The sequence below is a fragment of the Lygodium microphyllum genome, chromosome 29, assembly GCF_053477565.2.
Source record: "Lygodium microphyllum isolate KBCC chromosome 29, Lygodium_microphyllum_v1.1.10, whole genome shotgun sequence".
Classification (NCBI taxonomy): domain Eukaryota; kingdom Viridiplantae; phylum Streptophyta; class Polypodiopsida; order Schizaeales; family Lygodiaceae; genus Lygodium; species Lygodium microphyllum.
This window is the reverse complement of record NC_141163.1, coordinates 58,500,071-58,908,005: the sequence shown is the minus strand read 5'-3', so window position 1 is coordinate 58,908,005 and position 407,935 is coordinate 58,500,071. Positions and strand designations below refer to the sequence as shown.

At 44.9% G+C, this 407,935-nt stretch overlaps 2 protein-coding genes and 1 pseudogene across 5 annotated transcripts; all 3 read right to left on the bottom strand.

The window, feature by feature from the left end:
• Positions 1-71,084: 71,084 nt before the first annotated feature.
• On the bottom strand, positions 71,085-375,141 carry LOC148010678 (uncharacterized). Of its 4 annotated transcripts, none has more exons than XM_087672005.1 (25): positions 374,700-375,141; positions 295,762-295,880; positions 295,325-295,489; positions 292,408-292,488; positions 267,547-267,597; positions 267,273-267,374; positions 234,052-234,114; positions 233,921-233,956; positions 208,628-208,735; positions 189,459-189,521; positions 188,725-188,787; positions 188,597-188,641; positions 173,655-173,717; positions 163,201-163,251; positions 163,073-163,117; positions 162,957-162,994; positions 162,823-162,883; positions 162,615-162,689; positions 79,023-79,138; positions 73,441-73,510; positions 73,150-73,217; positions 72,916-73,042; positions 72,216-72,338; positions 71,549-71,973; positions 71,085-71,223 (listed from the first exon to the last, which is right to left on the bottom strand). In XM_087672005.1, the coding sequence occupies exons 1-25, from the start codon at positions 375,085-375,087 to the stop codon at positions 71,157-71,159; spliced, it is 2,613 nt and encodes an 870-aa protein (XP_087528131.1). In that variant the 5' UTR covers positions 375,088-375,141; the 3' UTR covers positions 71,085-71,156. The 4 variants fall into 4 exon arrangements, with proteins under 4 accessions (XP_087528131.1, XP_087528132.1, XP_087528133.1 ...); XM_087672006.1 differs by having other exon boundaries at positions 208,628-208,723; XM_087672007.1 differs by lacking the exon at positions 173,655-173,717.
• Positions 86,593-136,229, bottom strand: LOC148010680 (uncharacterized; the record flags this gene model as incomplete). The annotated part of the gene is made up of 3 exons (XM_087671034.1): positions 86,593-86,994; positions 98,575-98,755; positions 133,789-136,229. Coding segments are annotated over 3 exons (3,024 nt in total), but the record flags the coding sequence as incomplete, so codon positions are not given.
• On the bottom strand, positions 260,161-261,452 carry LOC148010679 (uncharacterized; annotated as a pseudogene).
• Positions 375,142-407,935: the final 32,794 nt, after the last annotated feature.

Sequence of the window (407,935 nt, the reverse complement as noted above, 5' to 3'; positions counted from 1 at the left end):
GAAAGAAGAAGAAGAAGAAGAAGAAGAAGAAGAAGAAGAGAGAGAGAGAACATGTAGAGAGAATTATAGAGAGAGAAAAGATAAATTTTAAAAAGAGAGAGAGAATAAACAATAGAGGAGGAAGAGAGAGGGAAAAGAGAAGAGAGAGAGAGAGAGAGAAAGAAGAGAAGCGCAAAGAGAAGAAAAGGAGAGAGAGAAAAAAAGAGAATGAAGAGAGAGAGAGAAGAAGAAGAAGAAAAAAAGGAAAAAAGAGGAGAGGGAGAGAGAAGGAAAAGAGAGGAGAGGGAGGGAGAATAAAAGGGGAGAGAGAGAGAGAGAGAGAGAGAAGAAAAGAAGGGAGATGAAAACGAGAGAGAGAGAGAACCAGGAGAGAAGAAAAAATAAACGAAAATAGAAGGCAAAGAAAGAGAGAGAGAGAGAGAGAGAGAGAGAGAGAGAGAGAGAAAATAGACACATGGAATTTGGGGGAGAGAGAGAGAGGAAAAAGAGGAGAGAGAAAGATGAGAAATGGATTGTTGAGAGAAGTTGCCGTGCGACTTTGCTTGCCTCTTCGCTGCCTCGAAGCGGCCTAGCGTTTTGTGTGCACAAAGCGCATGCGGAACGCTAGTTGAATTTAGACAATCAAAAGGGACAATTGAAAAGTGGACAATTTAAAAGGTGAGCACAAAAGAGTATGCCATCTAAACATTTTACTCAAGCACAACTATGTATTATTGATTTATCTATTAACCAAAGGTTTGAGGGGAGGCACCATGTGGCATGAGCCCAACTTCCTTCCCCCCAAACCTTTCTCAAAGAGTGTCACATAATCTCTCTCTCTCTCTCTCTCTCTCTCTCTCTCTCTCTCTCTCTCTCTCTCTCTCTCTCTCTCTCTCTCTCTCTCTCTCTCTCCGTGTACGTGTGTGCACATGTGCGTGCGTGCGTGTGCGCACGCACCACCTCCCTCTTTCTCAATGTAGCTTCGTGAGATCTCTTCCTCTCTCTCTCTCTCTCTCTCTCTCTCTCTCTCTCTCTCTCCATGCATGTGTTTAGAATTGGTAAGCACCAATTTGCTTGGGGATGGTTAATCCATGACAAACAACGAGGTAATCCGATAAGGAAGGCATAAAACATATCGTTTTGTTGTTTTGCTTAAAAATAAAACCCAAGGAAGAAGAGGCATGAGCGAGAGAGGTTAGCTTGCTTCTCGAATGCTTTTCACTTGGAAAGGCACAAACATGCTAATCCAAACATTAGCCATGTACATGGTGGCACCTCATCCAGTCCCAGAGGTTGGGATGTGTGGTGGGAGCTCACACTCAACCACCAAGACCCACGAACCGCTTATTGTTTCAAGCGTTTCAAGTGAGCTCTAATGGTGGTCTCTCACCTAGTCGACGCGCCTTTGAACCTACGAGTGTAGTGAGCTTACCTCGATGCCAAAATGAGTTGCCTCCTCCCTTGCACACACCAGTAGCTCCACGATCCTAGATGCTAGCTCAAGCATCCTCAAGCCTCCTCCATCGAGCTCCATCCACCATACCCTGCGCGTGAGAATAGAAGAAGAGAAGAGGAGATGGTGAAGAGCTTCACCCTCTTGATCCCTCACTCCCACACACACAATCCTTTACATTCTCACACTCCCTCTCTCAAGAGCATACACACAAGCAAGGTGAAGAGAAGAAGAGAATAAGAGAGGACTCTTGTTAACCACACACCAAAGAATGAGCTTCCATTCACTTTTTGAACTTTATATACAAGCCCTAAAATCCCATGGGCACCCATCCCTTTTTACATGACTGACCATTATGCCAAGGTCATTTTTCCTATTTCCCTCTTCTTGCCTCATGCCTTAAGCCTACACCCGTCTATTCTTTTAAAAGTGGCATAGGAGGGAGCCTGATGCTCTTTTATAAGAGTTTTTAGAGTTTTTTGAGGCACCTTCCATTTAAAATTGCACTTTTTGCCTCAGCTTAGCTTTAGGAGCCATCTCTGTGCCTTTGCATTTTTTCTATCCTTTTTCTGCAATCTTGAATTGAGGTTAACATAACCCCTCCAAGATGGGTGCCAGTCCCATGACACTTCGAGCTCTTTGTTGTGGAAGGGTGGCTGTGGGTAAGTGACTGGTGGGGTAATGATAGGGCCACATGTGGACTCTGTTGATTGGGAAGCTTTGGTAATGATTTGGATGGAGAACCCAAGGTATGTCGAGTGGATGATGGGCGCCTCCAAAGTTGGTGGTTTGCAACATCTTATTGTACCTGAAAGGAGAAAGTGCTCTACCTAAGGGGAGGGTCTACCTCATCGTACAATGCTCTGTGCTTGTATTGGTGGAATGGGGAGTTGGGTCTAACCACAGGTATGCCTGAATGATGTCCTGCACTTGAGGACTTTGTTCATGTGAAGGGAGGTGCGGTGCGTGTAGCTTAGGGTGATAGGTCTAACCATAGGCGAGTGTTACCTCCATAGGTATGTCCTGCCCTTGAGGTGCCCTAAGTGTGAAGTGGGGAGTCAAAAAGGGCTAGGGGGTTAGGAATGGAGCCGGCCGACCGAGGCCACTGGATGCGCTTAACTTGAGGACCCCTAGATGCAGGTGTGAGCTATGTGTCGCGAATTGTGTTTAGATGTGTCGTATGCTCCTTTCATTGTTATTTGTTTGTTATCTTTATGTTTGGCCTTCTCTTTTATTTTCTTTGTTTTTTTGTTTTTGCTTGTTGAGTTACATGATTCGGGCAGTAGCTAATTGCTAGTTATTATCATTAGAATGTGGTGGGGAAGGGGATTTAATGGAGTAACTCAAAAATTTCCAGCTCTGTATGTAACCCTTAAGGTTCAAGTGGACATAGAGAGAGGTTGTGGAGAGGAATGGGTGGTTACAATGGGTGAATTAGCTATCACTCATATCCTTGAGAATAGCTAGGCAGAAGGAAGGTAGAAGGCTAGCTCACATCATTAGGTGGGTCATTTGCAACTATCTATGGCGTGAGGATAAAAAAAGAGTGGGGGGAGACCACATTTTGCCGTGGTGGGATCCTACTTAAAGTAAGATTTTTAATAGCCTAAGGTAGTTGCATGTGGTAATGAAGGCAGGATGGGGACAGGAGGAGAAGTCAGCAACGAAGCGAGTTATGGCAGCATCTAGGCTGTCCGAGGTGAAAGTGAGGGCTTGTGCTAAGGTAGTAGTATGGGGGTTATATATGATGGGAAAGTCGTAGCGACCATGGGTGTTTGTATCAAAATCTACTCCTACCCTACGAGGGTATGCCATGAAGTGGGGTTGTTTCTCTCAGAGGGGAAGTGTTTACAAAAAGCCATCCAGGAGAGCACATTGTTGTCGCAAATGTGTCTCTGCCACAGTGGCAGTGGCATTCGTATCCAGGCACAGACTAAGGCACTTCAAAAACCTTATTTTGCCAATACTTTGCATCCTCGGTGCCCCAAAGGGTGGGATTCTTCTCTTTTTCTTTCAACCATTGTTGGTCTAGCCTGCTTCCAACGCTCATCACCTCTTCCACTACTTTAAGGGAAAAGACTCTACACAGGCCATTAGGGAGGAGGAAGTTGAAGTTAAAAGGTTGTTTTGCTTTTTCTTGTCTCTCCCAGACTATGAGTTCTGCATGGAAACTGGTCGGTAGGTCACCTGGGCATGGTGGAAGAGGTGCAAACGGCTGTGCCATAGGTTTGGCCCTCAATCTCTGTCTGGCTTCTTCCACCATTTTCTTTCTCTTTTCCCTCGGGGTGGTTTTTCTTTCCACGGATGTGTCTGTTGATTGCTACTGTTCTTCAGAGTGGGGTGAAGGGGGTTTTGGGATCACTTATTCTTCGAATCTACACCTATCAAATTGCAATTCAGCTTCACCCCTTTGGCGATCTTCTTGATGTACCTCCTCTACAAACCCCAATACATCAGTCTCCTGGGGGTTTAGGATGGCCAACAACAAGTACTTGCATTGTTCATTAAGGCTCAACCCAACTGTTGGGGGTAAAGGCGCCACCGCCTAGCCGCCCGTGTATTACTACACTGACAGTCACCGCCCCGCTGCACACTACAGGTGGTGGGCGCCCTCACTGTCACTTTATTCTTTATTCTTTTAGTGAAAGTTTGAATAAAAGAAGGCTCGATTACACATTGTGATTGTCGGAGTTCCCATTTCTTGTCTCTCTCTTTCTTGCTCTTGCTCTCTCGCCATAGCTCTCGAGTGCAAGATCCGATCCTTCTCACCTTTCAACTGGTATCAGAGCACGGCTTCTCGACTCTCGAGCTTGGCTCGTGGCATTCTCAGCTTTCCATCGACTCCCCACTCGCATTGGGTCTCCTTCCCGGCAGCCTTGAGCTCCCGTCACTCCCCAGCTTCCTGAGCTTCTTTCAGACCTATTGAGGCACCATCAGGGCATTGACATTGAGGTATTACTTCATTATTTCAGAGATTTATCTCAGTCCACAGGTCTAGGTAAACAAGGTTTTCACAGGTTGTGGGCAGCCATAGCTCACACCTCTTGGAGCTTCCTTCACCTGGATCTTGCTTCCAGCCTATCAAGGCTTGCTGAGGCTTGGTGTAGGCCTTCTTTGGCCCCCATTTGTACCTCCTTTTGGGCCCCATTGTTGACACATGGGACAACAGATCCCCCCCAGCCAGTTCACGTTTTTTTTTGCGCATGTTTCAAAATCTGGCCCAAAAATCACTCTTTATGTCATATCTCGAGCATTCGGAACCCGATTTAGGCAAGGTAAGAGTCTAAGTTAAGGTTTTGGCATGCTTCGGACGTGATGGTGATGTCGGATTTGCCAAATTCTGATAACAAAATATTTTGCAATAGATTTCAGATTTGAGACAGCATGTATTTGTATGCCTATGGCTTATGTGATGCTTCTACTGATGTCAATTGATTGAGGGATTGAAGCTACATGTAATGCTATGATTTTGGCTTGATTGTAGGGCTAGAAATACTCAGTTTATAACAGTAAATGCATGCTGAGTACTCTTAGGCTGAAGCTATATTTCATGCTTTGACATATGCCTATTGGTTCCGAATGTATGTCTTGGGTTATGCTATGATGTATTGATTATCGACGGACGACTTTGAGCTTGTCATTGGATCCAGATGCTTTTGGAAGCTTGAGCTTATTTCAGCCCGCACTTATTAACATTGGTTTATGCTTGACAGTGGTCAGTGCTTTGATAGTTACATGGTCTTTGGGTACATGTTTACCCAATGCCTACGGCTTGATGCATTTGTCTTGGCACAGTGTACCATATACTTGTTGAGCTTTAGTGCTCTTTGAAGACTTGGCTTGGATTCTCTTTTGCTATTCCTAAATTTTGTATTGGATGTCACTTTGGTTGTCAAAGATATTTATTGGGATATATGTCTTGCTCATGGATGCTCCTACAGTTGCTTTGTAGCTGTCATGCTCTTGGGATGCTATTGAGACATTGTCTTGGTTACCTGTCTTTGGTACTCCGACTTGGTTTGATTGAGCTGTTGAGCTCGTTTATTCGCCTCTTGTGCCAGTGGGAGCATCTTGTATGCTTGACCGACATTGAGCAGGAGGTTTATGCTATTTTGAGCATTTTGTAGATACTTGAGACTTTGGGATCTCTTACACTGAAATGTTGCATGGTTCATGCATTGATATCTTGGAGTTGCTTTTGACTTGAGCTTGGGCTTTGCACTCTTGTGAGCATACACCTACTGGTGTCAGGTCTTGCCAGTGTTATGTATACTTTGTCCTATTGTCCAGGGGGTATGCCTACTCATTGATGGATGCTTTGGTGACATGTTTGGGTGTTTGCTCAGGGTCTTGATGACTATTTGGTGCTGATTTATGCTCGTTTATGGCTGGTCATGTCTTGGTTGTCATTTATTGACTTGGTGCAGTGATTTGGTCAGAAATTGACTCTCATAGTATCCTGCTCTGTCATTTATTACAGCAAGCATATAACTCCGAATTGACATGGATTTTTCATGCTGAAATATTCTGAAATGATGTGCTTTCACTAGTACTTGGTGGGCAGTAACTTTAGTTACACTTTTCTCGCCATTTTCTCTCGATTTTGGTGATTTTTTTGTCATTTTTTACAGTAAACAACAAGCAAATTTGAACTGTCTACAGTCTTCCAACCTACATTATGGCGAGTTCGTCCATTGATCATGCTATTTTCAACATCACTAAGCTTGATGGTACGAATTACTCTCATTGGAAGAGCTAGATTTGACAGGTGTTGGTGCAGAAATCACAGATCAAACCTTTGAGGTTGAGCAGGCATCCGCCTGCAACTATGCAATATGAGGAATGGCTTGAGCTTGATGAGTTATGCAAGTCCACTATTGTATTATCTCTCACAGAACAGGTTCATCACAATGTATTTGAGGAAGAACAGAGTGCATGGCAGTTGTGGGATAAAATCAAGAATCTCTATGACAAGAAAAGTCCGGCGAGTTAGATGTATTGGCTGAAGGAGCTTATGGATCTGTGCATGAAGGAGAATGTGACTATGTTTGCTCACTTGAGCCAGTTCCATGCTATACTTAAGAACTTGACTTCGCAGGACATCACTTTTGCAGAGGATGTCACTCCTCTTTTCTTGCTTGGTACTCTTAATGAGTCATAGGATGTATTCCGCACTGCATTATGTGCCTCTACTGCTACCTTGAAATTATCTGATGTTGAGAGTGCTCTTTTGCAGGAAGAGGTTAATCGTAAGAATTTGGATGCCTCTCGTGTATCACATGCTGTGACAGTTAGAGGCAGGAATGATGGGTATGGAAAGCATGGCAGTTGCAGTGGCTATGGACGGGATTCTCAGAAATCAGAGTCCAAGTCTCGTGGGAAGTCACGTAGCAAATCTCGTGGTAGGAATGTAGATGTTACTTATCACCATTGTGGGAAAAAGGGCCATATTAGGCCACAATGCCATGAACTGCGCAATGAAAGGCACGAAGATAAGGGGAAAGACAAAGTGCAGGATAAGTCTTCTGATCGCAGCATAGCGCCTACAAAGTCCAGTGTTAAAATTGAAGAGATCAATGTTATATACCCTGAGGATGTTGATGATGATGATTATATCATTGCAGTTTCTTCTAGTGCTTCATAGATGACAGAGATACACTCTATGTATGCACAATGTTGGTTCTTCGACTCAGTTGTGTCCTTTCATGTGACACCTTGCCGAGAGTGGTTTCATTCATATCGTACTGTTTCGGGTTCTGTGCACTTGGGTGATGACAACTCTCTTGATATTGTGGGCATTGGTGATGTTAGGCTGCAGTTTCCTTCTGGCAGCAGTTTTGTTATGCAGGATATACGTCATGTACCTACTTTGACACACAGTCTCATGTCAGCTGGATAGCTTGATGACGCAGGTTATCATGTATCTTTTGGAGACTCTGCATGGAAGATCACTTGTGGCAGACTTGTGATTGCGAGAGGTGCCAAGGCTAGCAGCCTCTATCCCTTGACTGTATCCGTTTTTTCCCTTGATCATGTTTTGTCTGTGGGTTCTATCCCACATGTATCTCTTTGGCATGCCCGTTTGGGCCATATGTCTTTGAAGGGAATGAAAATGCTTTCTGGTTTGCAGTACTTATCCCCCCCCTTGATTATGCATGTTTTGATTCATGTGAGCATTGTCTTTATGGCAGCCAGACTAGGTCTACGGATAAGAAGTCTGGTAGGCCACGCATGAGTGAGCCCTTGGCATTGGTACATTCGGATGTCTGTGGCCCCATGCCTTGTCAGTCTATGGGTGGTACCAAGTATTTTGTTACTTTCATAGATGATTCTTCACGGAAAGTTTAGGCTTATCCCATTAAGCTGAAATCCGATGTCTTGGTTGTGTTTCAGAGATGGCTTGCATTGGTTGAGAACCAGTCTGGGTATAGGCTAAAATGCCTAAGGACAGATAATGGGGGTGAGTATGTCTCACATGCTTTTGAGCAGTTATGTGATGAGAGGGGTATTAAGTGTCAGTTGACCGCCCCCTACACCCCCCCAGAATGGTTTGGCTGAGCGGATGAATAGAACCATCTAGGAGTGTGTACGTAGTATGCTTAGCCACGCAGGCCTACCACAAAGCTTTTGGATTGAGGCAGTTAGTATAGCTGTGCATATCATAAACAGATCACCTTTTAGTGGTTTGGATTTCCAGGTTACAGAGGAGATATGGAATGGAAAACCTCCCTCTTATGCGCATCTCCGTGTCTTTGGATGTGAGGCATTTTGCCATGTGCCCAACGACAAGAGAAGTAAGCTAGATCCTAAGAGTGTCAAATGCATTTTCGTTGGTTATGGGGATGCAAGCAAAATGGGTTACCATCTCTGGGATCCGATGACAGTCACTCCTGGGAGAGGGCTATGCAGTCTGAGATAGCCTCCTTGCATAAGAATGACACTTGGGATTTGGTTTTCTTGCCTATGGGCAAGAAGGCTTTGCCATGCAAGTGGGTGTATAAGCTAAAAAGTACCCCCGGACACCCCAAGCCGGCATACAAGGCTAGATTAGTAGCAAAGGGTTTTAAGCAGGAGCATGGTGTGAACTTTGATGAGGTCTTTTCTCATGTGGTTAAGATGACCACCCTATGCTTAGTCTTGGCTTTGGTTGCTCAGCTTGACTTGGATTTATACCAGATGGATGTTAAGACGACTTTCTTACATGGAGACTTGCATGATGAGATTTATATGGAGCAGTCTAAGGGCTTTGCAGAACTTGGCAGGGAGCCCCTAGTGTGCAAATTGAAGCAAAGTCTTTATGGCTTGAAGCAGGCACTTAGGGAGTGGTATCATAAGTTTGATGCCTTTATGCAGTCACAGGGCTACATCAGGAGTGCTATGGATCTGTATCTCTACATGAAGAAATCCTGTGATGGTTCTTTATTGATTTTGGTACTCTATGTGGATGATATGCTAATAGCAGGGAAAGCTCATGATGAGCTAGATGCTCTTAAGGCTCAGCTCAAGAAGAGCTTTGAGATGAAAGATTTGGGACATGCTACTCATATACTTGGTATGTGCATTAGATGTTACATGCATCAAGGACTCCTCTACTTGTCATAGAGGGAGTACATTCATAAATTCATTGAGTACTTCCGCATGTAAGACGTAAAGCCTATTGGCTGTCCATTGCCTTCTTATGTGAAGGTATCACAGGCTGATTGTCCGCAGACAGATGAGCAGAAGGTCGAGATAGCCAAGATTCCCTATGCATCCGCAGTGGGCAGTCTTATGTATGCCATGATAGTCACTCGTCCAAATATTGCCTTTACAGTTGGTGTTGTGGCACGCTATATGGCTACACATGGCAAGAAGCATTGGGATGCTGTGAAGGGTATCATGAGGTACCTGAAGGGCACTGCAGATATGTGCATATGCTATGGTAGCCAGGATATAGGAGTCATGGGGTACACTGACTATGATTATGCAGGACATGCACATAGTAGGAAATCCACTTCCGTCTATGTATTCACCTATGCTAGAGGTGTTGTTTCTTGGATGTCCAGGGTGCAGAAATGCACGGCCCTTTCTACTGCAGAGGCTGAGTATGTTGCAGCCACTGAGGCTTGCAAGGAGGCCATTTGGTTGGGTCGTTGGGTTGTTGACCTTGGTATTGATGCTATCCCTACACTGCATTCAGATTCTATGAGTGCTATTCAGTTAGCCAAGAATCCGGTTTTCCATGCGAAGACGAAACACATTGAGGTGAGGTATCATTTCATATGTGGGGTCATTGAGGACAAGTCTGTTAATCTTGTCAAGATCTCGACTAACCAGAATCCTGCAGATCTGCTCATGAAAAGCCTCTCTATAGAGCGCTTTGCCTTCCTCAGGAGGTTGATGGACGTGGGATGAGATGACGTCTTTCCTCATCCTATTGTACATGTGTACATGTTGTACTGTATTTTTTCTTTTTCTTTTCACTCCTCACTAGGACAGATTCGCCTTTAAGTGGGAGGTTGTTGGGGGTGAAGGCACCTCTGCCTAGCCGCCCGTGTAGTACTACACTGACAGTCACCGCCATTGCACACTGCAGGTGGCGGGAACCCGTCACCGTCACTTTATTCTTTATTATTTTAGTGATAGTTTGAATAAAGGAAGGCCCGATCACACATTGTGATTGTTGGAGTTCTCGTTTCTTGTCTATCTCTTTCTTGCTCTTGCTCTCCCCCCATAGCTCTCGAGTGCAAGCTTCGATCCTTCTCACCTTTCACCAACTACAACGGCTTGTGGTGGCATGTGTAGCCTTGCTTGCAGAGCTCTGCGTGCTATGCTCAGCTTCTTCTTTACCACCTCAAGGGACTCCCCTTCCTCCGTGTGAGTGGCATCAATCAAAGTATTCCGGAAAGCTCGTTGTTGAGTATTGAAGCCCACTTGGGCTACCTCTGCTCTGCTTTCTGCTAGGACTTTCTCTTTTTCCATGAGAGCTAGGCGACGCGCCAAGGTCTTCACTCTTCGTTCATTTTGGCATGCCTACTCTTTGGCTCTCTTTTTTGTCTCCTCCATACTTTCTCCTTGTCTTTGCACCAGGGCCATGAGTCTCTGCTCCTGGTCTTCCAATTCCCTACTCATTCTCCCTTGCTCTTTTCTTTTAAGGCTCAACTTTTCGATCGTGGTTTTCATCTCTCTGTGGTGTTGCTCCTCTTCTTGCTTTCTTTCTTCTTCCCTTGTGGCAAACTCTTCCATGCCTCATTTGATCCGATCTATTTTTGCTGCCAAATCCTCATGTTGCATGATTAAAAGTTTATATACTCTCTGTATTTTCACTAGCTCTTGATTTTCATCTTCGAGTCGTTGTTGCCCGCTTTCCTTCTTGTCATCTTTGGCCTTTAGTTCCTATTTTAGATCAAAGATCTCCTTTTGTTGCATAGCTATTTGCCTCGTCTTTTCAAGCTAGAAGGTTGCCGCCGACTCCTTTTTCGCTTCCAACTTGGCCACTGCTATCTTTCTTTCCTCCTTTACCTTCGCTAGCTGAGAGAGTAGTTCAGGAACATATTCGTCATAGTTTGCTGGTGGCATCCTAGTAGTAGGGATTGGAGTGGTCAAAGCTTCCACCTTTTGGCATTTCGGATCTTGCCTAGACTCGGCATCTGTGGCCGGTCTTTTCTACCCAATGGTCATAGTGTCCACACTCTTTCCTTGGGCCAGTTCCTTATTAATGAAGCACTGCATCTAGGCCACAAAATTGTTTACATCGGCGCTGGCCGGGATATTTGGAGTGAGGGTGGTTGCTTCATTGATAGGTGCACCAAGAGGGGCAGAATGGGATGGATGGGAGCCTTGCCCTTGCCTTCGATGACCATAGGTGGTATGACTTTGGGTACATGAGTGCTTGAGCTAGGTCCCTTTTCCTCCCTGGGTGGACTTAGAGCCCCTAGGTCATCGAGTTGGCTTTGCTGTTCTATGGACCGGCGAGTTGCTTCAGCCATGTCTTCCTCCTCCTTTCTCCTCAACTCCGCCTCCTTTTTCACAGCTCTTCTCTCTCTCTCTCTCTCTCTCTCTCTCTCTCTCTCTCTCTCTCTCTCTCTCTCTCTCTCTCTCCCTCCCTCCCTATGTTTTCCTTGATTCTTCTGCTAGCTTTTCAGCTTCTTCCTTCTTTTTCTTCTTCCTCTCTTCAGCCTCTTTTTCTGACTCCTTCTTGGCTTTTTTGGCTTCCTCTTTCAACTCCTCTACCTCTTGCTTTTTCTTCTCCCTCTCTTCAGCCTCTCTTAGGGATTCCCTTTTGGCTCTCTCTAGATCTTCTTTTTCATTCTTCTTGCCCTCATCCTGTTTCTTCTTCTGAGCTATCTTTTTAGTGGGCTTCTTTGCTTTTTTCCTTCTGGTTTGAGCCTCTTGATCCTCCTTCTCTGTCTTAGTTTCTGTCATGTCGCTCAATGGCTCTTTCTTGTGGTGGATCGGTGACCTATTTGGAGTCTCATTCTCTCCTTCTTCTCCTTGATGAGCTTCTTTTATAGCCTCCTGGATTATGGCTGTCAGCACACTTCCATATCCGATGAAAGAGGCTTTTGAGGAAAGTTTCTTTCTCTCGGTACTTTTAGAGGCTGGGGACTCTTCACTTGCTGATCTACTGCCCAGGGCTAGTGATTTGGCTGCTTGGTCTATAGTCTTACGAAGGTAGCCATTCTAGTCTACCTCATCCAAGGTGTAGGCTGCCACATTCTCCAATACATGCACACTGATTCGGTGCATGAGGGAGTTATAGCGCTGGATGGAGAAGAGTAAGTGCACCAATTTTGCTTGCATGCGGGTCTCAGCATCAGAGATATCTTGTATGTTGATGTCGTCATTTGTCAAAACATCCCCCCTCTTCATCTTTAGCATAGCATAGCACACTGATTTGATGCATGAGGGAGTTATAGCGCTAGCTAGATAAGAGTGAGTGCACCAATTTTGCCTACATGCGGGCCTCAGTATTGGAGATATCTTGTATGTTGATACCATTGTTTGTCAAAACATCCTCCCTCTTCATCTTTAGCATAGCATACACATCTCTCTTATGTTTCTTCTCTACCTTAGGTTCCAACCGTAGTGCCTTCTCCACCAAGACCTGGTTTAATGACACATGCACCTGTTTAGCATTCTCCCCTCTTTCCACAATCACCGTTTTGCATTCTTGATTAGGGTTGTACGTTCTCAAAAGTTCTACACACTTTGTGTGGTCAAGCTCATGCGCAAACTTCTCTAGGTACTTCCAGAGGTTACACTGTTCCACCACTCTCCTTGCAGCCTCCTCCTTGGCTACCATATCCTCGAGGTTGTGGATACTACAGAATTTCAGCTGATTATAAGCACAATTTTCTAAGCCGATGTCATACTGCATCCTCTCCTCCTCTGTAAAAGGGAGTTGGTGAGCATGATCTTGATGTGACATTCGTTCCTGTCATGAACCATGATTCCCATTAGTGCTTTCAAAACAATTATTTGTTGAAAAGAAAGACTTCATGTTTGTTGAATGAAAACATTTAAGCTCCAAAATAAACTTTCCTTTCAGACTTTTTACCCTTTATTTCAAAAATTTTGCGACATTTTTCCTCAATCACAAGTTAACATCTTTCTTTTCTTTATGCGTTTAAGTGTAGACTAAGGTTTTCACGATAGTGTGTTTTTCCTTATGTGTTTATGCGTTTGCTTAATTTTGATTGGTTCTGATTTGACTCACCTAACCCCCTCCCGTTCCGGATTTAAGAAGAATCCTTCCTAGGATTGAAGGTTAACGGACCAAGGGCATTCAGCGTACGGGCCAAGTGTTTACCTTTGCATGAGCCAAGAATAGAAGTCTCGATTGTACTCCAACTAAGCTTTGCGGTCCAGATCGAAGGGTCGACTCCCTACGTGTGTGATGTATGTAAGGATATCCATTAGGAAGTCAATGGAATCGACACGGCTAGCAATATGTAACTCTTCCTTGGTCAGGAGGCGATCAAGGTAAGGGTGTCCTTTGATGTGCACTTCGATGGGTCAGCCACAAATAGTTGTTAACACGCTATACGAGGTTGGAGTAACATAAGTTGGGTCATACTCCGACATCTTGATTGCGTGTCATTGCTCAATGTTAGTTATTATTTGGCATCCTTCGAGTTCCCATTGCAATTGAAGAGCGTACTAGTTTCATAAGAACGGGGATTCAGTTTTAACAAGTTGTTTCAACTCCTTGATTTCTTGGTCAGTGATAGCAAAAGTAGCTCGCTATCGTATGATGTAATGAGATGATGTTTGATGGGTTGCTCTCTAGATATCTTAGTGCTGAGCAACTTTGCAGCTGAGCAGGGTGCTTTGATGAATGTGAATTCGAATGTGTCCCATGAATAAGGCATTGTACAAACTTTGGTTGCTAAGGGCTCTTACAACAGGCCGAAGTCCGAGCAATCATGGTTCAGAGCCAGTGACATGAATGTGGCATCTAAGCGTCTAAGGCAAGCAATCATGTCGTCCCTTGTGTCTTTGGCTAGATTTGTGGCTAGTGTCAAGAATGATTTTCGCTCATAGGAGGATCTAAGGCCTACAAGTGGTTGGGGTTTGATAGAACTAGAGAGTTTGGCAGTAGATGGTTGTAGTTTCGGTTGTTCTTGAGATTGCGGTTGGGTCCCTTGCACAACGAGTTGGGACCGGACTACTAATGGGGCACTGCTACTTGCGGGTTGTCTTGGCCTCCTAGGTTTTGAGGTTGCGTTCTTAGCCTTGCGAAGGCGTGGCCGATTACTCCTCGATGGTAGGCTCTGATGTTTAGATACCCATCTAAACTGGGGTTCATGGGGATTGGCTTTGGCCTTAGCGGGTTGCTGGCATAGAGGCTTGGCGGTTTGTAATAAGTCACAACCCCCCTCCTTAGACTTGATTGCAGGTGTTTCTACTGGTGGCTTTGCAGATCTTGTAGGAGTCCTGCAGCCCTTGCTAAAGGCTACTACTATGCGGACATTGCCAATGGCTAGGTGGATGCGCTATGATTCATAATCGACATTGCAATGAGCTTGCTTTTTAAAGGTTTGACCTAGTAGCAACTCAGTGGGCCTTGCATCTTTAGTGTTTGGCAACACATAAAAGATCATTGGTATACTCTCAAACTCGATAGAAACTGGGGCCCTGCACTTCCCTAGGAGTTCATATGATCGGCCCCCATATGGTCTTAGTTTGGCGGTAATGGGCTGTAATTGTGGTTTGCCAATGTGGGTCCAATGATCGTGGGTTAAGACATTGAAGTATGCTCCCTCATCAATCATGGAGTTAAAAGTGCATGTCTGCTTGGCAGTGACCATGATGCAGAGGTGAGCAAGTTCTATGGCTTCCTCATTTTCATCATCAATCTCCATGATTGTGGCTACTTGTACCTTGAGAGGGGGTTCTAACATTAGTAGTTCATACAGAAGATGCGTGGGAGGGTAGTACTTCTTGATGTGACTGCCATTGAAGAAGCCTATGTCCTCGCCTTCCAGAGACTCGAGCTCAACATTACCAGTTCGGTTGATTGTGCGAACCTTGAAAGACCCTAAACCTTTAAACTTCATTTTATGTTGATGTCCCTTAACGGAGTACACGAGCACTAAGTCTCCCTGTTCAAAGTCGTGCTGCTTGACATGCTTGTCAAACCAACTTTTGTGTCGTGCTTTCTCGCATATGAGCGCATGGGTAGCTAGAAGTGGAGTTTCCGAGAGGCGTTCGAGTTCAACTAGACGTTCCGTTCATGCCTCCTTCCCTTTCCATCGTTCGTGAAGTGCGATCTTCAAGCTAGGAACGAAGAACTCTACAAGTAGAATTTCTTTAGTTCCATAGGTCAACCTAAAAGGCGTTTGGCCTACAACCATTTTATAGGCTGTGTAGTAAGCCCACAAGACTGCCATCAACTTGTTATCCTAGTCACTGCGCAAAGCAGAGACTACCTTGGTCAGGACGTTTATTAGAATTTTATTTGTGGATTCCACCTGGCCGTTTGTTTGAGGGTAGTATGGCGAGGATTTCCGATGGATAATTAGAAAGGTGGATATAAGATGCGCAATCACTTCATTAATGAAGTGTGCGCTCTGGTCGTTAACCAATTCAATGGGGTAGCCGAATCGTGAGATTACCTGCTCCCATAGGAACTTGGCAGTCATTCTAGCATCATTCTTTCTTGTAGCTCTTACTTCTGCCCATTTAGTTAGGATAGTCAGTGCAATGATGTACTTGGCTTATGAGTATTGTGCTGCAGGACTAATGAGTCCTATGAAGTCAATTTTCAATTTTTCGAAGGGTTGTCATGCAATTATTGGGGTTAGCTCCATTTGATCCTTGTGAATCGGGACCTTTGTCTACTGACACTCATCAGAGTGCTTAACGAATCATGTCGCATTGCAAAAAAGCGTGGGCCATCACAGTTGAGACTGCAGCACCTTGTGGGCTGTCATATCTCCGCTAAAGTGTCCTCCAGCAATTCCGTTGTGCACCTCTGAGAGTGCATCGTGCATCTCATGCTCACATACGCATCTACATAGCAATCTGTCTTGCCCTAGTCTATATAGCTAGGCTGCTATCAATTGATAGGGTTGGATCTTGAGGATAAGTCGCCTAAGTCGAAACTTTCTCTATCGGTCGTTCAGGTAGTCCATGCTCAAGCACTTGGACTATGTCGTCTACCCAATATGGCGTCAAGTCCACTCGAAATAAATCTCTCTCGTTGGATAGGCTAAACAAGTGCGCATTTGGCAACTCATCGGTGATGCCTTGTCTAGTGGCCTCTCTATGGGTATGTGTGACATGTGGTCGGCCATGTAGTGCTGCTTTTCTTTTCGTACAACCACGGAGAAGTCAAATCCTAAAAGTAGAAGGAGCCATCGAGCTATGCATCCTGTAGCACAAGGTTTGTTTACTAAATATAGCAAGACTTGATGGTCCACAAAGAAAGTGAAAGGCGTGACTAATAAATTATGCTGAAATTTCTTCACGGCAAATACCATGGCCAGACCTTCTCTTTCTATTGTCCAGTAGTTCATCTCGGTCTCAATGAGTTGTCTGCTAGCAAATCTCACTGGATAATCGAGATTGTGTTTGCCAGGTTGGCACAACACTGCCCCCACATCGAATTTCAAAGCATCAATATGCACGTGGAAGGTAATGGTCCAATCTGGGGCTCATAGAATTGGTATTGTGGTCAGAGCCTTTTTCAATTCCGCATATACGCATTGGCATTCTTCAGTCCATTCGAATATAATCAACAGTTTGTACATAGGTCTAGCAATCAATGCATAATTCAGTACAAACTGCCGATAATACCCCGTATGACCTAAGAAGCATTGAACTCCCTTATAGTTGGTTGGGGATAAAAGATCAACAATGACCCCGACTTTCAAAAAGTCCGTGGAAATGATGTTCTTCGAAACCACATGCCCTAGGATGCATCACTGGCACTTTAAGGGATTCAGAGAGAGATGATATAGGCGACACCATTCAAAGACTACTCGAAGTTTGTCTAAGTGTTCTCTCCAAGTCAAATACTCTAAAATCTCCTGGAGTTCCCTCTTATTGTTTGGCACTTGGAAAGTGATAGGGTTGGGTCTTCTGCGAAGATTTCCTGCCATCATGCACATCGGTACCAAGGGTGTACCCTTGGGGTTGCCGATCATTTTAATGGCCTATTCGTACTCCTCATTGTCTGAGAACGGCAAGTCGATGGTAGCAAGGACATGCATCCAATCTTGCTCATCTTCAGGACATGGGATATACCTAGTTAGGGGCTCGTAGGATTTCTCAATCTGAGCATCACCCTTAAGCATTGCGGAAATGGCATCGAGATCGACTAGTGTACTCTTCCAGGAGTCCATTTCTACCCTTACAGCTTCTGTTCTATTGCCTAGGAAGATGAGGCTGTTCCCCAAATCTTCGATCACTCAGGCATTGTGCATTGAGGGTCGACCCAATAGGATATCGTAGTCTAGTCCCTTCATGACTGTAAAGTCAATTGAAAATTGGACTCTTGTGATTTTCTTTGGCCAGTTTTTTAGCATCCCGAATGGCTTCACTTTCATTCCGTTAGCTAATGTGACATTAAACCTAGTAGTCTTGATATGTGGGTTGCCCCACGTTTGGAGCACTACGTGGCTTAGTACACTAACTCCCACCCTTGTGTCTACAATCCCTTTCCTTGTCATGTTGGATAGGCCTAAGATCGGTAAGACCGCATGCATCTCGGTGCCTTCCCAAAAAGCATTAACGTGCAAGGACTTAGGCACAGAGTGCAACGTTAAACTCGGTATTTGCATCTCTGCATCATGTTCTTGTAGGTCTGCAATAGCTTGCTCTCATCTCTATCTCCATATGAGCTTCTAAATGTCCAAAGTGCGGGACATGACAACACCCCTAATTCTCAACCTAGGAACATGTCTATGCAATCCATCGTGGCTAGCTCAACCGATGCTCGATCTGCACAAGTGAATGCTCAAAGGGCAACAAAAGACACAACCACTTCTAATCTGCCTAAGCACTTGACACAGCAGTAGTCTACCAATAGTAGCCAGTCCACTGAACTAGCCGCTACTACTCCCATCAGGAATGACAACAGTCATAGCCTTTGGCCGTGATGATGCCCCTTGCGAAACGTGTCCTTAGCAATTCACCTATGGAAGAGGTGTCGCAACCAACATCCTTGGCACCTCCAGTACTACCAAAGCACCTAAAGCCTAGGCTTGAGGACAAATATCTCAAAGATTTGGCCAAGGAGATGGTGCATCTGACCAATAGAACCAAAGGTGAAGTGTATGATGAAGCTTGATCACAAGCTGACAGCCATCACACATGCCTACGTCCATGTGGACATTAGAAGGCCAACACCAAAGCACACAAAGCTCATAGCCGAACCCCTCACTTGGGGCGAGCAACAATATGTTTGCTCCCGCTATGTAGCTGTCACTGAGGAAGCCATGAAGGGCATCCCAAAAGCCACAACTAGAGAATTGTGCTTGATACCCTCACTCTATATTGCTCAATGTGAGATAAACAAGGAAAAGCTCGAAGCAATCAAACAAAAAGGGGAAGGACAAGGTGACTTTGTGTAAAAATGGTACTCCAACCAAAATTTGACAGCCAAAATTGGCCACCGACTAATGACACTCACCGAGCAAAGGAAAGCCCTTTGGACATCGATACATGATCCCACCTACGTTGCCCCAACCTCATTAAGAGTCTTGGCAATGGTCCATGAGGTCCAGCTTTTGTCACTATCCAAAAACATCCCTTGTATGATAAACTACTTCTAGAAGAAGATCTACACATGCCTAGCAGGCTAGGAGTAGGGAGCATGGTACTTGATGTTAGCACATATGTCTTCTACCTCACTCAAGACCCTGCAATCCTAGATCTCTATGCTTCCCATCAATATAACCTTGACTTCTTCAGCTGATTCCATCCAAGCCTACAAGACAGGAACCCTAAACCGTCTCTTGGTTCTACACTAGAGTCGCCCGAACCTCCAGAGCAAGAGAAAAATAGCTCTAAAAACAACACCCGCTCTAATAAGTAGCAATGGAGGCATGTTCCAATGGGTAAGGACAAGAGCCTAGAGTAAATGCCCCCCGACCAAGTTCAACTGCCAATGCAATCAAATAAGGAGCTAAACAGAGGGGAATTAGCTGAAGAGCTAGACTCTCCAAAAAGAGAGGCAATTGTACCCTCCCAACCTAGCGAGGCTGTCCAGCAAGCTGTAGCTATGTCCCATGAGGACACACTACAAAAAGAGAATGGTGAGGCCCAACTAAGCACGTCAACGACTGACCTAGTTCAAGGTCCTAAGTCTTTAAAGGATACACCTCAATTTTCCAAGAAAAAGAGGAGAAAACAACAAAAACAATGACAATTACAAGTGGCGATAGATGCCAAGAAGATTGAGACCAAGGATGCTGAAGAACTGAGAAATGAAGCATCGAGTCCACCCATGAATGAACCCATTGCCATCTCTCCTAATAGCGGTGAAAGCTCAAATACATCCATGTGTTCTGATAAGTCAAAGCAACTATTACCATCAACGATTGCTTACAACACTCAATCCACCAACAACAGAACTTGTATTGACCAATCAAGAGTGGATACAACATTGTCACAACAAGTTGACAAAAGTATACCAATCACATCTGAGGAGAACCATGACACAATAGCAGGAAAAGCCTTAGGAGAAACATGAAAACCCCAAGGACATAAGCAACCCTAGCATTGACCAATCTTGCTCATCTAGGCCTAAGCCACGAGCTATGCTAAAGCCTAGAAAAACTCCTAGAACCTTGCATGAGATAGCAACCGAGCAAGCCTTCATAGAACATAGAAGTATCACAAAGTGCTTGACTGAGTTGGATGCTAAACTCAAATTATTCGCATGTGTCTACGTCCTTGTAGACATGGGCACATTCCCTAGGGGAGCATCTTGAGGAATACTTGCCATATCCACTATCCTGGAAAGAGCAAGAATATCTTAACGAGCACTATGACAAGCTCCTACATGAACACATACAACCCATCTCTGACAAGGAGGCCAATGAACTAAACTTAACTATGATATTCAACGATGCGCTTTGCCAACCAAATCTCCTAGAGATATAGCAACTAAAGCAACAATCAGAGGGTCAAAGTCAATTTGAAAAATGTTGCTTTGAAAATCGTGCTACAATGGCCGAACTTGGAGCCCAGATTGTGACAGTCTCAAAGGAGCGACTTGCCAAATGGTGGTCTCAAGAGACCCAACCTATGTGGTGCCAACTTCCTTTCAAGTACTAACTGCCGTTCGGGGTAGGGACTTAACCGGAGCTAGCCAAGAGAACTCTCTGGCTGATAAAATTCTCACTGAGGAGGAGCTACATGTTGCCAGTAGACTCGAACAAGGTACTATCCTACTTGATGTTTCAAAATATTTGTTGTTATTGAGTAGGCTGCCATGAGTACTAGATGTGTGTGCCACACTCCAATACAATCCTGAGTTCTACAATTGGTTTTTATCCTCACGAAGTGACATGGATTTATAAACATGTATATAAATAAACAATGTGTTTTGAGACTGTGTATAAATAATACCAAAAGAAGCAAAGCTAGCACACACACACAAGCAATGATAATCAAGCGCACGTAATATGCATCGAAGCCAACTTTGTGGGATTTAGATAAGTGATGTCTTTTTGAGCTACACTTGTTCATTATGGTCGAAGCATATGATTTGCACCTACTCTCATGAGTTGCCAAGTGAATGCAAGATGACATAGGTCTCTGTACGAAAGCGTTCAATGTCCAAGTCACCACAAGACCACTAACCCCATAAGAACCATTATGGAGAAAGTGACAAAAATACCAAGAAACAAAGAGCCATGATAGAAGCCCCACTAGAAGAGAAAATCACCCCTCCAAAAAGCACACATTGCATTTGAGCATGGCCCAAAGCATAGTCATTAGCTACCCTCCCTTTCTTAGCAAGACTCTACATTCGGCTCACTGCAGTTGCTACCTCAATTGTTCCGATATCTCACAAGTTACAAAGAGGTTTGCAAAATCTCAAATGTATCTCTTCATCTCAACAACAGTTCCTCTGGCATCGAGGCTAGTAACACAATCATCCTTGTAATATCCATTTTTCATAGCCTTTGGATCTCGACATTTCTTAGTCCAAATGAAAGGCTGATAGCCTCAATGTGTTGCATTGGTTGTATTCATTTTATCCAACAAAAAAAAGAGAGAAATCAACAAAAGAGAGAACAAAAAGAAAAGAAAAGAAAAGAAAAGAAAATAACAGAAAAGAAAGAAAAAAAATAAAAAAGCACTCACAATCACAACACAACACCTAGGGAACCTCAAATTAGGTACATCCAGTGACCTTGGTTAGCTGGGTCTGTCCCTAGTTCCCTAGCCCTTTACACATCCCCCACAATGGTTCAGGGCACATCAAGGGTAGGATATACCTAGGGAGCTTGTCTCACCTATGGTTAGACATCACCCTGAACTATTTGCACAATTCTTTTTCGCACTCCATCTCAGTAGTACCATTGCAATCAATAATGGTAAGGAAGGCACAAAAGACCATGGAAAGTATACCGTACTCTTTGAACAATACAAGTAGCCACCAGCTATGAAAAGCTAAGGCATCAATGAGCTCAATTATGCTACATCACGTTGTTAAAATTGCAAATGATGTCTCAAGAAGCATTCGTGTGTACTCCTCAACATCGACAATTTGTTCCACCCTATTGAGCCCTTGCTTAATCCACACATTACTACAAGGAACCAGACTAGCAGTCTTCTAGCTACGTAATATCTACTTATGCACGTGCACTCACATAATATCTACACCACAATCTATACACAGTTTGGGTCCTCAAGTGCAGGGCATTACTCTCGACTCATCTCCTAGAGTTCGTCGACATGTCTCTCAAACTAATCAAATTATGTCTTGTGCACGATAAGAAGACTAACACTACCCCCAGGGAGAGACCACATATGAGAGGTTTTTCAATTGGAGATATCGAAGACTCCAACAAAAGTACCGTCAACTCTTTCTTAACACTCAACTCTGAACTCTTGTCTTTTATCATCATGCAATCCCACTAAAGAATCATCACCCGCAGAATCCCCAGAACATCAACACATGTGCCAACCCAAGAGTGCAACTCCCAATAAAGTGCCACCAACCATCTTCATCCGCACCACCACCAAAATTCCTCCAAGGCAAACCACAGCAGTCCCTTCCACCCACGTCTTCAATGCATGCCCAACTCTGCTACCTACAACGGTGAGTGCCATGGGACTAGCACTCGTCTAGGAGGGGGATAATGTTAACCCTCAAACGAACAAGGTGGAAAATCCAGAAAATCTAAAGCATAAGACAAGGCCAAGGCAAAAGTGAAATGGAAGACGAAGGTGCGCCAAGAAAAATCTAGAAATACAAGAAGTGTAGAAAAGTCCTAAATCAAGGAGAAATGTGCACAAGAAAAAGTGCATGTCAATATTTTTGTAAAAGAGCGCAAGGTACACCATGATTTATTTTAAGAGCGCTGGGCTCTCACCCATGCAATTTATAAAGGTAGATGGGCGGTAGGAAGGAAGCTAGGAAGATAGGAGGACAATGGGAAAAAGGGCCTAGGCCACAACCAGCCATGTAAAAAAGGGGATAAAGGTATGACCGTCCAAAAGGGATTTAGGGTTTTATATATAAGTTGAAAAGTGAATGAGAAGCTCATTCTTGTTTGTGGCCAAAAATAGCTCTCTTCTTCTTCTTGTTCTTGCTTGCTTGAGCTTGTGGTTGAGAGAGGGAGTGTGAGAGTGTGAGAGAGTAAGTGCGTGAGGGTGAGGGACCGTGGTGGAGAAGCTCTCCATCTTCTCTTCTCTTCTCTTCTCTTCTCTTATCTTACTCGTGGCAATGGAGCTTGAGGATTGAGCTTGCTTAAAGCTTGCACTTGGATCGTGGAGCTACTAGAGTGCTTGGGAGAGGAGGCATCTTGATCGGGCATGGAGATAAGCTCACTACACTTAGAGATAGATAGTGCGTCGGCTATGTGAGAGGTAGCCATTAGTGCTCGGCTTGGAACGCTTGAAACAATAGGCAGTCCGTGGGTCTTGGTAGTTGATCGCCTTTACATGTTTTATTTAGAAAAAATTCACAGATAAGGATATTTATAAATAGGCCTTGAACGCACGTGATGTAGAGGATATACATATAGTAACTTCCCTGAGACCATTGGAAGAATATGCCAAAGGGGATCAAGGACTATACAGTGGCATCTTTGCATGAGGAGTTTTTGGTACCTAGGACAGTAGAGAGGTTTTCCACTGGGTGGATAATGGAGTGTATGCGTGCATACATGTCACATAGACGATCGGACGTACACAAGAAACTCAAGAGTGGCACCTCAAAGCTCGAGTGGCTAGATGCATAGGATTGGCAAAGACTTAGGGAAGAGGCCACAAATTTTCCAAGGCGATCACGACAACAGGTGGGAGGTAGCAAGGGGACGATTGGAGGTAGGGGTCGTGCATCATCTAGGGAGTGGCGACCACAGGGCTTATTTAGAGGACTTTGTAAGTTTTCTTTTGGTTCTTCTTGCTTTCTTATTTGGAATATCACTTGTACTAACAATTGTATTCTGTTTTCTTTGTAGCACTCTATCTCAAACCGCAATCCCATAGGTTTGGAAACTCCATATGCAGAGAGACATGATCTCACTGCACTTATCGATAGATTGTACGTGCACAATGGCCCAATAAGTCAATAATCTCTATTGTTTGTAGTCACTAGTTTTTTTTAATGCATTATGTATGCTGGACTAATGTCTAGTTGTTCATTTTGCAAAGTCCATTTGACTCTCCTTTCTGTCGGGAGGATGAGCTTTCAGATTGTAAGGATATGTAACACACGCTTGGATTCATGGAGCACATATCATCTTTTTTTTTAGTCTTGTGATCTGTATAGGCCTCTTCCATGTAGTATTCCTTAGATGTACTTATCACCCTTTGTATAAAATTGCACTTTGCAATATTTATAGATAGATTTTCATTTTTCTTTGTGCTCTCCTCTCCGTGGTTCCATGTAATGTCATCTCAATGTCATGAGTTGTCATCACTAGTCTTGTACTTATTCTATGAGTTATCAGTCTTGTGGGTTTAAATAGTTTTTATGCTTGTCTTAATGACCATTGCATACCCAAGATGTAATCGCTTTGCAAAAGATTATATAGCACATGGTACTTTCCACAAAAAAAAAAAATACAACCGTCACTATTTGCATCACTGATTTTACTGCATGCATCACTATTGTCGTCATTATTTTCATGGCAAAGTGTCGCTATTTGTGTTGCTATCTGGTGTCACTATTTGCGTCATAAAAAGCAATGGCTTTTGGTAGAGACTCTTTTAGTGATGACAATGGCAGTTTTTTTAATGAACATTTGCATCGCTTTGAACATCGGTATGAGGCCTGTAACTTGTAGTACAATGTTCTCCAAAATACCATCTTCTAGAAGTTCCCTAGCAATGCAAAGGGGTTGGGCCTCTAATGTTCTACATATGAAGACAAAGGTGCATCTAAAATGTGGGAGGTGGAACCTAGATACTTGCAATCCCATGGAGTGATGATTCTATAGTAGCATCAAATGCCAGCTAGGTTGGAGGTTCACAAGCACATTGTGGTAGTTCTCACTCTTTAGGGGCCTATAGATCCTCTCTCTCCAGGCAACAAGCATGTGGCAACTGAATTATTTGCTGGTGTTGTGATTGCCATTTGGAGGCTAGTGGATCTTTCATATTAGCAAGAACTCAAGGAGTAGACGCATCAAATGATTTGTCTTGGTGAGATGAGTAAATGCAGAGGGGGTCTTACAAAGAAAAAGGGTCAATAGAGGTGTTGTAGGCACGGAAGTCTCCTTTGCTTTTTCCTTATTGCATCGAGCTTCCATCCATCCCTCTGTTTCTAAAACTAAAGAAGGAGCTAGTTGCTTGCCTAACTAGGCTGAATAATCTAATTTTCAACAAAAGGTGGGGGCTTGTTCTAGTCCTTCTCCATGGTTTGACCCACCAAGGTACTCTTCTTGTCTAGACATTCAGCCATGAAGTGATCCAATTGACCACATGAGAAATAGTGGCCAACAAAAGTATCCCATTTGAGCCAAAACCAAAGAGACTATATAACATTGCAATGGCGGTGCAACCAATTGGGTCTCTTTTTGGCAGTATCCCATAGCATACATAGTCAATTTTATTTTGTTGCCTTCAAACTTGGGGGCATCAACACATGACCTACTATAGCCATTGCATCCTTAAGAAGGGCCTAGTAAGCAAGCTGACAACTCTCCACTTCCACCCATAGTGGACATGCTTGCTTAAGCAGATATTGGAAATCGGCCATTGAAGGCCATGAAATAGTGTGAACCACCTATTTATTTAAAAAAAGAGGCTACTAATTGAGAAGAAAATCTCATGTTGAATTAGAAAGACACAACTTCATAGAAACTATGTGGACTAGCAAATATCTCATCCACATAATTAGTCTAAAGAAGAGATGTCAACAATTGATGAATCTTGGTTAGCAAAGGAATCTAGCCAATGAAGAAGAGAATGACACCTCGCTCATGAAAAGTAGAAAAGAAGGGAAAAACCTCCTGAGTATTGACCTATCTATTCGAAATCTCTTCCTCTGCACCACAGGCAACAATTACTCAATGATTGTGCTCAACATACTCCTCTAAAAGAGATTTCACAAACTTAAGCAATTCTTTCTAATTTAATTATTGCAAATCATACAAAGTAGAAGCCACTTGAGTCTATGAGTGAGGTGGAGAATCGCTCAAGACATAGGCCTCTAGTGAAGCAATAGACTCATCATGGAGATGCTTGTTGTGTTTGATAGATGGCTAAGCACCTAAGGGAGTGAAATCATCTCATCAATGTAGGACACCATGTCTTCTTCGATAGCATCTAAGGGAGCGAAATCATCTCATCAATGTAGGACACCATGTCTTCTTCGATAGCATCTTCTTCCACATCCATGTTCGGAGCCAACATTGCTCCAAACCAATCCATCTTATCCAAATTTAGATCCACCATCAAGGAATGGGACCATATATTTGTTACAAGTCCTCTCCTAACACAAGCAATGCAACCCTATCAGGTAAAAAGGTACTAACAGACTAGGCAGGATATGGTAAGACAAAGCAAACAAGTCATGGCTACCTAGGTGGATAGTTAATTTATAGGCAAGGGCAAATTGCAAGCAACTCCTCTGTGTGTGTGTGTGTGTGTGTGTGTGTGTGTGTGTGTGTGTGTGTGTGTGTGTGTGTGTGTGTGTGTGTGTGTGTGTGTGTGTGTGTGTGTGTGTGTGTGTGTGTGTGTGTGTGTGTGTGTGTGTGTGTGTGTGTGCGTGCGCGCACGCATGCGAGCGCCCGTGCATGGTTACATAGGTCTACAGAATAAAGGTAGGTGGCAATCAAGATAAAGTGGGGTGCTAGCCACTTAAAAAAGGTTCATTGTCATTTTAAGTGCTTTGCTCTATCACTTACAAAAGCTTTATATCCACCATGCAAGTACCTTTACCACTTACACACCGTGTGCCACAGTTTGAAAGTCATCCCCTATCACTTACAATTGGAGTGCTACCACTCCATGTAGTTCACAATCGCTTCCAAGTCATCCTATGCCGCTTCAAAGTGGTGCATACAACTTCTAAGTTGCGTGCTACCACTAAGAAAAGGTTTATCATCACTAACCAATAGTAAGCCACTTGTAAATATTTGCTAGCTGAACTCATGCGGTTGCAAATTACCTTTTTATGCCCACCACTTGTTTGTGGAGATGGATCCCATGTTTCTGGCCACCACTTTCACTTTTTGTGCTTCCACAAATAAGCAACCACAATGGGTAACTTACAAGTTGAATGTGGTGAATTAATGCCTCTAGGTGATGATTACCATGTCCAATTGGTGGTAAACCAGTCATAAGTGGTTTCCTTTTACTTACAAGTGGTTTGGTGCCACTTACAATGGTTAGTCATATTATTCTAGTGTATATTCACCGCTTCCTAGAGATTAGTTGCACATCCAAAGTGATAGCAAGTACTCAAAAGTCCTTCCTTTTCACTAAGGAGTGGATTGCCACCACTTTATAATTGCTTAGTCATATTATGTTGATGATCCATCAAATCTTCCCATTGATGTGGTTAAGTACTTTCATATGGTTAAGTCACCACTTCAAAATACAAATATGAAGTCTTATTATTAACACTTAACATCTAAACACCATGGTGAAGTGGTCATTATATAGTTTAACTAGTTGATATACAGTGAAAAGTGGTATTTAGCACTAAAATGTGCTGACCTTTAAGCATCCCATCACTCTCAAGTGCTCACGTACTTATGTTTTTAAACTTCATCCCCTACCATTTTCTAATCTTTTGGAAGTGTTACCCGCCTCTTTATGTTATTAGCATCACTTTCAAGTGCTATGAAATCACTTTTAATGTTGTCATGCCATTCTCTTATGGTGCCAAACCACTCAATGGTGGTATTGCAACACTTTTTAGTAGTGCATTCTTACTTTTATGTTTTGTTCTTTTACAAGTAAAACATTTCTAATAAATGTAGTTCTTTGAGGTATTGACTTCTTTTAATTGGTGATCTAGTATTGACTATCGCTAATTTTATTGCTAACAATGTTGTGCTTGTATGTTGAAGTTGAACTCTACATTAGATTCAAAATGAAGTATATAGACATACATATTTGTTGATACTATTTTGAGTCTTTGAAATCATTCTTTGTTCAAAATTTGAGGGATTGCTACACGTGTTGCTATACTGTGCATGTATATATGGTTTTCCTTAAGGAAGTTATAAATCACATGTAGACTCAAAAGTTTTGAACCTCATGGTTCTTACTACACATGCAACTATTTTCTTATGCTATTGTCATGATGGAGTTTTCAATAATGGGTGTATTGCATCCAAGAATACAAATAGTAGTATCACTTCACTTAGGGAGTCTATCCTCTTTCTTATCCCTTCTAATCATATTTTTCATCACCACAAATGCTTAATTGGAACATGTATGGTGCATGGTGTAAGTGAGAAGATCTCAAGAAGAGTAAGAAAGAATATGTCATAGTCTTTTGAAATATAGTGGAAACTAGTGCATTAGAAAATGAGCACATAAAGAGCATTGTGAAAGACATTGTCTAGAGGAAAATGATATGTATATAACTTCTACAAGTGTAGTGAGATTACTTGAAGAAGTATGTCATTCACACTTTTGTATTTAGGTGACAAGCACAACAATTCAAGGATTGCATTTCTTTGTTTCCAAAAGAGTTGATGGTCTCTATTGTAGATTTTGTGAAGAAATACTTCTTCAAGGAGTTAAGCGAGATCCAATCGATGGATTGATATACTACGTAGGAAACTACTTTTGTCACGATTACTTGTTTTTGCATTGCGTCATCGCATGCAATACAAAAGACCATACACTTTTTTTGTCTTAAAAAAAAACATATGACATCTTATTTGTGAAGCATGCTTTTCTCTTACATGCTCAATGCTTGAGAGATCAAGGGCTCAAGTTGACAAAACTCTAGGTTTGTTTAGATGGTGTAGGCCTAAAATTTGAAGAAAAGTAACCATTGTACTTTGGTCATAGATATTGGGATCTTACTACTGTGGAAATGAATTGGAATTTTTTTTGCTCAAGACATGGGAAAGGAGAACATGATGGGCCTAGAGTTATCATCATCAAAAGGGCCTTACTCATGACCAACTTAAGCAAAATAATATCCACCTAACTTGTGCTAGTGAAGTTGTTGCTTTCTTCAGAATGTACCTTCATTAAGAACAATTGCTATGTATGACAAGCAAAAGAGTGAATTTCGTAGAGTCTTCTAGGAGGTCAAGCTCAAAATGTTTAGTGAGGATATTACTTTTAGTAGTGTGTACCACCGTTTAATCATTTGTACCACCTTATAGTCATGGATACCACTTATTAGTTACTTGTCCTACTTTTTAGTGGTATCGATTTTTATTTGTGGGTACTAATTTTTAGTAGTCTATACTACTTTTTAGTAGTGGATACTACTTTTTAGTAGCTTATACCACTTTTTAAAAATGGGTACCATTTTTTAGTTGTGGATATTACTTTTTATTGGTTTGTACCATTTTCTAATGAACCACTTTCTGGTGGTGGGTTCCACTTATTAGTGGTGTTTTATCAATTTTTAGTATTACAGTACTTTATAGTGGTGGAAATTCACTTTCTAGCTGAGAAACACCACTTTAAGCAATATTTCACATTAAATGTTGCCACTTTTGAGTTGTAGTTCACTACTTAAGAGTGGTTCTTCATGTTTAGACTATGGTACTTTACCATGTTGAGCTATAGAGCACCGTTAGAAAGTAATATGTTATGTGGTGCTTTAGTTCATTGTGCATTGTCACCACTTAAAAGTGGCTAACATCACAACACATGACCACGCTTTATGACTTAAAACTAGTGTTCTACCAATTATATGATAACATTAGATTGCTTGGATTATAGCACTTTTATAATTAGGATTTTTAATAGTATGAAAGATTTGTATTGCATGGACAACCTTTGCTACATATATAACAATATATATGTATAATTGTGCATATCTCATTCTACAGTCTTAACACCCTACTATATTTTTTGGGTTTCACATCTTGACCTAGATATTCGGGACTCAAAATGGCCATGATGGCTATTTTATGTCAAATGATTGGTTTTAACGTGTTTTCATGCATGACCATTTTGTCAAATTTAAATTGACTAATTATGCATGCCTCTTTTGTAGGGCTACTAAGTATGCAAATTTTCATGCATGCAACAAACCTACCTTGTTGGGCAACCCTTGTGTGGTGTTTTTTTCCACACCCTCTCCTAAGTTTGAGGAAGACCCTTTTGCAACCTACTTCTTCATCCCAAAAACAATCACGAAATATAATGACTGCACAATGAATGATGATTTCTTTAAACAATGGGAAAATACAATAGCATGACCTTTCATAGCTTGAATGATGATTTTTATAACCATGCATGTGGTCCATTATATCTACATGATGTAAGACCTTCAAACCTATATGTAGCCACCCACGTATTAATTGCATGTAATGTATAACTAGGGGCCAAAACATTTGAGAAATAGAGTAAATGAGGCTACCTCTTACTTCAAAAATGGGTTGGTTCATCTAATAGAGATTTCCATAGAGAGAGTGTGTGTTGGGCCAAATGCACCAACAATCGGAGCTTTGGATGGACTTCTATTGTTTCAAAAGTTGCAATTTATGAATCTCTCACCTTGTCTCTCAACACTCTACTCTAACTAACCAAGCATCCTCCTCTCCAACCCAAGAAAGAAAAAACAGAAGGCTAGCTTGAGTTTTATCAGACTCACCTAACTTACCTTCTTGCATTTGATGACTCAAAGGCTCAAAGATGGTTCCATGACCACGGTCAACACCATCCAATGTTGTCGCTCCTTTGCATTCACCACCAAGCACATCAATGAGTCGAAGAGCTAGTAGAGAAGATGAGCAAAGAAAGATGACAACGAAGTGCTTCACCTTCCCTCAGTCCCTCACTAAACACACCTCTCACTCTCTCTCAATCACTCTCAATACAATGGAAGCAAGATGATAGAATGGAAAGATTGAATAGAAAGCTTTAATCACACTAACAGAGCTTATGCAACATGGATGTGCCAAAAAGGTCCATACAGCTGAGACTTCCCACCCCTATATAGACAGAAGATTAGGGTTATGGTTAGTGTTTGCGCCCCTTTAGACAGAAGATTAGGGTTATGGTTAGTGTTTGCGCCCCTTTTGCGTTTAGGGTTTCCATAACTATGAATTAGAGTTTGCACCCTCTTTTGGGCATCCTACGCACTTAGTTGGCTCTAGACTAGTCAATCCTCATTGTATGCTTGAATCTTAGTCTAAATAGACCAAGTCTATGCTACTCTAATCACAAATACATGTGTCCAATTCACCCAAGACTTACAGGTATGACAATACAATTGCGAGTGATAGATATAGTTGCATAGGAGTGAGCCTAGCTCTCACAAAGTAATACACCCATGATAATATGATGATGTCCATGAGTACAAAATACAAAGTGACCAAAAGTAATACATTGAAGTTCCAAAAATACTAATCCATAAAAAAAGAGTATATGCACTTGCACTTCTATTTTGCGTTCTCAAAATATTGTTAACATTATTTTCCCCTGAGACGAGTGCCAATCCCATGGCACTCATGTTGTAAGTAGCATGCAATAGCTTGTACCAAAGATGAAAAATGCTGGGAACAGCTGATGAAGGAGAGGTGGTCAATGTAGAAATATGAATGTTGTTGATGAAGAACGTTTGTTGAAGATGATTGTGTCTGATGAAGGATGATGTGATGAAAAACTAGTACTAAAGACTAAGATGCTCTAGCTGATGGGGTAGATGATGTTCGAAAATTGAGGCTCGCCAATGGAAAATGATGGTAGCTTGAATGATCAAGGATAGCTCCACTAAAGAAGAAATCGTGAAATGGGGAGGATGTAAAAGCCACAGATGTGGATGGTTCTTCAGGTCATCTAATGGCTCGTTACAAGAACCTACAAGCCAGCTTGTGCACTCCCTAACGGGTGTGTCTAACGTACATGTGTAGTGATTTGTGCATGTGCAAGTGCAATTGGGAGATGGGTCGAACTCTAAGTAAGTATTGTCCCACACTTGAGGACCGAGTTGGTGAACTGTTATTGTGCAATGCAAAACTCAGGGTGAAAGGATGTCTAAGTAAGCCCAGGATGCCTTGCCCTTAATGAGCTTTAAGATTTTCTAGTGAGGGAAGGGCTAAGGGGTTAGAGACGAAGTTAGCTGACCAAAGCCATTAGACGCATCCAACTTGAGAACCCTTAGGTGCAATGAAATGTGAGTGCACCTAACTAATCATGGAACTTTTGCTCTCCTTTTTTTTCTTTTCTTTCCATTCTTTTTTTTCCCTTACTTCCTTCATGTGAATGTACAAGTGATTCACTCCGCAAGGAGTGGCACCAAGGTACGTGAAAGACACCCTTTCCTCAAAAGATATGGCATAAGAAAGGTTTGGAGATAAATGGGTGATTTTGGATAAAAGGGGTGTATCTACCATGCAAATCTATTGTCCACCACATCCTCGAGTAAGGCTACACAATAAGATGGGAATAACACAGCTTGAAGAAGAAGTCTTGCCAAAGCAATGTAGTAAAGCCTTGTGTTGATGTTGAAGAATAAGGGTGGTAAGGCATCCTCATAGGGAGTCGATGGTTGTTGTAAGAGCTTGACTATGAGGTGGAAATAATTGCCACCAATAAACATGAACAAGGTCTTAGAGACATCTTTACACACAATTTTCTAAAAATCTCCTTAGATATATATATATATATATGTATATGTTTAGAAGAGATACAAGACTCTTTTCAATTATGCTATGCATATGGAAACTCAAAGGGAATGCATACATTTAGAGATGAGAGCCAATAAACTATAGCCATGAACTATCTTGTGCTCAAGTGATGCATGTGCAAAAACGAAAAAAACATGCACAAATGGATGGCTAAATCATGTGAGATTTATCCAATTTATAAGAAGTAGCGATTTGAGGATAGAGATTGATAGCAACCTAAAATTCCTAAGTGAAATTATCATCAAGAAGGTAAGGATAGAATTCAAGATTCTTTCAAGAAAGAATATATGAATTGATGCTATGGCCACGTGAACCTAATTGGATTATGGGTTACACTACCTTGAATTTAAAATAAATGCTTTTGAAAAGACAATCTTCTTTATCCTAAATTGTCTTTCTCTTGATCTTATGGTAATGATAATTAAAAAGATTCCTCCATCCCATGAAAATGTACCATTGGATGACAAGATTCCTCACTTTGTTTGAAGATCATGGACGAAGTTGACAAGTGGAAATATGACAACATATCAAACCAAAGGTGAGCTATACCGTCAATAGAAGTAATAAGGCTTCTAAGAAGGACATTGTTTGAAGTTTTATTTGTGAGGGGTAAGCTACAATTCCCATTGTCCAACTAGAATATGGAAGTGATCTACCATGCCCAACATCATAGAGCATTGGAAGCAGAAAGTGCATGACAAATATATGACATCGATGCAAAGCACTAGCCTAAGATTGGTGTGAAGCACTAGGAGAATGTAGGCATAGAGCCTTTGTACCCCATTGCAAAGCATCGGGAAAATAGTGGCGTGAAGCACCGGGGGAACCTAGATGTGGAGCACTTAGTGTCCCATTATTAGATACATGTACAAATAATTGAATCAACAAAGTTCTATGTGAAAAATCCACCAAAACATGTACCACAAATTGTCTAAAAGATTGAGATGCTCTAACTATGTTGTGTGCATGGACTCCCAAATGAAACGCAATGCCTTCACAGTCTATTACCATGGATATCACAAAATCACATGCTAATGGAAATCACCCCATACATGCTAAGAAATGTAGTCATGCTAAAGGGGAAAGCATCATTGTCAATATTTTGCTCGAGTGAGAATCGTTTAAAGTTCCATCCTTGTGGCAATTAGTGCCTTCTGGTAATCATTGTTGCTTGGCAACAAACCTCAAGGAATGGAAAAAGAACCTTTTTGCAATTATCATGTTAGATGTGTATGCAAAAAAGCAAGAGTTTGAAGCATGATTTGAAATTCAAAGCCTAGATGCACCTAAAGCAAGAATCCTTGAAGAAGTAAAATTTGGGGAGACGAGTACAACTCCACAAGGGCCAAGGCAATCACTCCATTTTAAAAATTCAATAAGTGAGCAACAACATACATGTTAGATGTGTATGCAGAAAAGTAAGAGTTTGAAGCATGATTTGAAATTCAAAGTCTAGACGCACCTAAAGTAAGAATCCTTGAAGTAAACTTTGGGGAGACGAGTGCAACTTCACAAGGGTCAAGGCAATCACTCAATTTTAAAAACTCAATAAGTGAGCAACAACATAACTTTACTCAAAGCTAGCCTTTTATGTTATCCCAATCAAGATAATCTGAATTAAAAACTATCATTAAGCAAAATTTGGACTTAAAAAGGGGCCTTTTAAGGAGGTCAATTCCATCTAGTGGCACAATGAATTTTTTGTAAATAAACCCAAATTCTGTTGGATGTTTGATAATTAGAGCATTCTCTTCAAGCTCATTCTACTGATCTCTAGCATGTTATGGGACTCTTCATATTTGAGAATATTCCAATTTGATGTGAGTCCTTCATCTAACATCTATGTAGACTCTCTTGGTGCACAGTATATCAATAGAAAGAGCTTGAAGAGTACATTCTAAAGGTCAATGGTCCAACATATTTTGAGTTTATTTGCAAAAATTTCATGATGACCTCATCTTTTAGGCAGAGAGAGGAGTCAAGCTCCTTAAAGGGCACATTTTTTAGTTCAATTTTTGCCTAGTGATTGTTGGACTATGTGCTCGCCTTAAAAATGTATTAAAAATATGGAAACGTAATTGTTCACAAACATTGAACAAGGATCATTAACAAGTGGTGCAAGATATTGCCATGACAAATTTTTAAAGATTTGAGGATACTTGTGATGGAATTATGGATGTATTCGCTAGCATCTCAAATAGTAAATGAGGATACTCTTCAATAATATAAATGATCTTAAATTGGTTCATAGGAGACTTGTCAATTGTATCATAAAATAATCAAATGTGATCCAGATATTTTAATACTAGGAAGGATTATTTACTTAGATTCTTAGATGAACATGTCTATCTAACGAAGTAAAGGTAATGCTAAAACGAAAGAAGAGATGAATTCATGTGTATCTAGTACATTTGGTGCAAGAATATTATGAAAAGAAATATAATTGTTTGAGGAAGAATGTGAAAGAAACTAAAAATTATTCTAATGTCACTAAACTTCTTGAAAGTAATTCAAAGGAAGGGAATGCTGACCCCATGACATATTCAATCATTCAATACTAAACTCTTGTGCAATTTGTATTAATCTACTAATTGAAAGTATGATGTGCAACTTTTAAATTTAATGTAAGTTCCAAGTCAAAACATTAAAAAAAAAGGTTTAAGGTTGTCCATCCGTTTAACCAAAAAATAAGTAGAGAACTCATCCTTGGTTGTGCAAATTTTTTGAGCTTTTACTCTTGCATCTTCCTTCCCTTCTTCCCTAGTCCATAGCCTAAGAGGGAGAGATCTTGAGAAATCTTGAAAGTGGGATAGAGAGTAAGGGGAGAGTGTTTGAGAGATGAATCCATAATCTTCATTCTTGCTTTCCCTTTTATTTATTATTCTTCTCTCTCACTTAAGAGAGCAGTAGAGAATAGATCAAGAACAGGTAGAAGTAAGAGGATATTTCATTGTTCTTGCACCTTGAATCAAGTAAGATTGAGACTTCACCTTCATCAAAGAAGGAGAGGTATTAGAAAGCATTTCTCATGTTCTCTTATTTTATTTTTCTTCTTGCTTACAATTCATGGGAATATGAGTGAAGTAGGCAAGAGATAGAGAGTAATAGTGGGAGATAGAGCCATCAAGAGGAGCAATAAATTCACAAAGATTGAGTAATGCACTTAAATGAATAAGAGTATTCCATCAATCTATTTCTTTTCAACTCTTAAAGTTCAAGAATTTGATTTCTTTTTGGGATTCATGGCAATCATTTACTCAACGATGCTCTATTTCCTCACTTCTTGGAGGATTAGAAAATAGTCATTTGTTTAGAAGGATTGAGTAGTGATCTACTCTCCTTTTAAGAATGACATTCTATGAAACCCATTTAGCAAGAGTAGGTGTTAACTGCAATGCAAAGAAAGCACAAAGAAAATTAAAAACACACAACGCAAAGCAGAAAAAGGCGGCTTGATTTGAAGAAACATGAAGAAAAGAGGTCAAAAGCATAAGGACAACCTTAAAAGTTCAAGGTGAGCACAAAAGAGGAAAGTCACACTTTAAATATAAAAGTGAACTCTAAATCTTTGTAAAAGAGTACCATGCTTCCTCCTGTGCAATTTGTAAATATAGACGGGCATGGGTGAAGGCACAATGCAAATAGAAAGGGAATGGGAAACGAGGACCTAGGCTAAAATGGTCGGTTATGTAAAAAAGAGATAGGTGCCCAAAGGGTATTAGGGTTTTGTATAAAAGGCAAAAAGTAAATGAAGAAGCTCATTCTTGTGTGTGGCCAAAACTAGCTCTCCTCTTCCTCTTCTTCTTCTTATTCTTTCTTGCCCGAGAGAGGGAGTGAGTGTGTGAGGGTGAGGGATCGTGGTGGAGAATCTCTCTACCTTCTTCTCTCTTCTTCTTCTCTTCTCTTGTCTCGTGCGCGGCAATGGAGCATGGAGCTTGGGGCTTGAGAATCAATCTTACTTGATCTTGCACCTTGGATCGTGGAGCATCGGAGTGCTTGAGGGAGGAGGCAACTCTATCAAGCGTGGACATAAACTCACTGCACTTGTAGATGTAAGAGTGTGTACGACTATGTGAGAGGTAGCCATTGTACTTGGCTTGAAATGCTTGAAACAATAAGCGGTCTATGGGTCTTGGCAATTGAGTGAGAAGCTCCTACATTTTGGTTCCGTTGTTGGGACAAATGGATTCAAGTGCTTGGGTGCCATGAATCGAGCATTGAAGTAGAGTTCAGTGCTTGAGATAAGTAAGAAGCGAGGGATTTGAAGAGGTATTTGATCTCCTTTGCAAGTAAGTTTTTTGGTGTTTTGGGATTTAGGTAAGTAGATTGGATTAGTGTAAGTGGCTACTTATGATTTAGATGCATTTAGGTAAGAAAAAAAACAGGAAAAAGAGAGAAATATACAATAGGGTTTTTGTTGTAATAATAGGCTCAAATTAGGAAAAAAATAGGGAAAAGAGAGCTTTAAGGCATTAACACAGCAAAGAGACAGAAGGGGGAAGCAACATGGCAAGAGAGAAAGGGTTTAAGAAGCCAAGAGGGTAGGGGGAGAGCTCATTTATCATTTCTGAGTTGAGGCAGAGAGCTTGATAGAGAGAGAGAGAGAGAGCTACAAGGTTGGAAACCATTTTGTGTGTGGCAATCTTCACCACTGTGCCTTCAAGTCCTATAGACAAGCTTTGAGTGTGCCTTTGTGTTGGATAATTGCTTTTAGGATCATAGTTGAGAGATTGGTTAAGGCACATGTGAGATTCGAAAATATTTTCATTGTTTTGGACCCCCGACCATTGCACTTGCACGGATTCCATAGTCGTCCAAGTACCGCTACCACTCAAACAATTCGAGTCACAAGTCCACTCGGACAACGTCACTTGGACCCTGGACATGGTTCCAACCATTCACTTGAACTTAGATGGGGCCACTCAAACTCAAACATGTAACCGAATCGGATGCCCGATTTTGAAACTTGGATGTTACAACTTGGACACTATCATTTGGATGAGTTGTGAAAAACCCATATTTTGGCAAATTGGACCCACCCCAGGGGCAAGCAAAGGTTAAGCCCAATCTAGACGACACCCCCGTAGTAGGCCTCCAAAAGCTTAGAATGGCCCATAGGGCCACCAGACTCACAAATTGTGATCTAATGGCCCAGAGAACGACTGTGGTACTGACCCTCAGGCTCATGTCCCAATGATAGAGACATAGACTCATTAACCAAATCTGCTACCCCTCAGACCATATGTCTAGGACACTATAAAGGCCAAAACAAACCACCTAGAGTGGTCATTAAACGAATGAAAGATTCAAAAAAAGTGTAAAGTGTACGTTGCACTATATTGTTTTCATTAGATTCGCACACTGCATCAATTAAACACTTGACATGCATAGGAAATTTGATAGCCTGATTTTGCATAGTGCACTTTGAGGAGCACACCACTAGAATTTGAGTGCATATAACATTGATGATTGTTTTGAATAACAAGAAATTTACACAATATAAAATAAGCTGAATGAACCCACTAGTAGGAGGAGACCCCCCGACATTGAATAGTGGCCAAGGATCCCAATCACCGAATATTGAGAGACTTGAATCATCCAGCTGCTTAGGGAGCAACAACAAAATAGGCACGATTAGGGACGCAATTCTACCTGATTTGATTAATATGATCAATGCTCTAGTTGCTTAAGAAGTCAGCAATATGTCAGGAGGAGCCAAGATCAACCTAGAAAATGATGAGCTCCCAGACATTGAATAGTGGCCAAGGATCCCAATCACCGAATATTGAGAGTCTTGAATCATCGAGCCGCTTAAGGAGCAACAATAAAATAGGCACAGTTAGGGACACAATTCTACCTGATTTGATTAATATGATCAATGCTCTAGTTGCTCAAGAAGTCAGGAATATGTCACGAGGAGCCAAGACCACAACCTAGAAAATGATGAGCTTGACTTGGGAGAATTCCCAATCAAAATCCAGCAACTAATGACCCAATATGACCTGCAAACCAAAATGGAGCATCATGGTAGACCAACCGAGGAAATCATAGCCAATCTCGAGGAAGAGCAAATATCAATAAGGAAAGCACTGTAGGTAGGAATGCCTATAACCAAGAGTAGTGAGCTCAAAAGTTGAGACTAGACATAGAAATGCGTGAGGTCCAATGCGTCTTAGCTCTCGCTAATAAAACTAGGATAGGACCAAATGCTAAGAGGGAGAGAGCCTTAGAGGTTGACCTTACGCTAAGCGAGTTTCTTATGAAGTGACTCTTAGACAACACAATTGCAGAACGGAGTGGAGTATCCGTGGTAGCTTCATTGCTAGCAAGACTAGGAATCACCCGAAATTTTAGAAGCCAGACCAAGATACCTATGGTTGCTAAGCAACTCAACAAGAATGAGCTCGATAATGACCCACATAGCTTTGTGGAGCAGTTCGAGCAAGTATGCAAGGCTAATGGCCTCTCGAACCTTGCTCAATGTGCACAAGCTTTTGGAGTTTGCTTAGGAGACAAAGGACGGATGTGGTATACTAGTCTAGAAAATGCCAAACACAATGACTTCAACAACCTCAAGAGTCTCTTCATCAAGAGATTCTCTGAGGCTAGATACTTTGACAACCTCATCGTTAGATCGATGAATGTTAGTCAAAAGGACAAGGAGGATATCTGAGATCACCCATGTACGGAGTCTATTTAAAAAAATCCCAGCCACAGAGCAACCTATCGAACAAACGGTCTCCATTGTGTTCATAAGTGGGATCCGAAGCGAAGAGCTATACAAGGCCTTAGTGAGCAGCTCAACCCTGCAAAGGGATGTGCTAGCTAGGGTCTTTCAGGAAGCCATATGAGAGGATGGCCTACTCAAGGGGAGAGGAGCTCAACACCCAAAACTCGAGATAGCATTGCCTCTAGAATCTCAGAAAGAGCTACAATTGCTAGTGAAAGATCCAACCAGAGCACCCAAGAGCCAGGAGTTGGCAGATGTGAAGCTAGAGTTAACTAGGCTACAAGAGATGATGAGAAAGACCGCACAACCCCATGTGCAATGCATACATTGCATAGGAAACCACCTTCTGGTCGAGTGTATGGATCCCAGATCTAGACTCTATGCAAATTGTGGTAGGTTTGGCCATGATGCAATGCATTGCCAATTACCAAGGTGATTGCCATACCCACAACCATACAATTAGCCTTACTACCTAGAGAATAGACCGTCACATTACAGAGTGGAGCTCCACTAGCTCTCCCAGCACCTAACGATTCAAAGCCAGCCATCCCTAGGATGGACATCAACCCACAGGGATACTTAGATCACCTGGACCCATTGTGATCCATCCACTGAGCAATGCTCCAATACATTACGTAAAGGAGTTGAATGAGGATGAAGCATACATAAACCCTTATGTCTCATACAATGAAGAGAGCAATCCCATCTTGATGGATTTCAAACCAGTGCCAATGATGGCATTGGGTAGGGGAAGAGGTAGAGGTCTAGAAGGATAGAACTAGGAACCCATCGCATGTTGGACTTGCAGTCACCTAGGACACATCTCATCATGATGCCCCGAAAGGGAGCAAGCCATTTGAGAGAAGGCCGACCTGAGATGCCCTGAGTGTGGAATCACATACTTATGCGTCGAGTGCCCTAGTAGGTAGAAACCTTCCACTAGTTTGGCTATCATGCCATCTATACCATTGGAATTGTTCAAAGTTGAAACACTTGATGGAGATGCCATAGAAGAAGGGAAAATTGGGCTGAGATGAGGTTTGCACTTAAGACATATAGTGCCACCACGTTACCAAAGGGGAAGCAAGTCACGGATGTAGAAGTAAAGACATTTGCTCCTAAGATAGTAGAAAATGAAAGTGCCAAGATTGGAGAATATCCCTATCCGAGGTAACAATTAGAAGTGGTTGATAAGGTCAAGGAGTGGGTGAGAGAAGCCCAAGCACACCTAAAGGATGCGGAACCCAGTATCAAAGATGAGATCGATGAGCTCTCCAGTGTAAGCACACCAGTATTGCCTACTTAGTTCAAATTATGAGACACATCTGCACCCTACATAACACTGCATAGATAGAGTCTAGAGACCACAGGTGGGGAGACTACTTGAGATCATTGGCAAAAGAGTGTAGAGCCTAACAAAAAGCAAGTAGTTGGCAACTTGCTCATGACATTAATATCGGCCCCCATGACTCTACCTTTAGGAGAACTGATTAGGTAGAACTAGATGCTATGGCAAGGGTTGGAGCAGTTGGGTAGAATGAGATGATGTGCTTGGAGTGACTGACTTGTTTGACCATGATGCAATAATGCACATACCAAGCTTAACCTTGAACTTAGTGCCTAGGTCTTTGTACGTAAATTCCTTTTGGAAAAGCATAGAGATGCATGCAATCTTGCCTATCAATACATTAGGAGATGCTAAAGGAAGGGAATTGTAGATACGGGACTTGGAGTCAGTGTGCTCAGCCATGCAGTCCTGTGTAGGCTTGGGGTAACCCACTCATGGAGACTACAAGGTTTAATGTCACACTGGCGAATGGAATGAAGGTTAGATCGTTTGGAGTATTGAAGGACTAGCCCTTAAAGATAGCGAGAGTCTTATTCTTAGTGAACTTCATAGTCATGAAAGGAGTGGACTACGATGTCTTGCTAGGCCGACCTTGGATGCGAGATACACGAGTGATAGAAGATTGAGGCAATGGTCTCATATTCTTAGGCAATAGATTGGAGGCTATAAGAGTCGAGATGAATACCTGAAAGATCACTTCGATCAACATAGATGCCATCCCTGCTCTCTTGAAAGGAGATTCACATGTTAGGAATTCTTACGAGTCACTAATGAAGTATATCCCTTACCTTGAGAGGACGAGCGGGATTGGATGCATGTGTTGGCCACCATCGACCTACCGTTCTCAGATGATGAAGAGGATTATAAGCAAGCTGCAAAGACATCCAATGAGTCCCATAAAGCGACAACATCTTAGCTGCCAAAGGGTAAGACCCCGCCATTAGTACCACTTTGCATGATGACCAACAGCTCTAGTAGACAACCAATACTTGCACCTTTCCACATTCCATCTAACAAAATTTAACTCCAGAGGACCCTTAAATGACAAAAGGGCTGGTAGGTAACCCAGTTGTCAATCTCAAACCCCTCAAGGATCTCATGGATGAGTTGAATTGGCAGTGGATCCGAGTGCACAACTTAAACTTGATGTACAATTAGGCATTGATCACGGATGAGAAGAGGGTTGAGAATAGAAACCTAAGAGATGATGATAAGTTAGAAGATAATGATTCGAAAGATGAATATAAAGACTCTTGCTCTACAAATGAGGAAAGCGAGGAAGAGGCTGAGACAATAGAGTATGACATGGACAACCAAGTGATTGAACATATACGAGTAAAGTCCAAGCCACAAAAAGCCAAGGTCCTTAGGATTGAAAGAGGAATCTTCAGAATAGAATGTGATTATACTTGGTTGGACCATCTAGGGGTGATAGATTTGCAAGCAAGCTAGATTAGTTCAACCAAGTACCACACCACTCCTTAGAACAGAATTGACCTCAGAGGAGTTGCGACCACCAGGGGAAACTCCTTCTTCTAGCAAAGGTTGTGAACTTGACTCTGAGTCAAAAGTGAGCTCTAAAAGCGACTTGGAAATGCCCTGACCAACTAGGACCAAACACATCAAAGGGGACCTCCTAGTCCACCTAAGGCACATGCAGTTGAAGGAGGACAAGAGAAAGCAACCAATTGGAAGTCAAAGAACAATGGAAGCCCCATGACCTTCCTAAGTGCTTCACAAAGTTCAAAAAGGGTGACAAGGTAGTGATCTTGTTAGTAGTTAAGAGGCAAGGACAAGCAAATGAACTTATCGAAGGGCCAGCTAAGGTCAAGAAAGTCAACTTGGCAGGGGAAGGGGAAAAGCCTCGACCCATATTCATAGTTGATGATTTGACTAAGCAAGATGAGGCTAATCTCCTTGCTCTCCTGTGAGAGTCCATAGATGTATTCGCTGAACTCAAAGGAGTTGATTTGAGGGTCATGATCCATAACATCTTGATGACTTCGGATGCAACACTAGTTAAACAACAACTATCCTCGATGAATCCAAAGCACACGCACAACCATCAAGGAAGAGATAGATAAGTTAGTGAATTTTGGATTCATCTACAAAATCAAGCACTCGGACTAGGTATCGCCCATAGTGATTTTCCTGAAGAAGAATGAAAATATTCAAGTAAGTGTAAACTATAAAAAGGTCAATGCTACAACGAAGAGAGATAACTATCCACCACCTTACATGAAGCACATGCTCAAAAGTGTAGTGGGAAAAGAGGCCTCCAGTTTCTTGGATGACTTCTCGTGTTATAACCAAGTGTATGTACACCCCAATGATAGGCATAATACATCGTTTGCACAGAATGGGGCGTATTTGGCTATATAGTCATGCCATTCAGGCTGACAAATGCACCATCTACCTTTTAGCACCTCATGTGTACCACCTTCAAAGACATGCTTAGGCAAGAATTGGAGGTGTTTGTTGACGATCTATGTGTTCACTCTAGTTGGAGGGAATACCTAGATAAACTTCATCTAGTCTTTGAGCGATGTAGGCTATATAATCTCTCCTTGAACCTTGTGAAAAGCTAGTTCTAGGCGAAACATGGATGCATCCTAGGGCATGTAGTGTCTAAGAACGACATTGCCACTGACTTCTCCAAAATCATATTCATTGTTGATCTACCACCACCCATGAACTATAAGGCACTTCAGTGCTTCCTAGGTCACACAGGATACTATCAGTGATTCATTTTGAACTATGCATTGATTGCTAGACCCATTTACAAATTGCTGATTGTATTTGAGTGGACCGAGGAATGCCATCGTGCCTACAATGAACTAAAAAAGGCTCTCATGACCACATCGATTCTACAAGCCCAGATTGGAACATAATATTCCACGTGCACATTGATGCAATGAAGTTCTCCACGGGAGCTATTTTGTGTCAACCACATGACGAACACAATCTCAATTATCTTGTGAGCTTTGCTAGCAGGCAACTCACAGATATGGAGATGAAACACTCCACAACGGAAAGGGAAGGCCTAGCCATGGTATTCGTTGTAAAGAAGTTTCATCATTATCTTTTAGCTATGCCCTTAGTCTTCTTTGTTGACTATCAAGCCTTGCTTTACCTAGTGAACAAGCCTTGCGCTACAAGATGCATAGCTAGGTGGTTGCTTTTGTTGAGAGAGACCTTTTTAGGGCCCATCTAATGCCATATTGGGCAGATGACATAGTCCAAGTCCTAGAGCATGGATTGCTTGAGACACTTATAGAGAAGGCTAGACTAAAGTGTCTTATCCTTAAGGTTCAGCCCTATCAATTAATTGCTAACCAGTTCTATAGACTAGGACAAGACGTGTATTGCAAAGATGCATGTGTGAGCATGAAATGAATGAGGTGCTTGCTGAAGCACATGGTGGAATTGCTGGAGGGTACTTTAGTGGAGACATTAGAGCATGCAAGATGCTGCAATCTCAACTATGGTGGCCCACCCTATTCCGCAATGCTACTTAGTTTGTGAAGCATTGCGATGAATGTCAAAGGACCAAAGTACCCATCTGTAAGGACAAGATAGAGTTGACCCTGATAATAGCACGATAGCCCTTTAAAACATGGGGGATCAACTTTATTGGGACAATTAGCCCCGTAGAGCAGTAGTTGCAGGTCAAGTATATAATTGTAGTGACAAATTATCTCACGAAATGGGGCGAAGCTCATGCCACCAGGAAGAATGACGTTAGGACCACGGTAAGTTCCTTTGGGAGCAGGTGATCTCGCGATTCAACTGCCCAATTGAGCTAGTTAGTGATCAAGGCATGCACTTCATTAATGAAGTAATTGCCCATTTTCTATCTACATTCTTGATCATTCATATAAAATTATGACCATACTACCTTGGAGCTAATGGTCAGGTGGAATCCATGAACAAGATCCTAGTGCACATCATGACTAAGGTAGCCTTTGGCTCACGCAATGTGACTAGGATAATAAACTCATAGTAGCATTATGGGCCAATAGGACACAACCTACAAGATGGCTATAGGGCAAGCCTTAGGGCAAACACCATTCAAGCTTACCTACAGGACAGAAGCGATCTTGTCACTAGAGTTTTTCATCCCAAGCTTGATAGTAGTAGTGCAAGAGAGATGGGATGGCAAGGAGGCATGGACGGAATGCCTGGCAGAGCTAGAATGCCTTTCTGAGAATCGACTACTAGCTACCCATATGCTAATCTATGAAAAGACAAGACACAAGAGCTGGTTTGACAAACATGTGAAACAACGTGATTTTAAGCATGGTGACCTAGTGCTATTATGCTCTGTTAGGGGCCATAAGTAGAAGATGAAGTTCAAGGGATTGGGGCCTTTCAGGGTCTGCAACATGAGTTGAATTGGCAATGTAGAGCTCAAGACCCTGGAAGGAGAGGGCGTAGGCATCTTCACAATGGCAGTTGCCTCAAGAAGTACTACCCCCCAACGCATCCACTACATGAGCCTCCAATGCTAGAACCCCTTGTAAATGTGAGAGTTGCCACTATCATCGAGATTGAGGATGAGGATGAGGAAATGGTGGAACTTGCCTACCTATGCATATTAGTGTGACTACCTAGAAGACACATGTCTTGGATGCACTCATTGACGAGGGAGCTAATTGTAATATTCTTATACATGATCATTGGATCCTCATTGGTCAGTCGCAAAACTGTAGCCTACCAATGCTGAACTCAACCCATTCGGGGGATAGTCCTACTCACTACTACTGGGAAAGTGCAAAATAGCAATCTCTATCAAGACTTAAAGTCTACCTATGATCTTCTATGTGATGCCCAACCCCAAGGCTGCTAGTAAGGAATCATTGCTACCTAGGATGTGCATTCAAGAAACAAGCACATTGCAATGTCAACTATGACTCATAATGCATCCACCTCACCATCATTGGCAATGTTCGGATAGTGATAGCTTTCAACAAGAGCAGCACAGCTCCATCACAACATGTAGTACCACCAATAGAGGAACCAAGTGCAAGGTCTAATGAGAGGGGTCGTAACTTGTCCCACCCTACCAAGACAAATCGCTCGCAACCCAAAGGAGACACATCCAAGACCACTAAGAAATATTACACCCTAGCCTAGGAGGCAAAGCTAGCACTACAGAACTAGATGAACGGTCAAGCCGTGACGGGTACCCAAAGACCTATTGCATGCTCAAGGATATTATGAAGGCAACAATTGGATTTGGTTGCCCAAGACTATGAACAGCACGTGTGCCCCTTAATCTAGGCCCTCCAGCCCATCTCCACAACGCGGTGAGCTAGCTAGGAATGAGAAATCCTCCAAAGGCACCAAACCCATAAAACCTCAATGAGTCTACAAACTAAAGCCGCAACAGCCAATGTGCCCTAGGCCAACTCAACCTAACATTTCCAATATCCCAACTACTCCACGAGTAGAATGTAGCACATCATCTGAGGCCACAAGACCAATCTATCGCATAAGTGGCCGACAAGTACCCCACCACTGAATAGCCCAAAAGGCAAGCATCAATAGTGGAGTTATCCAATCCAATCAAACCCCAACATCCCGCAAGCCTTAGATCCTCCTATAAGAGGAGATTCATCCTTGCTTTGGCCTCAAACCGAGTGTCATGAATACGAGGGACGATCTCTCACTTGTATCAGATGCTTGGACGCCACATTGAGCACACTAGCCAGAAGCTATGAATGGCTGACTTAGGCCTCTTCGGTGTGAGACATTAGCAATGGACATGCGCTTCTTACCATACACTTGGGAGGAATATGAGTTCATTTTCATTAAGATTCTTGAAATAGCTAAAGCCTTGATTGATAACGAGATCTCTCAAGACTAAGCTTGCACACAAGGACTGATCACATCCTATTACAGGAGCAAAGTCTCTACAGCAGGCCCCAGGAACTAGAAGAGTTGACAAAGCTAGCCAATTGTGACTCTTCCTTTCTGGGAAAATGGTATGCTCTACGTCTCCAATGGGAACAAGAGGGCTACCAAATCGTGATCAACATCCGAGCAGAGATGCACAATCAAAATAGTTGAGTAGTACAACCCTACCTATGTGGCTCCTACCTCATTCAAAGTCTTGGCCATCACACACAAATGACCTTTAGAGGAATATGTCATGGCCCACCCCTATTTTGATTGAATCCTGATCAAGGAAGAATTGCATGTTACTAGCATGATGAACTTTGTGACTTCCTCATTGATGTCCTAACCTACATTACACACGTAGGCAATAGATCTCATGACATGGACCGTCACACCCACTTGGAGTATAACCCAGAATTCTACGATTGGACCACGATGAAGTAAAATATAGTATGCATGCACTTCATGCCCTTCACCCTTCATCCTCCAATCCTAGGAAGGATTTTCATCGCCCTTGAGGGGAGGGGGTAAGGCGGAAAAGAAGACACGAATTGAACCATAAACCAAACTTTAAAAAAGAAAAAAGGACTAATAAAATTCAATTTGTACTTAAGAAAAATTTTCATGAAATGTTGGGCGAAACTATGTGGACTAATTGAAGCAAAAATTTTCATTTTGTACTTGAGCACTTCATCTTTCTATAGCATATATTCATAACCCTCTAATCTTTTTGCAAAAAGTCATTTCAAGTGAACTAATAGTGAGATGTCGCATCACGATAGGAACTCGAGATGGTCGAGCACGACAAAGGTAGCAAGCTCCCATTCACGGAAGAAGAGCACAACAAATATGGCCTAACAACGAAAAGAAGGGCCTTTAATCAGCTTATATTCAAAAGCATTCAGAACTTAGAAAGTGTAGTGATGAAAGAGCAAGTGGTGAAATAGATGGTCGACTAGGTAACCTTGGTAGATATATGGAGAAGGTTGACCAAGCTATTGACTATAGCAAGTGCACGGAATTCTTGTGAACTTTCATTGTGAATAGGAACCGTGGCACCATGATAGTGAGACAGGGAGGAGAGATTCTTAGAGTAGAAGTGGAGTTGAGCCTTGAAATGGTAGAAAGAGCTCTAGAGTTGGTCAACAAGCTTGACAGGAGGCCCAAAAGAGATTTTTACAATATGCTAGGGATGGACAAGGCCCAAGTGTACACAAATGATGGAGTTAGCTTAGCCGACATCTCTGATCCCAACATTAGGTTGCAAGCAAAGATAGTTCATGCTCTATTCTCTCTAATCAGAGGTACAATGCCTTGATGAGAAGGATTGGAGTGCCACTACTTGAGAGCCTCACGACCAAGTCTCTAGAATGATTGTGGAGTTCTCAGTGAAAGCACTAGCCACAAGAGCCGAAGCAGCAAGTGGGGAATCTCCATCTTCCACAACAGAGATGACAAGGAAAAAGCAGCTAAGGCCTCCAACATAGACTTTGGAGGTGTACTCACCACCATCATCCAGGAGGCCGTTGGGGACTTGGAAAGACAGAAAGTAGTAGAAGAAACCCTTGAGCACTTAGCCCATAGATTGCCGGGTGCCATCACCTGGAAAGAGGGAAGCTTCACCCCAAGCCCACCAACAACAAGAGGCCTCAAGCGAGAGAACCATTAGCAAGGAAGGGAAGGAGGGATTAATTCCGAGGTGCAAAAGGAAAAATCAAGCTGAGCATCCCAAGGAAGAGGAAGAAAACTATGGCAGAAGAAGACTAGGAAGTAGAAGTTGGACAAAAGGAATTGAGGGAATTAGAAGATGAATGGAGAAAGAAGCATGAAGAGGAAGAGGTAAGAAAGGTGGAAGAGGAGTTAAGGAGGGAGAAAGAGGAATGAAGAAGAAAGCAAGTAGAGAACGAGAAAAGGATAAGGAGAGAAGAGGATGAGCAAATGACTCTCTCCATCAGGCTGTCGGTCGAGCAACCCTCCCGTGCTGATGAAGAGCTAGCCAAGAGGGAGCCTAGATGATGCGCTTGGAACCATCTCTACAGCACAGTAGAAGCGGCAAAAGATCCTGTGGTGGAAGGCAAAGGGAAGGTTCCATTGGAACTGCTCTCGCCCATCATGGTTGCCACTACTACTACCACTTAAGAAACCATGGATACCACAGTAGAGCAAAGCAAAGTGATGGCTTGGGTGCAATACCTAGTCAACACGGTGCAACATCTTGGACCAACACCTAGTGGAGGACCCCCCATACTAGGAAGGCCAAGGTGGAAGTCTCGACCATATCCATACCCTCGACCATGTGAAGGTCAGTGCAGTATGATGAGTACGTCTAGGAATTGCTAGGCTAGTTGGAAAGAATAAAATAGGAGAGGAAGGCAACACTAGTAGAGCTAGAAACTGAAAAGGAAGCATTCTCAGCCTACCAACTCAAAAAAACATGACAAATAGCCATCCAACAAAGGCACATAAGTGATTTGAGGGAAGAGTTGGAAGCAAAACAAGAAATAGAAGGGAAAGCGAAGGAGAAAGTAGCAAAAGAACCCCATGGCGAGGGAAGCAGAGAATAGGTGATGCTGGAGGAGGCCCTTTCTGTTCTCTTAAGGGCAAAATGAGCAGAAACAAGAGTACCTTGACCAAATAAAGAGAATTGAAGACGAGCTCACTAAGGAACTAGAAAGGGTTAGGACCCAACCCTATGCAGAGTGCAGAAAGGTGAAACAACAAAAGGAAGAGCTGCTTAAGGAACTGCATGAGGTCAAGGCACAAAGAGACGAAGTGGCAGCCAAAAAACTAACAAAGATGGAAAACCAACTTTAGATGGCCCTCTTAGAATGAGAACGATTGGCAAAGCAGCTAAACTGCCTCAAATAACAGAAATAGAAAATGCTCAGGATGTGGAAGGAGCAAGAACATATGGCCATGATGCCATCTCAATACCAAAATCAAGGCATAGAGAGGATGAGTGAAAAGGCCATGACATGGGAGGAACAGACCATTGGAAGACTCAAAGATCTCATCGAATGCCTCGCCTTGGTAGAAAGTGAACGAATCATGACATTGGCTAGGGCAGAAGTAGCAAAGGCAGGTCTTGAGGTCCAATAGCATGCCTTTCTGAACACGATCTGGCATGTAACTCAAGCTGAGGGGGATGAAGATACCATGGAAGGGCTAGAGAGGAAGCTAGAACTTACAAGAGGAGCCCTGAGATATGGCCTTCACGAAAGAGTACTGAAAGAAAGCACCAACTTAAGCATGGAGCAACAACGACAATACTTGAGGCATGCTGCGCTCTCAATGAAGGAGCTAGAGGAGTTAGGGTTTAGAGAGCAAGAACAACTAGCTCAACCATCTACTGCAGCTCCAATGGAACCACAAAGAGAAGAGGGGCTAGACTTCGAGCAAGGCCAAGATGAAGAAGAACAACCACAAGTGTCGAGCCCATCACAGCACATGCAAGCACACACGAAAGAGCAGGGTGAGGAAGCCACTCCTGAGAGGGCTATGGAAAGGAAGCACATGCAGAGAGAGCAAGTAGAGCTGGCACACATGAGATTCCAAGTAAGGCCATAGCAAGTTCTTGAGGTCCAAGTCCCACAAAGATAGGAATGCCACCCTATAAATTGGGCCCAGAAATTGACTGTTTGGGAGCAATGGGAAAATCAAAGCCGACCCTTGAAGTTCTCTTTTCACTATCCTCATTCTTTAGACGAAAAAGTTCTATCTCTAAGGGTGGTGGAGTAGGTGATCAGGCTCATGCAACGGCTAGGGAACAAGTGGACAGAGAAGAGAAGAAGACACCCACAAGGTGGCAAAGAGAGCTAGCAAACTATTGGCAAGGCAAGGTTTGGAAGATTGTGAAAACTATCAACAAATACGAAGCCCAACCACAATGGCAATGATGCGTTTGGGGGGACACCAACCTTGATGCTGGAAAGGTGCCAAGGGCACCAAGAGTTATTAGAAAAATCTTTTCGCAAGATATCAAATAGTAGTTGCCATAAATAGTAACTGTTAAAAATAGTGAGTGAGAGCTGACAATTGGAAATAACAAGAAGATACTATGGCAAGTCCCAAAAAACTAATAGAGTAATCTTTGGAGATATCAAGGCCCGAATCCATTATATTTTGGAGTTAATCGTAAAATTTCTAAATATGTAGACAACCCTCATAGTCCAATATGTGTGTTGAGTTCACTCCTATTATGTAAGTTGTATGAACTTACAATTAAAACTAAAAGTGTCTAGGAAACATGTGTGCATTTATCTATATTGCAAGAAAAGTAGAAAATCGTGTGCATGCATTTCAATATCTTGTGGGCAAGCTACAAAGGCCTAGTCTAAAGACTAGGCATTGTAAGTGGACAAAAGAAGGATAAAAGGGTTGAGTGTGCCATACAAAAGGAAACCATATAAGTGCACGCATGCACATACACGTACATGCTTTGAGTTCTTAGTTTCTTATTCTCCCTTCTTGTGCACACGCGCACGCACGCGCACGCACGCACGCACGCACGCACGCACACACACACACACACACAGAATTCCACCATATTACATGGAGCTTGAGTAAGCCATTACTCACCTTGAGAGAAAGAGGGTGAGAGTGTGTGAGAGAGTGTGAAGGAAAAAGTGAGGCATTGGGAAAGAGAGGCTTCTATTTTATTCTTGATTGGCTACTCTTCTTTCTAAGAATCAAGGTAGAATTAAATTGGATTAGATTGGCAACTTGAGAGATTAAAGCGAGTATATCTTGACCCGTGAGACAATCAATGTTGGCCTCTATAAGAGCTCACAATGAGATATTGGACAAAGGATTTTATTCTTTCAAGAGCTCAATGCACTCATGCTCAACACTCTCTTGCTTAGAAGCATAACACTCCAAACTCCAAGCCATCATATCGTAATCCCAATGCAAGCAAAAAAACCAAACAACTAGAGAGGGTATACTAGATTTTCATACTTACCTTTGCCACAATATAGTTCGAATGTCATTGAAGGTTTGTGGGAGCCTCATGATTCGTGTGGTACTTTTGAATTTGGTCCTGCTACTCTTTCACTTTTGATCTAATCTACATTGGTTTGATAAATGAGAGAAAAAGTAGAGAAAAAGAAGAAGAAAAAGAAGGAAGGTATGAAGAATAGCTTCTCCAATTGATCTCTCATTCTCTCATGTGTACACTATCAACCTCTCACTCTCCTTCTCCCCCACCAAACTATGGAAAAAGGGAAAATTGAGAAGGGCAGCAAGAGAGCAAGAGCTTCACTCTCCAAGTCCCTGGCTCAAGCTCTGGCTCTCACGAACTCTATCTCCCTCACACTCAAGCAATGGTGCACAAGAGGATAAGATAGAAGCAAGAAGAATGGTTGCTCTCAAAGTTGCACACGCAAGAATATACTTCTCTATTCCATTTTACACCTTATATGCATTAGGTCTTCATATTTGGGCTACCACTTAAGTCAAGCACCCTTACCCTTTTTCCATTAATTTCATGGTTGGTCACTCATCATTGTACATCACTTCAGATTATGTGGCCATGGTTCATGTAAATAAAATAGAGATTGTTCGCATCATTGACATTTTGACATTTATCACAAGTCTAAGACTTCCAATTTTTGCTTTATGGGATATACCTAGATCTTATGTGAGTAACCATTAATGAAAATAACAAAATAACTCGCGCCACCTAAAGACTTGCAGGGTATAGGTCCATGAACATTAGAATGAATAAGAGCTAGAGGCTACCTATGTGAATAATGCCAAACTTCTTCTGCAAACTATAGGTCTGCCAACCATAAAGACAATGATCACAAGAATCAAAATACTTATAGTTAAGGGGAAAAAGATGTTGCAAACATGCAAGGATTTTCATTCCCTTTAAGGATATGTATCCAAAACGATGATGACATAACAATACATGTGGTACTACAGTCACTGTCAAAACATGGTCGATAGACCTAGATACAAGTAAGGGATAAAGAGTACTAGACTTGGCACCTCGTGCCATGACAAGATTTCATAAGGAATCACCAAAATAGATAGTACAACTTGCATCATCCAACTATCCAGTTGGAAGTAAGCTTTTAGTCAAAGTTAGAATATGGTGTATAACATGCAAAATAAACATACAGTGTGAAGAAAATTGTAGTTGGACATCTCCAATACCAACAATATCCAATGCCAAGTCATTATTCAATTTGATAGATCTTGTCATGTTGTGGTAGCAGTGGAACCATCTTGATGAGAGGTGACATGAAATGAAGCCCCTAAATCAAGTAATTAACACTGAGCATAGATAGAGGATGCATTAGTCAACTATGAAACATTAAGAGAAGAAGCTGCCAATATGTAATCATCATGAGACTCAAGCTCCAAGGCGTTTATCTCCTCAATTTTCACACTGGACTTGTTAGGAACAATGCTATGATCGTTAAACTTATCCTATGCATTATCCTTGCTTTTCTTCTTATGCCTACTATCATTGCATATCTTATGGCAATGTGGCCTAATATGACCCTACTTCCCACAATAGAGACAAGTCAATGCCATGTAACTTATTAAGAGAGTATCCACATGACTGAGAATGAGACTTTTGAGAGCCTATTTCATAACGATGATCATTACCACTCCTACCATTATTGTCCTTGACTGTTAAATCATGAGAGGTACATGAAGCATCAAATTCTTTCTTTTAACCTCTTCATTCAAGAAGCACATCCTCTACATCTTGCAATATTAGCCCATCAATAGGCATATTTGCACACATAGTAGTATGGAATGTGTTCCATGAGTTAGGCAATGTAACCAACAAAACAAGAGAGAAAGATTGTCCTTAAATTTAATCGCCTATGAAGATTAGTGGTTGAAAATAGAATGAAACCCATTTAAGTGGGTGGACATAGAAGTCTTCTCCATATAAAGATCCATGAGTTGCTTTAGCCAATACATCTGAGAGATAGGACTATGCTTATCATAGACATTATGAATCTTATCCCATAATTGCCAGGCGATTTTTCCATCAGAGATAATATTATAGTAGACCTACTTAAACATTGAAAAAATGATTATACATTTACATAACTCAGAGAGAAGAGAATGTTGGAGACAAAGAATGAGAAAATGAAGACAATGACGGTGAGAGATAGAAGTATACAGATTTGGAAGAGCACACTTCTACTAGCATAAAACAATTGCCTAATACATTGGTTGCCTCCCTCTCTTTTTATGGTTGAAGAGAGCGGAGGGCAAAAAAGCTTCATTCAATATCAATATCTAGAGATAGAGGTTTTCTCCAGATTGTTACTAGAAAATCTATGGGTTGGGAAGTGGCAGTTGGTTTTTAATGTACCTCCATAGGTCTCCAAAAAAGAAGTCTAGCGAAAAAAATCCCTTGTTGGGCAGTTGTTGAGATAGGTCAAATACCAAGGCCCAAGACTCCAAAGGAAGTTAGTATGGAGAAAAGTTCGAAACTACCTTGTACATGATAAAGATTATTCTTATGCCATAAAGTTAGTACAACTCAAACACTTGCTACTACATACAAGTGTGAAATACAACTCAAAGCTTTTTACAAAAGAGCTCAAGTGTGGTGTTTCAATATGGTGTAGAAGTTTCCCCATCGCTAGAGGGCTCACCGTCCTTAGTGAAGCATTAGTAAGCCTATCCTCCAATCCTTGAAAGAAATCACGGGTCTACTAAAAAAGAGCTTTGTCTTAATTGTGATTAGCCTCTAGGGTGTGTGGAACTGCTTACTATAACTTAGCAATCTTTGCGTCTTTTTGAAGAAGGGTTTGCTGAAGCTTGATCCATTTCTGATCTCGGACTTGTATTTGTTGATGATGGTAGAGGATTTTGGTCTTTAGAGAATCCATGTCCTGAGAGAGATTTGTCATCCTAGTGGCAATGGCAGGGAGGTCTTGGAGCAAAATGTGATTGAAGGATTGCGTTGGCTCCATGTGTAGAATGAAACTAGATAGATGATGGGCTGTTGCTTGAAGTAATGATGTTGACATGAGGGGAGATCCCCTAAGAATTGGTGTAGAGGAGATAGATGTTGATGCTACTAGAGAGGAAGTTGAATGATCTGTATGAAGGAGTCTTGCTATGAAGGGTAGTGAAGGTGGTGGTGTCATGGTATGAGGATTGAGGGCCGAGGAGGGTGAAATGGATGCCAAGGATGCCTGTAAGTCGAGTGAACTCGATGATGAGGAGATTGGGACAAAAGATGCAAAATCAATAATAGAAGTTATGGGTGAAGAGGAAAAGTAGATGGTGAGGGCATTCGTGGGGGTTGTTGGGGGGTAAAGGCACATGTGCCTAACTGCCCGTGTATTACTACACTGACAATACCTACACTTGCACACTCCAAGTAGCAAGTGCCCATCATTGCCACTTCATTCTTTATTCTTTCAGTGACATTTGAATAAAGGGAAGGTTGGTCATACATTATGACTATTGGAGTTTCCACATCTTGAGACTCTCTCTCTCTCTTGCTCTCTTGCTCCATCTACCATAGCTCACATCCTCTTGCTTGTGCTTGCTTGTGCTTCCACTTGGGCTTCTCCCTTCAACTGGTACAAGAGCCTTCTTCTCCATGAGCTCAAGCTCAATCTAGCATTGCATCAACTCTCATTCAAGTTACTTACAATAGGGTTTCTCTATTGGTAGCCATAGCTCCACCTCTTGAGGTTCATGTTGAGCTCTCATTGCTCTAGGACTTCTTAGGACCTATTGAGCTTATTCAAGGAGTATTTAGGGCTAGAAATACAAACACGTTTTTTCAATTTTGGTCATTTTCAAGCACTTGTGCTTGCTCAACCACTCCTTGGTATTAGATAAAGGCTTTGGCATTATTTACCATTCCTCCCAGCATTGACCATTAACATTGAGCATTGGGTTTGAGTCATTGAGCTTCAGCTATTAACTGTGCAAATAGAGCAGCATATTGTCAATAAATAGAGACAACTATATCTTCAATGTTTGGAGCTCGTATATGCTTCTTGAGATGCCCATATACCTATGTTTTGTTGCTAGATACTCGAGGGATCATATGTCATTGGTTTGAGATGTTATTGGACTGATTTGAGCACTCTTTTAGCTCAGTTTTCTCATAGATATCACTGCTTTCATAACAATGCTGAATGCTATTTGTCTAGGAAATGTCATGCTCTTGGCTTATGTGATGCTCCCGAGATGCTCATTTGATGCTGGACACTTGGGGAATGTTTTACCAATGTATTGGAATGCTTTGGGACTGATTTGAGCCCATATTTGGCTCAGTTTTACTGTCATTTTTACACTTTTAATAAGCAAGACGGAAGGCTATTTTAACGATGAAAGCATATGCCTATTGGTTGTTGATGCTTCTTGACTACTTGGGATGATCTTGGAATGCTTTTGGGCTTCGATTGAGCTCACTTTTGCTCAGTCTTGACTGCCATTTTACTATTGTACATATAGTGGACATCAAGCTTTTAATAGGGATAGTCTATGCCTAATGCCCTTTCATGCTATTCGGGCATTTTATAAGATGTATTGGTGCATGACACTGAAGCTCTAAGCTTGGTTATGCTATTGAATGTATTTGAGTGTTGTTTTGAGCTTAGGACCTTTGACATTGGTTGTCAGTTACTTCATTGGTTCATTCTTCATTCTTTTAGTGACACTTGAATAAAGGGAGGGCCGGTCACACATTGTGACTGTTGGAATTCTCACATCTTGAGATTTTCTCTCTTGCTCTCTTGCTCCATCCGCCGTAGCTCACACCTCTCTTGCTTCCACTTGGGCTTCTCCCTTCAGGGGTGAGGGGGAGAGTGGGAGGATGATCAAAGGTGGAGCAATGAAAGAAGTTGTGCTATTTTGGACCTTCTTTGTGCATTTGGACTTGCACTTGTAGGTGAGGACCTTGGGGCAATATTTGGACTTTTTGGTTTTAAAATAAGAGGGGCTAGAGATGGATGGTGGTATAGAAGAGAGGCATTGAATAAGATAGGTTAGGAAGCGAGTAGAAGAAAAAGTAAAATTTGAGTTACTTTTTTCATTTTGTTGAGTTCTTTTGAGTTTGTCTTAGAGTAACCACATGAGAAAAGATGCCCAAGGGTAGGATTTGGCTATTGAAAGACGATTAAAGGCTTCTTGGGCTTGGGCAGCTCTAAGGGGTGTGGGAGGAGAAGGGGTGGGATAAAGATCAAGGTGGTAGTGAAAGAAATGGTAGTTTTAGAGTGAAAGAGATGGGATTTAAAAGGAGATTTTGTACATGGCTATGAATGGCTGGATCAACGATCTTAATGCAACAAAGGTGATTATGGTGGATAAGGATACCTCAAGGAGGGTGAGAATGGTGGTGATGGTGTCAAAATCAAGCTTCTCACCTTTCAGAAGTTGAAGATGCTTATGTATATAGGATTTTCAAAGGTGTTCATTAGGAGGAGGAAGTTTAAAGGTGAGGGTATCAAGTTGGGCAAGTGAAAAAGGAGAAGTGTAGTGGGGATGGATGGATGTTTGCTATGAAGAGGACAGTCAGTGTACCTATGATGAAGGGGGATTTTCTTTGGAATCTGATGAAGTTGATTGGTGAGATTGTTGATATGTCTTGTTATCAGTGTCACCATCGATACTCATGGAAGTATCCATGGAGGAGTTGACGTCATCAACATCTTGATGAGATGAAGATCCTAGGACTTTTGTAGTATGGGGAGGAGTTTGAGAGAGGGCACCCAAGTGATTTTGTGTTGGGCTAAGGAGAAGGGCTGATCATGCTCGCAGAATGGACGTGCTCAATAGTGGCATAGGTGTGTGGAGAAGTAGAGAAGACCATGTGGCCTATGGGAGAGTTGGGAAGTGCCACCAAAAGTGTAGGTTGAGTGGCCCTAAAGAGACGATCATTGGTGCCATAGATGACATGGAAGTTGCGCACCTTAGATGGCTCTATAGATGATGCAATCAGGCTTGTTGACAACTCTATGGCAGTCTAGAACAACTTGCTATTGTTGCTCCTTTTTTTTCCCCTATTGTTTCTTCTTCTTCTTCTTCTTCTTCTTCTTCTTCTTCCTCCTCCTCCTCCTCCTCCTCCTCCTCCTCCTCCTCCTCCTCCTCCTCCTCCTCCTCCTCCTCCTCCTCCTCCTCCTCCCCCTCCCCCTCCCCCTCCCCCTCCCCCTCCTCCTCCTCCTCCTCCTCCTCCTCCTCCTCCTCTTTTTCTCTTTTTTTCCCCTTCTTTTTCTTCCTCTCCTCTTTCTCTCTCTCTTTTTATTTTGGTGGGTTGGGGTGGGGTGGGTCACATGATGTTGGGGGGGGGGGGGGGGGGGTCAGAGGGGACATCTTTAGAAAGAGCTTAAAAGATCTTGGACTTATAGGACATGATGGGAATTTGATGGAATCTTATTCTTTGAAGAGTTGCATCCCTCCTCAATGGCTTCAAGATACTTTTCATATAACTGACTTCTATTAGAGACATAACCACATATTTAGGAAATTGAAGTAGGCACTCTTTGAATTGCTCTAATTTCCATATGTAAACAAAATTATGATTTATGAACTTCCACAAATGATCCCTAAACTATTCTTTCTTGCACTATATCTCCATTGATAGAGCTTCCCCCTCCCCTCCCGCAAGCACACACATACACACACAGTCTCTCTCTCTTTCTCTCTAATGCAAAGTATGTTGTCTCAAGCTCTCAAGCCACCGATTTGCTTTTATTTGTTCACCACCTCGAGTGCTGCCAAAGATAGTAGAAAAGTAAAAGAAGACAAGAAGCTTATCCTTTCCAATCCCTCTCTCTTTTTCTCGCTGTGACTCTCTCAAGAGGAAAGCAATGGCTACCTCAAGCCTTCACACATGGGTATGGTAAAAAAAGGAGAAGAAGAAGAAGACAAGAAGCGAAGCAAAATGTAGAGGCTTCTCCTTTTTGGTTCCTAACTCTTCCCCCCCCCCCCCCCACACACACACACACACACACACACACACTCTCTCTCTCTCTCTCTCTCTCTCTCTCTCTCCCTCTCTCTCTCTCAAGCTTTGGATATGGTGGAAGTGATAGGAAAGCCTATGGTAGAAAGCAAGAGGGAAGAAGATGGAAGTAACAACCCACATATTTCTTGCACATGAATGAGATATTCTATTAGTCTTACGTGGGTTTAACATATTGTATACCTAGGGTTTCCTAAATGAGTAGATCAGCTCTCAAGTTTGATCATCTTCCCTTTTATATGCATGTAGCTTTTAGATTTTTGGCATGAACTTTTAACAAGAAGAAGAGAAGAAAAGCATTAAGTAGAGGCTTCTTCTTCTTGGTCCCTCACTCTTCCCCCCCCCCCCCCCCCCCCACACACACACACTCTCTCTCTCTCTCTCTCTCTCTCTCTCTCTTTGGATATGGTGGAAGTGAGAGAAAAGGCTATGGTGGAAGCAAGAGAAAAGATGATAGAAGTAAGAGCTCAAATAATGCTTACAATGAATGAGATATTCCATTATTTTTACATATTGTATACATAGGGTTTCCTAAATGAGCAGTCTCATCTCTCAAGTTTGATCACATTCTCTTTTATATGCATGTAGCTTTTAGATTTGTGATGCAAACTTTTTACATAGCGGATAGATTTACCTATGGATTAACATGAGTTGCAAGTCTTTTGCACAAATAGAAATAGAATCAAAGATTTCTGACTTTGAGATGTATATTTAAATTTGTAGAGGAAAGAGCCTTGCTTACACATTTTTCCAAAAATACATAATTTAAGGATATGATAATATATAATGGAAAAAATTAGAGACATCATGCATGTAGATTCTTGGTGCTTGAGATTTTATTTCATTTTTCTAAAAATTGGTAGCTATGATTTTTGACACTTTCATGAAATTCCAAATATCTTTATTTTACTCTACGTGTGCTTCCTTTTACTAACTATCATTCTTCATTGACTCCTTTGACCTTAGCTTTGATCACTTTGATAAACATTGATTTTGACTTTTTATAGAGTTTTTTGCAACCTTCTTTGTTTGGGGTTAACATACGCCCCCTCTCTAGATATGTGCTAGTATCTTGGCATGTTCATATGAGATAGCAATTTGCAATAAGCCTTGAAGATGGTAGTAGTTGGGATGAGAATGACAAAGACTTAATGATGTAAGAATAGAGTTGTTGAAGGAAGTGGGTTGGGAGTTGATGGTTGGGATGTATCTTTGAGGTGTACCTATTAAGAAAACTTTTCCACCTCTCCTTGGGGGTTGTATATAATTTAATGGTGCAAGTGATGGATGATTTTTGTAGTGTACTCCGGAGATGGTTCTAATGCTAGATGAGTCAAAACTCCTTAGGGATGTCCCATAGTTGAGGACCTAATCAAGGGGAAGAGTGGTTTGATGTGCGATAATTTAGGATGATAGGTCTATCTAGAGAGCTTGGGATGTCTTGTCCTTGATGTGAACTAAACTATGATGTTGGTGGAATGGTCTCGAGTATCAAAGATGGAGTCACTTGATTGAGGCCATGGGATATCCCTAACTTGAGGACCCCTAGGTATAGTGATCATATGCATGCCTAAAATACATGAATCATTTGCTCTCTTTTATTTCTTTTTATGTTCCTTTCTTTTCTTCTCGCTTTTATTTCTTTCTTCTTTTTTGAACTTTTTGCCTCTACGAGTGGGCACAATTATTGAGAGAGGTGAACCTCACACATTAATTATTCCCCTTCACTACCAAATGTATTTGAATGAGAGATTGAGGAAGTAAAGGGTGAGAGCAATAGGTGAATTAACTCTTAGCCATGTTTTCCAACAACTTCAAGCATCATGTTTGTAAAAATGTAGTGCAAAGTGTGATCCTTACCAATATGCTTTGTTTGATTTTGATGTTTACATCAAAGAATGGTGTTAGTAATTGATCCATATAAATATTTGGTTTTTATATGAGTAAGAGAAATGGCTAACCTCAAGTAGTTACATGTAATTAGAAATGTAGGATTTGGACAATTTGTCAATGCTTTGATAAACACATTGAAAGATGGCATTAAGTGTCATAGGTTGAAATGTGTGTTTAGTCATTAAGTCATTGGCAGTGATATTAGGAATCTTTGGGAAGTTTATACCTCCTATTATTCTTAATAATATTTGAAGATCCATATGGCCCATGATAAGGGTAGCATATTAGACTTGCTCTCCTTCAAAAAGTATTGCATAAGGTGAACCAAGCATGGTCATTATTATCAAGGGTGTCATTCCTCCACGCTATCCATTCTCCATATACTTCCTTGGGTTTTAATGCACATTTTGCACGACAAACTTTGCTACGAGTCAAAAGCCTGGTTAATAGTATCTTTATATGTTTGTTCTAGTTATAAATGCACATATAGAAATGAGTCTTTTGATTGTGGAGATAGGTAGCACTCTCTTAAGGTTCTAATGAGGAATGACTAGTTAAAGGTTATTAGGAAATTATCATTGACCTATGTTGATTAAGATTCCTAAAGGGAGGTTGGATAGTCTAAGACTATGCCAAAATGGTTAATGTAAAGAATACGTGACAGTAAGTTAGATATGCTATTGACTAGTCATACTCGTGTAGGTTGTCATAATGCCTCCTATATTTATTATACATTGGCATGAGCGCTAGCTCTTATTCACTACATCACTACCAAGGGGATTCCTTATCATATTCAGTAGTGCTGTGTGTAAATGTACTTAATATTACGAATGCCGTTTTTTTCTCTTTAGGAGATTCCTTACCCCTAGCCTTGTATATATGCATGTTATCTCCCAATACACTTTAGTTATGCTCTCTTAAGCTTTTTCTTGTCTAAGTTGTGTATTTGCATTCATACAACCCTGAATCCAATAGTAAATAATGTCACAAGGAACCTTTTTTGTCCACAAGACAAGGTACAACTTTATTTCTTAAGTTTTGCAAATTTGAAAAAGGTATTCTTGATAGGGAACTACAACTTAGCTCAAAGAACTTGGTGAGAGATTATAAGAGCATGCACTTTCTTGGATGGCTTGTCCAATTCACAAAAGGATATATCACAAGCCATGCTCACTTTTCATGAAACACATGTTTGGTATTAAAAAAAATGCAAAATCCTTGAGTTTGAAATTTTGGTCGAAAATTTACACCAAATTATATCTATTTTTTTACTTTTATAAAATTATGAAAATTTTAAAGATATTTTAAAATATAAATAATTTGTGTTAGTGTTAAACCTATGATTGGCACACTTTGCTTTGGTTAAGATAGATTTTATAGTTACATGTAATTATTAAGACCTATGATGTGGAATGTCAATATATGAATTAGGTGTTAAAAAAATAATATAGAAATTGAACTATTCAAAATCGTCAACTTAGACATTACATATTAGACTTCGAGGAGTGCAACTAATGATCATCACTTATGTGCGAATTTACTACCCATTCAAAAATGGGCCAAAAACATTAATGCATTTGCATTTCAACCAATGTAACTTTTATTGATGTCACATAGTAATGGGAAAGCTCTAAGATTGGCTTAAGGCATACTTGATTTGCACTTTAAAGATGCATGAGGGTTCTATTGTATTGAATAGTAACTATTGTTTACTAGCAAGGAAGGCCATGTCAATGTCTTTTCTCTTACCATTGCATGCATGGGACATGTTTTTGAGCTCTCTCTTGAGGAAAATTCCACGTATGTATTTGACTTGATTGATACCATTCAATGGTATGATAGACCACCACCATAGAGTAATTCCATGAAAAAAGAAGGCATACATTGGAGCACAATTTTTAAAGAGAGTTAGCAACAACTTGCCAAAGCTTACAATATGTCGAAATTGAATAATACATGTACAAAGGATGGAGTTCATGATACTTGATATGTCCTTTGGTTTTGAGTGTTTGTCTAACATTGACTTCTCATACATCATAAACCTGATGAGAGTGACAAACTTAAGAGATTGGAAACTCAAAAGCAAAATTCCAAGATGCTATGCTCTTTCTCTACAAGATGATGATGTGATTTACGTAAATATCTTGCCACCACCTTGAATAGGTAAGCATACTGATGCTCTATAATATTTGGAAAAGACAATAAAATGGTGAAAGAAAAAAAAAAGCAAAAACAATAGGTGTCATAAGAGAAATAAGGTGCCACACTGACATAGAGCAATGGGGTTGGGACTTTAGGCAAAAAGAAAATAAGATCCGATTGCAACAAAATCAAAATAAACTATGCCATACTACAATGGCACTAAGCGATGCCACTTCCATAGGACAAGTAGTTCAATATCATACACATAGGACAAGCAGTTCCATACCACTTCCATAGGACAAGTAGTTCCATATCATACACATCTTACCTTCACTTGGATAGATTATCGTGCTATTGCTCTTTAACATTCACAAGCAGCTAAAACAGAGAAAATTATATATTAGTATACTTGTGGGAACAAAAATAGGGTGCCATTGACACAAAGGATTGATGTTGGGACCTTAGGTGAAATGTGAATGACTCAAAATCTCTCATTGGTACGACATGCAACAAGTCCTCCACATCTCTTTGTAAGAGGGGTTGCACCAAGCGATAATGCTTCATAGGACCAATAAGTCTCGTTACACCACACAATCACCTTCTAAGGATCCTCTGATCCATGTCCATTACACATCTTTCCTTGTATATACCATAGATTTCAAGTGAGGAGAGAAACTAATATTTGACACAAGTATCCTATACGATTAAAGCATGACTGTATACTCATAGGATCTTTGCTAAAGGATAAGAGCATCTAGTTAGATTATTGAATCACAATGATGTAGATATGTGTGGAATGATTGTTGGACACCATAGTGCCACAAGAGCCGTAGTGGGGGGTGTATGCTTTATGCAATTCAGTCTGAGATGAGAACAATGCACACACTAAGAGGGTGGTCGAACACCATTGGGTGAGGTGGGGATGGCCACTCTCACCTACTGACGTGGATAAATTTCTTGGGGTCCAGTTTGTCGTTTGTGCTGGAAGATCGGCAATAACTGGTTTTGGGGGGGGGGGGGGTTGGGATGCATGCACATAATTACAAGAATCAAAATGGAGAACAATTTTTTGTTTTTAATACAAATTGATACGAAAAGACGTTTGTTGATTTATGGTCTACCATAGTAGTTGCATCATGATCTCATTTAGAAGAGGTTACGTGCTTAATTCCTCCCTCGAAAGGGTTCATTCATTTCATACTTGGATTATTGTTTATATGACATTTTAACTTTTGCGCAAATTTTCCCTCTAAGGCTAACCAATGATGTTGACCGGCGTCTTCCCTTTGCCCTGCGAATACGACAAGCTATACCCCAATTAATTTATCCTCGCTCCTCACCTACAATGTTTGTCTCCATTGGGGGAGATGGTAGACTACATAAACAAAATGGGAGGCCTTGGTGCAAGCATTTTGATCACCATCCTACTGTAGATGACATTGTGCTTATCAGAGACTCCAAAAGGGGTTGATAGCAACATGTGGATGCCCGACAGGCCTTTTAGTGAAATTTCATACGTTAAGCCTACGATGTTTAAGATCACACAAGCTTGGGCAACCAAATTAGAGCATTGATTCGTTGTTGACAGAGATCCCACTGAAATTATAAGACCGTATTTATAGCTCTCACAACAATGATAACCCTACTTGGCACTCACATCCTCCAGACAATCAACAACATGAGAAGATACCTGTTGCTGATATACCCTTGCATTTGGCTAAGCCTGCATGGGATGAGGATAGATACACTACCACTATTTGATTATAGCCTCAAAATGGCTTCACATCTAGGACTCAAATGTCTAGAGCTATATCGAGCGATTAGGATGGACATTGTGAGACTTTTCCACCAACATTTGGATCTCATGTGCTTAATGATGGCGAATCTTGTAACAAATTAGAGTTTGTAGCTAGAAGAATATGCACAAGAGGGAAATGAGAGCTCAAAGTACAAGAATAAAATCTTGCTTACTAAGTTGCTTAGAGTACAACTTGGATATACTCTCTCTCACAACTAATAGTGACCCATAGGCTGTTTATATAGCCTCTGCCAAGCTACGGTTAGGGTTTCCCCTGTCCGCCATTCACATACATCTACCCTCATAGACCCTTGCTTAGGGTGGATTCCCATGCCTATATTCTAACGCCCCCCCTCAATGCCAGGGTGGCATTGCATTATAAGACATGTTAAAGTTGATACGAAAAGACGTTTGTTGATTTATGGTCTACCATAGTAGTTGCATCATGATCTCATTTAGAAGAGATTACGTGCTTAATTCCTCCCTCGAAAGGGTACATTCATTTCATACTTGGATTATTGTTTATATGACATTTTAACTTTTGCGCAAATTTTCCCTCTAAGACTAACCAATGATGTTGACCGGCGTCTTCCCTTTGCCCTGTGAATACGACAAGCTATACCCCAATTAATTTATCCTCGCTCCTCACCTACAATGTTTGTCTCCATTGGGGGAGATGGTAGACTACATAAACAAAATGGGAGGCCTTGGTGCAAGCATTTTGATCACCATCCTATTGTAGATGACGTTGTGCTTATCAGAGACTCCACAAGGGGTTGATAGCAACATGTGGATGCCCGACAGGCCTTTTTAGCGAAATTTCATACGTTAAGCCTACGATGTTTAAGATCACACAAGCTTAGGCAACCAAATTAGAGCATTGATTCATTGTTGACAGAGATCCCATTGAAATTATAAGACCGTATTTATAGCTCTCACAACAATGATAACCCTACTTGGCACTCACATCCTCCAGACAATCAACAACATGAGAAGATACCTGTTGCTGATATACCCTTGCATTTGGCTAAGCCTGCATGGGATGAGGATAGATACACTACCACTATTTGATTATAGCCTCAAAATGGCTTCACATCTAGGACTCAAATGTCTAGAGGTATATCGAGCGATTAGGATGGACATTGTGAGACTTTTCCACCAACATTTGGATCTCATGTGCTTAATGATGGTGAATCTTGTAACAAATTAGAGTTTGTAGCTAGAAGAATATGCACAAGAGGGAAATGAGAGCTCAAAGTACAAGAATAAAATCTTGCTTACTAAGTTGCTTAGAGTACAACTTGGATATACTCTCTCTCACAACTAATAGTGACCCATAGGCTGTTTATATAGCCTCTGCCAAGCTACGGTTAGGGTTTCCCCTGCCCGCCATTCACATACATCTACCCTCATAGACCCTTGCTTAGGGTGGATTCCCATGCCTATATTCTAACGCCCCCCCCTCAATGCCAGGGTGGCATTGCATCATAAGACATGTTAAAGTTGATACAAAAAGACGTTTGTTGATTTATGGTCTACCATAGTAGTTGCATCATGATCTCATTTAGAAGTGGTTACGTGCTTAATTCCTCCCTCGAAAGGGTTCATTCATTTCATACTTAGATTATTGTTTATATGACATTTTAACTTTTGCACAAATTTTCTCTCTAAGGCTAACCAATGATGTTGACCGGCGTCTTCCCTTTGCCTTGCGAATACGACAAGCTATACCCCAATTAATTTATCCTCGCTCCTCACCTACAATGTTTGTCTCCATTGGGGGAGATGGTAGACTACATAAACAAAATGGGAGGCCTTGGTGCAAGCATTTTGATCACCATCCTACTGTAGATGACATTGTGCTTATCAGAGACTCCACAAGGGGTTGATAGCAACATGTGGATGCCCGACAAGCCTTTTAGTGAAATTTCATACGTTAAGCCTACGATGTTTAAGATCACACAAGCTTGGGCAACCAAATTAGAGCATTGATTCGTTGTTGACAGAGATCCCACTGAAATTATAAGACCGTATTTATAGCTCTCACAACAATGATAACCCTACTTGGCACTCACATCCTCCAGACAATCAACAACATGAGAAGATACCTGTTGCTGATATACCCTTGCATTTGGCTAAGCCTGCATGGGATGAGGATAGATACACTACCACTATTTGATTATAGCCTCAAAATGGCTTCACATCTAGGACTCAAATGTCTAGAGCTATATCGAGCGATTAGGATGGACATTGTGAGACTTTTCCACCAACATTTGGATCTCATGTGCTTAATGATGGCGAATCTTGTAACAAATTAGAGTTTGTAGCTAGAAGAATATGCACAAGAGGGAAATGAGAGCTCAAAGTACAAGAATAAAATCTTGCTTACTAAGTTGCTTAGAGTACAACTTGGATATACTCTCTCTCACAACTAATAGTGACCCATAGGCTGTTTATATAGCCTCTGCCAAGCTACGGTTAGGGTTTCCCCTGCCCGCCATTCACATACATCTACCCTCATAGACCCTTGCTTAGGGTGGATTCCCATGCCTATATTCTAACGCCCCCCCTCAATGCCAGGGTGGCATTGCATCATAAGACATGTTAAAGTTGATACAAAAAGACGTTTGTTGATTTATGGTCTACCATAGTAGTTGCATCATGATCTCATTTAGAAGTGGTTACGTGCTTAATTCCTCCCTCGAAAGGGTTCATTCATTTCATACTTAGATTATTGTTTATATGACATTTTAACTTTTGCACAAATTTTCTCTCTAAGGCTAACCAATGATGTTGACCGGCGTCTTCCCTTTGCCCTGTGAATACGACAAGCTATACCCCAATTAATTTATCATCGCTCCTCACCTACAATGTTTGTCTCCATTGGGGGAGATGGTAGACTACATAAACAAAATGGGAGGCCTTGGTGCAAGCATTTTGATCACCATCCTATTGTAGATGACGTTGTGCTTATCAGAGACTCCACAAGGGGTTGATAGCAACATGTGGATGCCCGACAAGCCTTTTAGTGAAATTTCATACGTTAAGCCTACGATGTTTAAGATCACACAAGCTTGGGCAACCAAATTAGAGCATTGATTCGTTGTTGACAGAGATCCCACTGAAATTATAAGACCGTATTTATAGCTCTCACAACAATGATAACCCTACTTGGCACTCACATCCTCCAGACAATCAACAACATGAGAAGATACCTGTTGCATAGGTAGAGGATGTTACAAGACTCAAAAGAGTCGGTCATCTGTGGATTGGGAGGCAAAGTTAGTCTCCAATTCCTTAGTTACTTCTGGAACACTGAGACACTTATTGGTGATATGCCCGGTCTTTTTGCATTTATTGCACTTCATTTTGTTAGGATATTTCTTTCAGCAATAGCTTACAATATGTCTCTTTTTGTGACAGAAGGAACACTTAGTAGAAGCGGTATGGACTAACACTTGCTCACGGGAAGTGAATGCTGGAGTTTCTTCAGTATGGTTTCTCTTCTCTTCATCTAGGCAAGACTGGATGGTACTTGCCAAGATTGAGTTTGGAATATTAGTTAGGGTAGTCATAAGGGTTGGAAAAACCTTCTTCCTAGACTTCAAAAGGATGGCAATGGCATCTTCATCATGAATGGGTGCTTGAACGGAGGCAAGCTGTGCCATAAGGCCCTTCATATGTGAAATAAACTTACTTAGATCTTCTCCCTGTTTGTATTCCAAGCTGAAAAACTTAATCTTTAGAAAGATCTTGGAGTTTTTTCCTATAGTACCGTAGAGCCTTTCAAGTTCATTCCACTTTTCCTTGGCAATGGAGAGTTGGTCAATATGATGAATTAAAGATTCATCTAAATGAAGCATGATGATGGCCCGAGCTCTTTCATCATCTTCTACATCAAGGGGATTGGATGGGTCAATAACTTTGGTCCCTTTTATGAAGGGCCAATAGCATCTTTCCATCATTTTGTATTTTACCGGGACTTGCAATCCATTGAACTTGCGAATTTGAGGCCTTACGTATGCATAGGCCATGGCCATTATAGGAAGGTCTTACCTATTGCCTTAAGCAATGGCAATGTCTAGTCCTTTACAGGTGGCCAAGTAGAATCGAATAGCAAAACTGATAGCCAATTTTTAAAGTTGTAGAGTTGAAGACGGTTGGAAATCATACATATGCAATATCTCAAGATAGGATTTAGGAGGTCCTGTTCTTCGAACAACTCTTGATTTAAGCTTTACTGTTTTCCTATGTTTCAACGAGGTGAGCTTTGACTGGACTTCAAGCTCTTCCGAATAATGTGTCCTATTAGAGTTCTTAGTGGAGCACGGCTTATCGATCAACTCTATGCTCTTGGATGAATCAGAGGAGAGTACAATAACACTCATATCTTTGTTGTACCGGCAACAGACTAATATTGGGATATGGTCTATGTTTTTATAGTTGTACACATAGCCTTACAACCAAGCAAGAAGAGGTAAATGACATAAAGCACTTGATGGATTTGATTTTCTGATAAAAAACCAGATTAAGTCAATATCCAGCTAGCAACATGATTGTAAAATGTAACATTAGTGCTTACAAGCACTCATCTCAAAGTTTATGTCACTTGAGATGTGAGATGTGGGTTGTTTTATGAACTGAGGAGGTCCACCGAGGATAAAAGACTTTGAAATAGAGCTTTTAGACCTTCAACTAACTTTGGAGAAGATCAATCAGTGATTAGAATCACTGTTAGTGATAGCAGTAGTGTGAAAAATTTTAAATGTGAAGAAAGCTTGAGGTTTGGCTATGGCTGCTAGGAGACAGGTAGTTAGGATTTGCCTCTGTGTGGCCAATAGAGATGGAATTTTGCCAAACCCTTTTAGGATTAGGAAGCCCACTTGGGGGGCTATCATTGCCCCAAGACACCCGCCATTATTGCATCTTCTATAGGCCGCACCAAGGAGATGAATAGGAGGCTGCAAATTCTGCGCCCGATTTACAATATCTGCAATGTTGCCCTCCAGGCGCATAATATTGCCCTCTGATGTGCCATGCCAGGCCGCCTTGTGTTGGGGAAGAAGTCTTAAGTAGAAGTCAGGAGTTGAAATGCTCTCCTTTGGCTTCCCTAGGTCCTCCAAGGTCAAGGGGTCAAGGTTTGGCTGTGGAGGTAAGAAGAAAAAGATGAAGATGATGGAAAATCATGTGCACTCAGTGAAGCTGAGGATAGAGAAAGCTGAAAAGATCAAAGGAGGCTCTGATACCACGTGACAAATCAAAGTTTGCAACAAGAAGAATATGCATAAGAGGGAGATGAGAGCTCAAAGTATAAGAACAAAATCTTGCTTACTAAGTTGCTTAGAGTACAACTTGGGTACATTCTTTCTCACAACTGATAGTGAGCCATAAGCTGTTTATATAGCCTCTACCAAGCTAGGGTTAGGGTTTCCCCTGCCCCTTAAGGCCATTCACATACATCTACCCTCATAGACCCTTGCTTAGGGTGGATTCCCATGCCTATATTCTAACAAATCTTAGATTGAGGTAAGCTTGCTCAGCCTAGCATCTCTGACCACATGTATAAGCCTAGTATCTCTGACCACTTGGACACAATGGTGATTTCATCCACTTCTTGTATCCTAAGGAAGACAATTGTCAAAAGGATTGATCCTTGAATGGGTTGCACACACGACAGTGCTTCCATTTGTCATGCCTTTGGTGCCCAAAGGAGACACTTGCCAAAAGAAGCAATCCTTGAATCTGTGCAACATGAGACCAAATGGCAATGCACAGTCAGACTTGAAGGCATAGTGGACCCAGAGACACTTTCACATATGGGAGTTGATTGCTAGTATCATAGCTTGGTACATTTGGACCACGAGGTGCAGTCATGCTATAAATACACCATTGTAATGTATCCACAACAAAGAGTCTCTTAAGGATTTGGACATAGCTCATCCACACACTTTGTGGGAGATGGGAGAGGATGAAGGAAGCTCTAAGATGATGAGAAGAGAGGTCCTCTTGCACATTTGGGACTTTGGTACTTTTTTCCACATTGCCCCTCAAATGGTTTAGCTTTACAGGCCACCAGATTGGCTATTCATACAACCATTGTATTCTTTGAGGTGTTATTAATATGATTTTGTTTTCTTGAACAAATAAAAAATAATTCTAGTGACGCTATACAACATTTGTATTGCTACCACATCAAGTATGGCATTTTATTCATTGCCATCTGAACATCTTTCACCCCCTAGTCAATTTGTAACTCGAGAGTAAGCAATACTTCATGTGGGAATGAAATAGCTTCTTGTCTATAAGCCAATAGTTTCTAACCATTTGAAGGCCATTCACAATCTACCATCATGTTGCTGCTATGCAGGTTTTGCCATTGATTATGTCAACTGGATGAATTAATACTTGTGCGCAAGGCAGCCATTCAACTGTTTCAACATGTCATATGATCCCACAACCACCATGCCATGCCCGATCATGCTTCCCTCCCCCGCACCCCGCCCCCCCCCCCCCCCCCCCCCAACCGAGCTATTATATTATGCATGACTCAAAGAGAACAAAAGTCGCATGACTAAGAGAACACGAAAAGGTACAAGAGTCAAGGCAGGGTCACCGAAGAGACAGTCCGGCACGATGATGCTAAACCATCTCTGATCAAGATATCAGCCTGCTGAATAAGGTCAAGCTGCCACTGAAGAAGCTCTGTGTGTGGTCCATTTTCATGTCTTTATTATGTAACACATGCTACATGGTCATTACAGTTCAGTTATATGGATCTCGTTAGAATCCCTGGTCTCTTGTATCTTCTCAACATGGGAAACTTTCTCGACCATGTATCTCAGATAAGCTCATTCAAGTTGCAATCCTTGAAGTAACTAGACTCTTTCAATGGAGTCCTGTCCCTCTAGATATTCTAACAAACAATACTCCAAATCCTTCCCTGGTTGCCAGATGAACATTTGAAGAAGGCCCCAGGTAGTCTGATATGAGCAGACATTCAAAGCTTGGTTGTGTTTTTGGAACTTGCAGATGCCCCATCAGGCAATTCATCTTTTACACTTCTCCTGCACAAGAAATGGGAAAAGAAAATAAAATATTATCAGTATATATGAAACCATGAGTTTTGATAGCCGTTCCAATATGCTATCACTTCTGCTGAATCCATTGAGACCAGTGCCAAGGCAGCGCCCTTTTATGTGGTCTGGCCATCAAGTATCAGCATAGGCCAGTTTGAGAATCATAGTTCACGTTTCTTTTCTTGGAGTACAGAATTATATCTATCTGCCGTTTTTATAACTAACAATATTGTAATTTTCTTTGACCTTGTTTTCCGTGGACGCTGCCTAAGATATTCAGATGTACAAAGCTGGTCAAATGTGGAAATTTTACCGTGGGCTGCTGTGTATAAAGCTGCTGCCTCCTTCATTGTCACTCTCCCAGTCGCCCAAACCAATGTCTTCTTCTGGTTGCTCAAATTGAGGTTCTGGAAATCTTGTGGCTGTTGGGCTTGACAGAGCAGAAAGAATGATGCTATGTTGCTGCTGGACCTCATCGGACAATGATGGCACCCTGTGGGTTGTCAGCTGCCCAACCACTTGAAAAGTACGTGGCTCAAGATCATCAAGTTTGGGCCTGGCCAGAGGATTTCTGGTCATGGAATGTACATCTGGTGACTGCAAGTGGTCCTGCAGTCGTCCATAAACATCAGAATGCTCACTTCCCTGTCGTGACACTGGCCTTCTACCACTCATATCAACTTCTAGGTCCATATCATGACCTCCCCCAGCCCTTTGGTAGTGATCTTCATTTGGACTCTACAGATCATCAAGAGACTTACATTTTACTTGTCAATAGATTAATGCATTGCAAAACCTCTTTTACAAAAAGATTAACATATTTGGAATAGACTGTTCCAATTCTGAAGACAACTGGAATGTGGTTTCAAGTAGACATGAACCATTTTGTATCAGAAATGAACCCCAATTATCTTTTGCATGATGGTGGGACCAGTCCAATTTCAAGAAACCATCTCGAACTCAAAAGGAAGCTTTTCAACCTGTGAAATATCCTCCACATCAGAATCAGCATCATCCAGATTTATATCATTTCCTGATGCAGACTCTGTTTCTTCATCAAATATAGACTCGAGAATACTCATATCACGTGAGCGAACAGCTCTCTGTCAATCAAAGACAGCAATTGTCAGAATGATGCATTAGTGGGAATAGGGTAAATTAGAATGGTGGGAAATGGGAAAGAGGGCCCAGGCTACGGCCGGCCATGTAAAAAAGGAAAAGAGGATGACCGCCCGAAAGGGATTTAGGGTTTTGTATATGAAGTTGAAAAATGAATGAGAAGCTTATTCTTTGGTGTGTGGCAAAAGGAGTCCCCTTCTTCTTCTCTCCTTCTCTCCTTCTTGCTTGTGTGTGCTCTTGAGAGAGGGAGTGTGAGAGTGTGAGGGAGTGATGCTTGATCTGGTATTTTCAAATTGCCAGCGGCAGTGGAGGTCTGGACGGGTCTCAGAGGTGTACCATGTAAATTTATACTCCTGCATGTTCAGCCCATGCATGCATGCACATATATGGAAGAGTAGTTCTTGTTGATGGTCATTGTTTTAAACACAGTATATCCAAACACAATTGCGCACATATACATGCACACTTTAAAATGTTTCTGTAGATCGGATGGAAAGGGGTTCTCAGTTTCCAAATTACCTGGACTGAGGGCAAACGTAACATACTATCATGCAGGCTTACCTCAATCTGCCACAGCACTGTGCTCCTTTCATATTCCATAATCTTTTTCTCACTCGAAGGAGCTGTTGAAAACCGAAAAGCTTGTTGCTTCTCTAGTGCTGCTGCTACTATAGCATATTTTGCATCACTGGAAGGAAAACCAAACCACATTTGATTAGTGACCAAGTGCATAGTTTACAGAAATGTCCTCAATGGTTGAAACCGCTCATAGTGTTTGAGTACAATGTGGTTTACCTGATACCTTCTGCATGTGGAGGTATTCCAAATTTTTTGAGCTCCTCTCTCAGAAGTTTGTCTAGTTGCTGCAATTTCCAAAGGCAAACACGATGACATATGCTCAAACAGTGGCCATGACTATGATTGATTGTGCATAGCACAGCTCTTTAATGCATAATTTTTAAGTGAACACTGCATTAGGTTCCAGCATTTGGTTTTCTTTGCTCCATTGCTCAACATCTTGGTGTTTGTTTCTGAAACTTGGAACTTTTTGGTAAACAGAGTGCAGTGAAAAGAGAGAGGAATTACCCGAGAGACTTCATTGCGCTTGCTTGCAAATAGAGCTGGAGAATGTGGATACTTGGCAACAACATATGGCCTACGATAAAAGAAATTCACAAAAAGGATCGTTTCAGATTTCATTAGAACGAAACCCATTCAACCTGGAAGTCTTAGGTAGAAAACACTATGAAACACCCATAATGAATCCTTTTGTAATAGACTTTAATCTATTGTGGTTGGGATTTGGCCACAACCTCAGTTTTTTAGGTGAGGAACTGACAACCTTCTCTAAAGGGCGGGTTTGGTTCCAAGCAATGGACAGATGTAGTCTGCTGAGTCACCAGCTTTTGAGTTAAAAGGACCAAATAAAAGTCACAGGTCAGCATGCATCATGGTGCAGCGAGCGTGTGTGCTGTTGGCTACAAGGTCAGTCATAGATCTAGTTTGAAATTGCCCAGCCACTACAGTATTCTGGGATAGACTCTCTCAGCAATGGCATGCCAGCTTTTGGAGAGGTTTGCCAAAGTCTTCTGGTCTTTGGCAGATTTTCATCCTGACTGTCAATATAGTGGAAGTTTTCAGTTGGGTCAAAGTTTGGGCATTATGGACAATCTGGACACAAAGGAACTGTGCACTCTTGGCAACTCAGTGATCTCGTTCCTAAAGCTAATGTGCATGCTGCAACAACCCCTATATTATATCTGCTATGTTGGTGATATAGACACTTACATGGATGTCTCACTGCTTTTTTTATTTTTTTGGATAGACCTTGTCATGGAGTCTATGAGATTGTATAATCTGCTAGTGAATAATGGTTTCATAGAAGTGTGTGCTATTGGCTGCAATAGTAAAGCAAACACCCACTTTCCTACGTTTGTGAGTTCAGATGCATCCAGCCCATAGACCAGAAGTCCACACCAGCCTAAAAGACTGTCTCATATATGGAAGAGAGAATTCCTAAGACATACATGGGAGAGGTAACAGGGAGGTTGGGATCATTCACAGAGTATCTGGGACTCGTGCACCTTTTCTCACGAGGCCTCATGATTTGGCATTATAATCTGCCATATTGCCTTTTTCTTCCTCCAAAGAAAATAAATTTCCATTAATCACACCTCGATAAAAACACCAGAGGTAAAATACACAGTAGAAAATAAGCCCTATGAGGGACTACTGAGTGTCCCCCATATTGGCTCTTCATTTAGCCCATCACACAAGACATTCTCACTTTCGAAATGTTGGCCTGAGGATGGCTTCCTTGCCTACTATTTCTTTGCCTTAATGATACCTTACTGGTTCAGCAAAGGTTTAATTAATATGACTTTATCTTCTTGAGTAGAAAAAGAGAGGGTTTTGACGTCACCCTTAGTCGAGCCTAGAGATTCGTTTCTTTTCGTCTACACCAAGTTGGAGAGAAGTGAGGCATCTCTCTCATGGCAGTTTCTACATTAGGTTGCTGACACAGTATGAGAGTGGTTTGCATTCTTGGACCTTCCAAAGGATGTGCACAGCTAGAGATGTAAGGGTCTTAGAGTAGCAATAATTGACTGAGACACTCTGCAAAGGAGGCGCTTCAAGAGCGAAGGCTAGACAAAACATGTCTTAGACCTGTATTAATCTCCTATCTGAAAATGGCATTCTTCTTGGGGTGATTTGCTACTTAGAACAGGGTTGGACCGACTGCTCAATGGAACAGCAAACTGGCACATGAAATCTGACTCAGTCATTTGTACGATTGAGGGATAGAGACACTGGGCTTATAGAAGAAGGTGGGTTTGTAGGGACCCTTTAATTGGAGAGGCCCATTAACGTTCCATCTTGGTGCATCACAATGATTCCACAGGAACATAATCAGATTGACCTTGACACCTTCCTCACATTACGACAGAAATACACATTTTTCATGTTTTTTATCTGACCTGTAGAGAAGATTGGAAGAAAGTTTCAATCCTAGGAAGATTTTGCTCTTTCTTTGCACATGACAATTCCCATTGATAACGTAGAAGCATCCTGCCAAAATAGAAAGCCTCTAATTCGACAAATATAACCAAGAATTCTAGGGGCAAAGTCAAAGATGAAACTGTTTCTAGTACACCAAAATGTGCCAAAGCCCAATCTAATGCAACAAATGTAACAAATGTAACAAATGCAACTGTTGTGGCTGCAATATATCAATCTGGGGTAATCTTCCCAAGACCCATTGAAGTCTGAACCTTGGAAATAAAATCCGAAATCAGTCTGGTAACCGGGCAGGAAATAAAAAGATGAGGTGCACTCTCCATTCGTGTCATGCAAAGACACAATGGTCACACTCTAGCAATCTTGCACCTGTGCACAAGGTCACTAGTAGGGAGGCCTCCAATAATAACTCTCTAGACAAAACCTTGCCCTAATACGGAATCCTTGATACCCATACCTGTTAGTAGCCTTCTCACCATTTTGTATGGCCATCTCTACATTATCACATGTTATTGGCCTGTTTTGTAGCCCATCTTTTACCTTCTATCATCTTATGATATATCACATTTTTTGAGAAATGCAAAAAACGTCAAGTTGGGTGAAACCCCAATCTTGCCAAGGCACAGAGTCGTCAAAATCAGGAAATGGAATATGCCACCCAAATTTATCCTCCAACATGTGAATTCCAGGTATGCAAAAGTATTGTCACGTATGATGAACAGAATAAAGTCTTGATTAGCGAGGAAGAGCAGAATCTCCCACCATTTTTAGACCTAACCTTGCCATTCTCTCTCTTTTTTTTCCACAAAGGGTAATTATACTAATTACTGAAAAAGTACAAGAGTCACAGATGAACTAAAAGGGCAGCAAAGGAATGGACAAAACTACCATATGCCATGAGACCAAATCCTCCTGGGGGAGAAGGCCTGCATGTTGCACAATATCAAGCTGCTAGTGAAGAAGGCCTCTCCAATGAGCAATATGACTTTGAACACCTGAATGGGAGTGAAAAATAAAAGCATTCTGGGTGACCCAGTTATGCCAACCCCCCAGAAGTGCAGAAAGTGGAACACTCTCTTTCTGTGTGGCTGCATCTGCAAATTTTGGCTTGTCAAACACCTAACTATAGGGTTGCAGAACAGGTCCCACCACCCGTCACTAATTCTCTGACAAAAGAGACCAAATCTTCCTTGTTACCAGTGGGCAAGAGACAAACCTGTGGCGAGAAGTCTCCACACTAGTAGTGTAGAAGAAGAACGAATTGATTAGAGATATTTTGTTGAGAGAGGGCTGAAGCAAGGGGCAAGCCACTGATCAGCAAAGAAAGACTTTGCATTTAAATGGAGTTTTATTGATCCATCCCTCCATTATGACTGATTTCTACCATATCCTGCTTTTATGGAGGCCCCAAATGGAATTGCCCTTAGCTGCCAACCAGTGAAGATCCTTATTTAGGAAATGATAAATCTGATTAACTAAGGCATGCTCCATCCTTAATTAGGAAATGATAAATCTGATTAACTAAGGCATGTTCCAAATGTAGGGAAACCCACAAGTCTCCAATCTTGCCAAGAATTATCCAAAGAGAGTCCAGGCAAGGGTTACTGATCACGCAAAGATAAGGAAAGCGTGTCCCATAAGTCAGGATATCCTCAAGGAGCATGAAAAATCCATTGAATCAACCAGAAAGACATCAATATCCATTGTGCTGGCAAACTCGCATTAGCAATAGAAAGTAATCCAAGCCATGCCATTCGATTAAACATGGGTCTAGCATCTTGTTTTCCTTCTCATGAAACTTTCTTAGAATCCATGAGCAAATCAGTTTGCATAGAATTGGCATGCAGTTGATCCTCGCCTAGGTAACTACCAACTTAAATACCATATTAATACTTTCTTTTTATGTTGCATTGCTCTTCACTTGGTAGTTTTTAGTTGATATGCTTGAATTATTGACTAAGTAGCTTTTAGTTGATATGCTTGAATTATCAACCAAGTTTAAAGTACCTTTTAGTATGTGTCCAAGTCCTTTGCCTCCTGCTTGCTCTCCTATGTCTCCTCACCCTCCTCACGCTATTGGGTGTCAAGTACCTGAGACGGGATCAGCTTTGGGATTGCCACTTGGCAAGGTAGAAGTCTAGAGACGGTGGTGCGTCTGCTGCTACATCTCCTGAGTCACCGCTGGTATGACTGCCTCTGTGGGCTGCATCACATCTATCTGTGGTGCTTCTGTAATCTGCTGTGGAATCTCTAGCTCTTGGATAACCAGGGGGTGGCTGTGGAAGCCGTAGGAGGCTGGGGTGGCATTGTATGGGCTAGTGGTCTAAGGTCCCTGACCACTCTCCACCGTCCCTCCACATGTCTCAGTTCTGGGCTTCTCTACTCGTGCCCCAGTCCATAAGAGGAGAGGAGGATAGAGTTGTCTTCTTTGCAGATCTGGATCCTTCTCGAGAGGGGATATGCTGCTTTACGTAATAGCCATTGTTAGACATGATTCCTTTCATTTCCCACTTAAGGAGGATGGTGGACTTAATGGAGGCGGTAGACTTGACTGTATGCTGCCTAGAGAGAAGACACACGATTGAAGTAGTTGCCTACTGTCATTGGAAGTGGTACATAGACCTGGACCTAGCTTGTTGCACGTAGGAGGGGTGGAGTTTCTAGGATAGTAGAGGAACCCTTACAGGACTTTAGTGGGATCCAAGAGAGTGGGTTTTGGAGAGACATCCCTTCTAGTACATGACCAGGTTGGGAAGCAGGATATAGATGAACAAGATCAGACAATTTCTGCTGCCACTTAGCATTGGTACAGGCACAGTAATTTCCAGCCTTTTCTGATGGATCTTTGGAGGTAATTGGAGGATAGTCTTACATTGAGGGAGATTTTGCTGTTGTTCTGGCTATTGGCACATAGGAGCTTGGTAGTAGGCAGTTGGCTGCGAGTTGGCAAGAGCCCTTTTTGACAGTATGGTGATGCTAAGTGGCATTAAACCCTCTTTCATTTTTCCAGTGGCGGAGATTATGGCATATATGGTTAAGGAAAATAAGATTCTATTAATAACCACCTCAACAAACTAACGTGAGGTTAAGTTAGAATACAAACCCTGTAAATGACATACATATATAAAAGAATAAATGTTCTGAGCTACCATGGTGAGTCTGAAATGCAGTGCTTCTGAGTATTCTCTGCCACATCACATCTTGAGCAACTCGGCCATACTGGAATCTGGTCCAGATGCAAAAGGGCCCCAAGCATAGGATATGCAAGAGGCAGCCATGCAACAGGACAGAAGTGCAATTAAGGGCTCCAGGTCAGGGGCTTCCAGTCTACTTACTCAGACTTTTGGAGTGGATGCTGAGATAAGGACAGCCAAAGGTGCTTTGATGTCCTGAAAATTGGAAAATCATACCTGTCCTCCTTCTGTGAGGAATTCATCTTGATGTAATTGGTATGAAGTTTTCTCATATCTCAGAATGAAGGAAACAGGCACACAGTTTTCTCTCATTGCCTTCATACTCTCTTCATATGTTGAGAAATTACGATGAAGAAGCCTTTATAATTTTCATAGAACATTACAAGTTGGATATCAAATCAAACAATGAAAATGACAGGCAACGAAATAAAATAATTCAAGGGCGGTCATGTTTACAGATTTGGTATGGGTGCATAAGGGTGCAATCTCAGCCATTTCTCTTTGTCAGGAGGAATGCCCTCTTCTCCATCCATCAAGGTGCCAGTAATTACTGCATTAGGCCTTTTTGATCCCTACAATCTCAACAAGAAGAGAGTGGATCAGATCCATTCCATTTTCTGAAAGGTTTGAGATGCAAAAATTATGTTCATCAACAAAATGAGGCTTGAAAAGTCTTTTTTGTTGATTTCAATCTAAAAGATCAAAACGTCCACACAAGTCCCAGGAGAATTAGCATGATTTCAATTCATAAGTCCCACAAGCAGTTATTTCCAACAATCACGTCATTATTATTGCTTAGAATTGATGAGATGGAAAGTGCTTGAGAAGAAATAAAAGAGTTTAGTTCTGCACATTTACTTTTTTTTTTTGGGTGGAAACCTACAGTACTTAATCAATTTAATGCAATAGCTAAACACTCTAAATCCTAGATTGACAAGCTGACAAAGAGAGAATGGTAAACAACAATCTTTTGATGGAGATTGTAACTTGAAATGTTGTCATGTTGCTAAGGCTTTAGACAGTCTCATTCAAAGCACCACATCAATGACAAGTTGAGAGAGTCAAAAGTCTAAACTGATAACAAGAACCAGTCTACATTGACATTCCAAAAAAGATGTGGGTAGGAGTCTCCTTCAAAAAACCACATCAATAACAGTGGTAGAAGCAATCCTTCTCTTAGAAAGCACAGAACTGGAAGGAACCATGACAGTAATACATCTCTATAAAAGCCGTTCTTGCAGCCTCTTTCAATGTGGATAATCTCTATTTGTCTAGAAGTAAGGGTCACAATGTGGTTGGTTTGTGGCAAGAAATTCAGTGTCTTTTCTGCTCCACAGCAAGGAGCCGAAATGGTTCTTTGAGGTTCAGAGTTCTTTTTCACACTCCAAAGGCTTGGAGGAATTTCAAGGATGCACTTAAGTAGGCATGTCCCATTTGGGTGGAGATTGTGAACTTCTTTTGCATCTCTGGAGGCTTCTTCCTTTGGTCGTGCTCTCTTGGATAAGTATTGTTGGAGTCTCACTTGGCATCTCGTAATAGAAATAGAGCTTGTTTGCTCAGGGATACAAGCAGATCTCGCTCGACTAAAATACATTTTCAAGCTCTTGGTCTGATCCCTTGTTTTATAAGTTGAGATGGGACACATTTGCAAGCTGCTGCTTTAGATGTGGGCAGTTGGGTCTGTGGGCAGTTGGGTCACTTTATATATCCGAATGTACTTATGATCCAGAGGGATCATAGCATTGTATGGTTCCAGAGGATGCATATGTAAGAGCACGAGCCTCAAACTTTGTCACAGGAACAACATGTATGTCCTCTTGCACATATTGGGCAAAGTGGAAATAAGGATTTTCATAATGGTAGGCTTGTGGATGAGCCTTGCCCTTCCTATCATGAACAAGCTTCAAAAGAAGTTCCTTGGGTGGTTGTGGTAAAGAATCACGTTCACCAGGAATCTTGTTCTGTTCCTGTGCATACATCCACACCTAATGTTGCCCAGACATTTCAGTGAAGGGGCAAAGGATTTTATTCTAGGTCTCAATTGCTTTATATGCTCGGATAGGTGTGGTTGATTAAAGTTCTTTTGATTCTGCCTTGCGGTTTGATGCTGGAGGAAGATCAATTCTCATAAATCTCATTATGTCCTCAGATAGTGGTGTATACAGGGATGCCTCTTTAGGGGCACACTTAGAGTATGCAGGGGGAAAGTAGCATATGGCAATATACATGTCTTGAGTTCTACTTGTACATAACCTGATCCACATGTATCTTGCCTCTACATCTCTATATACCACTTGGACTGTATCTCGGAGCTCTTTTCTAAATAGAATTGCCACACCTCCTGATCCCCTCGTCCCTCCAGGCCGCCTAGGCTGAGGGCGATATACACTTTCCCATCTATATCCATATACATCAGGTAGATGGCTGTCTTTACATTGATGTGTCTCAGTATACATAGCAATGTCTATCCCTTTGAAAGTATCCTCAAAATAACCTGCATCTGTTTTAAGGGAGCCATTGCAATTCCATAGTGTGAACTTCAGGGTCTCATAGGCCGCGCACCGTCATGCTGTCCTTTTCTCTGTGATGATGACTCTTCCATCTCTGTAGACAGCCCATTTACCTGCTTTCCGTGCCTCTAGAACACGCGGCATATTTTCCCTCCTGTGGGCTATCTGGGCAGCCGACACCGGAATCTGCAGAGCAGTTGCCGTCCTCTCTGGGCCCTGCTTGATGGCGGCTATGTGACCTGCCCCTTCACCTTTGTTGTTGTCCCGTCTCAGCTCAGGTAACAGATCAAGTGTGACAGAGCAAGGTACGCAGATTTCTTCTTCGCCTTAGCGCGAATTAGTAGTTTGTAACAGAAGAGAGAAGCATGGCTGGCCTGGATATGGCTTTTATCGACCAAACGGTGGCAGCCCTTGGTCCGGATTCGGATACAGAGGAACCGGAGGATATGGTTCCTTGTACAGAGGAGATGCCTCCGGCTCTTGACTTTCAGCCTGCGGGCAAGCGTTCCAAGCATATGCCCGAAGAGACAATGGGTAATCAGGAACGTTCGTATGCTCAAGTTGCCTCTGACTCTGTGGATTCTCAGGACATTGATGACTGGGAGCATTTGCTGGAGTTTGCCAACACACTGCTTGGCGAGTATGTCCAGCATAATCATGAAGCCACTGTTGAAGGATGCTATGGCCGCTGTGGGCACTATTCTGGTCCCTCCAAGTCTAAGGGCTGTGAATCGCAACCGGTTGTGTATGTTATGGGACACTGTAAGGAAAAGGCCGGCTTGGTTACATCTCAATTGCTCTGCCATGCATCCGTTACACTTTCGTTTGAAATGGGGCAATTTTGCAGGACATTTTTTTTTCCTGTGGACAATTGGGGCATTTTATGGCTGAATGCCCGGAGCAGCAACACACTTCAGATGTTGGCCATGTTGCGCCGCCCATGGAAGATATGGTGTGTGATGCTCCGTCGCTGGATACTATCCACCCGCCTAAAGTTCTGGACAAAGGTAAACAACAGGTTTCGGGTCTGGATTCCCGTGCCACTGATTGGGTTGAAGTACGTGCAAAAAAAGGCAACAGGGTTGTTGCTGGTATGGAGAATACTATGCCTACTACCTCACAAGATTCCATGAGTACCTATATGCGCAGGAAGGAAATGTTGTCTTCAGAGCGCTCTGCTCCTGCTATGGTTTCCTCTGCCCCCCGTCCTCAACCCGCTAGGAAAATGTATTCGGATCGTCCAAAAGGTCCACCTGCTAAGCTGGCTTTTGATACCAGAGGCAACGTCATTACCCTGTGGGATCGTCGTTATCCCCGTTCCATCCCCAAGCCAGCAGATATGCCGTCTACCTCCAAATCTAGTCCTCAGAACTCTTTTGCTGTGTTGGCGGATTTCTTGGACAAGGGAGTCCTGGACATTCCCGCAGAAAAAGTCAAATCGAGGCAAGCTGTGCCTCGTACCTGATTTTGTTTGAATACACATGAAAATAGCCACGTGGAATGTGCAAGGAATTTGTTCTCGACACAAGCAACATGCCATGTGGACTGTATTGTATGAGAATCAGTGAGATGTCCTGTGCGCTGTTGAGCACAAGAGTCATGGAGAAGCCGGAAAAGTTGTGGATTGCCATGGCTTTCTTTTGTTCTATGCAGGGACACAGGCCATGCATTATTCGGGTGTGCTCATGATTGTACATGACAAATATCAGCCTGTTCTTATTAAAAATGATGTACATGGCCGCTTTTTGGTGATTGAAATTTTATTCGAAGGGGAGATCTTATGGTTACTTGGCCTCTATGCTCCGAATGATCCGTTATCTCGTTGGGAGCTTTGGCAGACTTTGCAGACCTCCTTGTCACTTGGCAGACGGGGCTTCTTAATGGGGGATTTCAATGTGTGTGTTGATTCTTCCCAGTCCACATCGGAGCATTCGGTAATGGATGCACCGGAAAGTCATATGTGGCATGAGTTGGCTCTTGCTGTTCTTAAGCAAGATCTCTGGTCCTGGCTACATCCGTCTTCTATAGGGTTTACTTTCCATTCTGCCCAGTATGCAACAACATGGCCGCGGTTGGACCGCATATACATCATGCAAAATGATGATTTTCTTCCCGAGATGCTCGAAATGAAAGTGTTGCAGCAATATGCCTTGTCGGACCATTTCCCTCTGCAGCTTGAGCTGCTTGCACAACCCATTGCACCTTTCAAGCAATTTCTGGAGAGACTCCCTTTGCGTTTCAACTCGTCTTACTTGAAGCATGCAATCTTTCAGGGCTATATGCAGCAATTGATTGATAGATTCTTCTTGGACTTCTCCTCTCAGGGCACTGCTTCATTTGAAAGATTGCTCTCTAATGTGCAGCGGGTTGCTCGGCAGTATGGGATCTATCATGCCTCTCTTTGTCGGCGGCGTTGACAAGCAGCAGAGGATCTGCTGGCTTTGGTTCGTTCTCTGCTGGTGGACACTCCGGATGATGCATTTCTACTAGCACTGGCAATGCGGGTGGCTGATCTTATTAAAGAGTTTCAGTTGAAATCGTATCAGTAGGCCAATTTGCAACATCTGACGGAGACTTTGCAAGATAGTGCTTGTTAGACTCATAAGTTCTTTCGAGCTCTCCATGTCTCTCCTGCTCGAGAGAATATGACCAGACTCAAGGATGCAGAAGGCCACCTTATCCTGGATCCGCAAACTATTGTGCATATGTGCAGGAATTATTTCCGCGACCTTCTTGGTTCTACTTCTCCACCTTCAGCCCAAATTACTCAGGCCCGTTCGGTTTTTGATGACCTGGTCTGCAATCAGGTTCTGCAGGACATGCAAGCTACAATGGAGTCAGATATTTGTGAGGCAGAGGTTATGGACGTTTTGTTACACTTGCCCAAGGATAAAAGTCCCGGTTGGGATGGTCTCACCAATGAGTTCTTTTAGGCTTTTGCTACCCAACTGGCGAAACCATTGAAGGCTTTGTTTCAGCAGGTGTGGGAAACGGGGATCATGCCTTCCTCATGGAAAGGACTTATTAAACTGCTTCCAAAGGTTCCTTCCCCGTCTATGTTGAAACAGTGGCGCCCAATTTCTTTGATGGGTTCTATGTACAAAATCTTTTCCAAAGTAATGGCGAATCCGCTCCATAAGCATCTCCCTGCCATTGTGCACCCTCTCCAGTATGGTTTCATTAAGGGCCGAAACATTCTGCACAATGTATTAAATGCACAACTAGCAATTGACTATGCAAGGCATTCTAATCAGGAGGTCGTACTGATTCAACTGGACTTGGAAAAGGCTTTTGACTATCTGGACTGGTCTTTCGTTGCTGAACTTATGTCTGCTATGGGCTTTGGTGCTCGGATGTCTTGTCTAATCTACACCATCAGTGCTGCGGCGTCTTCGCGAGTCATGCAAAATGGAGGTGTTACTGAGCCATTTGTCCTTGCCCGCTCTGTCAGACAAGGGTGCCCTTTGAGCCCTCTCTTCTTTGCCCTTGCGACTCATCCAATTCTTTCGATGTTATCTCATATGGCAGCTTCTACTCAGTTGGCCGGATTGTCGCTTCCTACTGGACAGCAATTCATTAGTCAATCCTTGGCTGATGATAGCTTTATGATTTTGCGTGCGGACAAGGATAACCTTCGAAAAGCATTGGATGTTTGGGCTCTCTTTGGTCAGGCGTCCGGCCTTTGCATCAATGCGTTCAAATCAGCCATTCTCAGCTGCACGGAGTCGGATTTGCAGTCCTTGGACTGGCAGGGTATGGTTGTTCCTCGTGGCTCCATTGTTAGGCATCTTGGGTATCCTTTGGGTGTTGATGTTTCCCCAAAGCAGCTTCTGCAGTGGATTTCTCAGAAAATGGTGGCTAAGTTTCTGTATTGGAAGTCTCAGGCCTGGCCCTTCCATGTTCGCCTCAAAGTAGCCCAGACAATTATGTTGCCAATGCTCACATATTTCTTGCCATTGCTGCCCTGGACTACTACAACTCTGAATGCTCTTACTCAGTCTATTCGTTTCATGCTATGGAAGGACTCATTGCATGCAGGTATTTCCTGGATTTCTTGGTCGCATGCGTGCACCCCCAAACGCATGGGTGGAGGAGTTATTTTAGATGCCCAAACTCACATGCTGGCACTCCGTTGGTCTCTTTTCCGCGCCATGTGCTCGGATCATCATCCATGGGTCGTTATAGCCCGTTATTTCCTTGAGGACCATGGGCTTCTGCATGGCAATACCCAAATCCAGAGTTCTTGGTGGCATGTTCTTAATGCTGATTCGCGGTTCTCCAGTTCTTCTTCATCGCTGCTTACTCATTTGGTATGTTCCTGGAAATTGGTCCTGCAGAAGGCTCAGTGGCATCGAGCGGAGGATTGCTTAGCTACTAACTCTTTTCAATCGGAATTGCTGGCAGTCTCGCGTTTACTTTCATGGAAAGGTAAACACGAGCTTAGACCACAATTCAACCGGATGGCACGTTTGGGCTTATCTTCAGTCGCGGATGCCACCCTTGCCAGTCGCAATGTGCTAATATCGTTTCGTATAGCTAGGAGACTTTTCAGGATCCCTCGTGGATATAGGCATTTATGGGAACAGCTTTTGACTGAATTTAAGCAAAGCTTCTGCTAACCAGGTGTATCATCTTCTGATTAAAGATCATCAATGGCTGGTTACTAAAGCGAATGCTTTATGGGGATTGCGTAAATCCCGGTCATGGTGGAGGGCAACTGTGATGGAGGGCTGGTTGAACAAGACACCCTTCAAATATAAGGTCTTTCTTTGGAGAGTGATGATTGGTGGTCTTCCGCTTGCTTCAGCTCTTTCCAAGCGACGAATCTCCAATGGCAACTGTTTCTTTTGCACCACTACTGTGGAATCAGCCTGGCACCGATTTATTTCTTGCCCCATCGCTAAGAAAGTCTGGTTATTTTTGTCGGCTGTTTGGCGAGGGGTGGTTGGTTTCACCCTACGCCCCTTTGATTGGGTTTTTGGGCAGCCTAAATACCCCACTCCGGCACAGCCACATATGAAGCTCATGTATCACTTTCTTCGATATTGGGGCTGTTGGCATAACTGGACCATTCGGAATGCTTTCCTTTTTGATTCCGCCTATAATGTTCAGCGGCATATTGCTAGGCTTAAGGGCCTCTTGTATTGGAAGTTAGATCTTCTCCAGCATTCTGACATGCTCTCTAGGGAGAACTTACGTCCCTGGCATATGGCAATTTCCTCCGCGTCTTTGCCATGACTTTGTAACTTGTAGTACTGGAACCTCTTCACATGATGGCTTAGATTGTCATCATGTATCTTGTAATCAAGTAATCTTGTATTTTTTTCGTAATTAATACAATTACCTTTTACGAAAAGAGAGAGAGAGAGAGAGAGAGAGAGAGAGAGAGAGAGAGAGAGAGAGAGAGAGAGAGAGAGAGAGAGAGAGAGAGAGAGAGAGAGAGAGAGAGAGAGAGAGAGAGAGAGAGAGAGAGAGAGAGAGAGAGAGAGAGACGAGGAGATGGCGGATCCCGTGACCTAGCGTCCAGGTCGTCGCCTCGGTGCAGCCGCTGAACCTGTCGATCGTCGCTGCGCCCGTTTGTCCCTGCGCCCGTCTGCACCTGTCCTTCGTACGCCTGTCGCAGCAGCCGTCGCCCGTCTGTACCTGCGCCTGTCACGCTTGCCACGTCGTCTGTACCTGCGCTCGCCTACGTCCACACCTAGCGTCTGCCCGCCTTCGTCAAACGCTGATGTCTGCCACGCCTGACGAACGCTCCCCGTCGCCTCTACCTGCTGGACCTGACGTCTGCCCGCCTCACGCCTGACATCTGCCCCGCCTGTCAAACGCTGCCCGTCACCGGTACCTGCAGCGCCCTGCAACTCTGCACCGCCTGTGCCTGACCCCTTGACACCGCGTGTGAAGACAGCAGTATGGCTGGCCTGGATTTGGATTTTCTTGACCGGACGGTGGCAGCCCTTGGCCCTGATTCCGATGCAGAGGAGCCGGAAGATATGGTGCCATGCACGGAGGAGTTGCCGCCGAGTTCTGAATTGCCGCCTGCCGGCAAACGCTCCAAGCATACGCCTGATGAGCCAATGAGTCCTCCGGAACGCTCCTATGCGCAAGTGGCCTCTGATCCTGTGGATTCGCAGGAAATTGACTGGGAGTATTTGCTGGACTTCGCCAACACTCTGCTCGGGGATTATGTCCAGCATAATACCGAATCTTTTTCTGTTGCGGGAACGGATGATATGCTGGAAGCCACGGTGGACCCCAAATCAGTCTTGCGATCCTTCTCGGTGTTCTATGACCGTGCAGTTATACTTTTCTTCACTGGCAGGATCCCAGTGATTTCGCATATTCGCCAGTGGTTGCACCATCTATTGCAAGGGGAGTCTGTTGAGGAGATCTTCCTTGGACCTCGCGGCTTTTATGAGGTCCTGCTGAAATCGGAAACGCATCGCGCTGAGCTCCTGTCCAAGTTGCCGCTATTCTTTGATCGCCGCTTGGTCCATGTTGTGCCATGGCGCCCCATGGCCGACTTCCAGCGTCTGCTTCAACGCGAATGCCCGGTGTGGGTGGAGGTGGAAAACTGTCCGGCGGTCTATTGGCCCATGTTGAAGGATAAGATGGCAGTTGTGGGAACAGTGCTGGTTCCCCCAAGCTTCCGGGCGATGAACCGCAACCGTTTATGCATGCTATGGGACACGGCCAGGAAAAGGCCCGCGTGGCTTCGCCTCAATTGTTCGGGCATGCATCCTTTGTATTTTCGCTTAAAATGGGGCAACTTTGCGGGCCACTGCTTTTCATGTGGTAAATTGGGGCATTTCATGGCCGAATGCCCTGAAAAGCAATCGTCTTCGGAGGATGCGCAGGTTGTGCTGTCCAAGGACGACGTGGTGCTTGATGCCACGCCCCAGGAAGCCCTTCAGTCTCCTCATGTCATGGATAAAGGCAAACAACAGGTCCTGAGTGTGGATTCCCGTCGCACTGACTGGATTGAGGCACGTCCCAAAAAAGGTAAAAAGTTGGATGCAGGCCTGGCGGATCCTGGGCCTCCCGCTTCCCAGGATTCCGTGCGCACGTATACGCGCCGGAAAGAAATGGCCACTTCACAGCAGGCTGCGCGTCCTACGGCCCCGTCTGCCCCCCGTAATCAGTCTCCAAGGAGAGCCTATACCGACGGCCCCAAAGGCCCACCTGCCAAGCTGGCGTTCAATGCCAAAGGAAATGTTATTACACCCTGGGATCGGCGTTATCCCCGCCCCTCTCCCAAGGCAGTGGATTTCCCTTCTACCTCCAAAGCAGGTCGCCAGAATTCTTTTGCAGTATTGGCTAATTTTCTGGATGAGGGTGTCCTGGATGCTCTCGCGGAAAAGGTGAAATCGAGGCAGCAGGCGCCTCGTTCCTGACTTCCTTCTTTGAGGATACATGAAGATAGCCACGTGGAATGTGCGAGGCATTTGCTCTCCCCATAAGCAACATGCCGTGTGGACCGTCTTGCATGAGAACCAGTGGGATGTATTGTGTGCAGTTGAGCACAAAAGTCACGGTGAAGCAGGAAAAGTGATGGATTGTCATGGATTCCGTCTGTTTTATGCAGGAACCCCTGCTACGCACTATTCAGGCGTGCTGATGATTGTCCATGAGAAATATCAGCCTGTCCTTGTTAAAAATGATGTGCAGGGCCGCTTTCTGGTGATCGAAGTCTTATTTGAAGGAGAGATTTTATGGCTGTTGGGCCTCTATGCTCCGAATGATCCCGCATCCCGACGGGATCTTTGGTCCACTTTGCAGGGCTCCATGTCACTCGGCCGAAGGGGGTTTTTGATGGGAGATTTCAATATGTGTGTTGACTCTTCTCAGTCCACTTCAGGGCATTCGGTAATGGATACGCCGGAAAGCCGGGTGTGGAGTTCCTTTGCTTTGCACGTACTCAAGCAAGATCTTTGGTCGTGGCTTCACCCTTCTTTTTCAGGGTTTACTTTTCATTCCGCACAATATGCAACTACCTGGTCGCGACTGGACAGAATGTATATCATGCAGGGCGATGATTTTCTTCCCGAAAAACTGGAAATGAAGGTCTTGCAGCAATATGCGTTGTCGGATCATTTCCCCCTCCAGCTTGAGATGCGGGCACACTCTATTGCACCTTTTGTGCAATTGCTGGATAGGCTCCCTTTACGTTTCAACTCCTCTTATTTGAAGCATTCAATTTTCCAGGGCTATATGCAGCAGCGGATTGAGAGGTTCTTATTGGACTTCGCCTCTGAGGGCTTGCCTTCCTTTGCACGACTGCTCTCTAATGTGCAGCGGGTTGCTCGCCAGTATGGGATCCATCATGCCTCGCTTTGCCGCCGACGTCGACATGCAGCAGAAGACTTACTGGCTTTGGTCCGTTCCTTGCTTCTGGATTCCCCTGATGATGATTTTCTGCTGTCTCTGGAGAGGTGGTTGGCCCATCTTATTCAAGTGTTTCAGTTGAAATCTTATCAACAGGCCAAGCTGCGCAACTTGACGGACACATTGCAAGATAGCGCCTGCCAGTCTCATAAGTTCTTTCGCGCCTTGCATGTGTCTCCGGCTCGCGAAAATATGACCAGACTCCAGGATTCGGAAGGTCGCATGGTCACGGATCCGCAGACCATTGTCACTATGTGCAGAAACTATTTTATGGAACTTCTTGGTTCTTCTTCCTCGCCTTCTAGCCAGGTTACGTATGCCCGCTCGGTCTTCTATCATCTGGTCCGCCAGCAGGTTCCAGTTGATATGCAAGCCACGTTGGAGACGGATATTTGCGAGGAAGAGGTTATGGACGTCTTGTTGCACCTGCCGAAGGATAAAAGTCCTGGCTGGGATGGTCTCACTAATGAATTCTTTCAGACCTCGGCCACGCAGTTGGTGAAGCCATTGGTGGCCATGTTTTAGCAGGTGTGGGAAACGGGGGTCATGCCCTCCTCATGGAAAGAAGGCCTTATCAAACTAATTCCAAAGGTCCCTTCGCCGTCAAAGTTGCAACATTGGAGACCAATCTCTTTGATGGGCTCCATGTATAAAATCTACTCCAAAGTGCTGGCGAATCGACTTCACAAGCACCTTCCAGCTATTATGCATCCTCTCCAATATGGTTTCATTAAGGGCCGCAACATTCTGCATAATATCTTAAATGTGCAAATGGCTATTGACTATGCGCGGCACTCCGGTCAGGAAGTGGTATTGATTCAATTGGACTTGGAAAAGGCGTTTGATTATGTGGACTCGTCTTTCATTGCAGACCTCATGTCGGCTATGGGCTTTGGTACCCGAATGTCCCGATTGATCTACACCATTAGTGCTGAGGCTTCCTCCAGAGTTATGCTTAATGGTGGGGTTACAGAGCCATTTGTCCTTGCACGCTCGGTCAGACAGGGTTGTCCTTTGAGCCCTCTCTTCTTTGCCCTGGCGACTCACCCGGTCCTTTCAATGTTATCCTCCATGGCAGCCTCTGCTCAGCTGGCCGGGCTGTCTCTTCCGTTGGGTCAACACTTCGTTAGCCAATCTTTGGCTGATGACACCTTTATGATTTTGCAGGCGGATAGGGACAACATTCGAAGGGCATTAGATGTTTGGACACTCTTTGGTCAGGCCTCTGGGCTTCGCATCAATGCCCTTAAGTCAGCCATTCTCAGTTGTACTACAGTCCCTAGGCTGGCAAGGCCAGGTGGTTTCCCGTGGCTCCATTGTCAGGCATCTTGGATACCCATTGGGGGTGGATGTACGGCCAAAAGACCTGCTGGAGTGGATTTCACAAAAACTGGCGGCGAAGTTTATGTACTCGAAGTCGCAAGCGTGGCCATTCCATGTCCGCCTCAAAGTGGCCTAGACAATCATGCTACCAATGCTCACGTATTTCCTGCCTTTGTTGCCATGGACGCCTACTACTTTGAAGGCCCTCACTCATCCCATCCGTTTCATGCTGTGGAAGAGGGATTCACTGCAGGCCGGCATTTCGTGGATTTCATGGTCACATGCATGTACCCCTAAGCGCATGGGTGGTGGAGCTATTTTGGATGCACACACTCATATGTTAGCTCTCTGTTGGTCCCTTTTCCGTGCCATGTGTGTGGATCATCATCCATGGACCATCATAGCCCGTTATTTTCTTGAGGACAACGGGCTCCGCCATGGCAACACACGGCTTCGGACCTCCTGGTGGCATGTCCTTAATGCTGACTCTCGTGTTTCTAGTCCCTCTTCCTCTTTGTTACTGCACTTGGTCGGCTCTTGGAAAGTGGTGCTCCAAAAGGCCCGTTGGCACCCAGTAGGGGACCGCTTGCAGACTAATTCCTTTCAGCTGGAATTGTTGGCAGTATCGAGACTCCTTTCATGGGAAGATAAACATCAGCTCAGACCAAGATTTAATCGCATGGCCCGTTTAGGTATGACGTCGGTTGCGGATGCTACCCTTGCCACTCGCAATGTCCTCGTATCGTTTCGGACTGCTCGGCGACTCTTCAAGATCCCGCGTGGATATCGTGATTTATGGGAGCAGCTTTCGTCGGAGCTTCAGGGTAGGCAACCCTTTCCTGCCTTGGCTGTGGATCGCCTGTGGCAGGACTGGGACCTTGCAGGCCGCCTGAGTCTGGAAAAGGCCTCTACTAAGCAGGTGTATCATCTTCTTGTTCAAGATCACCAATGGCTGGGAGAGAAAGCTAATACTGTTTGGGGACTGCGGAAATCGGTGTCATGGTGGCAGAAAACGCTGATGGAGGGCTGGCTAAATAAGACACCTTTCAAATGCAAGGTTTTTCTTTGGCGGGTCATGATTGGTGGTCTTCCTCTGGCCTCGGCCCTTGCCAAGCGTCGCATCTCGAATGGCAATTATTTCTTCTGTACCACACCGGCGGAATCGGCTCGACATCGTTTTCTCTCTTGCCCGCTCGCCAAGAATATCTGGTCACTCTTGTCGCACATTTGGCGCGCGGTGGTGGGGTCCTCGCTAACTCCTTTCGACTGGGTTTTTGTGCGCCCGAAGTATCCCGCACCGCAACAGTTGCATGAGAAGATCTTATTTCACTTTTTCAGATATTGGGGATGCTGGCACATTTGGACCACGCGCAATGCTTTTCTCTTTGATTCGGCCTCTAATGTACCGCGACATATTGCCAGGCTTAAAGGGCTCTTGCATTGGCAGCTAGATCTCATCCGACACTCCGACGTGCTCCCTCGGGAGGATTTGCATCCGTGGCATATGGCAATTGCCTCTGGGTCGTTGCCATGATTGGTGTAACCTTTTCAGTGCATTACTACGGGGCTTCCCTACACGTTGGCCTAGGGCCCTCGTGTATCTTGTAATCAGAAAAAAGAGAAAGAGAAAGAAAGAGAAAACCTCTTCACATGATGGCTTTGTGTCATCATGTATCTTGTAATCCAGTAATCTTGTATTTTTTTTGTAATTAATACAATTACCTTTTACGAAAAAAAGAGAGAGAGAGAGAGAGAGAGAGAGGCCTGTGCTGGCCTGCCTTGTTTCTACCTCTTGTGAGCTCCTGCCTCAGCATCTGACCAGCATAAGTAGTGATACACCATGGATAGTTTGGATATGGCCTTTATAGACCAAACGGTGGCAGCTCTTGGTCCGGATTCTAATACAGAGGAACCAGAGGATATGGTTCCTTGCACAGAGGAGATGCCCCCTGATCTTGACTTCCAGCCTGCGGGCAAACGCACCAAGTATACTTCGGAAGAGATCATGGATCCTCAGGAACGCTCTTATGCTTAGGTTGCCTTGGATTCTGTGGATTCTCAGGATGTTGACTGGGAACATTTGCTGGAGTTTTCCAACACTCTGCTTGGCGATTATATTCAGCATAATCATGAAGCGTTTTCTGACTCTGCCACCACTGAAGATGTTCTGGAAGCCATTGTGGACCCGAAAAATGTTTTGCGCTCATTTTCCGTGTTTTATGAACGTGCTGTTATACTCTTTTTCACTCGGAAGCTCCCGATGCTTTCCCGTATTCCCCAGGGCTGCACAGTCTGCTACAAGGAGAATGTGTTGAAGAGATTTTTGTTGGGCCCCGAAGCTTTTATGAGGTGCTGTTGAAATCTGAGCAGCATTGTGTTGATCTCCTGTTTAAACTACCATTGTTCTTTGATCGCTGTTTGGTCCATGTTGTGCCATGGCGCCCAATGGCAGATTTTCAGCACCTGCTTCAAAGTGAATGCCCGGTGTGGGTTGAAGTGGAAAATTGTCTGCCGGTCTATTGGCCACTGTTCAAGGATGCCATGGCCATGGTGGGCACTGTTCTGGTCCCCGCGAGCCTCAGGGCTGTGAATCGTAACCGTTTGTGTATGTTATGGGACACTGCTAGGAAAAGGCCTGCTTGGTTACGTCTTAATTGCTTTGGCATGCATCCTTTGCACTTTCGCTTGAAATGGGGTAACTTTGCTGGGCATTGCTTTTCGTGTGGAAAATTGGGGCATTTTATGACTGAATGCCCAAAGAAGCAACCGACTTCAGATGCTGAGCATGATGTGCTGCCGATGGAAGATATGGTGCTTGATGCTCCGTCGCAGGATGCAACCCAGCTGCCTAAAGTTGTGGATAAAGGTAAATAACATGTTTCGGGTTTGGATTCCCGTGGCAACGACTGGGTAGATGTACGCGCAAAAAAAGGTAAAAGGTTTGATGCTGGCATGGCAGATACTGTGCCTACTGCTTCCCAAGCTTCCATACGTACTTATATGCGCAGGAAAGAAATGTTGTCTTCAGAGCACACTGCTCATGCTATGGTTTCTCCTGCTTCCCGTAATTAGCCTACTAGGAAAGTATATACGGATGGTCCAAAGGGTCCACCTGCTAAGTTGGCTTTTGATACTAGAGGAAACGTGATTACACCATGGGATCGGTGTTATCCCCGTTCCATCCCCAAGACAGTGGATATACCGTCCACCTCCAAATCTGGCTGTCAGAACTCTTTTGCCGTGTTAGCTGATTTTTTGGATGAGGGAGTCCTTGATATTCTAGCAGAAAAGGTTAAATTGAGGCAAGCTGTGTCTCATACCTGATTTTCCTTTTGAATACACATGAAGATAGCCATGTGGAATGTGCGAGGCATTTCTTCTCGCCATAAGCAACATGCCATGTGGACTGTGTTGCATGAGAATTAGTGGGATGTCTTGTGTGTTGTTGAGCACAAGAGTCATGGTGAAGCAGGAAAAGTTGTGGATTGTCATGGATTTCGCCTGTTTTATGCGGGGACACATGCCATGCATTATTCTGGTGTACTTATGATTGTACACGAGAAATATCAGCCTGTTCTTCTTAAAAATGATGTACATGGCCATTTTGTGGTGATTGAACTTTTATTTGAAGGAGAGATCTTATGGTTACTTGGCCTTTATGCTCCGAATGATCCTTTATCCCGCCGGGATCTTTGGAATACTTTTAAGTCCTCCTTGTCACTTGGCAGGCGGGGTTTTTTGATGGGGGATTTTAATATATGTGTTGCTTCTTCACAGTCCACATCAGAGCATTCGGTGATGAACGCTCCGGAACATCGTGTGTGGAATGCGTTTGCTCTTGCCGTACTTAAGCAAGATCTTTGGTCTTGGCTACACCCTTATTCTACCGGGTTTACTTTCCATTCTGCATAGTATGCAACTACATTGTCGCGGTTGGACTGCATGTACATCATGCAGAATGATGATTTTCTTCCTGAGATGCTTGAAATGAAAGTGTTGCAGCAATATGCCTTGTCGGACCATTTCCCTCTACAGCTTGAGATGCTTGCACAACCCATTACACCTTTTAAGCAGTTTCTGGATCAACTCCCTTTGCGCTTCAACTCGTCTTATTTGAAGCATTCAATCTTTCAGGGCTATATGCAACAATTGATTGAGAGATTCCTATTGGACTTTTCCTCTAAGGGCAATGCGTTGTTTGAACGATTGCTCTCTAATGTGCAGCAGGTTGCTCGGCAGTATGGGATCCATCATGCTTCTCTTTGTCGGCGGAGTCGACAAGCAGCGGAGGACTTACTGGCTTTGGTTCATTCTCTGCTGGTGGACACTCCAGATGATGTATTTTTGCTGCCACTAGCGATGCTTTTGGCTGATCTTATTAAAGAGTTTCAGTTGAAATTCTATCAGCAGGCCAAATTGCAAAATTTGAATGAGACTTTGCAAGATAGTGCTTGTCAGACTCATAAGTTCTTTCGAGCTCTACATGCATCTCCTGCTCGAGAAAATATGACTAGACTCCAGGATCTAGAAGGTCAAATGGTCATTGATCCTCAGACTATTGTGATCATATGCAGGAATTATTTTCTCGACCTGCTTGGTTCTTCTCCTTCACCTTCTGACCAAGTTACTCATGCACGTTCAGTTTTCTATGATTTGGTCCGCAATCAGGTTCCACATGACATGCAAACTACTTTGGAGACAGATATTTGTGAGGCAGAGGTTATGGATGTTTTGCTACACCTGCCCAAGGATAAAAGTCCCGGTTGGGATGGTCTCACCAATGAATTCTTTGAGGTTTATGCTACTCAACTAGTGAAACCATTGACGACTATGTTTCAGTAGGTTTGGGAAATGGGGTTCATGCCTTCCTCATGGAAAGAAGGTCTCATCAAACTGCTTCCCAAAGTTCCTTCGCCGTCAATGTTGAAACATTGGGGACCAATTTCTTTGATGGGTTCGATGTATAAAATCTTTTCCAAAGTGATGGCGAATCGGCTCCACAAGCATCTTCCGGCCATTGTGCATCCTCTTCAATATGGTTTCATTAAGGGCCGAAACATTTTGCATAATATCTTAAATGTGCAAATGGCTATTGACTATGCAAGGCACTCTAATCAGGAAGTGGTATTGATTCAATTGGACCTGGAAAAGGCGTTTGATTATTTAGACTAGTCTTTCATTGCAGATCTTATGTCTACTATGGGTTTTGGCACTCGGATGTCCAGATTGATCTACACTATTAGTGCTGCGGCTTCTTCGCGAGTTATGCTAAATGGCAGTGCTACCAAGCCATTTGTCCTTGCACGCTCTGTGCGACAAGGTTGCCCTTTGAGACCTCTCTTCTTTGCCCTTGCGACTCATCCGGTTCTTTCGATGTTGTCTTCTATGGCAGCTTCGACTCATTTGGCCGGATTGTCGCTTCCTTCTGGACAACACTTTATTAGTCAATCTTTGGCTGATGATAGTTTTATGATTTTACGGGCGGACAAGGATAATCTTCGCAAAGCATTGGATATTTGGATTCTCTTTGGACAGGCGTCTGGTCTTCATATCAATGCTTTCAAATCAGCCATTCTTAGTTGCACGGAGTCAGATTTACAGTCATTGGGCTGGCAGGGACTGGTGGTTCCCCATGGTTCCATTGCCAGGTATCTTGGGTACCCTTTGGGTGTTGATGTTCGGCCAAAGGAACTATTAGAGTGGATTTCACAGAAATTGGCAGCTAAGTTTCTGTATTGGAAGTCGCAGGCTTGGCCCTTCCATGTTCGCCTCAAAGTGGCTCAGCAAATTATGTTGCCAATGCTCACATATTTCTTGCCTTTGCTGCCTTGGACTGCTACTACTTTGTATGCTCTTACTCAGTACATTCGCTTCATGTTATGGAAGAAGGACTCCTTGCATGCAGGCATTTCATGGATTTCTTGGTCGCATGCATGTACTCCCAAACGCATGGGTGGTGGGGCTATTTTGGATGCCGAAACTCATATGCTAGCACTTCGTTGGTCTCTTTTTCGTGCCATGTGCTTGGATCATCACCCGTGGGTCGTTATAGCCCATTATTTTCTTGAGGATCACGCGCTTGTGCATGGTAATACCCAAATTCGGAGCTCCTGGTGGCATGTTCTTAATGCAGATTCTCGGTTTTCTAGTCCTTCCTCATCCCTGCTTACTCATTTGGTAGGCTCCTGGAAATTAGTCCTCCAGAAGGCTCGGTGGCATCCAGCGGAGGACCGCTTACATGCAAACTCTTTTCCATTGGAATTGTTGGCAATCTCGCGATTACTTTCTTGGGAAGGCAAACATGAGCTCAGACTAAAATTTAACCGCATGGCACGTTTGGGCTTGACTTCAGTTGCGGATGCCACCCTTGCCAGTCGCAATGTATTGATATCATTTCGTACAGCCAGGAGGCTTTTCAAAATCCCTCGTGGATACCTTGATTTATGGGAACAGCTTTTGCTAGTGCTCCAGAGCAAACAACCGTTTTCTACCCTTGCTTTGGATCGTCCTTGGCAGGATTGGGACCTTGCAGATCGCTTGAATTTGGAAAAAGCCTCAGCTAACTAGGTGTATCATCTTCTGATTAAAGATCATCAATGGCTGGTTACTAAAGCTAATACTGTATGGGGATTGCATAAATCTCAGTCATGGTGGAAGGCAACTGTGATGGAGGGCTGGTTGAACAAGACACCTTTCAAATGCAAGGTCTTTCTTTGGAGGGTCATGATTGGTGGTCTTCATCTTGCTTCCGCCCTTTCCAAGCGTCGCATCTCTAATGGCAACTGTTTCTTTTGCACCGCCAGTGTGGAATCAGCCCGTTATCGATTTATTTCTTGCCCTCTCACGAAGAATATCCAGTCACTCTTGTCAGTGGTTTGGCGAGTAGTGGTTGGGTTCTCCCTAAGCCCTTTTGATTGGGTTTTTGTACAGCCCAAATACCCCACACCGGCACAGTCGCATATGAAGATCTTGTTTCACTTTCTTAGAGACTAGGGCTGCTGGCACAATTGGACCACTCGAAATGCCTTTCTTTTTGATTTGGCCTCTAATGTTCTGGGACATATTGCGAGGCTTAGAGGTCTCCTGCATTGGCAATTGGATCTCATTCGGCACTCTGACTTACTCCCTCGGGAGGACTTACTTCCCTGGCATATGGCAATTTCCTTTGTGTCTTTGCCATGAATTTTTGTAACTCGATAGCTTAGAGCCATCATGTATCTTGTAATCATGTCAACTTGTACCTTTTTTTCGTAATTAATACAATTAACTAGAGAGAGAGAGAGAGAGAGAGAGAGAGAGAGAGAGAGAGAGAGAGAGAGAGAGAGCGCGATGGTGCCCCTGCTTCGTGCCGCCCTGCCATCGCCTGGTACTGCACGCCCTGCCGTCGCCTCGACCTACGCTGTCGAAGACTGAAGACCCGCCTATCTTCACCTCTCGTTCGCGTCCGCACCGTCGTCGCCTGACGTTCCGCCTCTGCTCGTCTGTCGTTTGCGTCTTGTCCGCACCGTCGACGCCTGCAGATCCGCCTGTCTTCGCCTGCCATTCGCGTCTTGTCCCTGCGCCGCCAGCGGAAACCCTAGAGCCCTGCTCCTGACGCCGTCAGCGCGTCCTGCTCCTGACGCCCTGTCCACGGTCGCCCTTGACGCCCTGCTCCTGACGCCCTGTCCACGGCCGCCCTTGACGCCCTGTCCTTGACGCCCTGTTCACGGTCGCCTGCCCTTGACGCCTTGTCCACGGCCGCTGCGTCCCCCGCCCTGCGTTTGGACGGTCCATCGCTTGCGCCCCACACCCACCTGAGCTGCGACCTCTGCGCCTGCCTCTCGCCCCTTCGCCTTGTCAGTTAGGGTTTCGCTGCTGACGGATCCCTGCCCGGCGCCCCAGCCTGTCCCGTCCTGCCGTTGAGACTGCCAGGCCTTTGTTTCGCCCTTCTGCCCCTGCACGGTGACAGGTAAAGCTCTGCTTTCATTAGCTGTCCTTGCAGAGTACACCCCTGGACAGCGCCTCTGTACAGAAAAGAGGGAGAGAGAGAGAGCGGGAGAGAGAGAGGGTCCGTCCTCCTTCGAGATCAAATCGTCATACACGATGGCTGGTTTGGATCTGGATTTCATAGACCAAACAGTGGCAGCACTTGGCCCGGATTCTGATGCTGAGGAACCTGAGGATATGGTTCCGTGCAATGAAGAGATGCCCCCTGGTCCCGACATCCAGCCTGCGGGTAAACGTACCAAGCATACTTCGGAAGAGATATGTGTTCATCAGGATCGTTCCTATGCTCAGGTTGCTTCGGATTCTGTGGACTCTCAGGATGTTGATTGGGAGCATTTGCTGGAATTTGCCAACACTTTGCTTAGCGATTATGTTCAACATAATCAGGAAGTCTTTTCTGACTCTGCACCTGACGATGTTCTGGAAGCCACCGTGGACTCAAAAACTGTCCTACGCTCCTTTTCGGTGTTTTATGATTGCGCTGTGATACTCTTCTTCACTGGTCGAATCCCGCTGCTTTCTCGTATTTGCCAGTGGCTGCACAGTTTGCTACAAGGGGAATGTGTTGAAGAGATTTTTGTTGGCTCCCGAGGTTTTTTTGAGGTCCTGTTGAAATCGGAGACGCACCGTGTTGCTCTCCTGTCTAAACTGCCTTTGTTTTTTGAATGCCGGTTGGTTCATGTGGTTCCATGGCACCCAATGGCAGATTTTCAGCGTCTGCTGCAACGTGAATGCCCTGTGTGGGTAGAAGTGGAAAATTGTCCTGTGTGGGTAGAAGTGGAAAATTGTCCGGCTGTTTATTGGCCACTATTGAAGGATGCTATGGCCGTTGTGGGCACTGTTCTGGTCCCTCCCAGTCTCAGGGCTGTGAATCGCAACCGCTTGTGTATGCTATGGGACACTGCAAGAAAAAGGCCTGCTTGGTTACGCCTCAATTGCTCTGGCATGCATCCGTTACACTTTCGTTTGAAATGGGGCAATTTTGCAGGGCATTGCTTTTCCTGTGGACAGTTGGGGCATTTTATGGCCGAATGCCCGGAACAGCAACACACTTCCGATGTTGGCCATGCTGCGCCGCCCATGGAAGATATGGTGTGTGATGCCCCGTCGCTGGATACTATCCACCAGTCCCAAGTTCTGGCCAAAGGTAAACAACAGGTTTCGGGTCTGGATTCCTGTGCCACTGATTGGGTTGAAGTACGTGCAAAAAAAGGCAATAGGGTTGTTGCTGGCATGGAGAATACTGTGCCTACTACCTCACAAGATTCCATGCGTACATATATGCGCAGGAAGGAAATGTTGTCTTCCGAGCGCTTTGCTCCTGCTATGGTTTCCTCTGCCCCCCGTCATCAGCCCGCCAGGAAAATGTATTCGGATCGTCCAAAGGGTCCCCCCTGCTAAGCTGGCATTTGATACCAGAGGTAACGTCATTACCCCGTGGGACCGTCGTTATCCCCGTTTCAACCCCAAGCCAGCAGATATGCCGTCTACTTCCAAATTTGGTCCTCAGAACTCTTTTGCGGTGTTGGCGGATTTCTTGGACGAGGGAGTCCTGGACATTCTCGCTGACAAAGTCAAATCGAGGCAAGCTGTGCCTCGTACCTGATTTTGTTTTAAATACACATGAAAATAGCCACGTGGAATGTGCGAGGAATTTGTTCCCGACACAAGCAACATGCCATGTGGACTGTATTGCATGAAAATCAGTGGGATGTCCTGTGCGCTGTTGAGCACAAGAGTCACGGTGAAGCCGGAAAAGTGGTGGATTGCCATGGCTTTCGATTGTTTTATGCAGGGACACAGGCCATGCATTATTCGGGTGTGCTCATGATTGTACATGACAAATATCAGCCTGTTCTTATTAAAAATGATGTTCATGGCCGCTTTTTGGTGATTGAAATTTTATTCGAAGGGGAAATCTTATGGTTACTTGGCCTCTATGCTCCGAATGATTCGTTATCTCCTCGGGAGCTTTGGCAGACTTTGCAGACCTCCTTGTCACTTGGCCGACGGGGCTTCTTCATGGGGGATTTCAATATGTGTGTTGATTCTTCCCAGTCCACATCGGAGCATTCGGTAATGGATGCGCCGGAAAGTCGTATGTGGCATGAGTTGGCTCTTGCTGTTCTTAAGCAAGATCTCTGGTCCTGGCTACACCCCTCTTCTACAGGATTTACTTTCCATTCTGCCCAGTATGCAACAACATGGTCGTGATTGGACCATATATATATCATGCAAAATGATGATTTTCTTCCCGAGATGCTCGAAATAAAAGTGTTGCAGCAATATGCCTTGTCGGACCATTTCCCTCTGCAGCTCGAGCTGCTTGCACAACCCATTGCACCTTTCAAGCAATTTCTGGAGAGACTCCCTTTGCGTTTCAACTCGTCTTACTTGAAGCATGCAATCTTTCAGGGCTATATGCAGCAATTGATTGACAGATTCTTCTTAGACTTCTCTTCTCAGGGCACTGCGTCATATGAAAGATTGCTCTCTAATGTGCAGCGGGTTGCTCGGCAGTATGGGATCTATCATGCCTCTCTTTGTCGGCAGCGTCGCAAGGCAGCAGAGGACCTGCTGGTTTTGGTTCGTTCTCTGGTGGTGGACACTCCGGATGATGCATTTCTGCTCGCACTGGCCATGCGGGTGGTTGATCTTATTAAAGAATTCCAGTTGAAATCATATCAGCAGGCCAAACTGCAACATCTGACGGAGACTTTGCAAGATAGTGCATGTCAGACCCATAAGTTCTTTCGAGCTCTCCATGCCTCTCCTGCTCGAGAGAATATGACCAGACTCGAGGATGCAGAAGGCCACCTTATCCTGGATCCGCAGACTATTGTGCATATGTGCAGGAATTATTTCCGTGACCTTCTCAGTTCCACTTCTCCACCTTCAGCCCAAATTACTCAGGCCCGTTCGGTTTTTTATGACCTGGTCCGCAATCAGCTTCCGCAGGACATGCAAGCTACTATGGAGTCCGATATTTGTGAGGCAGAGGTTATGGACGTCTTGTTACACTTGCCCAAGGATAAAAGTCCGGGTTGGGATGGTCTCACCAATGAGTTCTTTGAAGCTTTTGCTACCCAACTGGCGAAACCATTGCAGGCTTTGTTTCAGCAGGTGTGGGAAACGGGGATCATGCCTTCCTCATGGAAAGAAGGCCTTATTAAACTGCTTCCAAAAGTTCGCCATCTAAGTTGACACAGTGACGCCCAATTTCTTTGATGGGTTCAATGTACAAAATCTTTTCCAAAGTAATGGCGAATCAGCTCCATAAGCATCTCCCGGCCATTGTGCACCCTCTACAGTATGGTTTCATTAAGGGCCGAAATATTCTGCACAATGTATTGAATGCTCAACTGGCAATTGATTATGCAAGGCATTCTAATCAGGAGGTAGTACTGATTCAACTGGACCTGGAAAAGGCTTTTGACTATCTGGACTGGTCTTTCGTTGCTGAACTTATGTCTGGTATGGGCTTTGGTCCTCGGATGTCTTGTCTAATATACACCATTAGCGCTGCAGCGTCTTCGCGAGTCATGCTGAACGGAGGTGTTACTGAGCCATTTGTCCTTGCCCGCTCTGTCAGACAAGGGTGCCCTTTGAGCCCTCTATTCTTTGCCCTTGCGACACATTCAGTTCTTTCGATGTTATCTCATATAGCAGCCTCTTCTCAGTTGGCCGGACTGTTGCTTCCTACAGGACAGCACTTCATTAGCCAATCCCTGGCGGATGATACTTTTATGATTTTGCGTGCGGACAAGGATAACCTTCGAAGAGCATTGGATGTTTGGGGCCTCTTTGGTCAGGCGTCCGGCCTTCGTATCAATGCGCTCAAATCAGCCATTCTCAGCTGCACGGAGTCGGATTTGCAGTCCTTGGACTGGCAGGGTCTGGTTGTTCCTCGTGGCTCCATTGTCAAGCACCTTGGATACCCTTTGGGTGTTGATGTTCCCCCAAAGCAGCTTCTGCAGTGGATTTCTCAGAAAATGGTGGCTAAGTTTATGTATTGGAAATCTCAAGCCTGGCCCTTCCATGTTCGCCTCAAAGTGGCCCAGACAATTATGTTGCCAATGCTCACATATTTCTTGCCATTGTTGCCGTGGACTACTACGACTCTGAATGCTCTTACTCAGTCTATTCGTTTCATGCTATGGAAGAAGGACTCATTGCATGCAGGTATTTCCTGGATCTCTTGGTCGCATACGTGCACCCCCAAACGCATGGGTGGCGGAGCTATTTTAGATGCCCAAACTCACATGCAGGCACTCTGTTGGTCTCTTTTCCGCGCCATGTGCTTTGATCATCATCCATGGGTCGATATAGCCCGTTATTTCCTTGAGGGCCATGGGCTTCTGCATGGCAATACCCAAATCCGGAGTTCTTGGTGGCATGTTCTTAATGCTGATTCGCGGTTCTCCAGTTCTTCTTCGTTGCTGCTTACTCATTTGGTATGTTCCTGGAAACACGTCCTCCAGAAGGCTCAGTGGCATCCAACGGAGGATCGCTTAGCTACTAACTCTTTTCAATTGGAATTGCTGGCAGTCTCGCGTTTACTTGCATGGGAAGGTAAACATGAGCTTAGACCACAATTCAACCGGATGGCCCGTTTGGGCTTGTCTTTAGTTGCGGATGCCACCCTTGCCAGTCGCAATGTGCTTATATCTTTTCGTACAGCTAGGAGGCTTTTCAGGATCCGTCGTGGATGTAGGTCTTTATGGGAACAGCTTTTGAGGGTGCTCCAGAGCAGACAACCCTTTCCTGCCCTTGCTTCGGATCATCCCTGGCAAGATTGGGACCTACAAGGCCGGCTGATTTTAAGCAAAGCTTCTGCTAACCAAGTGTATCATATTCTGATTAAAGATCATCAATGGCTAGTTACCAAAGCGAATGCTTTATGGGGATTACGTAAATCCCGGTCATGGTGGAGGGCAACTGTGATGGAGGGCTGGTTGAACAAGACACCCTTCAAATGTAAAGTCTTTCTTTGGAGAGTGATGATTGGTGGTCTTCCGCTTGCTTCGGCTCTTTCCAAGCGACGAATCTCCAATGGCAACTGTTTCTTTTGCACCACTGCTGTGGAATCCGCCCGCCACCGATTTATTTCTTGCCCCATCGCAAAGAAAGTCTGGTTATTTTTATCGGTTGTTTGGCAAGGAGTGGTTGGTTTCACCCTGCGCCCCTTTGATTGGGTTTTCGGGTAGCCCAAATACCCCACTCCTGCACAGCCACATATGAAGCTCATGTATCATTTTCTTTGATATTGGGGCTGTTGGCATAACTGGATCATTCGGAATGCTTTTCTTTTTGACTCCGCCTATAATGTTCAGCGGCATATTGCGAGGCTTAAGGGCCTCTTGTATTGGCAGTTGGATCTTCTCCAGCATTCTGATTTGCTCTGTAGGGAGGACTTACGTCCCTGGCATATGGCAATTTCCTCTGCATCTTTGCCATGACGTTGTAACTTGTAGTACTTAGAACCTCTTCACATGATGGCTTAGATTGTCGTCATGTATCTTGTAATCAAGTAATCTTGTACTTTTTTCGTAATTAATACAATTACCTTTTACGAAAGAGAGAGAGAGAGAGAGAGAGAGTCACTGTGCAGTGACCAGTCACTGCAGTGTGCATTGTGCACTGTGCACTGTAGTCCCAGGCTCCAGCCTCCAGGTCTGTAACCTCGAATCTCAATATTCAGCCTTCAGGTCTGTAGACTGTGAAGTTGTGAACAGTGAAGAGTCTGGACTCTGAAGACTCACTGCAGTCTACACTGCTCAGTGCTCACAGGCTGAAGCCTGAGAGAGAGAGAGAGAGAGAGAGAGAGAGAGATATCTTACCTGATGATCAAAAAGTTTGGGGCAGCAGTATTTCCAAGTGAAATTGGAGAGCAAGAGCATTGAGAGTAGCCAACCATAGCAGCCCCATTAGAACCATTAAGGGAAGAAGGGCCTAATTTTGAGCAACTTTATGATATCGAGGCACATCTCGGTGAATAGAGCACGCCTCTACCTACATCAATAGAGCAAAAGGCCAAGAAGAGGAAGATCTTGCCACCATAGAAAGAATGATTGAGGCCAAAAGGAAAGGTAGGGAGTTGGTTGAATTCATGAGGAGGAAGTTTAATACTAGACCATAAGAAATGCCCGATGTCCAGATGCTGCAAATTGAGGAACAATTGCCTATCAATTGGGCACTGGAATTGAACCATTAGGAGTAGTGGGAGAATGGGTGTAGGCCATTTGAATTTGAATTCTTCTACCCTTCTACCCTGAGTCAAGTGCTGCCTCCACAAGTGGTTGAAGGAGCCATACAGATCTCAAAGAAGATGGTAGATGAGAGGGTAAAAAATCCCACATTATGGAGAAGAGAGCCTACAAAGTATTGGGAAGGTAAGGTCATGGAAGAGCCAAGAAAAGTCAAAGGCTATGAATCCCAACCGTCGCGTTTCGTCGTTTCGCCCCCCGCGTCAGCTTGCGCTCGTCATCGTCCGTCTGGTTGGCGCCATCGTCCGTCTGGTTGGTGCCCGTTCGTCTGGTTGGCGCCCGTTCGCCCGCCCTGCGCGTAGGGTTTCTGCCCGCACCCGACCCCTGCCCTGCGCCGTTGCTGCCTCGCCCGTCCTGCAGCCGGACCTGAGCCCTGTTGACCGTCGCCGCCCCTGCCTTCGTTCGTCGCCTGTCCAGACCTGACATCCTCTGCCCCCCCTGTGGTTCGCCCTCTTGCACGTGCACTGTCAGGGTTGTGCCCTGTCACTCGCGATATTGGGACAGGCTACCTCTAAAGCCGCTGCTCCAGTGCCTGTCCTGTTCTGCCTGAGAAGGCGCGAGAGAGAGAGCGAGAGAAAGAGAGACGCTGCCCTTGCCCGCCAGACTTTTAACGCCTGTAACCTGTTCGTGTGACGTCCTGCGGGTCGTCCTCAGCTGTGTGCGCAACCAGCTTATAGGGGTGCAGCCTTCTAACGCAGCTGACACTGATCTGCACTGTCATTCAGTCCTTCTTCGAGAACAGCTCGTCGTACACGATGGCTGGTTTGGATCTGGATTTCATAGACCAAACGATGGCAGCACTTGGCCCGGACTCTGATGCTGAGGAACCGGAGGATATGGTTCCGTGCCCTGAAGAATTGCCCCCGGGTCCTGACATCCAGCCTGCGGGTAAACGTACCAAGCATACCCCGGCAGAGATAGGTGTTATTCCGGATCGTTCCTATGCGCAGGTTGCTTCGGATTCTGTGGACTCTCAGGAGGTGGACTGGGAGCATCTGTTGGAATTTGCCAACACTCTGCTTGGTGACTATGTTCAACATAATCAGGAAGCCTTCTCTGACTCTGCTCCAGACGATGTTCTGGAAGCTACCGTCGACCTAAAAACTGTCCTGCGCTCCTTTTCGGTATTTTATGATCGCGCGGTGATACTCTTCTTCACTGGTCGCATCCCGCTGCTTTCCCGTATTCGCCAATGGCTGCAGAGTCTGCTACAAGGGGAATGTGTTGAAGAGATTTTTCTTGGATCCCGCGGTTTTTTTGAGGTCCTCTTGAAAACAGAGACGCACCGTACTGCTCTCCTGTCTAAACTGCCTTTGTTTTTTGATCGTCGGTTGGTTCATGTGGTTCCCTGGCGCCCGATGGCAGATTTCCAGCGTCTCCTGCAACGTGAATGCCCTGTGTGGGTAGAAGTGGAAAATTGTCCGGCTGTTTATTGGCCGCTATTGAAGGATGCTATGGCCGCTGTGGGCACGGTTCTGGTCCCTCCCAGTCTCAAGGCTGTGAATCGCAACAGCTTGTGCATGTTATGGGATACTGCAAGGAAACGGCCTGCGTGGTTACGCCTCAATTGCTCTGGTATGCATCCGTTACACTTTCGTTTGAAATGGGGCAATTTTGCAGGCCATTGCTTTTCTTGTGGACAGTTGGGGCACTTTATGGCTGAATGCCCAGAGCAACAACACGTTTCAGATACGGGTCATGTTGCTCCGCCCATGGAAGATATGGTGTGTGATGCTCCGTTGTTGGATAGTATCCACCCGCCCCAAGTTCTGGCCAAAGGCAAACAACAGGTTTCGGGTCTGGATTCCCGTGCCACTGATTGGGTTAAAGTTCGTCCAAAAAAAGGCAACAGGATTGGTGCTGGCATGGAGAGTACTGTGCCTACTACCTCACAAGATTCCATGCGAACCTATATGCGCAGGAAGGAAATGATGTCTTCCGAGCGCTCTGCTCCTGCTATGGTTTCTTCAGCTCCCCGTCATCAGCCCGCCAGGAAAATGTATTTGGATCGCCTAAAGGGTCCACCTGCCCAGCTGGCTTTTGATACAAGAGGCAACGTTATTACTCCGTGGGACCGTCGTTACCCACGTTCCAACCCCAAGCAAGTCGATATGCCGTCAACTTCCAAATCTGATCCTTAGAACTCTTTTGCGGTGTTGGCAGATTTCTTGGATGAGGGAGTCCTGGACATTCTCGCCGACAAAGTCAAATCGAGGCAAGCTGTGCCTCGTACCTGAGTGTGTTTTGTATACACATGAAAATAGCCACGTGGAATGTGCGAGGAATTTGTTCTCGTCACAAGCAACATGCCATGTGGACTGCATTGTATGAGAATCAGTGGGATGTCCTGTGTGCTGTTGAGCACAAGAGTCACAGTGACGCCGGTAAAGTTGTGGATTGCCATGGCTTTCGTTTGTTCTACGCAGGAACACAGGCCATGCATTATTCGGGTGTGCTCATGATTGTACATGCCAAATATCAGTCTGTTCTTATTAAAAATGATGTTCATGGCCGCTTTTTGGTGGTTGAAATCTTATTCGAAGGGGAAATCCTATGGTTACTTGGCCTCTATGCTCCGAATGATTCGTTATCTCGCCGGGAGCTTTGGCAGACTTTGCAGACTTCCTTGTCACTTGGCAGACGCGGCTTCTTCATGTTGGGTATCTCACACGCCTTACTTACGCCTACGCTCATATGGGAGTGTGCGGGTGATCACTAGGACACTGGGGCACTTTTTACTCTCGGTAGGAGAGGTTTTTTCCCCCAGATTATGTGTACTATTTTGTATGTGCTTGTGGTGCACACTTACGGGCACTTACTGTGTTCGGGTGTGAACAACCCCTTATAACCCTAAGGTATAAGGGTTATCATTTGTACTTTCAGCTAACTCTCTATTCAGTACTATTGCATTGGGTATCGTGCTCAACTCTGTCTCTCACTCTCACACTGTCTACTGCACTTCAGCTGCACCTCGATCCTCTCCCATCTGACATTTGGTATCAGAGCTCAGCTCAGAGCAGTCTTCAGTCTGCAGTCTGCAGCCCACTCCAGTTCAGCCAGCCCCCGCCAGTTCTGCCCCAGCCGCCTGTACCTGTGCGTGTCCTGCACAGCGTGCTATCTGTCCTGCACAGCGCGCCCTGCCCAGCGCGCCACCTGTACCTGCGTGCTGCCACCTCTGCCCAGCGTGTCCTCTGTCCTGTGTCTGCCCAGCGTGCCCCTTCGCCTGTCAGTCTGCCTGCGCAGCCTCCCTGCGCTGAGCTAGACTGTGCCGTCAGCTCCAGCTGCCAGCGCGCCACCTGTTTCCACCACTCAGTCCTGGGTGCCGCCTCCTCTGCCCAGCGCGCGCCCAGTCCTGCCTGCGCGTGTCACTGGACCTGCACACCTGTACCTGTGCGTCAGTCCGACTGTACCCAGCAGTCATTACCTCGGGAATCGTGCCCGTCGTCAACACGCAGAGGTAACATTCTGCACTTTTCTTTTACACAGGAGTTCGTGCAACAGGTTCAGGTTCAGCATTGGGAAACGTGCTGAACAGCAGGTTCAGTTTTCAGCATTGGGAAACGTGCTGTGTCAGTCTGTGACACATTGAATGCACATTTTGGGGCTTTTGTAACAGACATTTGTGACAGAAATTTTGGGCAGAAAATTTTGGGGCTTTTGATGTTTTAGTGCTGCTGAGCACTAATTGCACCTTGGGAAGCGTGCATCAGTGACAGTTTTTTTGAAAAAGTACCCTTTGCACATTAATTGCAGACTTGTGTTTGCTGCAATTTCTGGAAATTTGCAGATTTCCAGCCGGTACTGCATTGACATTGCTCAATTGCCTTTTGGGAAATAATGGCAAATCAGGGAGGAGATGTATTCACCTATGTGTCCAAGGAAGACCGATTGGATGGGAACAATTATTCCCTTTGGTCTTTCATGATGAAGAATGTATTAGTGGCAAAAAATTTGTGGGATTATGTCAGTGGAGAGGAAGCACGACCGGGAGTTGTGGCTCCCGCTACTCCTCCTCCAGGAGGACGTGCAAGAGGGCAACCTCAGCCCCCTCCACCTCAGCCCGCTCAGCCACTTCCCCCAAGAACTGCAGCTCAGAAAACTTGGGATACACGGGATGCACAGGCTATGTCGCTGATTGCATTGGCAGTTCAGCGTTCTATCATTCCTCATATTCGTTCAGCAGCTTCTTCACAAGAAGCTTGGTTGATATTGGAGCAGATGTTTGCAGGAAAGAATGAGACTCGCATCTCTTTCTTGAAGAAAGAGCTAGAGACTCTAAAGATGAATGAGGGTGATTCTATGCAGGATCATCTCAACAAAATTCAGGACTTGCGGGAGCAACTCATGAATGTGGATGAATACTACTCAGATGCGCAGCTGATTTCTACGACATTGAATTCACTGCCTCCCTCTTACTTGGCTTTTCATACTGCCTTGAACCTCACTATGAGGATTTCGAAAGAGCCCATCACTTTCATTCAGCTTGTCAGTTTGCTTCTAGAGGAGGAACAAACTAGACGGAACAGTGGTGTGGATGGTATAGCCTCTGAGCAGGCTTTTATGTCAAGGCAGAAGGGTAAAAACAGCCAAGGGAAAAATGCTTCGCAGAGTTCTGGTAGTAGTAACACTTCACAGACAAGTCAGAAACAGGGGGGCACGCAAGCCAAGAAAGGAAAATGCCATTACTGCAAGAAGCCTGGCCACTACATCACTGAGTGCAGGAAGCGCATCGCCAAAGAGAAGAAGAAGGAGTCAGGGATGTCTGTTTCTGCAGCTCCTTCCACTGCCAGTGAGTCCGCGTCCTTTGTTGCAGACAGGGACTATTGTTTTTACACTTGCAGTTATGATGTCTCTTGGGCTGATAGAGCATTTAGCTCTACAGAAGATGCTGACACTTGGTTCTTTGACAGTGGTGCTTCACGGCATATCACATCTCGTAGAGATTTGTTTGCTTCTCTTGGTGCACCTCCCGTTGGGAAGTCTGTTCAGTGTGCTAATAATGCATCATACCCTGTTCGTGGTATTGGGGAGATTCAGCTTACAGCCATTGATGGCTCTATTCTCCGCCTACAGGATGCTTTGTATGTGCCTGGCATTAAGAAGAATCTGCTTTCCATTTCTTCTATGGCACGTTGTGGTTTGCAGGTCACCTTTGATGATGACCGTTGCATGGTCCGTGACAAGGAACACATGACATTGGTCTTGACAGGTTCTCTGTGTCATGGGTTATATGAGTTGGATGCTCTTTCGGTAGATTAGTCTGCATATTTGACATCCACTCTTACTCCTGCTATGTTAGAGGCAGAGTTATGGCATGCTCGTTTGGGGCATGTAAACTATGGCAGCTTGATGTTATTACAGCGTACTCAGATGTTGGATGGATTACCTCTCTTGGAGAGACCTCCTGAGCATTTATGCGAGGGTTGCATTTTGGGGAAAATGCATCGTTTCTCTTTTCCCCGTGATGTTGCTTTTAGAGCAACAGCCAGATTGCAGCTTGTGCATTCGGATGTTTGTGGGCCCATGCAGACACAGTCATTGGGTGGTTGTTACTATTTTGTAACATTTATTGATGACTTTACACGTTTGTGCTGGGTCTACTGCTTGAAAAAGAAGTCAGAAGTGTATGATGCATTTTTGGCTTTCAGTGCACTTGTGGAAACTCAGTCTGGTTGCAAGATTAAGACTCTCCGTTCGGACCGAGGGGGGGAATACATGTCCTCTATGCTGAATTCTTATTTGCAGCAGAAGGGCATTATCCATCAGTACACTACTGCATATACTCCACAGCAGAATGGGGTAGCAGAGAGGAAAAATCGGTCACTCATGGAGATGGCCAGATGTATGCTGAAGGCAAAGAGTTTGCCTCATAGTTTTTGGATGGAAGCCGTCATGTGCGCTTGCCACATTTTGAACAGATGCCCTACCAAGGCCTTGAAAACCGTCACACCTTTTGAGGCTTGGCACAGCCGCAAACCTTCTGTTGGCCACTTCCGTACTTTTGGGTGTCTTGCATATGCCCATATTCCACAGGTACTTCGAAAGAAGTTGGACAACAAGGCTGTAAAATGCATCTTTATGGGATATAGCAGCGAAAGCAAAGGCTACAGACTCTATGATCCCGTGACCAAGAAGGTTTTTGTCAGCAGGGATGTTGTATTTGATGAAAAATCAGAATTATCCTTGGCTGGTTTTGATACATATCAGGCTGCCCGTGATGTCTTTGAAGGGCTGCTGCCCATCACATTTGGTGATTCAGCTGGTACTTCAGCAAATGAACCTAATGTTCAGCCAGCTGCTCCTATGGAACATGCAGTAAATCAGCACATTGCTGAAACTGAAATTCAGCAAGAACTTGTACACAGTCAGGAAGCAAGACAGGTGCCTAGATGGTACACGCAGACTATGAGAGATAGTCATTTGGAAACACCCTTGGCTGGTCGTACTCGAAGGCAAACTCGACTGCATGATTCAGCACATTCCATGGAGTTTGTTATGGCAGCATGTACTCATGATAATGAGGAGCCTGAATGTTTTGAGGATGCACGACATAGTGTGCATTGGATGGCAGCCATGCAAGCTGAATTGGATTCTATTCATAAGAATCATACTTGGGATTTGGTGTCTTTGCCAGTTGGCAAACATGCCATTGGTACGAAATGGGTCTACAAATTGAAAAGGAATGCAGATGGATCCATAGATAAGTACAAGGCACGGCTGGTAGCTAAAGGCTACGCACAGAAAAAGGGCATTGACTATGAGGAGACCTTTGCTCCTACCTCCCGTATGACGACCATTCGGTCTATGATTGCCTTGGCTGCACATTTTGGTTGGAAAGTGCATCAGCTGGATATAAAGACTGCATTCTTACATGGGGAACTTCAGGAAGAAGTGTATGTACAGCAGCCCATTGGTTTTGCAGTTGAAGGCTCAGAAAATTTAGTATGCAAGCTGAAAAAAGCTCTATATGGTTTGAAACAAGCTCCACGAGCTTGGTACGCAAAGATAGATGCCTTCTTGCTTAGTCAGGGGTTTGTAAACAGCCCATCTGAGTCTACCCTTTATGTACATAAAGAGGGGGGATCCATGCTGATTTTGTGTCTATATGTAGACGACCTTTTGCTCACTGGAACACGTGCTGATCAGATTTCAGCATTCAAAAATAATTTACAGCAAACTTTTGACATGTCTGACTTGGGTATTTTGCACTATTACTTGGGCATCCAGTTTGTACATGATGCTAGAGGCATTGGATTATGTCAATCAAGGTACATTGGGCAACTTCTTGAGAAGTTTGGCTTACAGGATTGCAAGCCAGTTTGTACACCCATGGAACCTGGGCTCAAACTGTCATTACATGATGACAGTGATTTGTTTGATATCCATACTTATGCTCCAGCAGTGGGATGTCTCATCTATCTATGCCACACTCGGCCAGACATACAGTTTGCCGTTTCAGTTTTGAGCAGGTACATGCATCAGCCTCGTATGTCGCATTGGCAAGCTGTGAAGCGTGTGTTTCGTTACTTGCAGGGTACTAGAGCTCTTGGATTGCTTTATGCCAAGGGGGGACCACTGCAGTTACATGCTTACAGTGACTCTGATTGGGCTGGTGATTTTGATACTCGTCACTCCACTAGTGGCAATTGTTTCTTTCTTGGCTCGTCATGCATTTCTTGGCTTAGCAAGAAACAATCCACTGTTGCCACGTCGTCATGTGAAGCTGAGTACAAGGCAGCCTTCACTACTGCAGTTGAGTGCGTATGGCTTAGACGCTTACTTGCTGATTTGGATGTATCTGTTACGGAGCCTACTCCTTTATATACTGACAGTCAGAGTGCCATTGCAGTGGCACGGAACCCTGTGTTTCATGCTCGCACGAAACACATAGAGATTCACTACCACTTTGTCAGAGAGAGGCTACATGCAGGTGATATCAGCCTTGTCTACTGTCCTACCACCAGCAATGTGGCAGACATCTTCACCAAAGCTCTTCCACGAGACAAATTTGAAGCATTTCGCGATGCTTTGAATTTGACGCCCTTTGGTGGCGGATGATCCTTGTACACTTGATCACTCTTCACTCCAGGGGGGTTTGTTGGGTATCTCACACGCCTTACTTACGCCTACGCTCATATGGGAGTGTGCGGGTGATCACTAGGACACTGGGGCACTTTTTACTCTCGGTAGGAGAGGTTTTTTCCCCCAGATTATGTGTACTATTTTGTATGTGCTTGTGGTGCACACTTACGGGCACTTACTGTGTTCGGGTGTGAACAACCCCTTATAACCCTAAGGTATAAGGGTTATCATTTGTACTTTCAGCTAACTCTCTATTCAGTACTATTGCATTGGGTATCGTGCTCAACTCTGTCTCTCACTCTCACACTGTCTACTGCACTTCAGCTGCACCTCGATCCTCTCCCATCTGACACTTCATGGGGGATTTCAATATGTGTGTTGATTCTTCCCAGTCTACATCGGAGCACTCGGTCATGGATGCGCCGGAAAGTCGTATGTGGCACGACTTGGCTCTTGCTGTTCTTAAGCAAGATCTTTGGTCCTGGCTACACCCGTCTTCTCCAGGCTTTACTTTCCATTCGGCCCAGTATGCCACAACATGGTCGCAGTTGGACCGCATATATATCATGCATAATGATGATTTTCTGCCTGAGATGCTCGAAATAAAAGTGTTGCAGCAATATGTCTTATCGGACCATTTCCCTCTGCAGTTCGAGTTGCTTGCACAACCCATTGGCCCCTTCAAGCAATTTCTGGAGAGACTCCCTTTGCGTTTCAATTCCTCTTACTTAAAGCATACAATTTTTCAGGGCTATATGCAGCAATTGCTTGACAGATTCTCCTTGGACTTTTCCTCTCAGGGCACTGCGTCATTTGACCGATTGCTCTCTAATGTGCAGCGGGTTGCTCGGCAATATCGGATCTATCATGCCTCTCTTTGTCGGCGCCGTCGACAGGCAGCGGAGGACCTGCTGCTTTTGATTCGCTCCCTGCTGATGGACACTCCGGATGATGCATTTCTGCTTGCACTGGCCCTGCGGGTGGCCGATCTTGTTAAAGAATTCCAATTAAAATCGTATCAGCAGGCCAAATTGCAACATCTAACAGAGACTTTGCAAGATAGTGCATGTCAGACCCATAAGTTCTTTCGAGCTCTCCATGCCTCTCCTGCTCGAGAGAATTTGACCAGACTCGAGGATGCACAAGGCCACCTTATCTGGATCCACAGACTATTGTGCATATGTGCAGGAATTATTTCCGTGACCTTCTCGGTTCCGCTTCTCCTCCTTCAGCCCAAATTACTCAGGCCCGTTCGGTCTTTTATGACCTGGTCCGCAATCAGCTACCGCAGGACATGCAAGCTACTCTGGAGTCAGATATTGGTGAAGCAGAGGTTATGGATGTCTTGTTACACTTGCCCAAAGATAAAAGTCCGGGTTGGGATGGTCTCACCAATGAGTTCTTTGAAGCTTTCGCTACCCAACTGGCGAAACCATTGCAAGCTCTGTTTCAGCAGGTGTGGGAAACGGGGATCATGCCTCCCTCATGGAAACAAGGACTTATTAAACTGCTTCCAAAAGTTCCTTCGCCATCTAAGTTGACACACTGGTGCCCCATTTCTTTGATGGGTTCCATGTACAAAATCTTTTCCAAAGTAATGGCGAATCGGCTCCATAAGCATCTCCCTGCCCTTGTGCACCCTCTCCAGTATGGTTTCATTAAGGGCCGAAATATTCTACACAATGTTTTGAATGCCCAATTGGCCATTGATTATGCCCGGCATTCTAATCAGGAGGTGGTGTTGATTCAACTGGACCTGGAAAAGGCTTTTGACTATCTGGACTGGTCTTTTGTTGCTGACCTTATGTCCGCTATGGGCTTTGGTGCTCGGATGTCTCGTCTGATCTACACCATTAGTGCTGTGGCGTCTTTGCGAGTCATGCTGAACGGAGGTGTTACTGAGCCATTTGTCCTTGCCCGTTCTGTCAGACAGGGGTGTCCTTTGAGCCCTTTATTCTTTGCCCTTGCGACACATCCAGTTCTTTCCATGTTATCACATATGGCCGCCTCTTCCCAGTTGGCCGGACTGTCGCTTCCTACAAGACAACATTTCATTAGCCAATCCCTGGCGGATGATACTTTTATGATTTTACGTGCGGACAAGGATAACCTTCGAAAAGCATTGGATGTTTGGGGTCTCTTTGGCCAGGCGTCAGGCCTTCGTATCAATCCGCTCAAATCAGCCATTCTAAGCTGCACGGAGTTGGATTTGCAGTCCTTGGACTGGCAAGGTCTGGTTGTTCCTCGAGGTTCCATTGTCAGGCATCTTGGATACCCATTGGGTGTTGATGTTCCCCCAAAGCAGCTTCTGCAGTGGATTTCTCAGAAGATGGTGGCCAAGTTTATGTACTGGAAGTCTCAGGCCTGGCCTTTTCATGTTCGCCTCAAAGTAGCCCAGATAATTATGTTGCCAATGATCACATATTTCTTGCCATTGTTGCCCTGGACTCTTACGACTCTGAATGCTCTCACTCAGTCTATTCGCTTCATGCTCTGGAAGAAGGACTCATTGCATGCAGGCATTTCCTGGATCTCGTGGTCACATGCGTGCACCTCCAAAAGCATGGGTGGCAGAGCTATTTTAGATGCCCAAACTCACATGCAGGCACTCCGTTGGTCCCTTTTCCGCGCCATGTGCTCGGATGATCATCATCCGTGGGTCGCTATCGCCCGTTCTTTCCTTGAGGGTCATGGGCTTCGGCATGGCAATACCCGACTCCGGAGTTCTTGGTGGCACCTCTTAATGCGGATTCACGGTTTTCCAGTTCTTCTTCATCGCTGCTTACTCATTTGGTGTGTTCCTGGAAACATGTCCTTCGAAAGGCCCAGTGGCACCCAACGGAGGATCGCCTGGCTACTAACTCTTTTCAATTGGAATTACTGGCAGTCTCGCGTCTACTTTCGTGGAAAGGTAAACATGAGCTTAGACCACAATTCAACCGGATGGCACGTTTGGGCTTGTCTTCAGTTGCTGATGCCACCCTTGCCAGTCGCAATGTGCTTATCTCGTTTCGTACTGCTAGGAGGATTTTCCGGGTCCCTCGTGGATATAGGCCTTTATGGGAACAACTCGTGACGGTGCTCGAGAGCAGACAACCCTTTCCTGCTCTTGCTTTGGATCATCCCTGGCAGGATTGGGACCTACAAGGCCGGCTACCTTTGAGCAAAGCTTCTGCTAATCAAGTGTATCATCTCCTGATTAAAGATAATCAATGGCTAGTTACTAAAGCGAATGCTTTATGGGGATTGCATAAATCCCGCTCGTGGTGGAGGGTCACTGTGATGGAGGGCTGGGTCAACAAGGCACCCTTTAAATACAAAGTCTTTCTTTGGCGAGTGATAATTGGGGGTCTTCCGCTTGCTTCGGCTCTTTCCAAGCGACGAATCTCCAATGGCACCTGTTTCTTTTGCACCACTACTATGGAATCCGCCCGCCACCGATTTATTTCCTGCCCCGTCGCTAAGAAAGTCTGGTTATTTTTGTCGGCCGTTTGGCGAGGGGTGGTTGGTATCACACTGCGCCCCTTTGATTGGGTTTTGGGCCAGCCCAAATACCCTACTCCCGCACAGCCACATATGAAGCTCATGTATCACTTTCTTCGATACTGGGGCTGTTGGCATAACTGGACCATTCGGAATGCTTTTCTGTTTGACTCCGCCCATAATGTTCAGCGGCATATTGTGAGGCTTAAGGACCTCTTGTATTGGCAGTTAGATCTTCTCCATCGTTCTGATTTGCTCTCTACGGAGGACTTCCGTCCTTGGCATATGGCAATTTCCTCCGCATCCTTGCCATGAAATTGTAACTTGTAGTACTTAGCACCTCTTCGCATGATGACTTGCATTGTCGTCATGTATCTTGTAATCAAGTAATCTTGTATTTTTTTTTTCGTAATTAATACAATTACCTTTTACGAAAGAGAGAGAGAGAGAGAGAGAGAGAGAGAGAGAGAGAGAGAGAGAGAGAGAGAGAGAGAGAGAGAGAGAGAGAGAGAGAGGCCCAAGAGGAGAGAGATCGATGATGGAGCCCCCGTCCCCGTCGCCTGAGCGCCCGTCGCTGGCCTGTGCCCCCGTCGTCCGTGCCCTCGTCGCCTGAGCCTCTCGGCCCCCGTCGCCTGGGCCCCCGTCGTTCTGGTCTGCGTCCTCGTCGGCCGTGCCTTCGTCGCCTGAGCTCCTCAGGCCGCGTCGCCTGGGCCCCCGTCGTCCGTCAGAGGCTCCGTCGTCTGCGCCTCCATCGCCTGAGCTCCCGCCCTTGGCCCGCGTTCCGTCAGTTGCTGTCGACAGCTGCTCGTCTGAGACCACGGCTGTTCTGTCCGCCCCCTGCCCTACGCCTGCTGCCCGCGGGTGCCTGCCCTCTGCATCTTGCGGTGCCGTGACAGGGAAAGGAAACCCTAATCTGGCAGCGCGTGACAGCAACCCTGCTCGCCTCCGAGATCTGATCTGCTCTTGTACAGAGAGAGAGAGTGAGAGAGGGAGAGAGAGAGAGAAGAGAGAGAGAGAGAGCGAGCCCTCCGGGACTTGCACAGAGCGAAAAAGAGAGAGAGTGAGGGAGCGAACGAAAGCGAGAAGACAGCAGTATGGCTGGCCTGGATATGGATTTTCTCGACCGGACGGTGGCAGCCCTTGGCCCTGATTCCGATACAGAGGAGCCGGAGGATATGGTGCCATGCACGGAGGAGCCGCCTCCGGGTTCTGAATTGCCGCCTGCAGGCAAACGCTCCAAGCACACTTCAGACGAGCCAGTGGGTCCTCAGGACCGTTCCTATGCGCAGGTTGCCTCCGAGCCTGTGGATTTGCAGGAAATTGACTGGGAACATCTGCTGGACTTTGCCAATACTTTGCTTGGCGATTATGTCCAGCATAACAATGATACTTTCTCTGCTGCGGCTGCGGATGATGTGCTGGAAGCCATGGTGGACCCAAAATCAGTCTTGCGGTCCTTCTCGGTGTTCTACGACCGTGCAGTTATACTTTTTTTCACCGGCAGGATCCCAGTGCTCTCACATATTCGCCAATGGATGCACCATTTACTGCAAGGGGAATGTGTTGAGGAGATATTCCTTGGACCTCGCGGTTTTTATGAGGTGTTGTTGAAATCGGAATCGCATCGAGCTGAGCTCCTGTCCAAGTTGCCACTATTCTTTGATCGCCGCTTAGTCCATGTGGTACCATGGCGCCCTATGGCTGACTTCCAGCGTCTGCTTCAACGAGAATGCCCGGTGTGGGTGGAAGTGGAAAACTGTCCAGCGGTATACTGGCCATTGTTGAAGGACGCGATGGCGGTTGTGGGCACAGTGCTGGTTCCCCCGAGCCTCAGGGCCATGAACCGCAACCGTTTATGCATGCTATGGGATACGGCCAGGAAAAGGCCTGCGTGGCTTCGCCTCAATTGTTCAGGCATGCATCGTTTGCATTTTCGCCTGAAATGGGGCAATTTTGCCGGACACTGCTTTTCATGTGGTAAACTAGGGCATTTTGTGGCCGAATGCCCGGAACGGCAACCGTCTTCTGAGGAGGCGCAAGTTGTGCAGCCCAAGGATGACATGGTGCTCGATGCCCCGGCACAGGAGACCCTTCAGCCACCTACTGTCATGGATAAAGGCAAACAACAGGTCCGGGGTTTGGATTCTCCTAACACTGACTGGATTGAGGCACGACAAAAAAAAGGTAAACAGTTGGACGCAGGCCTGGCTGATGCTGGGCCTAATGCTTCTCTGGATTCTGTGCGCACGTACACGCGCAGGAAAGACATGGTCACCCCACAGCAGGATGCGCGTACTATGGCCCCGTCCGCCCCCCGTTATCTGTCTTCAAGGAAAGGCTATTCAGCAGGCCCCAAGGGCCCACCTGCTAAGCTAGCATTTGATGGAAAAGGTAATGTGATTACACCTTGGGATAGGCGTTATCCCCGCCCTACTCCCAAGGCAGTGGATTTCCCTTCTACCTCTAAAGCAGGTCGCCCGAATTCGTTTGCAGTATTGGCTGATTTTCTGGATGAGGGTGTCCTGGATGCCCTCGCGGAAAAGGTGCAATCGAGGCAACAGGCGCCTCGTTCCTGACTTCCTTTTTTGAAAACATATGAAGATTGCCACGTGGAATGTGCGAGGCATTTGCTCTCGCCATAAGCAACATACCATGTGGTCTGTCTTGCATGAGAACTAGTGGGATGTATTGTGTGCAGTGGAGCACAAAAGTCATGGTGAGGCAGGAAAAGTTGTGGACTGCCATGGATTCCGTCTGTTTTATGCAGGGACACCTGCTAAGCACTACTCGGGCGTGCTGATGATTGTCCATGAGAAATACCAGCCTGTTCTTGTTAAAAACGATGTGCACGGCCGATTTCTGGTGATTGAAGTCTTATTTGAAGGAGAAATTTTCTGGTTGCTGGGGCTCTATGCTCCGAATGATCCCGCATCCCGACGGGACCTATGGTCGACTTTGCAGGGCTCCATGGCACTTGGTCGCAGGGGATTTTTGATGGGAGATTTCAATGTGTATTGACTCTTCTCAGTCCACCTCAGGGCATTCGGTTATGGATACGCCAGAAAGCCGGGTGTGGAACTCCTTTGCTTTGCACGTACTTAAGCAAGATCTTTGGTCGTGGCTTCACCCTTCTGTTTCAGGTTTCACTTTTAATTCTGCACAATATGCGACCACCTGGTCGCGACTGGACAGAATGTATATCATGCAGGGGGATGATTTTCTTCCCGAGATGCTGGAGATGAAGGTCTTGCAGCAGTATGCGTTGTCAGATCATTTCCCCCTCCAGCTTGAGATGCGGGCTCAACCCATTGCACCTTTTAGGCAGTTGCTGAATAAGCTCCCTTTACGCTTCAATTCCTCTTATTTGAAGCATCCAATTTTTCAGGGTTATATGCAACAATTGATTGAGAGGTTCTTATTGGACTTCGCCTCTGAGGGCTTGGCTTCGTTCGCACGCCTGCTCTCTAATGTGCAGCGGGTTGCTCGGCAGTATGGGATTCATAATGCCTCTCTTTGTCGCCGTCGTCGACATGCAGCAGAGGACTTATTGGCCTTGGTCTGTTCCTTGCTCCTGAGCTCCCCAGATGATGATTTTCTACTGTCCCTGGAGAGGCGTTTGGCCCATCTTATTCAAGTATTTAGCTTGAAATCTTATCAGCAAGCCAAGCTGCAAAACTTAACTGACACATTGCAAGATAGTGCCTGCCAGTCTCATAAGTTCTTTCGCGCCTTGCATGCTTCTCCGGCCCGCGAAAATAAGACGCGACTCCAGGATTCGGAAGGTCGTATGGTCACTGATCCACAGACCATTATCGATATGTGCAGAAATTATTTTATGGATCTTTTTGGTTCCTCTTCCTTGCCGTCCAGCCAGGTTATGCATGCCCGCTCGGTCTTCTACCATCTGGTCCACCAGCAGGTCCCATTTGATATGCAAGCCACTTTGGAGGCGGATATTTGCGAAGAGGAGGTTATGGATGTCTTGTTGCACCTGCCTAAGGATAAAAGTCCTGGTTGGGATGGTCTCACTAATGAATTTTTTGAGCACTCGGTCACGCAGTTGGTAAAGCCTTTGGTGGTCATGTTTCAGCAGGTTTGGGAAACAGGGGTCATGCCTTCTTCATGGAAAGAAGGCCTTATCAAACTGATTCCCAAGGTCCCTTCGCCGTCAAAGCTGCAACACTGGAGACCAATTTCGTTGATGGGCGCGATGTATAAAATCTTTTCCAAAGTACTGGCAAATAGGCTTCACAAGCACCTTCCAGCTATTGTGCACCCTCTCCAGTATGGGTTCATTAAGGGCTGCAATATTTTGCATAATATCTTAAATGTGCAAATGGCTATTGACTATGCGCGGCACTCCAATCAGCAAGTGGTCTTGATTCAATTGGACCTGGAAAAGGCGTTTGATTGTGTGGACTGGTCTTTCCTTGCCGATCTTATGTCTGCTATGGGCTTTGGTATCCGGATGTCTCGATTGATTTACACCATCAGTACTGAGGCTTCTTCAAGAGTTATGCTTAATGGTGGGGTTACAGAGCCATTTGTCCTTGCACGATCGGTCAGACAGGGTTGCCCTTTGAGCCCTCTCTTCTTTGCCCTCGCGACTCACCCGGTCCTTTCAATGCTATCCTCCATGGCGGCTTTTGCCCAGCTGGCAGGGTTATCTCTTCCTTTGGGGCAGCACTTCATTAGCCAATCTTTGGCTGACGACTCCTTTATGATTTTGCAGGCGGATAGGGACAACATTCGCAAGGCATTAGATGTTTGGACGCTCTTTGGTCAAGCCTCTGGTCTTCGCATCAATGCCTTTAAGTCGGCCATTCTCAGTTGCACGGAGCCGGATTTACAGTCGTTAGGCTGGCAGGGCCAGGTGGTTTCCCGTGGCTCCATTGTCAGGCATCTTGGATACCCATTGGGGGTGGATGTACGGCCAAAGGACTTGTTGGAGTGGATTTCACAAAAACTGGCCGCGAAGTTTATGTATTGGAAGTCGCAAGCCTGGCCATTCCATGTCCGCCTCAAAGTGGCTCAGACAATTATGCTACCAATGCTGACGTATTTCTTGCCATTACTGCCATGGACGCCCACTACTTTGAAGGCTCTCACCCATCCCATTCGTTTCATGCTATGGAAGAAAGATTCACTACAGGCAGGCATTTCTTGGATTTCATGGTCACATGCATGTACCCCTAAGCGCATGGGTGGTGGAGCTATTTTGGATGCAGAAACTCATATGCTGGCTCTTCGTTGGTCTCTTTTTCGTGCCATGTGTGCGGATCATCACCCGTGGACCATCATAGCCCGTTATTTTCTTGAGGATAGCGGCCTCCGCCAGGGCAATACACGGCTTCGGGCCTCATGGTGGCATGTCCTTAATGCTGACTCTCGATTTTTCAGTCCCTCTTCCTCTTTGTTACAGCACTTGGTCGGATCTTGGAAAGTGGTGCTCCAAAAGACCCGTTGGCATCCAGTAGGGGATCGCTTGCAGACTAATTCTTTCCAGCTGGAATTGTTGGCAGTATCCAGATTACTTTCATGGGAAGATAAACATCAGCTCAGACCAAGATTTAATCGCATGGCCCGTTTGGGTGTGACTTCGATTGCGGATGCTACCCTTGCTACTCGCAATGTCCTCGCATCGTTTCGGACCGCTAGGAGACTTTTCAGGATCCCGCGCGGATACCGTGATTTATGGGAGAAGCTTTCGTCGGAACTTCAGGGTAGGCAACCCTTTCCTGCCCTGACTATGGATCGCCCTTGGCAGGATTGGGACCTTGCAGGCCGGTTGACTCTGGAAAAGGCCTCTACTAATCAGGTGTATCATCTTCTTATTAAAGATCACCAATGGCTGGGTGAGAAAGCTAATACTGTTTGGGGCCTGCGGAAATCCTTCTCATGGTGGCAGGCAACGCTGATGGAGGGGTGGCAGAATAGGGCACCTTTCAAATGCAAGGTCTTCCTGTGGCGGGTAATGATTGGTGGTCTTCCTCTTGCCTCGGCCCTTTCCAAGCGTCGAATCTCGAATGGCAATTGTTTCTTTTGTACCACTACGGAGGAATCGGCCAGACATCGTTTTCTTTCTTGCCCACTCGCCAAGAATATCTGGTCTCTCTTGTCCCAAATCTGGCGCACAGTGGTGGGGCCCTCACTGACTCCTTTTGATTGGGTTTTTGTGCGCCCAAAGTATCTCACGCCGCCATAGTTACATATGAAGATCTTATTTCCCTTTTTCAGATACTGGGGATGCTGGCACATTTGGACCACCTGAAATGCTTTTCTCTTTGATTCGGCCTCGAATGTACCGCGACATATTGCAAGGCTTAAAGGGCTCTTGCATTGGCAGCTAGATCTCATCAGGCACTCTGACTTGCTCCCTCGGGAGGATTTGCATTCCTGGCATTTGGCAATTGCCTCTGGGTCCTTGCCATGATTGGTGTAGCTTTTCTAGTATACTAGTTTGGGGATTTCCCACACGTTGGCCTACGGCCCTCGTGTCTCTTGTACTCGTGTAATCATGTAATCTTGTACTTTTTCGTAATTAATACAATTACCTTTTACGAAAAAAAAGAGAGAGAGAGAGAGAGCGAGCGAGAGAGAGAGAGAGAGAGAGAGAGAGAGAGAGAGAGAGGCGCGATGGCGGGGAGACAGACGACGACCCTTTTGCTGCCGCGAACTGCCTCGCCGGTTGCTGCGTCTTGACCTACTGGCCCGTCTCCTGTTCGGCCCGTCGCGGGACCTGTCGCCAGACCTGCACGTCGTTCTCGCCTGCTAGCCTGCGCGTTGACCTACTGGCCCGTCTGACCCGTTCGGCCCGTCGCGGGACCTGCCGCCAGTCCTGCACATCGACCTCGCCTGCTCGCCCTGTCCGCCCTTGCCTTCTCGCCCTGTCCACCATCGCCTTGCCAGACCTCTTCGCCTTCGCCTGTCTGACGCAGCCCTCGCTTGCCAGCCGCCGCCATCGCCTCTCAGACGCAGCCCACGCCTATCAGCCGCCGCGCTTGTCTGTCAGCCGCCGCCCTCGCCTGTCAGATGCCGCTCCCGCCAGTTAGTCGCCGTTGTGCTCGCCCTAGACCTGCGCACGGAGACAGAGCCACCTTACCTTTACACAGCCACCGAGAGAGAGAGAGCGAGTGACGACTGCCCGCGTGCCTGAAGACCCACCCGCCTGTATTTGTCCGTGGCCGCCTGCTCCACCTGTGCTTGTTTGCTCGCCTGACGCCTGCCGTCTGAAGCTTGTGGTCACAGAGCACAGGCTTAGCCGTAGCCTGCTCCTACTTGCTTCTTCACAGAGAAGACAGCAGTATGGCTGGCCTGGATATGGATTTTCTCGACCAGACGGTGGCAGCCCTTGGCCCTGATTCCGATGCAGAGTAGCCGGAGGATATGGTGCCATGCATGGAGGAGCTGCCTTCCGGTTCTGAACTGCCGTCTGCCGGCAAACGCTCCAAGCATACTTTTGATGAGCCAATGGGTCCTCAGGAACGTTCCTATGCGCAAGTTGCCTCTGATCCTGTGGATTCGCAGGAAATTGACTGGGAGCATTTGCTGGACTTTGCCAATACTCTGCTTGGCGATTATGTCCAGCATAATAATGAATCTTTTTCTGATGCGGGAACGGATGATGTGCTGGAAGCCACGGTGGACCCCAAATCAATCTTGCGGTCCTTCTCGGTGTTTTATGATCGTGCATTTATACTTTTTTTCACTGGCAGGATCCCAGTGCTTTCGCATATTCGCCAGTGGATGCACCATTTATTGCAAGGGGAGTGTGTTGAGGAGATCTTCCTTGGCCCTCGCGGCTTTTATGAGGTGCTGTTGAAATCGGAAACGCATCGATCTGAGCTCCTGTCCAAGTTGCCACTATTCTTTGATCGCCGCTTGGTCCATGTTGTACCATGGCGCCCCATGGCCGACTTCCAGCGTTTGCTTCAACGCGAATGCCCGGTGTGGGTGGAAGTGGAAAATTGTCCGGCGGTCTATTGGCCAATGTTGAAGGATGCGATGGCGGTTGTGGGAACAGTGCTGGTTCCCCCAAGCCTCAGGGTGATGAACCGAAACCGTTTATGCATGTTATGGGACACGGCCAGGAAAAGGCCCGCGTGGCTTCGCCTCAATTGTTCAGGCATACATCCTTTGCATTTTCGCCTGAAATGGGGCAACTTTGCGGGACACTGCTTTTCATGTGGTAAATTGGGGCATTTCATGGCCGAATGCCCTGACAGGCAACCGTCTTCGAAGGATGCACAGGTTGTGCTGCCCAAGGATGACATGGTGCTTGATGCCCCACCCTAGGAGGCCCTTCAGTCACCTCATGTCATGGATAAAGGCAAACAACAGGTCCTGGGTTTGGATTCCCGTAGCATTGACTGGATTGAGGCACGTCACAAAAAAGGTAAAAAGTTGGATGCAGGCCTGGCGGCTCCTGGGCCTAATGCTTCCCAGGATTCCGTGCGCACGTATACGCGCAGGAAAGAAATGGTCACTTCACAGCAGGCTGCGCGTACTACGGCCCCGTCTTCCCCCCGTAATCAATCTCCAGGGAAAGTTTATACCGACGGCCCCAAAGGCCCACCTGCTAAGCTGGCGTTTGATACAAAAGGTAATGTGATCACACCCTGGGATCGGCGTTATCCCCGCCCCACTCCCAAGGCAGTGGATTTCCCTTCTACCTCTAAAGCAGGTCGCCAGAATTCGTTTGCAGTTTTGGCTGATTTTCTGGACGAGGGTGTCCTGGATGCTCTCGCGGAAAGGGTGAATTCGAGGCAACAGGCGCCTCGTTCCTGACTTCCTTTTTTGAAGATATATGAAGATAGCCACGTGGAATGTGCGAGGCATTTGCTCTCGCCATAAGCAACATGCCATGTGGACTGTCTTGCATGAGAACCAGTGGGATGTATTGTGTGCAGTTGAGCACAAAAGTCATGGTGAAGCAGGAAAAGTTGTGGATTGTCATGGATTCCGTCTGTTTTATGCAGGGACCCATGCTACGCACTATTCGGGCGTGCTGATGATTGTCCATGAGAAATACCAGCCTGTCCTTGTTAAAAATGATGTGCAGGGCCGCTTTCTGGTAATCGAAGTCTTATTTGAAGGAGAGATTTTATGGTTGTTGGGCCTCTATGCTCCGAATGATCCCGCATCCTGACGGGATCTTTGGTCCACTTTGCAGGGCTCCATGTCACTTGGCCGAAGGGGGTTTTTGATGGGAGATTTCAATATGTGTGTTGACTCTTCCCAGTCCACTTCAGGGCATTCGGTAATGGATACGCCGGAAAGCAGGGTGTGGAATTCCTTTGCTTTGCACGTACTTAAGTAAGATCTTTGGTCGTGGCTTCACCCTTCTTTTTCAGGGTTCACTTTTCATTCCGCACAATATGCTACTACTTGGTCGCGGCTGGACAGAATGTATATCATGCAGGGGGATGATTTTCTTCTCGAGATGCTGGAAATGAAGGTCTCGCAGCAATATGCTTTGTCGGAAATGAGAGAGACCCAGTTCCAGACCTGCCCCTTCGCCTTTGTCGTAGTCCTGCCTCAGCTCAGAGAGAAGCATGGCTGGCCTGGATATGGCTTTTATTGAACAAACGGTGGCTGCCCTTGGTCCGGATTCTGATGTAGAGGAACCGAAGGATATGGTGCCTTGTACAGAGGAGATGCCTCCTGCTCCTGACTTTCAGCCTGCGGGTAAACGCTCCAAGCATACGCCCGAAGAGACAATCGGTCATCAGGATCATTCTTATGCTTAGGTGGCCTCTGATTCTATGGATTCGCAAGAGATTGACTGGGAGCATCTGCTGGAGTTTGGCAATACGTTGCTTGGCGACTATGTCCAGCATAATCATGAAGCTTTTTCTGACGCGGAAACTGAAGAGGTTCTGGAGGCAACCGTGGATCCGAAAACTGTCCTGCGCTCTTTTTCAGTGTTTTATGACCGTGCAGTTATACTCTTCTTCACTGGCAGGATCCCAGTGATTTCCCAGATTCGTCAGTGGCTGCACCATTTACGGCAAGGGGAGTGTGTGGAGGAGATTTTTGTTGGGCCTCGAGGCTTCTATGAGGTGCTGCTGAACTCGGAGAAGCATCGGGCTGAGCTCCTGTCCAAACTACCATTGTTCTTTGATTGCCGTTTGGTCCATGTGGTGCCATGGCGCCCTATGGCAGACTTTCAGTGCCTGCTTCAATGGGAATGCCCGGTATGGGTTGAGGTGGAAAATTGCCCGGCTGTCTATTGGCCATTGTTAAGGATGCCATGGCCGTTGTGGGAACGGTGCTGGTCCCCCCAAGCCTAAGGGCAATGAATAGAAACCATTTGTGTATGTTATGGGACACTGCCAGGAAGAGGCCTGCGTGGCTGCGCCTTAATTGCTTTGGCATGCATCCCTTGCATTTTCGCTTGAAATGGGGCAACTTTGCGGGACACTGCTTTTCGTGTGGTAAATTGGGGCACTTTATGGCCGAATGCCCAGAGAGGCAATCGTCTTCAGATAATGTGCATGTTGTGCCGCCCAGGGATGACATGGTGCTTGATGTTCCATCACACGAGGAAACCCGGCCATCCAGTGTTTTGGATAAAGGTAAACAAAAGGTTCTGGGTTTGGATTCCCGTACCAATGACTGGATAGAGGCACGTCCCAAAAAAGCTAAAAAGTTGGATACTGGTCTGCCGGATTCTGGGCCTACTGTGTCACAGGATCCCATGCGCACGTATATGCACAGGAAATAAATGTTCTCTTCACAGCATGCTGCGCGTACTATGGTTCCTTCTGCTCCTCGTAATCAGTCTACGAGGAAAGTTTATACAGACGGTCCCAAGGGCCCGCCTACTAAGTTGGCATTTGATTCTAGAGGTAATGTGATTACACCCTGGGATTGTCGTTATCCCCGTTCCATCCCCAAGACAGTGGATATTCCATCTACCTCTAAAGCTGGCCGGCAGAATTCTTTTGCAATGTTAGCTGATTTTCTGGATGACGGGGTCCTTCACATTCTAGCAAACAAGGTTAAAGCGAGGCAAGCGGTGCCTCCTTCCTGATTTCCTTTTTACGGATATATGAAGATAGCCACGTGGAATGTGCGAGGCATTTGTTCTCGCCATAAGCAACATGCCATGTGGACTGTCTTGCATGAGAATCAGTGGGATGCCTTGTGTGCGGTGGAGCACAAGAGTCACAGTGAAGCTGGAAAAGTTGTGGACTGCCATGGTTTTCGCTTGTTTTATGCAGGGACACATGCTGTGCATTATTCTGGTGTGCTTATGATTGTCCATGAGAAATATCAGCCTGTTCTTATTAAAAATGATGTGCAGGGCCGCTTTGTGGTAATTGAAATTTTATTTGAGGGAGAGATCTTATGGTTGCTGGGCCTCTATGCTCCGAATGACCCTTTATCTCGCCGGGATCTTTGGAAGACTTTGCAGAGCTACATGTCACTTGGCAGAAGGGGTTTCTTGATGGGAGATTTCAATATGTGTGTTGACTCTTCACAGTCCACTTCAGGGCATTCGGTGATGGATGCTCCGGAAAGACGGGCGTGGAATGCCTTTGCTCTTGCGGCACTTAAGCAAGATCTATGGTCTTGGTTGCAACCTTCATCTCCAGGGTTTACTTTCCATTCCGCACAGTATGCATCTACATGGTCGCGGTTGGACCGAATGTACATCATGCAGGATGATGACTTTCTTCCGGAGATGTTGGAAATGAAAGTCTTGCAGCAATATGCCTTGTCGGACCATTTCCCTCTCCAGCTTGAGATACTGGCACAACCCATTGCACCTTTTATGCAGTTGCTAGATAGACTCCCTTTACGTTTCAACTCCTCTTATTTGAAGCATTCAATCTTTCAAGGCTATATGCAACAATTGATTGAGAGATTCTTATTGGACTTTGCCTTTGAGGGCACAGTTTCTTCTAAACGACTGCGCTCTAATGTGCAACGGGTTGCTCGCCAGTATGGGATACATCATGCCTTTGTCGGCGGCGTCGACATGCAGCGGAAGGCTTACTGGCTTTGGTTCGTTCGTTATTACTGGTAGATACCCCAGAGGATGAATTTCAATTGTCACTGGCGCAGCGTTTGGCTGAGCTTATTAAAGAATTTCAGTTGAAATCCTATCAACAGGCCAAATTGCACACTTTGACTGACGATTTGCAAGATAGTGCTTGTCAGACTCATAAGTTCTTTCGTGCCTTGCATGCTTCTCCTGCTCGAGAAAATATGACCAGACTCCAGGATTCAGAAGGTCGCATGGTCACTGATCCGCTCACCATTGTCAATATGTGCAGGAATTATTTTCGGGATCTTCTTGGTTCCTCTGCGTCGCCTTCAGACCAGGTTACGTATGCACTTTCGGCCTTCTATGATCTGGTCTGCCAGCAGGTTCCACTTGATATGCAAGCTACCTTGGAGGCAGATATTTGTGAGGAGGAGGTTATGGATGTTTTGTTATATCTACCTAAGGATAAAAGCCCTGGTTGGGATGGTCTCACCAATGAATTCTTTGAGAGCTCGGCTACCCAACTGGTGAAGCCATTGGCGGCTATGTTTCAGCAGGTCTGGGAAATAGGGGTCATGCCTTCCTCATGGAAATAAGGCCTTATCAAACTGCTTCCAAAGGTTCCTTCACCCTCAATGTTGCAACAGTGGAGACCAATTTCATTGATGGGCTCGATGTATAAAATCTTTTTCAAAGTCTTGGCGAATGGGCTCCACAAGCACCTTCCAACTATTGTGCATCCGCTTCAATATGGTTTCATTAAGGGCCGCAACATTCTGCATAATATCTTAAATGTGCAAATGGCCATTGACTATACAAGGCACTCTAGTCAGCAAGTGGTATTGATTCAATTGGATCTAGAAAAGGCCTTTGACTATTTAGACTGGTCTTTATTGCTGAACTTATGTCTGCTATGGGTTTTGGTACTCGGATGTCCCGATTGATCTACACCATTAGTGTTGGGGCTTCTTTGCGTGTTATGCTCAATGGTGGGGTTACAGAGCCATCTGTCCTTGCACGCTCGGTGAGACAGGGTTGCCCTTTGAGTCCTCTCTTCTTTGCCTTGGCGACCTACCCGATTTTTTCAATGTGATCTTCAATGGTAGCTTCGGATTAGCTGGCCGGATTGTCTCTTCCTTTGGAACAGCACTTCATTAGCCAATCTTTGACTGATGATACCTTTATGATTTTGCGTGCAGACAAGGACAACATTCGCAAGGCATTAGATGTTTGGACACTCTTTGGTCATGCTTCGGATTTTCGCATCAATGCCTTCAAATCAGCCATTCTCAGCTGTACGGAGTCGGATTTACAGTCATTGGGCTGGCAGGGTCAGGTTGTTCCCCGTGGCTCTATTGTCAGGTATCTTGGGTACCTGTTGGGTGTTGATGTTCGGCCAAAGCAACTACTGGAGTGGATTTCACAGAAACTGGCAGCTAAGTTTATGTATTGGAAGTCGCAAGCGTGGCCCTTCCATGTCCCCTCAAAGTGGCTCAGACAATTATGCTCCCAATGCTCACATATTTCTTGCCATTGCTGCCATGGACTCCTACTACTTTGAAGGCTCTCACTCGCCCCATTCGTTTCATGTTATGGAAGAAGGATTCATTGCACGCAGGTATTTCGTGGATTTCGTGGTCCCATACATGTACCCCCAAACGCCTGGGTGGTGGAGCTATTTTGGATGCTGAAACTCATTTGCTGGCTCTTCGTTGGTCTCTTTTTCGCGCTATGTGCGTGGATCATCACCCGTGGACCATTATAGCCCGTTATTTTCTTGAGGACAGCGGGCTTCGGCATGGCAATACACAAATTCGCGGCTCGTGGTGGCATGTCCTTAATGTAGACTCTCCATTTCCAGCCCCTCCTCTTCTCTGTTACTGCATTTAGTCGGCTCCTGGAAAGTGTTGCTCCAAAAGGCGCGTTAGCATCCAGCGGAGGACCACGTGTATACTAACTCCTTTCACCTGGAATTGTTGGCAGTCTCGAGATTACTTTCGTGGGAAGACAAACATGAGCTCAGACCAAAATTTAACCGCATGGCCCGTCTGGGTGTGACTTCAGTTGCGGATGCCACCCTTGCCAGTTGTAATGTCTTCGCATCATTTCGTACGGCCAGGAGACTTTTCAGAATCCCGCGTGGATACCATGACTTATGGGAGTAGCTTTTGTTGGTGATTCAGAGCAGGCAACCCTTTCCTGCCCTTGCTGTGGATCGTCCTTGGCAGGACTGGGACCTTGCAGGTCGGTTGAGTCTGGAAAAGGCCTCTGCTAATCAGGTGTATCATCTTCTGATTAAAGATCATCAATGGCTGGGTGTTAAAGCTAATACTGTATGGGGATTGCGGAAATCTCTGTCATGGTGGAAGGCAACTGTGATGGAGGGCTGGTTGAATAAGACTCCCTTCAAATGTAAGGTCTTTCTTTGGCGGATGATGATTGGTGGTCTTCCTCTTGCCTCGGCCCTTTCCAAGCGTCGAATTTCGAATGGCAATTGTTTCTTTTGTATCACTACTGTGGAATCGGCCCGACATCGATTTATTTCTTGCCCGCTCGCCAAGAAGATTTGGTCGCTCTTGTCACAGGTTTGGTGTACAGTGGTGGGGTCCTCTCTAACCCCTTTCGATTGGGTTTTTGTGAGGCCAAAATACCCCACACCGCCACAGTTGCATATGAAGATCTTATTCCACTTTTTCAGATATTGGGGATGCTGGCACAATTGGACCACTCGGAATGCCTTCCTTTTTGATTCGGCCTCTAATGTACCAACACACATTGCCCGGCTCAAAGGCCTCTTGCATTAGTAGATAGATCTCATTCGGCTCTCCGACTTGCTCCCTCGGGAGGACTTGCTTTCCTGGCATATGGCAATTTCCTCTGGGTCTTTGTCATGACTTGTGTACCTTTTTGGTGGTTTAGTCCTGGGATCTTACACACGATTGGCTTAGAGCCCTTGTGTATCTTGTAATCATGTAAACTTGTACCTTTTTCTCGTAATTAATACAATTACCTTTTACGAGAGAGAGAGAGAGAGAGAGAGAGAGAGAGAGGAGCGCGATGTCGTCGCCTGCGAGCCTCGCGCGGCCTTCGGATGCCTGACCCGCGCCCGTCCTGCGTGTCGGGGCCCCTGCTGTCGCCATCTGACTTGGGAGCCGTTGCCTGTCAGCCGCCTTTCGACTTGCTACAGCGTTCGTGCCTGCGCCCCTGCCTTCTGTTACCACCTGCGTCTACGCCTGGCACTCTCCAAATCGTCCTGCGCCCCACCTTCTTGCGCTTGTGCTACGTGGCAGATTGGAGGTAACGACAGCACGGCCCTGTCCCCCCGCTGACACCCTAGTCGTCCTGTAGTCGTGTGGGATCTGTGTTTCCACAGGCCTGCGGCAGTCACAGTTCAGGAGCGGCAGTGCCTGAGGAGGGTCATTGTCCTCCTTCCTTCCTGTGGCATTTGACTGAACGACTGCGAGAGCCAGAAGCCAGTTCACAGCTACTGCACCTGTGCGCAAAGTTTTCATATAGGGCCTGAAGAACGGAGTCCAGCTCCTGTAAACCCTAAATCTGGCCGTTGTCAGAGAGGCGGCACCCCGGACAGCGTGCCCATTGATCTATATAAAGAAGGCGAGAGAGAGAGAGAGAGAGAGAGAGAGAGAGAGAGAGAGAGAGAGAGAGAGAGAGAGTATATTAACGTCTCTAAAAGGCCAATGTGGCCTATGAGACCAAAACAGCACATACAATGATGATGGTGTGTTTCTCATCTAGAACGAGAAGAAAGATGAAGAACATGCCTATAAGACTGAAAAGGAAATGAAATGAAATGAAATAGTGTCCCATAAAGGGAAACATGTTAGTGATCTGAAAGTGAGAGTAGAGAAAGGAAAACTCTCCATCAATGATATGTCTGTTCTCTAGGGAAGTGTATCTCTGCATAGCTAAGGCGTCTTGGCATCTGTCTCCTGTGGCGCTCAATGATGGCTTTAATTTGTCTGTGGTGTGGATGTCTAGGCCTTCGTCCGGGTGGACGTGGGCGCCTAGACCGGCTAAGTGCCACTGCTCTATCCAAAGGGACACCTACAGAAGATGAGGTCCAATGATGATGTATTCTTGTAGGCTGTGTGGCAGTAGTAGTGGTATCTGCCATACTCTGTTGTGTATCCATGAAAAAGTCAGTGACTGCTCTCTGTCTATGTGAGCCGAGCTGTGGGGGCCTCCTACTCCGTAGAATTGTTGCTCTGCGCCTCTGGAGCTCCAAGAGGAAAAATCCCAAGCATCTCTGATCCTCATACTGCATGATCCGTCTCAGGGGTCCAAAACCCTCTCGAAACAGACAATGGTATCTACCTCGTATGTCGTAATATACAGTGCATCGGCAGATGTAGTGTTCCTCTGTCTCTGGCTCTCTGTCGCATAGTGGGCATATGCGTTCTTCTGTCTGTATACCCTCCCATCTGCCTGTCTCAATCCTCAGGTGGTGGGATGAGGTGCGGATCTGACCAATAGCTGTGCGTAGTCCATGAGGCAGCTGTGTGTCCATGTAATTGGGTCGGGTGATGAAACCATTCTCAGATACCTGGAGGAAGTGGGTCTGGTAGTGTGCCATCCTCGTGCCATGGGGCGAGGGGGGTCGGATCCAGGTCTTCTCCGTATCTAACTTCAGTATGTCTGCTCTGATCACATGGTTTAGCTCTGATCGGCTTAGGTCAAGTGTAGGGCAATCCAGGCTATAGTCAAAGGGGGGTAGTCTGTCAATCTGCAGACCATGTAGACGCATCCATGTGCTCATCTGAGCATACCAACAGTGTCTGTCACCGTCTGCTGCTAGTTGTCTAGAAGAGGCCACGGCTAGCCGTGGGTATCTATCTTGGGGGAGCTCCCATAGTCTATGTATGAAAGTCACTGCCTGAACCAAGGCCTCAGCCACCATGGGTGATGCCCCCAACTCAGCTCTGATAATCTCATGTGGGGTCGAGCTCTTCGCTCGTATCATGCGTGAGATCATCATGACCAGTGGTCTTTCCATATGCTCCCATCCATCATAGTATTCCTTCTCTGGTCCATCCTGGTCTCCCAAAGGCTGTCTCCTCGTGTGAAACAGACTCGGACCCCAAATAGCTGCCCCATATAGGAGTGTGGGTGTAACCAAGGTGTCAAAAAGCCACAGTTTGGTGCGCGGCTCATGAAATTGTATGTGAGCACATTGCCTCTCCAATGCCCCTAAGGCTGCATATGCTTTTGCCAAACGAGCCTCTGATGTCTCTCTCCAAGAGAACTGTGGTCCCTTCAATGTGACCCCCAAATAAACATACTGCCTAACCATCTCCACTGGTTCTCCGTCAAAAGTAAACTGGTGCTCAGCTCTTGTCACCCAAGCAGCTGAAGTGTTAAATACCATAACTTTAGTTTTCCCAAGGTTCACCTTAAGATCTCTATCTCTGCAAAAAGCTGATAATGCATCCAAGTGTCTATTTAGTCCCTCAGGTGAGTCAGATATAAGTACAATATCATCGGCATAAAGCAGTAATGGTATCAGCACTCCAGCTAGGCTGGCTCCGGCCCCACCTGTCCTATCCACATATTCTGAAATTTCATCTATATACAGCCCAAAAAGTGTCGGTGAAAGTGGACAGCCTTGTTTCACCCCAATGGTGCTATTGACTGTATCTGAGATGCCCTCAGGTGTTCGTACTCTGCCTGTCACTGTCTCATATAGGGCATAGATACTCCACTGTATCTCTACGGGCACATCAATGTTTTGCATTCTTTTCATGAGTCTAGCACGTGGCACTGTGTCAAAGGCCTTGCGAAAGTCCACAAAACAGCAATAGATCTTTTTCTTGAATGCCTTGCCTTCTTCAATGATTGCCCTCAACGTAAAGATATGGTCTAGAGTTGTATGTCCCCTCCTGAAGCCAGCCTGGCCTTTTGACCTCAGGCCATGCATCTCGGCCCATTCACTCAACGCTTGTTCCACGATAGAGCCATATATCTTGGCCAGCATGTGTCCAATCATGATAGTTCGGTAGTTACTAGGTAGCGCGGGGTCTCCACTCTTAAAGAGCGGCACAATAATATGGTCTGACCAACAGGTTGGAAATCCCTCACAAACTGCCCTATTAAAGATGTGAGCCAGCGTTGGTGCTAGAATATCACAGGCATGCGTGAAGTGTTCAGCCACTAAACCCTCATGGTCTTGGGCTCTTCCATTTTTCAGCTTCCATATGGCATTCCTCACTTTTTTTTCTGTGAAAAATCTGCAATTTGCTGGTCTTGAGGTTGAGGGGAGTGGCATAGGCTCTTGGCCAGGGATATCATAGAGTGTGCAAGCATATCCATGCCAATCATCCGGTCTAGTAATTTGTAGGGGTGGCTGGCTCTCATGCATCTTTTTCCACGCTCTCTTGCTGTCCTGCCCCAAGAACATGGAATACATTTCTGTTTCTAGTCTGCTCAGGTATTCCTGCTTCTTTTTGCGTACCAACCGTCTGAAGAGTGTTCGAGCATGCTTATGGGTCCATATACCAAGTGCCAGCTCTCGCTGAAAACGTGCTCGTGTCTCTCTGCACTCATCATCATACCAGCCATTCTGTGGAGCATTACCTCGTGGAGGTTTATCTGACGGTGTAGTGTGTGGGAAAGCGTATGCTGCTGAAGTGTGTATTATCTCGGCCAACTGTCCTGTAAACTCATCCAGAGAGGCCTGTGTGTCTAGCTCCCTCAATGCATCTCGCACAGTAATGCTGTATATGTGTGAGGTCGCTTCCACAAAATCATAGCGTGGTAATTTTGGTATATGTGACTGTGCTTCATGTATATGCCCATATTGCATTGTGAAAGCTAGAATAGCATGGTCTGCTACTAATCCAATTGGTCTGTCCGAGATTTCAAAACTTTTTATGTCAGGTAGCAAGTTGGGTGATCCAATCAAATAGTCCACTGTGCTTGACCCCTTCTTGTTATTCCAACATGTGAAGCCATTAGATCTTGGCCACTGTGGTAGCCCGTTAAGGATGGCCAAACCATGTGCACTTCCTAGTGCTAGTAGGTGTGTTCCATATTCTGTTATCTCTCTATCTTGGGCTGATCTAACTAATCCCACTTCATCTAATGCAATATCTCTGAACATCTCATCACTAGTGTCAAAGAAAGCAGATTGGTTGTTTCCTGTGCGTGCATTAAAGTCTCCTGCTAGTAGAACATCCCCAATTCTCATGTATCCCATTATGTCCTCATATAGTGGTGTATACGGGGATGCCTCTTTAGGGGCAAACTTAGAGTATGCAGGGGCAAAATAGCATATGGCAATATACATGTCACGAGTTCTGCTTGTACGTAACCTGATCCACATGTATCTTGCCTCTACATCTCTATGTACCACTTGGACTGTATCTCGGAGCTCTTCTCTAAATAGAATTGCCACACCTCCTGATCCCCTCGTCCCTCCAGGCCGTCTAGGCTGAGGGCGATATACAGTTTCCCATCTGTATCCATATACATCAGGTAAACGGCTGTCTTTACATTGATGTGTCTCAGTATATATAGCAATGTCTATACCTTTGAAAGTATCCTCAAAATAACCTACATCTGTCTTAAGGGAGCCATTGCAATTCCACAGTGTGAACTTCAGGGTCTCATAGGCCGCGCACCGTCATGCCGTCCTTTTCTCTGTGATGATGACTCTTGCATCTCTGTATACAGCCCATTTACCTGCTTTCCGTGCCTCTAGAACACGTGGCATATTTTCCCTCCTGTGGGCTAACTGGGCTAGGGTGAGGTCTTCATCTAGGTAGATCTTTTCTCCTTTGAGAGCGATCCTCTTAGAGAGGAAGGCTCTCTTCTTTTCCAGGTCTCCAAACTTCAAGATGAGGACTTTTGTTTTTGTGTCAGCCTTCCCGACTCGCCAAGCCCCAACGATGGGTACATTTGTAGCTCCAATTTTGGTGGCAAGAGCTGTAGCATCTTCAATTGGGGAGCTTTTCTCGTCTAGTCCAACCACTCTTACGTGGAGTGCGCGTACCCGCCTTTTTGCCTCTTCTTCCAAGGTGGCATTCATGACTTCCACTTTGTTGCCATGCATTCCTTTGTTCTTTTTTGCCACATCTATCCATTCTGCATTTTCTTTGACGGTATTCTCAACATTCTCCATTTTCTTTTGGGTGCCTTCCACCACACTTGCATAGGTGTGCATGTCCTTTTTTAAAACATCCATTTCTTTTTGTAGTTCCGGTGTGGTTTGTGGTTCCTTTTGTGTGTCCAGTTTCTTTTTGCATTCGTCTAGTTCTTCTTGTAGATTAGAGATCAATGAGTCTTTCTCTGCCATGCGTGCATCCAAAGTTTGCATCTCCTTTTTTAGTTCTTCCATCATTTCAGCTCGAACCTGCTCTTGTATGTCCTTTTCCATTTCCTTCCTCATGGTACGTATTTCAGCACGGAGTATGGTCAACATCTCCTCATATAGTGTTTCATTAATTTTGCGGGATGTCTTCCCATATCTACTCGACCCTGGAGAGACATTCCAATCTCGGGTTTTACGCCCATAGGTTTTGTATCTCGTGTTCTTTGGCGGTGTATGAAACATTGTCTCCATGGCTGGTTTTGTGATTCCTTCATTGTCAGTTTCTTCCATCGTAATTATAGTATGCGCTATAGCATAAACTGTTTACAGTCTGGGTAGAGTAGTAAGCCAGTGACATAAACTATCACTCTAGCATGAACTAGAGACAGTATATCATAGACTGTCAATGTGACTGCATCATAAGATATGACTGTAACATGAAATGTTAATGTGCGTCAGTCTGAGATCCCGTAGGTTTCCAGTCCACACAGCATGCAAGGTTCACATCAGTCTGAGTATATCTGCAATCTCAGTGTATTCACACGTCTGCATTCATATCAGTCTAAGAGAGTGTCTGCAATCTGGGAGAGTGTATGCATACGTCACTGCTGCCACGATGCATTCACAGTGTCTGCATTCATGTCAGTTTGCATTCATGTCAGTCTGAGAGAGTGTCTGCAATCTGAGAGAGTGTCTGCATTCGTCACTGCTGCCATAGTACATTCACAGTGCCTGCATTTGTGTCAGTCTGAGAGAGTAAGTGCAATCTGAGAGTGTCTGCATTCGTCACTGCTGCCACAGAACATTCACCCAGGACACAGCAGACAAGCCAGCATTCATGTCATTCTAAGTACATTCGTGTCCTGCAGGACAGTGGCTGTCTCCCTGTGCAGAGACGTGACCTTGCAGAGCAGCTCCCTGGTGGCGGCACTCACGACAGTCCCGCCCGTCAGACGCTCGTCCACGCCCGTCAGACGCCCGTCAGACGCTCGCTGTCAGCATTCGTCCACGCCCGTCACACGCCCGTCAGCATTCGCCCGTCAGACGCCCGTCAGCCCGCCCGTCATTCGCCCGTGAGACACTCACCCGTCAGATGCTCGCCCGTCAGACACATTCGCCCGTCAGACACGCTCGCCCGTCAGACCAGCATCCCGTCATGCACGCACGCCCGTCACACACGCTCGCCCGTCAGACCAGCATCCCGTCATGCACGCACGCCCGTCAGACCAGCCTTCCTGACTCGCCAAGTGTATCTCGTCATGCACGCTCGCCCGTCAGACCAGCCTTCCCGACCAGCATCCCGTCATGCACGCTCGCCCGTCAGACCAGCATCCCGTCATGCACGCACGCCCGTCAGACACGCTCGCCCGTCAGAGAGAGAGAGAGAGAGAGAGAGAGAGGGAGGCAAGAGTGGCTAGACTATTCTTGAAAACTAAGTGCATGAACAGATTAGTTGGTGGAGAGAGAGAGAGAGAGAGAGAGAGAGAGAGAGAGAGTTAAGAGATCGAGATGACGGGCTGCTGCTCCCGCTCCGTGCCGCCTTGCCATCGCTAGGCCTGGCGCGACCTGCGGGCGCGTTTTCCTGCGCCGCCGCCGCCTGAAAACCCTACCTGTCGCCACCCTACGTTTGCCTAAGGCTCGTCGTCGCCCCTGTTCGCCAGCTGTTCGAGTGTCGTCACCACCATCGCGGCCTGCGTCTCTGCCGCTTTCGACCAGTCACGCCTGTGCCCTGCGCTGCGGGCGCCATCCCTGGTGCCGTCGTCAGGCCGTCCTGCTCCTGGAGCCGTCGGGAGCAGTCGCCCTGCCCCTGGAGCCAGCATCTTCTGTTCCGGCCGCCCTGTCAACGCCCAGCTGCCCTCTCGCTGATGCCCTATTCAGGATAGCATCCTCCTGACGCCCTGTTCCCGGACGCTGCTGACGGACCCCTAACCGACATCCCAGCCTGTCCCGTCCTGCTGTGGAGACCGCCCGGCCTGTGTTTCGCCTGTCTGCCCCTGCACGGAGACAGGTAAACCTCGGTTTTCATTAGCTCTCCTTGCTGAGTACACCCCTGGACAGCGCCTCTGTACAGAAAAAAGGGAAAGCGAGAGAAACGGCAAAACAGAGGGTCAGTCCTCATTCGAGAGCAAATCATCATCTACGATGGCTGGTTTGGATCTGGACTTCATAGATCAAACAGTGGCAGCACTGGGCTCGGATTCTGATGCGGAGGAACCTGAGGATATGGTCCCATGCAATGAAGAGATGCTCCCTGGTCCTGACATCCAGCCTGCGGGGAAACGTACTAAGCATGCTTCGGAAGAGATAGGCGTTTCTCAGGATCGGTCCTATGCCCAGGTTGCTTCGGATTCGGTGGACTCTCAGGAAGTGGACTGGGAACACTTGCTGGAATTTGCAAACACTTTGCTTGGCGATTATGTTCAACATAATCAGGAAGCCTTTTCCGACTCTGCACCTGACGATGTGCTGGATGCCACCGTGGACCCAAAAACTGTCCTACGCTCCTTTTCGGTATTTTATGATCGCGCTGTGATACTTTTCTTCACTGGTCGAATCCCGTTGCTTTCTCGTATTCGCCAGTGGTTGCAACATCTGCTACAAGGGGACTGTGTTGAAGAGATTTTTATTGGCTCCCGGGGTTTTTTTGAGGTCCTGTTGAAATCGGATACGCACCGTGCTGCTCTCCTGTCTAAACTGCCTTTGTTTTTTGAACGCCGGTTGGTTCATGTGGTTCCATGGCGTCCAATGGCAGATTTTCAGCGTCTGCTGCAACGTGAATGCCCGGTCTGGGTCGAGGTGGAAAACTGTCCAGCTGTTTATTGGCCGCTATTGAAGGATGCTATGGCCGTTGTGGGCACTGTTCTGGTCCCTCCCAGTCTCTGGGCTGTGAATCGCAACCGCTTGTGTATGCTATGGGACACTGCAAGAAAAAGGCCTGCCTGGTTACGCCTCAATTGCCCTGGCATGCACCCTTTACACTTTCGTTTGAAATGGGGCAATTTTGCAAGGCATTGCTTCTCCTGTGGACAATTGGGGCACTTTATGGCCGAGTGCCCGGAACAACAACACACTTCCCATAATGGCCATGTTGTGCCGCCCATGGAGGAGATGGTGTGTGATGCTCCATCACTGGATGCTACCCATCAGCCCCAAGCTTTGGCCAAAGGTAAACAACAGGTTGCGGGTCTGGATTCTAGCGCCAATAATTGGGTGGAAGTAGGTGCAAAAAAAGGCAACAGGGTTGTTGCGGCCATGCAGAACAATGTGCCTACTACATCTCAAGATTCCATGCGTACATACATGCGAAGGAAGGAAATGCAGTCTTCTGAGCGCTCGGCTCCTGCTATGGTTTCCTCTGGCCCCCGTGATCAGTCCGCCAGGAAAATGTCTTCGGATCGTTCTAAGGGTCCCTCTGCGAAGCTGGCATTTGATACCAGAGGTAATGTCATTACCCCGTGGGACCGTCGTTATCCCCGGTCCATCCCAAAGCCAGCAGATATGCCGTCTACTTCCAAATCTGGTCCGCAGAACTCTTTTGCAGTGTTGGCAGATTTCTTGGACGAGGGAGTCCTGGACATTCTCGTTGACAAAGTCCAATCGAGGCAAGCAGTGCCTCGCACCTGATTTTGCTTGAAGTATACATGAAAATCGCCACGTGGAATGTGCGTGGAATTTGTTCTCGCCACAAGCAACATGCTATGTGGACTGTGTTGCATGAAAATCAGTGGGATGTCCTGTGCGCTGTTGAGCACAAGAGTCACGATGAAGCCGGAAAAGTGGTAGATTGCCAGGGCTTTAGACTGTTTTATGTTGGGTCACAGGCCATGCATTATTCGGGTGTGCTCATGATTGTCCATGACAAATATCAGCTTGTTCTGATTAAAAATGATGTTCATGGCCGTTTTTTGGTGATTGAAATTATATTCGAAGGGGAAATCTTATGGCTACTTGGCCTCTATGCTCCGAATGATTCCGTATCTCGTCGGGCGCTTTGGCAAACTTTGCAGGCCTCCTTGGCACTTGGTAGACGGGGCTTCTTCATGGGGGATTTCAATATGTGTGTGGATTCCTCCCAGTCCACATCGGAGCATTTGGTGATGGATACGCCGGAAAGTCGTATGTGGCAGGCGTTGGCTCTTGACGTCCTCAAGCAAGATCTCTGGTCCTGGTTACACCCGTCCTCTACAGGGTTTACTTTCCATTCTGCCCAGTATGCAACAACATGGTCGAGATTGGATCGTATATATATCATGCAGAATGATGATTTTCTTCCTGAGCTGCTCGAAATAAAAGTATTGCAGCAATATGCCCTGTCGGACCATTTCCCTCTGCAGCTTGAGCTGCTTGCACAACCCATTGCCCCGTTCAAGCAATTTCTAGAGAGACTCCCTTTGCGTTTCAATTCGTCTTACCTGAAGCATGCCATCTTCCAGGGCTATATGCAGCAATTGATCGACAGATTTCTCTTCGATTTCTCTTCTCAAGGCACTGCGTCATTTGACCGATTGCTCGCTAATGTGCAACGGGTTGCGCGGCAGTATGGGATCCACCATGCCTCTCTTTGTCGGCAACGTCGCAAGGCAGCTGAGGACATGTTGGCTTTGGTTCGTTCTTTGCTGGTGGACACTCCGGATGATGCCTTTCTGCTCGCACTGGCCATGCGAGTGGCGGATCTTATTAAAGAATTCCAATTGAAATCATATCAGCAGGCCAAACTGCAACATCTGACAGAGACATTGCAAGATAATGCATGTCAAACCCATAAGTTCTTTCGAGCTCTTCACGCCTCTCCTGCTAGGGAGAATATGACCAGACTTGAGGATGCAGAAGGTCACCTTATCATGGATCCGCAGACTATTGTGCAGATGTGCAGGAATTATTTCCGTGACCTTCTCGGCACCACTTCTCCACCTTCAGATCAAATCACTCAGGCCCGTTCGGATTTTTATGACCTGGTCCGCAATCAGCTACCGCAGGACATGCAAGCTATTATGGAATCTGATATTTGTGAGGCAGAGGTTATGGACGTCTTGTTACATTTGCCCAAGGATAAAAGCCCGGGTTGGGATGGTCTCACCAATGAGTTCTTCGAAGCTTTTGCTACCCAACTGGCGAAACCATTGCAGGCCTTGTTTCAGCAGGTGTGGCAAACCGGGATCATGCCTTCCTCATGGAAAGAAGGCCTTATTAAACTGCTTCCAAAAGTTCCTTCGCCATCTACGTTGACACAGTGGCGCCCCATTTCTTTGATGGGTTCAATGTACAAAATCTTTTCCAAAATAATGGCGAATCGGCTTCATAAGCATCTCCCGGCCATTGTGCATCCTCTACAGTATGGTTTCATTAAGGGCCGAAATATTCTGCACAATGTATTGAATGCTCAACTAGCTATTGATTATGCAAGGCATTCTAACCAGGAGGTAGTACTGATTCAATTGGACCTGGAAAAGGCTTTCGACTATCTGGATTGGTCTTTCGTCGCTGAACTTATGTCGGCTATGGGCTTTGGTCCCTGGATGTCTCATCTAATCTACACCGTTAGCGCTGCGGCATCTTCGCGAGTCATGCTGAACGGAGGTGTTACTGAGCCATTTGTACTTGCCCGCTCCGTCAGACAAGGATGCCCTTTGAGCCCGCTATTCTTTGCCCTCGCGACACATCCAGTTCTTTCCATGTTATCCCATATGGTGGCCTCTTCTCAGTTGGCCGGTCTGTCGCTTCCTTCAGGACAGCACTTCATTAGCCAATCCCTGGCGGATGATACTTTTATGATTTTGCGGGCGGACAAGGACAACCTCAAGCGCGCATTGGATGTTTGGGGCATCTTTGGGCAAGCCTCCGGCCTTCGCATCAATGCGCTCAAATCAGCCATTCTTAGCTGCACGGAGTCGGATTTGCAGTCCTTAGACTGGCAGGGTCTGGTTATTCCTCGTGGCTCCATTGTCAGGCACCTTGGGTATCCTTTGGGTGTCGACGTTCCACCAAAGCGGCTTCTGCAGTGGATTTCTCAGAAAATGGTGGCCAAGTTTATGTATTGGAAATCTCAAACCTGGCCCTTCCATATTCGTCTCAAAGTGGCCCAGGCAATTATGCTGCCAATGCTGACACATTTTTTGCCATTATTGCCCTGGACTACTACCACTCTCAATGCTCTTACTCAGTCTATTCGCTTCATGCTATGGAAGAAGGACTCATTGCATGCAGGTATCTCCTGGATTTCGTGGTCGCATGCCTGCACCCCTAAACGCATGGGTGGCGGAGCTATTTTAGATGCCCAAACTCACATGCAGGCACTCCGTTGGTCTCTCTTCTGCGCCATGTGCTCGGATCATCATCCATGGGTCGATATAGCCCGTTATCTCCTTGAGAGCCATGGGCTTCTACATGGCAATACCCAAATCCGGACTTCTTGGTGGCATGTTCTTAATGCTGATTCGAGGTTCTCCAGTTCCTCTTCGTCGCTGCTCAATCATTTGGTATTTTCCTGGAAACGGGTCCTTCTAAAGGCTCAGTGGCATCCAGCGGAGGATCGCTTGATTGCGAATTCTTTTCAATTGGAATTATTGGCAGTCTCGCGTTTACTTGCATGGGAAGGCAAAAATGAGCTTAGACCACAATTCAACCGGATGGCTCATTTGGGCTTGTCTTCGGTCGCGGATGCCACCCTTGCTAGTCGCAATGTGCTTATATCATTTCGTACAGCCAGGAGGCTTTACAGGATTTCGAGGGGATATAGGCCTTTATGGGAACAGCTTTTGCGGATGCTCCAGAGCAGACAACCCTTTCCTGCCCTTGCTTCAGATCATCCCTGGCAGGATTGGGACCTACAAGGCCGGCTGCCTTTAAGCAAAGCTTCTGCTAATCAAGTTTATCATATTCTGATCAAAGATCAACAATGGTTACTTACCAAAGCCAATGCTTTATGGGGCCTACGAAAATCCCGGTCCTGGTGGAGGGCAACTGTGATGGAGGGCTGGTTGAACAAGACCCCCTTCAAATGTAAAGTATTTCTTTGGAGAGTGATGATTGGTGGTCTTCCGCTTGCGTCGGCTCTTTCCAAGCGACGAATTTCCAATGGCAACTGTTTCTTTTGCACCACTGCGGTGGAATCGGCCCGCCACAGATTTATTTCTTGCCCTGTCGCAAAAAAAATCTGGTTCTTTTTGTCGGCTATTTGGCAAGGAGCGGTTGGATTCACGCTGTGCCCCTTTGATTGGGTTTTCGGGCAGCCCAAATACCCCACTCCTGCACAGCCACATATGAAGCTCATGTATCATTTTCTTCGATATTGGGGCTGTTGGCATAACTGGACAATTAGGAATGCTTTTCTTTTTGACTCCGCCTATAATGTTCAGCGACATATTGCGAGGCTTAAGGGCCTTTTGTATTGGCAGTTAGATCTTCTCCGGCATTCTGATTTGCTCTCTAGGGAGGACTTCCGTCCTTGGCTTATGGCAATTTCATCTGCCCCCTTGCCATAACTTTGTAACATGTAGCACTTAGCCCCTCTTTACATGATGGCCTGGATTGGCGTCATGTATCTTGTAATCAAGTTATCTTGTACCTTTTTTCGTAATTAATACAATTACCTTTTACGAAAAGAGAGAGAGAGAGAGAGAGAGAGAGAGAGAGAGAGAGAGAGAGAGAGAGAGAGAGAGAGAGCGCGAGCGAGAAGACAGCAGTATGGCTGGCCTGGATATGGATTTTCTCGACCGGACGGTGGCATCCCTTGGCCCTGATTCCGATGCAGAGGAGCCAGAGGATATGGTGCCATGCACGGAGGAGCTGCCTCCGGGTTCTGAACTGCCGGGTTCTGAACTGCCGCCTACTGGCAAACGCTCCAAGCATACTTCTGATGAGCCAATGGGTCCTCAGGAACGTTCCTATGCGCAAGTGGCCTCTGATCCTGTGGATTCGCAGGAAATTGACTGGGAGCATTTGCTAGACTTTGCCAATACTCTGCTTGGCGATTATGTCCAGCATAATAATGAATCTTTTTCTGAAGTGGGAACGGATGATGTGCTGGAAGCCACGGTGGACCCCAAATCAGTCTTGCGATCCTTCTCGGTATTTTATGATCGTGCAGTTATACTTTTCTTCACTGGCAGGATCCCAGTGCTGTTGCATATTCGCCAGTGGATGCACCATTTATTGCAAGGGGAGTGTGTTGAGGAGATCTTCCTTGGACCTCGCGGCTTCTATGAGGTGCTGTTGAAATCGAAAACGCATCGAGCTGAGCTCCTGTCCAAGTTGCCACTATTCTTTGATCGCCGCCTGGTCCATGTTGTACCATGGCGCCCCATGGCCGACTTCCAGCGTCTGCTTCAACGAGAATGCCCGGTGTGGGTGGAAGTGGAAAATTGTCCGGCAGTCTATTGGTCAATGTTGAAGGATGCGATGGCGATTGTGGGAACAATGCTGGTTCCCCCAAGCCTCAGGGCAATGAACCGCAACCGTTTATGCATGTTATGGGACACGGCCAGGAAAAGGCCCGCGTGGCTTCGCCTCAATTGTTCAGGCATGCATCCTTTGCATTTTCGCTTGAAATGGGGCAACCTTGCGGGGCACTGCTTTTCATGTGGTAAATTGGGGCATTTCATGGCTGAATGCCCTGAAAGGCAACCGTCTTTGGAGGATGCGCAGGTTGTGCTGCCCAAGGATGACATGGTGCTTGATGCCTCGCCCCAGGAAGCCCTTCAGTCACCTCATGTCATGGATAAAGGCAAACAACCGGTCCTGGGTTTGGATTCCCGTCGCACGGACTGGATTGAGGCACGTCCCAAAAAAGGTAAAAAGTTGGATGCAGGCATGGCAGATCCTGGGCCTACTGCTTCCCAGGATTCCGTGCGCACGTATACGCGCAGAAAAGAAATGGTCACTTCACAGCAGGCTGCGCGTCCTACGGCCCCGTCTGCCCCCCCTAATCAGGCTCCAAGGAAAGTCTATACCGACGGCCCCAAAGGCCCTCCTGCTAAGCTGGCGTTTGATACCAAAGGTGATGTGATTACACCCTGGGATCGGCGTTATCCCCGCCCCACTCCCAAGGCAGTGGATTTACCTTCTACCTCTAAAGCAGGTCGCCAGAATTCGTTTGCAGTATTGGCTGATTTTCTGGATGAGGGCGTCCTGGATGCTCTCGCGGAAAAGGTGAAACCGAGGCAACAGGCGCCTCGTTCCTGACTTCCTTTTTTGAAGATATATGAAGATAGCCACGTGGAATGTGCGAGGCATTTGCTCTCGCCATAAGCAACATGCCATGTGGACTGTCTTGCATGAGAACCAGTGGGATGTATTGTGTGCAGTTGAGCACAAAAGTCACGGTGAAGCAGGAAAAGTTGTGGATTGTCATGGATTCCGTCTGTTTTATGCAGGCACCCATGCTACGCACTATTCGGGCGTGCTGATGATTGTCCATGAGAAATATCAGCCTGTCCTTATTAAAAATGATGTGCAGGGCCGCTTTCTGGTTATCGAAGTCTTATTTGAAGGAGAGATTTTATGGTTATTGGGCCTCTATGCTCCAAATGATCCCGCATCCCGACGGGATCTTTGGTCCACTTTGCAGGCCTCCATGTCACTTGGCCGAAGGGGGTTTTTGATGGGAGATTTCAATATGTGTGTTCACTCTTCTCAGTCCACTTCAGGGCATTCGGTAATGGATGCGCCGGAAAGCCGGGTGTGGAATTCCTTTGCTTTGCACGTACTTAAGCAGGATCTTTGGTCGTGGCTTCACCCTTCTTTTTCAGGGTTTACTTTTCATTCCGCACAATATGCAACTACTTGGTCGCGGCTGGACAGAATGTATATCATGCAGGGGGACGATTTTCTTCCCGAGATGCTGGAAATGAAGGTCTTGCAGCAGTATGCGTTGTCGGATCATTTCCCCCTCCGGCTGGAGATGCGGGCACAATCTATTGCACCTTTTATGCAGTTGCTGGATAGGCTCCCTTTACGTTTCAACTCCTCTTATTTGAAGCATTCAATTTTTCAGGGCTATATGCAGCAATTGATTGAGAGGTTCTTATTGGACTTCGCCTCTGAGGGCTTGCCTTCATTTGCACAGTTGCTCTCTAATGTACAGCGGGTTGCTCGGCAGTATGGGATCCATCATGCCTCGCTTTGTCGCCGTCGTCGATCTGCAGCAGAGGAGTTACTGGCTTTGGTCCGTTCCTTGCTCCTGGATTCCCCAGATGATGATTTTTTGCTGTCATTGGAGAGGCGTTTGGCCCATCTTCTTCAAGTATTTCAGTTGAAATCTTATCAGCAGGCCAAGCTGCATAACTTGACTGACACATTGCAAGATAGTGCCTGCCAGTCTCATAAGTTCTTTCGCGCCTTGCATGCGTCTCCGGCTCGCGACAATATGACCAGACTCCAGGATTCGGAGGGTCGCATGGTCACTGATCCGCAGACCATTGTCAATATGTGCAGAAATTATTTTATGGAACTTCTTGGTTCTTCTCCCTTGCCTTCTAGCCAGGTTACGCATGCCCGCTCGGTCTTCTATCATCTGGTCCGCCAGCAAGTTCCATTGGATATGCAAGCCACTTTGGAGGCGGATATTTGCGAGGAGGAGGTTATGGATGTTTTGTTGCACCTGCCGACGGATAAAAGTCCTGGCTGGGATGGTCTCACTAATGAATTCTTTCAGAGCTCGGCCATGCAGTTGGTGAAGCCATTGGTGGTCATGTTTCAGCAGGTTTGGGAAACGGGGGTCATGCCCTCCTCATGGAAAGAAGGCCTTATCAAACTGATTCCAAAGGTCCCTTCGCCGTCAAAGCTGCAACACTGGAGACCAATCTCTTTGATGGGCTCCATGTATAAAATCTACTCCAAAGTGCTGGCGAATCAGATTCACAAGCACCTTCCCGCTATTGTGCATCCTCTCCAATATGGTTTCATTAAGGGCCGCAACATTCTGCATAATATCTTAAATGTGCAAATGGCTATTGACTATGCGCGACACTCCGGTCAGGAAGTGGTATTGATTCAATTGGACTTGGAAAAGGCGTTTGATTATGTGGACTGGTCTTTCATTGCAGATCTCATGTCTGCTATGGGCTTTGGTACCCGGATGTCCCGATTGATCTACACCATTAGTGTTGCGGCTTCATCCAGAGTTATGCTCAATGGTGGGGTTACAGAGCCCTTTGTCCTTGCACGCTCAGTCAGACAGGGTTGTCCTTTGAGTCCTCTCTTCTTTGCCCTGGCGACTCACCCGGTCCTTTCAATGTTATCCTCCATGGCAGATTCTGCTCAGCTGGCAGGGTTGTCTCTTCCTTTGGGCCAGCACTTCATTAGCCAATCTTTGGCTGATGACACCCTTATGATTTTGCAGGCGGACAGGGACAACATTCGCAAGGCATTAGATGTTTGGACGCTTTTTGGTCAGGCCTCTGGGCTTCGCATCAATGCCTTTAAGTCAGCCATTCTCAGTTGCATGGAGCCTGATTTACAGTCATTAGGCTGGCAAGGCCAGGTGGTTTCCCGTGGCTCTATTGTCAGGCATCTTGGATACCCATTGGGGGTGGATGTACGGCCAAAGGACCTGCTGGACTAGATTTCACAAAAACTGGCAGCGAAGTTTATGTATTGGAAGTTGCAAGCGTGGCCCTTCCATGTCCGCCTCAAAGTGGCTCAGTCAATTATGCTCCCAATGCTATCGTATTTCCTGCCATTGTTGCCATGGACGCATACTACTTTGAAGGCTCTCACTCATCCCATCCATTTCATGCTATGGAAGAAGGATTCACTGCAGGCAGGCATTTCGTGGATTTCATGGTCACATACATGTACCCCTAAGCGCATGGGTGGTGGAGCTATTTTGGATGCAGAAACTCATATGCTAGCTCTCCGTTGGTCCCTTTTTCGTGCCATGTGTGTGGATCATCACCCGTGGACCATCATAGCCCGTTATTTTCTTGAGGACAGCGGGCTCCGGCATGGTAACACCCGGCTTCGGGCCTCCTGGTGGCATGTCCTTAATGCTGACTCCCGTTTTTCCAGTCCCTCTTCCGCTTTGTTACTGCACTTGGTCGGCTCTTGGAAAGTGGTGCTCCAAAAGGCCCATTGGCACACGGTAGGGGACCGCTTGCAGACTAACTCCTTTCAGCTGGAATTGTTGGCAGTATCGAGACTACTTTCATGGGAAGATAAACATCAGCTCAGACTGAGATTTAACCGCATGGCCCGTTTAGGTGTGACGTCGGTTGCGGATGCTGCCCTTGCCACGCGCAATGTCCTCGTATCGTTTCGGACTGCTAGGCGACTTTTCAAGATCCCGCGCGGATACCGTGATTTATGGGGAAAGCTTTCGTCGGAGCTTCAGGGTAGGCAACCCTTTCCTGCCCTGGCTGTGGATCGCCCTTGGCAGGACTGGGACCTTGCAGGCCGGTTGAGTCTGGAAATGGCCTCTACTAATCAGGTGTATCATCTTCTCATTCAGGATCACCAATGGCTGGGTGACAAAGCTAATACTGTTTGGGGACTGCGGAAATCGCTGACATGGTGGCAGACAACGCTGATGGAGGGCTGGCTGAATAAGGCACCTTTCAAATGCAAGGTCTTTCTTTGGCGGGTAATGATTGGTGGTCTTCCTCTTGCCTCGGCCCTTGCCAAGCGTCGCATCTCGAATGGCAATTGCTTCTTCTGTACCACAACGGCGGAATCGGCCCGACATCGTTTTCTTTCTTTCCCGCTCGCCAAGAATATCTGGTCACTCTTGTCGCACATTTGGCGCACTGTGGTGGGGTCCTCACTAACTCCTTTCGACTGGGTTTTTGTGCGCCCGAAGTATCCCACACCGCCACAGTTGCATATGAAGATCTTATTTCACTTTTTCAGATACTGGGGATGCTGGCACATTTGGACCACGCGCAATGCTTTTCTCTTTGATTCGGCCTCTAATGTACCGCGCCATATTGCCAGGCTTAAAGGCCTCTTGCATTGGCAGCTAGATCTCATCCGACACTCCGACTTGCTCCCTCGGGAGGATTTGCTTCCTTGGCATATGGCAATTGCCTTTGGGTCGTTGCCATGATTGGTGTAACTTTTTTAGTGCATTACTACAGGGATTTTCCACACGTTGGCCTAGGGCCCTCGTGCCTCTTGTAATCAGAAAGAGAGAGAGAGAGAGCGAGAGAACTTCTTCACCTGATGGCTTAGTGTCATCAACTATCTTGTAATCAAGTAATCTTGTATTTTTTCGTAATTAATACAATTACCTTTTACGAAAAAAAAAAAAGAGAGCGAGAGAGAGAGCAAAAAAGGTTAAATCGAGGCAAGTGGTGCTTTGTTCCTGATTTTCTTTTTGAATACACATGAAGATAGCCACGTGGAATGTGTGATGCATTTGTTCTCGCCATAAGCAACATGCCATGTGGACTGTATTGCATGAGAATCAGTGGGATGTCTTGTGTGCGGTAGAGCACAAGAGTCATGGTGAAGCATGAAAAGTTGTGGATTGCCATGGGTTTCGCTTATTTTACGCAGGGACACACGCCGGGCATTATTCTGGTGTGCTTATAATTGTACATGAGAAATATTAGCCGGTTCTTATTAAAAATGATGTACATGGCCGCTTTGTGGTGGTTGAAGTTTTATTTGATGGAGAAATCTTATGGTTGCTGGGCCTATATGCTCCGAATGATCGTTTATCCCGCTGGGATCTTTGGAATACCTTGAAGACCTCCTTGTCACTTGGCAGACGGGGTTTTTTGATGGGGGATTTTAATATGTGTGTTGATTCTTCACAATCCACTTCAGGGCATTCGGTGATGGACGCTCCGGAAAGTCGGGTGTGGAATGTGTTTGCTCTTGCTGTGCTTAAGCAAGATCTATGGTCCTGGCTACACCCTTCTTCTACAGGGTTTACTTTTCATTCGGCGCAGTATGCCACTACATGGTCGCGGTTGGACCGAGTGTACATAATGCAGGATGATGATTTTCTTCCTGAGATGCTGGAAATGACAGTCTTGCGGCAATATGCCTTGTTGTCGGACCATTTCCCTCTCCAGCTTGAGATACTTGCACAACCCATTGCACCTTTTATGCAACTGCTGGATAGACTCCCTTTACCTTTCAACTCCTCTTATTTGAAACATTTGCTCTTTCGGGGCTATATGCAGCAATTGATTGATAGATTTTTATTGGACTTCGCCTCTGAGGACACTGCTTCCTTTGAACGATTGCTCTCTAATGTGCAGAGGATAGCTCGGCAGTATGGGATCCATCATGCCTCTCTTTGTTGGCGGCGTCGACACGCAACGGAGGACTTACTGGCTTTGGTTCGTTCTCTAGACACTCTAGATGATAATTTTCTGCTGTCATTGGCAATGCGTCTGGCTGATCTTATTAAAGAGTTTCAGTTGAAAACTTATCAGCAGGCCAAATTGCAAAAGTTGACTAAGAATTTGCAAGATAGTGCTTGTCAAACTCATAAGTTCTTTCGCGCGCTGCATGCCTCTCCTGCTCGAGAAAATATGACTAGATTCCAGAATTCAGAGGGTCAAATGGTCACTGACCCTCAGACTATTGTTAATATGTGCAGGAATTATTTTCTAGATTTTCTTGGTTCTTCTCAGTCACCTTCTGACCAGGTTACGCATGCACGTTCAGTCTTCTATGATCTGGTCCGACATCAGGTTCCACTTGATATGCAAACTACTTTGGAGTCTGATATTTGTGAGGAGGAGGTTATGGATGTTTTGTTGCGCCTGCCTAAGGATAAAAGTCCCGGTTGGGATGGTCTCACCAATGAATTCTTTGAGAGTTCTACTACCCAACTGGTGAAGCCATTGACGGCTATGTTTCAGCAGGTTTGGGAAACAGGGTTCATGCCTTCCTCATGGAAAGAAGGGCTTATCAAATTGCTTCCAAAGGTTCCTTCGCCGTCAATGTTGCAACATTGGAGACCAATCTCTTTGATGGGTTCGATGTATAAAATCATTTCCAAAGTGCTGGCGAATCGGCTCCACAAACATCTTCTGGCCATTGTGCATCCTCTTCAATATGGTTTCATTAAGGGCCGCAACATTCTGCATAATATCTTAAATGTGCAAATGGCTATTGACTATGCAAGGAACTCTAGTCAGGAAGTGGTATTGATCCAATTGGATCTGGAAAAGGCTTTTGACTATTTAGATTGGTCTTTCATTGCAGAACTTATGTCTACGATGGGCTTTGGCACTCGGATGTCCCGCTTGATCTACACCATTAGTGCGGCCGCCTCTTCGCGAGTTATGCTAAATGGTGGTGTTACAGAGCCCTTTGTCCTTGCACGCTCTGTGAGACAGGGTTGTCCTTTGAGTCCTCTCTTCTTTGCCCTGGCGACTCATCCGGTTCTGTCGATGTTATCCTCCATGGCAGCTTCTGCTCAGTTGACTGGATTGTCTCTTCCTTTTGGTCAGCACTTCGTTAGTTAATCTTTGGCGGATGACAGTTTTATGATTTTATGTGCGGACAAGGAAAATATTCGCAAGGCATTAGATGTTTGGATGCTCTTTGGTCATGCTTCTGGTCTTCGTATCAATACTTTCAAATCGGCCCTTCTCAGTTGTACGGAGTCCGATTTACAGTCATTGGGCTTGGCAGGGACAGGTTGCGTCCCGTGGTTCCATTGTAAGGCATCTTGGGTACCCTTTGGGTGTTGATGTTCGGCCAAAACAACTACTACAGTGGATTTCACAGAAACTGGCAGCAAAGTTTCTCTATTGGAAGTCGCAAGCTTGGCCCTTCCATGTTCACCTCAAAGTGGCTCAAACAATTATGCTGCCAATGCTCACATATTTCTTGCCATTGCTGCCTTGGACTCCTACTACTTTGAATGCTCTCACCCGGTCCATTCGTTTCATGTTATGGAAGAAGGATTCATTGCACGCCGGTATTTCGTGGATTTCGTGGTCTCATACATGTACACCCAAACGCCTGGGTGGTGGGGCTATTTTGGATGCCGAAACTCATATGCTGGCACTTCGTTGGTCTCTTTTTCGTGCCATGTGTATGGAGCATCACTTGTGGGCCGCTATAGCCGTTATTTTAATTGAGGACCGCGGGCTTCTGCATGGGAATACACAAATTCGAGGCTCCTGGTGGCATGTGCTTAATGCAGACTCTCGGTTTTCGAGTCCTTCCTCATCTCTGCTTGTTCATTTGGTCGGCTCCTGGCAATTGGTTCTCCAGAAGGCGTGTTGGTATCCAGCGAAGGACCGCGTAAATACTAACTCTTTTCAACTGGAGTTGTTGGCAGCCTCGAGGTTACTTTCATAGGAAGGCAAACAGGAGCTTAGACCAAAATTTAACCGCATGGCCCGTTTGGGCTTGACTTCAGTTGAGATGCCACCCTTGCCAGTCGTAATGTCTTCATATCATTTTGTACTGCCAGGAGGCTTTTCCGAATCCCTCGTGGATACCATGATTTATGGGAACGACTTTTGTTAGTGCTCCAGAGTAGGCAACCCTTTCCTGCCCTTGCTGTGGATCACCCTTGGCAGGACTGGGTCCTTGCAGGTCGGTTAAATTTGGAAAAGGCCTCGGCTAACCAAGTGTACCATCTTCTAATTAAAGATCATCAATGGCTGGTCACTAAAGCTAATACTGTATGGGGGTTGTGGAAATCTCAGTCATGGTGGAAGGCAACTGTGATGGAGGGCTGGGTGAACAAGACACCTTTCAAATGCAAGGTCTTTCTTTGGAGGGTAATGATTGGTGGTCTTCCTCTTGCCTCGGCCCTTTCCAAGCGTCGAATCTCTAACGGCAACTGTTTCTTCTGCACCACTACTGTGGAATCGGCCCGTAACCGATTTCTCTCTTGCCCTCTCGCTAAGAAAATCTGGTCCCTTTTGTCAGCGGTTTGGCGAGCTGTGGTTGGTTTCTCGATGAGTCCTTTCGATTGGGTTTTTGTATGCCCAAAATACCCCGCACCGGCACAGTTGCATATGAAGACCTTGTTCCATTTTCTCAGATATTGGGGATGCTGGCATAATTGGACTACTCGGAATGCCTTTCTTTTTGATTCTGCCTCTAATGTTCTGGGACACATTGCCAAGCTTAAAGGCCTCTTGCTTTGGCAGATAGATCTCATTCGGCACTCTGACTTGCTCCCTCGAGAAGACTTACTTCCTTGGCATAGGGCAATTTCCTCTGTGTCTTTGCCATGACTTGTGTATCTCAGTCCATGTTCTGTACTGACAAGTTCACACACGGTGGCTTAGAGCCATCGTGCATCTTGTAATTATGTAACCTTGTACCTTTTTTCGTAATTAATACAATTACCTTTTACGAAAAAAAAGAGATGACGAGAGAGAGCGATGACAGACCTGTGCCCATGCCTACCTGCCTGCGGACGCGTTTCCCCTGGCCTGCGCAACTGTTCACCTGTTTTGCGTGCCACCTGAGTTCCTGCATCAGATTAGCCCAGGGCCCCGTCTGCCCTGCCCGACACTTCGAGTCCTGCCCTTGCCGTCCAGAGGTCCATTTTCTGTCCTGTTCGCACTCTATCCCAGCACACCTGTGTATCATCATCGACCTGATCTGCATCCTGACATTCCTGTGGCACCCTGCCCTGTGTCTGACTCCGAGGATCTGTTTGTGACGGCCTGCTCTAATCCCAGAAGGAGACAGATTGTGTAAAAGTCTATACAAACAGTACCGCAGAGTATAGATTTGTGCAGAGGACCTAAGGTACAACGACCTGCACAGAGAGAGAGAAAGCGCCCTGTAAATAGCTTCAGATCTCTTGTTAAAGTGGTGATACAATATGGCTAGTCTGGACATGACCTTTATTGACCAAACAGTGGCAGCCCTTGGTTCGGATTCTGAAACAGAGGAACCAGAGGATATGGTTCCTTGCACAGAGAAGATGCCACCTGGTCCTGACTTCCAGCCTGCGGGCAAACACACCAAGCATATTTCGGAAGATACAATGGATCATCCGGAACGTTCTTATGCTCAGGTTGCTTTTGATTCTGTGGATTCTCAGGATGTTGACTGGGAGGATTTGTTGGAGTTTGCCAACACTCTGCTTGGTGATTATGTTCAACATAATCATGAAGCGTTTTCTGGCTCTGAAACTGAAGATGTTCTGGGAGCCACTGTGGATCCTAAAAATGTTTTGTGCTCATTCTCAGTGTTTTATGAACGTGCTGTTATACTCTTCTTCACTGGTAGGATCCCAGTGCTTTCCTATATTCGCCAGTGGCTGCAAAGTCTACTACAAGGGGAGTGTGTTGAAGAGATTTTTGTTGAGCCCCGAGGCTTTTATGAGGTGCTGTTGAAATCTGAGCAGCATCGTGCCGATCTGCTGACTAAACTGCCATTGTTATTTGATCGTCGTTTGGTCCATGTTGTGCCATGGCGCCCAATGGCAGATTTTCAGCGTTTGCTTCAACGCGAATGCCTGGTGTGGGTTGAAGTGGAAAACTGTCCGACAGTCTACTAGCCACTGTTAAAGGATGCCATGGCCGTTGTGGGCACTGTTTTGGTTCCCCCGAGCCTAAGGGCCACGGATCGTAATCGTTTATGTATGTTATGGGACACTGCTCGGAAAAGGCCTGCTTGGTTACGTCTTAATTGCTTTGGCATGCATCCTTTGCACTTTCGTTTGAAATGGGGTAACTTTGCAGGGCATTGTTTTTCGTGTGGAAAATTGGGGCATTTTATGGCCGAATGTCCAGCGAAGCAACCGACTTCAGATGCTGAGCATGTTTTGCCTCCCATGGAAGATATGGTGCTTGATGCTCCGCCGCAGGATGCGGCCCAGCTACCTAAAGTTTTGGATAAAGGCAAACAACATGTTTCGGGTTTGGATTCCCGTGACAATGACTGGGTAGATGTACGTGCCAAAAAAGGTAAAAGGTTTGATGCTGGCATGGCAGATATTGTGCCTAATGCTTCACAAGATTCCTTGTGTACTTATATATGCAGGAGAGACATGTTGTCTTCAGAGCACACTACTCATGCTATGGTTTCTTCTGTTCCTCGCAATCAGCCCACTAGGAAAGTATATACGGATGGTCCAAAGGGCCCACTTGCTAAGTTGACTTTTGATGCCAGAGGTAACGTGATTACCCCATGGGATCGTGGTTATTCCCGTTCCATCCCCAAGACAGTGGATACTCCGTCTACCTCTAAATCTGGCCGTTGGAACTCTTTTGCCGTGTTAGCTGATTTTTTGGATGAGGGAGTCCTTGACATTCTAGCAGAGTTCCTGATTTTCTTTTTTGGATACACATGAAGATAACCACGTGGAATGTGCGAGGCATTTGTTCTCGCAATAAGCAACATGCCATGTGGAGTTTATTACATGAGAATCAGTGGGATGTCTTGTGTGTTGTTGAGCACAAGTGTCACGGTGAAGCAGGAAAAGTTGTGGATTGCCATGGGTTTGCTTGTTTTATGTAGGGACACATGCCATGCATTATTCTGGTGTGCTTATGATTGTACATGAGAAATATCAGCCTGTTCTTATTAAAAATGATGTACATGGTCGTTTTGTGGTGATTGAAGTTTTATTTCAAGGAGAGATCTTATGGTTACTTGGGCTCTATGCTCCAAATGACCCTTTATCCTGTCGGGATCTTTGGAATACTTTGCAGACCTCCTTGTCACTTGGCAGACAGGGTTTTTTGATGGGGGATTTTAATGTGTGCGTTGATCCTTCACAATCCACATCAGAGCATTCAGTGATGGACGCTTCGGAAAGCCGTGTGTGGAATGCGTTTGCTTTTGCTGTACTTAAGCAAGATCTCTACACCCTTCTTCTACAGGGTTTACTTTTCATTCTGCGCAGTATACAACTACATGGTCGCGGTTAGATGTACATCATGCACGATGATGCTTTTCTTCCTGAGATGTTGGAAATGAAAGTGTTGCAGCAATATGCCTTGTTGGACCATTTTCCTCTATAGCTTGAGATTCTTCTACAACCCATTGCATCTTTTAAGCAATTTCTGGATAGACTCCCTTTGCGTTTCAACTCGTCTTATTTGAAGGATTCAATCTTTCAGGGTTATATGCAGCAATTGATTGATAGATTTTTATTGGACTTCTCCTCTGAGGGCAATGCTTCTTTTGAATGATTGCTCTCTAATGTGCAGCGGGTTGTTCGGCAGTATGGGATCCATCATGCCTCTCTTTGTCGACGGCGTCGACAAGCAATGGAGGAATTACTGGCTTTGGTTCGTTCTCTATTGGTGGAAACTCCAGATGATGTATTTTTGTTGCCATTGGCTATGCGTTTGGCTGATCTTATTAAAGAGTTTCATTTGAAATCTTATCAGCAGGCCAAATTGTAAAATTTAACTGAGAATTTGCAAGATAGTGCTTGTCAGACTCATAAGTTCTTTTGAGCTCTCCATGCATCTCCTGCACGAGAGAATATGACTAGACTCTAGGATGCAGACGGTCAAATGGTCATTGATCCTCAGACTATTGTGAATATGTGTAGGAATTATTTTCTCGACCTTCTTGGTTCTACTCCTTCACCTTCTGACCAAATTACTCATACCCGCTCAGTTTTCTATGATTTGGTCCGCAATCACGTTCCACATGACATGCAAACTACTTTGGAGACAGATATTCGTGAGGCGGAGGTTATGGATGTTTTGTTACACTTGCCCAAAGATAAAAGTCCCGGTTGGGATGGTCTCACCAATGAATTCTTTGAGGTTTTTGCTACCCGACTGGCGAAACCATTAACGGCTATGTTTCAGTAGGTTTGGGAAATGGGGTTTATGCCTTCCTCATGGAAAGAAGGACTTATCAAATTGCTTCCAAAAGTTCCTTCGCCGTCTATGTTGAAACATTGGTGACCAATTTCTTTGATGGGTTCTATGTATAAAATCTTTTCCAAAGTGATGGCGAATCGGCTCCATAAGCATCTTCCTGCCATTGTGCATCCTCTTCAATATGGTTTCATTAAGGGCCGAAACATTCTGCATAATATCTTAAATGTGCAAATGGCTATTGACTATGCAAGGCACTCTAATCAGGAGGTGGTATTGATCCAATTGGACCAGGAAAAAGCTTTTGATTATTTAGACGGGTCTTTCATTGTAGAACTTATGTCTACTATGGGCTTTGGTACTCGGATGTTTGGTTCGATCTACACCATTAGTGATGCGGCTTCTTCGCGAGTTATGCTGAATGGTGGTGTTACCGAGCCATCTGTCCTTGCACGCTCTGTGAGACAGGGTTGCCCTTTGAGTCCTCTCTTTTTTGCCATTGTGACTCATCCGGTTCTTTCGATGTTATCTCATATGGCAGCTTCTACTCAGTTGGCTGGATTGTCTATTCCTTTTGGTCAACACTTCATTAGTCAATTCTTGGCTGATGACAACTTTATGATTTTTTGTGCGGACAAGGATAATCTTCGCAAAGCATTAGATGTTTGGACTCTCTTTGGTCATGCTTCTGGTCTTCATATCAATGCTTTGAAATCAGCCATTCTTAGTTGCATGGAGTCAGATTTGCAGTCATTGGACTGGCAGGGAATGGTTGTTCCCCGTGGTTCCATTGTCAGGCATCTTGGGTATCCTTTGGGTGTTGATGTTCGGCCAAAGTAAATACTAGAGTGGATTTCACAGAAACTGGCAGCTAAGTTTCTGTATTGGAAGTCACAGGCTTGGCCCTTCCATGTTCACCTCAAAGTGGCTCAGACAATTATGTTGCCAATGCTCATATATTTCTTGCCATTGCTGCCTTGGACTACTACTACATTGAATGCTCTTACTCAGTACATTCGTTTCATGTTATGGAAGAAGGACTCCTTGCATGTAGGCATTTCATGGTTTTCTTGGTCCGTTGCATGTACCCCCAAACGCATGGGTGGTGGGGCTATTTTGGATGCCGAAACTCATATGCTGGCACTCCGTTGGTCTCTTTTTCGTGCCATGTGCTTGGATCATCACCCGTGGGTCTTTATAGTCCGTTATTTTCTTGAGGATCACGGGCTTGTGCATGGTAATACCCAAATTCGGAGATCCTGGTGGCATGTTCTTAATGCAGACTCTCGGTTTTCTAGTCCTTCATCATCCCTGCTTGCTCATTTGGTATGTTCCTGGAAATTGGTTCTCCAGAAGGCTCAGTGGCATCCTACGGAGGACCGCTTAGCTACTAACTCTTTTCAACTGGAATTGTTGGCAGCCTCGCGATTAATTTCTTGGGAAGGCAAACATGAGCTCAGACCAAAACCGCATGGCATGCTTGGGCTTGACTTCAGTTGCAGATGCCACCCTTGCCAGTCGCAATGTGTTGATATTGTTTCGTACAACCAGGAGGCTTTTCAGGATCCCTCGTGGATATCGTGATTTATGGGGACAGCTTTTGATGGTGCTCCAGAGCAGACAACCCTTTCCTGCCCTTGCTTCGGATCGTCCCTGGCAGGACTGGGATCTTGCAGGTCGGCTGAATTTGGAAAAGGCCTCAGCTAACCAGGTGTATCATCTTTTGATTAAAGACCATCAATGGCTGGTTACTAAAGCTAATACTGTATGGGGATTGCGTAAATCTCTGTCATGGTGGAAGGTAACTGTGATGGAGGGCTGGTTGAACAAGACACCTTTCAAATGCAAGGTCTTTCTTTGGAGGGTGATGATTGGTGGTCTTCCTCTTGCTTCAGCCCTTTCCAAGCGTCGAATCTCCAATGACAATTGTTTCTTTTGCACCACTAGTGTGGAATCGGCCCGTCATCGATTTATTTCTTTCCCTCTCGCTAAGAAAATCTGGTCACTCTTGTCAGCGGTTTGGCGAGTACTGGTTGGTTTCTCGCTAAGCCCTTTTAATTCGGTTTTTGTGCGGCCCAAATACCCCACACCGGCACAGTTACATATGAAGATCTTGTTTCACTTTCTTAGATACTGGGGATGTTGGCACAATTGGACCATTCGGAATGCTTTTCTTTTTGATTCAGCCTCTAATGTTCAGGGACATATTGCTCGGCTTAAAGGTCTCTTGCATTGGCAGATAGATCTCATTCGGCACTCTGACTTACTCCCTCGGGAGGACTGACTTCCTTGGCATATGGCAATTTCCTCTGCGTCTTTTCCATGACTTTTGTAACTCTTTTGTCATTAAGTACTTTATAAATATAACATCCATTACGAAAAAGAGAGAGAGAGAGGGAGAGAGAGAGAGAGAGAGAGTGATTACTACGGGGATTTCCCACACGTTGGCCTACGGCCCTCGTGTCTCTTGTAATCAGAAAGAGAGCGAAAGAGAGAGAGAGAACCTCTTCACCTGATGGCTTAGTGTCATCAAGTGTCTTGTAATCAAGTAATCTTGTATTTTTTTCGTAATTAATACAATTACCTTTTACGGAAAAAAAAAAAAAGAGAGTGTGTGATTGTATTTACAAAAAAAAAAGAGAGTGAGTGTGTGTCATCCACAATGTGGCTACTCTATGGTTAGAGATTACTCGCATGAATTTTGATCACTGCTCATGTGTGACGATGCATGATACTCATACTCTTCAAAGGGCTTCAACAAGATTTCTCCTTCCTATTATCACACTTTTTCACTCCCTCTTTTTTTGGAGCTTTGGCTTTTCTAGTGGTGAATATGGCCTTTGCATGCTGGCAAGATGGCCTCTTGTACATCTGATCATTCTTTAATTTTAGCAACCTTTTTGAAAAAAAGAGAAAGAGACTGAATAATACTTGAGCACATACAAAACTAATACCAATAGAAGATACGAAGTTGTTACAACCCAGTTGGTACAAAAAACTTTTGCAAAACCTAACCAGAATGCAAGATATACAATGATGTTCTCCTGCTCACTCTACGCGCAATACATATTCTGCTAAGGCATTCTCACCTAGAGGCATAGGTTTGGTGGCCCTGCAGCTAGAGGTAGCTGACTATGAATAACAACTTTTGCAGCCATATCATATCTCTACTATGAAGTACATGCCAGGGAGTAACTACTGTAGCCACCGCTTGAGAGTAACCAACTGCTTTTGACTCCACTGCTAGAGCTGTTGCTAAAGTAGTGTGGACTCCAAAAAGTAAAAGGCTCCTTGCAGTTGTTTCTGCATTTTCTGTATTACTTCAAAATACTTGTTCCCTTGGATTTTGTGCCTTCATTAGAGCTGATGCATAGCACCACTTGAGCTATGCTATGGTCCAGCTCTGACCGTGCTACAAGATAGCAGACATGATGGGGGTAGTCCATTTGATCTTGCTTGTCTGACTTTACAGACTTCTCTATCTTATTAGGAGTGGAACTGCTCTCAAAAGAACAAAAAATTTCAATGCCTTTGATGTAAGTAGGCTCTTGTCTAAGAAAGACTTTGACATCTTCCATGTTTCATGTTTTAATGAATAGAAAACATGCAACTCCCCACTCTATCCTATGTGGGACTACCGCTCTATGTGCCACAATACTACACGCTCAAATAAGGATATTGTTGAAAATGCTCCATTTTAAATTATTTCAGTTTAGGAGGTGTGCAGAAAGGCTGATAAATGAGTGTGGAATGGCCAATAGTGGTCCTTTTTTCTCCAAAAAGAAGACAAGCTATTAATAAACACCTCATGAAAAGACTCCAAGGTAAATTTACAAAGTAACCGAATGAAAGGCTTCAATGATATATGAAACATAGAGAAGGAAGTCTAACATAAGGGCTAAGTGAATAGCCAATCAGGTGGTTTGGAATTCCAAACCATATGTGACTTAAGTGAAAGAAGGTGCTGGAGTCCCAAGGTGTGACGAAAAGTCTCTCCTAATGCAATCAGAGACACTCTTTAGTCTCTTGTATCTCCCACAGATTATGTGGACAATCTTTGGACTGACCACTATGAACACATTCTAGAGTGTCCAAATTTGAGAGAGTCTACTTCAAACTAATGGCTTGTAGCTTGGATCTTTTGTGTTCCTCCCAAAAGGTTGGTGAATCTCTCCTATTACAGTTCACTCTATCATTACCATTATTTGGGAAATGATATATCAACCTGCTAGGGTAGGCCATTCTCTCATAGGCATTTTGAGCCCAAAGGGCTCTTATTGGTTGTAGTGTGACCACACTGATAGTAAAAGTGAATACTGAAGCCCCAGCCTTTAAAACTCTCTGCATCATTGAGTTTGCTGTCAAGAAGCTAATTTAATATTGTGAGGCCACCTCCTAAGACCTCTCGATTATGTTGTGAAACCATCCCAATCTCACGATGCTCTATCACCCATGTCTTAAATTTTTGTCAGGAAAAAATCCATGGTCACTTTATTGCCAGCCTGTATGCCCACGAAAACTCTCCTGGTACTTATTTGATGAATCTGAGATCCTTGTGAGAAGCATCTATGTGCTATCCTAGTCTTTGCAAGCAATCTAGACACTACCTCAGACTCTCTTTGCTTCTGAAAGAGTCAAGTTGTTCCTCAGCTCTTGTCTAGGAAAGCTACTGTGCCCTGAAATCCAAAGACTCCAAAACTGTGCTTGCAGCTAGCCTGTAAAGGATCCTCCTGGATCATTTCATACTTGGCTCTTTTATGGGGAGGGCCTGGGAGAATTTTTCACCATGTGCTTGTTTGTAAATCTTGGATGATGATGCATGAATAATAGCACTTAACTGGTTTGCAATTTTTCACAAACATGGATGATCTTTAGCTTACAAAATAGGAAACATTTCATGTTTCAGATATTTAAACTTCACAACTCTACAACTAGATCTCCTCCCTACAGTAAAGAGTTAGATGTTGAGATGTACGAGATCCTCTATGGCATCTGGATGTGGGGCATCTTGCTTCTTATGAATTTGAGATCTTAGCGTGCTTAATGCCATCTGAAAAAACAAATGTTTTGGGCATTAACAATTATAAGTAGTGGTGCAAGAGAACTGAAAGAGATTTTAAAATTCTACATTCATTCCAGAGATTGATATCTTGGACACTTGTAAAGGAGGAATTATCTCTTACTTGTGATTCTTCACGTCTAAGCCTCTTTGCAATCCCCAATCTGGAAGAACCATCCCAGCTTCTGATACACATTCATAACTATGTTAAACATTTGTATATGCTTCAACAGAATCACCAAGGGGATAAACAGTTACCCTTTTTCTTCAAAATCCTCTGCTTCATTCAACCATTCCTGCATAAATATGAAGATTGCATTGAACAAACTTCAAATAGTTTATGGAAAAAACTCTTGTACAATAGAGAAGCTTACTTTGATTGCTTTTGGCCTTTTCTGCTCACATGGTTGGGAATAGTCCTGCAAAGAAAACACTTTTTAGTAGTTCTGCTGTGCCTTCTGCCAGCATATTTTTCGTTATGTTATGAACAAATAATTCAGACCTTTTTAAGGCTTCTTCTTAATTCTTCAATTTCCTGTTGCAATTCTTCAACCTGCATATGACAAAGTCAGTTGGATTGAACTGTGCTATGCTCTTACAAATCATCTCACAGATACAGGACACATGTAATTACCACTAAGAAAGAAAATTGAAAAAAATACAAATTGCTTCAGTAGCTGTTTACCTTCTTAAAGTAAAAGCAGAATGATGCAACCAGATAAAGCCTGATAAAGTTTCCGATATTAGAATCAAAATGTTGTACTGTTCCCAACGGTGCTAGGATCTTCTTCAGGTGATAAGTTCTGTGGACACTTGAGCCATTGCATTAGATGCTTGAGGAGACCAAGTGGTTCTCTAGCGAGTTAACCTAGGAGGTGGGACTGCACTCTATACTTCGTTATTGGGCTCCACAACCAAACCTGTTGGTGGACTTGTGGAGGTTAGGTAGATACTGTGGCAGAGTTTCAGGAAGGTGGTCATAGATAGCATGGTAGTCGACCACTGACATCTTTCTTTGAGAAGGATATCTAAGAGTATTCATTGAACACCAATAATTGATGGTATTAAGAGACAACAAGCAAGAGAAGAGCTATTTGTTGAAGGATTTGGGAATTATAAGATTGAGTGGCACATAGCTGGTGACTTAAAGACACTTAAATGTATGTACAATGTATCAAAGGGAGCCAGCTTTAGATCTCCTTGCCTATATTGCATGTCCCCAGCCATAGAATTGAACTCAAGAAATTGGAATAGAGCACCCTCTAGGAACAACAAAGATCCACAGTTTAAGCCAGTCCTAGTTATTCCTTTAGTGAATGCCCATATCTATACACTTCATGCGCGTTGTAGGATAATTGAAAAGCTTGTTCATCTTTATATAGACCCCTTCTAGGTGCAAGAGGATGGTTTAAATTAGAACCTTTACCAGGTGTTCTGAGAGATCATCAACAGAGAGCTGCTGTGGGATTTTCACAAGACCTTTGAGTCTTGCAGTTACGCCAAGGAGACTGTCTACGTGTTTTATACACCTCATTGCCAAACATAAGGGGATTAGATATGGTTGTCTATTATTTACACCCTCTGAGACCATTGGGAGCAGCTCTAGCTTCAACAATTGTTCGTTCACGTTGGGGTTCACCACAACCTTTGTTTCAGACATAGTCACAAGTGACACAAAACAGGACGGGGACACAGAATGGGTGACGGAGGAATCGCTGTCACTTATAATGAAATCTAAGTCACATGGAATGGGACGTGGGAAGGCAAGAAGCTACCATCTCTACAATCATTGAGTCCAAAAATGGGTATCACTTGTGACTGTGGTTTCACACTTTGGGCGGGTGCCATTTGGTGGTATTAAACTCTGTTCCATGGCTTCTTTCCGCTATTCCCCCTACACCAATCTAAGCAGCTTTGTATTCATTTAAGTTGGTTTGCATCCAACTCTAGCTAGACTGTTGAGCACTTGTACTTTGCTGTATTTCATATTTGAAGTTATATAATTAGCCACATTATTTTGCAAAAAAACAGGGACTGGAGGGATGGGGTGAAAGCAATAGTGTGCTATTTAGAACAAAGACTTTATTGGAATCCAAGAAGAATCACCTTTCAGGACAAAGCTCCAAATAGTTCTTTCTTCCAATACACAATGCTATTGGGGAGGAGGGTCCAAACAAGTAGGATCAACATGATCCCAGTAATTGTATAATATTGGCTTAGATACCCCATTTCTCACCCCTTTATTAGGGATTCTTGAAGCATACTAGAGGAGACCTTTAATATTTACACTCTCTACTTATCTACTGGTGCATAGGAGTCTGGCAAGAGGCACTTGGCTTATAGCAAAATATAGTAGTATAATCACAACATGTGGCACAATTGACGACACTTAGAGATATCAAGGAGTGGGCTAGAGAAGAGCTTTACAGCTGGTCTTTTAGGTCATATTGAAACATTTGTATGTGCATATGTAGGAGTGGTGTCTTCTTTGTATGCAACACAAAATGAACTGTATCTTAAGAGTGTGGAGAAATGAGGATGTTGAGTTGGATGGATAAGGATCTGAGGTGGCACTCAATATAATGTATCCAATGTACTCATGTGCCTATTTAAAAGGGCAAGCTCTATGCAATGGATGTGGCAAACCTATGGCCAATTTTGTCTATGAGCCTCCATGAATCTCTTTTTCTTTCACTTGGTATTAAAGGCACTATCCTTGTGGCTGTGAGTTTGTGCATCCATTATCCAAGCAAATCATTGAAGATCAAAGGCAAGAACAGGAGTCTCTATGAAGGAAATTAAGAAGCCATCATTACTCAGGCATTGAGGTATATCCGGTTCATTCAAGTTATCAATCTTATTTAGTTTTCATCTAGTGGTGATCAAGTGTTATTGCCAAGCAAGGAGGATGCTTAAACCCTCCACTTGGGCAGCTTAAAGGGCTTGCTTCCATAAGAGCACAAGGGCTGCTTGTTTAACAAGCTGGGGGACTGCTCTCTATAATACAAAAAAAGAAGAAAAGGAGATTTGTCATAAAGAACTTGAAGCCCATCACTCAATCAACCTACTGGATGAGGATGTGCTGGAGCAGATTGTCATCGTCACAACACGTAAGAGGCCTAGCTTGATTTACGGTGTCACGAAATGGCCGTAGCTGCTGATTTGTCTTCTTCTTTCTTTCTTATCTTTTTCTTAAGCTAAAGCTTAAGAACCTTAGCTTAAAAAAAAAAGAAATCCCTTTTACACTCATCTCCTTTAAACTAGTTTGGCCTTAACCTTGTTCACACTTGCATTTTCTAAAAATGGTTATCCTTAAAGCCCCTCTTTGCTGTTGGGTTTCACTCATGCCTATGCTCACAGAGGAGCGTCTGTGATCTTTAGTAGGACACTGGGGCACTTTTTTACTCTCCCATTGAGAGGTTTCTTTCCCCAGATTTATTCTCTTTATTTTATGCCTATGTTACACATTTTCGGGTACTTATTGTGTTTCACACACTTCGGGTGTGAATACCCTCTTACAACCCTAAGGGTTAATGTACCTTGTACTTTCATTACACTTGAGACTATTGGATTGGGTGTCCTTGTTTCACTCTCCACACTGTCTACTTCACTCTCAGCTGAGCTTCAATCCACTCTAGCTCTCACATTTGGTATCAGATCACAACCACACCTTAGTTGACCTGAGAGGCATCGTCTCCAGCTCCTCTGCAATTGTCAGCAGTTTCTCCATCTCTAGTAGAGCCGAGCTGCAGTGTCGTCTCTCTCTCAACACGCCAGTCTGCCCAACCAGGCAGCACGAAACCAACACTTGATCCGTTCCCTGGAGACTGTGCCGCCCAATTAGCCCCAAAGCGGCGTTGTCTCCTCTGCCTGCCACCAATGCAGCCATCCTAGCTCGACCTGCTTCAGTTCACGTGTCTTGCAACCTAGGCGCCGCTAGTTAGCCCTTGTGCCCGTCTACCTTGGACGCCTACGACAAAACATTGCCATAGAAGGGAGCTGATTGCAAGCATCATCGTCTGCTGGTGATCTAGACAGTGAGATGCAACAAGGATATAGAACAACAACACACTTCCACCTCAAACGCTCTCACCCACATGACAATAGAGAACTTCATACACTTTCTCTCATCTTTATCTTTTGTTACTCTTTACCTGAGCAGCCAAGTGCCATAGATCTTGAGCCACACAGGGATGGTCTATCACAGGGCATTCACAAAATGTAAGCAGCTTGAGGTGCAAGCAATAGGATCCTCCTCCTTCATAGTCTTTGTTGGGTTTTCACTTACGGCTATGCTCACATAGGAGTGTCGGTGATGAGTAGGACACAAGGGCACTTTTACTCTCGGTATGGGAGGTTTTTTCCCCCAGACTTATTGTCTTATTTCGTATGTACTTATGTCACACACTTACAGGCACTTATTGTGTTCGGGTGTGAACACTCCCTATAACCCTAAGGTTTAAGGGTTGTACTTTGTACTTTTCAGTTTACACTTTTTCAGTCTATTGCATTGGGTGTCGTACCTCACTCTCACACTGTCTATTGCACTCTGAGCTAAGCTTCGATCCTCTCTCCATCTCACATTTGATATCAGAGCTGAGTTCAGCTCAGCTCAGCTCAGCTCAGTCCAACTCTGTTCAGCCTTCAGGAGTGCGCGCGAGCTCCAGAGGTCTACAGCGCCACCTGCTCTGCTCTTAGCACTTGCAGAGTGCTGCCCAGTGGTGCTCTTTCTGGAGCCTCCCAACTAGCGCCAACAGTCCTGCCCACTCTGGCCGTCTAGATTGCCTGTGCCACCAGTCAGCCAGGGAGCCTGCAACCAGGGAGCCTGCCTGCCAGCCTGCTCGTATGAGCAGTGGTCCTGTGCCGCCTGTCTGCCTGGGAGCCCGCCTGACTGTCCTCTGCCCTGGCCAGTCTGCTGTGCCGCTTCAGCCACTTGCACCCGCTCGTCTTTCTTTCAGTGCCCCTGTGGCGCTGCACTGCCCTAGCACCAACACACCGCCCTGGTTTGCCATGCGCTCAGCGCCCCCCTGCGACTTGGAAGCCGCCATTTGTGCCCACTAACGACGCAGCAACTCGACACGCCTGCCACCAACAGCTGTGACAGCTCCGGACTGTCAAGTTCAGGGTTAAAAGACATTTAAAAAAATAATTAATTTTTTTTTTCAAACATTATTCGCAGGAAAGCATTGTGCTTGGGCAGCACATCTCTGCACTTGCAAGTGTTTGGGACACATTTCACATAGAGATTTTGTGAAATTTTGGAGCTTTTAAGGTTTTTGAAGACATTGGCACATGTACTGCAGTCTCAATCAGTGATAGACTGTTTTGGACAATTTTGGGGCAATAAATTTGGGGGTTTTTGCTCATATAGTGTTGCTGAACACTGAATGCACCTTGGACTACGTGCATTACAAACAGTTTTGACAGAGTGTACCTGAGTGTACTAATTGCAGCAAGCTATTTGTTGTAATTTCTGGAAATTTTGAGATTTCCAGGTTAGTCCAGCTTGGACATTGCTCTTTTGCTTCTTTTGGCATTGATTATCATGGCAAATCAGGGAGGTGATGTCTTTACCTATGTATTCAAGGAGGACAGATTGGATGGTAACAACTATTCACTTTGGTCCTTCATGATGAAGAATGTGCTTGTGGCGAAAAATCTTTGGGATTATGTTAGTGGAGAAGAAGTTAGGCCTGGAGTTGTGGCTCTTGCTACTCCTCCTCTAGGAGGATGTGGACAATGGGGACCTCAGCCTTTTGAGCTCTCCTCTAGGAGGATGTGGACAATGGTTACCTCAGCCTATTGAGCCTGCTCCACTTCAGCCACTTCCCCAAAGATCAACAGCTCAAAAAGCATGGGACACACGGGATGTACAGGCTTTGTCGCTGATTGCATTGGCAGTTTAGCGGTCCATCATCCCTCACATTCGTTCTGCAGCTTCTTCACGAGAAGCTTGGCTAACTTTGGAGTAGATGTTTGTTGGTAAGAATGAGACCCGCATCTCTTTCTTAAAGAAAAAGTTTGAGACATTGAAGCTAGATGAGGGTGATTCTATGCAGGATCACTTGAACAAAATTTAGGACTTGCGTGAGCAACTTATAAATGTCGATGAGTACTATTCACATGCACAGCTAATACCTACTACATTGAACTCATTACCTCCTTCGTACTTGGCTTTCCACACTGTCCTAAACCTCACAATGAGGATAGCCCTATAGCCTCTTTCCTTTCTTTAGTTAGTCAGTTTGCTTCTAGAGGAGGAGCAAACAAGAAGAAATAGTGGTGTGGATGTCATAGCCTTTAAGCAGGCTTTTATGGCTAGACAGAAGGGCAAAGGAAGCCAAGTAAAAAATGCTCCATATAGCTCATAGGGAAGTAGAAAACAAGGGGGCACGGAAGCCAAAAAGGGCACATGCCATTATTGCAAGAAGCCAGGCCACTACATCACTGAGTGTAGAAAGCGCATCGCCAAGGAGAAGGAGTCAGGAATGTTTGTTTCTGATGCTCCTTCCACTGCTACTGAGTCCACGTCCTTTGATGCAGACAGGGACTATTGCTTTTACACATGCAGTTATGACACTTCTTGGGCTGATCGAGCACTTAGCTCTAGTGAGGATATGTACACTTGGTTTTTAACAGTGGTGCTTCTAGACACATCACATCTAGTAGAGATTTATTTGCTTCTATTTGGCGCAACTCCAGTTGGCAAGTCTGTACAGTGTGCCAACAATGCATCATACCCTATTAGAGGTATTGAGAAGATTGTGCTCACAGCCATTGATGGCTCTATTCTCCATCTACAAGATGCTTTGTTTGTGCCCGGTATAAAGAAGAATCTGCTCTCTATTTTTTCCTTGGCACGTTGTGGATTGTTGGTCACATTTGATGATGACAGATGCATGGTGAGAGACAAGGAACGCATGACTTTGGTCTTAACTGGCAATTTATGTCATGGGTTATATGAGTTGGATGCTCTTTCAATTGATCAGTTGGTGTACTTGGCATCCACTCTTACTCCTGCTATGATACAGGTAGAGTTATGGCATGCTCGCATGGGGCATGTGAACTTTGGTATCTTGATGCTCTTACAGTGTACACAGATGCTAGATGGATTACCTCTTCTGGAGAGACCTCCTGAGCACTTGTGCGAAGGATGTATTTTGGGAAAAATACATCTGATTTCGTTTCCCTGTGATGTTGCTTTTAGAGCCACAGCCAGGTTACAGTTAGTGCATTCGGATGTATGTGGGCCTATGTAGACAAAGTCATTAGGAGGATGTTACTATTTTGTGACTTTTATTGATGATTTTACCTGATTCTGTTGGGTCTATTCTTTGGTAAAAAAGTCAGAAGTGTATGATGCATTTTTGCCTTTTGTTGCACTTGTTGAAAACTAATCTGGCTGTAAAATAAAGACTCTCCGTTTGGACCAAGGAGGGGAATATATGTCCTCTATGCTGAATTCTGTTTTGAAGCAAAAAGGCATTGCTCATCAGTTCACTACTGCTTATACTCCACAGTAGAATGGGGTTGCAGAGAGGAAGAATCAGTCACTCATGGAGATGGCCAGATGTATGTTGAAAGCAAAGAGCTTGCCACATAGTTTTTGGATGGAAGTCATTATATGTGCTGCCATGTTTTGAACAGATGCCCCACCAAAGCCTTAAATAAAATTACACCTTTTGAGGCTTGGAACAGCCGGAAACCTTTTGTTGGACACTTTCGTACCTTTGGGTGTCTTGCATACGCACACATTCCCCAGGTACTTAGAAAAAAGTTGGATAACAAGGCTGTCAAATGCCTTTTTGTGGGATATAATAGTGAGAGCAAAGGCTACAGACTCTATGATCCTGTCTCTAAAAAGGTGTTTGTCAGTAGGGATGTACTCTTTGATGAAAAATCAGAATTATCCCTTGCTAGTTTAGACACATATCAGGCTGCCCGTGATGTATTTGAAGGGCTGCTGCCCATTACATTTGGTGACTCAGCTGGAGTTTCAGCAAGTGAACTCAATGTTCAACCAGCTGCTCCATTAGAAAATGCAAAAAATCAGCCATTGGCTGATCAGAATAATTAGCAAAGTGCTGAAACTGAAATTCAGCAAGAGCTCATACACAGTTAGGAGGCAAGACAAATGCCTAGATGGTATTTACAAACTATGAAAGATGGTCATTTGGATGCACCCATGGCTGGTTGTACTAGAAGGCAAGCTCGTATGCATGATACTGCACATACCATGGAGTTTGTTATGGCAGCAAGCACACTTGATGATGAGGAGCTTGAATGTTTTAAGGATGTACAACAAAGTGTGCATTGGATGGCAACAATGCAAGATGAATTGGATTCTATCACTAAGAATCAAATATGGGATTTACTGCCTTTGCCATTTGGGAAGAAAGCTATTGGAACAAAATGGATCTACAAGCTGAAACGGAATGCAGATGGATCCATTGACAAATATAAGGCAAGGCTTGTAGCTAAAGGCTATGCACAGAAGAAAGGCATTGACTATGAGGAGACATTTACTCCTACTTCCCGAATGACGACCATTAGGTCTATGGTTGCTTTGGCTGCCCATTATGGATGGACTGTGCATCAGTTGGATATTAAAACTGCATTTTTACATGGGGAACTTCATGAGGAAGTATATGTACAGCAGCCCATTGGTTTTGCAGTTGAGGGATTCGAACACTTGGTTTGCAAGCTAAAAAAGGCTTTATATGGTTTGAAACAAGCTCCTGGAGCTTGGTATGCAAAGATAGATGCCTTTTTGCTTAGCCAAGGGTTTATAAACAACTCATCTGAGTCTACCCTTTACGCATGTAAAGAGGGGGGATCCATGCTGATCATTTGTCTATATGTTGATGATCTTTTGCTTACAGGGACACATAGTGATCAGATTCTAGCATTCAAATAAAATTTGCAGTAAACTTTTGACATGCCAAACTTGGGGTCTTTGCATTATTACTTGGGCATTCAGTTCATACATGATGCTAGAGGTATTGGTTTATCATAGTCAAGATACATTAGTAAACTTCTTGAGAAGTTTGGCTTACAGGATTGCAAGTCAGAGTCTGTACACCAATGGGACCTGGACTAAAGCTGTCATTACATGATGACAATGATTTGTTTGATATACACACATATGCTCTAGCAGTTGGATGTCTTATTTACCTATGCAACACTAGGCCAGACATACAGTTTGCAGTTTCAGCTCTGAGCAGATATATGCATCAACCACGCATGTCACATTGGCAAGTTGTTAAGCGTGTCTTTCGTTACTTGCAAGGTACTAGATCTCTTGGATTGCTTTATGCCCAGGGGGGACCACTGCAGTTACATGCTTATAGTGAGTCTGATTGGGCTGGTGATTATGATTCACATCACTCCACTAGTGGCAATTGTTTCTTTCTTGGCTCATCTTGTATATCTTGGCTTAGCAAGAAACAATCCACTATTGCCACATCATCATGTGAAGCTGAATACAAGGCAGGTTTCACCACCACAGTTGAGTGTGTATGGATTAGATGCTTGCTAGCTGATTTGGATGCATTTATTACGGAGCCTACTTCTTTGTTCACTGACAGTCAGAGTGCCATTGCAGTGGCACGAAACCTAGTGTTTCATGCACGTACGAAACACATTGAGATAGATTATCACTTTGTCAGAGAGAGGCTATATGCAGGTGATATTAGCCTTGTCTATTGTCCTACCACTAGTAATGCGGCAAACATCCTCACCAAAGCTCTTCCTCATGACAAATTTGAAGCATTTCGCAATGCTTTAAATTTGATCTCCTTTGCTGGACGGATGATTCTTGTTCTTTTGATCACTCTTTACTCTAGGGGGTTTTGTTGGGTTTTCACTTACGCCTACATTCACATAGGAGAGTCGGAGATTAGTAGGACATTGGGGCACTTTTTACTCTCAGTATGAGAGGTTTTTTTCCCCAAAATTATTGTCTCATTTCGTATGTGCTTATGTCACGCACTTACGGGCACTTATCGTGTTTGGGTGTGAACACCCCCTACAACCTTAAGGTTTAAGGGTTGTACTTTGTACTTTCCAATTTACACTCTTTCAGTCTATTGCATTGGGTGTCGTGCTTCACTCTCACACTGTCTATTGCACTTTGAGTTGAGCTTCGATCCTCTCTCCATCTCACAGTCTTGGGTTTGCATTTCATAGTGGTTTAGAACCCTCATGTAAAAGTCCAAAGTTAAGACAATTAACCAAGACCGAATGGCCGCAATGGTCTAAGAGGATCCACTGAGTCGCAAGTCCATTATATGGTCACTTATTGTAACCTAGGCTTTGGATGTACCAGATTCACATTATTTTGGCCTTTACTTGTGCATACACATTTTGATGACTCCTTTTAATGTCTATAATAGTTAGAAGTTGCAAACTCTAATTGGGACTATTCAAAATTATTCAGTGACTCCCAGTCCAAAACAGTTCAAAATTATTCAGTGACTCCCAGTCCAAAACAGTTCATGCTAGTGGCATTAGATTGCCACAAGCTAGAACAATATGACTAGGACAAATTCTTCTACCTATCGATATTGTTATACAACTTAGATATTCTAAGGAGATTTAGATGATACCACAGCAAAGCCCTTTAGAAAAATGGTACGTACTTGGACAAGTCTTAACTAAACAAGAGAGTAAGAACAGTCAAAATCTCCAAAAGGATAGAACAATCCAGTCTCATGAGCTTTCTTGGCTGCTTTTTATTTGGCCAAGGAAACAGATCATTATGTTTATGCCTATGACATGGAAGCATTGTAGAAAATTCAAAATCAGAAAAAGGCACGTAAGCTGTTGAAATACATAAGTACATGTGTACATATGTTTCTACATGTAAGGATGAGAAGAAAAGGAATCATCAATAAGCATGTACCATGATTTGAAAAAATTATCATTACATTAGTGTGTAAGAATGAATGTATAAACCTGTTCATCATGCCGATCCATTGACAAGATAAAGCGCCTCTTTTCAGATTTAAGGCCAGAGACCTAAACAGGAAATGTCTGATTATGCACATCAGTCTAAAGTATTTTCACATTAATGTCATCTTTATGCCTTTGACATTTCTACTTTTTAATGCAAAAAAAACAATTAAGAATCTTCACTCAAGACATTCTTTAGTAGTATGATTTCATTTTTCTTATTAGTCGTAAGGCTAAGAAATAACCATTGTTGATGAAGAAAAGATGTGGGGAGTATTCAGGGAATGCAAGCAAGATACGAGCCTAGGAGACTGCCATGGTAGCTATCATGAATATGCTGCTTACTCCTCAAGATGTCGATGTTGATATTGGTGTTGATATTGATGGAGGAAAGGAAAAACACCCAAAGAAGTAGAGTGAACTGCATATCTACCTGAAAACCTATGAAATGAATGGCCTCCAAGGTTGCCTCAAGGAAGAGAAGAACTCAGCCTCAGGAGGGGAAGACTTCATGCTAGTCCAGAGTGGGAAGCCCCATCAAGGAAGGGAAACCAAAAAGTGCCAAATGATCCAAGTCTTCACTTTGATCAACCGATAGGTCCTTTAAGGGTTAGGACCAACCTTCAAAAGAGAAGTTAGGAGCAAAAATACCACATAAGAAAACATGGATACTGCAATTTCAATGAAAAGTGCTTGTGAGTGCAATGTGTTGGGTTTGAATATGGTCCCACTACCAAAAGGTAGGTATGCTAAAGATGTAGGAAAGTAAGAGTAGGAATGTGCAATGGAAGAGAGAAGCTAGGCTAGAGCTTCCCTTGCAAGAATCAATTGATACACAGGTGGAAAGTGTGCTAGGATTGTGGATTGTGTCACCGAAATTTGAACTGGTAGAAGACTCCAAAATTTGCTAGAGTAGAACATCGCTAGTAGGAAAAGTGGGCTTAATTACTTTGGCTGCATACTTGATGAACATGATAACTAAGATATGGATAGGGACTCATCAAGTCCATCATCAAGGGAGACACAGAGTACATAAGGACCAAAGTCCATAGTAGTGGTATGGGCGGACTAATTAGATGACCTCTTTGGTGAAGCAAGGGTAGATAGTCCTGCCACCATGTGAGTAGTGGATCTACCCTAATGAGGTGGAGGATGACCCCCTCTTGGCTGTGGAAGTGGTGTATCCTCGCCTAATATGCTTAAGTTTCTAGGTGCAGAAGAGGGTCTAGTTGTGGGCGGATTGTCCTTGATCTTTGGGTGATACTTGTCGTCGAAATGGTTGGCCTTTTAGCAATGTTGACAATACCTATTCTTTTGGGGGACAATTTGCCAACCAGGTTTTAGTCCTAGAGGGCCGGATGAAGGTGAGGGTACTTCTTCCAACACTTCTCCTTAGGATGTGTTTGTTGAACTAAAATATGCATTACTTGCTGATCAGCCTCTTCGTCAATAGCCCCAAAACACAATAAAAATGCTCTTTTAGAGTAAAACCCTAAAACGGGGAGCAGTTCAAGAGAGTTCAGTGGAAACCCTAAAATGGGGAGCAGTTCGAGAGAGTTTAGTGGAAACCCTAATTTTTGGGGTGCCCTTCCACATCTATAAATAGATAGACTGCCCCCATTCAGCCATCATCCTTGTTTGCAGGTTACACCAGCCCACGCACCCTTTGCTGCTGTTGGCGGCCAGTTTCCAGCCAGCAGCTCGCCTCCATCTGCTGTCCAGCCATCATCGACTGCAGCCACATTATCTTCAGCCTATCCATTGCTGTAGGCGATAGCTCTCAGCTGTTGGCGACTGCTCCAGGCTGTCCCAGACTCTTGTTCAGCTTGCTGTCCATCATTTCCAAGGTTAGCCAGCCTGCGTTTTCAGCATTGCAGGCCCTGACACTCTCCGACACTGTTTCAGCCTGGTGTTTACAGTAGACTGTGCACAGTTTTCAGCCTCCGATCGGTGGTACACTGCTGTGTTTACCAATTTCCAGCCTCCAGATTGCTGGGTTTGATGACCAGCCTGTTGCCATTCACTATTTAGTACTCCTACACTCCGACTAGTGGTCACAGACTTGGGATCCGTCTTCGGTGGATGTCACACCCTGACATTGCTCTGCCCTTGAGCACACTGTACACTCATTCATTTACAGCATTCATTCACTTCAGAGTTGTGTTCTCTCTCTCCCTTCTTCTGTTTGTGTTTGAGTTTTGAGTTTTGAGTTTTGCGTTTAGGGTTTGAGTTTTTGAGTTTTGCGTTTAGGGTTTGATTTTTGCTCTCTGTGTCTATGTCTGTCTCTTTGTGTTTTTGTTATGGTCGTACACTCTGTGTGTCCTCAGTGCAAACCCTAGTAGTTTCCTTCACAGTGTCCCCTTCCCACAATGCTGGTATCGTGGCTTTGCTGAATCTGTGTCAAATCCTAAGGAATGCTCCTATGTCTCCTTCTTGGGCTTGGCCTTTGTTTTCTCCTTTTGCTCCCCACATCCCATACTTGCAATAAAAGATTTTGTGGAGCTGGATTCACTTGCTACCTCTTTTAGATGCTCATCATGCTCCAAGAGAAGCGGAGAAAGCTCCTCCCATAGAAAAGTCTCTTGGATCCTTGATGTAAGAAGGATGGTGTAAAAGACATTGTCTTTCAGAGATGGTATTTGAGTCAAAAGAATCATGGCCACATCTACCAAAGAGATGATCTTGCTGAGCGAAGAAAGCTCATTCCTCATGTCCTCCAACCTGTTGATGTGATGCTTCATGGAAGGAGAGTCATCAATAGTGAGCGTTTGTTATTTCTTCTCAATAGTAATCCAGTGGGCAAATGACTTTTAATGACATAAAGAAGTAAGCTTTATCCACACTTTCACTACTTACTGCAACCTATGCATATGCACTAGGATAGAATCTTGCAAGCTCATAAAGAGAAAAGATCAAGCTTTAGAATTAAGCTGATCCCATAGCGTTGCATAATCCATCATTAATCCCACTTTGGGATCCTCCACGGGATGAGGAATAGGGTGGGTAACAAACTCCCAAAGATTGGTGTCAAGAATACATTCCATCTTACAAGACCAAAGCGAATAATTTGATCCATCCAAACAATCTTCTTCGGGGAGAGAAGGAAGAATAGGCATCTGCACTGATGGTGCCATCATAGGCATCCTAGGGCATGCCCTATGGGAGACATGAGGAGAGGGGGAAGGAGATGAGATGGTTCCCATTTAGAACAGGGGTGGGACCTCCAATCTTTGTGATGATCACGCTGCCTCTCAAAGGGAGTATGAATAGACTTCTCATTTGAGTCATCAAAGCCTCGGAATTGATGATAAGACATCTTAAACAGTTGAGGGGTCTTCTCTCGATGGGGGAACCTCTCTACCCTCGCTTTGGCGATGATACCATGTGAGAGTGTGCAAAGGAAGAGAATCATGAACATAGAGAGAAAAAGAGAGAAGAACAGAAAGTAGAAAGACAAGAATGATCTGCACTAAACAAAGAAGAAGGCTGAATATAGTGAGGACTGATCAGTCCCTACATGCAGCCCAAGGCATCAGTGAGGTCACCAGATCAGGCTGAATAATAATGACAGCATCGCCAATAGTGATGGAGACGGTGATGGTGACGGAGAGTATGTAGCTTGCTGTCCAAGATGGAGACGGAGAAGATTAGAGCACTTGTATGTCAGAAAGTGAATAACTGACCAGCTACTTGGGTACAGATATAAATAGCCAAACATGCTGGAAACTAGCTGGCCAGCAATAAAATATGCCAAAAATGCTGGCTGATGTGCACAACTGCTGACATGGCAGTAATAAATGCTGGCGACTGCACAATAAATGCTGATGTGGCAGTTCGCAGCCATTTGGGGCTGCACAGGTGCCAGACAAACACTCCTAAACTGATTGAAAGAGGAAATGCAGACTCTAGAATAAGTTGCCTCCTCTATCAAAGCACATGACAGACATGTTAGATCTCCTAATGTCCTGTTTGACTCAGGTTGAGGCTCACTGGCACGGGATGATAGTGCATGACAAACATGACTGCTAATAGCGTGAACCTCGAGATAGCTGTGTTTTTGCTCTTAGTTACTCCATGACATAATTTTCAGCATCTTCATCATTGACTGGCCCTCGGGTATCGCATTTTCATCACCCTCAGCTCTAGTCTACTGCATTGACATCATCTTTGGTGGTTTTTCTACACTCCGGATCCATACATGCACAACCACACTCTCTAACACTCTTCCTCAGCAAACTCCTACAAGAGTCCATGGTTGTTGGACACCTCTGGTCCTTGAGTATCTAGAGATCTCTACAATCTTCATCATTTCTATGGCATTCATCCATTAGATTATATTCTTCTCCTTTCGCATTTCATGTTCTCACCTGAGTTATCTCTATCTTAGTCGTGTTCACATACTCTCATTCTTCTCTGCAAACCCTAGTGTACCTTCACATGGTATTAGAGCGAATGATCTTCTAAAGAGTATCCTATACAACTGGTGAAAATTTTGGTTTGCCCATGCAACATGCAACTAACTCAATATCTTGGATACCTCTTTCTTGGGAGCCTTTTGTGTGTGCTCAGGCGTCTCTCCTTCATTGGAGGCCCTGAGGTGGTGTTATTTTCTCAATCAAAAGGACAACACATTGTCTCCCTTCTTGTCATTGCCTACCATGGGAAGTTCAGAGGTGGCAAGAAATCTCAAGACTGGACGGCACGTCCTAAAAAGGGTAATGCCCTTCTTTCAATGGAACTAAAGAACCTAGAGCGAATGAATAACCAGTTAGGAGGTATATAGTGCTGAACTATATCGAGCTGACAATAGAAGTAAGTGTCAGAATCAAAGCTCTTGAGAAAAGTATATCTCCTCCTCTTCATAGTCTCCAAACTGACCTGTAAGCTCTCCCATCTCCCACGGAGAGAGTGGACAATCTCTCTCCAAATCTTAGAGAAAGTCTCTGCAGTAGATACGTCCAATAAACCTATTGCATGGTTGGATCTTATGTACAAAGTCATAACGCTAGCTATGAGCTCCCATTTGTGACAGTGCCCGTATGTTCACACCGAGAAATCTGGTTTCTTATTGCCTCTCTTGCTTCTATAAGAAGGGGGCAATGCAACATTGTAGGGTGTGAAGATGTAATAACACAGCAGGTCTGGCACAGCTGAGAGAGCATACTGCTTTGAGGAACCCATCCACACCGTACATACCTACTGTACACCTCTACATAATGAGATGGCCCAATTGTACACATTAAAATTTTCTATGTGGAAATAAAGTATGGTCATTCACTATATTCAATCTAGAGAAGCTATGATCATTTGTTGGACTCAAATGCATGACAAATTTTGACTTTTGGGGAGGAAGAGCTGGATCTAGGTCCATCTAGGTCCAGCAGCAAGCACCTCATTGTTTTCCTTCTTGAATTTAAGAAGGATCATGACAAGGTTTCTCAAGGGCACCATGCTGACCATGGCCTTCTCAAATCGGCCTGTTAGTGGTAACAGCCTTATACTCCTCTGCATGGAAATATTCTTATCCGAGGAGAACAGAGATTCAATATTCAGTTCTCAGTCATGCAGGGTGTCCCCCTAGCACCTTTCTTCTTTGTTTGTAATGGAAACCATGAAATATTTATTAGAGATAGATGTGATAGTATCAGAGGTGTCAAGCTACCCCTTGTAGATCAGGATGATCTTTCAGATGCATATAGAAGCAATGGGTTATGTCTAGGACTCTGCATAGTGTTTCCATTCATCATCCAAGGAACTCCTGGAGGGGAAAATGAAGCATTTCCTTTTCATAGATGATGAATAAGGGTAATATTTAAGGCAATCCTGCAATACATGTCTCATCTACTTTGCTTGTGGGACAATACCCTAGAACATTAGACACCAAAACTCCTTGATGTGAGCAAGCCAAATTTAGAACTCCTAAAAATGTTCAGTATTGTGACAAGGTAGTATATAGATTGTGCAGGATTGTAAATTCTTGGCCACAGAAAGCTCATGGCCTCAAGAAGGTGAAAATATTTTGATTAGAGGCCCAGGAAAACTGTACTTAAAATTGAAAAGGATCAAAGGATGGAACCAAGGGAGCAAAGATAGACAGTCCCCCATTGAGAAGATTGAGTGCAAGCTTCCATTATATCCCATTGCCACTGTATCCATAATTGCTCCCTCACCATCCATTGTTTCCTAGCATTAGACTAGTTAGACTAGGAAAGCAACTCTGCCCATCGTGTCGCGTGAGCTACCCCTGCCCCAACTGTTTGCCATGCCACCATCGCCCAGTCAATTGCGATCACCCGCTTGTGCCCTCTCCATCGCCAACGCTAGAACCCCCCCCCCTCCACCCCCCCCCTGCCGGGGCCCGTTACCTTGCCCTGGCTGTCGCCCTTGACCTCGCCATTTGCCGCTGCCCTGTCGCCCCCCCTGCCTGCACTCCTGCCTGCCTAACAACTGCCCGCCCACCCCCCCTGCCTGCGCCCCTGTCTGCAGCTGTACCCGACCTGCTTTCCCCCCACCTGCAGATCAGTGGCGCGCCTGCCCTGCCAAAGGTGGACCTTTGATGTGTAGGTTTTCCCCCCGCTTGCGGATCAATGGAGCGCCTGCCTTGCCAAAGGTGGACCAAGATGCCATGGCTATGCTGATTGCAAAGCTGAGAGATTGAAGGAGGCTTTAAAGAACCCCTTGCACTGCCCCTCTTGCCTCCACCCTGCAGCACACGGTCCCACTTGACAGACCCACCATCCGTACTTGCCCCCCCCCCCCCCCCAACACACACACACACAAGTTGCTCCTTTCCTCTGCAACAACTTGCCCCCACACCGGTAGCAAAGCAACACGGTATGCAGGCTCTCAACAGGGATGCACAATGGAAACCTCCGGTTAGACGCTGGTGCATTTTGAGTGCCCCCAGTCAAACACCTTGCACATTATCCTCTCTGAGGAACACTCTTAGCCATCCATGGCACAGAGCTAGAGTTGAAAGAAACAACGATCTTTGGTTAGGTTGTTGGACACTCCCCATCGAGGGCTCAGCTTTGGGATTGACTCCACTCCATGCTGTGCATTGGCACAGTGCAGATCACAGATGCAGTCCTCATGGGCCAAGGGATCTTCATGGTTCGACTCACCTCTGCGGACGCAGCTCGTAAGTTAGTGGAGAGCTCACCCTATGCCTCCACGAAGGGGGTCATTTACATTGTTCTCTGGTATAGCGGCTTCACAGTGGAGACATTTGCGCTCCATAACAGATTTCTCAGACATCCAGTCACTTTACTTTTCCCTGGACTGGTGGTAGGGTATCGCCAGTTAGTGGAGGACTTTGGAGGGCTCTTCGGCACAGTTCTTCCTGCCTCCTTCGCGGATGCAGTGATAGCTACAGGAGTCCCAAAGGTACGAGTGGCCGTGAAAGACACAAAGAGTATACCAAAGTTCCTAGAGTTTGAGGCAGGAGACCACTTCTTTAGGCAGCAGGTCATTGTGATTGGGCAACCAGGGCAGTGCCTGCGCTACCATGACTTTGGGCATCAGGCAGTAGATTGCACGTGTTTTAGAGCCAAGTTGGCTCCGTCAACATGCCCGCAGGTGGATGTTGACGGCTTTACAGGGGTCTAGAGACAATAGAGAGGGAGACGGCAGGGGGGCTGTAGTCAGCTCCTCTGACATAGCCACTGTAGCAAGGAGCAGGAGGGTGAGCGACGGCCCCTCGACAGAGCACTCCACAGCCCCCCCTGCCCGCCCCACCTGGCAAGACCGCAGTCCCCCACATCCACCACCCGCGCCATAGGCTACGTCACCTGAGATTCCACAGCCCCCACACCCACCCCCTCCACCTCCCATGGATCCCCCACTGACCGTGGCCCACAGCACCCCCCCCCCCCCCTCCAGGGCCACCAACACCCCCCCCCCCCCTCCAGGGCCACCAACACCCTCCCCCCCCGCCCCCTCCCCAACACCCGCCACGTACCTCCAACCACCCCACCATCCCTCGATCTTCTCCCCCCCCACCACCTCCCCTGCCGAGCATCCCCCCTCATCCACACCCGGTATAGGTGATCCCCCTTGGCTCACCCCTCCTCCTCCCACAGGAGGTGATGAGCTATATACGTCTACATCCTCCTCGCACCAACAGTCTTGCCCTCCCCACACAGCCACCAGCTCATCTGTCCCTGCCGCCCGTCACACTTTCTCGAGATAGGCGCAGCTGTTACCACAAGAGTTCTTCCGCAGTGGCCCGTGGTCCTACCTGAGAGTTGCGGAGCGCGAAGAGATCCCACTACCTCTAGAGGTGGGGATGTTTATGGTACGTAAGTCAAGGAGGGGCAAGGTCCATCTACTAGCACCACCGGATGGACCAAACTACGCCTTCTTCTTCCAGTCCTCACTCAGGGGATTGAACGATGACACAGATAGAGGAGGTGAAGAGTCAGGTGGTGGACCACATCTCCCAATGGAGAGGAGAAGAAGGACTAGCACTATTTGCACAACAGCATTGGCCAGGTTGCATGGTGGACATTAATTGGTGGGCTGGTGCCGAGGTCCCACACTTGAGCATTATCTTTCGAGTCCCTCCACACTGGAGAGCTCTGATGGATGTGATCGAGTGGCCCCTGGCACAGGCGGCCTGTTTCTACTAGTGTACAAAGTCACGATTCTCAGCTTGGCTAATAGATGCATTGGTGGTACCACCTGGAGCATCTATCACCCCTACGGTCCGCCCGAGGGCCACCATGGGGGACTGGGGGTAGTGCTTTAGGTACTTGGAAGAGGTCCTTGTACTCTTCTAAAAGAGTTCTCAATGCTGAATTCTTTACTGTTTTAGTGGACTGATCTGAATTTTCTTTATTTAACTGCAATACAAAGATTTGGGACCGTTTCTTGAACTCTTTCTTGAGTTGTTTGCTGGTAATGAGCTGAAATTCACTATTATTTTGAATTCTTTACAAGTGAATGAGCTGTCCCGCACTGACAAACTCCATATACGGCAGGGAAAATTCCATGGTTATAGTGGCCAGAGTTTTCAGCCAATCACAACCCAAGACAACATCTATAGGCCCCATTTCCAATGCAATTAAATCCAATTGCTGTCCAAAATTTTCAGCAAGCTGAATATGAACAGCAGGGCATACTTGCGTGCTAATTTCTTCATCCCCATTGGCAACTTGCACCTTCAATGGCTGCTGTAAATCAGTGGGAAAACACTTCAGCCTGTCCATGACTGCTCTGTTAATGAAACTATGAGTGCTACCACTGTCTACGAGTATAAACACATCCTTCCCATGAATTTGGCCCTTAATACGCAATGTATTAGGGCTTCTGGATCCTGTCCAAGCATCCATAGATATGGTATAAGCAGTGGCAGCATGTATTTCAGCATGTGGTTCAATGCTTCTACCCATACCTCATGATACATGGCCACCAGGGTTAAAAGGAAAAGAGTCAGCAAGGTCAAAGAACTCTTCTTGACCAAACTCTTCATCAACATCATCTGTTTCAGCAGTCATCATAAAAGCATGTGTATCCTCAGGGTCCTCCTCTAAGTCCTCAAATACCAACATGCTGTGAACCCGTGCCTTAGCATTTCTAAAAGCACATTTTGAGGCATGATCAGCTATATATTTTTTGCCACACTTGAAACGAAGCCCTTTTTCCTTTCTTTCTTTATACAAATCCATGGGAATGGACTTTGGACTACCAAAGGCTGAAGCATTTTTATTTCTGTTGTCCCCCTGCCTATTATCCATTCTTGGGCTGTTTGTTGTCCTTAAATTACCTTGTGGTCTTGAGGCATTAAAAGTGGGGTATGTAGGGATTTTTGGAGTGCTGAATGGCATGTTACCACCACCATAATTGACCCCAAACTGCCCCGGCCTTATAGCACCTCTTTGCTATCCAAAATATGACTGCATATGTCCTCTCTGCTGCCCAAACACTGGCTGAGATGACCCTCTCTGCTGCCCAAACACTGGCTGAAATAAAAAGGCTGAAGCATTTATATTTCTGTTGTCCCCTTGCCTATTATCCATTCTTGGGCTGTTTGCTGTCCTTTAATTACCTTGTGGTCTTGAGGCATTAAAAGTGGGGTATGTGGGGATTTTTGAAGTGATGAATGGCATGTTACCACCACCATAACTGGCCCCAAACTACCCCAGCCTTATAGCACCTCTTTGCTATCCAAAATATGACTGCATATGTCCTCTCTGTTGCCCAAACACTGGCTGAGATGCCCTCTTTACTGGCCATACTGAAATGAAGCATCCCGGCGATACTTGCGAGAATACCTCTCAGCCAATTCAATAGCTTGGAACAAATTCGATGGATTTTAAGCTGAAACATTAGCCGAGAGTTGGGGATCTAGCCCATACACATACTTGTGTAACTTGGCATCATCACTAATCGAATCAACATACATGGTAAGGTTGAGGAATTGATTTGTGTATTCTCTAACAGCAAGACCACGCTGTTCAAGGCCATACCATTGGCGGGCAAGCTTTTCTTTCTCCACCAGTGAGACAAATACTTGCACCATGAGTGCCTTGAATGCTTCCCACGAGTTCACTTACTGATTTTCTCTTTTAATGTACCTCCACCATGTATGTGCAAATCCTTCCAAGTGGATTGTTGCAAAATGGATCTTTTGGTCATCACTACAGGGCAAGATGTCAAAATAATCCTCAAGCTTGGAGAGCCACTCTTCGAGTTCAGCTGGAGATGATGACTGACCATTGAATTTTGAGAAAATAATCTTGTCTCTCAGCTCTCTTTCATGATTAGGCGGCTGTCCCATATATCCAAACTGAGGCTGATCCACGTGGCTACCAAAAAATGAACCATTGTTAGAGAAATTTCTGCCAAAAGATGGCTGAACTCGCATAGATGGCATGGGTCCTTGTGATGACTGAAAATTACTCCTCATTGCATTGTTCATGGGCTCCTCTTGTCTATGTGAAGGCTCTCCCTGTTCAAAAGTGCTGTTAGGGATGAGCTATCCCAGTGGAGACCGATCACCTTATTGCCAGTTGTCCATGAGGCACTGGCAAAGATGATTGGTAGGCAACTCCGCCCCATACTTCTAGACATCATTCATGACACACAGACAGGCTTTGTCCAGGATAGGAGCATCCTAGACAATGTCTTGAGGCGACAGGGTGGGCCTAGCACAGTGGCCAGGGATTGGCTGTACTACTGGATTTTGAGAAAGCCTATGATAGGGTGGAGGGCACCATGGAGAGGTTGGGCTTTCCCCAAGCATGGATCCATGGGGTCTCTGCACTTTACACATTGGCTACCAACAGGGTTCTCATAGGTAGAAGGAGAGGAGAGGAGTTTCGACTGGAGAGATCGGTACGGAAAGGTTGCCCACAGGCCTCGTGGGACTTCTTGGAGGGCATCATGGAGAGGTTGGGCTTTCCCCAGGCATGGATCCATGGAGTCTCTGCACTTTACAGATCGGCTACCAATAGGGTTCTCATAGGTGGTAGGAGAGGAGAGGAGTTTCGACTGGAGAGATCGGTACGGAAAGGCTGCCCATGGGTCCCGTATGTGTTTCTACTCTTTGCAGAGGCGATGTCTCACTTCCTCAGATCATGTGTGAGTGGGTTACACGGCCTCCAACTTTCGGTGAGAGAGGACACAGAGCTGTTAGACTCAGAGTATGCAGATGATACAATACTTTACATAGAGAATGATGAGTTGATGCTAGAGAGAGTGAGACTAGCTTTGGAGGTGTTTTGTACTTCAACGGGAGCGAAAATCAACTGGCAGAAGTCGATTGGTTTCCTTATAGACCCGGACTCTAGTATGGAGTGGGGCATCCACTTGGGATTTAGATGGGTGTGCAGAGGGTAGACCGTCTGTTACCTAGGGTTCTAGGTGGGACTCCACATCACCCCCACCCAGCAGTTTCTTCTAGTCCTCAACTCTATTCGGAGGAAGTTGACCTATTGGAGTACTGCTTGCCTCTCCCTAGCAGGCCGAGACCTGGTGGTCAACTAGGTCCTCCTAGCGATGGCTTGGTACATCGCCTCATGTTGGTGCTTCTCCTCGTCTTGTGTTGCTCAGCTTCGCCGCCTAGTGCGGAATTTCCTTTGAGCTGGATCACATGGTTCCAGGGGCTCTCGAGCCAAGGCAGTGTGGGCGACCATCATCCGGCATCAGTCAAATGGAGGGCTTGGGATCATTGACCCAGAGTATCAGAGTATGGCCCCTTTGGACAAGCTTGTAGTCTGCGGTCTCACACCAGGAAGGCAAGCCTGGAAGGTTCTATTGTAGGAGGGTCTCCAGGAGTGTAGATCGAGGCTTGGAGAGGATTGGAGACTGTCGTTGAGATAGAACTTCACGATGGCCCAGATCACACCCCCTAGATCCCCCTTCCTACGTAGCTTACTTTGTGTGTGGTAGGGGTGTAAGGCCCTAATTCAAAGCCCCCCATGTTGCCAAGGGGAGATAGACCGCTAGATGGTGATCTGGAATCCCCAGTCAGAGATCAGGAGGGGATACAGATTGGTGAGGGCCCCCACATAAAGTGGGTTGTTGGGAGGCCGTCGCACCATCAGAACCTGGCAAGAGGTGTATAGGTTGGTGGATGAGGAGGTGTTGCTTTGGGCATCAGGCTGCTAGAGAGGAGTCGAGTTAAGGAGAAGGGAGATCGACGTAGCAATACCTTAGGAGTGGCTTGGCCCCCCGGTATGAGAGACGGTAGAGCTCGGGGAGGTATGGGCCATCAAGTTTTCACCGACATGTATCCCCCTATAGGTGGCAAGTAGAGTGGGCGGTGCCTTGCATGGGACTTTCTTCACTGTTTAGGAGAGGGGGCGTCTGGCCCTTGACAGAGGGCAGCAGGATGAGGGGATAGCTGTCCTTTCATGGAGGAGGATTCGAGTGGTGGGCCTTTAGGGGAAGGCATGGTGTTTGGACCCCTATGTTTTCTGGGAGGAGGTCCGGGAGTGGCGCCTTTGGATTTGGGAGGGCAGACCACTTGATGAGCTGGAGTGGGATCCAGGAGAGTGGCTATTGACGGCCACTGCGGTCACTAAGAAGCCACCGAGGTTCTTGGAGTACACAGCTAGGATTGGCAGACACGTGCTGATGTAGGAGGACATGGACTAGGCACCGTCGCGTAGCAGGTACTGGGCGGAGCATAGCATCTCGAATGCTTTCCGACGGACTTTCTAGCACCACCTATGGGACAATTGGAGGCCGAGGAGGGTATCGTATTTTGTATGGCTGGTGGCACATGGAGGCCCGACTGTAGGGAGTTGGTTAGCCCAGATACAGAAGGACAGAGGATGTAAACGTTGTATACAGTAATTTCTAGAAACTCCAAAGCACTGCCTTTGGTCGTGTGAGTCGGCGCAGCTAGTATGGAGAGGAGCATGCCACATCCTCTACCGCAAAGCATCCAATGTTGGATGTACCTCATGGGGAGCTTTCTATTGGCAAGTAGTCAACCAGGGTCGTCACCTTCTATATGAGGCTGGGATGCAGGACACGATCTTCCTTATTGAGGCTGGGTTGTGCACAGTAGTCGGCTTGGAGGCTCTACCGATCCGCAAGGTATTGGAGCCCACAGCAGACCGCTCTGAGGTATGGGAGATTGTAGGGAGTTTCACTGGACGGCATATTTGGAAGGTGCGGTGTCAGGAGGTTTTTGGAGGAGAGAGACTTTCTGTACAGGTGACTTTGGTAGAGCTCTGGACCTCCATCATCCACTCCCTTTGCGGCCGATGGGACCAGGTGCAGGGCAAGTCTCGAGCTCGTCAGGAGGTCTGTTTTCACTTCATGCACACTTGGGGCTGCTAGGACTTATTTTTCGTGATGCAGGCAGGCAATCCCAAATGGCGATACACCCCCCCCTCCATGGCTTCTTGGCCCCATCCCCCCCCCTAGACTGGCCTGAGAGGCCTGTATATTTGATATATTTGTGACTCTGCATCAGCTCCAGCTAGTCTGTTGAGCATGAGCACTTCTTTGTATTCAAGGTTTTTTTGAAGTAATATAATAAGCCACACTTTATTTGCAAAAAAAAAAAAGAAAAAACCCATTTCCTAGAGATCCAGTGAACTCAACATGCTTGTAATCATTTCCAAGAAAAAGGACATGAGTAAATGAGAATAGGTTCCCTACTAAGATGACTCAGGAAATCTAATTCACAAGTCCATGAGAGTGGAAGGAATTGGTGAACTTGCACATCCAATTAAGCCTTGGGGGCATAAGAAAATTGTGACTCTGCATCAGCTTCAGCTAGTCTGTTGAGCATGAGCACTTCTTTGTATTCAAGGTTTTTTTAAAGTAATATAATTAGCCACACTTTATTTGCAAAAAAAATAAATTAAAAACAATCCCATTGCCTAGAGATCTAGTGAACTCAACATGCTTGTAATCATTTCCAAGAAAGAGGACATGAGTAAATGAGAATAGGTTCCCTACTAAGATGACTCAGGAAATCTAATTCACAAGTCCATGAGAGTGGAAGGAACTGGTGAACTTGCACATCCAATTAAGCCTTGAGGTGTTTTTTTTTTCAGCCAATTGCTGCTTCCCATCTGATAGAATCTTAGAAAACATGGTATTAAGTTGTTGGAGTCAGAACAGCTACCATGCTATGGAGTTGTCTTAAAGATCAACAAAAAGCACTTTTCATAAGAACAAGAAACTGGACTTTGATAGTGGTTGCCATGAAAGTAGCAAGAATTGTTGTAACTATGATGGTAGTTGGAAACTGGCAATGGGGAGCTTAAACTGTCAGAAAAGGAGGCAACTAAACAAAGGATGTAGCAAATAATTGAAGGTAATAAAGATGATACTAAGAGTCTGTATCACTGTTCAATAAGTTATTGATTAAAGATGACTAACCATTCCATAAATTCTGAGTCCTTCCATTTTCTCTCACTCAAAATACAACTGGATGCTCTATGTTTGAACAAAATATATGCTCAGGAGTTTCTTAATACCTCAGAGTATGCAGCATTGAGCTCCTTCAAAAGCTTTGCATTTTCCTGTAAATAACTGCAAGTTAAACACTCTATCACCACCGCAATACATTGTGCATAATAATCATTATGTTCTACTCCTTACTCACCTGACCTAGCTGCTTTATCTGGTGCTCAAAATCCCCAAATTTTACCTCCAGCTCCTTCAGTTTCTACAACCCACAGGAAGACTGCAAAGTTACCAAGCATATCAACAAAGTAATCAAACAATTCTCAACAGGAAAACATTAGCCTTGTGACGTAAGTGCACAAAAATAGCAAAATTTTACAGGATGGCCTCCCGGATCAGTGCCACAAACAGGGGGGTGGATGCCTCCCGGATTAGAGTGTGATCCAACTATAGAAAGCTCAGATCTAAAAAGAGACTACAACTGGGCGGACACATTTCTATGCTGACATAACATTGTTGCATTCAAACACTTCTCTTGTGAAAAGATGCAATCTTTTTCGTGTACTGTGATGCTGTCCATCCTTCTAGCCCACATCAACATCATTTGCACTAGAGAAAATTAATTTACTTTGGAAAACAGGCCACTCTTTGGATAGATTTAGGCAAGTAAAAGGTTCTAGAGTAAACCAACTATTTGGATACATCCAGCAAGAAAGACCAGGTGAGTCACATTATATCTCCATTCTTCAACAATAAACATAGACTCTCAAGATTGGAGACCTAATATGGTCCTCCCAACTGCTAGAGCTGAACCACACGTTCATATACTGGAATCATAGTCTTGCAACAGCCTCTTGACTTATTTGTCTTTATTTTAATATTGTTAATACAAGATAAATTGCTTATTTATGAATGGCTTGAGGACGAATTTACCTGCTGAGCTGCAACAGCCTTTTTGTCCTCTATTTTGTCCCCAATCTCTCCTTTTAATGGCTTCTAATCATGTCTTTAAAAAGTGAATATTAGTTTCTATTCAAAAACTTCATCCGAATTCATTGTGGAACTCTAAAAACATGACTAACAGTTTCACATGATCACTAGCTGCTATTTTTGTGGAACTCACATGACTTTAAAAACAATTGAGTTCACATGACTAACATTAGCCTTGTGACGTAAGTGCACAAAAATAGCAAAATTTCCAGTCAATTGAGTTCACATGACTCACAAGATCACAAGATCACATGACTCTAAAAACATTGTGGAATTCTGGCTGGAAATCTCTTCAATAAGTCATCCTCAACTAAGTACTGTACTGTGTAGTTCAATCGTTATATTTTGACTCATTCACTTCATTCCCAAGAGAAAGCCAAGTTGTAATGAAGTGTAAAACGTGAAAAGACTGCCAACATAAATGATTACTCCAGGATGGATGAGAAAGAAAACTGGATGTGTGAACACTTACTCACACACTCACAAAGATAGAGTAAGAAATGAAGAGGTACAATTAAGTGCCAACTGATCTCAACTCAATGAAGAGCATAACTGGACTACAGGTGAAAATGATGTGAATATGCAATAATAGCATGCCTTGAGGTGTCTCAAATGTGCACACACTGGGATAAACTGTGAGTGAGCCCAAAACAAAGCTAAACAATCCATAATAAAGAGTCCATGCATGTGCTGCATGGCTATCAAAGGCTGAAATTGTGACCCGATAGCAACCACTACCCCATATTGTGTGGAAGAATGACTTCTATACATCTCGCGTAAATCTTACATATATAAGATTGCCCTGCAAGTTGTTTGTTCGACGTAAAATATATTTCAATTTCCAGTCAATTGAGTTCACCCCAGCATATAATAGGAATATTGACATGGTTCAGTCCCAGCTGTCTCTCACCTCCTGCTCATATGCTTGGAATCTCCCTACAGCCTCTCCCTTCCACCCTCTGAGAGTCTGAATGATGTCATGACAAATGCAAGAAAGGGACTCTGATGTAAAGGTGCTGCTCTATATGCCTGCTGCATCTCAATACCCAGATGTACCTAGCAATGATGTTACCAATGAGTTCCCATTTGTAACAAGGACTTGCTGTCCACTCTGTCTGAGAAAAGTTGGGAGTGGGGATACAATGCACTGCTAGTGGTCTGTTTGAAAGGCTTTAGACTCTCCTGGAAACCCTCATATCCACTATAAGGCCCTCTGTCTGTAACCCACACTACTAGTCCCAAGCCTCTACGATCTCACCATGAGTGCAATAGGATACCAACCTAAGGATTCTCCTTCTGAACCCCTGAGGCCTGAGCAATCCCAAATTGAAGGTCTTTCTGTCTTCTCTTCTGCCCTGCATCTTGAATAATAACTCAGCCAGCCCTCAAGCAATGGCCTATTGCAAGACTCCTATGTGCCATAAGCCGTATGAGGAGTGAGATCTTGATTGGCCTCAAATTGTCCTCCATTTGTCTCTAGAACTCTATCAAAATGGGTAAGAGATGCCATGTCTAAACCAGTGCTGAGTACAGGGATCATCCTGTTCCTACTCATTTGGATTCTCCTTCCTGACATGGTATGGTACTGGAAAGAAAGGATGTCTGGATCTCAGTCCTGAATGGAATCTATCCACTCCTTCTGTGAACAACAATCTGGATCAATATACCTCTTCCAGTTATTACGCGCTACTAACATGATCATGTGCCTATTACAGCCAAAACAATTGGTCAATCGACCTCTCTTGTGACTCTGCCATCTTCCTCAACATTGAAGAGGAGGGTTTCCTGTCTCAATATAGCTATCACCAACAACAACACATTCAATTGCAAGAAGTGCCCTATTCAAGCCTGTGAGGTATAGAGAGCTGCCCAACAAAGGTAGTCTGCCCCAGAAAAGGTTTGATCTTAGCAAATGCCCACTTTGAGAACTGGCTTGCTTCTTGAAGAGAAAGGTCTGCCTCAACCTTTTCTATGAAAAATTTAGCAATATCTGACCAAGGATGACTCTGTACACATAAGGCCTGCAAAAGGGCCCAAAAAGGGGAAGAAGAGAAGAGTGAGGTGGAGATGGAATGCTACGTGCTGAGAATGCTCATGCAGCAAGTGCCACTTGGGCAATGTCCCTCGTGGGGAAATTGTTCACTTGTCCAAGCACCCTAGTACAAAGATGATGAAATCATGCAACGCATAGGAGGAATGTTGGACTTTGTGTGGTACCGAGAACCATAAGGATATGCCCATACTCGATCTCGGGAGTTGGCTCCATGCTGACCAAGTGACCAAGGCAAGAAGAAGAGGAGGAAGAAGATGTAGAGGATTCCTAAGATCCAAGATTTCCATCTGAAAGGTAACTTGTAGTAAATAACACTAGGCAGAGTGAACTGGAGAACCCAAAACTCAACCTCGGGAGAGAAGTCACTAGCTCCATGCATCCATGCAAGAAGGAATATGAAGGCCTCGTCACCAAGTTGCGGCTGAACCTCCAAGTACCCGATCTAGGTAGATCCTTGAGATCTTGGGTATCGATAGGTGAGATGACCACTAGAAGGAAGCCACTCCATCCAAGGGTAGAAGAAGAAGGTAAAAGGCCTCCGCCAGGGTGTGCGAAGGATTGAGCATTGAGTGGGGACCCCCTTTGAAACTAGAGGAATAGGAGCCCCCTTTGAAGTCGCAATAGATGTAGATGCCCCCTCGGAGGGCAAAGAAAGTTCATCCCCCTCTGAGGTAGATAGAGAATCCAAAACTTCATGATCACGGACTTCCAAATGTCTGAGGATAAAGGGAGTGCCGCCAGTCGTGCCGAAGAAGGTATCTGGAGTGGTGAAGAATTCCCAAAGGTGGCCTCTTGAACTTGAGTAGGCGAGGGTGAAGGGTGGGGCTCAAACTGAGCAATGAATGGGCAACAGAGAAGCCGAAGAAGAGGAAGGAGTTGACGAGCAACCACTGCCCCTTGAAGAAGCGGACTGATGAGGAGACGCTATTAAACAATCACTGTCTCTCAATGGGGCGGACTGTAGAATCGCGGGCCGTGGTAAGCCATTGTACGCGAAAATAGGTGAGAGAAGACTGCCGGTGGCATTGCAACGATCTCCAGGAGGTCATAGCGCCAATCAATCCTCCATGGGCTCAAAAGGACTTAGTGCTCATCAGATGCATCTTATTGCCTTGAGCATAGTACTTTGATAGCGGATGCAGAACGATCTCTGTGGCCTAGAAGGGAGAGGTGGCACTAGGAGTGCTTGGTGGAAGATGCATATACCCCAGAGGGGTAGGGAGCAAAGGTTGAAGTTGGAAAGCATCGATGGTGTGTCCCGTGATGCCACAGTAGGAGCACCCAGTAGTGTGGTCATTTGTTGGTAGTAAAGAAGCCTTGGGTACCAGTGTGCCTTGCTGAAGAAGGAAGAGGTCAGCCATGAACCATGAACTGCAATGTCCACCTCAAGGCCTAGAACGCTAGTGGAAGGGCTGGAAGTGAATTGCTAGTGGGAGGAGGATGCAACCAGTAGTAAGAAGGCAACCAGTAGAAAAACGTAGGTGAGGAGAGAGAAAGACTAAAACGCAGGTGAGGAGAGAGAAATACTAAAAACACAGGCTGTAGGAGAGAGAAAGACTAAAAACGTAGGCAAAACCAGTAGTAGTAGTTAGCATGCTAAAGTCAGCTCCGAACAGTGTGTGATAGGCTGAAAACAGGCGCTAGACTATTGTAGATAGAAATGGCCAGCTTAGACCGCAATGTCCTCTATATTTGGGGTGTGGGCAGTAAGCTGAAATACTTGAAATCTGTAAAAATGAGATAGTTTTTTGAATGGAAAGTGATCAGCATAGTCACTCTGCTGTTAACAGCTGCAAACTGCAGGTGGAAGGCTGGAAATAGGTGCCAGGCTATAGATGACAGCAAGGGACAACTGAGATTGCGATGTCCTTCACAAAAGGGGTGTGGGCAGTAACCTGAAAACACCTGAAACCTGTAAAAACGAGATTTTGATGTAGCGGAAGAAGAAGAGAAGTGGATGCTGAACTTGCCACTAGTCTTTGCTCTCACTGGAGTGGAGGATCTTTGCTGCTATTTGAGCAGTTCCAACTCTGATACCACCTCAAAAGATGACGTACCAGCGAGACAGTCAGGTTTGCGGGAAGGAACATGGAGTGAACTCAGCAAACATGGAGAAGAGAAGAGAAGAGAGAAGAAACTCTGATGAATGGAATGATGAAGTTCTCAATCATGGAGTGAATGTGATACAAAGGAACAAGGGTGCTATAGCACAAGGAAGATGATGAAAACAACTACGAACCACGAACCACAATGTCCTCCTAAAGGGGTGTGAGGGCAATGGAGAGGCTGGAGAGAAGAGGTGATGGACTGAATGATTCAGTCGTGAGGAATGAATGAGAGAGTGGCCAATAAATTGGCATTGTTAGTCTAGGATGGTGCCTCTTTTTGGGGCTACAAACCCTAAACGCAAAATGCAGAAACACAAAAATGCAAGCTACGGGTGAAGGGTTTCTCAACACCTGATGCTTGATGAATGATGCCTCACGAATGACGCTTGATACCTGACGAATGATGCCTGATGGAGGACGCCTCTTTGATGCCTGACGAATGACGCCTGACGGATGACGCCTGACGCTTGTACTGACGGATGTATTGACGAATGATGCCTGACACAACTAATGTGGACTTTGGTCTTAGTGGATGTTACTTTCTCTTTGCCTGAATGGATGCTGGTGTGAGGATGTTGACGTGGAGATTGCCCGATTGGACGCTGGCATGAGACCTGTCCTGACGTGTTTGGTGGGAGCTCCGACAGCATTGACGTGAGTGCTGACACGAAGGCATTGCTCTGCACGGGCACGTCTCTGCGTAGAGAGATGGTCACTGACATGTAGAGTCCTGCTTTGCACAAGGAGACTCTGGCTGCCTTGGAAGCTGCAGAGGTATTGGCAGTGGTTTAGGAAGGGTTTGCAGAGTTAATGCAAGCACACTGAGTGGCTGTCCTAAACTGTGAGATGGCAGAGACTACTGACAAAGAAACTAGTGGACAAGAGACTGAACTTGATATACAACCAATCACGCCAACCACAGGAGGCATTGCATTAGAAGGGCGGTACAAGACCCCCACTAAGGACAAAAAGTTCTACTATAGACAAAACAGAAGGAGAGCTCATGAAAATGCCACTCCCACAAGTGTCAGGCGATGGACAAAGATGCAAAGGCTGATTGCAACAAATGGTTTGGATGACATGAAAGCCCTCATAAGAGCTGAGATTGCAGCAATATGTATGCCAATGTTTGACAAGGTGACAAGTGACATGAATGCGATGCATGAAACATGGGGAAAGGAATTAAATGCTAAAATGGATGCAAACCTGAAAGTGTGCATGAGGGTGTGTGGCAACATGTAGCAAAAAGTCATGAATGACATGGATACAAAGCGAAAAGATGTATATGAAAAATTGTAGGAGACATTCAAGGAAGAACTAAGTGATGCTGTAGAAGCAAATAGGAAATCATGCTCTAACGGCTGGGATGATGCAAAATATGGATGCATTGAAAATATGGGACGCTTGGAAAGTAGATATGGATGCATTGAAATCTGATACAAATGCATACATAGCAGCCAAGGACATGGAGATTGCTGAACTCAAAAGGTAGTTAGAGTCATGTAAGAATGAATTAGTGACATACAAGTCAATGATGGATGCACAAGTAGCAATACCAGATGCACCAGAATTAAAGAAAGAGGTGGAAAGTTAAAAAAAAGACGCACAAATGGGTAAATGTGGTAGAGGGAGCTCAAAAGAAAGTAGAAAATGTTAAGCAAACAATGAATGAAAATGCACAATGGATCAAGGTAATCAGAAGAAACAAAGGGGTGCCTTAGAACAAAGTAGAAATGATGAACACAACACTAGAGGAGGAAGCAAAGAGGAAACTCCATGCATTGCTTGTACGTGTGGTGGGGTGGGCTAAAAAAGGAAACCCCCAAGAGGACGCTAAAACACTTTGTGCTAAGATGGGTGCAGACGAGATATGCATTATGGATGCTTGGAGGATAGGTGATCCAAATGACCAAAGAGGTTGGATCCTCATGCTGAAATTTAGGGACATGGATAGCAAAAGGGCCTTCTTATAAAAAAGAAAGGCTTTGAAGGGTGAAAATATTTACCTCGATGAGGATCTCACACTTGCACAGTTAGAGCACAGGAGGGCTTGCATGCCAAAAGTGCTGGAGGCACGTAAAGAAGGCAAGTATGCTGTGTATAGAGATGGTATAGTAATCATAGCGGAACGGAGGTCACAATGACGATACAAGGCCTATGAGACGTTAAAGATGTCCCTTTGGAATTGTAATGGTTCAATGAGACTCGATGCAGGTTATTTTGAGGATACTTTTCGTTGGATAGATATGGCTATGTATATAGAGACACATTAGTGTACAAATTCTAGATTACCAGATGTTGGGGGATACAAATAGGAGAGCATACACAGACCTCAACCCCGTTGACTAGGAGGAACGAGGGGTGGCTATTCTCTATTGTGAGAGCCTCCAAGACATGATTCATGTGGTGGCACGAGATGTGAATACTAGATACATGTGGGTAAGGCTAAGGATAGGGCATGCAAAGGATCTATATGCTGTGGTATGCTACTTCCCACCTGCCTCTTCAACATTTGCTATTGGGGAGGGATCACCATTTGAAGTACTACATGAATGTATTATGAGATATGCAAGTATGGGGGACATACTACTAGTTGGAGACTTTAGTGCTCGAACAGGAAGTGAGCAGTCTACCTTTTATGATACTGAACATGAAATGTTTAAGGAATTGGCATTGGATGAACTAGGGCTTGCTAGGACATCTCAAGATAAGGAGGTGACAGCATATGGATCCCATTTGCTAGCTTTGGGAAGTGCTCACGGATTGGCTATATTCAATGGCCTATTAAGATGGCCGAGAGTGGATGCTTTCACTTGTTGGAACAACAAAAAAGGGGTCAATGTGCTGGACTATGTAATGGGTTCACCAGCGTTAATTCTAGAAATTAAGGATTTTGAGATATTTGATAAGCCGATCGGTATAGCGGCTGACCATGCGATCCTAGAATTTACTCTAGCATATAGTCAGAAACAAGAAACATGCACACAGTCACACACATTCTCGCATTTAGAATTTCTAGAGCAAACGTCGCATATCTATAGTGATGTGGTATGAGATGGCTTAAGTCACCTAGACCAACATGAACCATTGGAAGATGTCACTAGATCCCTAGTGAAAGTTTTACATGCTGTAGCTTCAGAGGCATTACCATGTAAGATGGGCCCTATGGCAATACGCAATTGTACTGCCCCTCAAAATGCTTGGTATGATGATGAGTGCAGATAGACTAGGACCTGCCTACAGAGGGATATTATACTAGGGACATGCACACATCAGCAGGCATGGAATGTCTTTCGTTGTCTTGTGCGGGAAAAAAAGAGAGATTATTTAGCCAAACTAGAGTCAGAGATGTATCAACTCTTTTTGAGCAGAGACAACAAGAGGGCATGGAGGAAATTTCATGGGAGACAACCCCCAATTCAATTGACATCACCTATGGTTTGGCATGAAGGGCACTATACGATGTTCCATCACAAGAGCAAATACCTTGTCCATCAAACTCTAGGCCAACACAGTGTGGTTTCTTTACGGAAAAGATGGTGAGATATGCCATTTGGAGGTTGAAGAATGGGAGAGCACATGATCAAGATGGCCTTCTGGCAGAGCATTTTACACATGCATGTTATGCACTGGCCCCCATCTTGGCAAATCTCTTCAATAGAGCTGTATGTGAGGGGTTTCCAGTAAGTTGGTGTGACCACACAATAGTGCCGATTTTTTAAGAGTGGAGACCCATTGGTGGCTAACAACTACCACACTATTATGATTGGCCATATGCTAGCAAAGATATATGCCTCTATTGTGGAGCATGAGTTGAGTTGGTGGGCTGAAACAAAGAAAATACGGTCTACAGGACAAGCTGGTTTCCGCCACAGATACAATACACTAGACCATATATTCATGCTAAGGGCCTTGATTGAGGAGGGACGATCACGTAGGCAAAAAATCTATTGTTGTTTTGTGGACCTCCGCAAAGCCTTTGATACTGTGCCACGTGTAAGACTCATGCAAAAGTTGCGAGCCATTGGGGTTCCAAAGGATATACAGTGGTGTATTTATGCATTGTATGAAATTGTGACAGGGAGAGTACGAGTGCTTGGAGGTACAACAGACTCAGTCTCTAGCATGGTGGGGGTAAAGCAAGGTTGTCCCCTCTCTCCTTTGCTGTTTGGACTGTACATTGACGAGATTTCTGATTACATGCAGAGAAAGGGGTGGTATGGGAGCCAGCCTTGCTATGGTACTGATACCAATTTTGTTATATGCTGATGATATGGTGCTTATCTCAAATTTACGAGAGGGACTACAGCGGCATCTGGATGCATTGCATGTGTTCTGTGAAGATAAAGGTCTCAAGGTTAATCTTGGAAAGACTAAAATTATGGTCTTTAACACCTTAGTAGCTTGGGTGACACACTCAGAGCACCACTTTATGTATGACGGTCAGCCTGTGGAAATGGTTAGACAATATGTATATCTCCGGGTCACTTTCAAGGGGCCACAGTTTTCATGGAAGGAGACTTCAGAGGCTAGGCTTGCACGGGCATATGCAACTTTGGGTACTCTAGAGCGGCAGTGTGCACACATACAGTTTCAAGAGCATTGTACCAAATTGTGGTTTTTTGACACTTTAGTTATGCCCACACTACTCTATGGGGAAGCCATTTGGGGCCCAACTTTATCATACTAGACGGATGCCACTTATGGATTGTGATGGAGGACCAAAAGCACAACATTATGATGGCTGGGAACACATGGAAAGACCGCTAGTCATGATGATAGTAGGTATGGTAAGGGCAAAAGCCTCAATACCACAGGAGATCATCCAGGCAGAATTAGGCATTGCATCCATGGTAGTTGAGGCATTATTCCAAGCAATTACTTTCCTCCAGAGGATATGGCAGCTCCCTAAAGACCGATATCCTAGACTAACGTTGGAGTCTTCAAGAGAGCTTGCAACAGAGGGAGATAGACAGTGTTGGCATGCACATATGAGCATGTGGCTGAATTTACATGGCATGAGTATAGATAGACTACGACCATTTGATTACAGCCTCGACTACCCTACTTTGAGCCTTAGTTGTGGAGAGCTGAATAGTATGGTCAAGGCAGACATCACTAAAGTGGAGATAGAAAGGACTTGGTCCAAGCCCCCTTTCCCATTAGGCACGAAAACAACACAATACCAATGTCAGCTCTTGTAGCTTTCTCATGATGGTTTCATAGTGAGACCAAGATACATGGATGCTCAACTTTCCCAAGGACTCCAAGTTGCTATTGGTTAGATCCGCACCTCATCGCATCAGTTGATGATTGAGACAGGTCGACGGAGACATATTGCAGCCAATGAGAGGATGTGCCAACTTTGTGGATGGGAGCCAGAGACGGAGGAGCACTACAATTGTAGATGTATTGTATACTATGATATCCAAGGCCACTATCATTGCCTCTTTAAGGAGGGCTTTGGACCACTAAGATGGGTGATGGACTTTGAGGACCAAAGATGTTTGGGCCTTTTCTTGTTGGAGCTCCAATGACGCAGAGCATTATTGTCACGGGATAGGAGGCGACCCCAACATCATCCACCCCTCCAAAGAGTAGTTACAGACTACTTTAGCGTAGCTGAATCCCCAGCCATGACCACCCCAGAGACTACATCTCTTACTGATAGGTGTTGCCGAGATACAGCATCAAGAGTCATCACAGTTGACAAACCTACAATGCTACGCAGAGCACAACGCCCTAGAGTACCTAGTCGGCAACATAGGTGTGCCCATATGCGCCACATTCGCATCTGGATTGCTCCTTACAGAGGGAGATTGGCACGGTGACTCAGTTGGAGGTAGCTTGCAAAGTCTTGGTGGATTCCATAGACTGAGGGGGAGATGCCCTACACTCTTGATCTTTTTAAACTCAGTTTTTTTTTCAACTTTTTCGGTTTCCATACTTCTCATTCCAATATACCATGTAAACTTACACATAAATTTTATATCTTCTTATTTGATGAAAGATGATTATACCAATTGTATTGATTATGATCTCATAGGCCACTCTGGCCTTTTAGAGACGTTAATAGATCTTTCTTTCTTTCTTTCTTGTCTCTCTCTCTCTTTTTTCGTAAAAGGTAATTGTATTAATTACGAAAAAAATACAAGATTACTTGATTACAAGATACATGACGACAATCCAAGCCATCATGTGAAGAGGTTCTAAGTACTACAAGTTACAATGTCATGGCAAGGATGCGGAGGAAATTGCCATATGCCAGGGACGGAAGTCCTCCGTAGAGAGCAAATCAGAACGATGGAGAAGAGCTAACTGCCAATACAAGAGGCCCTTAAGCCTCACAATATGCCGCTGAACATTATAGGCGGAGTCAAACAGAAAAGCATTCCGAATGGTCCAGTTATGCCAACAGCCCCAGTATCGAAGAAAGTGATACATGAGCTTCATATGTGGCTGTGCGGGAGTAGGGTATTTGGGCTGGCCAAAAACCCAATCAAAGGGGCGCAGGGTGATACCAACCACCCCTCGCCAAACAGCCGACAAAAATAACCAGACTTTCTTAGCGACGGGGCAAGAAATAAATCGGTGGCGGGCGGATTCCATAGTAGTGGTGCAAAAGAAACAGATGCCATTGGAGATTCGTCGCTTGGAAAGAGCCGAAGCAAGCGGAAGACCCCCAATCATCACTCTCCAAAGAAAGACTTTATATTTAAAGGGTGTCTTGTTCAACCAGCCCTCCATCATAGTTGCCCTCCACCATGACCGGGATTTACGCAATCCCCATAAAGCATTCACTTTAGTAACTAGCCATTGATGATCTTTAATCAGAAGATGATACACTTGGTTAGCAGAAGCTTTGCTCAAATTCAGCCGGCCTTGTAGGTCCCAATCCTGCCAGGGATGATCCGAAGCAAGAGCAGGAAAGGGTTGTCCGCTCTGGAGCACCGTCAAAAGCTGTTCCCATAAAGGCCTATATCCACGAGGGATCCTGAAAAGCCTCCTAGCTGTACGAAACGATATAAGCACATTGCGACTGGCAAGGGTGGCATCCGCAACCGAAGACAAGCCCAGACGTGCCATCCGGTTGAATTGTGGTCTAAGCTCATGTTTACCTTCCCACGAAAGTAAACGTGAGACTGCCAGTAATTCCAATTGAAAAGAGTTAGTAGCCAAGCGATCCTCCGTTGGATGCCACTGAGCCTTTTGAAGGACGTGTTTCCAGGAACATACCAAATGAGTAAGCAGCGATGAAGAAGAACTGGAGAACCGCGAATCAGCATTAAGAACATGCCACCAAGAACTCCGGAGTTGGGTATTGCCATGCAGAAGCCCATGGCCCTCAAGGAAATAACGGGCTATAGCGACCCACGGATGATGATCCGAGCACATGGCGCGGAAAAGAGACCAACGAAGTGCCTGCATGTGAGTTTGGGCATCTAAAATAGCTCCGCCACCCATGCGTTTGGGGGTGCACGCATGCGACCACGAGATCCAGGAAATACCTGCATGCAATGGGTCCTTCTTCCATAGCATGAAGCGAATAGACTGAGTAAGAGCATTCAGAGTCGTAGTAGTCCAGGGCAACAATGGCAAGAAATATGTGAGCATTGGCAACATAATTATCTGGGCTACTTTGAGGCGAACATGGAAGGGCCAGGCCTGAGACTTCCAATACATAAACTTAGCCACCATTTTCTGAGAAATCCACTGCAGAAGCTGCTTTGGGGGGACATCAACACCCAAAGGGTATCCAAGATGCCTGACAATGGAGCCACGAGGAACAACCAGACCCTGCCAGTCCAAGGACTGCAAATCCGACTCCGTGCAGCTTAGAATGGCTGATTTGAGCGCATTGATACGAAGGCCTGACGCCTGACCAAAGAGACCCCAAACATCCAATGCTTTTCGAAGGTTATCCTTGTCCGCATGCAAAATCATAAAGGTATCATCCGCCAGGGATTGGCTAATGAAGTGCTGTCCTGTAGGAAGCGACAATCCGGCCAATTGAGAAGAGGCGGCCATATGGGATAACATGGAAAGAACTGGATGTGTCGCAAGGGCAAAGAATAAAGGGCTCAAAGGGCACCCCTGTCTGACAGAACGGGCAAGTACAAATGGCTCAGTAACACCTCCGTTTAGCATGACTCGCGAAGACACCGCAGCACTAATGGTGTAGATCAGACGAGACATCCGAGCACCAAAGCCCATAGCAGACATAAGGTCAGCAACGAAAGACCAGTCCAGATAGTCAAAAGCCTTTTCCAGGTCCAGTTGAATCAGTACTACCTCCTGATTAGAATGCCTGGCATAATCAATGGCCAATTGGGCATTCAAAACATTGTGTAGAATATTTCGGCCCTTAATGAAACCATACTGGAGAGGGTGCACAAGGGCAGGGAGATGCTTATGGAGACGATTCGCCATTACTTTGGAAAAGACTTTGTAGATTGAATCCATCAAAGAAATTGGGCGCCACTGTGTCAACTTAGATGGCGAAGGAACTTTTGGAAGCAGTTTAATAAGTCCTTGTTTCCATGAGGGAGGCATGATCCCCGTTTCCCACACCTGCTGAAACAAAGCCTGCAATGGTTTCGCCAGTTGGGTAGCGAAAGCTTCAAAGAACTCATTGGTGAGACCATCCCAACCCGGACTTTTATCTTTGGGCAAGTGTAACAAGACGTCCATAACCTCTGCCTCACCAATATCCGACTCCATAGTAGCTTGCATGTCCTGCGGAAGCTGATTGCGGACCAGGTCATAAAAAACCGAACGGGCCTGAGTAATTTGGGCTGAAGGTGGAGAAGCGGAACCGAGAAGGTCACGGAAATAATTCCTGCACATATGCACAATAGTCTGTGGATCCAGGATAAGGTGGCCTTGTGCATCCTCGAGTCTGGTCATATTCTCTCGAGCAGGAGAGGCATGGAGAGCTCGAAAGAAAACTTATGGGTATGACATGCACTATCTTGCAAAGTCTCTGTCAGATATTGCAATTTGGCTTGTTGATACGATTTTAACTGGAATTATTTAATAAGATCGGCCACCCGCATGGCCAGTGCAAGCAGAAATGCATCATCCGGAGTGTCCACCAGCAGGGAGCGAACCAAAACCAGCAGGTCCTTCGCTGCCTGTCGACGGCGCTGACAAAGAGAGGCATGATAGATCCCATATTGCCGAGCAACCCGCTGCACATTAGAGAGCAATCTTTCAAATGACGCAGTGCCCTGAGAGGAAAAGTCCAAGAAGAATCTGTCAAGCAATTGCTGCATATAGCCCTGAAAAATTGCATGCTTCAAGTAGGACGAGTTGAAACGCAAAGGGAGTCTCTCCAGAAATTGCTTGAAAGGGGCAATGGGTTGTGCAAGCAACTCGAACTGCAGAGGGAAATGTCCGACAAGGCATATTGCTGCAACACTTTTATTTCGAGCATCTCAGGCAGAAAATCATCATTCTGCATGATATATATACGGTCCAACCGCGACCATGTTGTTGCATACTGGGCCGAATGGAAAGTAAAGCTTGTAGAAGACGGGTGTAGCCAGGACCAGAGATCTTGGTTAAGAACAGCAAGAGCCAATTCATGCCACATACGACTTTCCGGCGCATCCATAACCGAGTGCTCCGATGTAGACTGGGAAGAATCAACACACATATTGAAATCCCCCATGAAGAAGCCCCGTCTGCCAAGTGACAAGGAAGTCTGCAAAGTTTGCCAAAGCTCCCGGCGAGATAACGAATCATTCGGAGCATAGAGGCCAAGTAACCATAAGATTTCCCCTTCGAATAAATTTCAACCACCAAAAAGCGGCCATGAACATCATTTTTAATAAGAACAGGCTGATATTTGGCATGTACAATCATGAGCATACCCGAATAATGCATGGCCTGTGTTCCTGCATAGAACAAACGAAAGCCATGGCAATCCACAACTTTTCCGGCGTCACCGTGACTCTTGTGCTCAACAGCGCATAGGACCTCCCACTGATTCTCATACAATGCAGTCCACATGGCATATTGCTTGTGTCGAGAACAAATTCCTCGCACATTCCACGTGGCTATTTTCATGTGTATGCAAAACACAATCAGGTACGAGGCACAGCTTGCCTCGATTTGACTTTGTCGGCGAGAATGTCCAGGACTCCCTCATCCAAGAAATCTGCCAACACCGCAAAAGAGTTCTGAGGACCAGATTTGGAAGTAGACGGTATATCTGCTTGCTTGGAGTTGGAACGTGGGTAACGACGGTCTCACGGGGTAATGACGTTGCCTCTGGTATCAAAAGCCAGCTTTGCAGGTGGACCCTTTAGACGATCTGAATACATTTTCCTGGTGGGCTGAGGACGGGGGGCTGAGGAAACCATAGCAGGAGCAGAGTGCTCGGAAGACAACAGTTTCTTCTTGCGCATATATGTACGCATGGAATCTTGTGAGGTAGTAGGCACAGTACTCTCCATGCCAGCAACAATCCTGTTGCCTTTTTTGGCATGTACGTCAATCCAATCAGTGGCACGGGAATCCAGACCCGAAACCTGTTGTTTACCTTTGGCCAGAACTTGGGGCAGGGGGATAGTATCCAGCAACGGAGCATCACACACCATCTCCTCCATGGGCGGAGCAACAGGGCCCGCATTTGAAATGTGTTGCTGCTCTGGGCATTCGGCCATAAAGTGCCCCAACTGTCCACAGGAAAAGCAATGGCCTGCAAAATTGCCCCATTTCAAACGAAAGTGTAACGGATGCATGCCAGAGCAATTGAGGCGTAACCAAGCAGGCCTTTTCCTTGCAGTATCCCATAACATGCACAAGCGGTTACGATTCACAGCCCTGAGACTGGGAGGGACCAGAACCGTGCCCACAGCGGCCATAGCATCCTTCAATAGCGGCCAATAAACAGCCGGACAATTTTCCACTTCTACCCACACAGGGCATTCATGTTGCAGGAGGCGCTGAAAATCTGCCATCGGGCGCCATGGAACCATATGAACCAACCGACGATCAAAAAACAAAGGCAGTTTAGACAGGAGAGCAGCACGGTGCGTCTCAGTTTTCAAGAGGACCTCAAAAAAACCTCGGGACCCAACAAAAATCTCTTCAACACATTCCCCTTGGAGCAGACTCTGCAGCCATTGGCGAATACGGGAAAGCAGCGGGATGCGACCAGTGAAGAAGAGTATCACAGCGCGATCATAAAACACCGAAAAGGAGCGTAGGACAGTTTTTGGGTCGACGGTAGCTTCCAGAACATCGTCTGGTGCAGAGTCAGAGAAGGCTTCCTGATTATGTTGAACATATTCGCCAAGCAGAGTGTTAGCAAATTCCAGCAGATGCTCCCAGTCCACCTCCTGAGAGTCCACAGAATCCGAAGCAACCTGCGCATAGGAACGATCCTGAATAACACCTATCTCTTCCGAGGTATGCTTGGTACGTTTACCCGCAGGCTGGATGTCAGGACCCAGGGGCATCTCTTCAGTGCACGGAACCATATCCTCCGGTTCCTCAGCATCAGAATCCGGGCCAAGTGCTCCCACCGTTTGGTCGATGAAATCCAGATCCAAACCAGCCATCTTGTATGACGAGCTGATCTCGAAGGAGGACTGACGCACAGTGCAGATCACTGTCGGCTGAGGTAGGAATCTGCACCCCTGTAAGCTGGTTTCGCACACGGCGGAGGACGACCCTCAGGACGTCACACGGACAGGTTGCAGGCGTTAAAAGTCTGGGGCGACCACCACGGTGGCTGATTGGCGAGGGCAGCGTCTCTCTCTCTCTCTCTCTCTCTCTCTCGCTCTCTCAGGCAAAACAGGAAATGCACTGGAGAAGCAGCTTCAGTCGTAGCCTGTCCCAATAACGCGAGTGACAGGGCACAACCCTGACAGTGCACGTGCAAGAGGGCGAACCACAGGAGGGGCAGAGGACGGCAGGGCTGGACAGTCGACGCGAACCAAGGCAGGCGAGGCGATGTTCAACAGGGCCCAGGTCCGACGGCAGGACTGGAGAGGCAGCAGCGGCGCAGGGTAGGAATCAGGCGTGGGAAGAAACCCTAACGCATAGGGCGGACGGGCGCAAACCAGGCGCAGAGCCCGCAGGTCAAGCGTGCGACAGCGGAACGGGGCAGACGACTGATGACAAGTCGCCCGACGGGCCAGACGGGCGCAGGAAGAGTTGGAGTGCGAAACGACGAAGAGTGACGGGCAGGGCCGACAGGTCAGACGACCGTCGGCAGGGCGGCATGAGCAGGCGGCGCCATCGCGATCCCTCTCCCCGCCATCGCTAATGGATTCTATCTTTCTCTCTCTCTCTCTCTCTCTCTCTCTCTCTCTCTCTCTCCAAGCACCTAATTCATGCTAGGGACTTGGTGGTAGTGTTCCTGGCTTACATGTTTTACAGAGCCATGTGTGAAGGTGTCCCAAAGAGCTAAAGCACAAGCACTATTGTACCTACCCTCAAGTTAGGGTATCCTACTCTATCTAGTAGCTATTGAAATATTGTGATGGGACATACATTGGCTAAGTTATATGCATCCATTCTTGAGTAGGAGTCAAGCAGGTGGGAAGAGATAGGGGGTCTCAAAGCACACGGATAGACTGACTTTAGGAGAGGTTTCTCGACATTCAAAGTGATCATTGAGCAAGGTAGAGCTCATGGACAATGGATGTACTATTTTTTTGTGGATTTCCGCAAAAGCCCTTGACACAATAATGAGAGACGAGTTGATACATAGACTACATGCTATGGGAGTGCCTAAGGAGCTTAGTTGGGGAATTCTAGCACTATATGAGAGGGTTGGTGGTGGCGGAGTGTGGACTCCTGAGGGCCTTTCAGCACCTCTTCACTCCACCATTGGGGTCAGGGATGCCCCCTCTCTCCAATACTATTTAGCCCATAAATTGATGTGATAACTAATTACATATCTTAGGGAGGAGGTAGAGGAGTCCCACTAGATGGACCTTGGATACCTCTCCTATTATATGTAGATGACATTGTATTGATAGCTGATTCTCCATAGGGACTATAGAGACATTTGGATGCGCTACACTCTTATGCATTAGAGATGAGCTCTTAGTGAACCTCGGTAAAACCCACGTGATGGTGTTCAACTCTACACCACAGTGAGTTAGGAGATCAACACCTAAACTCACATATGAGCAATAGGAGTTGGAGTATGTGGAATCCTATACATATCTGGGAGTATTATTTACAAGTCCCACTTTCTTTATGAGAGAAGCAGCAAACACTTGATTGTGCACAATAGTAGTGGTTTGGGGAGGATGTGCTCATAGGTGCAGTTTTAGGAATCCCGCATGGCTCGTTGATACATTGGTCACGTTCATATTACTCTATGGAGTACAAGTATGGGGGCCAAGTCTTGATCACCATAGTCAATTAGGTTACACTTACGATGGATGGGGGTTGAGACACTCACAGCCTCAATCATCTACACATACATGTTGGATATTGATTGATTGAGCCGTAAGGCTTGGCTGATCCACATATCTTGAACCCTGACACAAGTGACGGCCGCACTTTCATAGGTAGATACAAGAGATTATTGCTCAAGCTAGAGTAGGCTAGACCCTCTACACCTCCATGAGATTGTATCAACTAGAGCTTGTTGTTTGTTAGCTATAGTTCTTACTTATAGCTTTTAGCTTTCTGATACTATTTGTTTATTACATTTTTCATTTATTGTTCTTTTTAAATAATTGTATTGCCAAGACCATGATAAACATAAAGGGTGGGAAACATAGCTAGAGCTTTTATTTTTACAATAGAGGAGGCTAGTAGACTTATCAGAGAACTTATGATAGAGAATTTAGAGGTTAGTAGACTTATGAGAGACGATTTAGATCAACATAAGTTTCCCTTGTCAAAGGTGGACTTTGTAGAGATTACAATGGGATCAAGGGGAGTGGATATGGCAGAGGAATCCTTTTGCTCAATAGACCTTGCAACATCTGAATTTTACCTAAACAATTATGTTGGGGTGGAAGATTCACATGACAGGATTAGCCTTGCCAGCTGCTACCTAACACGGGCATAGATATGGCATTTCTTCACTCTTCGCATCTACTTTTGAAGGAGATCAAGTAACAGTTTAGATCTCACTCTTCGTGTGGTTAGTAGCTTGGCAATTGAAACATGACTATTTAATGGAACATTTCCAATAGCTTGCTGCATGTGAGATCCACTAGAGATATACATGCACTACTTATGAGATTGTACTAGGGCATAGGAGATGTGGAGGAGAGCCCCAAGGATATTCTTCAATGATACAGCTGAGACAATGATAATAATGACACAGGGGATAGCAGTTTGGTTCATGAGGACAAATGTCCCTTGTTATTTGTGGACAGTTCTTGAGCATGATTCCCATGCCAAACTTCTCACGAACAAACTACACTCCAGGAAATTGTCACAAACAGGAGTTGGTTGTTACTACTATCACTTTGTCCATTTGGCCAAAGAGATATAGTAATGCCATTGATCTACATGACACACCGTGTTTTTCGGGAAATGATTGAGAAGAAAGGATGTATAGAGGTAGGGAGAGCTGGAGGAATAATTGTGGGGACTGATGGGTGGAGTCTAGGCACAATTTGACGAGTACATATCAGGGAGCAAGGAGGGGTGGGACAGAATAGGGGTGGAGTGGCAAATTGAAGATGGAAAAAGAGGCCTTGAGGGATGGGGCTGCAGGCAGGGAAGAAGAAGAAAAAGATAGCAGGACTGATGGAGAAGATGAGATTAGGGCTTAAGTAGGAGGAGCTTGGGAGGGAGACACAAGGAAGCGGACAGCCTTCGTAGGCATGGCATGAAGCAAAACCAACAGCATGTTATCCCATCTCACAATCTTTGAGCTTTTTGTAAGTGCTCAAATATGCATAAAGAGATCTTGCATTAATAAACTACCTAAATAATTAGCAGCTTTCATTCAGTGTACATACAGGATTTTGAATATATCTTTGAAGATTGTCTAGCTGCTGCTGCACATCCTTCAACTTTTCGTTGCTTTCCTTAAGAGCGATTTGTAAGGAAGTTACCTGGGCATTCATCTATATTGTTTATAAAATTTTAGTAGTTTATCAAGGGTTCATATATTGTGAACTACATTCATGTGAATGTGTATTGAAAGGACATAATCATTCACAACAATTTCAAAAATGACATCAATACAATCAACAATGACAGAGGTGTATGACAATGAATTCCTATGACCCAAAAAAGTGACAAATATGATACAATGTGGATTGAGTTGAGAATATGGGAAAGAAAGAAAGAAAGTTATATTAACGTCTACAAAAGGCCAAATTGGCCTATAAGACCAAAATGTTACATTTGAAAAGTCAAGGAATTTTCCAAGTCCCAAAATAGATGTCATCTAATGCTACGACTAACTAAATGGAAAATAAATAGTAAGCAATACATAGCTTATGAGTACAAAATGATATCTAAGACAGATACAATGTGGAATTGCTGAGGAGGCACTCTCATCCCAAGATATCTCAAATGGGTCTATCTAGCATAGAGAAGTTGGAGCAATGAGCTAGGTTCCCCCAATGGCACTGAAGTATCTTCTACATCTGCAGATAGTGTCTCCTATGGGGGCATGGACCAGTTGGGCCTGGGCGACCAGCTTTGCATCTTTTTGTGGCTGTGTCTAGTGTGGTCCCCCGTGGTGGGGCCGCCAGCTGCTCTAGTAGGGGCTCTGTGGTGGAGGGAGTAGTCAATGCTCTGTAGAACTCAGTGAGTGTGCGCTGGTGTGTGGTTCTGTGTCTCTACTCCTAGGTCTGTAAGAGGTGCTCTCTGTGGCGGCATAGCTCCAGTAAGAAGAGCTTGAGACATCTTTGATCCGAGAAATCCATCATCCTGGATTGTCACATGGTCTAAGGAAGGGATCCTTCCACACCCACTCTCACAGATCCCACATAAAGTCTCTGCAAAGGCCTCCTCTTGTATGCTCGATATCTCCATCCATCTACAAGACAAGTGGCTAGGTCTGGGTCTATGTGCCACTTCCTCTCAAAGTGTGCCACTACTCTGATCCTTTGCTTGGAGCCACCACTGAGCGCTAAAAGGTCATTACTCCATGGAAGCGTAGATACCCGCATAGTAGCATAGTGGATGCGGATCATCCCTCAGCTTCAAAAGCACATGGTAATGGGACAAATGCCCTCACTGTGTTGGTAGATTTTCTGGATGAAGATGTTCTTGCTGTTTTGGCAAATAAAGCTAGAGCAAGGTAGCTCCAACCCCACCCTTGATCTCCCATCTCATCATGAAAATCGCTACATGGAATATTTGAGCTACTTGCTCCATGGAAAGTAGTGTGCTATGTGGAAAACCTTGCATTCTAATGCCTGGGATGTTGTGTGTGTAACGGAGCACAAGAGTCACAAAGAAGCAGAGAAAATCCTACACTATCATGGCTTCAAGCTTTTCTATACTGGTACGTCAATAGGAACCCATGCTAGCATGTTACTAATTGTCAAAGTGAAATTTTAACCAGTAGAGATCAAGAGAGATATATCAGATAGATTCATAGTTGCGGAAATTACGCATGAAGGGGAAGTGCTATGGATGGTGGGTCTCTATGCTTGTAATGATGTTCCTAGTCATCACGAGTTATGGCACCGGTTGAGAGCATGCCTCTCCCTTGGAAGGCTTGGATTTATCATGGGAGATTTCAATATGTGTTGAACCATCGCATTTGACTTCCAGACATGGACTCATGGATGGGCTAGAATCCCAAGAGTGGAACGCCTTTGCTTCAATAGTTTTGAAGCACGATATGTGATCTTGCTTATCTCCCTTGGACCATGGCTACACCTTCGCTCTACATTATGCATGATGAATCCTTCTTGCTGGAGGTTTTGGGAATCATGGTTCCTCTCTAATCACTTCCCCATGGTATTTGAGATGCATATGCTTTTGAGAAAGCTCCTATTGCATTTCAACTCCTCTTTCCGCTATATGCAACAGTTGCTACATCAATTTTCATTGGACCTTCCATTCCAAGGGGCAGCTTTGCTCGATTAGTTGATATGCAATGTGCAAACGATCGCTAGTCAATATGGAATACATCATGCTACCCTACGCATGCAACAATTGTGAGCTGCCAACTCCTAGCTCTAACACACTTTACTTTGATGGATTCACCACAAGATCCACTTTTACTTTCCGTCTCTACAAGATTGGCATAGCTTGTTGATACCTTTCAAAAGAGATCATACTAGCAAACCAAACTTGTTGCACTATCAGAGGGATTGCAGGACAAATAATTGTTAGTCACACAAGTTTATCATGGCTTGCATGCTTGTTTTGCTAGGGAAAATGTGGTCTACCTGAGCACCTCCAACAGTGAAATGGTCACAATCCGCAAGCAATTGTACAAATGTGCAGAACCTATTTCATGGACTTGCTTGGATCGTAATCCTTTGTTTCTCATGCAGTCAGTGTGGCTTCTTTATTGTTTTGTGATCTAGTTTAAGATCAAGTTCCATCAGATCTTGCCAACCATTTGGATATGGACATTACACAAGATCAGGACATGGATGTCCTCTTACATTTGCCTAAAGACAAGAGCCCAGGAGAGATGGTATCATCAATGAGTTTTTTGAGACCTATGTCACTCCGCTGCACCTTCGACAACCTTATACCATTAGATTTGGACAATTGGACACATGCTGCCCTCTTGGAAGTAGGGTTTGATCAAATTTATCCCTGAAGTGCCATCCCACTTAGCCATGAAGCATTAGTAACCAATCTCGTTGATGGGATTTATGTATAAGATCTTTACCGAAGTCCTAGCTAATAGATTGCATGAACACCTTCCGGACATTATTCACCCTACCCAATATGGATTTATCAAAGGCGCAATCTTTTGCACATCTAGAATGTCCAAATGAGTATAGACTATACTCGAAACACAAAATAGGGAATGATGATGGTTCAGTTAGACCTTGAAAAACCCTTCGATCATTTGGAATGGTCCTTCTTGGGTCAGTTGATGCAAGGCATGGGTTTTGGTCATGACGATGTCTGGACTTATCAATACTATCAACGAGGTTTCCTCTTCAAGAGTTTTGTTCAATGGTGGTGTCATGACACCCTTGCCCCTTTGTCAATTAGTTAGGTAGGGTTGCCAACTGAGTCCTTTGTTCTTTGCCTTGGCCACTCACCCCATTCTCACAATGCTGTCTTGTCTAGCAGCCAATGGTGAGGTGGTTAGACTCTCCCTCCCGTCATAGGAACAGTTGGTGGGGTAAGCCTTAGTGGACGACACCTTCATGTTTCTCAAGGATGATTCGGATAATATACAAAAAGAAATGGCCACATGGGACTTATTTACCCTTGCCTTGGGACTACACATTAATGCATCTAAATTGGCCCTTATCAATTACATTGATAGTGATCTCTGGGCCTTGGGATGGCAAGGCAAGCTGGTGCTTAAAGGCTCAGTTTTCATGCACTTGTGCTATCCTTTGGGAGTGCACGTTTCACCTTAAGTGCTAATGGATTGGATCTCCTTGAGTATTATGGATAAGTTTGTGTGTTGGAAATCACAAGCTTAGCCTTTTCACTTAAGATTAAAAATAGCACCATGTTTGCACTCCCAAAAGAATGGGAAGTGGAACAGTCCTAAACTTGGAGATACATACAATTGCTTTTTGTTGGTCACTCTCCTAGGCCTTGTGCGAGGGTAGGTAACCTTGGTCTTTGATTGCTAGGTTTGTCCTTTGAGACTCAAGATATTAACCATGGGAACACTAGGATTTTTACCTTCTAGTGGCATGTGGTTAATGCTAAATAGTCTATCCATCTTAAGTCTTCTATACTGTTGAATCATTTGGTCCACTCCTAGAGATCGGTCCTTCTCAAATCTTACTCGCACCTAACTCCAGATTGGGAGGCGCCAAACTCCTTGAGAGTGCAAGTGCCAGCGGTTTCGAAGCTTCTCTCCTCGCAAGGCAAAGTGAAACAATGGCCAATGTTGAATAGGATGGTGTGCTTGGGACTCCTCACTGTTGTTGATACTCTTCTACCTATCAATGGGGTTGTTATGTCCTTCAGATCAGCTTGACGCCACTTTAATGTTTCCTAAGGCTACCACAATTTGTGGCAAAATACCATTGAAAGAGAAAAGGCTAATGCCATCTCCACCTCTTTACGGGCCATGTAGCCTCTTCCCTCTTTGGACTAGGAGCTGCCTTGGCAAGATTGGAAGATTAACAGTCAACTGCTTTTGGATTGTGCTTCAACTAGTTGTTGGGGGTGAAGGCGCCTAAGCCTAACTGCCCGTGTATTCATTACACTGACAATACCTACACACTTGTACACTGTAGGTGGCACGTGCCCATCACTGTTACTTCATTCTTTATTCTTTTAGTGACATTTGAATAAGGGAAGGCCGGTCACATGTTGTGACTATTGGAGTTCTTACATTTTGTGTCTCTTGCTCTTGCTCTCTTGTTCTTCCACCATAGCTTTTGCTTCCGCTCGCGAGCTTTCTCCCTTCAACTCGTATCAGAACATTGGTTCAAGGAGCTTCTTCTTCAGTTTTGATTTAGCCTGTGAATACCTACAGCAGTTCACATTCTTGGCAGCCATTGCTCCTTCCATTTGAGGTAAGCATTGACCTTCATTGCTCCAAGGCTTCAAGGCTTGTTTGTGCCAGACACCCCCCCTCCTGCCTCTCGCCATGTCCTGATGGTACGAGCGGGCCGGTCTCCCAACCAGCCCATTGGATGTGGGGGCGCTAGCCAATCTGTACCCCTTCCCGATCTCTGACCTGGGGATTCCAGATCACCAGTTGACGGTCTATCTCCTCGTGGCAGCCTGGGGGGCTCTGGATTAGGGCCTTACGGAAGCCTTGCCACACATAGAGCAAGCTGCGTAGGAAGAGGGATCTGGGGGGGGACTGATCTAGGCTGCAGTGAAGTTCCATCTCAGTGATGGTCTCCACTCACCGCCAAGCCTTGGTCTACAATCCTAAAGACCCTCCTGCAAAAAGGACCTTCCAAGTCTGCCCTCCTGGTATGAGGCCGCGGACTACTAACTTGCACAAGAGGGCCATACTCTAATACTCTGGGTCTATGATCCCAAGCCCTCCCTCTAACCGATACCGGATGATGGTCGCCCACGCCATCTTGGCCTGGGAATCCCTGGTACCGTCTGGCCCGGACCAAAGGAAGTTCTGCACTAGGTGACGAAGTTGAATTACACAGGATGAGGAGAAGCACTAACACGAGGCGATATACCAGGCCATCGCTAGGAGGACCTGGTTAACCACCAGGGCTCAGCCTGCTAGGGAGAGGGGAGCAGTACTCCAGTAGGTCAGCTTCCTTTGAATAGAGTCGAGGATAGGAAGAAACTCCTGGGTAGAAGTGATGTTGAGTCCCACCTGGAACCCTAGGTAACGGACGGTTTGTCCTCTGCTCACCCATCTAAATCCCAGGTGGACACACCACTCCATGCTAGATTCCGGGTCTGTAAGAAATCCACCCGACTTTCGCTAGTTGATTTTCCCTCCCGTTGCAATATAGAACACCTCAAGAGCCAGTTTCACTCTCTCCAACATTAACTCATCGTCTTCTATGTAGAGTGTTGTATCATATGCATACTTTGAGTCTAACAACTCCGTCTCCTCTCTCACTGGAAGTCGGAGGCCGCATAACCCGCTTACACGTGACCTGAAGAAGTGAAACATCGCCTCTGCAAAGAGTAAGAACAAGTACGGGGCCAGGGGGACAGCCCTACCGGACCGATCTCTCCAGCCGAAACTCCTCCCCTCGCCTACCATCTATGAGAACCCTACTGATAGCTGATCTGTAAAGTGCAGAGGCCCCGCGGATCCATGCCTGGGGGAAGACCAACCTCACCATGGTACCCTCTAGGAAATCCCAATCCACCCTGTCATAGGCTTTCTCGGAGTCCGGGAGTAGTACGGCTAGTCCCTGTCCACTGTGCTGAGCCCAGTCTGTCACCTCAAAGAAGGTGAATACATTGTCCAGGATGCTCCTATCCTGGACAAAGCCTGTCTGTGTGTCATGAATGATGTTTGGAAGCATAGGGCATAGTGGCCTACCAATCATCTTTGCCAGCACCTTATGGCCACTGACAATAAGGTGATCGGTCTCCACTGGGAAAGCTCCAACCGGTCTCCCCCTTTGGGGAGAAGACTAATGAGGCCTGCCAAAAGACTCCCTGGCATCTGTCCTGAAATAAAAATCTCCTGGAAGGCCATTGTTAAGGGGTCCTTCACCACCTCCTAGTAGGTAGTGAAGAAAGCCTTAGAAAGGCCATCCTCTCCCAGGCATTTCCGCCCATCTTGTGTATGGAAAGCCTCCTCTAGTTCGTTCTCTGTGAAGGGGGACTAGGAGGGAGCGTTCAATCTCCTCTCTGACGAGGGACGGGATGTGATCCCAGACCTGCTGTCTACATCGCTGTCCTCTAGCTGAGGCTGACTCTTGTTGGAAAAGGCACTTGTAGTAGTCGGTGGCAATCTCCATCACCTTGTCTAGGCTAGAACGCGTCCTTGTCAGATGGGAGAGGATCGAGGTGCAGCTGAAGTGCAGTAGACAGTGTGAGAGTGAGAGACAGAGTTGAGCACGATACCCAATGCAATAGTACTGAATAGAGTGTCAGCTGAAAGTACAAATGATAACCCTTATACCTTAGGGTTATAAGGGGTTGTTCACACCCGAACACAGTAAGTGCCCGTAAGTGTGCACCACAAGCACATACAAAATAGTACACATAATCTGGGGGAAAAAACCTCTCCTACCGAGAGTAAAAAGTGCCCCAGTGTCCTAGTGATCACCCGCACACTCCCATATGAGCGTAGGCGTAAGTAAGGCGTGTGAGATACCCAACAAACCCCCCTGGAGTGAAGAGTGATCAAGTGTACAAGGATCATCCGCCACCAAAGGGCGTCAAATTCAAAGCATCGCGAAATGCTTCAAATTTGTCTCGTGGAAGAGCTTTGGTGAAGATGTCTGCCACATTGCTGGTGGTAGGACAGTAGACAAGGTTGATATCACCTGCATGTAGCCTCTCTCTGACAAAGTGGTAGTGAATCTCTATGTGTTTCGTGCGAGCATGAAACACAGGGTTCCGTGCCACTGCAATGGCACTCTGACTGTCAGTATATAAAGGAGTAGGCTCCGTAACAGATACATCCAAATCAGCAAGTAAGCGTCTAAGCCATACGCACTCAACTGCAGTAGTGAAGGCTGCCTTGTACTCAGCTTCACATGACGACGTGGCAACAGTGGATTGTTTCTTGCTAACCCAAGAAATGCATGACGAGCCAAGAAAGAAACAATTGCCACTAGTGGAGTGACGAGTATCAAAATCACCAGCCCAATCAGAGTCACTGTAAGCATGTAACTGCAGTGGTCCCCCCTTGGCATAAAGCAATCCAAGAGCTCTAGTACCCTGCAAGTAACGAAACACACGCTTCACAGCTTGCCAATGCGACATACGAGGCTGATGCATGTACCTGCTCAAAACTGAAACGGCAAACTGTATGTCTGGCCGAGTGTGGCATAGATAGATGAGACATCCCACTGCTGGAGCATAAGTATGGATATCAAACAAATCACTGTCATCATGTAATGACAGTTTGAGCCCAGGTTCCATGGGTGTACAAACTGGCTTGCAATCCTGTAAGCCAAACTTCTCAAGAAGTTGCCCAATGTACCTTGACTGACATAATCCAATGCCTCTAGCATCATGTACAAACTGGATGCCCAAGTAATAATGCAAAATACCCAAGTCAGACATGTCAAAAGTTTGCTGTAAATTATTTTTGAATGCTGAAATCTGATCAGCATGTGTTCCAGTGAGCAAAAGGTCATCTACATATAGACACAAAATCAGCATGGATCCCCCTTCTTTATGTACATAAAGGGTAGACTCAGATGGGCTGTTTACAAACCCCTGACTAAGCAAGAAAGCATCTATCTTTGCGTACCAAGCTCGTGGAGCTTGTTTCAAACCATATAGAGCTTTTTTCAGCTTGCATACTAAATTTTCTGAGCCTTCAACTGCAAAACCAATGGGCTGCTGTACATACACTTCTTCCTGAAGTTCCCCATGTAAGAATGCAGTCTTTATATCCAGCTGATGCACTTTCCAACCAAAATGTGCAGCCAAGGCAATCATAGACCGAATGGTCGTCATACGGGAGGTAGGAGCAAAGGTCTCCTCATAGTCAATGCCCTTTTTCTGTGCGTAGCCTTTAGCTACCAGCCGTGCCTTGTACTTATCTATGGATCCATCTGCATTCCTTTTCAATTTGTAGACCCATTTCGTACCAATGGCACGCTTGCCAACTGGCAAAGACACCAAATCCCAAGTATGATTCTTATGAATAGAATCCAATTCAGCTTGCATGGCTGCCATCCAATGCACACTATGTCGTGCATCCTCAAAACATTCAGGCTCCTCATTATCATGAGTACATGCTGCCATAACAAACTCCATGGAATGTGCTGAATCATGCAGTCGAGTTTGCCTTCGAGTACGACCAGCCAAGGGTGTTTCCAAATGACTATCTCTCATAGTCTGCGTGTACCATCTAGGCACCTGTCTTGCTTCCTGACTGTGTACAAGTTCCTGCTGAATTTCAGTTTCAGCAATGTGCTGATTTACTGCATGTTCCATAGGAGCAGCTGGCTGAACATTGGGTTCATTTGCTGAAGTACCAGCTGAATCACCAAATGTGATGGGCAGCAGCCCTTCAAAGACATCACGGGCAGCCTGATATGTATCAAAACCAGCCAAGGATAATTCTGATTTTTCATCAAATACAACATCCCTGCTGACAAAAACCTTCTTGGTCACGGGATCATAGAGTCTGTAGCCTTTGCTTTTGCTGCTATATCCCATAAAGATGCATTTTACAGCCTTGTTGTCCAACTTCTTTCGAAGTACCTGTGGAATATGGGCATATGCAAGACACCCAAAAGTACGGAAGTGGCCAACAGAAGGTTTGCGGTTGTGCCAAGCCTCAAAAGGTGTGACGGTTTTCAAGGCCTTGGTAGGGCATCTGTTCAAAATGTGGCAAGCGCTCATGACGGCTTCCATCCAAAAACTATGAGGCAAACTCTTTGCCTTCAGCATACATCTGGCCATCTCCATGAGTGACCGATTTTTCCTCTCTGCTACCCCATTCTGCTGTGGAGTATATGCAGTAGTGTACTGATGGATAATGCCCTTCTGCTGCAAATAAGAATTCAGCATAGAGGACATGTGTTCCCCCCCTCGGTCCGAACGGAGAGTCTTAATCTTGCAACCAGACTGAGTTTCCACAAGTGCACTGAAAGCCAAAAATGCATCATACACTTCTGACTTCTTTTTCAAGCAGTAGACCCAGCAAAAACGTGTAAAGTCATCAATAAATGTTACAAAATAGTAACAACCACCCAATGACTGTGTCTGCATGGGCCCACAAACATCCGAATGCACAAGCTGCAATCTGGCTGTTGCTCTAAAAGCAACATCACGGGGAAAAGAGAAACGATGCATTTTCCCCAAAATGCAACCCTCGCATAAATGCTCAGGAGGTCTCTCCAAGAGAGGTAATCCATCCAACATCTTAGTACGCTGTAATAGCATCAAGCTGCCATAGTTTACATGCCCCAAACGAGCATGCCATAACTCTGCCTCTAACATAGCAGGAGTAAGAGTGGATGTCAAATATGCAGACTGATCTACCGAAAGAGCATCCAACTCATATAACCCATGACACAGAGAACCTGTCAAGACCAATGTCATGTGTTCCTTGTCACGGACCATGCAACGGTCATCATCAAAGGTGACCTGCAAACCACAACGTGCCATAGAAGAAATGGAAAGCAGATTCTTCTTAATGCCAGGCACATACAAAGCATCCTGTAGGCGGAGAATAGAGCCATCAATGGCTGTAAGCTGAATCTCCCCAATACCACGAACAGGGTATGATGCATTATTAGCACACTGAACAGACTTCCCAACGGGAGGTGCACCAAGAGAAGCAAACAAATCTCTACGAGATGTGATATGCCGTGAAGCACCACTGTCAAAGAACCAAGTGTCAGCATCTTCTGTAGAGCTAAATGCTCTATCAGCCCAAGAGACATCATAACTGCAAGTGTAAAAACAATAGTCCCTGTCTGCAACAAAGGACGCGGACTCACTAGCAGTGGAAGGAGCTGCAGAAACAGACATCCCTGACTCCTTCTTCTCTTTGGCGATGCGCTTCCTGCACTCAGTGATATAGTGGCCAGGCTTCTTGCAGTAATGGCATTTTCCTTTTTTGGCTTGCGTGCCCCCCTGTTTCTGACTTGTCTGTGAAGTGCTACTACTACCAGAACTCTGCGAAGCATTTTTCCCTTGGCTGTTTTTACCCTTCTGCCTTGACATAAAAGCCTGCTCAGAGGCTATACCATCCACACCACTGTTCCGTCTAGTTTGCTCCTCCTCTAGAAGCAAACTGACAAGCTGAATGAAAGTGATGGGCTCTTTCGAAATCCTCATAGTGAGGTTCAAGGCAGTATGAAAAGCCAAGTAAGAGGGAGGCAGTGAATTCAATGTCGTAGAAATCAGCTGCGCATCTGAGTAGTACTCATCCACATTCATGAGTTGCTCCCGCAAGTCCTGAATTTTGTTGAGATGATCCTGCATAGAATCACCCTCATTCATCTTTAGAGTCTCTAGCTCTTTCTTCAAGAAAGAGATGCGAGTCTCATTCTTTCCTGCAAACATCTGCTCCAATGTCAACCAAGCTTCTTGTGAAGAAGCTGCTGAACGAATATGAGGAATGATAGAACGCTGAACTGCCAATGCAATCAGCGACATAGCCTGTGCATCCCGTGTATCCCAAGCTTTCTGAGCTGCAGTTCTTGGGGGAAGTGGCTGAGTGGGCTGAGGTGGAGGGGGCTGAGGTTGCCCTCTTGCACGTCCTCCTGGAGGAGGAGTAGCGGGAGCCACAACTCCCGGTCGTGCTTCCTCTCCACTGACATAATCCCACAAATTTTTGGCCACTAATACATTCTTCATCATGAAAGACCAAAGGGAATAATTGTTCCCATCCAATCGGTCTTCCTTGGACACATAGGTGAATACATCTCCTCCCTGATTTGCCATTATTTCCCAAAAGGCAATAGAGCAATGTCAATGCAGTACGGGCTGGAAATCTGCAAATTTCCAGAAATTGCAGCAAACACAAGTCTGCAATTAATGTGCAAAGGGTACTCTGTCAAAAAACTGTCACTGATGCACGCTTCCCAAGGTGCAATTAGTGCTCAGCAGCACTAAAACATCAAAAGCCCCAAAATTTTCTGCCCAAAATTTCTGTCACAAATGTCTGTTACAAAAGCCCCAAAATGTGCATTCAATGTGTCACAGACAGACACAGCACGTTTCCCAATGCTGAACCTGAACCTGTTGCAGGAACTCCTGTGTAAAAGAAAAGTGCAGAATGTTACCTCTGCGTGTTGACGACGGGCACGATTCCCGAGGTAATGACTGCTGGGTACAGTCGGACTGACGCACAGGTACAGGCGTGCAGGTCCAGTGACACGCGCAGGCAGGACTGGGCGCGCGCTGGGCAGAGGAGGCGGCACCCAGGACTGGCTGGTGGAGACAGGTGGCGTGCTGGCAGCTGGAGCTGACGGCACAGGCTAGCTCAGCGCAGGGAGGCTGCGCAGGCAGACTGACAGGCGAAGGGGCACGCTGGGCAGACACAGGGCAGAGGACACGCTGGGCAGAGGTGGCAGCACGCAGGTACAGGTGGCGCGCTGGGCAGGGCGGTGCTGCGCGCTGATTGTTGGAGCTGCACGCTGGGCAGAGGAGTCGTCTGGTGCTGCGCGCTGACGGACTGACAGGCGCAGGCAGGACTGGGCAGGAACAGGCGGCTGGGGCAGAACTGGCGGGGGCTGCAGACTGCAGACTGAAGACTGCTCTGAGCTGAGCTCTGATACCAAATGTCAGATGGGAGAGGATCGAGGTGCAGCTGAAGTGCAGTAGACAGTGTGAGAGTGAGAGACAGAGTTGAGCACGATACCCAATGCAATAGTACTGAATAGAGTGTCAGCTGAAAGTACAAATGATAACCCTTATACCTTAGGGTTATAAGGGGTTGTTCACACCCGAACACAGTAAGTGCCCGTAAGTGTGCACCACAAGCACATACAAAATAGTACACATAATCTGGGGGAAAAAACCTCTCCTACCGAGAGTAAAAAGTGCCCCAGTGTCCTAGTGATCACCCGCACACTCCCATATGAGCGTAGGCGTAAGTAAGGCGTGTGAGATACCCAACAGTCCTCCCATACTGATCCTGAAGGGTGCATATCTGCTCTCTTGAGGTGCGGGGCTGGTGCACTTAAAAAAACTCCATGTACATTGTGTCTCCCTTCCGTGCCCAGAAGGGTGCTAAGGTGCGGAATGAGAACTCCGAGCGCCTGTCCTCAAGTCCGGCAATGGTTGCTCATGCACGCACCTCCTGTGTGTGAAGGGTGGGATCCCCTGGTGCCTCCTGTAATAATCTCTGCATGGCTACAAGGTCCTGCAGATACAGCTAGACTTGGCTAGGACCTCTCCAACCTCCTCTGCGATCCGGTCCCTTCTGTTCCACTCCCTGGTTCAAATCTGCTCAATCTAACTCTTCACCTCCTTCCTCCTATAGATCACGTCAAGGATCTGATAGGATCGTGTGTCTAGGGCAGATGCTGGGGGATCAAGTGTCAGAAGAACTAGGCAATGATCGGACAATGTGGTGCCTGTCAACTGCCCAACCTGGCCTCCACGAGAGCATCCCAACTCTCGTGCATAGAACCTGTCCAACCGCTCTAGCAGGACTCTACCTACCCGCCTCTATCCCCAAGAGAAGTCTAGCGACCTCTCTCTCCTGTGGAAGGTAGGGTCTCTCTAAGCATCGTGTGCTCCTACTGCGAGTAGAAAGACCTCCCATGCTTCCTGTCCTCCCCAGCTATGCCCTGGTAGTTTCTACCTCTGCCCTGCTGGCCCTCTAAAGTCTCCACGTTGTTGAAGTCTCCTCTAACAATCCAGGAATCCACCTTTGGGAGTCCTACGATCTCCACCCAAAACCTACTGCGTGCCCTAACCTCAGTAGGGGCATAGACATTGAGGACTCCAAGGCACGAGTCCCCAAGATCCAATCTAATCCATAGAACCCTCCCTGCTGCTATCGTCCCGTGGTCTCGTACACAAGCAGTGAGACTCGGGCCAATAGAGATGCGAATATCCCCACTCTTGCCGTGGGCACCGATGGCGTGCTCCTAGTAAGTGTGTGAGCTGCCTAGGAGTACCTTCCCTACCTGTTGGGCCTGGGCGAGAGTGAGATCATGCTCCTGTAGAAGTAGGATGTCGATCCGTTCGGCAAGGGCAAGCTGCAGCTTCTGCCGGATAATCAACTTCTTGGAACCATGTGCCCCACAATAGTGGAGACTATTCACATTCCAAGATGCAAGGTGCAAGCTCATAGGGAGACTTGTGGCTGACCGAACAAGCATCTGTTCAGTGTGAAAGCTGCTGACGAAGAAGAGGAACTATAAGGCATACATATACGCTTTACTGCTGGCCTGGAAGGTGAACTCCATTCCCCCATGGTAGCCCTCGGGCAGACCATGGGGGTGATGGATACGCCTGGTGTTACCACTAGGGCATCTATCAACTAGGTTGAGAGGCGAGACTCGGTACTACACTGGTAGAAACGGGCCCTTGTACCAGGGGCCACTCAATCACATCCATCAACGCTCTCCACTCTGCGGAGGGGCTCGAAAGATAATGCTCACATGAGGGATGTCGGCCCCAGCCCACCAGTTAATGTCCATCATGCAACCTAGCCACTGCTGGGAAAGAAGTGCCAGTCCACCTTCTCCCATCCAATGGGAGATGTGGTTTGCCACCTGGCTCCTCACCTCCTCCTCTATCTGAGACGTAGTCCAGTCTCTTGTGTGAGATGTCTGAAGGAAGAAGGTGTAGTTTGGTAGGTGAACCTTGCCGCTCCTAGACTTGCGTACCATGAAGATTCCCACCTCCACGGGTAGTGAGAACTCTCTGTGCTCCGCAACTCTCAGGTAGGACCACGGCCCACTACGAAAAAACTCCTATGGTAGAAGCTGCGCCTGTCTCGCGAAAGTGTGACGAGAAGCATGGACACATGGACTGGTGGTTGTGTGGGGAGAAGAAGGGGGCCTAGACTGCCGGCGAGTGGAGGATGACGGTGTTTGGGGTTCCTCACCTCTTGTGGGGAGGGAATGGGTGGCGGGTGGGTCACTTGTGCTGGGTGGGGATCAGGGAGGTTGGACGGCGGGGGTGATGGTGGGGAGAGGGAGGATCTTGGGATGGTGGGGTGGTCGGATGCACCTGGTGGGTGTCGGGGGGGGGACCGGTAGCTTTGGAGGGAGGGAGGGGGGGGGGGTGGGGGGGGGAGGGGGAGGGGGGGGGACTATGGGCTAGGGTCGAGGAAGGGGGGGGGGGTGTCGTGGGGGGGGGGGGGGGGGGGGGATGTGGACCCTCGGGTGAGGCGGCCTGTGACGCCTCTGTGGGGGGTGGATGTGTGGGTCTATGGTCCCATCGGGTGGGGTGGGGAGGGGGGACCGCGTGGTGCCCAGCCAAGGGGGCGACGCTCGCCCTCCTGCACCCTGCTGCCATGGCTGTGTCTGAGGGGCTGACTACGGCTCCCCCTGCCGTCTCCCTTGCTGTCGTCTCTGGACCCGTATAAAGCCATCCACGTCCACATGTGGGCCTGTTGGTGAAGCCACCTTAGCTCCCAAGCGCGTGCACTCTGCTGCCATATACCCAAAGTCATGGCAATGCAGGCACTGCCCTGGTTGCCCAGTCACAATGACATGTTGCCTGAAGGAGTGTCCGCTTGCCTCAATCTCTAGAAACTGTGGTACATTCTTTGTCTCTTTCACTACCACCCATACCTTTGGGACTCCTGCAGAGCTGTTACTACGTCCGTGAAAGAAGTGGGAAGGATGGTGCCGAAGAGTCGTCCGAAGTCTTCCACATGCTGGCAATACTCTAACGCCAGTCCGGGGAGGAATAGTAGGGTGACGGATGTCTAAGGAAACTCTTGTGGAGCACAAATGCCTCCACTGTGAAGCCACTGTACCAGGCAACCATATGGATGACCCCCCTCGTGGAGGCATAGGGTGAGCTAGCCAGTAGCTCACGTGCTGCATCTGCTGAGGTAAGTTGTACCATGAAGATCCCTTGACCCATTAAAACTGCCTCCGCTATCTGTGCTGTGCAGATGCGCCGCGTGAAGTGAAGCTAATCCCGAAGTTGGGCCCTGGATGGGGAATGTCCTACTACCTGACCAAAGATCGCTGCTTCTTTTAGTTCCAGCTCTATTGCACGAACGGCTAAGAGCAGTTCCTTAGGTAGGACGATATGCAAGGTGTTTGACTAGGAGGCACTTGTAGAATGCACCGGCGTCTCATCAGAGGTTTCCATTGCGTGTTCCTGCTAAGGACCTGCCAATCTCGCTGCTGTTCTACTGGGGGGGAGGTTGCTACAAAGGGAGGGAGCAAATAGGGGGGAGATTTCTCTTTTTTCGTGGTGGGGGGATGTTGAATACTGCTGGAGGCCAGACATAGTGCAAGTTTGGGCCTGTCACAGGCGGGGCCAGGGCCACAAGTGCAGGAGAGATGGTGAGTGAGGCGGAGGAGGTGGGGGGGGCGGAACATGTGAGATAGAGATAGCAAGGGGGATAGCAAGCGGGGGAGGTGGGGGTTTTTGAGGCAGAGATAGGATTGGGGAGGGCGAAGAAGAAGGCGGGGTGGAGGGGGGAGTAGATGGACCAAAGACCGGGGGGGGGGGGGATATACTGCCAGTACTCTGCTGGCGAGCAGTGGCGAGGGAAACAGAGGTGGTGCTAGGGGACTGAACTGAAGGCGGAAGGTGGATGGGCGAACGCTGACAGGTGAGGAAAGTGTAATGGGCCAAAACGTTGGGGGGGGGAGATAGGCGGGGCAGTGTTGAAGTGATAGGCAGGAGGGAGGGGCAGAGAATGCTGTGCCATCGAGGGGAGAGCGTTGGGGCGGCCACGGAAAGTTAGAGAGGGGGGAAACATGTACAATGGCGGGGGGACAGTGCAGCACATGCGACGGCAGGAGCTTGCTCTTCAAGTCTCTCATAAGGTCTAGGCATACCCCATCAAGCAGAAATCGGAAGTCTTATAGCTATCTTTCACCATTGGCTTGCTTTTGTTGAGAACTAGTCTAGGTATAAGCTAAAATGCATATGATCTGACAATGGAAGCAAGTATGAATCTAAAGCATTCGAGCAGTTTTGTGATGAGAGAGGTAGTAAGTGTTAGTTGACTACCCCATACACCCCACCCTAGAATGATATGGCTAAGCATATGAATAGGACGTTTAAGGAGTGAGTTCGTAGTATGCTTAGCCAGGCAAGCTTACCGCAATACTTTTGGGTTGAGGCAATTACTGCTGCCATACATTTGATTAACACATCCCCATGCACTGCTCTTAACTATTAGGTTGGAGAGGTGGTATGGTTTGGAAGACCGCCATCATATGCTCATTTGCAAAACATTTCTTTGGTTGTGAGACTTTTTGCCATGTTCCTAAGGACAAGCATAACAAGCTAGATTTTAAGTCCATGAAATGCATCTTTCTTGGTTATGGAGATGTAAGTGAGATGGGCTATTGCCTATGGGATCTGCAAGCTCGGAGGGTTATCCGTAGCCATGATGATATTTTCCATGAAGAGAAAATGCATAAGCAACTTGAGTAGATCATTGGGCACATAGGGTGATATTTTAGGAGGAGCCTCCTATTACTGTATAGCCAACTAGACAACCTGCAGCAGCTGATGCTCTAGTGGCCCAGGACCATGATGTTCAACTGGAGGTATAGGCACCATAGCCTGATGGTCTACTAGATATAGATGTCAACTTGATCAGTTTGCACCCTCTATGGACTATGTTATGGTGACAAATGTCGGTGAGCCTCTTACCTATGATAAGGCCATATATAGAGGTGATAAGTCACTCTCGGAAGAGGGCCATGTAGTCAGAGTATGACTCATTGCTAAAAAATTATATGTGGAATTTGATTCCTTTGCCAAGTGAAAAGTGTGCTTTGCCATACAAATGGGTGTATAAGTTGAAAAGTACCCCTAGACATCCCAAGCCAGCCTATAAGACCAGATTGGTTGCTACAGGTTTTAAGCAAGAGCATGGTATTGACTTCGATGAAGTCCTCTCTTGTAGCCAAGATGACAACCCTACGCTTGGTATTGGCCTTAGTTGCATAGCTAAATTTGTATCTCTATTAGATGGATGTTAAGACGGCTGTCTTACATAGGGACTTGCATTATGAGATTTATATGCAGTAGCCTAAGGGCATAAAGGTAGGGAACGCCTAGTGTGCAAATTAAGGAAGAGCCTTTATGACCTTAAGCAGGCACGATATATCCATAGTGATATGGATCTGTGTTTATACTCAAGAAAGACACGTGATAGTAGCCTTATGATTTTAGTACTCTATGTGGATGATATGTTGATTGTTGAGAGTGCTCATGATGAGTTGGATACCTTGAAAGGTCATCTCAAGAAGATCTTTGAGATGAAGAACATGGGATAGGCCTCATATATGCTTGGGATACGCATCACGCGGAATTGCTCTAAGGGGATCCTTAACTTATCACACAAGGAGTACATCTAGAAGATCCTTTAGCGGTTTCACATGCAAGATCTGAAGCCTATTGACAGTCCTTTACCTTCTCATGTGAAGATTAGTTAAGTTGATTGTTCGCATTCTGATGAGCAAAAGGCTGAGATGACCAAGATCTCATATGCATCAATAGTGGATAGTTTGATGTATGCCATGATAGCTACTTGTTTTGACATAGCATTTGCAATGGGAGTTGTGGTGCGCTATATGGCTATAATTGGCAGGCGGCATTGGGATGTCGTAAAGGATATCATGAGATATCTTAAGGGTACTATAGATATATGCATATGTTATGGTGGCCAGGATACAGGAGTTGACTCTGATTATGCACGACATGCAGATAGTAGAACCACCTCTGGCTATGTCTTCACCTTTGCTGGAGGTGTTGTTTCTTAGATGTCCAAGGTGCAAAAATGGACGACTTGCAAGAAAGCTCTCTAGTTGGGACGTCTGGTCATAGACCTTGGTATTTCTGATGTGGTCCCTACCTTGCATTTGGATTCTATGAGTGCTATTCAGTTGGCCAAGAATCTAGTCTTCCATGCAAAGACCAAGCACATTGAGGTACATTACTACTTTATTCGAGAGGTTGTTGAGGACAAGTCTATTGAGCTTGTCAAGATCTCAACTGACCAAAATCCTATAGATCTGCTCACTAAAAATCTCTCAACGGAGCGTTTTGCCTTCCTTAGGAAGTTGATGGGCATTGGATGAGGTGACGTATTTCCTCATCCTACTGTACTTTATGTACACTTGTACTTACTTATTTCTTATTCTCATCTCACTAGGGGCACATTCGCCTTTAAGTGGGAGGTGGTTGGGGATAAAGGCACTTGTGTCAACCGCTTGTGTATTCATTACACTGACAGTACTTGCACACTTGTACACTAGAGGTGGTGGCCACCCATCACTATCACTTCATTCTTGATTCTTTTAGTGATATTTGAATAAGGGAAGGCCGATTACACATTGTGACTATTGGAATTCCCACATCTTGTGTCTCTTGCTCTTGCTCTCTTGCTTCCACTCGCGGGCTTTCTCCCTTCACCAATCAAATATATCATTTGCTTATTCGAGATAAGGTCTCACTTATCTAGAAAGCCAATACCACTTAGGGTCTCTAGAAAGGCCAAGCATGGTGGAAATCTATGGTAATGACAGGCTAGCTTAACAAAATGCCTTTGCGATCCAGGGTCTTCATTTGGCAAATGTTGATTGGTGTGCTCCCTCTTGCCTCTATGCTGTCTAAGCCAAAAATTTCCAATGGTTGCCACTTCTTTTGTCAAATGTCAATAAAGTCCCGCCCCCCCACCCCCCCTAATTGGTTTCTTACCTGCCTAGTGAAGCGGAAGGTTTGGTCTTTGTTGTCAGTGAAGCGGAAGGTTTGGTCACTGCTGTTGGCCATTTGGTTCTGAGTAGTTGGGCTATCGATGCTTCCAAAGGGTTGGGTCTTTGGACATCCAAGTTTGTGACCCCATGTAGGCTGATATGAAAGTGTTCTTTCCTTTCTTACGTTTTTGGGGTTGGCATATATAGACCATGAGAAACACATTTATTTTTTATGCTTCATCAGGTATGTAGAGTCATATAGCATGCTTGAAAGGACTTCTTCATTGGCACCTTAACTTGATTGAGTTAACAGGTATTCTCCCTAGACAAGATTTGCTTGCTTGGCACTCTGCAATTTCTTCTTCCCCCCTTTAGTCACTCTACTTCCCTTGTTGTGATTATTCACATTTTACGCATGATTGCCTAGAGCCATCCTGTATTTTGTAATCATGTAATCTTGTACTTTTTTCATAATTAATACAATTACCTTTTATGGTTAAAAAAAGAGAGATTGATTTGCAATAGACATGTCTAAGTTAAACACTATTTTTATTGACCAAGTGGTGGATGCTTTGGGACATGATTTGGAGACTCAGGAAGGGGAAGACATGGTTCCTTGTACCGAGATGGAGGTCCCCTGTTTCGAGGTTCCACTTGGCCCTGCACAACCACCGATTAAATGCAGCAAAGAAGCATCTAATGCCTTGAGGGAGAAAACTGATGGAATGCTGCCAACTGATACTCAAGTGTGCTCCTATGCCCAGGTCACATCCATCACTGAAGACTCTTAAAGACCTTGATTGGGAACACCTATTGGAGTTTGTCAATACTTTCCTAGGTGATTATGTTCAAAAAAATTATGAAGCATTCTCTAATCAAGATCACGATGATGTTTTAGATACAACCATTGATACGAAGATAGTGCTACATTCTTTCTCGACATTTTATGAAAGAGGGATTGTCCTCTTTTTCATGGGCAGGATCCCAATCCTTTCATGGATCTGCCAATGGCTCAACTCAATGCTATTGTGTGACTATGTGGAGGAAATTTTCATGGGACCACAAGGCTTCTATGAAGTAATGCTCAAATTGACAATGCTCCGTGACAACCACTTGGCAAAGGTGCCTCTGTTTTTCTATTGACGCCTTGTTCATGTGGCACCATGGAGACCAATGGCTAACTTTTAATGCCTACTCCAACAAGAATGCCCGCTTTGGATGGAAGTGGAGGCATGCTCTGCCTTTACTTAAGGAAGCTACGGCAGCCATTGGCACCCTCTTGGTGCCCCCTAGCTTGAGGGACAGTAATCACAATCAAATGTGTATGCTATGGGATACTGCTTGCAAGCACGGAAACTGGTTAAGGCTAAACTATCTTGAAATTCATGCTTGCATTACCGTTTGAAATGGGACACCTTTGCTGGTCATTGTTTCTCTTGCAAGCAACCAGGGCATGTTATGTGACTGGGTGCCCAAATAACAAGGTAATTCTAGAGGTGGGAATTCCAATGGCTGAGAAGGATCTCATGATTGAAGGCCCTCATGATGAGGATGTTCCAGCACCCACCAACATGGACAAATGAAAAAAACCTATGTAGTCCCAGGATCAATCAAAACATGATTGGATGGATGTCATTCCAAAAAGAACAAAAAGATTTAATATGGACACTTCCAAAAAGAATTCACTCTTCTTGCCATTAATGAGCAATCTGTTATGCTTAGGCTCATTAAAGACTGTAACTAAATGTTTTCTATGCTCCTCTTCGTTCTTTGAAAAGATAATCATATCATTAAGGGCGGAAAATTCTATTCTTTATCCTGTTAAACATAGCACGAGCATTGGTCAATCCAAACGGCATGACTAAAAATTCATAGAGACCAAATGTCGTTCTAAAAGCAGTCTTATGGATATCCTCTAGCTTGATTTTGATTTGATGGTACCCACTTTTCAAATCTATCCTGCTAAACATTCCTGCTCCTTGTAATCAATCAAGAATGTCATCTATCCTCGGAATCGGAAACCTATTCTTGATCGTGTTCTTATTCAAGGCTCTGTAGTCAATCCACATTTGCCAAGAGCCGTTCTTTTTCTGAACTAGCAACATAGGTGAACAAAATGCGGAGAACTACTGGGCTGAATTAGTCCCTTCTCTAAAAGCTCATTAACCTGTGACATAATCTCTTTCTGCTGCACTGCATTGATCCTGTACGGTGGCCTATTGGGCGGACTAGTCCGTGGAATAAGATCTATGGTATGATCTCCAGGCCTCTCAGGGGATAACTCTCCTAGTAATGAATCTGAGAAACAGTCACTAAATTTATCCAAGAAAGCCCTTCTACTTTCATCTAGTACAGACACATTATTGTCAACTTCATTAACTTGCTTTGCAAAAACCAAGTACGTAGAAATATGATTTTTCATTACAGAAGTAATTGCAAAAGCAGAAACAACTGGGGCAGACTCTCCTTTAAGCTTCACATCTAACACATGAGTTTTGTCCCTATGTACAAGAGTAATCGTTTTGTTGTAAGTATCCAAGATAGCATGCTTCCTGTGGCACCATGGAATACCTAACAAAACATCACAGCCCTTTAAAGGCATAATATGGAACTCTTCTGTTGTCGACATAGCTCTGAATGTGCATACGGAGTTTGCCAAGGATGGGGATGAAAGGTTTAGTATGTCCTGGGCATGCCAAATCAGCCTGTCCAACTTGTTCCATTTCCTCCGGACATAGCCAGCTTAGCTGCCAATGCCGGTGAGATAAAGTTTGCATGAGCTACAGGATCAAAGAAAATAAGCATTGTGGAATCTTTGATCTTTCCCCAAGCTTTGCACAATTCTGTAGCATCATCAACTGATTAATCTCCGACCATATCAGGCACTAAGCCAATGCTGGGCTTCTTTTTACTTGGCGCATCTTTAGAAGATTGTTGTGGGTACTTAGAAGCAATATGGCCTTTTTGTTCACATATAAAGCATTTCCCAACCATCATTAAAGCCTTTCTTTCTTCAAATGATTTACCAAAAAGTGGCCTCTTCTGTCCTTTGCCCTGTTTAAAAGAAGTTTGAGGTTGCTACTGAAATCTTTTTTTCCAAAAAGACTTCTTTGTAAAGCTGGTCTTTTCTGGAAATTGCTTCTTCTTCTTGCCAGGATCCTGCTTAAACTGAGAATCCTTCTTTTCAGTGCCTTTAAAGTTGTCAGCTTTTCCTTTCAACAATGCATTTGCCACACCAACATTTTCAATTAACTGTACCATATTTGTAACCCTGGTCTTGGTATAATAATCCATGATGGCTTCAGGCAAACCGCAATAGTACTTTTCAATTTGTTTTGATAGGGGCACTGTCTTGTAAGAACTCACGGGCAAAAGTGCTTCCCAAAATTTCTTATTGTACTCTTCTAAATCCACACAATTTGTCGCGTCCAATATATGCCATGCAGTCATGACATCTACTTTAAACGTGTTAGTTAACCATGAGGCTGCAAATAACTGTTTGAAATGGACCCAAGTGGCACGCACATATCCTTGCATCAACAATATGTTCCACCACTGCAAAGCATTATCTTTCAAAAAAGTTGCACCCCTCTGCACCTTAGAAGTCACAGTAAAATTCCCTCCAATGTAAGTTGCATCAAACTGTTGTATAAATGTCAAAGCTTTCAGCTTATCTTGCATACCACCGAAGGTTTCAAACTTTAATGCTTAACCACCCTCTTCATAGTTTTTAGGCTTTGCACTTTTTGGTGTCAAGTTGTCATAGATAGGTGGCTGTAAAAAGGGGAGTCCCTTAGGCGCATTATTAGCATTCAATTCACTTGACTTAAATGCCATATGCCCACTAGGCTGAAAAAAACCAGCCGTTGCATTTTGTACTCCAGGCATCAAATAAGGACTTTGCAAAGTCTTATAACTGGAATGTAGACCAATATTAGCATAAAGTGGGTTCACTGTCTCAATAGGCATCATTCTTGGTGGCCCTCTAGGCAAGTATCCTTGCTTGAAAAACTCACCCACCACCAAAGTAACTAGGATAGATAGCAAATTGAGGAGGAATAGTCTGCTTTGCCACTTGTGCATAACTGCCTTGACCATTCACTCCCTGGTTCTGTGCTTGTGCTTCTTGTTGCACTAGACCTGTCTCCATGTTTGGCGTCTTTTCCACATGCTCACATACCTTAGAGGTTTGCCTTTTTGAGCACTCCATGGTTTGATGTGATGACTCAGCCTAAGAATCCTCATTATGTGATTTCAAAAATTTTTGCATCCGAGGATTCTTTACAAGCTGTTCGAAAGAGCCAACCATATTGAGGAGTTGTGACATAAACAAGTCCTCTTGTTCTTGCTTCTCATCCTATGGTTCAATTTCGGTTCTAGAAGGTACTAACACTTGTGCACCAATACTCTCTCTTTGGTGTCTATGAGCAGAAGAAGAACTCTCTTCTTCATGAGGGATTTTTCCTTTGTCTTTATCCATGCCTGCCATCTCTATAGTCCTGTAATCTCTGTAAAACCTGTGTATGGCCTTTTCACCCAAAACTATTCGAGCTTAAATTCTTACAGATAAGAATTCAAATCCCGGGGATGGAACCATGAAACCAGTCTATGACTCACATAAAGCAGTAGTTCCTTCAATTAACACCTGGTCTTTACACACACACACACATACACACACAAACAAAGACCTCACTCCCTTGCTCAACACTAGATTGGCCTCGAAGACCGACGCCCCTCTCGGTATTTCTTTATCAATTAGAAGATGGAAAGTTACAAAAATGAAATGTTCCAAAATACATAACCTGTGAACAGTACACACAAACAAAGACCTCACTCCCTTGCTCAACACTAGATTGGCCCCGAAGACCGGCGCCCCTCTCGGTATTTCTTTATCAATTAGAAGATGGAAAGTTACAAAAATGAAATGTTCCAAAATACATAACCTGTGAACAGTTGGTTTTCATCTTTTCTGAGTAAATCTCAGCTGCATAAGGACAGTACAGCATATCCAGAACATCCTCCCTTTTAGGAAAACATTTTCTGTGACCATAACTCAATGATTCATGTGCAGAATTGCAGTCTGCAGAACTCTGTATTTACTGTTCTTACTGTTCATCATATCTAGAACAACATCCCTTTTAGGAAAGCATTTTCTGCGACCATAACTCAATGATTCATGTGCAGAATTGCAGTCTGCAGAACTCTGTATTTACTGTTCTTACTGTTCATCATACCTAGAACAACATCCCTTTTACCTTGGCATCATTCGAGCAGTAAAACAGTCCCACAAACAGCACTAAATCAGAGCTGAAAAACCCTGTTTCTGTGTGGCATGGTCATCACTTTCTTTAGTTCTTGCATTGGAGAAGCCATCAGCTGCTCCTGAACTTGGACAGTGAGACTCTTTCGGAGTCTTGCCTTAGCAGAAGTGCAAAGAAAACACAGAACTGTACCTTCAATGGAATCAGCCCATCATGCAGAGCATTTCCTCTGAGAATAGAGAGAGAGTTGACCAAAGGGAGCAAGCTCTACCTCCATATATGAGTCAGAGACGAAGAAGTACTCTCCATAGCTGATAAACTTGCAGCAATCTGCCCTCAGCTCCTTTATTTTTTTCTTTGGCAACTCATCTAGTCCTTACTATGTTATCTCATATGATGGCCATTAGGCAGCTGTTTGGTTTGTTCCTTCCTTTTGGACAATATCTTATTGCTAAGTCTTTGGCTGATAACACTTTCATGATCCTTAATGCAGAAAGAGACAATATTCGTAAGGCATTGGATGTTTGGGATCTCTTTGGTCATGCTTCCAATCTTCATGCCAATGCTGTGAAGTCCTCTCTTGTCAGCTGCATTGAACCAGATTTTTGGTACCTGGGATGGCAGGGATTGATCATACCTTGTGGCAGTGTCGGGTATCCCTTGGGCTGTTGGCAAGACAATTGTCCTCCCTAAGGATGAAGGTAAGCTGATTCCACTTACCCCGCATTCCAATATAAGTGATTCTGAATGCTCCATCAAAACATTTATATTTTTATTAAAGATTTTCAGTCTAAAAGAGCGAAAGAACAAAATTTATGCACTTTAAAGGCACACTTGCACTTCTTTGGAAATAATTATGGAGCAACACTTCGAACACAATATTGAAAAGCCTATCACATTAAAAACTGAATGGAAATCTGAAATATTTTACATGTGCTGCATTTGCCACACCACATTGAGTTTCAACCTGCAACCACCAGCAAAAATACATGATCTTTGAGTGGCAGAGTTATACTACTACAAATTGGTGTTAGAAATTCATTAAAAAAAAGAAATTGGAACCTGAGAACTTGTATGGAGTCTTTGTTCTTCAGAATAGGAACTTGATTTGGCCATAGGCTTTACCTGTTGTTCGAGTAGGAATTTATATAAAAATAAATTGGCAAATAAAACTTGATTTAGTTTACAGTAACACCATGTTTTCATTTCAGCAATATCTGATGAAAGGTATTCTTACTGGAAAACACCAAACAAATAAACAAACCAAAGTGAAGAATATTAGAATTATCCAAAGTTGAGATTCACATTGGCATTTGCTTAGATGAGGAGTTCCAAAGCACAAAATATACAACAAAATGTAAAGTCTATTACAAGACATGAGAGAAAAGCCAGTTGTCTTTCCTCCTCTCTTCAAAGTGCTGCCAATGAAGCTCTAGCAGGGCTCCCTCTCTTCAAGAGACCCTCTCTTCTACTCCTAGCCTCCTCTTTGAAAAAAGAGTCGATCTCTTGCATGCACTCATCCAAGTCCCTAGCTGCCCCACCCATAGCTAAAAAGGGCCTTGCCACAAATCCTCGTTTCTGACTGTTGTCTATTGTGACAATCACATTGGCATCTGCTTAGATGAGGAGTTCCAAAGCACAAAATATACAACAAAATGTAAAGTCTATTACAAGACATGAGAGAAAATCTAGTTGTCTTTCCTCTCTTCGAAGTGCTGCCAATGAAGCTCTAGTTGTCTTTCCTCCTCTCTTCGAAGTGCTGCCAATGAAGCTCTAGTAGGGCTCCCTCTCTTCAAGAGACCCTCTCTTCTACTGCTAGCCTCCTCTTTGAAAAAAGAGTTGATCTCTTGCATACACTCATCCAAGTCCCTAGCTGCCCCACCCATAGCTAAAAAGGGCCTTGCCACAAATCCTCGTTTCCAACCGTTGTCTATTGTGACAATCAAAGTGCCATTGCCCTTGTGGGCAATCCGATCATTACACCACGGATGCGACATATGGGGGTCCACTTCCACTTCATGAGAGAGCATGTTGAGCTAGGCACCATATGCCTAGAGTTTGTGCCTTGATCCGACAACTTTGCAGACATATTCACCAAGGCGGTCAATCAGCTGATGCTGGAGTTTCTTTCCAGGATCGGCTTGTGTGCATCCTCTCCTACTTCTTCAAATTGATAGGGAGTGGGTGATTTCCTTTTTTTTTGCAAATAAAGTGTGGCTAATTATATTACTTTAGAAAAAAACCTAAATACAAGTGCTCATGCTCAACAGACTAGCTGGGGAGCTGATGTAGCAGTCTAGGAAGGATAGGAGCAAGAAGCCATGGAGGGGAGGTGTATCGCCATCTGGGGCTGCTTGCCTGCATCATGAAAAACAGGTCCTGGCCGCCCCAAGTGCGCATGAAATGACAACGGAGCTCTTGACGAGCCCTGGACTCACTCTGCACCTAGTCCCATTGACCGCGGAGGGAGTGGATGATGGAGGTCCAAAGCTTTGCTAAGGTCGCCTGTACTGAAAGTCTCTCTCTGCCAAAAGCATCCTAACATCGCGCCTTCTAGATATGCCATCCACTAATACTCCCTATGATCTCCCAAACCTGAGAGCGGTCTACTATGGGCTCCAGTACCTGGCGGATGGGTAGGGCCTCCAAACCGACCATTGTGCGCAACCCTGCCTCAATAATGAATATCGTGTCCGGTATCTTGGCCTCATACAGAAGGTGATGGCCCTGGTTGACTATGTGAATCTCCCCATGAGATACATCCAAGGCTGGGTGCAATACGGCGAAGGATGCGGCATACTCCTCTCCACACGAGTTGCGCCGCCTCACACGACCAAAGGCAGTGCTTTGGGGTTTCCAGAGGCTGCTGTGTGCAGTGCTTACAACCGCCCTTCTACATCTGGGCTAGCCAACTTCCCACCGCCAAGCCTCCATGTGCCACCAGCCATAAGAAATACGATACCCTCCTCGGCCTTCAGCTATCCCATAATGCCGCCAGAAGGTCCGTCGGAAAGACTCCGTGATGCTGTGCTCCGCCCAGTGCCTCCTATGTGATGGTGACCAATCCATGTCCTCCTGCATCAGTACGTGTCTGCCAATCCTGGCGGTGTGCTCCTGAAGTTGCACTCCGCCCAGTACATACTACGTGATGGTGACCAATCCATGTCCTCCTACATCAGTACATGTCTGCCAATCCTGGCGGTGTACTCTAGGAACCTCGGTGGCTTTTTGGCGACCACAGTGGCCGGCCATAGCCACTCTCCCCGAATCCCACTCCAGCTCATCAAGTGGCCTGCCCTCCCAGATCTAAAGGCACCACTTCCTGAGCTCCTTTTAGAAGACATAAGGGTCCACTCGCTATGTCTTCCTTGAAGGCCAATCACCAGAATCCTCCTCCATGAAAGAATAATTATCCCCTCATCTTGTTGCCCTTTGTCAAGGGCGAGACGCCCCCCCTCCTGCATGGTGAGGAAGGTCCTAGGTGGAGCGCCGCCCACTCTACCTGCCACCTGTAGGGGGATACTTGCTGGTGACAACCTAGCGGCCCATACCTTCTCGGGCTCTATCGGCTCTCGTATCGGGTTGATCAAGCCACTCCTGAGGTATTGCTGGGTTTATCTCCCTTCTCCTCAACTCCACTCCTCTCTGGCATCCTAATACTCGTTGTAGCACCTTCTCCTCCACCATCTTGTACATCTCCTACCATGTCCTGATGGTACGAGCCGGGCTGGCCTCCCAACCAGCCCATTGGATGTGGGGCCGCTCGCCAATCTGTGTCCCTTCCTAAACTTTAACCTGGGGGTTCCGGATAACCGGCTAATGGTCTATCTCCTCCTGGCAACCTAGGGGGCTCTGGATTAGGGCCTTACGGAAGCCTTGCCACACACAGAGCAAGCTGCGTAGGAAGGGGGATCTGGGGGGGGGCACTGATCTGGACTGTCGTGAAGATCCATCTCAGGGACGGCCTCCATTCTCCACCAAGCCTCGGTCTACAATCCTGAAGACCCTCCTGGAATAGGACCTTCTACGTTTGCCCTCCTGGTGTGAGGCCGTGGACTACTAGCTTGCCCAAGAGGGCCATACTCTGATACTCTGAGTCTATGGTTCCAAGCCCTCCCTCTGACCAATGCCGGATGATGGTCGCCCATGCCACCTTGTCCTGGGAATCCTTGGAACCGTCTAACCCAAAACAAAGGAAGTTCCACACTAGGCGGTGAAGTTGCACTACACATGATGAGGAGAAGCAACAACACGAGGCGATGTACCAGGCCGTCGCTAGGAGAACCTGGTTCACCCCAAGGTTCGGCTACTAGGGATAGGCGATCAATACTCCAGTAGGTCAGCTTCCTCCGAATAGAGTCGAGAACAGGAAGAATCGCGGGTGATGTTGAGTCCCACCTCGAACCCTAGGTAACAGACAGTGTGCCCTATGCTCACCCATCTAAATCCGAAGTGGACGCCCCACTCCGTACTAGAGTTCGGGTTTGTGAGGAAACCAACTGACTTTCGCCAATTGATTTTCGCTCCCGTTGCAGTACAAAACACATCAAGAGCCAGTCTCACTCTCTTTAGCATCAACTCATCGTCCTCTATGTAGTGTGTTGTGTCATCTACATACTCTGAGTCTAACAACTCCGTCTCCTATCTCACTGGAAGTCGGAGGCTACATAAACCGCTCACGCGTGACTGAGGAAGTGAGACATCGCCTCTACAAAGAGTAAGAACAGGTACAGGGCCAGGGGGCAGCCCTGCCGGACCAATCTCTCCAATCGAAACTCCTCTCCTTGCCTGCCGCCTATGAGAACCTTGCTGGTAGCCGATCTGTAAAGTGTAGAGACCTTGCAGATCCATGCCTGGGGGAAGCCCAGCCTCACCATGGTGCCCTCTAGGAAATCCCAATCCACCCTGTCGTAGGCTTTCTCGAAATCCAGAAGTAGTACGGCCAATCCTTGCCCACTATGCTGACCCCACTCTGTCACCTCAAAGAAGGTGAATACATTGTCTAGGATGCTCCTATCATCCTAGACAAAGCTTGTTTGTGTGTCACGAATGATGTCTGGAAGCACAGCACCTAGTCGCCTACCAATCATCTTTGCCAGTGCCTTATAGGCCACTGACAATAAAGTGATCGGTCTCCACGGGAAAAGCTAGAACCGGTCTCCCCCTTTGGGAAGAAGACTGATGAGGCTTGCCGAAAGACTCCTTGGCATCTGTCCTGAAGTGAAAATCTCCTGGAAGGCCATTAGTAAGGGGTCCTTCACCACCTCCCAGTAGGTAGTGAAGAAGGCTTTAGAAAGGCCATCTCTTGTGGGCATTTCTGCCCGTCCTATGTGTGGAAAGTCTCCTCTAATTCCTTCTTTGTGAAGGGGTCTAGGAGGGAGCCTCCCATCTCCTGTGTGACAAGGGATGGGATGTGATCCCAGTCTTGTTGTCCGCAACACTGTCCTCTGGCTGAGGTTGTCTCCTGCTCGAAAAGGCGTCTTTAGTAGTCGGTGGCAATCTCTATCACCTCGTCTGGTTAGAGCGAATCCTCCCATATTGATCCCGAAGGCTGCATATCTACTCTCCTAAGGTGCGGGGCTGGTGTGCCTGAAAAAACTCCCTGCACATCGTGTCCCCCTTCCACGCCTAGAAGGCTGCTAAGGTGCGGAATGAGAAGTTCGAGCGATGGCTCCTGTGCGTGGAGGATGGGATCCTCTAGTGTCTCCTATAATAATCTTTGTGTGGCTGCTAGGTCCCACCGGAGTGCTCTCTCCTCCTCCCAGCTTTGTTACTTGGCCTGTAGGGCTGCCTCTTGGCAAATCGTGCTCAACTCGGCTTTAGGACCTTTGCGACCTCCTCTGCAATCCAGTCCTTCCTGCCCCATTTCCTAGTCCAAATCTGCCCAAAATGTCTCTTCACCTCCTCCCTTCCCTGTAGATCGAGTCAGGGATCCGACAGGATTGTGTACCTAGGGAAGATGCTGGGGGATCAAGTGTCAAGAGGACCGGGAAGACAGACTGGTGCCAGCGAACTGCCCTATCTGGCCTCCACGAGAGCATCCTCACTCCCCCACATAGAACCTGTCCAAGCGCTCTGGCAAGACTGTATCCCCAAGCATCCCGAGCTCCTACTGCCAGTAGAAAGACCTCCCATGCCTCCTCTCCTCCCCAACCATGCCCTAGTAGTTTCTGTCTCTACCCTGCTAGTCCTCTAAGGCCTCCAAGTTGTTGAAGTCTCCTCCAACAATCCAGGAGTCCACCTCTTGGAGTCCTACTACAATCTCCACCCAGACCTGCTACGTGCCCTGACCTCAATGGGGGCATAGACATTGAGGACTCCGAGGCACGAGTCCCCAATATCCAACCTAATCCAAAGAACCCTCCCTGCCACAATCGCCCCATGATCCCGTACACAGGCAGTAAGGCTCGGGCCAATAGAGGTGCATACGCCTCCACTCCTACCGTGGGCACTGATGGCATACTCCCAATAGGTGTGTGACTTGCCTGGGAGAACCTTCCCTACCCGATGGGCCTAGGCGGCGGTGAGCTTGTGCTCGTGCAGAAGTAGGATATGTATCCAGCAAGGGGCGGCTGCAACTCTTGTCGAACAATCAACTTAGCCATTGTTGTGCAAACCTAGCCATTGTTGTGCAAACAGAGCTAGTCCTTCTCCCATCCACTGGGAGATGTGGTTTGCCACCGGATTCTTCACCTCCTCTATCTGTGTTGTTGTCCAATCTCCTGATAAGAGGACTAAAGGAAGAAGGTGTAGTTTGGTCCATCCGGTGGTGCTAATAGATGGACCTTGCCCCTCCTTGACTTACATATCATGAAGATCCCCACCCCCAGAGGTAGTGGAAACTCTCCATGCTCCGCAACTCTCAAGTAGGACCACGGGCCATTGTGGAAGAACTCATGTGGTAATAGTTGCACCTGTCTCGAGAAAGTGTGACGGGCGGCAGGGACAGATAAGCTGGTGGCTGTGTGGGGAGGGCAAGATTGCCAGTGCGAGGAGGATGTAGGCATGTGTGGCTCATCATCTCTTGTGGGAGGAGGGGGGTTGGCCGCGGAGGCGGGGGGGGAGGGGGGATCACCTGTACTAGGTGTGGATCAAGGGGGGTGCTCGGCTAGGGAGGTGGTGGGGGGGAAGAAGATCGAGGTATGGTGGGGTGGTCGGAGGTACATGGCAGGTGTGGGGAGCTGGTGGCCCTAGATGGGGGGGGGGGGGGGGGGGGGGTGTTGTGGGCCAGGGTCAGTGGGGGATCCATGGGAGGTGGGGGGGGGAGGGGTGGGTGTGGGGGCTGTGGGATCTCAGGTGAGGTAGCTTGTGGCACGGGTGGTGGATGTGGGGGACTACGGTTCTGCCGGGTGGGGTGGGCTGCGGAGTGCTTTGCCGAGGGGCCGTTGCTCGCCCTCTTGCTGCCTGCTATCGTGGTTGTGTTTGAAGACCTGGCTGCGGCCCCCCTGCCATCTCTCTCTCTGTCGTCTTTGGACTCGTGTAAAGTCGTCAGTGTCCACCTGCGGACTTGTCGGCGGAATTGCCTTGGCTCCGAAACACTTGCAATCTGTTGCCTAATGCCCAAAGTCGTGGGAGCGTAGGCACTGGTCTGGTTACCTAGTCACAATGGTCTGTTGCCTAAAGGAGTGGTCTCTTGCCTCAATCTCTAGGAACTTTGGTATACTCTTTGTGGCTTTCACAACCACTTGTACCTTTGGGACTCCTGCAGCTATCATTGCGTCCGCGAAGGAGGCAGGAAGAACTATGCCGAAGAGCAGTCCAAAGTCCTCCACTAATAACTGGCGGTACTATATCGCCAGTCCGGGGAAAAGTAAAGTGATTGGATGTTTGAGAAATTTGTTATGGAGTGCAAATGTCTCCACTGTGAAGCCGCTATACCAGAGAACCATGTAAAGGACCCCCTTCGTGGAGGCATAGGGTGAGCTCTCCACTAACTCACGAGCTGCGTCCGCAGAGGTGAGTCGAACCATCAAGATCCTTTGGCCCATGAGGATTGCCTCCGTGATTTGCTTTGTGCCAAGTCGCAGCGTGGAGTGGAGCCAATCCTGAAGTTGGGCCCTCGATGAGGAGCGTCCAATGACCTGACCAAAGATCACTATTTCTTTCAACTCTAGCTCTGTGGCACAGACGGCTAAGAGTTGTTCGTCAGAGAGGATGATGCACAAGGTGTTTGACTAGGGGGCACTCGCAGAATGCACTGGCATCTGACCAGAGGTTTCCATTGCGCATCCCTACTAAGAAACATGCCGATCACACTGTTGAAATTGCCGAAAGGGGGGGGGGGGGGGGGGGGGGGGGGTTTCTATTCTGTTTTTTGATGATGATGGAAGCAATGGGCATCACGAGAGATGTTTCTAGACTAGAGTCATGCGGGTGAGGGGCCGAGAGCTGCCGGTTGAATGGAACGGGGGACCGCGCGGGAGTGGGGGGGGCTGGGCGTCAGATTGGGGAAGCGCAGAGGGGGCAGAATGGGGGGCAAAAGAAAAGCCTCAGGTTGGGCGTCTGATTAGGAGACATCGCAAGATTGGGGGAGGGGGACTAGGCGTCAGAGCGGAGCCAGGGAAGAGGGGGGTGACGGGGAGAGGTTTTATTGGCAGAGCCAAGGTGGGAGGGGTTGATGGGTGTGGGCAGTGCTGTGGGAGGCAGCTCAATGGCGCGACAAGCTAGCAGGGGGAAGAGGTACAGCGCGTTGTGGGAGGGGAACATACAGGCAAAACGGTTGGGTCACTGGGGGGCGTTGCGACAAGTCAACGGAAGAGACGGGGGGTAGCCAAAGACACGGTGGCAGTCAGCGATGACGGGCGACTGAGTTCATAGGGTATGAGTGGATGATTTCCTCCAACTTTCCCTTCCAGTTTGAGGGGGCCAGCTTTCTTCTCTTGGTGACAGGATGTTTGCAACTTTTTTTTAGAAATTTTGTATATTGTACTTTGTATCTTCATCTTCATCATCAGGATAATTATAAAAGGGCACTTAGGCAAGTGAATAATTCCCCTATGAGGGCACTTTCCAAGTGGCACTATTGCATAGCATTTTGCATTAGCATGATCATGTCTGCATTGCCTCTTGCGCATAACTCTGGTGCATTGGCATTTGTTCCGTAAATATGCATTTGTGTGCATTTATCACTTTTTGGTTTTTTTGAGTGGTCATCTCTAAATCCACCATACTCGTGGCATTGCACATGGTAGTCTCCCTTGCGTACACTTAGCAAGGACATGAGAGAGAGAGAGAGAGAGAGTCTGATACAGAGGAACCAGAGGATATGGTTCCTTGCACAGAGGAGATGCCTCCTGGTCCTGACTTCCAGCCTGCGGGCAAACACACCAAGCATACTTTGGAAGAGACAATGGATCATAAGGAATATTCTTATGCTCAGGTTGCCTCTGATTCTGTGGATTCTCAGGATGTTGATTGGGAGCATTTGTTGGATGTTTCAGGTTTGGATTCCCATGGCAATGATTGGATAGACCCAGCCCCCCTCCTCCCACAGGAGGTGATGAGCCACACACACCTACCTCCTTTGCACACCAGCAGTCTTCCCCCTCCCACACAACCACTAGTTCATCCGCCCCCGCCACACTTTCCCAAGACAGGCACAGCTGCTGCTACAAAAGTTCTTCCGCATTGGCCCATGGTCCTACCTGCGAGTTGCGGAGCGCGGAGAGTTCCCACTACCTCTAGAGGTGGGGATCTTCGTGGTTCGTAAGTCAAGGAGGGGCAAGGTCCACCTACTAGCACCACCGGATGGACCAATCTGTTGAGATATCGAGCTCCACTCGTGATATGCCAGGGTGACCGTTGTGCATTTATGTCACCGACTTGTTAGCTGTAGATGCGGTTGGTACACCGCCCATGAATAATAGCTAGATGACAGCTATCCTTATCCACTGTAGTTCGTGGCTCAGTTAGTATGCCACCTTAGTTAGTTGAGTTTGGTTTGAGACCCACATATAGGGTTTTTCTATTTCTTTTGTACTTGAGTTCTTTTGGCTTACACAACTAAGAAGAGGAAAACTGTTTTCAGCCTCCACCTGTGTGTGTATTCCCCCATTGTGCAAGCAAGAAAGCTACAAGTGAGACTCCTTCCTTCTCTCCCACAATCGTGACATGGTATCAGAGCCTGGTTCGTGGTTAGGAGCTCAAGAAAGCAAACCAAGTTCGCGGCGTTCTGGTAAGAGGACTAGTATTGCTTTCATTTTTCGAGTTTGGGAGCAAGTCTCTGCAGGTAGCACAGCCGAAAAGTGCAAGAGTGCATTGTCTCAAATTGAGATGCCCTTCGCGGTGTAGCAAGAGGGCAGTATATGTTGCGGATAGGGGCTTTAGCCCTTTGTCTCCCTGTTTTTTTGATTTGAGGCCATTTCGGGGTCTCTTTTGGAGGCGGAAGTTTTCCGCACGCACTCAAGAAAAGGCCCTGTTTTTTGCTGTGCGACCACTGTTCTATAGGTCGGTGAAAAGTTACTGTAGAAATTGCATCGTATGCCTGTGCGCAGAGACATTGGGAGTAACAGAATCATCCTTGTTGCCTGTTGATGCAAAATCGTCACTAGGAAGTGACTGTATGGTCAAATACCACTTTCGTCAGTTTTGCAGATTTGCCCTTGTGAGGCTGAAGCTGTGTTTTTTGCAGTGACAGAAGTTTTTGCAGTGTTCTGTAATGGCGTCTGATTCTCTTTCACAGATTGTCACTGAAAAGCTTGACAAGAACAACTTCCAAGCATGGAAGTTTAGAATGACGAATTTTCTTATGGGAAAAGGATATTGGGAAATCGTTGCAGGAAATGAAGAAGAACCAGTTCTTCCTGATGTTCCCAATCAACAACAAATGCAGACATTTAAAGGATGGCATAAGAGAGCCAAAAAAGTTATGTACTGGCTGTCTATCAGTATTTCAGACTCTATGATTGTGCATATTCACGATGCAAGTACGCCAAAGGAGGCATGGGATACTTTGTAAAAAATGTATAGCACAAATACGCAAGCCAGGAAAATGCAGCTCAAGCAAGAGTTGCACAACGTGCAAAGAGAAACTATGAGCATCAATGACTACCACATGAAGGTGAAGAAGATTGCAGATGCACTTGCTTCCATTGGGTCACCAGTGGGAGATGATGATTTAGTTTCTGTGACCTTGAATGGTCTAGGAAAGGATTATGCACAGTTCCGAACATCCATTTCCGTCCGTGAAAGATTTCATGATTTTGAGGAGTTGATTGCTCTTCTAGCTTCTGAGGAGCAGAGAAATGGTGGTGCATCTTCTTCAGGAGGAACTTCAAAAGAAGCCGTCTTCTACTCAAATGCTGAAAAAGGTAGAGGCAGAGGTAGAGGAGGCCGATCTGGAGGCCGTGATAGAAATCAGAATATGCAACAAACTCAAGAAAACCAGTCCTATGGAGGAGGACTTGGTAACTCTAGAGGCAGGGGGAGCCAAAGAGGTCGTGGTGGATGGCAAAGAGACCAAAATGCAAACAGCAATGTTGAATGCTACTGATCTAGTTTATGTCAGCACAGAGGATCAAGTAGCTGGCATATTCACGAAGACATTGGGCGCAGATAAGCTGCGCAAGTTAAGAGACCTGCTTGGTATGCAGGAATTGGGGTTGCGCTCCAAGGGGAGTGTTGAGATATCGAGCTCCACTCGTGATATGCCAGGGTGACCGTTGTGCATTTATGTCACCGACTTATTAACTGCAGATGCGGTTGGTACACCGCCCATGAATAATAGCTAGATGACAGCTATCCTTATCTACTCTAGTTCGTGGCTCAGTTAGTATGCCACCTTAGTTAGTTGAGTTTGGTTTGAGACCCACATATAGGGTTCTTCTATTTCTTTTGTACTTGAGTTCTTTTGGCTTACACAACTAAGAAGAGGAAAACTGTTTTCAGCCTCCACTTGTGTGTGTATTCCCCCATTGTGCAAGTAAGAAAGCTACAAGTGAGACTCCTTCCTTCTCTCCCACAATCGTGACACAAACTACGCCTTTTTTCTTCAGTTATCTTACTTAAACGAGTGGAGGACTACATAGATTGAGGAGGAGTTAAAGAGTCAAGTGGCGGATCACATCTTCCAATGGATGGGAGATGAAGGATTAGCACTGTTTGCACAACAGTGGCCAGGTTGCATGATGGACATTAACTGGTGGGCTGGCGCCGACGTCCCGCACTTGAGCATTATCTTTCGAGCCCCCCCACAGTGGAGAGTGCCGAGGGACGTGATTGAGTGGCCCCCGGCACAGGCAGCCCCCAGATCACCTTTCCTTCGGAGCCTACTCCGCGTGTGGCAGGGCCTCCGTAAGGCCCTAATCCAGAGCCCCCCAGGTTGTCAAGAGGAAATAGACCATCAGCCGGTGATCTGGAACCTCCAGGTCAAAGATAGGAAAGGGGCACAGATAGGTGAGCGCCCCCACATCCAATGGGCTGGGTGGGAGGCCGGCCCGGCTTGTTTCATTAGGACATGGCGGGAGGTGTACAGGATGGAGGACAAGGAGGTGCTACAGCGAGTATCAGGTTGCATGAGAGGAGTGGAGTTGAGGAGAAAAGAGATAGATGCAGCAATACCTCCGAAGTGGCTTGTCCCCCCGATACGAGAGCCAATAGAGCCCGGGGAGGTATGGGCAGCTAGGTTCTCTCCAGCAGGCATCCCTCTTCAGGTGGTAGGTAGAGTGGATGGCGCCCCCTAGGGGACCTTCGCCATTCAGGAGGGGGGACGTCTGGCCCTTGACAGAGGGCATCAGGATTAGGGGATTGCCACCCTTTCGTGGAGGAGGATTCGGGTGGTGGGTCTTCAGGGGAAGACTTGGCGATTGGACCTCTATGTTTTCTAGAAGGAGCTCAAGGAGAGGCGCCTTTGGATCTGGGAGGGCAGACCACTTGATAAGCTGGAGTGGATCTAGGAGAGTTGCTATGGCCGACCTCTACGGTCGCCAAAAAGCCACCTAGGTTCCTAGAGTATACTGTCAGGATTGGCAGACATGTACTGATGCAGGAGGATATGGACTGGGCGTCGTCACGTAGCAGGCACTAGGCGGAGCACAGCATCACGGAGCCGTTCCGACGGACCTTCTGGCACTGCCTATGGGATAGCTGGAGACCGAGGAGGGTGTCGTATTTTTTATGGCTAGTGGCACATGGAGGCTGAGCGGTGGGAAGCTCGCTTGCCCAGATGCAGGAGGGAGGTTGTAAGTACTGCACACAGCAGCCTCTGGAAACCCCAAAGCACTGCCTTTGGTCTTGTGAGGAGGCGCAGCTCGTGTGGAGAGGAGCATGCCGTATCCTTCAACGTATAGCGCCCAGCCTTGGGTGTATCTCATGGGGAGCTTTTTGTTGGCAAGCAGTCAGCCAGGGCCGTCACCTTTTGTATGAGGTTGGGATGCAGGACACGATATTCATAATCGAGGCAGGGTCATGCGCAGTGGTCGGTCTCGAGGCTCTACCCATCCGCCAAGTACTGGATCCCACAACAGACCGCTCGGAGATATTGGAGATCATAGGGAGTCTTACTAGATGGCATATTTGGAAGGCGCAATGCCAGTGGCTTTCGGCGGAGAGAGACTTTCAGCACTTGCGACCTTAGCACAGCAATGGACCTCCATCATCCATTCCCTCCGCGGCCGGTGGGATCAGGTGCAGGGCGAGTCCAGGGCTCGTCAGGAGCACCGTGGTCACTTCATGTGTACCTGGGGCAGCCACAGTCCATTCTTTGTGATGTAGGCAAGCAACCCCATTTGGTGATATACCTCGCCCCCCCCCCCCCCCCCGCAATGGCTTCTTGCCCCCATCCCCCCTAGACCGCCTTGAGAGGCTTGTATACATGATGTACTGGTGACTTTGCTTCAGCTCCATCTAGTCTGTTGAGTATGAGCACTCTGTTGTAATCAGCTTTTTGAGTAATATAATCAGCCACATTTTACTTGCAAAAAAAAAAGGACCCTCCAAGTGGGCAAAGCATCAAAGACCCAATCCCTTTGCTATGCTAGGAGACTTCTTTGAAGATGGAGTATTGGAGACATTGGCAGCAAAGGCTCAGGCTCATGCGGCCAAATCTCATCCACACTGTTGATCCTTGTTGTTTGTCTAGTCCTGGGGTGCTTCTTGCACTCTCGTCCCCCTGCCCTTGCTGAATCCATTGGATTTGGTTCATATATGATGGCCTAGAGCCCCACTGTACTTTGTAATCTTGTTATCTTGTACTCTTTTTCGTAATTAAAAGAATTACCCATTATGAAAAAAAGAGAGAGATATATATATATATATATATATATATATATATATATATATATATATATATATATATATATATATATATATATATATATATTAACGAGAGAGAGAGAGAGAGAGAGAGAGAGAAATTTCCCCCTCCCTTTCAAGACACACACTATTCTTCTCCCTCCCCCCTTGCTACCAATTGGTGCTTCCAATTTGTGAATGAGAGTGAGAGGTAGGGAAAGAGAGAGAGAGAGAGAGAGAGAGAGAGAGAGAGAGGAGAGAGTGGACGCGACGCGATGGAGCGTGATCGGACGCCGCCTCGCCCTTGTTTCTGTCCCGCTACTGTCGGTGGGCTGCGCCACGCTTGACGGCAGCCCCCGTCTCGTTTCGCCATACTGCCGTTGCACTCCGGCCTATTTTCCTGGGCGTTGACAGAACCAGGTATTGCGGGTCCCTGCTTTTGTGTGTTCGCCTGTGCCGTTTCTGCCTTCGGCGAGCTCTGGCCTTGTCCTCCTGCGAGCTCTGTCCCTGCACGCCTGCCACCTGTCGTCTGTACCTGCCTTTCGCGACCTCTGCCCGTCAACGCCTGCAACCTGTTCGTGTGACGTCCTGGTCAGGTCCTGCGCGCACTCTGCCCCACCACTCAGGCGGCTACATTGCAGACTTCACCTCTTCTAGGTTTCTGGCATAATAGAAAGAATTCTGTGATACAGTAGAGGGTCGTTCTCCGCCGTGTGAGAAACCAGCTTACAGGGGTGCAGATTTCTAACTCAGCAGACAGCGATCTGCACTGTGCGTCAGTCCTCCTTCGAGATCAGATCGTGATACACGATGGCTGGTTTGGACCTGGATTTCATAGACCAAACGGTGGCAGCACTTGGCCCGGATTCTGATGCGGAGGCACTTGAGGATATGGTTCCGTGCACCGAAGAGATGCCCCCGGTCCTGACATCCAGCCTGCGGGTAAACATACCAAGCATACTTCGGAAGAGATAGGTGTTCATCAGGATCGTTCCTATGCGCAGGTTGCTTCGGATTCTGTGGACTCTCAAGATGTTGACTGGGAGCATTTGCTGGAATTTGCCAACACTCTGCTTGGCGATTATGTTCAACATAATCAGGAAGTCTTTTCCGACTCTGCACCTGACGATGTTCTGGAAGCCACCGTGGACCCAAAAACTGTCCTACGCTCCTTTTCGGTGTTTTATGATCGCGCCGTGATACTCTTCTTCACTGGTCAAATCCCGCTGCTTTCCCGTATTCGCCAGTGGCTGCACAGTCTGCTACAAGGGGAATGTGTTGAAGAGATTTTTGTTGGGTCCCGAGGTTTTTTTGAGGTCCTGTTGAAATCTGAGATGCACCGTGCTGCTCTGCTGTCTAAACTGCCTTTGTTTTTTGACCGCTGGTTGGTTCATGTGGTTCCATGGCGCCCGATGGCAGATTTTCAGCGTCTGCTGCAACGTGAATGCCCTGTGTGGGTAGAAGTGGAAAATTGTCCGGCTGTTTATTGGCCACTATTGAAGGATGCTATGGCCGCTGTGGGCACTGTTCTGGTCCCTCCCAGTCTCAGGGCTGTGAATCGCAACCGCTTGTGTATGTTATGGGACACTGCAAGGGAAAGGCCTACTTGGTTACGCCTCGATTGCTCGAGCATGCATCCGTTACACTTTCGTTTGAAATGGGGCAATTTTGCAGGACATTGCTTTTCCTGTGGACAGTTGGGGCATTTTATGGCCGAATGCCCGGAGCAGCAACACCCTTCAGATGTTGGCCATGTTGCGCCGCCCATGGAAGATATGGTATGTGATGCTCCGTCGCTGGATACTATCCACCCGCCCCAAGTTCTGGCAAAAGGTAAACAACAGGTTTTGGGTTTGGATTCCCGTGCCACTGATTGGGTTGAAGTACGTGCAAAAAAAGGCAATAGGGTTGTTGCTGGCATGGAGAATACTGTGCCTACTACCTCACAAGATTCCATGCGTACATATATGCGCAGGAAGGAAATGTTGTCTTCCGAGCGCTCTGCTCCTGCTATGGTTTCCTCTGCCCCCCGTCCTCAGCCCGCCAGGAAAATGTATTCGGATCGTCCAAAGGGTCCACCTGCTAAGCTGGCTTTTGATACCAGAGGCAACGTCATTACCCCATGGGACCGTCGTTATCCTCGCTCCAACCCCAAGCCAGCAGATATGCCGTCTACTTCCAAATCTGGTCCTCAGAACGCTTTTGCGGTGTTGGCGGATTTCTTGGATGAGGGAGTCCTGGACATTCTCGCCGACAAAGTCAAATCGAGGCAAGCTGTGCCTCGTATCTGATTTTGTTTTGAATACACATGAAAATAGCCACGTGGAATGTGCGAGGAATTTGTTCTCCACACAAGCAACATGCCATGTGGACTGCATTGTATGAGAATCAGTGGGATGTCCTGTGCGCTGTTGAGCACAAGAGTCACGGTGAAGCCGGAAAAGTTGTGGATTGCCATGGCTTCCGTTTGTTCTATGCAGGGACACAGGCCATGCACTATTCGGGTGTGCTCATGATTGTACATGACAAATATCAGCCTGTTCTTATTAAAAATGATGTTCATGGCCGCTTTTTGGTAATTGAAATTTTATTCGAAGGGGAAATCTTATGGTTACTTGGCCTCTATGCTCCGAATGATTCGTTATCTCGTCGAGAGCTTTGGCAGACTTTGCACACCTCCTTGTCACTTGGCAGACGGGGCTTCTTTATGGGGGATTTCAATATGTGTGTTGATTCTTCCCAGTCCACATCGGAGCATTCGGTAATGGATGCGCCGGAAAGTCGTATGTGGCATGGGTTGGCTCTTGCTGTTCTTAAGTAAGATCTCTGGTCCTGGCTGCACCCGTCTTCTACAGGGTTTACTTTCCATTCTGCCCGGTATGCAACAACATGGTCGCGGTTGGACCGTATATATATCATGCAGCAATATGCCTTGTCGGACCATTTCCCTCTGCAGCTCGAGTTGCTTGCACAACCCATTGCACCTTTCAAGCAATTTCTGGAGAGACTCCCTTTGCGTTTCAACTCGTCTTACTTGAAGCATGCAATTCTTCAGGGCTATATGCAGCAATTGATTGACAGATTCTTCTTGGACTTCTCCTCTCAGGGCACTGCGTCATTTGAAAGATTGCTCTCTAATGTGCAGCGGGTTGCTCGGCAGTATGGGATCTATCATGCCTCTCTTTGTCGGCGGCGTCGCCAGGCAGCGGAGGACCTGCTGGTTTTGGTTCATTCTCTGCTGGTGGACACTCCGGATGATGCATTTCTGCTCGCACTGGCCATGCGGGTGGCTGATCTTATTAAAGAGTTCCAGTTGAAATCATATCAGCAGGCCAAATTGCAACATCTGACAGAGACTTTGCAAGATAGTGCATGTCAGACCCATAAGTTCTTTCGAGCTCTCCACGCCTCTCCTGCTCGAGAGAATATGACCAGACTCGAGGATGCAGAAGGCCACCTTATCCTGGATCCACAGACTATTGTGCATATGTGCAGGAATTATTTCCGCGACCTTCTCGGTTCCACTTCTCCACCTTCAGCCCAAATTACTCAAGCCCGTTCGGTTTTTTATGACCTGGTTCGCAATCAGCTTCCGCAGGACATGCAAGCTACTATGGAGTCAGATATTTGTGAGGCAGAGGTTATGGACGTCTTGTTACACTTGCCCAAGGATAAAAGTCCGGGTTGGGATGGTCTCACCAATGAGTTCTTTGAAGCTTTTGCTACCCAACTGGCGAAACCATTGCAGGCTTTGTTTCAGCAGGTGTGGGAAACGGGGATCATGCCTTCCTCATGGAAAGAAGGACTTATTAAACTGCTTCCAAAAGTTCCTTCGCCATCTAAGTTGACACAGTGGCGCCCAATTTCTTTGATGGGTTCAATGTACAAAATCTTTTCCAAAGTAATGGCGAATCGGCTCCATAAGCATCTCCCTGCCATTGTGCACCCTCTCCAGTATGGTTTCATTAAGGGCCGAAATATTCTGCACAATGTATTGAATGCTCAACTGGCAATTGATTATGCAAGGCATTCTAATCAGGAGGTAGTACTGATTCAACTGGACCTGGAAAAGGCTTTTGACTATCTGGACTGGTCTTTCGTTGTTTGCTGAACTTATGTCTACTATGGGCTTTGGTGCTCGGATGTCTCGTCTAATCTACACCATTAGCGCGGCGGCGTCTTCGCGAGTCATGCTGAACGGAGGTGTTACTGAGCCATTTGTCCTTGCTCGCTCTGTCAGACAGGGGTGCCCCTTGAACCCTCTATTCTTTGCCCTTGCGACACATCCAGTTCTTTCCATGTTATCTCATATGGTAGCCTCTTCTCAGTTGGCCGGACTGTCGCTTCCTACAGGACAACACTTCATTAGCCAATCCCTGGCGGATGATAGCTTTATGATTTTGCGTGCGGACAAGGATAACCTTCGAAAAGCATTGGATGTTTGGGGTCTCTTTGGTTAGGCATCCGGCCTTCGTATCAATGCGCTCAAATCAGCCATTCTAAGCTGCACGGAGTCGGATTTGCAGTCCTTGGACTGGCAAGGTCTGGTTGTTCCTCGTGGCTCCATTGTCAGGCATCTTGGGTACCCTTTGGGTGTTGATGTTCCCCCAAAGCAGCTTCTGCAGTGGATTTCTCAGAAAATGGTGGCTAAGTTTATGTATTGGAAGTCTCAGGCCTGGCCCTTCCATGTTCGCCTCAAAGTAGCCCAGACAATTATGTTGCCAATGCTCACATATTTCTTGCCATTGTTGCCCTGGACTACTACGACTCTGAATGCTCTTACTCAGTCTATTCGTTTCATGCTATGGAAGAAAAACTCATTGCATGCAGGTATTTCCTGGATCTCTTGGTCGCATGCGTGCATCCCCAAACGCATGGGTGGCGGAGCTATTTTAGATACCCAAACTCACATGTAGGCACTCCGTTGGTCTCTTTTCCGCGCCATGTGCTCGGATCATCATCCGTGGGTCGATATAGCCCGTTATTTCTTGGAGGGCCATGGGCTTTTGCATGGCAATACCCAAATCCGGAGTTCTTGGTGGCATGTTCTTAATGCTGATTCGCGGTTCTCCAGTTCTTCTTCATCGCTGCTTACTCATTTGGTGTGTTCCTGGAAACAGGTCCTCCAGAAGGCTCAGTGGCATCCAGTGGAGGGTCGCTTAGCTACTAACTCTTTTCAATTGGAATTGCTGGCAGTCTCACGTTTACTTTCATGGGAAGGTAAACATGAGCTTAGACCACAATTCAACCGGATGGCACGTTTGGGCTTGTCTTCGGTTGCGGATGCCACCCTTGCCAGTCGCAATGTGCTTATATCGTTTCGTACAGCTAGGAGGCTTTTCAGGATCCCTCGTGGATATAGGCCTTTATGGGAACAGCTTTTGAGGATGCTCCAGAGCAGACAACCCTTTCTTGCCCTTGCTTTAGATTATCCCTGGAAGGATTGGGACCTACAAGGCCAGCTGAATTTAAGCAAAGCTTCTGCTAACCAAGTGTATCATCTTCTGATTAAAGATCATCAATGGCTAGTTACTAAAGCGAATGCTTTATGGGGATTGCGTAAATCCCGGTCATGGTGGAGGGCAACTGTGATGGAGGGCTGGTTGAACAAGACACCCTTTAAATATAAAGTCTTTCTTTGGAGAGTGATGATTGGTGGTCTTCCGCTTGCTTCAGCTCTTTCCAAGCGACGAATCTCCAATGGCACCTGTTTCTTTTGCACCACTACTGTGGAATCCGCCCGCCACCGATTTATTTCTTGCCCCATCGCTAAGAAAGTCTGGTTATTTTTGTCGGCTGTTTGGCAAGGGGTGGTTGGTTTCACCCTGCGCCCCTTTGATTGGGTTTTTGGGCAGCCCAAATACCCTACTCCGGCACAGCCACATATGAAGCTCATGTATCACTTTCTTCGATATTGGGGCTGTTGGCATAACTGGACCATTCGGAATGCTTTTCTTTTTGACTCCACCTGTAATGTTCAGCGGCATATTGCGAGGCTTAAGGGCCTCTTGTATTGGCAGTTAGATCTTCTCCAGCATTCTGATTTGCTCTCTAGGGAGGACTTACGTCCCTGGCATATGGCAATTTCCTCCGCGTCTTTGCCATGACGTTGTAACTTGTAGTACTTAGAACCTCTTCACATGATGGCTTAGATTGTCGTCATGTATCTTGTAATCAAGTAATCTTGTATTTTTTTTCGTAATTAATACAATTACCTTTTACGAAAAGAGAGAGAGAGAGAGGAGAGTGAGGGGAGAAAACGTTTTTGGGGGGATTGGATCTCAGCCATTCAGTTAATTTACAGGCTAGGGGGGAGAGAGAGAGAGAGAGAGACTTCAGCCCCTTCGTCTTCGTTCGTCCCAGTCCGGAGCGCCGGCGTTTCCTATTCCGCCTACTGTCACGTTTCCCGCCCTTTGTCCCGTGTCCCGCCGCCTGTGAAAGCGCCGTCGGCTCCTGTGTCCCGCCGCTTCTCAACGTCCCCTATTCCGCCTACCGCCACGTTTCCCGCCTTTTGTCCCGTGTCCCGCCGCCTATCAGAGCGCCATCGGCTCCTGTGTCCCGCTGCCTGTCAGAGCGCCCTCTTCTCCTCTTCCGCCCTCTGTATCGTGCCCCGCCTGCTGTCCCGTGTCCCGCCGCCTTTCACATCTTAACCTCTTCCTGACCTCGTCTCCTCTTCCGCCCTCTGTATCGTGCCCCGCCTGCTGTCCTGTGTGCCGCCGCCTGTCACATCCTAACCTTTGCCCAATCACGCTGCCACGTCACCAGCCGCCTCGTTGCTTTCGTCTGTGCTGCTGTTCATGGCGCCGCCTGCCTGTGCGTGTCCTTTTCTACCGAGACATCCAGCTGCTGTGAAACCCTACGCCCGTCGGTTGTCAGAGAGAGAGCGTCTCGGCCAGAGTGCCCACTGATCTGTACAAAGAAATAGCGTCAAACAGAGACTGCAGCTCTTCACTTGGCATACGCGGTAATACAATATGGCTGGCCTGGATCTGGCTTTTATAGACCAAACGGTGGCAGCTCTTGGTCCGGATTCTGATACCGAGGAACCAGAGGATATGGTTCCGTGCACAGAAGAGATGCCCCCTGGTCCTGACTTCCAACCTGCGGGCAAACGCACCAAGCATACTTTGGAAGAGACAATGGATCATCAGGATCGTTCCTATGCTCAGGTTGCTTCTGATTCTGTGGACTCTCAGGAGGTTGACTAGGAGCATTTGCGGGAGTTTGCCAACACCCTGCTTGGCGATTATGTTCAACATAATTAGGAAGTCTTTTCTGATTTTGCCCACTGAAGATATTCTGGATGCCACTGTGGACCCGAAAAATGTCTTGCGCTCCTTTTCCGTGTTCTATGAACGCGCCGTGATTCCCTTCTTCACTGGTCGGATACCACAGCTTTTCCGTATTCGCCAGCGGTTGCACAGTCTGTTACAAGGGGAATGTGTGGAAGAGATTTTTGTTGGGCCCCGAGGCTTTTTTGAGGTGCTGTTGAAATCAAGGACGCACCGTCTTGCTCTCATGACTAAACTGCCTTTGTTTTTAGATCGCCGTTTGGTCCATGTTGTGCCATGGCGCCCAATGACGGATTTTCAGTGGTTGCTGCAACGTGAATGCCCTGTCTGGGTTGAAGTGGAAAACTGTCCGGCTATTTATTGGCCATTGTTAAAGGACGCCATGGCCGCTGTGGGCACTATTCTGGTCCCCCCAAGCCTGAGGGCTATCAATCGTAACCGTTTGTGTATGCTATGGGACACTGCCAGGAAAAGGCCTGCATGGTTACGTCTTAATTGCTCCGGCATGCATCCTTTACACTTTCGTTTGAAATGGGGCAACTTTGCAGGACATTGCTTTTCGTGTGGTAAATTGGGATATTTTATGGCAGAATGCCCAGAGAAGCCCCACACTTCAGAACCTGAGCATGTTGCGCTACCCATGGAAGATATGGTGTGCGATGCTCCGTCGCAGGATGCCACCCAGCCATCTAAAGTGTTGGATAAAGGTAAGCAACAGGTTTCGGGTTTGGATTCCCGTGCCAATGACTGGGTCGATGTACGTGGGAAAAAAGGCAACAGGCCTGTTGCTGGCATGGTGGATACTGTGCCGACTGCCTCACAAGATTCCATGCGTACTTATATGCGCAGGAGAGAGATGTTGTCTTCCGAACACTCTGCTCCTGCTATGGTTTCCACTGCTCCGCGTCAATAGCCCACAAGGCGAGTGTATTCGGATTGTCCAAAGGGTCCACCTGCTAAGCTGGCTTTTGATACTAGAGGTAACGTCATTACTCCATGGGATCGTCGTTATCCCTGTTCCATCCCCAAGACAGCGGATATGCCGTCTACCTCCAAATCTGCTCGCCCGAACTCTTTTGCCGTGTTGGCTGATTTTTTGGATGACGGAGTCCTGGACATTCTTGCAGAAAAGGTCAAATCGAGGCAAGCCGTGCCTCGTACCTGATTTTCTTTTGAATATACATGAAAATAGCCACGTGGAATGTGCGAGGAATTTGTTCTCGCCACAAGCAACATGCCATGTGGACTGTCTTGCATGAGAATCAGTGGGATGTTTTGTGTGCTGTTGAGCACAAGAGTCACGGAGAAGCAGGAAAAGTGCTGGATTGCCATGGCTTTCGTTTGTTTTATGCAGGGACACATGCCATGCATTATTCTGGTGTGCTCATGATTGTCCATCAAAAACAACAGCCTGCTCTTATTAAAAATGATGTACATGGCCGCTTTGTGGTGATTGAAATTTTATTCGAAGGAGAGATCTTATGGTTACTTGGGCTCTATGCTCCGAATGATCCTGTATCTCGCCGGGAGCTTTGGCATACCTTGCAGACTTCCTTGTCTCTGGCAGACGGGGTTTTTTTATGGGGGATTTCAATATGTGTGTCGATTCTTCGCAGTCCACATCGGAGCATTCGGTAATGGACGCGCCGGAAAGTCGTACGTGTCATGAGTTGGCTCTTGTTGTTCTTAAGCAAGATCTCTGGTCTTGGCTACACCCTTCTTCTACAGCGTTTACTTACCATTCTGCCCAGTATGCAACAACATGGTCGCGGTTGGACCGCATATACATCATGCAGAATGATGATTTCCTTCCTGAGATGCTTGAAATGAAAGTGTTGCAGCAATATGCCTTGTCGGACCATTTCCCTCTACAACTTGAGCTGCTTGCACAACCCATTGCACCTTATAAGCAATTTCTGGAGAGACTTCCTTTGCGTTTCAACTCGTCTTATTTGAAGCATGCAATCTTTCAGGGCTATATGCAGCAATTGATTGATAGATTCTTATTGGACTTCTCCTCTCAGGGCACTGCTTCATTTGAACAATTGCTTTCTAATGTGCAGCGGGTTGCTCGGCAGTATGGGATCCATCATGCATCTCTTTATCGCCGGCGTCGACAAGCAGCAGAGGACTTGTTGGCTTTGGTTCGTTCACTACTGGTGGACACTCCAGATGATGAATTTCTGCTGTCACTGGCAATGCGTGTGACTGGTCTTATTAAAGAGTTTCAGTTGAAATCTTATCGGCAGGCCAAATTGCAACATCTGACGGACACTTTGCAAGATAATGCTTGTCAGACTCATAAGTTCTTTCGAGCTCTCCATGCCACTCCTGCGCGAGAGAATATGACTAGACTCCAGGATGCAGAAGGTCAAATGGTCCTTGATCCGCAGACTATTGTGAATATGTGTAGGAATTATTTCATCGATCTTCTTGGTTCCACTTCTCCCCCTTCAGGCCAAATTACTCATGCCCATTCAGTTTTTTATGATTTGGTCCGCAATCAGGTTCCGCAGGACATGCAAGCTACCATGGAGACAGATATTTGTGAGGCGGAGGTTATGGATGTTCTGTTACACTTGCCCAAGGATAAAAGTCCTGGTTGGGATGGTCTCGCCAATGAGTTCTTTGAGGTTTTTGCTACCCAATTGGCGAAACCATTGAAGGCTCTGTTTCAGCAGGTATGGGAAACGGGGATCATGCCTTCCTCCTGGAAAGAAGGACTTATTAAACTGCTTCCAAAATTTTCCCTCGCCGTCTATGTTGAAACATTTGTTTCCAATTTCTTTGATGGGTTCTATGTATAAAATCTTTTCCAAAGTAATGGCGAATCGGCTCCACAAGCATCTTCCTGACATTGTGCATCCTCTCCAATATGGATTCATTAAGGGCTGAAACATTCTACACAATGTATTAAATGCGCAACTGGCGATTGATTATGCAAAGTATTCTAATCAGGAGGTCGTGCTGATTCAATTGGACTTGGAAAAGGCTTTTGATTATCTGGATTGGTCTTTCATTGCAGAACTTATGTCTATTATGGGCTTTGGCGCTCGGATGTCTCGTCTGATTTACACGATCAGTGCTGGGGTGTCTTCGCGAGTCATGCTGAATGGAGGCATTACCGAGCCGTTTGTCCTTGCCCGCTCTGTCAGACAGGGGTGCCCTTTGAGTCCTCTCTTCTTTGCCCTTGCAACTCATCCAATTCTTTCGATGTTATCTCATATGGCAGCTTCTACTCAATTGGCTGGATTGTCGCTTCCTTCTGGACTGCACTTCATTAGTCAATCCTTGGCTGATGACAACTTTATGATTCTGCGTGCAGACAAGGATAACCTTCGCAAAGCATTAGATGTTTGGACTCTCTTTGGTCAGGCTTCCGGTCTTCGCATCAATGCTTTGAAATCGGACATTCTCAGCTGCTCGGAGTCGGATGTGCAGTCATTAGACTGGCAAGGTATGGTTATTCCCTGTGGCTCCATTGTCAGGCACCTTGGGTACCCTTTGGGCGTTGATGTTCCCCCAAAGTAGCTGCTACAGTGGATTTCACAGAAACTGTCGGCTAAGTTTCTGTATTGGAAGTCTCAGGCCTGGCCCTTCCATGTTCGCCTCAAAGTAGTCCAGACAATTATGTTGCCAATGCTCACATACTTCTTGCCATTGCTGCCCTGGACTGCTACTACACTGAATGCTCTTACTCAGTCTATTCGTTTCATGTTATGGAAGAAGGATTCCCTGCGTGCAGGCATTTCCTGGATTTCTTGGTCGCATGCGTGTACCCCCAAACGCATGGGTGGAGGGGCTATTTTAGATGCGCAAACTCATATGTTGGCACTCCGTTGGTCTCTTTTCCGCGCCATGTGCTCGGATCGTCATCCATGGGTCATTATAGCCCGTTATTTTCTAGAGGACCACGGGCTTCTGCATGGTAATACCCAAATCTGGAGTTCTTGGTGGCATGTTCTTAATGCTGATTCTCGGTTCTCCAGTCCTTCATCATTGCTTTCCCATTTGGTATGTTCCTGGAGACTGGTCCTTTGGAAGGCTCAGTGGCATCCAGCAGAGAATCGCCTGACTACTAATTCTTTTCAATTGGAATTATTGGCAGTCTCGCAGTTGGAAGGTAAACATGAGCTTCGACCAAAATTCAACTGCATGGCACGTTTGGGATTAACTTCAGTCACGGATGAAACCCTTGCCAGTCGCAATGTCTTGATATCCTTTCGTACAGCCACGAGGCTTTTCAGGATCCCTCCTGGATACAGGCATTTATGGGAACAGCTTTTGATGGTGCTCCAGAGCAGACACCCCTTTCCTGCCCTTGCTTCGGATCATCCCTGGCAGGACTGGGACTTGGCAGGCCGGCTGAACTTAGAAAAGGCTTCAACTAACCAGGTGTATCATCTTCTGATTAAAGATCATCAATGGCTGGTTACTAAAGCTAATACTCTATGGGGATTGCGTAAATCCCGGTCATGGTGGAGGGCAACTGTGATGGACGGCTGGTTGAACAAGACACCCTTCAAATATAAGGTCTTTCTTTGGAGGATGATGATTGGTGGTCTTCCGCTTGCTTCAGCCCTTTCCAAGCACCGAATCTCCAACGACAACTGTTTCTTTTGCACCACCAGTGTGGAATCCGCCCGTCACCGATTTATTTCTTGTCCCATCGCTAAGAAAATCTGGTCATTCTTGTCAGCCATTTGGCGAGCGGTGGTTGGTTTATCGCTACGCCCGTTTGATTGGGTTTTGTGCAGCCCAAATACCCCACACCGACACAGCCACTTATGAAGATCATGTTTCACTTTTTGCGATATTGGGGCTGTTGGCATAACTGGACCGTTCGGAATGCTTTTCTTTTTGATTCCGCCTATAATGTTCAGCGGCATATTGCTAGGCTTAGGGTCTCTTGTACTGGCAGATAGATCTTCTCCGGCACTCTGACATACTCACTCGGGAGGACTTACGTCCCTGGCATATGGCAATTTCCTCTGCATCTTTGCCATGACTTTGTACCTCTTAGGTCATCTGGTTCTTGTAAAGAGATAGTGTCCTCTTTACACATGATGGGGTAGACCCATAGTGTATCTTGTAATCGTGCAAACTTGTACCTTCTTCGTAATTAATACAATTACCTTTTACGAAAAAAAAAGAAGATATAGATATATTAACATCTACGTAAGGCCAATGTGGCCTATGAGACAAAATCCAGATTACATCCATGTCTAATGTCATCTCATCAGTAAGATAAAGATAACATTACAAGTAAGTGGGTGGCCTATGAAACAATACTGAAAATAACTATACGATGGGGCTATACTAGGGTTGAACCATGTGTAGTGTTGTTCCATAGATAGAAAAGAAAAGGAAAGGAAAGGAGAACCAGATCTGATTTAGCCATGTACAAAAGTTTGGTGGAAACTATGGGCTGTAGCTGGTCTCAAGATCTGCACATGATCTCAGCTATGATGCGGTCCCTAGCTGCTTCACTGATATGCCTGGTGGTGAGTCTGCAGTGTCTCGTGATAATGGCTCTAATCCAACTGTGGTGTGGCCTCTTCGGACATGGTCCTGGTAGACAGGGTCGTCGTGCTCGACAAAGGGAAATGACTCTATCCAATGTGACTCCATGGTGTGGCCTGTAAGGTGTCTAGCGGGGTGGCTCTGTCTCTGCAAGGCTGGTAGTGTCAGTAGGGTGGGCTCTGTAGAAGAAGTCTGTCACTACTCTTTGTGTGTGTACCTCTGGGTGAGCTGGCCTCCTGTTTCGCAATAGTGCAATTCGGCGCCTCTCAAGCTCCAGGAGGAAGAGACCTATGCATCTTTGGTCCTCGTACTCCATGACGCGACAAAGGGATCCAAATCCATCCCAGAAGAGGCAGTGGTACTATCCTCGTATGTCAAAGTATATTGTGCATTTGCATATGTAGTGCTCCTCCGTCTCAGGCTCTCGACCACAAAGCTGGCAAGTCCTATCCTCTACTAGGGTATTTGTCCATCTGCTTGTCTCCATCTGGAGACTATGTGAGGAGGTGCGAATCTGTCCGATAGCAACCCGTACGCTATGGGAGAGATGGGTGTCCATATATGTTGGCCGAATAGTGAAACCATCATCAGAGAGGCACAAGAAATGACTCCTGTAGAACTTCATCCTCGATCCTAGAGGGAGTGATGGGTGGTCAATGTCCTTGCCATCTCAATTCTCAAGATATCAGCTCTGATCACCTGGTTCAACTCTAATCGGCTGAGTGAAAGTGTAGGGCAGTCAAGGCTATAATCCAAATGTGGAAGATGGTCAATATCCAAACCATGTAGGCTCATCCAAATAGACATCTGTGAAAACCAACAGTTCTCCCCTCCTGCTGCTAGTTGTCTAGATGAGGTTAGTGCCAATCTAGAGTATCTATGACGTGGAAGTTCCCATAGTCTGTGTCAAAAGGTCACTGCCCTGAAGAGTGCCTCCATGACTACGGGTGTTGCCCCTAGCTCTGCTCTGACAATGGGGTGTGGGGTGGAGGGCTTACTCCTAATCATGCGTGCTATCATCATGATCAATGGCCTTTCCATGCTATCCCAACCATCATAATAATCCCTCTCTACTCTAATCTGATCAGTAAGTGGGCTAAGGCACCTATGGTACAAGCTGCAACCCCATACCTCTGCTCCATATAGTAATGTAGGTGTGACTAGGGTGTCAAACAACCAAAGTTTGGTGCACGGCTCCAGGATCTATATGTGAGCACATTGACTCTCGAGTGCCCCTAGTGCTGCATATCCACGTGCCAAACGTGCCTCTGATGCCCCTCTCAATGAAAAACGTGGGCCAGAGAAAGTGACTCCCAAATAGACATATTCCCTCACATGCTCCAGTATGTCTCCCCCAAATGTGAATTGGTACATAGATCTAGTCACCCATGCTGCTGAAGTATTGAAAACCATGGTTTTGGTCTTCCCGTGGCTCTAAGTGTGAAAATATGGTCCAGCGTGGTATATCCTCGTCTGAAACATGCCTGTCCTTGTGCTCTCTTGCATTGCATTTCAGCCCACTCACTGAGTTCATGCTCCAATATAGATCAATATATCTTGGCCAAAGAATGACCGATCATGATAGTCCTCTAGTTGCTAGGAATCAGGGGATCACCACCTTTAAATAGCGGAATTATAGTTTTGTTTGACCAACTCATAGGGAAATCTTCACATACTGCTCTATTGAATATATGTGCTAATATGGGTGCTAATATGTCACCAACATGTGAGAAATGTTCTACTACTAGTCCATCCTCATCTTGTGCCCTCCCATTTTGTAATCTATAGATTGCATCCCTAACCATTTTCCATGTGAAGAAAGACCATTGTGTTGGCCTACAAGCTTGTGGGGACTGCATAGGTGGCTATCCTAGCAGGTCATACAACTGTCTCCCATAGTCAAGCCTAGCATATGGTAATGTAATTTGTATGGGGGGCTGTCTTTCATGAAACATCTTCCATACACTCTTGCTGTCCCGCCCTAAAAATAGCTGATATATCTCTGCTTCTGCTTTCGTTAGGTAGTCTCGTTTCTTCTTCCGCACAAGGCGTTTGAAGAACGCCTTTGCTTGGTGATGTGTTTGAGTGCCTAGCTCCACTTCCCTCTGTAAGCGAGCTCACGTGACTCTACACTCATCATCATACCAACTATTTTGGGGAGCAGTAGATCGTGTAGGTCTACATCAAGGCAAGGTATGTGGGAATGCATACATGGCTAATCCATGTATGGCCTCTGCTAAATCCCTTATACATTCTTCCAAGGATCTACTCAAGTCCAATGTATGTAAACTGGTCTGCAGAGAACCACTGTAGATGTGTGAGGTGTCTCCTGTAAAGCAGTATTTGGGATGTTTAGGGAGGCATGGTATTTCATGTTTCATATGTACACGAGAGCATGAATGTCAAAATAGCATGATCTGCTGCTATGCCGATTGGCCTCTTAGATATCTTGAAATTTTGGATGTCTGGTATCAATGGTGGTGAGCACATCAGATAGTCCACAGTACTTGCCCCTCCTTTGTGATTCCAACATGTCAAATTGTCAGATCCTGGCCATTGTGGCTGACCATGTCTATGTGTACTTCCTAGAGTCAATAGGTGTGTCCCATAGGTACTCACTTCTTTATCCTAGGCTCTCCTGTGTAGGCCTATTTCATCTATGCCGTTCTCTTTGAACATGGCATTATCATGCATATAAAAGTCACTCTGTCTATCTCTAGTGCATGCATTGAAATCTCCTACTAATAATATGTCCTGAATGCTAGCATATCTCATGATATCCTCATAAAGTACATCAAAGGGAGATCCATCTTGTGTGGCATATGTAGAATTTGCAGGAGGAAAGTAGCATATTGCGATGAATAGATCCCGTGGTCTTCCTACATGTATCCTAATCCATAAATATTGTGCATCATCATCTCTTTTCATTAGTTGCACTATCCCTTTGAGATCTTCCCGGTATAGTATGGCCACACCTCTAGAACCCCTAGTGCTTCCTGGTTTTCTAGCTGCTCGATGAAATGCACTTTCCCACCTGTATCCCCACATGTCTGGTAGTCGACTACCTTTACATTGTGTTTCTGTGTACATTGCTATATCTATGTTTCAGAAGCTATCTTCAAAGTAACCAGCATCCAAGCGTAGGGCTCCGTTACAATTCCATATTGACATCCGAAGTGTCTCATAGGCCTCATACCATCATGAAGTCCTTTTGTCAGTGATGATGACTCGTCCATCCCTATAAACAGCGCACTTTCCCTCTTTACGAGCCTCCAATACCTTGGGCATGTGTTCTCTACGATGCACTATTTGTGCTGGGGTACGGTCCTCATCCAAATAAATCTTCTCACCCTTGAGGGCTCCCCTCTTAGAGAGGGCCTTTTTTTTCTCTATGTCTCCAAAGCGAAGAATTAGAGCCTTGGACTTAGAGTCCTCTTTTCCCACTCTCCAAGCATTAACGATAGGTACGTTTGAAGCCCCAATTTTGTTAGCAACTGTCTTAGCATCTTCTTGTGGGCTTCTCTTCTCCTCCCATCCTACTACCCATACATGTAAAACCCTAGCCCCCGTCTCCTAGCCTCTTATTCCAAGGTAGCATTCATTACTTCAGTTTTGTTCACTGATGTTGCCTTATTCTTTTTTACTACCTCAATCCATGGGTTGGCTTCTTCTATCTGCTTCTGTGTTGTCTTTGCCACTTTTGCCCATGAGTGAACCTCCCTTTCACATGCCTTCAAAGCCTCTTTCTCTTTTTGTAGTTCTTCTTGCACATTCATTTCTTTTTTCTTAAATGTATTCAATTCTTCCTCCCGTTCTAAGATTTCAGATTTGTAGGCATCTACCACTTTCAGCATTTCATTTTTCAGCATGTGCATTTCGGACAGCATTTGTGCCTGTAAGTCATTCTTAATCTTTATCTGCATGTCTTGCATTTCTGCCCTTTGACTATCAGTTCGGTTTTGACCTGCTCTCATATTTCTTTCTCCAATTCTTGTCTCATAATTCGTAGTTCATAGCGAATCATGAGATGAATTTCTTCGTATTTCTTTTCATTCATGGTGTGTGAGGTCTTTCCATGCCTGTCAGATGCTGGGGAGACGCCGGCCCTACGACCACATATGTCTTGTACCGTGTGTTCTTAGAAGGGGTGTTGAACATTGCTTCCATGGACGGTTGTGTTTGTTCTTGATCAGATTCATCTCCCAGATATTCATTTTCCACGGTTTGATGCTTGCATTTGTCTACATTATCCATCTCTCATACATTGTGTGCAAAACCACTCAGCTTGTACTTTGTACTGTCAAATCAGAGCATTTTCTGTGATTCCTGCAAATTTCCAGGGTTTCCCTAACCCCTCACTAAATTTTTGCAAGCCTAGAAATCTTTTACAAGACCAAATGCCTTCACATTGTTTACAGTCACTGCAGAAATACAAATTGCAGCCCCAGTTAGTGCATTACTGCATACTCCAGGACATGATCAAAATCAAAGTCAATGCATCATTGCCTAGTCCACAAGCCAATGCATCAATACATTCACCCAGGTCTGCATTCATATCATTCTGAGTACATTCGTGTCATATCAATCTGATTATGTCTGCAATCTCAGTACATTGGCATCTGGGTCTGTGTCAGTACATTACTGTGTCAGTGCATTACTGCATTCAGTACGCCTGCGTCAATGCATTCAGTATATCTCTACATCACTATAGTGCTAATGACAGGTTTGCCTCACGCCAGGTACATTCCTGCTCACGACAGGTCTCCCTCACGACAGAGAAGTGTCCGCCTCATGACAGGTCTGCCTCACGTCAAAGGGATAATGCCTCACATCAGAGAGAGAGAGAGAGAGAGAGAGAGAGAGAGAGAGAGAGAGAGAGCGGAAATCGCTGTCATGGTGGCAGAAAACGCTGATGGAGGGCTGGCTAAATAAGACACCTTTCAAATGCAAGGTTTTTCTTTGGCGGGTGATGATTGGTGGTCTTCCTCTGGCCTCGGCCCTTGCCAAGCGTCGCATTTCGAATGGCAATTGTTTCTTCTGTACCACACCGGCGGAAACGGCCCGACATCGTTTTCTCTCTTGCCCGCTCGCCAAGAATATCTGGTCACTCTTGTCGCACGTTTGGCGCGCGGTGGTGGGGTCCTCGCTAACTCCTTTCAACTGGGTTTTTGTGCGCCCGAAGTATCCCGCACCGCCACAGTTGCATGAGAAGCTCTTATTTCACTTTTTCAGATATTAGGGATGCTGGCACATTTGGACCACGCGCAATGCTTTTCTCTTTGATTCGGCCTCTAATGTACCCCGACATATTGCCAGGCTTAAAGGGCTCTTGCATTGGCAGCTAGATATCATCCGACACTCCGACTTGCTCCCTCGGGAGGATTTGCATCCGTGGCATATGGCAATTGCCTCTGGCTCGTTGCCATGATTGGTGTAACCTTTTCAGTGCATTACTACGGGGCTTCCCCACACGGCCCTCGTGTATCTTGTAATCAGAAAAAAGAGAGAGAGAGAGAAAGAGAAAACCTCTTCACATGATGGCTTTGTGTCATCATGTATCTTGTAATCCAGTAATCTTGTATTTTTTTCGTAATTAATACAATTACCTTTTACGAAAAAAAAAAAAAAAAGAGAGAGAGCTTGGCCATTCCATGTGCGCCTTAAAGTGGTGCAGATTATTATGCTCCCCATGCTCACCTATTTTTTGACATTGATGCCTTGGACCAATGTTGCCTTGAAGGCTCTCAAAATCCATGGGAGATGGAGCTGTTTTGGAGGTGGAGACCATATGACAGCCCTTCATTGGTCCCTGTTTCAGGCACTATGCATTGGCCAACAACCCTGGACTCTTCTCAGAGATACTAGCCTCACAGCCATCAAAACCAACCACTAGGCCTTCCCCATGGGAGAGATACCTGATGGATATGGTCAACCAACTACAAAAGAGGATAACCAAACGCTAAAGAAGGAGCTGATAGAAACAAAAAAGAAAGTTCAAGCACTGGAAGAACACATCATTCAACAAAAGAAAAGATAACGTCGAAGTCCTAGAGGATGAAAAGGTAGGGAAAGACATCTTTGTTTTGGAACCAAAATAATACAAAGAGAGGTATCAGGGCCATCCCCTTCATCGATATTGGAGATCCCTCAATCATGGTCAAAGGAAAGCATCTAATATTCCAATACAGAACAATGTAAGAAAAGATAGAGGTAATGAAGCAAACTAGATCCTTGTAAGGAACCAAGATATGAATGGCACATGACCTCACACACATGACCTCACACCCACCTAGATCAAGAATAGAAAAAGAATTGGCCAAAGCACACAAATCTCGAAAGATAAGGAAATTGGGCAGATGAGGTAGGGCCGTCATTGCAGAGTTCCTGACATCCAAAGAGAAACGAAGTGACCATCTGAAATGCCTAGATGGATCTTTTGATACATTACACTCCTATCTATTAAGGATAGGTTGATATTAGAGTTTAGTTTTACTTTTTCATGTTTAGATTTCCAGTTGACTATGCCTTTGGCATCAGAAGTGGAATTTGCAACTGATGATTGATGTATTTGATTTATCCTTTAGGTTAGTTTTGGCCTCCATTGGATGTTAATATAACTTTCTTCTTTTCTCTAATGTTTCCTCTTCTCCTTTTGTAATATTCCCCCTGTTCCTTTCACATACTAACTAGCCTTTCACTAAAGTTATTATTAGTAACTTTTATTATTAAGCCTTCTAACTTCAATACTAACTAATATTATTGCCCAAGGTTATCATTACCAACCTATTGACTGACACAAACTCCATACACTTTGCTACAATTAGCTAACCCAATTTTTAAAATTTAGTGAGCTAACCAACTAACCTTAAACTCTATACTAATCCTAATTATGTATGACTATCATGACTAGGCTGAAGGAGTGTATAGTGCATTACATTGTTATGTCAAGAACTTTTAGAAGAAAGCGGTCTAATAAGTTTTCTTGATGTAGAACTCAGATACATTATAGATGTCAACATAATTTGTTGACAATCTCATTACTCAAACAGCATTTCATTTGAGGGGAAAAAAATTTTGCAAAGAAAACTTATGTTTGAATTATGTTAAACACAACTTTAACCTCACAATGACCTCAATATCTACAAATGTTGAGCTGCTATCTGACAAATCTTATTGATTAATAATGTTTAGATTAAAATACTTCTCAAGACAGAACAATCCAGGGGAAGAAGGCCATACATCAGACGGTCGTGGATCCTTAGGCCACACTGAAACCTCACTATTTTTCATCTCCAATGGCCTTTCCTTTGATGTATGATGGCGCCTTGAAATATGCATGTCCTAAGTTACAAGACTGCAGAGTTATAAGATACTAGACTCGAATGTTGGTAAGTCAGATATAGAAACAAGTATTAACATGACCTGAACTAATCATTCAATTTCCCACATGTTAGTAATTAAATATCACGAGAAGTTGTCATGTCCTTCTCAATAAGTTCTTAAAAAAACTTACAAGGTAAGAAGAAGATTCGAATATTTTGTCACAGAATGGGCAGTAATGTGCCTACATTCACAAGTATGTGTAAGTTCAGCAACTGGAGTAAAAGATTATTATCATTTGCAGACTTTATGCTATGAATAATTTTATGAAGTACTCCTACCACTAAAACAGCTGCTGCAAAGCTCACCTTTGAATCATATACTTCAACAGTGTTATTAAACAAACAGATCCAACAAACTTTTCAAAGAACATATCATCCAACAACTCTGTTGAGCATCTCTGTCCTATTAGGCCTACTTTATAACATCCAAGGATCTATTTGTGCTACAGGTCCTTAGGAAACTTTATGTTACTGCTCCCACATGGACTAACCGTTCAACAGGTAAAAAAAGCACTCGAAAAACAAATCTTTAGCAGCCAAGAAACACTTTGTTTCACGTCCTTGCTATTTGTGTTACTGGTCCTTAGAAAACTTTATGTTACTGCTCCCACATGGACTAACATTTCAACAGGTTAAAAACAGCACTCGAAAAACAAATCTTTAGCAGCCAAGCAACACTTCATGCTTCACGTCCTTATAGATATCTATGAGACTTCTTAGCCAAAGAGTAGAAAATCAGCAGGCCAACAGCCCCTGATCCAAATTGATCAACAGTTTCTTAGAACTCTACTTATGCTGCCTGTTGTCTCTTAGCTAGCTTGGGCATATAAAGGCAGAAAATTTTTGTGCAAAGTCCCTTATACATGTGGGATCTTAGGCATGTAACATAAATGCATACTTGAGCAACTGTCACAAATAATACATGGCACCTTGCAATATGAGCATCCTAAGTCCTTCCATGTATGCTGTCTGAGTACATATGAGCTTGCCTTGATAGTAGAGGTACGAGGAGTCATAAATGACCACTTCAGCATGCTTGTATGGAATGAGAATAGTCACCTTGACATGTAAAAGTGAGACAATTACTAACAATTTCCTTATAACACAGGTAATATGCCCACTCTTGATAGTGGGTAACACGGTATGTTTTTAAATGAGATTACTGATCAGCAATACTCCCATAAATGGCACTAGAAAAGGAACACAAGTGAGATTCAGATCATTTTTGCGAAGGGTATTTACCTCTGCTAGTTTTCTTCTGCACCTATTTCCACACCTATAAACTATAGACTTAAGTCCAGGTCCTCTAGCTTCTCATCTATACAAGACTAAATTTGCATAACAAAGTAGACTTCAAACCCAATTTTTCCTATTCCCAGCATGTGCCATGGTCTGAACCTCGAGATTTTCAATGCAAATACTTCAATTGTAGCCCACTTTCTGCCCTTCTCTTTTTGAATGCAAACATAGACTTTCCGGCACACCCAAGATTAACAAACTACTTTGATCCATCCTTGCATGATTGCTTTTGAAAGTAAATTGATTGGTCTCATCTAAAAGCTTATTTTCCTAGTGTTTTTGGGATGTAATATATATTTTCCCAATGCGTCTCCCACATTGAAGACCATTGAAATTGTACAGTGCAATAAAGAGGGAACTTTTACCTTCAAGTTTTCCCATTGTGAGAGCAAGTGTTGGCCATACTTTAGGTCAGGTTGGGCCATATTTCTCCCTCCAGTAGCAAGTCGGCCATTTTTATGCTTACAGCCTATTTTTAAGCATCACGTGCCCATACTTCATGAATCGTCATAACATACAGTATTTCCATGCCTGGAGTTCACAGTTTGGGTCATTCATCATTTCTTTCCATATTCATTCTTCATTCTCCCTCGTGCTGTTCAGCTTTCTTTGCACCTCTGTTTCAAGCACAAGGTCTATCTCACCATTGAAGCTTCCATGAAAGGTGTTTGCAAGCTAATCGTAGGATCATTGAAGTCTGGATCTATGTTTCTCACAACATAAGGCATCATAGCTGTGTGTTTGCTGGTGCAGTAGCATCCAATAGTTCCATCATCCTTGACAATCATTCATGGCAGTAGGAGGTTGTGTTTGCAGCAGATTTCAGACCTTCCCTCCTTATGGCATTTTAAGATAGCAGATGCTGCATTTTTGCTCTCATCAGCACATAACATTATCCTATCTCTGTTCCATGCAGTTTTCCACCAGCAGGTGGCTGTGTTTGTCAGCTAACAGCAGTGACTACATTAATCAGCACCAAGTGTCGCTATATTCAGCCTTGTCGTCAATAACACGCCTACATTTTGCAGCTTTTCCAGGCAATCCTCATCTCTCAGCACCTGGCAGCATCAATGGCAGCTGTGTTTTGCAGTTTAGACAGCCCAGTGACATCATGCTCCTGTGTTTTACTGGTACAGTCTAGACTCTTTGCCTTTCCAGATTTTCACTCTCTTTGCTATGCTTTAATCAATATGACTTCCCTGTTTGTGTCTAATATCAAGCTGACTGGAGATACTTATGATATTTGCAAATGGTAAATTTAACCTATACTAAAGATGCACTCATACTAGGAGTTCATCAGAAGTACCATCCGGCTCCCATGTAAGATGATCTTGTTGCAGTGCCAAAGTTTCTTGCTCCTGAGAAGGTGTCCTTACCTACCCTAATCTCAATGAAGATATTCCCCCCAACCACCAGATTGGTTGTTAGCCGAACCATTGTATTTATGATTAAGTCATTTCAGGGCCTTTTCTGTACTTTGTGTTTGTCAGGGATTTCTTTTGAGGTGCTATACGCAAACCACTCCCCCGCTATAGAAACTATCTACAAAGAGAACCCCCCCCCCCCCCCCCCCCCAAGATAAGCATGTCCTCTCTCCAATGGCGTGGCCTCTTCAACAGTGGCTGGGTCAATCTAGTGAAGTCCTGTAAATATCAATCTCCAAGACCATATAATAGCTACAGCAAATCTGACCTCAAAATCACTACCAAGCCCTGTAGTGCAGATGTGCCGAAAATTCAAGTGGAAGCTATGCTGCCATGGCCATTCATCAGCAAGAACAATGGTTTCTAGTCTCTGTTGCAATAACTTCTTCCACGGCTCCTAGCCACAAGAAGGCTCCTCATAATAATCTTCACCATCAATGAAGTCCCTTACAAGGCTCTTTTGTACTTCGGATTTTGCCTTTGAATACTTTGTCTTGAGAAGATTTCCAAAATACCCTATATAAGAGCAATATCAGCCCTCTAAAACATCACAAAACCTTTCCTTGATCTTCAGGTCAGCACACATCCAAGAAGACCATGTAACTGTCACAGATTCTTTAAGACAACAGTTCTGTACTAAGCTTGGCTTTAATATAAATTCTCTCCTCTTTGGGAAAAACAAGATGTTCACCCTAATAAATAAACACAATACCACCCAATCCCCTTGGATTTGTTTGAAGGATGGAGACACTTGAACAGACAACACTCATAGTTACTAGCTGAAGAACAGCTTGTGAAGTTCAAGTTGGAAGGACCTAAACTTATGGAGCAAAAACATTTATTTGTCTTAATAGGTCATCCAGAGGAATGTTGGTAAGTTCTTCCAGGCGATAACTATGCCATGTATGTTATGCAAAGTTGTAGGAGCCCTTTCATGCTTTCAAGCTTCCCATCACTGTACAATCAAAGTCACCAGACTTTCTGCTTTTCATATCATGTTACAAAAAGAGATTGCTACTTTTACCCCCTCAAAGTCAAAGGGGGATCTTTTCTCTTCCAAGGCCCATTATCAGGGATGTAGCAAGATCCCAATCCAAAGGGAATCCCCAAGCATGCACTTACTATGGTCAAAAATGCCACTATTATAGAGATTTCTATCAATAGTTGGATGAGGAGGATTTTGGCACCTCCAAGTCTTAGAGGGGAACGTATTATGGTAGAGGGGCTCATGGTGGACGGGGTGGTGGATGAGGCTAATCAAAGGCAGCTCTTCCAGTACAACCCGAGAGCATGTCATCTTCATATCATTAAGGGTGATTCTATTACTTCAGTTCCTCCTACAGCTACAATTTGCCACTCACGAGCCACTTCCACACCCATATTTCTCAGATGATTAGGTAATTGATAATGGTGCTACCGACAACATGTACATGCACTACTGATGGTTTGAGGAGATATATCCTTCTCATGGCAAGATAATGTGTGGAGATTCTGAGCAAATTCACTAGTTTGAGAGTGGGATATTCTAGTATAGGCTCATGATCATCATTCCTAGTGGTCAAGGCCTCCTGACAGCATTCTAGTGTCAAGTCTTAGATATTCTACTTTATTTAGAGTTACCCAAGCCGAAGCAGATCCATGTCGCACTTGGAATCAAAGAGAATGGGAAATGAGAGGGATGTGTCGCTCAACCTCTCTACTTGTAGGGCATAGTCCCATTTCGGTCCCCTAAAACTGCATGAATCGGGGTTCTAACCTTACAATTTGTAAGGGTTAGATGTCAATAACCTTACAATTTCTAAGGGTCGTCGGACATCGGTAACCTTACAATCTCTAACCTTATATATCGACGTGGTATGCTCGAGTCACGTGGTATACCTGAGTAGGACTTGGAGGCAGGGGATTTACAGCTAGAATCCCCTTGGTACCCGAGTGTCCTCCTACGCACAAGTCTATGTGTCCCTAAGTTGCCATTCAATTATTTTCCATGCATCAGCTTTTCCTCAAAAGGCTCTCTATGTTCCCCTAAGTTGCCATTGAATTATTCTCCATTCATCAATTTGCCTCCAAAAGGCGTTCTACTTTGATCAAGACACAATTGAGACTATAGATGTGCGTTCAGGTGTGTAGTGACCACTTTGGAGGTGAAGAAGGGGGGGCTTTACCGGCTTACCTCTCACATCTCTCAAGTGGATAAGGAAGATTCAGCTTTCAGTAGATTGTTGGCCCATGGCCACTTCATCAAATATTTCCATGCTTTGGCATCAAAAGTATGGTCACCTTTCATTTAGCAGGGTTGGTCTTCCGTATTCTCATACTATTGTCATACTCTCTCTCTCTTTTTTCCATGAAGATAATTGAATTAAGTAGTAAATATTTACATCAGACCATCACGTCAGCATAGAACTAACAGACATAAACTCTCTCTCTCTCTGGAGATATTTACATGAGGCCTACATGCTATCAGAACAACCTGAACGGCCTATTACATGAGTAGCACTAATAAATCACACAGAAAGAACAACTGGAGTAGAGCGAACAAGACCCAACCAGGAAGCAGCAATATCCGGAAGAACCAGGTCAGTTGACATCATAGAATAGATTTTCCATAGCACTGATCCACGCACACAGGCCACATGCCCATGGATGCCCGATGCTGAATCAAAAATAAAGACATTCCGAGTACTCCATATATGCCATAGGGCTGTCCATCTAAGGAAATGGAAAAGGCAAGAACAATTTGAATGCAAAGAAGACATAGAGGACATATTTCCCATAATCCACGAACAAGCAGTGCTAAGTCACCAAGGACCACACTCAAAAAATGAAACTCCAGATCTGTCGCACAACAAGGCAAGAGACACAGAGGTGAAGCAATGTCTCATCACATGTAGTGCAGAAATCACAACGACCTGCAGAGATCTTTCGGGCACGGAACACATCTCCCGTTGGAAGACCCCCAATGTGCAACCTCCACATGAACACTTTACCTTTATACGGAACCTTAGACTTCCAAAGCTGGATAAATCTTTTCCACCAGTTCTTTTTGCTATCCCAAAGATGCCATAATTTATTAACTTTTCCAGTGACCCATCTCTTGGCTTCCACCATCTGATGATATATTTGATTAGCTAACCTTTTCTCAAAATCATCAAGAAGCACAAACATCCAGTCACGCCATGGATACAATGGCTCTAACGCAAGAAAAGGAGAGAACCTCTAAAGATTGTCCTGTATGGACGACCAAATGTCACTATAACCACAAGGCACCCTAAAGTATTGACGAATACGCCTAAAAGAATAAAGACGGGACTGCCCAAGAATAACACCATCAAGGATTGTCTTCAACCCCAACTTGTCTCACTGCAAATCTTTTTGTGGCCAACCCAACAACCTTGAGGAATCCAATATTTCTCCTTGCAGCGAATTTTCCTCCTTATGAATATCAAGAGGGTGCCAAACTGCAAACGTAGCATCTCCTGCCAGGATGCAATCAAATGAGAAAGGAGAAAAGACTAGGAGACCTTAATAGGCCTCATGGAATTAAGCACATGCCACCAGGAAGCATGAATAACCGTGCTATCATAAGAGATGTTTGTCTTTTCTATGAAGAATTTAGCAATATTTGACCAAGGATGACTCTGAATACATAGACTCTGCAAAAGGGATAGCCTCAAAGTGGCCATATGCAAATTAACATCCAACAAATTTGCGCCCCCCCATCCTTTTCGGAGTAGTCACATGCTGCCACGAAATCCAACCTGACCCAAACGATTACCTCTCTTTTTCCACAGCATGAATCTGATAGGCTGAACCAAATCAAAAAGGGACTTCTTAGTCCAAGGAAGCAATGGCAAAAAGAACAAAATCATACCGATCATAATGCATTGAGCCACTATTAGTTTCACATGTAGAGGCCAGCTCTGAGATTTCCACTACATGAACCTATCATGAATCCAGGAGGCCATCCAACCCAGCAAGGCACGAGGAGCTACCTCCACACCAATAGGATATCCCCAGTGTCTGGTTATATTGCCCCTTGGGATTACAATTCCATTCCAACCCAAGGCCTACATATCATTCTCCGTATAGGAGAGAAGGGTAGATTTCTGAGTATTAATATGAAGACCCAATGCCAAAGCAAAAAGATTCCTTGCCACCATTGCCCAATTAACATTAGTGCAATTAGCCTTGAGGAACATAAAAGAATCATCTGCCAAAGATTGACCCACAAGCTGGTCACCCCAGGGAAGAGATAAGCCAACTATCTCACCTTGAGCTGCCAACTTATCCAATAATGAGAGCATCCAATGAGTTACCAAAGCAAACAGCAAAGGGCTGAGAGGACAGCCTTGCCGAAGAGACCAAGATAAGGCAATTTCCTCTATAATCCTTCCATTAAGAGTAATATGACCCACAGTACCCTAACTAATGGTATCAACTGGAGAAATCATACGGGGACCGAAACCCATTGTAGACATTAATTTTCGCAAAAATGACCAGCTAACATGATCAAATGCCTTCTCAATATTCAACTAAAGCATAACAACCTGCTGGCTAGAAGCTTTGGCGTAATCAATTCCCAGTTGAACATTCAAAATGTTGTGCATTATATTCCGACCTTTAATGAAACCATATTGATGTGGATGAACAAGGTGCAGAAATACTTTCTGCAATCTATTGGCAATAATTTTGGAAAAGATTTTATATAACGACCCCATAACAAAAATGGATCTCCATTCTTTCAAAGAGGTTGAAGAGGGAACCTTGGGCAACAACCTAATGACAGCAATCTTCCAATCTAAAGGCATCATACCACAATTCCACATTGTTGACACAAGCGAGTTAATGGGTCTTAAGGAGTTCCACATGGGCTGAAAATAGCTCATTAGGAAGCCCATCCCAGCCAGAACTCTTCCTTCGAGGCAAGTGGAACAGCACTTCCTCCACTTCATCTTGTGAAATATCAACCTCCATTAAGTTCACCCATTCTAGTTTGACCTGATTACTAACAAGTTCACAAATATATGCTTGAGCAGAGAAAACAGCATCAGAAAGGTTCTCTTGCGGACCCACCAACAAGGACCTATAAAAGTCAATAGTCATCCGAATGATAGAGGCAGGATCAGTCACCATATCACCTTGCCCATCCTTTATGCTCACAATATTTTCCTGGGCATATTTATGATGCAAATGAGCAAAAAATTCATGTGTTTAAGAGTTATTATCATGTAAAGCTTCGGCTCTGGCCAATAGTTTGTATTTTTCATATTCCTCTTCCTGAAGAGATTGAACCCTGCCTTTCAACCATTCAATGCATGTGAGCAAGTCATCATTGGAATCCCCAATATGACACAGAGACAAGGAATAAGCCAATAAAGATTGAGCATGCTGCAATTCAGCTCGAAAAGAGAAAATATACTGAATACCATATTGTCGCGATAACGCTCGCGCATAGGACCCTCGAGCTAAAAGAAGCTATCAGTTGCTGAACACCTTCCAAAAACTGATTTTGCTGCAGAAAAGATTTATTAAACGGAAGAGGCAAACGAGCAAGGAGAGCCTTAAATGCATGAACAGGTCTATGGCTCATTTCCAAGACCAAAGGGTAATGATCTGACAAAACATGTTGTCTTTCCACCCACATATCAATGATTGCAGGAAGAAAAGAGTCACTCTGGAAAATGTACATCCTATACAATCCGGCTTGTGATGGATACATCCAGGACCATATGTCTTGTTTCAAAGATACCGCTACAAGAGCATCCCAAGCCTGTCGCTCAGGACCATCCATAATGGAATGCGGAGAGGTCGCTTGATTCCCAGAAACACACACATTAAAATCACCCATAACAAAGCCTTGACGAGCCATGGCAAGGCAGTGTAGGTCATCCCAAAGCTGACGGCGTTCCCTTGCAGTAGAAGGAGCATACACCCCTACAAACCACAAAACCTCTCCCTCATAAATTATTTCCAGAATCACAAATCGGCCACGAGGGTCCTGAGAAACCAACAATCATTTGCAAGGAGGATTTGACAACCAATATAACTCCCGATTTATGTGGAGCTCGACCACTAAAAAAAACCGCATAATCCTTGTGTACATAAGATCCAACCAAAGCATGTTGTTTATACTCCACAGCACAAAAAACATCCCAATTTCCAGCTAAGACAGCTTTCCATAACTGATAATGCTTGCCACCCGAAGAAATACCTTTCACATTCCACAAAGCAATTTTCATGATCAATCACAAATGAGAAAACTACTGAACCACCGCTTTCCCTTTCCCTTTTATATCAATAGCCTTGGCAGCCTAGAATCTCTCCATTTCACTTCGGATAACATCTACAAGATCTGCCCTCTGCAGACCTGCAATCGAAGCACGGGAAGGAAACTGCACTTGCTAAGAACTGAAAACATCCCGAGGAGGCACAAGCCTCCTATGCACTGTAAAGAAATACTCTAGCATAGAAACATAAACAAAAACCATACGACAAAGCATAGACTGATAAAAGAACATAGTTAGGGTTAGCATAACTCAGAGACAATGAACACAGTGAATGAATGAAGTGATATGACTATTGAATATACAATACTCATGTAGCAAACACACTATGCAATGAATGAATATTATACCTCGAACTCCTATATCTCAAGGATCAGGGCAGAGGTAATGAGCTAGAGAGTGTGTTGTACTCTGAGAACGGATCCTGAATCACAGCAAGGCAACCTCCGGATGTCGAATGCAACAGTGAGAAGCTGGATCTAATGCAGACAACAGTGAGGAGAGAGAAAGACTAAAAACATAGGCAGCATGTGAGAGAAATACTAAAAACGCAGGCAAGACAGCCTACAAGAGAGAGAAAGACTAAAAATGCAAACTGCAGGACTGTGATGACGTGGTAGGCTTTACGGCAATTGGTCTGCACAGGAACAGTAGTCGCCTGGCTGAAATCAGCTCCAAACTACGTGAAGAGGGTTGGAAAACAGGCACCAGCTGATGGAGACAGTAATGGGCAGCTTCCGCTGAGATGTCCTCCGCGAACGGGGTGTGGGCAGCAAGCTGAAACACTTGAAATCTGCAAAAACGAGATTGAAGGCTGAATGGAGGGCAGCATACGTATTTATATAAAGTTTGGGCCCTCCCAAGTGGGTTTGTGCTTATGGCACACAGAAACTCTCTAGGATCGGGTTTCTTTTAAATAAACAAGGTTTCTTCATTAATTAAGCATATTTTGGGGCTGTTTAAGTAAAGCTAATGCATTTTTAGCTAAACACTCCCTCTCAAGCCCAATAACGGTGCCACGAGAATAGAGGCCAGCCAAGCCCTTTCTTGGTTTATCTTTTACCCCAACGTATTCCATCCCAAAGCAGCCAGAGCATCGGACAAAGGGTGTGCGTCGGCTGCCTAATGGCCTACTAAGACTACAGAGGCGATGGGTATCTTACCAAGGGACCCCGGTGATCACCCCAGAGAGGACAGGGCATCTGACAAAGGGTGCACGTCGGCTGCCCAGTGACCTAGCAAGCCCTATAAAGACGGATGAAATCAGCTATGGACTTTATTTTTGTTTTTTTTTAAAGGGCTTTTTAGGTTTGATAGATTAAGCATTAAATGAGGGTTGCAAATCAAGTTTCATCCTATTGAGTATCCATACCCCAAACGGGAGAGTCATAAGGGATGGTGAGACCCAAGACCTTTACAAAACAAGCATACTATCCCTACCATTACTGGGTATTGATGACAAAGAAAATGGCTAAGGTGTGTGTATAGCAAATATGTCAAGCAAGCAAGACGAGCAAAGCAAGCTAGCAAGCTGGGAAAGACTTCCTTGGAGAGTGCCATGTGCAATGCCACGAATATGGTCGATCCTAGAGTCCACTCCAAACGACCGAAAAGGGATAAATGCGTACAAATGCATGTTTACATGAACAAAAAGCCAATGCATGGGGTAATGCAAAGGGAGATGCAAGATATCATGCTCATGCAATATGCTATGCAACGGTGCTACTAGGACAATGCCCTCGCAGGAGAATTGTTAACTTGTCCAAGTGCCCTTTTACAAGCATGTCATCCTAACAGTGCAGATAAAGTTACAAATGTCCATAATACAATACAAAAGAATAAATGAATGTAATGTCTAAAAAAAACTCTAAGCATCATCACTGTGACTATCAAGAGTAAAAGCCGCCCCCTCTCAAACTCGAAGAGAAAGCAAGAGGAAGCACCCTCTCCCCGTCAAGCTGAAGAAGTAGGGGAGGATGTACACAAGCCGATCTTGGATAGAAGGTACTGAAGAACTGGCCGGTTGACCGCTTTGGTCAAGATATCTGCAAAATTATCTAATGATGGCACAAACTCTAGGTGAATAGTACCTAGCTCTCAACCTGCTCTCTAGAAAAGTGAAAGTGGGCTTTCATATGACGTGTCCCTGGTGTGATGATCCGATTGCCTGCAAGGGCAATGGCACTTTGATTGTCGCAGTAGACAACTGTGGGAGAGTCATGTGAAAAGTGAAGCGCCACCAATAAACTCCTCAAATAGATGGCCTCGGTTGTGCCATCGAAGAGAGCATGGTACTCAGCCTCGGTCGTGGAAGCTGCCACTGTCTCTTGCTTACGCTTACGATTGGACCAAGAAATGGGATCCGTGCCCAAGGTAAAGAGATAGCCGCCATGGGAACGCCGGGTATCAGGATCTCCTGCCTAATCAGAATCAGTGTACCCCTGCAAACATAAATCAAACCATATGTCAAGCCATAAGAATAAGTACACCGCAAATAACGCAACACACGAAGACATGCAATCCAATGTGATATCCTAGGTGCTCTGAAATACTGACTGAGTATGCTAACTGAGTAAGCTAAATCTGGCCTAGTGTGAATTAACCAAAGAAGTTTTCCTACAACAGAACGATAGGTATGTTCATCGAAGGGTTGTCCTAGGATATCCTTCGACAAGTGGACAGTAGGATCTAGAGGCATGGTCACTAGCCGTGTCTGATCTGGAGTGTACTGTTCTGCGAGCTGAAGTGCGTACTTCTACTCTGACACAAAAATACAATCCCCAGAACGAACTATCTCCATCCCCAAGAAATAGGACGACAAACCAAGGTCTGTCATCTCAAATGTAGCTTTAAGCTTAGTCTTGATTTCCGCTATGCCAGTAGAATATGAGCCTGTGATGAGTAAGTCATCAACGTATAGCATGATATAGCTAAACCCCTCTGTAGTAGATCGAACATATAAGTTCGGGTCATAAGGGGTAGAATGGTAACCGTGAGTTTGCAAGAACTCACCCATCCTATGGAACCAAGACCACAGCGCTTGCTTTAGCCCATAAAGAGCTTTATGCAAGCGGAATACCTTATCCCTAGGGTTCCCTAAAGAAAAGCCCGGTGGCCGCTCCACATAGACTTCCTCCTCCAAGAAACCGTTCAGGAAGGCACTCTTGATATCCATCTGATGTATCGGCCAACTGTGGTGAGCGGCTAGCGCAAGTAGCAACCGAAAGGAAGTCAACCGCACAATTGGGATGAAGGTCTCTTCATAATCAATGCCATGCTTCTATCGAAACCCTTGCACGACAAGGCGCGTTGTACTTGTCTAAAGTCCAATCACCTTTTAGCTTGGTCCTAAAAATCCACTCTGCCCCGATGACTTTCTTGTGGCTTGGACGATCCACCAATGTCCAAGTCTCATTTCGGTTAATACTCTCTAGCTTCTTCCCCATGGCCTCTCGCCATTGAGGATGCTCAAGAGTCTCTTGCCATGTATCCGGCTCAGAATGCGCTATATAGTCAGTTGTAAACAACGACGCAAATGATGCCTAAGGAGCAAGCCGAGTAGATTTTCTAGGTCCCTCTCCAGAGTGGAATCCAGTGGTAGGATCCCCAAATCCTGCATGGTCTATGGGTACCGGCGAGGTAACAGGTCTCAAGGAGCGGGCTTGGGAGCGGAAGAATCTGCCAAAATACCAGAAGTGGGAAGAAGACCAGGCTCAGTAGGCACGATCTTTGACGATGTGGAAGAAGGAATCGGATCGGAGTCTTATGCAGAAGACTGCACGATATCCCTCTCGTCAAAGACGACATCCCACCTAACGATCACCTTGTTTGTTCGAGGATCAAATAAATGATAGGCTTTCGCTTTAGAGGAATATTCCACAAAAATAAGGAGATCAACTCGGGGAGTGAGCTTTTCTATCTTGTCATCAGGCGTGTATGTGTACGCACAACACCCGAAGACTCTGAAGTGGGAAATAATAGGCCAAGAGCCAAAAATTGCCTCATACGGGGTCTTCAGAGGAAGAGCCGCAGTCGGGCACCGGTTGAGGATGTAAACCGAAGTGTTAACAACCTCGACCCAAAGACGCTCAAGGAGCTCTGCTATGAGGAGCATAGAGTGTGTCATTTCCATGACTATCCAGTTCCTACACTCTTCAACTCCATTCTGAGAAGGGGAGTTGGTAGAGGTGAGCTGGCATGAGATGCCATGCTTCTATAGAAACTCGGAAAACTCGTGGGAGATAAACTCACCACCGCTATTACTCCTAATGCATCGACACAACGACCAGTCTGGTTATGAACCAGTAGTATCCAAGCAAAAAAATATGTGAAAGCATTTGACTTATCCTTGAGAAAGTACACCCACATGTATCATGAATGATCATCCACTATAAAAAAAGAAGTACAGTGCGTCATTCAAGGCGGCAATGGATATCGGCCCACAAAGATTAACATGAATCAATCTAAGAGAGGCGCCCCTATACAATGTGAGGTTTGCTGAGGAAATGGGGTATGGTGTTGCTTCCCAAGCTGACATACTTTACAGACATCTCGAGCTAGCTTCACACGTGGAAGGCCCTTAACCAGCTCACGGCATGACAACTCATAAAGAGAATCATAACCAAGATGCCCTAAGCGAAAATGCCAAAGGCGCTCATTGTTCGTAGACTCTCAAGATGTGGCTAAGGCCACAAAGCTATAGAATAAGGAGCCCACAGCTATCCGCTCGGTAAGAAAATATGTCATGTGGTATAGGCCATTAGGTTGTGCCTCGCTGCGAGCAATCACTAAAGCGGTCTGAGAGTCAAGGACCTCGACTGTGGTCGCTGTAAAGAAGACTATTCATCCCAACCGCCAAAGCTACTGAATAAATAACAAGTTCACCCCAAGCCGAGGGACATGATATACATTGTCCAACAAAGCTAGATCTGGACCCTTATCAGTGGCAAAACTGACACAACCTTGAGCCTGAATCTTGACCGAGGATTTGTTTCCTATGTGGACCCGTCCGGCTGCAGGGGCTCGAGAACAGAAAATGTCCGCTATAGGAGTCATATGATGTGTAGCTCCACTGTCCACAATCCAAACAGAAGCTGAAGTGCTCGGCTATGATAAGTGGGCCTCTGTGGGAAGCTCGTCAGGAGGCAACTTACAGATGTGGACGAGACTCCCATCAGATGTCTCTATGGACATGATGTAGGCCTTTGCAAACCAGTCAGACAAGCCCTTCGGAGTTCAGAAAGTTGTCGATTGTGATGGCTGAGCGGTGGTAGTATGAGTCTGACCTTTAAACTGCCCCTTGTCATCACCCTGCCTCCCTTGCTAGGGGTTGCCCGACTGAGGGATGGGGGACTGTGACTTAGATTTTGGCGATGTGTCTCTTGCCTTTGATCGACACTCGTCGTCAAAATGGTGAGCCTTTTGACAATGTTGACAATATCTATTCTTTTTAGGTACATTCTGCCACCCAGGTTTGAGAGATAGGGATGTTCCTTGTGATTCCCTGGATTGATTCTACTTTTGATTTTGATTTTGATTTTGATTTTGAGTAGAGGTTTAGTTTTGTTTTTTCTTTCCTTGTTGCCCTTTCTGAGAATGAGCAACAAGAGCTCCCTCTGAAGAGGAATTCATATGAAATTCATCAAACAACCGTGCGTAACGCAACACCTGACACTCAAATTCATAGAATGTAGACATGGTAGGCTTTGAAACTATACCTTCCACAAAATTGAAATATTTCCTAGGGAGTTTATTTAGGAACAATGTGACCTGGACTTGGGAGTCCTCATAGTGGAGAATTTAGTAAAAAGACACTGATACTTAGCTAACCTGACTTTCAAATCATCTTGGTCAGTGATTTTGAAAAGCTAGAGCTCATGGTCAAGATTGATATGATGGGTCCTATCCCGAGCCACATAGCAGTCAGTCAAGTATGCCCATCGCTCAGACGCTAAGTCAAAATGTTGAAGCTGAGAATGAAACTCAGGCAGTAAGCCCCACATCAGCTCACAATAGCTGAGGCATTCCTAGCCTTCCATGAGCGTACAACCTCGTATGGGACAAGTGCGGGATCAGATTGGGATTTCAACCCCTGCACAAGATCCCATAGGTTTTGGGAGTCAAAGACATGTCTCATCAAGTTCGACCAAGTGGTAAAGTTTGACCCATTAAAATGATCCTTATCATTAAATGCCATAGGTTCTGGGAGTCAAGGACATGTCTCATCAAGTTCAACCAATTGGTAACGTTTGACCCGTTAAAACGAGTCTTGTAATTAAATGTATGCTTGGCAGAAGATAAGCTAGAACCATGAGGTGTCGGGTAGGTGGGGTAAGATGGATGTGGGGGATAAGATGGTGGAGATGGATATGTCTGATAGTTAGGAGGGGGTAGAGGTTGGTAGGCAAAAGTAGATTGTGAGTGTCCAATGAGTGTCGATTCAGGTGGAGGCACTGGAACATGAATGTTTCCATAAGGTGTTGGTGTAGGTGGGGGCACTGGGACACGGAAACCCTATCCAAAGTGAGGTTGGGGCACAGCAATATGACTAGAAGGTTCACTAGGTAAACCTATGAAGGCAAATTGTGGAATCAACTGATCCACACTCGGGAGAGACTCGGGGGGATACCCAGGCTACGATGATCTCGAAAATGTGTGTGAAGTAGGTGAAACACCACCCGGCTAAGGGAAGGATGAGGTCCTAAAGGATGTGTCTATGTTTCCATAACCTCCACTGTGATGTGCGGTGCGACATGAGGTGTCTAAAATGGAAATGCAAATGGTATGAATGGAAGTGGAAAAGTAGCGGAAGAATGTGGTGGGATGGATGGGTTTTGAAAATGTGGTATGTGAGGTGCAGATGCATTTTGTTTATTTTTAACATTTAATGATTGAAAATGAAAGTGTGAAGATGATGATGTACCATGCAATGAAGAAAAAGAAACACCAAATTCATTTTGATTTTGTGAAGTAGACTAAAAAAAAGAAAGGTTAGAAGAAGAGGAACTTGGCTTTTTTTTATAATCCCCACGACGTGTGTTAACATACATGAATTGGTCCTCAAGAGGACCTTTTCTGTAGTCAACAGACTAGGCTCTTTCTTCCACATGATCTCTACTAGAATATTGCAAAGAAGAAGAGCTAAAAGAAGAAGGAACAAAAGACGAATCTAAAGTACCTTGCACCGAAGTGGACGGAAGAGGATAAAAGAAAGGAACATACTCTGGGTCTTGTTCTCCAAGAGGGGGGCCCATCCCCAATGGAGGTCTCGACCGCTCTACAACATCATCACATTCACGCGCAACATCTGAAAAGAAATTCATGCATACCTTCATTTAGAAGCTTTTCTTGAAGGACAATCCTTCGATCGAGCTCCTTAATCTTTTTTCGTCTATAAGCTATGATCAATTTGTATTCTTTAGAGATCAGCTTGCCTAGGTTTTCTTCCATGTGATCAGAAGTGTCTTCACCATGTCGGAACTTTGTGAAACAAGCTTATTGGCCCACTCTCGCTCAGTTCTTGACATAATTGATTCTGGAGACTAAATCGGTGTTGTTGTGTTCGAAGTCATTTGAACCTACTATTGTTCTTGCTTCTTGTGTAGAGCTTTTAGATCAAAGGCCTAGGTTTCTCAAAGAGTACCGGGCTCTGATACCATGTAAAGAAATACCCTAACACAGAAACATAAACAGAAACCGTATGACAAAGCACAGACTGATAAAAGAACACAATTAGGGTTAGGGTAACTCAGAGACAATGAACACAATGAATGAATGAAGTGATATGACTATTGAATATACGATGCTCATGCAGCAAACATACTATGCAGTGAATGAATATTGTGCCTCAAACTCCTGTATCTCAAGGATCAAGGTAGGAATGATGAGCTAGAGAGTGTGTCATACTCTGAACGGATCCCAAATCGCAACAAGGTAATCTCCGGATGTCGAACGCCAGAAAATGCAGTAGTGAGAAACTGGATCTGATACAAACAACACTGAGGAGAGAGAAAGACTAAAAACATAGACAACAGGTTAGAGAAAGACTAAAAACGCAGACTGCATGACTGTGATGACGTGTTAGGCTATACGGCAGCACGTCTGCATAGGAACAGCAGTCGCCTGACTAGAATCAGCTCCAAATTGCGTGAAGAGGATTGGAAATCAAGCGCTAACTAATGGAGACAGCAATAGATAGCTTCGGCTGAGATGTCTTCCTCGAACAGGGTGTGGGCAGCAAGCTAAAACACCTGAAATCTGCAAAGACAAGATTGAAGGTTGAATGGAGGGTAGCATATGTATTTATAGAAAGTTTGGGCCCTCCCAAGTGGATTTGTGTTATGGGACACAGAAACTCTCTAGGATCACGTTTCTTTTAAATAAACAAGGTTTCTTCATTAATTAAGCATGTTTTGGGCTATTTAAGTAAAGCTAATGCATTTTTAGCTCAACACGCGCATGGAAGCACAAAGCATAATCAGAAGTCCTTTTATCTTTACGAGAGGATGCGAAGATTGAGGTTTCATATAGAACCCCCTACCTCTGCATTGAAAGGTCTAAGTAATTGGGGGCGGCGAAGGATGGGGGCAGGAGTTGAGCAAGATTCCTGTTTCGCATTATGACGAACCACAGTGACCCAAGAATCCTCCTGAGGAGACAAATTCCGCCCATCCGCAAATGAAGCACGCTCCCCACCAACATGGAAAACATCCTTTTTGCCTTCATCACGACCATGTTGAGAGAGCTGCTCTAGATCAGCTACTGGCTTCTGAATCGTCTGCTAAGGGAGGGAGGTGGTCTTGCATTTCCATGTCTGGATCCATAGGGCATTGCACTGCCTCCATATTTTTGTCATAGTCTGAAATTAAATGGCCCAACTGGCCACATCTGAAACAGTGTCCTACAAAAGTACCCCATTTCAACTCATACACCAACATTTGTAACCTTGGAATTTTTGTTGGGCGAGGTTTCCTTGTATCCCAAAGTATACATGCCCTATTCTAATTGCAGGAAGCCAGCCAAGGTTCCACCAAAACCTGCCCAAGGGTTCTCAAAACCAGAGGGAGGAGTCTCCAGAGATGTGTAAGGAAATCAATCACCTCTATCCAAATTGGGCATGCCTGTCTCAGCACCTCCTAAAACTCAGCCATGGGCCTCCAAGGGACCACATGAACTAGCTGCCCATCCATAAACAAAGGAATGTGTTGCATAATAAGAGCATGTACTTCCGCGGAACAAAAAAGAACCTCAAAGAACCCCTTCAGACCATCATAAATCTCTTCAAGCAAGGGGGCCTGTATACACCCTAAAGCATCATCTGAGCACTATTCAAAACTGACAAGCATGGACTGCAACCAAGCACGAATTCTAGTGATCAAAGGAGTCCTTCCAATAAAATAAAATATGGCTGCCCTCTCATGGAAAGCAGCAATCTGCTGTAAGACCAGGTCAGTTCCCATGACTGCAACTACTTGATCCCCATCCAGTAAATAATGAGTTAGCTTTACCCTCATTACAGTGGACATAATCTGATATAAGATAATTGGCAGTGTCCAGCATGAACTAAAGAGACCCATCAAGTTGTGAGCATGAAACATGAACCTGTGCTGAGGCAAATTCAGGCCTAAGACCAGTTCTTCAACCAACATCCTACGACGTTTGCCCATCTCATCACTGTCCCCAGCAACGGCCCGAGTTCTTCAGCCAATGAATCACCATCCAAGTCTGCCAAGTCTTTGTCATTCCCTTGCCCAATCTGCTGATCGAGAAAGGCCATATCGATACCATTAGATTCCTGCAGATTTTCCATAGCAGAACCAGATTCTGATCACAAATGCCTTTCTGAACCCTGACTGGAGAAGTTAGAACTGAGCTGGGACTGCCTCTTTCAGTCACTACGTGGAAACTATCTGCGTAGATGCAGAAACAGTGGACAGTCTATTGCTGTCTTTCAGTCGGGCGCTGCAGAGAGGAAGGAAGAACAGGGGTGAGGTGGAAAGGAAGGATGACAGTTAATACTGCAGCCACAGGGGAAAGGACAGGGTGTGCAGGCAGGTCAGCAGGCATGACCCTGCCCTAAACTGAAAAGGAAAATGAAAAAACTCATACTCTCTCTCTCTCTCTTTTTTTCGTAAAAGGTAATTGTATTAATTACGAAAAAGGTACAAGTTTACACGATTACAAGATACACGATGGCTCTACCCCATCGTGTGTAAAGAACACACTGTCTCTCTACAAGAACCAGACGACCTAAGAGTTACAAAGTCATACTCTCTCTCTCTCTCTCTCTCTCTCTCTGTTCAGCACATGAAATCAGTCCGAGCACACGCTTCCACATTGGAGCATTTAGACATGGCACTGGAGCAGGTTTGGGGCTGGTCAAATGCAGACAGAATTGAAGTGGAGGATTTGGCATGATACAAAGGCTGTGTTTCGAGCATATCAGTGTGAGGGCCTATGCAAAACTTTGTTGGAGGGCAAGTAGCATAGAGATGCTTTTTCAAGAGAGGCCTCACACAATTCATCACACATTTTGGATCTTGTATATTTGGATCTATGTGGATCTATACCCTCTTAGGATGGATATATATTTTTCTTCTTCTTGTTTGATTACTTCATGTGTCTTGGGTCTATTTCTTGTCCAGAAGTCTAGAATCTACAAGTACTTTAAAGAGTAGGCATGAAGCATCAGCTTCATTGTGATAATGGAGAAGGGAGTTTACTTCATAAAAGTTACAGTAGATTTGCAAGGATAGAGGCATGAAGCATCAGCTTCATAGTCTTGGGCAACTAAATAGAATGAGAAATGGAAATGGAAAAAATTTGGAGTTTCAATAAGCTTCCGGTAACAATAGGGATGAGAAAGAATGCAGGAGTGTCGGTACGTGGAGTGCAAGGGGTTCCTTAGAGCAGTATACTTACTCTATAATCAGCCCAAATGCCTCTGTATTCCTTAAAATTTCCTCGAGCAGGTTGTAGGATGTCTCAGAATGGACTAGAGTATTGCTAGTACAAAGAGGACCAGAAGGGAAAAGTCAAGAGAAAAGAGAAGAGAGAAGATTGGGGAGGGGAAGGGAAGTCTGGAGGGAAGTTGGGGAGAAGTCTCCAGGGAACAAAGCCACAAGATAGAGAAGTACAAAGAGAGAAGTCTAGAGAAAAGAGGAAAAAGAGTGCTGCAATGCCAAATAGAGATCTGGGAACAAGATGTTTGGAGGAAAGAGGAAGGGACAGAGAAGTCTAAGGATGGGAAGTGAAGATAGAAAGACTAGAGGAAAGAGGACAAAAGAGGGCGAAAGAGGACGAAAGAAGAGAGAGAATGTTGCACAGGCAGAGAAGTCTAGAGAGAAGAGGGGAGAGACAAAGAAGTCTTAAGACAGGGACTAAAGAAAGAAGTCTTGGAGGAAAGAGAGAATGTTGTACAAGCAAAGAAGACTATAGAGAAGAGAGAAGAGAGAAGTTTGAAGACAAGTCCACAGGAAGAGAAGAAGTCTAGAGATAAGGAAGTCTAGGGAGAGAGGAGAGGGATGGTTGGAGTGAGGTGGTGAGATGAAGTGGAGTGGACAGTGAAGTATACAGGGGACGTAAAAGTTCTACATGCAATATTGGAGATACCCTAGGTGATGAAAGATATTCTCAAGATATGCAATCCCCAAAAATCTCTAGGATGGAGCAGCCCTTCTAGGTCTGGTCCAAACTCCACCTCAACTTTGCTTAGTCCAAAGCTGGAGTCTCAAGACAAAAAGTCTCCGATAACAATGAGGAATGCATTCATGTTGATGCTTCATCAAGAGTGCTTAGTCAAATAGTCTGCTTGAAAGGACTTCTTCATTGGCAGCTTGACATGACTCACTTGACGGATATTCTCCGTAGATAGGATTTGCTTTCTTGGCACACTGCAGTTTCTTCAAACCCCCCCCCCCCCCCCCCCCCCGCCCAAAAAAGCCCATCTGGCTCCTTTGTATTTTTGAGTGTGATGTCTCAAAGAGTATCTGTTCAGCCTATTGTATCTGGTTTATGCATAATGGCCTAGAGCCATCTTACATCTTGTAATCTTGTAATCCTATACTTATTCATAATGAATACAATTGCCTTTTACATGAGAGAGAGAGAGAGAGAGAGAGAGAGAGAGAGAGAGAGTGTGTGTGTGTGTGTGTGGAGTGTGTAGATATGTTGTGGATGAGAGTGTAGTGTGTGTCATCTGAGAGAGAAAGAAAGAAAGAGTATATTAGCATCTATAAAAGGCCAATGAGGCATATGAGACCAAAGCAATACATATAATGATGGTGTGTTTCTCATCTAGAACCAGAAAATATGAAAAGCATGCTTATAAGACTGAAAAGTGAAATAGTGTCCTATAAAAAGAAAACATGTCAATGATATAAAGTAAAAGTAGAAAAAAGAAACTCTCCATCAATGAGATGTTTGTCCTCTAGGGAGATATTGCATGGCTGAGGCGTCTCGGCATCTGTCTCCTGTGGCACTCAATGATGGCTCTAATTTGTTTGGGGTGTGGATGTCTAGGCCTTCGTCCAGGTGGACGTGGGTGCCTAGACCAGCTGAGTGCCACTACTCTATCCAAAGGGACACCTACAAAGGATAAGGCCCAACGATGATGTACTCTTATGGGTTGTGTGACAATAGTAGTTGTATGTGCCATACTTGCTCGTGTAGCAGTGAAAAAGTCAGTGACCGCTCTATGTCTATGTGAGTGGTGCTGAGGGAGCCTCCTACTCCATAGAATAGCTGCTCTATGCCTCTGTAGCTCCAAGAGGAAGAAACCCAAGCATCTTTGGTCCTCAAACTGCATGATTCGTCTCAAGGATCCAAAAGCCTCTCAAGACAGACAGTGGTATCTGCCTCATATATCATAATATACTATGCAACGACAGATGTAGTGTTCCTCTGTCTCTGGCTCTCTGTCACATAGTGGGCATGTGCATTCCTTTGTATGCCCTCCCATTTGACTATCTCAATCCTTAGGTGATGGGATGAGGTGTGGATTTGACCGATAACTATGTGCAATAGATGAGGCAACTATGTATCCATGTAATTGGGTTGGGTGATGAAATCATTCTTAGATACTTGAAGGAAGTGGGTCTGGCAGTGTGCCATGTTGAGCTAAAAAACCATTAGCATTACGTAAACAGCCCCAGAACTTGCTTAATTAATGAAGAAACCTTGTTTATTTAAAAGAAACGCGATCCTAGAGAGTTTTTGTGTCCCATAAGCACAAACCCACTTGGGAGGGCCCAAACTTTCTATAAATACATATGCTGCCCTCCATTCAGTCCACAATCTTATTTTTGCAGATTTCAGGTGTTTCAGCTTGCTACCCACACCCCATTCGCAGAGGACATCTCAGCCGAAGCTGTCCATTGCTGTCTACATCAGTTGGCGCTTGATTTCTAGCCCTGTTCTTGCAGTTTGGAGTTGATCCCAGCTAGGCAATCGATGTTCCTGCAAAGACCTATTGCCGTACATTCTGCCACGTCATCTGCAGCCTGCGTTTGGCAGTTTTCTCTCTCCTCCAGCTCTCACCTAGCTTCTGTAGGCTATCGCTAGGCTGTTCATGCGTTTGGCAGTTTTCTCTCTCCTGCAGGCTGTCCTACTTGCATTTTTAGTCTTTCTCTCTCCTGCAGGTTGTCTTGCCTACGTTTTTAGTCTTTCTCTCTCTTACAACCTACGTTTTTAGTCTTTCTCTGTCCTACAAGCTGTCTTGCCTGCACTTTTAGTCTTTCTCTCTCCTCACTACTGTCTGCATCAAATCCATCTTCTCACTGCTGCATTTATTGGTGTTCGACATCCGGAGGCTGCCTTCCTACATTCAGAGTACGACACACTCTTCAGCTCATTACCCTTGCCCTGATCCTTGAGATATAGGAGTTCAAGGTTCAGTATTAATTCACTGCATAGTGCGTTTGCTGCATGAGCATTGTATATTCAATAGTTATATCACTTTAGTTATTTTCTATGTTCATTGTCTCTGAGTTACCCTAACCCTAACTGTGTTCTTTTATCAGTTTGTGCTTTGTCGTACGATTGTTATTTGTATTTCTATGTTAGAGTATTTCTTTACATGCCATCCTTATGCCATGGGGGGAGAGGGGTTGAATCCAAGTCTTCTTTGTATCTAACCTCAATATGTCTACTCTGATCAAATGGTTCAGCTTTGATCAGCACTCCAAACTATAGTCAAAGGGGGGTAGTCTGTCAATCTGCAGCCCATGTAAACTCATCCATGTACTCATCTAAGCACACAAACAATGTATGTCACCATCTACTGCTAGCTGTCTAGAAGAGGCTAGGACTGGCCGTGGGTATCTATCTTGGGGAAGCTCGCATAGTCTATGTATGAAAGTCATTGCCTAGATTAAGGCCTCAACCACCATGGGTGATGCTCCCAACTCAGCTTTGATAATCTCATGTGGGGTTGAGCTCTTCGCTTGTATCATACATGAGATCATCATGACCAGTGGTCTTTCCATATGCTCCCACATGTCATGGTATTCCTTTTTTTTTCCATCTTGGTCTCCCAAAGGCTATCTCCTTGTGTGGAAGAGACTCCAACCTCAAATAGCTGCCCCATATAGGAGTGTGGGTGTAACGAAGATGTCAAAAAGCCATAGTTTGATGTGCGGTTCATGAAACTGTATGTGAGCACATTGCTTCTGCAATGCACATAAGGCTGCATATGCTTTTTCCAAACGAGCCTCTGATGTCTCTCTCCAAGAGAACTGTGGTCCCTTCGATGTGACCCCCAAATAAACATACTGCCTGACCATCTCCACTGGCTCTCCATTAAAAGTAAACTGGCCCTCAGCTCTCGTCACCCAATCAACACAAGGCCATAACATGGAGGCTATTGCTTTACTCTCAACTCTGGGTTCATCTGTTGGTCTAGCCAAAATTAGCCCACCATTGCAGGATCTTCAGAAGAAGGGGAGTGTGGAGCTTGCTATGATGCCACGCTTGCAGTCTTTTACCTTCACAAGCTTCTTCAGGAATTATGGCACTCCCAGGATCAGCCTACCACTATCTTCTCCAACATCCAAAGTGCCACTGCCCTAGTTTAGAACTTAGTCTTCCATTCAACGACCAAACACATAGGAGTTCATTACCATCTTATTCCTGGGCAGATCAAGTTGGCTACTGTTCAATTGGAGTTTGTTCCTTTTGAGGACAATGTTGCAGATGTCTTCACCAAGGCATTACCCATCAGCAGCCCTGGAAACCTCTTGTACTGAGTTGAGATTGGACCTCCATGATTGTATCATTTCTTTGGTCGAAGGAGGACCACATTTTGCCCCTCATTTCATTGTACATATTTGTGTATCCCTTAGCTCTTTTGGGTTCTTTTTTCCTGATATGCCAGTGAGAGAGGGTCTTGAGAGTCACCATCCAGCTACATTTCCAGGTACCCAAATTTTCCAATCAATGCCATGTCTACACACAGTTTATCACATGTTACTGTGACCATTTAGGTCAGACCACTTTTTATCAGGTCACTAGTACTAGATCGGCCATCTGTCTTCTTGCATATATATAGACTTCATTACATCACATTCAGAATTTCCAAGCCTAGGTTATTCATCATTCTCTACCATATGTGTTCTTCATTCTCATACAAGGTCTTCACCTTCCTTTGCACCTCTGTTTCCACCATCCCAGTGGTCATATAAAGTATTATCCGAAAAAGAAACCAAGTTCCTAGACATAGAGAACCTCAGAGGAGTGGGCACATCTTTTGCCCTCATTGGTTTTCAGTAATCACCTTTGCCAAATCAAATATACTGATTTTCCTCACTTCTTGATAAGAGCAAGCTTCTTTTTTCAAATACAACGGATATTCTTAATAAGTGTGTGATTTCTCCATACAATCTAGTATAATGAATCACGAAAAAGCACTTGATCCAAGGAAAATTAATGCAAAGCAACACAAAACACCAGCTTAAACTGCAATATGAGTTATTATTTGAATTTTCACCTGTTTTGATTGCACATTGCCACTTGTCAAAGGTAAAGCTTGCCCTTGAGTGCGAAGCAGTGATTCATAAGTGTGCAAGGTCTATCAATACATCCAAAAAACAGAGAAGCTTACTTTAGCATTCGATCTCACAACACTGTTTACATTACAAGTCCAATTTGCAAGTCTTTACAAGAATTCAATCTTGAAGTAGACTAAATTTTCAAATATAATCTGCTTAATCTTTTCAAGATTGAGATGTGCCAATCAACCAACACAATATGAATGCTAAGCTGAAACAATATAACATGCATGATGTGCAATGTCTCAACCTTACTGAAATTCAAGCTTATGCCATCATTATCTAAACCAAAATCTAAACTGAATGCAAAACCTCAACCTTAATCTTGAATGGAGCTCAAAACACTTGACCCCCATTTTTAGAATAGGAATTTCCAGTATTTGTACATCAAGAAAAATTATCTTCTCTTTCTCCTCATTTGGTGCACATCCCACAAACGCATAACTCACCATCCAAGCTAAACACCATGCCACCTAAACCCATGCGCACTGCTCTGTATGCCACAATGCCAATGAGGTAATGAGATTATTGTCATGGAATGTCAGAGGCTTGAAAGATGGATGTTTTGTAAAGGATCAAATCTACTTAGACAGGACCTCCATTACGCTTTTGTGTGAGGCTCAAATTAACTTCCTTATGCTTTACAAGCATCATCTTTCTGTGAGCCATATATCACATCACAAAATATCTAACTACAGCATATTTCTACCTCTTGGGCTCCCCCACGTCAGGCTGAAGTGTACATCTGTGTGGTAAATTCATGGGTCTCAGCTATACAAGAATGAGGTATGATTATTCCGAAATCTCTTTGGGTTTCTGTCACGATAGAGGATCAGTTGATGGGCTTGTTTTGTGGTGATCTATGCCCCCAACAGACAGAGAAGATTTATCAATATAGATTAGCTTAATAATTGTGGCTATTGAGTGATCTTTAGTGATCACATATGTGATTTGCAAGGAACCACTTATTATGGCCAAAGGGTTAAAACCTAGTACTTTGTATCCTTTGAATGCTTCTAGTGTAAAAGATAATGTTATAGTTGTCATTAAACAACCATCTACTTCTTTATGGCATCGCCATTCGAGGCATATATTAGTCATTGGAATGAAAGTTTTGTGTAATTTAAACTATCTTCCTATCTAAAATCTTCTAATCTTGGTTTTTATGAGCATTGTTTAGAAAGCAAACAATAATGTCACATGAGAGAGGTTATGGGAGTAGAAGATTAAAATATCTTGATTTGGTTCATAATTGGGCAGAGCACTGTACTTTGTTGCTTATATAGATGATGTGACAAGGAAGGTATAGGCTTATTCTCTTTGCAAGAAAAGTGATGTGTTTGATGCATTTCAAAAGGTCTTGGCATTTACAAAGAATTAGTCAAGTAAGAGTGCTTGAGGTCTAGTAAGAGTGGAAAGTACATCTCACATGCCTTTGACAAGAGGCAAGAGCACAGAGCTATTAGAGGTGGTAGACAAGCAGCTTGGGAGGAGCCTAATTTTCAGTTGAGAGGGTACGAACCTTGTTTGCTATAGAGTCTAAATGGTCCACTAATTGACTTACATTCTCTAGGAGGTAAGAGTAATGAACTATCTTACGATTGATTGATTTTATGTGGAAAATTCGGTCTACAACAATGAGGCTTGTTGGCATTCTTCCAAGCTTTACATCCAAAGTATGCACTTTTCCCTTATGCTGGAGAGTGACCTCTTTGTCATAGGTATTAATCATTGCATGGATACAGTGCCACCAAGGCATACCAAGCAAGATATCACAACCCTCCAAAGTTATAGTGAAAAGGTCTTCACTATCCACATAACTTTGAATATGCAACCAAAGCTTTCCAATGATGGGTGTGATAAGTTCTACTCTTTGGAAGCATTAAAAGATATAGAGCCACATGTGATGCAGGCAATGGTAACTAACCATACTTGTTCCATGCTTCCATATCCGTATGCCTGTGTGCATGGAACATGTACGGACAAAACTTTGCTCCAGAGAGACACAGAGAGGAGAACAGATGCCCTCCCTGAAAAAGCCTCCTCCTTTGCAGCAAGTCAGAGGGGGAGGAGAGAGTTTGATGCAGATGGATAGCATAGAGGTTACACACGATCAAGTCAGAGGGAGGAGAGAGAGTTTTGATGCAGATGGATAGCATAGAGGTTACACACGATAGCATAGAGGTTACACACGATCAAGTCAGAGGGAGGAGAGAGAGTTTTGATGCAGATGGATAGCATAGAGGTTACACACGATCAAGACACAAATAAGTGCCACAAAGGAGCATATCACACAAGAGCTTATTTCTGAACTCAGGTAGTAATTAGAGTTACCATGGATTATTCACACATGGCAAGCCCCAGACAGCAGGGGGGCGATGGTTGAGGAGGATGGATGGATCGATTGCACAATCACCCATGGAGGTGGGAGAGGTGGCCACTTCAAGCTCATACATAAGGTTTTTAGGCACTGCAACAGTTGTAATATTTTCCTACCAGGAATCTCACAATACAGCCAGTATAAGGAGGACACATCATGCAATAGTTGGACTATAGTGTGTAGGTGTAAACAGCTGATTCAAGTGTAAGAAATGCCCTTCTTGCACAGGATGCTATAAGATGTGCAGAATGGGGCTTCAATGTCATATATTTCTCTTGCGAACTGCACATGTATGGGCATAATGCTGATTGTTTTCTAACATGTACACATAGAATATCGTATGCTATGAAAAATGTACTAACTATCAAATACCAATCATCCCTGATGCTTAGCACAGGTAAAACCAAATAAGAAAGCCCCTAGACTTGAAAGAAGAAACTGTTTTGGCAGAGTTGTAATACAGATAACTACTTCACCTTCTTTGTTCGCTTCAAAGCAAGGCGACTTTGCCATAGCGCTTCATGCTGCCAGATGCAACGAAGCCGGAACTTCTCAGATCTCTTATAAAGGGTTGACCCTGCTTCCAGCAAGCGCGATTTGTGTGAGACAAGTAGCTCCTGCACATGAAGCAAGTATTCTACCTGCAAATGTCTCAGTAAAATCCATGAGAAAAACAAGTTTAGTGTGCGCATGCAGTCAGAGTTTCACTACAATAACCTCCCCTGAAAGACATATCCATCAAAAGGTAGAACTAGGAAAATGAGTAGAAACTATTATCAAATCATGATTAGACTGATGCAAAAAGAAAGTGGTATGATTACATAGAACAGTTTCACCTATATAGTTTCTCAGGTGCTATCATTTTGAAGGTTAATATTCACATGTGAGTTTCATAATAGTCAGAAAGCCTCACCATAAGTTGAGAGAGACGAAAAAGCTTGACAAAATTGGCCTCTGTAAAATTTCGTGTATCTTCTCCTTGAATATCACCAAATGCAACGGTGTCAAGAACGCTCTCCAACTTATTAATATCTGTAATCCATTGTCCCATCAGAGGTAATACTACTGCCAATGACATGATCCTAAAGTGGCTCTCCCTGTTGGAACTGAAGTGAGAAAGTGCTGTTGACATGAGAATTTTACACCAAACGACAACAGGCATGAAATGTTTGGACAGAAAATATATGAAATATGCAAATTTTTTAAGAACAGAAACATCTTATAACCAGCTAGCTGCTTGTAAATCAGCAATCTGCTATGAAGAGAAATAGAGGTGTTAGAGATTTGGTCATCCCCTGGATAGGCACAGGCAGTGTACAGTCATTCTAGGGAAGATTTATGCATTTCTGAATCAGATCAAACAGTTTAGAGCAGTTGCCAGCTGATCACAGCAATTTTGTATTGTTTTAGTGTGCAATCACTAGCCAACCCGCCTTATTTTATTATTTAGCCTACGTATAGGCTAACCTGACTAGGGTCGCAAATCATTCAGTTTTGGTGTGTGCAGGTTGAGAGAACTCCGGCAGATACATTTGATAACCCCTTGTACAGATCTACTCCCTTTATTCAATATTCATTCACTACAAAATTCTGCATTCCACTGTCTCTTTCTTTTTTTCATGATAGGTAGTTGTGTTAATCACGAAAAAAAATATACAAGATTACATGATTGGAAGATGCAGGATGACTCTAGGCCATCATGCATAAACTCAACTCTCTTTTACAAACAACACATGAAAGGAACACCAAGGAGTACAAAATCAAGGCAGGTTCACTAAAGAGACTGCCCGACGCCAAGGTACCGAATCCTCTACAGACAAAGTATGGGCATGCTGAATAAGATCAAGCTGCCACTGAAGAAGTCCTTTAAGATTGGCCACATAATTTTGTTTGCCTGAAGCAGCATCAAAAAGGAATGCATTCTGCGTGACCCAAATATGCTAGCAGCCCCAAAATCTAAGAAAGTGAAATAGAATCTTCACGTGAGGTTGCAGCGGACCAAAATGTAAGAAAGGAGAAGCCAAACTTTTTGGGATAAGGGACAAGAGATAAATCAGTGACAGGAAGATTCCATTGCAGTAGTACAGAAAAGAAAGTTGCTGTTGGAAATACCTTGGCGGCGAAGAGCCGAAGCAAGGGGAAGACCACCCACCAACATGCACCAAATGCATACCTTGCATTTGAACGGCGTCTTGTTATGCCATCCTTCCATGATTGTGAGCTTCCACCAAACTTTAGTTTTGTGCAATCCCCAAAGAGCATTAGCTTTAATGGTCAACCATGAATGATCTTTGATCATGAGGAGGTAAATCTGATTAACTAAGGAAGATTGTAGACTTCAGTGGCCTGCAGGGTTCCAATCTTGCCAAGGAGAAGTAGAATCCAAGACAAGAAAAGGTTGGCGGTCCTATAAAAGTCTGGAGACCTTGCCCCAAAGGGCACGAGCCACGAGGGACATGGAAAACACACCTAACTGTGTGAAAAGACACGAGCATGCATTGAGGCAGGAGAGTGGCATCAGCCACCAACACCAATCCAAGGCAAGCCATGCAATTAAACTTAGGTTTGTCCTTTGATTTTTCCTCCCATGAGAGCACACGAAAAACTGTGAGATTTTCCATTTGAAAAGAATTAGTAGCCAATCTATCCTCAGCCAAGTGCCATTGTACCTTGCAAAGCACCATTTTCCATGAACATACCAAGTGAGAGAGAAGTACTGAAATAAATGTAGAGAACTGAACATCAATATCAGGACATGCCACCAAGAACCTTGAATCTTTATATTACCCTACCAAAGGCCGTGATCTTCAAGAAAAAAACAGGCAATGACTGTCCAAGGTTGTTGACCAATACACATGGACTGCAATAGCAACCAGCGAGGGGCTGTCATATAGGTCTGCACATCCAAAACAGTCCTGCTCCCCATGGATTTCAATGTACAGACATGATTCCAAGATATCCATGATATAACAGCATGCACTAAGTCTTTCTTCCATAGCATAAAGCAAAGGTGCCAAGTGAGATCCCTCAAAGCCACATTAGTCCAAGGCAGCAATGGCAAAAAGTAAGTGAGCATGGGTATGCGTATGGGCGCACGATTATGTTATTTCTACTTGGACATTGTATTGGGCATGCCAGACTCTTTGGGCACCGTCCATTAGCTTTATTGCTGTTTTGTGCTAAAGCAAACTCAAAAGCTAAAAGCTTGCTATTTTGTAATTTGGGCTATTATTTGAGCTTGAAGATGATTAATACATAAAATACATGCTTTGTGGAGCGCTCACACAAGGCATGGGGGGGAGATTGCACCCAATTGGTCTCTTGTTCATGTCGTTCATGCTTTTCACCTTGAATTTTGTGCAAAAAGTAGAGTTCTATTGTTCTTGGGGACCTTCCAGCATTCACTACGCAAGCGTACAACATCCGATCTGCGCACCAGTGCCAAGCTTGAGATTTCCAATAAACAAATTTGGCTTCTAATTTGTGCCAGATCCACTTGAGCAAGTTTTTAGGCTGCACATCGATGCCCAAGGGATAACAAGATGGCTCATGATATCACCCTACAGAACAAGCGCATCCTGCCATCCCAAATCTGACAAATTGGAGCTCATGGAAGTAATAATAGATGATTTGGCAGCATTGATATGGAGACTCGATGCACATCTAAACAGATCCCAAACATCCAAAGCTTTGCCAAGATTAGTGGCATCCGCTTTTAGAACCATAAAGGTATCATCGGCCAATGCTTGACCAATAAAATGCTGACGTGAAGGAAGAGATAAACCATCCACTTGTTCTATATCAGCAAAATGCAACAACATAGAAAATGAAATGTGTAGCAAGTGCAAAAAGAAGAGGGCTCGGTGGGCAGCCTTAATGAACCAAGTGTGAAAGGGGAAAGGGCTCGGTGGGCAGCCTTAATGAACCGAGTGTCAAAGGGGAAAGGGCTCGATAATGCCACCATTCATCATAACATGGGATGTAGCCCCTACACTGATGGTATAGATTAACCACGCCATACGAGGCCCAAAACCCATGGTTTGTATAAGATCCCCAAGAAAAGAGCATTCTAGAAAATCAATGGCCTTTTCTAAGTCCAATTGCACCAAGACCACCTCTTGATGTGTATGTCATGCATAATCAATGGCCATTTGGGCATTGAAAATATTATTCAAAATATTCCTACCCTTAATGAAGTCATATTGATGAGGATGTACCAGGCCAAGTAGTTGCTTGTGAAGACGATTGCCAATACCTTTGCAAAGATCTTATACATGGTGCCCATCAAGGATATTGGTCTCTATTGCACAAGTTTTGAAGGTGAGGGAACTTTGGGAATCAACTTAATGACCCGTTCTTTCCATGATGAAGGCATGTTGTCTGAATCCCAAACCTGCTAACACATTGCCGTAAGAAATTTGGCCAAAAGGAATGCATGAATTTCGAAAAAGTCATTCATAACACCATCCCAGCCACCAGGGCTTTTATCGCAAAGGCAACTGCAGCAAGACATCCATAATTTCATCCTCCGAATATTGGCATCCAAAGAAGAATGCATATCATGCAGAACCTGATCCTTGACCAAGACACAAAAGACTACACGAACATGAGTAACCTAAGGGGGGCATGCCTGCTGCGAATCCATATGATTTGCAAAGTAGTTCCAACACATACATACAATGGATTGGGGATTTCTAACCATGTGGCCCTCTGCATTATGTAATCTCACCATACTCTCTCCTACAGGGGATGGATGTAAAGCTTGAAAAATTTTATGGGACTGAGAAGAACTATTCCGAAGGGCATCAGTCAAATCTCGGAGCTTAGCCTGCTGATAAGATTGCAATGAAAGTTTAATATAAGTTTGGCCCGCTTAGCTGATAACAAAACCAAGAATGTATCATGGGGAGAATCAAGCAATAAAAGAAGAATCAAGCCTATAATATCCTCTACAGCATGGAAACACTGCCTTGTAAGCAACGCATGGTAAATCCCATAGTGTCCTGCCACTGTCTGGACATTGAGAAGTAGTCTATTAAAGGAGACAAAGCCTTTCAAAGGAAAATCACACAAAAACCTTTCCAAGAGTTGGCTTATATATTGTTTAAAAACAGCATGACTTAGAAAGGATGAGTTGAAGCGCAAGGGCAATCTGCCCAAAAGACCCTGGAAGGCATCCACCAGCTGCCTAATCATATCAAGCTACAAAGGGAAATGATCTGATAAGACATAGCTTTGCAACACTTGCATCTCCAAAATTTTTGGTACGAAGGAATCCTCATGCATAGCATAAATACGGTCCAATTGAGACCATGTGGCTGAATATTGGGTGGAGTGAAATGTAAACCTCGAAGCCGATGGACAAAGCCACACCCAGATATCCTGCTTCAAAACATCCATTGGAAAGGCATTCCAAGCCCAGGTTTTTGGCATATCCATCAGAGAATGCTTTGAGGTAGATTGGGAAGGGTCAACGCATTTATGAAAGTCACTCCTGAGCAAGCGTGGTCTACCCAAGGACAAAGAATCATGAAGTTGATTCCACAAGGCCTGATGATACAATGAGACATTGTGCGCATAATTTTGGAAGATGGCAGCCAACTATGGAGAGAGAGAGGAGAGACAATGACAGCAAGAGAGTGAGCTGAAGCAAAAAGAGAAGAGTGTACTTGCTAGAATGAAAGATAGAGTGAAAGTACAACTTATGTTTAGGTCAAAGGTTGACCTAACCAACCTTCCACCAACTAACTAGAGTTAGGTTTATTTTACTCTAGAGCCTAGTGTCACTACATTAAGTTTCTAAGACACTAGGTGTACACACCTTAAATTGACACTTTAATAAGTGTCCACACCACATAATTCACATTGGGCGTTGCCCATAGAATCAGCAAATTCTAACACCCCCTTACAGTGCCAATGTGATGAAGTACAAGGATGATCAATCACCAAAAGGTAACAAGTTTAAGGACTTTCGAAAAGCCTCAAACTTCTCGCATAGTAGTGCAAGTCTACCCCCCAGGAAAGAATAATGCATGTGACTGAGTACCTTGCAAATATCTGAAGATCTGCTTAATAGCTTGCTAATGTATGGTCCGTGGGCTATGCATATACCTGCTCACCTGAGATACTGCATACTAAATGTCAGGGCATGTGTTGCAAAGATAAATAAGACAGCCAACAGCCTGGCTATAAATTGCAACATTAGACATCTCTTCACCATCATGCATAGACAGCTTTAAGCCTGGCTCCATAGGAGTGCACATAGGTTTGCAATCTTGCATACTAAATTTATGCAACAGCTTATCCACATATTGTGACTGTGACATGATGATACCATGCTGATTTTGGGTGAATTGAATCCCCAAATAATAGTATAGGCAGCCTATATCTGACATAGCAAATGCATGTTTTAATTCAGCCTTAAAATCTACAATCTTTTCTTATGTAGGTCCAGTGAGCAACATGTCATCTACATAAAGAATGATAATCAGCAAGTCCCCCCCCCTCATTCTTAATGTATAGAGTGGGAGCAATTTGGACTATTTTTTAACCCTTTGCTAGCCAAATAAGCATCAATTTTGGAGTACCGTGCACGAAGAGCTTGTTTGAGGCCATAAAGAGCTTTATGCAGCTTGTATACCATGTGCTATTTCCCTTTAACTACAAACCCTGGAGGTTGTGACACATAAACATCCTCATGAAAATCCCCATTCAAGATTTGAAGAGAGAGAGAAAATTCAGGCTGGAGATTGAAGGTTGAGCCTTCTGCATAGATTTTGCAGGTTTGATCCCTAGTTTTTGGCTTCCTTTGGTGCATGTCCAACTTATGTACTTTCCAATCATAATTTGCAACCATAGCAATCACACATCTCACCGTACTCATATGGGATGCAGGAGCAAAAGTTTTTTCATAATCTATGCTCTTTTTCTATGCATAGCCTTTTGCTACCAACCGTACTTTGTACTTGTCAATTGTACCATCAGCCTTGCGTTTGAGTTTAAAAACCCATTTTGTGCCAATGGCCTTTTTGCCAGGTGGTAAATCCACAAGATCCCATGTAGAGTTAGTGGAAATAGAGTCTAGCTCATCCTGAATAGCCTGCATCCAATGTACATCTTGCTGAGCTTTGTCCAAGGAAGCAGGCTCATCATCATCCAATAGTGAGCTCATAAACACATGATCATCACAATCATCTACTTCTGTAAAATCAATCAAATGTGCCCCCCCTGCATCATTTGCTGCATTTCTAGCAGCCCTTCTAGTGCATTGAGGTATAGGAGCATCCATTTTACTCTCCTGGAGAGTCTGTAACAGCCATCTTGGAACTATTTTGGCTGCATTTACAGCAGCCCTTCCATGCTGTACTGCTTCTTCAATTGCATGTGGCAAACCATCATCGATACCCTCCTGTTCGGAGGATATGGTGCAGCAACAGCTTACTGTATTAAGTATGTCCTACCATTTACAGCAGGCACAGACTCCAAAGTAAGTGGCAAAAGACCCTCAAAGACATCACCAATGACATGGATGGCTGGCATTTGAAACTAATTATGTGAAAATGTAGCATTTTCAGCAAATAGGACATCCCGACTAACAAAGACTTTCTTCGTGTGTGGGTCATACAAGTGATAGCCCTTGCTCTCCGAACTATAGCCAATAAATATGCATTTTACAGCCTTGTCATCAAGCTTCCCATGAAGCTCTTTCGGAACATGGGCATAGGCTATGTAACCAAACACCCGAAAGTAGTCTACTTTGGGTTTCTTGCCATGCTAAGCTTCGAACGGTGTGATCATCTTCAATGCCTTAGTGGGTGCACAATTCAACACATGATTTGCACACTGAAGGCCTTCTAGCCAAAATTCATGAGATAGCCCCTTGCTTTTTAGCATACAACGAGTCATCTCCATAAGAGTCTGATTCTTCCTTTCAGCAACACCATTTTACTGAGGAGTCATTCTAGCAGTGGCTTGATGCATAATGCCATGATCAAGCAAATATGTCTCAAAAGCACGAGACATGTACCCCCCCCCCCCTCTATCTATGCGAAGTATCAGCACTTTTAAGTCAGTTTCAGCTTCAAGCTTTGCAACAAGATGTTTGAAATGCATGAACACATCAGATTTTGCCTTCAACCCATACACCCATGTATACCGAGAGTAGTCATCAATAAATATAACAAAGTACTGATGACCTCCAAGTACACGTGTCCTCATGGGACCACAAAATCAGAGTCAATAAGCTGCGCAATGCACCATCCTTTTTGAAGGCAAACCTATGCATCTTGCCCAAAATACATCCCTCACATGCATGAGGAGGTGGAGTCTCCACTGGAGGCAACACATCTACCATATGACACATCTGAAGGGTCATCAAACTCCCAAAGCTCATGTGTCCATAGCGGGCATGCCATAGCTCTGCATTTTACATACCAAGAGAAACAATAGTGACTGCTAAAGCATCATGAGACTGTCTAAGTCCCTTATGCAGGGTGCCAGACAACCTAAGTGCATAATCCATCTCTTTGTCTCTAACAATGCATTTGTCATCCTCAAAGATGACTTGAAAGCCATGCTTATTAAAAGCAGAGATAGACAACAAGTTCTTTGTAATGCCAAGTACAAACAAGACATCTAGAAGCATGAAATCACAACCATCTGCAACAGTAATAGTGACTGTCCCAATGCCACATACATCATAACTGTTGTTGTTCGCACATGTAACACGCTTCCAAGCAGGGGCTGAATGCAAAGAGGTAAACAAACACTTTGACCAATCTCTTTCTGCATTCATTGATATAGTGACCGGGCTTCTTGCAATAATGGCATTTCCGCTTCTTTTTAGCCTTTTCTGTGTCTTGGACAATCTTATTTGATGGTTGTCCAGCATCACCCTTTTGTCGATTTTTTACATTTTGCTTGCCTTTTCCTTTGTCTTTAAACTTGGAAAGCATAGCCACATCACCTGAACGCAAAGCCACATTCTTCCGAGTTTGTTCCTCTTGCAGTAAGAGGGCTTCCAACTCTACAAATATAAGGGGCTGCTGCCCCCCCGTCCCCCCCTCCCCCAAAAGACAACATCAAAGAGGTGTGGAAACCAAGATATGACTCTGGAAGAGAGTTCAGTGTGATGTTTACCAATTCAACATCCTGAATGACCTCATCAATATTGAGAAGGTGCTCACACAAATCCTGTATGTGAGTAAGGTGCTCTATCATACTATCACCTTCATCCATGGTCACATTGGCCAACTCTCTGCAAAGATAGGATATCCTAGCCGCATTGCGTGTTGCAAACATGCGCTCAAGTATATCCCATGATGATTTTGAGGTCTTACAAGACTGAATATGTGGAATAATTGCCCTTTTCACTGACAAGGCAATCAAAGAAAGTGCATGTGCATCTTTTCAGTCCCATTTCTTCCGATCCTCGTTAGAAGGGAGAGGAGGATCAGCAGCAGTAGCAGCACCAATACCAGCACTAGTAGCACCAGCAACCTATCCTTGAGCGTTATGCTGAGGTGTCTAAGGTGCAAGAACTCCTAGTCGCTACTGCAAATCACTTGTAAAATAGTCCCAGAAGTCCTTCGCCACAAGAAGGTTACGGACCATAAAACTCCACAGTGGGTAATTTGACCCATCAAGTTTGTCCTCCTAAGTGAGGACACCAAGGATGTTGCTCTGATCATTATTCTCCTGATGTACCATGTGCTGAAGTATAGAGTATACTCCTCAGAGTACCAAAATCCCCCATGGGATTAAGAAACTAGTACCAAACTATCACTCAAATGCCAAAGTGTACACAATGCTACCCAAATCAGCACTCAGCCAGTAAATTACAACACTATATTGCTGTACCACACCCGCCTTGAAATGTGTGCCCACAAAAGTACAAAATACAGCAACTTAATGTTGATTCTTACCAAAATTTACTGAATTTTTCCAAAATTCTCTGCCTAATCTGACTGTAACAGCAATTAAATGTGCTGTATTGCTTGTTACTTGCCTTGGAGTGCATATCGAGCAAAGAAATTGAAGAAATTTGTACCGTACAATTGGAATTTCTGTAGGGATGTCACCTCGGGATGCGTGTCAACAATGAACAGCAGCTGAAATCTGCCTCGTGATGCATATTGGATCCAAAAAACTGAAAAGCCCCAAATTTTCTTGAACCAATGTGGAAGAAATTGCGCAATGTCTATAAGTTTGGTAACAATTTGCGCAAAGGGTCTCCAATCAGAAAAAAACCCCAAATTTTTTATGGGAATGTCCAAGAAATTGAGAAATTTCTTCGAATTGGTTGTCAATTCAAACTTCGGGAGCAAAAATTAGCAAAAGCCCAAAATTTTTGGGCAAGACGAGCTGAGATTCGAGAAGAGATTGCTGAAATAGACTGGAAATTCTAGAAATTTTGAGAAAAACCCAAATCTGAAAATTAGGGTTTCTGCACTTTCTAGGGTTTGCAGAAAGTGGCGGGCAGGACTGAGAAAATGGTGGGCAGAGCTGAGAAAATGGGAGGCAGAGCTGAAAACAGCAGCTCCTCGGGTTGCGTGTGGGACTACGCGTTGGACTACGTGCAGGGCTGTGCATAGGCTGAAAACAGCAAATCTGGAGCAGATGACTGAGCTGGACAGATCTGGAGCAAATGGACAGATTTGGAGTTGATGGCTGAACTAGACAAATCTAGAGCAAGTGTACAGATCTGGAGTAGACAAGAGACGGCTCAGCTACAGCTCCTCCTCCACTTTAGCAGCACCTCACAGCAGCTGAAAATTCTTCCTTGAGCTGAGAACCAAGCTGGCAGCAATAGGACCTAGGGCAGGATGGCACTAGCTGACTGTGGCTAAACGGAATCCACACATACGAGCTGCTCTGATACCTAATGTTGAAAAATGGCACCCAGCTATGGAGAGAGAGAGGAGATATAATGATAGCAAGAGAGTGAGCTGAAGCAAAAAGAGAAGAGTGTACTTGCTAGAATGAAAGATAGAGTGAAAGTACAACTTATGTTTAGGTCAAAGGTTGACCTAACCAGCCTTCCACCAACTAACTAGAGTTAAGTTTATTTTACTCTAGAGCCTAGTGTCACTACTTTAAGTTTCTAAGACACTAGGTGTACACACCTTACATTAGCACTTTAATAAGTGTCCACACCACACAAATTACATTGGACACTGCCCATAGAATCGGCAAATTCTAACACATAAAGTCCAACAAGCCACAAAATCTCTCCTTCAAAGATAATTTCCACCACTATAAAGTGGCCATACACATCATCTTTTATAAGAACCATCTGAAGTTTCTCGTGCACCACCATAAGGACACCCGAGTAGCGCACTGCTTTGCTACCAGCATAAAAAAGACGAAAACCTTGACAATCCAAAATGCGACAAACCTCATCATGACTTTTGTGCTCAACAGCTCACAACACATACCAACAATTCTCGTGCAAAATGCACCACATGTCATGCTACTTACTGCGAGAACAAATCCCGCGAACATTCCAAGTGGCAAACTACATGATTAAAAATAGAGTCAAGTAGGAGGCTGGCCATGCCTCACTTGGACTTTATTTGCCCGTGCCTCAAGAATTCCATCATCCAACAAATTTGCCATAACCGCAAAAGCATTCTGCCTTAGAGGAGTAGACTTCGAAGTGGAGGGGCTAGATCCATTCGCTAGGGCTAAACAAGGGTATTTGCAATCCCAAGGGGTGATGACCTTGCCTATGCAGTCAAAGGCAAGGCACATCAGCGGGTCCTTAGGACGTTCAATAGACACATTAGCACCTCCCACTGTATTTGCACCAAGAAAGAAACTTCATTAGGAGTATTACTAGAAGGGAATGCAGCCTTCCTTCATGCGTAAGTGCACAAGGAGTCTAGGGGATTGGAGTGTTGAACTTGTGAAATGGCTGAGCCTCAAGGCTTGTCGCCTTTTTCGAACACACCTCTGTCCAAGCAGGTGCTGACTGATCACCTAAATGCATAAGTTGTTTGCCCTTATCCATGGTCCTTTGTAAAGGGGTTTCACTATCCTTCGGCTCCTTAGGTAACATGTCTGCATCCCCCATAGGGCCAACATTTATATCCACTTTGTCCAAACACTCCAACATAAAGTGGCCCAACTGCCCACAAGAAAAGTAGTGGCCTACAAAGGTGTCCCATTTGATCCAAAAGAGTAATGGATGCATATTGAAGCAGTTTATGCGCAGCTAGTTACACCTCTTATAGCCACTATCCCACAACATACATACTCTCTTTTGATTAGCAGCACACAAGGTTAGTGGCACTAAAACCGTGCCAATAGCAGCCATGGCATCCTTTAACAAAGTCCAGTATACTACTGGGCAAGCTTCAACCTCCACCCAAATGGCACATTCACGCTCAATTAGACATTGGAAATCTGCCAAGGGTCGCCAGGGCACAACGTGTACCAAGCGGCAGTCAAAAAACAAAGGTAACTTAGCCAATAAAGCATCTTGCATGTGAGGAGAATGCAAGAGCACCTGATACAAGCCCCTAGGGCCTACAAAAAAATCATCCACACAATCAGCTTGCATCAAAGAGGCTAGCCACCACTAATGGATCCAAGCAAGCATTGGAATTCTGCCCATGAAAAACTGTATGACACCCTTCTCATAAAACCCAAAAAGTGAGCACAGCACAGCCTTACTATCCACATTAGCATCCACAACATCTTCCTCAACATTGTTTGCAGCACTAGAAAGATTTTTGTGAGCATAATCACCCAACAAAGTGTTTGCAAATTCGAGCAACTGCTCCTAATCCAACTCTTGAAATTCCTCAGAGACAATGATTGCTTGCGCATAAGAGCAGACAGGAGTATGCACCAGAGTAGAAGCCTCCCGCAAAGCCCATAAGCATGTTTAGGATATTTGCCTACTGGATGATTATTCAAACAAGGTACCATTTCTTCTGTGCAGGGAACCATTTCCTCTTCTTCGTTAGCTACAGAATCCGGAGCAATTGCAGCCTCTGGTCAATCCACGAACACAATATCAGGTCCAACCATATTAGCTAGCATACAGGACTGCAGTCAGTTTGGAGTCTCTGCCCAATAGCATGCAGGTCTGTAGTAGATAAAAGGAACGAACTCTGAAGACTATGCCTGATAGTCTCTCTCTCGCAGATTTCCCTGTTTGCTGAAAGCACGAGCAATAGGTAGGGTAAAAGGGGGCAAGCAGGTAGGACAAAGCCCAGGCCTACACGAGGTCAGGGCGCACAGACGAACCAGGAAATGATAGGGACAAGCACCACATACAAGCAGTTGACAAATGAGTGGGGCAGTGGTCTCCAGGGCATGCGAATGCAAGGTGCACCGATCAGGTAGGTGAGCACAAGTAGAGGCATGTCATCAACGTCTCCTCTCTGGCTGAGGAGTTGTTGTGTGCAGGCCACCAGGCAACTAGCGTTAGTGGCCGCCTTCACGTGACAAGGGTTTGCAGGGCGGAAGTGCAAGTGAGTCATGCGATAGGTGGCGGTAGTGCCAAGAACAGGCCCGACATCTACTCTCTCTTTCTCTCTTCTCTCTATGTTCATCCTCTTTTTAATCTGGTCATATGCTTCCACACTTGCTGCACTTGGTTTTTTATCCAAAAACTTGGAGGGCTAAGCCATTTTCAGTGGGTAGGGAAGCTAGAGACTTGGATGAGAGTTTGCAAGAGGTGAGATCCTTTCTTAAGGAGAAGGCTAGGAGCAAGAGGGAAGATCTCTTATAGAAAGAGAGGGCTGCTAGAACCTCATTGGCAACACTTCAAAGAGAGGAGGAAAGAAAACCAGGATGTAGGTGGGTGGCAGAGAGGATGCATGCAGCCAAGTCAGAAATAGGTGCTACGAAAGAGGGCAAATCAGAGTATAAGTACCATGCGAGGGTCTCTTTCTAGACACAAGCAAGAAACAGGATTAACAAAGAATTCTTTCAAACCACACGTCCCAGACACTCTAGACATGGTGTTAGGTGACTTAGAATAGCAGATGGATCCCTTGCCCAAGAGCCATAGGCGGGTAGTCAAGTGGCCATGGATTATTACATGGCTTTGTTAGGCATGATGACAAGGCCTCCAGGATTGGGGAGGGATAGAGAGATTGTGTAGCAAAGTACCAAGATAGTGGTCACAACAAAGAGCATGAGGATACATTTGATGGCCCCATTCTCAAAGGAGGAGCTTCTTGAGGCTTTGCTAGCATTATCATCAAGGAAGTGCCCAAGGGATGATGGATTGGATATGGCTTTCATCCTCAACTATCAAAACATGATAAGCACAACACTTTTAGTAGCATTTTAGGAGATTGTGCAATTTGGAGTTATGCCAAAAAGGATGTCAAAGAGATTGATTCAACCTCCCAAAGGGCAACGGAGACATATTGGAAATCACCCAATGGAAACCAATCACTTTGCTTGGAAGAGGGTATAAAATCCTAGCCAAAATGATCAGCCTTTGACTATCTCTCTTGATGCCAGGCCTCATTCACCCTACCCAGACTGGTTTTGTTCGGGAGCGCACTATCCTTGACAATATTTTCACCCAGGCCTATGATAGAGTCAATTGGGAGTTTCTAGAGGATAACATGTTGAGGATGGGTTTGTGAAAAAATACCCTAAAGCAGAAACATAAACTAAAGTGTATGACAAAGCATAAAAACAGAAGAACACAATTAGGGTTAGGGTAACTCAAAGACAATGAACACAAAGAATCTGAAGGAATGACTGGATATTGAATATACAATGCTCATGCAACAAACAAACTCTATTGGAATGGAAACTATACCCCGAACTCTCATGTCTCAAGGATTGAGGCAAACGTGCTGAGCAGAAAAGTGTCTCATACTCTTGACAGATCCCAAAACACAACGAAGGCAGCCTCCAAGAGTCAAACACCAGCAAATGTAGCCAAAAAGGCCGAATCTGATGCAGAAATGCAGCAAATGAGAGAGAAAACTGCAAATGCAAATACCTCTAGGGTGTAGACAGCCTAGGTGGCAACAGAAAGGACCAAACATAGTAGTGTGGATTGTGCAAAGTGTTGGGCAGCAGCTGGAAGGTCAAAACGCAAGTGTAGGAGCAGTCACCAGGCAGTTTGCTGCAGTAAACGCAGAAAAAATAGGCTCCTAGACTGAAGCACAGCCATTAGAAGGGTAGATAACAGCAGGCGACAGCTAGAAGGAGTGTAGACTACAAAGAGAAGGCTGGAAACAAGCACCAAACTGATGTAGACAGCAATGGGTAACTTCAGTTGAGATATCCTTTGCGAACGAGATGTGGGTAGCAAAGCTAGAGAGCCTAAAACTTGCAAAAATGAGATTGAGGCTGAATGGAGGGCAGCCAACCTATTTATAGAAAGTTTTGGGACCTCCTACCACGCACCACTTTAGGGATTTGATTAATTAAGCATTTTTGGGCTGTTTAAGTGGCTAATTCACCATGTAATGCTTATGTTAGCTCAACACCCCCTATCAGGACGAAAAACTAAGCAAGAAAGGAACCTAAACCCAAATTTTGAGTGTTTTTATTTTATGTGTTATTAGCCCATGGCGTCCCACCCCAAAGCAGCCAGAGCATCAGACAAAGGGTATACGGAGGCTACCCAATGGTCTACCAAGACTACGGAGGCAATGGTTATCTTACCAAGGGAGTCCAAGGTGGTCATCCCAGAGAGGCTAGGGCATCAAACAAAGGATGCACATCAGCTGCCTAGTGGCCTACCAAGTCCTGCCAAGGTGGATGAAACCACTATGAACTTTTTTTCCTTTGGTAGGTTTGATAATGATTGTTTCAAAAAGGGAGGTGAAGCTCGATTAAGTAATGGACAAGAGACAAGTACTTAGTCCCAAAGGCTTTTACAAAACAAACAGGCTATCCCTACCACCACTAGATGTCAATGATGAAGGAAGATGCTAGTGGAGTGTGGAGCAAATATGGGGGTATGTGGAGAGACAAAAAAAGAGATGTGTAAAGCAAGCTAGCAAGGCTAAGCAAGCATGGGAGACTGCCGTGGAGACTACCATGTGCAATACCATGAATATAATGGATCCAAAGTTGACAGCTCAAAAAGACCAAAAAGGGATAAATGCGCACAGATGCATATTTACAAAACAGAATGCCAATGCACTAGAGTTATACAAGAGGCAATGCAAGTGTCATCATGCTCATGCAAAATGCTATGCAACGATGCCACTTGGGCAGTGCTCTCGCAAGGGAATTGTTCACTTACCCAAGTGTCCTTTTACAATCATGTAATCTTGATAGTGCAAATGAAGATATGATGTTTAAAATGTTTAATAAATACAATGACTGAATCAAAATCTGTAAGCATCATCACAATCACTATCAAGAGAAGAAAGCCAATCCCTCTCAAATTGAAAGAAAAAGCGAGATGGAAGCATCCTCTCCCCGTCAATCTAAAAAAGTAGAGGGTGTATCCAAGCCAATCCTAGGTAAAAGATACTACACCATAGGCTGATTGACCGCCTTGTTCAGTATGTCTGCAAAGTTATTGGAGGAATGCATTAACTCTAGGCAGATGGTGCCTAACTCAACCTGCTCTCTAGTGAAGTGGAAGTGGACCCCCACATGCCGCATCCATGGTGCAAAGATCGAATTGCCCGCAAGTGCAATAGCACTCTAGTTGTCGTAGTAGACAACAATAGAAAAGTCGCATGAAAAGTGTAAACCTACCAATAAGCTCCTCAAGTAGATGGCCTCTTTGATACTATCAAAAAAAGCTCGACACTCAACCTCTGCCGTGGAAACTACCATTGCCTCTTACTTGCGTGGCCCAAGAGATGGGTACTATGCCCAAGGTAAAGAGGTAGCTTTCATAGAAACGCCGGGTATCAAGATCTCCTACCTAGTCACAGTCAGTATACCCCTACAAACATAAACCAAATCCATAAGTTAGGCCATAAGAATACATACACCGCAAATATCTCAAAACACGCAAACAGGCAATTCAATGTGACATCCTAGGTACAGTGAAATACTGACTAAGCAAACTAACAAAGTAATTTAAATCTAACCTAGTGTGAATCAACCAAAGAAGCTTCCCTATATAGACCTATAGGTATGCTCATCGAAGGGCTAACCGAGAGTATCCTTAGAAAGATGGGCAATGGGATCAAGAGGCATGGCCACAGGTCGTGTTTGATCCATGCAATGCTGCCCCACTAACTGAAGAGCGTACCTCTGTTATAAGACAAAAATACTACCCTCAAATCAAACTGCCTCCACCCCCAAAAAATAAGACAACAAACCAAGGGCTGTCATCTCAAAGGTTGAGCAAAGTTGGTCCTTTATCTCTTCTATGGTAGCACAATTAGAGCCAATGATAAGTAAATCATCTACGTATAGTAGGATATAGCTGACATATAAGTTCAGCTCATAAGAGGTAGAATGATATCCATGTGTCCTAAGAAACTCATCCATTCTCTCGAACCAAGACCGTGATGCTTACTTCAGCCCATAGAGAGCTTTCCACAAGCAAAAGACCTTGTCTTTCCAGCCAGTAGAAGAAAATCCGAAAGGCTACTCTTCATAGACTTTCTCCTCTAAATAAGTGTTCAAAAAGGCACTTTTGATGTCCATCAAATAGATTAGCTAGCCGTGGTGAGCGGCTATCGCAACCAACAAACAAAATAATGTTAACCACGTTGTAGGAGCAAAGGTCTCTTCATAGTTAATACCTTGCTTCTGTCAAAACCCTTGCACCACAAGGCAAGCCTTGTGTTTGTCCAAAGTCCCATAAGCTTTTGGCTTTTTTCCTAAAAATCCACTTTGTTGTGCAATGACTTTCTTGTGGCTCGGACAATCCACCAAGGTCCAAGTCTCATTTTAGCCACTATTCTCAAGCTCCTTTTCCATGGCATCGAACCATTGGGGGTGCTAAAGACCCTCCTGCCAACTATCCGACTCAGAATACGCTATGTAATTGGTTGTAAACAGCAACGCAAATGAAGCATGAGAAGCAAGCCGAGCAAATCATCTAGGGCCCTTCGGAGTGGAATACAATGGAAGGATCCCCAAATCTCGCATGGCCTACTGATACTAGCGAGGTAACAGGTCTCACGGAGGATGCCTGGGAGGTGAATTTTGTGGTGGGTCAAGAGCGTGTAGTAGACCCAGCTCAAAAGGCACTATCTCAATAGAAACAATGCAAGGAAAGGGCACAAAATCTAGTATAGAAAACTACACAATGTCCCTCTCATCAAACACTATTTTTCTCCTAACAACCACCTTGATTGTTTGAGGATCGCACTTCGAAGGATTATCCTACCAAAATCAAGAGATTAGCTTGTGAAGTGAGCTTGCTATTTCTCATTAAGGGTGTGTGTAATATAAGCACAGCTCCCAAAAACTCCAAAGTGAAAAACTACAGGCCAAGAGCCAAAGAATGCCTCATATGGAACCCTTTGAGGAACAGCCACCAATTAAGGATGTACACTAAAGTGTTAACACCCTCGATCCAAAGGAGCTCAAGAAGCTTTGTTGCAAACATATAGAGCATGCCAAGTTCATGATGGTCCGATTTCTACGTTCTACAATTCCATTCTGAGAGAGGCGGAGTTGGTAGAGTGAGCTAATGGGAAATACCATGCTTCTATAGAAACTCAGAAAACTCGTGGGAGATAAGCTCACCCCTGCTATCAGTCTTCATGCATCCTACACAATGACCGGTCTAGTTATGCACCAGCAATACCCAAGCAGAAAAATAGGTAAAGGCATTAGACTTATGCTTGAGAAAGTACACCCACATATAATGAGAATGATTATCCACCATCAAAAAGAAGTACAATGTGCCGTTCAAGTCGACAGTGAATGTCGGACCACAAAGATCAACTTGAATCAATCTGAGAGGTGCCTCAGCTCTATGTGTAGACTATTGATAAAATGGGATACGGTGCTATTTTCAAAGTTGATAGGCTTTACAAACATCCCACGATAGCTTCAAGTGGAGAAGGCTATCAACCATCTGTCGATGCAACAACTCATAAAGAGAGTTGTATCTGAGATATCCTAAGCGAAAATACAAAAGACACTCACTACTCATAGGCTCTTGTGTAGCAGCTAAAGCTTGGAAGCGGTGAAACTCAGAGCCCTCGGTTGTTGGCTCAAAAAAAAATTGTCATATGGTACAGGCCACTAGGCTATGCCTCACCGCCACGAGCAATCACTAAACCACTCTGAGAGTCAAGGACCTCAACTATGGTAACTGTGAATAAGATTACTCAACCCAATCGACAAAGCTACTAAATAGATAACAAGTTCACCCCAAGCTATAGTACATAGTATACATCATGGATTTTGCAGCAAATGGATGTCAAAAATACCTTCTTGCATGGTGAATTGCAAATAGAGGTGTATATGGAGCAGCCAGCAAGTTATGAGGATTTAGAGCATCCCACATATGTGTGCAGATTAAAGAAAACGCTCTATGGGCTGAAACAAGCACCTAGAGCATGGTCTGACAAGATTGAAGAGTATCTTGTTATATTTCTAATGTTGATCACTCATTTTATGTGACAAAGGGAGATGCAGGTTTGGTCATCATAGTCATAAATGTGGATGACTTAATTATTACAGGTGACAATAACAATGGGATTGTTGAAGTTAATGACTTTTTGAAGAAGAAGTTTGAGATGACGAATTTAGGTGAGCTGGGGTATTTTCTTGGTCTTGAGGTGATTAGATGTGATGATGGTACATGGCTGTCCCAAAGACAATATGGCTTGGATATGTTATCTAAGTATGGTATGACAACATGCAAGTCTCTTTCAGTGCCATTGGAGCAAAATGTGAAGTTGAGTGCTGATGCTGGGGATGAGATAGAAGACCCTACTATGTTCAGGAGGATAGTAGGGAGTTTGATTTACATGACTATCAAAAAACTAGACTTGAGCTCATAGTAGCCAGAAACGTCAGAAACGTTTAGAAACGAAATGTCAGAAACGTGTTTCGGAAGTTTCTATAAAGAGGGGGTAAAATAAGAAACGCGGGTTTTTTTATATAGGGATTTTTAATAGTTTTGACTGGAAAAAGAGGTTCTAAACATCTATGAAACTCTCTTAAACAAAGAATGGCCAATTGAGCTTGAGTGATAATAGAGTCAATTGAGAATAATACATTATACGTTACATATCCATGATCCATTATTGACTTGTCACTTGTGTCAAAGTTAGTCTTTGGATAAGCTATATTATGGTTTAGAACTCAAACATGATGATTCATACATATCATACAAAGAAAATTAAATGAACATGTAAATAGTCTATCTATAATATGGACCGAGTCAAGTTGTAACATCATGATTCTCATTTCAAAACAAATTGACAAAATGTCAAAATCAAGAATAAATCATAATATATCATAAATAACTCATAAATGAGACTAAAATCATATAATATTCAAATCTCAAGACAAGAATAGATACTAGATTGGCAAAGTCCAATAACTAAACAAAATCACAAAAAACCCAAAATGATCTCCAATGCATTGACATAACATTCACAAGTGATCCGATACCAATGGGCATTAGTAGAAGCATCACATAAGCACATAAAGGCACTGTAGAACTAAAGGCAGAAACTAAAGGTAGGCTGTTCCAAAACAGTGAACAGCAATGACAGTGAATGTGGAGCTCAAGATCAATGCCCAATGCCACATACAAGTGCTGGGAGGTATTGCCAATGATCACTAGGGTTGCCAAGAGAGCCAAGATCCTTTTAGAGGCTAAAGAAGTAGTTGAGCTGATTAGGAGAGATCACACCAGGAACAGGCGCAAATCACGCAGCCTATCCTGGGGAGGTTGCAAGGTGTACTGAGGCGAATGGGGGGGAAGGCAAGCTCCAAGGGTGGTTGCCACAAGAGAGCCAAGATCCTTTTAGAGGCTAAAGAAGTAGTTGAGCTGATTAGGAGAGATCACACCAGGAACAGGCGCAAATCACACAGCCTATCTTGGGGAGGTTGCAAGGTGTACTGAGGCGAATGGGGGGGAAGGCAAGCTCCAAGGGTGGTTGCCAAGGTAAACCTGGAAGAGGTCCAATGCAGCTGAAAGTAGCCTAGAAGACACAGAGTATCAAAAGCATACCTTTGAATGAGAAGCCATGATTACCAATGAAGAAACCTTTGAATGCAAGCTAAGGCAAGCCAGACGAAGCTCGAGCTCACGAGAAGATGGCTCTGATACCAGTTGAAGGGAGTAAGCCCTGAAGTAGAAGCAAGAGCTATGGTGGAAGGAGCAAGAGCAAGAGAGAGAGACACATACAATGTGGGAGCTCCAATAGTCACAATGTGTGACCGGCCTTCATTTTATTCAAATGTCACTGAAAGAATAAAGAATGAAGTCACAATGATCCAATAGTCAATGAATGGAACTTAGCCGTTCGAGCTAAGGAGCTGGAGCTAAAGGAAACAGCAATTTATGGTCAGGTAGTAGGACATTCCCCAGCCAGGGCCCAGCTTCGGGACTGGCTTCACTCCACACTGCGCATCGGCACAACGCAAATCATGGAGGCGGTCCTAATAGGCCAAGGGATTTTCATGGTCAGGCTCAACTCGGCAGACGCAGCTCGCGAGTTGCTTGCCAGTTCACCATATGCGTCCACGAAGGGGGTCATATACATGGTCCCTTGGTACAGTGGCTTTACTGTGGAGGCATTTGCACTCCACAATAGGTTTCTTCCGCACCCGGTCACCCTTCTTTTCCCCGACCTCACGATAGAGTATCACCAGTTGGTGAAAGACTTTGGATAGCTCTTTGGCACTATCCTTCCCACATCCTTCGCGGATGCAATGACACCTGCAAGAGTCCCAAAGGTATGAGTGGCAGTGAAAGAGGTCAAGAATATCCCACAGTTCCTAGAGATTGAGGCGCGCGGGCACTCCTTTAGGCAACAAGTCATTGTGATGGGGCAACCAAGGCAGTGCCTGCGCTGCCACGACTTTGGGCATCACGCACTAGGTTGCACATGTTTCAGAGCCAAGGTGGCTCCGCTGACAGGCCCGCACGCGGACGTTGATGGCTTCACACCGGTCTAGAGATGACAGAGAGGGAGACGGAAAGGGGGGGCACAGTCAGCGTCTCAGACCTAGCCTTGGCAACAGAGGGCACGTGGGCAACGTGGGCAAGCGACGCCCCCTCGGCAGAGTACTCCACAGCCCCCCCCTGCCCACCCCACCCGACAGGATCGCAACCCCCCACATCCACCACCCATGCCACATACTATCTCTCCTAAGTTCCCACAACCCCCACACCTACCTCCCCCCACATCCCATGCCTCCCCCCCCATTGACCCTGGCCCACAGCCCCCCATTTCAAGGGCCACCAATCCCCCCCACCCACACCCACCATGTACCTCCATCCATCCCACCATCCCTCAATCATCCTCCCCCCCACCACCCCCCATACCGAACACCCCCCCTGATCCACAACTGGTTCAGGTGATCCCCCCCATACCCACCCCCCCTCCTCCCACAGGAGGGGATGAGCCACACACGCCTACATCCTCCTCGCACGAGCAGTCCTCCCCCTCCCATACAGCCACCAGCTCATCCACTCCTGCCGCCCGTCACACTTTCCCGAGACAGGCACACCTATTGCCATAGGAGTTCTTCCGCAGTGGCCCATGGTCCTACTTGAGAGTTACGGAGCGCGGAGAGATCTCACTACCTCTAGAGGTGGGGATCTTCGTGGTTCGTAAGTCAAGGAGGGGCAAGGTCCATCTACTAGCACCACCGAATGGACCAAACTACGCCTTTTTTCTTCAATCCTCTTACACAAAGGAGTGGACGATGACACAGATAGAGGAAGAGTTGAAGAGTCAGGTGGCGGACCACACCTCCTAGTGGATCGGAGAAGAAGGACTAGCATTGTTTCCACAGCACTGGCCTGATTGCATGATGGATATTAACTGGTGGGCTGGTGCCAAGGTCCCTCACCTGAGCAATAACTTTCGAGCCCCTCCACAGTGGAGAGCTTCCAGGGATGTGATCGAGTGGCCCCTCGTACGGGCGGCCCGTTTCTACCAGTGCACAAAGTCTCGACTCTCAGCACAGCTGATAGATGCATTGATAGTACCACCTGGAACATCTATCACCACTATGGTCCGGTCGAGGGCCACCATGGGGGATTGGAGTTCGCCGTCCAGACCAGCGGCAAAGCGTACTTGCATGCCTCATAGCTTCTCCTCTTCATCAGCAGCCTCCACACCGAACAGATGCCTGTTTGGTCAGTCAAGTTTCCCCATGAGCTTACACCTTACATCCTGGAATGTGAATAGCCTCCACTACAGTGGGGCACGTGGTTCCAGGAAATTGATTGTTTGGCAGGAGCTGCAGCCTCTGCCCTTGCCGGACGGATCGACATCTTACTTCTACAAGAATACAAGCTCACCCCCACCCAGGCCCAGCAGGTAGGGAAGGTACTCCCAGGCAGCTTGCACACTTACTGAGAGCACGCCATAGGTGCCCACGGCAGGAGTGGAGGCATATGCACCTCTATTGATCCAAGTCTTACCACTTGTGTACAAGACCACGGGACGATAGTGGCAGGGAGGGTGCTATGGATCAGATTGGATATTGGGGACTCGTGCCTTGGAGTCCTTAATATCTATGCCCCTACAGAGATTGGGGCACGCAGCAGGTTCTGGGCGGAGATCGCGAAAGGACTCCCAGAGGTGGACTCCTGGATTGTTGATTGTTGGAGGAGACTTCAACAACCTGGAGGCTTTGGAGCATCAGCAGGGCAGAGGGAAAAACTACCAGGGCATGGCCGGGAAGGAGCACAAGGCATGGGAGGTCTTTCTACTAGTAGTAGGAGCACGCGATGCCTGGAGAGACCCTGCCTTCCACAAGAGGGAGAGGTCGCTGAACTTCTCTTGGGGATACATGCCACTAGGTGGAGTCCTACTAGAGCGGTTGGACAGGTTTTATGTGGAAGAGTAGGGAGGCTCTCGGGGAGGCCAGATTGGGCAGTTGGCAGGCACCACGTTGTCCGATCATTGCCCGGTTCTCCTGACACTAGATCCCCTAGCATCTGCCCTAAATACACGATCTTGTCAAATCCTTGACTCGATCTATAGGGGAGAGTAGATGACGAGATAGATAGAGCAAATTTGGACCAGAGAGTAGGGCAGAAGGGACCAAATCGCAGAGGAGGTTGCACAGGTCCTAGCTAAGTCGAGCAAAATCTGCCAAGAGGTAGCCATACAGGCTAGGCAGCAGAGCTGGGAGAAGAAGAGAGCACTCAAGCGGGACCTTGCAGCCACGTAGAGATTATTACAGGAGGCACCAGGGGATCCCACTCTCCACGCACAGGAGGTGCACGCGCGAGCAGCCATTACTGGCCTAGAGAACAAGTAAACAGAGTTCTCTTTCCGCACCTCAGCAGCTTTTTGGGCACGGAAGGGGGACACGATGTGCAGGGAGTTTTTCCAGGTGCACTAGCCTCGCACCTCAGGAGAGCAGATACGCAGCCTCCAAGATCAGTATGGGAGGACCCGTTCTAGCCCAGACGAGGTGATGGAGATTACCACCGACTACTACAGTCGCCTCTTCTAGCAGGACATAGCCTCAACTAGAGGACAACGATGTAGACAGCAGGTCTGGGATAACATCCCGTCCCTCATCACAGAGGAGATGGGACGCTCCCTCCTAGCCCCCTTCATAGAGAAGGAACTAAAGGAGGCTTTCCATACACGGGACGGACAGAAATGCCTAGGAGAGAATGGCCTCTCTAAGGCTTTCTTCACTACCTTCTGCGAAGTGGTGAAGAACCCCCTACTGATGGCCTTTCAAAAGATTTTCACTTCAAGACAGATGCGAGGGAGTCTTTCGGCCGGCCTTATCAGTCTTCTCCCCAAAGGGGAAGACCGTTTGGAGCTTTCCCAGTGGAGACTGATCACCTTATTGTCAATGGCCTATAAGTCGCTGGAAAAGATGATTGGTAGGCGACTACGCCCCGTGCTTCCAAGCATCATCCATGACACATATACAGGCTTTGTCCAGGATAGGAGCATCCCAAACAATGTATTCAACTTCTTTGAGGCGAGAGAGTGGGCCTAGCACAGTGGGCAGAGATTGGCCATACTACTCTCGGATTTTGAGAAAGCCTATGATAGGGTGGACTGGGATTTCCTAGAGGGCACCATGGTGAGGTTGGATTTCCCCCAGGCTTGGATTTGCGGGGTCTCCGCACTTTATAGATCGGCCACCAGCAGGATTCTCATAGGAGGTAGGCGAGGGAAGGAGTTTCAGCTGGAGAGATCAGTCTGACAGGGCTGCCCCCTGCCCCGTACCTGTTCCTTCTCTTTGCAAAGGCGATCTCTCACTTCCTCAGGTCATGTGTGAGCGGATTACGTGGCCTCCGTCTTCGAGTAAGAGAGGAGACCGAGTTGTTAGACTCAGAATATGCAGATGGTACAGCGCTCTACATAGAGGACAACGAGTTGATGCTGGAGAGAGTGAGGCTGGCTCTTAAGGTGTGTTGTTTTGCAGCAGGAGCAAAAATCAACAGGCGAAAGTCAGTTGGTTTCCTCACAGACCCGGACTCTAGCACGGAGTGGGACGTCCACCTGGGATTTAGATGGATGAGCAGAGGACAGACCGTCCGATACCTAGGGTTCCACGTGGGATTCGACATTACTCCCGCCTAGCAGTTTCTTCCAGTCCTTGATTCTATTCGGAGGAAGCTAACCTACTGGAGCACGGCTCGCCTCTCACTAGCCGGACGAGCCCCGACGGTTAACCAGGTCCTCCTAGCGACGGCCTCGTACATCGCCTCGTGTTGGTGCTTCTCCTCCTCCTGCATAATGTAGCTTCGCAACCTAGTGCGGAATTTCCTTTGGTCCGGGTCAGACAGCTCCGGGGATTCCAGGGCCAAGGTGACGTGGGCGACCATCGTACGACATCGGTCAGAGGGAGGGCTTGGGATCATAGACCCAGAGTATCAAAGTATGGCCCTCCTGGGCAAGCTAGTTGTCTGCGGCCTCACACCGGGAGGGTAGACCTGGAAGGTCCTATTGCAGGAGGGTCTTCAGGACTGTAGACTGAGGCTTGGTGGTGAGTGGAGGCCATCCCTGAGATGGATCTTCACGTCAGCCCAAATCACCCCCCCAGGTCACCCTTCCTACGCAGCTTGCTCCGCGTGTGGCAGGGCCTCCGTAAGACCCTAATCCAGAGCCCCCCAGGCTGCCAGGAGGAGATAGACCGTCAGCAAGTGATTTGGAACCCCCAGGTCAGGGACCGAGAAGGGGCACAAATTGGAGAGCGCCCCCACATCCAATGGGCTGGTTGGGAGGCTAGCCCGGCTCATACCATCAGGACATAGCGGGAGGTGTACAAGATGGCGGACGAGGAGGTGCTGCGGCAAGTATCAAGCTACCAGGGAGGAGTGGAGTTGAGGAGAAGGGAGATAGACGCAACAATACCTTAGGAGTGGCTTCCTCCCCCGATACGAGAGCCGATAGAGCCCGGGGAGGTATGGGCCGCTAGGTTTTCACCAGCAAGCATCCCCATACAGGTGGCAGGAAGAGTGGGTAGCGCTCCACCTGGGACCTTTCTGACAGTGCAGGAGGGGGGGCGTCAGGCTCTTGATAGAGGGCACCAAAATGAGGGGATAGCTGTCCTTTCATGGAAGAGGATCGAGGTGACTGCCCTTCAGGGGAAGACATGGCGGCTGGACCCTTTGGTCTTTTGGTAGGAGCTCAGGGAGTGGCGCCTCTGGATCTGGGAAGGAAGGCCACTTGATGAGCTGGAGTGGGATACGGGAGAGTGGCTTTGGCCGGCAATTGTGGTCACCAAGAAGCCACTGAGGTTCCTGGAGTACACCGCCAAGATTGGCAGACACGTTACTGATGCAGAAGGATATGGATTGGGCGTTGTCACGTAGCAGGCACTAGGCGGAACACAGCATCACGGAGCCGTTCCGACGGACCTTCTAGCACCGCCTATGGGACAGCTGAAGGCCGAGGAGGGTATCATATTTTTTATGGCTGGTGGCACATGGAGGCTTGGCAGTGGGAAGCTGGCTTGCCCAGATGCAGAAGAAGGAAGTTTGTAAGCGCTTCACACAGCAGTCTATGGAAACCCCAAAGCACTGCCTTTGGTCGTGTGAGGCGGCACACCTCGTGTGGAGAGGAGTATGCCGCATCCTTCACCACATAGCACCCAGCCTCGGATGTATCTCTTGGGGAGCTTTCTGTTGGCAGGCGGTCAGCCAGGGCCGTCACCTTCTGTATGAGGCCGGGATGCAGGATACGATATTCATTATCGAGGCAGGGTCGTGCGCAGAGGTGGGTTTAGAGGCTCTACCCATCCGCCAGGTATTGGAGCCCACAACAGACCGCTCTGAGGTATGGAAAATCATAGGGAGTCTTACTGGCTGGCATATTTGGAAGGCGCGGTGTCAGGTGGCTTTTGGCGGAGAGAGACTTTCAGTACAGGTGACCTTAGCAGAGCTCTGGACCTCCATCATCCACTCCCTTCAAGGCCGATGGAATCAGATGCAGGGCGAGTCTAGGGCTCGTTAGAAGCTCCGATGTCATTTCATGCGCACTTGGGGCGGCCAGGACTTGTTCTTCGTGATGCAGGCAGGCAGCCCCAGATGGCGATACACCCCCCCTCCATGGCTTCTTGCCCCCATCCCCCCCAGACCCCCTCGAGTGGCTTGTATATATGATGTATCTGTGACTTTCATCAGCTCCAGCTTGTCTGTTGAGCATGAGTACTCTGCTGTAATCAGTTTTTTTGAGTAATATAATCAGCCACATTTTACGAGAAAAAAAAATAATAAGATACTTGGTGCATTCTTGACGGAAGAATCATGAGTCCTAATCTTGAGTTTATACCACACATGGTCCATGCATGTGCTTTGCTTCATAACATGTTGATTAGATGAAGATGCGACAATATTGGATGAACCCAATATTGCTCTCAATGACTGTCTTGTAGATCATGATCTGATCAGGGGTAATGGCATTGAGGAAGAATCTCCAAGAGCCCTTAGGATCCATGATGATTTGATGGAGTACCTTGATGGCCAAGGCATACTCAATTGATGTAAGGAAGAAATCCATTTTTGAAATACTATTGCTATATAAAATGTTTTTGAATTTTATGTTTCTATTTCTCATGCAAGAATCATGGTAGCTCTTATTACTTTATGATGCACCAATAAGCAATAAGTGTAGTGAAGTTAGGAGAAATTAAAAAAACCTACCACACCATTATGAATATGCATGTAAACTTCTAATTCAAACAAAGGAAATATGACAAAAATAGTATATATCTTTGCAATCAAGAAGTAAATATGGGATTTCTTGGAGGAAGGCACATATGCTTCTCCATATGTCATAGAAACAAGAAATGAGCACATATCAAATTCATTCTAACCATGACAAACCAGCCTACAGCTTGTCTACCATTTCCTTCAAGGCTTCTGACATGCCTTGGACACCATGGGAAAATAACATAGATATTTCCAACTTTTTTTTCTCTACCTCTACCAGCTCATTATGTTGTTCCTTTTGAACCTCTAGAACAACTTCTTAGTGTGTTGTTCTCTCCTCCATTAACTGGAACCCCTTCATGAGATCCTTGGTTGCCGAATCTAGGCCCACATCAAATTTGTGAGTTCTAGACTTTGCCTTTTTTGGAACACCCGAGTTTGTTGCTGTCTATTCGCATGATGTGGGATTGTCAAAGGCCACAACATTTGGTGATGTTTGGCTCCTAGACTAAGACTGTGGGGCACCTACAAGAGTTGCAAAGAAGGCAATTACACAATTACGAAAGGGCACATTTATGCTAAGCAAGTCTACAACATTCCCTTGCATTTACTTGTGTCAACAACAAAAGCAATTGGATCAATGATTCTTTCAAAACCAAAAAGAAACTCCATCAATTCAAAGAGATCCAGGTCAAAATTTAACTGTGAGAATCTATCTTCTTTTAAGTGTTCATCATTGGACATTTGCCAATAACTATTTTTGCCACTAGGAATGTTCCTCTCCCAATCATAAATCTCTTTGAAAGACGTGTACAGCCTTTTTCATTTGTCATCCACCTGCTTCCAATTGACGATGAATCCTCGAGATGCACAAAGAGCTGCAACATCCTTCCATTGCTCTTCAATGGTTTTGAGTTTATCACGCAAGTTCCCCTCTTGTTGCTCATCATATCCCTTTTTTCTCTCAACGAGAGCCACTTGGGATCTCAAGTCCCAATGATACCGACCACTTGTTGGCTTTTCCTTTTGAGCACCAAGGCATTAGGATTTTTGCTAGCATTTTGTAGTCAACCTCTTTTCCGAGGCTGAGGTGCTTGGCACTGCGTTGTTCCTGATGTAGTGGTGGTATTAGGGACCGCTTGTTGCATATTGTCGCTCTCATTCCTTGTCTGTGATGGAGGGACAACCTCAACACTGGCCCCTCCAATAAGACTATGTGCCTCTCTCTTCGGTCATTAGAATATGTCATGGTAGGACACTGTGGGATTCTTGTTGTGTTCATTTGAGGAGAGGGGTTCACTGGGGGAGATCCAGTAGGTCCAATGAGCAAAGCATGAAAGGTTGAGTTTGCATGTCTAGCACTATGCTGAAAAAACATCCCATTAGAAGCTGGAGGGGAGAAAGCGGTAGTTATTTGGTTAGTAAAAACCATGTTGGATAAAACTTCCTGATAAGGATTTTCACAAGAAGAGGACAATCTAGGTGTAGGAATGAGTCTTGAAGCTTTAGGCACATATACATCACCTAAAGTAGACGGCCAAAAAGAAGGGATTGCAGATTGGCTCTGTTGTGTTTCAAACACAATCTCCTCATCTTGTGACAAGGAACTATTGCTGACCACTAGAGATGCAATGGGGCGAGGGCTCCATTGAGATAGTTGATTTGTAGGGAATCAAAAGAGAAATGCCATATTTGAGACTAGCAGTCTGCACATATGAAGGACAGTACTTCGAATGATATCAACCGTGTTTGGCCACCTCAACCTTTGTATTTTTCTATGCATACCAAGTGCTACACATATTAGACATTCATATGTTATACAACACCTAATTGCAATGATTCAAAACAAAATAGCAATCCCAATGCTGCATATCTTCCAACTGTCTAGCATGTTGCAAAAGTATTGCTAAAACAAACAGAGCTCTGGAGTAACATGAGGAAGCTCCCATCATTCTGCATATCTATCTTGTTTCAGAATTATGATTTATGAGTTAAGGGAGTGAAATTGTAATGATTCTAAACAAATGCTTAAACTGAACAATCCTCACACTGAAAATTAGCAATGCCAATGCTGTATATCTTCCAACTGTCTAGCAAATTGCAAAAATACTGCTAAGACAAACAGAGCTTCAGAGTAACATGAGGAAGTTGCCCTCATTTTGCATATCTATCTTGTAGCAGAATTATGCTTTGCAAGTAAAGGGAAGTGAAATCATCAACTTGGCGGTGAAATTGAAAGATGTGATGCACATAATTACATAATAAACTGTCAGGTTTTAATAGAATGACTGAAAGCATAAATGGAACCTTGGACCTATATGTTCTGCAATGCCGGTCTTTGAATGATGTAAACATTTCCAAAATCAGTGTTATGAAATCAGTTTTTGACAAATGCAAAGTTTCTTTGCTTTATCTTTTGTTAAAGGACAAAATGAGAAAGGTGGAGCAGAAAATGGCTTATACTCCATTTTCCACGTAAGGGTGATTAGTCCCTTGCGGAACTTCCGTTCTTCCTACAAAATTATTAGAGCGGTGCACTGAATCTAAAGGGGAAAACTCAAATTTACCTTCAATCTGCTCTTGAGCTCGATACATAAGAATGAGGTCATATTCGCCTCATGAAATCTCATATGGTTTGTGGACTCCATGGTAGTCCAAAGTCTCTCTAGCCATGTCAGATGGACGAGTAAGTTGTGAAGCCCACTCTGTTGCATGTCTCAATGTGCTACTCGTGTCTAGAGGACCAAGGCAGAGGTGCTGAGCGGAAGAGTGTGTCGTACTCCTGACAAATCCCGAAATGCAACAAAGGCATCCTCTGAGAGTCGAACACTAGCAAACCCAGCCAAGGAGACTGGATCTAATGCAAACATGCAGCAGATGAGAGAGAAAACTACAAACGCAAATACCTATAGGGTGTAGACAGCCTGGGCGGCAGCAACAAGGACCAAACGTAGTAGTGTGGAGTGTGTAGAGTGCTGGGCAACAGCTGGAAGGTCCAAACACAGGTGCAGGAGCAGTCGCCAAGCAGTTTCCTGCAGTGAACGCAGAAAAAACAGGCTGCCAGGCTGATACGTAGCCATCGGAAGGGTAGATGACAGCAGGAGATAGCTTGAAGGGGTATAGACTGCAAAGAGAAGGCTAGAAACAGGCACCAAATTGATATAAACAACCAATGAGCAGCTTCAATTGAGATGTCCTCCACGAACAGGGTATGGGCAGCGAAGCTAGAGGGCCTAGAACTTGCAAAAACGAGATTGAGGCTAAATGGAGGGCAATCAGTCTATCTATAGAAAGTTTCAGGACCTTGTACCGTGCACCGTTTAAAACTCTCTCAAATCGCACACCATTTTAGGAATCTAATTAATTAAGCATTTTTAGGGTTTTTTAGTTGGCTAATTCATCCTGTAATGCTTAAGTTAGCTCAACACGGTTTCCCAGAGCAGTGGATCAGAGGTGTTTCGACTCTTATTCATCAGCTCACAGCAGCCAGGTCCTAATTGGTGGGACCAGGGGTGCCAAATGTAGTATTTAGAGATTAGTGAGATAGGGATGCTCCCTTGCAACTCTTCTTTTCTTATTTCTTGTAGAGGCTATGAGCTCCTTCCTGAGGGATAGGAATACAAGCATTCAATGCGTTCGACTTCCCATTCCAGAGTTTGAGAAGTTGCTCGATATAGAGTTTGCAAATAACACGTCAATTTATCTGGATGAAAATGAGGAGAAATTTAGGGACTTTGTAGCTGCAATTGAGGTCTTCTGCAAAGCTCAAGCTCTTATTAATTGACACAAATCCTATGGATTTTGGGTTTGTGATACTCAACAAATGGACTTGAAACCACATGAGAATTTCACTTATCCCCCATGGCACTTCTCTGAGATACCTAGGCTGCCATGTAGGCATTGATATTTCTTCAAAGCAACAGTTGGCACCCTTATCACTTAGCATAAGACAAAAGCTACTATATTGGAGCACAGTAAGAGTATCACTAGCAAGCAAGATGGTAGTTGCAAATCAAGTTCTGTTAGCCACCATGTGGTACATAACTTCTTGTTGGGCCTTCTCTAGGTCATGCATTGGCCAAGTAAAGTTACTTATCGAGGATTTTATTTGGTCGGGTGGAGATGGTAGTCTCGCAAGGGCTAAGGTAGCTGGGATGTTATCATCCAACCTAGATCCAAGGGTGGTTTGGAGGTTATTGACCCAGGTAGTCAAACTAAAGCACTGATGGTAAAGCTCATTATGAGGGGCATTCTTCCAAGCAAGAAGCCATGGAAGAAGCTACTATTATGGAGATAGAGACCATTGCTCCTACTCATGGAGGACTATGGTAGCCTAGCACACTAGTTATTTCAATACGTCCAAGCTACAGGGCTTGGGAAAAATTTTGAGGTCAAATTTGCTACATTTATTATACGGGCATGGAAATCAATATATACAGGACTTCATCAGATTGACCCAGCGAGTATTGAAGAGACATTGAGGCAAACACTTCTTTTTAATCAACTCCTCAAGACAAAGAGAGGTCACACCATTGGAGAGCTAACCCTCCTATATTGGGGGAGTTCTCTATATAGGTAGCTTCTATAGTGGGGGAATGGTTTGCCTTTCTAGAGTTGTCGGCCCAAATACAAAGGCAAAGACTTCGAGGTCATTATGATAGGAATTCGTACTTAGACCCAGACCCTTAAACTTGGGCATTAATTAATTAATTAATGCCAATCTAAGGGTCAACAAACTGCTCAGGGATACTTGGGAGACAAATTGGCCAAGCTAATTTAATTATTGGCTAGTGAAATTATAGTTCTAGGCACTAAAAAAATTATCGAATTAATTTTCAGAATTCATATTCTGAAATTAATTTAATAAGGTGAATAATGCTAGAAAATGGAATTAGAAGGCTATCCCTTGGCCAAACTTTCCCATGCAAGTGGAAAAAACGTTTTTAAGGCTAGAGAGAGAGAGAGAGAGAGAGAGAGAGCCATTTCGAGTCAATGAGAGACCCTCTAGGAGCTGGTGACATGCCCAGAAGAGACTACAATTATAGACGACAGTAGTCTGAGGGTTGTTTCGGCTAGGAAACATCATATTCGGGGTGTTCCATTAGTGAACACAACTTTCATGTCTATCTAGACAAGGGAGCAAAGCTAATTTCTTCCATTTTCGCACAATGGAAGTCTAAATTTTCTCTTTTCAACATTTAGTCACCCACATCTACCATTGTTGATATGACTCCCTTTGAGGTGTACTTTCAACTAAAACCGGATGTTTCCTGTTTCAAGATCGTCATGTGTGATGCTTGTGAGATGGAAGGATCGAGGTGCAGCTGAGATTCAGTAGACAGTGTGAGAGTGAGAGACAGAGTGAAGCACGACACCCAAGAGAAGAGTCTGAAAGAGTGTAACCAGAAAGTACAAAGTATAGGGTTGTAGGGGGTGTTCACACCCAATACACACTAAGTGCCCATAAGTGTGTAACATAAGCACATAAGTACATACGACAATAAGACCATAAGTCTGGGGGAAAAAACCTCTCCTACCGAGAGTAAAAAGTGCCCCAGTGTCCTACTGATCACCGACACTCCCATATGAGCGTAGGCGTAAGTGAGGCGTGAGTCAAATACCCAACAAACCCCCTGGAGTAAAGAGTAATCAAGAGTACAAGGATCATCCGCCACCAAAGAATATCAAATTTAAAGCATCGCGAAATGCTTCAAATTTGTCACGAGGAAGAGCTTTGGTGAAGATGTCTGCCACATTACTGGTGGTAGGACAATAGACAAGGCTGATATCACCTGCATGTAGCCTCTCTCTGACAAAGTGATAATGGATCTCAATGTGTTTCGTACGAGCATGAAACACTGGGTTCCGTGCCACTGCAATGGCACTCTGACTGTCAGTGAACAAAGGAGTAGGCTCCGTAACAGATACATCCAAATCAGCTAGCAAGCGTCTAAGCCATACGCATTCAACTGTGGTAGTGAAAGCTGCCTTGTATTCAGCTTCACATGACGATGTGGCAACAGTGGATTGTTTCTTGCTAAGCCAAGAAATGCAACAAGAGCGAAGAAAGAAACAATTGCCACTAGTGGAGTGACGTGTATCATAATCACCGGCCCAATCAGAATCACTGTAAGCATGTAATTGCAGTGGTCCCTCCTTGGCATAAAGCAACCCAAGAGATCGAGTACCCTGCAAGTAGCGAAAAACACGCTTGATAGCTTGCCAATGTGACATACGTGGCTAATGCATATACCTGCTCAAAGCTGAAACTGCAAACTGTATGTCCAGCCTAGTGTTGCATAGATAGATAAGACATCCAACTGCAGGAGCATCTGTATGTATATCAAACAAATCACTGTCATCATGTAATGACAGTTTCAGTCCAGGTTCCATGGGAGTACAAACTGGCTTGCAATCTTGTAAGCCAAAATTTTCAAGAAGCTGCCCAATATACCTTGACTGTGATAGCCCAATACCTCGAGCATCATGTATGAACTAGATGCCCAAGTAGTAATGCAAAACTCCCAAGTCAGCCATGTCAAAAGTTTGCTGCAAATTTTGTTTGAATGCTGAAATCTGATCAGCATGTGTTCCAGTGAGCAAAAGGTCATCAACATAAAGACATATAATCACCATAGATCCCCCTTCTTTACATACGTAAAGGGTAGACTCAGATGAGCTGTTTAGAAACCCCTGACCAAGCAAGAAAGCATCTATTTTTGCATACCAAGCTCTAGGAGCTTGCATACCAAATGTTCTGAGCCTTCAACTACAAAACCAATGGGCTGCTCTACATAAACTTCCTCTTGAAGTTCCCCATGTAAAAATGCAGTCTTGATATCTAGCTGATGCACTGTCCAACCATAATGTGCAGCCAAAGCAATCATAGACCTGATGGTCGTCATACGGGAAGTAGGAGCAAATGTCTCCTCATAATCAATGCCCTTTTTCTGTGCGTAGCCTTTATCTACAAGCCGTGCCTTGTATTTATCAATGGATCCATCTGCTTTCCTTTTCAGTTTGTAGACCCATTTCGTTCCAATGGCTTTCTTCCCAAATGGCAAGGACACCAAATTCCAAATTTGATTCTTAGTAATAGAATCTAATTCAGCTTGCATTGCTGCCATCCAACGCACACTGTGTTGTGCATCCTCATAACATTCAGGCTCTTCATTATCAAAAGTACTTGCTACCATAATAAACTCCATGATATGTGCTGAATCATGCAAACGAGTTTGCCTTCTAGTACGACCAGCCATGGGTGCATCCAAAGGACTATCTTGCATAGTGTGCAAATACCATCTAGGTAACTGTCTAGCATTCTGACTATGTGCAAGCTCTTGCTGAATTTCAGTTTCAGCATGATGCTGAATATTCCGATCAGCCAATGGCTGAATTTCTGCACTTTCCATAGGAGCAGCTGGCTGAACATTGGGTTCATTTTCTGAAGCTCCAGCTGAATCACCAAAAGTAATGGGCAGCAGCCCTTCAAAAACATCATGGTCAGCCTGATATGTGTCCAAACCAGCCAAGGATAATTCTGATTTTTCATCAAAAACAACATCCCTGCTGACAAAAACCTTCTTTGTAACAGGATCATAGAGTCTGTAGCCTTTGCTCTCATTGCTATATCCCATAAAAATGCACTTAACAGCCTTGTTGTCCAACTTTTTTCTAAGTACCTGTGGAATATGGGCATAGGCAAGACACCCAAAGGTACGAAAGTGACCAACAGAAGGTTTACGGCTGTTCCAAGCCTCAAAAGGTAAGATGGTCTTCAAGGCTTTGGTAGGGCATCTGTTCAAAATATGGCAAGCACACATGACTGCTTCCATCCAAAAACTATGAGACAAGCTCTTTGCCTTCAGCATACATCTGGCCATCTCCATGAGTGACCAATTCTTCCTCTTTGCTACCCCATTCTGCTGTGGAGTATAGGCAGTAGTATACTGATGGACTATGCCTTTCTGCTGCAAAAAGGAATTCAGCATAGAGGACATGTATTCCTCCCCTCGGTCCGAACAGAGAGTCTTAATCTTGCATCCAAATTGATTTTCAACAAGTGCACTGAAAGCCAAAAATGCGTCATACACTTCTGACTTCTTTTTCAAACAGTAGACCCAGCAAAAACGTGTAAAGTCATCAATGAATGTCACAAAATAATAACAACCGCCCAATGACATGGTTTGCATAGGCCCACAAACATCTGAATGCACCAACTGCAATCTGGTTGTTGCTCTGAAAGCATCACGAGGAAATGAGAAACGATGCATTTTCCCTAAAATGCATCCCTCGCATAAGTGCTCAGGAGGTCTCTCCAAGAGAGGTAAGCCATCCAGCATCTGAGTACGCTACAAAAGCATCAAGCTGCCAAAGTTGACATGCCCCAAACGAGCATGCCATAACTCCGCCTGTATCATAGCAGGAGTAAGAGTGGATGACAAGTATGCCGACTGATCTACTGAAAGAGCATCCAACTCGTATAAACCATGACACAAAGATCCTGTCAAGACCAAAGTCATGCTTTCTTTATCTCTAACCATGCAACGGTCATCATCAAATGTGACCTGCAAACCACAACGTGCCAAAGAAAAAATAGAAAGCAAATTCTTCTTGATTCCAAGCACAAACAAAGCATCCTGCAGGCGGAGAATAGAGCCATCAATGGCTGTGAGCTGAATCTCCCCAATACCACGAACAGGGTATGATGCATTATTGGCACACTGTACCGATTTCCCAATGGGAGGTGCACTAACTGAAGCAAACAAATCTCTGCGAGATGTAATATATTTAGAAGCACCACTATCAAGGAACCAAGTGTCAGCATCCTCTGTAGAGCTAAGAGCTCTATCGGCACAAGAGATGTCATAACTGCAAGTGTAAAAACAATAGTCCCTGTCCACAACAAAGGACGCGGACTCACTAGCAGTGGAAGGAGTAGTAGAAACAGACATTCCTGACTCCTTCTTCTTCTCTTTGGCAATGCGCTTCCTGCACTCAGTGATATAGTGGCCGGGCTTCTTACAATAATGACATTTGCCTTTTTTAGCTTACATCCCCCCTTGTGTCTGATTCTGCAATGTGCCCGAAGTGCCAGAACTCTGTGGAGCATTTTTCACCTTGCTGTTTTTGCCTTTCTGTCTTGCCACAAAAGCCTGCTCGGAGACTATAGCATCCACACCACTATTTTTCCTTGTTTGCTCCTCCTCTAGAAGCAAACTAACCAGCTGAATAAAAGTGAGTGGGTGCTCAGCAATCCTCATGGTGAGGTTCAATGCAGTATGAAAAGACAAGTACGAAGGAGGTAAGGAATTCAAGGTGGTGGATATCAACTGTGCATCCGAAAAATACTCATCTACATTCATGAGCTGCTCCCTCAAGTCCTGAATCTTATTTAAGTGATCCTGCATAGAATCACCCTCATTCATCTTCAAAGTTTCCAACTCTTTCTTCAAGAAAGAGATCCGAGTCTCATTCTTTCCTGCAAACATATGCTCCAAAGTCAACCATGCATCTTGTGAAGAAGATGCTGAACGAATGTGAGGGATCATGGACCGCTGAACTGCCAGAGCAATCAGCGACAAGGCTTGTGCATCACGTGTATCCCAAGCTTTTTGAGCTGCAATTCTTGGAGGAAGTGGCTGAGGTGGAGCAGGCTGAGGTCCCCGTTGTCCACATGCGCCATGGGGAGGAGGAGTAACAGGAGCTACAATTCCCGGTCGAGTTTCCTCTCCACTGACATAAACCCATAAATTTTTGGCCACTAATACATTCTTCATCATGAAAGACCATAGCGAATAATTGTTTCCGTCCAATCTGTCTTCCTTGGATACATACGTAAAGACATCACCTCCCTGATTTGCCATGATGACAAATTTCCAAAGACAAATGAGCAATGTCAAAGCAGTATGGACTGGAAATCTGCAAATTTCCAGAAATTGCAGCAAACACACTTCTGCAATTATTGTGCAAGGGCGTACTTTGTCAAAAACTATCTTTTAATGCACGCTTCCCAAGCTGCAAACAGTGCTCAGCAACACTGTTATATCAAAATCCCCAAAATTTTTGCCAAAATGTCTGTCAAAACAGTCTTTGTGTGACTGTATCAGCAGTTCATATGCAACTGTCCTCAAAATACACAAAAGCCCCAAAATTTCTGATGAACCAGTCCAAGAATTTGCATCAAATTTATTGCGCACCTGTATCCTGTGTTGTGCCTGCCTCGTATGAACCTCCTCTTCCAGAACTTTGTTCTGGACTAAAAATAAAAATTTTTGTTTAAAAAAAATACCTGACATGGACTGCAGGCTGACGGGGCAGTGTGGCAGGTCGCTATTAGAGCGGGCGGACGGGACGGTCTAGCAGACGTTGACGTTGACTGGGCGAGTTTGGTGACGTCTGCAACTGGCGGCGCAAACTGACGACTGACGTGGCGCCTGACGGCTAACGACGAGCAGGCGACTGACGATGAGTTGGAGGCTGACGATGTCTGACGGGCGGGCAGCGTGACTCACAGTTGGGGCGTGCAGAAGTTGGCGGGGCGTGTAGCAGTTGTCGGGGCATCTAGACAAGGACGATGCAGCAAGCGAGGGCTAAGGCAGGCAGTGGCTATTAACGGACAGCACTGGCGAGCTGGAGGCTGACGACGCCCAGGCCTGCTGGCAACTGACGAGCGGGAGGCTGGTGTCGAGTAGATCTGATGGCAACTGACGAGCGCCCTGTGCACGCTGAGCAGACACAGGGTTGAGGCAGTTGAGATGGCGGCTCCTGCAGGTGCAATGGAAGCACGCAGGTACAGGGGGAAACTGACGGGGGCTGCAGACAGTGGGAGCTTCAGTCTGCAGACTACAGACTGCTCTGATACCAAATGTGAGATGGAAGGATCGAGGTGCAGCTGAGATTCAGTAGGCAGTGTGAGAGTGAGAGACAGAGTGAAGCACGACACCCAAGAGAAGAGTCTGAAAGAGTGTAACCAGAAAGTACAAAGTACAACCCTTAAACCTTAGGGTTGTAGGGGGTGTTCACACCCGACACACACTAAGTGCCCATAAGTGTGTAGCATAAGCACATAAGAACATACGACAATAAGAATATAAGTCTGGGGGAAAAAGCCTCTCCTGCCAAGAGTAAAAAGTGCCCCAGTGTCCTACTGATCACCGACACTCCCATATGAGCGTAGGCGTAAGTGAGGTGTGAGTCAAATACCCAGCAATGCTTCGGACTAAAACCAGATGTTTCCTATTCAAGATCTTTGGGTGATACTTTGGATTAAAACCAAATGTTTCCTATTTTAGGATCTTTGGGTGTGATGCCTATGTTCACATCCCAAAGAAGCAAAGGAATAAGTTTAAGCCAACTTCCAAAAGACAAGTGTTCATTGGCTATACCTCTCAATCACAAGGATACATGATTTATGATCCCCTCTCAAGGGATGTCTATTAACGCCAAGGTGTGCAATTCATTGAGTTTCTAGCTATAGAGGGGGGTGAGGAGCACCCTATTCTTAGAGATCCATGTGATAGTAAGGCATTTGAGCTAGTTCCAATGGAGCCTATGCCAGTTGAGGCTCCATCTATACAAAGGAATAGATTGCTTCTCCATTGTAGGGCAACGAGGAGAGTATCGGCTTGCTCCTCATTGGGCTCATGAGACACTCCATGATGCAAGGATTGAGGGGCTTCTCGATGAGTGGCAGCCACGGGATGGCCCGCGGCAATCTCAGAGGAGCCAAGCACATTCCATCGAGCTTGCTTGTACTGACATGGTTTGATGACAAATATCATGTAGCATAGGGAGCCAACATTGATAAAGGAGGTGCTACAATTTCATCATTGGTAGAAGGCCACAGAGTCTATTGATCCGAATGGCACTTGATACCTTGTGCCTCAACCCGCTCATTGTAAGGTAATTGGAGTCAAGAGGGCCTTTAAGACAAGTATCTCAGTGATGGCACACTCCACAAGCACAAGGAAGGGTTAGTTATCAAGGGTTTCCCACAGCGGCCAGGTGTTGATTTCCATAATACTTCTACCCCCACAACTCATATGGCCAACATTTGGACAGTACTTGCTCTTGCTAGCCATACGAGATGGCTGGTTTACTAGTTGAATGTCAAGTGCACGTTCTTGAACGTCGACTTAAAGGAGGAGACCACCTAAGGAATACTAGTTAAAGAAGCACCTCTATGGCCTCAAACAGGGCCCTCATGCTTGGAATGAGAAGATATACTCATTCATTCAAAACAAGTTAGGGTACTGAAGATCCACATCTGATCCAAATTTGTATATTCACATGCTAACTAGAGGGTACACAATGTTTCAGATTTATGTGGACAATTTCATATTGACAAGTGACTATGCTTGGATGGTCAAGTAGACTAAGACAGCACTTTGGTGAGAAGTTTGAAATGATGGATATGGGATTTCTTTATTTCTTTCTAGGTCATGAGATATGGCAAATCGAGAGGGGAATCTTTTAAAGATGAGGGAGGGAGGTAGATAGAGGAAGGGAGAGGGGCGTGTGTGTGTGTGTGTGTGTGTGTGTGTGTGTGTGTGTGTGTGTGTGTGTAGGGGGGGAGGGAAGGAGAGAAATAAAGGGAGGGAAACTCAAAGAAATGGATAGAGAGGGATAGAGAGAGATGAGGGAGATGTTGAGCTAAGAAATGCATTTCATGCTGATTAGCCACTTAAACAGTCCCAAAACAAGCTTAATTTAATGAAAACCCTAAAACGGGAAGTGGTTCAAGAGATTTCAATGAAACCCTAATTTGGGAGGGTCCATCCTCATCTATAAATAGACAGGCTGCCCCTATTTAGTTCCATCTCTTCTGTGCAAGTTTCTCACCCTTGTGTACAAAGCCATCAGTCTCCCACCACGTGGCAATCTAGCCTTCGCGCACGTGGAGGACTTCTTGCGTTATGCGAGGTTGCATGATCAAGCCCACAAGAAGTCCTCCACTTGCATTTATTCAGAGGGGCATAGGCTGGTTGCCTCTTCTTCAGGAGGGAAAATCAACAATGGCAAGAACTCACAAGATGCAAAGGCAAGCCAAAACAAGGGTGACACCACTTCCTCCGACGGAAACAAAGAACCTCGACCCCTTTGGTAGCAAATTCCTAAGAGAAATAGATTTTACACTCACTGCCAAAGGTCAGGCCATGTGGACGAGGAGTGTCATACCAAGCCTTAGCGATCGGCCATCCTACTCTATTCCTGAGGGGTTGATTGATCGGTCTGCTAGCACCAATCCTATTGCACTTTACGCACCCCTTCCTAAGAACTCCACTGCACCTTCTAGACCTTCTTCCCCACCTCACCGCATACAATGGTGGCCATACACTTAGCCTTTTATTTTCAAGTCTTCCGTTGCATTTACACACACGTATACATTTGCATTATTACACTTATTCATTCAGTTCATTTTTCATTTCAATTTTATTTTTCTTTTTAGAGCATCTCACTACTGACCTCTGTGATTATTGCAGATCGCAGATCTTACTCTCTTTTGCAGACTTTGTTTTCAGCACAAGGCTAACATACAGGTTTATCTAGTCCTACTTGGCTGGAGACATGGGATGCGCACCGTTTCCTTCATGGTTTCATCTTCCTAGGAGTTTTGCTCTTCTACCAGCATCTCTCTTGATGCTATCATGGCAGTGACTTCTACCTCGCTACTCTAGTCAGGATGCGTCTTCTCATTATGGTTCTCGGCACCACATGAAGACTAACATTTGGCTCCTCTTCCTCCTTCGGCATCACCATTCCAGCTTGAGAGGGGATTCCTACCCTTCTTCAAATTCTACAGGTTTTGGCACTTGTCTTCGGCATCTGCCTCCCCCCCCCCCTCTCCCCCTGTTATACCTTCACCCTTTGCATTGCATGATTTCATCATTTTTGTACTAGGGCGCTTGGGCAAGTAAACAATTTTTCCATGAGAGACACTGTCCAAGTGGCATCTACTACATGAAAATTTCACAAAATGTAGCATACTCATTGTACAGAGCACCACTAGATGAATCCTAAGTTGTTTCCATCGGTAGTTTGTATACCACACCACCATTACTTCCTCACCATTCCCTCATCATTGGCATCCTCGAGTGGATGGGTAGCTTGTCTATTTTATGATGTGTTGAACCTAACCATCCCTTCTCATTCTCCCATCTTCTACTCACTCGACCGCAAACCATCTCTCACTTGAAATTTAAAAAAAAAAAATTAAAAAATCAAGTTCATTGTAGTTCAATCCAACTTTGTAGGACTTGGTAGGCCACTGGGCAACCGACGAGCACCCTTTGTCCCATATCCTATCCTCTCTGAGTTGACTACTTCGACTCCCTTGGTAAAATAGCCATCACCTTTATAGTCTTGGTAGGCCATTGGGTAACTATCCTGCACCCTTTGTCCTAACCCTAGCTACTTTGGGATAGGACGCCTCACCCTGTTTTGGGCCTAAGAGGGGGTGTTGAGATAAGAAATGCATTCCATGCTGATTAGCCACTTAAACAGTCCCAAAACAAGCTTAATTTAATGAAAACTCAAAACGGGGAGTGATTCGAGAGAGTTTGGTGAAACCTTAATTTGGGAGGGTCCATCCTCATCTATAAATAGACAGCCTACCCCCATTCAGTTCCATCTCTTCCATATAGGTTTCTCACCCTTGTGTGCAAATCTCAGCCATCAGTCTCCCACCACGTGGCAATCTAGCCTTCGCGACTACCGCCATCACCTCGTTTTATCGGGCATTCTACTACTGCGTTTTACTACCGCGTTTCACTGCAGCATTCTACTGCTACATTTTACTGCTTCGTCCATATCATCAGACATCATCCTCAGCAGTTGCCTCAGTCTCTTCACGCTCTGGTGATCAACATCTATTGGGGTAAAAGGCCCTTGGGCCTGCCTGTGTACAGTGACCGCCCATATTCTTTATCCATATATATATAAAAGTGCAATAAGGCTGTCATAACATTGTTGACAGCACCTATATTGTGTGTGCTCTTCTCTCCCGTGTCTCCTGCATCCCTTTCAACTGGCATTAGAGCAGGTCCTTCGCAAGCACTTCCCGACCTTCCCCGGCATCTACACGAGGTATGAGAGCTTGCTTCTCACTCAGTTCTCATCCATTCTTTGACAAGAACAGCAGGATTTCATAAAGAGGCAGCCATAGCTTCCATCATTGAAGCTTGTTCTCTTCACCTCTTGCTTGGACTTGTCCTAGGCTTGTGTAGGCCTATTGTAGGCCTTCATTGAGCTCTTGCTTATCCCCTACCCACCCTGATTTGGCCCCTCAAATACAGCAGCATGCTCACGTTTTATTTGCGCATGTTTGCAAAAATGGCTCAAAAATCACTCTTTTTGTCATATCTCGGGCATTTGGAACCCGATTCAAGCAAGTTAAGAGTCTAAATTAGGGTTTTGGCAAGCTCCGGACGCAATGGTGATGTCGGATTTACCAAATTCTGATGACAGAATATTCTGCAACAGATTTCAGATCTGAGACAGCATGTGTTTGTATGCCTATGGCTTATGTTATGCTTCTACTGATTTGTATGCCTATAGCTTATATTCTGCAACAGATTTCAGTTTTGAGACAGCATGTATTTGTATGCCTATGGCTTATATTCTGCAACAGATTTCAGGTCTGAGACAGCATGTATTTGTATGCCTATGGCTTATGTTATGCTTCTACTGATGTCTATTGATACCGGATCACTTGTGGATGTCATACCTCTTATGTGAGATGCATTTGGAGCTGATTTAGCTCAGCCATTGACTGTTTTGAACAGTCCCAAATCTATCCAAAATAGGACACTCACCTGTTACTTTAATTTTATGCTTACAAGTCTTGGCATTTGATGCCTGGTTGGTGCCTATACATATGGGAATGTATGCCTATGGATTTGAGCTTGGATTGAGCACTAATCTGCTCAGTTTACAAAGGTTATATGCTGCTGGAAACTTCAGGGCTGAAGCTATTTAATGATTTGCCAGGTTATGCCTATTGCATACGGGGTGCTCTCGGCTACTTGGGTTGATGTATTCACGCATTTGGATGATGCCACATGGTTCTTCTATGCTCCAAAATTGTTTTGAGTTGAGATTAGAGCTCGATTTTATGGTTCACTATCACTTCCTTGCAGCAAGCATTTCACTGTCATGACATGGTTTATGTCTAGGCTACCCAATGCGGGTTATGATGTCTTGGTGAATGCTTTTGGTTGGTTATGGATGGCAATTGTTTGAGCTCGTCTCGACGTTCATTTGAGTATTCCCTTGAGCAGTTGGAAATTGACTTGGCTTTTTCCATTACGACCTTGGATGCTATATGGGATTTGATGCTTTGATTATGAATCTTGGCTATTGCTTGGATACACTTACAGGTAGTGAGCAATAAACTACTCCCTTGTTTTGGCAGTTGCCTATTGAGCTGTGATTGCTCGTTTGCATTTGATATGCAGGATACTTATTGATCAGTGGACTTGGATAGTGCTTGGGATTTACAAGTATGGTCGTCCTGCTTCTCTGTTGTATGGCATCTATGCTATTTGGGCTGCTATTGCCCATGTATGTCAGGGAGCAATTGATCTTTATGGCCACCCGTGTATACACATAGTTTGCTGCTATGTATTTTACAGAGCCTCTTACCTAGATGCTTTTACACAGAGATTTGGTGGAGCTTGATTCTTGCAAGTTTATTTGCCACCTGCCGTTCTTGGCTAGACATGTATATCAGTACATGGTATGAGACACTCCAAAGTTATGTATACTCCTATGTTTCGGGGATGCTTATGTATTTATAGCTCGGAGGCATGCTTATGCTTTTATGGCTGCAAGCTACAGTGGTTGGATATGTCATGCTTTTGTCTGCTAGGCTTGTTCGTGTGGAAGCTTTTGCATCCGTGGTTGATGCCTTTGTATTCTCCCCTTCTGGTTTGGATGAGTCCCCTTTGCAGTATGCTATGACGACTTCCAGCTCTTCTACTCATGCACACAATCCTTTTGATGAGCCTGTTCTCTCTTATGAGAGTTCCCTTGATTCTTTGAGCTCCTTGGATGTATTGGACAGCCCTACTCATGCTATTACAAAGCAATTGTCCTCTTCTATAGGTTTTACATGTTCTGTTTGCTTTCATTGTGGAAAGATAGGGCATGTGAAGCGTAAATACTTCAAGTGGATTAGAGAGCAAAAAAGATTGCGCCGCACTAGACATGAGAGCAGAGTCAGTGATACAGTAGGTGAGACCATTGTTGATAGTGGTATCGTGCATGTAGTTACCCATGATGATGTAGCTGAGCCTAGACTCCTAGCATTGTGTTACCCTGCACATTACTTGCTCAGTGATACAGTCTATACCTTTGATTGGCTTTTAGACAATATGGCATCTTGTCATGTTAATCCGCATAGAGCTTGGTTCTCTTCCTACAGGGAGGTTGACGGATGTATCGCTTTGGGCATTGAGCAGGATTGTCATGTTATTGGTACAGGGGATATACACTTGGCTTTGCCAAATGGGTCTTCTCTTATGCTCTGTAATGTCTTGCATATACCTATGCTCAGTATAAGAGCCTGATCTCTGTCAGTCAGTTGCATGGTGTAAGATATTATATATCTCTTGGGGATACTTCATGGAAAATCCGTCGTAGTTGCTTGGTATTGGCCAGAGGTGCTAGATATGGCAGTGATTATGTAGTGCATGTCTCTCATGTGGGAGATTCTATGGTTGCAGTTACGCAGATATCACATGCATTGTTATGGCATTGTCGCCTAGGCCATGTACGACACACTGAGATGGATGCTTTATGTGATATGGGCTTATTGCCTGCTCTTTCCCATGCTACTTGCCCTCATTGTACTCATCGTCCGTGCAAAGCCTCTTTGGCTTATGGCGATCGTGTGAGGCATGCTCCTCTAGATCTAGTCCATGTTGGAGTATATGGACCTATGCCTTCCCAGTCACTTGGTGGAGCGTCGTATTTTGTGACCTTCATGGATCATGCTACTCACTGTGTTTTGGCTTACCCTTTGGTACGGATTGAGGATGTTGTTACTATGCTTGATAGGTTTATGGATTCTGCTGGTAGCAGGCCTAGATGCTTGCAGATGGATTATGAGAGTCATGCTAACTCTCCCAGATTACGGATCTCTTGTCAGCAATATGGCATTGATTTCTTATGCCCACGGTATTATGGGATTGCTCATGGCATGTGCCTGAATTTACAGGCAAAGATTGCTTCTATGCTTACCACAACTAGGTTGTCTTATGGCTTTTGGACTGAGACCCTTACGACGGCAGTCTACTTGGTTAATTGGACGTCGTGTTTCTCTTTGGATGTTATTACTCCGCATGAGGCATGGAGTGGCATGAGACCCTCCTATGATTACTTGAGAATGTTTGACTGCCAGGCATCTCTCAATATGCCACATGAGCCTATGTCACGCAGATGCATACTCCTTGGTTATGGAGATGGTGACTTTACGGCTTACAGGTTTTGGGATTTAGATGCCCAGCAGGTTCTAGCAGTCATCATACTATCTTTTATGAGACGCAAACACCTCTTAGCCCTCTTGATGCGCGTTCAGTACGCTTTATGGCTGATTCTACAGCCGTATATCAATCTTCCGCTTTGTTGAGGCCACATACTGTCTTGAGACCCCGTTTGACTTATGTCCGAGATGCTAGCCCTCTTTCGATGATTGATCTTGGAGAGTTTGTATGCTCTCCACTATCTTTTATGCGATGCGCTGATGCTATGCGCCACTCTAATGCTTTACAGCCGTGCACTTATGAGTTGTGTTGCTTGCTTCATGGAAAGCAGTCATGGATTGCTCTATTGTCTAGAGCTATGGGATCGCTTATCTCCTAGATGTCATGCACTCAGGGATGCTTGACTCTTCTTGTGAGGAGGTTTCCGCCACTTATTGCATATCTCGCTTTCCGATTGGGCGTTGGGTGAGATGTCATGATTCCTCACCCTGTCTCTTTTCTTTTGTTTTGTTTTTTCACTCCCTGGCCCATTGGCCTTTTAGTGGGAGGTTGTTGGGGTAAAAGGCCCTTGGGTCTGCCCGTGTATAGTGACCACCCATATTCTTTATTCATATATATACGAAAGTGCAATAAGGCTATCATAACATTGTTAACAGCACCTACATTGTGTGTGCTCTTCTCTCCTGCGTCTCTTGCATCCCTTTCAACATCTACATATATCTCTTTCCTACTCTCTTTTTCCCTTCCTCCTGTAAAGAAGAGTGTGGAGGCACTGCTAGAGTTTACGCTGAGGAAACACAGAACATACGACCACAACAGAAGCACGACGAGACAAACACAGACACAGAAAGCAAAACTCAAACCCTAAACTCAAAACTCAAAACTCAAACACAAACAGAAGAAGGGATAGAAAGAACACAACTCTGAAGTGAATGAATGTTGTAAATGAATTTAAGAGTATACAGTGTGCCCAAGGGGGGAGCAGTGTGTCGGAGAGTGACGTCCACCGGAGACGAATCCCCAAGTGCTGTGACTACCAATCGAAGTGACAACATGAGAGAAACACCAAATAGAGAGGGAGAGGCAAAAAGAAGACTAAACAAAAGTACAGAGGGAGGAAGAGAGGGAGCGATGAATTGAGAGAGAGGTGTATTATCCTCCTTTGGCACATCACCATGAGAAGGCCTAAGCAAGCTCACATGAAAGGCATTGTGTATCCGCCAACATGGAGGTAATTTTTGTTGAGCTAAAATATGCATTACTTGCTGATTAGCCTCTTAAACAGCCCCAAAACACACTTAAAAATACTCTTTTAAAGTAAAAACCTTAAAACGGGGAGCGGTTCGAGAGAGTTCAGTGGAAACCCTAAAACGGGGAGCGGAAGGGAGAGAGAGAATAGTGTAAATCCTAATTTTTGGGGCGCCCTTCCACATCTATAAATAGACAAGCTGCCCCCATTCAGCCTTATTCCGTCTATGCAGGTTTCTCACTCCACGTGCAGATTTCAGCCATCAGCCTCCTCCCACGTGGCTGTCTAGCCCTCGAGACTGCTGTCACTCGATCCGTGTTTGCTTCTGCTGCTGGTGCCTTCATCCACGTCAGCTACTGGCGACATCATCATCTGCTGCGATCTGATCATCCAATCATCGCCAGCCACATCAATCACTGTTTCAACAAGCTATGCGCAGTTTCCAACCTCCGATCGCAGTACACTACTGTGTTTACAAGTTTCTAGCCTCCAGACTGCTGCGTTTTGCTGACAGCCTGCTGCCATTCACTATTCAGCACTCCGACTGGTGGTCATAGACTTGGTATCCACCTCCGGTGAACGTCACACTCCAACATTGCTCTGCCCTTGAGCACACTGTACACTCTTACATTCATTTACAGCATTTATTCACTTCAGAGTTGTGTTCTCTCTCTCCCTTCTTTTGTTTGTGTTTGAGTTTCTATGTTTTTGAGTTTTGTGTTTAGGGTTTGAGTTTTTTCCTCTGTATTTGCGTTTGTCTCTTTGTGTTTCTATCGTGGTCGTACACTTTGTGTGTCTTCCGTGCAAACCCTAGTAGTTTTCTTTACAAAATTTCAATCTATAACATGCATCATTGATTCTCTCCATCACTTGAAATGACCCATAGTATTGCATACTCAGCTTTGGATATGATCTCTCTTTTGCCCTTCATCTTTTTTAGTCGTGCCTTGCATGCAAAACAGGGGGGCTACTTTCTTACCATCCTCTACCACCTCAAAAGGAGCCTTACCAATGAAACTATACACCATATTGTTATATACAAACTCAACCAGCGGTAAATATTGTTTCCACTGCACTTTGTGGTCTGATACATAGCATTTCAAAATATCTAAAACAATGGAATTAGCCTCCTTGGATTGACCATTAGTTTGTGGCTGAAAGGATGAAGAGTCTTAGCGTTGTGCCCATATTCTCAAATAATCCTTTCCAAAACAAACTTTTCATCTGTGGGTCATGATCATTAATGATCAACTCTAGCATACCATTGTACTTAAACACATATTGTATAAACAGATGCACCATATAATCAACCTTTATCTTTTTCCTCACTCGAATGAAGTGGACCTACTTATTGAACCTACATATGATAGTCCATATCTTATCATTCCTTGTAAATGTATGTGGAAGCTCAAAGGTAAAATCCATAGCAATGCTCTGCCAAGGCCTATCAAGAATAGACAAGGGTTGCAATAAACATAGCATCTTTTGCCCATCATACTTGACTTTCTGGTATACTATGCATATTCTACCAAACTACTCAATATCATGCCTCAATGCTCGCCAATAAAAGAAGTGCTCAACTCCCTTAGTTATGGCATCAATACCTTTATGGCCCGCATAAGGAGGAGCATAACTCTCAATCATCACGTTGTCCCTCAAGTGCTTTGTGACACACAGTCGTCCATGCATCACCAAAAAGCCCTCTCAAAGTACAAAGTGATCATGCCTCTAGCCATTGCAAAGTTGATGATATACATTTCCAAAGTCCAAAATTAGCAACATACTAATTCTTCATGGCATCCAACTCAGTGTTATAAACCATGCCGATAGCCAACAACTGAGGCTTACAGGACAGTGCATCAGTCACTACATTCTTATTGCCATCTATGTGTACAATGCGAAAGTGAAACATAGATAAGAAGTTTGCCCGCCGTGTATGCTTCTTAGATAACTTTGTCTGAGTTAAGAAGTAGCGCAAAGTCTGATGGTCTGTCTACATTATGAAATCAGCCTCTAAAAGATAGTGCTTCCATGTGAAAAGTGTATGAGTTACAGCCAAGAGCTCTTTCTCATAAACCTGCAAATTCCTCTCTACACCATGAAGAACATGACTCTCATAAGCAATTACATGGCCATCTTGTATTAAAACAACCACAATGTTGTTCGCACATGCATCACACTACACAACAAATGACTTCCTAAGATTAGACAATACAAGCACAGCATCCGAATTCATTTTATCCTTTAATACATTAAATCATGAAATTTCCACTCCTGTCCATCTAAATGGCACATCCTTCTTGCAAAGCATGCAATGGAGAAGCAATTTTAGCAAAGTTCCATACATACTTCATGTAGTATGAACAAAGACCCATAAAACTATGGATCTCATGCACATTCTGAAGACATAGCCATAAACGAATTCCCTCAACCTTAGCACGATCCATACAAATGCCATCAGCTCATACAATGTGGCCCAAAAAGTAAATCTCATACAAAAAGAATTCACTTTTCTTGTCATTAATTAACGATCAATGCCTGCACATCTCATTGGATACCATTGCCAAATGCTTCCGATGCTCAGTCTCATCCTTCAAAAAGACAATCGTGTCATCAAAGAAAGTGCCCACAAATTTCCTATGTTACCAAATGATACAATCGATCATTCTATTGGATGTGGCAGGAGTATTTGTAAGCCCAAATGTCATGACAAGAAACTCAAAGAAACCAAAAGATGTTTGAAAGGCTGCCTTAGATACATCCTCAAGCCTAAGCCAAATCTAATGGTAACCACTCGTCAAGTCTATGCAGCTAGAAATTGTTGCCCCATGCAATCTATCCAAGATATCATGGATCCTAGGGATCGTATATATGGTCTTTACCATGATTTTGTACAAAGCACGATAATCAATGTGCATACGCCATGACCCATGCTGCTTCTGCATTGGAAGCATTATAAAAGAAAATGGAGATGAACTAGGCTAAATTAGCCCTTTCTCTAACAGCTCATTAACCTGACTCATTATCTTCTCTTGCTAGCCTGTAGTGACTCTGTAAGGTGGCGTATTAGAAGGGCTAGTACTGGGGATCAAATCTATGTCATGATCCTCAAGCCTTTGAGGTGGCAAGTGTCCCAGAATTAACTAAGAAAAGCAATCAATATACATTTGTAAAAATGACATGCAATCTTTATCCAAACAAGTCACATTTCCAACATTTTCAATGTTACTCTTATCCTTATTGAAAACCAAGTAAGTTGAAAGATAAATTTTCATTACTTTGAAAATAGCAAAAGCAAATACAACAGAGACAAATTCCCCTTTCAACATTGCATCCAAAGTATAAACTTTGCCTGTATGAAAGAGGGTCACAATCTTATCATGAGCATCAATCACTGCATGTTCACAATGGCACCAAGGCATACCAAATAAGACATCACATCCTTCTAAAGGAGCAATAAAGAACTTTTCGTTGTCCACATAACTCTGAATGTGCAAAAGAAGCTCTCCAATAATAGGAGTGATTGGCTCTGTGTATCACTTGCATGCCATACCAACCTCACACATGGGCCTCATCTCATCCTCTCTGATGCCTAAACAGACTACCATATCAAGAGACATGAAATTTAATCATGCCCTTTAATCAAGAAAATTCAATGCATGCTGATCTCTAATTTTGCACCATGTCCTACAAAGTTCAATACTATCATCATTTGGCTGATCTACCACTATATCAAACACTAAACCAGCAATGGTTTTGCCTTTATTTCCCCTATTATCTTTTTCAGCTTGCTACCTATTAGAACAACTCCTTGCCATGTGCCCTTCCTACTCACAAATAAAGCATTTATTTGTTACATCCATCAATTTCTTACATCGTGCATCACTCTTTCCACTCTTTCTCTACCATCTATTCCTCTTTCCAGCCCTATTTTCACATCTACCTTGATTTTCAGACTTTATTTCAGATCTTCCCTTTTTCTCATCCTTAGCTTCTTCGACATGTGACTCGGCATCAATGTCCTCGAACCCTACATCTTTTCCACACAGCAATGCATCGGTTATAGCAATTTCTATAAGCTAAGACATGGTATAATCTTTTCCGTGCAACAATGCATCAGCTATAGTAGCAATTTCTATAAGCTAAGACATGCTAGAAATAGTGGACTTTATGCAAAAATCCTATATACCCTTTGGCAAACCGCAAACATACTTCTCCACCTGCTCATGGAGAGGTACTAACCGATAAGAAGTAACAAGCAGCAAAACATCCCAAAACTTCTTATTGTACTGACCTAAGTTCTTGCAATCCTTGGAATCCAATTGATTCCATACTATCATAATGTCTACTTCAAAGGTACTTGTCAATCAATTTGAAGCAAACATTTGCTTGAACTTGACCAAAGTGGTAGGTGCCTTTCCCTGAATGAGAAGTGTAGACCACCACTGCAATGCATTTCCCTTCAAGAATGTGGTTGCCTTGTTAGGTATATTAGATGCCTCTGTGAAGTTGCCTCCAGAATAAGCTATATCAAATTGTTGAATAAAAGTAAGTGCTTTCAGCCTATCTTGTGCACCATTGAAAGGCTCAAACTTCACACTTTTGCCACCTTCATCATAGCCCTCTGGCGGTCGTATGGGTGTCCAAATTATCATAAATAGGCTGCTATCAAAAGGATGCATTTGCTGTATTTACATGAAAACCAACACTATCATATGCACTTGCATAACCAACACCAAATCCTTGTGGTCCAACAGTCCCTGGGGGTGCAAATATATGTCCATATGGCCCACTTTGTGCCCCATGCATCATGCCTATGCTGCCATACATGGGATTATGCATTCCTTTTGCATTACCCGAATACATTAGGTGTTGTGAGCCATGCATTGGTTGCTACATAACATAGGGATTTGTGCTATACATTCCCATATGTGGTGCCTGTCCAACCATAGCATGAAAAATGGTACCTCCACCAAAGTATCCTTGCTGCCCCATGCTAACATTTGCATGAATACCTTACTGTCCATACTCCCATGGATTGACACTACCAAGTTGGCTATGCATTTGCACTTGTTGTCCCATGGGTACCAACAATTTGTCCCCATCGAGTTTTTTGGACTCTTCCAAAGAAGGCTTAGGTATCTCCAAACTAGGGATCCTTTGCCAATTCAACAAAAAATTTTGATGTTATTTGCATCTGATTCCTGAAGCTATCATCGAATTCTTCAACCTCTTGCTGATCATCAGCCTCTTGATGCATAGAAGTGCCAACAATTGGGTCATTTCCCACATTTTCAACTTGTTGTCCATGGTCAGAACCATTTCCAACATCAGTCATTGCATTTGCCTGTTCACTACATGAATGACCGAGTGATGCGTTCTCTCCACTTGATCCCATATCACCATGTGAAGATGTGCTTGTTGTAATTCACTATTGAGAACATTTTCAGCAAGATTGCAAAGTTCCCAAGTTCCAATCAAGTGCCACGAGCCCTTTAATTCAAAGGACTTGATGGTATCTCAGCAATGGAACTATGAAACCAGCCTTCCTTCAATGGATGGGTGGTAATTCCCTCATTACAACTTAATTACAGCAATAAGCACTTATTGCAAAACTGAAAATACAAATTTACCTACTAATCTTTGGACAATGGACACGGTTGGCCGAAAAACTGGTACCCCTTTTGGTATTTCTTTAGCTTCTTTTCTTTGCTTGTTAATGGGAAGCCATGCAAACAAGGTTAATTTTTGCAGATAAAAGCTGAGCACTCTTTCAATAAAGTTAATTTTGTGAGATGGAAGGATCAAGGTGCAGCTGGGATTCAGTAGATAGTGTGAGAGTGAGAGACAGAGTGAAGCACGACACCCAAGAGAATAGACTAAATGAGTGTAACCAGAAAGTACAAAGTACAACCCTTAAACCTTAGGGTTGTAGGGGGTGTTCACACCCGATACACACTAAGTGCCCAAATGTGTGTAACATAAGCACATAAGTACATACGACAATAAAACCATAAGTTTGGGGAAAAAAACCTCTCCTACCAAGAGTAAAAAGTGCCCCAGTGTCCTACTGATCACCGACACTCCCATATGAGCATAGGCGTAAGTGAGGCGTGAGTCAAATACCCAACAAACCCCCTTGGAGTGAAGAGTGATCAAGAGTACAAGGATCATCCGCCACCAAAGGATATCAAATTTAAAGCATCGCGAAATGCTTCAAATTTGTCATGAGGAAGAGCTTTGGTGAAGATGTCTGCCACATTACTGGTGGTAGGGCAATAGACAAGGCTGATATCACCTGCATGTAGCCTCTCTCTGACAAAGTGATAATGGATCTCAATGTGTTTCGTGCGAGCATGAAACACTGGGTTCCGTGCCACTTCAATGGCACTCTGACTGTTAGTGAACAAAGGAGTAGGCTCCGTAACAGATACATCCAAATCAGCTAGCAAGCGTCTAAACCATACGCATTCAACTGTGGTAGTGAAAGCTGCCTTGTATTCAGCTTCACATGACGATGTGGCAACACTGGATTGTTTCTTGCTAAGCCAAGAAATGCAAGAAGAGCCAAGAAAGAAACAATTACCACTAGTGGAGTGACGTGTATCATAATCACCAGCCCAATCAAAATCACTGTAAGCATGTAACTGCAGTGGTCCCCTCTTGGCATAAAGCAACCCAAGAGAACGAGTACCCTGCAAGTAGCGAAAAACACGCTTGACAACTTGCCAATGTGACATACGTGGCTTATGCATATACCTGCTCAAAGCTGAAACTGCAAACTGTATGTCCGGCCTAGTATTGCATAGGTAGATAAGACATCCAACTACAGGAGCATATGTATGTATATCGAACAAATCACTGTCATCATGTAATGACAGTTTCAGTCCAGGTTCCATGGGAGTACAAACTGGCTTGCAATCCTGTAAGCCAAACTTCTCAAGAAGCTGCCCAATATACCTTGACTGTGATAGCCCAATACCTCGAGCATTATGTATGAACTGGATGCCCAAGTAGTAATGCAAGATTCCCAAGTCAGACATGTCAAAAGTTTGCAATTTGTAAACCCATTTCGTTCCAATGGCTTCCTTCCCAAATGGCAAGTACACCAAATCCCAAGTTTGATTCTCAGTAATAGAATCTAATTCAGCTTGCATAGCTACCATCCAATGCACACTGTGTTGTGCATCCTCATAACATTCAGGCTCTTCATTATCAAAAGTACTTGCTACCATAATAAACTCCATGGTATGTGCTGAATCATGCAAACAAGTTTGCCTTCTAGTACGACCAGCCATGGGTGCATCCAAAGGACTAGCTTGTATAGTCTGCGAATACCATCTAGGTAGCTGTCTAGCATTCTGACTATGTGCAAGCTCTTGCTGAATTTCAGTTTCAGCGTGATGCTGAATATTCTGATCAGCCAATGGCTGAATTTCTGCACTTTCCATAGGAGCAGCTGGCTGAACATTAGGTTCATTTACTGAAGCTCCAGCTGAATCACCAAAAGTAATGAGCAGCAGCCCTTCAAAAACATCACGGGCAGCCTAATATGTGTCCAAACCAGCCAAGGATAATTCTGATTTTTCATCAAAAACAACATCCCTGCTGACAAAAACCTTCTTTGTAACGGGATCATAGAGTCTATAGCCTTTGCTCTCATTGCTATATCCCATAAAAATGCACTTAGCAGCCTTGTTGTCCAATTTTTTTCTAAGTACCTGTGGAATATGGGCATAGGCAAGACACCCAAAGGCACGAAAGTGACCAACAGAAGGTTTATGGCTGTTCCAAGCCTCAAAAGGTGTGATGGTCTTCAAGGCTTTGGTAGGGCATCTGTTCAAAATATGGCAAGCACACATGACTGCTTCCATCCAAAAACTATGAGGCAAGCTCTTTGCCTTCAGCATACATCTGGCCATCTCCATGAGTGACCGATTCTTCCTCTCTGCTACCCCATTCTGCTGTGGAGTATAGGCTGTAGTATACTAATGGACTATGCCCTTCTGCTGCAAAAAGGAATTCAGCATAGAGGACATGTATTCCCCCCCTCGGTCCGAACGGAGAGTCTCAATCTTGCATCCAGATTGATTTTCAACAAGTGCACTGAAAGCCAAAAATGCATCATACACTTCTGACTTCTATTTCAAACAGTAGACCCAGCAAAAACGTGTAAAGTCATCAATGAATGTCACAAAATAATAACAACCGCCCAATGACATGGTCTGCATAGGCCCACAAACATCTGAATGCACCAACTGCAATATGGTTGTTGCTCTGAAAGCAACATCACGAGGAAATGAGAAACGATGCATTTTCCCCAAAATGCATCCCTCGCATAAGTGCTCAGGAGGTCTCTCCAAGAGAGGTAAGCCATCCAGCATCTGAGTACGCTGCAAAAGCATCAAGCTGTCAAAGTTTACATGCCCCAAATGAGCATGCCATAACTCCGCTTGTATCATAGCAGGAGTAAGAGTGGATGACAAGTATGCCGACTGATCTACTGAAAGAGCATCCAACTCATATAAACCATGACACAAAGATCCTGTCAAGACCAAAGTCATGCGTTCTTTATATCTAACCATGCAACGGTCATCATCAAATGTGACCTGCAAACCACAACGTGCCAAAGAAGAAATAGAAAGCAAATTCTTCTTGATTCCAGGCACAAACAAAGCATCCTGCAGGCGGAGAATAGAGCCATCAATGGCTGTGAGCTGAATCTCCCCAATACCACGAACAGGGTATGATGCATTATTGGCACACTATACCGATTTCCCAACGGGAGGTGCACTAACTGAAGCAAACAAATCTCTGCGAGATGTAATATGTCTAGAAGCACCACTGTCAAAGAACCAAGTGTCAACATCCTCTATAGAGCTAAGTGCTCTATCGGCCCAAGAGATATCATAACTGCAAGTGTAAAAACAATAGTCCATGTCCACAACAAAGGACGCAGACTCACTAGCAGTTGAAAAAGTAGTAGAAACAGACATTCATGACTCCTTCTTCTCTTTGGCAATACGCTTACTGCACTCAATGATATAGTGGCCGGGCTTCCTACAATAGTGACATTTGCCTTTTTTAGCTTGGGTTCCCCCTTGTGTCTGATTCTGCGATGTGCCCGAAGTGCCAAAACTCTGTGGAGCATTTTTCACCTTGCTGTTTTTGCCTTTTTGTCTTGCCACAAAAGCCTGCTCGGAGACTATAGCATCCACACCACTATTTTTCCGTGTTTGCTCCTCCTCTAAAAGCAAACTAACCAGCTGAATAAAAGTGAGTGGGTGCTCAGCAATCCTCATGGTGAGGTTCAATGCAGTATGAAAAGACAAGTACGAAGGAGGTAGGGAATTCAAGGTGGTGGATATCAACTGTGCATCCGAAAAATACTCATCTACATTCATGAGCTGCTCCCTCAAGTCCTGAATCTTATTTAAGTGATCCTGCATAGAATCACCCTCATGCATCTTCAAAGTTTCCAACTCTTTCTTCAAGAAAGAGATCCGAGTCTCATTCTGTCCTGCAAACATATGCTCCAAAGTCAACCATGCATCTCGTGAAGAAGATGCCGAATGGATGCGAGGTATGATGGACCACTGCACTGCCAGAGCAATCAGCGACAAGGCCTGTGCATCACGTGTATCCCAAGCTTTTTGAGCTGCAGTTCTTGGAGGAAGTGGCTGAGGTGGAGCAGGCTGAGGTCCCCGTTGTCCACGTGCGCCATAGGGAGGAGGAGTAACAGGAGCTACAACTTCCGGTCGAGTTTCCTCTCCACTAACATAATCCCATAAATTCTAGGCCACTATTACATTCTTCATCATGAATGACCAAAGCGAATAGTTGTTTCCGTCCAATCTATCTTCTTTGGATACATACATAAAGACATCACCTCCCTGATTTGCCATGATGACAAATTTCCAAAGACAAAATGAGCAATGTCAAAGCAGTAGGACTGCAAATCTGCAAATTTTCAGAAATTGCAGCAAACACGCTTCTGCAATTAATGTACAAGGGCGTACTCTGTCGAAAAAACTGTCTTTTAATGCACGCTTCCCAAGGTGCAAACAATGCACTGCAACACTGTTATATCAAAATCCCCAAAATTTTTGCCAAAATTTCTGTCAAAACAGTCTTTCTATGACTGTACCAGCAGTTCATATGCAATGTTCTCAAAATACACAAAAGCCCCAAAATTTCTGATGATCCAGTCCAGAAATTTGCATTAAATTTATCTCACACCTGTGCTGTGCCTGCGGTCCCTGCTGCGTATGAACCTCCTCTGCCAGAAATTGATTCTGGACTAAAATTAAAAATTTTTGTCTTTTTAAGAAAAACACACCTGACGTGGCCAGACGGGCGGGCGGGCTGGACAGTCAGGTCGCTGGTCGTCGGGCGGGCTGGACAGTCGAGCAGAGTGGCAGGTTTCTGGTCGTTGAGTGACGTCTACAGCTGGTGGAATCTGACGACGACGTGGCGGAATCTGACGACGACGTGGCGGAATCTGACTGCTGACGACGCTGACATGTGATGAAAGAACAGCGCCTGGGCTGACGTGGACTGCACTGACGAACAACGCGCTGGCAGACGTGCAGGCTTTTGCGAGCTGCTGGCGGGTGGCTTGCTGTGCAGAGGAGGCGACGCCTCCAGCTTACACGTGGCACGCTGGGCAGGGCGCGCGCAAGTACAGACGTTGACTGCGCCTGCTGGTGGCGCGCTGGGACAGGCAGGTGGAGCTGTGCACTGGCGGCTGGAGCTGCGCTGGCGGCTGGAGCTGACGGCCTGGAGCAGAACTGGCGTGGGCTGCAGACTGCAGACTGAAGACTGCTCTGATACCAAATGTGAGATGGAAGGATCGAGGTGCAGCTGGGGTTCAGTAGACAGTGTGAGAGTGAGAGACAGAGTGAAGCACGACACCCAAGAGAATAGACTGAATGAGTGTAACCAGAAAGTACAAAGTACAACCCTTAAACCTTAGGGTTGTAGGGGGTGTTCACACCCGACACACACTAAGTGCCCAAATGTGTGTAACATAAGCACATAAGTACATATGACAATAAGACCATAAGTCTGGGGGAAAAAACCTCTCCTACCGAGAGTAAAAAGTGCCCCAGTGTCCTACTGATCACCGACACTCCCATATGAGCGTAGGCGTAAGTGAGGCATGAGTCAAATACCCAACAAATTTACAATGGGATTCTCCCCTCTCAATCCCCTTCGCAATCCAAACTCCCCTTGTAGTCCAAAGTGACGAACATGTCTTCAATCTAGTCTACCCCTTAACTTGGGCAATCAATTGGCCTTCACCCAGTTCAAGAAGAGTGGAAGTGTCCCAAAGTTGATGGTTGGCTAGTCCTCCACCTGATTTCAGCTGAAAATCACCTTCGGCCTTAAACAATTCAAATCTTGGAGTCTTCAATGTTTGGCACACTTCCTGAGGTAGTTGTGAAACCCTGATTTTAGGGTTTATAGCAAAGAAAACTGAAATCCCTCAACCTGCAAGGAACCAAATGTTGAGATCTTTGAAGCTGAAATCCCTCAACCTCCAAGGGACCGAATGTTGAGATCTTTGAAGCAAGGCTATGAAATGGGTAGGGAATGAGAGAGGATGCTCAGGAGAGAGAAAATTCAGAGTTTTGTCTCATGCAAAACGACAGAAAATTGGTCGAATGCAGCATATTGCCCGTTGTCGCCTACACATGGAAACCCAAAAGCTACTGACGCCTTCAACCTAGGGATGGTGCCCAGCTGCCTAAGATCTCGTGCAGCTGTCGGTTGCTCCAAATCTGCAAACTCCTGTTGGTAATGACTAAAACTCAGCTCATGACAACTGCTCCAACTCCTCACGATGTGTTTCCAACTAAATGATTCTCTCTCTCTCTCTAAGCCTTCCCGAAAAAAAAAATTTCAACATTATCCACATTATTATATTAATTTTCAATTTAAACTTACTGAAATTCAATATAATACTTATTTCAGTGCCCAAAGAAATAGTCTGACCAGCCAAAAATTAAATTGGCCACTTCATCTTCCAAGTGTCCTTGTGCCATTTTTTACCATCAGATCGGTATTGAGTACCATTAAGTGCCATATCTCTAGTGTCATCAACTGACACTTATGGCCAAACAAATGACTTAGGCCAATAATTGGCACCAAATGCCACCTAGTATTTGTGCGACGTAACTAATTGCAACTTTTGCCTTTGACATCCATTGATTCCCTCGGGTCTCGGGCTCATTAATTTGCACTTACCTTAGTTACCTCACAATGACAAGTGGCCAAAGCCAAGATAGCTCGGATAGTGGACATCCGAGTTGTTGATGTGAAAGTCTCAAAATAATCCAAACCTTCCCACTAAGAGAATCCCTTAACTGTGAGAGTGCGCAATGGAAGAAAAAACTCGAACACAGAGGAAGAGAGAGAAACAATCTGCAAAAGAGAAGAAGAAAAAAAACCTGCACTAAACGAGGAACAAATGCAGAATACAAAAGGACTAATTAGTCCCTGTCACAGCCCATAGCATTAGTGAGGGCACTAGATCAAGCTGATGATGACAACAGCACCAAAGACAAAGAAAGATGATGAAGTTGGAGAGTACACCTGCCAAGGAAGGAGGGAAGATGATAATCTGACTGACTTCCAAGTGGAAAATGGCTATAAATAGTCAAAAATCCCAAAAAACTGGCCGACTTGAAATTTGGGGCCAAAAATATGGCCGACCAACATTCAATGCTAGTAAAAATGCCAAAAATGCTCAGAAAAATCCCGGAAAGGGTGGACAATGTCTAACAGGTGAGGAGGTTGAAGAATGCAGAAACTGCCTGGGAAATGCACATAAAATCCCGATTGGAGAAGAAAATGCACTAAAATAAAATAAATTGAGTGCTCTAGAATGAGCTACCTCCTCCGTCAAAATGAGTGATAGACAAGTCAAAGCTCCTAAAGTCCTTGTCTAACTCAAACTGAGGCTCACAAGCAAGAGATGACGAGGCATGACAAACATGACTGCTAACATTAGTAACAAGCCATGCCTTATGCTTGTCCAAGGTCCCATCTGCAAGATACTTGGTCTTGAAGACCCACTTCCGCTTGATAGAATCAAGCTTAGCCTACATAAACATTATGTGTAAGAGCCTCATTAACTATAATACTCGTGATCTTGAAGAATTTGAGACATAAGAGCATAGTTCACACAAAGTGAACTATCTAGCCAAGCTTATAACCTAGCTAACCGGCATGGGCCAAGAGGTGTCTTAGGGAACTGATCAATCCCTGGATCTTGCATGCGTTGTTGATACCATTGAGAAATGATGATAGGTTCATCTTGTTGCGAAGGAAACCGTAAAGCTGCCGGTACTTGTAAAGCACCTATCCGTGGAAGGGACTCCCCCTCACTAAACAAAGGTGGACCCTCCTCACCCGATGAAGAAAACTCCCCTTGCTCCACCTTTTCTTCTTGTCCACATGGACATATGTCTCGCATCCAAATATATGAAAGTGGGAAACTAAGGCTTCTTCTCAAAGAAAGCCTAGTAGGGAGTCGTATCCTGCAATGCCAAAGTAGGTGATCCATTGTGGATATGGATTGCAGTAGCCATGGCCCCACCCCATAAGCAATGGGGAAGACCCCTATCCTCCAACATCGATCGGGGGTCATCTCGAGCATGGTCCGATTAGCATGCTCCACCACACCATTTTCAAATGGTGTGTTTGGATGGGAATATTCCATCTGAATACGTTGATCTTTGCAAAACACAAAAAATAGGTTGGAACAAAACTCGCCACCATGATCAACTCGAACATCGCAAACTTTGAAGGAGGTTTGCTTCTTTGCAAACACCTTCCACTCACAGAAATGAAAGTATGCCTCACTCTTGTACTCCAAGAAATAGGGCCATAAATAACGACTGAAGTTGTCAACAATCAACATAAGGTACTTGACCTCCCCAAGGGAGACCATGCCCATAGGTTCACAAAGGTCAATGTGAACCAACTCAACCAATGTAGATGCCCTCTGAGTAGCAACCTATGGATGAGGCTAACTATGCTACTTGCCCCACAAGTAGCTAGGGCATAGTGTGTGAACATGAGGGAAATCTAGAAGTCCCTCAACCATCTTCCTCCTTGAATCTCGCCATATAGCATCAAGATTCAAATGCCTAGAGCAAGCATACCAAAGGAGTCCAAGCTCGTGTGAAGATTGCATAGCAAGGGCTGCGAGTGTGTAGAGTTCACCCTCCTATGTACCTATCCAAAGAGCAACTCCTAAAGATGCATCCTCCACTGTAACCGCATCTTGGGTAAAGATGACTCGAGTATCTAGTTGTGTAAGACCGTAAACAAATAGAAGGTTAAAGCCCAAATCAAGTACATAGAGGACTTTGGCCGAAGAAGAATGCCAATTGGGCAACAAGGGAATGGTCCCCATTCCATGCACAGAGAAGACTTGTCACCAATGGTGACGAAACTCCCTTTGAATCGCATATCCTGAAGCCAATCTTGGTAGTAAGCCATGTGGGAAGAGGCCCCAATATCCACGAGCCAAGGTTTCTCCTCAGAAGAAGAAGCAAGAGACATATCCTTCACCTCAAATAAGTATATGAAGACGGACCCAGTGGTAGTGGGTGTAGCCTTTGAATTCTTGGACCCCTCCTTAGGCTTCAAATGGGGGTATTGTCAACACTTCTCCTTAGGATGAGTGTTCTTCCCATAGTGTGGGCACTTGGGCTTCTTCTTCTCATCCTTGGAATCATCCTTCTTGTCCTCCTGTTTCTTAGCTTGTGACTTTCCCTTTTTCTTCCTACCCCCAGAACCTACAGTAAAAGCCTTCGTAGATCTGGATCCACTAGTCCCCACCTCTCCAAGACACTCATCATGCTCCAAGTCAAGTGATGAAAGCTCCTCCCAAAGAAGCGTCTCTCGGGTTCTCAAAGTCAAAAGGTTGGTGTAGACGACATTGTACTTAGAAGATGGTAGCTGAGTCAATAGAATCATGATCCTCCAAAGATATCATCCTCCCAAGGGATGTAAGCTCGTCCCACATATCCTCCAGTATGTTGAGGCGATCCTTCATAGAATGAGAGTCATCAACACCAAGCATTCAAAACTTCTTCTCCAAGGAGATTCTATGGGCAAACACCTTCAAATGGTAAAGAGACGCAAGCTTCTTCCACACCTCTGTGTAGTCTTCAATCTGCAAACGTGAACCAAGACAGAATCTTGTAAACTCATAAAGAGAAAGGATCGGGCTCAAGAGTTAAGCCAATCCCAAAGGGCTTCACAATCAATCGATGATCCATGTACGGGGTCTTCCACAAGCTGGAGAACCAGGAGAGGTATAAACTCCCAAAGATCGAAGGTATCAAGAATGCACTCCACCTTACACCAGGGTTGTCACATATTAAAGGTACAATACGGTATGGTACGATAAAGTACGGTACTAATTGGTACCTTATGATTTTATAAGGTACAATAAGATATTAGTACGGAAAAAAAAAACCAAAACCACATGTTTAGAGCTAAAATAGCAATGTCACTTGAGTTAATAGGATGAATACATTAGGGTAACAAGGTAAAACCTCATGCACAACATGCGCAATGTGCTACTAGAAGACAGATGGGAGTATATATTATGTAATACATCAAAGAACAAAGTAAAGTTTAGGGTGGATGGACAAACAGGCTCTTCATTCTTTTGTATGTGTGTGTGTGGGTGGGGGGGGGGGGGGGGACGCCGTGTGTGTGTGTGTGTGTGAGAGAGAGAGAGAGGAAGAGAGAGGCTTGGCAGTTTGGGGGGAGAGAGAGAGAGGGGGGGGATGCTCTTGAAATTGCATACTCATCTTGGAAGGAGAGAGAGAGAGAGAGAGAGAGAGAGAGAGAGAGAGAGTGTGTGTGTGTCTCGTCTTCGGATGATGCGCAGGTTGTGCTGCCCAAGGACGACATGGTGCTTGATGCCACGCCCCAGGAAGCCCTTCAGTCTCCTCATGTCATGGACAAAGGCAAACAACAGGTCCGAAGTGTGGATTCCCGTCGTACTGACTGGATTGAGGCACGTCCTCAAAAAGGTAAAAAGTTGGATACAGGCTTGGCGGATCCTGGGCCTCCCGCTTCCCAGGATTCCGTGCGCACGTATACGCGCCGGAAAGAAATGGCCACTTCACAGCAGGCTCCGCGTCCTAGGGCCCCGTCGGGCCCCCACAATCAGTCTCCAAGGAGAGCCTATACCGACAGCCCCAGAGGCCCACCTGCCAACCTGGCGTTCGATGCCAAAGGAAATGTTATTACACCCTGGGATCGGCGTTATCCCCGCCCCTCTCCCAAGGCAGTGGATTGCCCTTCTACCTCCAACGCAGGTCGCCAGAATTCTTTTGCAGTATTGGCTGATTTTCTGGATGAGGGTGTCCTGGATGCTCTCGCGGAAAAGGTGAAATCGAGGCAGCAGGTGCCTCGTTCCTGATTTCCGTCTTTGAGGATACATGAAGATAGCCACGTGGAATGTGCGAGGCATTTGCTCTCGCCATAAACAACATGCCATGTGGACCGTCTTGCACGAGAACCAGTGGGATGTATTGTGTGCAGTTGAGCACAAAAGTCACGGTGAAGCAGGAAAAGTGATGGATTGTCATGGATTCCGCCTGTTTTATGCAGGGACCCATGCTACGCACTATTCGGGCGTGCTGATGATTGTCCATGAGAAATATCAGCCTGTCCTTGTTAAAAATGATGTGCAGGGCCGCTTTCTGGTGATCGAAGTCTTATTTGAAGGCGAGATTTTATGGCTATTGGGCCTCTACGCTCCGAATGATCCCGCATCCCGGCGGGATCTTTGGTCCACTTTGCAGGGCTCCATGTCACTCGGCCGAAGGGGATTCTTGATGGGAGATTTCAATATGTGTGTCGACTCTTCTCAGTCCACTTCAGGGCATTCGGTAATGGATACGCCGGAAAGCCGGGTGTGGAGTTCTTTTGCTTTGCACGTGCTCAAGCAAGATCTTTGGTCGTGGCTTCACCCTTCTTTTTCAGGATTTACTTTTCATTCCGCACAATATGCAACTACCTGGTCGCGGCTGGACCGAATGTATATCATGCAGGGCGATGACTTTCTTCCCGACATGCTGGAAATGAAGGTCTTGCGGCAATATGCGTTGTCGGACCATTTCCCCCTCCAGCTTGAGATGCGGGCACACTCTATTACACCTTTTGTGCAATTCCTGGATAGGCTCCCTTTACGCTTCAACTCCTCCTATCTGAAGCATTCAGTTTTCCAGGGCTATATGCAGCAGTTGATTGAGAGGTTCTTATTGGACTTCGCCTCTGAGGGCTGGCCTTCATTTGCAAGGCTGCTCTCTAATGTGCAGCGGGTTGCTCGCCAGTATGGGATCCATCATGCCTCGCTTTGCCGCCGGCGTCGACATGCAGCAGAAGACTTACTGGCCTTGGTCCGTTCCTTGCTCCTGGATTCCCCTGATGATGATTTTCTGCTGTCTCTGGAGAGGCGGTTGGCCCATCTTATTCAAGTGTTTCAGTTGAAATCTTATCAACAGGCCAAGCTGCACAACTTGATGGACACAATGCAAGATAGCACCTGCCAGTCTCATAAGTTCTTTCGCGCCTTGCATGCATCTCCGCCCCGCGAAAATATGACCAGACTCCAGGATTCGGAAGGTCGCATGGTCACGGATCCGCAGACCATTGTCACTATGTGCAGAAACTATTTTATGGATCTTCTTGGTTCCTCTTCCTCGCCTTCTAGCCAGGTTACGCATGCCCGTGCGGTCTTCTATCATCTGGTCCGCCAGCAGGTTCCAGTTGATATGCAAGCCGCTTTGGAGACGGATATTTGCGAGGACGAGGTTATGGACGTTTTGTTGCACCTGCCAAATGATAAAAGCCCTGGCTGGGATGGTCTCACTAATGAATTCTTTCAGACCTCGGCCACGCAGTTGGCGAAGCCATTGGTGGCCATGTTTCAGCAGGTGTGGGAAACGGGGGTCATGCCCTCCTCATGGAAAGAAGGCCTTATCAAACTAATTCCAAAGGTCCCTTCGCCGTCAAAGTTGCAACACTGGCGACCAATCTCTTTGATGGGCTCCATGTATAAAATCTACTCCAAAGTGCTGGCGAATCGGCTCCACAAGCACCTTCCAGCTATTGTGCATCCTTTCCAATATGGTTTCATTAAGGGCCGCAACATTCTGCATAATATCTTAAATGTGCAAATGGCCATTGACTATGCGCGGCACTCCGGTCAGGAAGTGGTATTGATCCAATTGGACTTGGAAAAGGCATTTGATTATGTGGACTGGTCTTTCATTGCAGACCTCATGTCGGCCATGGGCTTTGGTACCCGAATGTCCCGATTGATCTACACCATCAGTGCTGAGGCTTCCTCCAGAGTTATGCTTAATGGTGGAGTTACAGAGCCATTTGTCCTTGCACGCTCGGTCCGACAGGGTTGTCCTTTGAGCCCCCTCTTCTTTGCCCTGGCGACTCACCCGGTCCTTTCAATGTTATCCTCCATGGCAGCCTCTGCCCAGCTGGCCGGTCTGTCTCTTCCGTTGGGTCAGCACTTCATTAGCCAATCCTTGGTGGATGACACCTTTATGATTTTGCAGGCGGACAGGGACAACATTCGAAGGGCATTAGATGTTTGGACACTCTTTGGTCAGGCCTCTGGGCTTCGCATCAATGCCCTTAAGTCAGCCCTTCTCAGTTGTACGGAGCCTGATTTGCAGTCCTTAGGCTGGCAAGGCCAGGTGGTTTCCCGTGGCTCCATTGTCAGGCATCTTGGATACCCATTGGGGGTGGATGTACGGCCAAAAGCCCTGCTGGAGTGGATTTCACAAAAATTGGCAGCAAAGTTTATGTATTGGAAGTCGCAAGCGTGGCCATTCCATGTCCGCCTCAAAGTGGCCCAGACAATCATGCTTCCAATGCTAACGTATTTCCTGCCATTGTTGCCATGGACTCCTACTACTTTGAAGGCCCTCACTCATCCCATCCGTTTCATGCTATGGAAGAAGGACTCACTGCAGGCCGGCATTTCCTGGATTTCTTGGTCACACGCATGTACCCCTAAGCGCATGGGTGGCGGAGCGATTTTGGATGCACACACTCATATGTTAGCTCTCCGTTGGTCCCTTTTTCGTGCCATGTGTGTGGATCACCACCCTTGGTCCATCATAGCCCGTTATTTTCTTGAGGACAGCGGGCTCCGCCATGGCAACACACGGCTTCGGGCCTCCTGGTGGCATGTCCTTAATGCTGACTCTCGTGTTTCCAGTCCCTCGTCCTCTTTGTTACTGCACTTGGTCGGCTCTTGGAAAGTGGTGCTCCAAAAGGCCCGCTGGCACCCAGTGGGGGACCGCTTGCAGACTAACTCCTTTCAGCTGGAATTGTTGGCAGTATCGAGACTCCTTTCATGGGAAGATAAACATCAACTCAGACCAAGATTTAATCGCATGGCCCGTTTAGGTGTGATGTCGGTTGCGGATGCTACCCTTGCTACTCGCAATGTCCTCGTCTCATTTCGGACTGCTCGGCGACTCTTTAAGATCCCGCGTGGATACCGTGATTTGTGGGAGCAGCTTTCGTCGAAGCTTCAGGGTCGGCAACCCTTTCCTGCCTTGACGGTGGATCGCCCTTGGCAGGACTGGGATCTTGCAGGCCGCCTGAATCTGGAAAAGGCCTCCACTAATCAGGTGTATCATCTTCTTGTTCAAGATCACCAATGGCTGGGAGAGAAAGCTAACACTGTTTGGGGACTGCGGAAATCGCTGTCATGGTGGCACAAAACGCTGATGGAGGGCTGGCAAAATAAGACACCTTTCAAATGCAAGGTTTTTCTTTGGCGGGTAATGATTGGTGGTCTTCCTCTGGCCTCGGCCCTTGCCAAGCGTCGCATCTCGAATGGCAATTGTTTCTTCTGTACCACACCGGCGGAATCGGCCCGACATCGTTTTCTCTCTTGCCCGCTCGCCAAGAATATCTGGTCACTCTTGTCGCTCATTTGGCGCGCGGTGGTGGGATCCTCGCTAACTCCTTTCGATTGGGTTTTTGTGCGCCCGAAGTATTCCGCACCGCCACAGTTGCATGAGAAGATCTTATTTCACTTTTTCAGATATTGGGGATGCTGGCACATTTGGACCACGCGCAATGCTTTTCTCTTTGATTCGGCCTCTAATGTACCCCGACATATTGCCAGGCTTAAAGGGCTCTTGCATTGGCAGCTGGATATCATCCGACACTCCGACTTGCTCCCTCGAGAGGATTTGCATCCGTGGCATATGGCAATTGCCTCTGGGTCGTTGCCATGATTGGTGTAACTTTTTCAATGCATTACTCCGGGGCTTCCCCACATGTTGGCCGAGGGCCCTCGTGTATCTTGTAATCAGAAAAAAGAGAGAGAGAGAGAAAGAGAAAACCTCTTCACATGATGGCTTTGTGTCATCATGTACCTTGTAATCCAGTAATCGTGTATTTTTTTCGTAATTAATATAATTACCTTTTACGAAAAAAAAAAAAGAGTGTGTGTGTGTGTGTGTGAGTGAGTGAGTGAGTGAGAGACTTGAAATTATGATAATAAACATAAGGCTTAGGAGTTGGAAGATATTGTGTGGTCTAGTCTTCATAGGCCAAAAATAGCCTATTTTTTGGTACGAAGTGATATGAATACGCACTGTACAGTACGATATAAACCGTACCAAACGAATTAGTCCATATGTAGTACGAATGCAACTATGCCTTACACGAGCATAGAGAATAGTTGGAACCATCCAACTTGTTTTCTTTGGGCAAAGAAGGAAGCATGTACACCTGTACAACAAGTGCCATATAAGGCATCTTCAGGCCGGTAGACTACACCTTATGGAAAACATGAAGGGAGGGAGGAGGAGAGGGGTGCTCCAAATAGGGAGTCCGCACAGAGGACTTTGACCTCCAATAATCCTGTTGTCGTTCAAAGGAATGATGAAAGACCTCATCCGCTAAGTCATCAAAGCTGAAAAACTCGTGTTGAGACATCTTCGAAACATGCAATCACCCAAGAATCTATGTTTGATAAAGCAACAGCACATGAACAAAAGAACGATTGACTATAATTGATGTAGATGTGCCACCTATGTGTGAGAGACTTTTGCTTGCTGCCAAAGACTCTTGCTTACAGTCAAAAACCTATCGACTAGACCAACAACCTTGCATTTTGGAGGCAAAACACTATCATCAATTGAGGAGAATGGTCGCTTAGGTGGAAGATGCAATTACCTCCCTCCAGATAATGATGCCCTAGTGGAGATGATGCCGCCTTATGATGCAGAGGTTGCATTTGCAGCAAACACAGGCTGAAAGCTGCATTTGATGGCTAGATGGTCGTTTCTTTGCAGGTTAGACTCAATCACGTCCTCTTCTAGACAATGATACCATGTGAGAGTGCGTAACAAAAGAAGGAACACAAACACGGTGAGAAAGAGACAGCATGAGATGGGAGAGAGAGAGAGAGAGAGAGAGAGAGAGAGAGAGGGAGGGGGAGAGAGAGGAGAACCGTCGCGATGTCGGGGAGCACGTCGCCTGTCGCGCCGCCATAGCCAGGTTCGCCACCGTCGTCTGCGCCCGTCGTCGCCTGCAGCTGCCTGCCGCCCGTCACCTGCAACTGCCCGTCCCCTGCCGCGGCCCGTCGCCCGTCGCCTGTTGCCTGTAGCTGCCCGTCGCCTGCAGCTGCCCGTCGCCTGCAGACCTGTCACCCATTGCCCGCCCCTGACGCCCCGTTGGCCGCAGCTGCCCCTGGCGTCCTGTTCCGTCGGGCGCAGCTGGGTCCTTCGCCCCGCTGCTGGTCGGCCCATCGCCAGCGGCCCCCGCCCTGTTGTCGCCCGCCTGAGTGGTGGGCTCTGCACCACTTTTTGTTCATTTGCCCTCTGAGTTTTAGGGTTTCTGCTGGCGAGGCCCTTGCCCTGCGCCCTCGACTATCCCGTGCTGCCGTCGACTGCCAGACCTGTGCCCCACCCTTAGGCCCGTGCACCGTTAGGGTTGCGCCCTGCCACACGCGCTCGTGGGACAGGCCACGACTCAGGCTGACAGGACGCGTGTGAAGACAGCAGTATGGCTGGCCTGGATTTGGACTTTCTTGACCGGACGGTGGCAGCCCTTGGCCCTGATTCCGATGCAGAGGAGCCGGAAGACATGGTGCCATGCACGGAGGAGTTACCGCCAACTTCTGAACAGCCGCCTGCCGGCAAACGCTCCAAGCATAAGCCTGATGAGCCAATGACCCCTCCGGAACGCTCCTATGCGCAAGTGGCCTCTGACCCTGTGGATTCGCAGGAAATTGACTGGGAGCATTTGCTGGACTTCGCCAATACTCTGCTTGGTGATTATGTCCAGCATAATACCGAATCTTTTTCTGTTGCGGGAACGGATGATGTGCTGGAAGCCACGGTCGACCCCAAATCAGTCTTGCGATCCTTCTCGGTGTTCTATGACCGTGCCGTTATACTTTTCTTCACTGGCAGGATCCCAGTGCTTTCGCACATTCGCCAGTGGTTGCACCATTTATTGCAAGGGGAGTCGGTTGAGGAGATCTTCCTTGGACCTCGCGGGTTTTATGAGGTCCTGCTGAAATCAGAAACGCATCGCGCTGAGCTCCTGTCCAAGTTGCCGCTATTCTTTGATCGCCGCTTGGTTCATGTTGTGCCATGGCGCCCCATGGCCGACTTCCAGCGTCTGCTTCAACGCGAATGCCCGGTGTGGGTGGAGGTGGAAAACTGTCCGGCGGTCTATTGGCCCATGTTGAAGGATGCGATGGCAGTTGTGGGAACAGTGCTGGTTCCCCCAAGCCTCAGGGCGATGAACCGCAACCGTTTATGCATGCTCTGGGACACGGCCAGGAAAAGGCCCGCGTGGCTTCGCCTCAATTGTTCGGGCATGCATCCTTTGTATTTTCGCTTAAAATGGGGCAACTTTGCGGGCCACTGCTTTTCATGTGGAAAACTGGGGCATTTCATGGCTGAATGCCCTGAAAAGCAGACGTCTTCGGAGGATGCGCAGGTTGCGCTACCCAAGGACGACATGGTGCTTGATGCCACGCCCCAGGAAGCCCTTCAGTCTCCTCATGTCATGGATAAAGGCAAACAACACGTCCTGAGTGTGGATTCCGGTCGCACTGACTGGATTGAGGCACGTCCTAAAAAAGGTAAAAAGTTGGATGCAGGCCTGGCAGATCCTGGGCCTCCCGCTTCCCAGGATTCCGTGCGCCGGAAAGACATGCCCACTTCACAGCAGGCTGCGCGTCCTACGGCCCCGTCGGGCCCCCGCAATCAGTCTCCAAGGAGAGCCTATACCGACAGCCCCAGAGGCCCACCTGCCAACCTGGCGTTCGATGCCAAAGGAAATGTTATTACACCCTGGGATCGGCGTTATCCCCGCCCCTCTCCCAAGGTAGTGGATTTCCCTTCTACCTCCAAAGCAAGTCGCCAGAATTCTTTCGCAGTATTGGCTGATTTTCTGGATGAGGGTGTCCTGGATGCTCTCGCGGAAAAGGTGAAATCGAGGCAGCAGGCGCCTCGTTCCTGACTTCCTTCTTTGAGAATACATGAAGATAGCCACGTGGAATGTGCCAGCCATTTGCTCTCGCCATAAGCAACATGCCATGTGGACCGTCTTGCACGAGAACCAGTGGGATGTATTGTGTGCAGTTGAGCACAAAAGTCACGGTGAAGCAGGGAAAGTAATAGATTGTCATGGATTTCGTCTGTTTTATGCAGGGACTCATGCTTCGCACTATTCGGGCGTGCTAATGATTGTCCATGAGAAATATCAGCCTGTCCTTGTTAAAAATGATGTGCAGGGCCGGTTTTTGGTGATCGAAGTCTTATTTGAAGGAGAGATTTTATGGCTGTTGGGCCTCTATGCTCCGAATGATCCCGCATCCCGACGGGATCTTTGGTCCACTTTGCAAGGCTCCATGTCACTCGGCCGAAGGGGGTTCTTGATGGGCGATTTCAATATGTGTGTTGACTCTTCACAGTCCACTTCAGGGCATTCGGTAATGGATACGCCGGAAAGCCGGGTGTGGAATTCCTTTGCTTTGCACGTGCTCAAGCAAGATCTTTGGTCGTGGCTTCACCCTTCTTTTTCAGGGTTTACTTTTCATTCCGCACAATATGCAACTACCTGGTCGCGACTGGACAGAATATATATCATGCAGGGCGATGATTTTCTTCCCGAGATGCTGGAGATGAAGGTCTTGCGGCAATATGCGTTGTCGGACCATTTCCCCCTCCAGCTTGAGATGTGAGCACACTCTATTGCACCTTTTGTGCAATTCCTGGATAGGCTCCCTTTACGTTTCAACTCCTCTTATTTGAAGCATTCAATTTTCCAGGGCTATATGCAGCAGCTGATTGAGAGGTTCTTATTGGACTTCGCCTCGGAGGGCTTGCCTTCATTTGCACGACTGCTCTCCAATGTGCAGCGAGTTGCTCGCCAGTATGGGATCCATCATGCCTCGCTTTGTCGCCGGCGTCGACATGCAGCAGAAGACCTACTGGCGTTGGTCCGTTCCTTGCTCCTGGATTCCCCTGATGATGATTTTTTGCTGTCTCTGGAGAGGCGGTTGGCCCATCTTATTCAAGTGTTTCAGTTGAAATCTTATCAACAGGCCAAGCTGCACAACTTGATGGACACAATGCAAGACAACGCCTGCCAGTCTCATAAGTTCTTTCGCGCCTTGCATGCGTCTCCAGCTCGCGAAAATATGACCAGACTCCAGGATTCGGAAGGTCGCATGGTCACGGATCCGCAAACCATTGTCACTATGTGCAGAAACTATTTTATGGAACTCCTTGGTTCCTCTTCCTCGCCTTCTAGCCAGGTTACGCATGCCCGTTCGGTCTTCTATCAACTGGTCCGCCAGCAGGTTCCACTTGATATGCAAGCCGCTTTGGAGACGAATATTTGCGAGGAAGAGGTTATGGACGTTTTGTTGCACTTGTCGAATGATAAAAGTCCTGGCTGGGATGGTCTCACTAATGAATTCTTTTAGACCTCGGCCACGCAGTTGGTGAAGCCATTGGTGGCCATGTTTCAGCAAGTGTGGGAAACGGGGGTCATGCCCTCCTCATGGAAAGAAGGCCTTATCAAACTAATTCCAAAGGTCCCTTCGCCGTCAAAGTTGCAACACTGGAGACCAATCTCTTTGATGGGCTCCATGTATAAAATCTACTCCAAAGTGCTGGCGAATCGACTTCACAAGCACCTTCCAGCTATTGTGCATCCTCTCCAATATGGCTTCATTAAGAGCCGCAACATTCTGCATAATATCTTAAATGTGCAAATGGCGATTGACTATGTGGACTGGTCGTTCATTGCAGACCTCATGTCGGCTATGGGCTTTGGTACCCGCATGTCCCGACTGATCTACACCATTAGTGCTGAGGCTTCCTCCAGAGTTATGCTTAATGGTGGAGTTACAGAGCCATTTGTCCTTGCGCACTCGGTCAGACAGGGTTGTCCTTTGAGCCCGCTCTTTTTTGCCCTGGCGACTCACCCGGTCCTTTCAATGTTATCCTCCATGGCAGCATCTGCTCAGCTGGCCGGGCTGTCTCTTCCGTTGGGTCAGCACTTCGTTAGCCAATCTTTGGCTGACGATACCTTTATGATCTTGCAGGCGGACAGGGACAACATTCGCAGGGCATTAGATGTTTGGACACTCTTTGGTCAGGCCTCTGGGCTTCGCATCAATGCCCTTAAGTCAGCCATTCTCACTTGTATGGAGCCTGATCTGCAGTCCTTAGGCTGGCAAGGCCAGGTGGTTTCCCGTGGCTCCATTGTCAGGCATCTTGGATACCCATTGGGGGTGGATGTACGGCCAAAAGACCTGCTGGACTGGATTTCACAAAAACTGGCGGCGAAGTTTATGTATTGGAAGTCACAAGCGTGGCCATTCCATGTCCGCCTCAAAGTGGCCCAGACAATCATGCTTCCGATGCTTACATATTTCCTGCCTTTGTTGCCATGGACGCCTACTACTTTGAAGGCCCTCACTCATCCCATCCGTTTCATGTTGTGGAAGAAGGATTCACTGCAGGCCGGCATTTCCTGGATTTCATGGTCACACGCATGTACCCCTAAGCGCATGGGTGGAGGAGCTATTTTGGATGCACACACTCATATGTTAGCTCTCCGCTGGTCCCTTTTTCGTGCCATGTGTGTGGACCATCACCCATGGACCATCATAGCCCGCTATTTTCTTGAGGACAGCGAGCTGCGCCATGGTAACACACGGCTTCGGGCCTCTTGGTGGCATGTCCTTAATGCGGACTCTCGTGTTTCCAGTCCCTCTTCCTCTTTGTTACTGCACTTGGTCGGCTCGTGGAAAGTGGTGCTCCAAAAGGCCCGTTGGCACCCAGCAGGGGACCGCTTGCAGACTAACTCCTTTCAGCTGGAATTGTTGGCAGTATCGAGACTCCTTTCATGGGAAGATAAACATCAACTTAGACTGAGATTTAATCGAATGGCCCGTTTAGGTGTGACGTCGGTGGCGGATGCTACCCTTGCCACTCGCAATGTCCTCATATCTTTTCGGACTGCTCGGCGACTCTTCAAGATCCCGCGTGGATACCGTAATTTATGGGAGCAGCTTTCGTCGGAACTTCAGGGTCGGCAACCCTTTCCTGCCTTGACTGTGGACCGCCCTTGGCAGGACTGGGACCTTGCAGGCCGCCTGAGTCTAGAAAAGGCCTCTACTAATCAGGTGTATCATCTTCTTGTTCAAGATCACCAATGGCTGGGAGAGAAAGCTAATACTGTTTGGGGACTGCGGAAATCGCTGTCATGGTGGCAGAAAACGCTGATGGAGGGCTGGCTAAATAAGACGCCTTTCAAATGCAAGGTTTTTCTTTGGCGGGTGATGATTGGTGGTCTTCCTCTGGCCTCGGCCCTTGCCAAGCGTCGCATCTCGAATGGCAATTGTTTCTTCTGTACCACACCGGCGGAATCGGCCCGACATCGTTTTCTCTCTTGCCCGCTCGCCAAGAATATCTGGTCGCTCTTGTCGCACATTTGGCGCGCGGTGGTCGGGTCCTCGCTAACTCCTTTCGACTAGGTTTTTGTGCGCCCGAAGTATCCTGCACCGCCACAGTTGCATGAGAAGATCTTATTTCACTTTTTCAGATATTGGGGATGCTGGCACATTTGGACCACGCGCAATGCTTTTCTCTTTGATTCGGCCTCTAATGTACCCCGACATATTGCCAGGCTTAAAGGGCTCTTGCATTGGCAGCTAGATATCATCCGACACTCCGACCTGCTTCCTTGGGAGGATTTGCATCCATGGCATATGGCAATTGCCTCGGGGTCGTTGCCATGATTGGTGTAACCTTTTCAGTGCATTACTACGGGGTTTCCCCACATGTTGGCCTAGGGCCCTCGTGTATCCTGTAATCAGGAAATCCTCTGCATCCTTGCCATGACGTTGTAACTTGTAGTACTTAGAATCTCTTCACATGATGACTTAGATTGTCGTCATGTATCTTGTAATCAAGTAATCATGTACTTTTTTTCGTAATTAATACAATTACCTTTTACGAAAAAAAAAAAAAAAAAAAAAAGACAGCATGAGATGAAGGAAAAACTACTACACTAACTAAAGAAGAATGCTGAATACAATGATGAGGACTGATCAGTCCCTGCATGCAACCCACAGCATCAATGAGGGCACCAGTTCAGACTGATGAAGATGGCAGCACCAAATTCGGAGTGTGTCGGAGATGGAGTGTGCAAGATCTGCAAAAGAATGAATGACCAAGTGGGAGAGGAGGGCTGCTATATATAGCAACAATACCACCAAACTAGCCGACTACTATCTAGGGCCCCAAATCTGACTGACTGCTCATAAATGAGAAAATGACTACGAGGAATGCAGTCCAATTGCTCTCAAAAAATGGGAAAATGATGACAAAAATATCCCAATAGTCATGGAGCAGGCATGCATTGGCAAGGGGTGTAAACCAACTGACAGACAAGGAAATGCACAGGAAATGTGCCTAAAACAAAGGAAATGCACACTAAACTGCCAGAGCTCCCATGTCTCCGTTGTCAAACTCTGACAGGAGCTCACAACCAGGAGATGAAAGACTCACACAACTAAAATAAGCAAGCTAACAGTTAGAGACTTGGTCATCCCCAGGAGAGGCACAAGCATGTACATGGTATTTTAGGGTAGTTTATGCAGTTGCATCATGTCCAAGAGCAGGTCAGGTAGCAGTTTATGCAATCGCCAGCAGTTTGGGCACGTTTCCAGGCAGGACAGGGAGGCTGGACTGGGAGGACAGGCTATGCCATCTGGCAGGCAACTTTTTGCAGCATTTCTTTTATTATTTTATTATTTGCTGATCAATTGGCCAGTGCAGCACCTGTCAGGAAGTTTTTTACTAGCTGACATGACTTTTTTTATGCATTTACAGCAGCCTATTTATGGCTGGCCTTCCTGGGGTCACACTCACTTCAGTTTGCTGCAGGTTGAGAGAGAGCTCCAGCTGGTGATACTCCAACAGCCCATTGTATATATCGCCTTCCGTATTCAGCATTCATACTCTGCAGTCTTCAGTCCTCTACTGTCTCTTTCTCTCTCGCTTCTCTCCATGTTCACTTCTTTCTTTCAGTCAGATCATACACTTCCACATTCACTTCACTCTAACAACTTGATCCCTAATCACAAAAAGTGGAAATAGCAGAATCTCGTTGCATGTAATGAATACCCCTGGAGAAGTACACCATGATCATGGATTCCCCTCGTAGAGCCAGTCTGACAAAGGGGTTCCCCATGTGGGAACAAACTAGGATCAATATCCCACTCTCTGTTAAAACCTCCCATCACAGACCTAAAGTCACACCAACTTCAGGATTTGAACCGCTAGACTTAATTGATACATGGTGAAAGACTCCCTCGGGGTGCACCGTATCAAAATAATGGTGAGGCCAGTAATCCCCATCACCACCACCCTCTCACAATCCCTCTCTAGCCCGAAAACTCCTGAGGGATAGTAGCATCAATAGGGCTAGAAGATAGATTCTTAGGTTGCCATGGCCTTAGTCATGCACCTAGAATCAATGTTAAGAGTCCAAGGATGATGAAGAGTGGGACTCATCCTTGCCCTTCTTCTTGTAGAAAGCCACTAGCTTCTTGTAATCCTTTTGGAGATGCCCCTTCTTGCTAAAAAGGTAGCGCTTCCCCTCCTTTTTGCCCCTATCTACGACTACAAAAGCTCATACATGCAGGTCACCAGCTCAAGATAGCAGTCTTTCCTATAACCTACAAGCGTACTCATGCTCCAGTGACATAGATGCCATATGCTGAAAGCTCACTGACTCCAACAAAGTTTGAACCCTCAAAGTATTGGCCACGCCATCAAACTCAATAGGGAGCTTGTAAAGCATCCTCCTCACCAAACATCCTTCAAGAAGGGCAGCTTGCATGTTGCAGAATTGGTCTTGAATGGTCGTCACTAGGAGAAGAAAGGAGTGAATGGATTAAGTTGGCTCATACTTGATGGTCTAGAGTTGACTAAAGAGGGTGACAGCCCGTGTGCATGATGGAGCCTCATTCATTTGGTGAAGCTTCGCCCACAACTCACAAGGGTCCCACAAGAGCTGATCACCAGTAGGACTACTTTGGAGATGCATGGGAGAAGAGCTAAGCATGTTGTGGCTGCCAAGCAAGTCCCAATCAAGGACTGCTTCCTTGGATTCTTCTTCAACCCACCGGATGGTACCAAAGGTCTTTGAGGGTGCAAGAAGCCACTCATGAGACTATACATCACAATCACTTCTTGAGAAACCATGTCTTTATTATAGCACCCCAAGTAGAATAGTTATGCCTTTTTCAACAATTCTATCACACACAAGGAATCAAGAAAGCACAGAGAATGGCACAATAGTGAAGTGAGTGCAGTGACAGATCAGAACAACCAACACATGAGACTCTCTCTCAAGCTGAAAAGGCAAAATGCAAGTGTGAAGATCAAATCAGCAAAAATTTGCAGGGTTACCACAGTCTAGAGCAGGTCCAGCCCAAAACACACAATGTCCAAAAGGGTGTGGAATAGTAAGCAACAGCAGTAGTAACCCTCACAGTATAGCAGCAGCCAAAATGACCAGGCAGCAGTCAAACATGCAGGATTCAACACTTGTTGCAGCCGGAAAGAAGGTCGCCTACCACAAGAAATGAGTCACCCAGCTGGTAGACAGGCCAGAATTGAAGATTCTAGCTGACTGCTTCCATGTGAGAATGTGCAAATGAAATAAAACGTGGAAAGACAAACCATAAACACTGGTACAAAGAGATAAGCACAGGAACTCAGAATGAAGGGACAATGGAATCCATAAAGTGGAGGATGAGATACAATACAATACCACCAAGGTACCAGCACAATGATGACAAGAAGTAGTGCCGCCAGTCTCCCTCTCTCCAAGGATGCAAGATTCGGAGAGAAGTGTATCTATAAGCTTCAGGACACCACTGTAGAGAACAGGTCAGATCAAAATGAGCCATCCAGCAGTCCATGAAGATGCCCAACTAGCAGCACAATGAAGTGCCCTCAAAACTGAGTGACCACACTGCAGCTTGGTAAGGGAGAGTGATGCTGGGAAGGCACCAAACTGAGGTGAGTGGCAGGCAGAAGGGAGATGTGGTGGGAGAAGGCAGGGCTTATAGGGGAGGGGAAAATGAGAGTGAAGATGTGAGATAGAGGAAAGATGAGTGGCCTGAGGTGAGATAATAGAGCTTGTAGCAACCTGAAGAGTCAAATTAGCTGCAATGAACCATGACAAAGAAAGGAGAAAGGGCACTTTTCCCAAGACATTTTGTCCATTAAGGCATCAAAAATTTCAGCCCCAGTAAAATGTGCCAACAAAGAAGAAACTAAAAAAGGTGGCATTAACAAAGAGTCAGTGGTCTAGACAGCTTGCCTAGCTTCATTGAAGCCAAGGGAAGGAAGATCAGCTGTCATCATGCGGCTGTCATAAAGTTGTAGCATTCTCTGCAAATTATAGTAAGAAAAATGTAAAAATTTTGGGCAACGTTAAAGGCTTTTGCACAAAAAGAGTTCTTCGAAGTCCTTTTCCAAAACCAATTGCATGGAGTCCTTTTCCAAAACCAATTACAAACCAGAAGTCCTTCAGTTTAATGCCAAAAATGAATCTTGCGTTATGGAGCAACCTTTCCAAACCCTCTTCATCACAGACTTTAGATAGAACAAGAAATGTGCTGTTCCCCAGAGGAAGCTGAGCCTCTAAGAAGGGCATTTGCATTAACAAGACTGAGAAAGGCACATACTGCTCCCTGCATACCTTGGTTAATGCAGATTGGGAATCAAAGTAAATGCCATTGCATGGAAAGAAGGCAGTGTAGAACTGATGTGTAAGAAGAAAGTTTATGCTGTAAGTTTTGAAAACTTGTTTTTCATGTGAACTCAATCAACCAAAGGAAGAATACCCAAATGTGACACAGTTTCAACAGTTCCAAAGGAATCATCATGATGTGGCTAGTGTACAGTATATTGTACAACAACAGAATCCAGCCTGCAACATGAGTGTCTCATTTTCAATATTCCATCAGAACAGTGGAAGACAATGCTCGAAAGACTTATGCTATTCTGAGCTGGAACACCTGGCCTCCTAGAGGTATAGGCTCAAAAGTGGCTATGTCCCAGGCCCTGTGCCACAATAATCAGCAATTGTCTCGATGGAGGAACTTTTCAAGAATTCGTTATAATGAGAAACAAAACAGAGGAAATGCTTGTTCATGCAGGACCTCTTTTTCCATTATATTATGACGGAATTTCCTCCACAGATAAGAAACCGAACGCTGGAAATGTTTATTTATGCAGGACCTGTTTCGCGTACAATCTGATCCACATCGATGGTGTGCAGGGTGCGCCAATCAATACGAGCACGCCGCTTCTGGAAGCAGAAAGGTATAGAGGAACCCTTGAGGATGTCATGGACGGGGTCAGATAAGAACAAGGACTCGCGCTTCTTCTTGGGGCTGGAAGGGAAGGCACTGCGCCAGGAGGCACGGCGGGAATTGGGGGGCTTCTTCCACTCCGAAGCGTAGGGAGGGAAGTCCTCTGCATTGCTGTCCGTAGAATTAGAATTTGAAGAAGCCAAACTGAACACACCGCCCCGGCCTCCACCTCCTCCGATGGCATCACCCACCCCGCCGCCGCCACCATCGCTTCTGCCTTCTTCTCCTCTGCCGCTCTCTGCATCGCTGTGCATAGTTAACAGTCTGTTTCTGTCTCGCTCGCTCGCTCGCTCGCGCTCTGTGGCCGAGTCCTTGAACTCGGAACTGGGAAGTCGTTATGCTCGTTTCTTTTGTTATTGTTGTTAAGTTAGCTTTAGACTCTCCACCGAAACACGTCTATTTTCCTCTCTCCAAGAACACATGGTTTCACACACGCTATCATATCTCTCATACAAAGGTGCAGCAATGGTAGGACAAGATGTGACTGGCTAACAATAGGTTTTGCATCAATAAATTATTTATGTATCAAATATGGGTGGACTTCAAAGCCTTTCGCCTCATTTTTCTCAAATGAATCACATGCAACAGCTTCAAATTTCAACCCTATCCATTCACTGTCATGGAGCTTCCCTCTACCTAATCAGAACCCACCTAAGGGCTTCTACACACCCATCCTTATAGAGAGGGTGTGCAAGGGTTGCTTTATCTTGTACTAGACCTATTGTTCTACACAATCCAGGATCCACTCATCCAAATCTGTGTGAAAATGGGCAGCCTCCTTCTTAAAAGGTTAACACACATCCATCTAGATGTGAGTGCATCCAACATAAGGGGCCACTAGGGCTAGTTGCCCAAACAATAGTTAGTTATGTATCAGTAGCCAACTCTTGACATCAAGTTGTTGGGATGCCTTATTGGTGGCAAGATTGCTTTCTTTGGCTTTCTTGCCCTTGGCAATGTTTAGAAAACTCACCTAAAGTAACAAATGTTTTAAACGCTACTAGCTAAGTCTTCCTAGCCATGCAACTCTTGTTAGCCTAACATTCACAACAAAAATAGGGCCCAATTTGCCTTTCTCACATGCAATGTAGAGGTTTTCTTAGCCATTATCATATGTTTCCAAAATAGTGAAATAAGAAGTTTTTGTACTAAATTTTCAATGCATGTTGATTTTGCATCAATGTGGTTTAAAACTAGAGCCCATAATGCACATTAGAATCAATTTTACTTACACTAAGGGACAAATTGTTGTGGGTGCTTCATATGATATTGAATAACAAAAGTTAAGAAAAGTTATCAATATTTCCTTTAATTTTTAAAACTAAAATTTGCAAATTCTATAACCTTTCGAGCTTGAAACTTGAAACAAGGGTGCATATTGAACTATGTACAAATTTAGGAGAGAAATCAGACTGAAAGGTGAAAACAATGTCACTTGCAAAAACACATGTGAGACAAAGGGCATCAAACTAGCAAGTGATATTGAATAAATTTACATAGCATCAAAGAATTATACAAAGTGCAATAGGACTAATTATCTTTCTCCATTAAGAGAACAAACCACCTAATTTCTTTGAAAAATAATTGTTTTCATCCTTTGAGAGTCCATTGTTCCTTGTCACTCAAATATGGCCTCTTTTGTCATTTTTTCTCATCTTTTGTTACATACAATGTTTGATTCTCCATTTAATACTAAGCTCATAATTTTGAACCTTTGTGATTCTTCCATGAGTATTATGCTTGTGAATGATTGATGAGAACCCCTCTTATAGTCTACTATGTTTGGGAATGGAAGAAGGTGCTTGTTGTCCCTAATGAGTACGTGTTGAAATTCCTTTGCATGCTTGAGATGCAAATTTGTTTGGGTTTGACTTCTTGGATGCCTTGGTGAAACTATCACTTGTTATTGACTATCAATAGGTATGTTCTCTCTCTCTCTCTCTCTCTATATATATATATATATATATATATATATAGTTGCTTTTCAACACGGTTCAATAAAGGTTCTCTCTCTCTCTCTCTCTCTCTCTCTCTCTCTCTCTCTCTCTCTCTCTCTCTCTCTCTCTCTCTCTCTCTCTCTCTCTCTCTCTCTCTCTCTCTCTCTCTCGTCATATCCTTTACTAATGAATGCATTGTGTTGTGGCCATTGCCATATGTTGATTGCTTGCCACCACAAGAAAAATCCTCGTAGAACTCTTTATTGAAGAGAAAAAACTCAAAAAACGTTTAGAAATAGCTATTAGCTTCTTTAGGATTTTCATTGAATTTTAGACTACCTTCACATATGTTTTTATGCATTTAGCTCACAAATTCAAGGTGGGACTTTGTCTCTAGAAGGCTAGATTGTTGGGGGTAAAGGTGCCTCTACCTAGCTGCCTGTGTATTACTACACTGATAGTACTCGCCAGTGCACACTACAGGTGGCGGGTGCCCATCACTGTCACTTTATTCTTTATTATTTTAGTGACAGTTTGAATAAAGGAAGGCCCAATCACACATTGGGACTGTTGGAGTTCCCATTTGTGTCTCTCTCTCTTCTTGCTCTTGCTCTCTACCATAGCTCACTTCCAAGCAAGCTTCGATCCTTCTCACCTTTCAACTGGTATCAGAGTGAGGCTTCCCGACTTCCTAAGCTTGGTTCTGGCATTCTTAGCTTCCATTCAAATACCTACAGCATTGGGTATCCTTCTCGATAGCCATAGCCGACCTTCCTGAGCTCCCATCACTCCCCGACTTCCCGAGCACCTTCTTGGCCTATTGAGGCACCCTCAGGGCATTGCTACAAATGTATTGAAGTGTTCTTTCAGTGCTTTTATTCAGTTCTCACGTTGTAGTCAATCAGGGCAGCCATAGCTTAAACCCTTGGAGCTTGTATCTTGTTCCCTCTTGCATTTGGGCACTTGAGGCTTGTTGCGTGCCTCCCTGGGCACCTCCTGGAGCCTCTAACCACTACCATTGAGGCCACGTGGATGCACAGTAGCAGAAGGATACATAAAAAAAATTGTGTCATTTTCTAGTTGATCTAGATAGCATACTATAGCAGCTCACCTACTCCTCAATGATGGCTATGTCATGCTTCTTCGGGCTTGGCAATGCACTTGGCAATGATCTCTAACATGTGTTGACGCCTCCTTGATCATTGGAATCAGATTTGGGTCTAATCTGTACATTCCATGACTATTTACAGCAGTCTCATAGTCATGTTATGCAGAAGTAGCATTGGCATCTAATGCTATGCTTGTTTGGACACTTCTACTTAACCAGTTTGGTACCTATTGATGCCCGATTGTTTGGGGGATGCAAGGCACATGTTATGCAATCATTTTGGACTAATTTTATTGCTGAAAATACTCAATTTTGAACAATAAATCACTGTTGTACAATAGTGGGCTGAAACTTATTACTTCATGTTTGGTTATGCCTATTGGTTTCGAGCTATGTCTTTGGGATATGCAATGAAGTATTGACCTTCAAGGTATGACATCGAGCTTGTCTTTGGTTCCGGATCTTCATTTGAGCTTGAGCTTGGCTTTGGAATGCATTCGATGCTCCGTCTTGGATGTACATATGGCATGTATGTTACCTATATCTTGGATGTAGTTATGCATGGACTGATGTGGAATTTTCACACTGAATCATCCTGATTTTATGTACTTTTTATGGTACTTGGTGGGCAACATCATTAGCTATCAATTCATGGTCGTTTTGCCTTGGTTTCGGTGGTATTTTGGCTGTTTAGAGTAGAAAACAACAAGTAGTTTTGAACCGTCTGCACTATTTTGGACTGCATTATGGGTTCTTCTTCCACTGACAGTGCTATCTTCAACATCACTAAGCTTGATGGTACGAATATCCCTATTGGAAGAGCCAAGTTTTGTAGGAATTGGTGTAGAAATCGCATATAAAGCCACTAAGGATGCATGGCGAGCAGCCTGAAACTATGACTGATGACGAATGGGATGAGCTTGATGAGTTATGCAACTCCACCCTCATCTTATCTCTCACTGAATAGGTGCATTACAATGTGGTTGAGGAAGCACAGAGTGCTTGGCAGCTTTCGGATAAGATAAAAAACCTCTATGACAAGAAAAATCCAGCAAGTTAGATGTATTGGTTGAAGCAACTTATGGACCTACGCATGAAAGAGAATATGACGATGTTTGCTCACTTGAGCCAGTTCCATGCTATTCTCAAGAACTTGACTTCGCAGGGTATTACCTTTAATGATGAGGTTACTCCATTGTGTTTTCTTGGGACTCTAAGTGAGTCATGGGATATATTCCGCACTGCCTTATGTGCTCCCACTACTATTTTAAACTTGCCTAATGTAGAGAGTGCTCTTCTGTAGGAAGAGATCAACTGTAAGAACTTGGATGCCTCTCGTGTGTCGCATGCTTTGACTATTAGAGGCAGAGATGGTAATAGCAAGAATGACCGTGGGAACAAGTTTAGGTCTAAAATGTGTGGTAAGTCGCACAGCAAGTCTCATGGGAGAAATGCTAATGTGTCATGTCATCATTGCGGCAAGAAGGGTCATATACGCCCACAGTGCCATGAGTTGTGCAATGAGAAGCACAAAGAGAATGGGAAAGACAAAGTATAGGAAAAGTCCTCTGATCGCAGCATTATGCCTACGAAATCTAGTGTGAAAATTGAGGAGATAAATGTCATGTAGACTGATGACTCTAATGGGGAGTACATACTTGCAGCTAGTTCTTGTGATGCTACGTCGTTGACCGATGTTGACTCTATGTATGTGCAATGCTGGCTTTTGGATTCTGGTGCTTCATTCCATGTTACACCATACCGTGAGTGGTTCCACTCCTACCGCATTGTCTCTGGTTCAATTCACTTGGGTGATGACAGGTCACTTGCTATTGTTGGCATTAGAGATGTACAGCTACAATTCTCTACTAGCAGTTCTTTTTTGTTACACGATGTATATCATGTACCTGTGCTTACACGTAGTCTTATGTCTGCAGGGAAACTTGATGATGCTGGGTTTCATGTTTTATTTGGGGATTCTACTTGGAAGATCACCCGTGGCAAACTTGTGCTTGCTAGAGGTGCCAAAGCTGGCAGCCTCTATCCTCTTGTAGTTGATGGGTCCTTTGTTGACCATGTTTTGTTAGCGGGTTCCATCCCACATGGATCTCTTTGGCATACCGTTTGGGCCATATGTCCTTGAAGGGAATAAAAATGCTTTCTGGTTTGAAGCACTTACTGCCCCTTGACTACACATGTTTTGATTCATGTGAGCATTGTCTTTATGGTAGACAGACTAAGAATATGCATAAGAAGTCTAGTAGGACATGCATGAGTGAGCCCCTGGCATTGGTACATTCAGATGTCTGTGGGCCCATGCCCTATCAATCTATGGGTAATGCAAAGTATTTTGTGACGTTCATTGATGATTTTTTGCATAAAGTCTGGGCTTACCCCATTAAGCTTAAGTCAAATGTCTTGGCTGTATTTCAGAGATGGCTTGCATTTGTTGAGAACTAGACTAGGCATAGGCTGAAATGCCTTAGGGCTGATAATGGGGGAGAATATGTGTCATGTGCTTTTGAGTAACTATGTGGCGAGAGGGGTATTAAGCATCAGTTAACTGTCCCCTATTTCCCACCCTAGAATGGTTTGGCTGAGCAGATGAATAGAACCATCCAGGAGCGTGTACGTAGTATGCTTAGCCATGTAAGCTTACCACAGAGCTTTTGGGCTGAGGCAGTCAGTACAGCTGTGCATGTCATAAATAGATCACCTTCTATTAGTTTGGATTTCTAGGTTGCAGAGGAGGTATGGATTGGGAAACCTCCGTCTTATGTGCATCTACGTGTCTTTGGATGTGAGGCATTCTGCCATGTGCCCAAAGACAAGCGTACTAAGTTGGATCCTAAGAGTGTCAAATGCATTTTCCTTGGCTATGGGGATGTAGGCAAGATGGGTTATCGCCTCTGGGATCCGTAAGCGTGGAAAGTCATCCGTAGTCATGATGTAGTCTTCCATGAAGACAAGATGCATAGGCAGCCTGAGAAGGTGGTAGAGATACGTAGGGTTAGTTGGATAGCCTGTAGCAGCAGTTGGTACACATGGCTAGGATGTTGGACCAGCTGTAGAGCCTACCGTGAGATAGTCTACTAGAGATAGACGTCCACCTGATAGATTTGAGCCCTCGATGCATTATGTCTTGGTTACAAATGCAAGAGAACCTCTCACCTGTGATGAGGCTATGCGTAGGGGTGACAGTCACTCCTGGGAGAGGGCTATGCAGTTTGAGATAGACTCCCTGCACAAGAATATGACTTGGGATTTGGTTGCATTGCCTCAAGGAAAGAAGACTTTGCCATGCAAATGGGTGTATAAGTTGAAAAGTACCCCTGGAAACCCCAAGCCGGCTTATAAGGCAAGACTTGTTGCTAAGGGTTTTAAACATGAGCATGGAGTTGACTTTGATGAAGTCTTTTCTCCTGTGGTCAAGATAACCACCCTATGCTTGGTTTTGGCCTTAGTCGCACAGCTTGACTTGGACATGTATCAGATAGATGTCAAGACTACATTCTTGCATGGGGATTTGCATGATGAGATTTACATGGAGCAGCCAAAGGGCTTTGCAAAACCTAGTAGGGAGCACCTAGTATGCAAATTGAAGAAAAGTCTTTATGGCTTGAAGCAGGAACCTAGGGAGTGGTATCACAAGTTTGATGGCTTTATGCAATCACAGGGCTACAACATGAGTGCTATGGATCTGTGTCTTTACATGAAGAAAGCCCGTGATGGCTCCTTGCTTATTTTGGTACTTTATGTGGATGATATGTTGATAGCAGGGAAAGCTCATGATGAGCTGGATGCTCTTAAATCTCAACTGAAGAAGAGCTTTGAGATGAAGGATTTGGGACAGGCCTCTCACATTCTTGGTATGCGCATTAAGCGCGACAGGCATCAGGGACTACTCTACCTCTCCCAGAGGGAGTACATTCATAAAGTCGGAGTGTTTCCACATGTAGGACGTAAAGCCTATTGGTTGTCCATTACCTTCTTATGTGAAGGTTTCACAGGCCGATTGTCCACGGACGGATGAACAGAGGGCCAAGATGGCCAAGATCACTTATGCATCAACCGTGGGTAGTTTGATGTATGCCATGATAGCCATTCGTCCAGATATTGCCTTTGCAGTTGGTGTTGTGGCATGCTATATGGCTACACTTGGCAAAAAGCATTGGGATGTCCTAAAGGCTATCATGAGATACTTGAAAGGGCACAGCAGATATGTGTATTTGCTATGGCAGCCAGGATACAAGGGTTGTGGGCTACACAGACTCCGATTATGCAGGACATGCAGATAGTAGGAAGTCCACTTCTGGCTATGTCTTTACCTATGCTGGAGGTGCTGTTTCTTGGATGTCTAGGGTTCAGAAACATACGGCTCTCTCTACCACTAAGGCCGAGTATGTTACAGCCCCACTGAGGCTTGCAAGGAGGCCATATGGTTGGGCTGTTTGGTTCATGGCCTTGGGATTGATGTTGCATTCGGATTCTATGAGTGCTATTCAACTAGCCAAGAATTTGGTCTTCCATGTGAAGACAAAACACATTGAGGTGAGGTATCACTTCATACGTGGGGTCGTGGAGGACAAGTCTATTGACCTTGTCAAGATCTCCACTGATGAAAATCCTACAGATCTGCTCACGAAAAGCCTCACTATTGAGCGCTTTGCCTTCCTCAGGAGATTGATGGGCATTGGATGAGATGACGTTTTTCCTCATCCTGTTGTACATGTGTACATTGTATTGTCTTTTCTTTTTCTTTTCACTCCTCATCGGGGCAGATTTGCCTTTAAGTGGGAGGTTGTTGGGGGTAAAGGCACCTTTGCCTAGCCGCCCGTGTATTACTACACTGACAATACCTGCCATTACACACTGCAGGTGGCGGGCGCCCGTCACCGTCACTTTATTCTTTATTCTTTTAGTGACGGTTTGAATAAGGAAGGCCTGTCACACATTGGGACTATTGGAGTTCCCATTTGTGTCTCTCTCTCTTCTTGCTCTTGCTCTCCGCCATAGCTCACTTCCAAGAAAGCTTCGATCCTTCTCACCTTTCATAGATGTGGCATGTGGAGCACACTCCAACAATTAATACTTCCAATGGTGTGATAAGTAGAAGGCCATCTTTCATTTCTAGCTCAACTTCCAACTCTCAATCCACCACATCAATTGATAGATCTAGCATTTGAGCAAACCAAACTACGTAGACCTTAGATCCTTCAAATATACACACATTGTTGAGACAATGAAACCATTTTAACTAGTAAACCCATGCTATAGTAGAGAACACTAGTAAACCCATGCTATAGTAGACAATGAAACCATTTTAACTAGTAAACCCATGCTATAGTAGAGAACACTTTTACCTCATAAAATTACTCAACAGAAATACTATTTCTCTTATTATGCATTAAACCTTAGTCAAGATATTGTAAAAGGGGCTAAATCTGTCCTTTTCAACATATGTTTCCATTAGCTGGTAGTACTTAAGTTTTTCATATAAGTTTGGAAGAATTATTATTGTGATTTTCTTTAAGAGATATGGAGCGTTCTATAAGAATAATGAAGTATTATCTTTGAAATTCCACTTGAAATTTGCTATTATCTTTGAAATTCCACTTGAAATTTGCATTAAAGAGGAATATTTTCTAAGGATGACTTACGCCTTGATTGCCTTGATTTTGATTGATCAAGGCTACTATTTAATGTTAGTGGTTTTGGCTATATAGAATTGATCTCAATGTTCACACCTCCCCAAGTTCCTCACCAACACAAATAATTTGGCTAGAGAGATGACCAACACCTGAGGCAAGAGATCTCCAAAGGAGAAAGGTTTGCTCCTATTGAAATATGTGAACTATTGTGTCTTTGGTCATGTGGTGATCTAAATAATTGGTTGGATAATGAAGAAGAAATCTTTGTAGGCATGATGCAATGACATCAAATTGCTTGACTCTAGATAAGGGCAAGTTGGAACCTAAGAATATTAGCTTTTATGCTCTAGAAGGAGCAGATTCTACCTCTTTTTTTTCTAATAGAGAGAGAATTTTTGAAAGGACTATTTGTATTGTTTCTATGTACGTTCATAGAAATCTTATGTGTCGGGCTAATTGAGGAACATGTTAATATATGTAAATATAGTGTGGTAGGATGCATTATTAGAAAACTCTAGAATTCCTTGGATGTGTGAGGGGAAAGTAGATGAAACTTAATCCCCATTGGTATGTTCTACTATTGTGTGGACCTAAAGTCAAGTGGCTTTCCTAACCTTAATTTATTACGAGTGCGCACTCTAAACTCATAAATGTCCATTTAATTTAAATATGTATTTTGTGGAATCACCCGCTATGGAATCATTAAATTAACAAGACGCCCGAAAATGATAGGCGTCCCCATTGACTTTTTGCATAAGGAATCCACCTTGTGTATGAGCCCCGACAACAAATATAATTTTACGGAATCCATCGCAAAACCTCATAGAATCCACCGTGGAATATGCCTCCTGGCATCATTTCCACCTTCCATGAACGGAGTTTATGTTGGTTTGTGTTCCACATTAGTGCCTCAATCAAAGGATATAACATTTGCAAGAGCTAAATTACTTAGGATGACCAAGGCTATTTCTAGAGCAACACATAATAAAGTTTTTGGAATTTTGGCTAGTTCCTTTAAGCTACTAACATATTTGGTGTTCAAGCCTAGAACGGGTCTATTAGTGTGTGTTAGCATGCACTTAGGAGATAAGAATCGTTAGACTTTAGTTTGTTTGCAATGAAATGAATATTTGAATTGATTCCTGGTATGATTAATGAACTTGGATTTTCAAGACCAATGAGGAGTTGATGGGGAACATTGACTTTAGAATGATTTCATTACAACTTGTTGGTTGGATGACCATAAATTTTGATGCTTGATTATGGTGACCATTGATAAGGTGATTGTGCCCCAAGAGTTATACATTGAGCAAAGATGGAAAAACTTCTTTAATAGTGCTAGTATAACAAATGTTTTCATGTAAATGGTAACAATCCTAAGTATATCAAAAGACACCTAAAGAGGACCAAGGCACTTGAAAAATTATGCCTTGTTAAAACGTTCAATGTGAATGGTTTTTTAAAGTCTAAAGACCAATTTGTGTTTTTATTGTGACTATTATTATACATCCCAAACAAATTATACATTGTAGAATTAGAGGTACAATACCTCAACATATTGATGATATTCATGGGATAGCCTTTGGTGTTAAGGTTCCTAAAAATACAAATGAAACTTCCAAAATATCATACCTTGTTGAAACCTACTATTTGTTACTAAAATGATGTAATGTTTAGCACATTTTGATTATGTGAATGGAGATTGTTATTGATTTTGTTCTATGAAGTGTCTTCTTTTGTATTTAATTTGTGTAAAGAAAAAATTGTCACTTATGAGAATCACCATCTAAATAATGATAAATTTGTGCTTAAAGTCACAGTGGTCCTTGGTCATAGTTTCTTGTCTTGTGATTCATGTATATGTCATCTTCCACTCACAAGACTATGATTGGTGAGATAAATTTATGAGGATTCTTGACGTAATCTATTGCTTACAAGATCTCTCTAGTGTTGAAATCAAAGTAGGGTGGTATATTGCTTCATTGATGCCAAGAGGCTAGCCTACCTAAATGCAAACCTAAAGTGTATCCAATGGATGGAAGCATTGAAGAGAGTGTAGTTGTTCCTATTTGAATATGTAAGGGTTAATTCCACCTTACTTATTGATGGCCAACATGTCCCATGAGTCCACTAGAATTGTGTTATTGAAGCTAGGAGAACATCATACTTATTGATGGCCAACCTATCCCACAAATCCACTATATATAAGATTGTGTTATATAAGATTTTCCTTGCAATAGAGTAGTTGTGTTAGTAAGGGATATGTAGAATAACTACATGGGAGCTACATTATAAGAGGACTTTCCAAGTTTCCTACACAATATAAGGTCCTTGATTGACCTATCACATGATCAATGCTACTGGATTTCATGCTTAAGTCATTGATATGAGCCATTATATCATATCAATGAGCTAATTTGTGATAAGATTTGGAAGAATACAAATCAATCTTGATTCATCTTGCTCAATTATTGCAATTAATTAATGTTGAGTATCTATAAGAGACCCATTAGTTAAAAAACATACACTTTTCCGTTCCCCCTCGCGTGTAAATTCTTGTCTCTCAGACTCGTCAATTTGCCTCCACGAGCCAAGTATAACTAACTCGTGGCTCATCAAAGTGCCTTACACAGACTTTGGAAATCGTGCATCCATTGCACATGAACGAGGGGAATAATTAATGTAGGGCTTTTAAAAAAACCTTACAAATGAAAAAGAAAGGAAAGGAAAGAATAAGAGGGAGTGACCTATTCGGGCCACTATTGCCGTCCCCCCCCCCCCCCCCCCGCACAGCAACAAGCTTTAAATTTTTTTAACAACACATTTTATTATTAATTACTTCCCCTCCATCTCTTTGAATAGCATGCTACCATTCCACCCCTATGCATTTAAATTTTTAAGTTAATAATAAATCTTATTATTAAATACTCCCCCACCTCTCTAAAGAGCCCGTCGCCATCGCATCCCCTCCCCTTCCCCCCCCCCTCTCCCTCCCTGCATCAACTTATCCCTCCCCCTTTTTAAAACTTTTAATAATTATTATATTATTATCAAAACTTTCTCCCCTCCCCTCATGCTTTCTCATGATCCATCATTCACCCCTCTTATTATTTTTTGAAAAAAATAGATTAATTAATCAATCAATCAATTAATTGTACATAAGTACTTCTCCCCCTTCATTCTCTATAACAGTGTGCATCCTCCCTTCGTTCCATTTTAATAAGAAATCGCCTTTCCCCCTTTTTTGTGAAAAAAAGAAAAGAAAAGAAAAAAGAGATAGACATATGACATTCATAGTTTCCCCCTGGTGTTTTTTTAAAATTAAAAAAAGGGGCTTAAACTTTCCCACTACTCTTCTTTCCAAACAAATGTTTTAGAATTTTTTTGGTACTCGACTCCTCCTTGACTAACATGTCAACCTCCTTTCCCGATTTTTGTGAATTAAAATTTTTGAAAGTCTAAACAACTCTTCTCTCTCTCTCACTCACGGATTTAAAAATAAACAGACTTTCCCTTGTGCCTATGCACTTCTACCCCCTAAAAATATCCCAGATATTTGTTACGACTTGGAGTTTCCTAGTTAACACAAAAAGTATAAATTTTCTAGTAACTTGACATATCAACCACTCCAAAAAAATGTTATCTCCTCCCTTGCTACCACAAGACACCTCAATATCCCATGATATAGGTAGAAAATCCCCCCCCCCCCCCCCCCCCCCCCCCCCCCCCCACCGTCCCCTTTCAACTATAAATAGAGGGAAAAATGTGAAAAGTAGGGTATAAGAGGTAAGCAATGGCAAAACCATGCTAGTAGAGAAGAGCAAATAAAATAATAAATGAGCATGTGACAGTGAGAGCATGAAGAGGGCAAAGACGATAACTCTTTTGATTGAATGCATTCCCAAGGCAAACAATCATAATCCACTTTTAACCCATCCTCTTTCTCTTATCCAACCCCTTTAAATACTTTTCTCTACTCGTGATGCCTCCGTGAAAGAAGCTCCACATGGTGGGATTGTCTAACAAAGCAGGACCTTCAAATATGGCTGGTCTATTGAATGAAGCAAGGCATTCCCATGTGGTAGGCCCATCTTCAATGACTCTCAACATAATGATGAACACAACCAATGAAACTAATGCCTCAAATGCTCGTAACTAGGTATTTCCCTTTTATTAACTACATGACATAATCTCAATTTAAGAAAAAGAGAAATGAAAAGTTCTTTAAAATAATGCACGAAAAAAATAGCTGCATCTTTAGAAATAAATTTTAGACTCTTTCACATTTTTTGATAAATATATAATAAAATTTTTATTGATAATTCGAGTAGGCAAAAGTAGTGGGATTTGCACATGCTTAAGTTACTAATCTAATTTCTCGGTAAAAATAGCATGCATTAACTTCAATAAATGATGACTAGAACAAATATTAGTTCTTGTTTTTCATAAATTCATAAATAGATATAGTACTATTTTTTATTATTCGTAGGTTGTGAATTAAAGAAAGGTCACCCATAGAGATAACATCACTAGATTTAATTTATAAATTGAATGACTACTATATGTGGTCTTAGTCATACTCCTTTTCTAAGGCTTATATCATTGATTTATGGCATTAGTCACAACCATGGACGCCATAATTTCACATTACACTTCTAATCATGAATGAACATATCAAATGGAACTCGAGAGTACAGATAGAAGTTTACATAATATTCATGGTGGCTAGAATCATACTTGACAAAAAGGATGAATGGATGCATCCATCCATTTGTTAAGCAAAATCCGACCTAGACAACTTAGACTTATTATCAAATCCTTTACAATAGGGATAGTAGACAATTTGTTCAAGCCTTTGGGCTACCCCTTAGGATATGCTTGAGTATCCAATTGATATGCAAGGTGTTGAGGCACAAAGAGAGGATTTAGATGAGCCCATTAAGACCTATCAGGAGAAGCAGAAAAAGGAGGAAACCATCAGTTTTTATTTCAATGTCCATGAATATACTAAATTCAGAACACCCTTACCACTCACTACTGTGCAAAAGCTTATTAAAGTGGGAGAGGAGATCACCAAGAAGTGGTTGAAGAAACATGATAGGTCGGCTTTGAAAGCGGCTTATAAGATTCTCAAGGAGAAGAACAAGCAGGAATATCTCAGTGAGAAGCCATGAAAGGTGTGGAAGCTTCAATTGGAATGGAGATATCCTATCCTTGAAGCAGATGAAATGGCCCGTTCTACCTTTTGCTACTCAAATCAGAAGACAGATGTGCTCCATTGCCCTTATCGCGGAAGGTATGAAAGAGAATATGATGCTAAGAAGCATGGTGGACATAACTTTTCCAAAATTCCCAATATCAATGCTCTACATGAGAGTAAGTTGTTGAACCATAGGTGTCAATGATGTTGTCATCATCCCCACACCTAAAACTATGTTTGTAAGCTTAAGAGGTTGGAGGGCTATGATCCAAACAAAATTAGGAAGGATTTGTGAGGGAAGGGATAAGTGTTGAGGATACATAAGATTTTGATGTAGCAAGAGAGACATTGAGATAGAGCCATGTGGTCTACCTGATCTAGGGTTACCACCCTGTTAACCTCAATTCGAGATGACAAAAATATGAAGCAAAGAGCAAAAAAAGGATAGAAAAAGAGCAAAGGCATAGAGGTGGCTCCTAAAGCTAAGCTGAGGCAAAAAGCGCAATTTTAAATGGAAGGTGCCTCAAAAAACTCAAAAAACTCTTGTAAAAGAGCACCAGGCTCCCTCCTGTGCCATTTGTAAAAGAATAGATAGGTGTAGGCTTAAGGCATGAGACAAGAATAGAGAAATAGCAAAAAGGACCTTCGACAATGGCGGTCATGTAAAAAGGGATAGTGCCCATGGGATTTTAGGGCTTGTATATAAAGTTCAAAAAGTGAATGGAAGCTCATTCTTTGGTGTGTGGCTAACAAGAATCCTCTCTTATTCTCTTCTTCTCTTCACCTTGCTTGTGTGTATGCTCTTAAGAGAGGGAGTGTGAGAGTGTGAGGCAGTGAGTGTGTGGGAGTGAGGGATCAAGAGGGTGAATCTCTTCACCATCTCCTCTCCTCTTCCTCTCTTCTTTTCTCTTCTCTTTTCTTACGCACGCGGCTATGGTGGATGGAGCTCGATGGAGGAGGCTTGAGGATGCTTGAGCTAGCATCTAGGATCGTGGAGCCACCAGCGTGTGCGAGGGAGGAGGCAACTCATTTTGGCATCGAGCTAAGCTCACTACACTCGTAGGTTCAAAGGCACGTCGGCTAGGTGAGAGATAGCCATTAGAGCTCGCTTGAAATGCTTGAAACAATAAGCGGTCCGTGGGTCTTGGCGGTTGAATGTGAGCTCCCACCACATTTTGGTTCCATTGCTGGGACCAACACATTCAAGCTTGAGCACTTGCATGCCTCATATTGAGCATCGAAGTGTAAGGGATTCATCCCCGAAATAGAGGTTGAGATACGTAGGAAGTTTGGGATTTTTGATATTCGATACAAGCAAGTATTTTTGTTATTTTGGTTGTTTGATGATTGGAAAAGAAGGGGGAATCGTTTTAGTTATTTACTTTCGATTCTTGTTGCATTTAGCATAGGTTAGGATTAGGAAATCGGATTGGAAAAGCGTAGGGTTTACTCCTATAAAACATGGCAAAATAGGGCAGAAATCATGGTAAACGGGGAAAAAAGAGTGTTTGAAATGATTAATGTCGGCAAGTGAGTGACTGGGGATAGCAAGACCTTGCCCCAGAAGGGGTTTAGGAGCCATGAGACCATAAAAGAGCTCATTTTTCACCCTAGCATTGAGAGAGAGAGAGAGAGAGAGAAAGAGAGAGAGAGAGAGAGAGAGAGCTTCCCTTGGTGATTCGATTCGATCTTGCCATTGGGGAGTTCTTCGCACGCGTCAGGTATATCAAACCCTTCATCCTATGTCCTTATCGTGATCTAGAAGTTTGTGTGCCTTGTGATTGTTGGATCGCTAGATTTAATGAAATCATCCTCGGCATTGCCATCCTTACGTGCAACTCGGCCCATTCAAGTGGCTTGGTTCTAGGCAGAGTCTCAGAATCAGTCCTCTTCCATTTGGCCAATTCGGCCCGTTCGAATGGACAACTTGGCCAACACCTTTAAATTCGGCCCTCGACCCTCACGCCTCGACCCATCCGAAATGATCGACTCGACCCACTAACCTGACTCGGCCCTTGGCCACGTCCATTCGGTCGTCCGAGGTGCAAATTCTGCTACGGTTCCTATTCGGCCCTTGGCCCATTTGAATCCACCACTTGGTCCCTGCAATTCAGACGAGTTGAGCCGAGTTAAATTTTTGCAATTTTTTTGAAAATTTCCACCAAACCCAGCTAGATTTCAACCGCATAAACCTTTGTGAGCCATCCTGACGTGCGCCCGAAACTTGATTCTGACGCAAGGAATAGGTGAATTCGCAAGACATAGCCACTTAGCAACTTGAGTAGGTTGTTGAGAGAGTCAGAGCCTTAACGACAGCCAATGGAGTCATAGACACTGAAACAAACCTAAAACGAGTAAGACGATGCAATAAGAAACCTTATAACCTATCAAGTTGACCAGAAACTGATTGAACAAGCCTATCAGGCTTAAGACAAAATGAGAGTGTGTAAGCCGCTTAGAAACTTGTTCTTCGCACTCACCTTGTTTTCCAGCAAGTACACCTAAGAACAACTGAAAGCATGATTGAGCACAAGTGCTTGAAAAATAACACACACATGCACACACGCACACACAAAGTGGAGGTAATTTGAGGATTATATGCAATAATTAGGGAACTCACTTAGATAAAAGAACTCAAAGGAACCCACCAATAGGAGAAGATCCTAAGACATAGACGGGCAATCGAAGCCCAGCATAGGACCAAGCGAACAGTGACAGAGATGTGGATCTACCTAACCTACTTAACCTTATCGACAGCTTGGTGGAGCACAAGGATGCAACCATGTCAGAAGAAAGATCAGACCACATGCAGAACGAAAAACTCGACTTGGGAGTTTTCCCAGAAGTGATCCAACAGTTGGTGAATAGCTATGATTCTCACGCTCGGTATAAGCATCTCGGTAGAACGGTAGAAGCCATCATAGCTGACCTAGAGAAGGAAAGGAAGCTAGCCCACAAAGCACTGCAAGGCATAGTGGAATACAACCGAGACCTGTGGACTAGGAGCCTAAGGCAGAATGCAAAGATGCGAGAGATATAGCAAGTGATGAACCTAGCAGGCAGGAATTGAACTGACCATGAGAGAGCGCTAGACGGAGGCTTGATGCTGAGTGAGCTTCTCATAAAGCAATTGCTAGACAATACAACAGTAGAGAAAAGCACTGCAGCGTTAGCAACGTCGCTACTAGTTGGGTTAAGGGTAAATTAAGGCTCCAAGAGCCAGTTTAAGATACCAGTTTTGCTAAGCAACTCCATAAGTATCTGCCCCATGACGATCCATATAGCTTCATAGAGCAGTTCGAACAGATCTACGAGGTCAATGGTCTCACTGACTTGACTCCGCGCTCTCAAGCATTCGGGCTTTGCTTAGGCCACAAGGATCGGACTTGGTACACAAGTCTAGATGTTGCAGAGTGAGCGAACTTCAATGGCCTCAAAAACCTATTCATTAAGAGATTTTCTGAGCCCGAATACTCTGACAACCTGTTAGTACAACTTATGAATGTCAAGCAGAAAGAAAAAGAGGACATCCATGACTATGTGACCCATGTGAGAAGTCTCTTCAAGAAAATCCCAATGGGCGAACGACCTACCGAAAGAGCAATGTTGACAGTGTTCATCAGTGGAATATGAAATGAGGAGCTTTATAAAGCCTTAGTAGGCAACTCAAGCTTGTAGCAAGATGCACTAGCTAGGGTATTCGAAGAAGCCATTCGAGTAGATAACCAAGTAAAGGAGAGGAGCTCCAGGAATTCAAACCAAGAGACCAACTCTAGAAGTTTGAATAGAGCTTCATCATCCAACGAGCGATTAGGCACAAGTACCCAAGACAAGGGAAAGGCCATGGACACCAACCAGGAATTGGTTGACATGAAAATGGAAATAGCCAAGATATAGGAGATGCTGAGATGACCAACTTGCCCACACATTCAATGCATGCACTACGGCGGAAACCACTTGTTAGCCAAGTGTCAAGACCCCACGTCACGACCTTGTGCTAATTGCAGTAGGTTTGGTCACAACATTGCGCATTGTAGATTGCCTAAAAGACTTCCATACTCACAACCATATAGTCAACCTTACCTAGTGAATAGGCCGCAATAATTCTTCGGAAGGGGAGCCCCATTGGCCCTTCCCGTGCCAAATGAAGTTAAGCTGGCTGTTCCTAGAATAGACATAAATCCTACTGGAATACCTAGACCGCCTGGTTCCTATGTGACCCATCCACCAAGTGACACTCCAATCCACTATGTGGAAGAGCCAAATGAGGAAGAGACTTATGTATACCCTTATGTCTCGCATGACGAGGAGGGCAACGCAATCCTTATGGACTATCGACCGGTACCAGTGATGGCATTAGGTAAGGGACGAGGCAGAGGCCTAAGAGGGCAGACCCAAGAACCAAGGACGAGGCAGAGGCCTAGGAGGGTAGACCCAAGAACCGATCATATGTTGGACTTGCAGTCACTCAAGACACGTCTCATCATGCTGTCCTAAAAGGGAGCAAGCAGATGCACTTGAAAACTGCTATTGTGCCTCATGTGTCTATTTAGGGAGAGAGGGTGTAGGAGATTTGGGACTCCTAGGTGGACTTGGCACTAGCTAGAAGATTTGCTCGTTGTTGTTTGATGATTCTTCCATTTGCTTTCTTGAGCAATTAGCCTTATCATGAGCAACGTTGCACCTATGGTACTCATTATCCTCTTAGGAAGTCAAAGGCTCCTTGGGCACCAGTGGTCTTTGTGCACACTTGACAATTACATTCGATATCCACTTGTTAAGCATACTAGGCTGAGGATCTACCTTTTGAACAATCATGTTTGGTTTCTTGATTTCAATCGTGAGGGGCTTAGTCACTCCAACCTTGTTGAGTGAAGACTTGGATTTTCACTTAGATTTCCTCTTGCACTTCACTTTTGATACGATCTGGCCTTCAACTGACATAGGTGGTTTAGCACGGGGTTTTGGAACCCAAATCCATCCGTTACCTACGTAATACCCTTGAGCATATAGCAATGCTTTGGATATCCATCGCGGCGTTGTGCTAGCTCTTCATTGATACCTTCGTCTATAAGTCTTGGGCTTCTTTTGTGGTCTTCTATGATATTTGTAAGTCCAAAGCCTATCCTTGGCCCCTCCTTGGCATTGTCTCTTGCCCTTCTTGTTTCAAGCATGACCTCGCTCACCGGTTCTCTCTATTCAACATGTGCTTGTATCAACTCTTTCAACAAGTCCTTGCTCTCGTTACTAGGCTTGCCTTGTATATCGGAATGTTCCTTGTCTTTCCCTCGAGGTTTAATGAGGTCACTCTTGCTAAAGGTTGTGATTATCCTCACACCCGGTAGTGTCAAGTGTATCCTTTGCTCTACATAATCAGCCTCACACTTCGTCGCCCTTTTGAAGGGTCGTCCTTGGAGGGTTTCCTTTCCACAATTTGCACTATTTGGAGGAACATGGAATAGGATAGGCAAGCTTTTAGTTTCAATAGTTACAAGGATTTTGCACTTTCTTATAAGTGCTTGTGGGTGTTTCCCATAAGGACTAAGAGTTGCATTAGTCGGTGTGAGCTCTGGTTAGCCTAGTAGGGTCCATGCTTCATAGGTCAAGATATTAAAATCAACTCCTTCATCGATGAGAGCATTGATACTATGCACTCTTTTTGCGGTGAGTTTGACCCTAAGATAAGCAAGTGGTACTATATCTTCATCTTCCGGGTCTTGGCTTATAGATTCAAGCCTTTTGATACATGCCCTTGAGTCCCCAACTACATAGCTAGATTTGGATTCTCTACTGATATCTTGGGTCATCTGTGCAGTGTTCTTCAAGGTGCATCTATCATCAGGACTGTCATGTCTGGCCATCCTCGCAGTAGCTTGATGTTGTTGCATTTTGTTTTGACTAGATGCAATTCGGATGCAACCTATACATGTTTTTTTGGTATGGCCTTTTTGCCCTTGTTGGCTAGATTGGCCCATTGAGGTTCTAGGGTCTATGTTTGTCTTTGTTTGGGTATGGCTTTTGGTTGCTGTTTTGCAAGTGAGAATCTATGCTTGTGCAGAGTCCTTACTACACTAGGATCTAATTTGGAGGACCTATCACGGTGTGTGTCTTCTTTCCAACCTACTTGGGGGAGATGCAGAGGCCCCCTCTGCAGGGGTCCGAGGGGGGGGGGGGGCAGTCCCCTCGAGCCCGCAAGGCCATTACGCTAAACACCATGCGCGATTTGAAGGACCATTTGTAGCCAAGTTTTGAACCACTTACTCTAGATTTCAGCCCAGTGATAGATCTATAATGTGCTTTCAGCTCTATATGGTCTCTAGGTCTGTACTTTCTTGTTCTGTTTGGTTGGTTTGATTCCCAAAATCGGACTGCTGTTTGATTCTGGGTGGTCCCAACTTTCGGACGGTCCGACTAGAGTGGGTCCGATTCCAAAGAGTAGTCCAATTGGTAGTTGGGTCTAAGTCCAATGATTGGTCCGCCGACTATAGAGTGATTTGATTATTGTGCACGTCCGACTGGACAAATGGTTTATCTGACTAGATGGGCGGTCTGGTTGGGAAGGTTATCCAATTGGACAGTTGGTTCGATCGACCAAAGGGCTTGGTGAGTGTCCGACTAGATGGGTGGTTCGATCGGACTTGGGTTGCAATCTGATTTCTTGAGTCGGATGGTCTGATGCTCCTAGTCGAAAGGTCTGATTGTCCGACTTTGGGACTTGGACTAGGACATAGTGGTTCGACTGCAAACCCGACGGCGCAACATGATGTTTTTTGGTCGATTTCTCCTAGCGCTCGTCATGGCCCCCTGTCATAGCTTCCAGATCACATCAATGGCATATAAAGAAGATCCTTACATACCTGGATCGGTTGAAAACACCAGAATCAAAGCGGGTGATCTCCTCTGTGATTAGCAGGTCTCTCTCTCTCTCTCTCTCTCTCTCTCTCTCTCTCTCTCTCTCTCAAGCTCTCTCTTTCACTCTCAGTGTGCAAAATCGAGCTCCTTCCCCCTATCCTTGGGGTTTTAGAGTCCTGCCTTACTTAGTCCTTACCTCCCAACTCACCCTCCTTAGTCATTAGGCTTGGAAGTCTATCTTTTTTCTATTTTAGTTTGTTATACAATAGCAAAAACCCTATTGTGTGCTCACAATGTTTTGCTCCTTTCCTACCTAAATGTAAACATAAATCATAAAGAAAAAACCTACACTACTACAATCTACTTTTCCAAATCCAATAAACCCAAAAACCTACTTTCTAAGGAGATTGAATACCTCTTCAAACTCCCTCACTTCCTATCTATCTACCTCAAGCACCGGTTCGGAGAAAACCCTACTTCAATGCTCGATTTAGAGCGTGCAGGCACTCAAGGCTTGAATCCGTTGGTTCTGGGGCAACAGAACCAAAATGTAGAGGCGATCAACCACCAAGACCCATGGATCGCTTATTATTTCAAGCGTTCCAAGCTGAGCAGTAACGGCTACCTTTCACATAGCCGACACGCTATCTATCTCTGAGTGTAGTCAGCTTACCTCCATGCCCGATCGAGTTGCCTCCTCTCCTGAGCACTCCAGTAGCTCCACGATCCAAATGGAAGCTTTAAGCAAGCTCGATCCTCAAACTCCACCCTCCAAGCTCCATTGCCACGAGCAAGAGAAAAGAAGAGAAGAAGAGAGGAGAAGATGGAGAGCTTCTCTACCACGATTCCTCACCCTCACGCACTCACTCCCTCTCTCAACCACAAGCTCAAGCAAGCAAGCAAGAAGAAGAAGAAAAAGAAGAAGAAGAAGAAGAAAAGAGCCACTTTTGGCCACACACAAGAATGAGCTTCTCATTCACTTTTCAACTTTATATACAAAACCCTAAATCCCTTTTGGGCAGTCATCCCCTTATCTCCTTTTTTACATGGCCGACTGTGGCCTAGGTCCTTTTTTCCATTGTCCTCCTATCTTCCTAGCTTCCTTCCTACTGCTCAACTACCTTTACAAATTGCACAAGTGAGAGTCCATCCCTCTTAAAATAAATCATGGTGCGCCTTGTGCTCTTTTACAAAGGTGTTGACATGCGCTTTTTCTTATGCACCTTTCTCCATGATTTAGGACTTTTTTGCACTTTTTGTATTTTCAGATTCTTCTTGGCGTGCCTTTGTCTTCCGTTTCACTTTTGCCTTGGCCTTGTATTTTGCTTTAGATTTTGTGGATTTTCCACCTTGTTCGTTTGAGGGTTAACAAAATATAACCCTTTTCTATTCACTCTGCAAATAGCCCCTTTATATTACACCCTTTTGTATGTAAAAAATGTATAAAAATGGTATTTTAAAAATACCTTATTTTGAACCCATGTGATGCACACATATTCATGAGTAACTTACCCGAGTCAATGGTCTAGAACGTTGTGCCTAAATACTTGTTGGCACAACTCTCTCATGTGAGACATCACCCTCCTCCCCTCATCGTTCATGATCACATCACATGTCTTTTCATCTACAAGGTATCCATACCCTACTGGGGTATATCTAAGGTGTGTCCTCTCCCACCTGTGATCACCCTCTTGGGCATAACCAGGAGACCCCTGTATATTTGGCATACCCACGGGGGTAGTATCTCTCGGAGTAGCACCCATGGGGGAGTAGCACCCATAGGGGTGCTACTTGCGAATGGTTGAGCGAAACTCAGAGTCAATGGAGTAGATGTCCCTACATGTGTGACAAATCGTGGAGGTAACAAGTATCCACTAGATCGACGAGACGGAGATACTGCATCAGTGCCTCCACAATACCCAGCCGAGCCACCCTCTCCAAAACCTATACAAGAGCGAGGAGTAGCACCCCTCTTGAGAATCGATCGTGGGCTCATAGCATCCACAACTCCGTAGCACCTCCTAGAACCACTCCCTCTGTTTGGGGCTAGGTTAGAGCTTGGACCTCGTCTACTGGAAAATGAAGCATTAGAGCGTGTCAAAGTAGATCTTACAGAACATCTTGATGATGCCCCATGAGAGCTCTTAGTGCACCATATCTCTAAATTAGGCCATCTAATCCAAAGTCATGTATGTGAATATCTCCTATAACTCCTCATCGCTCATCCCTTGACTCATCCTGCTCTCCAAGTATCGTTAAAGATAACCAGCACATATAGAAAAGGATGTTAGCATAATCAATATAAGGATTTAGGTAAAGCAAGATAATATAACTCTGAAAAAAATGATACTAATTAAAATGTATATTCTAAAGTATCCTTAAAAGCGAATCATCAACGAATTGAGCAAGTGGATGCAAGTATGACCCAACCTATGACCCTATGCCAATCTCTTGGCACAATCCTGCATACACTAGAAGGTTTATAGATATGTCACCATAGAAGGAGGAAGTCTACTTCATTCTCAAAAAATCATGGCCTCCTATCCCTTCGCCTATGTTACCCGTGCATGTCTCGTCTAGATGCTTCAAGCCCTCTTCGCCCTCTACCCTATGCAATATCGACCCCTCCACTTGCATATTCTCCTCATCTATGTTTGGAACATTGCTTTCATCAAACACTCTCGCACTTCGAGAAGCTGACGTCACAACATACCACCATCAAGGTTGTTGGGAATTTAGATAGAAGTTTATCTATTCAATATTACATATAAGAGTGAATCAACATTTGTGACTATTTTGTGTTGTGGAGAGGTCATGCACTTGTTCACAATGAGCTGCCAATACAAATGTGCCATGTAGATCTGTCCATCTTTTCTTGGAATCTATTTCTAGAAATTTAGATGGACCTTGATGAACGATTGCTCCAGCTCATTCCAACCCACTTTAAACCATTGTACATCAAATATGATCATGAAGAAGCTATGGTAATCCACTGAGATAACACTTTGCAAGCTTCCAAAATGCCCCATCTCATTTACAACAGATATGGATGATACATGACTAGTGTTAGGAAAGCTTAGCATGGACTACAACAACATCCATGCATGTATCAATAATTGTGTGATATTTCGAGGAGACTACGGGACTATGAAAACATGTCCAAAGTTGTGGTGCTCACAGGTATCGATAGGACTTGCAAGGGCAAACCATCCCTCAGAAGGTTCTTAGACGATTCCCACTTATACCGCATATATGTCACATGTTTCTACATTGGGTATGGTAAGCTTGACAATGTGGCATACGCAGAATAGATCCACAGATGGAGTCTAACTAATATCATCAAATTCATGCACATGGAGCCACATTGACTCCACCTTTCCAAGCTTTGCACAAGAGCCGATGAATCCATTTGGTCTCTGCTCAACTTTTTACAGTGTGTGGCCTATAGTCCTTGTTAACTACAACATTCCACCATGGCTTTCTACGAAGAAAGGACACAGATCCTTAGCTTGCTCGTCCTGGGGGCATTACAAAGTCAAGAACATGGATATCTACCTCCGTCCATTAGTTTATGAGCTCAAGATTTTGTGGGAGGAGGGGGTCAATGTGGAAGACATGAGCAAGCATAATGGTCAACGGTCCACTAATATACGAGTCATTCTCATGTGGACCATGCACGACTTTCCGAGATTTTGGGAGTGCTCGGGTAAGTGGGCTTCCGTTCTAGTTGGTGATATTTAGTAAATCTCATTCAAGTTTGTGTTGACTAAATAGGGGTGTTGTGACAGGTCTAGTTACCTCATGTTATCATGCATGTCCATTTTGTGGGCCACAATTAGACTCCCGAAGGTCACAGACTATGAAGAAGATGGTATATCAAGGACACGCCGCTTTCTTGTTGGAGGGTCATGAACTAAGGGAAGGTTTTCTTGGACGACCTCCAACATGAATGAATGCCCAAAGCTGGTACAACTTGAAAATGGTCCATATAAGAAGTCACATCCAAACGGAATGCGACGATTCTCTGTTTTCTACAAGTTGCCATAGTGGACCCACTTACAGATCAACCGTTTGTTGGATCCCATGCATATTTTCAAGAATGTGGGCAACTTATCATGGGACCACATCACAGGGAAGAAAGACACTGCAAGGGCATGAATGTATTTGAATAAGGTAAGCAAGATGGAGGCACTTTAGCCACAGTCGAGCACTAATGGTTGCTTGCAACTACCTCACACTCCTTAGGTCCTATCCACTAAAGAAGAGCATATTATGAAGCAAATTATTAGGTCTATCCGCACCACGACAAGTATGATGCATTCCCTCAATTCTGCTTTCTCTATAGACAACCAGCTTTCAGGGCTGAAATCCCATGATTGGCATAAGATATGTCAAGTCTGTGGTCTTGACCTTGGTTATAAGTAGCCTTAATATTTTGCTATTTAGTGTCTACTCAATGTTCATAATGCTTCTTCATTTGTGACAGTTTATACTACCGATCGCGATCACATGATACCTCATTCCAAAAATACTTGAGGTGATTTACAAGTTGTCGAATTTAGTGCAATGGATCTCATAGAAGGAAATCAAGACATCCTCTATTGAATCCACAAGGTAAGGAGCAATGGAGATGGTTTTTCTATTTGAAAAGTACATGCCCACAAGCATGCTCACAATACAAACTTGCCTCCTAGTGCATCTCATAGATGAGGTGGAGATTGCGTGACCGTTCTTCTTGGAGCACTTTATGAATACCCTAAAGAGCTTTGTGTGATAAGGAGCTCGACTAGAAGGTAGCATGGCTGAAGATTGGCTGGTGTTAGAGGCATTAGTGAATATTTCAAAGTGGCTACCAATGGTGAATTCAAACAACAGTATGCTATGGTTGCTTAAGGACAATGATAGAGTGATGTGGTGGTTGGAAATGGAGTAGAAAAAAGGATGGATGCTCCTATGGAGGAGAAAGTGAATCATTTTTGTATATTGTATCATGCATCCATAAAGAAGTGGCTTGCTAGGTACGAGCAAGCTAGAAAAGATTGAAAAGAAGCGCCATTAGAATTTTGGCACAATACACGCTACCGATCAGTTCGATATCCTGAGGGCATGGAGGAGATGCTACAGTTTATGTCAATGTGGTGGTTACATGGAGCTTTGATCGCAACTTCTCAAAGGAGTAGAGATATCTACCGAAGGAGTGCGAATTCTCGAGGGGATGCAGTTCAAAGATGATTGTATGTTTTATAAGCTATCGTATCTAGATTTTATATGCAAAACTAATCTAACAGTTTCAATGTACAGTACAAAATCTATAGTGTGGTGCAGTCACATGGGCAACATTTCCATATTGAGTATGGAACTTATGCATCATATTTCTAGGTGGTAATATATGATACTTTAGCAACTTGAAAAAAAATCAGAAGACACCTTGAAAAGCACAAGAAGTGTTTTTTGTAATAGAGTCAAAAAAATCAATGGAGCATAGAATGTACCTGAACAACTCGGTCATAGTTGCATCGCTCCACCCATACTTGGCCTCCTACACACTTAGGAGTGCAAGGAGCATCTTCAGACGAGATACTTGTTACCCATCATATAATGGTATAGAGAATTCCTCTCTTAGTGGATTAGATGACTCGACATCCATGGGCATTAATGCATCGCTCATTGCCTCCATCTCAAGCTCCAAGATTGGAGGAAGGTCCAAAAGGTCGACTGTCTCCTCTGGTATCAAGGGTGTATATTGTGCAGCGCCCTCCAATTGGTGGATCAACTCACGCACTCCATCCATTGCACGCCTAGGAACTCTTCTAACAGGCCGCAACAATAGGTGCATTCCTTGGGATGAGGTGTTATCTCCTGGTACAAATTTCATAGGCACGTCTAATATTTTTGTATATGATATTCAATTACTTTGTGAATTTAAAGCATGATGGATATACACTTTTCTTACCATTCACTCAAAGTCTGATATCTCATGATCAATGATCTCCAATTGAAACTCGTCGAAGCGTCGTACGTGTTCTATGGACAAGTGACACTTTCATCTAATTTCCAGCTTGCATTGAGCAAAAGGACACAAGACACGTTGATTAAGATATGCCTCGTGATCTTGGACATCACGACCATCATCGTTCTCCATTTGGCCTATGTTATGGAAAATAATAGGTTTTTGTTCCCCTCATTGATGATCTTCCTTCATTTTAATATCTACTTCTCTTTCTCACCGTTTCCCTTTATTTGTTTACCTCCCTCCATCTCTCTTGTTCCATTCCTTTTCTCTCCATGTCTCTCTGTCTTTATCTATCCCCCTCTTTATTTCTCTCCCCACCCCTCTTTCTCTCTTTCTTTCTCCTTTTTTAATTTGCCTCCATTCATCCTTCATTTTTTCTCTTCCCACTCCTCTTTCTCTCTCTCTTTCTCATTTTTTATTTGCCTCCCTTCATCCTTCTTTGTTTCTCTCCCCCCCTCTCTCTCAATGTTTCTTTCTCTCCCCTATCTTCCCTCCCCGCTCTCACTTCTTCTCTATTTTCCTTTCCCTCCCTTCTTCTCTCTATGTCTTTCTCTCTTTTCCCCTCCACTCACACTCGATCTATCTCGTTACAATAAAAAACAAAGATTTTTAAAAAAAGTCATAAAACAAGCACATTGAAAGACCCTCTCTCCTCACCCCTCTTTGTGTCTCTCTTCCCCCTCTCCCTTTATTTTTCTATCATCGTGTTCTCTCTAATTCTCTCATTGTTTTTGTTTTTCTCTCTCCTCTTTGGCTCTCTATTTGTTGTTATCTCTATCCCTCTTTTTCTCCCTCTTTCCATCCCTTTCTCTCCCTCTTTCTCTCTAGCTCTCTCTTTTTTTTTCACTCTCTTCCTCTCTTTACCTCACCCTTTTATCCACCTCTTCCTTCACTCTCTACTTCTTTTTCTCTCCACCCTCTCTTTCTCTTTGTTTTTTTCCTCTCTCTTTGTTTCTCTCACTCCTCCTCTCTCCCTCCCTTCATGTCTCATTTCTCTCTTCCTCTTTCTTTGTTACCCTTGTCCCCTTTCTCTCTCTCTTTCTCTCTTCCTCTTTCTCTCTTCCTTCTCCTTCTCTCCTTTCTTCTCTTTCTCTCTCTCTTTTAATGCATCTCATTACAAAGAAAAACAAAAAATAATAAAAGAAGAAAACACAAGAACAAAGCAAGAAGAGGCGAAGTACCTACCACAAAGGCTCAAGGATAGATTCTTCGCCTCCTCTTCGTGACATCCCTTCTTTCTCCCTTGTGCACTTCTCCCTCTTCTTCGCATAAGTATGGCGGCGGCGCTCTCTTTCCCTCTTCCTCTCCCTCTCCCTCTCAAGCCGGCGATCTCTCTCGCTCTCTCTCGAAAATGTTTGTGGCGAATGCTGTGCTTGGGTTTTCGGCCCTTTGTTTTTGTCAAATCGGCATCACTATTTAATTTAGCAACGCATGCAAATAGTGATGCCACTATTTTACATCACAAACCATTGTCATTATTTCCCCATTTCCTTGTAGTGTTGGCAACAAAGGCATAGACTGGTGAGACAAAATCCGTTGAAACCTCTTGATTCTTTGTGTTTGTCTAGTCCCAGGGTGCCTCTTACACTCTTGTCCCTTTGTAGTTACTAAATCTATTGTATCTGATTCATATATGATGGCCTAGAGCCACCTTGCACTTTTTAATCTTGTTGTCTTGTAAATTTTTTGTAATTAATATAATTATCCATTACACACACATACATAGAGCATATAGGATAGCTCTTAAAGAGAGACCACATCATCTTAGAACATGAGAGAGAGAGAGAGAGAGAGAGAGAGAGAGAGAGAGAGAGAGAGAGAGAGAGAGAGAGAGAGAGAGAGAGAGAGAGAGAGAGAGAGAGAGAGAGAGAGAGAGAGGCTTCATGCCATAAGACTATAGAGCTATGAGCTTGTAATTGCCAACCTCTTTCTCAATTTCATTAAATGGATTCTTTGAGATTATTATAAGTACTTTCAAATACCTACTTTGAAGCGCCAAAAAGAAATATCCTGAATAACAATTATAACTTTCTTTTCTTTTATTGGGAATGGGTCTTTTCTAAAATCAAAACAATTGGAATTTCAAGAGGACTCCAAGTATGAGACACTTGAAGCCAACTTGATACTCCCCCGAAGCAATCATAAGGTGATACTATTGAGAGAGGAAAAAATAAAAAACTTGAAACAATTCTATCTATTTATTTCTATGAAAAGTGGGCCATGTTTGTACTCATAACTAGGAGAATTTCAAGAGGAATCCAAATATGATCCTTGAAAGATAAATTGATACACTAAGAAATTTCAAAGTTATACCTTAGCAAAATGTTTTTAAGCTATGTGATACCTAACAAAGATTCATACATTACTGCTTCCATTGCTAATTGTGTGTGTGGCATCCTCCTCTTGATACTTACTAAAGTACACAAATTTACATAATATATGTAAAAATCTAGAAAAAAACTCACCTAATGTTATTATCTATTTCCCAACCATACTCTCCAATCCTAGTTGAAGTGAATATGTGTATTATTAGTTGGTTATTTGACAATTTTACAATCATGATTAAGTATTGGCAAATTACAAATAAGATTATGATGTTCAAGGATTTTATAACTTTTGCAACTTTGGACTCTATATTTGGTTGGAAAACTACAAATAGAGTAGAAACTTTTCAAGTCTTCAAGGTCTAAACTTGAGGCATACGATGCATATGCTAATAAAAAACTTGATCCATGAAAAATGTAGGCTTGACTCTATTTTTGTGGAGTCAAAAGCTTTGTAAAATGCATTTCTTATAGTTTTCCTGGAAGCGACCTTTACTAAAATGCATGGATTTATAACTTGCACATGATTTCTCTCTTTGTCTCTTTGAATACAATGAGAAATCATGGCTAGACGATACCTCTATGAGCTATACTTATTGTTGCATGAGGCCTTACATGGCTTCTTTTATCCTTATTATGTTTTTGAGAATATTTGCTCAATCACACACTCAACTACACTTCTCTTATTACAATATTGAAGAAAAGCACCTTATATAAAAGAATTTTCACAAGGTAAGTTATTCATAGTAGCTTATGGAGTATTTGCATGGCCTCTTACCTTGCACCATCTAACAAGTTGGGCTAGCACCTTGAAGAAAGTATCATTTAGAGCACCTTGCTCAATTGACTTTGTATTGGCTCTAGGTAGTAGCTCCATAGAAGGAAGGAAGAGAGATATAGAGGCATGTGGCCACCATACACTTTCTCTTGCTCATACTATATAACAAAAATACTATTAAAAAGATAATATGAAACTTGAAAGACCACCAAAAGAAGAAAAACTTGGACAACATGCAATAAACAATTGTAAGTTGTTTGATCTCTTCTAACAGTTTAGGTAATGACTTTTATGATTACAAAAAATTGGTAAGACTCCTCTTGGCCAAATGAATACACCTGATAACAAATTGCTTCTCCATAAATTATTATGTGCTAGCTGTAACACACTATGGGAACTAGTTTTGAAATGAAAAATTGTATTTTTTAATCATGGTTACTTGGCATGCTCATCATTCTTACAAATTTTTTCTTTTTGGCGAAAAAATTATTATTTGGAGCCATCTAAACCACATGTATACTATGTAAGAGGTCGCCTTCATTTGAATATAGGTTGAAGGCTCACTTCCAAGTCTATTACTATTGAGGCCTTTCAAATGACTTTTAGGTTATTGATCTCTTGAGTGCTCTAGTTTGTTGGAACGCTTAGTTGAGCTACCACAATATTGCTTTTAAGGAATCTCTCTTTTCCTTTTAACGAGTTCCAAATCTAGCAAAAGATTTTAATTTGGTTTTTGGATAATTGTCTTGCTAACATGGAAAAAGAGAGTTCCAAATAACACGACTTTGAATATAGGTTTTTAACAAATCTAAAATTCAAAATTCTAATTTGCGTTGACAAAGGCAAGGGCTAAACATTCACCCCTTGGTCACAAATGCTTTTGAGAAGGCTTAAAATCCAAACTTGTAATTAGATGAAACAAACTTGCCTTTATTAACTCAAAGGAAAGCATGTGATAGGCCACTTGTGCAAATATATACTTTGGATATCCTTATCAATGTCAAATCATTATCTTTTGTCCACCTAAACCTTGGGCATCATCAAAGTTGCTTGGGAAACACGAGGCTAAAGGTTTGGTGTAACTAAATGTAGCATTATGAAAATCACAACAAGAAATGCTTGATGAATGTACATGTGTTATTTAAGGCAATAATAAAAGGTGGTTGAAGAATACTTTTGAGAATGACATTATTTAGTGGTGGTGAGGGACCACAACTTTCAAAAGTGTGTAGCTTTTTTTATCTAGACTTGTGTTCAAGAAAAACCAAGGTTTGTATATGATCAATTTCAAAAAAAGCTTTCAAAATTGATGGTTAAAGGTTTAAAGACTTCAAATTTTAGTACATTTGAGTTATATAAATGAACAATAAGGAATAAAGTACTATGTTTATATGGCACCCTACTCCACACATTCTACATAACTCACAAATATATGCTCATGCCAAAGTAAGTTGGTGCATTAGTGTTGTGTCTAGTAAATGTCTTAATAATACATGATAGAATAAACGTTTATGTGGCACCCTACTACATATGTTAACATATATGCACCCAATGCTCAATTTCAGTGTTCACAACTACATTAGGACTTTCCTCACACTAAAGCAATTTGGTGCTTTGACATTAGGTTTGGTAAACCTCTTAATAATGGTCATTCCACATATGTGTGCTAGAATGTGTATAGTAAGGTGTTACTTTCACTATTCACAACTGCACTAGGACTTGCCTCATGTTGAATCAATTTGGTACTTCGATGTTAGGTCCAATAAACCCCTTAATAGTGGGTGTTTTCTATATGTGTGTTGGCATGTGTGTAGTAGGGTGTTAATTCTAGTGTTCGCAAATATGTTTAGACTTCCCTCACACGTGAATCATTTTGATGCTTCAACATTAGGTCCAATAAACCTTTTAATATTGGCCACTTAACATACATGTGCTAGCATGTGTTGTAGGGTGCCATGCAGATGTAGTTATACTATAGTGCATTGTATGGTATCATGTATTATTAAGAGGTTTCTTGGACATAACATTGAATCGATTTGTTTTTGTATTGCATTGTATCATGTTAGGGTTTGGGAAATATGTTTTCTTGAACCATGCATACATCCTTTTCATTTCATATTGAGAGATAATTTGGAACATTGAATCATTTTTTCTTCATGTTTCAAAATATATAACTAAAATTATTTATTTTTAGGAAGGTATTTTTTCTTCTCACACAACTTTGAGAAAGCTGTTTTTGTGCAGCTTTTTTCTTAAAAAATGCATCAATTTTATAAATGACAGTTTTATAAATAACTATGATTGGGTAATTTCATCGGACTCTCTATCCCAAAGGGTAAGTTGATACTTAGTCACTCAATTGTACGATTCGAACTCTTGACCTTATATTTATCACACAATCATCTTATTGATTTGGAGTCTTAATCCTACATTTCTCTTGCATTAATCATCCTACAGATCAAGCTATCACTCGTTGGTAGTATTTATGAAACTTGGAGGGATTCCAATGGAGGGACTCCAAGATGAAGCAAACTCGTATTTTCCCAATCAAAGTATCATCATCGTCATCATATGTATTATTAAGAGGGCCTTCGTACACAAACTGTGCCCTCCATTAATGCATTAGTTTTTGCATCTTCTCCTTCACATATTAAATTGTGCCTTCATTTGCTTTTGGCATCGTTATAGGATACAAGGGCCTATAAGTTGATGGGGCTCAAAAGATTGTCAATTTTAAGTGACACTAGAGGGCCAATTAGAGGCCAATTATGTGACAATAGTGAGTTGCTTAGTGGCTAGCACAAAAGTAACATCGCATGCTGACTGCTAATTGCCCCCCACGGTTCAATTCTTGCCAATCTTTTGGCTCCTACTTGTGACTTTTTCAATGCTTCTCTCTATCATGTAATGGAAGGCCTTTTCTCAACAACACGTTTACCTTTTTTGGGTTCGATGGCTTGTGCAAGCCTATCAATCGTCGCTGAGAATTTTTCTTAGGATGCTGAGGAGGTTTATGCAGTTGGCTTGAGTGCAAGAAATCACCATTTGAGCTTCCATGGAGAAAGAGTGCCCCGCCTCTTTGTAGGTGGCAACTTATTGGCTCTTCTATCCCACACAAGAAAAAGTTCCAATGCTGATGATAAATTGGCAATTGCTACCCGATTGAAACCCCTTGATGAGTTTTAGAAGCTTTTTGCACGAGACATCGTTAGGTAGATTAGGATTTCCTTAATCCATTC

Bases quoted from the DNA above. Each gene is read 5' to 3' on its own strand.
- LOC148010678 (XM_087672005.1), bottom strand. From the start codon at position 375,087: ATGCACAGCGATGCAGAGAGCGGCAGAGGAGAAGAAGGCAGAAGCGAT. The intron at 188,642-188,724 runs GTGAGTAAGGAG...AGTTATTTACAG, and splicing joins AGATAAAGCAGCTAGGTCAG to GAAAATGCAAAGCTTTTGAA. The intron at 72,339-72,915 runs GTAAGCCTGCAT...TTTGATTGACAG, and splicing joins CAGTGCTGTGGCAGATTGAG to AGAGCTGTTCGCTCACGTGA.